The sequence below is a fragment of the Acromyrmex echinatior genome, chromosome 3 (genome assembly GCF_024713525.1).
Source record: "Acromyrmex echinatior isolate Ae372 chromosome 3, ASM2471352v2, whole genome shotgun sequence".
NCBI lineage: Eukaryota > Metazoa > Arthropoda > Insecta > Hymenoptera > Formicidae > Acromyrmex > Acromyrmex echinatior.
The window spans coordinates 13,293,297-13,870,012 of NC_141854.1; the positions used below are offsets into that span (position 1 = coordinate 13,293,297).

General features: G+C 28.5%; 20 protein-coding genes, 4 long non-coding RNA genes and 1 pseudogene across 54 annotated transcripts in view; 14 read left to right on the plus strand and 11 right to left on the minus strand.

Moving 5' to 3' along the window:
• Positions 1–21,734: 21,734 nt before the first annotated feature.
• Positions 21,735–41,326, minus strand: LOC105153214 (sodium channel protein Nach). 2 transcript variants are annotated; one of them, XM_087404356.1, is made up of 12 exons: positions 40,639–41,326; positions 40,161–40,407; positions 38,654–38,796; positions 38,041–38,104; positions 35,058–35,244; positions 34,537–34,682; positions 33,044–33,176; positions 29,711–30,011; positions 26,047–26,100; positions 25,720–25,885; positions 25,517–25,623; positions 21,735–23,246 (listed from the first exon to the last, which is right to left on the minus strand). In XM_087404356.1, exons 2-12 carry the CDS (start codon positions 40,346–40,348, stop codon positions 22,993–22,995), a joined length of 1,743 nt encoding a protein of 580 aa, XP_087260482.1. In that variant the 5' UTR covers positions 40,349–40,407; positions 40,639–41,326; the 3' UTR covers positions 21,735–22,992. The 2 variants fall into 2 exon arrangements, with proteins under 2 accessions (XP_087260482.1, XP_087260483.1); XM_087404357.1 differs by lacking the exons at positions 40,161–40,407; positions 40,639–41,326 and having other exon boundaries at positions 37,818–38,104; positions 38,654–38,688.
• Positions 41,327–74,067: 32,741 nt separating this feature from the next.
• Positions 74,068–91,813, minus strand: LOC105153216 (IQ motif and ubiquitin-like domain-containing protein). The gene is made up of 4 exons (XM_011067940.2): positions 91,164–91,813; positions 86,380–86,782; positions 84,832–85,529; positions 74,068–84,647 (listed from the first exon to the last, which is right to left on the minus strand). The coding sequence occupies exons 2-4, from the start codon at positions 86,739–86,741 to the stop codon at positions 84,082–84,084; spliced, it is 1,626 nt and encodes a 541-aa protein (XP_011066242.1). The 5' UTR covers positions 86,742–86,782; positions 91,164–91,813; the 3' UTR covers positions 74,068–84,081.
• A 1,178-nt stretch (positions 91,814–92,991) lies between these two features.
• LOC105153213 (IQ motif and ubiquitin-like domain-containing protein) lies at positions 92,992–97,884 on the minus strand. Its single transcript, XM_011067936.2, has 6 exons — positions 97,548–97,884; positions 96,327–96,548; positions 94,699–95,240; positions 94,025–94,213; positions 93,502–93,880; positions 92,992–93,424 (listed from the first exon to the last, which is right to left on the minus strand). The coding sequence occupies exons 1-6, from the start codon at positions 97,766–97,768 to the stop codon at positions 93,292–93,294; spliced, it is 1,686 nt and encodes a 561-aa protein (XP_011066238.1). The 5' UTR covers positions 97,769–97,884; the 3' UTR covers positions 92,992–93,291.
• A 141-nt stretch (positions 97,885–98,025) lies between these two features.
• Naa35 (N-alpha-acetyltransferase 35) lies at positions 98,026–104,524 on the minus strand. Of its 8 annotated transcripts, XM_087404714.1 has the most exons (13): positions 104,398–104,486; positions 104,113–104,197; positions 103,661–103,811; positions 103,414–103,475; positions 102,451–102,511; positions 101,637–102,198; positions 101,290–101,482; positions 100,938–101,119; positions 100,535–100,867; positions 99,957–100,346; positions 99,707–99,880; positions 99,311–99,427; positions 98,026–99,226 (listed from the first exon to the last, which is right to left on the minus strand). In XM_087404714.1, the coding sequence occupies exons 3-13, from the start codon at positions 103,717–103,719 to the stop codon at positions 99,086–99,088; spliced, it is 2,274 nt and encodes a 757-aa protein (XP_087260840.1). In that variant the 5' UTR covers positions 103,720–103,811; positions 104,113–104,197; positions 104,398–104,486; the 3' UTR covers positions 98,026–99,085. The 8 variants fall into 8 exon arrangements, with proteins under 8 accessions (XP_087260840.1, XP_087260839.1, XP_087260841.1 ...); XM_087404713.1 differs by lacking the exon at positions 104,113–104,197 and having other exon boundaries at positions 104,398–104,524; XM_087404715.1 differs by lacking the exon at positions 104,398–104,486 and having other exon boundaries at positions 104,113–104,327.
• A 379-nt stretch (positions 104,525–104,903) lies between these two features.
• Positions 104,904–130,265, plus strand: Rim2 (replication in mitochondria 2). Of its 3 annotated transcripts, none has more exons than XR_015544628.1 (7): positions 104,904–105,045; positions 111,032–111,214; positions 111,918–112,192; positions 120,059–120,177; positions 123,954–124,173; positions 125,628–126,086; positions 126,136–130,265. XR_015544628.1 is itself a non-coding variant. In XM_087404719.1 (6 exons), the coding sequence occupies exons 1-6, from the start codon at positions 105,005–105,007 to the stop codon at positions 125,906–125,908; spliced, it is 1,119 nt and encodes a 372-aa protein (XP_087260845.1). In that variant the 5' UTR covers positions 104,904–105,004; the 3' UTR covers positions 125,909–130,265. The 3 variants fall into 3 exon arrangements, 1 of the variants encoding a protein (XP_087260845.1); XR_015544627.1 differs by having other exon boundaries at positions 126,152–130,265; XM_087404719.1 differs by having other exon boundaries at positions 125,628–130,265.
• A 1,132-nt stretch (positions 130,266–131,397) lies between these two features.
• LOC105144039 (carbonyl reductase [NADPH] 1) lies at positions 131,398–133,919 on the plus strand. Its single transcript, XM_011052685.2, has 4 exons — positions 131,398–131,821; positions 132,556–132,816; positions 133,140–133,375; positions 133,465–133,919. The coding sequence occupies exons 1-4, from the start codon at positions 131,804–131,806 to the stop codon at positions 133,766–133,768; spliced, it is 819 nt and encodes a 272-aa protein (XP_011050987.1). The 5' UTR covers positions 131,398–131,803; the 3' UTR covers positions 133,769–133,919.
• Positions 133,920–134,789: 870 nt separating this feature from the next.
• Positions 134,790–141,932, plus strand: LOC105144040 (uncharacterized). Its single transcript, XM_011052686.2, has 3 exons — positions 134,790–135,083; positions 136,198–137,691; positions 138,141–141,932. Exons 1-3 carry the CDS (start codon positions 134,922–134,924, stop codon positions 138,954–138,956), a joined length of 2,472 nt encoding a protein of 823 aa, XP_011050988.1. The 5' UTR covers positions 134,790–134,921; the 3' UTR covers positions 138,957–141,932.
• Positions 141,933–143,053: 1,121 nt separating this feature from the next.
• LOC105144042 (uncharacterized) lies at positions 143,054–173,597 on the plus strand. Of its 3 annotated transcripts, none has more exons than XR_845846.2 (4): positions 143,054–147,042; positions 150,689–150,882; positions 166,879–167,611; positions 173,477–173,597. XR_845846.2 is itself a non-coding variant. In XM_011052691.2 (3 exons), the coding sequence occupies exons 1-3, from the start codon at positions 146,682–146,684 to the stop codon at positions 167,272–167,274; spliced, it is 951 nt and encodes a 316-aa protein (XP_011050993.1). In that variant the 5' UTR covers positions 143,054–146,681; the 3' UTR covers positions 167,275–171,048. The 3 variants fall into 3 exon arrangements, 1 of the variants encoding a protein (XP_011050993.1); XR_845844.2 differs by lacking the exon at positions 173,477–173,597 and adding an exon at positions 169,436–171,048; XM_011052691.2 differs by lacking the exon at positions 173,477–173,597 and having other exon boundaries at positions 166,879–171,048.
• Positions 159,191–163,231, plus strand: LOC147910261 (uncharacterized). The gene is made up of 2 exons (XR_015544629.1): positions 159,191–162,064; positions 162,146–163,231. It is a non-coding gene; the product is annotated as an uncharacterized LOC147910261 (long non-coding RNA).
• On the minus strand, positions 170,778–192,733 carry LOC105144041 (muscle LIM protein Mlp84B). Of its 3 annotated transcripts, XR_845843.2 has the most exons (10): positions 192,568–192,733; positions 187,111–187,232; positions 185,627–185,792; positions 180,967–181,096; positions 179,340–179,436; positions 177,194–177,281; positions 174,551–174,847; positions 173,505–173,825; positions 172,529–172,870; positions 170,778–171,101 (listed from the first exon to the last, which is right to left on the minus strand). XR_845843.2 is itself a non-coding variant. In XM_011052688.2 (9 exons), exons 2-9 carry the CDS (start codon positions 187,223–187,225, stop codon positions 172,594–172,596), a joined length of 1,488 nt encoding a protein of 495 aa, XP_011050990.1. In that variant the 5' UTR covers positions 187,226–187,232; positions 192,568–192,733; the 3' UTR covers positions 170,778–172,593. The 3 variants fall into 3 exon arrangements, 2 of the variants coding, with proteins under 2 accessions (XP_011050990.1, XP_011050989.1); XM_011052688.2 differs by lacking the exons at positions 177,194–177,281; positions 179,340–179,436 and adding exons at positions 177,387–177,471; positions 178,124–178,220 and having other exon boundaries at positions 170,778–172,870; XM_011052687.2 differs by having other exon boundaries at positions 170,778–172,870.
• A 4,913-nt stretch (positions 192,734–197,646) lies between these two features.
• Positions 197,647–202,497, plus strand: mRpL28 (mitochondrial ribosomal protein L28). 4 transcript variants are annotated; one of them, XM_011052693.2, is made up of 6 exons: positions 197,647–197,786; positions 200,395–200,561; positions 200,929–201,187; positions 201,299–201,442; positions 202,008–202,192; positions 202,263–202,497. In XM_011052693.2, exons 2-6 carry the CDS (start codon positions 200,407–200,409, stop codon positions 202,315–202,317), a joined length of 798 nt encoding a protein of 265 aa, XP_011050995.1. In that variant the 5' UTR covers positions 197,647–197,786; positions 200,395–200,406; the 3' UTR covers positions 202,318–202,497. The 4 variants fall into 4 exon arrangements, with proteins under 4 accessions (XP_011050995.1, XP_011050996.1, XP_087260837.1 ...); XM_011052694.2 differs by lacking the exon at positions 197,647–197,786 and adding an exon at positions 199,755–199,900; XM_011052692.2 differs by lacking the exon at positions 197,647–197,786 and adding an exon at positions 199,843–200,018.
• A 235-nt stretch (positions 202,498–202,732) lies between these two features.
• Positions 202,733–211,734, minus strand: LOC105144044 (putative phosphorylase b kinase regulatory subunit alpha). 5 transcript variants are annotated; one of them, XM_087404708.1, is made up of 15 exons: positions 210,873–211,734; positions 209,654–210,148; positions 209,066–209,511; positions 208,685–209,000; positions 208,185–208,398; positions 207,981–208,090; positions 206,802–206,949; positions 206,230–206,408; positions 205,829–205,982; positions 205,021–205,310; positions 204,362–204,917; positions 204,231–204,283; positions 203,806–203,964; positions 203,453–203,710; positions 202,733–203,042 (listed from the first exon to the last, which is right to left on the minus strand). In XM_087404708.1, exons 2-15 carry the CDS (start codon positions 210,134–210,136, stop codon positions 202,815–202,817), a joined length of 3,594 nt encoding a protein of 1,197 aa, XP_087260834.1. In that variant the 5' UTR covers positions 210,137–210,148; positions 210,873–211,734; the 3' UTR covers positions 202,733–202,814. The 5 variants fall into 5 exon arrangements, with proteins under 5 accessions (XP_087260834.1, XP_011050997.1, XP_011050999.1 ...); XM_011052695.2 differs by lacking the exon at positions 206,802–206,949 and adding an exon at positions 207,741–207,888 and having other exon boundaries at positions 210,800–211,734; XM_011052697.2 differs by having other exon boundaries at positions 210,800–211,733.
• Positions 211,735–212,215: 481 nt separating this feature from the next.
• Positions 212,216–216,086, plus strand: LOC105144045 (hypothetical protein). 2 transcript variants are annotated; one of them, XM_011052699.2, is made up of 2 exons: positions 212,216–212,963; positions 214,038–216,086. In XM_011052699.2, exons 1-2 carry the CDS (start codon positions 212,754–212,756, stop codon positions 214,791–214,793), a joined length of 966 nt encoding a protein of 321 aa, XP_011051001.1. In that variant the 5' UTR covers positions 212,216–212,753; the 3' UTR covers positions 214,794–216,086. The 2 variants fall into 2 exon arrangements, with proteins under 2 accessions (XP_011051001.1, XP_011051002.1); XM_011052700.2 differs by having other exon boundaries at positions 212,803–212,963; positions 214,049–216,086.
• Positions 216,087–218,834: 2,748 nt separating this feature from the next.
• Positions 218,835–238,941, minus strand: LOC105144046 (fatty acid hydroxylase domain-containing protein 2). 3 transcript variants are annotated; one of them, XM_011052702.2, is made up of 6 exons: positions 238,779–238,941; positions 225,793–225,922; positions 222,503–222,606; positions 221,839–222,166; positions 220,641–220,913; positions 218,835–220,411 (listed from the first exon to the last, which is right to left on the minus strand). In XM_011052702.2, exons 1-6 carry the CDS (start codon positions 238,801–238,803, stop codon positions 220,252–220,254), a joined length of 1,020 nt encoding a protein of 339 aa, XP_011051004.1. In that variant the 5' UTR covers positions 238,804–238,941; the 3' UTR covers positions 218,835–220,251. The 3 variants fall into 3 exon arrangements, with proteins under 3 accessions (XP_011051004.1, XP_087260836.1, XP_011051003.1); XM_087404710.1 differs by lacking the exon at positions 238,779–238,941 and adding an exon at positions 238,639–238,693; XM_011052701.2 differs by lacking the exon at positions 238,779–238,941 and adding an exon at positions 231,449–231,651.
• LOC147910262 (uncharacterized) lies at positions 222,722–225,786 on the minus strand. The gene is made up of 2 exons (XR_015544626.1): positions 224,991–225,786; positions 222,722–224,861 (listed from the first exon to the last, which is right to left on the minus strand). It is a non-coding gene; the product is annotated as an uncharacterized LOC147910262 (long non-coding RNA).
• Positions 238,842–240,744, minus strand: LOC147910263 (uncharacterized). Its single transcript, XM_087404712.1, has 2 exons — positions 240,640–240,744; positions 238,842–239,093 (listed from the first exon to the last, which is right to left on the minus strand). The coding sequence occupies exons 1-2, from the start codon at positions 240,703–240,705 to the stop codon at positions 238,842–238,844; spliced, it is 318 nt and encodes a 105-aa protein (XP_087260838.1). The 5' UTR covers positions 240,706–240,744.
• Positions 240,745–240,827: 83 nt separating this feature from the next.
• LOC105144047 (uncharacterized) lies at positions 240,828–258,694 on the plus strand. 3 transcript variants are annotated; one of them, XM_011052704.2, is made up of 11 exons: positions 240,828–240,971; positions 242,893–243,063; positions 243,471–243,842; positions 244,042–244,394; positions 244,693–245,455; positions 245,686–245,794; positions 247,372–247,500; positions 247,802–256,391; positions 257,023–257,186; positions 257,292–257,346; positions 258,222–258,694. In XM_011052704.2, exons 2-11 carry the CDS (start codon positions 242,899–242,901, stop codon positions 258,244–258,246), a joined length of 10,725 nt encoding a protein of 3,574 aa, XP_011051006.1. In that variant the 5' UTR covers positions 240,828–240,971; positions 242,893–242,898; the 3' UTR covers positions 258,247–258,694. The 3 variants fall into 3 exon arrangements, with proteins under 3 accessions (XP_011051006.1, XP_011051007.1, XP_087260832.1); XM_011052705.2 differs by having other exon boundaries at positions 245,686–245,752; XM_087404706.1 differs by lacking the exon at positions 240,828–240,971 and having other exon boundaries at positions 242,725–243,063.
• Positions 258,695–260,554: 1,860 nt separating this feature from the next.
• Positions 260,555–271,221, plus strand: LOC105144048 (maltase 2-like; annotated as a pseudogene). The gene is made up of 8 exons (XR_015544414.1): positions 260,555–261,104; positions 265,996–266,194; positions 266,768–267,037; positions 267,763–267,999; positions 268,106–268,288; positions 269,173–269,428; positions 269,521–269,856; positions 270,148–271,221. The product of XR_015544414.1 is annotated as a maltase 2-like (transcript).
• A 1,081-nt stretch (positions 271,222–272,302) lies between these two features.
• LOC105144063 (maltase 1-like) lies at positions 272,303–278,600 on the plus strand. The gene is made up of 8 exons (XM_011052731.2): positions 272,303–272,381; positions 273,827–273,955; positions 274,171–274,358; positions 275,101–275,370; positions 276,642–276,902; positions 276,984–277,166; positions 277,721–277,901; positions 278,063–278,600. The coding sequence occupies exons 1-8, from the start codon at positions 272,303–272,305 to the stop codon at positions 278,428–278,430; spliced, it is 1,659 nt and encodes a 552-aa protein (XP_011051033.2). The 3' UTR covers positions 278,431–278,600.
• Positions 278,601–279,706: 1,106 nt separating this feature from the next.
• On the plus strand, positions 279,707–292,535 carry LOC105144065 (uncharacterized protein KIAA0513). 3 transcript variants are annotated; one of them, XM_087404837.1, is made up of 10 exons: positions 279,708–279,875; positions 285,117–285,394; positions 286,016–286,299; positions 286,475–286,516; positions 289,489–289,590; positions 289,742–289,902; positions 290,122–290,308; positions 290,664–290,886; positions 290,954–291,048; positions 291,165–292,535. In XM_087404837.1, the coding sequence occupies exons 2-10, from the start codon at positions 285,120–285,122 to the stop codon at positions 291,227–291,229; spliced, it is 1,434 nt and encodes a 477-aa protein (XP_087260963.1). In that variant the 5' UTR covers positions 279,708–279,875; positions 285,117–285,119; the 3' UTR covers positions 291,230–292,535. The 3 variants fall into 3 exon arrangements, with proteins under 3 accessions (XP_087260964.1, XP_087260963.1, XP_087260965.1); XM_087404838.1 differs by lacking the exon at positions 286,475–286,516 and having other exon boundaries at positions 279,707–279,875; XM_087404839.1 differs by lacking the exon at positions 286,475–286,516 and having other exon boundaries at positions 286,016–286,161.
• Positions 291,857–303,365, minus strand: LOC105144066 (uncharacterized). The gene is given in 6 exon segments (XM_011052733.2): positions 291,857–295,859; positions 295,939–296,088; positions 296,315–296,463; positions 296,849–296,969; positions 297,024–297,122; positions 297,125–303,365. Coding segments are annotated over 6 exon segments (1,773 nt in total). The 5' UTR covers positions 297,194–303,365; the 3' UTR covers positions 291,857–294,674.
• A 2,604-nt stretch (positions 303,366–305,969) lies between these two features.
• LOC105144049 (LON peptidase N-terminal domain and RING finger protein 3) lies at positions 305,970–349,765 on the minus strand. The gene is made up of 9 exons (XM_011052708.2): positions 348,719–349,765; positions 315,924–316,042; positions 315,357–315,479; positions 312,980–313,174; positions 312,446–312,545; positions 312,171–312,370; positions 310,610–310,911; positions 309,239–309,446; positions 305,970–308,881 (listed from the first exon to the last, which is right to left on the minus strand). Exons 1-9 carry the CDS (start codon positions 349,278–349,280, stop codon positions 308,519–308,521), a joined length of 2,172 nt encoding a protein of 723 aa, XP_011051010.1. The 5' UTR covers positions 349,281–349,765; the 3' UTR covers positions 305,970–308,518.
• Positions 349,766–349,894: 129 nt separating this feature from the next.
• LOC105144050 (uncharacterized) lies at positions 349,895–362,845 on the plus strand. 2 transcript variants are annotated; one of them, XR_015544656.1, is made up of 4 exons: positions 349,895–351,357; positions 361,228–361,330; positions 361,688–361,908; positions 362,006–362,845. It is a non-coding gene; the product is annotated as an uncharacterized LOC105144050 (long non-coding RNA). The 2 variants fall into 2 exon arrangements; XR_845848.2 differs by having other exon boundaries at positions 362,569–362,845.
• Positions 362,846–392,642: 29,797 nt separating this feature from the next.
• LOC147910264 (uncharacterized) lies at positions 392,643–394,148 on the plus strand. Its single transcript, XR_015544510.1, has 2 exons — positions 392,643–393,294; positions 393,767–394,148. It is a non-coding gene; the product is annotated as an uncharacterized LOC147910264 (long non-coding RNA).
• Positions 394,149–408,790: 14,642 nt separating this feature from the next.
• Positions 408,791–576,716, plus strand: part of SLO2 (slowpoke 2) — a 171,443-nt gene continuing 3,517 nt past the window's right edge. The window contains exons 1-23 of the mRNA XM_087404560.1: positions 408,791–412,853; positions 523,019–523,098; positions 524,820–524,919; positions 526,592–526,790; positions 537,198–537,272; positions 539,198–539,281; positions 539,359–539,453; positions 550,992–551,175; positions 555,360–555,524; positions 555,976–556,196; positions 556,808–557,005; positions 557,402–557,628; positions 557,928–558,452; positions 560,910–561,071; positions 562,324–562,477; positions 567,085–567,190; positions 567,298–567,425; positions 567,970–568,221; positions 568,648–568,816; positions 571,196–571,381; positions 571,928–572,059; positions 572,742–572,855; positions 573,675–576,716. The exon at positions 573,675–576,716 is cut by the window's right edge and continues 3,517 nt beyond it. Coding sequence (XP_087260686.1) covers positions 412,405–412,853; positions 523,019–523,098; positions 524,820–524,919; positions 526,592–526,790; positions 537,198–537,272; positions 539,198–539,281; positions 539,359–539,453; positions 550,992–551,175; positions 555,360–555,524; positions 555,976–556,196; positions 556,808–557,005; positions 557,402–557,628; positions 557,928–558,452; positions 560,910–561,071; positions 562,324–562,477; positions 567,085–567,190; positions 567,298–567,425; positions 567,970–568,221; positions 568,648–568,816; positions 571,196–571,381; positions 571,928–572,059; positions 572,742–572,855; positions 573,675–574,574 — 4,905 coding nt within the window. The 5' untranslated portion in view covers positions 408,791–412,404 and the 3' untranslated portion in view covers positions 574,575–576,716. The remainder of the gene's footprint in view (positions 412,854–523,018; positions 523,099–524,819; positions 524,920–526,591; positions 526,791–537,197; positions 537,273–539,197; positions 539,282–539,358; positions 539,454–550,991; positions 551,176–555,359; positions 555,525–555,975; positions 556,197–556,807; positions 557,006–557,401; positions 557,629–557,927; positions 558,453–560,909; positions 561,072–562,323; positions 562,478–567,084; positions 567,191–567,297; positions 567,426–567,969; positions 568,222–568,647; positions 568,817–571,195; positions 571,382–571,927; positions 572,060–572,741; positions 572,856–573,674) is intronic.

Consider the following 576,716-nt stretch of genomic DNA (forward strand, 5'->3'; position numbering starts at 1 on the left):
ATTATTAATTTCGTTGAAAAAAGCACCTTATTTTGTGTATCATTGTTACATGCTTTTAGGATTGATGTGCACGTGAGACGGAATTTAGGTACACGGCGCAGTATAAAATTCTGCGCAAAATTCAATACGCTCGAAGGAATGTATGCATGAAATATCTACGATTACGTAAATGCACGCTGGTTTTTGAAGAGGATGCATATTTCACTGTGGCATAACTAGAGTAAGTACGTATATTTAATCCTTCTTTTCTCGAGTGCTTTTAAATTTGCGCGTTTCTCGACATTATGATCGACGAAGTTGTTTTGGAATTTTATTATTCGTATTTCTATATCAACTTATAAAAAATTATTTGTACATATTTCTACTTTATTTTATAATATATATATAATTTCAAAAAGTTTAAGTAAATTTTAATTGTTCACAAAGAAGTATTTCTTTCTTTATCCATTTAAATCATTATATCATAAATAATTTTGAACATTATTATAATATTTAAATATAAAGTTAGGGATATATATATATATATTATGTTAGAGTGCAAATTAAATTAGTTTCATGAATAGCGCAACTCTAATGAAAATATTTAATTTTAAAATGTGTGCTTTTATCATGAAATGCACTGTAACTGTATTCTGTACAAGATACCCTTTCAATGTATCTTCGTAAAGTACATACATAAAGTCCGTCCGTTTAAGAACGGTGTTGCTTAATACAACCAACAGTGGATTATGCACGAAGGCACATACGATGACGTCAAGTGTACCGGAAGACAATGCAAACCGTTGATGAGAGATGATAAATATTCACCTATTAAATACTTGTCGATTAATCAAACGTAAAAGAATACAAACCCAGTGTCGCTTTAACGCACGGATGCAGATGCGTAATTGTCTCGCTTCTCTAATTGCTGTTAGCGTCGTAGTGGCACTCGTTTATAAAAATATATGACCAAAACTGAAAGATTTCTTAAATTAAGATATCTTAATTACGTAATTTATCACAAATGAAATATTTTTATTTTTTACAAACAGACATTTTTATAAATGTATTTTGAAACTTTACATTCTACGTTTCCTTAATTTTTCTTATATAATAAATCTTTTCTTTGCGAGATATTACAATAATATTTACAATATTTTTAAGTAGCAAAAGAATTTAGCTGTAGTTAAATATTAAAATAATAGTTTCTATTTTTCTAATTTTAGTTTTGGTAAACTTTTCACACACATACACACACACACACACACACACACACACACACAGAGAGAGAGAGAGAGAGAGAGAGAGAGAGAGAGAATTTATAAGCAAGTAAGCGTTTTACTTTAATCGAATACATTAATACAGAAAAATGCAGACATGCCTGATAGATAAATTTTGCTCCAAATAAATTTCTGTGGTGCATTCTCATTTTAGATGAATGTAGCTCAGAAAAAAGTGCAGTGCAATGCGACATTGTTGAACTTTTTGTAGAAAACTTTGAAACACGCAAATATAGGGTCACCAGACACACGATCAGAAAACAAATGTTGTTCCGTAAAATATTTAGTAAGCCATCGTAAATTGCGCAAAGAGATTTCTCTCTCACACCAGCAAATGCTAGTTTCTTTGGAGTTTCGTTGGAGTTTATGCTTAGCGAAGTGGTGCAGCTATTTGCAAGCCGTGTATACCGAAAGTAAAACGGCTTTTAAATTCAAATATTAAACTTTCGATCGAGATACAAAGCACCTTTAAAGACAGCGGTGTTACAATAATACGATATTAAATCCTCATCTTTTCTGCATCATCTTATTGAACAAAGTTATTTAGTTCTTTGAGCATGCTCTGCTATTAATCTTTATTTTTCTGATACTTTTTGTACTTTATATATTCATAATGATAAAAGAAAACAATCATGCATAAAAATAACAGTATATAAAAATTTTTCTATTAATTTTAAAAGATCCCTACCAGCATAATTTTTTAAGGCACAGTTGCTTTTTAATTGCGAATTTTTAAGAAAATAAATAGATAACAAAATTCGGAATCGCCTCCTAAAAAACTTGATAATGTTGAGGTTGTATATACACAAAGTATCCACTTGTTTGTTGCAAGGACAAATAGAAGTCATGCCTATGCCCTCAATAACTCACGTTGTAGACCGCGTAAATTTTTATGCAAGAAAATTTAAGTACTTTTTTGTGTTATCCTTTTAACGCTGATTTTGGTATGTAAAAATTTTATTTAAAATAGATGCTTTATATTAATTTTCTTACTGATATATTTCATTGATATATATCAGTTTTTTTATTAATGTATCTCCAAATTGCAGATTTTGTTTGAAAATTTCACATTGCCCATGAAAGTTTAATATAAAAAGAATCCAAAAAATTTCAATTATTAAAAATAAATAAAATATTCCTTTATATATGTCTACAAATATTATGAAATTTGCAGTAAAATTGTTATTGTATCAACCCAACTGACCGATTTAATCGGTGATATCAAATGTATAAATAATAATATAATGATTCAATATTATCAAATGAATTACTGTTAGTGGAATTTGTTGGCATTAAGGATAAAACATTCAATTCGCAAATACAATTAAGAAAATTACATTGGTGTTATACGAATCATAATGGAATTATCAAAATTGATAACGTGATTTGCGCTAATCATTTCAGTATGGATATGTTTTAAATTAAACATCCGATATTTTATTGACTTTTCTGTTTGTAACTGCACAATTACATTTGAAGAAGATATCTATACCGAATACTCTAAAATTTAAATAACCCGAATTTAATAAATAAATTTTGATCGCATTATATGAAATTATATTGTAGATTAGTCCAATGATTAGTGATAGATGCAACAGTTAGTTCGATTTGTGGTTCCCTTAATCTCTCTCTCTTGCATCTTGATTATAAAATGATAAATTAATGCGTAATTAAAATATACGATATTATGTCTCAGAAGTCGCAGAATAAGAATGGAAATTCAAGAGAAAAATTTCAATAACAGTTTGGCAAAAGGAAATTCCAAAGTCCATCTTCACGATATGGTCGTTCTTGAGACATAGCATCGCATGCCTTGATTTATAGATGTTTGACGTACTCTCTGTGCAAAGGATTTGATATCAAAAACTAGTACTAATTTGTAATTGTCAATAAAATCAAACATTCTTATATTTGTGTTTATGTATAAACATAATAAAAAAATTTTAAAAACATAAAAAATTTGATAGTACTAGTAAGATAGTATAATAATAATAATATTTTTTTACATTATGATTTCTTATATTTTTAACTGAAGTACTTAATTTAAAAAATGACTCCAGTTACATGATACATACAATTACGTTATTCTGCCGCAAATTTCATTATAAATTTTAAATTGTGTAAATCTTAAAATCAAAACTTAGTGCACTCTCTAAATCTGAATCAGTGCCAAGTATGCCATTGGTAATCAGTGAATTAAATGTGAGATTTCTAATCTAACTAATCTTTATTATGTGATTTAACTAACCTTGTTTTAGTGCTTAAATGAATATGATATTGGAAGATTGAAATTAACAAATATCAGTATTTTAATTATATAATCCTCAAACATTCTTCCTTTTTTAGATGAACTTCTGATTATCAATGCCAAGTATGCCACTGGATAATTAGTGACTATACACTGATTCAGATTTAGAGAGCACGCTGGCCAACTGCTTGTTTTCGCCGATCGTTGCATGTGCTCTAATCTATCACTTCTAATTTCTTGTAGATTTATGAGATTAGTAGCATTAGCATTAATATACTAAATTGATCATTAATTTAATAATGTGATATTATTACATTTCCAATAAATTTTTAGCCTACATTTTAAAAGTAAAAATATTAGGTGTTGGAATTAATTCGTAGCGTTTTTTAATGAAAGAATGTTATTTATTTCACATGAGCATTAAAAAATACATTAATGAAAGTACTTCCCATCACTTGTAAAACGCTACGAATTAATTCCAACACCTAATATAAAAAATAATACTGCGCGTGCGCGTTCTATCAATTTATAACTTTAATCATTATAAATTATATTATTCATAATTTCATTATTTGTCATTTACACCCCTAGATAATTAAGTCTGTAGAAAGCAGATTTTTTAAACGTCTGCTATAAACTATGCCAACAAAAAATCAACAAAATTATTACAGAATTAGATGTACATAGTACTGTTGACAGATTGCTAGAAAAAACATAACAGAATTTGCAAGCGTCAAATGTCGGCAGGATCTGCTCAATTTCTGCCAATAATTTGCCTTCACATTATATCGACAGGCGATGTTAACAGAATACAAGCCTAATGCGGACAGTTGATGGCAGACTGCCATCATTTTCTGCTCGAACCTACTGATAGTCTGCTAAAAGATAGACTGCAGACATTTTGCTATCTGAGTCATTATTGGACGTTCAAAATTAAACTTTCTTCTTGATTTGCTATAGACTAAAGTCGCAGTCAGCCTGTATTCAATATACTTTTTTTTCTTTGTAATATTGTTTACACTGTCAATGTATATTTTATCTTTTATTTTTGATGAAAAAATACATATGTATATTTAATCAGTTTTTTTAAATATGTATTCTAAAATATGTTTTTTAAAGTTTACAATTTCTGTATTTTGAGAAATTATAAACAATTATTAAGCATTATTTATTTTACATAGCATACTTTATCTCTTAACTTTAAAAAACTTATTTTTACATTGATATTGAAGACTATGACAAAATAATATAATATATAAAGTAAAATTTTTATTTTAAAAAAGATAAAAATTGTTTACAAATTATTTGTAAAGTTTAAATAATTTACAATTAAAGAGAGTGATGGCAATTCTGAATCATTCTATGTATATACGGATATATATGTATATGTTGTAGCGGATTGAAAATGTAGCTTTGGTAGCCGGCCGTTTATGGTAATCGCGTGTTATTGATTCGGATTTAATTACACATACAAGATATATATATACCCAAGCATTTTATACGCTTCTAAATCGTGTGTTTTATTTACTGTACATTGTGATATAATAATAACTTACTTATTAAATAAATCTTTAATTTAATCTAAAGTCTTTGTTTCTCAGCTTTAATAGCTTCTTCAAATTCTTAGTTCTTCTTTAATATTCTACTTGTATATTCTGGAATTAATCTTTCAATTAATTTTAATTTTTTTAAATTAAAATTCTATTAAAATAAAGTTTACTTGAAAAGTTAAGTAAAGAATAAAATTTTATCATCTTTTATTGGTTCTGCTATAAAATTCAATTCGCGAAAAGGGACTTATTTTTATTGTACAAAGAAGTGCAAGTTTACCTTTGGTATTATATGAATTTTATAGTAATATAAAAATTTATGCATTCAAAAATCAAAACCTAAGTAAAGTGCCATAACCGAGTGCAAGAAAGAGCGGTAGTAGCAGAACGTGAGCGCACTCGAATGCAAAAGAATCTCGACTGCATTTCAGATGAGAAATAAAGAGCAACGGTTGCGGTTTGCGGGATTGCATAACGGCATTATATCGAATTCATTTGAATTCCGGATGCGTCATGTCGAATATAAAAAAGCCGAAATTAAATCTGGCGCGTTCGATGTACCACGTCGCCTGCGTCTCTGCTGTATTATTCCGCAATTCCGCTCCCGTTGAACTATCCCTCCTTCCCCATCATTCCTTCTTTCTATCTTTTTCTCATTCTTTCGACCTTTCACCCCTCATGGACGAGAATGGCGGATTTATAGCGGCCGCGTAAGAGCGAAATAAAAACAAACCTTTTTCCTGCCATATATTCGGTCACTCATGGTTCTCATTCTAACGTTTACCGCACACACTTTGATTCGCAAAAATCTGCAATTTTTTTATTAATTGTAAAATCAATTTTGCTGAAAGGAAAGACTTAAGAATTAAATTCTTACTTTAGTCATTATAATTCTCGACTTTTTAAAACATGCTTTTAAGTTAATTACAATCTCTAAGTTTACACTACGCAATTCTAATAAAATTGACCTTTTGGCATTTTTCTTTAGAGATTAAAAAATTAACTTTGAAATTATTATAATTACTATTAAATAATTATTTTATAAACTCTCTTGATTAAAATATAATTGTTTTTTTTATTAAAATGAAATGATGTAAACACACACACACATACACGATACACACATACACACACGCACGCACGCACACACACATACACGGCACACATAATCTATTTTTAAATACTAACTAATGACTCTTTATTTATATTTTATCAAAGAATTTATATTAATAACAATTCTCCAAATAATAATAATTCAGTTATGCTACTGTAAACGAAAAACTGAGTAAAACACGATTATTAGTTAAGTAAAGAAAATTTAATATAATGAAATTAATATCTAATTTCTTTCAAATTTTATGTATTCTTTATTATAACTTCCATTACTTTCATAGTTTTATCGAGTTTAAGGTACCTTTACGAAAGTTTGCCTTTTGCATAAACCTCGTTCAAACATTTACCTTCGCGAATTTGATTTGAATTACGCAATTGCGTTTTGTTTGCAAAAGATAGCCGGCTTCCGCTATTATTTCTTCACGGATTCATTTTTTATTTTGTACACAAATCTCGATTATAGTCATACGGTGCTATCCAGGATATAAAATGACACTATTTTAATACGCATCGTTAAAATGTGTGAGCCATACGAGCAATGTTAATGTCAAATCGAGGAATCAACTTCAACGAGGGTGTGAAAACTTTATGTGAAAACGAAACGGAATCACGAACGAGTCTCGCGATCCTACGAGCCGTGATTTGAAGTCGTTTCCGTACGAGATAAAGTACCAATCGATATGTCCTGGTCGTAGAAGGATTTACGTCCGCAAGGCATCCATAAAATCGACACTTTCGCTGGAAACTTCTAATCGGAGTATTTAAGATCAAATCCTCTCGCTAGAGTATTTAAAATCACCCTCGCTATTATTCTATGCGTTATTATTCCACATCAATTTATAAAAATTTTTATGGAAAAATAAATCTGTAATTACACATTATGTTAGAAATCGCATTCTGATCGTAATTGAATTTTTACGAAAGATTAAATTTTCAAAAAAAATTAAATTGTTAACATTGGTCATCAACTCTCGTTATACATGTCTATATATGTATATATATATATATATATATATATATGTATATATATATATATATATATATATATATATATATGTTGTATATAGACACTTTAATTATAAAATAATCCTCCATGATTTTTTTTTATGTCATAGTGGACTAGACTTTATTGAAGCAGTGGAGATTTTAATGAAAATTTAATAGAAAGTTTAGATACAAAGATTACTTAATATCGAAAAAAGTTTAATACTTAAACAGAATTTTAAACAGTTTTATCAAATTTGCATTTAGGAGATCTTTCTTCACAATTAATGTATATAATATGTAATGTAATGTAATGTAATGCATGCGTATATATTTATTGTATGATACTTTAATTCAGATTTTAAATTGAAATGTTCTTATTGCTATTGTTTTAATTATTATTTAACACATAAAAGTTTATAGAGAAATAGAAACGAAATATATATCGTGTAGATTCGAGTCGTTGTAGCAAAATACCCTATGAAATTCAATGAAAGATACAATATGGAAATATATATTCAACATCTTTGCGATCGGTGAAAAGAAGCAAAAAATATCGTTCTTTATTGTTTTCGTGCACAGCCATCTGTACCATTTTTATTATGCAAAACACTCGTACCGAACGGTATATGTGCAAATAAGTTATCATATTGCTACATCGACGAGTTTTATCTTTGTTTTTCTATATTTGTTTTCATCAAATAATTTGCGTTCAAATAAACCATTTTGAAAATCGCAGTTTAGTTATTCCGATATCTGTGAAAAGAAAAAGATTTCCAACTCATCCAATTTTAAATTATTAATTTTTTCTATCTGTTTCTTAAATATTCGAACAAAATAATAACATAAAAAAGAAGCACTTTTAGTACATCAGTTTTTTTATTTTAGTAACGAAATTGATCTTTATATGATTTAAAATTTTATATTATGTGACATTAGAACATGTTATTTTAAAAAAAGGGAAATTGCTAGTTAGCTATCTCATACATTTTAATACTATATTGTTGCATAATTTTCACTATTATGTCTCTCGGAGACATATACCTTTCTATCTTGTTAGAGAGCTCATTGCGGACGAGCGGCGAAAGTGTCTTGGTCGACAGAATGCTAGTGCGACAGTTGATGGCTTCATTAATACGGTAACATCTGGATGAAAGGTGTCTGTCGGAAATCTCCGCAAAACTTCGAAACTTAGTTAAGAACCGAAATATTTCTTGCTTCTAGAAATTACAATACAATATAAAGATTTTGTTTATTTAACAGACAATTTTTTTAATTTTTCACGTTTATTTAACAAAAAACAAAAAAATAATATTAAAATTAATGAAAATTTGCTTAATGATAATTAATAATTGCATTATTTTTATATATTAGGTGTTGGAATTAATTCGTAGCGTTTTACAAGTGATTGGAAGTACTTTCATTAATGTATTTTTTAATGCTCATGTGAAATAAATAACATTCTTTCATTAAAAAACGCTACGAATTAATTCCAACACCTAATAAATGAAATCAAATATCAATTTTATTTATTTTAAATTTTAAAAACCTTTTTATATTTCAAAAATATTTATATAAAAAGTGCTATTTATCTACAGAATAATATAGAGCTTGTTATATTTATCGCACAATTCTTTTATTTATTTAAAATATTAACAAATAATTTTAAAGTTAAATATTTAATTAACAATAATATTTACATTTATATGATTAATTCACTGTGTGGGAAAAATTTCTACATAATTCTGTTAAATATTCTATCTATAAAATAAATGAATTTTATACAAAATATATCATTAGTGCTACATTACAAAGCTTTATTATTATTGCTTAATTGTGGTTTATGATCGGTTTTAAAGTATACTCGGCCGGTCAGATAACGAATGATGTTAATACTTAACACTCCGACGCGACATCGCAAAAGAGATTTGTCAAGTTGCAATCGATAGCTGTCGATCGATCGTACGTGCGATTCCGTCGCAGCTGAATTAATTATACCATCGATCACTCTGTATTCTTTTCCCTAGCGAGCATGAAACGCTCGTATATCATATTGCGTCACCGCTATGAAAGAGAACAGGATCTGGGTTCGTGATGAAACATAGCGTGCGTACAGCGAACTGTGGAATCTCGTCCATTTTCTTTTCCTTTTTTCGGATTATGGCATAATATTGGATAATGGAGGTCCGGATTTGTGTTACGTGACAACATATGAGATGACGATCAAAGTCAAAAATCATATAGATTAAAATATTCCAAATGAATATCCATTTTGCGTTGAGGAATAATTATCAAAGATCAAAGGAAAAATATAAACTTTTAATTTTATTGATATTTTTATTAACATTATTTATTAATTACTAAAATCGAAGTACATAGCATATAATCGATTATAATTATAATGATAATTTCAAATATTTCAAATAGTTTCCTATTTAAGATATAGTTAACCAAATTATATAGTAAAATAAAAAGTTAAACAATTACTTTAAATATTGATATCGAAAGAAAGAAAATTTGTTTTACTTTATCAAAATATATAAGTTTTATTAATTATATTATCTGCAATAACGTAATTTTTCACACATAATGTCAAGTAATATTAAGTAATGAAAAGCAAGTTTAGCCTGGATAACAATTATACCACAAGTAACATCAGAAGATTGACCTGGAAACTTCGTGAAGTTTCGAACACCTAAGTTCCCTAATAGCAGCTGAAGTATGGATGTGCTAAGTAATTAGCGAGCCGCTAAAAAATACGATCACGGATATAATCAGATAATTAATCATTACTCTTTTTAAAAACTGCTTGTTCCGCGAGTGATTCATATGCCACATTTAATACCACGATAGGAACCGGAAGAGGAAAAGAGAATTGATGATGGATATTTCGAAAAATTGATGAAACGACATTAAATTGCTCGATGTGATTCGGTCGCACATGAATATGTCATGCGATTCGTGGATGCATTTTGGTATTCGCGATGTATGCTATTCGATCGAGAAATCACAATATCTCTTCGCGAGAGTGCTCGAATAAAGAAGGTTAACGGACTCACAGTATAATTCAAAAATTTTTCAAACGCATTCACGAAGGATGACGTTACCAGCCGGCGAAGAAAAAGATGTAATGGATAGGTCGTGCATAATTTGTAAATTTTGCAAGATCGTCAGAGACTGTAAAAAGTTTCACTGTTCGCATTTCCAAGAACAAGTAGATACTTTCAACCGAAATAATGTAGCGTTATTTTATAACTTATGCTTTTACATAGCAATCTTTTATCAAATACCAATTTGTGATGCATATGGTAATTTTTTTTTACAAGATTACAAAACATTTCATGTAACGTATATTATAATAGATAAATATTGTAATAATAATAAGGATTGCACAAAATTGAAAAAAAATTTTAATGCCCACTGAGCTATACATTATAATATATTTTTGTTGGATTATTTTATTTACGTTATAAATATTCTAAGCTTATTTCAAAGTACAGTAAATTTTTTATGTTATATAAAACGTTTTATAGCATGTATTATAGAATACGCGTATTATATAGAAACGCTCAAATATAACAATTTTTAAAGATTGTACAATATATTAAAAAATTCTTTAATCCTAACTTATATATTACGATACATTTTTATTACACTGAAAAATCCAATTAGTTGAATCAAATTAATTTCTTGTTTGGATATGGATAAATCCTTGGTTGATGCAATAAAATAATTTAGTTAAAACAACATTGGTTATTGTAACATTTTACTTTTCGATAAACAAGTTTATCAGATGTTAATGTTTATTGATGAAACAAGTAAAATGTTACAAACGTTTTATTTGTCCATATTCAAACAAATTAAATTTGTTTGCTTACATTCAAACAAGTGATTAATTGATTCAACTAAATGGATTACTCACGATCAGTGTAATAATCGATTATTTTATTTGTGTTATATATTTTTTGAGACCCTTTCAGGATACAGTAAATGTTCGATAGTTCAATGTTCTATGTTTAAATATCCTCGAAAAGAGAGAGGGGGAGAGAGAGAGAGAGACAGAGAGAGAGAGAGAAAGAGAGAGAAAGAGAATTCCCCAGCCATTATTTCTAAGTAGTTCGCTCGCAATGCTTTCACCTTTGTAACTTTTCCAACTTACAATTTTTCAAACGCTGCCGTTCTCTTTTTCAAACTGTGTTCCGAGAGGAAACCTTTGACGGCTCGATTTCGGAAATCGATTTCGATCAAGGCGAATACACGCGGAGTGTGTGAGCGAGCTGTCTGAAAAAAGTTGGCGATGAGTTAAACTCGTGAAGGAAAAAAGTACAGCACAGGTTCGGAACTTCAACTCGGGCTATGCGTGCCGAAGTTCTCTAGCGGGGCAATTTTCAAAATTTATTCGTAGCGGACAAATTCCATACTTCAGCACAGAATTAATATATTCCGTTTATATAAGTTCTGGTTTGTCATTTTAATCTGCTGGCAATCTCGTACTTCTACAACATCTACGCATTAAAAAACAATTCTAACTAATTCTACATATATTAATATTTTAATTAAATTAATGTAATTATCCAAATTTTTAAACAAAGTTATAATGTCTAACACTATATACAATAAAAATTCATCAAAAAGTAAAATATCGTATAGTTAGATTTTTTCAAAAAAAAAGTTTCAGTTTTTTAGATTGATAAAAAATTAATATGATTAGAAAGTGAAAAGAAAATCAAGCCCTTTATAAAATTTACAGAAAGCATACTGCATTATAGTTATAAAATTCTATTTAGTTAGTTTAGTATCAAATATTATAGTTTGAAACAATATAAAAATGCATTGAATTTTCATTTGCATTTGCCTTTTGTATGTGTGTTCCCAGCTTCTATCACATACTCCTACATAGAACATATGTCGGTGGATCGTCGTCGAATTACCGTTATCGGATTAGAAAACGTGTCTGGAATCGAAAGATAAGGCGTGTAAAGCTATTTCGTGGCTAGATTAAGGAAGTGAAATTTCCGATGAGGAGAAATTCTGCAAAATTAGGAAGGTTCACTCATAAGGGCATTGACATGTTCAGAGAGCATTTATGTCATATAACTTTTGCTTTTTCATCCTCGTCTTTCTTATCCAGAATTGCATACCACCATCATCTTGTTCTATCTAATCAACACTTCTAATCCAATCTAAGTCTCTTCGTTGTTATCTTTAACGTGAATCTCATCGATGTGTCGATGGTTGAGCGAACATGATTACACGCGACTTATCGTCGTTGAATTAGAGTGAGCGTGTCTCGAATTTGGAAATGGCGCATTGTAAATCCAGGAATAGGAGTGAAACGGGACCCACGGTAGACGTAATTTCGACTCGCGACAGATAGAAGAGAGAAGAGGAGTGATAGAATCGAAAAGCCATGTTCCATTCATGCAAGTACAATTTCCTCTTTCGCCTCCTCGCCGCACTTCGTCGCGAGTCGAGGAAGGCATTCTTATTCTTTCCCGCTCAGCGTATTTTGCTGTATCTCCTTCCTAAAATGAGTTTCAATCGACTAAAATATCACGTATGACGTCCGAATGGGAAAACGAAACGCGATTGAATGACAACGTAATTCCGCAGTGGTAGTGTGAAAGAGAGTATGAAAATAGTGGAACGATCCGTAAAAAAGCGTTGGCGAAACGTGGATCACAGAAGCGTTTACGTTAAATCGATTCGAGTTGTCTATGACCAATTATTTTTTTATTTGATAACCCTTTGCGTAACTTTTAACAATGTCATATCTAAAAATTTTTTAATTTATTATGTCTTTCGCATTTATTATTTAGTAATTACTAATAAACGTCTAAACTTGTGTAGTAGGAAAATTAGTTCAATAAAATAAAATTTTATTTTATTGGACTAATTTCTTTTTCGTAATTGAGAAGTAAGAATGTTGAAGAAGTAAGAATCACATAATTTTATGAAATAATGCTCTCTTTTTTAACTTTGTGTTCTCTAAACAAAAAATGTAATTTTTCCCCACTTCATCAGAAATGTCTTTATTCTTTTTAATAAGCTTTTGCAATTTTTTTCAGATGAGCATCTATCATGCATTTTCGTTTTTTAAAGTTTAGTGCATTGCGCTTAAAAGATTTTATATGATATTTAAGCATATATTTTTCTCATGAGAAAATAAAAATCACAGTTATTACAAGTAGATCCAGGTAATGCAAATATATACAGGGTTGGCCATATTCGACGGAAAGATCTGGCAACACTTTTTTTTTAAAAATGAACAGCAAAAAATGTGTTTTTTTCCCATGATTGAAAAAAAAACATCTTTCCGTCGAATATGGCCAATCCTGTAGATCACACGATTATACAAATAATTAATCGATGTTGCTATCTGAATAGGTAATGCAATCTCAACTTTCTTGTTCAAAAATAAAAGATATTTTACAAATTATCTTCAAAAATTTAATTAAAGGAAGCTAGATTAGTTGTGTTTACATAAATATATAATTGGTACATTTCAGTTGTATTGAAATGATTGCTAGATTATTTTTCTACATAAGAATCTATTTTATCAGAGTTAGAATTAAGTTTTTTGAGTTATTATGTTTTAATTATATCATCTGCATATAACAACATGCAATCTAAATATGTGAAAATGTTTCCACAGTGGGGAAAATGAAACGGATAGATGATGTTCGTTTTGAAATGTCATAATGTTGTGCATACAGCAGGGACAACCCGAAAAGACCGCTTGTCATGTCCCTCACAAGATTTTCATATCCGAATGAATATTGTCCGGTTCACGTATCACGGGAGAAATAAAATTTAAATGCTTCCGCCATGTATTCTCGGAATGAGATTTCAGAACCCGTCCAGAAACGGTTGCCCATCATTTCACCATGAGCGAAGCTAATTCTCGTTGCCGAAACAAAAGGTGCCATTATATAGCAATTTCTCCATATTTGCTGCGTAAATGTAATTTTATATATTGTACCCACTGGGGGATGACGCTGGTTCATAATTCTTTAAAGCACGTCGAGCGAGATTATATTCTGATTTACTCAAGCAAATATGTGGAGTTATACATATAACAGTAATAAATTATAACCAGCAATTTCACGAAATGTACGAATATTCCAATAATTGAACTTCAATGAATTTTGCAAATTATAACAATTTTGTGTCATTATTTTTATCAATATATATGATTTCTGTGATAACTGTGCAGAATCTTATTTAATATTATTGTCTTTATTATTTAATATAATAATATATATCATATAAATATCATACAAATAAAATTATATTTTAATAACGTTTTATTATTCTTTCCGTAGATATACTAATAATTAATATAATTCTATATAGTATTATAAATCATATATCACGTATGGTATTTTAAATAATATTATAAATAATTTTCCATTAATATTAATTTTTTATAATACAAAATTATTTTTACTTAGTTTCCACTTTATTTATCTTTTAATTTACAAAGAAATTGTACATTTCAGCGTTAATTTTTAGATTTTGCGAATTTAACTCATGCATATACAGTTTATAACAAAATATCCCAATGGAACATTTTGACATGAACATGACATTACATTATCATTCCTAGTTTCCAAATTATTTTCGCAGGTATTATAAAGATATTTTTGACTAATTTTGGAATAAGCTTTTTTCTTTTTTTTTGCGTATATTTGCAAAAGTAAATTGAGCTATAGAATTTCCTCCAAAAGTATTTTTATTATACGCTTACACAAAGGTCGATTTTTGTAAAGCTTTTTAGAGGATACGTATTTCGTCGACGTTGTTCTTGCACGAAGATATAAGGTTTCCTTCGTATCTATAAAATTCAAGATAACTGATAGGATGTGATCGGAATATACGAGCCTGTGCTCATCGTAGAATCCAACGAGACGAAGCGCACACGATTCTAAAATAAAGGATTGGCAATGGCAAAGTGTTACGGGACGAAAAGCGTGAAGAGAGTGCAGCTACAAAATGAGAGGGAGCGTATGTAGAGACTAGAGAGCAAGTAGGACTTCGCTGGAAGAAAAAAGAGAAGGAGTGAACAGAATAAAACAGATAGCACATGAAGCGAAAGAAAGAGCAAGACGAAAGAGCGGAAAATCGGAGGAACTCGGGAAGACTAACGGTTTTACAATTTACGGAGTGGCCAATTTCCAAACGTAAAGAACGAAAACATCTTTAAGCTGCTATGATACAAACGACACAATCTCAATTCAGACGTAACACTTTAGTCAAGAAAAATAGATTTGATTCTTCAAAGAATGTCATTAATCTTAAAATCTTTTAATAAATTCTGTGGGTTATTTTATTACATTACATGTATATAAATCATATGTAAGATTTTTGTTCGTGTCTTCTCGCTTCTAATCACAGCATCACAATCCAGTGACGTTCTTCACGAGGAAACCCTTAAAGCCGACGGCAAAGCCACGCAAACAATGTTGGGACAGACATCTCTTCCTATTCACCGCCCGTCTCGTCTATTCATTTCCTCTTTACGGACTAGAACTTCAAGGAAGTGTCGTTGGATTCCGAATCGGCGAGCTTTGATGTCTGGGAATTTGTGCTCGATCGGTAGAAGCGTACGACGAGAGTTCGAACTCGTATTGAGAGTGAGAAACGATATGCTTCATATAATTCGATAATCCAACGACAGCCGCTCGAGAATACGCCACACGAGAACAACCATTATCATCCACTCAAAATCTTGGGAAATATTAAACACCCACTATACGGAACCGTTCATAATTGCTTGACGATTATTGCGAATTGTAAGTGGATTACGATCTCTTGGGCTTTGCAAAAATAATGTATACACCTAAATTAAATTTCAAATATTTCCCAGTTTCTTCTTTTCGAAGTACAAACATTTTTAAAAAATAATAATAATAAGTGATAAGGCAAACTTTTTTTTAATTATGTATATATTTGACGTATAAAGCCTTAACAAGAAACACTAAGTATAAAAAAAACATCTATATAATCTGATTACATTACTTAATTAATTAATTTAAATCAATATTAATCAGTTCAAAATTTATCATTTAAATTACAATTCCAATTACTAGATAAATTGTAGAATATTGTTGTACTCATCTATATACATACACATAATTTTAATTTTTCTATGGTGTTTACAATATATATACAATATATAAGATATTATATTATATTCAATATTGACAAAATGGTATTAAAGAAAAGAATAGCAAATATTCTTTCCAAATATTGAATCATTTAAAAATTCTAGCATAGGTAAATCAAAATAAATTTCTATGATTATATATGGAAGGTAAGAAATTAGCTTGATTATTGAACCTGCTCTTTTCGCAAGGATGGCTTGTCGAAGTTAGGAACGCAATTATTTACCATCGTCCCTGAGCGGCGGGGTACGAGATCGATCCTACGAAATTTCTGCGATCGGAGAACAGCTGCGGCACACTGGGAATCCGGAGACACGAAGTGGAACCGTCGAACCTGACTGACGGTTGCCCGGCGATTTGTAACGAGCCATGTGCACACTAGGACGTGAGACGGCGGATCCGCACGTCGGACCTGCAGACAAATTACTTTGTTTTGACGGCCAGGAACCGCAGCCCTCAGGCCAGTCGACATCAATATCGACGACTGGACTGACTATCCATTCCTCTTAAGCACGTACACGCGTCCGTTTTGCCACGTCTGTGAGACGAGAAACTGCGAAGTTCATGAAATTACCAGGCAGAATATCGGAATAGGTTTTTTATTTCTAGAGCTTTCTTCTCTTATAGGTCAGTTTAATAATTTTTTAAAAGTTATAAAATCGAACGAGGACGGATTTTTTATGCGAAATCATTTTACATGATATTTCCAAAGTGGAAATGCTTCCAATTTGATAGACAGATTAGGTGTTGGAATTAATTCGTAGCGTTTTTAATGAAAGAATGTTATTTATTTCACATGAGCATTAAAAAATACATTAATGAAAGTACTTCCCATCACTTGTAAAACGCTACGAATTAATTCCAACACCTAATAATTTTATTATTGTATTTTTCTATATAAACATCAATAATATTTATAAATAAATAATAAAATAAAATATGTGCAAAAATAAATGTATACATATATATATGTATAAGGAAAATATATTTTGTTGTTTAAATTAAGTTTTAATACGTATAATAATAATAGTTTCCTGACCTTTAAAAGAGAAATTATTTCTATTTCTAAACTAACAAGTAGAAAGTAAGTAGAAGAAAGGGACAATAAAATACTTTAGAGATTTCCATGGGTATTTTCTATAAACAAGTTATGTGTTTCGCTGATAATCTCCATGTTTAGATCCATTGTTAAATACCAATGTTTCGTGAATATTGCAGTTCACTTCATCAGGGCGAGGGATAACCTGATACTGACACAGACTACTCCTCGCTCTAATGAAGTGAACTGCAATGTTCACGAAACGTTCGAACAATGAATCTAGACACGTGGAGATGACCTGCGAAACATACAGCTTATTTATAAAAAAAAAGAGATAATAACTCTTTTCAAAATCTTTTATAAAATAGATTTTATAAAGTAGTTTTACTAAAAATTATTAATTATTGTATTTGTTTGTATATTTATAACTTTTTATGTTTATAAAGATTAATATTATTTTACAACATATAACAAACTTAAAAAAGTTATTAAAAGAACACTAATAAAGGGAAACTAATAGATGAAAAAAAAACTAATAGATAAAATTATTCAAAAAACTACTATATGTATATTTAATATGTATTTAAAAACTTACACGTTTTCTATTTTGCATTTTTTATCTATTTTTGATATTAAATCCAGTTGGAAAAAAGAAAGTTCAGAGAAAATGTTTGATTTTTGTAAATTTCTTGCAAAAATTGATGAACGGTGCGCGCGCGGTTGGCATTTTGTCCTAAAGTTTAATCGCTGTACGACAATACTGTTGCAATAATTTGTGCGATACGCAGGTGCAGTAACATGCACGCACATCCCTCGTATTTCACGTCCCTTTGGTTTCCGCCAGACACAGGCCACCGACTATAGGTACTCCACACGATGCACGGAGTCTATTCGCATTATGTTCGCATATCTTCGGACGCAAAATTAACAGGAGCGAGAAATGGGATGCATATTATTGGCATTAGAGATGTACATACTCATATCAAAATTAATCAAAATTATCAATATCGATGAAAATGATATTTATCAATGACAATATATCAAAGTTGACTCTTTTTACTTATAATTAAATTATTATTTATATTTCGCAAGGAGAAAGAAATATATACATATATTTGTGTTTAATTACGCGGATACATATGTATATACGGACAGTTTGAATAATTCAAAATTAACTAAATTAATATTAAAGAAAATAATTGTTATTAATCTATTAAAATTGCATTTTATCAAATATGATAAATACATTAGTCAATTACAATTAACAATGAATAATAATATTAATAGCATTTGTCTACATATGAAAAGAACGATTATGGAATATCTAAAACTTAGGTAGATATAGGTTTATAAATAGTTTTGTTAAACTAATAATTTTGCAGAAAACTCAAGTATGATAAGCAATTCTGCAAAAAGTTTTGACATTCTAGCAATACATAATTATTTTGATAGTCCAACAAAATTATTTTCAAATTTATATTAATCTAAATTTTTAGATATTTTAGCAAAACCTAAACTTTTTTGTGCAAAAATGTAATTAAAAAATCTTAAAATACAAAATATATAAAAAATGTAAAAAATGATTATTTAAAGAAAAACGTAGCTAGAAAACTAATATATTATTGCAGTAATTAACACAAAATTTCTTATTAGAAATTATATTTATATCATGTAGATATCTTTAACATTGTTTTCATCGTAAAGAAGTATCATCATTTGGATGAGAACCACATCAAGCATTCTCTCCTGTCTGAATATCTATACAAGATCGTTATCTCTAGTTACGTATACAACGTGTACCGCTTTGTTTGCCAGAATGGATATTTGCTCGACGTGCCCAAAGCGAGGAAGTTCGAATTGCATTGGTCAAGACTATTGTGAGACTCCACTTTACGACATTCAGGTAGCAAATAGCATAAATGCAAGATCTAAAGGCGAGCAATGATGCATTCAAGTTAACAAGCTTGAAACTGGTGATCAATAGGGTAAGCAGATTACTTAGTATTATAAATTAAAAAAAAAAATAAATTTTAAAACATTCTAAATTTTCAGAAAAAAATACTGAGCTTTTCACAAACACATATACGATACATATTATAGAAAGAAAAAATATTATAAAAGGGGGAAGGTTGAAAAAAATCATTTTTTTCAATGTCTTACGCAAACTGAATACTATTAATAAATTTCTATTAAAAGTTGATGTTGATTTTCTGGATAAACATATCCAATAATTATTTATTTAAACTTTATTTGAATAGTTAATTTAAGCTTTAAAATTAACTATTTGCAAGTAAATTTTTAAATACATAAATGTATGTATATATTATAGTACATATTCTTCTTGTTTAACATTAAGAATAAAGCATCTCTAAAATAATAAAAATGTTTAAGAGATTGCATAATCAGTTAAATTATACAAGTTAAACAATGTTTATTAGGAAAGAAAAAAAGAAAATTTGTTTTTATTAAAGAATGTTTTCTTATGTATCTTATGTAGAGAGAATACATACATTTTAGAAAGTTAATAACAAGGAGATTTTTTTTTAAGTATATGTTGAACTTGTTCTAAATAAAAAATAAACTTTTCTTATTTGTCCATTTTTTTCTTCCTCTGCAAATATTTTATAAAAATCGTTTTATTATTTTAAAAACAAATACGTTTATTTTATTGTAAAATATTGTTCTGCAAAGTGAAATTTTTATGATATACTACTGAATTTAATTTTTATAGAAACAAATCGCGCAAAATTTTTAATCTGGTACGAAATTTAAAAATGCCATACATTTTGTTTTATATGTATGGGCATGTTATATGACTTCCGCTATGCATTACAGAAGATTACTTTATATGCTTGATCGTTATTGTTAACTTTTCATTTTTAAAGCCATATAAAAAATTTCTTTATTTAAAATTAAGAAAAATTGTTGAAAGATAAAGTTTTAATATTTGCATATGAGATAAGAATAGTTAAGATAAGATTTATTATTGTGATATATATGGATCTCGGTATTATAAAGAGAAAGATACATAAAGCTAATAATAAAGCACTTTCAATAATATTATACTAATTGAATTGCCTATGCTAATAAAGTATATTAATTTTGCATAATATTTGATGTTATGAGATAACAATGAAAACATGACACTTATTATATTTCATGTCAAAATATTGGTTGAATATATTTCATACCAAGTCGCATACATCATTCTAAAATAGAGAACACATAATATAATAGAGGCCAGAGAAGAATGAAAGGGTTGTCAGGAAGGCATCGGAGTCAAGGCGTGTTGCTCCTTTTTTATCGATAATTTATCAGCGTTCCGCGGTATAGCGCTTTCGTTAATAAATCTTCCTCTATGTGGAATCTGACTCCTTGTGCGGTTTGACAGAACCGGATACATATAGTCGATGGCGATACAAGGGAAGATTATTACGGTACTGAAACCATGATAGCCATATTTTTCTTCCTCCGTTACCCTTGCGCTTCTGATCATCATTGTTTGGTACTCTTCTCGGATATATCGATACGTTTTGCACCGCAAAATATTTAATACTTATAATTGTCCCGTTAATAATGTTTGCCTGTCTCAACCCTGTTCTTCTCCAAAGACCGTCCTGACCTGTCTCACGAAAGTTTGTGGCACAACTGGCACATAACAAGCCGTTCGGGCGACTTCTACAGGCTGATCCGGAATTACTTACATCGACAAAGTTCGCACAAAGATTCTTTAATCGAGTTTTTCTTTTGTTGAAATATTAAATTGAATGTTACGTTTTTCTATATCCTTTTATTTTTCAAAACTGTATCTATATAAGCATACCTTTTGATATAAATAAAAATTAACTTTACATAAGAATTAAGTTTTTGATTATTTGCAATTAAAAGATTTTTCACAAAAACCAAATAAATTTTTTAATCACTTCTTACTTATTTTTTCGAATTTTAGCTGCACATATCATATTTACAATCAAAGAAATTTGTTATAAAATTTATTCTGAATGCTTTGGTATTATTCTGAATGCTTTCTCTGAATAAAATTTCCTCTTTATAATTTATATTTAAATTAAATATATATTTAATTTAAATCTCAATATTACGTATATATGATTGTGGGCAATGTAATGACAAAGTATTTAAATACGTATAAAACAGACCTTATGTATGCTTATGAAATTACATGCGTAGCCAGTACTGACAAGCAACATCTGCGATTGCAAACAGTCATATCTATTTACTGTAATATCGAATTGCTAATATTGATTGCAAGGTTTAGTTAAATTTTCGTAAAGTCAATCGAAATTCGCTTGTAATATATGTATCGCAGTAAAGTCATTTTAATAAACAGATCAAAGTTGATTCTACAAACATGGCGCTATTAGATAAACTTTTATTTTGAATACACATAAGTACACTTGAATATTTGTGTTAAAAACATAATTACGCTGAGAAATTAATTATATGTCTCTGGCAAGTATCATTGGACCAGATAACAATTCCCATGCAGCTTCATGTTTCTATCACGTTCTATTCATGCTCTTACAGAAAAGGTATTATAACCGCTTCGTATCTCTTTCGTAAACAATTGCAGTCTCATTATTTATCACTTCCCTCATTAATAATGTCTTATTATCCAGCAATATCATCTTTATGAAACAGCCTTCGGCTTAAAGTTGCAGCACACAAATGTTTTTCTCAAGATAGGCATAATAATTGCATCAATTTTTGTAATTAATTATCTCAATGGTTCTAGTGAACCTAAATGTATAGTGAAACTAAACGTTATATATAATACTTGGATTACCAAAATCACACGTGTAAAATAAGTTGTAAATAATAATAATCTATCTTAATTTCGTAAAGTAAAAATCGATGTTATATTCACAAAGTGTTAAAATTCGCGTTTATAATGCACCATTATACATAAAACCTGGCTTAAAATTTTGCATCAAGCTTAAGAACCTTTTAATGGATTTTCGATAATTCCACGTGCATATTAATTATGCAGAAATACAACCAAAATTTTACACAGGTTGTATTATGGGACTTTTTAGGATAATATGTAAACTTATCTAAGATATGTAAAATCAATCTACTTTTATAAAGAGCTTAAAACCAAAATAGTGATTAATTTATGATAATATAATAAAAACTACTTGTTGCTTTTTGTAACAATTTTTTACGATAATAAAATAGAATTAATGCTAAATTAATACGACAATATATAATTTCACAAAAATTAATATAGTATATTAAACCGGTTATAATTAAAGCTATTATAGAATTATTTTTCAATAGAAAAAGTAAATATTCAACTAACGAACTTTTTATTATGATTTCATTTTTAGGTAATAATAAATCTTTTTCTAAATCGGTTTATCATTGATACGTAATAAAATAAACAGTGACAATTTTCTCCAATTATTTTTATGTCTAAATCTTGTTCTGAATCGTCCTTTCGTTTGCTCGTAAGATGTAGATATAATAGATAAATAGATAGATAGATAGATAGATAGATAGATAGGTAGATAGATAGATCCGATACTTCTTAATAATTTCAAATATTAACTGAGGAAAATGGAATTATTCCAATCGAAAATCTTCCTGAATGATTCCATAATAACTCCGTCAGTCAATATCTGACTCTGTTAGCAAAGAATTTGCCGTATTTCGCCGAATGAAAGGATCGCGGTTGCAATTCGTTCCAATATATTGTCCCTGTGGTTTGAGTTCGATCTGATGGGATTTCAGTCTTGCGATCATCTTTCTGCAACGCCGATTTTTTACAGAACAAATCTCTAAACATGAGCACAAAAAAGTACAGAAGCTCCACTATAGTGATGAAACTAAAGCCAATGAAGACACCACATATACCGCCGATATCACCTGCAAAACGATCATCTTTATGATACGACGTTTTGATAGCAAGGGAAGATAAAATGATTTGATGAAACTGCCGCATGTTTTCAGTGTTCATTCTTTAAAAAAAGCATTACGCGCACGTAGTGGCGATTTACGTTTTAAAAGAGAGGGAGTTTTTCCATCAATATCACCGTCACTTTTCTTTCTTTACACAGGCTTTACTACCCTTTAATCAATGCTTTATAAATCGGATACGTAATTGCTTTTTTCTTAATTTATAAGTACATACACAAACACACACATATATACATTCCAAACCAAAATTTTGGAAACATTTTTTAAAAATTGACATTTTTGGGATTAATTATTTAAATATATATAATAATTCTTTAGAATCAATAATACTTATTGGACCTAAGGAATTATTATTATATTATTAAAAACACATTATTTTATAGATATTTGAACAATCTCTAAAATCAATTTTTAAAAAGTGTTTCAAACTTTTAGCCAGGAGCGTACATAAACTTAATAAGTTCCGTCTTTTATTAATATAGAATTATTGCTTTCCATTAGTAGTTAATGTAAAAAAATAACTCTTGGGTAGATTTAGATAGATGTTCTATAGATGTAGAATTTATGACTGTATTTAAATTAGTGTTGAAAAAAGTGCATATCTGCTTTCATATTTGAAGTATATTATCGTTTTTTCTGATTTTTGTAGTTATGTACAAATAATAAATATACAAAACAAAAAAGTATATACAAAATAAGAAAATATATAATATAGAAAATAATATAGAAAATTATGTTCAAATTTCAAATTAACATAAATAAAATGTCTAAAATTTTTAAATAGATTTATTTTATATAAAACCTTTATCATTTTATTTTATCAATATAAATATGCATGCACATATTATATAATCTATATAATCAAATTTAAAATATTTATTTTTTCCCTAATGAGTATTAATTATATATTAAAAATTGTCTTCTTAAATTTTTGGAATTATGAAAAGTCGAATGTCGAATAAACTTTCCCATGTTTCTCAGAAAATATTCCTCTTTTCAGCAATTTATTTACAAAGTAAGCACCGGCAACTAGAAATTGCGCTATGTGAGAAGTATTATCTTTTTTTTTTACACGAGTACCAGACTAGAGTGGAGAAACGTGATACACAGTCGGATATTAAAATTCCATTTTTGAAAACCCTCAGGCATCCTACAGAAGAACGCGGACAGAAAATTTCTCTTCCACACTACTCTAGCTTTGATCATATGATATCTTTTTCATATGTTTTGTATCAACTGTGAAAAGATTTGCTCATCGTCAGTTTTCATACCACATGCAAAGTTCTTCATAATTTACTTCTTTCCGCAATGTGCAACTAATTAAAAATGTTAAAGGTGGAAACATCGCAAACCGGGAGTAGTTCACTTCTTCAAAAATCTAATTATATAGATGTGATATGGAACGTAGTGATATCATATCAGGAAAAGTGATAATGTCTTGGCACTAATTGTATTATATTTTCACTAATTATAATAAGTTCAATGACAGATTAAGCAGAACCGTTTGTGTCTTTTACACATCCTCTCTCTACTTATCAATTTTCGTTTTCTACAAAATTATTTTTATAGTTTTAAATTTGATTATTGGAAAAAACATTTTTTACTAAGTAAAATAATTACAAGATTTGTTAAAGAAGTATTAAATAACAGAATCTTGTTTCTATAATTGATCCTATATTCAAAACAAATTACGTTTACTTAGGCTTTTTAAACAGCTTTAATCCGATAAAAAGATATAAAAGTTGGGATTAAAGAATTTAACAATATAATATATTATAGGACTGTACATATGATAACACAAACTATAGAAATCAAATCCTTAAACGGTCTAGCTGGATCTCTTAAATGCTTGTATAATTCTTGTGTGAATTTATATACTACGTATGTAATTCTTGTAAACTACCGCAGTAATATCACGAATTAAATTGACTAGCAATTTAACAAATTTTTGATGCTTATTCGCATCTTTGAAACGATCTTAATAATGTTGAATGACATATTAAAATCTGTAAATTACGATAGTTTAGTAGAATTAGCGTTTCAAGACCGAAAAATTATTTCGGCGCACGTTTCTAAGAACTACATACGTAGTATATAAATTCACACAAGAATCATACAAGCATTTAAGATCCAACTAAACCGTTTAAGACTTTGATTTTTAAAGAATTTAAATTTAATCTCTCATTTATAAGTATAATTCCTTAACAATCTATACTTACTTACGAGATCATACCAATAAAAAGATATGTCTTGTTTCAATCTGATAGTGCCGTACTTTGAAAAGTATACATGTACTATTCCTTCATTAGTAATATTGTGATCCTGTCTAAAATTAAGCAATAAAAAAGTTTTAGGACTTTTTTCTAGGAATCTTCAAAAATAATTTTACATTTTATACTGACAAAAATGTAAATATACTTACAATAAGTTAGTATTGAATTCACCAGGAGCCATATCAGTCGTCCAACTTAATACATCGTAACTAATATCTTCACAGGCAGCATAACAATTGTAACAATGTAAAGCCTTTTCTTCTTTTTCAAAATTGGTGTGTTCTTCCTCGTGAGGGAGAATCGTTAACCAACCGGCTATTTTATAAAGGAAATAAAAATCAATATATCGAGTATAAATAAAGTAATCATAATTATTAATTTATTTAAATAATGAGTTTTAAATAATGTAAATAAACTTTACAAATTATTTACGTAAAAACATAATTGTTTTAGATTAATAATGTAATAATGTTTACATTTATGCTTAGCTAGGCATTCAAAGTCCAAGCTATTACAAATACGCCATGAATCTGAAATATATAACAAAATATACATACATATATATATTACACATAAAACATAATAAACATAAATAGAAAGTGTTTATAAAATCAATCTGTAAAAAAGAATAAAATTTGTATAAGTAAAGTTCTTTTCTTGTAAAATAAATTTTAAGAAATCCAGATAATTCTCACAACTTAATTAAATTGCTATTTTATTGTAACTTTTCTATTTTTAAATATATATGTATTATACAGCATATATTATAATCATATTACGTTATAAAAAAATTTCTTAATTTGTTTTTCTAGTTATTGCGATAAATATTATCACATGTCTCGAATTAAAAGGACACAGAATTCGAGAAATATTGGTTCGAATTGCGGCTGAGGTAAGATTTTTTGCAATAAATTATTTACAGGATTGTAAACATGTATATTAGCATCGTCAACATTAAATTATTTGTCAATTTAATCTGTAATATTACTATTCCAATTTCAGAACTATATTCAAACAAATAATTTTCAAATAAAAATTAAAAAATTGATTGCTTATGTTATTCAATATTGCCAAGGATGTCTTTATTTCTTGTAAACAATTAACAAAAAACTTTATCATACTGGATAATGTCATACCAGATAAAATTACGTTAATATTACAAAATCTATTTTTAATTTTTTAATAAAAATATAAAAATAAGAATTTGCAAAAAATGTTCATATTTTGAGTAGTATGTATGAGGAAAGATGGAGAATACGTCGAGCAGAGTAGCGCGATCGTCGTTGCACGTGTTGTTGATTAATATGGAGAACGGAGAAGGCAGCCGCGAGAAAAACGACTCCAAGCACGCCCTGTGCTATCGATAGAGCGCGAGAAAAAGAGCAATCGGGACGGCTTTAAAACGAAAGAACAGAGAGAGAGGAGTACTCGGTGTTGCATGCGGCGCGGCGCCGCTTTCAGCGAGTTCCTCTTCTTTGCTAGAACCCCGGCCACAGTAAGTTAATCCTACAGAGCGATGCTTCACGCGATCCGCTTTAATGCTTTAAGCCACCCGTGGTAAAGCCTCGTTAGAAAGCTCGCGAACGCGTACGCCTCGCAATGCGCCGCGCAACGTTCCTTTACAGATTGCCGCCCACGCCTCTCGACTTCGTGATAGAAGAAAGAAATCGCCGGGATATAAGAGAGTTCACCAGTCTGGAGAAACCCGATTTATCCAATAAGATACGATCCTTACTGTATAGTCTATTTAAATCTTATCTATAGTCTTAAGTAATAAAATTTTATTTAATAAAATTAGTCACGTTTATCTTGATTTATACGTTTCTTTTAATTATCGCAATCATTCTATTAATATCTCAATAAGAATTATACGTAATTATGCACTTTTATTTTTAATCTGCCATTACATTTTTTAATTCTATTTTAAAATTATTAAAATAATGATTATATTTTGTATTTCAATCAATTTGTAAATTAATAGAACTAGATTTAAACTTTATTTTTAATTATTATATTTTCAATAACTATTTTTATTGTGCTTTCTTATTTAATATTAATCCATTTTTGTTTTATCTCAACTTTCGCGACAAAAGTAGAAAAATCGAAGCGTGAATGAGATGTGAGAACGATGTGAGAAATTGATGGAAATCTTATTGGCTTCGGAAGATACATTGTCTATGTTGTTATCGTACTTGACTATTCGTTCAAATTGATTTCTTTTCTTTTATTAATTATCTATTTTTTTTACTAAAATAAAAATAATTATTACATTATTATTTAAGACTTTTAGAAATTTTGATTAATTTTTGTATTTATATGTACTTTATATATCTAAAAACACTATTAAAAATATAATAAACATAATAATAATATTATTATAACGTTAATTATGAAAAAGATGTAATACTACAGAAACTAATACTTATTAAATATTTTTTATCTAACATTTAACTTACCTAACTTAAACTAAATCTTTTCTATTAAAAAACTTTTGTTAAACAAAAACTCTCTGTAATGTCTATATAGATTTTTATGATTATTTATAATATAGTTTTATCACAGCGTATTCTATTAACAGAATAAATAATAACAATTGAATAATATGTTATCCTTTATATTATTTTCATATTTTCTAAAATATGTAAATCGTATTTTTCTACTAACAAAAGAAGATAAATAGAAGGGTTAAATTGTATAAGGAGAATTTAAGAAAAAAATAAAATCGAAAAGAAAGCAACACTATTTGTTCCTATTGTATATAAGATTGCTAGCAATATTATAAATATTATAAATATTAATATATCGAATCGTTAGCCTCGGTAGACTGTGATGCACTGTAAAGAAACACCAATGAAAGTAGTTTGCGTTGTGAGTGTAGAATTTACAAGTTCAATGTTACTGCTCGTTCTATTAACATTGAAATTCGTTTGTTGCTCGTATATATGATTCGTCAAGATCAATGAAGTTAATATCAATTTTATCGAGACTTTTAATCATACAAAATGATCTTATCGTATAATAAATAAATAAAACATTATAAATAAATTTTCATTATAAAACATTATAAATAAAAACATTATAAATAAATAAAACATTATTATTATAACGATCATTATATCCTGTCACTTGACTTTAAAGCGCCATTAGGTAAGCTTAATAAATCTCTCAAGCCACACATAAATGAGACACACTGAAGAGTAATAAATATATAAACTGCTTCAGATTTAATATTCTTTCATTTAACTACGGATTCCTCATCATGCTTAATATATGTGAGAATTTTTAAATTTTTAGTTGTTTGTAAAATTTGACACATTATATTTTTATATTTTTATATTTTAATATAAAAAAATTTTAAAAATTCATGGACAGAAAACCCTCAGTTATTTATAAGAATTTCTAAAAATTCTTATACTTTTTCGTAACTAAAATAGCTATTTTTACTTATTTGAGTAAAATACTTGATAACATACATTTTTCAAATTGCTAACTTTATTTGCAAATTATAATTTAAGCTTTAGAAAAGAAAGCAATAGCAAGCGCGATTAAATTTTTAATTTACAAAGCTGAATAGAATTATAAGCCAGTTAAAGCTTTCACAAAATGATGAAATGTAATTTGGAATCTCGACGAATTAAAAACTTCTTATTATGAAATCATAGTCGCTGTAAGATTTAATATCCGTCTACCATTATTATTTAACGATTCTTCTTTTAAAATTATATCATGCAACAGAAATTCTTAACAAATACTGCCTTAACGTGCAAATGAATACAGTAAAAAAAAAATTTATTTTTAAAAAAGAGCTCTCGTATAAGTTGCAACTGCCAAGTATTTTATATTCTATTTAATTTTATAAATCAAATACAATAAGCAATTTTTAAAATTAATAGATTTCACAATTTTGCAGATAAATATTGAAAAATTAAACGATCAAAGTAAAAACATATATTATATCAATTTATCGTTTTAATTAAATGCAAATTCATCATTAATAAATACATATTCGCAAGCTGCAAATAACAATATACGTAAGCGTTAAGTGCATCAAATTTTAAATTTTGCATGTTTATAGTAAGCCCAAGAATTTTTTTAAAAACCAGTATAAATAGTTAGAAAAATTAATATGTTTTTACTAACAATCTTTTATGCCGTGACGTGGGTAAAAGAATGGTCTGCATCCACAGGACTTCTGTATGAAATTAATCTTACAATCGACAATACAATCACTGTAAGTATATATCATAATTTTAGACAATAACTTTCCCTCATCTGGGAAAATGCAGTTACGTTTATGCTTGGGGAAATTCTTGATTCCTGGATTACTAATAAAGATTGTTCCAATTACATCCAGAAAGGTTTCGGAAAGAGGTACTGCGAGTACTTCCGTGACACCACCACTGGTCATATCTGGATAATCAGTAGGGTTAAACACAATCACCTAAAAACTCAAAGAATGTTAGTTTTACTAAACTTTTCTCTTTTTTGCCTTTTTCTCACACGCACACACGCGCACAAACACACACACACACACACACACACACACTTCTTTAAATTAAATTAAATTAATGAATATAAATAAACTATTTGCACATAATAATTAATTAATGCTGAAGATGTTTTCAAAAAATATACGTCACTCTTCTTTTTACAAATAAACTGTTTTATAAAGAAATATGATTAATAAAATAAATAATCAAAAAAGTTTATATCAAAATGGGAAATTTGAAAAAGCATGATAATGACCATTTTTATATAGTATTTAATAATGAAATATTTAAGAATATCTGATTTCTTATGTAATATTTGTTTCGATATTATTTATTTTGGTTAATCGGATTGCATTAACAACTGGACATTCAATACGAATATAATTTATAAAACATTCGTTATTGATTCAAACATATTATATGCGATATATTTTTTTTTTGCTTGATTCGAGTTCATTCGAGACTCATGGTTTTTTAGCATCGCATGTAATACATGTTTTTTTATGCTGCATTGCAAAAAGAGACATCGTAATTTGTGTAATGCGCTGGTCTGTTTCCACAAGTTAATTACGACGCGGCTAACATTTACCTGAAATATCATATTCCAACTATGCTTCATACGCTGTGTATGTGTGTGTGTGTGTGTGTGTGTGTGTGTGTGTGTGTGTATGCGTGTTATACCTACTATATTTTTATAAAGCAAGCATGTTTTATCAGACAAAATTCCCGATGTTTCTCGATGTTTCATCAAAGAACAGGAATAAAATTGAATCATATCAAATAATTCTTCTTAATAAATTAATTATTTATTTATTTATTTATATAAAAAAACAGCTAATTTTTATTATTTTAAAATAAAGAGACTTTGGACATTTTCTAATAAAATTTTCATTATTAAGATGTTTATTCAACAGATATATATATTTTAAAGAAATCCTTTCATACAAATTTCTAATAAATTTTGGAATTTATTTTAGTTTTTTAAAATATTAAATATAACAAACTAGCAATCAGAAAATCAAGCATTTGCCATCTGATAAACGTATCTGTATAAGATAATACTATTAAATTATATGTATACATTACAGTAATTAAATAATAATTAATAAATTAACAATTATATGATTTATTTTATAAAGTAAGACATACCTTTAGTTCCAACATATAAATATTTGAATCTTTTTATATAGAAACTGTCTAATATCAATTTGAAATTAATAACAAATAATTCTTTATAACTTTTTCAATATATATAAATATATAATAATTATTTTTATTGTACATAATGTACATTTCTTTAAGAAGTTTGATTAATCTTGCAATGCATCTAAAAGTACGATAAAAATATCTCAACAAAAGAACAGAATCTTCCAGCACGTTTTTATCGAACACGAGTTCTCCGTAAGTGCTAGTTGTTACAGCCTAAAGTACACACTACACTGCAAATATGGCGGAGTGAAGAAAACGCGCGATTATATCGCACCGCTAATGACTTTCGCAAGCTTTTTATCATCGCGCACTATGCGCGAATGAAGCACAGGTGGCTTGTAATGGCACGGTAAGCGTGGAAAAAGTTCACAGCATGAGGCAGCTACCGATTATCTTGTCGCGACAATAGATTTGATATGTGAATACAATATAGTTGAAATACATTATACGTAAAATTATATTTTTTAAGTAATTTGAATAATCATTATAGCTTGCATTAATACTTAGGAATTAAGAAATCAGTTTACAAAATAAGATTAGAAGATTTACGTTTACGCTATAAATAATATTTAAGATAAATTCTTTATCTTTTGTTCTCTCAATCTTTTTCATCAGTGTTTTTTTATATAAAGTTTCTTGAAAAATTTTTAATTTTTTTATTTTTATACTTTAAATTTTTATACTTTTTTCCTTAATTTATAAATTAAACCATTAATTAAAATTTTAATAACTGTAATAAAAATAATTTGCTCTTTGTGTTCATTTCCAAAAATTAATGAATAAAAAAACAACAATCTATTATTTTATAATAAATGTAATAATAATAACAATTTTGCTTGATCTATTAAAAACTAATAAACTAGTATAATATTTATCACCAATAATAACCAACATGATATAACTTCTTAATTGTCTCTGTTTTAAATACATTTGAAATGTAGATACATATTTCATGATTCGCACTATATAGAATCGAGCGTTAACGCTACTTTAGCATCATAAAGCATTGCAAGAATAAATCTTCATTTCGCTCGATTAGCCCCTTTTCATATTCAGCACTCGTGGTAACAACTCGTTATGAGTCGAATATGACCCGTTTTCGCGAGACGGAGATATTTCCAGGCAATTCTCATGCAAGACGTTTTCTAAATTATATGTTAGATTAGAATTTTACGTACCAACGAGTGAATTCTTACCCGCGGCGTTTCTTTTATTTATAAAATAATAACGTTCATCAAAAATATTAATAATTTTTTGCAAATATACGGCGTAATTTTACAATTATTAACGCATCTGAAGTAATTTATTCTACATAGCTCTTGATATAACAAGGTCTCGAAGAATTAAATTAAGTTACTATGATTTAATTGAGATTGTTAATTATTTCCATAAAATCCTCTTAATTACGTAATTCCTTTTTTACAACAATTTTAAATAACAAAAGTTCTTTATATTCATTCAAACTTTTATCATTACCTTAATAATCAAGACACGCTGACGAAGTTAAGCGAAACATTCTAGGAACACTCTATGTAATTATATATTATCAAGTTTCTCAGAATCTAGGTTGAACAATACTGTTTTTTGGTTAATTAAAAAAAAAAGAAGTATTTTCTAGATTTTAATTTTACATGAACGATAAATAATTTTTCCTTGATGGCAGATTTAATTTTAGCTCCGAAATGTAAGGTATTCTCAAGAATGTGGAATATTAGAAAGCACTGTTTTGCTTTCTTAATTTATTAAAATAGTACGTAATGTCGTTTCCACTTGCCTTCCAACCCTTAATGGGCAATATTGAATAGAAATAGTCATCTAAAAGTGGATCCATAACAACTGTTAAACCGCGTTCTATTCCGAGATCCCACACTTGCTCCGACTTACTTAACTCAGTCTCATCGTTCTGTCTGTTGAGATGTAATTATCGTTATTAATTTTGTTAAAACTATGATGACATTATATTTAGCATTAACATTATACTTAGCATTATATTTCTAAAAAATCAATATTCTTTATGATATTTTAAACTAATTTACATTTAACACTATTCGACGTATTATTACAGATTATTGTGATAATTATCAAAAATTACAATTAAAATAAAAAATAATATGTAAACTTTTTTCCGCATAAATTATATAACGTAATATTGATACACTGTGATATTATTAATTTCTAATTAAAATACGGAGTTATGTTTTACTATCTACTAAATATAAACATGTATAATATATGTATCTCTTGAGATGCATTAACAGATTAGTAAAACATAATTTGTATAAAGGAAATACCGTTACCATATGCTTTAAAACTGAATATTGTAAATGTCAAGTTAATATAAAAGATAATTCTTTCAATATCAAAACATAATCAATTTATTAATCATTAAAAATTAATGTATTAGGTGTTGGAATTAATTCGTAGCGTTTTACAAGAGATGGGAAGTACTTTCATTAATGTATTTTTTAATGCTCATGTGAAATAAATAACATTCTTTCATTAAAAACGCTACGAATTAATTCCAACACCTAATAGTATTTTGCCAAAAGTACATACTTTATGAATATAAATAAGTAAAGAACTTGCGTTTTATTGATTTAAATAAATTTTTCTATGATTAAAAATTAATTTCTAACATAATTCAAACATCTGTTAAAAAAACTTATTCACATATTAATAATACAATAAAAAAATATTCATGAATTATTTTATATGAAGAATTGCTTTTTCAAATTGCAGTAATTAATCTTTGTCACGCAGCATATACAAAAAGGTCAAAGCAAATGGTATTTTCCTACGACATAATTAATATATTGCGATCTAATCAACAAACAATATGATTTAATGATAACTTCTAATCAACAAACATCATGATTCAACAATAATATTCTAATCAACAAGCATTAGGGACAATTTAGCAATGTAATTTGTGTTATGAATCAATTTCTATCAATTTGGCATTTAGCTACTTTCATATTAAAACATGTTTAAAATAATTAATTAAAAATATATATACTTATTTCTTATCGTTAAACAGTAACTATGAGAAATATAGTCATGAAGAAATAAAACAATGCTAAATAGAACAACTTTATAGGCAAATAATAGAACATTTTTATATCATACTTAATGATTAGGAATATGTTTCATTTATATTCTGAAATATGCCACTGCATTATTTGAGAGATAAATTAGTTAAATAAGTAGTTAAACTACTGCATGTTGTATGCTTCCCGGAAATACGTTTTGAAAGTACGGGATACTCACTCGGGAATGTCGTCGCTTTCACGCACGTAATTGAAGGTGCAACAGTATCCGTCCGGCGTCTTGCGAAATTTAAAAAGCGTCGAACAATTTGTATACTTCCCATGCAGCTTACATTTCAATAGCATCATCGAACATTGCGGAGTCAGCTGGAAAATGCAAATACGCGATACATATTGATGCAAATTGCTACAATTTTCTGAGCGATAACAACGGAGGTCGTGTAAATAACATTTTAATTGATCTTCTAAGGAAACCTTGTGTTTAAAGTATGTACATCGCCAAAAAAAAAATAAAGTAACGTGCCTGCCTATAAATGATTTCTGTTTGCTAGAATTACCAGAGAATTGAAAGTTAGGGAGGAAAAATTTAAGTAGAGAGGATTCATAAAAAAAGGATTTTATATGTATATCAACATATGTATCAAGATATGTATGTAAGAAAAATCTAATAAAAATGTGTAAGTAAAACTTTAGTGTACTACCATATTTCAAACATGGTATTGATTTAATTTGCATACTTACAGTTTTCATTATTTCAGTGACATCGTAAGTCCCGTTATAATAAATTGTTAAAAGTTTATCTAATTCCACATCATGATTATTATCCGTCAAATCGAGCACATCAAAATCATAAACGTAGAGATTGCCCAGCCGCATTATTAAGATGAGAATTTCATCAACCGTCTGATTCGTGATGTTTGCTTTAGAACTGGTTTTAAGAAAAATGTAGTAAATATTTCAATAAAAGCCATCATATATAATATATATTTCTCAAGAATATTTTTAATACACAGTAGAGCAAAAAATATGCGCAACTTTTTTTTTAATTACATAATTGTTGTACATATTACTCAACTACATAATAGATTTTATATATTTTTATGATACGTTATGGTATATGCATTATATACTAATTTTATACTATTATATTGAAAATATTTTAAAACAATGTTCATAATGTAAAGTTTAACAAACTGGTCTCTGTAATGATAAAAGTGATATGTTCAAAGTTAATAATTAATTTTCCATTCTGTGTGATGGATAAATTGGTTGACAATATACCGCACAATGTAATGCTTTTAAAATTAGCAATAGATTGACTAATAAATATTAATAATGTATTTTTAAATTATAATTACTTTTTCATTGATTTAATTCTCTGTATAGGCATAAATAAAAAAATTAGTAAAGTATATAATTTTCGAAAAAAAAAAAACAATTTTTATTATATTATAATTTTATTATAATTTTTATTAATTTCTTTCATTGTTTTTCACAATTAAATCTTTTTAGTGTATGTAAATTGTAGAGCACGTGTTCATTTTTAATAATAACATCTAAAAACAGCATGAATACCTTTATTAGTTAGGTAAAAGTGGACTATATGTATATTAAAAATATTGTCATTAATTGCTCAAAATTGATATATATTTCTTTGTATTTTTCTTACAAAAGAAATTAGTAATTCTTCTTATTGTTTATCAGCTTATATTACACGTGTTATTGTGCGTGTAATTAATATTTAATTAATTCAAATTAAAAGAGATTTTTTTTTAAGCACTCAAGAAAATATGATAAAAATTCAAATTATGCATTTTTTTTAGTCTCTACTGTACATGATGATCTATTTGTGTCCGCTATATGTAAGTGCATAATTTAAAATTTTTAGTGCATTATGCAACTCCAATTATTTTGTTATTAATAAATAATATTAAATAATAATTTTCAAGTAATACCTTTAGTAGCATCATACATATTTAAATATGCGTTTGCCAATAAAATGTATAAATCAAATAATTTTCTAAACACCAATTTAGTACATATTTTGTTATAGAACGTCATAGAATTACAATTTAGCTTGTAAAAATAAATTGTTGTATTGTACGACAATTTATGTAAAACTTTAGATGCAAATTTTTTATTATAAAATGTTCTTATATTATTTCTCTTTCTTCTTTTTTTATTTTAAAATGAATAAAATAAAATTTTGAAATTCTTATTAAATTTCGATCAATTTGCTTTTTACTTTATAACTTCTTCACATTTAATTATTTAATATTAAAATAAGAAAGAATTCACAACATTGGTTTATATAACGATGTAGAAATTTTTTTATACATTTATACATAGATTTATACATAGATATGTAAAATTATATATAATATAGTATTGTGTATATAAATAGTCGACAGTGCCAAAATATTAGGTATTTTTATGAATATACATCTAGTGTTTAATCGAAATCTACAATCGAATATATGGTTTTATAATATTAGCTTGATAAAAAATTATGACATTAATCAATGTGCAAGCGAGATAAAACTTTGTGTTAAAGCTATGAAACTTTGAAGATTCTTGTTCCAAATCAACAATTCCGAAAACGTCTCTTCCATTAACAGTGTCAAAAGTTTGCGAGTGGCTATAAGGTAGCGTCGCACAAAACGATTCGCGATTTTAGGCTATTAACACTCTATTAAATGAGCTGTAACCACTGATTCTACACTCTCCATCAATGCGCAATGCATCGATCCGTTCTCGTTGCGTCCAAAGAGAGTGCGCGATACCGAATTAATGATAATCGGCGTGCCAGTTGACTCGGAACGTCGTAAAAAGCAAAGTAGAATTCAATGCGTTGACCGGTCGATTAAGCTTCGCGTATATATCGTATCAATTGCGGCGAGTTAACTCTATTCTCTGGTCAATGGAAATACCACTATGGTTAGTAAACCTATCCTCAATCATAGATTCGTATCTATCAACAATAGATACGTATCACACCTACGATCTCTATATTTGTTTAGAATACATTTCAGACAATTAATTGTCTGTTATCAGGGTTAACAACTTATTTACTTTCTAAAAATAATTATTATATCGTTACTTTTTAATACCTATCAATCTTTACGAAGATGGCAGTACAAACTTTAGACTTCTATTCTGTAACTCTCAACGGCAGTAACGATATCATTATATTGTAGTAACAGAAAAAGTAACAATGTTATTTTTTAAGTAACGTTAACTTATTTTTTTGACTTGGTAAAGAGTAACTGATACTTTTAGAAAGTAACTTTCTCATGTCTAGACAAATTAATAATTATACATAATATAATATTTACACCGATAACATTGTCAAATATTATATTTGCACTGCCGCTTTATTATCAACATACTGTAGAAGCAGATTATGCGATCAAGCCGACAATATTTGCAAATATTTTCAATTCACGCTGGTCAATGTAGTGACCGTTTCAGCGTGGGCAGAGAAAATTCATAGAATAATACCCGTTAAACAGCCAGCGATACTTCGAACGATCCCGACCGATTATGCAATTGGTGCAGTTTGATGTAAAACGACGAAATCACATCCACGCTCATCCAAAATGCTGCAGAGGCTCCACGTGTGTATCAGCACCTCGCCATCGTTCGTGCACATGCAAATGCATTTGTTTAATATACAATACGTGAAATGTAGTTTGTGTTTATTTAATATACAAATCGAACTCACATATTGGTCGCCAGTTCCGTTGCGGATTGCCGACTTATCCTGTTAATGGAGCAGATGGCGATTGCTAAAAATTATCGAGGCTTTTGAGCAATGTGATAAAAAAAAGAAAAAAGAAAAAATAAAACAAAATCACTAAAAAAGAAAAAATTACTTTAAAATATAAAAACTCTTTAATAATAAAAATCTAAAATATTATAAAATATTATAAATAAAAAATATAAAATATTATGTAATATTTTGTTCTTTATATTTTACAAACAAAATATCATTTATTATGTTTATATCTTTTATATTTTACATTTCTACTTTCAATTTAATTTTAATATTTATAATTTGGATATAGCCTTTACTTAAATATATAAAAATATATAAATTTTATTTTCGTAATTATTACATTTGATTCCTTCCAGAAAAATGATTATCTGTCATGATATAAATATATAAATAAATCCTAGTTTGAAATACATCATAAAATGTTTTCAACAATAAAACGAATATAAAAATAAACTTTTTATTTTACACTATACTAATTATATTATTAAAAATCAAATAAATTTTTATATAAATAAATTGCATACGCACATATACAAATTTTGGGAAATCTTTATCTTACCTGGAAAAGATAAAAGAGTCGTTTTATAATCATCTGTCTCCGTGGAAGTTACTAAAGGTGTTGTCATAAATTCATAATAGGAAATATAAACCATAAACACCAGAAAAGATATAATTGTGTAATGTATAATAATCCACAAAATTCTGAAAGATATATTTAATTATACGGCAAGTGCAAAAATATCATTATTTGATTAAAGCAATTATACTTTATTTGCTTATTTTACTTATTTAAACTTTCATTTATTTTATTTATATTTTTTTATTTATACATTTAAAAGTCCAAAGGCAACAATATTAGAGACATAAAACAAAAATATGGATTTACGTGTTGTAAGTCAAGCGACATATCGAGCAACAATTTGTTCCTGTTCTTACCACGACACGCTCATTACCGAATTCGCACCGCGCTATTAACGTCACACGTAACGGTACATTAAATCAACTGGCGACGCCGTATCGCGACGTGACTCCAGCATTTTATGGAATTATATTTTTTTCCTTTTTTCTCCTTTTTGCAAAGGGTACCGCATTTGTTTCGTACCGCGTGATTTCGTAGGATCGTGATTTGTGGATTACTTGATTTGTGCGGACCACTATGAATTCAAGAATCTCTACTCACTGTGGCACCGTTAATCTCATGAAAAATTAGTATACGCTCATTAAACTGTATAACTTTAATCATACATTCCGCTTATATATGCGAACTATAATGTATGCATCTAAAAGTCTCACGTGCATAGTCTGTGCAAATCGCTTTTATCATTGCTTTAATAAAGACCCGATATTCGTATTATGACTTTTGAGCGCGAGTTTATATTGTTAAATGAATGAGCAACATCCAAATAAATCGTGCTGAAGTAAAATTTCATTGTACTAAGATCTTCTGAATATAGAACGTTAGTGTTGTGAGTAACTTAGTGCTTCAAAAATATAAAAATAAAATAAATAATAGCGATTTGATGGAAATCTCCTTTAAGAAAAGTAAAAGACAAACAAATTTAAAAACTTTTTAAATTTTTGAATATAAATTACTACTTTTTCCAAAATATATTCATATAATATTAATTTAGAAATAATAATGTTTAAATTAATGTACAGAGTTCTTATGTATCACTGAATCATAATTACACAACATAATTAATTAAGCTTATGAATAATAATTAAAAAATATTGTTTCCAAAGTAACAAACTAACGTCAATTTAACAAAATGATGACGATTATATCTGCTTGCTGTGTATCTGAATTGATTCTTAAATATAACATTTCATTTCTTTTTCTTCATCTATTTCAGCGTTTCTATTTCATGTTTAATATATAATGCTAAATTAAATTTTATTGTTAACTGAGAAGAACTAAAAAAGCCATATTTGTTTCAAAAAAGCTAAATCTAAAGCAACACGTCTTTTGTTATACAATATTTATGTACTACGTATGTTTAGAAATTCCTATATAAGCTTACATTTGTGTTCATAATTATACTATAAATAAATATAATTAAAGTTACCTTTCAAACCAAGGTCTCTGAGAATCAGCAAAGTATTTAAAACTGTTTATAGTGGAATATTCATAATACAATTTTAAATATTTGGATATAATCTTTAAGCGCGATGATTTCTTCGAAACTTTTGTCATCCATTGTTTGATAAAAAAAGTATTGTTTTTAGATTTAATTTTATTTTTTTCAAACCACATATTCTATCTTCCGTCTTTTAAATTTTTATTGTATAATGTAAAACTTATGTAATTCTAGCCTACAATAAATAGTCATTTAAAATATTATGTATTATAATAATGTAATATAATAATGTGTAGTATAATATGTAATATAATAAAAAACTAAAGTATCAGATAATATTTTGATATATTGTAAATGTTTTACAAAATTACAATTTTTAATTCAAGTTAAAAAATAAAATTCATGATAAAGACATATTTTTATCTAGCCATTCTTGATCAACAATTCCATTAACGTACGTACTTACCTTATCACATCAATTGACTTTTATTTTTAAATAGGAATCGAAATGGAAGAGCTAAAGATATATATAAGTAAAAAAAGATTTAATTTTTATAGATACGTTATGCAGTTTTATAGATATTTAATATCCTTATAATATTTTTCAATGTCAAACAATTATCAAACAACTGTCAACCATCTAAATTTTGTAGATTAAAAGTAATCGTTAAAATATATAATAATTAAAGATTTACAACAATTGAAATCTTTTGGGTGATAGTACATATATACAGTTCACTAAGTTTCTCATTTTAATAACCGCAAACCGTGCGCAACCGATTACACGGAACGAAAGAAAATGTTATAGCCGGGTATGCAACACGAAATGAAAACTCCCGTAACGCAATTACACGGGTGTTACGGGTGGCGCAGGTAATATTCCGAGCAGTGCCGAGCACTCGCGCGACCATCTGGGATTACGACTGACGTCGTTTACATCGGGAGCCGTAAAACGCGCGTGCGACCGATTCGTGCATGTGTTGGTCTGCGTTATGATAGAAGAGATCCAGCAAGATCAGATCGTATATCTGGCATCGTTCAATTACTATTCCGCTACTTTGATATCGCGTTTGCGATCACTTGCTACCGCAGGATATGAAATTGTACCGTTTGTCGCTTCCCTGGCAATATCGTGAATAGTTTATAAGTGTACGGTAGACACTGATATATCGCGCTATATAGCTTTTGCGATAAAAAGAACAGAAAATTTTTTAAAAGTCTAATTTACATGCTAAGAGTTTTAACAGCTCTTAGCAACATTTTGTTTTTTATTAGACTTTATACCAAGACGAAATTTATATTTCTTAAAGCTTATGCAGAATACTCATATTAATAAATATTAAATTAAAAATTATTTTTAAAATTTTATGATATTTTATGCTACTTTTATATTAGTATAATATATTTACGATATTACATTATAATAATTACATTAGTGATATTACAATTTAAAGACAATGCTTAGTTAATTTAGTTATATTCTTTAAAATGAATCCGTGGCATTTGTATTTGTATGGATTTCATTAAATTAAGATATTATTATTATGAATTTTAGTTTTGTTATTTGTATAATAATACAAATGTAGATTATATTTATATATATATATTGTCAATGACATACAATTGATATCAATTATATTATTGTATTTTCCTTTTGTTTCATATTTGAGGAAAGCGGTTTAGACACTCGTGTTCTAATTGTAAGTTGACCATATACGAGATATTACTACTGCCTGACTACAAACTATTTGCGCTACTTGTGTTTGACTGTGTTCTGTGTAATCCACTTAGACCTATTACCAGATGCTTTATAGTTCCACAATGGATTATAACTTTTGAAGTAAATGCAGATGTAATCGTCTCTGTCTTTATTTATCATATCTATGTAACTCACAATTTAACGCTGACATATTGTAAGGTAAAAAATAATTTTAAGTGATAGGTATTTGAGTTTAAAGAATATCTTTACATTAAAAACTTTTATATTATTTAACCTTGTTTTCTTCTGCAAAAGTTATGATTTTTTTAATTACATTAAATAAAAATAAAAAATTATGTATGAAATTTAATTTTTTAATATTATAAAATGTTCCATAAAAATGCATGTAAGCATTATTATTTGTGTAGAATTGATTGAAATGGAGAGAAGGGATCGGAACTGCCTATTTATTTTTTATCCTGTTGCATTAAAGAGAATTAAGAATCGAAACGTCTGAAATGGCTGAAATGTTTGTATTATTCATCTTGTTGTGAATTTATAATACTATGTATTATAAATCGGTAATGATTATTAGTACTTCGACTCTAATAACTACAACAGTTCTCATCGGAGAAATTAAACATACGTAGCATCTTGCTTACGATAGGATGTATGAAAAATATTCTTGGCGCTATCGCGCTCTCTTGATTTCGGAGAATCGCATCGGTTAGCTTGCGGCCTTGGTGAGCTATGATGTTTGTGTTGCGGTGTACGGTATGCCATTGCGTACACAAGGTCGCCGCGCACCATTCACCACACTGACATTGAATGAAGTCGATGTACTACGCGCCGTGCCGTTTTGTAGAAGAAAAGATATTACACTCCTTATAGGTATATTATGATTCTTTTTAACATCTCTGCTAAAATTGTAGCAAATTTTAATGACATTTTATATTCATTTGTTCAGTACAGTTATTATGCCAATATAGAAGAGATGGCATTTATTATAATTATAACAATATTTTTACTTTTAAACATTTCAAAACGTAAACTTTTTAGAGTACATTTTAGTACTTTGTTATACATATTTCCTTATTCTTTTTAAATTTGAGCGTATTATTGTACGAACATATGTACAAAATTTTTGCAAAATTTGTAACTAAATACTGCCACACTTTTAAAACAATGTCTAAATAATAAATATTTTACACGTTTAAGTATTTAGAATTGATTAAACAGTACTTTGCAATCGTTAAGTTTTAAATTTAAATACTGATTATTAACAAAGTTATTTATATAAAATAATTGATTCCCAATTTATACAAAATATAAATTGGAAATCAATTATCAAACTATAATATCATTTCTTCTATATTATGGTATTGCATTATTTAAAGCGCTATCGTAACTAATACTTGCCTTAGCTGTTATAAAATTTAGTTCAGTGTATAACATCTAGTGAATATGTAATAGATAAACTACAAAAAATTAAGATAAAATCGATACTTTAAAAGAATAAATATTAGTAATAATATTAAAAGTAATAAATAAGGCTCTATACTAATAAGCAAAAGGTAGTATAAAAGAAGGGCAAAGAGAAATTCATTGGCTCTTTGCCCTTCTTTTATACTACCTCTTGCTTATTAGTAATAATAATAATTATACAGGGTACGTCACCGAAATCCGGACAAATCGAACAATTTCTTTAAACTGTTAAAATGTTTTTAATGAAAAATTAAATATTACAAAAAATCCGTTTACATGGGGTTTACATTTAGGGGATCCCTGTAAAGCACAATTATTCGATATATTCCCTATTAGCTTGAATGACGGTCTCTATTCTCAGTCTGAAACGTTCGCACGCACGTTGTAATATAGCGCTGTCCATGCTGAATACTGTCTCAATAGCGATCCTTAATAACATCACATTGGGATGCCGAGACTTGTTTGCGACTCTTTCAACTATGCTCCATACGTAGTCCAAAGAATTTAAATCTGGGCTGTTGGGAGGCCAGAATGGCGAGCAACTCGGCTTATCCTGGCAACCTCAGAGAACATCTGTCGCATCTTTAATGTGTACGATTTATCGAAGATCCTCCCGGTAATTCGACGCATTGTTGACTCGCTTACATCAACACTCGATGCTAATTTTCGCAACGATTGCCCTGGGTCATCCGAAATCAGCGCTTGAGCCCTTTCAACGACTGCGAGGGTCCTCGCAGTGCATTCTTTCGAGTGACTCTTTCTTACTGGCATACTGGAATCTTCGTTTAACTATTCTAAAGCCGTATTTTGTCACAACGTCATAAACGGTTGAGCTTGAGTCCAAAGAACCGAATTATTTCCATTGCTGAGCGCCCAGCGCGAAGGCCTTCGATGATCGCGGCTCTTCAATTATACTCCGCACTTGGTTTCAATATCGCGACCATTTTGAGAATATGATTGTTTACTAGAAGCATCAGGCTTTCTTTCTGGACGCCAACAACAACCTTTGGCGGAGGTACAATATAGCAGAAAATTTAAATTGAAATTTGTCCGAATTTTGAACGCACTCTGTACATATTATATTACTCACTTTGTTGTCGCATCCGATGTCTTCTAAATCTCTTTCCTTTTTCATACTGTTACTTATTACACAGTTGTACTCATATGTTATTTACAAAAATACGATTAATTATAATCGCGCGTAAATTAACTATCAGAATACGATGCTTATCCGATATTTTGTGCGAGAAGTTAAAAATTAATTAATATTTAATTACACTTCTTGCAAACGTGTAAAGGTAGACACAATATCCGATGTATCAAATAGATTTATTACATATGAATCATGTAACCAATCACTGGTTCGTGAAAATAATTATTACCTACAGACATATTACAAAACAACAATTTAGAAATCTCATTTTCTATAATTTCGATTCTTATATCAGTTGAATAAATCACGCAACACATATTATACATCTGCTTCAACCAATATTCACCTCACGCTTATGAATTATTAATTATGTAAACTAATTATCGTTTAATATGATAATTATATGCTGTAATAGCATTAAGTACCTATTAGTACTTAAGTAAATAACAATTTTCGGGCAATTAATGCAATTTGTGCATACCAATATTCTCATTTAATTAATTTCTTGTTATTGTCCATTTTTCGGGATGTATAATATCATACGTATCATAATCGAGTATAATATTATTTGCTGACGAAAATTAGCTGATACAGAAAATTTTGTTGTGTATAAAGATTTTATTGTTAAAAATACGCCTTTAATTGCGTATTGCAAACTATTTTTTTTTATTTCTCTCTACAAATATGTATCTTGATTAAAGCTACTTGATCAAATTTTTTTATAATCCTATGTATAATTAACACAAAGTAGAATACAAATTTTCAAGGATTTTATGACCTGGGGGATCGTACATTTCTAAATTTTCTTATGTATTTTTCTTCACAGAGAAATCAAAAATTATTATTATAATAACGCCATAACCATACTTATAAGAAAAAATTAGTATACTGAAATAAAATTAACAAAATTTTTATTTGCATCATTATGAAATCGTCAGTTTGCTTCAATAATTTAGAAATTAATTCGAAATTGGAATACGAGTAATATTGCACTGCAAAAAGTGCATACTAATTAATTAAATTATATTTTTTATTATCATTACAAGAAAATTAATAATCTTATGAAAAATGTGAAACTTGAAACTACGATAACATATTAATTATTGCTTTCCAACTAATCTTCTTTACAAATTATTTTGTAATGTATAATATTAATAATTGAAAACAAATTAAAAATTGTTTAATTTAAAAAACGATGATAAATAATAAAATGCCCTCCATCTTTTTATTTGGACCAACAGTGATGAAGTTACAACTTCTGTTTACACATTTACGCGTTTACATATTTATACTCTTGCACATACCCAAGCATATACTTATATGTACATAGATGTTTTCCTTTTTATACATTTTCGCTCTCAAAGTTACTATCTCCAGTCGGTATCCTTGGAAAATGAGTATTTAAAAATTGAACAAGAGTTCTAACATTTTTTTCATATTTGCTGCAACTCTGATACTGTATAAGTGCGAACGTGCACTAATAATAGTAAAATGTAATATTTTATTATGCTAAAACTGTAAAATTTCATATTATAACTATGTAATAAATAAAATAAAATTAATAAGTAGGATATAAGTTCTTTGCATTGTTATTTCTGCAACAATAGTTTTGATGTTAATAATTTTTAACAAAATATTCTTTGTACTTTTAATACTTTAAAAACAAATTTATTTGACCAAAAATAATAAAAAATTCTATACACTTTAATGATTGATCATTAAAGTACTTCACGAAAAAGAATATTTTATCCAGATTTCTATGAAATATATTTGAAAATTCTCTCAGCTTAAATATTTATCAAACCTATTTTTGAATTATACAGTTAAATTTTTATTAATATTATGTTTTTTTTTCATGTTAATGGAGATTACTATTCGCAATCCAATCTTATTGCTGTCACTCACTTCAGATGGACGCTATTAAACGCGTAATTCGTGCCAACTTAACAGAGTTGATACAAATCTCTTTTTAACAATCTTTTGATAAATGAAATAGTTATAAATAAATATATTATATTATTTAATTTTTGCTGAAACTGTTAGAAACTATAAAAAGATTCTGTCTGTCCACAACATTAACATTATAATTATTAAATTGTTCGTATTGTCTTATAATAAAATGCGCCTGTGTCATGTGCGATAATTAAACATAAATAAAGCATTTCTTTAGTAAGTATGCATTTCATTATTAAATATACTCCTTTATTATTAATTTTTACATAGAAATATTTCATCTATTGTTTTTAATAAATAAAATATCTTTCAATATAAAAAGAGAAGAAAATATATTTCCTCGCGCAAATGTGCTGATTTTATACATTAAACAATGACAATAATGAATATAAACGATTTAATGATAATAATGAATATATTTAGTATTATGAAATTAGAAATTATAGTTACATAAACCGAGATTTTCTTTTCTTATATATGTTTAAATAATGTAAAAACTTCTCGGTTTATTCACTTATATATATGTTTATTTAACAATGTATATATTATTTCACTAAATATTTGGTAGATATTACCAAATTCTTTTTTTAATATACTTTTAGTTATTCAATTAAAGAAATTTTATAAGGTTATATATTATTAAAAGTATTAAGGAAGAAAATACGTAAAAAATATTAAACTGTAACTATTATAATATAAATTTGTATAATGAGATAAACATTTTCTTTTCATCATTAAGATATTTTAATTGTGAAATTTAATTAAAGATAACAATAGTATTAGAGATACATTAGAGATGTAAAATTCTTTGTTAATTCTTATTTTAAATTAATTTCAAAGCAACATTGTACATAAACACGTATTTCTCTCTAATTTAAATATTAATAATATATGATCGTATTCAATAATTTTGATGTAATATATGTACGAGCGACTATAAATTAATATTTACATTCTATCTATTTCAAGATATCGTTAGCATTTGTTCAAAAGCTCATTTCATTGAAAGCTGCTTTATGTATTTTGTAGATAGAATTTAATCCATATATGGACATGAACGTGACCGTCCATTCGAAAGCAGTATATGCATTTCAAATGAAGTATGGCAGTTACAAACTTTTCAGCACTTTTGGACATTTCACTTCTGTCCAGTTCGACATTAGCATGTATTATCATATTTGCCGAAAATTTTGAATTGTGTTTGCGACAGATGTGAAAAAAATCTAAGAAACTTTAATACTCAAATGTATTCTCGACGAAACCGTCATCGTTCACACTCTGTTCAACTTCACACAGAAGGTTTCATATTTCACACCGACTCCAAACCGAGTGTAAAATACATGTGCACGCGAAAACGTATATGCATAACCGGCTGGCAACCGCATTACATCCGTCGTACTCGACATATGAATACCTTTGTCTCGCTACAACCGCAAAGGTTTATTATAATTGGCTGAAATTTGCGAAGCTTCTCAAGTCGCTATAATTACGATTTCGGTTTACCCGTTTACTTCAACACCTCGCATGTGTATGCGTCATATATATAGTAAATATATACTATTTTTATTTGGCGTATATTTTTATTTCTTTAGTTTTTTATTACGTTATTATCACATTAACGTTTATATTGGGTCATTTAAAAAGTATCCGCGGTTTTTTCATTCAAAAATTGAACAAAAAACCGCGGATACTTTTTAAATGACCTAATATATAGAATAGTGAATAGTAATGTCCTACAGAAGGATATAAGCGAATAATGTCATCTTTTAAAATAATTTAAACAGATAAGTAATATAAAATGTTTAAAAAGATTCTAACGGATTAAAAAGAAGAGTTTATAGTTGCAAATAAGAAACTTATGATAAGTAAAAACCTGAAATTAAATTTTAGGAATTGAAAATAAGGAAAATGTTACACCAATTTTCGAATGAAATTTGCGATTGTTAGATTGTGATAGTAAGCTCGAAATACCAGAGCACAAGCGTCTTCCTAGCGCTTTACTCGTTCTGTGATGCGTGGGAGACAGATGAAGAGGATTATTCATGACTACGTGACGCGCAACGGGCGACGCCACGTCTCATCCATCGCTCGACATTCTCACGAACGGATAGCGGCCGTTTAAATGTATTTTCGCTAATTAATCTCGAGATTAATTCGCGTTCACGCTTCACGCCACGCCAGCAATCCAATTTAAATTTCGCGTGAAGCGGTCGGTGGGACGCGCATAAATTGCGTGCAACAAGATGACATGGAAATTACATCGAAGAGAGTTTCTTGCAGCAAGATGCAGACGTTTCCTATCCCGAGAAGACGCTAAAGCGAATTGATGTATTTTGCGCGCGACGGTGCGGCAATTGCGATAATACATGCGAAGTTCCGCGTCGTCCGAGATTCCAACTAGTCTTTAATTTGATCATTTCTATCAGATATCCTTTTGTCTACAATGTTCACAGAGTTCACAAATTTTATCTTAAGGCTCAGTTATCTCGAGGTGCCATATTGATCGTATGACATCAGATTAATTGCTACGTATAGCTTTATTTTTAATTTTCTCTTATATAATAATTTTTTTATTACATAATTATTATTTTTATTATTTTTATTACATAACAATATTTTTTATTATATAATAATCTTATATAATAATAATTTTGTTATCCTGAAACCTGCAGCAAACTGAGATATCTATCCGATATGTCACGTAAAAGTAATAAAATAATTTCTGAAATAATGCAGCGACTTTTGACAATTGAGAAATGTATTATTATTTCAGGAATTATTTTAAACTTCTACGTAACATATCGAATAGTCTCGGTTTGCTGCATATTTTATAGACTTTTGGATTATGAAATTATTATGTTTTTAAGGGTAAACAATAAAGCTGTATGTAGCCATTAATCTGATACAACATAGCGTTTCAAGATAATCGAGTCTTAAAACGCTCGAAAAGAAATACTGTATGTATATATATATATATATATATATATATATATATATAAGTATATAAGTAATAAAATATTACAATAGTATTAAAATATTTATTTAAGTAAAATTTTTACGCAATTTTCTATATACCTTCTTTTGTATTACATAGTTAAGTTTTAGTTTTATTATTTTAATTATATGCATAAACTACTATAATTATATTTAGTTACGTATAATTTTAATAAAGATTTAAAAGATACGTAATAAATTTTCATCTCAAATCGATATGAATCAGTTCTTCCTCTTCACTTTTGTTCATTTCATTACGTTCAAAATCATATGAAGATGTAATATTGCTAATGGACCAATTAATAACGAGACGCAAATGGAGAATCCGCTAAGTAATTAGAATGCATCCAACATTAATGCTTATTAAATCTCTATAAATTAAAATTCATATGAATTATAGCGTAATCTATCTTGCGTCAATTCACTTTGATTGAACGTAATGTAAACAATGTTCGCTGAAGCACGGATTCTCTATACAAACTTTCTTTTCTATGAGCACCATTTGCATTTTAATTCCGTAATAATTATCCGTGATAGCCTATAGCTTCTGCGTTGAATTTAAGAGAGCCATCTGACGACAGGAAACATTTCCATACACCGAGAGAGAAAGATGCATCAAAAATTAATCTCAGTCACGCTTTGTTACAGTCTGGTCTCGCAGGCAGAATGGCGCTTTTTGTAAATATGCTAATCACTAAAACTTTGTGAAAGTAGTAGGGACAAAAGAAAGAAGGATTAGAGAGAAACAGCATAACTCGCTCTCTCGTATATACGTGCAAACAACTGATGAGAAAACGGAAGTACATCACGGCAGAAAAATATCATTTAAAAGCCAGTGCGTTCCGCGCTACAATTTTCAAAGTGCCTTTGAGAATTATGAAACGTTGTTTAAAGATTTTATATTCACTTTGATGCCTTTAAACATGATTTTTCGAGAGTAAATACTATTTCTACCATATTAAATCTCTAAATGCGGATTTCTTAAAAGCATCTACTAATCTCTTACTTAAATGTACTTTTGTTTTTTTAATACATATAAGTTTTATAATCCGAATTGGACAGCAAAAGATTGCAAAATTATTTTTATTAAATTAAAAATAAATTTACAAATTGCCAATAATCTATGAAAGTAAAGCTTTTTAAAAAATAAAAATTCAAAATAACTATATTATGCACTTTGTAGGATTCAGAACTTCGTATTTATTTATACAATTGTCTGTTTGATTTCCTTATCTGCCTTTTCCAGCTGTTCTACTATTTTGAAATGCTTTAATACAAAATGATACCAAGCTCTTTTATTAAACGCTTACCAGTGTATGATGTGTGCGCGCGCGTATGTATGCATATGTGTGTGTGTGTGTGTGTGTGTGTGTGTGTGTGTGTATAATTTCTTATACTTTTAATTAAAAATAATTCTTGTTATTATAATAAGAAAATTTACATTAAATTATAATTACATCAATAATATTTAGGAAAATTATTTTTAAAACTTAACTTATTATACACGGTAATATTGAAAAAATATTTTAATATCTTATTTCATGTTCTTACAAATCTAAAGAATTAGCTTTATTGCCGGACTTTATTATATATATATATATATATATATATATATATATATATATATATATATATTAACACTTTGCTTTGAGAAAAATTTTATTTGGATATTTAAATATTTTTTATTAATAATTGAAAAGATTTTAGTAAATAGCAAATTTTCATTAATAAAAACATACATTTTCTTTTTTGTATAAATATCCCTTATAAATACCTTTGATCCTTTTAAAAGATCTTGTTTTCGAGATTCTTTAAATGGATCAACTCATTAAACTTTTATAAATTTTTTTTAATGAGAAAGAGAGAGAGAGCCAATTATTCAATCTTAATTTACAAATTCTATTTCTTACAACATCTAGTTAACAAGTAATAATTCATAAGTAATAATTTACTCTTCCGCTTTTTAAACGGTTAGAAATTGTAACAGCAGATTAAAGAGATTGTCGAAAACGTTTGACAAATGTCGAGATGTAGCGTCATAAAAGTGCCTTTCCTGAAACAGACTTTTCGTGCTGCATGAAGCGACACCAGGAATCATTGGACGGAAGGAAGGAAGGAAGAAAGGAAGGAAGGAAGGAAGGAAGGAAGGAAGGAAGGAAGGAAGGAAGAGCCAGTGCTTTGTCGACCGTAAATTGAACTGACGTCGCTTTTCCTTCCGACCTTCTTTTACCGCTCCTTTTAATCAGACGCATTTCCTGTTTTTAAGCCGACAAACTCCTCTCTCGCTCTTGTAATTAATGTATTAGAGAATGACCGAATCGCAATTTACCCCGTGCTTTAAACGAATAGGAATTTCAATTCTGAATAAAATTTATGAAATGAGAACAATATAATTGTGAATATGCTTACCAAATCATGGACAGTTTTACGAAAACTTACTAACTAATTAAACAAATTTTGCTAAAAAAATTTTGCTAAAAAAATCAGAATAGCAAATTTAATTACTTTTAAATTAAATACTTTAAAATCTTATACTAATAACTTGATATTTAACTATAACCATAATTTACTAACTAACTTCGGTTTTGTCGATACTTTTGTTCCAGTAAACACAAACATAGTATCCAAGGAAGACAACATCTTTCTTGAAAACTATCGACATTTCAACGAAAAATCTAATTTCTTCCGAAACTTCAAAGCTGCCAAATTGGATTTTTAAAAGCCTCTAAGAACTTGTAATGTGTCTAATGCTAGACCATCTAAAAAAGCTTTCAAAGTATTATGAAAAATTTCAGTTTTCGGATAGTACATTAATAAAAAATTTATAAACACTTCAAAAGCACGATAATTAATGATAAAGTTGTAAACCATTAATTATTTTAATTTTCAGGCCAACGGAATTTAAAGATTATTTAAAGATTTCGCAGTTTGCATTATATAAGTGAGTTTCGCGTCTTGGATGAATAGAGAAATCTATTTATGTCGCTGTGGTACGGTGGGCAGACGAAAGAAAATCAGGGCAACTTCACCGTTGCAAATTCAATTATGTCCGGGAGATATGACGGCCGACATAATCACGGTGGATATTGCGTCGCGCAATCTAGCCGGGCGCCACGATTGTTGCGCAGAGTTTTCCACTGTGAAATACGCGGATCACAATTGCCCTCTTATCGCGCCGAATAGGGTCTACAGACTCCCGTTCACTTCGGTCCTACTTCGTCGAAAAAGTAATTCCGTTCAATATTCTCTCTCTCTCTCTCTCTCTCTCTCTCTCCCCTTCCCTGCCCCCTCAATCTGTCTCTTTCTCTCTGTGGTATTTACTTGCAAAAAACAAAAAGCTTATTGAGTAAGCAAGCAATCAACCATATGCTGGATCATATAGAAAAAATAGATTTTTGTTTATATCTTTTATGATAAATTTTCTAAAAATAGACAGTTAACACACATTTGTATAAATAATTATGATACAAAAAACAAAGGAAGGAGTTATCTTTATTTTGACAAAAAATTCTTCTAGAATAAGTTAATATATTTTATTTCAATTTTTTATCTTAAATATTTATAGAAAACTATTGCTAAAAAGATTGTAAATAAAAAGTTCAACATAGAAATGAAATATATATGCAAACTTTAGAGTCTATTTAAAAGTAAATTAATTAAATTTTAATTTCAATTCTCCAAATTTTTTTCCTAATTTTATTGAGAAATTGATGAATTAACTCTATAATAGTCTTAACACTTTAATTAATTTATCATGTTTGGCTAAGCTTGTGACCGAAATATACATACCTCGCAAGACTCAAAGTAACTGTCGTACCTTCGTCACTGAAGTAAGACAAATTATGTCGCCATTAATTTTCGGATAATTAACGAAGTTAATCGCGGGTATGTCAGTTTCTCAGTTATAGCTCTTTTCAAGCACGCAATGTTGCACTGTTAATGGCATCTCTGTATCACGAATAAATCTTTCACCTAACTTGATGTCGACAAAATCTTATTAATTTGAAATAGGAAATTTTAGCTGCGCGCGCGCGCGCGCGCTTTTTACATTTTCTCTATTTCACAGATATTTTTAAAAAATGCATAGACAATTTATAAACTAATATAATTAAAAGTAATAATACAAAGATTTACAATAATATTAAAAAGGTACAATTACATCTGTGCATATAATTTTTTATTTTGCCCTTTTTTTTATATTTAATTTTTCTCAATACAATGGATAAATCGTATCGCAGATATAGTCGTGGCTTTTTAAATAATTTTGATGAGTGTTAATTCTTTTTCAATGCTTAACATATGTCATAGAAGAGTAATCGTTTTATTTTTAATATTTACTTGACTAAATTATTATGCAATTAAAATTAAGAAACTATAAAATTAAAATTAAAATTAAGAAACTATCCAATTGGCATCGGATTTATTCAACCATGCAATCACTTATGGCGACATTGAAGTTACTGAAACTTTTCTAACAATAAAGATAGATAGCTGAAAGACAGATAGCATTCTGTGCATGCACTGAATTTATAATTTAAAAAAAAATTTAGAACTGTTTTACAACTAGCATTCACATTTTGTCACATTAGAGTATTTTGTATATTATGAATTTTTTTTATTATTTCTAAGCGGAATTCTATCCGATATATATCTATATATACATATACATATATGTATGTACACATACATGTGTGTGTATGTATTTTATGAAAGATACATGTTTATTCTTCAAAAGAGATAGAATTGTTTTCTATAGAAATTCTTTTACTTCGCTCAACAAAAGGTTTTCCAGAACATCATGAATTTTGCATCGAGACAGATACGTTTAGCTGTACAAAATTATGCGATTGCATTCGCTTACAACGTATCTAAATTGGACGCAAATCTTGTGCATGTGAATTTTACTGTTTATCGCGGAGCACTGATATTTTACATATATAGATAAAATGCTTGACATTTGTTAGTTAGTTAGTCAGTATTAAAAGGCTCGAATAAATAAGCCCTAAAATTTTGTTCAATGCAAATAGATAAAGTGCACATACTTTGATAAAATTTGAAATAAACTTGATTATATACATTACATGTTAAATAAAATACATTTTATATACATTTTACATTTCAGTATTAAACATATCTTTTTTAGTAATATTGCATAATGTCAATTAATTAAAATTAATTATTGCTTGAAATACTCAAGAGTATACATTTATATCTTTTATATAAAATGTAATTGTAATAAATATATAAGTATAAAAATATATTATCTATATAAGTTCAAATATATATAAGTAAGATTTTCAAAGTTATATTTTAAATGTTTTATATTTTTATATTAAGTAGACGATATAAGTAATTATAATAAAACACGGAATGATGATAGTACATTAGTTAATTATATATTTTTTAATAATTCACATTTTTTGCATACGTGTCAAAAATATATGTACATAATTATAATTTTTGTATATAATCTAAAATGATTGTAGTATTAATAAATTATTATGTACATGTAAATAAAGAGCGTGCATAGAATAAATTGGCATGAAATTTTTTATATTATGTCGATCATATTTCTTTCCACTTATTTCGCTCAATATATCTACATAGTCATTTAAACCACAGTGTCACCGATGCACTAAAGTTATATGGTTTGTAGACATCAGTCAAACTGCGTGACATGTTGCTGGTCCTCTCGCTGTAAGTATAACGCATGCGTCATATCGCCGTCATCGTACATGTCATCCAGCCTCACCTTTCACACGACTTTGAAATCACAGTAAACGTCGCCATTATTGTATCGCGCATCCAAAAACAAATGTAAATTTATCTACATGTATAATAACTTGTAAAATTTTCTATGTATATTTACGTTACAAAAAATATTAAATTTTTAAAATATGATAAATTTTGTTTATAAAAATTGCTTGGTAATAGTTGTAAACTAGTACTATAGTAAATAATACTATAATATTGTATGATTCTAAAAATAATAAATTTAATAGCGATACTACTTTAATAATTTAAATTCAGTACTTTAACGTTAACTTATTTGGTTTGTTGCATTTGTTGTATCATATTTCATGTCGGGAGCATTTACAGTTTGGAAACTAGACGAGAATTTCGTTTACAGCACGAAATCTATCTTAATAGTAAAAGCGCTGAGACTTTCATAGAATAAAAAATCTAAGCGGATCAGTCTGTCTAGAGAATATTATTAACTATATATCAGTCCATTTCATATAATTGACGTAAGACGATTCTTCTCAGGTTCAAGAATATATCAAAATAATTTTTCGAAAAAGAATTGTTTTCTTTAGACTTTTATAGAAAATGATGAAAGATTATATAAATCTGCATGAGAGATCCATAACATTGAGGGTTTAAATATATAATATATCACATATTGTTATAAATTTACTTAACTTTTTTTTTAAAGTCAATAAATAATATCTTTCTTCTTTTTTCCATTTGCACAGACGAAAAAATATATATTTTGACAAGTATATTTTCAACTAAAGATATAAACGACGGAAAATACTAGAATTTTAGGGTAAAAAAACTCGAAAATTAATGGTTTTTTTCCTTCGACTTTGAGAGTTTTTTACTTGGATATTTTTTTTTAGGTCGTTTAGATCTGTCGCATTGCTTGAAATCCTCAAAATTGTTCAGATTATCAATAATTATCACCGAATAAAATCGCATTATCCGCGAATTAATTAGTTGTAGCTGTCATTGTTTTTGTACAGTAATCGGAGCATCAACTCATCTGTTCACAATTCAATGGATTGAAGGTTTGTAAAGAGTTTCTGTTGATTTAAAGAATGAATTGAGAAGACGCTTTCCACATGGTGTTCTATCGGAATTGTCTCCAACAAGCGCGCAGCTTTTTCGCGGGCTGTTGGTTGTGGCTTTCAGTGAAATTGCATTCTGCATACATTTCACGTGTAGACATGCGAGACTGCGAGATAACTTGGACGTTGCGTTTAGCGATCCATTAGACATCCTTGTGGATTGTTTTGCTCAACTGTTCCATTGTGTTCTTATGTAAATTATAAGTGTATAAATCTTTAGCTTGTAGCCAATAGTAGAATTATGATTCTCTTGTGTATCTTTTAAAATTTGTATATATATATATATATATATATATATATATATATAAATTTATTTAATATATTTATAATATATATATTAAATAAATTTATGCCTATACATATATATACAAATGTTTGCAATGTAAATAAAACATTATTAAAATTTGAATTAAGAGATTTTTCTGTTTGTACTAAAATGCCAAATTAAAAGCTTACAGGGTTAAATTAAGAATTTCGTAGGATCGTACGTGTGAATACGTAACTAATAGAAGATAAATACCTTTAATAGTATCTAGCTGGATCTTAAATGCTTGTATAATTCTATGTAAATTTATATAATGTGTGAGTGTATGTGTGTGTGTGTGTGTAGCCCTTTAAACTGCGCGCCGAAATAATTTTTCAGTTTTGGAATACAAACTCTACTTGCAACTCCATCTCCTTATATAGAATATTCTCAGATTGAATTGTTAAACTGGAATAATCTGTGATGTATGTTTTTCCACTATGACCACTTTTCCACTATTTAATATAATTCAAAATATTTGAATTTGTGTATGTCTTTAATCTTGAGGACTCTTTGAAGCCCAGAGCTTTCTAACAAAATAATTTGTGGAAAATTTTGCTTTCTAAAAGATTTTACGATCAATGAATTCAACTTTAGTTTTAGGCTTTTAAATTTCAAAGTTCAAAAAAATAATCTAATTATTGTAAAACTCAGTTTTAGGAAGTTCTTGATATCTTTAAGTTTGAATGTATCTTTCTACTTGAATTTTGAATTCTACTAACTTAAATCTGTTTCCCCAATCGTTCTTATTTAAAAAATGAAATATTAAAGTTAAATGTCATATACACATTCACAAAATTGTATTGCTTGAATTTGAAATTTATTATTTATAATAAACGTTTGACCAAAAATAAATACAAATAAATACAAGTTTGCTAATAAAATATCGCGATAAAATCTACAAAAAATTATAACATTTTTTTAAAAAGTTAAAATGTTTTAAAGTTAAAAATACACAACTGAAAATAAATATCATTATTGTGTAACCACTAATCGTGGACTTCGTAGATACCATGACATCGACGTCATGAAAATAAATGCCTAAAACGCAACGCAATTCCGCGACACGAAATTATAAACGGATTGTGCGTTCTCGCGAAAAATAAATTTCTCTGTTATTTAATTTCCTGAATACGGGAGGATAAAAAATAACCATTGTGTATAACTTGTCACGGTACCACAGATAGCGTATCGTGCCACTATGCGGAAACGGAATAAATTTCACGCAATAATTCATTTGAAATTTGCACAGGCATCTTTGACAGACTTTTTTTATTCATACGCATTTTTTCGCAAGTTTGCATAAAAATAAAAAGTAAAAGAACAAATAATTTGTATTAATTATGAATAGATAGAAATAATAGAAGAAAAGAGACCTATACTTTATTTTAATATAAAGAAATCATTTAAGTTTTATTAAAATATATTTAGTTATTATTATTTTAGCTCATTATTATATCTTTTCATAATTTTTAGTAAAAGTATTTATATACTTATAGTACTTATTTGTGAAATTTATATAATAGAGGCACAAGAAAAGAGCACGTATAAAATTGTATTTTAATAGAAATTAACATTAAAAATAACTTAAATTATTATTTTACAAATATTGCTCGAATAGCGAGAGTGCAATTCATATAACATTACGCAAACCTGTCATACGAAATCTTTCTGAATGAAGTAAAACGCGAGACAGTGAAAATTTACTGTTAAAATAACCCTTTGTCAGGTTCGAAATTTGTTAGAAGACTTTTGTGCAGCATGGCCGTCGGGTATATTGTCCAAAGTAAACAGAATTGATCAACCTTGCGTCAGAATATGACGGCTATTGTAACACACGTATACAGAATACACAAAGCGAAATAGGCAGAGGTAACATTGTACGCAATATTAGCGTTGAAATAAAATGAATCAGCAAGCGATAAACTAAAACAAAACTAGAGAAAGGTCAGTGATTCGGATTGTATAGTGTAGACGGAAATATTTGCTTTGAAATAAAACATGATATAAATAAAAATTTCGACATTTCGGAAAACGAGTGCGAAGTAAATTGTGTAGCGATAAATTAGTTTGAGAAATCGGCTTCCGCTAATCCGCTTTGGCCCCCGCCAAGCGTTGCAATATTTTTATTGACACGACTGTTTGAATCGACCACTAATCCACTTTTCGGAAATACCTTGACATGGTAACGAAACTGTGTTAAATCACACCCAGTATAATCAATGCAGGTTTCAAGGGGATGTATGGTAATGGCATCTCTCATATTGGATGTAATCAAGTTACATGTTAATTGCTGGTCGATAATGCCATGTCGATGTAATTTTCGAGAGAATGAAATATCAGAGACCGATATATTTCAACGTTGCACAAAAAAGAATTATGAATGTCATTAATTTTTCATAATTAACAAAATTTATTCCTAAATGTTGATTAAACATTGCATCTAAATTTAATTTATTATTAACATAGCCTTTAAAAATGTACTTTTTTTTCAACCAGACAAAATATATTTTATAGATTTTGGACTAAAAATGAAACCACAAATCAAATTTTAAAATTTAATTTAAAAAGTCAAATATTATAAAAAAAATTATTTCTTTGCATTTTTCAGCATTAATTATTTTAAAGAAATTTAACATTGTTTTTAACATAAAAAATCTATAAAAAATGCTTTGTCTGATTCAAAGTAATTTTTGTTGTAAACTAGTACTAACAAACAAATTTTAAATTCTAAAATTTTTTATTTTGTCGAGAACTTTATATACTCTACACTGAGAGAAAGGATTTTCTTAATTTAACAAGCCATCAGTTTTTAACAAGTAATCGGTAAATATGTGAAAAACAAATTTTATTTGTTGTGATTGCTGCTAGTCTGCTATATACACCAACCAATTGTTAATAATAGAAGCAAACTATACAGAATCTAACCTATTTTTTGGATAGACTTTAAGCTCGTTTACATAGAAAAATCATAGATGATCGTGGATTCTTAAGTTGTAGGAAACTGACCAAGCACAGTCAAATATAGGGAGAATACTTGACTAGAATTGAAAAAAATATTTATTTTACATTAAATATATAATATATTATTTAAAAAATTTTTGAATTTAATATTCTTCTAAAATTAATCTTCTAATCTCTTTTATGATTAATTAGAATACAATCGCGATTAAAATATCTAAAAATTAAAAAAATTTTTATTCCTAAAAAAAAGAGAGATTATTGGAAGAAGTTATGACTCGTAAACGATTATAAGTTCTGTCGATAAAATAGTTCAAAAATTTCATTCAGACAGTCGAACAAATAACGGCGAATCGACCTATAAACTTTTCTTTTTAACGATAAAGCGCAATGTACTGGGGGGTTTCTACAAAACGCGTTGCTCAAACACGGTGGACATAGGACACCCAATTCCGGAATGGCATCGAATAGCCAAGCCGATTTTGAAAGTCGAACGGCCAACCGCAACGAGGATCGATTCACATTGACGTGACGGGGTGGCGAGCAATTAAATTTCCCAAAAGTCCACAGTTCACCGTTTATTTTATAAAGCATGGTACGTGACGTGCGACTAGATGTAAAATTTCGAAGTATCGATAGTTTTACTCATACCGTGAAGAATAGTACATACTTTTATTTGAAAAAATATATATATATTGCCAAGTTATGATGATAAATTCTTGGGAACGTGAAATTCTTCATAAATTTTGCTAAAAAAGTTATTTTTAATAACACTATATACATATATATATATATATATATATACATATAGTGTTATTAAAAATAAGTTTTATATATATATAATATATATATATATATAATATATAGATAATATATATATTTTATATATATATATATATATATATATATATATATAAAAGATAACAGAAAAAAAAGATTAATTGTAGAAATGAGGTTTCTGCATAATTCTTCAAATCATAAAGATTAATGAACATACAAAACGGAAATAAGATATATATGCACACATATGTATATGTAACATAAACCATTTCTATTATTTACCTCGTTGGCAAATTTCCAGTTTCAATTTCTGTGGCAAAGCGCAAGCAATGCGCGAATGAGAACTAGGTAATTATTAGAGAGAAACCGATAACACTATCACGTAATTAAACAGTGCAGCAGAATGTGGGATAAATCGTACCATAGTACATGAATATGAGAGACAATCACGTTCCTAGACACGGAAAACAGGAAATTAATATATAAAAAATAAAAATATATAAATTTCAAATGTGAAAATGCTTATTTTGCTGCAATATTGCAATCGGCTTTTAATTTTTCATAAAAAATTTATGAAAACCACGATTATATCTTCGCCGTCGTCATTTAAATATAATCGTCAATTGCACTTTAATAGCATCCTAAATAAATTCAATTCATCGATGCAATTCAATAGCGCTGCAGTTCCAATTTCAATATTCTGTAGGAAAGGGAATTGGAACAGGGAATATATGCATGGGGGCTTCGGATGTTCGAAGAGGACAAATCAAAGGAAGGTCGGAAATCCTTTCGAGCTGCGAAAGTTCAACCAGCGTAAAACGAACCGCAAGCTAGCCATTTTATCCATTGTTAGCGCGTTCTGACGCCACTCTGCTCGACCCTTCGACAACCCTCCGAGACGTTCTCATTTAACGTGAACTTATACTCACTCTCTTAGAACCACAGGACACTGACTGGGGATTATTTTCCACGGGGGATTACTCGCGGCATTTTAATTTTAATCCTTGATGAGATTCACTGATTTGTTTAATGCTTCGTCATAAAGTTGTGTCGTAAAGAGAGATATTCTTGTTATGTAGAGTAGCACATCAGGATATTGCTTATTATTTACAGAAAGTTAACAGATCTTTTTTGTAAATTTATCTTTAATTTTTGACTTTCATTTACTTGATAAAGTAATAATTATTAATTTATATATTAATACTTATAATTTATATATTAATACTTATAATAATTTATATTAACACTTATATTATCTCTTAGTTGAATAGTCACAAAAAATTATTTACATAAATATTTAATAAATTTTTAGTGAAAGCTAATTAAACAAGAAGGAAATTTTAGATAAAATGCTATATTACATAAGCACTACCTTAAAATTAAACTACAAATTTGACAATATTATTATATAAATTAATTATAAAATTCAGCATTAATACTTATAATGCTAACAAATTTTTTCAATGATAATTATAATATTTTTAATTTCCTTTTTAATTGAAAAAAATAGGAATATGCAAGTACATAGTAAAATTAGATTAGACAGATTGAAAATATATTTATTGTAAAGATCAATCTTCCAAGTTTTTGCAGAATTCTAATTAGAATTAATCTTAAAAAGAGCAATAGTTTTTTAAATTAAGCAAGAGCACAAAATATGGTGTACCTTTTTTAAAGAGATTATGCAAACTTAGCTTATACGCCACTCTTTAGTTTCAGAATGTTACTTCAAATATTCTCATAAGCTTCTCATAACGTCAAATGAGATCCTCCTATACCAGTAAATTCACAACTTTAAAATAATTAAAAATACAATTTAATTATTTGTTGCCAAGTCTCTTCATAGGATTTTATCAATAATTTATTACGTTTATATTTAATCTATCTGAAGATAGTACAAATCGAAAATCTTTGCAGACAATCGCGTGCGTAAGAAAATTTGATATTAAATCAAATACATCGACGTTCGATTTTATTTAATATTTTTTCTACTTGTACCGAAGTCGAGTGATCGAGATTGCAATATATCGCACTTTACTGTTCAATTTCGAAATATATCTACACTCTCGTCTGGATAAGAAATCTTTTATTTGTTCAATCATATTATCTGGCCACAAGACGTAAAGTATCTTTCGGATATCGGCGGATTGCCATAATCGTTTTTTACGCAAAAGTAATTGGATCGCTGACTAACATTAAGAACGCGTTCTTTCCCAAGAGCGCAAATATTTGATGATGACAATACAAGGAAAATATGAAGCAACCATGTTTTGTCAATTCTTTATTTAATTATGATTTTGAAAAAGAAAACTAGAGAGCTAGAAAATTATATATTGTTTACAAAGTTTATTTCATTCTGAATAAACACAACATTAAGTATAGCATTAAATGCTAAATAAATACAGCATTTAATTGAGCATAACAATGTATTTTTATCTACTTTCATTTATTTCCACTATCGTTGTAGTTTACATTATAAATAAAGAAAGAAGCAGGTACAAATAAATGCCGTAAGATAAGCATAAGCGTATTAATTTAATTGTGACAAATACATCACTAAACAAGCGTTATATTTCTGTCGCAATTTTTATATAAGTATAAAAAGATTGCGCCAAATGAGAAAACAGAGCTATTACAAGAAATTGACTGTATCCGGCAAACAAGATGGTTATAACAGTGGACATGTAGCAAAGACATCGATTAATGTGTCGTATTTATTTATTATGTGCATGTGCGTGCGTAAAACATTTCATTCCAACAAAATTGAGTACATTTTACTTGTTCGCATTTGTTGCATTATACAGAGACAAGCAACGAGACCGCATTTAAATACATATAACGATATTTCGATGTAATTCTCAAAAGCTAAAACATCGATCTTTTTAACAGGAAATGATATTTTGAAATGTGAAACTAAATTTCTCTCTCGAAAGTTATTTTTGTGCTATGCAATTTGGAATGATATTTCCGCGTTAGAAAAGTTTTTCCTTCGTAAAATTTTGTTATCAGACTGAAACTATAAATGTTGCAACAATTGTTTTATTTGTAATAAATCCAGAATAAATTCGAATGTTGAAAATAAATTCAATCATTAATTATTAGTCTGATTATAAAATATAAATAACAAGTTGCTATGATTATGCACAATATTTTCAAAATATTTAAATTATTCAAAACAGGTCAGCTATATTTACGTTACCTAAATTATACAAATTACATAAATTTAAACGCCAATAAAAACTGAATGTCAATATAATGTTTGAATATTTCAGTATATCCGAAAACTGAATCGCTTTTTTTTTATCTGATTTATTATTGATCAATAATAATCATTTCATTTTTAACAAATTGTAAAATATTGATAAATTGTTTGCGCGAAATTTCTTAACGAGAGTTTTAGAAAGATGGTGAAACCTGTCCTAAAACTTAGTAATAAAAAAATCAATGCCCGTCATTAATCAAAATCACTCTAAGGATGCGGACATGAAACTTCGCGCGCAATTCACGAAGGAGTAGTAGTCGTCTTAGTTCTCTCGACAGGTGATCCCGGTCTCGCCGCAATTTCCCCGACACCATGTATCGTCTCGTGTATGCACCACACTCGAGAACGATATATCTCGCCGCCGCGCTGCTCTGCAACGTGCCGAACGAAAATTCTCTGCGTTACACCCGCAACGCGAAATTGTACCGTGGCCGCGGCATAAAAGTGTAACTCCCATAAGGCAATGCCGGTGTGCGATATAAAATTTCTTCCTGGTAGCAATTCCGTGGTTGTAACGGACCGTATATCCCGCCGGAACGAACGCGATAACGACATACCGTCATTAATCCTCCCACCGGCACGTGCCGCACATCTAGCTCGATTTACGTGAATCAATTTTTGTGTATTTGCCCGCGTAAATATTCTTTATTATTATTTTGATTGCTTTATTCGAATAATCAATTAGTTTTTAATATAAAAATCTAAAATAATCGATGGCATAATAAAAAATATAATAAAATATCTTGTATTCGTGTCAAGATCGATTCTTAAATATTAAAATTTTTGTGTCCAATTAATTTTTAATATATAACACATATATAAGTATTTAACATAGATTAACATAATGTAATTACGATATTTATTTAGATATTTTAAATTGGTATTCAACATTTCAAAGTAATACAATTTTTATAAATAAGTGGACAAATATCATCAAAATAATGTAATTTTAAAACAAAAATTCTAAAAATTAATAAAATGGATATGGTAATTTAATATTGTATATTATAAATGTTAATTTTATTAAAGAAATATGCTTCTATAATTTACTTTCAAATTGTCAGTTTTACACATTTTGTGTTAATTTTTGTATATAAAAAATTATTTTAATATTTGTGTTACATTCTAATATATTCATGTTGTGTCAAATTAACACAAAAATCACTAATATAAATCTTTTACAAATATAATCAACGTTGCGATTTCGCACTTTGACATCGACATTACACATTATTGTTACGTGATGATAGGATCTATTCTCTAATCTAACTTCATAAAAGTTCCAAGCGGGATGAGCGACTTCTCATAATGTCCTTTGGGGACTTTCATGACCGTATAGATCACTGACTATTCTTTGGTTTCTGCTTCTCTTCGTACACGCGAAATAACTATGTTATCGTTGTCTAAAAGTCCTTCGAACTTCAATGTCTACAAAGTCCGAGCAAAAGAAACAAGAGAAAGAAAGGTGAAAGAGAACGGAAAATAAAGAGACCAGAATTGAGGATAAAAGAACAGAAAAAAAACGTCACACCGAGACAGAATACGCGCAGCTCCTGATAAGCTTCAAGGCAGTAACGCCGAGAAAACTCAATTTTCTCTATGCGACCTGCAGTTTCCTGTCGTAAACAAAGTTAGTTTTGTACGAAAGAGGACCTTGCACGCACGTGGACACATATGCACGCATATATCTAAGAAAAAACTTATACATATTAAATATGAGATGCCATGCATTTGACATTATTTCAATTTATTTTGTTTCTCAACATAAAAGCAAACAAACACGACGTTTTATTGTTATGTAAGTATGTATTGCTTCTATATATATTTCTTTACTGAAAATTTCTCATCGCATTTCATAATTTATGATCTCCAAAAATATACGTGTATTAAAAAAAATTTTATGTAAATATATGTTAAACAATATAATATACAACAATATAAATAGTATATAATATCGAATTAAAATAATACATACGTTTGTAATAGGTAATAATATTTCGAAAGAATATAACATGACTTATGAAAAGCCTTTACTGTTCTAAGGAAATGAATTCTGATTAGTACGACGGATGTTCCTAGAGAACAAATCGCTGGACCAGCAATACGATCGAAACGTGTCATCATGTACGTGCGCTAGTATCATAAATCCTACCTGAGAGGCAAACGACCGACAATGAGAGCGCAGATACGAGCTCGCGAAAGATATTCGTCGATTGGGCTTCGAGAATAGCTTGGAACTCGACGCAATCCCATGTTAACATGGATCTACGAATCGATTGATGATAGTGCAATCGAAAATTCTGTGAATTTATGATTACTGTACAGCATGTGTATCGGAAATAGGTGAAATGTGCGTAAATTGCTAGAATATTTTTTATACAGATTTATAGCTTTATCCCTCAAAAGCTTTACATAATTTGGCGTTTTATTTTATAATATCAAAATTTAAATCTTGGTGATACAATTTAAAAGAAATATAATTTTATAGATAAAACATAACATTCTTTAATGTTCTTAAAATAAAAATTTTATATTATTATCCAATAATAATAATTATTCAAAAAAATTATTTGGACATTGATACTTTCTCACAGATTTATACGAACAATACTTTAATTTTATTAGTTGTATTTTCATAATGCGTAACATTATTGGTCATTTCTATAATTAAGATTTTTTAAACTTGCATAAAATTAATTAATTAGTAAAATGTCATCATCTATAGTGTCAATTTTTAATATTGTATAATGTAATGTTATGTCTTAATTTAAATTTTTTACAAAGATATAATGTAATCTTGCTGAAGAATATGCTTTCAAAGTTTAACAAATACTTCACAAATATCCTAATAATGATCTCTATTAAAAGCTGATTCGTAAAGTTTGTGCTTATTGTTCTTCGGGGAATTTAATTCTCAAAAGAGAAGAGAATATCTCTTTATATCTATATATAAGACGACTATATATATATATATATATATATATATATATATATATATATACTTTGTTATTTAATAGTGATTATATGTTATAATTAAATCTTATTAGATTAATTGAAGAACATAATAGGTAATTGCAACAATTTATTCTATTGTATTGGTTAATTATAGTTATAAAAAAATCATTAAAAAATGATAATTATTAACCTTATGAATGAACAATAATTACATTATATATGTAAATAAATTATACAAGTCTTAATTACATTTTTCTTGTTATACGGTAATTATTTAAAATTGAAATATGCACTAAAAATATAACTTTAAATAAATGGCCAAATGAATATTAAATAATAGAATTAATAAAATGTATATATTTTAACAATATGTATTAAAATATATATTAAATATATATATGAAATAAATATACAATGAATATATATTTAATATAATCCACGCAATTTTAATATAATTATTTATTAATTTTAACAAAATATTAATTTTTTATTTATATTTGTTTTTTATCTAAATTATCTATGAGTTTCTTCATATTAGACACAATATAACACATTAATAGATTAATAGTATATATTTCATACTACTATACACTGCATGCGCGTGTGATTTCTTTGACTATCAACTATGCGACGAGCACTCTGTCAATGGACGCCACTAATTTTCCGAATCTCACTCGATCAATTCCGCCATCCTGTTCGTCCTCGTCCTTATCGATTCTGGTCGATGAATGCTGCTCGGATTATCCGGTCGAACGACGAGCTAGACACATCATCGACGACCGTGCTTTGTCTTCGGTTCCAGTGTCGTTGATTCTTCCTGTGGGAATCAGAAGACTGCTGTCGCTCCTCGGGGAAATAGAAATCGAGTATGAAAGTACGAAAGGAATGCAGAAGGAAGAAAAGAGGACAAAAATAAGAAAGATAAGAACACAAGCTTGAAGATTTAAAAAGAAAAAAAAAAGAAGGTTAAGACTTATGAGAGGTGAAAAAGGTGAATATAGTTAAAAAAAGAGAAAGAGAAAGACAAACATATATACATATATATGTTAATTCTTAATAATAATATAGTAAGATATAAAATAAAAATATATATGCATTTATTTATTTATTGTATTCTAAACAAAAATTATATCAAAATGACTTAATAAAAATATATAAAAAACAGAATGAAATATAATATTAGGAAAGTCTATATATTATAAATAGCTGTGAAAATAGTTCAAAAAAATGAATTAAAGGTTTTATACTGTATATAATTAGATTCTATAATTAAATTTTATTGAAATAATAATAGCGCATCTGTACTAAAAAATACTCAAGTATACTGAGAGATAGACAATTATCATTTGATCCGTGACATTCTTCAGAGTGCTATGGATCAGATGGTAGTTGTTTATCTTTCGAATATACTCCAGTATTTTTTAAAATAGAAACATTATTCTTTTATTTCAATAAAATTTAATTATATCTGTGTTCAGAGAAATATTAAAATAGCATTAAACCATATAAATTCTTTTACAATTAATTTTGAGCAGTAAATAATAAAATAGTTTAAAATAGTTTTTCTTGTATTTAAAAAAATATAATAGAAATAATATTTTTAGTTAATAAAAAAAGCTTATAATATTTGAGTGATAATATTTTTTATCTATTAATTGATGCATTAATTAAAATAGTCATTTATATATGTATGTGTATGTACTCGTATATAGTATATATAAAATAGTACCATACGTATTTTATAAATAGATCATTACAACAGACACTGCTTAAAGATAGAATAAATTTCTTCTTCTCTGAGAAGCTCGTAATCTAGGGCGATATTTTTGGATCGCGATTGTTTCAGCGATGACGCATTAAATATTTATCGATTCCCATGGAAGTTCTTATATATTTATCAGAAGAAAATCCGAAACGGCGCGCGCCATGAGATGAATTGGTCGTATTATAGGAATCGATAGATGGTGATAGAAAGTGGTAGTAAGGAAATTTTACGTCTATCGTGACTAATGTCGCGTGAATTTCACCAACAAAAAAGAAGAAACATCTTAAGCTTGTGTCGGCCGAAGTTTATTCATCCGTGAACCTATTTCAATCTCGTGTGTATATTTTATAACATCAGTTGTGACGAGTGTGTCTCACGCTATTCTCTTTGCGACAAATCTTGACGAGTCAGTATCTATATAAAAAAAAATGGCTATATTAGAGCAATCAGATTAGCGTGTAACATCAAAATTAAACTTACTGTAATTATTTAACAATTTCCTATTTTTTTCTCTCTATCATGATTATTTGACGAAAGTATGTAAATATCAAGAAACAATTTTCAAATTCAATATTTTATTTAAACTTTTATTAAAGTTGTAAAATTTTTATATAATATATACAAACTTCAGCAATTTTGAAAATTTTCAAAATTAAATTTTGGCATAGAGAAGCGGAGTATGTTTCAATAAGCTATTGCTTCTTCAATTTCAAACAAAACAAAAATTTTAATAAAAAGATAAAATGAAATTGAACTGCAGGCGAAAATGGAGCGAAATTACTAAATGTCGAAATAAATGTCAAAATTTTCCCTTAACCGTATTACTACAAATCAATATTGACCTGCAATGTTGAATTCCTCGATTTTCTAAATATAATTCTACTGCACATCGACAGTGCAACTCTTACTGACCCTCTTTCAAAGATTGAGAGAACACGGTCTTCAGAGATCACCGTACTCACGTTTTTATTGATACTCCCACATGTCATTCCGTCCGTCATTTCTCCCGGACACATCCATGATTGCAAACGGACCATCTCACAAGAAGTTTTTTTTTTCCTTTTGCTCAGCGAGCTCTCTGTGCGAGGCAAAGAGCCCTCGGAGATTTACCACTTCCTTTTGCCGTCTTGTCGCATTTGTCATGAGCAGGAAGGATGGTGAGTGATAGGGTGCGGTATATTCACCAGTTACGAGCGAGCGATACAACAATGGAATTGTATTTAGAATAATCCAAATAGATTTCTTTTTCCACTTAAACATAGATACTTAAGGCGCACCGCTCGGTAAATTATTTATAGTTGGGACAATTCATAATTAATATGACAATAGCAAATGTAAAATGAATAGTAGAAATCAGAAAATTAATTAGATTTTAAATTAAAAATAGAATCATTGATTTTTGTGTTTGTTTTATAAGCGTTTAATTGACGCATTAGAGGAAAGGTCACCGTGAATTATTGTAGCTGTGCGGTTCTCGGTTTTTATTGGCCCAAAGATGTCGAGTGCTCGTCACTCGTTCAAACACCATCGTCGTAATTGCGAGCACGTTCGATCAAGTGTTCTTGATCCTATCTAAAATACCTCTAGGAAACTCCTTCACTTCTGTAGCAAATCCATTGGGCTATTCTGAGGAACTTGAATTTTCCGAGATAACTTACGAATGACGTCCTTTATCGAAACGATTTTCACATCCCTCGATATCGAGAGCCTGCACCATTTTTGGAATTTCTTCTTCATGTATGATTCTTAAATTGACGTTCGTTAAATCCGTTTAATCCTATTGATCAAGCCGTTGAATTTCGATAAATGCACACTATGCATCCGAAATCCACTAACCAACCGCACTGCGAAATTATTCGAGTAATATCAATCTGTTTGACTCAAAACACGCTTGTACTACTTGCTCTTGGAAAAGTACAAAGTTTTCGTTGAACATTTTTATTTATTACTACAACAATTCATTTTCATTGAAAGATTTTATTAAAATAAAAATATCTTTTCTTACAAGAGTTATATAAGATAAATTTTGTATATATAAATAATTTACGTCTTCTTTTTTTATATTTTAAAAATTGCATCTTTTTTTTCTAAAATTTTTTAAATAATAAAATATTTAGTTATTATTGTGTCCAATTGAAATTTTATATAAATTTATAAAATATTTTTACATCTTTTATAAAATGCTTTCATCTTTTTTTTATAATTTTTATTATAATTATTTACTTTTAAGTAAAATTATGATTAATTACTAAATTAATATCAACTAAAATGATTTTATTTAGAATTACAAATCATTTTTTTTAAATTAAATTAAAATTTTTTGGTTGAGTATTGAAATGTGTAAAGATATTAATTATAAAGATATTATCGTTTCTTAAAGTACCTTATTTTTTTAAATATTCGATGTTCAGAATATAATTTTGTTATCGTTAAATAAAGGAGATTTGTATATAGAATAACATCAAATTTCTTTTATCCTACAAATACTGGTATATGCTAACTAACTACATCAATCTTTCTCGTTTATCGTCTTTCTTATGGCGTGGTTAAAAATCTGCTTGCACTAGAAACCTCTCTGATCAATCTTGACCCAATTTCAAGCGGAAAGTTCGATATACTCAAAACCTAAGTGGCTATAAAAAAAAGGACAAGACTGATGAAACCAAATAAAACAAATTCCTGCACAGAACCGCGTATAAAAACATTCAATTTTATTCGTTAATTAATTTAATATTGCATTAGTTTTATCTAGTATACTAAAATATTAATTTACATTAATTTACAATTATTTTATATCTTGCTACAGTTATATATATTTTAAAAAGGCAGAAATAAAATATGTATGTATATATAAATTCTTAAAAATTATAATAAACAAATTTTCTTTCTTAGTTTCATCTTTAAAAATCTATATAAAAGGATGGACAAGATATAAGTAACATCTTGCATTTTACTTTCACTTTTACTTATTCATTCTAAAACGTGCATATCAAACGCGCTTTTCGATCTATTCGGCACATATGTACCACTGGATCGAGCGGAAGGGATTTTCAATAATAACCGAATTTATGGGCGGACGAAAAGATTGCGTTTGTAGAGAGCTTTTAGCATTAGAGCGCATATGACTCCACGAGTGAGTTGTCTTTTTTTCTTTTTCTCTCTCTTTTTCTCTCTTTCTTTATTTTCTCTCCCATTCTCACTTCACTTCGGCGACGTTTTTATGCGCTTCTGCATCCATCTAAAAATGCATATGCAACGCTTTATGACCGACGGACACAGTGCAAACGTCAGCAAGAGACGAATCTCAATGAGAAAATATGGCCGAGACAGACAAAGATTTCAAATATGACGGGAAAAGGCGTCAAGTTTGACAATGTACAGAGTGTTGCATCAACATATTGATGTCGGATAATCTTCTTTAGTAAGCGTTAATCAATCGATCAATATGTTGATGCAACATACCCAGTACATCAGTAGTAATGTGTAATATCAGTATTCTAATCAATGTGCATGTAAATACTGTCTTAGCGCCGAGACCTGCCGTGTCTCCAGCTTCAATTCCATATCATAATAAATATTCAATTGTAAACGCACAATTATTCCGAATTATTCATAAGATATCCCAGATTCTAATTTTAATCCAACTTTAATAACAAACTCATCGAGATATGCAAAGCCAAATGTTGGAAGAAAGTTTTTGACTTATAAGTTCACGATTTGTCATAATTTCTTAAATTTGATATTGATATTCAATTTCATTATTATCTCAGTCTGCCTGATGATTATTCTGTATTCTTATGTATTATATCATTTTTTAAGGAAATAATTACTTTCTATCTGAAAATATCAATTTTAATATTTGGTATTAATAATTCTCTATTTTTTTTAAATTATAATTATTCTGGGAAACTAGTTATTCGAGAAAACAATTTTTATCGCATTATCTGCACAGACGCAAATAGTTCTATCGGACTCCAGCTGTATAAATTATTAACAGTTTTGTGCGTATAATCTATTTACAGCACGCGACTGGATGCCAGTAATGACGAGCATTTTTAAAGCTTTGAACGATCTTTTATCTTCCGCTGTTCGTGCTTTCCGCGCTTTGAAAGCAAAAGATAGATAATTTATTATCTTGGAACAAGGTCGGATAAGAAGAGATGTTCAAATAAAAAGTACATTTTTTATTACATATTATTATCTCTTAAATCACATTTATAACTTATTAAGTCACTTTCGTAAAACTATGCACTTTTAAAGAACTAGAAAATAAAATAAATATATAAAATACAGTTTGTTAATTTATTTTTAATCAATGATATCATGTATCTCTTCACTGTCGGCCATTCAACACCATCCGTCATCCAAGTGAACTAACAAATGAAAAAAAAGCCATAAAAAGCTATAACAATAAAATTTTTAATAAAATTTAATTTAAATCTCCAACAATTTTTATGTGGTTGTAAAAAAAATTTTTGTTTAATTTAATATTATATAAAAAAAAATATTACGAATATTTAATATGAAAATTGATATGCGCACGCATAAAATTTTTCGTAATAATCAATAAAAAAACGTCACTTCCTATTTCAAAACAGATCTACCTAAAAATTCCTGTAAAATCGTCGAGCGAAAAAACCGGATACCTTTTTCGGTGACAAAAAGTACGCGACAATCGCGTTCAGCCGATTAGAGGATCACGTTCTCCGAAATCTCTAGCGAAAGGGTGAGGGGAGACAAGAATTAGTAGTAGTCTGCGATTCATTATACCGGCAGACGTAGCGCGCGTTGTTTACGTCACCTAGCACGAACGGATTTATCACCACGAACGGTCGTAAACAGCCCATCAGCTTCTTGCTTCTTCACGCGTAGATATCCGGCGTGCGCAGCGCGGCGCGGCGATTTTATCGCCGCAAAATGCGACAAGCAGCCGCTTCCTCGTGCCAATTACGTCGTCTCGGAGGGAGACTTTGATCCGTTGTGCCACGTTATCGTGTAACGACGGAACATAAATGAGAATGCAGATTTATGATAGCACAAAAAACCTACTGTAAAACGGTCTGTTATTAATATCGATTTTTAGTAGTTGCCGTGTCCCACCAGCAAAAGTTGGCCAAACCTGTTATGTCGCGGTTACAACTTTACGAACGACGTAAACTCAAAAGCGTTTTTTATTTTTTTTTTGTCAACAAGTGACATGCAAAAGCTATATAAAATTATGTTTAACATAATAATTTTCTTTAGCAAGTGTATATAACAAATATATTGTATTATATAATTATAATTAGCGTTGCAATATAGAAAGCATAAAATCATCAGTTAAGTTTAAATACGATAAATCACAATGTTTTATCAGTAAGATTTAATGTAGGTAATCGCGACGAAGAGATACAAATAATTTTCTCCGCATTATTCTCCGATAATAAAATGGATAACAATTGATTTATGTTAAATTATTGTAAAGCAAAATTTAATCAATTATATGTAATTTTGTAAAATTTGTTTATATACATATATAACTATTGAAAGAGTACAAATACATATGTCTATGAGTGAATATAATAAAATCTAACTACAGCTAATTTAAGATAACATATTAATAAATTATTATAAAATACATGCGTTTATAATTATAGTTTTACATAATATCATAATTTTTCTTTGTTATGCAGAAAGTGTCTGACAAGTAAATTATTATTAAAGTAAAAATCTCACTAAGCCTACCTATTTCTATTGATTGGAATTATGATTTTCGATCAAGATTACTTTAAACAAAAATCAGAGTTTGAACTTCTCTCTAATACATAAACATAATTAACTCTTGTGCAAGATAAATAGCTTTCCATCATGCCTCCTAATTAGCGCTGACACGCTTCATATGCTGCCGACGAAAGCCTACATAAGTGTCACGAAGTTTTGCGCGACATTCGTATTTGTTCGGCTGTCGCTTAACTTTGCGCGGCGCATTCTCTCACAGTGTTCACGGTCGATTATCGATCATCATCGGCAGGCGGTGGATATAGATTAATTTCAAACTCGAATCAATTATACCTACCTATACGGTAGCAGCGGCGGCGACGGCGGCCGGTCGACCGTACGAGCGGTACGCCGAATCTAATTAGTAATGCCGATTTAGCAAACCCTAATTGCGCGCCAACATATCACCCACAATTTATGCGACGGCCGTGTTATGAATCACCGCGCAGCGGCGGCCGTGTTTTCGGTGTGCCGTGTGTATATATCCACGGCGATTTGATATTAATTTCCATACTTATTATGCGATCGTTGCTCATGTAACACACCGGCCCATGAGTGCATCCGCTACCGTAACAGCGGATGGAATCTTCTCCCCGACATTGAGAGACCATTTCTTTCCTCCACAACGCGTAATTAATATTGCGTGAATGTACGTAACATTTTTTTGGCATTAGTCGTGCAAAATGTATCCCGCATGAATCTTGCGTTTCTGTCATTATTGTTAGTTCTATTAAGTTTATTTACAGACTATTTACAGACCATTTTATTAACATTTATATCATAATGGAGTACACTATTTTTTTTAATTATACATTAATATGTATAATAAACCATAAATATATATAATGAACTATTTGTTATTTAAATTATTAAATTATTAAATTATTAATTAATTTTACAAAATCAATAATTATTGTATTTTATATTATTATAAAATCGATTATATAGATAATGGATAACATAAAATATCTTCTGTAGCAATATTTCATACAAAAATAATTTTAAAATAAGAGATATAATATTAAACTGTCACTATGTATGTCAAATTACTTCCGAACGAGCGTATCAATATCATTGGATTTACACAAATTAAAAGTGATATCACGTTTTCATTTGCAACATTTGAAGAACATCGCATGTTATCGTAACGCGCCATACGTGTTTTCACAACGTTGCATTTATGAGCATTGTACTGAATATTTAAACAACAGATTGAATGTTGGAATATTGCAAGTGTATCGAGTTTTGGACTTTCTCTGCATCTTGGTAATCAATACGGACGCTGCTAATGTTGATGACGTTGCTAATAAACACCTCTGCACGTAAATCGCTCGAGCCCACGATTATTATTAATTATTGTTTGAGCGTTAATTATGCGACGCCGCCACTTTTGGATAGATCCGCTCATGCTTCAGATAATTAATGAAATTAGTATCGGAAATGCCGATTATTAATTGTTTACACTGTATTAATTAAACCTAAACTTGACATTGTATATTCTGTGAAATTACATACTCATAGATCACAGTTATATCTTTTATAATTTAAAATTATTGTGTTCAGTTTTCGATTAAAATTATTATAAACGTGGTTATATGAACAAACATTACATAAGTAACATTTACATAATTTCTCATTCAAATTAGTATTATAATTATGTTGTACAATATGTTACAAATAAACAGAATAAAGTTTATAAAAAATGATAATAAAGATGGATATATTATATAAACAAGAAATTAGGAATAAAATAAAAGTTAATATATGTGTATTAAAATTGCTATTACATCTTTTTAATATTTATAAGTATAATATCAACTTTATTCTTATATTTATTTAATTATAACAAATATAAAATTAATTAGTACACTATAATAATGTTAGCACAAATCAATTTTAATATTGCTATTTATGTTTGTACTTTATATCGATGCATTACAATTGCATGCAAATATTACAGTAACACCTTTATTTTTTTTTTTATTGTTTTGCATGTGAATTAAAATTCATTAATCACGTATACAAATGCCTATGCATCGACGAGTTTAAACTGCGAATAATATTGTACTCGTCATTGAATAATAATTACCAACGAGCATTGCAGCAAAAATTGATAGCGTATATAGAGATTGACTAACATAGATTAACTAAACCAAAAAAGAAAGCAAAAAAGAAAGATTTCAAAGTTTCGTCATTTAAATAAGTAACTTGCACTAAACTCGTTCGTCGCGATGTTATAACGTTAAGCATATTCTAACCTATTTGGATAGTTGTTGTAGAAGTAGGGCTGAAAGTCACTTCTTGATAGAACTATTGCATTAACCCAATTTTCTCATAAGCGTTATTTAGATCTGTTATCTTTAACGTTGATTAATGTACCGTCACGTAATTTACTTACATCTTTTTATTTCAAGTATATTAATTGAAAATCTTGTATTCTTTTTTTAGATTCTAATCCTGTGTAATTATTTAATATTTTTTAGAAATATCAAGCAACGGATTTCAGACAAATTTCAGTACAATAATTTTACTCCTTCAAGCAGAAAATTTCAAGTCGTGATATAAACAGTGTAGAGCGAGAATGCATGAAATAATGGCATCAATCTTTCTCGACACTGCAAAAGTTTGAGGTTGTTAAATTAAGAGCTAATTTCGCGAAGTAATTTTTTTTTATTCAACGTTGCTAAGATAAAATAGAGCGAACTGCAGAACAATTATATGTTCATTGCGATTATGTAAAAATGATATTATGTGTCAGATTTGTACACGATTTGAGAATAAAATTAATCTTTTTTTTTTGAAAATTATATTTTGTTCCAGATTATTCTAACTTTATCACATTGTTTCAAAATGATATTATATTGTTTCGTTCTCCAATTAAATAAAAAAAAATTTTATTAGTTTCTTTCTTAAAAAATCAAACAATTCCTTATTTCTATAGATTGTTCTAGTTGTTCCAAATGGATAGTTCTAAGTGGATGGTTTAATCGAATAAAAATTCTCTCAAAAAAATCATTGTCTTCTTTTAAATGTGTACATGTATACTCTTATTTTGTGATTCGGATATAATAATCTTAACGGATATAGTAATCTTACGTATTATGTATCTAACGTATCTGTTAGTTGTATAACACACGTGTTTTATATTACAATTATATTGTTGAATGAGAAATTATAACTAACATTACATAAAACTTTATATATGCGTGACTCAAACTTTATTACTATGATTTGCTAATTTTCCGTAGTAGCCATTGGTTCACACCGGTTTTCCGAGCCTCGAAAGCTCTCATAATTTCAAATAATGGGAAAGTTTGACAACGACGAAGGAGAACTTCTCGCAATTCAATTTGCTCCTATCGATTCTTAAGTCCTAGATATTCGCACGGAAACGTCGTTCAAACTCGAGAGATTGTGCTCTAAGCGTCGACCAAGATATTTGTTTATTCGAACATTTCATCAGGAATCTTTGATAGTTTCTAACACTCTTGTAGATTCATTCCTTTGAGAAGAAAGATGCTGATCATATAATTTATCTCCTGTAAACTATAAGTAATCAAGTCTGTATGACATTTTTTTAAATTGTCGAGTAGTAATTAACCCTTAGTACACACGATTGGATCATTTATTTATTGGATCATGTGCATTTCTGTTTTTTAAAATATTATTAGGAACACTTGGTTAAATAATGATCCCTTTTTCCTTTTTTCCTTTTTTTTTTAAATATACAATTTTATAAATATTTTTTAAAGATGTGAAAATAAATAAATAAATAAATGTGTATGTGTGTGTGTGTGTGTGTGTGTGTGTGTGTGTGTGTGTGTGTGTGTAAAAAATTACTTAATAATTTTTATATAATTGTTAAATGATAAAAATTAATTGAGACACGAACAACTCATAATAAAGGACCGGAAAATTATCATATATACCAACTATGGATTAAATATAAATTTTATTTACGTAAAATACTTTTTTTGTAAGAAAATTACGAAAAGTATGACTTGTGTTTTCTTTTAAATTTATTATTTTGTAAAGTTGATCATTTAAAACAAAGTTTTTTAAATTAAAAAATTGAAAGTAGTTTCTAATAGATATTTATATATCCATATATTTTATTATTAAAGATACATTTTTAACTTTAAAATTATTAACAAAAGACGATTGCTCAATGCTCGTATTTATACGAATAATGAAAATAAAGAGACAAAGCATGTTCTAGTTCATGGAGGAACTCAAGATTACGATAGTAATAATTAGGAATTAATGCCATCGTAATCTCGAACTACTTCCGATATCAAGAGACTGCTGACACAAGAGAAGTGATGCACATTTGCATTTAAAGCAGACTGCTCTCAAAAAGACATAGATATATAGCTACCTATATCATAGCTTAGATCGAATTTATTTATAGCTGTGCATAAGATTTCACACGCGCCTCCGGAGAGAGAAGACGCAGCGCAGATCCTTTCTAATTTAAACTCAGAAACCTTATTTCGATGCAAAACCGCAGCCGTCAATTCAATTTGTAAGAAACTATAGCTATCAAATGAATTATACCACGATTGTCGAAAATAATCGTTTCCAAGGATAATAATGACATGGACTTAACGATTTGGTTTATAACAGTGTTATTTAATAGCGACGAGGTTTACAATCCTATTATGCGTTAAAATTCTTATGTTTTATTCACTATTGCTACTATCGCTTTTAAATTCATAATCTTCATAAAAAGAATGTGCAAAATATTTTATATTTTTTATTTTGCAATGAATTACATTCGTTAATTAATTATTTATTTATATTAATTACAACATGTTATTGTTATTAATTATACATTATAATTACAAAACATTTTGTATTTTTTGTTTTGCAATTTTAATCATAATATATATACGTGTTATACTTAATTATTATTAATTACATTATAAATGTATATTAATTTTATTCTATTATATTATCATTATTAATAATTATAATATTATTATATTTATGATTATATAATATCAGGATAAATTATTAAAATTTAGATTTCATAAATAACTTATTCTTTTAGTAATCCAAAATGTTTGCAACGTAAATATTTAATAATTTAATCTGAATCTTTAATTATTGAATGATTTCAGCAAGTATTTGTAATATTGTAAGTTATTACAATATAATTATTAATGTAACAATAATATTAGTCTGTGCGTTGTACGATGTATATATATTATATATATATTTACATACATATATACGTAAATATATACAATGTGTGTGTGTGTGTGTGTGTATACACACAAGGTGATCCGAAGTTCCACCATTCGAAGTACATGACATAATACTTTATGCTAAAACAAACAACTTTTTCCTTTAGCAAAATTGCGTCCAATAAAAAATTTCTACATTTATTTGTTAACTTCAACCTACTCTTCTGCAAAAATTACTTATCGGATGCAATTTTGCTAAAAGAAAAAGTTGTTTTTTGTGCTAAAACGAACAACTTTTTCCTGTAGTAAAATTACATTCAGTAAATAATTTTTGTGTTTATTCGTATAACTTCAACCTATTCTCTAGCAAAAACTACTTAAATGCAATTTTGCAAAAGGAAAAAGTTGTTTCTTTTAGCATAAAGTATCATGTCCTGTATTCCGAATGCCGAATTTCGGACCACACACACACACACACACACACACACACACACACACACACACACATACATGTATATGTACAATATATATATGTGAATGCAATTCTTTATAAGCACATCTGATGGAAACCTTTCCTTTATTACTTAAGCAGCCGACTTTATATCGCAGTCAACTGCGAATGTCCATTTATTACTTACTGAGGAGCATACCGCGCGTCTGACCGTACATTGTGCTCCTCCACTATTTAATCACGACAAATCCATTAGGAAGTACCGTGTACTTCCATTGGATTGTCCATTGACTAGTTATCGGCAGGTCGCAATGACGGATTCATTAATGCTGAATCATTCACGATATACGGGTACTTATTAGCCGTGTTCCCGGATTAATACGATTATCTGTTTATCCACGTTGAATTGCTGAATACTGATTGAAAGATTACGCCTCGCATTATCGACTAATCGCATAAATTCATGTATTGCCAAGGGGATCATTGTCTATATATAATAAGCCTAATTCTCTGTTACAGAATATGCTGCCTTAAAACGTATATGCTTCCCTCTTACAATAATCAAAGAAGATATCATAAGTATGTAGTATACTAAAGTTTAATCAAACTCTTCTCTTCCTACTTTATCCTCTTCTCACCCGTAACTTTTCATCCGATGTATCCCAAGATTTGTTCTTGTCTAAAATTTACTGTTTTCGTTGCTGATCTATCATCCACTTTACTTGTCTATAAATTTACACGTATGCTAACAATGTCTGTTTATTTGATGTAATTAAATCTCTGTCTATTTGATACTATCTCGGCTACTGAGGCTATAATCGCGATCTCTAATCTGTGCCAAAATGGATCTCATCAAACGCACTAAAAGATTTGAATCCTTCTAAATCTTTCTTGCTCATTACAGGCTATCTCTTCATCTTCTTTGCTCATTATATCAAATTCTTCCTTTGTCTCATCTTAATCCTTTTAACATCTATTTTAATTCCGCATTAGTTCCTCGCTCCTCATCTATTAAAATACTTGGCGTCCACTTCGACTCTTTCTGGTTTTTCAGCGTTTATGTCACTGCCAAGTGTAAAATAGCTTTCTTTTGTCTCCCTATCTATTTCTCTCGTCATATTCTTTTTAACTCTATAAAAATTCCTCTTATCTTAACTTCTCATAGTTTCATTATTCTACTATGCTGGAAATGTGGTCTGCACATTCCAGCTTTGACCCAGCAATTACTTAACCGCATTCAACCCATCCAGAACTTCTGCCTAGGTTTCCATAATATCCATAAATATAATCATATATTCCCACTGCAGCACTCTAAAAAAATCGACAGCGCTTCAACTTTTATTTAGGTTGCTTTCTATATTGTATCTTTGTTCTAACATTCTTTTATATCTTCTTCGTCACCTTCTACACTTTACCGAATTTCATTCCTGCAACACTCCCGACATCCCTTAAGATCTATCCAGACAAATTTGCATAGCCGCATAAACGTATACATAAAGAAAATTACCCAATTACATTTTATGTTCGTGCTTATAATATTATAGAAATGTTGATTGGATAAGTTTCTTTATGGATATGATTTAAGCAGCTATGTTTATCTAGATAGATTCTTGTGATGGCTGCTTATCCTTTCTTGTATATTGTTCCATCAAATTCAGAATTATCTTTTCCTACACTGCCGCCAAATATTTTAACATATTATCTTCTTCCATCAACTCTTTCCTTTCTTTATCTTCTTTTCGCGCCACAGTGGCAAATTTTATCTCATCAAATAAATATACTGATTTCATCTCTTGCTGCTTAAACCAGCCAAGAAAGGCGATTTTTGTATGTTATCTAACACGAAAAATACTCTCTGACTTTAATCTGCATCCAACATCTGCCTCCTGTATTTTCTTTTTGTTTATTTTTGTTTCTTTTTTTTATATGTATGCTTTGTATGTTTTTCATGTGTTTTTGTGTGAACATAATATTATGTTAATGACTGTGTGTAATGTACAAATATTTTTAATGTAATTAAGTGTAATTTATAACATATTATTTCATTCACCTGGTACCTTAGCTTTTTGTGTATTTACATATTTCGCGTATTTCAGTGTAATTTTGTGAATACACAAGAAAATTAAATTAAATTAAATTAAAATTATCTTTATATGATAAACAAAGTTTATTAAATAAAAATAAATAATAATAAGTTTATTTTGTAAATTTTGTTTTTTAAGTAAAACAGGAAAAATTATGCTATAATTCCTTGATTTTTAATACATCTTTTCCATTATGATTAAATCATCTGTTAATAAAAAGAAGGTACTATTAAAAATCGTACGCCTGATGTATTGAAATATATATTTCAAATATTTCAAATCCAATACTAACCAAAGTCGTAATTCTCGACAGACATTTAAATCCTTTATCGACTATCCGAAAAAGTAAAATCAAGTCAAATGTTGTCAGATCTACTTTCACACATGTGGCACACGAAAGCTTTAATATCTTGAATTTCTTCCAGACTATCACGAAGAAAGTAACGTTTTAAACGTTACTCCGGGGAGGCATTCGCTGCCGCTGGTCGGAACGCACGGTTGCTTGAGGCGATAAGAAATAAAAATTATCATCATATGTGGATACCGCCGTGAAATGGCCTGTCACACGAGCACTTTGTCTTTGCATTATTATTTCTTTTATTACGCCGCTTTTTATCGTCGACCTTTCCATAACACTTTATTTCCTGTATACGATGCGATTTTCGCACCGCAGCCGTTTTTCCATGCAGACATGTGTCGTTTCCTCAGTTTATCGACATTTCGTCGCCGAAACAATGGTTTCGAGATCGTTTCAACAATATTAGATCATAAACTCAAGTCTAGTTACGCTAGTAAACCCTTTGTCACATATAAAGAGAAAGCATAAATCTTTTATATAAATATAATAGTATATCAAATAAAAAATATTTAAACTATTATATATAGGTACAATTATATGTACAATTATAGGTACAACTTTTTAAACAATAGGCAGAGATAACATTAATATAGAGTTTATTTTCATTTTATCTGACTATTTTCTTTACAATCTTAATACTGTCTATAATACTAATGTAATATTTTATTTTCAATTTAAATAAATAGATACTTTCAATACAATTTTTCATGATGATATTGCTATCGCAATCACGTTTATTGAAAAAAACTTATAGTAACTTTCTGTCACGTGTTACACTGAAATTGTCACGCGCGAGAACAGCATTTAAATGTCCAAGCTGAACCGACACAGTGCGAGGCGTCTTTGCGCTTTTCTCTCCTTAGAAACTTAGTTCATAAACTGCAACGCGATTAACTGCCGCTATCAACGTGACCAGGACATTTTGCCTCGAAGGCGACAGGAGAAAACGCGAGAAACAACGGCGATGTCCTAGCTATAATGCGAGCTCAACGTATTTCCCCGACGACGCCCAACTTCCGCCAGGACGAACGGCCAACATCCGGAGGCGGGCACATTTCTCTACAACTTGGTAATTGGCTTAGAACGAGCCTTCAACTCGCGAAATTTCTCTCGTGGAACCGTAGAAACACATATACTGCACTCGTACAATTGTGAAGAACAATTGTTATTACGCAACAGCCAGTAAAGGTGTTGCGCGAATCATAAATAGAAATCCAATAAATTTTTTATCTTTTTTTACATCAGAAATTGAGTTTTCCGGTATTAAACTGTGTTAATACTTCGATAACTTTCTAACTATTTCTATAAACAATAATATAACTTTTGTACGATATAATGGAAAATAATGTATTGTAGGAAAATAATGGGCAAAATTATAAGTTAAAGATTATCCGCATTCCTATAAAATTTGAAATTTACTCTCGGTTTTCTTCTTTCTTACTTTTATTAACTTTAGAATGTTATCGCTATTGAATGTATAGTATTGCGATCGATATGTATTAAGAAATAGACTACTCTTAATTAATTATTATGGACTCATAATTAATTCGTAATACAAGTTTTTCATATCTTTCACACTTTTAATAACAAAATATTTATTAATCTAGACTTGTATAACATAAGTAGCCTAATTATTAACTTAAAAGATGAATAAAAAATATATAACAATAATAATAACACAAAACTGCTTAATATTGAAATTATTTATACTGACCATCAAAGAATCCAAACAGATAAATAATGGAAAATTTTTAAAGACTAGTCTCCGCTAGCTTTTAACATGATAAAGTAAGCCTTCTAATAACCACCGAAGGCACAGTTTGATACTTAATAACACCGCTCATTTGTACGTAAAATTTACGTATCGATAACATTCTAATTGTAAGATTACGTAAGAAAAAAATTCAATTATTGATCTTCCGTCGGTGTCACGATATTTCTCCGCGCATGAGCGATCGATTCGAAATGTACTTTTGCTTGAAGATTCTTTATGCAAAATTTCTGCAGGAGTGACGAGTCGTAGAAGCTCTCAATATGAATGATTCCGTGATGAATTGCTACCTCGGTTTTCGTCAGTAATAAGGAATTCCAGGGCGCCCATTCAAGCTCACGTCGGAAGCGAGTCAATCTTAGCTCGTCGAGGTCGTCGCACTCGGAAATACCTGATCTACCATGCCAGACTTTGTTCACCAAACGACAGATGACCTTGACTCCGATCACAAAAGCTAAACTGCCATAACAACCCATCTTGGCTTCGAAACGTCTGACTTCCCATAACATTCTCTCGTATGGCTCATACACGATGCGAGGGCCTTTCCGAATTTGGATAGACGTACAGTAGACACAAGAAGAAGAGCGCAGTCGCCTTTCACGAGGAAACTTCTCTAAGGATAAGAGCTTGCCACAGGTTCTACACAGTCGTGTGATGTTGGTATTCGACCAGTCGAACAAATGTATGTCTTCCTCGATATCGCCTGAGATAAATAGAAATTATTAATTAATATCTAAATTCTTGTCTTAAAATTTAAAAATAATTCTACATATATGTATATAAACTCTTTCTTTAACTATTTAAATTTTTATTTACAGTTTTAATAAATTATTTGGAAAAAAAACTATTATGCTGCCGTCGTAAATGAAAGAAAAAAATTGAAAAACCTTGCAGAGTATTGCGTGCCAGCTTAAGAAAGCTCAGCTTCAGTCGATTCCTGAGCCAATTAAGTCTGCTTGTATTCACGTGACACGTTAAAAGGTCTAACTCTTGGTTAACTAAATAAACGAGCTCATGCGATTGGCTGCACGTGTGCATGTCAGCGATCTGTTTTACGTCGTGTAATAAATCGACCCGTTCTGGGATAGACAAATTTTCGTTGGCTAGCAAGGTATAAACGTTCCTGTGTTGGCGGGCTCGTTGAACACGCAAAGTGTCTACCAGAATCGGCCGACCGCGACTGTCCTGCCAGGTAATCGATCTGGATAATTCATCTAGGAATCTATATCGTTTTTGTTCTCTACTCTTGAGACGAACAATGGTCTTCATGGAGTCTATAGCGCGCAACAACTCGACTTCTTTTGACAAGATTAGGCCACAGGCTGCGATCTTCGATGATCCAAGAAGCGTGAGACTCGCTCGCTCGGTCTCAAGGATTCGCCAACGGTCTAGGAGATTGTAGAGCGACTCAAAGTCCGAACTCGTACGTGGCGGACAGCGATTTAGTATCACGAAATCCGTGCCACTGTAGGTGGACAACATCTGAGAACATTCTGCATGCTCGATCACGTTCGCCTCATCACATCGAGAAACATCAGCCACTTGGAAAATGTTCGCTCTGGCCGCCACTCTAGCTCGATAAGCCCTGCGGACCGACCCAAATTGATAATTGCTTAAATTTAATCGTAATGAAATTTTCATTCTTGTATACACAAAAGTATATTTTCACGAATTAAATTGTGCGAATAGATTAATAAAAATTAAAATCCCTTTCTTTAACTTTGTAACATTTTTATATTGTCTCAACAAAAGTTTAGAAGTAATTACAAAAATATTAAAGAGTTATATTTTCACTAATGTAAACATTTTTTGTGTAAAAATAAACTATATTGTGTATATATATAAGATGGCGCATAAAATGTAATACTATTTAATTATCCAAATTTTCGGATTTTGATAAATAATTCTCCTTACCAATTCTCTGTACCAATTCTGTTAAAAATAAATATATTACATAATATAAGGTAAATGATGACATTTTGCACCACTCTGTATATATCCTAAACATCTTGTTCATAATAAAATGACACCTCTACATTATAACATTTTTATATTGTTCCAACAAAAAATTGAGAAATAATTGCAGAAATACTGAAAATTGTGCTTACTAATTTAAACGTTCTTTGTACAATATTATGTCAAATTAGAATAATAGAATAGACAGAGCTATTCCACCAGTTTTAACTTTCAAGAAATTTTAAAAATTTACGACGATAAACAATATCTCTTTACAGTGATGCGCTTACAGCAGCTACATTATGCAACAATGATCGTTTCTTGAGAGCACTAGCACAACCTTTGAATATTCAACATGTGCTGTTCAGAAACATAAGCATTATCGCGAAAAATGAACACGAGAAATAAAAAAGCCCTACTCTATCCTATGCATTATAAATTATTCGTAATATCTTATTCATAGTAAAATCCGCACTTACCTATAACATCTCTGTATTTTAATAATATTATTAAGAATTCTACTATTATCCTGACAAGATAATGATTTGATCTCTTCGATCGATGCCGGTGTTCTAAAGGAAAAAATTCCAGGTACTATAATTCTGTCACGTGCATCGGGCAAAAATTGCATCGCCTCCACCTGCACCGCCTGATCGTGGACGACGTCAGTGACCGTGTCCACGACCGCAATGGTCTGTGTGATCCTACTTTTCGTTCCGTCGTCGCTGCGTGTTTGCGTGCAAGCATTGTGATAGATCAAGCCGGTAACGATATTCCTCCATCCTCCAAGAAATGGCTTTGTCCTTGAGCCATAATCTTGTATTCTCTCAACGATCGCCATGGAGCATCAGCGGCTATTCCATAGGATTTAACCGCCTATGTCTACAAGGAAAAGGTTTCGATCAAGAAAGTTGAAAGACAAAAGCATAATATCGCATAATAATGGATAGATTACGTAACTCTGTTTCTTCTATCGAAAATGTGAAATGAAGAAATATTAAATTTCAGAGAAACGAAAGCTCTTGTATTTAAAGGGATGTTAATATTATAATTTCTGATTATAATACAATGTGAATGTATTTTACAATTCTCACAGAAAATCATGCTTTAATTTCTCAGTAATAATCTTCAGCTTTCAAATGATAGATAATATTATAATACAACAATATTTCAGCATAAATTACGGTGAAATATATGAAAACAAAAAATTCCAATGTTTTATAAAATCATAAAATCAGAGACGATGATATAAAAGTAGTCCGAGATACGTAAATTACATATTTAAAAGCCATATTAATAAAAAAATATTATAATATTTAATACTTTCATAATATAATGTAAAATTATTCTCCAATTCTTTATTTTTATTAATTTTTATTTATTACTTTTTAGATTTAAATATAATAAAATAATAAAAGTTAGATTTTTTTATTGCAAAAATAAACAGAAATTATTTTATATGGATTATTTTTACAAAAATTATTTGAATATTGTTAAGTGTTTTAACATTCATGCATTGTTGAGAAGAAATAATTAATTTTTTATTCGTTTATAAAGAGATTCGTTTATAAACTTCTTTTCGCACAATAACCGATATTGTTCACGAAGGAAAAGACGACATGGATACTTTGAGTCAGCTATTTTACTTTATTTTTTCTTTTAGGTTGGTTGAAATTGCTTGCGATCTTTTATCTTCAGCATTGTGGCGCGATGGTCCATCCCATGGGACTTAAACGCCTACGTCCATAGACAAGTTAAAACCCGCCAAGTCCAGGTCGCAAAAGTGGAAGAATAACTATCGTAGCGACCTGCCGCTGGGATAACGATAATACTCGACAGTAAAGGAAATTACTATTCTCTTGGTTTAAAAGATCTGACAGCAAGCTGCAGTGGAAAATGCGCCAGCTAACACTTTGCACTTTCGCACAAGCTTTATGGAATCGCAAAGAGTGTATAGATATACAGCCGAGCAAGAATCAGCGGAATAAATACAAATAATCGAAAATTCTAGCACAAGCGCATATATAAAAATAATGTTACTTCAATCATATACATATTTTAAATATAATTATAATTGTAAAAATAATGAAATTGCAATATATAAAATTATTGGAACATGTCCTACAATAAATTTGAACAGGCCAACAGGATCATAATTATCAATATATACTATTTAAATAAATAAATATTTAATAAAAAAAAATAATATTTAACAATTAAAGAAATATTTAACATAAATTTTATTTTGCAATATATACTGTTTCATGTATCGTTTCTTTTTTAAAATATTCCATCTAAATTTGTAGTATCCCGATCGTCAAGAGTCGTTTATATTCATATTGTCTGATATCGAATTCTACTTTGCAATTTGCGACAAAATATACTCACATTGTTCTTAGAAAGCATTTCTCTTTCTGAAATATTTGTTTTGTATATTTATACGATACCATATGCGAGAGAAATATTTTCCGCAAAACTGTCGTATAAGTAAGATAAAATGATGTATATTTTATGATTAAAGAGACTATCGAAGTTGTCTGTTGAAATCTCGTGTATTGCATATTTATTATTTAATGTAACGTGTAAACCTTTTTTGAATCCAGTATCTTCGCTTCAACCCATTATTTCACAAATACATAAATTTATAGATCCTCGGTTTTGCAAACCGTTTGTTTCTTAAACATTTAAATTTATAGAGCTCTTATTTCTCGAATTCCGCCCATAGCATTTTAGATCTTTGACCTCTTTTTTTCCCGTTTAAACACTCGAGCTCAAATATCTCTCTTTTACGCAATTTTGTAAGTAAATTTAACTCTGTTAATAAAACGTTTATTTAACAATAAATTCGAATTGTCCACAACTTGTTGCAGCATAACTCTGTGTAACTTCGTAACAAAAAAAAATATTTAGAGAAAATAGTATTATGATCCTTACATCTATAATATAATTTATACCGCGTCTTAATATTTTCGCTATTAGATAAATTTCATTTATTTACAGAATCATTTGTTCACAACGCCATTATAGCGCTAATAATATGTTAATACACAATAATCAGCATTTATTGTAACGCATTTTTACTTTTAAGCATTTTGAAACATTTTAAAAATATATTTTGAAATTTAATTATTATTAAACTTAAGTATGTTCTAAATAATACAATAAATACTGATCATAATGTTGAGTCTAGTTGAATTGATTTCGATTATAAATAACATCGAAAAATATAAATCGTTGAGTTTTAAATTTAAATATTATTATTAACAAAAAATTATTGTATAAAATATAAATAGGGCATTATATCACCTTTATAATCTTCTGCTCTTTGAGTAGCATAAAAATAACACAAAGTATAAAAATAACGTGAAGATCTTAGAGAGCATGAGCGTAAGCATCTTATTTAGATTCTTTCCTTTTTCCACCGTGACAAAACAAGGAAACACTTTCAGAAACCCCGACGAAAATCAAAGAGAAGAAAGGTGCTCAGGTCAAGAAGAGTTATTTTCGTCCAACAATACTCTCGGCAAATAGCACTTGCGGCGACAATTTGCAGGCAATAATTGGGAAAGATGTTTATTTTGGACAAGGGAATTAGAGGAATGAAAGAGAATGGGAAGGGTCGACACTCACAAAATGTCGACAAGACGTAGCGGAAATCTGAGTATACTTTCTCGACCATGTATCGTGACACAAAACGTACTTTTCTGTATTATAAATTACGCGCGAGATGCCGAGACAGAAGGACGCGAGTTCTGTCCTGGTGTTGCTAAGAGACGGCACGGCGCGAGCACAGCAAAACTTTTCGCGAGATCGTCATCCACGAAGCGAAGTCAGCGGAGATGGGCGCGTTATACATATTTATGCAAAGCAAAGGATATCGGAGGGAGAATTTTAAGTTAGATATAAACGGACGAGAAAGTTTGTCGTCGCGCGACACCTTCCTCTCAACCTCGTCGGCGGAAGTTATGCGCTTCCTCGCAGCGAACGTAATTCGCTGGTAAACTCAGCGACAAATATGGATAAAACGAGAGATTAATGATCGCGATGAACGAAGGAGTTGAACCATTATCGAGCAAGAAATATAAATTGCTTAAGAATCCTCTGTTAAAATATTCATAATTCTTGTAAGTTAGCGTTTTATTATGGTCTTTTTTTTTTACTATAAAAAGTGACTATGACATTTTTTTCCTAAAGACAAAATATAGATTGCAGATAGCTTTAATGACTAGCTGGCTGCATAGTAGACCACTAATGGACTATTATTCGACATTTTTTTTTCAGGCAGAACGTAAAAGCCTACAAATGGCTTTAACTTACTTTGATGCATTTTGGCTTCACTTGTAATATTCATTAAATTTAAAAAAAAAATCAAGAGTGAAACATTCTATATCAGTATTATAAATATTTAATTTAGTTTATAATAGATAACAGAAAAATGCTATAAAAATATGGTACCGCATACGCATATAAATGTGATACTAGAGAAGAATTACCATTTGTAAAGTACTCTATAAAATGTCTGAATATACAGCGAGGATTTCAAGAGGAACAAAAGAAAAGGACTAGTGAGGTACGAAGGATTTTTGATGGAAAGCTGAATTTTATGAAGTACCGCGCTTTCTAGTGTACCCACATTGGTAATCGATGGAACGAAAAATGGTTTCATTTTACGAAGGCCAATGCTTCTTTAATAATTTGACTGGCCATTCTCTTTTACACCAGAACTCTCTACGCAAAAGAAAACCAAAAAAAAGAATTCAATAACAATTGGAAATCACGATTTGCACGCAACACATAATAACATATCAATGTAACTGGGATAGCTTTGTTAACGAAATGATGAAAAAAGAGAACAAACAAACGAGTCGATCGATTGCGCCTCTCGTGAATGATTTCGCAGCAAGAGACGAGTTTTCGATGGAAACATGCGGCGAACAGTGTAGACAGCAAGGGAAGTAATTAACGCAAACATAGCAAATGCAAAGAAAAAGAGCGCTTATTTCGCGTTTTTACAAGAGCACGTCCTTAATTGGGCGCTCGAGAAATATGAGAGCGACAATGACGATTGGAGATCCAAATATTACGAACAATCAACGAATTTAATTGCCACACGGCGCAATTATTTGCAGCACATAAATATTAATGCAATGTTCATTATTATAGAGAAGTTGGTGTGCCCAATTTCCTCCACTACGAATTTATAACAGATTCTCAAAATAAATACTTTCAAAATTTAAGGAAGAAAATTTATCGAGAGACTCACCCAAAGGCAACGCGAAAGCGTTGTCGCACGATATCACAAGCACTTCATAATTTAAGCAAAATCTTAAAATACTTTTCGTGTAATAGCTTTATAATTTTAATACGGTTTCTATGTAATTTATTAAAATTGCATTATCGCCCGTTATAAGCCGGAAAAATGCTTTTATCGCAAAGCGATTGCATTTCGCGAAAGATTGAACGACTTAGTCGGATTAAACTGAGTTGGTGCGCAAAGTAGTACACATCGTCGATCAAATTTTGACATTCGCGATATCCACTGGGATAAGTAGATCGAAGAGTAGCTTTTAATGCGACCTACGTATGTACTACCTCCATGTGCGAGACTCCGCAGCGCGGCACCTGAAAGCTCAAAGCCTTAAATCCAACGTTGCCAGTGGCAACGTGCTTGGTCGATCGGTCAAAAGCCTTCTCTTGTCCATTATTTTTCGATTTTGTGTGTTCCCCGATTCAAAAGCCTCCGCGACGGATATGAATTCAGACTGGTGTGCGGACATTATGCGCCCCGGGACAGAGAATTTTCGACGGCATTCATACATCTCCGCTTTCAGCGTTCTCTGCGAGATGCATGTATAACGCATTCGAGGCAAACATGCACTTTAAAACCTCAAGTGTATCAAATCTGATACGTTTTTCGCGATACCTGCGTTCCGAGGATGCTTTCTTAATATTAAGATCAACTAAATTCTCAAGTATATCTGGATTCGCAAGCTTATTTCAGAATTCCAATAACTATTATATTCTTCTCTTCTTCTTTTAATTTCCATTCTAACAAATTGCATTGAGCATAAATCGATTTGAATTATTCGCCCGCGGGACCAATTAAGGGTAGCGCGGCTGATATTTGCAATGCAAGTATATATAAACGAGATTGCGTTACGGCGATAAAGTGATACGATAGCGAATGGTGCCAGCTCTGAAACAGCGAACAATTTATATCCTGTTACGCAACAGCTTTTATAGTGCAAAAACCGCCACTATCTCCGTACGTTCCTTACGTAAAAGCTTTCACTATCGCCGGTTTCATTTAAACAATATTGTCCGATTCTCGGAGTAACATTGCATATATGATATAAAACCATAAAACCTTTTCTGCTATTTCTTCGGAGACTTGAACAACGTACCTGTATGTATCGGCAGTTGAGAAAAATTCATACATTGTTTAATTGTACACATATACGATAGACGGGCATAAATATAAAATATAAACATTATTTTGTATTATCAGAGTAACATGAAAAACTTATTAGTTAATTTTTTATTGGCGTTTCGTTTCTTTAAATAATTAATATAATAGATATATGAACAGATATAATAATATAAATACTAGCACGATGTCAGTTATAACGTCAGTTATAAAACTCAACAAGCATAAATTAAAATTAAATCTTAATAAGAATAAAGCAGCTACTTTTTGGTGCAAGTAAATTTTAATAATGCTTAAAACATTGTCCTTCTTTTATATAGTTTGTGTAAACATAAATTTCCGATTTGTTATTATGAAAGATTTTCTTATGCCAGAAAATAGTATGATCAAATCATCTCTGATAAATTTAAAAATGTTGCCCAATATACAGTATGAATGATGGATACTCGAGGAAATATAAGATAGATTTCGAACAAAAAACTATAGATATATATTATATATAGATCATTATTATATTCAAATAACAACAAACAGTTTATCAAAAGTTTTATCAATCATTTTAAAGTATTAAATAACTAAAATCAATTTCTGCAAATTGACTGCAATATATTGCAATATATTGTGACTGTAACATATTAAATTGTAATAATTTTTACTTTATTTTATTTTTTCTTTTTTTACGAATTTATGTGTAAAAACCGCACATTTTATTTAGATAATATTTGGATGAACAAAAGTAAAAACTGATGATGAAATAAAACTTTTACATAATATAAAAATTTATTAAATTTCTGCATGGCGAATTGCTATATCAATATATAATTCGTAATATAGCAACGATACATTTCAATACATTTTTCAATGCATTAAAGTTGAATTGATTAAAAAATATGTTATAAAGAGATTTAATTGATGTCTATATTCACCAAATGACATAATATAATTCTCAGAGAGAATTATTTTTTTATCCTAGCTTGTATTTTTTAGATGGATCGTAATTCTCTATGGTTACGGGTGGTTTGTACTTTATCACTTTACTTTGAATCTCTGAAAAGCGACAAGACTCCCGAAATTCTTTTTCAAAAATCATTAGTCGTCTGAAAGTATCCAAATATTCAAAAATTTTTACATTGTTTGAAAAACACATAATATCGAGACGTTACATTATACGTACTTAAAATAATTCTTTGCAATTAGATGTTTCAAGTCAATTTGGCTTATCAAATGCTCCGAATATATCGTAGCGAGATCATTAATGTCATAATGTAAGTCGACTTCGTCCTTTGTCAGAAGAATGCAATTCCAAGGCGCCCATTCGATATCTTTTTGATATCTGACCATTCTTAGAATAAAAAGATCTCTAGTCCTACTGAGTGCCGATTGACCTTGCCAAATGTGGTTAACTAAGTGATAAATATCTTGCTCTTGCATTATAAATGCCAAAGCGGAAGTACTGCCTCGATGTTCTTCTTCAGCACGCACACAATTTAATATAAACATGTAAGGATCGTAATCCACATGCGCAATATTACGTCGACTTAGAGAAGTGCAGCCTTCAAAAAACATATTTAACTAAGTAATTTTAAAAGTTTTATACATAAGATATTATAATTGAAAAATAAAAATATTATCAATATATGTATATTGAATAAAGAATTTTATCTATATGTATATAATATATTATACTCGTCACTCACTGCTGCAAATTGTTAACTTCTTCATTCTAGTATGTGCTAAAAATTTATGGATGGGAAGAAGCTTTAAACAATTCCGACAAAGTTTGGTTTCTGTTTCTAAAGGCTCTTGCAATTCATTATCTTTAGATTCAGTAGTAATACATTCACAACCGCAAATACCATACATTCTTATAAAATTCAAATAAGTATCTGTAAAAGAATATACATATTTATAATATTATTACTAAAAGTAAGCATAATTATTAACGCTATAAAATAATAGTAAGTATACATTGCAAAATAAAATAAAAAATGGGAAACTCCAAATAATTAAAACTTTATTTTTCCTTTTCTCTAATTAAACTTTGTGCCAAAATTTATGGAGATATAAAAGTATTATTCCTTCTTACATCTTTTAAATTTTAAATTATGTTTAACATTTATATTTAGAAATATGTCACTATTATCATATTGACATTATTTATATAATAATAATATTAAAATTATTAACAATACATTATTATTAACATTAATATGTTGTTAATAACTAATAGTAATAAGTCTATCAATTGTTATTAAAAATAATTTATTAATAGCATCAATTAATTAATAGCATCAATTATCTTCTCAATTATCGCTGTTTCATTATAAATAATAATAATAATATTATTATCATATAATATTAACAATCTTACGTGTTATTCTTTCCTTTAGATAACCGAGCGATAAACCCTCAATTTTACGATTTAATAATGTAATCTCTTGATCCAATAATGATAATAAATTCAATGCCTCGACACAATTGTGTGTTTCAACCCACTTTTTCAGAGTTATCAATAATTTCATTCGTTCTTCTGAGCTAACATTGCAATTGTTCAGTGCATCGTAAATTTCTTTTAATTTTCGAGCATTTTGAATTTTTATAGTGATCATCTCTACGAGTTTATCCTTGTAACTACTCCATTGTATAGGCTTGCAATTCACTGTTAAAAATCTGAGAGCCTTTTGTTTCTGATATAATCTCTTGAGCGCTTGTTTATGTTTATCGATTTGGTCGAACATTTTAACTGTCTTTTCTACAATCCTGTAATTCTCAGCACGCTGACTTGCCTTGTCCAGCAATTTTATATCTTTTAGATGATCAAATCTCCATCTTTCTACCAGACCATAAAGCATGTCAAAGTCCGCTCTCGATCGCGGATATATTTGACGAAGAGTATTCTGTTTATGTCGTAATCTGCAAAAAAGAATAATACACGAGTTTATAGAAAAAATTATTCTCATATTTTTAAAATTGCAAAAATTTTTCTTATGTCTTTCTATCCCTAACATTACGTAAAACGTACTTGAAATGGTATATCAGATATGTATATTTTTTTATCATGAAATAGATACTTTTTCAAGAAACATTTATTTTTTATTTAACCTTTTGTGGACCGACTCCGTTTAGAATCATCTTTTTTTAGTTTTTAAATAAACTATTTATGTAATGTAAAACTTGGCCTATAAGATAATTTGATAATGTTTTATTCGAACATTGAGGTAAAAAAAAAATCGAACTGATAAATTTAATATGACGAATGAATTCTTAAAAATAATTTAATTATCATAAAACTCGATAGAGTTTTTAATTGTAAAGTAACACGTTTTTAGTTTCGTTTTATTTGAAACTTAATACTACGTAAACAGTTATATAGTTACTGCATAAGAGAGAAAGAGAAAGAGAGAGAGAGAGATTTTCAAACTCTGATTATAAACTCTGTTCCATCAAATATACCAAGTTACGACATGTAACGTACGTTATAATATAACACACACGTTACAGTTATATTGTTGAGTGGGAAATTATAACTAACGGGTTGATCGTTACATGTAATTTGGTGTTTGTTGGGGTGACACTAGATCCTTTTTATAGAAATTAATATATGTTTGTAAAATTCGATATTTTCTGGCTATATTCAAAATCAGAGATATTTAAAAAAATCTCCTATAACCGAGTTTCACGATAATCAAATTATTTATTAAAAATTTAGATTTAAAAAAAAATTGTGGATTCAGTGATTCAACAACCTTGAGAAAATAGGAGGTTTCAAAAAAATCATTTTGTTAGAAAAAAACTTCCGCGTCATTAAAAAGGTTAATGTCAAATAAATATTTGCTTTAAATTTTGATTTAAAGTTTTTATCGCTATGAATCAAACAGAACAAAATAATAAATTAACGTATTTAAAAGTTTCCTTTAATAATAAATAGTTATTAATAATTATTTTTTATTAATAAATATTTTCTTTTTCACATTTTAAATAGTATATATCATGAATTACTTGTTTGCAATGACTTTCTCTTCTTCATATTTCTTACATTTCTCAAGCTTTTCGCGATAAGCACATGCACATTCTTTGATATATTTCCTCCATTTATATGCCCGGTAATTTCTTTGAATTACACGTGCGTGCCGATCTAAATTAAGCTGTATATCAGCGTAGCTCTCATAAGATTTTACAGTCATGTATTTATCCGCTTCATTAGGTACATAATAGCCATCTCTAAATGAACATAAAATATTCAGTTGACACCATTTACAATTGTTGTAGGTATATTATTTTCTTATAAATATATATTATAATTTCTTCAGAAATTTAAAGTCAGTTTTTTACTTAAAAATTCAATACATATATACTCAGAGAAAAAGACATGGCAATTATATAAATTTTATGTATTAAAAACTAAGAATTAGTATATACAATTGAAATAAATTAGTAGAAATAAATTAATCGTTATTGCAATTATAAAATAATGTATTCAAATATATACCTTAATTTAAAAAAGATAAGTAACTTTTTTTTTCTTTTTCGCAACCGTTTGAAGATCGTTTTATTTCTACATTTTCTTATGTATTAAATTTTTCTTCATGAAAACCAAAAATTATCATAATAATGACACTCAAAAATTGAAATAAAGAATAAAATCCTTATTGAAATCGTTACCAAATCGCTCAGATACATATGCTTCAATCATTTCAAAACTAATTCAGAGTTGATTCTTTGAATCAGTAGTGAAAAAAATTGTATCCTTTGTACAGTTATATATCCATATTATATAGTTGCTACTACTATATTTTTTTCTCACAGTAAGTATATTCAGTAAGATATTCATTTTAATTTACTTATTTCTTATAGAATTATTATATAATTTAATTGCAAATTAATATATAATAAAGCTAATATAAGAAATGCTAAATTAAAAACTATACAAATTAAGATATGTATAATAATTACCAATTATAGATTAAGTAAAAATGAAATTTTATTCCTGTGTTAATGTAAAAATTCTTTATTTCAATTAATATTAAAATTTTTAATATTTTCTGCTTAGTAATCACTACAATTTAATTTGTAACTAATTACATATTATTACAAATGTAATATCCATATAAGAGAAAATAATTTTATTATTATTATTTAATATAATATCTCCATAAATTATGTAATTAGATGCGATGTTATATGTGCTTTGAAGAGACGTCATATAAATTTATTTAGTACCGCAACATTTGTGTCGCACGATGACGCAATGATTGTGTTGCTTCGTCATTCGTTTGCACACATTGTATCGCTCTGCAGTTTATATTCTTTCGTGGACCTCGCTTTGACAAAGGTCCTGTTTGAGATTCCGCATTTACATATTTTACTCCGGTAATTTTATGTTGCCACCCACCCAAATAAGGCTTGAAAATCCTTTGTTTTTCAATTCTAACCGAGGTCATCTTAAAAAAATAGTGGTTATCAAAACTCGATTTTTCTTTTATTTATATCGATAATAAATTTACAAATATACTTGGCGTCATAATCGTCCCGACTTTTTCTAGATAAACTTTTTCAGATTACGATCTCGCATATACACTATTTATTTAACTTCAAGCATATTATTTCTTTCATTAATATACATTAAGTTAATGTACAAAAGGAATGCATTAATAACATTATATTAGTTATAAAAAAATAAAAAATAAATAATTATACATTCTCTTTCTATAGCTCTTTATTGAATTAATTTTTTAAAAAGTGTTTACATGATACCATTGAATTACAATGTCAGCAAAAATAAAAAATAGATACAATTACAAAGTGTCAAGGATTAAAAGCGCAAACAGCAGATTGATCTATGCTAATGTTTTTAGTTTTATACACAAATGTCACATACGTTTCAATCAATATATATATATATAGGTCATTATCAATGTTAATACTTAAAAATATAATGCTAAAAAGAACATTTCTAAAATCTACATTTTTAATTCTATACTTTTAAATTACAATTGGATATAATATCTTAATATAACGCCTGTATAATTTACCTCTCGTATCGTAGATTATACGTTAGAAACGTTCTTTTAGCATATTATATTTTAAGTATTAACATTGATAATGATCTAAATGTATTGGTCGAAACGTATGTGACATTTGTGTATAAAATTAAAAACATTAACACAGATTAACTTGCTGTTTTGCGCTCTTAACACTTTGACACTTTTGTAATTGTTTTTATATACTTAAGCGATAATTATATTGATTAAAAAATAGATATTTTCTACATCAATTTTCTGAAAACATAATAGCACAAAAAATTTTAAGAAATTGGATTTGCATCAATATAATATTTATATTATAAAAATAAAATTCGAAGATATTAAATATCATTAAAAGGATACGAGAAAACCATATCTATATTAGAGATCTTTACCACTTTCTATATTGCAGAATGTATTTACATTCACATCAATTTGTAATTCTCGAGACTAATACATTTATTTATAATATTTATTATATTTCTTTTAATTAATATTTGATTTCATATAAAATAAAAACTTGTGTATAAATATTTCCTTCCAACAACAAAATTACACAAAACAGTATGTCAAATGCATTTAAGATTTACAATTATGTTCAAATAATGGAAAGAAACAAAAAGATCATTAAAAAAAATTTGAAATGAAACATATCAAATTAAAGATATTTTTCCATATTTTAGTGAAATTAAAATAAATAGTTCTTATATTGTGACAAAAATTGACAAACATGATTTAAGTAATTTTAATCAGAGGAAAATGCCGATGACAAGAAAAATCGAAAATCGGTGACTCCCTCGAATCTTTTTTGTGTCCGTCAGCTAATAGCTTCAGCACTACAAAATTCGTTTTTGCTACTTTCAATAGATTATTTATCTGCAAAACAGAAATTAATTTAATGATAAAAATAATATTCTAAAACAGTTTATACAGATATAATATTTTTATATCTGAACTCACTTCATTTTCTATTAAACTATTTGATGGATAAAGCAACAATGCACGTTCCAACATATTTCTAGCCTGATGAAAATGTCGACAACCGGCAACATATTGCATTTCACTGGTAACTTTTTCCTACAAGAATAAAACTAATATTACATTTATCATACGACAAATTTTTCAAACGTGTTAATTGGCTGTAGAATAGAGAAGTTCTCAAATCTTTCCATCCTATATTCAATTATCACGCTTAAAATATTTATCATACAATAAATGTAATAATAGCCTAAAAGTTATAAATTACAATTTTAATTTAGCCAACATTAAAAACGTTTATAGTGCAATTTTTATTTGTTATGGTTTTGTTATAATTTAAATGTAAAGCATTTAAATTATCTTAAGCATTAAACTTACATTTCTTTTATGCATTTGAGCATTTGTCATATCTAGAAATTCTTGATAGTGAACAGGTGGTGGCGTTAATAAAGACGAAAATGGCAATAATCTATGCTCATATCTCACTCGCTCGGAATCAAATTGTATCTCTGGAAGCGGTATTTTTTCATCCATGCGAAAACCGACTAGAGCCTGAAAATTTTTAGAATTTATTATACTAGAACTGTATATTTTTTATTTGTACATTATTTTTAAAAATATAATTTACTTTATAATATCCGCCACATATATTTTGCAAAGCCTGATACATCAATATCTCCAAATTGTATGGTCTTGGTGTCGATTTCTTCTTTTTATTCTTAGAGCTCTTTTTGTTTCTGCCCTTATGAGTATCATTATGTGAATCCTGTTCCATTAAGAACGTATCAGCTCGTGTAATTGCAGATACGAGCCAGCCATACAGAAATTCATATAAATACCAAAAGATATAATGGTATTCGTGAACGGAATATAACTCGAGTTCGAAACCACTTAACAAATACATGACCATAACACGCAGTGTGTGATATAAAATCCAGGTACCAAAGCAAGCCAAGTGAGGCCTCGGCGTATCACTTTTTAAAGATAGAGTGTGTAAATAGCCATCAACTCTCTCTGCCTAAAACATGTATTTTTCAATCTTAAACTTTTTATATTAAAACACATGCTTTAATAAAAATGAGTAACGCTTTCTCTAATATTCTAGAAAATTTTAGATAGAATTATATAGATAAATACATGTAATAGATGTTTTTTTTTTAAATAAAAAATGTAGAAAGTAACTAAAATTCTACGAAGAATTCTTACTTCATCTTGTAATGTCGCAAAGTCTTCTAATAAATGCGCCAATTTATCTCTTTGTCTTGCCCTATTATGTCCACTAAGCTGCAACAGGTTTCCGAATAAGCTGACACAATGCGAGAGAAAGCTATCGACGTACTCCTTAGCTTGGTGATTCTGAAGCAATGTACTTTTTGACAGTAACACGGGTGGCGCAATAAAATTTCGTGCCGCGTCTCTCAATACGTCAGCAAAATTGTGCACACCGAATACGCGATTAGTGGTAGGCAAGTAAACAATTTGTAACATAGATCTGGACAATATACACGGACTATGACGCGAAAATTCTAAAAAAAAGTCCTAAAAAGAAATTTGTTTATTTTTATATATAAATTCACTACTAAAGAAATGTTAATGCATCACTAATTACCAAGGCCGCGTGAAATCCGACATGATTTGTGATTTTGGTAACCATTTTAAATCTATTTATTAATTCGACTAAATATTCTAAGGCATCTATTCTTGGCTTAATTTTGGTGTATCGAGGGAACGTCGGTGGCAACAATCTTTGGTTTACCATCGGATCAAATCCCATAATATTTGGATGATTAGCTATAAATCATAAATAATCATTATTTTCTTACATAAATAACATTGGTTTTTATATAGAGAGAAAACATTATGTAAATATTCATTCCTTTATAAAGAAAATAAATAATTAATTCCAAATTAAAAAAAAATTTATATGAAGAATATGTAATAGTATGTCTATGTATACTTACAAACTTCATCAGCCTTTTCTCCGCGAACTACTGTTGAAATCATAATATTAAGCATATCAGAACAATTCGATAACAATCTCTGACAATCATTTAAATTCTGTTGCAATTGCTGCTTCCGGCCCATCAATGTTAATACTTGATAGAACATTTTCGTAAATCGGATCCTCGCGTAAAGTGCTATTCCATCGTTATACTATAAATCAATATTAGTAACAAATGAATTAAAATAAATATAACAAATTAATATTATATATGGAATAGGCACAAAAATATTAAAATTATAAAATAAGATATAATTTTAAGATCTAAATTATGATCTAAACAGAAAAAAAGGTACAAAGATTTACCTCTTTCTCAGATTCAACATCGACGAGTTTTATTCGACTTTTTCGATGAAGTTCTTCTTCAACTTCCCGCAACATCGATATTGTTTTTTGTTCCGTAATATCTTGCTGTAATCTATAGCCATATGTAACGCTCTGAAAATCCTCCTCTTCGAATACTAAAGCTTTATTGATGCAATCCTTAATTATATCTATTATCTTATACACTGCATAACAGAAGGTCTTCAAAGGTTTATCTAGTATTTGTTCAGGTTGATGCAAATACAAGTTCGTGAAAACGGTTTGTGCAAGACTGTGACCTTCCAACCAAGATACTATACACGCGTATGTGGAATCTATTATTCCTATAATTTCGGCAGATGTAAAGCTGTCCAATTTGATTGCACCTGAATCGACTGCCTGGGTAAAAGTACAAGGCTTGTTGTTACCCCGATTGCACAACATACCAGCATCCATTTTTGGATCCATCATCTCGATAGCAGACATGGCTTCAAATAACCCAAACAGCTCATCATGTAACAGTTCTCCCAGTTCCAACTCTAAATGCAGAATGTAGAAAAATATACTGGCATTCCAAAAATGTAAAACATTATTATCCTTAATATTATTTGTAGAAATTAAAAAAGGTTCATAATAATTAAATCTTAAAAATCACTTATATAATAATTAAAGCATTTACTGCGATAGTGGACTAACCTACAAAACAGAGAATAAATATATTTTTCCCATGACTTTAACTTTAGAAATTATTTTCTCCATTTTTATAAAATGTAGATTAGTCTACAGTTGCAGTAAGAGCCCTTGAATTATTTTTTACCTTGTATATATTCTATAATCTAATAATACACAAACTCTTCTTTTTGCTCCCAATCTCTTTCCTTAGATAGAAATTTGACACAAATCATTAATTTTTTCATGTAAAGAATAATAAGGATAATTAATTTCAAAAATTAGTTATTGTAATTTATATGTGTATGTATATATTTTATAATTTTTTTCTATTTTAATACACGTAGTTTTTATACATAATTATTCATTAATGCAAATTAAAAGTAAAAAGGTTTTGTAATCTCCAACAATTTTTATATCCCTCAAGGATATAAGGTCACAACTAATGTAATAATAATGTATTAACATAAAAGAAAGTCTATTTTTTATATTTATAACTTATATTTAGATTTACTTTCTAATTTTATTAAAATAAAAAAATGGATATAAATCACATGAATGTTAAATACAAAGTAACATAATTTAGATTGATGATAAACATTAATAAAAGTCACAATAATCAAGAATATAATTCACAAAGAATTTACTAACTGTATAAAATATACATGTATATTATAATCAAAATATGTTTTTCTTTCAAACAATGTACTTCATTTTTTAATTCCATGTTAAACATAAAAAAATAACTAAATATTAATTTAATAACAAGCTAGAATCAAAATTTAAACATTACAATTGATAATTTCATAATTAAATATAAAAAATAAAAACAATAAATGATAATAATGGAAATTTACATTTAAAGATCGGCTAACATCTGCTCCTTTTTTCTTAAGTTTCTTTTTCTCCTTTCATCGCTTCGCTTATTTCTGTTTCCTTTTTCTCCATCTTATTTCAAATATGAAAAGCATAAAGCAGCCCAGCCAAAGACAAATAGATTCAATATTCATAGCACAAGGCCGTAGCAAAACTAATAGAGGAAGGGAGAGAGCACAGAACAGGAAAATGACAGTCGGGTTCGGGACAAAGTAACGATTTGGTAGTTAAGTACCTGTAATCGCCTCGAAGAACTCTTGAGTTATGTCCACCCAGTTATGCACGATCGGGTCAAATCTACAAGATAAAAGCAGGACGCGACAGTTAAAAAATACCGCCCTATGTTGTGGGAGTGGATGGCACGACTAGGTTAAATCACTATCGAATGCCATGACGGCGGCACGACAGACTATCGTGTCCATTGTTCGTCGGCAATTCACGTACGAGGTTTATTGCTACAATTTATCTACATTGAAACTTACGGTAAATCTTTATCCTCATTGATATCAACTGAATTCTGATCCTCCACCATAGTCGCCATTATTGTGGACGATGTTCTGTTCAGTAAGTTTAGTGTTCAGTTCTGTCATCTCGTCGCAGGAATGCCACTCTCGGTTGTCGCGTCAAAAATCCCTGCAAAGCATTGCAGTGAGTATCGCGGGAACCTTACCCAGCTTTAAAAATCTTGACTAAATTTAATCTTCGATAAAATTATAATTAATTAAAACTCGTTTTTATTAATGTAGATTAACTTTAATAATGCAAATTAGTAATACAAAATTAATTTCTCGGTTCAACTTACGTCTTCACCTTTTTCTACTCTTTTTTAAGAATTAAAACAAATAAAAAGTAAGTTAAATCAAGATTAAAATTAATTTATAAATTAACATCATTTAAGACAGTTTTAAAACAAGAACAGCCTATAAATACCGACTTTAAATCGAAATTCCTCTAAAATCTTGCGGTGCATCTTTCCCGCGTTGGCTTGCGTGCGAAGTATTTTACCAACTGACGAATCGCTAGAAACTTATCATTTATCACTAAATCCTCCTAATCGTTTGTCGCACGAATATTGGTGCGGCCACAATAGAAGGAATAAGGAATTAGGAATAATATTGCAACCTATCAGAAACCGTGTATTCCGGTGTATCCGATATCTGATAGATTGAAATCATTATTCCTTATTCCTAATTCCTCATTCCTTCAATTGTGACTGTACCTTAATGACTACGTTGCTTTTCGTCCTTGAAATACGAAACGCGCTCGGAATCGGAGTCCTTCGTTCACATTCGTCGCACATCCGAGAGCTCGCTCAACGACTTGAAGATTGAGGGGAGAGGAAGGAGAGTAAGCAGGGTGGTCGGAGAATCTGGGGGAATCTGGCGGTAGTGCGTGATACGTTGTCGTTTCGGTCGGAGTTGTTTGTCGTTTCGCGACGTTAAAAAAACAGTGTATGTACACATACGTCACATACGTCGCGGTGTGTGTCGAGTGTCGTTGCGTCTTATCAGTATCGCCGGAAGAGAAAAGAGAAAGAGATAGAGAGTGCGGCCTGTCGCGTTGTAAATTGTCCGCGATCGCAGTGATCGCACGAGAAACGTTTGAAGCCGGTGTTGTTACGTAGTACGGACCTTATTGCGCGTTTCGCTTCGCTTCGCTTCATCTCACCTAGTTTCGTCCCGTCCCGTCCCGTCCCGTCCCGTCCCGTTCCGTTTCGTTCCACGGCTCGTCCGGTTGCTCACCGTCTCGTCTCATCGAAACACGCAAAAGTGCATGCTACCGTAAATTGACAACGAATCTACGCGCCTCGCGACACACGGCGGAGGATGTTGGATCGCGACACGGCGATACATCTCGTCGCCGGAGGGTGGGTATTATTTTCGACCAGCGCACGCGCGCGCGCGCGTCTCAGACCCGGCCCGACCCGGCTCTACTCTATTCCGTTGACTGCTCTGTGTTCTGCGTCACCAGCCTTGGCAGATCTTCAGCTCGACTCGATCTCTCCTTTGCGATACGTTCAATTTATACGATCCCGATCGGGTCGAGGGCGATTAATAGCTTTCTCGTGACCTCTTCGCGCGGTCTCAATCGGGCTGAAACTGGAGACCACTTTTCCCGAGAGGTCGTCTTTAATTTGAAACGCATTTGACATGCATAGGGTGCTCCGAAAAAAAAAAAAAATATTTATCAAGCATTTTTCTACTTTTGAATATTTTCTTGTCGATCTGCTGATCAGTTTTCCTGGCGTTATGGTGGATTTTTTTTTAAGAATAGCAGCTGGAGACTGATAACTGATTGTTGCTGATAAAAAATTTTTAATCTGGATCTAAAACTGTACATTCACTGATAAATATCATCATTTAATATCAGGATTGCATCAGTTAAGCATGACTCTACCATTTCTATGTACTTGAATTAGCACATGTCAGATTTTTTGCCTTTCTATACACATTATGTATGTATACGAATAAAGAAAGTTCAACGCACTAATAATTAAAGAGTGGATTAAATTAAATCAAAGAACGTAAAAATTTTATAGAAATATATTATATATTAATTTATATATTAATTTGTATATTGTACATAAAAGTTAAGAAAAAATTTAATTAATTAATACAATCTTGTTTAGTCCATTTTTCATTTATTATTATGCATATATTTCGTTTATATTATATGTTATCATTATTCTGTTTGTCATAGTTATTGATTTAACATCTTGAGGGATTAACGATGAAAAATGAACTGGAATGAATTAATTAAGATCATCGAAGAACATTTAAGACCGAGTGCTCAATTATAAACAAAGTCTAATTAAAACTTTTGCATAATAATAACGAATAAAAAATAGACTAACAAGGTTGTAATTAATTAATTATTTTCCTAATTTTTATGTATACAATATACAAACTCTAATAAATAACTTTATAAAATTTTTTTATTAATATGTTTTCTAATGTTTTACCAATTTGTGAGTAATAACTTGTATTTCGAAGATGAACTCTTTAATGGCTTTCTCTAATGATGATTAGAAAAAGAATTAATATTCAACGCTAACATTTCATCAAATAGTCTCGCTCGCAATATTTTTACAAAAGAAAAATAAACTTTTTAATTTAATGAAAGGAATTATTAAAAAAAAAATTAGAACATCTATGAGAATTGAATTGTTTTATTAAGATTGAAAATTGAACACGTAAATTTTCTGTTTTTAATCCATTTAAAATGAATTTGGATTTATATAAATCAAAAATCAAAATTTCAAAAATATGGTATAGAATAGAAAGGAAGATATAATTTCTTTCCGGTCTACATTGCGTAATTAAGCAATATAAAATGTAATACAAGCAAGCATCTCCGTAATACAAACGTGAAAATAAGATAAATCAATTTCATCGCGAATGTAGTTTATAAATGCATCACTGCGATAATAAAATTAATTTGTTTTATCTCTGCGCTTAAAAGCGCTGTTATAGAAATTCACACTTCAATTATTTTTGCGTTTTTTGAATCATCTAACAAAATAAATTTCCGTCTTACGTAAATGTTTTGGAATTCTTCTGGTTTTGTCGCAGTTACAAATAAAAAGTATTGATAGATATGACAAAAAACATATAAATGCTGTGTCAGTTCGACGTCTGTATTCATGATCGCTATTCTTGTTGAGACGATTGAATTGAAGCGACACGGCGATGAAGCGCACGTGGTTGTAACTGCGACAAAATTATCGGACAATTATTTCTAATTCGAAAGAAATCACATTCAGAGCAAAATCGGGATTCATGTGTCAAAATTAGCGATTTTTTTTTAGATAATCGAAAAAAGCAACTTTTCTACAAAAATTCCTTTCATTTCTGACATACAGTACATGTTATTACGTGCAGATTAGCACGTAATCTGTATATATCAAATTCTTATCGATGATGTAGTAAATTTATCATCTTTTTATAATAGTCACGATATATACGGCAAATAAAAAGTTTAAGCATAAAAGAAGTCTGAGATTACACACATTTCTGATAACCTTAAATAACTGAATATAATTCAGCGATTGTTGGTCTTTCTAAGCAATATAGATAACCGATTTTTTTCTCTCCAATATTGTTTAACCTCAATCAGTCGAATCTACTTTTTCTCGCTCTTTCTATTTAGTGTATAATATAGTCGATATATCGCAGAGATGTTAAATCAATAATAATAATAATATTGAATAATGCAAAATAATATTGAATTATTTTAACTTGAAAAATTATAATGAATATAATGAATTAAATTGAGATGAATTTTCACGTGAAGAAAAAATTTAATTAATCGTAAAAATATTATTTATTTAATTTTTATATTATTTTATTATTATTTGGGAGTAACGTCGACAATATTTATTTGTTAAATGTTGATTTTAATATACATATAAGAGAAAAAAAATTTTAATTAATCTTATAACTGCGCCTTATTGCTTATTGTTCTTGATTATTAATTTATTTTAGTTAGTCTTATTTTTTTCTATATTGAATCAATAACTTAGCGAATTCTGATTGATTTCTATTACATTAGATATTCCATACAAAAAACTACTATATCTGAAATATTAGTAAAATTAAATATAAAAACATAAATATTTTAAACGGTTAATTCACTCAATAATAATATATCACGTTATTTAATAGAATATACATATATTATTTAATTATCAAAATTGATTATGCCACTGCAATTGGGTATTTTGTATAAAATAATCCTTTTAATGTGCAATCCAGTGTAGTGCGAGTGATTGAATTTACCATAAGATAAACAAAATAATAATGCGTAATGTCATATACACGAAATATATGCATAATAATAATGAAAAATGATGATGAAAAATAGACTAAAGAAGATTGTAATAATTAAATAATTAATATTGATACAATATGTATTCAAATCTATATCTTAATTGACATATTAGTATTGTATTATTTTTGCAGCACAGTACAATATAGTATCTTCATTCGTGATGTTGTTTATGGCTACATATTTCGGAAACGATGCAAGGTTGACCAACTAGTATTCACAACTGGCCAATGCCGAAATATAAGACTTATGTGTAAAAAAGCGTCAGATAGCGTGCCAGCTCGCTCAGAAAGGAATCTGACGACGCAGTTAATAATATATGCATGTTCGGCGCCACTTACCAACTTATATTTGCTACCTGCCTGCGCGTATACATGTACATGCGCACGTAGACACTCGTGCATATATTTCTGTAAGCTTTCGATCATACATATATGGAGTACTTCAAACAGTCAACAACTCACGATCGAATCTTTAATTACCGAAGGAATATTGAAGAATAATGAATAACGTGGAGCTATCGTTTATCTTGAAATGTGTGCGCTGATATATAGGCCAAAATTGCGTCAGCAAATGTGGCCCCGGGAGAGAAAAGATGGATATTTTATTGATACGACACGTAATGTGTAGGATCATACAGAATATACGATGTCGGTGTTCGAGAAAGTAATATGAAGCCCGCAAATTATTTCCTACAATTTAAAAGTAGTACAGGTATTTTTATCAAGGTTGCGCTTATTGATATTGCAATTTTATTCGATTATATATATTTTGAAAGATTAAACCATCAATTATTCAATTTTTTTCAAACTATTCGACTTTCACCAGCAAATGTTTTGGTATTTATCGATCTTCTGATTTCAAGACCTAATTAGAGTTAATTATATAATCATTAAAGAACAGTCTTAACGTTTATTCTATGCATTTTCGAAATTCACTTTACCAAAACCTAATTGGTTTGTAAATTTTTATAAATCAAAAACTAACGATTTAATCTGTAATGTTTATTATTAATAATTCTCTATAAATATTATTGTTAGAACGCCCAATATCTCTTTAAAACCGGTATATCGATCTTGTGATATCGAATCTTGCGTTTCCTTTTTTTTCTTTTATTCAGAACTAAATCAATTGAAAGGTCAAGTCAGTAAATTTGTATATATTATAGAGACTTAACATTTCTCGCTTGACAACAGAGAATAACTAAACGATTTATTTACTCGAAATACCGCATGTTGGAAATTCTATTCCGAAACTTCGTAAATCTATGAAACTTGTAATACTATAAGCATAGCAGAAATTCCCGCAGAAATTATATAGTCCTAATGAGAATCATAACGGGAAGCTTTTATTTTAATATTTATAATATTTGTTATATATTAATAATAATTAGAGTTGAGGACTAATTGTAAGTTCAAAAAACTTCTCTTTTGTGTTATCTCTCCTATTTGAAAGAAATTGAAACATTCTTTGCGCTCAAATGTGATAAAAGAAGTTTTGCAAAGAAATATTACTGCAGCATATTACCATCTGCATGAAAATTGTTATTCGGATTAGCAGAATTAGCGTGCAAATTTCCGATCAATGAGAGCACAAATGTGCACGTGTTTTTCAGCGTGGCAAGCTGTGCGGATTTATTACGCACAGTATGTGAATCGAACGCTAATTTACTGATCACATTCATTTGGACTTGATAAAAGGTTCGACATATACAATAGCGACTTTGCAAGTGCGAATTAGGCTAATTACAGAGGCACCATTGAATCTCGAAGAGATCAAAAATATATTTCTCCATGAAATGGTCATATGCTCATACATATAATTTGTTAAGAAGACTTTAAATTTACGATATCTAGGCTGTTTTTTTTAACCTCACATATAATATGTTTGATCTCTTATTATTATCTCTTATATTTAATATCTAATGAAAATTACTACCGCTTTGCAATTTTGCACTTTTTTTCTATTAAATTTTAATTTATTTTGAACATTTTAAATTAAAGTTTTATTAAAATTGATTTAAATCGGAATATTATAGAAATGTATAAAAAATAAGATTTTATTATTTTTCCCATTTTTTTTTTAAGTTTAATAAAATTTTTATTGTTTAATTTTTTGTAATTTATTGTGGTTTTAAATGGAAAACCCAATAAATTGATAATTCAATATTTTTGGTCTTTATCTTGTTAAATATTTATCGTTAAAATATTAGAAACTTCAAAGTTACAAATACGAACCTCAAAAAGTATAAACATGTTACTGATAACTTGTTGCAACAATAATAAAAGTTTTCTAACACTCCTGATAACTTTACAGCGCAACAAGAAATGATATAATAAGTCTAATTGGAAAGATTCGCAAAATTGTGTCAGTGAAGTTATGCGTGAGAGTTTACATTAAATAAACATTGATACTTTTGCTTCGTACGAATCGTGCAACATTTCTCATGCTTTTACCGTTATCTTAACGGTTATCTTAACGGTAATTTTTATTTTGTAATTTCTATTTAGATAAGATAAAATTAAAATCAGATTAACTAATAGCAGACATTCTGTTCTTTCAATAACCCGTTTTGCTCTGTTTGTAAACATTATAAATTAAGTACATTATATGCTGATTACAGTTGCGTACATAATCAAATTTTCCAGTCACAGTAATTATAACAAAGTTCCAATTATAATTATAATTTATAATTATAATTAGAACTTCGTTTTAATTATAATGAACCTTCCTTATATTCCTTTAGAGAAAATAACGATTTCTTTGTCAATTCTATACAACTTTAATAAAATTAAAATTGATAAAAGACAACTCTGCCTGTGTGTGTGTGTGTATTTATAAATGTATGTATTGTATATTATTTATTGTTGATTAAGTAGGTATACATAAGTACCTATATAAAATTACATTATACATTACATTATTATATATGGTTATCGTAACAAAACATCTTTATATGAGAAATTAGCAATTATGATTAGAAATAAATAACAATACTGATCCTGATCTTCTTTTATTTTGCGTAGAGTGGCTGGTACTGCAGGAGCGATAGTAACTTGTCCACTTGAAGTAGTAAAAACCCGATTGCAGTCATCGTCTTCCGGCTTTGATCCACCTCCAATAAGCAAAGAATTTACATCTGGTCATCCAACATGCAAAGGTTCACCAACACCCGAGCAACGTAGGAGGCTGTGCACTGGATACCCTAGGTAAATTAATCAAAGAAAATCAAATCGATTAAACTATTGGGTCATCTAAAAAGTATCCGCGGTTTTTTGTCACTAGATGTGTGTTGATGGTCATATATCTAGTGACAAAGTACCGCGGATACTTTTTAGATGACCCAATAATACTGATTTAGTTTTATTTCGCGAAAGTTTATTATATTATAATTTGTCCAACTTTACAAGTTGTTTTATGATTGATCCAAAGAACTCTTGGTTGATATTATCTCTTATCTAACTCCGCAAGAAAAATGATATTCGAAATTTTTTAATATGCGGATTGTATTTTAAATACATCGATCCTTAATCAGAATAAGTGATGCAAGTTGAAATTAAACACTTTTAAAGAAAAATGACACGAATCAAAATAGAGATAATGTTTAGAGATAACATAACACTGGAACAATATCTACTTGGTAGACAACTTAAAACAAGCAATTTGTGATTATGTCCAAGTTATCTCTTGTCTACCGTAATAAATAATAATTAATTTTAAAATATGTATTAGGTGTTGGAATTAATTCGTAGCGTTTTTTAATGAAAGAATGTTATTTATTTCACATGAGCATTAAAAAATACATTAATGAAAGTACTTCCCATCACTTGTAAAACGCTACGAATTAATTCCAACACCTAATAATTTTCGTGAAAAAGACGTGTTATAAACGCAGCTTTCTTTCATCTTCAGGTATTCCAGTCACTTCGTATCTCTTTCACATTTTCGTGTCTCGACTTCACCTCCGGATTCTTCCGGAAACGCACCAGGCATTTATCAATGCTTAAGGTACATCATCAAGAATGAGGGTGCACGAGGACTGTTTAAAGGCCTTGGTCCGAATCTCATTGGTGTGGCACCCTCCAGAGCTATATACTTTTGCGCTTACTCCAAGAGCAAAGTCGCATTCAATGCGATTCTACCTCCCGATACTCCGATCGTCCACGTTTTCTCTGCGTCCTGCGCTGGTAAGACTATACTATTATAATATTATTAAATTAAATACACACATATACACACACACACAACGCGCGCGCGCGCGCGCACACACACACACACACACACACATATACCGATATACTATAATTCTCATATTTGTCCAAATTTCAGTTTTAAATCTTTAAATGGATTAATTAATCTTAATAATAATTTCAATTCTAAAATCATTTTAAATTTGGATCAAATAAGTATACAGGCGGGAATTAACTTAGCAATTGATACTGTTTGATATTATAATTTTCATAGTTTTGAAATGCTTTATATTATGAATAGTTATTGTTAAGTTAAATTTTCAATATATTTTTTACATTAAATTAAGCAAGTGTTTTATGTTAAGAATAATATTTTTTAAACTACAACGTTTGAGATTTAAATGTTCCTTGTTTTTCTTTAATCTATTCGAGTTCAGTCTATTTGTTAACCATTTTAATTATTCATGCATTTTCTGCATTATATTATGATAGAAACAGTCATACTGAAGTATGATCGTGAAATGCATTCTAGGTTTTTCACATTTTTTACTTAAAATAAATGACGCCGTAACAATAACGCCGTAATTGACTAATAACATATATAAAATTTCATAGTATACGACAATATTGCATGAAAATATCATGCAAGAATATATTATTAAGCATATATACTTATTCATAGATGCCAATTCATACTCATTACTTTCGTGATCGTTAAGACAATGTTTTTAATTTTTTCCGTCACCTACTTTGAATCAACCTACAGTTTAGCTTGTGAAATGATCATAGTTTACATTTGTTTGCATTTATTACGCATTATCTCATTTAAAATTGCACTGCGTATTATAAGTGTCGCCATATATCTCTCGTATGCTATTTTTCATTGATCAGCTATTTTCGTATTATGCAATGAAGATAAACTATCTCTTTATCATGATCCAATATTCGCCAAATAAGACTTGATATAATTATAATAATATAATTAAAATAAATCCATAACAAATAATAGTGCTATAAATAATTTTTTACAAGCAATTTTATATTTATATTGCGCAGAATTTGAGAAAATTGATTGTTGAAGAAAACAAGAAACTTATAAAAAAATATTTTCTTAAAATATTGAATCTAGAATGTCTTGCGATAAAGTTAGCCTGAAATAGATTTTATTTCTCATATATTACATGTTATCTCGTCAATATCATATGATGCGCTGTTTCCTTATGTTTCCTTCGACAAATCCAATCACTGTGATGATAAACGCGCGATTAATGCTCGATGAGGGGAAAAGTATTCACATCATTCATGCGTTTATCTTTAATGGATATATCGAAGTGCGGACGTCGCATTGCAATTCTGACGCACAGCTCGAACTCTTTTGATGTCGATAACCCAGGAGAACACATATACCTGCTGGTATAATTATATTCTTTTACTCTTATTGTTTTTATTCTTATCATTATTACTCTTATTTTTTTCTATTCTTATCAGATGTTCTCAAAATAAATAAATGATCAACTCGAATAAATTTTTTATGTAAAAAACATTAAATTCTCATTCTCTTTCATTTAGCTAATATGAGTTGTCTTCTGAACATAAAAAGATATAGATAAAAAGTTTAAGATAAAAACATTGTTGAAGAGATAACTGAATTTGATGAATTGCTTTTATAAGTTCAGTTTTAATTATGTCTTATCTTTGGAAACTAAAATATCACATTTCCTTTGTAGCAATATATATATATATATGCAATATAATTGTCACTAAGCTATTTATGTTAGAAATAATAATTATAGTTGTTTACAATCATAAAATATATTATAGCTAATCATTTTAAGCAAAACATTTTTAAATATACAGTTAAAAAATTAATGAGTTTTTATATTAATTAGTTTATTACTAAATTTACATTTTTCTTACTAAAAATACATGAAGCATAAAATCAACAAACATTTAATCCTTTGAAGTTGATAGTGGATTTATTAGATCTTATACTCAGTTATAAATCTCTTTGTTAAAGATGTCAAACAATTTTGTTTATGTATTACATCTGCAAATTTAGATTATTTTTGTTAAAATATATTTACAATTAGTATTTGTTCTTTTTCACAAATATTGTCACTTCAATTTCTTTTTGATTCCTTAAAAATAATTAGTGCCTTTTAACATAAATTAAAGTGGTCTTACAGAGTCAGCTATATTATTAGGTGTTGGAATTAATTCGTAGCGTTTTTAATGAAAGAATGTTATTTATTTCACATGAGCATTAAAAAATACATTAATGAAAGTACTTCCCATCACTTGTAAAACGCTACGAATTAATTCCAACACCTAATACAAATTTTGATATCAGTTCTAAAATATTAAGAGACTTTTTAAAATGTTCTAAATATAATTTATTACCTATACAAACTTTTATAATACACTCTAGTCAGAAAATATACTTAGCGCACTTATAAATTAAAAGATGCAGTTGATTGTTTGGACAAACCTTTCTAATATTTAACGATTACACTGTTTCACGAGTTCAATATCTTCATATATCGTTTGCATACGCTGAATTGTTATGCAAATGTAATGAACATAGCCTAAAAAAGAAAACCAACAATAAAACAATCTTATACGAAAATCGACTTAGCGCCATGGAAAAATTTAAGACGTAAGGACGACTGCAAGGAAATCAACATAGCTTACGATGATGTAAGCAGTAACAGGTCCAATGTAAGCCTTACATTATGAATTTACGGTTTCTATGATTAGCCAATTCGCATTTCGCTTACGTTTTAAAGGCTTTCTACAATAAGCAATAAAAAAAAAATATATATATATATATACATATATATAAAATAAAATATATAAACAATAAATCAGTAATAAGTTAGAAGCTAGAAATTAAAAGTCATAGTCGATTATTCTTTTCGTATTTGACTGTGACTAGTCAATTTCTATTTATTACTGATCAGTTATTGATAAGCCTGTTATTGTTTAAGTTTTTTTATGTGCCATGACCTTTAATGATTCTGTGTTATCTCATTGTACTTCTTGCCCGAAATAGCCGCTACAGAAGCGATGGAAGTATTGCATAATACGGCAATGCACTTTTCGATAAACACTTTCTATTTTTTATTTACCTACGCAATACGAAATGGAAATGCGTTTGTTTAGAGACACCCGATAAATGATAGCCAATAAGACCATTTTGCAGACGATAAAAGAATTTATCATTCGAGTTGTTGAACTCCGACCTGGCGAACACGATCCGCTTATTGTAGATCTGTTCGCAGGGGAGCCACGCAATTGACGCGTGTCTCTTCTTCTCGCAATGGGATTGTTTATCATTTGCGCCGCTTTTGCGTAAGTACAGACTGCTCAAGAATTTCTTAACTGCGACTGATTTTTCCATTTATTTAAATTCAATTTTAGTGAAAATTTATACTCGCTAACATCACTCACCATTCTCAATATCACATAAATGTCTTTATATCAAGAGTACTCCAGAAAAGCTATATCAAGAATAAATTGTTATATAGGATAAATATATAGATAAAAATTCTTATATAAATATTTTGAAAGAAATGATCATGTTCAAATAATTTAAAATAATACTGCTTTTATGGAAACAAAAGTTTATGTAGTCGTTTAAATTTTGCTTCAAGCATGTTTTAAGTCGAAATTTCATTGAATCAAGTAGAAAACAATTTTTAATTAATAAATCGCAAGAATTCTATTTTTAAATGCCTATAATACGAAATCTATGAATCTCGATTTTTTTTTAAATTCAAAATATTAAGTGTAGTAAAAAGAAATCTATTATTTTTCCAATAGATGGCTTTAGTAATCTGTATCTCGTCTACGCGTGATACAGATTATTAAATTACCTAATATTTAAAAATAATTCGACAATTGATATTTTTCATATGATTATGTGTGATTTACTTTTTTTTTATGTACTAATTTTAAATAAAAAAATTAATTTCACTATATTTTGAAATTGTAATGGCAATATTATCTGTTACAATCACTCAGCAACTCCAGTCTTCTCAATTCTTTTATTTCTATTTACATTGTATCAAACATTGATTAATAATCAATGATAACGTTTGTTCTAGAATAGAATTTAATTTCTAGCACAATTACTGTCATTGACAAGTCGAATGTCATTTGTATCATTCACATCTTGCATCTGCACGAGAATATGAATTATCTCGTCTGTGAATAATCCTATTATGCACACATTTGCACATATATGTAGATAAGATATTACATAAAATCCTACATATGTTTTTCAATCAATTTTAGTGGTCTTGTAATTAACTCTTTATCATTGTTTACCTTTAATACTTCATGTAACTCATGTGATTCTTCCAACCTTATACATAATCTCTTATAATGTTTTCTTCAATGACTGAATTGTTTTTAAAAATTCGAAATAAAAAAATAAACAGATAGACTGACATGTTTTGTAAGTAGTTATAAAAGACTAACAGGGACCACATATACATATGAATCATTAAAAAGTATAATAATCTAATTAGCGACGTTTTTTTTTAATGAAGTTACAGAAAGCATTTAATTTTAGAAGATATTTGTGTGTTTATTATATATTACTATTGATAATTTAAAAACTATAAAGTTATTATAGTTTAATTAGTTTGTTTAATTATTTTCTAATTTTTATTTATGTTTGATATTGTTATTTATAGTACTAAATCTTTATAGACAGTGTAACATACACACACATATATATATATATATATATATATATATATATATATATATATACGTATATATATTGAATTAAATATTATAACGAAAAATAAATACAATCATTAAGCTAATAGAAATTTTGTTATTTCTTTTATATGGACATGTTTGCATTTATATTTGAATATTTTGCATATTATCTTTTCAATTAAATTAAAAGCATAAATTTTAATAAATGTGTTTAGCGTAAAAAAAAAGAATACAAATCGGACAAAGAATTTACATCTTATATTTCTTTTTTACTTTTTTGTGTTGCTTTTACGAATTTGAAGCGTTTCAATAAAACCTGTTTCTAAAACGCGTTTGCGCTAACCTTCTATAGCATTTATCGACTAAGACGTCCAATTTGTTTACTTCTATCATTCACAGATTTATCATTCAATGATTTGTAATCAACATACGAATATCTACACGCATAAACAATGACATTATTTATGCTGAATCACTTAACTGGAAATTTGCATAAACAAACGATAAAAATTGCTTTTGAACGTTTACTTCGCATTTCATGCCTTTGGGCATACTTAAAATCATTTTCTCTTCAACAATACCTTGTTTAGAGAATATTGTACATGCTCTCTTTAAAGTCTTTGAAGTGGAATCTAACTCTAAAAAATGAGTCTCACTCTTAATAATTGACAATTGAACTACTCTTTTTCAACAACTGGCTCAATTATCACTGTTATCACACTTTAGAATTAAATTCCTCTCCAAAGATTTTAGAGAGAGTATATGATACTTATTATTTTCAATATTAACTATCTCAAAAATCACATTTTTATTAAAACTTTATTGATATTCAAATTTTGTGAAAGCAATATCTTATGTATTAATTATTGGTGGTTTTATTAAGCTAGGAGATGTCAGAAAATGACTGTTTACGGCTCTAGAATTTTGAAATATTAACATATTTGTTTTTATATTGTTGAGAAAGTTGCTAGCGGAAGACTTCAATATATCGGAAGAATGATGCAAACTCAGTAATAATGAAATCCACCATAGGTACTCCTTCATATGAAATACATCTGTGTATCTATATTTCTTTACTTTTATGCTCATACCTTGAATTATTTTTTGGATGTAGGAAGTGGTATGTGTTCGACGACCTTCTTTCCTTCTTTTCCTCTCTTCTCTGTCTTTCCCTTTCTCTCTCCATCTTTTTGTCCTGTCGCTTCGTCGACGAGTGAGAGTGCCTCTCCGACATCTATTTTTAACCGTCCTCACCACGTAATTCAATGCCTGACTTCCATGCGTCTTGCGGTCGAATGTAAGCGACAGTAACTATCATCAAAGAACCATACGCGTTGACCGCAACAGTGCAACCGGAATTACGTCATAATTGAAGATAATATATACAGAAAGAAAAGAGAAATAACCGCTCTATGCATCATTTTCACATCGAAAAATCCTTAATGATCACAAACCCAGTTAAGGCCTGTTTTACATATGATATTGCTTTTTATTTTATTTTATTTTATTTTTTTGATCCCTATAATTTTATATTTCAAGATTATGTGCAAGTCTTCTTTAGATAAGTTGTATTGTTTCTTTAGATAAGATGTTTAATAAAATATAAATTTAAAAAATTTTCAAAAATTATTATCAAGCCAAAAATTAATTTTTTTAATTAAAATTGATTATTTCTTTAAGATTTATTATTTTATTATAAATTTATTATTTATTTCTTGATAAATGAATTTATTAAGAATTGAATCTCCCACTTTCTTGGATATTAGATACATTTGACATTAACGATTCAGATGTTCCATTGTTATACTTCTTCTTTGATGTTTTCTTTCTTCGAAAGATACATTAAAATTTTATTTTTATAAATATTTATCCTGTTTATAAAATCTTTCAAATAAGAATTCTTATTTTTATATTGTCTTTATAATAATATCAGATTTTATTTGCTTTTCTATGAAAAAACACAACACAATTTCATATTTACAATTTTCAAATAAAACTGAGAGAAAACTTATACTTTCACGCGTATTACATATCATTACGTAATTTTATAATTATAATTTTCATGCCGCATTTAGCCTGAAATGTTTAAAGATTCTCATATTTTTTGATGTATTTGTTTAATTTAAAGTCATTTAATATATTTATATTTAATACGTTGCTAATACATTGCAGAAATTAATATGCATACATATGATACTTCGAGTATGTATACAGTATGACATTGCAACAAAATTTGTATGTAACAGTTGCATTTATTTCTAAATATAACGATAAATAGCAATTTGCCTTTTTGAAGAACAGCAAATTTCTAAGAAAATATCCTTTGATTTTTCTTTTCGCTTTTGAATGATCTTTTTGTTACGCGCGAAATCATCTTTTCGGATTTACGCGAAAAATGTATATAAAATTGCGTATAAAATGACGATTACACGATCGATGTTTGTTATTTTGAATTTTTGCTCCTTTTAAATCTGTTTTTTTCATACTCCTAATTCATCGACTCCGAAGTTCCGCGTCAGTAGAACTTCAGGTAACGCTAAAAGTAAGTAAGACATAAACAAGGCACCGCATGCTATAAATTGCGCATTAAACGACGCGTATTCTTGGTTACATAATCCACGTGCATTATATCCACGTATCCTCGGCACGCTGTGGCATAAGTAGTACGATGCTCTGCCGATCTTTCGGAAAACTGGGTCAAGGAACTAATAAATCAATTCTATATATTAGTATAATCAAATGTAAATGATATTGTATGTATGTAAAAGATAATTAAGGAAAAAATCTTACTCTTTTTTCTCAATACAAGATTCTTAGACCTTAATAAAGATTTTAGTATCACATTAGAGAAAGAAAAATTAAAACTAATGTTTACACATCTAATTAGAAGTGGTTTCAGCATACTGATTAAACATTAAAAGTAGAAAACTTTATACTGAATTTTTATTTTTCTGTAGGTAAATTAATCAAGTAGATTTATTTTTTGTGAAATATTTATCGAATAGCAATATTTGTAATAAATTGCCGTTCTAATCAAATTAACGTTATAAAAATAAAAAAAATACTGCGATAATTTATTCACAAAGCACTGAACACCGTACGGATTCAATAAACGGTCGTTCACTTTTGCAGGTTTCACCGCGTGTACATTGACAAATCCGATTTGGTTTATAAAAACCAGACTACAGCTGGACCATCGGTCACAAAAAGTCACAGCGATAGAATGCATGCGGAGGATATATCGACAATCGGTAAGATATCAAATATTATTTTTTATCGTGATTTGCAATTCGAAAGACTCGATGAAATTGCCGTGTGACCTACGGTATTGAATTTTATAAATTTAACTCTTACATTTGCAAATTTCTTAATTCTTAAATTGACAATTGTCGATTCTCTCAGTAAAGCTTTTTAAAATTAAAATAAATATTATTGCGTGAAAAAAACACAATGAGACCATAATCATGTCGAGATGAAAGGCCAATGAAATAAATGAAGTAATTTTTGTATTATTTAAATAATTCGTGCATATTATATTATTAACATTCTATCTTTTTGTAAGATTTTTTATAATATTTTTTATAATATTTTTAGCTTATAATATTTTATCGTAGAAATTGTAATAATGTATTTAATATATTTTTTTATATGAAAATGACATTGCTGTTATATGCTAGAAATCAAACAATTATGTAACGTTAAATATAAGATGTGTATACACGCATCTTTCTTTAGAACATTGTAAAGCGTTTCGCCACAGGATTTACTTATTTTGTAACAGATGGTAATTCCTATATTAGTTTCCTTTTAAATAGATAATTCTACTATACTAACACTACTATACTAACAATAAGTAAAATAAGATACATTGTGTACCATAAACGTAATATTATAGATATAGATTGCGCGCATTCCCTGATCTCAACATCTGTGCTCCATTAGAAAGACAATGCAATATATTGAATCCTATTAGCATCTCTCTTTAAAATATTTTACTCTATTTTTTTAGATATTTGAGAGAGAGAGAGAGAAGCTATTCTTTTTAAATCGATAATGACAACTTTATAGGAATACAGTCTATGCTTATCATGTCTATGCACAGTTGTACCTATATTATGAAATTGCTATTTAACTTAAACTTTAAACTATAAAAAATACTGTAATTATCTCTAAATAATAACTAAAAAATATACTTAACTTTGAAACGATATCCTTATTTCCAGCATCCTCTAGAATGGCACATATAAGTCATTTGTGTCTGAGATTACAATTTTGAGATAAAATCTGTAAAAATTCACACATGTTCTTGAAGGTCTCTACTAAATTATTCTGCTATGTAGACAATGGAAAAAAATTTGAAAAAGTTATTTACGTAAGTATAGAAAAATAAAAACTGTTAGAAATGTCTTGGACACGAATGATCTATGTGTACTTGAAAATATAATATAATATAATATAAATATAATAGTTTTATGTAAGATAAAAGTTTTAATCTGAAGTCTATTCCCATCTCCTATATTTAGAAAACAGTTCGAAATTATGAAAAATCGCAAAATATGTATAATATTCAATCATTTCGAGAAATTCCAACTCCCTTAAAAAAGTAATTCTCCGAAATTCTTCCGAAATGTATTTCGTTTTTCATAATTTTCAATTGTTTCCAAAATGTAGGAGATGGAAGCAGATTTTATAGACACCCTGTCTATTTGTTTGATGACATATTTTATTACTTACTAAAATGAAAATACTAAAAGTCAGTGACATTACAGAAAAATATATGATTTTTTTTTAACAATTAATATTTTTATATAATACATAAAGATAAATTCATTAATAAATATCAAATCTTTTGTTTATACTTTCTTTCTGGAATTCTACAATCTGGATTTCTTCAGAATCTAACTTTTTGCTCAAGTTTTCTCCTTTCGTAAAAATTGAGATTTTTATTGATAATTTCTGAGATTATAAGTTTATTGATCGTTGCCAGATCATCGTCGAAATTACATCACACTGTTTAAGGATATACTTACATCGCGGTAACGAATTGAAGAAAATTTAAAATAACCAAGGGATTCCCTGTAGAATATCAACGATCGATGTCACAATGGTATCGATGAGTATTTATTTAGTTGCAAGATTATTTTCTCAGTTAGAGCAACGATAGGTACAGCACTTATATTGGAGTAGCTTTATCAGATATAGAACTGATGTAATCATTCTTCAATATCTTAGATGTAGATATTGAAGTTATACGAAGTTTTTTTCGTATTGAAGAAATTTTATATTATAGTTCAAAATTCTCTCTCTCTCTCTCTTTCGTAAGATATATTTTAAGAAATTATTACGAATAAATTTATTATTTGACTGCAATATATATAAAAATATACTATAAGCTTTGTGAATGTTTGCAATTAGTAGAATTCTGTTTAATCACTTTAATGGAAATACTACATAAAAATTCTATAGTTAACCATGAAAAAAACAATTTTCTAAGAAGGCTATTATAAAGAAAAAAATTATATTTAACTCATTCCTAGAGAGAGAGAGAGGGGGGAGATAGGGAGGAATATTACAGAAAAGTAAAATTTCTTATATTTAACTGTAAGATAAGATAAAATAATAATGAATTAATTTGTTGAATTATTCATTTCGTAAAAAATAACGACTTTCATTGAAAAGAAATATTTGCTTTCAACGTATGGATAAATTGTTCGCTTGTTTCATCCTGTGGACATGTGTCAAATTGAATGTGTTTACTTGGAGATAGCGACTGCATCATTTATATGCACGTGTACTAAAATTGCGTTCGACACGTCGGAATCGGGCCAGCTTCAAAACTGACGCCATGAATAGTACATCTACAAATAGTATATTCAAGTAAAAATATCTTGGAAAATTCCACTGTGTGTTGAGCAACGCTCATGTAATAAATAAATCTGTATATCCTGTTATTATCTCGTATATCATTGCATGAATTCGTGCATAAAATTGAAAATACAAATTGACATGATGTACAATGAACAGTTTTACATAAATATCTTTATATACAGTTGAAGTTATAATGATTAAAAATGCAGAAGATAATTAATTATAGAAGTTGATATAAAACTTATTTTTATACGTATATACGAATATTATTAAATAAATGAAAAACACACTCACAAATTTACTAACATATTAATAAATTATAGACAGATAATAAATAATAAATAATAAATAATTTATATGCTGTACGATTTGGATTTTAAATTGAATTAATAAGATGATAATCTGGTTATTAATGGGTTTCTCTATTATAATATCATCGAATGTTACTTTATCTGTGTATATTTAATATCTATCTATTATCATGCATACCTCTGGATCGCTAAATTGCGAATACATAGCAAATGTATAGCTTAAATGTTTTTAGCTTTCTTATCACAGATACAAATATTCGATTTAAATATTATATCTTTAACCGAGCATGCAGATATCACATGTTCTCTTTTTTGGAATCTTTATATCCAAACTTTAATATATCATAAGAAATGCTATATATCATTTTTTATTATATTGCTATTACTTCATTATTCAAAGATATGATTTCTTATTGTGTATATTTTGCGATATTATTAATAATTAATCAATATTAATATGTACATGGTAATATAATGAATAACATATAATAGTGTCATATTTTTTTATTTAATATACATAATCTTATTAATTGTTAATAGTGAATTAGCTATTAAATTTTTTTTTAATAATTTGATATTTTATTATTTAAAAATTTAAATATATATATATATATATATATATATATATATATATATATATATAATAAACTTTATTTTTTATATATTTTTATTTTTTCTTTTTTAATATCATGGAACTAAAAGAAAAGTAGTATAATCTTAAAATTATTAGATTAATATTCTTATTACACAATTTTGAAATTTGAGAAAATATTGCATTTACAACATTAAAATAAATCAGATTCAGGGTATGATTCATGATATTTATGTGTTTTTTTATCTTCTTGTAGGGTATCCTGGGATTCTACAAAGGTATCGTGGCATCCTACATAGGCATAAGTGAGACTGTGATACACTTTGTGATATATGAAGCTGTGAAGGCGTGGCTAGCTACACATAGATCGCGTGCTTCTCAAACAGATGACAGGAAGACGTTCCGTGACTTCATCGAATTTATGGCTGCAGGTTCATTTTCAAAAACAATAGCGTCAACTATTGCCTACCCTCATGGTAAGAATATTATAAACTATTTTTTGGAATATATTATTTGGATTTATGGAACGCTCACTTAAACTTAATCATTTCTTAAACGAAACAAATGTAGAATTCTTTTAATGGTTACTACAATTTATAAGTTTCAACGACTATAATTTACTTAACTCTTTTTGTGTCTGTATACTCAAGTTAGTTACAATATTTGCGGTATGTTAGATTGATTTTAATATTCGATGAATATTAAATTAAATATTTAATAAAAATTTATATCAATAATTAAAAATATTTAGCTCTATATAACTCACTATTAAGAGAACATGCTACATTAAGAATATCATTAGTCATTGATTATTTAGAACTGTAGATAAAAAAAATATTTAAAAAATTATCTCTACAACAATATAATCTAAAGATTGTGCTATCAAAATACAATTTTTTAGAATTACTAGGTAACATTTTTTTCTTTTTAGTAAAATTATTTAATTTAGTAATAGTTTATTTGAACTGATGTATGCTTAACGCATTCACCTCCAAGCATATTTTACGATATTTTAGCTAATTTTCTGTTTATATTTTTAAATGAAAAAATTGAATTATTTTATCAAAAAATTAAATTTATAGTATTGAACATAAAAATATAAGATGTAATGTATTTATTTGATTGTCGTCCCGTGGCGATTGTTAGTAAATAACAAAGCATAATAAAATTCGATGTTGATAATTGTCATAATGAATAATGTATTAACAGAGCATGTAAATTATAAAAACTTTTCTCTATAGTATTCTGATTTTATTAATGAGTAGTAGATTTTTTTCTCTACCATTACTTTGCGAAGATTCTCCGAGTTGGTCTAAAGATAACACCAGCTATATTTGCAACGCGTGCCAGACATTCGGTGTAATTACGCGTTATATCTATCTACTAATATTTGTGGCGTTCTGGTTGTTTGAATAAATAATATCGGACCCGTAAAAATTATACTGCACTTCTTTCGAAACTGTTCTGCAAATCAATATTATCATATACAGATCGCGTGCGTCTTTTCGTAGAAAAACGAATTACATGAAATCAGACCATTTCTATTCAGAGAAAACGGCGTCATCACATATCAAGTTATTTTCGATCGTTACGATAATAGAAAATCAATTTTATAATTATATATTTTTGATGCACTTTACTTTGTTCTAATCTTATTTAAATATCATTAAAACCATATTGTAGAAATTGCTGGCCCAAAGTACACAGAATTCTTATACATAGATTTTTTTCAATTTTATAATAATTAAAATTTCGATCTGAGAAACTGAGGGATCCTATATGAAAGTTATTTGTCTGAGATTACCTTAAAAATGAATATAAACACATTTATGCGGATAGAATATTCACCATCTTCAACAATAATTTCATGATAGACGTAAGAGTTCCGATCAAGGATGAAAATATAATTTATATTCTTTTTCCTATTTAGAAGTCGCAAGAACCCGGTTGCGGGAAGAAGGTACCAAGTATCGCACATTCTGGCAAACCTTGAATACTGTATGGACGGAAGAGGGCACAAAGGGTCTCTATCGAGGCCTTGGCACTCAGCTGATTCGGCAGATTCCGAACACCGCTATTATAATGGCAACGTATGAAGCTGTAGTATATATACTGACCCGACACTTCCGGCCGGTTACGGTGGCGACATCCAGCACTGATGTGACATCGGAATTCTATAACGAAGCTAAAGCGAAGAGAGAGCTGGCCTAGGATTTGCTTACGGCCCCCGAGTAAAGGGCCACCTATCAACCATTTCCCCTTCTCCAGTAGGCGAATACTGCACGTATTCGGGACAGCATCCTAAGATCTAATCGCACATCTAGGCACATCGAGAGCAGCTGGAAACGCGTTCGATGCCCTAATCATTGCTCCAGGGGTACTCAAAAAGGTACCAGCTCTTTGGTCGCACTGTGCTCTAAAAGTATAGCAAAAAGTAGTCCTTCCTCCTTTCAGATAGCATGTACATATCCAGACACGGACCCGCTGTATCTCGCAGGGAGAGAAAAGGGGAATTGAGGAAAGCAGATTTTATTTAACGTCGGATAGACAAAGGCTGAGACTTCGCTTCTCGTTCGCGAAAATGTGTACGTGAATATCGCAAAAAGTGGGCTCGTATTGTGTTATAAAATTTGTTCAAGGCAAATTAGTCTCTGCTCCAGAAACAAAATTCACTTCGAATTCAAAATGTGTGAGGCTCATTATAATAGTCATTGTAGACTTTAGTTTCTGACCTAAGAGTTTTAATTCTGATACTGTTCTTTGTTCTACGATTTACAATTTTTCTTTGCTCCTTTTTTCATTTTTTATTCACAGGATAAAATTAAAAAGAAAATGAAAAACGTAAAATTAGACTTTGGAAAAGGATTATATTTGTAACTTTACAATGCTTCGTGAAAGAGCGGCAAATTTAATATGTGTAACAATTTTTGAATTTGTAAATTATATAAAGCATAATGATTTGATTTTCCATTTGCTTCAAGTGAAATATTTGTGCTAGAAATCGATTCTTTTAACTGGTTTTGGTAATGTAATATATTGTAGATCTACTTCTCTTAAAAGTTTCAACATTTCTATCTTAGAATTCTAGTAAAACTCATATGTTGTAAAATTGTGATAAATATTTCAATATATATTAAATTTTACGAAAAAAATTGTTTTGCTTTATGTTATATATCACAAAACTTTGAACAGCAGTATATTGAAAATTATATACTTTATTTTGATTAGCACATCCAAGAAATGTTACCCCACAAATAATCTATTTGAAAAATTATTAAATTATGACTGAACGATCTATGTTTATGATTCTTATAAGTTTTTTTATATATTTGTTATGTTGACATTCTGTTATATTTGAATTTATGTACGAGGCAATTTTCAAAAATTTCCGGAATCAATATTTACACAATATTTACAGTATATTTGAATTTTAATTCTATACAAATTGGAGAAACATTAATTGTCGCAAGCATATGATGACGGAGCAATAAAAACAATTTCAAAACAATTGAAAGAAGTGTTTTTACTGACATCATCTAAAATGCGCCAATTTAGTTTTTTTTCGCAAACTAACTCTTGGAAATACTTTCAGTAGTTTTGCAAAACTGCATAATTATACAGAAAAAGCAGAAAATTTTCGTTGAAGAAAATGTTACATTCTAATACGAAATTTTGTTTGTAGATAATGTAATGTAAATAATTGTGTTTTGTATTTTAGAAAAATGAAAAATTTCCAGAAATTTTTAAAAATACCTTCTATACTTTATAAAGTTTTATAACATGTTTTCCAATAAATTCAATTTCACTTTATTATAGCGACAATTTCTGTTCGATATTTATTCTTTGTTTATGATTTTACTGTTTTTTTTTGTATTCAGCAATCAACTTTCCTCGCCGATATTTTGCGATAAATTGCAACTAATTCTTAATGAATCAATATATGTTTGAACTTATTCTTAGAGACAAAGTAACAATGGGCGCGTTCAATCCGAACAAAGCGGTTGGCTTTGTCCAACTGCTGCTCGTCAAGCGATTGAATGTGGTTGGTTAGATCTATAAGTAACAACCAATCCTTCATTTGCTTGGCGAACAGGCTAGCCAACTGCCGACTTGAACGCGCCTAATGTTAATATTAGACTACCTGTCAGAGGACTAGCGTGTATTAGACTGTTCTGATAGATTCCACTTTATTTATATAGAAAGATATCGCGACGTTGTGTACATCGAACTTGTAGACGCTAACTGTGTACATGTACGAGCGTTCATACATTGAATTAGTCATAACACATCGCATGATCTTTAGCAAGAAAAAAAGTATTACGAGAATATGAAATTATCGTCAATACACTTAGTGTATATCTCTTACGGATCTGTTATCAGACTTATCAGACACGCGAAATAGTTAACAACTTATATATATCCCCTTATTGGTATTTTAAACTGTCCCTGAACATTCGTATCTATTTTTGTGGGAAGGTACTAAAGAAACGTTTGTAAATTAAAAGTTTGTCGACATTAAAATTTTTACAGAGTTTGTTTTATGAATGAAACAATTCCTTTCCTTTTCTTTTCTTTTCAAACAACTATGTAATTTGTTCGAAAATAATTCTACTTAGTTATAAAATAATTTGATCCAGTTTTTGTCTATAAGTAATCTTCAATTTTTTAATGAAAGCATAATAAAATGTTATAATATTAATTTAAAATGTTTAAATGTTTTATTATAATATCTTTATGTTTTCAAATGCGTGCCATTTTATTAAATTTGTATTAATTACCAGTCACAATATAATATGTGCTTTTGTTTCTACAAAATAGCTATGTAATTTTCTGAAGTTAATAAAGTTATATGCAAGGCGTTCCGCTTAGACGTTTAATAAAAGGAATTATCATCAATTCTGAATTTATCACAATTTACAGTGACATGTATTCTTCTAAGTACAAAAACTCAAAAAAATTTCAGAGCTGCTTTTTTGATGCCTATTTTCTGTTGACTAGTTCTCTCTTTGTATATTACCCACATTTCTTTTGTTATACGTCTAAGCAAAGCATCCTGTATATTAACATTTTATATCAACGTTCTAGAATTAAATTTTATATATTCGATACGTTTCGCACAATTTTATGGTGTTCAAAAAAAATTTATATTATACATTTATTGTTTTCTAAGACCATAATCATATATACTTGTACTTGATCAGTTAATACTCGATTTAAGTCATGATTTTGATCAAGAAAATGGAAAATGTGAAAAATATATAGTTGATACATTTCACTGGTTATATAAGGAAAAGCCTTTCTTCATATTATACGTAAATAAGCTGTGATTTTATTTTATTCATTACCAGTGGAGCTTTGCGCTTATCGATACAGCAGGTTGTACAATATTCACAAAATTTATGTACTCTGTCCTATAAGTCGTATAAATTAGACTTAGAATTATAATAATTAAGAAAAGATAATAAGATTTTAAGGAAACAAAATTTCATTTATTCGTTTTTTAGTGTTAATTTGGGATGATTCTGAATGAAAATGTAATTATTATCAACGAAAATTGTATCTACTATTAAAGATGCACGACAAGTGAGTCATCTCATTTGATCTTTCTCAAAAATGAAGCCTAAAAGAGATATCTGAGAGAAATATGCGACTTCTAGAACATCATATGTGATTGATATGTTAATTGTTAACATCTTGTTGAGACTTCTACGATACCGTTGTCAATTGTAAAATATGTATGCTCCAGGAAAGCAGATTCTAAGTGCCAGGCTGTTATTAATCGTGCATAGTCATTTGCATAAGAATCGTGCACCTCTTAAAGGATCGCGAAAGTGTATGAGGACTGAATGTGTGTGCCAAGTTATAAAGCATGTACAGATATATTAGATAGACGGTTATTGGAATAAGCAATGATTTTTTTCTAATGGAGAGAGCAAGTGATAAAAGATGTAAAGAGAATGAGAGAGGGAGAGTGAGAGAGAGAGAGAGAGAAAGAGAGAAAGAGAATGAAAGAAATATTTCGTGTATTCACGAGAAGCGAGCGTTTAAAGACTGACGTTGTACAATTACTTAGTGTAGCGTGAGAAAATCAATGCATATAAATATATGCAAGATCCTGTAATTGCGCGGTGGCGTTTTTAAAAACGGAAAATTAATTTAAGTTTCGGTCAATATATATGAAATATCACAAGCGCATCTTTATTTTTCTAAATAAAGCATTTGTTTCTTACCTTTCTCGTATTCGGATAGATCGCTGGAACGGAAATTCAATGAGAGTCCTAGCGAAACGTAAATCAAACTTATCGAAGTCTTACAAAGAGAAAAGTCGTTACTGAATTTATATATTATAAAACGACTTTCCTGAAAACGAAGCCTCATACATGTAAAAAATTTATTGTACATTTTCGATTTATTTTTTTATGTAGGATTACCTTCCCGATTGTATTATCGACTACAGGGTATCGTCTGTATGTATATAAGCTTATGATACCCAGTAAGGAAATTGTAATAAGTACGGATAAATTTATGTGTATTTAAATATCTCAATAAAGAGTAAAAATACGCCGTGCTTGTTTGCTTAAATTCTTTTAATAATATTTGTTAAATAACACAATATCATTAACAATATCATTATTGCGGGGATTGTTTAAAATATTTATACACTTCTATTAGGTGTACAACTTTGCTTCTGCCGTTTTTTTTCTGAAATTCGAGGCTTTATTGTGAAAAATTGGTTATACATTTATGATTCAAAGTATTGTCGCTGGCCCACTACTTTCTGCCATCTTTCGGGCAGCATACAAAAAAAAATCCTGCGTCAAAAAAACTGGTTATCTTTTGAGGCGATCCACGAATCGATCCAATTTTTTACTTCTTCATAAGACCGGAAATGCTGGTCAGCCAGGCCATGTGCCATTGATCAAAACAAGTAATAGTCAGAGGGAGCAACATGGAGAACACGGCGGGTGGGATAGGACTTTTAACGTTTCCAAGTATGTTGACCACTTCGCAATATGGGGTCGAGCATTGTCATGCTGCAAAATCACTTTATCGTGTCTCTCGTTGTATTGCGGCCGTTTGTCCTTCAATGCTCGGCTTCAACTCGTACGGCACCCAATTTCCTTACTTCTGAATCATTCCCACTTTGAGGCATTTTGAAATGGCTTGTTGAATCACTCCCAATGATCGTCACTCCAATTATTCTTGATTTTGACACGAGTCTTGATCAAGTAATGCCTCCAATTCTGCATCTTCGAAAACCTTCTCTCTTCCACCGCTATGCCGGTCTTCAAAATCACCGTTCTTGAAGCGTTGAAACCATTCACGACACGTTCTTTCACTAATAGTGGCCTCACCATAAGTATTTGAGAGCATTCGATGAGCCTCAGCCGCAAATTTCTTCATATTGAAGCAGAAAATTAAAACCTCCCGCAAATGACGAGAATTTGGCTCGTAAACTGACATTTTCAATCGAGAATAACTTTATGATGCAGACACAAATCGACTAATGTTTCTATGGGATTATGTTGACAGATGCCCAATTTATTGTATGACGTCTATAATCTATTTATTTCGACCACCACTTACCGTTAAAGCAATCTATAGGAAAACGGCGGAAGTAAAGTTGTACATCTAATACATTCAACTTTGCTAATTTTATATAGCAGATATTGTTAGTATGTATATCTAGCATAATGCATAAATGATTGCTAATATATTCGCTAATAGATTTTTACTATTTTTCAGTACTGGTATATAGAACACGGTCTACAAGTACAATTTCAAATTTCAGACTTTTCTGTCACGGCTCATATCACAGTACAGCACAAACTTCTGGTAACAGTGGTAACCCTGTTTTCGAACATGGAGGAAAGAAGCACTATGGTGACGAAGTCTATTCACAGTATCAACTTTTATCTCGAAGGAAAACCACAAAAAAGACAAAACAGGAAAACCACAAAAAAGATAAAACAGGATAAGAGGCCAAAACGCTAGAGATAAAAGTGATAAAAAATAAGAAATAGAAAGCAAAAGTACATTGTAGAATTAACCTTAATATAGTGAAGGCGTGAAAAGCAGAATATTACAATATATTATCTACACGAAATGACGGGCGTTGCCGTGGTACGTATAAATTACGCAACTATGTGAACACAGAATGTATGTCTATTGTGATTTTCTTTTCCAGAAGATTAGTTGATAAGTATAGTTCTTTTAGCTGCATTTCGTTATACTTAAAATGAAATAAGTATATATAGGCTGTGCAAAAAAAAAGATTACATATTTTGAGAAAACAATATTCACCAAAACAAAAAAAAGTCTAGTAAATATACGTCCAAAGCAAATGTCAGTTGAGATTTAGTTGAAATCGTTGAAATATGGAATAATTTCTAAGTGCGTTCCACTTTCATGCATAAATATTTTTATTCTTGTTTACTGAATTAAAGAATAAGGATAAAATGAAACATCATGCTCATCATGCGTAAAATGGAACGTATTCTTTATTGTCACTAAACAATATACTTTAGATAGTTCCCATTCATTTAATAAGGAAAGGATTGAATGGTCAGGGAAGTCCAGAGAGTTTGGTCTACCTTATCTTCCTCTGACCTTAATCCTTTAGATATTTGATTATAGGAACATTTAAAGAACAAATAATTTTTTTTTACAAAATTTTTTTTAACTATAAAGAAACTATATTTATTTTTTACAGTTGGACTGGTGATATTTATTAGTCTTCTTCTTTTTTTCTCTTCAGTGTCTAATTGTATTCGTTTCATTTTAGGCATAGAAGTATAACATGTAATTGCAAAACATAGATTTATTGATCTTGATTGATAAATCATGCTGTTGTTTAGGTAACTGGTGGAAACAAGGGTATCGGCTTTGCCATTGTGAAAGCTCTCTGTCAGCAATACAATGGAAATGTTTACTTAACAGCTCGTGACACCACACGTGGTATGAATGCTGTCAGTGAATTGAAAAAGCAAGGCTTGAATCCGAAGTTCCATCAATTGGATATCAACGATGACAACAGTGTTAATACATTCCGAGATTACTTAAAGAATACGTATGGTGGTTTTGACGTGCTGGTTAACAATGCCGCTGTAGCATTTAAAGTAATTAAAGACATCAAGTAATTAGTTTTAAAAAAATAATCTGACTTTAAACAAAGAAATTATATATATGTTCCTTTCATATTCATATTTATATTAAAAAATGCTCTGACTGTACAGTCTTTTTTACTTTGCAATACTCAAAAAAATGATACAATATTTAAATATACACAGCAAAAAGGACATAAATTTAGAGCACAAAATAAAATAAAACATATATTAATAAACGTATTTATACATTTTGGTCTAAAACAGAATGATTTTTAAAACAGAATGATGAAAATAAAGTATTGTTAAAAGGTATATTAAAATTTACTTATTTACAGGTCAATGCTGAGGAGTCTTTTGGAGAGCAAGCTGAAGAAACAATACGAGTAAACTACTTCAGTTTACGTAGAGTGTGTACAGCTCTATATCCGTTACTCAGACTGCATGCTCGCGTGGTTCATATCTCGAGCAGTGCTGGACGTCTGTCTAATATTACTGGTGATGCAAAAAAGAAAATCGACAATCCAAATTTGACTGAAGCAGAATTGGACAAAATCATGCATGAATTTGTCAAGTAAGCTTTATTATTTCTTAAAAAACAATTACATTGATTATAATCTAAAAAATTTTTTGAAATTTATATTTGTTTACATTTATTTCCAGTGCTGCAAAAGCTGGTACGCATATACAAGCTGGTTGGTCAAATTCAGCATATGTGGCAAGTAAAATCGGTGTTACCGCTTTAGCTTGTATTCACCAATCCATATTTAATACGGATCCCCGAGAAGATATTGTGGTGAATGCAGTACATCCTGGTTATGTTGATACTGATATGACTAGCCATAAAGGATCTTTAACACCAGATGAAGGGGCTGTAGCCCCTGTTTACTGTGCATTGTTACCAGAAAATACAGCGATAAAAGGAAAATATATCTGGTCCGATAAGACATTAGCAGAGTGGAAGTAAGCAAATAGATAAACTGGATTGTATTTTTAGATTCCTATAATATAGCGTAATATACAAAATGTGAATAGTTGGATTATGTTCTAAATAATTATTTTTATGACATTAAACATACATATAATAAAAAAAAGAGCAAGAACAAAAAAAAATAAAAGTTATTTTGTCACAAATATTTTATATTTTATAATTATATTATATATTATTATATTTTAACATTTGAATAAATAAATAAATATATTGAAGAATGTTATTGTATTATATATTATTACTTATATTGTATTATATATTATTACTTATATTGCATTTTATATTATTACTCATATTAAGAAAAACTTTTAAATGTCATAAAACTATTTTATGAATATTATTTTTGTATTTTTTAATTAGGAAATTTATGTAATAATCAAAGAGAAGAAATAGAGTTTTGATATATACATTCTTGATCGTCAACAGTCAAAACATTAATTAAAATGTAAAAAACATTTAGGTGTCACGCAACACCGCACAAAGGTACGAGTCCATTTCCGTGTTGCAATAAGTAAAAAAATAAGTATAATAAAATAATGCATATTAAAACATTAGTGATATACTTTATGGGTCTGTTTTAATTATTGAATCATTGCTATATTAATATTTTTAAGATAAAAAAATGTTTCATTTAAATGAAGATTGATGCACTACTTAAGAGAGCTGTGCAATAAAATTAAGTAAGTTAAATTGAATGCAAAAGATAAACGACGACAAGTTTATTTAATCTAATTATTCAATTTAATATCTTATATAATATATACAAAAAAAAGGAAATTCATGTCTTTGTGCAATATTGCGTGACGTCACAATGGCTGCTCAAACCATTTATTAAAATCAGATCTAAAGGAATTACTCTACATTGATGAAGAAACATTAGAGGCGAAAGTAATAATCGAAATTGTAATTCTCAATTCTCCCTTCGAATTTCCCTCCGCAAAGTTTTCATGATCATCATGGTATCGATATATCGTAAATATCGAAACCACTCGCAGTCGACCCGGTCGATCCGCGAGTCTGAGTAAAAGCAAATGGCGGCCGTGCAGTGGCACGTATTGACTGATTGTATTGTCAGATATTGTGTGTCCGTGTCCCGTGGGTTAACCGATCACCATCTCTGTATCGATCGATGGCAGTTCCGAGCGATGACGCGATGAATAACACAGCACGCGTGAAACAGCTCGTGGGTGACGAATGCCGCATCTGTCTCAAGTCCTGCACGGAGGCGTGCCAGCTCTTCCACAACGACAGCGGGATACCGGAGAAGTTGATGGCCATCGCCGCTGTACAGGTTAGCTCTCTTTTTTTCTTTCTCTCGCTACTTCTAGTTTTATTTTGAATAAGCGTCAAAAGCCACTTCTGCATCGAGTAATACCCCCGTGTTTACATTTCTCTATCGCATCCCCGATGTTTTTGAACCGTTCGAATTTTGGAGGATTTCTATCCATTGTTGATTTTCAATGTCAATGTCATTATTTTGACTGGACGAGTTGTTCTGTGTTAACATCGATTTCCTCGGAGAATTAATAAGGGTTTCGAGGTCAGAGATTGTTCGTAAGAATATTTCTCAATCTTTTCTTTTATTTGAATGTAAAATTGATCGTAGAAAAGCGATTGTGCTTTATGATTTTGACTCTAGCTTTTTTCTATGATGTAAACAATGATACAAGTCGCTTACACTCACTTACATTATCACTTATGATTAGAGATTGTTAGAGATATACATCTCATTCTACTAATGTAGATTAACTTTCATTTCGGTTCAATTTTTTATTTTTTTTTAGTCTCTGAATTAAAACAGGCAATACTTATGTAATTATATATATATATATATATATATATATATATATATATATATATATATATATATATATATATATATATATACAGGATGTCTTAGGATCTGAGGACAAACTTATAGGAGCATATCTTACAAGAAAAAAAATGATATATGAAGTTTGGCTAGAAATGCTTTATTAAAGTCATAAATAAATATTGAAACAGAATATTTTGGTGGAACATTGGCATTTTGACGGCTATTTTACAACACTGGAAATCTATCAGCTATTCTTTTCAAGCATAGTATTGTCTCAGAATTGAATAAATATCATATAAGTTGAAATGATATTGATTTGTTTAAAGATAGTATTATAAGTATATTATATACATGAATATATATACAAGATACATATTATATACATGAATATACATAAGTATTTGGTTTTTCTGTACATGCAATGTAGACTTTTATATTCTGCGCAATTAAAAATCTGTTTATTTATATTTCATGTTCTGTTTCAACATTTGTTTATAATAAAGCATTTATAGTCAAATTTTATACATTTTTTTCTTTTAAAATAATATTTTTATAAAGTGAAACTATTGTTGATTTTCATAAATTACAGGTGGAGATAGGGGATGGTCTGCCAGCTTATATCTGTTCAGCTTGCAATGATTTGCTCGACGTGTCCTATGACTTCAGATGCCAAATTCAGAATGCCGACGAGAGGCTACGGCAGTTTTTGAAGTTGCAGATTCAACCTATGTTGCACGACAAACATGTGAAAGATAGTATGATAATCAAAGATATTGCGGATGTCATATCTGATGTAGTATCTTGTAAAAAAGGTAATCATATAGAGCAAGGTATTTCCTCGTCTCATGATATCGTTGCGTTTAATAATACTGTCGTTCAGTCTGATATGGTAATTGATGAATCTCACATAAGTCACAAGATACAAAAGACGACAGAAATTATAGAATCAAGTGAAAAAGATGTATTGTATGGTACAGTTAAAGATAATGTACATAATGCTGAAATGATAGAAGTAGCCTTGTGTCATGAGGCACACATGGATGATGCAGTTGCCGATCATTCAGATCGATTTTCCAGTTCAACAACGGAAGACAGATGTATCAAACAAGAAGATTTAATATTACCAGAAGATAATGAGACATCGGGAAATTTAACGGATGAAAATAGGGAAGATACATTAAAAATTGAAGCTAAAAATGATGCATTGCTGGAAAATTTTAATAACCATATTTCGAAGGAAACCATGGTGTCAGGAATGGATACGAAAAGCGTGATAAATTGTAGTGATGACGAGGAGAAACCACTTATAAGCAGGACAACGAGACAGAAATGCTTGCATTGCATCAAATCATTTGCGACAAAAGTTGCGTTGCAGCGACACATGAACATACACAAACACAAGACAAAGCTACGTTACGTGTGCGTCGTGTGCGACAAGCAGTTCTCGAATATCGAGAAATTGAAGAGTCACATGCTCACGTGTCACGAGACTCAGACGGTAGATAGTAAAGCGTCACAAGATGACAGAAAGGCAAATAAAGTGTCGGCGAAAGTTACTAGAAGTGGCACCGTGACGGACAGCACGAGGGAAGAAAAGAAAAATTTCAAGTTTACATGCAAAGTCTGCTCGAAACAATTTATATATCAGAAATCCTTTTTGTCTCATGCCAAAAGTCATGTTGAATATAACGTGAATATGTCGGACGATGTACTTGAGCAATCTGCGAATGATACAACGAATGAACAAAAAGATAGAATGCCAATATTCAGAGAAAATGAATCCGAGGAGGAAGAAGAAGAAGAGGATGATGATGATAGTGATTTACCAATTAAAAGTCTACAGTGTACTCAGTGCGGCAAACTTTTTGCTACAAAGAGAAACCTGAAAAGGCATATCTCGACGCACAGTGGCTTGAAATTTAATTGTTCGACATGCGGTAAAGGATTTTCGAGAATCGACAAGCTGAAGGATCACGAACAATCGAAACACAAAGAGGAAATATTCGGCAACACTGACGATGAAGATGATTACGAGGAGGATAACGAGAGCAAAATCAACGAGAATTCCGAAAACCGAAAGAAGGTAAGTATTTTATGTAAATTCTATGTGTACATTTATGTCATACAGAATATCCTGAAAATGTTATTAGGTGTTGGAATTAATTCGTAGCGTTTTTTAATGAAAGAATGTTATTTATTTCACATGAGCATTAAAAAATACATTAATGAAAGTACTTCCCATCACTTGTAAAACGCTACGAATTAATTCCAACACCTAATACAATTAGGAATAGAGTGATTCTACATGAAAAAATAAATCGAAAACGTAGAATAAAATTTTAAACTCTTTCCCGATTGTATCACGATTTACGGAATACTTTGTATTTGTGTAAAAATATTTACGAAATAACCATATTTATTATAATTCTTGTGTATGTAATAATAAAAATTAAATTAGTTTATATCTCTATTTGTTTCTACAAAAATATGCAATTCTAACGACACGGCTTTAACAGGTTTATTTTCTTGTAGGACCGACACAACAGGCCACATAAATGCATGCTTTGTCCAAAGGCCTTCGCACAGGCTCAATCTCTGGCAAACCACGTAGAGAGGCATAAACGGGTGAAAGACACGCAGAAACGATTTCTCTGCGAGAAATGTAGCAAGTGCTTTGCTCAGAGTGGATCGCTGGTGGCACATATGCGTACACATACCGGCATCAAGCCATATGTATGCAATGTATGCAGTCGTGCCTTCACCAAGAGCACGTATTTACAGTTGCATCTGAGAACTCATAGTGGTGAGAAACCGTATATTTGCCAGTATTGTAGTAGAGCGTTTGCCCGGGCCAATACTCTGGCGCGGCACATCACCATGCATACTGGTGAGGCCAAATATCATTGCAACATCTGCACCAAGTCCTTCCGACGATTGACTTCGCTGAACGAACATACATATACACATACTGGTCAACGACCGTACGCGTGCAAGCTCTGTACTAAAAGATACAACAATGCCGGCTCGTTATATGCTCATACGAAGAAATGCAAGGCGCAGCAATTGTCCAACTCGACAACGTCTGCATATGCGGTATCCACGGCAGATAATGCGCCGCAGCAGAACGATGCGTCTATGCCCCTACTAATATATTCCCAGAGGAAGCTGGTAGAAGAAGCGACTGTTGGTCAAGTTGTATCCACGCCGCAATATATGGTAACAAATGTGCACAATCAAAAAACAATATCGCCCAACGTGATCCAACCGTACACCGTAGAGGATCCGAATGTGTACAATTCAAAACAATTTAAGAATTCGTATTATGCTATTTATCCAAATATGCAATAATATCAATCGTCGATCACATTTGGTTGCTAATTATCATCGCCCAGTGATTTTAGTTTATATTAAAAATCGGTTAAACTAAATCTAAGGTTGTATTCCGTTATTGTGAGTTTTAAAAATCTAAAGTTTAAGTAAATTATACATTTTCAGTACACATTTTCAGTATTTTCAGTGACTATGTTTACATCGTGCGCTTATATTCCGCGGCCTATATTCCAAATTCGATCTAAATTATTTAGACCCCATATAAACACTTGATAGATGACCCGACCTAGCTTTAGGTCAGGCCTCGGTTTTTAGCGGCCTGATCTAAAATAGGTCGTCTGCTTTTTCGGTGTAAACGTGCATGTACACAGCTCTAGGTAATTCGGATCAGCGTGGACTAATTACGACCCCATCAATTTTTAAGTTTGTTTCGGTTGGTAACTAGACTATTTTGGGTCACTCTATAGATTGGGTCGCTATTCGATCGCTGGATGTAAACGTAGCCAGTGAATAACAAAACTTCAACAGCACAAAACTTGCAATAATATTGCTGCGAGTTTTGTGCGTTAGGGAACGCAACCTGCAATAACATTACAATACAAGAAATGGGAAAGAGATAATGTTGTCAGTGGACCTAGAAAGCTCAAGAAATATGTTAAACAATGTCTAGTTAAATATGTTTAAAATCGTTGTAGTAAACATGAAAAGAAGAGATTTCGTGAATAATTTGGAAATCGAAGATTAAATTTATTAATCCTTTATGGTGAATTTTCAGGACCTATTCACAAAGGTAGGGTCCGATTCGATTCTTTTATTTATTTTTTATTTAATCAATGTTGTATTGATTTAATACATTGATAAAAAAGTAAATGATGACTTCTCCCTCTGTTTATAGAAAAAATACTTGAAAAAAAGAAGAGAAACCATATTTGATTAAAGTGCATGTTGAGGTGTCTAATAATATTTTTGAATGAATCTTTACAATTTTTAGTTCAAGCAAAAAAATACAAAAGTTTACTAATTGATTTTAAATAATTGCAATAAAACAAGAAACACTTCGATTAACGAAGCCATGAATCACATTTAACTCCTACCTCATTATTGGAGGTCAAAAATCTATTTTACATTTGTATAAAAGATTTCAATACATTGAACATTGATTAACGAATATAGTACACTCATTACTGCGAAAGAATTCGACTAAAAAATTCGTATCCTTGAACATTATACAAGTGCAGTAGTATTTCACGAATAACTCAGGTTATAGAAGTTAGAAGGTCTCGATATAACTAATGTACAAAATATAACGAAAAAAGAATGACGTTAAAATTAAAAGATGTTAGAAATATTAATAGATATCTATATATAGAATTTATGTAAGTAAATTCATGGACATGAAAATAGAATGACTGGACCGATTTATCTATTCGAAAAAGAAGGCAGAAGAGAAGGAATAATTAAATAGAAAGAGAGTAAGAGACATAGGGTGCCTTTGAATAAGCGACTCAGTACAACACAATGATCATCTTGTTTAACATTAGCGAACAACAAGGATGTAATGATGCACTGTGTTATATCGTGCGTCTCTTGTTGGAAGGCATTCATAGTAAATATAATCTTGATTGCGCCATGTTTTAACATAGCTTCAAATATGTTAAACAAAGCGCGATATTTCAAAACATTTTGAAGTAATGTAAATAAAATTTAAATATATTTTTATAATATCTACACGTTACGTTATTAGATAAGAAAATATTACCAATATTAAAAGTATTAAAATCTGTTGAAAGTGTTAAAACCGCGTATACATAAAATTGAAGGAAATAACATTTTAATGGGTAAGAATTACACTGGAACAGTTTAAAATATTAGATTATGACATGTTAATTAAATAATTAAATGAATCAAAGTACATGAAATAACTTACTCTTAATTTTTTTTTATTTAGGTTTTATAACATAATATCGATAATATATAATATATTCTATTTTATAGATTCTTTGATAATCTGCTATTTTCGATAGTTTCAAATTCTTGTAATTTATTGTAATATTAGATTTCTCTCAATCTGTCCAGTTATTTCTTATGTCCATGAATAGATAGCGACATTAAATAAATAATTACACTTAAATAATTCTTTTTATTACAGATATATAATGTATTGTCTTAAATATCTATACATATTTCACTATTGTTCAAAAATGATAATGATATATTATTTTATTTAAGATTTGTTTTTTCTTAGCAATAATTTTAGAAGATTAGAGAGAAAAAGAGAAATTAATTTTAATTTTTTAAATATTTAACATTAAGTAATTTATTGATTAAACATAAAAAATAAAATAACTTTCAAAGTTTATATATATTAAAGAATGAAATTTTCTCTGAGAGAAAAGGGATATCAAATTTGTTAGAAGATCAGTTGTTTAACTTTTAACTGATAATATTAAGATAGTCTCGATAATTGTAGTATAATAGAGATAAATTTTTTTAGCGTGAAGACTGGAATACTATAGAATATAGATCATTATATTATTAAATTAAAAACACATGATGAAATTATCTATTGGTAAAAATATTTTCACTAAAATTTACTATTAATATTAAATACGCCCGATGAAAAATTAATTTTTCATTATATACTTTTATTGTATTTATGTAAAACAATGATCGATTTTCGTATAATGTTTACAAAAATATAATGTACAGCGTATTTTAAAAAAAGATTAAATATAAATATATATATATACATATATATATTTGTAAATAATTAAAAATATATAGATTGCGTTTTTATGTAAAAGTAGCAATGTCCTAAAAGTGACTTACTTATAGCCCTAGCAGTAATTACATTAATTAAACATTGAAGATATATTGGGCCAATACTGGATTAATATTGTGCTACTAGGCTACTTTTACATGAATATGACGAATATCGAAAAAATTCTCTCTAACACAATGCAATATTTTATAATAAAATTTATATAAAAATAATGGTGTTGTGTTGCATATTTTTTTCTCAACGAATTTTCGCTTATGTCATAATCGTCAATTAATAATAATAGATAAAAAAATTCGAAATTGTTAACATAAGTATAGAGATTGATGATTTAAAAATATAAATTTTTGTCAACGTTTTTCAATTTTTATTTTTTGATCGTGACGCTATTTTATTTTGACTTTATTGACAAATATAATAAAGCGTTTTATCTCTTTAACTTATTCAGCTTTTATTTAAATACGTTTTTTTAAATAAAATTTTTTGGTTTATCAAATAATTTTACTTGTCTAAAAAATTTAAAAACATCCATGCGATATAATATATAAAAAGTTCGTATCTTTTGAATCTTCTCATTTCATAAAAATTAAATCGAGATGATTGGAACATTATCATTTCCACTTGTTTTATCGTCAAACTGAAAGCGTCTTAAGCTCGACTTATATCACTTGAACTGTAAAGCACCGTTTATAGATTTCCCTTGGAGACCCGTAGGAAAATCGTTAATTCCCGATGTACCAGCCTCGCATGAAAGAAAAATGATCGCCCGCTGTGTTTTCAGGCGCGGAAATATTAAATTGTATTCCTGCGGGTTTTCGCGGAGCCGAAAGGCGATGCTGGGTCGCGAAGGGTGTCCGAGATCACTAACCAATATTTAATCAACTTTGCAGGAGAGAATATTATTCTCCGGACAAATCAAGGACATATGTATCAGACCACCAAGGGGAGAGACCGACACATTCGTGCGTATATTGATATCAAAGACACGTACAATCTCACGTACGTGTTGTCGCTTCAGCAAACAATGGCGTAATTTTGAAAGTGGAAGTTTTCTCTTCAAAAACTCTTCTTTTAAAAGTTTTAAAATTTTATCATCTTTAATTTAAAAAATCATGAATTTGGATAATCTTCGAACTCGAAAAAAAATAAAAAATGTGAGTAACATCTTTTTATAATTATATGATCTACGCATGTGCGAAATATCGATCACTCTTGTTTGAGTATTATTTATTTATTATTAATCACAAGAATATAAATAAAATATAAACAATTTTTTTATTTTATAATTTATATTATTTGCTTTACTGAACTTTTCTTTGGATTTTATTTCAAATATTTTTCGAAGTTATGCTCTTCTATGTTGGTTCATTTATTTTCCAATGGAAAGTTGCAGTGCTTCCGGCATCGACACGACGCGCAACGTCTCGTTCATTATACACAGAATTTATTCAAAAGGATACGCCTATGTAGCGTTTCGTTGTGTATGTCTCCCGGAGATGTGCACGGTGGCAGCGTGCGACACACGTTCCGCGTGCCGGGAACGAGATTCCCTTGGGATAAGATTCAGGAAAGAGGGTGGAACACCGCGACTGCTCTCATCGTGGTACACACACATACTCTCTCTTTCGTGAGAACAAGTGCAAAACAAATGTCGCATAGGAGCCGGTCGACCGATGCGCCGTTCTATGTTCGTGAAAATTGTTTCTCTAGGTCGAAATAAATCATATTTTCCTTTGCCCCTCTATATGACTATACTCGCGAAAGAGAAGAAATGTGAGAAATTTCAATTCGTTTGGGTGTTAGGGTGTCTTAACTCGCGTGAAAAATATAAAATATGCAGTAGAACCAAAATGATCGCATTACTTTGTAATAATTTCATTATTTAATGAATTTACACTTGGCGAGTTTAAGATTGATAAGATTATTTTTAATTAATTTAAATCTTTTCTTCGCGAATCAAATGGAAATAATAGTATTCTATGCCGTAAACTGTTTAATATTCAATTTAGACTCTATTCAGTTCAATTATCAAAACTCGCATAAAATTTCTGTTAAACTAATAAATTTAGAGATTACTAAAGATACCGTAGAATATTTTTGAAACCAGTGAAAAACATTGAATTATTGTTTGATTTACCAAAAATATTACATAACATTAATTATAATGTTACGATGTGAATAATTTCATCATAAAGATATAAAGTCAAATGACAATTGTTAATCGAAAGAATACAACAAAGATTTTGTATGCAACATGACTTGTTTCTCTAATTAATTTGAATTAAAAAAGTATTATCTATCTTCTATGGCAAAATAATTTTAATTTATTTTTTAATATTACAGCCTACACATATATCTTTTTATTTATTTCTTTCTCAGAAGTATTCACAACAGATGACAAACCTTGCGGAGTCGAAGACTGTTTAACAAATAATAATGAAAAACTTTCAGTAAGAAAGGCAGAAAAATTTACTTTTGCGAAATAAATTTGTAATGTAAAATAGTAAAGTAAGCGACTTATTGTCTTATAATATGTACCTGTTATTTATTAACGTTTACAGATATTTTTAAAGATTCTTTCAATCCTTAATTTTTATGTAGATCAATGTAATCTAATAATGAATTAATGGGATAAAAAATTTACAGTAACAAATCAGAAATACCGTTTGAACATTAAAACAGCCGAGGTTCACAAAAATAGTTTTATACGTTATACATAAAAAAATTCTATTTTCCTTTTTCACAATTTCACTAATAATGAATTTATAATTTTAATAAACTTAGTTTTCCATCATGTGACGGAAATGATAAAAAATATGCGTCAATCATTATACATTTGGTTTATAACATTAAGTTTTAAAATGCAGAGATTTAAAATGCAGAGATTACTTAGCTTTCACCAAAATGATACCGGATCTAATTTATAATGAAAAATATTAAGTTTGTAGAAAATAACATTGTTTTTTTTAAATAATTTTATTAAATGTGTTTAAAAGTCACTTTTTGAATACAAATTTATAATAGTAATTTATAAATAAATAATAATTAACAGATTTTTTTTCAATTACATCGATTCTTAAGCATTCTTTTTGTGAATAATATTATTTACATTTTTATTTAAAATATTTTTATATTTCTTTTAAAATTTTCATCATTGCTGTACTGTACTTTTCTCTATCTGAATAATAATATTAATCTTTCGAAAACGAGTCATATAATCAATTGATAAAAATGAGATGTACAGAATAACAAATCCTATTTGTTGCAATGTTGCTGTTTGAAATAAATGAGAAAAAAATATTACTTTATGGTGATGTTTTATAGCAGATAGTATATATCGCTTCCTTAGTGACAGCTTCAAAAGTGACACAATTTTAAAAAATGTAATTTTCGAGTTATTGCTATGAATGAGTTAAATAAACATTATTCTATCAATCATAGAAAAATCAGTTATCAAATAAGAAATCATTAAAATCGTGTTAAAAAGACTCAAAAAGAGTAATTTTTTAAGAGTTGCGAACGAAAATATACAAAAATGACATTTGGTTATGTTAAGAATATATTCTTTTTGTCAATATTATTTGATTAATCAATAATTTTCTGTCAGGTTAATTTTATTTCTTTTCTGAGAAAATTAATTTTTGTAATTGTGTCACTTTTGACGTAAAAGAGAGCGATATGTATAAAATAAAAAGATGAATTCTGATACACATTTAAACCTGTTAAGAAACGATATAATAATTTCTTTTTTTCTTTATCCCTTGCTTCTTTTTTTTCTCGCTCTTTGATTTAATATTTAGCAGTCAGAATATGAGGAGTTGAGGTGTTTTTGAGCGTCGACGCACGACGCGAATAATCCGGCCCGTGTGATATCCTTCGCACGGCACGGCACGGCACGCAGGTGTAAACAGCTCCGAGGATCTTGGCCGCGGTACGGGACGCGACGCAGCCTCTTGCAGACTCCTCGCGTCCACTGGAGCAGCCAGAACACAACGGCGTCCTTCGGCGGCGTCTCTGCGCGGGATCGATCGTAAAGCTGAAGGTGGGGCGGCCGGAGGGGCGCGTCATCGAATGATAGCACTCATTCGGGCTGATGGCCGTTTGGGGAAGAGGGTTGTCTGGTCTGTAACCTGGGGGTGGCCCCACGTAAACCTCGAGAGGGGTGGAAATTGGTATTGCCGACACGGGGCGGTGTTTCAACCCCCGTTCTCGTCACAGGGATGGTTCGGCTGCTGGCGAATCAGCTTCCACATTGAGAACCCTTTACGAAACGCAACCCCTGCGAGTCAACCACGGCCACACCCACGCTCCTACCCGCGGCACCGGCGGTTATTGAATTAAGCTTATCATTTGATTTTGAGGAGACCCACCAGTCGGTCGTACGGGGCGCTCTTAAGCGGGCCGGAAAACTTCTTCCTATCCGCGGTGTAATCGCAATAATTTGATATCGCTGATCCGATTACGCATCATAAGCCGCTATCGAGGAACCCAACCGGCGGCCCGACACGGTTCCCGGTCTCGCTCTCTGAAGCGTCGCCGACGAGAGAGCGGCGTGCCGCTCCTACCGCTCGCGTCTACCCGGGTCTTACCCGCGGTAAAACGGACGAACGGGCCCAAGAGTTCGGGTACTAACGGGCCCGGATAAGTCGCGCTGCTTACGTCACTTTCTCAATTTCACATCGCATTCGTCATCACATTCATACGTTTTCGCGCGCAACCAGTGTCTTTTTTTTTTCATAAAGTTTACAAGAGACGCATTGTACTTATCTCAGAACAAAACATTAATGTGTTAGATATTGTGACTTTTAACGGCTCACCATTGATTTTTTCGAGTGCATTCGTTCGAGACTCGTCACGCGTGTCTCTTAATTATTGTCACCGAAGTGTAAAGAAACGACTGTCAAAGTACCAAGTGCCATCGGAGTAACGCAAAGTGGATTTACTTGCAGCCAGGCCACGGCATTATGGACTACTCGTATCTGAATCAGGCCGCGGCCGCAGCAGCGGCCGGCTTCGAGGCCTCCAGCTGCGCTTTGGCCGCCGGTGAGATGCAGTGCAGTTACGGAGACCTGAGCTCGTGCTCGCAGATGAGCCAAGCGGCCTATCGTTACACCGCGGCACGAGCCGCCGGATATCCCGGTAATGCTGCCGCTGCTGCCGGTGCTGCGGCCGGCGGCACGCCGCTCACGGCCCATCACACTGCGCACCCCCATGCCCACGCGCACCATGGGGCCCACTCGACCCCCTGCTCCGTAATGGCCGCCAGGTCCCAGGAAGTCCATCGGCACGCCGCCTCCATCTTCCCGTCGGCTATCAATCTTCAGAGTGAGTGATGTTTGAATGTATTTTTCTCAAGTACTCGACCATCTTAGCTATTGATCAACGTACTTTCCTCTAATTTCCGGATTATTAGAAAGTAATTATTAACTTTGCAATTACTGCGATGCTCAAAACTTTAATCCAAGTTTTTATCAAGTAGAAGAATTTTATATCTACTCTTATTTTTTAGACAATTGATTTTATTATTTACAGTTATTTGATTTTATTGTATCAGATTTTTTATGAGGGGAGATTTTGAAAACGATTTTCAAAATTAAATTTTACGATTTTTGGAAAAAAAAGCTATTGAATTTAGACTTAAGATTTTGGATACATATTTTTTCATTTTTTATGTTTAAATTGTGTATGTATATGAATTTTTAGAAGTTATTCTTAAAGTTATAAATCGCTATGCTCATTCTGTTTTAAAATAATTGTAATCACCAGTTGAAGGACTCTATTCATTCGAAACAAACGAACCAATAACATTTTAAATTTGGAATATTATTTTTATAAAATCCTCAAAATTTTCTTTTAGTGAAAAAAAGAGTAAAATTTTTTTTAAATCAGATGTTTATAGTGTCACACCATTTTGTTAAATCTTAATATAATTCTCTTATTCTAATACGATATTCACACAACGATATTCATATTCAAAAAAATTTTGTCTTCATTTGTTTCGAATGGCTAAAGGTGTTTCTAGATGACATGGCCAATGTATACGTCAATCTTGCACACATTCGTTAAATATTGATCTACATTCAATATGGAATTACGTACGTGTATAATATTTGCTAATGTTGGCATATGTTGACTGTATCGTCTGGAGGCGTCTTAAGAATCATTCAGTTATGTCCAACATCATTTTAATATAAGATGTACATAGTGATTTATAACTTTTAAAGTATTGAGCTTAGAGACTGTAAAAAATGTATACATATAGTTTAAACATGAATAATGTGTATTTAAAATCTTAAGTTTCTATATTCAATAGCTTTTTTAAAAAAAAAAGATTAAATTTATCTTGAAAATCGCTTTTTTAAACCAAAACCTTCCTTTTTAATGATAAATTCTTCAGGAAATTTGGTGTCGACTCTTCTTTAATAAATGATGAAAAATATAGATAGTTTTTAGAATGATGAATAAGTGTAGTGAAAGACTTTTCTCAGTATTAAAATTTGGTTACGTAAATAGATATTCTAACTTTCTTTATTTAATTTTAAAGTTTTATTCAGATGTTTGATTAAATATTTTATATTAAATAAAGCTTTTAATTATTAAAAATAGAAATATTGAGATAAGTTTATAATATTTACTCCTCCCAAATTTTTTTTTATAAAAATTGATTTTATAAATTTGAGCAATTTAAAGTAATACGCAAAATGAATAGAATTTATGTAATAATTCACGAAAAATCACACATATTTGTACAAAACAACGTACATTACAATATACACATAGTATGTTACGTAAAAAATTTACGATTAAATTGAAGAAAATATAAAGCATACAACAAGTAACGAAACATCGAAATTAGCAACGAAAGCAACGAAATTATCAGAAAACTTGTTACAGTTATATCACATATAGTTATCTAATAATTATTCAAAGCATCTTATTAAAAACAAACATAATATTCACATGTTATTATTTATTTACACTGGAATATTATCTCGAACTTAAAACTTCTCTGTGTTGTATTAAATGAATCAAGTTAATAAATGGAAGTTAATAAATAATATCGTATATTAACGTCAACATGTATATTGTATATTAACATTGACCATAATAAATAATTCATAATTCCGACTGTAACATGGCTTAACAAGAGCTCCTTTATCCTTGCGTCAATCCGTCGGTCTATGAACGTGCGACGCTTTGTTATGTTTGTTCCGGCGATTTAGAAGGGACTAAACATGTCACACACAAGCAGGGAGCTAATCTCCCTTCGTCCTAGTTGATAATTGATCTCGATTGAATTCAACATCACACATGTTGTTTCGGCACGGTGCGCGCAAGAATGTCACGCAGATATATTATGCAACGTAATATCTGTCATGCTTCAATTAATATTTTATGAATTCACTGAAGGAGCCAGAAATATAAATAGCTACCAAAGCGAAACTGTCATAAGGATATATGTGATATCAATAGTATAAGCTAAAACACTTCCATGAATATATCTTTACGTGATTATTCAAGGATTTAAAAAAATTAAATTATTTGTTTTTAAAAGCATAAAATTGTTGTTATGTTGGTTTTACACGTAATAATAGGTTTAACAGAAACTATATATATAAAACATAAAGTGTATATTTTTTCCTTGAAAACAAAGATATGTGGGATATAATAAATATTATTGCGGGAAATGAATTCCATCCTGTTTATTGTGTTAACAAAATTTTGTACCTGTTATTATACAAATAATTGGAAGTGGTGCAATACATATTCCTATTATAAACATTACATTTAGTATTATTGCTATGATTACTAACATTTTTAATCTTTTAATATATGTTTATTTTTTAATACATATAAAGATTTGCGATATAAAGAAAGTTTGTATATCCACACATACATGCCACAAAAATAAAGAAGACTAATTGAAAAGTTATTTTTTTAATTATAAAAATAATTTTTGTATTTAATGTTTTTCTTAATATAAAAATAATTTTGTTATAATTTTTGTTAATTTTTGTTTTTCTTTATAAAAAGTAAAATTACTATATTTTTGATATAATCAGATACAATTTTATACATTTTTATTAGAGAGCAAGTTATATATGTTACTTATAACGCTACTATCGTTATTTTTTTATAATAGTGATTTGGTGGTAATGATGTTAATTTTTTGTGACGATAAGAGCTAGAATTAGAATAGTCACTTAAAAGTACAAATCGCTATCATTACGCATTTCTCATTGATAATAGTAACGAATTATAATAATGATTTAATAACAATGTTACAATTTTCATGACGCCAGGGAACAGTTACCCTTTTCAATGAAAATTGAATGTATGAGAAACGTGTAATGGTAACAAGCTACTTTCAAAAGTTACTGTTCCAATCCTGGCATTATTATGAAAAATTATACGTCATTATGAAATCATTATTATAAAAAAGTAACGTAATAGTAATAATAATAACAGCGTTATACGCATTACTTACCATAATTATTATTTGTAACTATATGTCAGCAATTTTTTCTCATTTTTTTCAAATTTTACTTCTTATAAAAAACAATGCAGAAATTAACCTTCTAATTAATCTTTAATTATTTATTCTGTACATACGCACAGATATGTATTTATATTTATAGATATAATTATATAGATTTTTTTTATAACGCCAGGTTATTCTCCTGATATTTATGTGGGAAAATAAAAACTCTTGTTTTCTTTAATACGTTTTGAGCTATCATATTTTAATTGTAATTTTGAGTTTTACTATTATTATATTATTATATTATTATTATTATTATTATTATTGTTATTGCCGTTGCAACAAATTTGAACAAACATTTATTTTATTTTATTTATCTATTACGTGTCAAACAAACAAAAAAAAAAGTAAAAAATTAAATTTCAAAAATTACTCTTTATCTCTACATTTCGATTATTTTTATCTTTATTTCTACATTTTTAATTTTAGGTGGTTTGGGATATAAAGCTTACTCAGGACATGATGGCCTCGCGGAGAAGAGAAAACAACGTCGGATACGAACGACATTTACGTCGGCCCAACTGAAAGAATTGGAACGTGCATTCCAAGAGACACATTATCCAGACATTTACACCAGAGAAGAGATTGCTATGAAGATCGACCTGACGGAAGCTAGAGTGCAGGTTAGTCCGTTCCTTATTTTGACGCGATTATTCTTTGTTCTAAAATTTGTTATGCAATAGTACACAAGAAAGAGTAGTTACTGTTACAAATTATCGAAAAGTATTCTGAAAAGTAACATGTACATGTACTGTAACATGTTACAGTTACAATTATTTAAGAAGTAACGAGTCGTTATTTTTCAGTCAATTTTTTGTAATTTTTTGCATTGCTATTTTAAATACAAGAGTGTTACACATTTCTAACATTACTAAATTATTTTTTGTTACATTAAATATTCAATTATGCGCTATATTATTTATAATAATATGTATTTGCACTTGGAATAAAAATTGGGATCAATATTAAGACACGTTTACGTACAAAAATCCTAGCTATAATAGCTTAATTTTTAATGCGGAGCAGTGAAAATGATAATGATGTAAATCATTTTTTTCAATTTATCGACTTGAGATCATTGATGCATCTACTGAAATATGAAAAAAAACCTTTTGTCTTTTGAAATCATAATTATGGCTTCCATCTTTCCATATAGATATTTATAGTAATAATTACCAGGGATAAAAATATAGTCTAATCAAAAATTAATCATTGACGAATATTTCATTTTAGTCAGTTCATGGCTATGTTTGATTTGGATGCTTACACGCTATAAGCTTTATTTTATCTTTATCACTCATTATATACGAAAAGTAAAGAGAATAAAAAACTTACAGCGTATCCAATCCGAACGCATATGTTGACGAATAAATTTTATATAAAGTACATAATTTTAAAAGTAATTATTAAATTAGTTACTAGCAAAAAACTGTAACTAAATTAAGTTACAGTTACTGAAAAAAGTAACTCTAACTGTAACTTTATTACGAGTAACTTTCTAATCTTGATATTATATACAATTAAATATGATATAAAAGCTAATAGCTTTATGGGAAACATTTAAGAACTAAGCCCCTATTCTATAACTCTTAACAACAATGTTGATGACATTACGATAATCATAAGTTTTATACATGGTAAAAGAGTGTGGTAAAAACGACAATATAACGGTACTGATATTGTCGTTAAGAATTATAGAATAAGAGCCTCGGTCATTTTGCATAATGTAAAGAATATAATAAGCGAAATAATTTTTTACTATTATTAGAAGAGAATATTCTTTTTGGATTATATATAAAATTTTACATTATACATATCGTGTAGTTTGCTTCATCTACGCAAAGAGAGGGTTGTTGACTGAAAGTTGAGGGTGAGTTCGCAGAAGGAGTGTAGTGTAATTACATTACAGACTCCATTTTCGTTTTCATGGCTACACCTGCAGGTCGCAAGCTGATGGATTATATGTCTAATACGCGTGACGGATTATCATGAACAAAAGATAAACGACGAAGAATTGTACAAACATTATTGTAAAATTACTTCTCATACGTATGAAATTACGCTTAAATAATATTTTCTCTTTTGCCGTTGAAACGAGCAAAAGTGTAACGACGACTAGCAATTCTTTTTGTGAAAAAATTTCTCTTATTATATCTTATTTATGCGATAATTCACGGAAATTTAATCTTAATATAATTCGAGACTGCACAAGATGTATAAGAACAGTTCTGAATTTATAGCAATTGGAGGTAAACATATTAAATATTCTTAAATGTGACAACTGAGTCCAGGAAAATTGTTCTCGTTTTGTGCGATTTGATTTACACCAATTTTCAGATCATTATACGTGCATAAATCAAAATGTATTTTGTATGATATGGATGTTTTCAAACTAAAACAATCCTTACAAATGCTAATCTTTTTAAAAAATTTTAAATACCTATCCTTAAAAATTGACTTAAGAATTGACTTAAGAACTATGTCTCATACGATTATTTAATTTCCAACATTAATAAGTAATAAATATTGAATATGCTTGTTTAATTCTTATCACGTTATATTAATTCCAATGTTCATTCTAAATAAAACTCAAAATCAGACAATCGTATTTCATGCTAAATATGCCATAAGAATATGAATCCAAATTGTTTGATCTAAATAAATCCAAATTAAATTATTATTTGTACAAATTTAACGAAAGAATTTTATCATTTATTTACGTCATACTTCCTTGAGCATAATTCGTAATATATTATAATTCGAAGATTCTCAATGCCGTAAGAGAACAGTTGCCATTTTCGTTTTTCATCGGATCCTGTATATAGCAAAATCGGTTACGTTTTATAAGAGATAAATTTACACGATCTCTTGGAAACATCTTCGTATTAAAATCGGGAGCTATCTGTCACAGCTTGCCGAATTCTCTCTACTCGCTTATCGTACACATCCATGACGTTATCTGCTCTCCGCTAGGACGCAGGTGTCGCGAGAAGGACAGGTGAGGTACATGTACGGTAACGCGATTAGACAGCTCTCCAGACGCTAACGGAACCTAAAGTTAGACTTCCCGACTGACGTGCATCACTTAGCGCCGCCGAAGTACCTCTTCACCGAATTTCATTCAGATTATCTAGCGCGGACGAGGAGTGCGGACGATTTCATTGGTTTCCAGCTTGGAGAAGGGAGCAATAAATTTAATCTTATCTCGGAGACGTAGGCGCGGATTAATATAACGTTCGCCATCGACGATCGCGATATTATTACACGGTGAGATTAGGGATGGCGATTCGACGACTGTGGAACTAAATCACTCGCTATTTGCGGCGACGACTTGATATTCCAACGCGTATAATCCACTTTTGCACGATGAGTGCGATTATCTTGGCGACGGCAAGTTACTTAAGCTGCCATTAACCCCTTGACCCTACAGCCCTAATCACTGCAGCTGTGTTGATCAAAATACGAAAATCTAGGTAGTTTTGATTGTATACTATATTTTAATCGAACTTAATGTTTTCTTTTGTGAAATATCTTATCTTTATTAATTTTCTTAAAAAGTAGGCATTTATCAATCAATATTACGAATAATATTAAATTATACTTGTATTTACATACATAAAATATGTATGATTTATAGATTAATAATATATTATACTTGAATATTATTATTATGTACCTAGCACAGTTTGATATATCCATACTTTGGTTAAATCATTTTGTGTTTTTTTATATTTAGTAATCTTCTGTTCATGTATTTTTAGTTTTGGTATTTTAAGCAACGCCAGAAAGATGCCAAGATACAAACAGAATTTTATTACCCAAGGTTAAGGCAAGGAAAATTATATGTGCTTGACCATTCGTCATGTTTCAATTAATATTTCTTTTGTAATTTTTTATTTATGTTGTATATATTGTAATTAATAAGGTACTAGGAGAAAGAAGAAGGGAGAATGCATTTGAAAAAATAAAAAATTGTTTTTTTAATTATTTTACCAATATTGAAGATCGTTAAATTAAAGTGTTCATTAAAAAATCGCAGATCGAAAATCGTGTGGTCTTCGAACTTTTTAAGTAGAAATAAAGCTATTCAATCTATCTTGAGAAGAGAGTGAGAGGAGGAACCATTTCTGAGACGTCGATATCCGACATAAAACTTACGTACTTTATTTTTATGAGATTTTTTTCTATTCATATGAGAAGATTTATATGCACTTTCTCAATATTTTTAAATATCTTTTATCCATTTGAATCTTCTTTGTTCTTTTTCTTTTGCAATTTATTTTCCTTTCTTTCTTCTATGTTTCAAGCGCTTTCCTATTCCTCTATATGCTATTTATATGTGCTAGTTTTAAAATTTTTATATGATACAAGTGTATTACATATTTTCTATCCTATTTTGTGTACAAGACACATTAGGAATTTTCTTTTTTTTAATTTGATTTAAACCTTTGAATAATTTAACTACGAATAAGGATTAAAATCAGCTAAAAAGGTGTTCTTTTAAAACAAATGTTAGTAATCTCATCTAAATGGCAATTGTACTGTGTTATGCATCATCGTACATGTTCGTGTATCATGAACGAGGACCGCGCAATAATGAAGCGCGAGATAACTATTAATACTCTAGTAGTTTGCGGGTTCGCGGCGCGACCGCCATCTCTGGTGAGGTTTATCCTCCCGCGGTGGGGTAAGTCCTTTGTCTGCTCGACTTCGCCCTCCTCCATTCTGACAGGACGTACGGTCCCTCAAGAGTTTCCTCGTCCCTTCATTCGTGATTCGTTCGTTCGCTACTGCGAGTTATCCTACCCCCGCTGTCTTCCAACCCTCCGATTCAACCCCTGCGCCCCTACCTCCATCCCTCTCAGCCCTCCATCTCGTCGATGGCGGCTGCTCGATAAAATTTCCTCCCTCTCGCATCGTGAGAGTCATTGGCTTCCTCCGTCCACCCCCTCCTGCACATCCTGCTTCCAGGATACTTCCTAATCGGCTGCCATTACTACCCCTATTTTCTCTCGCTATCTATAGTTTCACTTAGTGCAAAGTATAAATTAAGTTACGCAGGAATGTTTCCGTTAACTCTTTTCCTTGAACATTATCTACCATTATTTCTCCTTCTTCATATCTCATTTAAGATACTTCCTAATCAGCTGCTATTATTATCTTTATCTTACCTTTCTACTTTTATTTAGCGCGAAATATAAATTGTGTGGATATGTGTTCGACAGAGCTTTATTCTGAAGAATTATCTACCTTTATTTCTTCTCTTTCATACCTCATTCATAATGTAATCTAATTAGCTGCTATTATTACCTTTATGTTCTTTTAGTATTTAAAATTTTACTTTTAGCCTGAAATATAAAGTAACGTTTCCGAGATGACTGAGCAAAGCTCTACAATAATATATCATTGTGAACATTTATTGATCTCGTAATTATAACATAAATACTTTATTTGTTATTTTTGATACTTAAGAACGTTTTTTTTTCGAAATCTTGGAAAGTAGATTGTTCTAAATATAAATATATAAAAGCAAACGCGTCATATATTTATATCTAACACTATATCCTGTTTTCGAATATTAGTTTGCTTTATAATTATTTATATTTTTATTTAATTATTTTCATTTTTTATTTAGAATGTAATAATATCACTTTTTATTTTTGTCACGATTTTGTTACATAATCGCAAAATTATTATTAATAAAAGAAATAAATCAAAATATAAATATTTAATATAAGTGCTATTAAGTATTAATTAAATACTTACTGATTATAATAGTTCATATGTAATTTTTTACACAACATGACGGTTATTTAAAAATATTTTATTTTCAGATTCGCGAATTTGTCAATGATGCACATAACATGTTTAAATCTCATTTAAACGTACTTGTTAAGTATCAATAAATTTACAATGTGTTTGTAACTATCTAGTGTTTTTCATATTTTTATGTTAATTATATATAAAAAAAATAAAATATCATTATACATTTCAAATTAATTATTCAGATTATTTTTATCTATATAAAGCTTTAATCAATTTTAATAATAATCCAGCAGTGAGAGGCAGAGAGAGAGAGAGAGAGAGAGAGAGAGAGAGAGAAAATCTAAAAATCACGAAGTATTCTCTTTATAATACATTCTTAGTCTACTATGTTTAGCAATGCTCATCATTCTTTTCTCATCTCTTTAAGCAAACTACATTAAATTTGGCATTTACGGAATAACGCAAAACGAATATAATGCTGCTATATTCGATAATCGATCGAGCATGATTATGATGTAAAATGCGACAGTATGGCATCTTAAGAAGAGATAAAACACGCTGGATCGTATTACCTTGCAACAACAGAGGCTAGCTCTAACGGATATCGGAATTCTAGTTGGCAGCGTTAGGTAGGGGCGCATAACTAAGTCAGCGTGCTATTGATAGTCGAGATTCTCTCGACGCGCGTGTGTTACACCGCGTAGAAATATCCCGTCTCTCGTCGTTGGCGCGGCTGACATCGATAAAAATATCCGAAAGATGATTGAATTTGTAACACTATCCGTTGCATTATGCAGCGACTATAACTTGATCGTCGCGCGCAAGATCGGCTGTTCGTTCGCGGTACCGAAAACGGCGAAAAGAGTATTATCTCTGTAGAAGTGACTTTCGACGGATATGACGTAAAATATTGAGAAGAATATTAAAACGTGATTGCGATATCGATATCACAAACACGAATTTTGAAATCTTTATGAAAAATGATTAATTACTATGTCATCGTAATGTGTATAACACTCTATCACTGATTTCGTTTACTCCGTGTTTCTTTTCTAATTACTTCCAAACTTTTGAACGGTAGTTATATATTCAGCGTTTATGTTATTTTCTATTATTCACATTTTTTACTCATTATCTTATTTTAATTTACAGTTTTAACAACTTATTAATTAGTTTTATAAGTTCTTTGCTTTTTATACTTTGTTGATCTTTTTGAAATTAATATTTCATGGATTATTTTAAAATATATTTTATTAGTAATCATTAAAATTGTATCAGACATATTAAATAACTTGATTTTATAAAAGAATATATATATATATATATATATATATATTTATATTTATATTTATATCAAGATGAACAGGAATTAAATAGAGTATTACTATACACACACACACACACACACTATATACTAACAACAACCCTTACCCTTTACCCGTATTCTGAGGGATGCGCTCGGATTAGCACTAATATTTTATGATAGTATTAATGTCCTGTATGCAATATTGATAAATCACCTCTGCACATGGATTATAATATGCAATACTATACTAAAATGATATCTTCCGTCGAGATTATTATTCGCACTGTCGAAAACAATTTTTGAACGAAGATGCGTTAAAAAAAACGTGTTACTCGTTTTGACACTCGTTGATAACAGTTTTGTTCGTTCCAGTTGGAAGCGAATATTGAAGCGAATTTGACAGAAACGATCGCGATATTCGAAACCACTTCACTAGAGAAACTTGTATCCATGTGATGAGACAATTAGTATCCTGTTATAGATTCAATTCTTTTGATCACTGTTCAAACGTCAAAAAATATATAACAATAATTACGTCTCACACTCATTCTTTAGAATAGATTGTAATTTTTCATTCAATCCTTTTATCGTCGTTTCATAATCACATTAAATTTGTGCAGATTCATTCTTCTACTCAAGAAGAATACAAGAATAGAAACTCTAATAATACGTTTTTCTGATCTTCTCAGATTTTTAATAAAGTATAAAAAAAGAAAAGAGGGAAAGAGATTAAATTTTTTATATATTATATATTTTTTAAAATATTATTAAATATTATAATTATTAGGTATAATGTGAAAAGATGGAAACCTCCACACGTATAATTTTCTTTTATTTCTCATAATCACATCATTTTTGTTTGATGGAGTTGTATGCATTAGTTTTAACAACATCTACTCAATTTTATGCATAATAAAATATGCACAATATTAAGAATTTTTATTTTAGACCGCATATGTGAGAAACACAATTAATATTAGAAATTAAAAAATGCCTATTACGATCGAAGCTGGATCTTCATTGTTTTAAATAATTCAATCTTGAACTACTAATATACACTATATATATATACTTGCATATATACCATATTGTAGTCTTTTCAAACTGTGCACCGAATTGTTTTTCCGGACTTATAAACGCAATTAAACTACTCTAGTAATCGCGAAATAAACAAGCAATTTTAATAATTTGATGCTACCATCAAGCATCATATTATAAAGATGTTAATATGTTAAAACTGTTAATAAATTTATTACGAAAAAATATATAGTGTATATTAATAATTCAAAATTGAATTATTTAAAGCAATGAAGATCCAGCTTCGACCGTAATAGGCATTTAAAATTTTTAATAATAAAATATGCATTTGCTTCTTAAGGAAAATTCACCATTTCAAATGATCACTCTACGTTTTATTCTGGTCGCGTGATATACAAGGTTTCTCAAGACCGGTGATCTTCTCAGGTCATCTATCTTCGAAGAAGCAGTCGTGAGTCATTCAGCGATTGAATTATACCTGTGGGTCCTGCTCCACGTTTCCATCTTCCACATTGCTTATCGGCAATGAACGTGGCGCGAGATTAATCAGCGCTGACCCATATCTCCTCCCGATTGGACCGATGCCACACAATACAAACTGCACACGAAGGGACGACGAGTTTCTGATTAGCCGGACATTTGTTCTTGTCGATTTAAGGCTCGTTAATACAACAAATGCAATCATACAACTGCAAGTGATCCTAACATAGAGAAGCGGAGTATCTCTTAAAAACATATAATAATATGATATGAAAGTTGAAAGTGTGTGATTTTTATATACAAAAAAGAAGTTTCAAGTTATGTATTCCAAATATAATTATTTAAAATTACTTTACATGTATATATCTAGAAAAATAACGTAGGGTATATTTTAGTTTTGGAAATATCTCTTATTTAATTTATTCTAATCATTTTACATATATCACCATCATATTATGATTGCGATGAGCTTTATGTGAATGATACTTAATATATTTTGTGATACTTTTATCGTTACACTGCATGTCTCATTGACTACTCTGGCTGTCGCGTGGCGGCACGTTTCGCTACTCTGAGTCACATGTCATCCAGTATGAATTACAATTCCATTAACGTAGTAGAGCAGCGGAGCTGTGCATAATACGTACCAAAGCTGATCTCTCTTGCATTCTCTCTTTCTCTCTCTCTCTCTCTCTCTCTCTCTCTCTCTCTCTCTCTCCCTCTCTCTAAATTGGGATGTCAAGTGCGCAGATGTAAAATTGCGAAGGGAACGAGGCGGCAATAGCGTTCCGATATGGGACAGGCGATTGAAGTTGTGTTTTTCGCCACTAACGAGATTAATATTCAGCGAGCATGTATCGATGCGCGAAATGGGTGAAAAACATGGTTTTTGAAAAGATCAACTGCAGTGTTTTGTACTGGGTGAATGACATTTGCCGATAGCATTAATTAACGTGCATCTGTGAAAAAGTAGTTAAAATTCTATTAAAGAAAAATCCACTGGAAATTAAAACCAAAAGAGTAAAGTAAAAGAGTATTTTTAATATTCCAAAAAGGGAGATTCCTTGATAATTAAAGATATATTAATATTATTTGATATATATATGAGATAAACATATATTGGAGAACGCTTTTATAGAGGTAGTGTTTTATGAATAATAGTTAATTATTGAAATTAATATAATTATATATCATTTTATACATTCGAAAAACGTATAAAAAATAATATTAACATAGTACAGAATTCTAGCTGTTACAGCAAATAGTTTTACTGAATATAACTCATGATGTTATTAAGTTCTTAATCAATAATTTATTTTCATTTTATAGTATATATTAATGCTACATATAAAATAATTAATTGTAACAAGATTATTGGTTGTATATATGATACACAAATAGAATATGAAATTATTTAATATTGTAAATTAAGGAATAAATTAAAATCTTATTATTAGAAAAAGAATAAATGCTTTATTTTCTAACTAATTCTTTAGAGAAATTCAGTTTTTAGAATTAAAGATATTAATTAAAACAGGATTTTTTAGAGGTAATATCAAAATATAATTATATTAACTTAAGTAAATAAAGAATTTACGATTCAAAAAAGACATAATACAATATATTGAATGTAAATAAAAAACGACTACTAGTTTTAATAAAAATATTCAATCTATATATAATATTATAAAGACTAGAAGCAATATATAAACTATAAACTATATAAACTCTAATCAAGATATAATTTACCATCGTTCAATTGATTGATACTTGAACTTTGATGTGTTATCTAAAGTGAGCGTTCGAGAGATGAAGTTAAAAGTCGGACAGGGCAATCTCGAAGCCTCGGGAGTTATACGATGAGCAGTCGAAAAATCAACGTAAATTTTCTTCCGTCCCTCGGTGAGATATGCCGCTGTCAAGTAAAACAAGACGTTCCCCGGTGTCTTGCGGGAATGAAGGACAGAGACAAGTACACTTACGATTAAGAGTTTGTTCTGGAAGGGACGAGAAAGTCCGAGAGTCAGGCGCAAAAGTTGAAGAAGAAGGAAACGGGAAAGGGAGAGAAATCGAATGATAGAAAAAGAAGAATGTAAATGAAAGAGGAGGGACGAATGCTAGAAGCAAGAGAGAATCTTAAAAAAGAAAGAAAGAAGGAGATGTGAAATTTAAGGGATACAGGTAAAAACGAGATAGGAAAGAAGTCACGGCTTTAAGAGAAATGGGAAAAGAGAAGGAGAAAGGGATGCACACTGAAACCTTAAGATAGTCAAGAAAAAAGAGAAAGAGAGAGGCATAAAAGAAAAATGAATACTTAGAATGAGAAGCGACTGTAAGAGAAAGAAGTCTAAGAGATAGCAACATAGAGGGAGAAAAAGAGAGAATGAGACAGGAAAGATGAACAAAGGGGAGGGTGTAGGGCTGGGAACGAGAGACGATTCCGGGAGTCGAGGGGTTGCTGCAGTTGGTGGCACGGAGGGATGTATGTGTGTGCGTGAAATGGGGAAAACATTTGCCCGGGTTCTGGTGGCTAGTGTCGGGGCTGGGCTGATACACAAGGGGCCCATGCCAGAGTGTGCGCCGGTAATTGCGAGCTCTATGTAGATCCACTTACAGTGATTAAAAACTGTCCTGCTGGGTATCATCCGTGGCGGAACGGCGCATCAAGGATGTCGGCAAGGGAAAGAGAAGAAGAGCAACGACCAGGATGCGCACCGCCAAGAATAATTCCGTCACGTCTCACACCCACGTCAGTTTGCACGCGTTAGAGATAACAATCTCATGCTGTTCTACAATTCGACTGTTATAGAAAAGGCGGATATAATTTTTTCATGACATTTTTCAAACTAACAATAAGTATGACACTTACCGTTTATACACTTGCAATCTAAAAATGTAGCATTATTTTAGTTAGAAATAAAGGAAGTTTAGATTTGGTCTTTTTCAAAAAGACACACAATCTTAAAGATTTTGTAGGCAATTTAATTCTGCTTTTATTAATGATTTTTATTAAAATGTCGCGATAGTAATATTTTTGTATATAAATGAACAGATTTTTGATAATTATTTATCATTACATGTTAAAATATATGCTCAATATGTAGATATATTCTAAAAGTAAATGGAGAGAGAGAGAGAGAGAGAGAGAGAGAGAGAAGGAGGAAGAAAAGAAAAGAAGAAAGAAAGAAGGAAAAGATGAGAAATAGAGAAAGAGTGTAAGTAAAATTAATCAGATTTAATACAATAGTTTCTCTTGTATTCTATCTTACTACACATATATTGTATACGAACTGCAGCGATCCAGACTTTCAATTAAGGAAATAAGTTTAGGGTGAAGTCACATCAGCCTGCCATCTCAGTCTTAATTACGGTCTGCTCCGTGTAGCGTGGAGACATTCACTTTTATTGGTACGATCGTCGGAATGACTCCATTACAAATTAATTAAACACACAAAATGTAATGAGAGAGAGAGAGAGAGAGAGAGAGATTTAATATTTTTTTAAACTGATATTTTTTCTTAATCTTGAAATAAAATCATTTCGTTTTATTATATAATTAAACTTTTTTTCTATTAAAATAATGGAAAAAAATAAACAATTAATGTATTTGAAATCAATGGAGACAAAGAATTGGAACGTGAAATATTTTTAAATGTATTTTTGTATAATACTATATATTATATTATACTATATATTTAATTATATCATAATAAGGAGGTTTTCTGTACACACATTTTCTTTTATTTACAAAATTTAACTAACATTGTGAACATTTGAACAGAAATTTGATTATATTCTTTTTACATTTTTTTCGATCCATCTACAAATATCTTCGTAATTAAATATGAAATTGAAATTTTATTAGAGAATTTATATTATAGATAAGCACAGAATTATGCATTCTCTATTTCTTTTGCATATATAGTATGTTCATGTTCTGTTGGTGAATCTAATCACATCGCGAAATATATCTTGCCGATACCAAATTAGATCGGCCCGGGGTCAAAAAGCAACCGAGCGAAATCCGCGGTTAACTGGTTCGAGAAGGGAAAATCACGACGAAGCCTAACATAGGGTGAATCAAACGGATAAACGTAGCGCAAATTGCACCATCGTGCGGTGCTTCTGTAGAATTCTTAATGCCTCGACGCCTGTTTACTTAAATCATCGACATCAAAACGCAGATATAGTCTTGATCAAACAATGTCAAGCATGAAAATAGTTACTGTTGTAAGAATAATTTGCTCTAATTAAATTAGCAATTGCTGTATATGAACGCAAAATGTCCCTAGTAAAAAGAATTCTCACAATTTCATATTTTTAAGAATTTTTTTACTCTAAATTTATTGCTACACATATATATGTATTTCTAAAAAAAAGAATATCTTAAACTTCTACAAACTTATAAGTTTGCTTCAAAAGTTATGGAATGAGAAATCTTAAAATATTCCGTAATTCATATATAATAAAGATTTCTAGAAAAGATGTAAACTTTTTCAGTACTTATAAAAAGTGATTCAATTCATATAAAAAAATTTAAGAAATTTTTTTAAAAGTTATAAAATCATGTAAAAGTTATAAAGAAATTTATATAGAAATTCTGTAAGAAATTCCAAAAAAAATTTTCAACATTTAACTATTAATCTATTAACGTCAAATTATTAAATACACACACATATATTCACGATTATTACTTAAATATACTAATAGTCTCTATACATTAAATAAATGTAATTCCAAAAATCAATTTTTAGTAAAAAAATTATAAAAGATTGTCTTTGATTGTACAATACGTATGTGTTTAATTTTTAATTATAATTATTTGTAATATAATTAAATTTTTATTAATATTATTGCAAATGGGAAATTAGTTTGAAAAATAGATATATAGAATTAAGATGTTATTTAATATTATAATCTCTCCAAAGGAAATGCTACAAAACTCTGACGAAAATTTTATGAAAACCGCGTCATATAAATTAAATATTTAATCGCGAAATAAAAAAAACATTATTTATATTTTCTGTCGAATCAAATAAGTCTGTCCTTAAATTAACAAGATGCATAAATATATATGCTAAGAATGATAAAAAAGAAATGTAAAAGATAAAGCAATAAAACAAACAAAAAAGAGACGAATTCGCGCACGAATCGAAGCGTATGATCGGAAGAGAGCGGAGGGTAGAATTCCCGTACAGTTCCCATCTAAAGAGATGATTAAATATTTATCCAGAAGGTGCTGGACATCTGTCGATATGCCTTGTTGCACTTTATTTTGGCGCGGTGTATTTGTTTAACATTAACGCTACATGCGCGTGCGCGCGCGAGCACGCAAACGCGCTCTCTCACCCTAATTCGCTTCGTTGTCGTCGTTGTCGTCGTCACTTCGGCAAACAACGGCACACATGCTACGGTCTGCTCGAGGTTTGGTCCGTGGCCAAATACGAATTATTAGCGTTGTCTTTGGCACATACCACGGATAGCACATTCATGACCTAGTCGATAATCGCGAGACAATTAAAAAAAAATAAACAGCAGAATTGATCTTATGCCCGACTTTACGCAGGAAAAGTATAAAAAGTTAATCAAATTCTTTTTTTGCAATTTCGCTGTTACTTTTTAAACTTTGAAAAAAATCCGAGTACTAAAAAATTAATATTGTCGTTAAATACACAATCGTCATGAAATACCGATAATTTGATCTCTTATTGAATTAATTAATTAATTCAACAATAATTAATTAATTAATTAATTATTTCACCTTCTTACGGCTGTGTCGTTACTTTTAAAATATAGAATTCCCTTACTCTTTCTCAAAAGATTTATATAACAAAACTAAAATGAAAGGTCTAGCCCTTCTGGCATTGATTTTGCATCTCGCTTCTGTTTTTCTCCCTTTTTTTCAATCAACGGCAGATCACGAAGAAACGCGATGCCAGGTGTAATCAATTTCGGATTAATTAGCACGCGAGGGGGCTCACGGTGTTCGTCGCGTAGTTACGATTCGAATTTCGCGAAAAATCGCCACGCCGGTTGCGCAACCGGCGCGCGACAACCGGTAGCAGCAGCAGCAGCAGCAGCAGCAGCAGCAGCAGCAGCAGCAGCTGATAAAAATCCAATAGCCCCAGTGTTTGCCAGCCAGAAAGGGCAATCACGTTCATCATGGTGTCCTGCGCTCCCGCCGTCGCCTCCCGCCTCCACCGCCGCCGCCGTCGCCGCGGTGCCACCCTCCGCCGCCCATCTCGCGTCCCTTCTAACCCCCGTACAGTCTCCCCTAGCTCCGACAGCTCGAGCAGTTACGTCCTACGAGCCCTGAACGTAGCCGCCCCTGGAAAATCCGGGGGTGGGATTCACGTGCGCACACGTTGAGGAACGAACAGTTTAGGGAGTGACGAGGAGGGACGGAGATTGAAGCGGGAGTTCGCGGCACTGTAAGGGAGCCAGAGATACAGTGGGGGCAGAGCGGCGAGATAGGGGCCGTTGAAGGGGAAAAGGGTGGATGAGCGGCAGCACCACCGGTCAGATAAACGCTAAAGCAAATAAATCCGCTACTTTAACATGCAGGTCACCGCAGGTGTCTGTTTATTTTATTCGTTAAATATTTCATTTGGCCGGCTAGGGCCAATTACGAGCGCGCCGAACGACCAGCCTCGCCGCTTCGCTCTGACGAGCCGCGCCGAACTCTCTGACGCGCTTCGTGCGACAATTTCTCGTTTTACGACGGAAAATGTAAAAACGTAATATTTGCCATTCGTAGATATCGTAAACTTAAGCCTTGATTCGATCTTCAGTATATATGTAGATTCCAAGCTATATTTCAACTTCTGGATAAATTAGTAATTGTTTGATATTAATTGTTTCTAACAAAAAATTTGTATTTTAAATTAAAACATCAACTTACATCTATATAGTGAATCTATATAGAATAAAATTCCATTACATAGAAGATAATTACGAAGTTCTTGTACAGTTTTAAATTTTCATTATTTCTGTTTTACAAATTTAATTAATGAAATTAATCTGTTAAAAATATTAAAATAGCAATCTAGTGAAATTTATTATATATTAAGAGTAAAATCTCTTATTTTCTTCCTAATGAAAATGAAAATTTCTTCCTAAAATATAGTAGATTGGAAGAGAATTGAACCAATTCTTGATTTTCTCCGCGTTCATTAAATTTATATTTATTGATTTCTTTTTATAGAAACGTATTAAGATTATTATTTAATAAAACCTCGCTTTTTAGACGATCGGCAGATTAGGATAAGTGATTTAAAGTACCTCATTTTAAATCAACTGCAAAATATATTTAGAACTAGATACGTAATGAGAACTAGATACATATGAATGAGAAACAACCCCACGAATAAATGTATGTAAAATTGAAATAAATTTTTCATTTACTTTTAACGGATTAATCATCAATGAATTATGTTTTATCAAACATAGAACGGAAATTATGAAAGTTTAAATCCTATGTAAGGATTTTATAATCATCCTGTCTATCGGAAATCATTACTGTTATCATCATTATATTTTTAATTTGTGAGCATTTCTATTTTTTTGCTAGATAACTAATTGCAATCATTTTATTAAAAAATAATCTATTTAAAAAAATCTAAATATTATGTCTAGATACGTCACAAAACACATATAAACAGAAGAATATTTCAAATAGATCATAAGAAATTAATCAGATTTAGCATCAACATATATTTGTACAACCTCGATTTCTGTTTAGCACTTGTAATTAGAGACACATGACATAAATTTTTAACAGTAGTGTTATTTATATGTCAACTAAATTATAACATTAATCTATCTTTGTTAAATATTTGTTACTTCTTATATTACAATCTTATAAGTCATAAACAAAAAATAATTTAAGTAATATTAGCACAATTATATCTTGAAAAAGTACACAATGAGTTTAGTTGTCTCTCATAGTTTCAACAAATCAAATGTAAATCGTCAAGGAAAAATAAAAATAAGGTCTAACGGCATCGGACATTTTGTGTCAATGTTGCAGGTATGGTTCCAGAATCGGCGAGCGAAGTTTCGCAAGCAGGAGAGGTTGGCCCAGCAGAAGTCTACGTCGCAAAGTGGCATCGGGGCTGACAGCGGCGCATCCAGCCCCGTGGCCGGTACCGTGAAGGCGGAGGGACGCTCGCCGAGGAGTCCGGCGACGCCACCCGGTGGCTCGAACAGCGTGCTTTCATCGAATGAGATCAAGCCGATCGCTAATCAGAACCTGGTGAACGTGAAGCACACGGATGGCACAAGCGATGGCTCGCCCAACGCCCGGGGAAGCAGCGGCGGTGGCGGCAGTGGTACCTGGGGCTCCTGCAGTCCTAGGCCCTTCTCGGCGGCCCTACCGCCCTATCTGTTAGATCCGCTACCGCTGAAAACCGCGAATCTCTACTAAACCTTCTACCCCCGTCACCGGCCTGGCGGAGAATGTAAATACAGAGAGCCGCCCGCTCGTCAACACGGAGACGACACGCCGTTCAGGTTCAGGGAGCGTCCAGGTTCCTTCCTGAGCCCCGGTTTCCCGCGACTTCGTCGGTGCCCATCCGTGCGATACGTGCGGTATCTTTAAGAACTCCGGTAAGACGCGCCGCTCATATTTTTGACAAAGATACATTTAGGCAGTCGGGAGAAGGTGTGTCAGCTTGCTTTGACGTAGCTGAGATACATTCCGAAATTTGTGCGCACACAAGACAGAGCGTTAAATGCCAATCATTGAAAAATCAGGAGCCGAGGTGAATATAACTTACTGTTAGTGAATTTCGATTGTGGTATTATCGTGCAGAGATTCAAAAGCCAATCAGATATGTCTGTTTCTTAAGTTTGCCGGAGAAATAATTCGTAACATCAAATATCTCGAGCAGTTTTATAGCATGTGCTATGTTTATTCTGCATTCCTGTGATAAGTGTAGTAACATTTGAGAGATTAATATATGTTTCCTTGATTTCTTCCCAGTTGCTTTAATCTACACGTTGTCGTATTTGTAGATAGAGAAGAGAAAAAGAAAATAGCGTACAATTGTATGACGTAAAATATTGTTTTTGTTGATACGAATATATTGTACCTATCTATTATTTAACAAAATAATTTTAAAAAAGGCGTAACTTGAAACACTGTTTTCAGGCATCTATTGAAATCGAGACTAAATAATTGAAAAGTAATATAAATGTGGATTTAAACTCGTATCAGAATTACATTCCAGTTGATATCGAGAATAATAGAGTTTATGTGAGTGTTTACTCTAAACGACAATTTTAATGTTCCCGAGGAATAAGAATGAGACACTTATACTTATCAACTTAATAACGTTGACTCATTAAATTATGTAAATATAAATAATATCTATATTTTTTAAGACAACTTGATAAAAAAAATAATGAAATTAATCTAAATATAATGTATGTGACAATAGAGTTAGATATAAAAGATCTCTTTTTTTAAATTAAAAATTTATACTATACTTTTTAATTGAATAAATAGTTTTTCTTGAAAATTTGATAAACCGATAAACTTTCAATAAAATTAACTTATTCAGAATATTATATAAGGACTATTGTGATTTTATTCAATGTAAAATAATTAATCTCAAAATATTTTAAATATATTACGTTGTTTTCAGTTATCGTTTTATTATAATCATCATAAGATAGAAAGATAAGGATTTCATCCGAACCAATGAAAATGCTATTAGAATATTGCTTTAACCCTCGTGGGACATTAAATTTTCGTTTCCAGTATATGCTTCCTATCCGTATTATTTTCTATTAACAATGCAAAGCTAGGATTAACACAAAAAAACAGCGTAGAATAGTATCCATAAAAGTACTATTAATCACGCGATTTTATCACTGGATTTAACAGACTTAGTTTATCGGGATTGATTTAAGTATTGAAAATTATGGCTATACATTGCGAAAATCTCTTACGATATTTATTATGTGTATCAAGTAGCAAAAAACGTATACTTCCACAGTAAAATCCTTGACGCAATTATCGAACGTACTTCGCACTGATTTAATGCGCGATTCCAGCGACCTGTCGAATAATTAATTAATTAAATGATAAAAGCAGCGATCAATAAACAAAAAAGGGAAGCGAAATCTTGCTTGGTGTCAAAATAAAAATGACTTTCGATACAAGAATTTATTTTACTAAATTACAAAAAAGAAAAGTATTCTGAGAATAATATTATGTTAAATTATGTTTCTGATAGGAAATTTATATTTATCTCACCTAAAAAATGTTTATATTAATATTGATATTTTTTATTTATATTTAAAACACCCATATTAATCTAAAAGAACATAGAAAAAAAAGGGAAACTAACAACCAAGGTTCAAATCCAATTAAGATTTCCACTTTAATTGATCATTAATTTTGTATCAATTTTATATATTCTATTTCGTTATAAAACTTTTGTTGTAAAGCTATGATATAGTAATTTGTTAATTTCAATTCGGTAAAAATGTAAATGTAGAGTGTACAAAACTCTAGGAGGAAAGTCTTATATCAAGAATCGCTGTGTAACGCGAGATAATTAATTCGCGTTAATTCGCAGATCGACGGAATTTCTTCTTAGGAAGCCCTTAAGATAAATACTTACATACCGTCCTGTGTGTCTCGTACCAAGAAGAGCGAGGGTACCTGTCTTATCACGATATATTATGGACAATTTCGGCAATGGTCTGACTCGTTCGTCGTGCGCCGATAACGAGCGCACCTTATTCTGCGTATGTATAGTTTATCGATTACGACTGAATCTATTTTATAGTGAGATGTATAAATGTACATTAGTTAAGATGAAAGGTATGTATAGTTCACCTGAAAATATTTTTTTCCTTTCATGAGTCTCGTCAAATCCGCCTTAACTTTTAGAGGACCAAGTAATTGGATAAATCTTTTTCAACTATATCAATTATAGATATCAATATACTATTAAATTGCTCTAATAATTGTAGCTATGTTAAATATAATTAAAATTGTTATTTGTCCCGAAGGATGTCCGATTCTAATTTGCTTCTCTAAAAAAATCAATTTTTTGCAAAAAGAAGACGGATTTGAAATGAATGCTTGTTAAAAGAAAAGAAAAGAAAAGAAAAAAGCTTGGGTCAACTCTAGTTATGATGATTTTTCTATTTTTTTAATAAAAAGAATTTTAATTTGTATTCCAATACAATAATTTTATAAAGTATTAAAACGTTAATTAGTTAGAACAAATTGTCTAATGCATAACGAACAAAAAAATCACCTAATTATTAAAATTCTCGAAATTATTACAAAGGAAATTGATATTTTGCAGAGACGTAAAGGTTCCTCTGAAAGTTAATGGGAATAGCGTGCGAAAATTTCTATCGTGTCCCGAGGCAATCCATATCCCAGTTCGATAACGAATGTGATTTTTTAACGAGGCACTTTTACAAAACTGCGTATTACTGGCGTGCAGCGAGCCGCGCTTTCGCCCGTCTCTGCGAAAGACGCGCATTATCGATTATACGCGACGGCAACGAGAGGGGAAAAGCTCGTCTCCGCAAGCCAGGAAGCGTTCGTGAATTCTGAACAGCTTCGTTGCTCCCGCCATTATTGTTAAGATTAACGAATGGTAATTATCGATATGTGTGAACCGGAACTTGTACAGTTGTTGCTATAAATATATGAAATTAGTGTTTTACACCATACTCATACTCACTTCTCTCCGTTAAAATCACTCCAGTGATTCCCAATTTCGTTGAAAAGTTATTATCTTTTAGGCCAACATTTATATTGCTATTTTAATTCGTTTATATTCAATACTGATTTTATATTATTCTATAAGAGTTCCCCTATTATTTTTTATACTTCTTATATAAATTAAAAATCATTTCTACTTCATTATGTTTGGGTAAAAAAGAATGTTCAGAGAATTTCAAGTACACATTTATTGAAAATCATAATTAAATTAGTTTCTCGTCTTAGTCGTTGGTTACATCGTTGCTGCTGGTCGTAGTCCGGTTATATAGATTGATATTTTCGTATTTATGACGTCGTCGAATATCCGCTGCAATCGATGCCATGTGTTTAATTATTACAGCTGTAAATATCAAAATTATTGTCCTGAAGTTATAGAAATGATATTTGTCCATGATAGAGTGTTTTTGCAGTCATTACTGCATAATTTTGATCTGTTGCACGAAACAGTTAAAAAGCAGCGCATCTTTAATTTCCATGATGCACTCTGTTTCGCTGGCCTAATAGAAAGGAGAAAAAAACATTATCTAATATGCTTAATCTTGAACAATGCTATTAAAAAATGTTAAACAGTGAGCAATATCAACGACATAAAACAGTTTGGCAATTTTCTTCATTGGTGGATCGAAATATATTCTATTACTTATTGAAAATATCTCCATCTCTTTCTGTAAACATGAAATAGTCTCCTAATTTTTATTTATTTTGACAAATCTGATAGAAGCTAATATTTTAACAAGACAGCTTGGATCGAAATAATAAGAAAAAAGACGTCTTTAATTATCCAAAATAAAATTGTGATCGACAAGTACAAAACAATAAATAGAAATATAGAAATCAGAAATTATCCAGAAAGATTTTCTATTTTTATAAAAAAAAAGAAAAAATTTAAGCAAATAAATTTGGTCAAAATAGTTACAAATTCAGAGATGCTCAATTTGCCAGTGTTTTTACAACTTTAAATCTGACATCTCGCGGATCGATTGTCGAGTCGTAATCTCCTATTTCCTGATCAAGAATAAAAAAAGGAAGACGAAAGAAAATAATAAAAGTTTCGTACGTTCGTAATTGCTCGTCATCAGATTAATCGTTTGCGTGTAGTGTCGTCATCAAGAATCACTCAGGTTACTACGAAAATTGTATGAAACATAATAGAATCATTGAATAGCTAACCGAATGAAACTGGTACTTCAGTTTTAACTCTTGTAATACGTTTACGAATCCCATAAAATGTTCATAGCACCCGGTGCATCGTGACGATTGAGCATGAATGGGTCTAATTGACTGCAAGAATAAATCTACGTATTGTCGATAACTTGCGATCGGATGAAGCATTATTTTAATAATGGCAAAGTCAATCCATTCAAATCTGAAATTTGAGGCAAAAGAAAATTTTACGGTAGATGTCTTTAAAAAATAAATGTGCTTCATTAAGTAAGCCTATTAATTGATACATAAAGAATATATACTATACTTCTTTTTACAATCTTTTTATGTTTTTCTAAACGTATTTTCTTGAATTCTTTAATATCAAAGGTTCATATATTTTGGAGTGGAAAAAGTTACTGTGCCATTATTAAAACGACAAATTTGTATCTTATTTCGTATTACAAATAAATAAATTATATAATTATAGTTCAATAATAAAGTCATCTGTAATACGATCTCATGCACAATGCGCGATTTCATATCGCAACATTATCAACAGCCCGCAGTGGCTTATTCGTGCGCGATCGAGCCTCATCGACCATGGAATCAAACAGACACCATTATTCTCCACTACAGCGCTTTTCGCGATAATGAAAATGTAATCATCGACATTATCGAATCGTCGTAAGTAGGATAGGAGAAATCGAAATTCCCGGAGCAGCGCGTTCGTCTGTCGTCGGATACACAGTCAGACGCCACTATATATAGATGTATTTACATTAATATATAAGACTGGATCGAGGGTTTTCCTCGAGCGGCGTGTGAGGGAGTAGGGCCTATCAATTAGGCCATCGTGAGGGTACCCGCGCCCATTCCGAAGCCCACGCCTTTAGGCCCAAAGTTCCGGTTGTAGCAACCGCGGCAGTAGATGTCCCCGTCCGGACCGTCGTTCAAGTTCGTCGAATCCAGGGAACGGTTACATTCACCGCAGCTGAAGCACCGCTTGTGCCATACGCGATTCTTCGAGATCATCTGCTCGGCGGCGTACACCGGGTAACCGCAGCGCGAGCAACCGTGCCCGTCGTTTCGCTTCTGGCCGACCTGGGGCTTAGCGTCGATGCTACGAAATAAAAACGACATCTGAGAATCTGATGTAATGATTCATGGAAAAACTTTGATTACTGGCAAGACCAATTCAGGTAATCAATGTATATTTATTATTTCCAAACTTATATTTTTTATCAAAATTATCAATAGAGTAGATAAAAAAAGTTACATAGAAAAATTTTATGATTCAATTAATAATCTTTGTCTTTTTATAGATTTCTCGTGTAGATGCATATCTATGTCCTCAGAAAAGAATAATAGCTTCAGGGTGTATTAATAGTTTATTCTTATTTTAAGATCGTTCTTATTTTAAGAATTGTCTTAAGTAATGTCTCTTAAGATGTTAATGCGACTCTCTGATTGGTTCGTGACATCTTAAAACTGTACTTAAGGTAGTTTTAAATTTAAGATTTAACTATGAATATCAATCTCAATATTTCTGTACATAAATCATAGCACTATGTTTAATAATTCATATAAGCTTACATCTCACACAATTACTCGCGTGTTAAAGGAAAATTCTAATTAGAGAAGTAGGTCGATTATCAAGATCGCTATCAATCATCAAAGTTTCTCTGACAACAAACTTTTCGCTATTATATTTTATACTGTGTTTCAGAAACTAATTACTCTTGAGATACACTTACTATGAAGGGGCATGATCTCCGTTCGTCGAGACGAGAGTCGGTTTGTGGCCGAACCCGAAACCTTTGGGCCCGAAGAGCTTTCCGTAGCACGCGCGGCAATGGATTTCCTTGTCAGGGCCATCGCATGCCAGCATGGAGTCTAAGGGTCGGTGACACTCGGCGCAATTGAAGCACTTCTTATGCCACATGGTGCCCTTGGCGAGCTGTTGTTCAGCGGCAAACACCATGCCACCGCAACGGGGACAACCCTGCCCAGCTGGCGCCTTAATCGAGGTCGTATCAGGATTGTAGTAAGGTCGACTGGCCGAAATTTCTTCCTCCCTATGGGTAATTAACTCGATTACGATACGATCCCACCTGATCGATTGAACTTAATATATTTTATAACTTAATTTCTATCTGTTTAATTTTACTTGACTGACAAGTCACAATAATAAAATATAAATGAAGGTATATACATCGATATTTTAACACATTTCAAGATAGTTCAACATTTATAAGATTTTTTCTTGATCGTACCGTTTATTTTTGTTTGAAATTTAAATTTTAGTTTTATCTTTTACCTTCCTAATTTCAATATCTTTTATCTTTTGAAATGCATTTGTACTTATTTTCTCTTAAATTATGTCACAACATATGAAACATTATAAATAACATATGTGTCAATAATTTTTATTCAAGATCGAAATTTTTTTTCCCAAATTATATTGAAAATACATATTTTGTATTTATATAATAAAATTACCAAAACTCTACATACAAATAAATTAAATAATGCTTTTACAAATTTATTTTGATAAAAAACTGTTATAATTTTATCAATAATAATAATTAATTAATTAATAAAGTGGTTATTGATAAAACTCCACTAATTAATTCTAAATATATATTGAAATGAATCTGCAAAATCATGGACTCATTCGAAACCTTCATGAGCCTCCGTTCAACGTGCATTTATAGAGCAGCTATTTAAATCGACTTATATTTATAGTCACGTATTCGGCAGGGTTACGAGCTAAACTCCCAGCATCAGCTTCCGGACTTACGTGAGTCCGTCGGTCTGGAGGAATCCCGAGCCACATGCGAATCCGTATCCGTGCGGTCCCCACTTCTTTCCGTAACAGGTCTTGCAGTAAACATCCCGATCCGGGCCGTCACAGGCGATGATCGAGTCCAGGGTTTTGGTGCAGTCGTGGCACTTGTAGCACTTCCGGTGCCACTCGCGGCCCTTGGCGAGCACCTGCTCGGCGGCGAAGACGACGCCACCGCAGCGAGGACAACCCTTGCCGGGCGGGGCCTTGATAATCGCGGTGTCGATCACGGTGGTACGAGGAGCCGCATCGCTGCATCGTAAAGAAATCGCATTATTGCGAATCGTTCTCGTTCTCGGTGACTAAGCCAATCGTTGAATCGTAGAGATTACAGAAAAGCAATTGATTTATCTATTCGATTATTATTGTCTAAAGTCTAAATAAACTTGATATCAGATATTTAGACTCTATACTGAAAAATGGAAAAATGGAAAACTTGAATTTTCCTCATTTTAATTTTAATTTTAATTCGTCTCACTTTTCTTATCTCCTCGATTCGTTTACGAAGTGGAATTGCATGCGAATGAAAGGATGATTGATCGTTGGCAATCGCTTGGTAGGACAAACAGAAGATTTGAAGTTTTTTTTAAATATTTTCTGATTTTTGATGAATATATTTTGATGGAGTACAACAAATTGTACAGTTAGTTAAAAAGTCATAATCAAAATTTTTGAAATATCCCGTGCAAAAAGAAAATATAACAATTGTTCAAACAAATTAAATAATGTTTTACGATAAACAATATATATATATAGAAAATGTAATAAATATTAATATCTGAAACAAGTTTTAATAAAAATTGCAATATGAGCTTCTATTAGTCATGAAAAAGTAGTCACTTGAAATCAAGTTTTCTTCCATGCCATAGCATGCGATTACGAAGCTTTATTTCATGGAATCTTAAGTAAATTATACGTCACACTTCTGACTTTCTATTTAGTTAAGAGAAAAGATGAGTGCTTTGGGTGCTTTACATATGATACATGATTATTAATATGATATTTAATCGTAGGGATATTAGTAATAACAAATCAGATTCTACATGAATTTCAGATTCAGTTTCGTTATGAATACATGCATACAAGACCGTACAGACCGTGTGGTAACAGGAATGTCGAATGCATATGGAAGAATCTCTGGCAACTATGAATGTCAGCGTGAGTATTCCATTAATATAAAACGAATTATGATCGCCACTGAGAAATGACACTCGATATTCCGATACGATCAGCCGATTCGTGATGCCAGGGTGAGTAATAGCGCAAAGCGTTAAGGCGTCGGTCTATATGTATGTATATGTGTGTATATTATATATACACGGACACACACAGACGCACGCATGTATACAGTGTCTTGGAGAAGGTGCGTGCCAGTGGCAATTTTTTTTGTCGCTCTTCGAAAAAGTCCAGGTCGATTTTTTCTCCAAAAAGGTACAACCCTTAAAAATTCCATATATTATCTTTTTAATTTAAATCTTCGTAAATTTAAAGCATCTGCATAATACGTGAAAATAATAGAAAGAGAGTTTCTTTATGTAAATTGCATACATATATAATGTATGTACACTACCGTTCATAAATTCAGAAACGTTTGTAGTTTTCTCGCATCTCACGAAAAGTTAAGTGTTATTTGGATGAAAAAAATTGTACACAGAAGTTTTCAAAATATATTTCTAAAAGGAGAGATAGAGTTGTAAATTTGTTTTTTTTTATACGATATTTTGTTTCTAAATTCCTAAATTACAAACAATTAAAAATTAATATTTAAAAAAAATTTTTTTATGTTATTTTGAACAGCAATAGCTTAATAAAATATTATCAAAAAACAAAAAATAAAAAACAAAAAAGTATTTAAAGTAGACTTTTCAAGCTTTATAACTTTAAAAGAGAATACAATGCTTTCTTTTTTTTAGTGATATCTAATTTTATCTGTCAAAATTTTTATGAAACATTTAACTTTGAAATTAAAGAATTTACAAAAGGATGAAAGAAAAGAAAAAATTTACTATAATGTTCTCGATTCACATAATTATACTTTCAAAGATATACATTAAATATTCAAAGGGAGATTGCATAAATATATAACGTATTTAAATATTTATTAGTTTGAAATTTTTATTTCTCATTTCCTTAATTGTAAAATTCAGTTAAAGCTAATATAAAAAATTTCTCAGGATGTAAAAAATTTATTATTCAACAGTGGAAAAAATAGTATACTAAATTTTTGCGTTTAATCAATTTTTTATAATTAATATTGTACTTGTATTTTTCTTATTCTCGTATAAAGAATTTGTCGGAACAAGAATAACTAATTTATTCTCTGTCAGAAATACTGAAAGAAATCATTATATATACATCTATATGAGAAAACTTATTCTTTCAATTTGAAATGCTGTAACTGTTCACAGAGAATGGGTTGTTCTTCTTCTAGTACAACATGCAAAAGTCAAGAAATAAGAGCAATGAATTTTTCACTAAGAAAAAATCGAAATCCAAATTACTCGAAAATAAAATTGTCACTACTCGCACACTTTTCCTTCTCCGAGCACCCTGTTTACGCGCGCAAAATAATCGTCATAACTATAAAGGGGCGCGTACCCCTCGTCCTCAATATCGCACTGCAGCCCGATCCACATAATCCCGGCGTGGCCGACACCCCGCGGACCGAATTTCTTCGGATAGCAAGCTGTTAAGCAGACAAGCGCATCATATATAGTGAAAGTGTAGAAGCCGAGGCGGGATTTCTCTTTCTCGCGTGCTTCCCATCTCAGTCCCGACTCTGAAAACCCACCCATTGGCGTAGCAGTCACTCTGCAGGGCGCCGCCACCCTGGCCATAGCCATAACCCTTCGGTCCGAACCTCTTTCCGTAGCATACTGCAGACAATATCGATTAAAGGTTTCACGTCGCCTAACGTTATCTCGTGATGATGGTCAGCGACGAAGACATAATCGTACAGATACGCCAATGCAATCTTTTATTTTTCTTCAGACTGTTCTACATCACATATTATAATATATTAATTTATCCATGGCAAGTAACTTCCCATCCCTGAGTTTATTCTTTTTAAATTCATAATGCAGTGTAAAATATTGAAAATTTAGTAAGGTTATTATATATTTAGAAGAGATTCTAGAATTTTTTTTCCAGACATTTTTTTAGAGACGGCACATTTAATAAAATCTTGCATATTTCATTGATTTACGCACGAGATATATATTGTAATAAATATTATTTTAATATTAAACTATTATAGAAAAATATTCCTTGTATATCTCGTTTTAATAACATTTAGAGACTGAATGATTTTTTTAAGGTGCGCAAGAGCTGAAAATAAAATTCTACTTTTCAACAGCTTTAACTCTCTTCGATACATTTAATGATAAATTTTAATAAATATTCATGTATTATTCAGCCGCTCATGCGCGGAAAATATCTTCATATGCATTAAATTAAATTAATTTTGTACCGCATTTCGCATATTTTGTACGTTACGTCTTCATACGCGCGATCGTACCGTGTTCTCACCTTTGCAATAAATGTCCTTGTCAGGACCTTCGCAGCAGTTGACGGAGTCTAATCTTTTCGCGCAGTTGGCACACTTAAAGCATTCCCTGTGCCATTGCTGCACGAAACACAAAGGATGGGTTAGTCACTAAAAGTTCCAAGGAAGGGCGAAAATAATATTGTACAATATCATTTTCTTGTACAATCGTTCAGGAGCGCAGACATTAAAAGCTCCTTATAGCTCGCCAAGATTTGTTACAAAATTCGTGTGGCAGTAGCAACAAATAATGCTACTGTAAATCTGTATTCTTTCTTTAATGTGTTTATATCGTTTCAATTGTTCTCATAAAATTTTTATAGACCAGCTTACTGAAAACATACGTATCATTTTTTTATAAAAAAGTTTTTGTAGTAGTTTTAAACAAAACTGAAGATATTGATGTTTTATAATATTTGATGGAAAAAAGATACGTTATTAATACATTTAATAAAGCATTTAAAATTTACTGCAAAATACTGCAAATTCTTTAAACATTGAAAGTTGAAAAAGAAATTTGTTTTGAGGTTCTATTCTCCATTTCTCAATAATATTTTTTAATAATAAATATCTTTATAATAAGTCTTAAATTAAAGTTTTATTGATAAAATTTTATTTATCACATTCATTTATAGTCTAGTTGTTTGAATAATTTAAGATTTAAAAATTTGTTAAATTTTGATCTTTTATTTTTAAATTATTAAGTAATACTTAATACTAAAACTTAATACTAAAACTGAACATTTTCGCTAACAATATTTTCCATAATTTGATCTCTACATGTATTTCCTGTAGTAGAAGTAATTCTGGAAAACGGCAATCTAGCAATCTAAATTTGTTTAGAACAAATAAACAGCTATTCACGCGCCTAGATAACAAAGATGAGAAAAGGGAATGATAGAGTAATCGATAATCACGATCCTTCTTCTGTGACACTGTGCAGCCCTTGTACGTTTGGGGGCTGTTTCCTGGCGGCGGAAAAAATTTATAAACTGATTTTAGTAGGTAACAACAACAAGAAAGACCAAGTAAGAGCGGAAACAGACAGAGAATGTAGACAGAGAGATAAATACGTTCAGGAGATGAATCGTTCAACGTTTTCAGAACACAGGACTGTCAGTACGGATATCAGTACAATAAATCGAGAAAGAATTAAGGAGCCATAAAGGGGATTGTAGATTTTTTTTAGATGAAAGATACCTCGACAGTATATCTCGCGGTCGGGACCATCGCAATGAAGCGTCGAGTCCAAAGTGCGGCGGCACGTTTTGCACTTGAAGCACAGTTTATGGTAAGCCTATCGCAAGAATGAAGATTGACCAAAACGGCGGTCTAATGGAGTTCGACGAGATTTATCGGTGCTATTCTTGGTGCCGCGACGAATCGAATATCCTATTTCAATTTCTAGAATATTTTAAGACAATTTTAGTATCTCCCTTAATTCTATAACGGCGACATATCGAAGATTTCAAGTTAGAGAATATATCTGCGTTAAAAAATAAAGTCCACGCAAGATAAAAATTTTATAAAGCATATCTTGTCACAAATTTCTATAAAGATACGATTCTTCTCATTCAAGAAGAAACGGGCAGGAATTGCATAACCGAATTCTCGCAAGGAAGCGATTTCAATACGTCGATGAGTCATAGATGACTAGAAAGATGGATTGCCATCGCCGTTTTCGCGCGCAGATATTATCGCTGGACCAGATTGTCGGCCAGCAATTAGCCTCCATTTCTCTGATTCCGCGTGGCGCTCCTTCTGGTAGCGAGCCATTTTATCGCCGAGTATCAGGCCGGCTAAGATTGGCCAGCCAGTTGGGGCGTCGCCAAAATCGTTCTCTGACGAAACCATACCGAGAAAGTTTCTGGGCTAGCACCCCCAGTTCACAGAGAGCGAATCCTCCTCCTCTTCCTCCTCCTACCTTTCCCGTTCCTCTCTCCCGCTACTATTTTTTTCCTCACATTGTTATGAAATGGAGATTGGATAAGATTACGGGGACGCGTGACGCGGCCCATTACCACGCGTGCCGAATTTAGACGCGCGGCAGAAGCCACGATGCGCCGCGTTACCGTTTTGTAACCCACGGCGCATTTTTACCGTCCAGATTTTCCGAAATACATGTGAGTAAGCGCGACGAAGAGGACGCCGTTTACGTCAATCTGTCTGTCGCCGCGTCAGCGACCGATTTTATTGCTTCGCGTGCTAAATCGCGCTACAATCCCACGAGCCACCCTCGCCCGGTGAAATATTCGCAGTTCGAGGCTGACTCGTCCACAGGTATCGTAGCACGCACCTAGAATACAGCACCTAATTCGAGGAATATATGAAGGGTCATTTTCGACTATCACCTGCTAATCTAGAAGTAGATAAAAGATCAGTTGAGGAATCAGTTAAGAAACAAATAAAAGCCATATTTTCGTGTTTTGGCTTCTGAATTAAAAATTGAAATTCTAACCTAATTATCTAAAATATTTACGTTTTATAAAGCTAATCACGCAGTATATGTATATCCCGAAATTTATTTTCTTCAACTATCTCCATAAGTAAAAGATGGAAGAACTGTACTTAGTTGATGATTGAGATATATGCTGATTCTGTTTTAATTTCTAAAACGCACGAGCGAACGATCAGTCGAAGCACCAAGGAAACTTCTATTGTTGTGCATTTAACGCTAAATGCAATCAAGTAATTATCACACATCAGTGCTATTCAAACAGTTACACTTTGGTGCTAATAGGATTTCTTAATTGGTTATTTATCAGTATTCTTATCGCATTTAGTGTTAAATGCGCGCCGTGTATGTCTATCTTCAGAATAAACTCACCCTTCCTCGGGCCAACATCTGCTCTGCAGCATAAACGTACCCTCCGCATCGAGGACATCCTTCTCCCTCGGGTGCCTTGGCGATAGCCCGAGGTTCGAGAATAGCATTCGAACCTCGCGAAAATTCACCCCTAAAAATTAAATTTATATTAGAATCCATCAATAAAATTTATACAAATTATCGTAAGGTTTAGAGATAAAACGAATTATTTGACATCATTTCTAATAAATATTTATAATAATTTTTTCATCTTTAGAACTAATAGAGATGATTACTGATTAATTCGTTTTATCTGATAATTCGATATTTAAATGTAAGCATTGAATACGAAAGCCATTAAATACAAAAGCATTTAGATAAATGGTTGAGTGAAATTGATGGTTCACACATAAAATAATAAATATGATAATTACAAATTAGAAGTATAATAACAATTAAAATAATTAATTGGATTTTCAATTATAGGTTTTTAAAATCAGGGTAATATGTGAAACATTTAAGGAATTTAAATCTAAAAATCTACATGTTTTCGGAAATTAATTTAAACATGTTACAGAGATACGTAGAAGAAAAAATGGGAAGAAACTAAAAAAACTAAAGCTGTACATAAGGGAGATTTATGATACATATAATTAAAAAAAATATTTTTGCTATTAAAACAAAAGTGTAATATATAATTAATACATCAAGGCTTTTTTAAACGAGCAATTATAATTAATTCATAAAATAAAATTCGTTTTTAATTAAATAAGTACAATATTATAAAATTTTCAAATGTTTCTTACGACTTACAAAGTCTTCTTCAGTGTAATTATGAAGTACTAATAATTATTAATAGTACTAATAATTAATAAATACTAATAACAGCTAATTAGAGATTAATTCATAGGATTAGGATTTATACGTATCTCATTAAATATCAATAAAATACTTTGCAGGAAATTATAAAAATTTACAGTGCGTATAAGTATATAATTTGAGAAAATTATTAAAATATTGTGATCCGTCAATTCCACGTTTGAACACTACTAGTCTATAAAAACATATAGCGCTATCAAAACATTTCACTCCGACAAACATCAGAATCCTTCAAATAATCGGATGGAATTGTATAAAAACTGTATAAAAAGAAAATGATGCTGTATTTATTAAAATTCAATACCAAGCATGGTATCTGGCATTTGGTATCATCATATTGCAAATAATGAAAAAGTGAAATGCATATATGTCTAAAATATTATTTTTTTCCATCACTTGATAATTAACTTTAGAAAAATATTTTTCGAAAAGCTAATTAAACAAATTTACATACATTTGTTTAATTAGCCTTTCGAAAAATTAATATTTTTTAATATTATCTGATATGTAAAATATACTATATATGGTTCATCAAATATATAAACTTAAAACTTATCTAAACTTTTCAAATTCTAAAATGTATTGCAACAGAATCTCATATAAAGTCAAAACTTTTGTTTCGATTTTACATTAATAATTAATATTTTTTTGCATTACATTTGATTTTTGTTGAAGACATCGAAGAAACTTGTGTCGGATGGATTGATAAGGTTCGGAAATAACATAAACATAAATACATCAAATAGTCAATAATCAATTACGGATTAGCTCGTTAGGCAAGTGTTAGTCAACGTGTTAGTGTAATTTTTCCCCTTCGCAACCACGGTACATGGCTTCCGCCGAGCCCCGAGAGAGAAGAGCCGAGAAGCAAACTGAACGTAATAAACGTACGGCATAGTTGTATATCAACAAATAATATGTATATGTAAAAAAAATAGGAGAGAGAGAGAGAGATAAAAATGAAGGAATAGGAAAGAAAAGAATATAGTGCCACTGTGTCGGGTACAGTGTGGAGAGCCTATGCGTGCGTACGCACGCATCCGTACCGTGAGATGAAATATCATCGATACAGTGAGGTGACACCGATCATGCTGTCTTTCTTGTAGCGTGACAATTGCGCTGAGATGGGTTTTACATTACGATAGAGTGGCGTATATGTAGCGGGACAGATCCACATGCACTTATCACGATTAGTTGCTGGATTCGTCCTCACGATCCAGACCAATCCAAAGAGGACACGGTGTGCTTGATCACTATGTGTCAAACTTAACAAAAAAGAAATGTATTATGTTAAAAAATTTTGAATATAAAGAATTAAAGTAAAGTTGATCCTTGAAGTATGATGAGTAATATTACAATTAATAGGATATTAGGTAGCAATATAATAATTTTTTTTACTTATAAGTTCTTTGATTGTACGTATCTGATTGAATCATCTTTTTCTACTACATTTAAATAAAGATTATTAAATTAAATTAAATTTTAATAAAACTTCATTCGTGAAAATGAAATCATTTTTCTTTTAGATAATTTATAATTTAACTATTGTAATAGAATTTTTATACCTTTTAAAATATTTATTAAGGAATAATTCTCTCTATATAAAGTTCAATGAAAAGGCAGCTGACTGGGGAATTTGAGATATCCTATTCTGATACAGAGCATGACAAGTGCATTTGCATCATCAGTCCGTGAACGCGCTTCTATGAAAGAACATGGATGGCATGTATGAAGGTTTATCTTAATGGCATTATCATCGCTACTTTGCGACACTATCGTTGTCGAGAACAGTGTTGATCGCCATTACCTCATTATATCGATATAGTACGCGAATACACTAACACGCACGCGGGCACGCACGCACGCACGCGCCAGCACCCACGCAAGTAGTTAAGGTGTTAGCGAGATTATAAGATTAGAAGTGGTGCGAGAGAGGCCATGCGGGAGAGCTACGTGTATATAAGCTACAAAAAAGAAAAAGAAGCTGCTTCGTCACGCGGCGAAAAAGAAAAAAAAAAGGAGAGATAGCGAGAGAGACCCAGCCAAAAATAATTCATCGAATCGACGTCGATTGATTATATAAACGTCGATTTGACTGAATATTTCCAGCGGGGGAAGAGAAAGAGACAGCAAGATGAGAGAGAGAGAGAGAGAGAGAGAGAGAGAGAGAGAAAGAAAGAGAGACAGAGGTGCAATTTGACTCGATGCTCACCATTCTCGTACTCGGTATTTTCTCTTTATCACGCAGCTCGTACTATGTGATAAAGTAACAACGGTATATTGTTCAATGCTTGCCTCCGGTTGGCTCGTGCTCGGCGGGGCTGGCGGGGGCGGGGTGTGTCATATGTTTCTTTTCTCATATTTTCGTTTTGTAAATATTTTTCTCATTTTCGTAAGTTTCGTCTCCTTTCTTAGCAAAAGAATCTGAAGAGAGGAAGACGAACGGCCGAGGATGCGAGTTTCGTACGCAAAGGCTCGACGTCATAGAAACAGAAAAGGAACGTGCAGCGATGTGTATGCTTTAATAGTCTACTTCCATGGATTCAAAGAGTCGCGTATCATTCAGTCCCGGTCAAAATCACAGTCACATATTGAAAACGATATAATCTCAGCGAGTTCATATTTTAACGCTATGAATATATGAAAATAATATTTCTATATTTATTCGCAAAAGACAATAACTTTCCACACACATTCATAGCATTCAAATCTTGACTTCTCGAATTTATATCAGTTTCAATATTTGATTACACAATTCAAAATAGACTTGCGCGATAATTTATATTGATGATTTTGAAACTTTGATCAAATTCAATTATATGACTACATTCTGGGTTTTTAAAAGACACGCTCGCTACGCACGTCACTCGTACATTGATCTATTTACACACTGAAAGGTAATGGGAAAACGTGTGTTATATTCGTTAATGAAAGACACCGCTTGGTTGTTTTGTTTCCAGTTTTATCTTTCCCTTTTTTCCACTTTTAATGGTACTTATTACAGATGGTACAAATGATCCTACAAACTAGCGTATGTATTCGCAATAGAAGAAAAAAATAAACATAGAAGAAGAAAGAAAAGAGAAAGAGAGAGAACAATTCAATCGGACGTGACGATGTTGGTCGGTCACACCAGGAGACGATAAGGAACTGATTCGGGAAAAGAGTTACGTGAATTTAACTAAATCGAACGCCGTTCACGATGCTCTGCACGGCGATAGTACAAGAAAATCAGATAAGGATGGATCCTTCAAAGAGGGTAGAAAAACGCGATGACATGCTCGCCTACGGTGATGACAAATTCCAAAGGTGGGAATAGAACAGTTTGGTCCTAAATGATCATCTAGATTCAACTATCAGGACACAAAGAACTGTCTAGATCTAATTCTTACGAGAGAGAAAAAAAACAAAAAAAAACCGAGACGGACGAGATTCTCTTTTCGTTATACATCGAAAATTTAAGAGAAAAGGGAAAACGTAGAAAAACGCGGTTCACTCTGTCGGACACGCTGTACACGTATACGTAGACGCGTGTTCTCCGGCATCCTGGAGTTTGCGCAGGCAGCGGCTTCTTCCGAGTTGCTGGAGGCGCGACTGACCAAGAGAAGAATCATGCTGATGGATCACGGTCGTTCACGATGATGGGTCGATTTTCAGTTTCGCGCACGTGGAGGATGTCTTTACGTGGAGAGGGTAGAACAACAGAGATGCTCCCGACGTGAGACCACGTTGGTAGTACGCTACTCAGGAATAAGGGAAGAAGAAGGTGTCGGGGTCGAGGTGTGCGGTGGCATGCACTCACTCGTTCTTCGCTTGAAGATGTTCGCCTTGGTCCATGGACAGGCATCCAGCTCCACCACCAAAACCGTAGCCTTTAGGACCGAACTTGCGGCCGTGGCAGACTTTGCAATACAGCTCGCGCTCGTGCTCGGCGCAGTTTGTCGAGTCGAGAGCCTTGTTGCAAAGACCTACAACATACGGTTGTCCATCGTTGGACATTATGGCCCTTCCTATTGAATGTACTTAAGAATTAAGGTGCTAACGTTATCGATTAACGTTATCGTAAACAGTGCTGTCTAGGGATACGTATATATACTTGAATAATATATTTGATTTATTTTAATTCAGATTCTATAAGTGTATATCTTAAGTAAGAACACTTTATAAAGTACAAAAATTGCTCTAAATATATTCAACTATTGGACTGCCATTATAAAAAATTATGTAATACATGCATTTCTAAAATTTTACATATATGTACATAATATGTATTTTTTTACATACATATCATACATAAAAAATGTCTAGTTATATAATATATGTAATTCATTGACACAGTAATAGTAAAAAATATTTATATTAAAATATACTATTTATATTGTAATATCACTGCAAGAAACGGTAATTGACTTGTAATTCATTTCTCAAAATTCACGCCGTTCTAGAAATAATCACTATATACGCATCTCTTCAAGATACGATAATGTTCAATGAAATTATTATGAATTATTCACATCGGTCATTGCTCCCGGAAGTATTACCGGATAGTCGACAATTGATTTTTGGCCAACCTGCAGGCTCAATTACAATCACGACGGACTATTCGAGTATAAAATTTATTTTAAACCAGCTTAAAAATAGGAAATTCAATAATGTCTTTCTTGTAAGGGAATTATTCGGTTATTTTTATAGAATATCTCATAAAAAAACATCATTAAATTTAAATGAAAATATAAGCCTCTCAAACAAATTTTTAGAAATAAAAAATTAAAAGAACACATAAAAAATTAAAAGATTTTATGAATCTTAGATTAATATATTTTTTATTATAGATAAACTTGAACTTCTCAATAAATTATAATTTTAATTATATATATCTGAAACTTATTGAAATATCTAATTATTCAAATTAATAGCAATTGCGTAATAATGCACTATTTTAATTTATATTCTGCATTGTAAGAAATTATAATTTAGAAATATTATTTTTATAAAAATAAAAGTACTCAATAAACAGATTTACAAAAATATACTCATATTAAGTAGATTATTTGGCGCGACAAAGGCAACTTTCTATACAGAATTAAATATATATTATCTATATTAAAAATTTTATGTAGGTGAATTATACGTATAACTTTTTCCTTTCTATACTTAAATTACGAAATAATACTAATTCATCTGTTCCAAGGTATCGATTGGTTATACTTATATATGTGAATAAGAGAACATTTGTTTGTGCATTTTCTCTATTTTTATGTTACAAAATTATATTTGTTTACTTACCGCACTTGAAGCACGTTTTGTGCCATTTTAATCCACCGGCAACTCGCTCTTCTGCAGCATACACAGATTTGCCACATTTAGGGCATTTTGGATGTTCCACGGGCTTGAAAGGCATTTTTACACTGAAAAAAAAACTCTGTTGATACGCATATCTTACACCACAATTAGTTATAAAATTATCTATCGTCATGTCAAATTTAAAAATTATTGTAATGTTGATCATTATTTTTTACTATTTATACATAAAATTGAAAAGATAACATAATCTTATAATTTGCCAAGTTGACAGAAAAGTAGCACAAGTAAAAAGATATTTTTGAGATAACGAAAAAAAATGGACCCTAATAATTAATATATTGTTGTTGAAAAATAATATTTTTGTTAACATATTGCTTATATGGAAAAATATCACACGAGTCTAATAAGGAATTTACACAACCCTATACTAAAGTTGCAATGTTCAAATTTTGAAAACTTATGACATAATTTTAAAGAATACATTATGATTTTTAATGACATGGAAAGAAAATATATGCATATTCATTATCTTAATTAAAACGTTGTTCGAATTCAGAAAGAATTAAAAAAATATTTTATTAAAAAGTTGCTAATTGTAATTTGTATTACTTTTCTATCAATGCATCAAATTATTTCATAATAATAATATAATTAAAAATATATTAGTATCTCTTTAATTATCTAAAATTAACTTTAATGCTTCTTAAAAGAAATCTCGATGAAAAATCAAGATGGAAGTATCTCTATTTGAAAATATTTTCTAAAAAAATTTGTGGTTTCGAAATCCAAAATTCGTAATCAAATTTGACATTTTTATTAATATCGAGAGGAATCATCGCCGCTACGGTAACCCATTTCGGTTACCTAACTGGTCGTTGACGAGGACGTAAACAATCCGCGTTTCCGTCTGACTCGTCGGCAACCAGTCCTATTTTTGTGGCCAGCTTAAAACGTGCGCACAGTTGAGCAAATGGAGGAATGAACGTGTAAAAAAGGAAGTAAAAATATATCACACGCGATACCAGAGCGTTGAACAAATCTACAAACATGCATTTACGAATAGCTTGTCTTTTCACTTTATATAGAAGAAATTTTGACAGTAACTCAATTTAGATGTTTAAGAAATTATGAATTATGTCTGGAGCACACGTAGAATGATATTAGAAATTAATGAAAAAAGAAATGTTTGCACTTGTTTAAAAATATATCAGTAATTCGATTTATCAGTAAAAGAATAAAATATTTTGACAAATTAAGCTGTAGTAAATACATATATGATGATACATTAATCTTAAATTATTTTTAAATGGATGTACTGACTTTTCCAATAATCATTACGGACATATAAATTAAAATATTCTGAGATGCACTTTAAATCTTTAAATGATATTTGTATGAAAGATAAAAAAAAAGAATTGATTTTTATCTATCTAAATGTTAAGCAAAACAGGATAACTCTGAATTACTCTTTACAATTATAAGAAAATAGTATTGTATAGGATTATCATCACAAATATAATATTTATTTCTTAGATATCGACATTTTTACGACATCGATGGAAATGCGATATAGAAAATCTTTAATTATTTAAAATAGACGTCCAGTGTTTTAAAAAATATATATAACTATTATTATTAAAAACATGAAAGTAAACAACAATTGATTGACACGCTTGTTGCAACAATATAGTAACGATATCTGGCATAAACATTAATGGTGCGTAATAGCGTTTGGCAATGCTAGTTGATCGTACACTTGTAATGATTTCGCTTTGATAGCATGCAAAGATAACAGTAGTAATAAATAAAAATAACAATATAGTATATTTGGCATAATAATGTTGTATAGATATAAAATGCACTATAATAATATTGCACAAAAAATAATAAATATTAAATAACAAAAGTAGTAGAAATAATATTATTTTTAACAAAGATCTGGAGTATAGCAACAGAGCTGTTTTAGATATGTATAAATGTAAATGTAAATGCATATATATATATATATGTATATACATATATGTGTGTGTGTATATGTATGTGTATAAGTAATACTTTATAAAACGGATTTGTCAAATTTTATTTAAGTTAAAAATAATTAAACAACACATAGAAAATAAGCCGTTAGTAAAATACTCCAGTAACTGTATTATCATAAAAACAATACATTTGCTGTCACTAATTTTAATTAAAATTTTATAACATTTTATTTTTAATGAATATATACATGATTTGTATGATTGATATACATTTTATTTTTAAATATATACATGATTGTATTTCTTTTAAAACACTGATTCTAATTCATATCAATGAATTATGTCTTTGAATTCCGTAGCGTTTAGCGAGCTTCTGCTGCACAAATGCGCTGTGTTACTACTGACAGTAGTATCCGGTAATGATATGATACGCCAGTAGTAGCGGCCGTAATAGAGGCAGTAGTAACAGGCGGCATCGCGCGGCATGCTAAGGAGAAAGAGAGCAAACTAGAAAGAGAGAGAGAGAGAGAGAGAGAGAGAGAGAGAGAGAGAGAGAGAGAAAACGCGGGCGATTCTATATCCGTGCAGACGGGTGCAGGCGAGTCCGCGAAACCGTATTAGGGAAGGTGCTAGGTTCTCCACGATAGCAGTCTCCTCGTTTTACCCCTACCGTTCAATCGTACGCATATTCGTGGATGGAATGCGCAGTAACTTAACGCGTATCCTGTCACGCCGATAAGGCTACAAAATGTCCCTATACGTCAAAATGTTATATTACACGCAAAAATAAAAAAACCAAGACTAATTTAAAATTTATAAGATTTATCTGTTATTTATATTAAATATCTTTCAATTTTGCATGTAATTTATACAATTAGTTATTATTTATATAATTGATTATTTATATAATAATTATTTATATAATATTATTATTTATATAATTAATTATTGAATAATATAGGCCTCGCTAATAATATTTATATAGCTTTGGTGCTGCATATGTAAAAAACTTAAAATTAAAACGTAAAAATTTTAAAAATTTATATTACTTATGTACAGTATAGTGTATTATTATCATCGAAAATTTCAAATTATTAAAAATTTTTTTTTTATTTGTAGCATATATTATTAATATTATTAAAAATATACGATGCATATCGAACCATGATCCATACAATTTTTATTTCTAGGAAATTTAAATACTAAATGTTAAATTGTTGAAATGAGTCATGATTGAAAAATATGCGCAATATGCCAACGAGTGCTATAATTAAAATGGAAATATGTATAATAATGATACGAAACGGCCAAGAATGAACAATTATAACGATGTGGTAAGTGCTGGCACTAGCACACGTGTGAATCATCGATTTGATAATCATCATAAATTCTTATTTTACAAAATATTTAAAGATTACAAACTTTATATTTATACCAAAGAAGATAATTTACCAAATGAGAAAATGACTATTGGACAAAATAAAAGTGTTATCTATAATAAATATACGTATAAGATGTAGTATAAATTTTGTACACGTTTTGCATACTTTGACTTCGTTCTTAAAATTTCGTTCAATCAATTATTTCAATAATTTTTAAAAATATATAAGTACACATCGAACCATAAACCGCACAATTTTCGTTTTTATGAATTTTAAACATCGATGTTAAATATATTTAATGTGTTCTTAAACATCGTTAATTTTATCTTATCGCATTAAATATTTAAATGTTTAAACAATAGTCTTTTAATATATTCGTTAGAGAAAAGCCACGTTATTTTCTGTCCTCGCATTTTGCAATTAACTATCTGCTTATAAGTAAAGTTATAATGATTTTATAAAATATGCATTGAAACTATATGATTAGTCACATTTGCTCAACGAGATAATACCTTCATGAATTTATTTGATAACTTAATTCGTTGAATTTATTTGATAACTTAGTTTAATGAGCACTGCTAGCCGACTGTTCCAGCAACTAATAATAACGGGGGGAAATATGTGCGTATTTTTAAAATTAATAAGATTGGTAACACGAATATATGTGATAATCATACCTTTTATGATTATGATATGCAATCTTATTTTATGTAAAATTTAATTAAGCATTATATTAGATACCGTAAATATTATTTATACAATCTATTCTAAAGTTTTAATATGAAAATATTATATTACTTATGTTTTAAGAATCTATATGTTTTTTTAGATACAAAGGTATCATTGGTATTAATTTAATCCACTAAAATTGTTAAATTTAATTAATTAGAATTCATTTCTGATATGTATTGATTATAAAAATACAAGCTTTAATTTTTGCACATTAAATTTGATGTTTCCACTATTTTTATTCCTTCATCTTCTCTAAGTTTTAGAATCGGCGGACATAGCTTAATTTGTCAATTTTATTAATACCTTGTATGTCTAATTATAACGTAATATAAAATCTATGTTCAGTGATCGTGACTCTATTTTAATCTCTGCACGAGATTAGATATTAAAGACATTAAATTTTGCAACATGCCATATTCATCTTAGATAGCACAGACATCTCTTACCCTGTCCATCTATGCGGTTCACTACGCAATTATCGTTAAATCTTGTTAACTTTGTCTATATTATTGAATAAGGCTATAAAGATTGTCTACTTCCAATTCGGAATCGGCTTTTGACAGAATCCTTTAACGTATAAAAATATATCCTAGCTAAACTTTTGACATAAAAGAATTGATTTAATTGTACCTCTATAAAAATTGAAAAATACGCAAATTAATAATTAAAAATAAAACATATCGCCTGATTTAAAAATAATAATTCTCTCTCTTTAAAATTGAAAATTGGTTACGATCCAGACAGTCTGATAATTTATTAATTTTATTAAAAGGAATTAGAAGCGGGCTGTATGGGCAAATTGGCAAATTTATTGCATCTTATTAATAATCTAAGAATAATTTCATGTGAGGATATAAATTTTAAGAATTTTTAAATATTTTCATAAATAGAAGTAGATTTCAAAATTTTACAAACTGTATAATTTAGCGTTTATAATAATTTAGTATTATTTAAGAAAGATTTTCATTTGATTAAACTAATCTTTATACAAAATTTTGAAAATTCTCCACGATATGACAATTTACCCAAGTAGCTGACCTGGAGTATGCGTTCAAAGTCGTTCGATGAATCTTTCATGGCACTATATGAATCTCAGTACTTCAGAAGGAGACACACGAGGAAAACAGACAAATCACGAGGCTGAGGTAAATCACGCTTGCAATGATTCTACGTGCACTTCTTTGAGCGATACATATGTTTGTGTATTGTCGGTGTCATCGGTATTTGTGGCATCAATCGATGCAGCTAAGAAGAGTATCGTCATCGATAGTACAGAAGTGTTTGATAGCGGTAGCAGTAGTAGAATAGTATATATATCCGCCACACTGTTATCTCTTGATACTCACCACTAATCGATCGTAGTCACGTGAGAAAAAGAAAAGAACAGATAGAGAGACGAAAAAAGAGAAAGAGAGAGAGAGAGGAGAATTTGAGTAAGTGGATTACAAAACACCGAGCACTCTACACCGCACTAATACTGGATTCGAATGACTATGCTCGCGTCGGGAGCGTCCTAGTCATAGCCCCTCAGGCTTTGCACACGGCACGTGTGCATTGGGAACGTCAATGCTGTTGATGATGCTGTGCCGCCGGTGGCGGTGACGGCGAACACCAAAGGGCAACGGAGATTCTTTATTAAAGATTCAGGTCTTTGGGCTGAAATATGTCTACTAATAATCTTCACGAACTTGACACACACTTTAAAGTCTAATAATGATTTTTAAAAGAAAAATGCTTTGAAATTTCATTTAATTTTAGACTATAACCTGTTAAAATCAATAATCTTTTATTATTTGTGAATTTACATATCTTTATATTTTGTTCATTTTTTATAATAAAATTATAAGAACGTTTATTTATTTAATTTTTTGTTTTTTAACAATAATTGATTCAATTTCCCTGTTATATTTATTAACATATTATTTTATTAAATGTTATACAGTTTTTACCAACATTTAATAAAATTTCGTGGTATTTAATATATTATTAAATACTGATATTATTAGATAAACGATATGTAAGAACTTAATCAATATTTAAATTTAAAACTTAATGATTATATTTGTCATAATGTTGTTCAATCGACTTTATACTCAAAGTTATAAAATATTTGTTAGATATTTATTATTAATTAGGACATTATTTGTAAAAATATAACGATAGTGCATAATAAATTGAAGAGAAACAAATGATAAAGTCCTTTATAAAAGTAGATTTAAAATATTGATTTTATTTAAAAAAAAAACATAGTATTCAAACACTATAGATTTTAGCAGTAAAGTCACAATCTAATAATTATTTTTATTCAAATAATTATTTTTATATTGAAAACCTCAAAAAAAGAGGTAATCACTCATCGCAAATAGTTATCATATTTAAAGAGCTATATTAACAAAATGCTATTATTTAACTTTGCATAATCTGAAATGTGTACAGCCAAATAAAATAACGTACAACATACTCCAGTATATATGTATATATAATTACATAATAATACGCTCAAGTTTTAGAGAAATGGGAAAATATGTATAATTAAATACTAAAATGCACTTTTAAAACATTTCGAAATAGTAGGTTAAAAGTAAAAATGCGTTATAATAAATGCCAGTTATTGTGGTTAATAATTGATAATAATTAATAGTACTAGCATCATTACATACATACATAGTATAACGGTGGATTACTATGATTTTTTAAATAATCTTTAGAATTTTCTACCTAATAGCGGAAATATTAAGAGAGACCATTAACCTGTAAGAGTTATAATACCTTCTCTTCTATCAACAATAATTGAAATCATTAATTATTTTGAGATAAGAAATTAGAAAGCATCTTCCATGTTTTTTTAAGAAATTTATAATTTTTTAAAGATAGTAAAAGATTAATAAAACACAAGGAAGAAAACATTAAAAATGTATATATTTTTGAGAATAAATTTATTATTCTTCTTTTCCAAAACATTGAAAGGATTAACTATTTTTTTATTTTGAAACAAAAATATTTATTCAGATACTTATTCGTGATATGATATATCTTTAAGCCTCAGAAGGATATTAGTTACTTCAAAATATTACAGAATTGATAAAAAAGTTATGATACATAAATAGTATGACAAATTATAATACATATTTTAGTAGCTGGCATGCTACAGAACTCTCAACATACTGAACATGATCTGTCAGCAAAAAGAAGCAACAGAAATGCCTCGCAGTCTAGTAGGTGACACTTACGTATATCATAGATTAATAGTACATTATTTTTACCTACGACAAAAATAAAAGTGAATCATTATTGCGATATTATTATCCTTATTTGGATAAGAAAGATTATTTTGATAAAAATATTTTAATTAATCAAAGTTTTACTTATAGCTAACTCAAGTATAAGTAAATTAAAAAATATTTTAGGAATAATTCTGAATTACGAATTAATTATTAAATGCCACACTACAAAAACAACACATTTGAGTATGGCATATAATTTGCTTATAACTTTTATAAAAACATATTATAAATAATTTTTTCGATTGAAACCGACATTAAAAAACATATCAAGCAAATGTATGTGTAGTTTTATTAATAAAAAAAAATTTAAAGCATTGGAAAAAGAAAGCTGAATATAGCATACTGAAAAGACGTTTAATAGTTAATAAGGCAATAACATTCTTTTTGTTTAACTATACTCTTTTCTAGAATCAAGTATACCTAAAGTCAATATTTTAACTTTGTAAGTTATTACTTCTGTGAGTTATTTTTTTCTTTGTAATTGATAAACACCTTTCTTACTAAAAATGCTATTAAAAAATATTAAAAATATAATATAGCTTTTGAATGTTTCATATCCTATGTATGATATCCTATATATGCCTACATTAAAATACATGTTTGAATTTACATAAGCCACTTTGAAAATGTAAATTTTCAAAGACTCATGACGGAATATTCCACCTCGAGAAGAATTACGATCGTGTCGGAAAGTAAAAATACATCGAAGACGCGAAGAATTCCGAAGGGTATTCACATTTAATGAAACATAGCAAAAATATGCAATGCTGTCGTTTGAACGACTCCCACATGCTCGATTTTTTTCTATGAATAATTTCAATTTTATAAATATAATTTTAACAAGTATTAAATTAAACCGAGTGAATTTTACGAAATATGATGGACAATCATCATACAAATGTTGCAGACTCTTTATATAAGAGCTGACAAAACAGCATTTTTTATTAAATTTTATTTATTTATGATATAATAGAACGGAATTTTATTTTTTATTGTACTATTATTCTATATATTTCTAACATAATATATTTTTTTTTACATTTTCTGTTACAAAATAGTCCATTTTCTTAATATTTTGAAATTATTTGCAACATTAAATTGTATTGCATAATTAATACAAATACATATTACTAAATCTTTCTATAAAGAATTCTCAATCGAGATAATAGTCAAAAAGTTAAGAATAATCGATGCACACTCTAAAATTTAATTCAACTATCATTGAACAATGATTGCAAGTATTTTTCGTAATTCACTATGCTTAGAAGTCTTCAACCGACCTATAATTCTTGGGCTAACGGGTGTTTTCCGCGTTCCCGAGCATCCCCTCGTTCCGACCGCGGGATTCCTCATTTCGACGAAAGTGGCCGAGAGTATCGTAAGAGTGGTAGTACACGAGGAGATCGCGATCTCTCGCCTTTTCGTAACTAGGTATCGTCACCGTAGTGAGTGCCATGGTAAGAAGCCGCGCCGGCCACACACTCATCGTCTAATAATAATATCTTACTCAAATTTCTATTTTTAGGGAGATATACGTGTATGCGCACGTGCCTTTATGTAAAAGGCCCAAGTATATGGTTACGCACGCCTACGTGCGGGCTGCGCTTACGGTTATGAAGACGACGACGTCTCGAATTATTATTGCATACCGGCGGCATGTAATGTGCCTATCGTGGATCTAACAATGTAACAGACAGATGAATAGAACATCTGAAACAGAGCGGCAACGCTAAGAATTCACGTGATAAAGCTTTAATTCTGATTGTTAGAAATAGTTAAAGTATGTTTACGTTAACTGATAAAATATTAACGCAATCTGAAATTGCTTAATCGTAATTTCAACTGCTTTCAGGATAAATAAATATGTCATTAACTATTGCATAGACAGTAACTTTTTATAACATGTTACGCAGGTCATGTATCTATAATATAGAGATGTTGCCATAAAGTTGCTATTTTCGTAATTGTGAATATAATTTTATTTTTTCTTTAGTACTGTAAATGTTCTATATATATTGAAATGCTAATTTACAAATAAAAAGAAGCTAAAATAAACAGAGTATTATATGTATTGTATGTATATTATGCATCTATATATGTATATATATATATATAAATTTTTTTTCGCCAGGGATACCATATGTACACACACACACACACACACACACACACACACACACACACACACACACACACACACACACACACACACACACATATATATATAGTATCCCTGGCGGAGAAAAAATTTTTATGAAAAAGTACAGAAAAATTACATAGATTGAGACAAAATCTTAGAAATTCTTAGTTTTTCATAGATATTCGTAGTGGGACATATAGAGTGGTTGTTAGAGGGAATGGAGGATTTCTAGGTCTTTTTAATCAAATAACACCGCTCTACTACGTCCCACTACGAATATTTATGAAAAACTAATAATTTCTAAAATCTTGTCTTAATCTGTGTGTTTTTCGTAAGTTTTACCGCCAGTAATATATATATATATATATATATATATATATATATTATATATATATATATATATGCATATATATTATACATAGATACATTTTTCAATAAATTTTGATCAATTGTTTAAAGACGTGCAATATATTTATCATATCTGTAAAGTAAACAATTGATCAAAATATTTTTTTAATTTATTATTTTATTATATTTTAAAACATATACAACATTAAAAATTAGAAAGTAATGAGTGAGAGAAAGAGAGAGAAAGAGAAATTATGAACTTGATTTTAAAGATTTACATTGCAGAATGTGTGTTAAATACGAAGAATTTATCCTCAAGATATTATACAACGTTACATGTTAATTGCGGTGTACATAGAGCTGATTACAGTACTAAAAAAGGAAAAGAAAAACAGAAAAATAAATCTAAATTAATAAAAAATTTATTTATTGTTTTAATAAATAATTTATTTATCGTATATTGTTTTTATATACGCAGTGTACACTTATAAAGCATCACGAGTACGATCTCACATTTCTCTCTCCACCAACGCTCCTGAAGCATTGCGTTAAACCGTTTCTGTTATCCCGCTAACTCGAATTTACTCGCCTAGCAGGCGGTGCTCGTTATTCGCTAAGCTTGACAAGTTTACGCGCCGCGGACTATTTGCTCGCGAAAGTAAACTACAGCATGCCCGCTGCGAAGTACGCGTGGACCTTCCGGGATAGTAGAAACGAAATGAAGGTGGTCGTAGTTTCCGGTATATTCTCAATCTAACACACTAGGAATCCGGAATCTGCATCCGCGAGTAAGGTAATGTCGTTTTAGCTTTTTACATAAAAGCCGCGAGCGCATTTATCGGCCTGAAAATAGAAATTTGAGCAAGATATTATTATTAGACGATGAGTGTTCTCGCGGTTCTCAAATCGGTCCGCCCATTTGTTACTAAAGAGCTGTCGGAGGATGGTCATCCATATTTCACATCCTCCTCCACCCATCTTTCTTTCTCTTTTAATCTATTAGCGCAGAAGATCGCAGAAAATTAGAAAATACGCGCTGTCTTCTCGCAAAAAATTTTATGTCACATTCATTAGAATTATTTAACAAACCATTCTTTATCTTTTATACACACACATTTATGTATTCATCTCAGTATGTATATTTAAGCATCATTAATTACATGAATTATATAACATTATTTAATTAATATATTTTTAGTAATAAACTTCTTGTATATAAGATTTATAAGATATAGTAGCTTAGCATTAGTTAGTAATTAAATTAATTATAGATCTATTTAATATATATAATGGATATCATTATTAAGAAATATTACATAAAATCTACTAATTTTACTTAATTGTAATATAATAATAAAAATGAAGACAAATAAAAGCATAGCACATTGTAATTATTGAGACACAAACTTTGTTATAAAATACATTTACTTTAAAATTACACACATATATATGTGTGTATATATATATATAAGTTCGATCTTAATGTTTCGACTTCTCTTTAAGCCATCTTCTGCAATTTGAATCCAATGAGAAATGTGTATACATATAATGTATATTACATTCTATAATGTTTAGGACCAATTCTACGATATTTAAAATGATTAATATTCTCTTTTATATCAGTTATGCTAATATAATCCAGTGCAAAGCGTAATTAAAACACAATATTATTTAATTATGTTATGCACACAACTGGTCTATAATTATTTATTATTGTATCAATTTAATGTACATTTGTATAATACATAGTAAACAGTGCATGATTTATTTAAAATCAAATTATTAATTTAAAAATAGATTTTTGTATTGTATAACATATTTTTAATAAAAAAATATTTATATATTTTTCAGAGTATTAAGTTTAATTTTAATACATAATTATAAAGGACAGTATATCTAAATACATTTTCTGTATCAAAGAATATTATAAATGGCACGCATTTTATTTTAATTTAGTAAAATCTGTAATGAAAATCATTCTTTTAATTATAATGAAAACGAGGTTGCCGTCTTTAGAATATTAATAAAAATTTTGTAATATAATCTTGTAATTCCTTTGCTAATATTGAGAAGTAATATGCTGAACATTTACTAAAATCAATTATTCACTAATAAAATTTAATTACACAAAAGACAATTACAAGGAATTTAAAACAAAAAAGTACCTGGAAATAAATAACATTTTTAATACTAGTGGCGTAAAAAATAAATATTTTTATCAAAAAAATTTTGACTTTAACATGTAATTTTAAAATATCTTTAAAATAGTAAATTTTAAGATTAATTAATAGATAATACTATCCAACAAACAACCTGTTAGATGTTTGTTATCATTTTGCCGTCAAGACGATGTTAAAGACGTCATAATTTAATTTCAAAATGTCTCGCATTCAATCACATTTATTATTCTCGATATGTAGCCAAAACGATCGATGTCATCGTTTTTCATTTATCTCCGGATCCACCGGACCACGAAAATACCCAAGGTCGGTCATCTTTAGTAATAGCTCGTCAGTATGTTAGCAACTAAATATAGATGGCATACAATTTGTCATTTACCGACTGCAAGTAAGATAAATTAGATTTTCATAAAAATTAATATATCTGGTAAAATGTCTATTTTTTTTATTATTCTTACACTCCTAAAATTGGGGCACATTAATGTATATGGTCTATGTAATAAACAAATATTTGTTTCAATTCAACTTATGAAATCTGTTCGACTTGCTTACACTTTTTATACTCAGCATCTTCGCTTTCTCTCTTTTCAGCGCCAAATGTATATCTATCTCTATCTTTTAAGTATAAAAAAAAGTGTAAGCAAATTGAACAGACCAATTGTACCGTGTGCACTAATTCAGAAAGTGCAAGAATAAAGAACCGATCCAACCAACCTTATCTTATGATGTAAGTGGTGTTCGCTCTGTCACGATCTGTTGATTTTACTAAAATTATTCATAATTCTGACTTGAATTGAACTGATTGAAAATCGTATGACGATATGTCGATTAAGCAAAGTGCACAGGTAATATAGTCATCTTATCAGGCAATTCAAAGATAGAAAATTATCTCTAAACCTCACGTAGTGATACTACAAATATCATATAATTTTTCTAAATTAATAATATTATCCGGTTGTTGTTATTATTATTGTAAATTTTTTTATTCATCCATTTATTACATTTATTTACTATGTATTTAAATCAACATTTCAAACTTATTGCATTTTTAATTAGGAAATATATGATATTATTTGCAATATCTATTAATGTCTATCTACTAATTGTTTGCAGTATTTTAAAAAATTAATAAATAAAATGTTCAATATGACTTGAAATTTAAATAAATCAAAATAATATATGATAATTGTCATCAATAAAACGCAAATAAAATTGTTGTAGCGATTATATTATATGCCAAAAATAAGTCGATGGAGTAAAGGAATTGGTGCTGATTTGCCAGAAGAATATAAAAAATTTTGGAAAGAATGGAAGTTGCAAGAACCGGCTGCAGTTCATTATATTAAGAAGGAAGGCATTTTTGAAAGAAATGAAAAAACTGAAGAAGTGTAATATACCTTTATATTTTTTTGGTGCCGCCATCTAAAAAAAAATATCAAAAAATTCATCCCTAAAATCCTCCGTTTCATTTTTATCTAAAATATTTTTTTGTATTACCAATTTCGAATAAAAAAGATTATTAATTAAAACGAGATCCTATATATAATATATTTATATATTAGCTGTTGGAATTAATTCGTAGCGTTTTTTAATGAAAGAATGTTATTTATTTCACATGAGCATTAAAAAATACATTAATGAAAGTACTTCCCATCACTTGTAAAACGCTACGAATTAATTCCAACACCTAATATATATACATCTATCTCACTTATTATAATTTTATTAATTCTAATTTAATTAATTTGTTTATAGATATCCAGTGCAAAATATACCAATACCTGTAATATATCCGAAAGAAATGAATGATGGTATATGGGGAGGAGAAGCCATGATTAAGGGTTTTAAGAAAAAAGGTATATTTAAAAGAAGGGTTCCACATTTTTGGTTACCAAGTCTGTTCAAGTCTGTTATTTATAGTGAAGTTCTTGATACATATATGAGAATTGTTATTACTCAGAGAGCACTCAGATTAATTCATGAAAATTATGGATTTGATCATTATTTATTGAAGGTGCGTTAAACTTTGGGCTAACAAATAAAAAAAGTGGTGATACTACACATATTGCAACATTTTTGACATACATAAAATTTTTCTCATGAATCTACAAACTATTATTTACAGACACCAGCTTGCGATTTGAAATCTCTGCTTGCTTTGAAACTAAAACGTCAGATACTTATCGCATTAGCAGATAAAACTTTGTATCCTAATGATCCAAAAAAGCATACGGAAGTATACGCTAAGTACGAGCAATATCTTTCAGCTGTAAGAAATTTGTTTATACATTTTACAAATTAAAAATTATATATAGGATGAGATATTTCAAATGTTGATATTGTCCCTGAAATATTTGTTTTCTTTACCAATTGATTCATCTCATTATTCTGTGCATAAAAGCATTAAGCCATTTTTATCAAAAAATGAAGTTCAAAATATTTTGTATTTTATATGAAACATGCAAGAATAAAGTATAAAATATTTTGTAAACTATTTATTTTCGATATTTCTACTTTTATATGCAGAATATGTAGAGAAATCATGTAAAAGAAATACAATCCCATTAAAAAAATAACTATAATTTTTATATGATATGGAATGAATTGATTTTCCATTTGTGTCCCATCAGGCCGTAGAACTTTTGTTTGAATATTTTTCTATGCTTTTATATTTTTCAAAATATTTCGATGTGAAAATTAAATGAGACACTCTGTATATAAAGATACTAAAAATATTTTAATATTGATAGTTGACATTTTATATTGCATAGAATATATATATATATATATATATATATATTATATATGTAATTATTATTACAATATATTTTCAGTATACAAGAAAAGAAATAGAATGGTATGGTTTAACATACGAGGAAGCTTGTAAAAAATGGATGCAGTTAAATGTAAAACAATCACAACCTTTGAAAATCCAATATAGATCAGAATTAATTGCCAAACTTAAGGAAAATAAAATTAAAGAAGCCGAAAACGTAAATGTTGTATCACCAGAAGAAACGTACGTAATTATGTGTATTATTTTTTTTCATGTTACTATTCCAAAATTTACAAGTGGAATTTTTTTACAGGAGTTCTTGGTTAAACAAACTGAATCCTTTCTCCAAAAGTTCGAAAACTCAATAAGTAAATTTCTGTTTGTTAGACATCATGAAAAATGTTTTACATCTATTAAATTATTAATTTCTTGGAGAGAAATTATGAAATTTTTTTTTTTTTTTAGAGAAATAGAGAGAAATATATATCTTTTGACAATTATGAATATTAGTACAATGGAGAAAATAAAGCATTTATTAAAACTATCAATGATGATTTACATTCTTTTAATGTCTGATTTAATTTCTAATTTTTCTAAAATTTGCAGTAAGTTTCGATAACAAAGTTAAATTTTAACATTATACTATCAATATTTGTAATTTATAATTGCAGGCTATATACTAAAAGCATGCATTTTTCAATTAAAATTAAAATATGTAGTTACATAATGGATATAATCATTATATAATGGAGATTATTATACACAAAAAATTTAAACTGCAAATTTGTCCAAAATTTTTATATTGTAATATCTCTGTCACAATTATAGATCATTTATTCCTAAAATTATGGTTAATTTATATCTATTATGATATTGAGCATTCTAAGTCGCCATCTTTTGGTAAACAATCAAGCATCACGGCGACAGCTCTTGTAATGTACGTCATCGTTCCATAACTTCCACTAGGAGCAGTATCGTAAAAGTGTTGACAAATATATGCTGCTCCACCACAGAGGAGTGTTCCCATAGCTGTCATTTCACGTTGCTCCTTTGGTTTTGCACAACATAATGTTGCATCACCGTCGATAGCCATCTATAAATTTCATTTAATTATCTTTTACTTATTTAAAAAATATAGAAGAAAAAAAGAGTAGTTTTTTTAATGACAATTCTTTTATGTATTTCTATATACATTTTATATTAGGACCATGCTCTTAATATAAAATATTTATTATTTCAATAAAAAATAATTTTTAATATTGAAAAGGATTTATTTTAGATAAAATAAATCAATAAAGTCAATTTCAATTCTAATAAAATAAGTATTATTTTAAATTGTTTGTATCAATAAATGCCTAAATTGCTTGAAAGGACAGTTACTGAATTATTCTTTCTATATTTCGTATTTTGTATTACATTTTTGCTTCAGAAAAATTCAATAAGATTTAATAGATAATATAATATTGCTGCATTATTAACATTATAAATATAAACAAAAAATACCTGATCTTCCAAGAAAATAGCGTTTGCTTTATGTACTAAATGTTCAACTTCAATCAAACCACCTAAAGATGGCACAATGTTATATTCGGTTACTAATGTTAGTACCATTAAAGCCTCAACAACAAGTTGACGATATTCTGGCTGCGGTATAGTGTTCAAAACGGTTTCTACAGCCAATGCAAATTTCAATTCGCCAGATGTCATTTCCTGTGTGAGATTTTGAGGCAGTACTCTTCCTTCAATCGCTAAACCGTGACACTGTTAAAAGTTATAATTTTATAGAATTAAAATGTTGAAAATTCAAGATATTATATTTATATATTATTGAATTTTATATATATATAGCGATTTACCTTTTCGAGTACTTGCCACACACGCGGATAAAAATCTCTTGGTACTCTGTTCAATGCACCGTCTAATCGTCGCCTTCGCAACCATTGACCTTGTCGATCTGCTTCTGCCTCATTATCGGCATTTTGATCAGCGCTTAAGAAACCACCAATTTGAGATTTCTATACAAAAGAAATATGTTCAACTTTACACATATCTATTTAATTTGTAAACGATAAAAATATGAATCGATCAATTAAATATAAAAAAAAAATCATTAAATATAAAACATTAAACTAAAATAGTTACGTAGCAAAACAATTAAAAGAAAATTAAAAATTAAATATATTTCTCTGTACGTATACCTAAATATGTCAGTAATCGTCAAGAGTAGTGTGTTAGTAATTTACTAAGTCAAATGTTTTAGACATTGTATTGGCAATATTACCTTACTGACTCTACTTGATTTGCAGCTAATGACGGAAAAATTGCCACGACCAACTGCAATATAAGGACATATGATTGTTATATAAATATTCTAATACTCTCTCAAATTTTTAATTAACCGCAAAAACATACCACTACTAATAGCAAATTCTTTTCCGCTCATAATGTGATGCAGTAAATTTTTCATCTCAAAAGGAGATAGATTTAACAAGTGCTCAGAAGCTTCTTCACCAGTGCAAATTAATGTTCGCGATAGTTCTGTCGCCATAACTTGTATGATCAAACCGACGCGCAGTCTCAGCATCTCGTGAAATAATTGTGGCTCTGTTCTAATAAACATCGCCAGATAAACGAGCAATTCTTGTGTCAGCATAGCGGTCGATTCGTCATCACCGTATGCTTGATGAATCAGAGCTCGTAGTTCATTCTCTGGTAGAGGCGCGACTATAGTATGCTCGTTGCTCGGTGGCATGCCAACAGTCACTTGCTTTTGTCGTACTAGTAAATCAGTAACCGCTTTCGCTAAATCTTCCACTCTTTTACCCAACATACCCGCGCTGTGTCGTACAATACCCCACATTTTCTGTTGACAAGCCTTTTCATAGAGACTTTTTAACAAATCCTTTATTAGAACGGGATGTCCCTCTTCTACTACACCTGTGTCAAAAAGTAGTCCCTTCGAGTCCACCTATGTAATGTTTTATATATGTAAAATAATCTTTGAACCGTTTGTATAAATTAATAGAAAATCTTTTTTTACAAAATTAAAACGAAGAGATAAATATACTAACAATATACTGCAAAATATCTCCTTGCTCTTCAAGACTTTCTGTTTCGCGCAGCATAGATAGCAATTCCTCTACTTCAGTCTCAGCATATTGGGTCTCAGATATTGTTCTTTGTTTAGTTTTGGGAGAATTTTTCCACGATAGCAGCTCGTCTGTTGGCGATGGTGTGCGTTCAATCGTCACTGGTTGAGTTGAGTTGATAGACAAGGTAGTATCTGTCACTTCAATAAATGGATTTGTAATTAGAATAGTAGAATGTCTACGGTCTTCCCCTGCCATTCCAAGAATTTCAGCTGAAATATATAAAAGAACTTTTTAATTTGTATAAAATTAATATTATTTGTCATTAAAACATCTTGTATAAATCCGTACATAAATTCATATATAAACACGTATAAATCCATATATAAATATAAATATGTATTAGCATTAGCAAGTTTTATCACAATACATACATGTATGTAATAATGTACGCGCTGCGTGCGCGCATTATAATGTTTAATAATTAGAAAGAGATATAAATAATAACATCATTCAGATTTTGTTTAATATTATAAGTATTATAAAATTTTATCTTGATATTTATAAAAAAAATATCAGAGATTAAACAATGCAATACATATACAACAATAAATAACAATAGTATCTGGTTAATAAACTTACTTTCTTGGAAGATGATAACAATCACAGCAGTAGGAAGACATTGCATTATTGTTTAAGGGTCCTCTTTAAAAGACATACAATCAGCACACGGTTAGAACATGAAAACCATTCCATCTGAAATTTTTTTAACGGGACAAATGTTGCTTACGTTCGACAGCTATGGATCGCGTTTTTTTTATTGCGCCTTTCACGGACATTTTACGCCGCAGATGTTTCCCTGTACGAATTGGACCATGTTTACTAAGAAGTCCTGTACGATGAGGAAATGGTCGCATTAAATGTTCCTCCAAATATTGTTGGACCTTGTGAACATAAATGAGAATTACATATCACACACATATACAAATAATTATATGATCAAATTTTGAAATATTTTATATGCTATTTAAGTTTTAAGATTTTGCAAATAAAAATTGAATATTGAGTGATATATATTTAAAAAAATGTATAAAACAAAGTACATATTTAATTATTTGATAAATAATTCTGTTAATTCATGTAACATATTGTAACTTTATTCTGAACGAATGTCATTTGAATTTTACATACCTGAGGATTTAATTTATCAGGACGACCATCCTCGGAACTTCCCAGGAAACTAAGATTTGTGATACACGACGTACTCAAAAAATCGTTCAAGTTTCCCAATGATACTCTAGTACCGTTGATGTAACCGCTTTTAAGTTTTTTCAAGGTAGTTATCATAGCTAACGGTATCTTACCTTGATCTAAAAAAAATGTTAATGAACTTTAATAAGAAGTAAAAAATAAAAATAAATATTTTTTCTTACTGAAAATGATAACTTTTTTACAGAATATCACAAAATTTAAGTATAGAAAATAAAGCAAAAAATTCATTTAAAGATCACAATAAAAATATATGCATGTTTTCTATTTTAGAAAAGATTTTTAAAGATTTAAAATTTGCTGATAAAAACTATTTCTGTTTTTATTTCTTCACAAACTATGCTGCAACAAAACATTTATACTCGAATTTTATGATACTCTGTATGTGATTTCTTCTAACATTAATTTCACGCTAACATTATGCTACACAATCCAATGTATTCGACGAGCTTTTCGTTGTAGGATGAGATCTAAAGCTTCCGACGAAGCCGTACCTAAATGATTATGAGTAGCGACAAGGGTTACAGTTGGTCTGCCGAGCATTTGCTTCCAGTTGATTTTGAGGAAGGCCAAGGTGGTTGTAAAAGTGTTCACAAGCAGGTCGACGTCGTATGTTGTGTAGTACTCCTCCGTGTCAAATTTCTAACACATGCAACACACGCGCAATACCACCAAACACAATAAGCCATATCAGGATAATTTAGGATAATTTTATTGCTTGATGCTTGAAGATGAAACAATCTCGCTTCGAATATTTTGCTTTTATCTCGCACTGTATCGGTTGAACATTTTTAATATCAACACAACTCACAATCGCATCCACTTTTGAGACCCGAGTGTCCAATTCATGTTAGTAATAAAAAGAATAGAAACATAACATAAATGAAACTAATTAAAAGCTCATGTCGTAACTCTCCATGGATAATATTATGTACTAATTTCGAAACTAAATATGTTATTATTGAAGTAAATTATAGTTAAAACTCATATAATAATTATAAAGGCATATATATTAGGTGTTGGAATTAATTCGTAGCGTTTTTTAATGAAAGAATGTTATTTATTTCACATGAGCATTAAAAAATACATTAATGAAAGTACTTCCCATCACTTGTAAAACGCTACGAATTAATTCCAACACTTAATAATATATAACAAACATAAATCCTGAAGTATTTAAAATCATATATAAGCCATAGAGAGTTAAGTAACTGTTAAATGAAACCATGACAAAAACAAACGCATGCAAGCAGACATTAGTTGTTCACAGCGGACAGTTACAGTGTTTATAAAAAATGAGAATTTCACGCAAGAAATTCATCAAAACTTCTAAGAGCCACAAAATTTGTCTAATCATGACAACTTCAACGGACTTCAGAAAGTCTAAAATAACGACTAAAAAAAGAACTATGATTTTGAAATCGTTAAATTACCTAGATGAATATTCTTGAGGGGCATGACCACGAGAGGCCGGCCCAACATATTCTGCCAACTAGACTTCAAGAAATTAATTTCACCTTTGAATATGTCAATCATGAGCTCATAGTCCGATGCGATGTAGAAGCGGGTCATATCTGTCAACTAGTCAATTCGGTGCGAGAACAAGGAAACATAAGAAAAGAAGTAAAGATACAAAAAGATGATAAAGCTCACCATAAAATGCGGATATTTACCTGTGGCGTGAACGCGAATATCTTATCGTGTAAGGAATACAGTTTACTAGTGCTGAGAATTCCTACGTCCCTTGACTTACGCCCGGACAGTCCTAATTTTTTGTTGCGTCCTAAAAACGAGATATAAAATGTACAATATAATATCTAAATTATGCTTTAGTAAAATATTAGTTTTAAACAATTTGCGATTTTGTTGAGCCGTACCTAAATATGTGTACAAATGACTGAGGACTTTTGCAGGTTGTACCTCAATCGGTGCAACTTCTGCAATTGTTTGTACATGAATATCGTGCTGTGCAATTTTTTCCCTGATTTCTGTATCTTCTGCCAAGATAACTACTTGTACCACAACATCCGGCTTTTTCTCGCTGCATAATCGTCTATTTAAGGGATCTAATTCGCCAACTGCAAGAAATCCCTAAAAATTGAAACAAATTATTGAAAAGAATTATATTACGGAAATATTTAGTTATTAATGTAATAGTTAATAGAATTATTGTATTAAACATAATTTTCTAGATTAAAACACTTCATGTACATTGTATATAGAAGAAACAGCAAATAAAATTATCAAATATTTAATATTTTTAATGTTTGTACATAAATTATAAGATAATATGATAAGAAATGTTATTAACTTTTTAAATGTGGTAATTTAAGGAAGTTCTTAATTTGCCTCAACTATATTTTTGAAAGTATGTTACCTCTTGCAGCAATTTTCCTAGAATATAAAGAGATTGTGCCCATTTAAATGGACATCTGCCTAAAGCTATTCGATTTTGGCTACCAGGTTCAGCATACTCCGCTGATACATTCTCAGGTGCGACGGAGTATAATTCAGGCACCAATTTCATACCATCTTCCGCTTTAATCATTACTTCTTCTAACTGTTTGGTGCATGTCTCAACTGCTTCTTTATTGCCTTGGAAGCAGTAATCCAATATTAAATAACAGAAGAATAGTGGCCATTCGCATTCGATATTCTCAAACATACGAAGCTCCCATGGTTCATAATACAATCTATTTCCAAGGATATAATTATTAGTTAAAATAAATTTTACTAAAAATTATTATTAAATAAATACCTATTGATATCCTCTTTTGGCGTTTTATATCCATCCCTTAAAAATCTTTTACAACCATATCGTCCTTGTAATTTCTTGGTAATAGCTTCACGTGTTTCGTGAATTAAGTTAGGCTCATCTACTGCAAACGCAGGGAAACTTATAATCGATAGCAAACCACTATCCAACTCTTTGGAGTTTGACTCTCTAGGTAGCATGGATTGCAGTACTGCTTGACACTTTTGTGCCTCATCGGCTAGAACATGAATAACTGATGTAGGTCCACCTCTTGCACCAAATAAATCCAATTCGTTCATTGCCTCCATTGCAGCCTTGGCCATTCCGATACTACTTGCATTTAATTCTGGTAAACCATGATTCGTTTTATCTCCTCTCTCCCAAATTCCATAATCCGGAGTGCAATAGGCAGATTCGATATAAAATACCAAGTTTTGAATAAAAGCCACCTAAATTAACAAGAAAATTATAGTCCAGTTTCTTAAATCAGTAGATCTGGTATACATTACATATTATACAAATTATATTTGTATTATTAAAAAATAGTACAATTTATAAGTTTACAGTATACAAATGTTAGATATCAAATACCTCATCCAAATTGAAAACAATTTGTAAGCCAGATGCTGTCATTTGAGCCAGAATTAAAAGATACAGAGAAATTGCATCGATTTGAAGATGTCCCCACTCTGTATCTCCAACTACACTTTGACCATTGGTAGAGCTATACTTTGCATGCAAGGCATCATGTGGATTTTGAGTAGACTTAAACTTTTCCACTTTCTCTTTCTGCTGCATCATTGCCATCAGGAGACCCCTCATTAGCTTTACACAGCTCTGTTCGAGTTCGTATGTCTTCGCTCTATCCTCGTCAGCATCTGCTATCTTTTTATAAGCCATTGATAGACCCCATACAGCAAGTATGCAATAAACGTTATCCCGTATCCAGGCATGGTCATTGTCAGGACTTGCAGGAAAGAGTCCAGTAACAGGATTCTGATAATTCATGATTATTTTATGGACAATCCGCTGGTAATAGTCCAAACGGACACCAGAGTTGCTTCTGCTGCGCATTTTGTGCTTTTACTGTAAAAAAAAAAAGAAAAATTATAACTTTGTTCACATTTTAGAATTAAGCTTTCTAATCAAATTATTAGCTTTATGTTCAAATCTTATATCTTGATAAGTATACCTCGCTATATCTAATTTCAATGCATTCTCTTCTATTTTATATATCAAATATATTTCTAAATTAATTATAAACTAGTCGAGATCACAAATAACTAACTTTATGAGCGAAATGCAATAATATAACTGATGACCGAACAATTTTTTATGTATATATAGATCTGTTATCGTGAGTCACGAGGTGAAGGGTCAACTTATAAGTTAGTAATGATTATCGCACTTTTAAAGCGTTTAAATCATTAAGAATAGGAATAAGTATTCCAATTTCGAAAAATTAGAAAAATTAAAATTATCATGATTAAAAATTGTATGTATGTGTGTATCTCAATAACACAATTGCTAATCTTTGATTCCAGAAATTCTAGATTTATCAATCAGATTTTCATAGTATCGATACTAAGCAATCTAAACGTTGAGTCGGTGTTCTGTGAAAAAGTAAGAGAACCACATTTTTTTGACAATCAATCAAGTAGATATAATTAGGATCTTTAAAACACAATGTGAAACGAATGTCAAGCAAACACAACGCACACGCATGAATGTACATACATCTACGACGTTCCCAAATTGTTGGATCGTACGAGGATCCACGCATACGCAGTAACGAACATCAGTCACGTACATATTTCGTTGCGATAAGTGGTACACAGCCAGGTCCGCCACGAGGAAAACGAAAATATAATGAAAAGACACAATCAAGAGGAAGAGTAAATAACGTAGCGTTTCATGAATGATTTTAATGAGCCTTATTAACGCTTTATCGTCTGTCTACGTCGTCTCGTACGTGTCGCCAGTCGCCACCGGATAATGTGTGCACTGTGCATTGACGTCACAGTACAACATATATACTTACGTGTTTCCCACTTACATTTATTGCCTACATCCTTCGCGACTTACAGCTTACAGCCGGTAATTTCAGTTGTCGTTTCTTACATTCGCGCTCCGTTCGATTATTTTTAATAATGTCACCTACAATTACAAGAACACGAAAATCTCTTTACGGGCTCGTCGCGAGTTTAGGATCACTTTTCGAGAATGTTTTTCCTACGACTCCGCACTATTAAGGCCCGGTTGCACCAACTTTGATTTTACTTTGATTTTAAGCGAAACTTTCTCTATCTCGTTTTAAAACCGAAAAGAGACAGGGACAAAGAGAGTTTTAAGCCTCGCTTAAAATTAAAGTAACGTTGGTGCAAGCAGGCCTAAGTACGAAAGTAAAATTCAATAATATTAAAAATTTTCAGAGATCAAGACAATCCAATTTCGCAAAATAAATCTCCACAATTCCCTTTAATTTATGTAACTTTCGTGGATCGCTGTATCGATCCGCATTCTGTGCAACTTTTTTTTTTGTATTATTTGTGTTTGGTAAAAATAAAGATGGACACGTGATACGAGATCGCACGTACGTAGACAAACGAATCTGTCGAAAATAGATTCGATCTACTACCTACTTTGTTGATAGAGAAACTTATACAGATATGATAGGATTTGGCATACAAATATGTTATTGGCAGAATGCTGGTAGCAAAGTTTGTAAATAAAATATGATTGATTTTAAAGATCACGCAGACTTTGAATACAATATATACTATACTTCATTGAATACAAGCAAAATTTAACATGTTAATTGCTTGAATTGATGCCATATCAGTTTGCTAATTACAACCATTTTGCTGTCAATCTGGAAAATTAAATTTTTGCTTATTAAAAATTATACAAATTAGCATCTAAAAGTGAATTTAATTTTTTAAAATAAGTAATAATGAATTTTTCTTTCTCATCTTTTTAATTTTTATCTTTTTTAATGATTTTGTAAAAATTTTTTTGCGTATATTTGCCAGCAAGCCAAGTATATGTTTGTATGCGTTATTCACGTATGTTTATTACGAAAATGTCGTGAAACTTTCGCATAAAGAAACTTTTCGCCATAGTTTTCTTATTTTTAACAATTTTGCACGAACAGCTAGGCATACACAGGTATATTCTTCGGAGCTGCACTACTTTTGATTTGCACTTAAAATGAATATACATTGCTATTAGATATTGAAAAAAAAGATGATAAATAAAGACTACCGCGCTAATCAATCTACGATTTGTCTTTGTCACTTATTTTTTTCAGTTTATTCGAAAAAAAAATAATAGGCCCATTTTAGAAATTATCTCGCACTGATCGCCTCTCGTTAATTCTGGGACACCCTGTATGCTATAACTTAAAAGAAAGAGAGAGACAAATAGACGGGAGGGAGAGAAAGATGGAGAGAAGGGAAATAGCGAAAGTGCAGTCGAAACGAAGAGAAGAGAGGCTCGAGGTTCTCGTACGTGCGACAGTTTGCGGCAGCCATCAGCGGTTATGGACTGATCATCGGTCGCTCTCGCGGTGTTGCGGGTAGCGCTCCGTTTCTTTTTTTGTTCTCCCTTATTTTAAGTTGCATCCGCGAGAGTGTTTTGCTCCGTCGGATTCCCCCGGAGTTTTCGTGCACATCGGGATCCGCGACGCGATATGGCCGCGTCCGATCTTCCATGCTCTTCGCCGTTTGTATTGGCGGTCATGTTATTCGTCGCAACGCTAACCTCGTCTATCAACGCCGCAATAGTTGGCACGTCTTTGGAACCGTCGATACCCGGTCACGATTCTCTTGGTTCTCTGACCGAACCACTGTCGTTAACGGTCGAGCCTCCCAATGCAACGGGTGACAAGAAAGCATTGGTGGTAAGTGCACTGGTGCGCACTGCGCAGTTGCGTACTATGCGACGCACATTTTCCGTTTGAACGTGAGAGAATTGTACCAATTTGTAGTCTAGATGTCTCATCTTTTCTCTTTTTCTTTCTAATGTCCTGTGATCCTATTTTATTTTGAATTTGGATCAAAATTTAAAATATGAAGAGTGCAGCTATGAAAAACAGAATTTTTGTTGTATGAAAAGTGTAATTATAATGTGAATATTTTTATTTAAAAATATACATATTTATAATTTATTAATTTTATTTTTTGCTATCACAATACTTTAACTTAAAAAATAATAAAAATCTAAATTTTGTTGTATAAATATTTTAATTTAAGATGATTTATGAAAAATTTCATTATAATATATGCTTCTAAAAAGATTGAGATTTTTTACTATATTTTTATCTGTAAATACCTCTAATAATATATTCTTGTTTTTATTTTTCTTTTCTATTTTCTTTTGTTTTTTTTTTATTTTTCTGTTTTGTATATTTCTGATTTATTTTGTTTTTTTCTTAGTACTTAGTTCTATAAATTCTATAGATTTGATTTCTTCTTATATCCTATTTGTTTGTTATTTTTGTCTTATACTTTCCTATATTTCTTATTTATTTAGAATTTATTTAATTATAATATATTATATATATTATATTTTTTCTCTTTTTTGGATTTTGAAGTCATGTTTCATTTTTTTTCGTTTCTTATTTATTAATTTTGTGTATCTATAAATATGAAGTATTATCATCTTTATGATATGGTTTATATATTAGGTGTTGGAATTAATTCGTAGCGTTTTTAATGAAAGAATGTTATTTATTTCACATGAGCATTAAAAAATACATTAATGAAAGTACTTCCCATCACTTGTAAAACGCTACGAATTAATTCCAACACCTAATATAATAAACTTTCTGCATTTAAAGATACATTTTGTTATTTAATATATAATAAAATAATTTAATTTTATAGCGAAATAAAATTGAATTATTTTATATTAAAGTTAAGTTGAATTATTTTATATTAAGTTTTTTTTATAAAGCAATAAAATATTTTTAAAGCTATATTCTAGTGTAGCAGAAGGAGGACCTATAATAACGCTTCAACGTGGAAGTACTACAACAGAATCCAACAAGCCTGACGAAGCTAGAGCAAGAGAGAGTGCGCCTAAGGAGAGACATGCTACTCCTTCCGTGGTTGCAAGGAAAGGAGTTGATAAAAAAATAAAACCGAGGAAGGGAGTTACAAACATTCCAGAGATAATAACTACGAAAGATATAGATCAGAATATAGATCCAGAGAAGAAAAATGTATTGCTTAATCAGACTTTTGAAAATATGAAATTAATGAGTAGTCCTGCGATAGAAACAGCTCATATCAAATCTGAAACTTCCAATGTTAGCCTCCCGAAATTAAATACCACTAATCCACGCTCTTATGATAACTTAAATCATCGTATAAACTCCAATTACTCTAATATAAGTTTACCAGCAAATGGAACTGCAGCTCATCTAGACATAAATAATACAACAAAAACATCTTTACATGTTGAAAAGCATATACCGAAGCCTAAACCAACGGTAACGACTGTTGATGGGCCAGAAATTAATGAATCTATACCACTCCTACGAACAAAAAATCCTCCATTAGGCATGCCAAGAAAAATCGACTATATTGTGCCAGTCATTATAACAATTGTCGCTTTACCGATATTGGGTGCTGCGATTTTCGTATTATATAGGCGCGGTCGAGATTGCTGGGATAAGAGGCACTATCGAAGGATGGATTTTTTGATCGACGGAATGTACAATGACTAATACTCGTATGAGAAGAAGTTTGTTCCATGAGATTAAATACACATTATGCAAGAAGTAATCAATTTCCACATTCTTCCATTTGCAAATGCAAATTTTGTATTCTTTCAAATAGCTAATTAATGTACTCCGCATTGATTTCTTCTTACATAACGATATAAATGTCCAAACGACAACGATACCTATCATTAGAATATATCAAAGATTTTGACACTTTTATAAACGTATTGACCGATATATTATGCTAATCGTAATATCATAATATCTAAGCTCACTACATATTGATATCTAAATTTGCTATACAATTTTTTTATTATACTATTGCCTTAATATTATAGACATGTTATAAGATGTTTAAGATATTATATTGAAAAAGAAATATTGTTGATGATATTGTAACAACGTTTTTATAAATACTTCATTGCAGCTTCTAAATTTAACATAATTTTCTAAAGTATTTTTTAAATATACATATGTTTATTATATGTATATATATATATATATATATATATATATATATATATACACGTTTAGATAGATTGGAAATTTTATTTAAAACTTGTTTTTGTTAATGTGTGAACAAATTTTTGTATAAATGTTGTATATCTTTCCACGACGATCTTTCCTTTCTTTTGTATATGAATGTACATGTCGCATTTGATGCCATCTCTTGTATTAGAGAATATAAAAAAGATTTAGAGGGTCCAGTTGCCAATCTGACAATAATAATGAAATTCATATAAACCCAAAACGATTTAATTGAATTGTATTGTGCTTTGGAAGTGCTCTCTAAACGAATAATATTGTGTATGATCTTTTTGCAAAAATTGTAATTTATAATAGATAAAGAATAATTAGACCTATGAAATGCGATATTGTACACAAATTTTACCAAAGAGCTACTCGATTTATACACTGTAAGTTTGTTAATTGCATTTTTTTGTTTATATCTGTAAGATTGTTTTTTTGCGGGATAATTTACAAAATGTTTAATCCATTTATAAATTCATCTAGAATATTTTATATACAATAATTGCCATACACGCGCAGGATATCATTGAAATATCATCTCGCTATGTAAATATGGTAACCAATAATTTGTAAAAAATTATTCAATTTGTAAGACTTTTTGAGATTGCAATTTTTAAAAGCAAATTGCGTTTTAAGTCTTCGAAAGTCTATATTTTATTAAATACACGCGAGAAAAAAAGCAATAATAATTATTATTTTTGTACTATATCTATGTAAAAGAAAAATATTCATATTGTTATAAAAAAATATATATATATTTGCAAATCGCACGTTTTACATCATTTTGTGCACCTATTAAAATGATGTACATCATCTCGTAAAGATTTTATATTGAGAAATAAAGAAAGCGAGAAAAAGAAAAAAATGACGTTTGTAAAGATTTTATTAATAAGCTTATCATATAGGTATATAAATTCAGTAACGATAATAATACATGTTAATTATGAGCCTTATGGCTTTTGACTACAGACTTTTATTATATGCATTAGATCGCTAACTTGCCTAGTTGTTTCAAATGTCTCAAATATATAGCTCTCAAAAGTATGTATGTACATACTGAATAATTGAATCATGCGCATATGCGATATTAAAAGGATATTGGAGGATACTGGTATATATATATATATATATATATATATATATATATATATATATATATTAATTACATACATAGATCTAACATATATACTTATATCGGCCAATAACAGTGCATCGGCATTATCACATAATCTTTTACGTCATTCATTTACAAAGTTTCTCAAAAGTATGTAAATCGTGTAATAATTTTTGTAAAAACGAAGATATTGGAAAATAGTGAAATTCGTGTTCCATTATTTAAAAAATACTATCTTTGCGCTAGTGGCAAATGACACGTCCTCTCTGTTCATCGTGTCGATGAAAAATTATGTCCAGGTTTAGTCAACGAGAACAAATCTTAAAATTTTTTCGAGTTGGTCGGGATTATTTGATGATGATCAAAACGATGATAATTGCTATGAACGACTTCATTCAAAACGGCGGCCATACAAAGATGGAAATTTCTTGTACTTGGCATTAATCAGGATCACCATCCCACCCTCGCATCTGGGAGGATGGTTTTTCGATATCTTCGTTTTATAAAAATTATAGATTATTTTCACATTTTTGGGAAACCCTGTACAATACCAGATGCGGTAAATAATGGAATTAGTGTCATTAACGGCCTAGTGTATATTATAAAAGTCTATGCTCCTAACTAGTCACCGTGGTCAAATTAAACCATGTTATAAGCGAGAAATTCTTGCATGGCATTTATAAATAAAGGAAATTTAAATAAAATGAAATAATGAGGTCGCTTTAAGATACTTGTAAAAATGTTCGCGACCCATTTTTGTATACGCTCTTTTTGACAATCAATAAATAGTAAAAAGCAATGAAATGTAATAGATTTTACATGTAATAGATTTTTAAAATACATATAATAGATTTTAAGCTTACTTTTATTTAACATGCCTTTTATGATTATTACTGACTCAAGGTGGTAAAAATCAAGGTGGTAAAAATGGGTGTAAAAATAGAGTATTTTTACAAGTATTTTAAAGCAATTTCATCATTTTGTTTTATATAAATTCTCTTTAATTACAAATGATGTACAAAAAGCTCAATGTTTCATTTCTCGCTTATAGCGTCATAATTCAATATGGCCACGACAATTAGTCAGAAACCTTGAACTTGAAGCCTGAAACACAATATTGAAAAACACAGACAGGAACACGAAATAACAAATTTCAACCTATCAGAAACCGTGTATATCAGAATACACGGTTTGATAGAATGTCTCATATATTCTGTTCCTATTGCTGATCAATTGTGCGTCAGACTTTAAACTCGATGAGTAATCACAATGCAGAAAGAGAACTTTATCTGTTTTACATATGTATGTGTATGCTTTACACATCTGCGTACTCAAACATTAATCTTCAATGATCTAAGGTAATTTTCAAATAATAACTTTATATAAATATTTTTTTCTTTGAATCTTTTTAAGTTCTTCAAGAACATTGCGATAAAATTTTGTCAAATATGATTCAAAATTTTAACGAAAATTATAGTTAGTAAAATAAGACAAATTAGGATATATGATTCTGTTTTTGATTTAGTTTCTATAAATAGAGTTCTTTTTCGCAAAATACAGAATGTCGTGAAAACATTTGATGACAAAGATTCATTGTTATTCAGATAAAATTATTGGTGTTATACATATGTGTACGTTTATCTCTATCTATATAATCAATATCTCTATTTCTATATAATCTATATAATCAATATATTCAACATACTTTTCTCTCAATGTAAAGAGAAATCCAAATCTCTAACGTTGATTTCTAATATTCTAGTAAGTTATATTTATTTTAAAGAAGTACAATTATTTAGATTTCATTTGAGATTAAATCTAAATCAAGCTAATGCCTGCGCTCAGTCTATAGAACTAAATATAAAAATAGTTATTTTCATCATAAATGTTATTTGTTCTGAAGCTTTCATTACAATGCAGTATACTAAAGTACTACAAAAATTTAAAATATCAATTAGAATGAAAATTTAAAAAACAGAAGTTTTACAATAATAATACATTTAATTTTTATTTTTATTTTATCTTGTTCATCATTATAAAAAATATAAATTTTATAATTCGATTGTATCGAAGAAGCTTCAGAAAAATATAAAATATATTACACTATTAAATTTAATGTAAGAACTTGTGCATAAATATATAGCTTAAATACACAATACATATTTTTAACAATATAATTTCTACAAATATTATAGAAAAGTACGAATGGCGCCAAGGTCGAACTGAAAGAAAAATTCAAGAAATAATTATCAGAAAATCTCATATTTAGCATATATAATTTTAAGAAAATGGTGAATTTATAGTATAATTTTGTATTGTATACATACTAAAGTATTGGGTTGATTCAAAAATAAATTCTATTTTCTTTTATCAGATTTTTTTAATATGACAAGGCTGTATTTCTGTTTTTTCGTGGTTTATTATATAATGTGGATTTTGTTGCATAATAATTTGAAAATATTATTGAAATCGGAATGGTTTGTCTATAGTTTTTGAAGTTTCTCTTTAGAGAAAAACCTCAAACAAACCACTTTTGTTCTGCTTGATCCATTATGACACTTTCATATATAATTAAAATTTTTTTTTATCATTACAACAGCATTTTTCTTGTTTAAATTTTCAAGGCATTATGTGATATACATATATACACTTTCAAATCTTCTATTTTAAGATTTTATTTTCGCAATTTTATAAGACGATATGCATAGTTATAAATACATTAATATATATACACAAATATAAATATATATCTATTGATTTACAATTGAAGAAATTATTAGAGATGGAATTAGAATTTGAGATTTTCAGAAAAAATAAATTATTACATGCAACGAAACTTATTTATGAATCAATCTAATATATGTATACTCAGAGAGCACTCATGTTAAAAATCGAAGACGTCTTGAAGATCATTAAGACATCATTTCTTATATATCTTAAAGATCATTAAGACATCATTTTCTTAGATATCTTTAATATTTTAATGACATATTACGACATTCTACGTCACAGTTTTGAACATGCGTTTGTTATCTAGATAAATCTGAAAATTGAAAGCTTTACTAAAGAGCTTTCTAAAAACAAATAATTTAATATAAACGAACATTTAGCTAATAGAAAATCTATTTTGTTGCTCCCAAAATCAAGTAAAATCGAATCAATTTTGATTTTATTAATAATTTTATTATCTTATTAATAGTTTTAAAGTATAAATTCAATTTTCATGCCTTAAACCTCCGGAAACTTTTTACTATTTTTTTCTATTCAGTCCAACCTTGAATGGCATTTGTATGTACACAATCATTACTAGAGCAATCATCACTAGATCAATGAGCGAATAGCTGAGTTTCTTTCACGAGAATTCTCTAACCAGTAAGTTAAAATATTGCGCTACATGATACATTGAATTAGTTTCCAAAAAGATATAAAATTTCAGACTTTGACACAGAAATAAATAAAGCGTTAAGAAAAATTGATTCGAAAAAGATATCTCTCTAATACCAATATTTGTCTAATATTAAGGAGATCTTTTCTTCATAAAATATTCTTCATAGGAATATGAATAAAAGTAAACTGTGTTTGAATGAATTCTCGAAAATAGATATTTGAGACTGACTATAAAAGGATCGATCGAAAACGCATTTCTTTAAATTAATTCAATTTTTTTTTAGAAAGCTTATCAATATCAGCCAGATAAAATTGATTATATTTATTATTTATCTATTGTTTTCGACTCGGTCATTGCTGCATTCAACGCGAATAGATTTTTTCTTCGGAGATTAGAGAACTTTCATATAGAATTATCGAAGGGTCCCTTTACTTTGACTTGTACTTTGCCTCATCTGGGAAAGCTTCCCTGGGCGGTATAAGACTAAGCATCATTATGTGTCGTGTGTAATTCCGCGAATTGCGGAATTGTGTATCGGTACCGTGGATGCGGTCTAAAACGCCAAGCACACCATAGCATTGGTTAAACCTAAAAATATTCATTAGTCATTAGCATTCATGTAGCAATTATAAACTGATTGTATAATCAAATAATTAATAAATCTTGATTTTTTTTTTAAATGTGAAATTCAGTATAAAGATCATATTCTACTACGTTACTAAAATCTGTTTTAAGCATTCATTATAATAGAATAAATAAAGCGAAATCATTTTAATGCGATTTAAAATTAAAAAGATTTTAACAAGGTTTGCATTACTTCAAATGATGGAAATCATGTGCCTCCGGCGATGGGAAAAACGGTAAATGATATCCGGAATGTGCATTCAACGTCGAAAGAATCGCAAGTGAGAACCAAATCCAAGCGGTGGCTACATGGGAGCCCATGATGAATACACCCAAGAAGGGTGGAAGTAGATTCGATCCAATATTTTCCAAGGGATGACAATACAAAGCAGTCACAGCTATGGGAGCAGTCCATTCATGATGCTGTTTATGTATGTATTTGTATAGGGAACGCTTATGAAGAAATCTGTAAAAAGTGTTTATCATTAGTGATCATTGGTTTAGTTATTTGATATGTTTGTGTATTTAACAATATCTGGATGTAAAAGATTAATAAAAGATGGATAATTATATTTAGCAGAAAATTTATATCTGGACAATAATAATATTTAGTAGGAGATATACCAAGAGTATTACAAATGTGTTTGCATATTATGTTATTAGCAGATCTCAGCATATTATGTTATTAGCAGATAACAACCGAGTATAGTCAGCTTTAATTAATATTAATAGAAAATAAGCAAGTTTTGCATCAATGTGGAACAAATGTAGCTAAAATTTGACAGAAGTTGCCGACATAAAAAAAATAATAAATTTAACATTACGTGTTATCACAATATATATCCGCAGAAAATAAACCGAAATTAAAACTAATATAACATCAAGACATATTAGCAAAATGTTAGAAATCGCGAGATTAGCATATAAATGTACCGTCTGAATTTTATCTTCGGAGATTTTCAATATCCGTTTTTTGAATTTCTTTTACAAAAAACGTAATCATTTTTTTAGATTCATAAATCAAAATAGACGTTAGTCACAGAATTTAAATATAAAATATAAAATATATGTATATAAACTTATGTGTGTGTTCTTCATCAACTTAACACACACTGGTAACGTTACTCAATTTTGTTATTTACATATATATTAATTTTTCTCTTTTTAATTAACTCAAGTAATATAAGATTTATAAAAGTAATATAATATTTATTTCTGATGTAATCTTGATCTAACATTTCCATACTTGAGTCTATCAAGTATGACATTTTTTTTTCTGCCGACTCATCAGATATCAGTTTTCAGCCTAATCAACAAAATTGACAACTTCAAATGTAAAATTTGTCATTATGTATAAGTTTCTGGATTAGTTATATTTAAGCAGGACGTACCTGTGCGAGTAATAAAAGCCAATCTCCTCGCATAGTATATGAATCGCGATCTCGGCGAGCACCCAGTGGAACGTTGGTAGCTCGCGCACCGGGGGGTAACCGCGCCATTCCATGAAGTAATAGCCGAGATACATAATAGGTAAGCCGACGACGATCTGATTGAACAGTACTTGAGCGATCACTTTGCATAACTCCCTTTTGTCCACTGGCTCGTTTGTACCGGGCTGTATTTTGTATCTGCGCAGCACCGCTGGCCGGTTGGTGATATCTAGGATAATGTAAATTCCACCGACGATCCAGTAAACCGCGATCGTTAATATTAAGGATCCTGCAATATAATAATACATTCTTTATATCCAATATCAAGATATTCATAAGAGTTCAATTGTTCTAAAAAATTTTAAATTCATAAAAATCCTCCAATTATTATTTACAATATTTCAAAAAAATATTAAATTTAAATTAGTTAAAGAATTGATCAAAATCTGGAGACACATTCAGTAATGTCTTGGCGCAGCGATTAACAATACGGAAATCTTTACGTATTCTTTACGTTAGTCATTTATCTATACTTTTATATTAAAACGTAAGGAATTATTAAGGAGTTATTCTAATATATCTCTTTGAATTTACAAAGATTATCTAAAGTGTATCTTGAATTTACCGTAAACCCATAGCGTAACAGGATCATCTCCAAATTTATCCAAAATTTTGTCCCATTGAGCTTGCCAGAAGTCTCCGGATGCACCCCAGAATCTTTGTAAATGCCTGAAATTTTTTTTTCGTTAGTAAAATCTAAAAAAAATTAATAAATTTCTGAATAAAAACTAAGATAATTTATTTAGTTTTACAGATATAAACAATTTTTTCACGCAATATTGAATTTATTTATTTTTTTTGGATGAACTATATATATATATAAACATACGGAAGTAAAAAATTTAATTTGTTTAATTATTTTCTAATATGTTTTATATCAGATTTAAAAAAATTATAAAAAAATTAATATCGCAAAGATCGGAAAGGTTAAGAAATTATTTGTCTTCTTTCTTATTGATCTATGATTAAGATCTGATTATTTTTCTCATATAGTATTAAAAAAATTAGGTACTCAAATTAATTCAGTGTCTCTTGAAAAATTGAAAATTTATTTATAAAAAAAATAGAGTAATCTCAATTATCAAAATAATTGCTATTATTAACCCAGCTAACGCTAAATCTTTCTAAAATATTCATAAAAGATTCCTAAAATCTCCAAAAAAACATTCCGGAATATTCCGAAATATTTACGGAATGCAACATTCAAAATTCAAATATCAATTAAAAATTCCATTTATATATCGTTATATATGCCGAGAATGTTCTATATATGTTCCACAAAATTTTAATTTTTCCAGAAATTTCAAGTCCGGTTCTCCCTAAATTAATTTTTAAACAAAACTTTTTGAGCTTGCTCGCGAGTGATTTTCATGATATATGTACAGGGTTGGCCATATTCGACGGAAAGATGTTTTTTTTTTCAATCATGGGAAACGTCGTTACTCGATCTAACATCTCTGTCAAAAGTTACAGTGTTGCCCAGATCTTTCCGTCGAATATGGCCAACCCTGTACAAGGAGTATTCATACAATATTCTGAACACTTCATCGACATTTGTATATTCTGTGATGATTCTTTCACTGTGTCAGAATATTCGGCACATTGGGAATACCAATCGAACTTTCTAAATATTTAGTGGGTTCCGAATTCTATCATGACAAAAACTTAGCAGTTTCGATATGATATCTAAACTAAATTTTCGTGAAGTGTATATCGATACTATATCCTGATTCTGTAACTCTTACAATGTTCTGTAACTCTTGATAACACCGATATTGTTCCCATACAGTACACTTTATTTAAGAGACATTCTGGAAATATCCTTAGATCTTTAGAGTGTCTTTTGGAGATCTGTGTTGTATGTTATTCCACAGATATTATACATAAAAAAGTTGCTCAACAACAAATGTACTGAACTGTCATGAAAAATTACCAAATCGGGGTACAGATATTGTAGCGATTAAAACAAATGATAATTCTAAACAGAATATATCTGTAAATAAGCCACATGAAAAAAAATTAACACTCTTAAGGAGAACATGACATCCTTAATTACTTTGTGAGTGTTATCGAGGATCATTTTGTTGTTTCCTTGAGATATGTAAAAAATTTTTTTTTGCTTCAACATTATTCAAATTGATGATACATTATTGACAGAGATTGGCAGAGATCTACTGTGATCATTTCACTTATTTAGCAGTTCATAGAATATGCTTTATTGCCATGCCTTCAAACACGCAGCAATATTCCTTAGCGTGGATTGATTTTTGATTCAAGAACAAACAGTGATCATAAGATCAAAAAACGAAAAAATGGCTTGAAAATTATTATTAAAAGTTATTTTTTGATGACTCACAATTCATTTTAACGTTATTTTAACATTGCGACCTATTATTCTATTGTTAAGTATTATTCAACTGTCGTCAGTTGGCCGAGTCCACCGAAGTTTTTCTATGCTTAGAATTGTCATATAAAATCCATATTTCAATATCCATTATATAAAAAATCCATCTGTCCTTTTCTGAATAAATAAAATTATGGCTCTATATGGTTATTTGTTAATTATCTTCATCTTTAGCATATGGAATCCTTTCTAAATTTTTCCCAGTTGTTGCAGTCAAATGGATATCTAACGAGTGACTCTAAATTGCAAGAGATCTTCTTGTGTCTGTACAGAGTTCTCATCCAATTGCTGTAATTTTCCATTATCAAATTTTCAAAGTTGGACATGACATTTTTGATTATTAAGATCCCATTATAAAATCTGCTATTTTTTGCAAATGTTGCATAAATATTGCAGCTTTATTAAGAGCAGCAAATAATTTTAACGATATTTTTTTAGTTAAAATACAATATCTTAAATACATTTTATCGATCGCCTTTCAATTCATTGTTGTTTTTTGAAAATATATTGTTGGCTCCACCTTGTAAAAAAATATTTGTGAATGTTATTAATAGCATTTTAAATCCATAAAAAACATACTAAAATTTTCAAATTTAAAATAGTATATAAAATAGATATAAAATTCAAGACACTGAATAAATTTACATACCTAATAATCATACTTTTATTTTTTGTTCTATATATATGTGGTTAGATAGATAAGTAACAGAAGAGCAATGTAAAAAAAGAAATCCAGAAACACTATAAGTAAAATAAAATTGCATAAAAAGTTAATAATATAATGTTAATATAGAGTTGATAGTATAATAAATTATATTGGATTCATACTTAAATTTTTTGAGTTAAGCATTTTTTCATTTTTATAATACCTTTCGGTAAAACTTTCTCTAACACAGTCAACCTCAAATTAACCTTGGCCTTGATCTTGATCCTTAAGGAGATCCAGATCACTAATCTTTTCTGTTGATCGTTATTCATTAAAAAGTTATGAACAAACCATTTTTTAAAAATAGTAAGTAATAGTAATTTTTGAATACAAAGTACATGTCAGTAGTATTTTCTCTTGACAGAAGAAGGTGGAGATAGACCTTGCTTCGCATGGAAAGTCGTGCGCCCCTGAAGCAGGTGGGGTGAAAGTCGCTTCGCGTGGAAAATTGTGTATTTCTTAACAGGATCGCATAAAAATTGTTTTGTTCACTTTTTAATGAATAACAAGCGACAGAAAAGGTCAGTAACCTCCTTAAGAGTCAAAGTCAAGGTCAAAGTCGAGGTCAAAGTTGGAGATTATTTGGAGCTGACTGTGTAAAACGAAAGTTTTACCTACCTTTCATTTTATTAAAGTTTATAGAAATTTAACCAATCGAGAATAGAAAAAGAGCTAAGAGAAAGATTTAATTGTAACTCTGTTTATGCGAACCATAAAGTAAAGCAGAAATAACGTATTGCATTACCATGTCAGAGAATTGCAAAAAGCGGCGAATCCGACTACCACAGTTCCAATAACGAAAAGTACACTCCTTAAACTTGAAAGAAGCGTTGGTGGAGTTTGATTCTTCGAGGCATCGCCAATAGCGGGGGTTGCTGCAAATAATGATAAACCAATCATTGAAAGCCCAATTATCTTAAATAAAATGTAAAAGAGCGAAATATATGTATAATTTATCAGTAATAATGTAGGATTTGCAAGCTATATCTTTGTCTATGATTTGTAATATAAAAGTTATCAATTGCTAAAACAAATTTGCTAAAACAAAATAATCTGTTCCGAGCAAATACCTTTTGTTTTTTTAGTAACTGCTATTTTAAAAAAGAATTCAATAAAATTATTTTTAACAAATAAAGTTAGTATTTAAATATATATACCATTTATACAGAATAATTATTTATTTATTATTAATATGAAATTTATTATTAATATAAATATTAATGAGAAAGGACTCATTGTCTTTATTCTTTGCAAAAAAATGTTTGTTAAACATAAGTATTTGGAGTAATAAATTATTAAATGTTACAACGCGTACTCGTAAAGTTGGAAAGCAATAACAAATCACAAAAATATAAAGGTCAAAAAATTTAAACGAGTTAGCAATATGATAACCATTAAATTTATTCTTTGTATTCTTTCTAAAATATATGCATGTAAACATTTCGAACTTTACTTACTTAGTCCTCCTCAGCAACGCAAAGAATTAATTACATTTTAAATCTAATACATAATACATAGAATGAATATGATTATTTAAGAATCTCACAGATCTATAAATATCTTGCTAGCTCGTTTAAATTCGTTGACCTTTATATTTTTGTGATAAGTATTAGGTTTTAATTTTTTAAATTGCAAATATTAAGGTTATAAGTATGTAACTTTTTAATTAAATTTTTAATATGTATGAGGAAAAATTAATTTAAACAAATATAATATGAGAGTTTACAAAATGTAAATGAAAAAATCAAAACTGTTAATATAGATTTATTTAACGAGACAAGAATTATCTCTTTAAACATTTGTCACAATGCATTCGTTTATTTTGTCAGAGTGCTCTTGTGATGAGACATTGTGAAAGAGTGATCAATGATATTCCATTATGTAAGACAAATCAGTATTCCAGTGATGTATGTGACAGATGTTCAATTCAAAAACTAGTCACGAAGCAAAGGCAAACAGAAATTTTCAATTGTTACTTCGTGTTCATCGTAAAATTCGTTTACCATCAAACAAGATGGGGTGACAGCAGAATGAAACAAATTTTCAATTTTCAAAAAACAAAGCTTGCTGTTGACTGTAGACATGAGACAGTTTCGATTCTACAATATATATTTGATAAGTAATGATAAAACTCTCGTACAGGGATAGAGATAAAACTGAGTCGAAAAGTCCTCTACCATTTTACAATTTTCGCAATAATTAATAAGATATTAAATTAATTATTACAATAGAATCAATTATTACATAGGGGACTTTTCTCCAATAACTCTGACCTTGATATATGTTGTCAAGGTCATGACCTCTAAGTTTTAGCTGTCGCTCGTTATTCGTTATTAACAGTCAGAATTAATAATTATTTTTCTGTTTTATATAAAAAGATAATTAGGCAGAGAGAGAGGTACGGAGTGAATCGATTAAGGAAATACTTTACTTTCTGTGAAGCGGGTTCCACCTCATCTCCTTTCCTGCCAAGAGGCATCCGACTTTCCAAGCGAAACAAGATCTACCTGAATAAAAACATATGCTTCTTGATGAGATGGAACTCGTTTCGTATGGAAAGTCGTAAAATATATTTTAAAGAAAATTTCTGTTTTATATAGAGATACCATTTTTCAAATTTGTTTGGTAATAACTTTTTAACGAATAACGATGGCTAAAACTTGTTGGAGATCACTCAAGGTCATGATCTCAACAACATATACCAAGGTCAAAGACATTGTCGATCATGTAAATAATTACTAATATTGATTACTAAAAATCACTGAATATTGGTTTTCAATAATTTTTACTCAAGGATTATTAACTTTGCAGAAAAATGCAGAAAAAGCAGATAACAAAAAATGTTCATTTTCTTCTCATAGAGTTCTCAGAATTTTTTCAGAATTTTTTTTAGTACCGCATTTTCTCATGTTGATAAAAGTAATTGCCAATAGGAAAATGCAGTACTAAAAAGTTAATAAAAATTCTGAAAAAACTTTTAGAGCTCTATGAGAAGAAAATAAACAATTTTTGTCTCTTGCTATTTTTCTGTAACACTTGAGTAAAAAATTATTGAAAATCAATATTCGATGATTTTTAGTAATTGATATCTTATTAACTATTGCGAAAATTGCAAAATGATATGACTTTTCGACTTAGTTTAATCCGCTCTATTTCTAGGTAAGATAAGGTTCTGTATACACTCATATAATTTAGATAAATTAAGAAATATGAAGAAATCGTGGAAATTATAACGATGCAGCCACATATTTATTATTTCAATATAAAAAAATCCAAAATTATATATATAATAAAAAATTAAAAAATTTTAATATATAAGTTTTAATATAAGTTTTATAGTTTGTAATAGACAAGAAAATCGTACTTTCAGATGATAATATTAACTTTAAGCCAGAAAATATTTAATATTAAGTTAACATTTAAAAATTTTGAGAAAAAGCTGGAATTTTTATTTTAAATTCTTATTAAGAAAAGAAACATTAAATTAATTAAAATATTTGTGAAAGCGATACAATTTTTTTTAATAAATATATAAATATAGCTATATCTAAAATGGATTACATATTTACAGATATGTAATCTATTCTTTATATTTAAAATAAGTATACGTTTGATATTTAAGCAAAAACGAAAAGGAAAGATAAGTTTCGATTCATCAAAATAAATATCAAATCTCTTATCTTTATTGCGAAAATAATGCGTATCTAGATGGAATGTTATGATCATGATAAAAGAATTATTAAGTAACATTTCCATAAATGCGCAGTACAAAATAAATTGTGACTCAGAAATTGACTTCAAATTATATATTTAGTCATCATTATAACGATGTAACACATATTCTTACATCGTAGTTATGATCTTCACACAGTTTCTCAATCTCTGAGAAATCTTAAAATATTGTTTAACGAAGAAAATGCAACTATAAAAAACTTTTTTAAATTTTAATATTAATAAATAAATAATTAATATCATAAATTAATATTTAATATCATAAATTTTATTTATTAATATTAAAATAAAAAAAGAATCATAAGAAATGAATGATTGTAATTGTATAATGTATATTCTAATGTAATATAAAAAAATAAAAATTAATAAACATAACACAAATGTAAAATAATTTATTTTAACATTTATCATAATTTATAATTTTTTGTACAAAGAAATAGTTGTTATTGTAAATGTAATGACACAATGCAAAACTTTAATAGTGACTGTAGTTCCTAATGCTGCTTTTTTGCTGTGCAGTCTTGTTTATTTATATCATTCATAATTTGATCATGCTTTATGGAATTGTAACACTTTAACGCTTTCATAAAAAATAAAAAGTAAAAGTAATTTACATTTTTGTTTCTTTATTTGCGTTGTTGTCATTTTTTTTATTTTATAATATTGAGAAATGTGTGTATCCTACAGTTGTAATATTTATTATTTATAATTTCTTTTTTATAAATTTTATATAAAATTCATTGATATTTAAATTAAAAACATTTTTGTCAAATACGTTGTAGTTTCTTGTTAAACTCAATTCACTTAGATTTTACATACTTGTATAGTTATATTAATAATAAAATAATAATGTTCTCTATTAGAATTTATTTAAGATATTTATTTCTTAATAGAATATCTAAGAAAGAGAAAAAAAAGAATACTCCATAATAAATGCTAATAATTAAGAAGTAAAAAGTTGCGAAGCTCCTATTATATCTTAATGTAATATGTACGTCGTAAAAAAACAAGTCTTTGAGATATTATTTCACATTCAAAACATACATAAATCATAAATCAAGAGAAAGTATACGAAGGAAATTAATAATAATGGTTTTATTAATTATTCAATTTTATATCTATGTACTGGCAATACATGTTAAGCAACTGATTAAGAAAATGTTAAGGAAATGTAGTTTACGTTACATTAAATCGATTAATTAAATTTACATTGAATTGATTAATTATTGATAAGAGTTTAAATATGACTTATGCAAAAGTATACTCGCATTTATTTCATCCTCTATGACTTTAACGCGCATTCTTGTATTGTCTCAATTATTTATTTACTATTATACGGAATTCTACGGTATTGATCAATCGAATCGCAATAATGCAACCATGAATAGAACGTTTTCAATAACACCTCTCACAAAGAAAATTGAATTATTAGTCAACAATAAGCAACACAAACGTAGTATTTTTTGCTCTATCGAGGACGATTGTATGCGTATGTAGAGCGTACAGTAATTGCCTCAGAGCAATCTTCGTTGCGTCAAGATGTTAGTGCGATAACCTCGAGAACTGTATTAGACTAAATATTTTGTCATCTATTTATTCATAAATATCTTATTATTTTAACTTTGTAGATAAAAAATGTATTTCAATAAGAAACGAGAAGAAAATTTATGCATAACATTATCGATTAGAAATGTTTGAAAGATAAAAGTTTAAAACGTAGATAGATAACAAAAATTTACTTCGATTAATATCAAATTGACTTTATTTTGAGAAAACTTAAATTGAGAGTTGCTAAGGTAGATATCTAATATCAGAAGTAAAATAGTTGAACTACAATAGCGAATTTATTAAAATTTTATTATTAAATGTCAGTTCTATAGATTGGCATCTTTCATGTTGCATTTGAGAATTGATATTGATGATATCATTATAAAAAGTCACACGAGAGTAAAGTACAAATTTTTTTCATGTTTTTCTCAATAAAAGAAATATTACCTTCCTTGTATATATAGATGACCTAGAACATTTGCTAATGTGGATCTAATACATTATTATTGATCATTATCTGCACAAAGAAACACATACTTATAAATTAAAAAAATGATCTTCGCTTACGATATAAATGTAAATTTCTTAGACAATGAGGCAATGTATTAAATGTGCTTGTAAAAATGGAACACTAGTTTAAGATCGCACTTCGAGATGAAAACAATTTAAAATGTTTATTCCTTGATAATTATGTATGATTATATATTGATTATATTTGACTTCTCCGAGTAAGAAAAAAAATTGCAAAAACTTCCATATATACCTTGTACATATATGTATGTTAAATAAACATTTTTTTTTGTTTAAGTAATCAAAGTGTTCAAAATATTCTCAAAAATTTGGATTAATGAAAATACAGTAAGTCTTAAAATAAGAAAATACAAATTGCATAAAAAGAATTGTTTCATACATAGTATATATTTTATTTTCGATTTGCAGATAATTCACACAACTTTTTTGAAATAATTTTTTTGAAAACTTTGTTATTTTATGGAAGAGGAATAAATAGTTGTCTAAGAAAGAGTATTAGAGAGTTTCACACAATTCATCTGTACCATGAAATAAAAGAGGAATAGCACACAAACAGCCGTCAAGTATCGAACTACAACATTAGCACTTACTTTTAGTATTGCACTCTGACTTTTGTGGAGCACGTCGAACTATATATGGCCAAAACATTGTTCTAAACGAGCAATGGCAACTAGTTTCTCAAGTGGCTCCAGACCGAACGCGTTGTACTCGCTGATCATTCACTACTGCTAACCGCTACACTTCGTGTCGTTAAACGAGACGCACTGACCAGCAATGTTTCACGACTCGCCAGCAAAGGCTCGAGAACGATGCGTCTGTGCCCGTCGCCCCGGCGCCTTCAGTTTTCTTTGTTTACGCCGCGAATAAGGTAGGGATGTATAATTCGATTGTATCAAGATCACTACTTCCCTCTCGATATTGATAAATTCGGTATTTTTATGATTACTTTAAGTATAGATATAATTTTCGATTGATACTATTGTCTACTTATCAAAATAATAATATCGAGATCTGTGTTTTTATATTTACAGATCATGTTCAAGCTTCATTTTTTTAAAACAGAGAGAAATGAGAAATAATCGCATACTAAATGTATCGAGGTATATGAATAAATCTAGATATTTTTCGATGTAAGACATATTTTGATTTTAATGTTAAATATTTAAATAATAGTATCAATAATACTTTTAAAAAAATTTTGAACTATGTGCGAAACATTTTTATTTAATGGAAGGTGAGACATTTGAAATGATTAAAAAGTCGTTTTTATTTGAATTATTTTTAATAGTAGACTTTTAAGATCATACTTTATCATTTGTTGAATTAAAAATTATTGAAAATTGCGATTTTGGTAATTAAAAAAATGATAGAAACACTAAAATTTTTTTTCGAGCTCTTATAATAAAAATAAAATTTACATGTAACAGTAAGTGAAAGAGTAGTTTCATTCAAATTTTCACTACCGAACAAATACAATTATAATTTCAAAGAGTGCTGCAGGTCAGTTATGCAGGTAACTATATTTAAGTGCAGCGATCTTTAACATTATTGACAGAAAAGAATCACTATTATATATGAGACATTAAACGAGATACAAAAGCAGCATGCACGAAATTCATTTGGAAGATGATCTCAGATTTCTCTCTATGTCTTCGACAGATAATAAAAATTTTCTATTATTGCAATATTTCTTGATATTTAGGACAATTTAATTTCTAGAAACACCGAAAAACAAATTTTAAATAGATTTTTAAATTGAATAAATGTATTTTAATACATTATATTTTGTCGAAATTATTAGGTGTTGGAATTAATTCGTAGCGTTTTACAAGTGATGGGAAGTACTTTCATTAATGTATTTTTTAATGCTCATGTGAAATAAATAACATTCTTTCATTAAAAACGCTACGAATTAATTCCAACACCTAATAAAAACTTGTTTTTCGTTATTATCAAATGTATGTTTTTGTCGAAACTTTATATTTATCTTCAATTTTACTATAATTTCAGTTTTACTTTAATTTCAAAAGAATGATAACAGAAAATGTTATAATGACAAATACATTACATGTTCTTTTAAACTTATTATTTTTTATAGACTAAATTTAAATACCATTAACAAAAATTTTTTTAAAGATAAGTTTATTTTATGGAAAGAGATAAAATTTTTTCAATTTTTAGATATTGAAAAAATTGTGTAGAAGATTAATTCTATTTTTGTAACATTTTCAGTGCAGATAAATAACGTTTACTTTTATATTTCATATAGATTGAATAATAACTTCATATAATATTTCTTCCGGGAGAAAAGTCCTATATGTAATTACATATAATTATATAAAGTTATATATATTTATATATATAATTATATATAAAATTTTTAATCAGTTTATATATAATTGAATAGAATTATTGATTTATATATAAGTATATATTTATATAGATTTATATATAAATATAATGGGAGAAAATTCCATATATAATTATATATAAAAATTTCAAGTAATTTTAATATGTAATATAATTATATTATATATATATGATTTAGAAAAAAATATTAGTTTATGTATTTAGTTATGTAGTAATGTATGAAAAATTTTTCACTTTTTCATAAGAAATATATAATTCAATTTTTTATTTATAGTATTAGGTGTTGGAATTAATTCGTAGCGTTTTTAATGAAAGAATGTTATTTATTTCACATGAGCATTAAAAAATACATTAATGAAAGTACTTCCCATCACTTGTAAAACGCTACGAATTAATTCCAACACCTAATAATTTTATATATAATGTTTTTTCACACATAATTTTTTATATGATATATGTATTATATATATATATATATATATATATATATATATATATATATACACACACATAAAATTATATATGAAAAGTAGAACTATTTATATAATACAATATTGTTGAAATATTGTAATGTTGCTGTAATATTGCTGTAATGATATCTATTGATTAGATATGTCACAGTTATATATCTATTAACATTCAAGCACGGTATCTGGTTAACTTGTAATTAAGATAATAAAGCTCAACCAGATAATAAAAAATCAGCCCTCATGGAATTTGTGAATTATCGAAGTAACAACATTCTCGTCAATCAAGAGGTCGCACAATCGCAGAGGTCAAACAATGCTATGTAGATGGGCTTAGGATGATCATTTAGGAATATGTAGAAAAATTAAAAAAAGTAAAGATAAAAAGAATTAAAATTTTACGACAGAAATTGAAATTATGTAGATTACTAACAACAAAACATAAGTACATTATTTGAATAACAAATTGTATTAATATAAAATTGATTGATTTGAAATTGATATAAAAATAAGACATTTATATGTATAAATGTTTTATATATAAATAACGTAAAACAACTTCTCTTGAATATATTTTAATTATTAATATTTTAAGTATTAAATCATATAATCGATATTTTTTATGTTAGTCAATAAAAAAAATTTATGTGTTAGGTGTACAAATAAGTTTCCGCCGTTTTTTATCAAAAATTAAGCATTTATTGTGAAAGAACGATACATAATGTTTTATTGATGTAAATCAAAATGTAAGTGCAAATTCTTTTTGCGTTTGGCACGAATCTTCATTCAATAATGCTTCCAATTCCGCGTCTTCGTACACTTTTGGCCTTCCGCTACGTTCTTTGTCTTCGACGTCAAATTCACCGTTCTTAAATTTTTGAAACCATTCACGACAACTTCTCTCACTTAAGGCAGCCTCACCATATGCTTCTACAAGCAATCGATGAGCCTCAGCTGCAGATTTCTTCAAATTAAAGAAGTAAATCAAAAGTTCCCGTAAATGACGCTTATTCGGCTCAAAACTCGGCATTTTCGCACAAAAAAAAATATATGATGCTGATACAAAATCGCTAGTATTTCAAGGTTATGTTGTTGACAGATGTCCAACCTTACGATATAATGTTTTACATGAGACAATTTTAACCATAGCTTGCTAGTGGCGCCGTCTTTTGTCAAACGGCGGAAACTTATTTGTACACCTAATACCTTTTTGTAGCGGGATTAAGTTAAATATTAACATAGCGATTATTGGGCAATTATATCATTAGAAAAGGAAATCTATCGCGAATTAATAGAGTTTCAATTTATTAATGTGTTACATTTTCAGTTACACATTTATTTTGATAATAACAATAAACTTACGAAATAAAAAAATATTGCTAAAATCAGTGCACTGCATTAGTTTATATTTTATTCAAATTAATGAAGTATTCAAAAAAATAGTAAATTTAGAAAGCTTTTAAGTGACAAAGAAACGTACCATCCATAACTACGCAATAAATCTAATAATGAATCTAAAATTCCTTAGGCTGGCGTTCCATGAAACGGAAATTTACAGTTCAGTGATGAAAACATGATATTTTTAAAAAATTTTTTAATTGATGAGTTGATGAAAAATGTTCATAAAAATTGTAAACAAATAGAAAATGATTTATTTATATGAAAATGCTAAATTAAAAATAATTCATTCATAGATCAATTTAAGATCTTTAAAATCGGATTTTTAATCTCAGAAAATTTCGCATTTTTTTTGTATGACTTTATAATGATTTCGATATAATTATTTGAATGTTCACATGAGCGACATTTTTTCAAATTTATGCAATTTACAAATCAATAACTTCATAAAAAAAATCTCACATTTTTTTCGCAAACGACACGTATTTTATATTTTTATCTGTAGAATAGATATGTTAGCAAATTTAAAAAATAATGAAATAGTCCTGCCAGCTCAATATTAAGTTAGCAGTGCTACGATTTTTTTCACACACGATATAAAATTATCATTAATGATACAAAATGCGTACTAAAAATTCCGATAGGTCTGATTTGATTCTGTTAGCTTTATTTGCTAACATAACTGAAATTTACAGCAGAAAGGAACAGCGCGATCAATTATAACTCTGCAGTCATTACTCTTCTTCTTTTCTGCGATTGTGATTGATCTCGCTATTCCATTCCGCTGTAAATCTCCGCTCATGACGTCAGCCTTTAATTTATTTTTTTTTTGTTTAAAATCATATTTCTGTCCGATTTGGCAGCAATCATCAATACAGAATAGATGGCTAATATATACAGACATTGTGAACATGGTTCCGAACGATTTTCTTAATATTTATACGTAAATTTCTCCCTTAATCATAGATAATCGGTTTTGCGATCATCTGTCTATAAATTATTCATAATGCTAAAAAGACATTCTACGCCACAATCATTTGTACAATTCTTTCCAAATTTAACCGGATCTTATCGGCTAAGGTCAATGGCCGGTAACATACGTGTACACTCATAGAAAAGATTTCTATCATTGAATGCTACTCTTCGAAATAGAATAAAAGAAAATCTATATAGAGCCAATCATATTTATTCTTCAGAAAAAAATATTTTCTTTTTAAATGAAAAATTCTAATATCTAGAATAACATATTTTTAATGTTATTCCATTTATTTTCTTAACAGAAAAATTTAGATTATATTTTTCGGCAACAAAAAACTTGTAGCTAAGATTCAAACTTAAGATCTCTCGTTCCGCGTGTCTCTCACCTAAGCGTGTTACATCATGAGAGTTTCGCATATGATGCTATAGCATACGTATATACGTATACACTAGATAAACTTATTCAAAACGTAAGAATATATAAACCTAACTTTATATGTGTTATATACTAGTCTCAAGACAAGATATCGATCTTATTTTATTCGAGGGAGTAGAATAAAAATTGATTTAATTTTAGTGCAGTTATTATTTTATACCATATATAATTGAACTAAGATTAAGTACGTTAAGAATATTTTTCCTCTCGATATTAGAAATCTTTTCTGAAAGTGTACCGGCAACCGGTCGAAGAGTAAAAATAACGGCTAGGCCATTACTAGGTTCATTACCGATCAATTGCAAGATAAAGATATGACATTCATGCTAATGTAAAAAAATTGCGAATTACTAAAAATATACAATTTTGTTAGATTTAAGATTATTTTTAGATCATTATTACTAGAGGTAAGGCTTCGATATACATTGGCCTTCTTGAACGCAGTTCTTAGTGAAATAATGTCCGTTGATATAACAATACAAATGAAATCTTATCGCATCGAAGATGAGGATGTATGTATGATAGTACAAGACAATGCACATGACTGACTTCCAACACAGTGTTATGACTTTATCGCATCAACATTAGTTACTAATAATTAAATAAACTTTGCTCCTTTGTTCTCTTTATAGATTAGCAAGAAATTATTGTAAGTAAAGGAAGAAAGAAAGAAAGAAATATAAAACAAAGTTTTGTTCAAATAAGGAAAAATCATGCAATAGAAAAAAATAAAATTTCATAGTTTGGGAAAATGATTTGTAAATAACGTAATTTATAAAATATACAATAAAAAAGAATATTATATCCCAGAATACATTTTATGATGAAAAAAAGGTTTAAAAATTATTAAAATTCATGCTCAACCGCTCTCAACATGAATTAATCATGAAAATTAAATGCGAAACAAATTGAAAGTGATGTAAATCTTTAGGTCACGAGGAATAATCTTGAAATCAAACAGAAAACAAAGATTTGAGAAATTCTACAATTTTAATCAATAATTTGCTTCAATATAATTTTGATTATTAAATAAGTATTCTTTTTATACCTAAAAGCGACTGGAAAGCGTTGTTTGTACCTACATTGTAACTGTCGTATTAATTCTACTATAAGATTTATTCTATAAGAAGCTCTTTCTTAAATTTATATAGTAATGCACAATTTAGATATAAACAATGTATGTGAATCTACATTTAATTAGCACATTGCATAAAGATGTAACATTTTTCAATCATATACAGAATTAAAAAAAAAGAGACCAATAAAATTATAATGTAAAGTAATCTATAATGTAAATAGATTGGTATTTAAAGGAGGAACTCGACTAAGCCGATGTAATTAGTTTTATATAGATAGAACAAAGTATATAGCAGACTAAATATAATCAAATATGTGGATATTGTTTCCACAGTCAGACGGTACGATACATTTATCATTAACTTTGTTTCCAGTAGAGCGAACTTTCAGAGTTAGATTCGTTCTTGTAGAATTGGCGCACAAAAGCATCCATGACGCGTCGCAAGCGAAATATCGATGTTTTGACACGACATTCCGTTTCAGAACCAAGAAGGGAAACCGGGTCAAGCCCTCACGATGAAAACAGAAATTTCGTTATTGATCAAGTATATATTACGCGCATCGGTGAACGTGCGAAGCTCTAATTTCTTCATGTGGAATTTTTCTGCTGCCACCTCACAAAGTGATATCAAATAAAAAGACAAAACGATATCGTTTCTACGGAAGCCTCGTTTTTTCTCGAAAAAAAAAATAGAAATTCACGCAATATCGCTTCTACGTATATATAATAGAAAGCTCGAGTTCTCCGTGGACAAGTTTCGCGCTCTACTCTCGACTTTCTAAGAGTCGCTCGAAGGGATTCGTAATAAACAAAAATCAGCGAGAAGAAAGTCGCCAACAGGAGAACGAACTCTGGCGCAAAAAATCTCTTTCTCCTCATCGTGAAGAAATCACAGCTCAAATCCTGTTAGTGCGTAGCGCTATCGGAATTTTGTTTGTGACCATCAAAAGTCATCAAAGCATAAATAATCGTGGAATAGGTTCTTTCCTTCGCACAGCAAGAGAAATGAAATGGTTTATCGGTAACACGTACTGCGAACATATAGACGCGTACCTCTCATGCGTACGTCGATTTCCTTCAACCATTCATCCATGACTGAGCTATCAAGTGGGAGAGTTAGGGAAGGCTAAGCGCGATGGAATATTTTCGTGGTACTTCTACGATTTCTCCATGCGATCGTATAATTTTCCTACCTTTGCACAGCCGCTGCACCTCCATCGTCGTACACACAGCGGCGGTGCGTCAAACTGGGAAAATTACGCTGCTCCTCGACAATCACGGGCAAGCGCGGATAGCGGATAGTCGATAGGCACACCGACGGCGATGACGCGAGCGGCGCCGAGAGCTGCAAGTGCGCCGCGCCGCGCCGCGCCGCGCACCGCGCCGTTGCGTTGCGCGCGATGCTTGCCTTCGCGCGACGTCGACATCAAAAATGTACAGCGTGTCCTGGTGATACGGACGTCAGAATGTCGTCGAAGCGGTTGAATATCTCGCGTTATTTTTGGACACTGTATAATCAAAAATTTAATATTCTAATGTACACATTGACATTGATTTGATTATATAACTATTTGCGTTGTCGGTTCCTCGCTTGAATAAAAAATCATTCCCGTTAGTTCTAATTAGACGGTGGCAAAAGTGGAAAAGCTGCAGTCTGCAGACTTACGCTACGTAATTTTATTATTTTATTATTTTTATTTCACTCATTAGTGAACGAAGTTAATATTCTTGATAAAAATAAGAATATTAATCCAGATAGCGCAACTGATCCATTTGATTTCGAAGAATATTCATCTTCTTAAGTTCTTTGTGAATTAGCGTAATCTGTTTGAAATGAACTCAAAAAGGATTTTTTATTAGAAACGGCTTTATATAATTAGGGCATTATTTCAGAAACATCCTGTATGTACATTACTTTTAATGAAAATAATTATTTAATTTGCATAAAAGTCAAAATATGATTTATTTTTATATAAAATTAAAAAATAAAAAAGGATATGTTTTGAATTTAAAAAGGAGTTCGGAAAAAAATGTTTCATATTCAATTATATATAATTATATAAAAATATGTATAATTATATATATATATATATATAAAAAGTGACATATTTTATGTACAGTTATAAAATATTGGGTCATTTAAAAAGTATCCGCGGTTTTTTCATTCAAAAATTGAACAAAAAACCGCGGATACTTTTTAAATGATCTAATATGTCCATTTATATAACATTTTTTCTCGGGATTTTTTGAGACTCTCAGGAATATTTTTAGGACATAAATAAGATAAAATAGGAATTTGTTCCATATAAATTGGGAATAAAAAAACAGTTCTTTTTGGACTCTATGCTATCTGGGAAGTGATAAAATAAAATTTTATAGAAATAAATTTGGAGAATACAGGAATGAAATAACAAAAGATACTACATGTTGATCTTCCAAATTAGGAGAATTAGATTCGTCACTGAATTATTGTCCTTGTCGGAAGATAAGTTCCTTTTTTTTTTAGTGCGTTGGAAAAGTTAACAATATTCATGTCATTCCTATCTTTGTTTTATTTCATGAACGAAACTATAAAGACATAATGACATAAATAGCGCTAATGGGTATTTTCCACTTGATGACACATCATTCTGCCTTTTTTGTAATCAGTGACTAACGAAGATACACTTGTGTTGACTTAATTGCGTATTACTGAATGGAAAGCTACAACGTTATTCCTCGAATTAGGATGTGTTCAAAATAATAAACATTTATATGGAGTATTTATGTATTGTTAAGTTTACACGAATCTTTTTTATATAAATAGTATACATACATATATATAAAAGTAATGTAAATTTATTATAAAGTGAATAAAATAATACAGAAAGAAGTAATTATAAGTTTCATGATTGTTAATACATTTAATTTTAATATTGATAAATAAAAATATATAAGCGCTGTAAAATAAAAGCTTTATATCCAAAGCAACGTCAATAGAATAATAGACACATTATATTCTATCTGTAGAAACTTTAGCGCAACTGTATCTTTTATCTGTTGTTAATAATTTACCAACTGCAAATACTGCAATTCTGTTTCTCTAGAAGATAGTAGTACTCTCCACGATGCGGCGCGCATGACGGTACCTTCGGCACTTCCGGTCGTAAGAATATCATGGCACAACGACGATGATGTCGGTTCGATCTTGTCGTGGATTTACGTAGAACTTTTATTGTCACTCACTATCGCGTATCATCGCGTATCCACGGATCGTTCCACCGTGGTATGCGTGTTTGACGTGCGCTCACTCGCAGCGCCGAGGAACCGCGATCGGCGACAGAGCGACCTAATTATGAGCGGCGACGTGTTATCCTCCTGACACTTCACGCGACGTCAAACAGAAGGTACGTAAATGTTGCATCGGGAAGTTGCACTCCAAGTCGCGATCTCCCCGTTCCCGATCGTCCCCCGACGACATCCATGAGTTGGAGAAACGCGCGCTCACATTTCTTTCACGTGCGTCCCTCGCGTGGATTACGTCACTTTGCTACGTGTTCTGCCGTTCGGCGTTCGGCGAAGTCCGATATGTCCGTTCCGTATAACCGAACAGTTTTGCATGACCACGTATTTCCGATTCGCTAAGATTCCGCAGACTGTGCAACTAAGTGAATTTTTCTTAACATTTATTATTACTTTGCACTCTTAGCAGCATTGTTGATTTTGCTCTTACGACTCACAATTTGAAGACCTAGTTTTTTTTTGTTCTCGAACATTATGTTAAATTGACGAATATGCATGTCTTTATAAATTCGTTTATGTTATATCGCTGTTTTATAATTTTCGTTATGTTTGCGCACTTTTTGTCCTTGATATATGTATGTATACCTAATACATGTATTGTTTAGTTTTGAAATTTGAAAATGCAGATATATAAAAAATAAAAATATTCTGGTTATTAAACTCCTTTTTATATTATATTTTTTATATTTTGTCATATTTATAAAATGATTATACTCAGTTATATTACTGAAGATGATAATACAATATAAAGTAAACAATTGGAAATAATAACACGAAGTATGTAATTTAATATAAGTTCACGTTGAATATAAAATATAATATTTTATTGTTTTTGTGTGAAAAAAAAATTGTTTTATCTATTGTTTTTGTATTGTTCTATCTAATATTTTTGAATTAATAAACATTTATGAAAAACTTAGTCAATCTTTGTATTAATTTTGTACTGTTATTATGAATATATAATTTTAATAAAGACGTACAGATGTTATTCTTTAAAAAATGCAAACATTTTTGTGTATGTGAAACAAAATATTTGTTTGTAAAAGCTTCCTATACTATTCCCTAAGAAAAAATATAAATTTGTTTTAAATTCAATAATCAATTGCTTTTATATAATATTATAAATAGAAACAGTATCAAAGTAATTTTTTTAAATTCAATATATAATATCCTATGTTATTTTTGAAATAAAAAAAGATAAACTCAAATTAAATAAAAAAGGATAAACTCAAATTTAAATTGAGACAGAAACTGTATATCCACTGTATTGCTCAAGAATATATGAGTGATATTCTTTTTTATCAAAAATAAATGGATACATGATTGTAATAAAGATTTAATTTTTTAAAAAGAAATTTGAGTTAATATAATTATAATTATATTAACTAATAATTATACAATTATTTATTTATGAATTTTATCTATTTGTAATTTTATATATTATAGGCATGATCAGCATATGATATTTTCTGCATATTTTCTTGCGATTAACATTATGCAGCTATTAAAGATAAAAAACTGAAAAACTAACGTTAAAGTAATGAAAATAAGAATTAATACTAATATAATGGACATAATAATAGAAATAAAAAGGAATAATTCTAAAACATCCTAATGATGTGTAATTAATTGATTCATAAAATGATATGATATTAATAAAGTGTTTAATAATATTAATTTGTAACACTTACATTTTTTTGTAATATTATTGTTGATACTTTTAGAATAAAGAACGGAGAAAAGATGCATGATCTTTGGTGTTGTCTCTGTACTGAGTATTATGTAGAAATGAGGTGAAATGTGAAAAGTCTGATCTGCGTCGAGACTTAATGCAATTAGTTTGCCCCAGTCTAGACCCTATCCAATTAGATCTGGAAAATGGGAGCACTCGGTGATACTCTATTTTGCCATATTAGATAAAAAACTTTCACTGCCATTAACTTTCAGTTGTCCCTTGTCAGAGTGTATTCCCAGTAGGTTGGAAAACAGATAATGCAGTGGTTTGTGTTGCTTCTGTTTGTACAGTGCATAATGTGGAACGCGTCTGAGGAATCATCAGGCGCGATGGAAGGCGGCTCTCCTGAGGCTGTGGTACACACGGAGACATGCGAGCAGAATAAAAATCAATTAGAATCTCTCAAGGAAATCATGATGAGGAATCAACAAAGTTTAAAGAGAAAGGAGGAGGAGGTCCAGGTAATATAAATTATTAAACTACTTAAATACCTCATTTTCAAAAACCTCATTCTTTGCATATATATTGCATGTCATGTGAATATCAAGCAAAAAACTTTCTTATTTAATATTTACATTAAATAATTGTCTTTGAATTATTACTGAATAAAAATTGAGAAAACATTTTAAGAATGTAAGTAAATGATTTTATTTATAGATTAATTGTCAAATTATATAATTTAATTCATAAATATCTTAAAATCAAATATTTTAGATCATATCAAATAATAAAATAATAGGACTTCATTTAGTTACTAGGAAAAAAAGAAATGACGTTAAAATTTTTATTGCTTTGTATTATTATTGAAACAATGTTCTGTAATTACATATGTATTGTATGCACATTTATTTTTTGTTTATGTATCTAGGAGTATGCAAGAAGATTGTCAAAGATTAAGTCTAGAGCCAAGTTATCACGTCGTAGTAAAGAAGGAGCTTCATCATCCAAAGACACTACGCATAAGACTGAATCTACCACAATGGATGTAACAGATGATACAATTGATGACATTAGTCAAGCAAAAACCCCAAAGGCAAAGTCTTCTTTACTTCAACGAAAATTAGCGGAAAATAGAAAAGTATTTGAGCAACGTAGCAAAGAATTGACAGAAACAAAACGAGCAGTGGAAGAGAAAATGGAAGCTATTAGGCAACAATTGGATGAAACGGATTTAGCAGCAGCAGAACACAAGGATCAACTAAGTATCACACCAATTAGGCCTCTTGTCATCACTTCGAATGTGAGTTCTATATTTGCTCTCTTAACATAATTTTCTTATTTAAATATTATAATTTTTCATAATATTCTAATGGATGTAATGAAAAAAATAAAAATTGATTACATAGTTAATTTATTCATAAAAAATTTACAACAGTACGCTAAAATTTATTAGTTTTTTTAGTTTGATAAAATTTATGTTTTGCTTTTTTAAATTTAAGGTGATGGCGCCAGTTCAAATACAAAATATTCAAGAAAAGGAAAAAAAAATTATGGAATTAAATAACAAAATCATCGAGTTAGAAGCTACTATTTTGGATCTTCAAGAAAATTTAAAAGAGAAAGACTCCGTTATTGATTCCAAAACGAAAGCGATTACTCTTATGTCTGCAGATCTTTCCAAGAAGGGTAAGACTACATTGGACACTCTCGAAGATACGAAAGACGAAATGCGAACGATGCAAGAAAATTTTATCTTGATCGAAACGTCTCTGAAAAATAAGAATGTCAGTCTATTGGAACAATTAGAGGAAAGAGATAACAGGATATCAGAATTGGAGCATACAATTAATAGGTAATATATTTTTTGGTAATATATATTATGTATTTTGTTACATTATAAAATTAAATAACATTTGAAATAAAAGCTTTGATATTCGAGTAATAACAAATAACAAAATATTTCGTATTATTAATCGAAATCGCAAAGAAAATATTCAGTTTTTATCAGATAAAATATATATAATTAAATTATAGTAAAATATTAATTATTGATATTATTACATATAATATTGCATAATATTTGTTTCTTACATAGAATAATGTTTTAAGATTTCAAGTTTTCTTAATTATTTATTTTTTATACTTTTTAGGTTTGAAGAGCAACTCAAAGAACAAAAAATATCTGAATTGGCAAGTGCAGATTTCTCGCGTTCCACTATGGATACTTTAGCGGAAACAAAAGACGCGATGAAATCAATGCAGGAAAATTTTGTTCTTGTCGAATCATCATTGAAATTAAAGAATGACAATCTTCTTCAGCAATTAGGGGAATACGAAATAAAATTGGCGGAAGCCAAAGAAAGGATATTTCAATTAGAATCTGGTGCCGGTATAGTGACAACTCCGGCAGTTGAGGATTTACAATTCAGGATAGAGAAATTGGAGCAGAATAATCGGCAACTTCTGGATGAGAAATACGAATTACAGAAAAATATTGCTGGATTGCAGGATAAGATTATTACTAGTAAATTAGTTGATAGTAATGATGCAATTGTCGAGAAAGACAACAGAATAGCAGAACTTGAAAATTTGATAGAAGAACTTAAACAATCAAATAAATTGCTAGAAGAAGAATCGAAGACTGAGTTGCAGAAGCAAGTAGCCGAATTGTCATACAAAAATGAGGAGTATTCTAATAAAATTACCGATCTTGAAAAACAAGTGCATGAACTTGAAGCGGAGAAGAATGATATCGCAATGAGATTGTCAACTGAACAAGCGATACCTAAAGAAGATATGATAATAAAATTGACAAAAGAATTGGAAGATTTAAATAAAAGTACGATTAAATTAAAGGCTCAACATAGAAGCAAAGTGAAAAATTTACAAAAGCAATTGGAAAACTTCAAAATGGTAAGAATTTATTAAATTATTATTTTTAGATTCTAATGTTAAAAATTATGAATTATAATTGGAGAAAAATATATATAAATTTTTATTGTTTTATTTTCCATAAAATAGCTTTACTGACTGTTTAATTGAAATACAATTAATATTGTTTGAGGGCATTAAATATTAATCAATTGGGACAATATGTTTGCGAATTTCTGTCTACGAAAATAGTAATATGTGTGTTCTATTAGATATCCGATACAAATGCAGAACTCGTTAGATTGGGCAATCAAGTGGCATTATTGGAGGAAGAGAAAGGTAACCTTCAGCTGAGTCTGGTAGACTTTGACGAGCTTAAAGGTAGGAACCAGGACAAACGTTTTATCACCGACGTTTCCGTTGTCCTAGTTATATTACCGGATTTTTAATGCAATCTATGTTCATATTTTTTATCGCGATAGCTTGTTTTCTTGCCCTGTTTTCTCTATGAATGAAAAGTATTCGTTCTAATTGTTATAATTATATGTATATATTTTTTACAATAAAACAAAGGATTTATATAAGAAAGATAATATCTGTAGTGATAATTGATATCAATTTTGCAAATGTAGAGTACAATCAATAAAATATTAATTGAGTTTTGAGTATTAAAAGAAAACGCGGAAAACAACTTCTCAATATTTTCTGGTGATGGAATCTCTTTATTTGTGTGTCTTGTATGCTTCAATTATATCGAAACATTTACGAAAAATACTAATCAATGATATTTGAAATATTTTTTTGTTATTAAGCATAACATGGTACCTACTTTACTTGTCAAAGTTTGCTGCGCATTTATTCATAGAAGTAGATTTATTCTTAGTACTTTTATATCCCACGTTTTCTCATTTTATATTAAATAGATGGATAATTGCATGAACGATATATGATTAATTGCAATAACTTTTTTGAAATTTTTGCGGCGCATTCTTATTTACTAATACTATTATTATATGCGATTATTAAAATGAATAATATGCGATTGAAAGTATTAATATTATACTTTGATTACATAATTTTTACTAATTTTTGATTAGTATATATGATTCGATTGGTGTACGTGTGATATTAGTTAAATATATATGTAAAACAGTGAATTGAATGAAATATATAATTCTTGGCTTTTTATAATGTTTATTGCTTCAAATAATTATAGAAAGAGAAGAATATTCTAAATATATTAAAAAATAATGCATACTGTCAGTAGATTTGTGCTTTTAATTAAAAATATAAGAAGATATTATCTTAACAATAAAATGTATGTAATCATTAAATATTGTCACATACATATTTCAATCTCAAATATTAAATAAAATGATAATATAAGTATATTAAAAATTTAACATATGTTAAATATGGTTAATATTGATTAATGAATTTCATAATGTATTATTTAAAAATAGAATCTGCTGATAGTTTGTGATATTTTGGGACAAAGAATATACAGGATGATAGTTAAGTACTTTAAAGATTTTAAGAGAAGAAGGTACAATACGTGTTCAAGTTGAAGGAAAAATTTCATTTTTTCCGCAAATAAAAAGAAATAATTTAGATTATTTTGATGAAATTGTAAATACAAAATTTCGTCAAAATGATCCGAGTAGTTTTTAAAATTTTTGAAAAAAATTTTTCTTTCCACTTTAACACCTCGTATCTTTAACATTCTGTATCTTAAATATTTGTTTTTCTGTTTTTTTTAATTTAGTGTGAGAAATCACTTTTTAAAATCTGTTAGAGTACTATTTAACTATTATCTTATATAATTATCAATTGCATAAAAAGGAATTTTGTCAACAAATTTTTTGTAACTCAAGCTTAGCATTTAATTACTGCTTGCTCAAAGCTTACTATGAATGAAATTGCACGTACGTTATCGGCAAATTATACGATCTGCACAGCCTCAGCAGGAGATTGGCAAGAACGTGTTGCTGACCTGGAAAGTAAGGTTTCATCTCAGACAAAAGAAATACAGATGCATATTGATGCAATCGCCATCTTAGAGAACCAAAAGTTAGATCTAACGCAAGGTAATTTGTCATATTGATTAATCTATACAGAATAAGATGTATTTGTGTCTTCATGGATTAAATTTTTTAAATATGAAATTATATATTATGTTATATATTCTAATAGAATTGTAAATTACGAGCTATTCTGCTTTTTTTTAATGGACTATAATTAATTAGTGTGCGTGTAACAGTGTTAATAACTATATTTCTAATTCTACATATATTATATTATTGAATATATTATATTATTGAATATTAAATATCAGCATGTTTATATTTCGATGGAACGATTTCGTAAAACTTGAATATCTTTTTTCAGAACTTCACACGGTGAAGCAGGAAGTTTTAGCTCTAGAAGCGGAGAACGCGGAGTCTGAGAATCTTAGAGTGACTGCAGAGATGAAGATCGTTGAACTAGAAGAACAATTAGAAACAGCGCACAAAGAACAGACTGAGAATAAACTTGAAATTGAACATCATGAACTTCTAAAAAAGCTTGATGCTTTGACGCAGGAAAATTCAGAATTATACAACAAATTAAACAAAATGGAAGAGAAAGGTACTTCGGATACTGGTTCAACGGAATCTTTCGAAGCTATTCAAATGAATGATAGAAATGATCTATTGAAAAAAATTGAGGATTTGGAACAAAAGAACAATGAATTAACACTTAAATTATCGAAGTTGGAGGAGAAGGATGGTTCACATGCTGGTTCGACGGAATCTTTCGAAACCATAAACGATACGGACCGTAACGAGTTGATAAAGAAGATTGAGCAATTGACGCAGGAGAACAGCGAATTGACCATAAAGTTGAGTAGGATTGAAGAGAAGGGGTCCGACACAGGTTCTACGGAATCTTTTGAGCGTATCCCGGAACATAATGATAGCCCAACAAAGATTGAACTACTTACTCAAGAGAATAACGAACTTGTTATCAAATTAACAAAACTGGAAGAACGACTGCACCAAATAGAAAGTAACGCTGAATTGGATATCTCTAAGATTGATCATAATTTAGAAACATCTAGAGATGATAGTAATTTGCGATTGCAGATTAAGACACTTACCCAAGAAAATGATAATTTGTTGGGAGAGATTTCTCAACTTAAGCCACAGATAGAGGATCTCACAGAAGAAAATAACAGGCTACAAGATCGTACAGAAATGTTGACAGCGGAGAATACTGAATTAGTTATAAATCGTACGAAATTGGAGGAACGTCTTCAAATGGAGTCATCTCATACTTCTCAAATGTCAATTCAAGTGATAGAATCTGCTGATCAAATTAATGCCTTAATAGAGAGGCAACAAATTCTTGAAAAAGAGCTGACGCAATTGCGGAAAACTTCAATTGAACACTCGGTTAATGTAACATCATGCGAAACTGATGATGCAAAGTCCAAACTCGCGACATTGGAGAAAGAAAATGCTCAGATGATAATGACGATCGCACAGCTCGAAGAGCATATCAATAATCAAACAGAACACCTAATTAAAATTACCAGAGAAAAAGAAGAGCTGGATTTAAAGCTGAAACATACAACCTGTGATGATTTCTCTAGAGAAAGATTGCAGCTTATTGATAAACTGGAGAAATTGAATCAGGAGAAGGAGAATGTTGCCCATGAGAAGCAGGAATTGCAAGAGCAAATTATTCTTTTACAGAAATCGTCCGATGAAATTTCGGAGATGCGAAAGGCGGAGGAAGTTGTTTATCAGGAATCGCAAACTGTAATTGTAGCGTCCTTAGAAAAAGAATTGGAAAATAGTAAAATATTAATTGTAGAATATAAAAATCAGATAGAGGAAATGAACATGAAATTGGAAAGCATGGAGACAGAATTGCAAAAGAAAGCCGAACAATTACTGAAGTATGAAGTATCGGGTGCAAAATTGGAAAGTGTAGAACGTGAATTGAAGGATATGTTCGTTACAGCAGAAGAATGGAAATTCAAATATGATGACATCCAAGAAAAAATGCAAGCGCTGGAGCAAGGAAAAGCATCGATAGAAGAAGCTTTTAAGACATTGGAGAATGATAATAAAGAATTGCTAGAAGTGATAAAACAAAAAGATGCGGCGAGTGATGCTCTACAAGATCATCTTCAAGGTATCATGAGCTCCCTTGAAACGAGATTACGAGATGAAGTGGCGAATGTAACGGCGAAAGAACATGAAATTGCAGATTTGAAGGCTGAGATTGAAAAGAAAGATCAAGAGTTGCATACTAAATATGCACAATTGCAAAATGGAATGATTACTATAGACAGTTTACAAGATGAGTTGAATAACCATTCGATCAAGCTTAAAGAAAACGAGGCTACTTTATTGTCATCATTAGGAGAGGTTGCTAGACTTAATAATATAATAAAGGAGAAAGAAGAGGAAGTTTATGCTCTACAAAATAATATTAGCAAAATTACTGAAGTGTTAGAGCAATCCAAGTCTATAACAGAATTTGAGGAAATATTGGAGAATTTGCGAAATAAACAAACAAGTTATACTGAATTACAAAGTAAATATGAAGAAACGTTAAAAGAAAACAATGAGTTATCGCAAAAAATTGAGGATATGTCAAAACATGACGAGAATATTGAAAATGAATTAATTAAGAAAGAACAGGAAATTGATAATTTACTTGTGGCTAAGAAGGATTTGGACGCACAAATTGAAGAAGTCAAGAACGATAAGATTGAAGCTGAAAAACGAATTTGGGAACTGCAAGCAATTTTGGACAATCAAACTACATACGCTGAAAAAGTGCAATCAGAGCTGACGATCGAGTACAAGCAAATGGAACGGCTTAAAGCTAAGCACATGGAGGATATAGCGATGCTTAATCGTAGATTGGAAGACGTTCTCGAGGAATTAGTTGAGAAAACACAGGAAAACGAAGTTATGAAATCCGAATTAGAACAGAAAGAACTGCTTAGTAAAAACTTTACAGAAGAGATGAAAATCGTTTTAGAAAGCAAGGTCGCAGATTTGGAACAAAAACTTTTAGAATCAGAGAATAAGCTACTAGCGCAATCTGAAAAGATGAAGAAGATTGTTGCTACGTTCAATAAAAAGAAAATAACATGTCAAGAACTTGAAGCGCGTGTTGCTGAATTGGAAGAGAAATGGACGACAGAGAAAGATGAGAAAGAAGTTAAAAACAAGCAGATACAAGAAGTAGAGATTTCCATGCGGGAAAAGGATAACAAGATCCATGATTTGGAGGAAAAATTACTGCAAGCGAAGAATGATACTGCGGAGATTCTTGCAAATTCAGAGAAATTTGAAAAAGAATCGACTAGTTTAAAGGAAAAAATTGGCATATTAATGGAGCATGTTGCGGAGATGGATGAGGAAATTGAGAAGCAACGCACAGAAATAGAACGCATTTCTCTCGAAGTGATAATTGAGAAAACGGCGAAGGAGGACATTATCAAAGAATATGAAATCTACAAACAAACTGCGAGCAAAGAAGATGAACAGAAACAGATAGTTTTGGATGAGGTGAAAGAGCAAGCGCGAGAATTGAGTGTACGCATGCAAGTAATGGAAAACGAATATGTGCAACAACTTGCTACAATAAAGAATCTGAAAGCAGAAAATGGCCTCTTGTTTTCCAAACAAACACAAATCGACGAGAAATTAGAAAATGCTGAGAAGAAATCAGAAGAACGTCGTGTATTAATCGAGCAGTTACAAAAAGAAATTGCGACTATGACACAGGTTCCAGAACAGAGTGAACTAAGAGAAGAAGATGCACGAATCGCGCAGCACTGCGATCATTCCGAGCAATGTCAAAATTTGGTTCAAGCATTAGAAGCGCGTTTACAAGAACGTCAAGCAGAAATTGAAAATTTGAATAATGAGTTGGCCAATTCGTATGGCAATATCGTATTACTTCATGATGAGTCTCAGAGATATAATGATATGATGATGCAAACTGCTCAAGAGCGCTTCAACCAATCGCTTATGGATCAAACAAATACATTGCAACAGGAAATCGATTCTTTGAAAATGGAAAAAGCCGTGAGCGAACGGAGAGTATCGGAATTGGAGGCTGAGTTGGAGAAGTACAAAAATGTGGAATGCAAAGTTGAAGTTTCCAAAGAAGTTGAAATTCCTATTACTGAAAATCAGCAACAACAGAAGAATGATGATGTTTTACAATTGTTCGACTCCGCGAAAATTTTTGATACAGCCTCTGTTTCGGATACGGACACCTCGGATAAAAAGGAAATAGGACGACTGCAGAGTTTATTAAACGAGAAACAGAGTCAGTGTTCTGAGTATATAAAAGAAATAGGACTTTTATTCAATAATATAGAAGAAGAGAGATTACATATCCAAGAGTTACAAAATCAATCTGAAAATTTACAAAGTGAATTAAAAAAGAGAGAGGATCTTCTTTCTGAAAAGAACGCGCAGATAGATTCATTGAATGCAGAATTGGATAATGTAACTCGTCAGTTAAATGATTTGAAAACGTTACAGGAACAATATCGTACTACTGAAGCAGAGTCACAGAGATTACAGCAGCTTGTAATTGACAAAAGCACCCAAATAGATTTATTGATTAATGAATTAAATACTGTAAATCAACAAATGAATTCGCAACTGCAGCAACATGTAGATATAGAAGCCGGTTTACGAACAGAAATATTACTTAAGGACACAGAAATCGCTGCAATAAAAACAGAATTGACTTTTGTAAAAGAGACTATTGAAACATTAACAGCGGAACGAGATCAACAAGTCGAGTCATATAAACTTCAGATTAATAATTTGGAAACAGGAGCGAGGAGTGTTAGTGACAATGATTTAATACAAGAGTGGGAACAGCGTATTTTAGCAACCACCACAGAGAGAGACTTGCTACAACTGCAAGTAAGTGATTTAACGCGATCCTTGGAAGAACTGAAAGAAACGCTTGCGAGTCAGGGCAATCTACAGATTGAATTAGAGAACGTTTTGCAAGAAAGGGATCAGACTCGAGCACTTATTGCACATCTCACGCAAGCTTTGGATGATTCAAAACAGAGTCTCCAGGAATCGAAGATATACAAAGATAGCTTGAAAGAACTTACTTCCATGGAAAAATTGGTCGAAAAAGAATTAGAACAAATTCCTACAGCTGAAGAATCAATTAGCCAAGAAGAACGTGTACAATCGGCACAAGCTCCTATTGAAAAGGAAATACAACAAGAGATTCAGTTGGATATAGGTATGGGTTGGGACAACGGTTCTGAGAATCTCAATATTGATGAGGAATCTTGGGGTTGGAGTGCGGAGAATGTTCAATCAGCTATTAGCAGTCAACATCTCAGCACGATGACATTGAGCGCCGAAATGCAGTTGCGTGCGAAAGTAGAAGATTTGGAAAATAAAATTAAAGATCTAGAAGTACAGAACGTTAGGATTACCGAGGAGAGTAAATCGACGCAAATAAAGAACGGTAAATTGGTAAAGAAATTGAAAGAATATAAAGTGCAAATAGAGGGTTTGCAGCAACAATTAAAGACGCAGAAACAGACTGACAGCTTTTTCGATTTGGATACGGCAATTGAAGAGGAGCTGAAGGCGCAAATTACCAGTTTGGAAACAGCTCTTAATGAAATAAAGGAGGAAAAGAAAAATATCATTGCTGAGAAAGAAGCTTTATTAAAACGGCTTGATGTAATAGTATCAGCTAATGAGAGATATATGGAAATGAAAGAGAGACAGGACATGGAAGTTGAGGTATTACGCATTCAAAATAAGGAACTGGGTAATAAAATACAATCTTTAGAGTGGCGATTACAAGAAAATGCGATTGATATAGAAGATACTTCTTCTTCAATACATGAAGGTCAGAGTGATCTGTTATCTTATGAAATCGATAAACCTGTTGCACGTAATCAGTCACAGAAAAGATCAATAGATTCTAATGATAACTTAGAAGTAATATCAAAGAAATATAAAGAAGAAATAGACGATTTGAAGGATGAATTAGAAGCGCTTGCAGCAGAAAATGAGCAACTGCAACACTTTTTAGAAGAACAAAAAGCGGCGATGGCAAATTTGGAATCAAAAGATAACAGTAACATCGATGAGCTCATGAAAAAGTTAGACGTTTTGAACAACCAAAATGTTGAGTTTCAAAGCGCTTTAAATAGAAGCAAGGAAGAATATGATGTTCTCAGAAAGCAGTATGAACAAAGTCTAATAGACGCGAATGATCAAGTGACAGCAACACGGCAGAACAACGATCTTCTCAAGATTGAATTTGCGGAGAAGGTAGATAGATTAGAAATGGAGATAGAAAATCTACAAAAAGCTTTAGAAGAAAAAAATATTTTGGAAGGCAATGCTTTAATGAGTTCGGAAGAAAAACTTTCGACTCTCAATGCATCTTTAATGGAAGTCACGGAGCTACTTAACGTCAGAGTTCAGGAAGTTGCTGATCTGAAACAAGAGCTTCAAGTTCAATATGTAGAAAGACAGCAAGCTGAAGCGACACTACAATCGGAAATACAAAACTTAACTAAAGAATTGGACGAGAAGAAACAAGATGTAGGAATCTGGAAGCAAGCATTTAGCGATAAGGAACACGAATTGATGCAGCAAAGAAGTGTGGAAACAGTAAATACTATTGTTAGTGAGGTTACTCAAGAATTGGTCCAGAAACACGCGATTGAAATCGAAGAAAAAGATAAGGAATTACGTGATTTAACAGAGAAGTCGTCTGCATTGCAATCAACAGTCGATGAATACATCTTGAAGTTGCGAGATTACACGACTAAATTGGAAACGCAACAGCAACAAATTGCATATTTGAAGGAGGATCTAACGGAACGAAATTCGATAATAGGAACTACTCAAACTGATATGAATTTGATGAATGAAAAATTGCGGGAAAAACAACAAGAATTGATACAATACGAGGAAGAAAAAACGAAACTCGCAGTAGAAGTGGAAAGATGTTTAGCAGATATCCAACATTTACAGAATCGATTAAATGTCACGGAAGCAACTACAATTGACTTACAAGAATGCAATTCACGTATTCACAGCTTGGAACAAGAAGTTCAGATTTTTAAATCGGAGAAAGAATCAATTTTATTGATATATGAACAGGAGACAAAAGTATATCAAACTCAAATAGAAAATAATAAAGAGCAAATTAATGCTTTGAAACGCGACTTGCGAGAGAAAACCGAGCAATTGCATTACATGAGCACACAATTATGTGCCAAAGAAAATGATTTGGAAGGAATTAAGGCTATGATGAGTGATAAGGATTCTTTATTAGAGGTTACGAATCAAGAATTGAATGACAAACGAGCCGAATTGGAGAGATTGCGCAACGAGCAGAGTGCCCAAATAATCGATAGTCTTCCGGTCCCTAGAATAGGTCATGACGATGATGCGGAATTGCAAAGCACTATAAATGAACTGAAAGCGCAAATGGAAGTTAAGCAACAAGAATTGGAACATTTGAAATATGTATTGAGCGAGAATACGTATCCTACAATTATCCAGCAAATGCAAGATAGAATAAATTGTTTGTATAATGAGAAAGCTACACTAGAAGCTTCTTTGCGAGCAACTACGGAAAGCTTGACAGAGAAGCAGCAGCAAGTGAATCTTTTGACACAACGTGTTAACGGGCAAAGTCAAGAGCACGTATCTAAGGAGGAAGCCAGTTTGTTCTCCAGAGACCGAAGATCTGTGCATGATCAGGAAGAAATTGTTAGGTTGCAGAACGAATTGCACGCGAAGCAACAAGAGATAAACGAATTGAAGTACGTCATAGCTGAGAAAGATTCGCAGTTGTGTCTCCAGGCTAGTATGGAGCCGCAATCAGATGATTTCGAACTGCGTGAAACCGTACAGAGATTGATGGGAGAATTGTATGGTAAAGAGCAAGAAATACAGATATTAAAGTCAACAGTTGCGGAATTACAAGAGCAGATTCTGCATTTTAAAGATTACGAGAGACTGTCTGAAGAGAATAGAAACGCCATCGAGAAGCTAACTTCTGAGAAAGAACAAATTCGTATTGACGCTGAAGAATTTCTGAAGAGGGAATTGCAAAAGAAAGAATCGGAGATTGATAATATAAAGCAAAGATTATCGGAGGAAAACCAGAAGTTATTGGCGGAGCTTCGATTGAAAAATAGCGACATCGAGAATTTGAAAGCACAATTTGAACAATTACGGACAACTGCGAGTAATCAGGACAATAAGTTACAACAAAAAGAGATCGAATTGATGCATACAATCGACGATCTGGCGGAAAAAGAAAGAAGACTGGCTGAACTGAGCATCACCAAAGACACCGAACTTCATAATTTAAAGGTACAAATTCATGAAAAAGAGGCGCGTATAGACGAACTCCTGACATTGTCCGCGGAAGAAGAGAAACAATTGAATGAATTAAGACAAGCATTGGAGATTAATGAAACAGAAGTAAACAGGCTCAAGAAATTGTTGATGCAAAAGGTTTTGGAACATGATTTGATACAGCATGCCTTGAAAATAGACACTGTTGAACCTGCATCATCGAAAAGCTCAGAAACTATTCAATCAGTTGATAATAAGGAAACCACTTCCAGTGAATTAGATCTTGCGCTGTATATGCTTCATCAAAGAGACGTTCGATGTGAAGAATTGACTCACGAATTGATGCAGTTGCTCGAGGAGCGCGATACGTTACAATTGCGATTATCTAATGCGATCCGAGTGAACGAAGATCTTAGGAGAGTAGGCAGCCCCGAAGCAAGTCCAATAAAAGATTCATCATTGTCTTCTCGTGCGATAGTAGAACCTATCGTGGAACAACCTTCGCCTTCAAAGTCCGAGGGACCAGTCGAGATCGCGAAAGAAGCTATTGATACTCCAATTGAGGACAAGGAAGCTCTTGCTCTGAAGTAAGTAAAACTTATTTTTATAACAATGAAATTGCAAATTTATTACTTTTAGGTGAACTCTTACACAGCTTATAATTTGGATTTTTTATATTTTGATTTGATTTAGAAATTTTTATGTTTTATACGTATTGTGTATGTATTTAACGCTTTAATCCCTGAATTTTATTTATCCAATATAAAAAATAATATATATATTTAACGCTATTATAGGTAGAAAATTCTATGACCATACTTAAATGTTAAATGTGCAATACGAATATTTTTTAAATGTAGTGTATTTAAAGAACAAATTAAAAGCGTAAACAAATTGCGTAAATAGATTTTTTTATGACCGAAAATCGCAGCTTCTCGTCTGACCAATCAAGTTTTTCTTTATTCCAGTCGCTGATATGTATTGGCGCGAATAATGGCAGAACTCTAATTAAGATTATTGTGGTATCATAGTCTAATCAAAAGTTTTATTTTTTATTTTATTTTAATAAAAATTGATTCTTCATAGATTATCCAATATCCTAAGTTCAAATGTTGAAGAATCAAAAATATTCTCATCCTTTAGCATAAAATCCTAAATATCTTGCTTTTTGCGTATTGTAAATTGCTTGCAGCTTGATATAAGCTAGTTCTCCTTTAGATTGTCACAGCTACATTCAGTCAGCCATACAAAGGATGTACGATTGAAGGACGAACGAGAGTTAAGGCATACACAACAAATGTCTTTATTAGCGCATAGAGACGTTTTAAACACGTTACCACCCGAAGCAGCCGCAAGATTTGTCAACGCTAATTACACGCTCTGTAGGTATCATTTGATTTTTTAATTTAGTTTTTAATAGAATAATCAGTAAACATATTAGTGAATATTTAAAATTATGTACTAATGGTATGTATCAATATTTACAGCTCGAGATGTTCAAAGCCAATCGAGCGTTCTTTTGAATTGGTTGTGGGGCAAAAGGTAAATTATAAAAAATATATTTTTAACATTTTGTATTTCATAATCCAATATTGGCCATGTTCAGCAGACACAACTGTTGCGGAACGAATCAGTGAGCGCTATTAATCTTTTAGATCATCCAATAGCAGCGAGCGCTCACGGATCTGTTCAACAGTTGAGTCTGCTGAATGTGATCATTATGTCTCATTTAATCTCAGAATGTGAAATAATTTTTCAATTTTGTAAACTTGTAACATTATATCGTCTCAGTTTACAGAATTTAAATTTTATGCTTATGTAGTTTTATTATTTTAGAACTATATACACAACTCATTAATCTAAATGTTTACTTTTATGTTGGATTTTTCAATTTTAATTTCATTGATTTTATTATTTTAAAGTTTTCTAGATTCTTAAATGTTATATAATAAAGTAAAGAAAATAGTAAAAGTTATTATTATGTAGAGTCCGATCGAAACTTTTACCGAAACTGAAAATGAATACTCATTATGTGTCAGTTTCGAAACCATATAGTTCTTCTTCATAAATATTAATATGTGCAATTATTGTTTCAATAATTAAATTATGGTGTTTTTAAGGAGTATAATATTTATATTCTTTAGCTAAAATTGACATACAAAATTGACAACCGAAATTTTGATTTTTGATTTCGGCCGAAATTTAATTATTATTATTATTATTTCAATAAATTATGATATTTTGAAAAAAAGTAAAATATATGATGTATGGGCGTGTCTATACATATGATCTTTATAAGATTCTTATTTTTTAATTTTAGTTTCGATTTCGGTTGAAATTGATATAGCTGAGTGTTTTGGTTCAGTTTCGGTAAAAGTTTTGATTGGATTCTATTATTATGTGACATATTATTTTAGCACACCGAAGGTAGTGCACATGTGATGAATGAAGAGCGGGAATGAAGTGGCCATCGCTTTTGCCTTCTAAAGACATTCCTGCCAAGTGCCAACTGCCAAGACTTACTCCTGCAGTTAACTAATGTGTTGAAGCAGTTTGTCATATTTTTCAGAAATCACATGCTGGCACAGTTGTAAAGAATAGTTTTGTGAAAATATTGTGAGTGATGTGATGAAAAATGTAAGAAAAAAATATTTTTGAAATTATACATACACATGTACAGAATGTAACTAGAGTATTTTCTCGGAAAAAAGTTGCTCTCTCTTCTTCGAAAAAGAAGATAATATATAAAGAGCAGACTTATGTACATATTATAACGTTGTACAGCAGATACGCATGAAATGTAAAATGAAATCACAAAATGTTAGATATTTTGTCTTTTTTATTCAGTGACTAAATTATTTATACAATAAAGAATACGCAATGAAACATATACTACAGAATGTTGGAACGCAATTATTATGTTATTGAATATAAACATGTTTATTAAAAAATTGTCTTATTTTGTTAGTTTATTAATTTAATAATTATGTATTTTGCAATATTTATATTATTAATATTTTGTATTATTCATGATTGTCTTCCGGCTTGATATAATTATAATACATATTGTTTTATATTTGCACATCGAAGGAAAGCCATGCAAGGTAAATCACAGATAACGCATAAGCAATTCGTGATAATTATAAATGAATCATTCTATTTCCATAAAATTTTATACAAAGGAAACAAAATTTCATTAACTAATAAAATGTAGCTGGAGAATGTTCAATTATATTATAAATTGTAATACAAAGTAAAATGTGAATTGTAAAGCGTAAAATGTTTGTGTTTTATAGTATTCTTCAAAATTATATATAATTAATCAAATATAGTTTATTAAATTGTTTGTAATGAAATTATAGATAAATATCAAGTAAATATGCATTTGTAAAATGGAAATCTGTGTATATAAATATTTATATTACATTTCTGAAATTTCAATTTACAATCTGAATAAAATAATAAAAGTGATAATATTAATTAGAGGAATGATCATTCTGTTGAGAAATATCAAAACAAATAGCGAAAAAGAAAATATAATTCAGACATAAGAGGAAAATATTCTCCTATATCTGTCATATGTAAAATATAAATCTGTTACATATTCATTAAATATAAGATAAAGATTGTTTATTTTTTATTTTTTAAAGAATTATAGACATATATAATTTCAATATAATTTTTTTAGCTTTATATCACACACATACGTGTGTGTGTGTGTGTGTGTGTGTGTGTGTGTGTGTGTGTGTATGTGTATGTGTATAAATATACATAGAGGAAATTAACCTATTATGAGATGGGCGCCTAATATGATATAGCGTTTCTGCTAAACTAATAAACGCTATCTATTGGTTCCATCATGAATTTATTGCTCTTGGATTGAAAACTATTTAGTAGAAAATTCATTATTAAATCATGCCTATAGTCATTGTAAAACAAAATTTTAGAATTTGGATGTCTTCAAGTTTTATTGAGATGAGCATTTTAACTTCAATTATTATTTAATAAATAAATATTTGACAATAAATTCTTCATGCAGTGATAGAGTAAGGTCGTAATAATAGAAAAATACGGATATGTTGAATGTTTAATTACAGAAGTTAGATTTGATGATCGTAAAACCATAAGGCGTGGAAATCATAATATGAAATATCCAGGATATTTCTAATATGAAATGATATTCATGCTCTTATGTTACAGTGAAAATCGTTGCTAAAGTATAAATGTTATTGTACAATAATAAAAAAGACAACCCGAATGAACGTCGAGTGCCTATACAGGGTGGGCCATCTATTGGTACGTTTTTGAATTTCGTCGTATGGCAACACCGAACGAGCTACAGACCCGAAATTTTGACAGTTTATTAGTCATACCGTCCGCGGCACGAAACAACATGTTTTCTCTTGAAGAGCGTTTTGAAATTTTAAAAACTTATTTTCAAAGTCAGTGCTGTGTCGCCGAAACTGTACGAATTTTGAAAAGAAATATGGGTCGTGATAGAGCACCCACCGAAGGAGCTATACGCAAATTGGTGAGGAAAGTTCGTGAGAAAGGGATGTTAGTGGATGACAGAAGTGGTCCCAGAGCTCGGACAGTGCGCACACCCGAGAATATTGAGGCTGTGGCCCAAAGTGTGAGACAGAATCCGACGACTTCAACTCGACGCCGATCGCAGCAACTGAGCATTAGTCGCACCAGCCTGAGGAGAATACTGCACAAAGACCTCGGATTATTCGCCTACAAGATCCAGATGACTCAGGAGTTGAAAGCAAATGACCATCCGCTTCGATATCAGTTTGCTGTGTGGGCTATAGACCAGCTCAATAATGACGTCGATTTTGGTCGAAAAATCATCTTTTCGGACGAAGCTCATTTCCATCTCGGCGGATATGTGAACAAGCAAAATTGCCGGATTTGGGGCTCGGAACAGCCACACACAATCGTAGAGAGACCAATGCATCCTCCAAGAGTCACAGTTTGGTGTGGATTTTGGAGTGGTGGCATAATTGGCCCATTTTTCTTCGAAAATGATGCTGGAAACGCCGTTACCGTCAATGGCGAACGCTACAGAGCCATGTTGACCAACTTTTTATGGCCTCAAATCGACACTATGAATGTGGACGACCTTTGGTTTCAACAAGATGACGCCACATGCCATACAAGCCGACTTACCATCGACCTTCTGCGCACCAAGTTCAACAACCGCATAATCAGCCGTTCAGGAGATGTCAATTGGCCTGCGCGTAGCTGCGATTTGACACCGCTGGACTTTTTCCTGTGGGGTGCCGTTAAAGACCGATGTTATGCGGATAATCCAGAGACAATTCCAGCTTTGAAAAACAATATTACGACTGTTTTGAGTGAAATTGGCGCCGAGGTAGTCCAAAATGTCATTAATAATTGGGGTGACCGAATGGCATACTGTAAGGCCAGTAGAGGGAGCCACATGAACGAAATCGTTTTTCATTCTTGACGCGGATACTTTTAGCTTCACAACAAAAAAAAAATTAATAAAAAATATCAATGTATGCTCATTTGATCGCATTTTTAAAAACGTACCAATAGATGGCCCACCCTGTATATCTGTGATGCTTGATTCCAACTACTTGAAAACGGATTCTGGGTACAATCTATCGTATGCTCATTTTTTACACACGCTGGCTGTGTTTGTTTGTATTTTAGAAATATTAAATAGTTTTTTTGAATTGCAATCCTGATATACTTTGCGTTTTACTATCGATTTCTCAGCATCTCATATTAGAAGCACAATTTTTTGACTTTGCGATTTGCTCACTTTTTACATTTTTTAATTTAAAAAAAAAATGGAATTTGAATTAAATTTTATGTAACGTTATCTTAAAGCTTATCTCTTCAAAATGACCTATTATTTTTTTTAATTCTGCCTATAGATTTCTAGCATTCACCCAAAATGAACTCGGTATCTCATAATAGAGGTCTTTCCTGTATGTATATATATGTGTATCTTGTGTACAAGTATAAGCGACAAGCGATAACGAATGTTATAATTTGGAATTTAAATAGACAATTGAAAATATAAAATATTTTTAATATTTACATATGTGCAAAAATTTAATTATCTTACAAATTAATTATCTCTATACTTACAAACAACAGTTATATTAGGATATTATATACTTTGTAATAAAATAATGTGTGTAATATCTTACATCGTAAATAATGTATGATTAATAAATTTCGAAATATAATATTTGTTATTGCTTGTTACTTTTAAACACACACACGCGAGCGCGCGCGTATGTATAAAAATACAAGCTTCTATTTGAATTCCGAATTATAACATTCGTTATCGCTTGTTATTTATACTTATATATAAGATATCCTAAAATTTAAATAAAAACATTACAGCAAAAAAGTTTTCGAAAAAAAAAGTGAAAACTATTTGCCATTTATCATTCCGAGTATAAGTTTTTTAGATATAAGGGTGTAAAACTGACCAATTATAGATTATAGTTAAACGGTTATTTGTCCATCAGTCGCGCATCGATATAATTACAGTAATCGTGTGTGGCGATTCATGGACAAATGACAACTGTTTAATTGTAATCTATAATTGGTTAGTTTTAAACTTTACGTGTACATTTTAAATATTACTATTCAAAATGAAAAATGATAAATAGTTTTTAACTTGTTTTTTTCAAAAACTTTTGTTGTAGTATTTTAATTTTTTGGAAAAAAATGCTTCATATATAATTATATATAAAGTTGACATATTTTATACATATATAATTATTTATATATATATATATATATATATATATATATATATATAAAACGTATCCATGTATAATTTTATTATTTCATTATATATAACATTATTTCTCGGGTTGTGAATTTTAGAATACTTTATATAGAGATTAGCTTTTAATATTTAATATTGATTATCAAATAATGTAATGTTAAAATCTAACGTTTCTTTTGTATTGCAAAAACAATTAAAAAAGGTAATAAAAAAATTCGTTATTAAATAACAGGAACATTAACGTATTATTTTTAAAAATTAATAATAATAATAGTAATGATTGAGAAAGGAATAAGTAGTGATAACGGTAACGTGTTATTTTTAAAAAATATATATAACGTTCCCAACTTTGTAAATGCATGTATATGTTTCTCTCTAGGTACTTTTATTGTAAACGACAACTATAATATTTCTTATAAAAAATTAATAAACTTATATATGAACATCTTTAATAACATGAAGAATATCCAGATTTTCTATTTCATCCCAAGTATACTGTAGCATATGTCTTTGGTTATGATGTCAATAGCGGTTACAATTCGGTTACGTTATTTTGTAATTTTTGTAAAAAGAATTCTTGTCTTCTTTTTGAACTCTTTTGAACTCTGTGCTATCTAGGTTTACATTAGAAAAAGAATTTTGTTCTATTTTGTCACTTAAAAAGTTTGAAGTCTCCTTTTAAATCTTCACTTTTATCAACATTCCGTTTTAATAAAATTGAAAAAGTAGCAAAAAAATTTTGGTGATAGATCATCAATTCTAAGCTCATTTTCAAATGCAACAAGAATTCTTTTCAAAAAAAGAATTCTTGTTCCATCTGATAATGGATTTATAATCGATGATATATCACTGAATTTTTTTTAAACTCTTTGTGTTATCTGTGTGAACTGAAACAAAGACAGGTTCGGAATCAGATTCATTTTTTTTTATCATATCGAGTCAGGCAGTAATTTAATTAGAAGTCTATGCATCTGTTACCGTTAATACGTACATCAATAGTGTGTATATTTTATATGTTTGATTTAATATACTGTGAGTTCAATTTTTATATTTGAAAGTATTTTAAATTTTATTTGAAAATCTATATACTATATTTATGAAAGGGAACATTATCATTTAATTTTTCTTGATAAGACCTAGTGAGAAATGACAATGAAATCAATGTCGAATCGACGTAATCCTTAGAGATCAGATAAGAAGTGAGATAATAAGAAAGGAACCTAAGATCCAAGATATAGTGAGATGGACGAGAGCGCGGCGATGCCAATAGAGAAATCACATCGATAGAATGTGCCTAAAAAAAAATATCAAAATGGGCGAAACCAAATAGGTCCAGCACAAATGTGTCACTACCCAGCAAACGAGAATGGATTAAAATGGATTAAAATTTTTTTCTATCCGAATGCGTATTTTAAATACGCATAACGAACATTTTTTTTGGATTTCATTCAATTGGATTCAATTGGATTCAATTGGATGAAATTGGATTGAAAAACTGCATTTCCTATTCAAAATTTTGAATTGAACAATATTCACAATTGTGTTCGTGTGCATAGAAAAAGCTAATATTATTTTTAGATTGAAAGGCATAGAGATGTGCTCCATACAATTCCTAGAAATGAGTAAAAATGCATTCAGGAGTGAAAGCATTTATTTTAACATTCATAAATCAATATTTCTGAAAATCTGAATCCATTTCAATTCATTTCAATCGATTCTCATTTGCTGGGTAGGCAGACCACCTAAGCACTAGCACGAGAGTTGGATGTCAGTTGTTGTTCACAAGCAATATGATAGAGGCAGAAAAGATGGAACACTTGTCCTAATATAAAAAGAAGAAAAAGAAGAAGAAGAAGTATCATTTGTTTCGATTTTTTATTCTGAAAAATTGAAAAATTAATGATGTTTGTCAGACATATGGTTCGTTACATAACCGAGAACCACCCAAGCAGCATGCATATTCAAAGTGAGAACATACAATGTTTTATGTCTGACAAACGTTATTAATTTTTCAATTTTTTAAAGAAATACTATTTATTGTGGAAATTATTACGATGAGAAAATTCCAGCTGGGCAATTACAGTGATAATAGATTTAATTGAATTTTTAATTGAATTGGCTAAAATACTCGCCTCGAAAAATCAAGAAGTTCTAGATTCAAACCCTGGCTGAGATAATATTTTTTGCAATAAGTTCTTTATAATTTTTCTAATTTAATTTAGTGGAAATTTAGGGGGAGTAGTACCGTTTCAGATTGATTGTGAAAGTTATCGGCACCCAATTATATTAGGTGTTGGAATTAATTCGTAGCGTTTTACAAGTGATGGGAAGTACTTTCATTAATGTATTTTTTAATGCTCATGTGAAATAAATAACATTCTTTCATTAAAAAACGCTACGAATTAATTCCAACACCTAATATTTGAAATAAATTTATTTAATAAAGTATACATATCGTATTAATTGAAATTAATGAATTTAACTTTTTTGAAAAATTGGCGAAATAATGACGTTTTCTGTCATATTTGATGTATTTCATATATACGGTTGTTCTAAAGAATATATGTTTACACACGTGACATATAACGCGTTCTCTCTTTATATATACCAGTTATTGCGAAGAATATTTTCGAAGCCTCAGTGGCCGAGTTGGCTAAGACACTCGTCTCGAAAAGTCGAGAAGTTCGAACCATAGCTGAGGTAATATTTTTCGCAATAAGTTCTTTACAGTTTTTCTGATTTAATTTAGAGGGAATTTAGAGGGGAATAGCATTTCAGACTGATTGTATTGAAAGTCCGAAAGTTATCGGTGCCCAATCATATCTCTGAAATAAATTTATTTAATAAACTATACATATTTGAAACATCTAATTTTGATCGAAATAATGGCGTTTTCATATTTATTCATTTTTTGTATTAATATTTATTTATTTCTTTTCGACTTTGAGGCAGCGTAATTTTATCAAGCATAATCGATAAGGAAATGATATCGATTCCCATTGTTATATAAAACAATTTTAAGTTTCGACAAGCACAAACGGCATGTCGTGGGCGATCTATTTGTGTGCCCTTTTGGTCTTTGCAAGTTCTTTTGCTTGCAGGATTCAAAGTAAATTATGATGGAATAACACCGTTTTCTATCAGATTTATCCGAGAAGTTTCTATGACTCAGATGCCGATGGAATAGGCGATTTAAAGGATAAGCATATGCTAATTGTGTCAGTAGCTGTTATGTCTCGTTTAATGAAGAATAACGAATTATTAAATTAATATATAACAATTACAAATTCTATTGGACTAATTATTGCACAATTTTATATATCTAATCTGAAAATGTTTATCTGAAAATTGAAAATATTCGAGCATAACAACAACGACAATAATTAAATCTGTATTTTTTGCATTGTCAGGGATAACTTCGAAGTTGGATTATATCGCGGAAACTGGCATCAATGCGATTTGGCTGTCGCCCATATATACAAGTATGGTTGAATTCCTATGGTTGATTTTGGATACGACATATCCGATTTTGTTGACATCGATCCAATTTTTGGTTCATTGAAAGACTTTAAAGCTCTTCTGGCGCGCGCTAAAAAGCTCGGTCTAAAAGTGCGATGACTAATATCTTGCATATTTATAAATACAATTTTTTGTATTATAATAATGTTAAGAATCTTCATTTTAGTCTGCATATGTGAGAAACACAATAAATATTAGAAATTTAAAATACCTATTACGAAGCTGGATCTTCATTGTTTTAAAATAATTTAATCTTGAATTACTAATATACACACTATATATGTGTACTTGCATATATATCATATTGTAGTCTTTTCGAATTGTGCGTCGAATTTTTCCGGACTATAAATGCTAAAAATAAGAAAAGAGTATAATATGATATATATCAATCAGCAAGTACATGTATAGTGTATATTAGTAATTCAAGATTGAATATATACTATTTTAAAGCAATGAAGATCCAGCTTCGACCGTAATAGGCAATTTCAATTTCTAGTATTATAATTACATTATTTAAAGATAAAAAAATTAATTAAATTATTTAAAGATAAAAAATGTCAATAAGATTTTTTATTTCTGTTCCTTCTAAAAAAAAAATTTTTATTATGTTTTACTTTTTTTTACTATTTTTTTATTTTTTATCATTTTATAATATTTTTACAGGTAGTTCTCGATCTTGTACCGAACCATACATCTGATAAACATATATGGTTCCAAAAGGCTCTTCAAGGTCATAAAAAATATAAGAATTATTATATTTGGGCAGATGGCAGAAATAATGACAACAAAACGCCGCCTAACAATTGGATTAGTGTATTTGGTGGATCCGCGTGGACTTATGAAAAATCACAAAAACAATGGTATTTCCATCAATTTGAGTATAGACAACCTGACTTAAATTTCCGTAATCCTGCAGTAAGATAGGAGATATTGGTAAGTATCAATAAATTTTTTTAAAATGTTATATATTGTACTCTTTTTGAAAGATATTCCTATAACTCAAAACACTTTTAATTTTATTCTTTTTATTGATAAAAATGATAAATTAGGATTTACAATTTTAAACTGTGGTAATAAATCGTACTACATATATTATTAATATATATAATTAAATAAATATATTAATATTTTATCAATATAAAAGATTAATAAAAAAATTTCCGATATTATTAAAAATTAAAGCGGAAAAATGAGGGCTAATGAGAATTAAAGTACAATAATTGAAACACTAATTAATTTATGTAAAAAACATTTTTTATTAAAATTATTTGCTTGATATATAAGGCTTAATATAAATCTTTGAACTTCTGTTTGTGATCACTATTTTCTTTCGTATCGATTGTATAATATGAAAGTACAATGAAAAGTAAGTTAGTTCTATAATATACAATTCATTATAAGAATTTATTGGCCTTAATTTTTTATTATATAGTGTATTGTTTAATTTTTTAATTTATTGTTTAAATTATTTTATTTAACATTTAAGACATATATTATACGAAAAATGTAAAAATGAGTTTGTATCTTCAAAATAAAGTTGAAATGTAAATTCGTGTGTTTTATAATTAAAAAAATATGTATAAAAGAATTAATAAGAAGATATTATTTTAGAATTATTAATTCTCACAATTTTTGAAAATCTTTTTGATTAATTGCAGAATGTGTTGAAATTTTGGTTGGATTTGGGTGTAGACGGATTCCGCGTTGATTCGGCTCCATTTATTTATGAAAACCCAGAATTGCTAGACGAACCTAAAAGTAACATAGATGGCCACGTTGCGAGAGCATAAGTATTTGAAGCATATTTACACCATGGATTTAATTGATACAAATTGTTTGAAGAGTGGCGAAAATTCATGGACTTATATGCTTCAAAATGTAATCAGGATCAGAAGGTGAATGATATATGATATTCTGTTTCTTTTTTTTTTTATTAAAATCATTTATCGTGTTTTATTCTTTGTACAATGTTATTGTAACATTTTTTTCTTTCTGATTTAGTTGATGGTGATGGAGGCGTACTCCGATCCTAAGCATACTATGCAATATTACTATTATAATTTACTTCCCTTTAATTTCAAGTTTATTACAAATGTGAACGCAACATCGTCTGCGCAAGAATTTAAACAACAAATAGATCTATGGATGAATTCGATGCCAAGAGGTAAAATCGCTAATTGGGCGGTACGTAGTTATATGAATGAAATTATCGTTATCTTAATGAAGACGTCATTAATTAATTTAATATTATATATATGTATTTAATATTTTTATTATTTCGTTAAAAAACCCAACAAGATGCTTAAGTTGTAAATGTTACGAGAAATTTTTATCTAAATGTATATAATTAATCAATTTTATCAATTTAAAACCTGAAATTGCAAGTTATTTATTTTAAATAAATATGTTAAGCTTGGATTCTTTCTCTTTAAAATAACAAAGTAATAATTCAAGGCTATATAATTCAAGTATATAATTCAAGACTATTGGAAGTCAGCGCAACCGTTGTAAAAAATATGAAAAAATTACTTCATAAATGTTCTGAAGTCTATTTTATTTAAAATTCTTGAACGTTTCAACTCACTTTGAAGTCCTCTTCAGCATTCATAAATATCCTAAATTGGTTAAGTAGTCTGCCGAGGATAAGTTCAAATTGTCCGTTAATTTGAAATTGCTCGTTAGATATATTCGATATTCGAGATGGTTTAGTCAGAGAAACATCATATCTGTATAAAATGGCACATTAACAATTCTATTGAATACAGTATTGTAGTTAAGAAATTCCAAAGCTCTATGACAAGGTTGAAATTTATTGAGAAGCCACTGCAGTTTTGTGAGTGACTCCGTTTTCTTTCGCGTTGATTCTTAGTAGCCTTGAATTAATTACCTTGTTATTTTATTTATTTTATTTCTTTACTTGTATAAAAGGATCGAATATAAGAAATTCTAAAAGATCTTAAAATTATTGAAGAATCTATTACAGTAGGTTTATCTTAATTGCATTTCATAAAAATAAGAATTCCCTTATTTTTTTTATAGGCAATAATTTGATATAAATTTTTTTTCAGATGGGAAATCACGATAATCCCCGAATTGCCTCTCGTTATCCTAACAAATCGGATCAAATGATTATGTTGTCTATGGTTTTGCCAGGCTTGATAATAACATATAACGGTGAAGAAATTGGCATGGTAGACAAGAGAGATATATCTTGGCAAGATACACAGGACCCTCAAGGGTGTATTGCGGGTAAAGAGAAATTTAAGAGTACATCCCGTGATCCTGAACGCACACCATTCCAATGGGACGCGACAAAAAATGCAGGTAAAGGATAAATTTGTGTCCATCACAGTGTATTTAGTAAAACGAATAACATATTTTCCAAAATCCGATTATTTAATTATTTATCTTTATAGGTTTTAGTACAGCAAATTCGACGTGGCTTCCGGTACATCAGAACTATAAGAAATTGAACCTGGCGAACCAGATAGCAGCTGATAAATCACACTACCAGATTTATAAGACCTTAGCCCATATGCACCGAACAGAACCAGCTCTTACTGAAGGAAGTTATAAATCAATTACGACAAATAATAACACTGTTCTAGGTATAATCCGAAACAATGGTAGCCGCATCGTGTTGCTTCTGATTAACTTTAGTGATGATGAACAAGTTATCGATTTGTCACAAGAAAACTTCCTTCGAAATTGAAAGTTAAAGTCTCCAGTATGGGTTCCAAAGTGACACATGGGTACAGTTTACACATTTTCTAAAAAAAAATAATATAAATAAAAAAAATATAAATAGTTAATTAATGGCAAAAATAAATGATTTTTGTTTTTTAATTAATTGTTCGTACAAAAATTGTTCAGATAGAATTACTACTGCTATAAAAAATATATTTCTTCAAATAATATTTTGGCAAGAAATTATTTATAGATTTTTTAAAGAAATTATTTTTACAAATATATTATGTTATAATGTTGAAAGAAAATATGTTCTATTAATTAGTAATAATTGATTTCTGTTCTTCTATTTATAGGAAATTGGTTGATGTAAAGAAGATATCTCTACCTGCTCAAGCTACTGTAATATACACGACCATATATGAATACGTAACTTTCTAACTATACCTATTGTATGTTCTAGAAAATTAACTGCACTTGTGTAACTTTTCTTGCAATAAAAAAGACATAACAGAAATCCTTGTAAAAAAAATTAATTATATACTTTTGTCACATTTGTGTACCTACAATTGGAATTTTTGTCTAATTTGAAATTTTGTTCGCATGAATATTCTGTTTCATTGATTTATTATTTCAAATTATGTAAGTCTAAATAAAAAATTCTAATTTTAGCATATGAGTCCATGAAAAGGAACTCAATTATGTTACTAATTATAGGTGACAGATCAAAGGCGTGCATGATTCAATAGATTTACATCTACTATAAATAGCGGATTGTAGGCTCGAGTAGCGGATGTTCATGATTTTATAACGTCATGAATTTATTTAATATGGATTTTGACGAGAAACTTTTATTAGTATTGATATTTATTGAATCACTGCGTATTTATTGCATGGTTATTTTGCCACATCACTTATAATTAGTAGTGAAATTGAATCGTCCATGAATCATAATTGAAAAGTCATTTTCAGTCTTCTTTTAAATCTTCACTTTTATCAACATTTATTCCGTTTTAATAAAACTGCAAAAGTGGTAAAAAGTATATATTTCAGATATATTAATCATCTTATGATTTCCACTGCTCTATCCATGTTTTATCATACATATGTATGAACTGAAACAAGGATAACTCGGAATTAAGTTCATCTCTTTCTATATCATATCGATCAGCAATCTAGTAACAGAAGTTTATTTGTTACTATTAATACGAACACCGTATTAAACAGAACTTTAGAATTATGTAATTTGTGCGCTTTGAAATTTCTGATAGATGCTTGCTGTCGGAGTATCTACATAAGAATGATATTTTTGAAGTAATTTCGGAAGCAGTGCAAAGTGAAAATTAATAAATTTTTTAGAAGCCATCATGGTTACTGCGTATGAAATTTTTTCATTGTGATAATTGCTGTGATGAATGGCTTATGTTTCTTTGAAAAATTCCATGTAGTAAAATAATATGTACCATTATGTTCAACATAATTTGTTTTTATTTTATGATGGCTAACTCAAATACACACACACGCACGCACGCACGCACGCACGCACACATTGTCATAACATATAGGTATTAACATAAAGATATTTTTATTTAATATAAATGAATAAATTATTAATGTTAGAATGTTTTCCAATTCTCAATATTTAAAAGTATGAATATTTAAAAGTATCAGGCATAAGAGAGAATAGCTTCGCAGTTTTTGGCGTATAAACTGTTTTACAAACATATTTATATATTTCTTGTAATGTTTACATAGAATTCGAACATTTTATTTCGAGTCTTCATCAGTGATGTACAAACTATTATTCAGTGGTCAAACAGCATTAGATTCCATTAATGTGTGCAACAGGTGCCTTTTAAGTTACCATGTTTAAGATTGTAATCATCAATCTATTTTTAATTGAGCCCGCTGCAGACATAAATGTGATTATAAATTGTGTAAAGATCGAAGAAATTGGTTTTTTCCTTTCTAACAATTATCTTTTACCATGTCTAAATATACAGGGTGTCTGGCGAGATTTCTGCCAAATTTTTGTTATTTTTGTAGATAGAGTGGACTAAAGTGAGTCAAAAAGTTCTCTACCATTTTGCAATTTTCGCAATGGTTAACGAGATATTAATTATTGAATATTAATTACCGATAAAAATTGCCGAATGTTGGTCTTCAATAATTTTTTAATAAAATGCTATCAACTTTACAGAAAAATAGCAAGGGATAAAAATTGCTTATTTTCTTTTCGTAAAGTTCTGAAAATTTTTTCAGAATTTTTTAATACCATATTTTTTCATGTTGGTAAAAATAGTTGTAAATAAGAAAATGCAAACTAAAAAGTTGATAAAAAATTCTGAAAAAATTTTTAGAGTTCTATAAGAAGAAAATAAACAATTTTTGTCTCTTGCTATTTTTGTGTAAAGTTATGATAATAAATAAGTTATTAAACGGCATGAATCGCGACCAGGGACTTAGCCGGATTAATGTAACTGTATCAAATACATTTTAGATGTTGGTTCAATGCCTTTGGTATATAATCCGTTACCGCTGTTACCGCAGGGAAGTGCCTTGGACGCAGAGAAATTGGATAAGACTAGTGGTATATGGTCATAATAGCAAACTTTGGATAGCACTCAGGAAATCTCTCTTATGAAGTTAGACCTATAGAATTTTTGATTCTTTTTTGATACTTTAAAATTTTAAGCATGTCTCAAAGATATTCATCCGAGGTCCAAATTCCCCTATAAAACTGGAGGAAGGGGAGGCATAATCTTTTCTTTGAAAATACAATATCTTATGTTTCTTTGAAAGTACAACATTTTATTTTCGGAGAAATTTTTATTAATCCAAAGAAATAATTTTTTGAATACGAGCAAAGAGGTATTTCGTTGAAATTAAGATTTTTTTTTCAGTGTATATATATTTATACGTATACGTATTATTATTTTTTATTTGAGCTGAAAAAATGAATCGCCATTGATTTAAATGTATAATCATTAATTAAACAATCTTTTAGAAAGATATTATCACGATAGAAAATCCATACACAATGTTATTATCATAGTAATTATCACGAGAGAAAATCCATACACAATGATCATAGAGTTTATTTTGTTAAGTTTCATTTTTCACTCCTTCGAAGTTAATGTATCATACATATAAATGATCAGTCAGTATATGTATGCCTAACATTTGAACATACGACGTCTTATGTTCTGACTTTAGATATGTTTAGCGATGTTTGGGTGATTCTCGGTTATGTAACGAACCATATGTCTGACACATTAATTTTTCAATTGTTCAAAGAAATACCAGTTTTTTGTCATGGAAATTATTATGATGAAAAAATTCCAGTTAGATAATTACAATGATAATGGACTTAATATTTTTTATTTATTTCTTTTTGAAATGCAACGTTGAGGCAGCGTAATTTTGTCAAACACTAATCAATAAGAAAGTGATCGATATAATTCTCTTCGCCATTGTTATATATCAGGGCTATGCACGATTTGCATTTTTCGTCCGATTTTCGACTCGTCTCCGCCTTCCGTTATCACATTGTCTAGCGCGCAATATAAATGACGCTCGACACTTAAGAGCGTCATTTATATTGCGTGTAATAACGCTCGTAAACATCCACCCGCTGTAAACTTCATTCTATCTTTTTTTTTCGCATTAACTAAGATAGAATAAATATCATAACTAAGATAGAATAAAGCAACGCATATAAAATTGAGTGCTTACACGTTGCTTCATTCTATTCATTCTATCTTAGATATGTAATGAGCGAAAAAAAAGATAGAATGAAGTTTACAGCGTAAGCACCCGAAGCGGATGGACCTCATGTCTATAAGTGTATTATACATTCATAAGTTAAGCGTTAAGCGTCATTTAGGCTGCGCGCGGGACGATAAGATGAGAAGAATAGAGGAAGGCGGAGCCGAGTCAAAAAACGGCCAAGAAGTACATTCGTGCTGAGCACTGTCATATATAAACAATTTTGAGATCGACAAACACAAACTGCATCATGTTGGTGATATGTTTTTTTGCTCCTTGCAAGTGGTTCTTTTGTTAAAATTCATAATAAGCCATGGTGGAACAATAGCGTTGTCTATCAGATTTATTCGAGAAGTTTCTGTGACTCAAATGCCGATGAAATAGGTGACTTAAAGGGTAAGCATATGCTAATTGTGTCACATGCTGTTACATCTTGTTTAATGAAGAATTTAATGACGAATTATTAAATTAATATATAAACAATTACAAATTCTATTGGATTAATTATTATACAATTTTATACAATTAATCTGAAAATGTTTGTTATCTGAAAATTGAAAGCTATTCAAGCAATACAACGACACTTAAATCTGCGTTTTTTGTATTGTCAGGGATAACTTCAAAGTTGGATTATATCGCGGAAACTGGCATCAATGCGATTTGGCTGTCGTCCATATATACAAGTTCTATGATTGATTTTGGATACGACAAATTCGATTTTGTTGACATCGATCCAATTTTTGGTTCATTGAAAGACTTTAAAGCTCTTCTGGCGCGCGCTAAAAAGCTCGGTCTAAAAGTGCGATGACTAATATCTTGCATATTTATAAATACAATTTTTTGTATTATAATAATATTAAGAATCTTTATTTTAGTCTGCATAGTGAGAAACACAATAAATACTAGAAATTTAAAATGCCTATTACGGTCGAAGCTGGATCTTCATTGCTTTAAAATAATTTAATCTTGAATTACTAATATATATGTACACTATATATGTACTTGCATATATATCATTGTAGTCTTTTCGAATTGCGCGCCGAATTGTTTTTCCGAACTATAAATGCTAAAAATAAGAAAAGAGTACAATATATATGCAAGTACATGTATAGTGTATATTAGTAATTCAAGATTGAATTACTAATATTAAGTGTAGTAAAAAGAAATCTATTATTTTTACTACACCTAATATATATTATGTAATATTATATATATATATATTAGGTGTTGGAATTAATTCGTAGCGTTTTTTAATGAAAGAATGTTATTTATTTCACATGAGCATTAAAAAATACATTAATGAAAGTACTTCCCATCACTTGTAAAACGCTACGAATTAATTCCAACACCTAATATATATACTATTTTAAAGCAATGAAGATCCAGCTTCGACCGTAATAGGCATTTTGAATTTCTAGTATTATAATTATACATTTAAATAAAAAATGTCAATAAGATTTTTTATTTCTGTTCCTTCTAAAAAAATTTTTATTGTTTTACTTTTTTTACTATTTTGGAGTCATTTTATAATATTTTTACAGGTAGTTCTCGATCTTGTGCCGAACCATACATCTGATAAGCATATATGGTTCCAAAAGGCTCTTCAAGGTCATAAAAAGTATAAGAATTATTATATATGGGCAGACGGCAGAAATAATGACGATAAAACGCCGCCTAACAATTGGATTAATGTATTTGGTGGATCCGCGTGGACTTATGTAAAATCACTAAATCAGTGGTATTTACATCAATTTCAGTATAGACAACCCGATTTAAATTTCCATAATCCTGCAGTAAGAATGGAAATGTTAGTAAGTATAAATAAGTTTAAATTATTTTTATGTTTGCGAGCGAAGATAATGGAATACCATTTATTTGGAATTATAATTATTCCAAGTGAATCTTTTCATTTGACATGGAGTCGGTTATGCAAGAGAGGATCACGATCCCCAGTAATGGGGCAATAACTTAATTGTTGATTGTTACTATATATTATATTTTTTTTGAAAGATACTTTTATAACTCAAATGTATTTTTTAGTTTTATTTATTTTACTGATAAAAAGTAATAAATTATGATTTACAATTTTAATAAACTGTAATGATAAATCTTACTGCATATATTAATAATTATTTTAAATACGAAGCGCCACTACGGTCTGAATGTTAAGATGTTGAACTATTAGCTTAACTAAAGATTTAGGACGCTTGCACGAAATGCAAGAGATCCGGGTTCGACTCCCGGCCGAGGCAATATTTTTCGCAATAAGTTTATTACAGTTTTTTAAGATTAAATTTGGGAAATTTCGGGGGATTATTAATACTTCAGATTGATTGCATTTGAAGTCCGACAATTGTATCGGCATGTAATTATAATTTCTGAAATTAATTCATTTAAATGAATAGTTCAACATCTTAATATTCAGACCGTAGTGGCGCTTCATATTTAAAGTAATGTATCTAACATAAACGGTCTTTTATTTCCACACAATCTTATTCTTGTATATTAATAATATAATTATTAAATAAATATATTAATATTTTATTAATATGAAACCTAAATAAAAAAACTTTAAAACTTTCAAAATTGTCAAATATTAAAGTGTATATAAACGAGAGCTAATGGGAATTAAAGCGCAATAATTTGAACGCTAATTAATTTGTGCAGAAACATTTCTTACTCAAATTATTTGTTTAATATAAAACTTAAATTAAATCTTTCAACTGCTGTTTGTGATTACTGCTTTTTTTTATTTTATAATATGGAAGTATAATGAAATAAATTAGTTCAATAAGTTACATAATTCATTATTATAAAAATTTATTGGTCTTAATTTTTTACATAGTATACCTTCAATTTTTTAATTTATTATTTGAATTATTTTATTTAACATTTATGACATATATTGTATGAAAAATGCATAAATGTAAAAATGAGTTTATATCTACAAATTAAAGTGTATACTATAATTAAAATGTAAATTCATGTAGATTTTAATTAGAAAAATATGTATAAAAAGATTAATAAAAAGAATCATAGCAGAATTATCACAAATTTCAAAAACATTTTTGTTTAATTACAGAAAGTTTTGAAATTTTGGTTGGATTTGGGTATAGATGGATTCTACGTCGATTCCTCTCCATTTATTTATGAAGACTCAGAATTGCGAGATGAACTTAGAAGTGATGTAGACGGGATGGTATGTGATGCAACGTCACAAGATTATAAGAGAGATTATTTGGAGCATAATTACACCATGAATTTAATCGATACTTATAAGCTGTTTAGAGAGTGGCGACATTTTATGGACTCTTATACTTTAAAACATAATCAGGATCAGAAGGTGAACAAATACGCGATATTTTTTTTTATTAAAACTATTTATTGTGTTTTATTCTTTGTGCATGTTTTCTTTCTAATTTAGTTGATGATGATGGAGGCGTATACCGATCCTAATCACACTATGCAATATTACGATTACGCCCTTCTTTCATTTAATTTCAAGTTTATTATAAATATTAATGCAAAATCGTCTGCGCAAGAATTTAAACAACAAATAGATCTGCGGATAAATTCGATGCCAAGAGGTAAAATCGCAAATTGGGCGGTACGTAGTTATATGAATAAAATTATCATTATCTTAATGAAGACATCATAAATTAATTTAATATTATACTATACATATATATTTAATATTTTTATTGTTTGTTACAAAAGCGAGATGCTGTTGTAAATTATTATGATATAATGGCGATGTGTGAATCTTGTCTTATTTGTAAAGCTAAATATATTACAATGTGTGCATTGCATTATATTTTAAAGAACTATAGTATTTAAATTAGTATTTATAGACAAATATTTTAAAGTCATTTTTTATTATGAATGAGAAAGAACCAGGAATACTGTCAGAGTTACAAAAAATTTTTATCTAAATGTAGTCGACCAATTTATCAGTTTAAAACCTGAATACAAAAAAGATCCAAATTGTTTATTTTATTTCTTTATAAATTAAAGAATCTATATACAATAATATAAGAAATTCTAAAAAAATCTTAAAATTGATGAATCTATTGATAAGAGTCGATTTATCTTCCGTTTCATAAAAATAAGAATTTCCTTATTATTTCTATAGGCAATAACATAATATAAATATTTTTTCAGATGGGAAATCACCCATCTGATAATCCCCGAGTTGCCTCTCGTTCTGATAGATCGGATCAAATGATCATGTTGTCTATGGTCTTGCCAGGCTTGGTGGTGACATATAACGGTGAAATTGGCATGGTGGACAAGAAAGATATATCTTGGGAAAACACGCAGGATTTTCAAATGCATATTGCGGGTAAAGAGCATTATAAGAATGCGTCCCGTGATTCTGAATGCACGCCATTCCAATGAGACGCGACGAAAAGTGCAGAGCAAATTTGTGTCTACCATAGTATTTAGTAAAAACAAATAAAATATTTTCTTAAAATCCTGTTATTTAATTATTTATCATTATAGGTTTCAGTGAAGCAAATTCGACGTGGCTTCCGGTAAATCAGAACTATAAGGAGTTGAATCGGACGAAACAGATGAAAGCTAAATCGCACTACAAGATTTACAAAATCTTAGTCCACATGCACCGAACAGAACCGGCCCTTACTGAAGGAAGTTATAAATCAATTACGACAAACAATGACACTGTTCTAGGTATAATCCGAACTAATGGTATCCGCGTCGTATTGCTTCTGATTAACTTCAGTGATGATAAACAAGTTGTTGATTTGTCACGAGAAAAACTTCCTTCGATATTAAAGGTCAAAGTCTCCAGTATGGGTTTTAAAGTGACACAGTGGGTACAGTTTACGCATTTTCTGAAATATAAATAGTTAATTAATAAAATAAATAATTTTTGTTTTTTAATTAGTTGTTTATATAGAAATTGCTCTTAGATAGAACTACTACTATTATAAAAAATATATTTTTTCAAATAATATTTTGGCAAGAAATTATTTATAGATTTTTTAAAGAAATTATTTATAAAAATATATTATGTTATAATGTTAAAAGAAAAAAAAATATTTTTTTCATATAAATTAATTAGTTCTATATAAATTATTTTTATATAAATTCTATTATATATAAATTAATTAGTAATAATTCATGTCTGTTCTTTTGCATTTATAGGAATTTGGTTAATGTGAAGAAGATAGTTTTATCTGCTAAAGCTGCTGTAGTATGCATACATCCATACTAATGCTATAAAGCTACTATAGTATATACGTCCATATGAATACATAACTTTCTAACTATATTTATCTACTATATATTCTAGAAAAATTGTTAACTGCACTTGTAAATTGTAACTTTTCTTGCAATAAAAAGATATAACTTGAGCACAGCAATTCTTGTAAAAAGAATTAATTGTACACTTTTGTTATATTTGTGTATATAATTGGAATTTTTGTCTAATTTGAAACTCTGTTTGCATAACTATTGTGTTTTATTGATTTATTATTTCAAATTATGTAAGTATAAATAAAAAAATCTTGATTTTAGCATGTGAATCATGATACAAAAAAGACTCAATTATGCCACTAATTATAAGTGATGGATCAAAGACGTATATGATTTAATAAATTTGTATCTACTAAATAGCGCTAAATATCGAATAAAGGATGTTCATAACGTCACGAATTTATTTATAATATGGATTTTGATGAGAAACATTTTTATTAATATTTACTAAATCATATTTACTGAATATAAGTTATTTTGCCTCATCACTTACAATTAGCATGATTGAGTGTATCATAATTAAAAAATCATTCTAAATCAAATTCGTATTGCTTAATTATTTTGCATATTCGGCGTTACAATTTTTTCTAGTTAAATAAGAAAAAGTTTATTTATTATTTTATTCACAATAAAAATCTTTGATTAAAGTATAGATATCTTATTAATTTACATTTTTTTATCCAACTAAATATATAATATATTGAAATATTTTTATTTAATAATTTATTGTTAGCTGGCATTGTATCGACTGCCAGTAGGTGTACGGTGGCGGATTTCTTTGCGACTGAAATTAATGAATGTGCCGGTAAATCGAGACGTTGTATTGATCGCGATAAACGCATGCGCCTTTATTAATTCGATCATACGTCTGGAGGGGTACTGCAACGTTACGTGCCAATGGGCCCCGAGGTAGCTGCAAAGCTCGCGATAGTGCAAGTCCATAGTAGTATGTCAAGAGCAGTGTTGCACGTGTTTGTACAAACATTCGACGAAGGTGACAGTGATTGTCTGTGATCCCGAACTTCATTCCTCCACGGTATTTAATTGGAAAAATATATCAAAACTCAAATTATTATCTCGTAATAAACTCTAAGATATGTATCGACTTATTTTATTTTTTTATCCATTTATATTCTTTATAATAATTTTTTAAATAGATATCTATAAGTTTAGAATCTACCATGGAATACTTTTTATTTTGATCAATAAAATGTAATTTATAGAACGATAGCGTCGTCGTTTGTTTTGACAGCTGTGCTCATTGTATTATTTGCAAATTATCTATTTTTAGTGTTCTTCATTTAATATATTATTACTTTTAATTTTTTAATTAATATTATTTACTATATTATTTAATATATTATTTACTTTTAATTTAAAAATATTTATAAATTTTTGAACTGTAATTATCATAATTTCTTTATACTGAATATTCGATTACTTAAGGTTTTATTTTTAACATTTTTTCAAATAAGTAAATATATTTCAAATATATAGCTTCCGATCTTTGCATGATTTTATTGTATAGAAATGATTGACGTAATAATAAGATATTTTTTAAGTATGAATTTTAGATAGAAATTTAGCTTACGTAACTGTTATTTATTACCTTATATGAATGAGTTATTTTATATACATCTAATTTTTTTTATTGAATAACTAATATCTTTACAATAATTAAACAATTTTATTAACAATTCTTTTATAATTGATATAACAATTAATTCGATAACATTGACGATTCTTATTTTACGATATATTTGATATATATTTAATGTGCAAATCGCGTATACTTTAAATTGTTAACAGAGTAAACAACACATGAAAGTCTATTTAACAAGAACATTTCTGTCACATTGCTTTTAGTTTGTGTTTCCTAATTTTTTAATTTTTCCAGCATGCAATTAATTGCTGTAAGTTAAAACACTATAACAGTATATGGTGATGAGTCGAAATTGTGATTAAATTGTTTGTTATTATAATTAGTAAACAATTAATAAATATTTAAGCATTTGTAAATCTTTAATACCGATGTATGATAATTTTCTAGCAAGTTACTATCAATGTGATAGTAACTTGCTGAGTGTTAACGTAATAATTTTTTGAAAAGGGATAAATGCAAATTATATTTGTATAAATGTCCTCTTTTGTAACATACCATACAAATTTCACAACATCTATATACTTGTATAGTATAATACAAGCAAATTAACATGCAAAATTAACATGTAAAATGTTAGAAAATATTTTTTAAGAGCCTAAGAAAGTTAATGTGTGTACGAATTAATGGAATTTAAAATATTTCAAATCAATGCAAATTTTAACTTGCGTTTTGACGAATATAATCATGTAGCTAATTTGACATGCAAATTTACTATCGCAACGTATTAAGCGTTACTTGCGTTTTTCGTTTAATATTTTTGCGATATTAATTTTTTGCATATGGAATATATTAGATCACATTTTACTTTAATAATTTACTGTTTGCTGAGCTTCGACGAAATCGTCATCCGTTTGCAGTTATGTTTAGCTACATTGACCCGACGCATTCGTTTCGCTATACTGCCGAGTGACACATATCGTACTTTGTTGCACTTGTGTTTATCGTATTTTTGTTGTTGTATTTACAAATGCGCGAGGAACTTCTTTTTCCTTTTTCTGTTACTTTTTCTTTTATGATTTTAATATTTAAGAATGTCCGCATGTCCCGCATAGCGCAGAACTGCATAATATAGATAACGCTGCATTGCAGTTATGTTCCATTGTAAAATACTGTCATCCACATGCCGTTCGATATCGTTCACTCCCGCATGATCTCTTTGTTATAATAATTTTTCATTGATATTTGCTTGCCGCTGTTTATGTGCCGATCATTGTTCCTCGTAGTATTTTATCACACATATAACTTTATGTTACTGATAAAAATTTTATATCTCTTAGTATGTATTAATATGCATCTAGTCTCATTCTAATACTATCAAGAATATATTTCGATGTATCATTGCCAGTATATTATTCTTCGTGCATACGTCTTAATAAATGTAAGGATGTAAACTAATAAAATTATTTTCTAGTTCTAAATCTTTAAATTTTCCTTTATTTTCTATTGCTTATTTTATTATTTTATTTCTGGAGATATTTATTCTTAAAAAGAATAAATATGCTCTAAGAAAGAGAAAGAAAATATTTGATTTACAATTAATTTTAAATAAATTTTGAAATATCTTACATTATAGTTTTTTGAAATACATTTACTTCGCGTTAATGATTTTTTTATTAAAATGTTGAATTTTTCAAATATTGATTTATGATTTCCTTTCAAGATTAAGACGTTTATATAACTATATTTCGAATATTGAGATATGTTGATACAGAATTCCTAATGGATATTATATATGTTTTGGCCTCGCATCGCCCATTAATCGGAAATTCTCGCGGCGTCGAACTTGCTATAGACATGTGGACGCAATCAATGATCTATCTTTAGACACTATGAAAAGAGTTTTATTTGCGGTTTTGTATGATAAATATTGATGATTATTTATTGCGCATTCTTTACTACAACTATTTCTATATTAAATGTTATATTTTATAAATTTTCTTATTAATTGTTATATTAATAAAATATTAAATATTAATAATGTTTTAAAATTAACCAGAAAATTTTGTAAAAAATTTTAACAATAATGAGTAAATTAAAGATCTTTACATCTATTTATACTAAATTTTTTTATTTGCCAAAATTATTTAACTATATCAATTGTGTAGTTAAAATGTAAATTAAATTTTTATTAAGCGAAACTTGTATGTTTTGAGAGCTACTTTTTAAGAGCATTGTTACTTTGAATAATTATTATTTATTGTTATATGTATAATGTTGAAATTATGTAATTATATAGCGGTAAAATTCTTACAAACGCAAGTTAGAATATAACAAACTGGATTTTACCAAAAATTTGTATGCAGTGGTTAAGAATAGCCATAAAGGATATCCGTTGATTTTATATCATTTGCGGTTACCACAACGTAAGATTATATAAGCCTGTTCAGTCTAACATATTCAGTCAATAATAGATGAGTAACTATCCAGTAATCAATTTTCATGATTTAATTTTATTAATTTAAGTTGTTTTGTATCATTTCTTTATTTATCGACAAACATTGAAGAAAGATGTATTTTATGGCAACATCGAGAATATAAGTTATTCTGTTATAAGTTTAAAATAAAGTGTATATTTATATATTCACGATACTGTTTTCCGGAAGCTCTCGGAATAAATAAATCGTTTTAAAGATTCTTTGTCAGCAAAAAAGTAGAGCACGATATAAATGGAATGCCCTTTCCTATGATATGTCGCGCGTTTTTCTTTTTAGTATAAGTGTAAAGCATGAATGCAAAAGGTCGCATGTAATTAATGTAATGTGTAATTGGATGAATGAGCAAAACACATTTAGATTTATTGTGATTGTGTGTGTATGTTTGTGTGTGTGTGTGTGTGTGTGTGTATGCGTTGCTAATAAATTAATTGATAAACTTTTACTCTGGTAAAAATAAAAATTGGAGCATAAGTCAAATATACGGGAAGAGTAACAGAACCGTAAATGAAGCTTTTAGGAGGCGAAAATTGGAACAACGAAACATAAAAGAAACGTAAAAACCTCTTTTATGTTTCGTTTCAATTTTCGCTTTCTAGAAGTTTGGTTTATTCTTTCCTTATGTTAGATTTACGCTACAATTTTTATTTTCGCCAAGGTATATATTCTTATTCATTTATTATTTCTAAACACGCTCTAGTAGGCGATTTTCTATGGAAATTTACGAGTTAATAGAAGTTTATGAATTATATATAATTATATCAAAACGACATTTTAATTTTTTATAATAACAGAGTTGGCATAAAAATATTTGTAAAGCAATTAGTAATGTATTTATGTATGTAAAGAACAAGAAATTAATAACATAAAGTTTTTTTGTATGACAATACACAAGATTTCACATCATTAATCAGCTATTTGTGATAATAAATTGTACGCAATGCAAATTATTATTTATTCTTTTTGCATACTTAATTTGTTTTTGTAATGTCTTTGAATATTTTTTATTTTATTTTATTTTGAATAAAATAGTACAAGTTCAAACAATTTAAGTGACCTCGAAATTTTATCATTTCCAGTCGACATATCTTTTTTCAACTCCCTTTTTACTACAATTCACCGTTATCATTTTATGCATAGCGTACACGTATACATAGATGAGTAGGTGGTCGGTAGTGGCCTATATACATCGGAAATGAAACTTATGTTTCTTATCTGAGATTACTTTCAGCCTTATTCGCAAGGACTATATTGAGCCTACAACTAACCGACGAGATAGATCGCGAGTTTCGCAAATTACTTTGCTGAAACGTTGGAATGTGTAATAGAAATCCGGTGCAAACTATTTCAGCGAATTAGAAACCCTTTCATGATCGGCATTCAAACAAGGTCTTTCGAATAAGACCTAATTATTAAAATTTTTTCTTGTTATCGTTACGCTCGAAATTTATTGTTATTAATAAGAAATGAAAATATTGATATTATTTATATATTTTGAAAAAGTCTATAGTAGCATAACTTTTATTTTTATTATTTTATTTTTATTAATTTTTATTTTTAGTTTACGGAAGATCTTATTCATTTTAAAATTTAAAAATTTGATTACTTTTTATTTATTTATGATTTAAAAGTGCACAAATTACTTTGTAAATATTATATAAATTAGGAAAATTCATTAAAAAATATCTAACTTTATATATTAAACTAATTTTTATATTATATTTTTTAATTTTTCACTTTTATAAGAGCAGGAGTACTATTCATATTTTGCACATAAACTATCAAAAAAGCAAAAATTGAATCTTTAAAAGCTATACATTAATTTAGTAATCAATTCTATGATATTATCTTATTCTATTTGCGGCATTAAACACTCGTTGCTTTAATTAAATTTGCAAACATATGATAAATATTTGTGTTTTCAAATATGCACAGCATAGCAATCTTCATCTGTTGCATGTAATTATTTATATTGAATGCAACATTATAATTTTTAAACTTTTTTGCATTTATATCTTTTAAAATTTTAAGTATTATTATTATCAGGTATTAATTTATTCATTATAAAAAATTGTACAAATAATTTATTGTTTAGGTACAAGAGATGCCGACAGCGCTACTAAATTATGACTCTTGAAAATATAGGGTTAATTGCGATTTATGTATTATGTACTTATTCCAGGATATGGTGGATGTTACAACAGCTTTGCCATCCAATGGAAGGGCGTCATTAATTGGACGCACCAGAGGTGCTCTTAGATCTGTGCGAACCGCTCTAGGAGGAAGCGGGGAATATCTTCAGGGCCTAGGGAACAGAATAGGATCTGCTCTTAGCAGTAGCTTAGAAGAAAGCGAACTGACTACAACCCCTTCTACGCCATCATCATCGCCGCAAGCACCTGCACTGCAGCCTATCAAGTCAGAAGAACAATTAGGACGGCGGAAACTCAGGCTTCCGAGGTAAATAAATGTTTTGTTATCCTAAATGCCTTATAACAATTAGGTCATATACGTTAAGAGCATAGAAACTGTAAACTGTAAACTTGACAGTGTTATTCAACAAGATAAGTTCAATCTTTTCAATTGTCTTTCAGTTGTCAATCTAAACTAACAATTCTTTATTTGTAAAGTTGAAATCAATTTCTATACTATTAAAATGTGCGTAAATAATTTTTACATATATACGCACTTATTTGTTCTAACCCATTATTATAAATATATTTTTTGTATCTTTTATAAATAATATTTAGAAAAATTATGTCTAAAATATAAAAAAGATTTAAAGTAATACTACATTTTAAATTACATTTTCTTCATATTTGTTATTATACAGCTTAAATTTCATCTGCTATATAATTTACCGAATTAATATTAGGTACTTGCTAGTCTATACACGACATACATACATAAAATCATATACTTTTTTTATAATGTAAATTTTAATTGTATGTGCAACTCTTAAGCTATTAACATGTCGTATGCATTATAGCACGGATTTACATTTGTTAGAAAAGGATAATATTGTAATGTTCTCTACTCATGAATATTTATACGATGCGACATGCAATATTTCATTCGTAGATTTGGCGCGGGATTATCCTACGAAGATTATGAGGCAATAGCGCGACACAAATTGGAACGACAGGGAAGCGCCAATCTTTCCAGAACACGAAAATATCCGCCTGGGATGACTTACGAAGAGATAGCATCCTCCAGATCAATCTCAAGTAAGAAACAGGAGAACCGTATTGAACAGGACGATATCAGTCCTGATCGCGACAGCCAGGAAAGTATAGAGCCCATTCAGGAGCAGGACATCAAAGCAACCGGGCCCGATCCTTACGAGAAATTGAATTACAAAGCAGGTGATTAGCTCTCACCTCCAATTATCCGCGACAGACGTCGACCAAGTCGAAGTCAATAACTCTCTTCGTCTTCGACGACGATTGCTATCTTTCTTTCGCTCGCGGTTGTTGTGATCATGCAGTTACCGAGACTCGACTGGAAATAATATACTGTGTTCTTCTTTCTTTCACGAAGCGAGGGCGCCGACCCGCTATCAGACGGTTGTTTTCCGTTTAGGTAAATGTAACAGTCAGTCAATGTGGACTGCCCCTGTGATTTCACCCGCGTGTCCCCTCAGTGTATTACACGTAGGGATGCTTCAGCTTAAAATATCAAGATTTTTACATACTTAAATACGTGAAATATCAATTGGTATATATTACTTAATACATATTCTGTTAAAAAATAATGGTATTGTACAGTATTTGTAAGTTTTTGATATATAAGAAAAATTACACTCTTAAAAATATGAATATAATTTTCATATTAGTAAGAATTAGGGTAATTGCCCCAATTACTGTGCCTATCCTTATTAGTGTGCTTTTGTATTTCGATAAGTCAAAAAGAAAACTAGCAACAAATAAATAAGAAAAAATATTTTTTTTTGTTAAGTTAAATTATTAATGCATACGATACTCCGAGGATAATATTTTATTTTTTTGAGTATTAAAGTATTTTAAATATTTTTCTAAAGATATGAGGAATTTATATGAATTCAGTAATACCGTACTGTAAGATTTTAAGCTTGTCCTTATTAATGTGCCTTGTATTGGAGTTGAGAACGTTGTGTTAAGAGTATACTATAAAATAAATATAATTGAAATAATGATTTATGAAATATTAACATAAACAATAAATTTATTACCTTTTAGTAACTATATTTAAAATGAGTTAAATGTGGATAGACACACAAATTGGGGACACATTAATAGGGCCATCGCCGCTTAGAGGACTCACTAATAGAGACAAAAATATATTTTCTATTTTTGTCAAAAAAACATTATAAAGTATTAACATTTTTTAGATTAAAGAAATATTATAAGAAAAAAAAGTTAAAAAACCGATATTGATTGCAAGCAGATAAAATTAAAGCTACAATATTTAATAATTAATTCAGTAATAAGCAAATTGGCTAACAGATATGTTAATAGGATCAGTTATTCTATATAATTTTCATCAAAATAAAAATTACATCCATATTTTTAAGAATAGAAAAGATCAACGCAAATAATACAGTTTTGTAATAATACATAAAATATTTTTTGAAAATTTCATAAAAAATTATTACATCTTCAATAACAATTTAAAATATTAACAACGTTATATTCAATTACAATTTAATATTTTTGTTCAAGTATTAATGTACACATATAACTCGTGTAAAATTAATTATCAACATTCAGATTATATATTATCTAAACAAAGTCTCGATATTTCAAAGCTATTATAATCTTATCACATGTCCGAATTTCTGACCCCTCTTCCTCAGCTAGATGTGATTAGCGAATATTAGTGCAATCGATATGTTCGCGTAACCTAGTGTTCGAATATTCATGGATCGATTGCAATGAAACCTTATATGGTTTGACCTGGAGATATCGATTTTCATAATTAAACGTTTCATGATACATCAAGATATTTAAATAGATTAGAAGATCTAATTTGTTTTAGTTTTTTTGTGTTATTTAAATTATGCAATGTATAAATAAAAAACAGAAATCTCTTTTCATCCAATTTCGTAGCATTTTTTGTAAAAAATATTATTTTAATTCGAATATAATTTTAGTGTATGTTATATACATACTTTCTAATTTTATTCCGAGTTTATTTATATATCATATGATTCTTTTTATGATAAATAATGAATATTGAGAATGTAAATAAATGCATCTTAAATTCATGCATCTTAATAATAATAAAAACAATATTTTAAAAATGAAAGATAAATTGATTTATACATATATAACGTATCCAAAAAGAAGCCTATGATTAACACAACCTAAATTATTGCATCTTTATATTTCTTTGAAATTAAACTACAGTACAATAATATATACAAAATTTAATTGTGTATTTAATTATGTAAATTATAAAGTTTAAATAAAAAATCATTGAATGAAAAGACATATTGTTTTATACGACATTTGTTATATACGTATTCTTTATGAAAGTAAACTTAGAATAAATTTTGTATTAGAGAAGGTGTGATTAAATATTAGCGTGTTTTAGCTTTGTTATTCATTTTTTTGGACATGTTATATATAAAATACAATTCGGCACTTGTATATTCGAACACGTCGCGTCGTCATACTTGTAGTTTCTTGCCAGACATTGCATCCCTTTGGTGAAGATGTTGTTACCTGTGTATATGTGTGCATATTTTCACACGAATTGCCTATTGCACCCCGATTGCATTCATAGTTCAAATGAAGAACCGTTCTACGTGGGCGGAAAATATTCCGTTATGTACAGTAACAATTGCGATAAATAGACACACTTATCGTCTACTGGATGCTTCAGTTATTTCCGCAACATTGAGCGATACATCGCAAAGATGTGTAGGTGTAGACAGTTAAGTAATATCGCGGATGTAAATATGTAACTTTCAGTATCATATATTATAACAATAATCAATCGCGAGTATGCCTCGCTGTATTTTGGATCATTTTATTTTGAAAAGTTTCTTAACATTAACAAGTCAAGTAATTGATAATTTTATGTCTCGTTGATGAGATATGAATAGTAGCTCTAGGCAAGTAATTCTAGCATAAAATATTTATTTGCATAAACTTCATATTACATTAGTGCATAAAATTAATAATTATTGATTATATTTATATTGATTTTAATATATATGAAAGAGGATTTTAATTCAAATATAATTTCAGTATACATATATCATAGAGACGCTTTTTAATTTTATTCCGGATTTATCTATCTATATGATTTTTTCTTCATGTTTTGCCGAATATTAATTTGAAACTGGCGGAATATAATTATGTAAGAGTGACGGATACTTTAGTTGTATAGTTTAGCCAACTTTTATCTCTTTGTTGTTTATTTTTGTCCAATAAATCATTTAGATTAGATTTTATTGCAAGTTTAGGTGTCGCCCGTGACGCACCATTGCTTGACACCATTAATTACAATTGTGTTAAAAAGATTACACTTAAACATATATTTGTCACAAGATAATTTTTTTATTTTAGACATGCCTTGCAGCAGTGATTCTACGAGTGATCAAGATGGATACGGACCCAGCACTAGTTTGGATTCTAACATGGATGGTCGCAGAATATGGCAAAGATCAGGTACCAATTATAATTCCTATATTTATTTCATATTTATTTGAGAAATTATTTTAACTATTTATAAATTAAGAATGTTTATAATAATACCATAAACAAACATAAATTACAACATTTGTAACAACTATTGCAATATAAACTTATTATTGTTTAGGTTCATCGGGATCTGTTCAGTCTTGGGCTTCGAGCTTATCAGCTGATAGTCAGTCGGAGGAAGCTGCCGCAGACTTCATGAAAGCTTTTGTACCTTTACTATTCGATGCGCCTAATACTATCGATCAAGAACAAAAGGCTAATTTTGGGCAGATGGTTTTGGTATTTATCAAATGTTATAAAACATTTTAATACCATCATTTTATAACTCTTTAATTAATAATATGTAAAATATTAATAATATTAATAATATATCAATAATATATCAAATATGTAAATATATTAATATATGTAAATATAATATGAAAAGTACTAAAATCAGTAGAAAGATACATGTATTTGTTTTGACACTTATAATTTTATGCAATAATAAATTTACAGACAGAATCGGGGCGAATATGGTTCTCCAGGGTAGTGAACGCGAGAAGAGCACGTGCGTGTGTCACAGAAGCTTCATTTTATTCTTTGGCGCAGCATTTCGCAGTCGCTCTGTTTGAATGCCATGAAGCGGATGATTTTGCCCCCGCTAAAAGTCTCATGAACATGTGCTTCACTTTCTATCATGAAGGTATTGAGAAACTAAGACTAAAATTTTGTAAAAATTGCTAATTTTTACAAAATAATATAATTTTTTAATCTTGCGATAATTTTAGAATATTATAGAAATATTTTAAAAGGAAGAATTATAATATCAAACATTAAAAATTAATGATGTTATAACACTATTATGTTATATTAAGTAAATATTTAAGATACGTAATCTTTAAACTGAATTATAATATAATATATTTCTAAAATATATACATACTATTAGATTCTATATTATTAGATAATTACTTTTTATTAATTTGTGAATCATCTCTATTATTTATTAATGTGCTGCGTCTTTGAGATTGTATATTTATTCTATCATGTGATTTTAGTGGAAGTTCCTGGATTAGAGCCTTACCGTGAATATTTGTACACACATTTACGCGTTCAACCAATATGGACGTCTATGAGATTTTGGACAGCTGCTTTCTTTGACGCAGTACAATGTGAGCGAGCTTCAAGACCGGTACCACCTCGACCGAAATCCTTAGATCAGGAAAGTATCGCCGCTGAAGATAGAAAATTTCAAGCAAACATTGTCTTTGGACAATTAGGGTAAATATTAATATTTAATCTATATTTAAATATTTTTAATATATTTTTATTTTAACGATATTTTCAGGACTTTTACTTGCAACATGCATGCTTTCGGCCTGTCACGAGCTTTATGCACAGAGTTTCTCCGGAAACAATGTATTATAGCGAATTTAACTAAAGGTGATTATTCATATTTATTTTATATATTCGAGTTTTTCTGACTAAAAAGATTTAAAATTTAAAATAAGGGCCGAGATTTTTAATAATGAAGAATTTATCTCATTTTGTTTTTTCAGAACAAGAAAAAATGCTACGAGATAACATAGATCGAATGTTCGATGAGACCGAGCCATGGCGGTAGTTTAGTTTGAATAAACAGATAAGATTGATTTTGAAAATTGCTTTAAAGAAACATTTTGCAATGTTTCTTCTTAGAAATATTTTCGACGAAATCGAATTGTCTTCGAACGCCGAGAAAGCGATGAAGTCAATTATGAAAACAATCTTGTAAATAACGTTGATGTATTATAAGTCGACATTTGTTGAATCTTTCGCGGTATTCGACGCTGGACACGTCAATTCCTAAGATGCAAACACTGCATAGATTCGCGCCTTAAATTGTGAAAAGTATATTGAATCTTACGTTTCTGAAAACTATTAAAAGATTACGAAAGATTTTTTCAAAATGAAACAAGGATTGAGGAATTGATCCTATAACACTAACAGAGATTAAGAAAAATTAAAATTTGAAAATTGGGATTTCAAATATTTTGAAATTTTTAACAAATTATTAATATTTACATAGTAATGATAAAGTTAAGAATAGAAATGACAATAAGGAACTGCATTTGAAAATGGAATTGCATTATTGACAGTTCAATTGAAGTGTCATTTGTTGAGTGTAATTTATTATATTAAGGAGAAATGAAAAGAAGAAATATTATTAATGATAGAAAGCACATAATTCAATATATACTTACACAAATAATTTTTAATACATCAAAATTTATTTTTAAACAAAATTTTACATAAATAAGATTTCGTTAAGTACAACCAGTATAACTCTTCTATCACATTTTGCGCGAAAGATCTTTTTTTACTATTTTGTGTTATTACAAAATATAATCAACAGTTTTAATGTATCAAGAGTTAATTTTAATACTTTAAGGTTAAAGTTTATAGTATTGCTTATAGTTATAAATTTACTGCTTTTAAGTCTAAAATTAATGACTAATTATAAAAACACGGGTCATAGATAGGCATTACTTTATATTACTTCTTTCCTAGCGAACGCATAGACAATTTCAAGCCTTACATAATTTTAAACTAGTTTAACAATTTCTGAAAATTATGCATTTTGTAAATGAAGTTTACAAACATGTAAAGAACATGTGTTTTATCTTTATTTAGGTAGAAGTATTTTTTTTTTCTAATAGCGAATGTCAGCATATGTAATCGACAATTTGCGCATTCCGACGCCTTGTTATCACACACATCATGCAATGTAAATAATTTTTAAGGAAAAGCTTGTACCTAAACACATATCATCAAATGCAAATTAATACGCTCTATTTTATTTTATACATATACACATATTATATCTACCTACGATGTCTGCAAAGAAATGATAAACTTAAAAAGTACTAAATAAAGATAAATAAATTTCATTACCGCATTTAAACATTTTTTAATAACATATTAATAATCCCTTTTATTTTATGTAGGAAGACCGACGCTAGTAGATTCATTTTTCAGTTTCGAATTTTTATAGACGAAATTAAGAGACATCACAAGAGAAATTAAGAGAAAAAATGAATTCTATATCAGTTGCTACATTTGACTGTCTAATAATAAGGGAAAACTGATATGAAAAAAATGCATTTTTCTAATGCATTCTATCTGATTCAATTAGCCCCGGGATCGGGGTAAGGTGACTAATGATATGGGGTAATTTGACTAACATCATTAAAATGAACGTTAATGTATATTTAATTTTTAATCAACAAAGCTTTCATAAAAATATATTTTAAACGTATACATGTTTATAAAACTTTTATAAAAATGCATTTTAAACACAAACATATTTATAAAATAAAAAATGTATAACTTTGTACCTCGTTATTAGATAAATAACAATTTATTTAATCCGAATCGTTATCCGAATTGCAGTTATAACAAATATACGATACATTATTATCTTTTATACATTTAGAATGTGCTTACATATTGCGTTTCATGCACTGTATCAACTCTTCTCCTGGAATACTTTTTAAGTAACTTTCTGTGCAAACGAGACACATTTCATCATCTGTCTCATTCAAGGATGAAGAATTTAATTTATTCAGAACCTTCCTTGTAACTTTTTCGATCAAAGAATATTTTTCTTTACTTAGATTTACTTTACTTTTTCCTTTTCTTATTGTCTTGCTTTTTCGTTCGATTTCCTTTCCTTTTTTATTGATTCTATTTTTTTTTTTAGATTATCGAGCTTCTGTTTCATGAGAGCATTCTTTTTCTGGCGAGTCTGTATATATTGCACTAGTACATTTACGAGTATTTTTTTTTTCTTGACGCGGTCCCGCTTTTGGATCTTACATCCTGAAGTGTGACTATTAAGCTAGACATCGAAGATGGGTTGACATTTTTCTTGACAGATGAAAGATCGACATTTTTTTTGACATATGGAAGATCAACATTTTCCTGGGCAGCTGAAAGATCGATATTTTTCTTGGTAGCTGAAAGATACATATTTTTCTCGGTAGCTGAAAGATCGATTATATCCTGGACAGAAAAAAGTTCATCGTCATATAGCCCTGTATTGTGATTAGTCTACTAGCCTCATCCGTTCATTTTTTAAAAATATTAACATTATACGATAACAAAGATAAATAAAAAAAATTTGTTGAACTTTATTAAATAAGAATTACATTTACTATTTAAATGGAAATCAAATATCTCAGACAATTATATACGATTGTAGAACAAAACTTTAAGAATAAAAATATTTATTTATTACATATTATTTAAATATTTATTTATTTACATGTACGATTTTTTTAAAATTGTAGCGTAATTTATAATGCATACGCGCCTAGAGATCTTATAGACTGAGCAACAAGCCGCTGCGTGTTCAGACACGTTTACGCGTGTCTCGCACAATTTGTTTATAAGGCAACCTCGATTTTTCTACTTATCCCTATAGTCTACTGTCCCCGGTCTCCATATTTATTTTTATATCTTCAAGTAAAAAATTTGGAAATTTAAAACAAAAGCGTAGAAAAATTAACTTTACAATTAAAAATACATTAATATGTATTGTAAGTGTACTATTACGTTAAAAATATTACAAAACATTAAAAAATATTACAAAACATTAAAAAATACATTATATAATCATTATTTTATAAAATAATAATTTTATTTGTTCTAAATTCTGTAAAGATTCTATCTAAAAAAAGAGTATTATATAGAATTATTATTAGAATAGAGAATAGAGAATAGAGAATAGAAAATAGAAAATAATCGTGATTGTCTTATGCTTTTGTAATAATTTAGAGAGAGAAATTATGCTATATATGCATGTCTGCAAAATTTATATTTATTTTTAGCATTTATTCTAAAATTATTTACATCATTTTAGTATATATATATATAATGCAAAAATTTCTTAATTTCTAAAATTTTTGCTAATTACTCCTTTTATTTATCTTTTTTAATTTCTTCGGTAATATTTGTAAATTTTATTTAACCTTTTTGAATATTTTTAGAATTTTATTCCTTTCTCCGAACCGTTCGAAGAGTATGCTTTAGAGAAAAGAAGTTTTTAATGATCTTTTAGGAATAGGGGATTTCTCATTATTATTAACAGCCTTTCTAGGACATATATAGGATTTATTTTGAAAATTTATATCTGGATCCCATCGATCTTGAGAAGATACTGGATCACTTCGATTCCATTCTAAAGATTTTCGAAGTTCTTCCCGGGCTTTTATATACTTTTCAGAAAGTGAAATAGGTTTATTGCCTTCTCTTGATAAAAATTTTTTATCAAAAGACTCATTAGATGCTTCGTTAAATATTTTAGATTTCTTCGAAAGCTTCTGCGAAATTTCATCCCAAATTATTTTGTGAGAAAAATTATTTGTGTCAACACTATTTTTGATAAGTTTTAATTGTTTCGATTTATCAATATTCTGAATTTCATTTCTAATACCTAAAATGTCCTTTGTTCTATTCGACTGTTCTATACAACTGAAATCATAATCAAATATGCTTCGCGGACTTTGAATTTTTTTCAAATTTGCTTCAATTAGATCATCCAGCTCGACTTTGTCATGTTTGACTATAAAAGGATTCTTGGATAACTCTTCATAAGTGTTAAATGTTTCAGATTTTATCGCAGTTACTTTCTTCTTAGGTTTACTCTTTGCTTGTGATTGAGTTTTGTTATGCAAATTTTGTATTGAAACTGGAGATGATTTTAAATTTCCTACAATATTTTTTGAAACGGATGTTTTAGAAGCAGTTTGTGTTTTACATTTTAATTTACTTTTTTGTGTTGATGTCATTGGTTTCGTGTTGATGTTGTTGATTTTATTTGAGCATTTTTCATTGTTTGATTTTGTTGTTTGATTTATTTGTTTATCAGGTATTTTGTTATGTTTAGAGACACTTCTAATTTCTTGCTTTATTGTCATTTTTGACGTAATAAGATCTTTTTTGACATTCTTCTCATTCATGTTGAATTTAGAACTAGTATTTTTTATGTCTTTCTTTTGCAGAAATGGCTTTTCATTTTTATTTGTATACGTGCGAAATCGAGTATCAGATATGGAAAGTGGGATTGTTACGAGAGCCATCACCGAAGAGTTTGAGGATTTCTTTGTCGTTGATGTTTTGTTCGAGGTAGATTTTGGTGCATCGCTGATAGGTTTCATTAATAATTTATTGGTTTTTGCATGATTCATAGTCAATGACGAAATTTGATGATTCTGAAAAATATATTTATTGCATATTTTTATCAAACACAGATTATATTTTTGTTAATTATTTTTAATTATTATTTCGTACCGTTTGATCTTTAATTGATGCCTGCATTTCATTATCTTTATACAATTGCTTCCAACCATAGATTATAATCTTTTCTTTTCCTTTTAAATTAATATTAGCTTTTTTATCTCTCGTATAAAGTATCTGCCAAACTAAATCAGTATTGAATACCTGGTAAAAATACAATTAATCTATTATAAATAATATAGAATTATTATAAATAATATATTTTCATTTCTTTTTTATGGCTTATTATTTATTTTATTTAATATTCCGCTTTATAAAAATAACTAAACAATGAATAGCAAATTTTTTATTTTATCTTTATATTGTTAAATGAAAAAGAATACAAAGAATAGAAAATGATATTATCATTAACCTTGTCAATTTTTTTTACCTCATAAGCAATATGTGATAATGAAGATAATTTAAGTATATCTGTGAACTTTAAATATTTTGATATTTTTCCGATTACTGAATTTGGTAAAGTTAAAAGATTTCTATTTCCTTCAGCAATATTTTTCACATGTTTTAATAAATATTTACCTGTAATATTAAAAATTGATAAGTTGTTTTCAGTTTTCCATAATAATTAATTATTATAGAAAAATAAAAGTATTAATTGGAATTTTATATATATTAGGTGTTGGAATTAATTCGTAGCGTTTTTAATGAAAGAATGTTATTTATTTCACATGAGCATTAAAAAATACATTAATGAAAGTACTTTCCATCACTTGTAAAACGCTACGAATTAATTCCAACACCTAATATTATACAATCTCGTGTGTGTGTGTGTGTGTGTGTGTGTGTGTGTGTGTAATCTCATAATACAAAAAATATAGAAATGTGAATAAATAAGTAAATAAAATAAGGAAGCAATTTTGAAATAAATTTGATAAAATTAAGAATTCATTTCGAAAAAATTTACCAAATCCGTGACGTATTTCGTTCTGCAAAGATTTTTCTTGATCAAATTTATTAAGCTTGACACGATATACGATCGGTGATTTATGAGGCCCGTGAGAAATTTTCCATAAATACAGAATTACCTAAGAAGTGTGAAAAGATTATTTGAGAAAGGATGACTTTAAATTCATTAGTACCTCGTCTTCAAAAATCTTCAGACCGTAATAATCTCTGCTGGGCGGAGGTGCAATTGAATACTTTATCAGATATTCGGTCCTGTTTCTCATACTCGACGGGGGGCCACGTCGGGGAAGTTTGACCTGAACTCTGCAATTCGTTCCTTGCAGAATGACGTGCATAATTGCATATCGAATCGAAATGTACAAGGTGTGATACGTTTTAGATTATTGGATTTAATTAGTTAAAAGTGTTTTTATACTGTCAATCTTCATAATCTTAAACAGATTATGAAAAAGATATTTCAATTAAAAATCAATCTGATTAAATAATACAATTTAATAATTATATAGATAGATAATATTACTAACATAATGATCATATTGTGATAATTATGGTAATTAATGTTTTAATTAATGTATTCCTTTTTAATTTAAAACTATACTGCAGTATACTGAGTGAGACATTTAAAGTAAAATACAGGAATATGTCAAAATCAAACTCGACATACAAAAGTGTTTTTAGACAAAAGTTATATAATTTAAAAGTGGATAAATAATAATAATGGTAAAATTAATTTAACAATTTTCAAGGTTTATAAAAATAATGTTTTAAGATCAACTTTTATGAAATTATATGGTTTTTTTACATAATGTAATTCTTCTAATTATTCTGTATATAAAAGTTTTTAGGTAGAGATATTGAAAAATCAATAGCTTACGAGATATTGTATACTTTATGTTATACTTGTTTTGGCACATTTTGACATAAAATATAAAACATCTCGTAATTATTAGCTTTTTTAGTACCTTAATACTTAAGTACTTTAATACTTTAGTACCTTAATATTTACCTTATTTTCATATATAGAATAATGAGAATCAATTAGTAAAGAAGACATATAGTTGCTTTTCAAATAGATTTGACAAATCCGATATTTTATTTTAGGTATTCCTATCCTTATCCCAAATATAAATTAAACAATATTATGTGTGAATAATTCAAATTTATTTAATTAAAAATTAAAATTTTTCGAATAGAACGATATAATAAATATATCTTATCTTTCAAAAACTAAGTCTTAAAGTGAAAAAATTTGAAAGCTAAGCATCGTAGTTTGAAATTTTTTTCATCTGGCAGAAAAGAATCCGACAAATTTGACTTTGTGATATTTTATTACAATATCTTTCATATGAAGAGATGAAGATAAATATAGAAATGTCGAAGTAAAAATGGAAAGTCGTGTGGCATTACGTATAGTAGTTGTAACGTAGCAATAACAATATACAAGATATGCTATATAGTAATATCACAATGCATGATTCACAATTTCATAAAAGTCTAGAGAATAGGATATAAATCTAGATAGATGCTTCTCATATTGAGTTGCCGCTGAGACAGAGTACCGCGATATACCGATCAAATAAAAATCTTTCTATTATAATTTTCTATCATTCTTTTTATCATACTTTTCATACTTTCACAAAAATGGACGTACTTATAAGGTACACCAATTCGCGTAATGATTGTCGTTATTATTATCGTGCAAATAGATTATATTGTATGTGTATACTACGTGTAATAATACAATAGTATACTTTCTCAACAAGAAAGAATATTATAATAATCTGTAATAATTTGTATTTCATGTTAAATATAATTTTATTTAAGAACTATAAGATTTAATTTAAGATTTATAAAATTTTTGATTAATTTAAAAATTGTATATGTAAAATTGGATAACCACATTTAGTACTAAATATGTATAAATTAAAATTTCTTCTAATAACAAAATCTTGTAAATAATTGATAAATAAGATAGAAGTATTGAAAATCAATTTTTTTAAATTTGTTGTTCGGAAGAGTTAAAGATATTCTGTTCAAAATATATGAAAGAAGATAATAGACATTTGATATTCAATTTTCTATTTAAATGATGCAATATTCCAAATACGAATAATGTTTAAGAGATACAATGATATTTAAACATATTGATTCTTTTTCTAATTATTAATTTAATTAATGAAAAAATTTATTATATTGTGAACAAATTTAATTGCATATTATAGATATAAAACGTATTTACAATATTTGAACAAAATATTTCACAAGGAATAAAGAATTTTAAAGTAATTACTCATTGATGTTTCATATTTGAAATAACAAGCAAATTAATCCCAGCAAATATAACTAATGTACTGTATAACATAAGTATATATAATATACATTTACATCTATGTTATGTAGTTACATTTATGCTGGGATAAGTCATTGAAAAGATGAAAAATATAATTTCCTTTGGAATATTCTCTGTTTCATTAGAAATAATAATCAATAGCATCAATTTAATATTTAATAATTTAAAATTGTTTGCGATAATGAATAACAACAACCTTACTTATCTATATTTCTCACAAATATTGATCACGCAATTGATATGACATTTCTAATTCCTTAGTCCTTATAGGCGATTGCTATGTCTCGACGGTACGAAAAGCCGCATGAATAAATTATTACGTGCTAGCATAATCGGAAAATCTTACGAGCGACGGAATAAATCTAAGCGGTATAAAAAGATTTCGGGATTTCGAGCCGTGGAACTTGCGAATCAGCCAGTATTGTATATAAAATCAGTTTCGGCGATCGTTTATCCGACCCGGAAAATTCCCGTGATTCGTGCAACGACATCGAAAAGCCGAGAAGGATCTCGTTCGAGAATATTTGCGCTTTTTTGAATAATTTATTTCGCAGATATCAAACTTTTTTCTACAATCGCGCTTTCGCGCGTGATTGTACCGGCAGACTCGTGAAACGTTCGTAGAGCGATTGCACCAGTGAATGTAGAAATATTGTTGCAACATGTGCATTACGTCACAAATTAGTTAACAATGTTCAATAGCATCTGCTCAGAGTAATTTATATTCTGACATTTTATATGTAAATATTTGTATATAGTATATTTCAAAATTTCTCCTTATACATTATATTTGATATTTTTAAGAAAAGCTGATGGAAGTTGACTATTATTCTAATAGAATAACTGATCAAAAGTTCTCATAATCCTAGTTTTATGTATGTATTATACATATATGTATATGTCTTGCAAAATAGCTCATCATGATAGCTGTGAGCATTTTCATGAATAATAAAACTTTCTATTTGGTGCATTCGCTCACTGACGAATTTTCGTGCACGAGAGATATCGATGCATCTACGTGTAACGGAAGTAAGTCCTTTAACATGCGTATGACATATTAAAAATATATAATTAAATTAAATAAATAATATATATATTTTGAACAGAAATTTTACAAGCTCTTATAGTAAAATTGATAACAAAAAAATTTATATGTAATTAGTAAATTATTGTAATTATGTGTCCGTGTCTACAGAAACTGAGATTAATAAAAATAATTTAGAACTATTTTTGTAATTTAAATTGATTGATTAAGTAAAATAATATAGTTAAAATCATTGAATCTGTGTGTATATATTCTATATATCGAAGTTTCGTTAAATTTTTTATTTCATTCGATATGTGTATTATACATTATATTAAAGTAGATTTTTTGTGCATCATGACACATTGAAATGTTTAAAACAGGATGACTTACTTCCTGATTACCACGCGTACGCGTTCGAACGTGTATACATAAATATGTGTGTATACATATATATAGATATACATAATAAATATCTATGTATATAACGTTTTGGAAGAACAGATTTGTATATTGCGATAGCGCAAAGAGAATTGGAACGCCTTACCGAGGTAACGCTTTACCGAGAATCTCTCACAATCAGATATGTTACTATAGCCATCAACGTTATATAAATTTTTGCATATTATAGATTAATGTTGTTCTCTCGTATCGTAATTAATTTCGTTACGTAATTACTTCGTTACTAAAAAATTATCAAATAATAATAATTTCGTAATAATATAACTTATTATTACATATTATAAATAATGATATATTACGCGTAAAAATAAATATTATACCTCTTATTTCTAACAAGGAAATGCACAGAAGTATTTCCGATTTTGATGAGCTTCTAATACGTTGTACAGATTAAAGTAAAATAAGGGAATTTGTGTAATTACATTCTCACAATCACATTTAGAAATATTATTTTCTTTCTAAACGAATATCGTTGAAACTATAAAAAATAGAAAATATTTTTTTTGAATAAAAGATTTTAAGAGTACTCTATAATAATAAATCAATGGCAACAATAATTTTTAATTTTTATTTACATGATAAATTTTATTTAATTCTATATAAACTTTATTTATGTATTTATTATACTTCACTACTTCAATATACTTCATTATTTTACTATACTTTACTACTTTTATATACTTTTACTACTTAATACTTAAAATACTTTAAAATACAAATTTAACCATGATAAAGACATTTTCTACAAAATATTATTTTCAGAGAATTAATGCCTCTATACATATTATCTGTATCATACATTCTTGTAGACGAGAAAATGATACAACTAACAGAAATATGAGTACTAGGCATCAACATAAAACTATATTGCAATACAAAGTATTGCAATATCCGATCTCACGCCCGTATGTGACGAAGCAATTTTGGCGTCAGGTCTTTCGAAGTCTACACTGTCACATTCTGAAGTTAGGGTCACAATCAAACTAATTTTATAAAGATACGTGTGGATAGATAAAAGATTGTCTACCCAGTGAAAAAATTATTTATCGAATTGACGTCGAATTAATCATTTCTGCCATTCTCGATTTTTGATTATAAAAGAATTTTATGAAATATTTTTTGAATATTTACTCATGCTTTTAGATTTAGAAATTAAACTTCATTCAAGAGATTCTATTTTAAAATTACAGTCATTAATACATTTTCAATTTGTCAAGATTTAGCAATTTATTTAAATATGCATGGTATAAAAGTGATTATTTAGATTTTAAATCAAAAGACTTTATATACCTATAAATTTTTGTTTAAACAAGATCGTTTAAAAACAACATGCAATATTTGCGGCGGCATTAAAAGATGGTATAAAAAATCTCTTTGTATATAACATTTTTTTCACATCTTTGTTAGGATTTTAAACCATAAAGGAATGAAATCAATTATATTTGCATTTTATTTGTAACTTTATTCATATTACTATTATTGTAACATAATCATATTATAACACAATTTTGTTATCACCCTTTTTTATTTGTGTGTGTGTGTGTGTATATATATGTATATATATATATAAATATATATATATAAATATATATAAATGTATGTGTATTTATATATACAAGTATATATATATATATATATATATATATATAAAGATCATCCATATTATATTTATAAATAATCAAATAATGTTAATAATAAAGATTTTTTTTCTCCTTCTTTCTTTATATGTTCAGAACAAAACGATCAATTGTCGCATGATAACTTCTCGCTCACATTCGGAATCTAAATCGAGAAATAATCTTGAGAGTGAGAGTCTTGATTCAACGCACTTTTTGTGCGAAAGCTATGCGTTTGTGTGAGAATTAATTATTCACTTCTCTAGAAGCTCATATTCCACTGATTCTGAAATTATTCTTTTGCACATAAAATGCTCGACATCGAATGCGTCACTGTTGTCGTGTTTGGTATTACACGTATGTTATGACCGACGTCTTATATTGCGTAATTCTTAAATTATTATTATTTGTTACACTTAATTTTGTATGATTATTATTTCCTCTATCTCTCCCGTTCTCTGACTCTCTTTGCTCATGTGAATCACCCACCTATTGCATAGCAGTCGATTTCGTTAGAGAAAGTACTTATATGAGAAATTTTTGATCTGATCCTAATTGCAAAAGAATATCGACTTTCGAGTGTTGGTAACGTCGAGCAAGAGTGGCACGCTCTCTCTCGTGCTTAGTGCTCAACAATAATTGAGCGGTCACTTGGAGATTTATTTTAATATTTCTGTTAGAGCAGTGGAGACATTCTCTCTTGGTATTCTTCTTTTTTAGTTATGACATCTCTCTGTAGTCACATATTTGTAATAGACCATCGTTAATCCATGTAAGATTTTTATCGAATTTGACTTATAATAACTTTCAATTTAATTATTAGGTGTTGGAATTAATTCGTAGCGTTTTACAAGAGATGGCACAAGCAGTACACTATTTCGTTGTTACCTATAGTTCTGTATACATTGTAAACATCTATCATAGGACGTCATTTGCCGTACATAACCTTTCTTGAAATCATAAATAACAATACTGTATAATTCATTGAATATGTCAAAATTTGTGCCAGATAAAGTGTTTTTGCGGGGAGTTTTGCTTCATTACTTTAATATGAACAAAAGTGCAGCTGAAGCTCATCGTATTTTAGTGGATGTGTATAGTGAACATGCTGAGCAAACGTGTAGGAAGTGGTTTGCACGTTTTAAAGCTGGTGATTTCGACTTGGATGACAAGGAGCGACCTGGTCAGCCGAAAAAATTTGAAGATAACGATTTGCAGGCACTGCTCAATGAAAACTCATGTCAAACACTTAAAGAATTATCTACGTCATTGGAAGTTGACTTCTCAACAATAGGAAAACGTCTTAAAAGTTTGGGCATGATCCAGAAGGAAGGACATTGGGTCCCATATGAATTGAAACCAAGGGATATTGAGAGACGTTTTCTCACGTGCGAACTGCTGCTTCAACGGCAGAAAAGAAGAGGTTTTTTGCATCGGATTGTTACCGGTGACGAAAAGTGGATCCATTATGACAATCCAAAGCGCAGAAAGTCATGGGTTAAGCCCGGCGAACCATCAACATCAGTGGCAAAGCCCAATATCCATGGCTCAAAGCTCCTGCTCTGTATTTGGTGGGATCAGAAGGGTGTCATATACTACGAACTGCTAAAACCGCATGAAACCGTTACTGGAGATCTCTACCGACGGCAACTGATGCGCTTGAGCCGTGCATTGAAGCAAAAACGGTCGGAATACTTCGAAAGACACGATAAAGTCATCTTGCTGCACGACAATGCTCGCCCACACGTTGCAAAACCGGTAAAAACATACCTGGAAACACTTAAATGGGAAGTGCTACCGCACCCGCCGTATTCTCCTGATATTGCACCTAGCGACTACCACTTGTTTCGATCATTAGCTCATAGCTTGTGCGAGCAGAAGTTCACATCTTACGAAGATTGTACAAAATGGTTCGATTCCTGGATTTCATCTAAAGATGAACAGTTCTTCCGACGCGGTATTCATTCACTGCCCGAAAGATGGTCAAAAGTAGTAGAAAGTGATGGGAAGTACTTTCATTAATGTATTTTTTAATGCTCATGTGAAATAAATAACATTCTTTCATTAAAAAAACGCTACGAATTAATTCCAACACCTAATATATTAACTTTCTTTTTACTCGATTATTTTAGCGAAATATTTCTAACATGTACGGTTTTTATTCGGCAAAATACAACAGACGTCTTCAAATATTGATATAGAGGATTTATAAGAAGATTTCAAATATTGATATAGTTTAACAATGATCTGACGACTATGGACTGCTGTCATCATATTCAAATACACTGGAAGAGGACCCAATACTAGGTTAAAATGTTCGTCTGTATTTAATTAAATTATAATATAAGGTATAGTAAAAAGAAATCCATTATTTTTCCAATAGATGGCTTTAGTAATCTGTATCTCGCGTTGTACGAGTATAAGTGCGATCGGGTCTAGATGGCGTTAAGAAAGATAAGATTTCGTACTAAAAAAAGTTCTCAGACAGTTTTGTGATTGCTTGACTCAGTATTGTTTGAGCGCGCGTCAAAGATGGATACCAGCAAAGAGAAAATACGCCATATTTTACAATTTTTCTTCGATAAAGGCGAAAACGCAAGCCAGGCGGCTGAAAATGTGAATAGTGTTTATGGTCCTGATACTGTAACAGCCAATCACGCGCAATTTTGATTTCGTCGATTCCGTTCCGGTAATTTTGATGTCAAAGATGCACCACGCTCTGGAAGGCCAATTGTCGAAAATGTCGATAAAATAATGGAAATCGTCGAGTCCGACCGTCATGTAAGCACTGTTTCGATTGCCCAGGAGCTAAACATTGCACAAAACATCGTTTGGAACCACTTGAATAAGGCTGGATACAAAAAGAAGCTCGATGTATGGGTGCCACACGAGTTAACGCAAAAAAACCTCATGGACCGAATTTCCATCTGCGAATTGCTGCTGAATCGCAACAAAATCAACCCATTTCTGAAGCGGGTGGTGACTGGTGATGAAAAGTGGGTCACTTATGTCAACGTCAAGCGAAAATGGTCGTAGTCGAATCGCGGTGAGCCGGCGCAAACGATGGCCAAGCCAGGATTGACGGTCAGGAAGGTTTTGCTGTGTATTTGGTGGGATTGACAGGGAATCATCTACTATAAGCTGCTCCCCTACGGGCAAACTCTTAATTCGGACCTGTATTGTCAATTCCGTCTGAAGCAATCGCCCAGAAGAGGCCAGCGTTGGCCAATAGGAGAGGAATTGTGTTCCATCAGGACAACGCAAGGCCACACACATCGATAGTGACTCGTCAGAAGCTTCGGGAGCTTGGTTGGGAGGTTCTTATGCATCCACCTTATAGTCCGGACCTGGCTCCAAGTGATTACCACCTGTTCCTGTCTATAGCGAATGATTTTGCTGGTGAAAAATTCATCTCAAGAGAAGCTTGTGAAAATCGACTGTTCCAGTTTTTTGCCAATAGGGACGAGGATTTCTATGAGAGGCATAATGGATTTACCTTCAAAATGGCAACAAGTTATCAAACAAAACGATGCATATTTGACCTAAATCGGATCATTCTAACTATACTATTATAAATAAAGCCTTCAATTTCATGCAAAAATAATGGATATTTTGTTACTACACCTATATATTTACACACAAATAACTTGTGTCGGCTCACATCGGCTTTTCCTTTTCATATTCATATTGTTTTTTCTTCTTTTCTTTTTTCTTATTGATAATCTGTAAAATAAAATTAAATGTTATGATTACAAATGTTCTATATATAGTCCCTTTTATTTTATATAAGTATTACAATTAAAGTCTATTTGGACAAATTATTAATTATTCAGTATTGATTCGAAGATGTTCTTACCTTTCAACTCTCCATAATTCTATTGTAATTCACAAAGTATACCATCGACTTCTGGACAGAGATATCCTTCGAAAAGAACGTATCATCCTTTTTCAAAATTGACAAGTCAGTTATTATTTTTTATGTTTTCAGAAAAACGTGTTTCTCTTCAAAAATTTGCAGACCGATTATTATCTTTTATGTTATTCGGAATGATACATTTCCGCTCAACATTAAAAGATTAAACAAAATCTACTAAGATAAAATAATATAATAATAAAAAACAAAAATAATAAAAAAGAATAAATGCGAAATTATTCATGTAAATAATAACATACCTTGGCCGATGAGACATGCCACACTCACATAAGATAAATTCATATATCACACAATTTTCAATTTATCAATAGATATCGCGCAACATGTACTCCTATTAACTTTACATGCATAGATATGTGCATAATTTCATTGCGTGTACATCATTCTGCTATATCTTCAATTTTGGAGCTAAGATTTCATTCAGACATTAAGAGATTAATGTGATAACGTGAATGTTGTCTAGTGCACGATAAAAATTTCCGTGATTATTACGTATGCACAGTGTTTGCGAATGGATTTGTTTACTTTATACCGTTATTTCCTGTTATATAAAAATGCGCAGTAAAACATGCTGCGTAAAAAATCGAGCGTATGAAGAAATACGGATGTTATAAGTATAGAGGCGTTTGTAATTATTTTTCAAAAATGATACTTTGGAAAATAACTTTATATTTGGTTGAATTCGTATATAATTAAATTAATTCTTAAAACAATCTTTAATTTTATCATTAAAAAAAATCTAAATTTAGAAAAAAAGTTAAGTGGTAGGGATATGTAAATAAATAATTTTCAAAAATATTTTTTATTATAATTATAAAGTACTCTTAAAATCATCTAACTTTTATTTTAAATATTTTTTATCTCTTAGTTTCGATAATATTTGCTTCGAAAGAAAAGATTTTTTTTAAAAAGTATTTCACTCCTTAAAAGTGAGATAGATCACGTATAAAAAAATGTGTGCCATTTATTTGTTTAAAGAACAACGTACTCAAAGCTCATCAAAATCAGAGGAGAACTGTTGGGTCCCTTTCCTTGTAAGTTAAACTAATAATAATTAATTATCACACACTTCGCAGTTTAGTCGGATCCATTTCTTTTCGTCACTTCATCGATAAGGCGCCCAACAGAAGATAACGAGCACGAGATGTAAGGTGCTCGAATTAAAACTTAACTTACTCGGAAATATCTGGAAATGTGCCTCATCGATTTCAATAAGCCTCATCGAATATGCTATAGAACTGTTAAAAAATAATAGAAACATTCAAAGATTATCAAAATCAATGAAAGATACTTCCAAACTTTCCTTCCTAGATCTAAAAAGAGAGAGAAGGAGCCGCTCAAAACTTCTTCGAACGAAATCAAAGGATAGGTGTATTCGCTGATCGATCGACCCAATTTTCATTCGAGACGTTCTAAGATTTCACGCATCTCATAGATGTTAGGTACATAGATGTTAAATAGAATCGAAGGGTCAATCGTTCGTCGCGAGAGCGACGGATGAGAGATCGACGTAGAAAAGATTCAATAATTAAATTACTAGCTTAAAAAGTAAATGACAAAAATGCCCTCCTGTGACATGGCTGTAGAGAAATGTCGTGTCTCCCATCAGAATGCGATAAGATCGTAAATATAGGCTTAGTAAATGCAACATTCAAGACTTGCACTTTGTGGAAAAAGATATCTTAATAGAGATGTGCGAAGTATGGATCGATTTAAATCGAATTAAGATTCAATTCTATTCAGATCTGAGTCTTTATGATTCAAGTTCGACTAAAAAATTTCGAATCTAAGAGGTTCAAATACGAATCACATACACTTATCGATATTCTTATAAAACCATATTTCTTGCTACTAAGTAAAACAGAAAGAAATTTTTTTTATTATCTATATATTAGCAATTAATCTAATAATATGTTGTTAATTAAAAGCCACATTTTAACAATTCCATTTGATTCAGGAGAAGTTTTGTCAACTTGGATCGATTTGAGTCCAAATAAAGAAATAAAATTCGATTCAATGTAAAAATCTTGATTTGCACATCTCTATGTCTTGATCGATTCTATCGAATGACATATCAAACTTTGCTCGCCAAATTAGAGAATTATTTAATAAATTTATAGCTTTTAATAATTTTATAGCTTTTGAAGTAATTTCTTTTCACTTAAGATTGCTGTCTCTTGCTACTTGAAATTTCTTCTCTATACAAGATACAGGAACGAACCTATTTCCAGGCCACAGAATGACATTGGTGCTTCTAAAGTATCGCGATACTTCGTTGCTTTCTATGATTGCTGAATAACCGACATTGCTGTCTCTGTAATTGCTCTTCCGTCTCTACAGATGCTTGATGATGTCGTAGTTTGCTCGGAAGGGGCAGCCGCGATTGTCAGTTGTCTTTGCTCCATGTGATCAAGAGTTTTCTCAATGGCTCGTAGCCGTTTCTCCAAACTAGTAGTGCCCAAAATACCCACCTGCAGCTGCGGTCCCAATGGCAAAATTGCAAGTAGCCACCATGCCCATGATGGACCGTCCGGTAAACGTGACCAATCCTCTTCCACGTCTGGCATACGTCCGAACACTCGTTGAATCTCGGACTTCTGAGAGATCGACACTGTGTCCCACCATCTTCGGCCTTTTGCTCGTACCTGTGAAGTTAAGGAGATAAGTAAATTGTTAAAAAATTGATTGTATTTTTATTGTCGTCATACAAAATATATTTTTTTCCCTCTTTTTAGCCAATTAATATTACAAATAACAATATTAATTTAAAAAAGAAAAAAGAATAAAAAAAAAATAACTAAAACCAAAAATTAGCACAATAAAATTAAGATAACACTGTAATTTTATTATCAAACGAATATACAGAAATGCTAAAGTTGTAAGTTGATATTTTTGTGTTATAATGTAAATAAAAATAATATAATTTTTGTAGAATACTTGAATTGGTCAGAATACTTGATTTAGTTTATTGTATTTTATTATACTGTTCATATAATTTTTACCTTATCATGAAGCTCTAAAAGGTTTAATAATTGATCTTGTTGTACGACGGTATCCCTGAGAAATTCCACTTGTGCTGTATCGTAACCATCCTTTTCTCCACCAGAAAGAACTCTAAATCTTCTACCACCGACCGTGCTGAGAATACTGCAACCATCTTTGAGCAATACTCGATCTCGAATGTCTAAGATAGTTCCATATTCCGCATATCTAAAAGAATGGATTAAAATATTAATATAATACTTTTAGATATATATATAAAAGAAAAGGTATTATTAATTATATCCTTGTAGATAAATAACTTCTCTTATTTCTGCTATTATAGCGAGTTTTAGTGATACTGTGCAACATTTTTAAACTTTTTCATGTTTGACATGTGATAGATGATTCTGATAGGTTTTTTTCCGTAGATTATGAATTGAATTCATAATTGAAAATGCTGCAATTGCGTACTTTTAAAAAAACTATGCTACAAAAAATTCAAACTTAAAAAAGTTAAAAACTACAAAAAAGTTATACTACAAAAATTCAAAAACTATAAAAAATTCAAACTTCAAAACTTTAAACTAGTATTGTTGGACTAATTTGAAAAAGAGTTTGAAAACATTGATATAATGACGCACTGAATAATAAATTTCATGACTGTATATGCAGAAAAGAAGCTGTATTAGTGTATCTATATATATTTGCATAGACACATTCCGTAATATTTTCAGTAATATTTTACTTTTTTAACGATATATAATTTTGTAACCAAATATTGTGTATTTTTAAACACAAGCATTTAAAAATTTATTTTTGTGAGGGCCTCCCTTTTCCTTTTGTTATGCAGTGTAGCCACATTCTTATAAATTTCATAAATTTTATAAATTCCTAAGAAATAAATATATTTCATCATTTTGAATCCATATTGAAGAACATTTTAATAAATGTAATCATTAAGTTAAAAAAGGACTATTACTATCTTCTTCCTTAATATTAATATGTAATCTAATATAATATTAATAATATTAATAATACAATATTAATATGTAATATGATATATGTAAACTTCATGTAATCATGCATTATATATTATAAATGTACGTATAAATTGTAAAACAAAAGTTTAGTTTCTTCTATTCACATTTTATATTAATTAATCGTTATTTTATAAACAATATGTTATTAATAATTAGTGTTTGAGTAACGATCTATTTTGTAACTAATCGATTAATATCACAAATTAAGATTGATTAAAAGAGATAAATAGCTAAAAGTCCAAATATTTAAAAATTACATTTATGCATTTCAATATATTAATTTAAATTGTGATTATATATAAATAAAAAAAAATTTAACTTAAAATTATTGTAAAATAAAATCTGTATTACCTCTTTGTGCCTGTTGCTTCTTTGTTGAGACACGCAGCAATTCCGAACTGGCGCATTCCGCTGTCCACACATCTTCTGACCATCAGCCTATATCTAGGCTCGTAGACAAACAGGGGACAGGCAACGCAGGGAAATGCTGTCGTGCAAATAAAAACGGCAATCTGTTCGTTATCCAAAAGTCCCAGTCCTTGGACTAGTTCGAGCTGATGACTCACAGCTCTGGAAGTATATTCCGCGGGCGCCACTGTTTTAAGCGCTCTCTCTACGAAATCCGTTACAGTTTTTTGGCTACTGGCTAGATACTGAAAGCAAAAAAGGTTAATTAGTTAATAAAATAATTTAAATAATCACGACAAGTAAAATCATACCATTCATGATATCGATTTCAAAAAAGCAAATAAATTTTCTAAAACGAGTATTTTGGATCGGGATTTGTACGCTTAAAAATAATACATATGTGGATGCATAAAAACTATTTAAGATAAAAAAATAAGAAAAGAAAAGAGTTATTATTATATTATTTTATATGATAAGTATCGTTATGTAATAAGGATACTTGCTTTTTTTTTTCAGCATTAGAATACTTAAAATTTTTTTTTTTAAATTATTTTTCGTAAATGTTACAAATTTAAATATTAATAATAATATTGTAATATCCCAAAAAGAAATATGACTTATATAATATTATTAGTTATATCCAATAGCAGAAAGAGAATGTCGCAAGAAGAATATTTCTAAAGAATCAAATGCAATCACCGATATATTACGAAGATAAAATGAAAAAAAAACAAAGAGTAGCGCGCCGTAAGATCATCGTTGACGTCGTCGTCCTCATCGTCATTAAATATAATACAGACAATTGGTAATGACGCCACGAATGCGGAAGCTCGTGACGAACCGTCTTGACGACCGCAAACAATAATCATTTCAATCTGCGGCATCGTCGTTAACCGCTAGAAAGCATCATGTCTCATTTATAAACAGGTGTTGTTACGGAATATGTCGCGTCAATGCATTTCCCTGTCAAGCTCTTTGAGATCAAGAGCTCATGAATAACGAACAAAATTTAAGAATTCTTTAGAGAAAAATGTGGAATGCATTAGTTACATAAATGTAAATGACTGTAATAGCGAAGAAAGAAAAGGCTAATAGCTTTGAATGAAGGCAACACTATTCTGTGCTGTAAATAATCCAAAGTTTTAATAATTTAAAGACAATTCCATTTCATTGAATTATAATAGAATTTATAGAAAAGAAAAAAAACAGCTTTTTCTTTTATAAATGCATTGATTTATTAATTCTATTCAATATTTGATTTTGAAAATAAAATTATTTTAAATTCTTTTAAATCTTAAATTCTTTATATTTTTATTAAAATTAATTCTTTGTTGTTTAAATTGTGCTACAACTTTTCTATAACTACAGAGCTAATTTGAAAAACAGGATTATAAAAATTTAATAATTTATTATATTAATATGTAATTGAATCAAACTTTTGCGTGAAAATAATACTATTCAAAGCATTTCTACAAAATTAACATTTATGTAGAAGTTCTCTTACGTCAGCTAAAGATGTAACACACAAAGGACAAGCTGAAGAGTAATCCAGGCAACGGTCCAGACACATCCAGCAATAGGTGTGACCACAGGGTGTCGTGACGGGTTTCCAAAGCAGGCGGCAACATAAAATGCAATCCAATTCTCCAGCAGTACCGCCGGAAAGAGTTGGCAAGAGAATTTCGGCGGGTCTTGATTCGATTCCTACAAATAGCATCGTCTTAAGATATTTTTACGAATACAAAAGAAGTGTTTGTATCGGTGGGTGACAATACTTACTTTTCAATTTTTCTATATCCTGATATACACGATCTAAATTTGCTTGTAGCTTTGTGTTGACTTGCGATACGATGGAGGATCTAATTCTTCTGTTTATTGTCTGTAAAATGAAAAGAATAAATTGAGTAAGTAAGCCTTGAATAATTGTGTAAAAACTAAACAAATAGTTAAAGACATATCAATAAATAGAATAAAATTTAAAAAATTAAATAAGTAAAAAAATATAATAAAAAAGAACGAATAATAAAAAAGATAATAATAAAACGAATAATAAAAAAGGATATTAGTACAATATTTATTTTAGCTGTTTACTGTTAATAAATAATGATTATGCTGTCAGTGATATTGTATTTTTTATTCTTAATGATACTGTTAACAATAATTATACTCATTCAAGTGTTTAATAATAGCTTATTAAGTACTTTGTGATTGTTTTTTGTATCGAATGATATATAATTTTATTCTAGCTCTTTTTACCAAGTATAAAAAATATCTAACAAGTCACAAAATCAGATATTTTTTTTAAAAAAGCACCTGTATGAATTCTTCTTCGCCACTGCTGTTGTCCTCGCAATCAGACCTGTTCAGAGTAGCGCGTCGACTGCGATTGGAATTCATTAGTTGATGACGATTTCTCGTGCGTAACGCGCTCTTTGTTAAACTATACGGCGTACGTGATGAGAGGACATTTTGCCGATGTACCTTAGGCGATAGCACTCTATGCAGGATCTGTAGCACATATTCACAAACTTGGTATCAATCGAATAAATTTGTATATTAAATGTAAAACGATTAGCAATTATTAGAATAAATTAATTACTTTACAAAGCAGGTTCTTTTAATTATAAATACTGAAATGTTTTACAAGATAGAACCATATATAATGAAATCTTATTGTAAAAAATAAGTTTACTTAATTTATATAATTTTAGTATTACTTTATAATACAATACATTCGACTTAAAATATTAATTATTTATAACTTTTTATATTAGAACTTATATATAGGTAACTTTTGAATTTTTTAAATTCAAATAGACGTAGAGTTTTATAATAAATATGTATAAAATATGTATAAATATGTATAAAAAAATAAGTATATAAAAATATTAATATGCGTTAAAACAATTTAAAAATATCTTTTTTTGCTAAAAAGAAATTTAACAAAGGGTAAAATTTTTTTTGAATTGTTATAAGATATTGTCATTATTATGAATAGAGAATCATTATTTTAACACAAAGAATCAATATTAAGAATTAATAAACTAACATATAAGAATTTCAAATAAAACTTTTGTTAGCAATGAACAAATTCCACTTGTTTCTTTAATAGCGCGTATTTCTTTCTTGAAGTGTCTTATATGAGATGCTTCTAATTGTAAGATTGACGGATATCCAACTGGTCGCTAAATCGACGCAATTAACGCATGAAATAACACAGTTGAGTAATCCCAGACATTTTCGGACGATGAAAGTAAAAGTGCGCCTTCCATAATACGGACCTAACCGACGGATTCAGCGGGAAAGAATGATTCCCTGGTCTCTTACATAAGTGGCGGTGCAGCTTGCATCAATGATTCTGCCATCGGGCACTCGCTTATGTAATCGCCGTACGCTCGAAATTCAACATGCTCCGCTTTTTAAATTATTTAGCGTCAAAATTTGACGTGACCAGTCGTATTGAATTCTTTAATATTCATCGATTGTTACTATACGTAATTGCATTTCAGGCCTCGCAAATATTCGCGTGTGACGCAATATTGCGAAACTTAACGTCGATCGAGCAGCTTCAATGTCAAATATTAATTGAAATACGACATCTCATATTTTATAGCTTGGACATAAGCCTCACAATTGGTATTTCGGTTGTGATCATTTTAACAATATTAAACAATTTCAAGGTAAGATATCGTTCAAATCTTTACGTAAGAAAATCTCCGCAGTTTGCATAACAGAGAGTGCAACAAGATGCCACGTTACATGCATCTCAAGATGAGAAATTGACAGATGAATGAATAAGAGTTTCCTTAAAAGATGTAAGAATAAGAAATTTTACTTAAAAGATTCGACGCAGAAGAAAAGGATTTTACATTATGTATGTATGAGAGGGTAGAGAACGCAGCGACGAGCGCGGGGGCCGTGCGTCACACGGCAGAAGATCGATATATCGACGCTGTCGCGAGCCGCGTGAAACAACACGTGGAAACGGCACATTTGTTCGCGAGAGTAGCGTAGTATCCGTTTCGCTCGCAAATATGGTTATTGTTGCTCTTGGCGTACAGGTCACTCACCTGACGACCATCGTACCAAGTCATTAAGGCTGCGTGGCCGGCAGTAGTCGTGCCGGAAACGCCGTGGCGCGCATTTCTTTTGTGTTAGTGATGCTCTCCGGATAGAGATGGATGCATTTGATTCCCCGCGGCGCATTCCGTCAGTTGCACGATAGCGATTGCTCCACAAGGAATGTGGATACTCTTACTTATGATCAGACTACGGTTTGTCTTATTTTTCCGTTCAAGAACTTGTTCTATGAGTTACAGGAATATTACAAGAACTAGATGAATTTGTGCAACTCGAAGTGAACATAATCAGAAATTTTTCGGTAATAAAAAATTATCGAGTCGATATACACATAAATCTCACTCTCTCGATACACTTCAACTTAATGATTTTTAATTATCGGGAAAACTTCAACTGTTTGCGCGCAATTCTATTTATTAGAGAAGTATCGACGCTGTAGATAGTTAATTAATTTTAAACCTTATAGTTTAAAAGTTATCCAAACTTATGTAATAATTCGTGTTGTACAATTGGAACAAATATATTTCATTAACTTTCAATAAAACAATAATATTTGATAATAGAATGTTTGTTTAGCTTTTACAATAAAAAGCAACGTGGGAATACATACTTTGGTTAATTCATGGCGTACAGCTTGTGGATTTTTATCAATGGCCACGCTAATGCAGAGAGCATAGAGCGCTTCTTCGTGTCTTCCAAGCGCTGACAAAGCTATTCCTCTTCTATAGTGCGCCTAATACAAAACAAAAATATATTATATTAATATTAAATTACAAAAAAATACTATATTTTATATTGAAGATATAAATTTATATTTTATAAGAAAAATATAAATTTTAATTTTAAGTAATTTAATGTGCTATAATTCAATAATAATTTGTATACAATAGTAATGAGATTATAATAAAATTTGTATTGCTATATGCACAAAATGTTATTAATATTAGCGTATATATTGTTACGTACTTTAATAATACATATACACAATTGATAAATTAAGGTTAAGATAAAGATAATGTTTGAATGTTAGATTTTATTTTAATTAGAACATTTTGCCAAATTTGTTAGATTAAAATTGTTAAATAGAAATGTTTGCCTTTCGATTTAAAGAGTAGACGCATCTTGTTGTCCACATGTATAGAGTATATGTATAAGCTTTGGTTTTGTATTTCCTCACCTTGCCCCAGTCTGGTCGCAATCTAACTGCATGATCAGCGTCCGTGAGAGCAGCTAAAGGTCTATTCAACAGGAGCAAGACGTGAGCCCTGTTGCTAAGGTGGAGTGGGCTATTCGGTGCTGAAACATGAGAATACAAGTTTGTAAAATGTCTACCGATTGGTGGACGAGTTCTAATTTGAAAAGTTTAAGATTCTGTAAATCAGAGAGACTCAGTCATAATTTTTTTTCTCTCTTAAAGTGTTTTAAAAACAGTGTGATCAATGCCGGCAAATGCTGTTTCATGACTAATAACTGGTATTATGATTCACGCATTCCACATGGAACAATAAAGATGTAAAGCAGATATTTCACAAATAAACTAATAATTTAAAATTTAATATATTTAATGGCACACAATGGCGTATTTCAATATCTTTTATTTATAAATTTACATATTTATAAATTTACATATTTATAATGCAATATTACATACATGATTTAAACGTATCAAACGAGTATTTGAAAGAGCATTGCATCATTGATTCATACCTTGGTGCATATTTTGCATAAGAATGCACTTATATTGTCGTGCATAAATTCCGAATAGTCTAAGAGATTTTTTTTTACAGTTGACAGTCTGGACTTGTTTAATTTCACAGAAATCTGCCTCGTAAAAAAGCGCCGTGTATTTGCGGCAAAGCACATTTTATAGAAGCGACCGCGGACGATGTCATCGGCCGATGCAGGCGGCGGCGGCGGCGGCGGCGGCGGCGGCGGCGGCGGCAGCGGTGGCAGCGGCGGTGACGGCGGCGGCACATCCTGGCATTGTGAGCAATGTCATTGCCTTCATAGCTAGAGTCCCTTACTTGGACGAAGAAAAATTCCAACGCTCATGTCAGTATCGCGAATATTAAAAGTAGCTTATCGAGATTTTTTATGTGCTCCATAATAAAATAAATTTTAAAAAAATGCATTTTATGCTTAAATAAACTATCACGTAATTTCAAATTTTTAACATTTTGAAAATAATTATTTAAATAATAATTTTAATTATTTTAAATTAATATAAAATGTAAATTATATTTGTAAAATGTTTTATAATCATCTTAAAAATATTTTGTAAAAGAAAGACAATTTATTTTTATAAGGTTAAAGTTTTATCCAACAAATAACAATTATTAAAGTAATTACTGTACAACGCGATGGCGATTTGTATAATCGCCTTATTTTATGCGTGAACATCTGTCTTTAAAATAAATAAGAAGCAGAATATGTATTAAATACTCATTAATTGTAATGATATGCTTAGATTTAAATTATGATGCTGATTTGCAACATCAGAAAAAACCTCTAATATTTGATATACTGAACAAATACAAAAAGCGATGTATATAAGCCGGCTTATGTTTTAATGTTGCGAAGCTGAAATTTGAAGACCTGATTTGAAGACCTAATTATTGCGCGAATATTGTTGTATAAGTTCTTTTATCTTAAACTTGAAAAATCTTGTTATTGTTGAATTACACGTGTAATTCCTTTAAATTTATTAGTAACATGTTCGCAATTTATTTTGTATTAATTTTTAATACATTATTATTAAAAATTAGCATATAACTTTTTATAATTAAACTTAGATAATTTCCGTTTTAGGAAAATAAAGTATTTTAAAATTTAATTATTATATTTATTTAATTATTAAATAAATTAATAATTTACACATTATCTTTTAGGACAAAATAGAAACAATAAATTTTAGAGAATGTTAAATTTTTATCATAAATTCTTCTAAATTAAAAAAATTAATTTCGTGATCGTATAAAACGTGATCATATAAATTACTTTAATTTGTAGCTCTGCACTATAAAGAAAAAATTGATTGTTGTAACAATTTAGATAGTAAAATATGGCATAGCATTTTTAATCAGCTGCAGCAATCAGTTTGATTTTTAACGATAATGTATTAACAAAATAAATTGCGAACATATTACTAATAAATTTAAAGGAATTACATGTGTAATTCAATAATAACAAGATTTTTCAAGTTTAAGATAAAAGACTTATACAACAATATTCGCGCAATAATTAGGTTTCAAATCGGATCTCCAAATTCAAGCTTCACAACACTAAAAGATAAGTTACATAATCCGGCTTATATATATCGTTCTTTGTATTTGTTCAGTATACCAAATATTAGAGATTTTACTGTCTAAATTGTTGCAGCAACCAATCTTCTCTTTCAGTGTGAAATTATTATTATTGATATATAGTCATATATAATTATATATAGTCATATATAATTATCGAGAAATCAAGTTATATTTCCAATTGCATTAATTATATAAATATTTATGCGTTCAATGGAACGGTATTTCTCGCGTCAATGTTAAGCTATAAGAAATACAACGGGATATTGCTGAACAAGTTCATTCATTAGCGTGATCATTCTTTGAATACATTGTAAAAAATGCTCTTCCTGTCTGTTCGATCGAATGCCAAGGTCCGCCTCGAATGATCGATCGTTTGCTCACTGCAGGCAATCGACCCGATCATTAGAACGCGTGCTTCCTAACGATCTCCCATTTAGACTAATCTAAATCATTACTGCATAAATCCTATAACCTATCGTACGATAAGCATTTATTAAATAAGTTGACTTGCTTCTTTCAAAATGTCATCAGATTGAATCTTGTGTATCCTTTAAGTATCTGAACTTTTGATATTCAAAAACACAACACAAAGAAATCAAATCTGTGCAGATATCGTTATCTATATCTTAAGAAATTAATGAAATTTTAAAGTATTATCGAATTACAATTTACTTAAATTTATTAGTAAAAGTATGGATCCCTTTTTAAATAAAATTCTAAAGTTGACAATAATAATTATGTAATCATTTTTATATAATTCAGATTATAATTCAGACTTATCAAACACAATTTCTCAGCATATCTTAAATCGCAAAATGAAAATTCAAAAATATCTATACTATTTAGATCTAACTTTTTAAATTTGACATTTACTATAAAAACAGAAATTAATCAAATTTGCAATTATAAAACCGAGGCTATCAAACTATTATTCTGAATCTAAAAGATTAAACAGTTTTGTTGTATTCATGAGATTTCTAAATTATACGATGATGCACTGACGCACACAGAAAGGTTCGATGCCGCGTGCTCAACCAGGCGCGACAGACGGCTGCTGACCTTCGTTGGAAAGAAGACGAACAGTTTGGAACGAAAGAAAAAGAGAGAAGAGAGAGAGAAGAGTGGGACTGTCAATGCCGAGTTCGAGAACCGAGTTAACGGAGCGTCATACGGAGAATATACTCTTCTAAAGTGCTCACGTGAAAATCGGAGCAATAGCTGTTGCTGCACATGCTGTCGAGCTTGTGCATTCTCAGCATTCTCGAGAATTGGAATCATGACAGATAGCGTGTCAAGGGAATAAGAATGTAAGAGTTGTTTAGTCTTCACGGATTGTGAGTGTGATAAATTAGTGAATTTCTTATTAAAGGAACTTCAGTATGTGAAAATTTGACAGGAAATCATGAGTTTCTCTCTCTCTGTCTCTCTCTTTTTGTGATCATTCCACTTTTACAGATTATTATATAAAGTGCGATTTAATTCGTCTTTAAAGTAAAGTGCATATAAAATGAATCAAATATATCAAATATACGTTGAAAAAATGAATACTAATTTAATTAATGAATATGAATTTATTGACCTACATAATACTTTATATTTTATATAAGAATAATGAAACTGAATAAAATTCTCCTAAATTTCTATAATTCATATCTTTATGAGTTTGAAAGCATACACAACTATTTTGTAATTTATAAAAACAGTTATTTATACTCTCTCTGATAAAAAATTCTGTTTTTCCTTTACATAATTAAAAAAAAAGTTTTTTATTTTCAAAATATTGTCGACATATTTCCTACTTTTTCAGATAATAAATTTGCTTAAAAAAACAATTATTTATAATCTATTAAATCGTATGTATGGTAGCCTAATTTATGAATGTGGAGATATTGCGACGATCTTCCTCCGAGTTGCATGCGGAGCGCAATGTAACTGCATCCGGCCGGCCGCTGGCCAACCACGAAGGGAGAAGCGAAAGGCGGGAAGGGAAAGAATACAGCATAAACGGTCGCATCGCGAACGCGTCGCGCGGACTGAGCCGCGTTGGTGCAGCTGCAACGGTCGACGTATCGTCGTTGCAGCGGAGACGTCACCCATGCCGACGCGGCACGGCGCGCAAACAGCCGCGCGTTACGTAAAGGTCGGTCACCCGGCTCGGCGGTGCGTACTCTATCGTGCCGCCGCCGGCACCGCCACCGCGCGTGGTCGCCACCGCCGTTGTTGCTGGCATCGCATCGCTGATGCTGCTTGCCACGTGCAATTATCGTCTCCGTTTACGGGGTTTACGGAGACGGGAAGGGGATTCTCTCGATTTAGCAGGATGTCACAAAATAATCATGGCAATAATGAAATTTAAGTGTCTCGTGAATTATTATCATTGTCGGAAATGAGAGAATTCTCAATTAAATGAAAGAATAATTATAGCTATTAAAATAATAATAAGATTTTAATCATTACTTGTACTACGGAAATATTTTTATTTATGAAAATTATTTATTTAGGAAAATTAATCTTTATTTCCTCTCTCTTATAACAATTGCTACAATTGCTGTAAAATATTTTTTTATAATTATAGAAATAAAATTTATTTGCTAAAAAGAATTAGCATCTTTTTGCATGGAATTAAAAAAGTTGTTACTTTTTATTAATACATCATAGAACTAGATGTTTTTATTGAATTATAATATAATTATATTTCAGCATATAGATATCTGCTTTATAAAATTATCATAAAATTACTTGTAAAAATATAAATATTTAATATATGAGAAAACTGTTGATATAATGCAAAATTATAGAATATATTTATATTTATATGTATATTTGGATAGAACTTTAATCATATATTTTGCATTGCATTGATCTCCGATGAAGAATACAATAACATTGTTTTAATATTATAATTTAAAAAAAAAGAATTTTGATACACTTTTTATATATCAATAGTTCAATTATTGTATCATACAAAAGAGAAAAAAAGATATTTAGATATAAATCGTATAGTGTGCAAAGTATGACAATATATTGCGTTATAAAAGTTATTATTTTATAAAATTCTAAAAAAGTCTCTGTTAAAATAACAAAATATTTGTAAAAATGGTAAAAAATCTTATTATTTTTATATAAAAATAAAATCTTTAAAATATATGTATTAAAAATTGTGTTTTATGTGAGTTAATAAATTAACTACGAACGCGTCAATGTGCTTTATTTGAGCCATTCAGCAGACACTAATGATGATCCGCCAGCCAGCAAGATGCATAATATATCAATGTGTGTAACATCTTATTGGTTAACTGTGTGCTGCAGGGGTCACACACACACACACACACACACACACACACATTTTATATATATATATATATATCTTGTCTTTCTATTCTGGCAACGATCAATAATGCTCCACGTGTCGTACATGGTGGAGTGAACGTCGTAATTCCGCCACGCATCATTTGCCAAATTATTAGCAGGTATTTCTCTTGAACGTGTGCATCTCTTTGCATCATTTGTGTTAATCGATCTTATCAGTAAAACAATATGCGATAGTTTGCATTCAGTCTCTCTCTCTCTCTCTCTCTCTCTCTCTTTTATGACCGAAATATAAACACTATAAATAAGTTTTTCTTTTCTTTTTTAAAGATGTACGGAACAAAAGTGCAATATAATTTAATGAACTTACAAAGAAAACTTGAAAGGGATAATATATATAGTGTTTAAAAAAATCACTCAGCATTTATATGTAATATAAATTTAAGCAATTTATATAATATTAATAATTATATAATAATAATTTATATAATATTAATATTATAATTTAAATTCTGGTATGACAGAGATCGCAATGTCGTATTGGTTTAATAATATCTTAATTTTCTATTACACCTAAAAATAAATTTACTTTAAAATTATTTTTTTATTAATTTTTAACTATATATTTGATTGCAATTATTTTATTTGACTCACACACGCAGAAAGATGTCATTATTTCTAACAAATTCTTTCCATTAAATTATTTTCATCATTACTTTTATTTTTTATAAAAACTAGGAGAATCCTATTAACGATTTTCCTGGCGCAATAATGATTTTATTTGCGCGATTTATTAATAATAAGAATTTAAGAAATTTGTGACCATGTTAATCTGGAAAATATCGCATGGAATTCTTTTGAATACTGTTGAAGTCTGATTTTATTAATTTGACTGCATTTCACGCTCAAGACGTCACAAGACAAAAATAGAGAAATAACAATTTTAAACGATTTTACGGAAATTTAGTTTCTCAAAATAACTTGAACATTCGATCCAGTGAGCAGTTCCAGTCGAGTTATATAAGAACAAAATGATTTTTGGTGCTATTACGACGAGTTATTTTCCAACCTACAATTTAATATATAACGTGTCGGATAAAACTTTATCTGAATTTTGAAAACAAATTAATTAAATGAGTAAGATAATTTCAAGTAATATAGTTTGCATAGTTGTTAACATCGTAACTAAATATTTAAATTTATTGTTAATAGTATAGTTTTTATAGTATTATTTCATTCTAACTATTGTACGAGGAAGATGTTTCGTTAGAGTTGTTTGTTTTTAGTAAAAACTTATATTATCTATAAGAGAGATATCAAATTTCCTTTAAATTTCCTTCATTATCAATATTTGCATACCAATTAGAATCTAATAGGTAATAATATATTAATGATACGAACTATACTTGTTTAATATCTTGTTTAGGCTATCTTTAAAGTTTTCTAGAAAATTAATTTTAATGTTTAAAATTATTAAAATTTTATATTATTAATTTTGTAATAAAATTTTGATGTAATAACTTATTGTTAGAGGAATAAAAGTATGTCCTTTTTTTCAAGTTTTCATTCTTTTTCTGCAAGCAGTTAAAAAATAACAATTTTTGAAATATCGTTTGTAGCAAATGAGTAATATACATATTTCGATATGTAAATATATGTACATATACAAGTATACGCGCGTACGCGTGCGTGCGTGCGTGCGTGCGTGCGTGTGTGCGTGTGCGTGCGTGCCAGCATGCGTGCGTGTACGTGTGTGTGTGTATGTGTGTGTGTGTGTGTGTGTGTGTGTGTATGTGTGTAATAGGAGTAGCAACTAAATGAATCGAAGTGGAAAATAGATAACTAAGCAAAATACGTGTAGGAAATTATGATGACTACGACCGCGCAATTCCTCGAACGAGAGCACGGAAATCATTGTTTACCGCCGACTGACACGTCTCGCCGACGTGCCGTGCTCATTGTAAACGGTAATATTATGTAACAGCGGTTACATATATCTATAATAGACGTCGGCGACGTATATAATGGACGATAACTAAAGACGTAGACTCGTCCTCGTCAGACGCCTACTATTTCCCTTGATAAATTCGATATCCGTTTTCATAGTGAGCAATGATTGAAATATACTATCGTTGAGCAGCTGTATATTAAAATGAATAGAAATATAATATAAAATATAAGCCACGATATGTATCATGTTTTAACATTTATATAGCATGATATAATTTCCGAAAATGGTATATAATTATTAATTTAAAAAAAAAAGTAATAAAATTTAGCAGAAGTTTAGAGTAAGAATGGAACATAATAGTATGACAAGTAATAAATATTTATTCAGGATTAATTTTTGGTAACATTGTATATTTTATAATTAATATTTTAAAATATATTTACATTATGTAATATACTTCGTATTATTAGTTATAATATTACTTTTAAATTCACATTTTTTATTTATTTAACTATCATTCCTGCTAATTACGTTACATAATATTTAATAATAACTTGATTAATAGTAATTTAGTATTAATATCTAAAATTTTTACATATTCTTAAATTATTCACTTTACATATAGTTCACTTACATATTTTACATATATATATATATATGTAAATAATATATATATATATACAGGGTCTTTCAAAAATAATTGGCCAAACTTTAAGAGCATATTTCACTCATTGTAAGGATGAAAAAAAGTCATATAAATATGGGTTCGGAAACGTTTCCTTTCCAAGTTATAAATATTTTTTTTATTTTATACTTATATCTATATTTTATTTTATATTTGTATCTATTTTTTTTATTTTATACTTATATTTTTATTGCAGAAATTGTTAGATTTCCTTCCACATCGATACAGAATTTTTGAACGTCTTCGACAATCCATGCGACGTTGATACGAAGCATGCATTGATGCGGAAGGAAATCATTTTCATCAATTTTTGTAATGAAAATATAGATATAAATATAAAATAAAAAATAGATACAAGTATAAAATAAAATATAGATATAAGTATAAAATAAAATATAGATATAAGTATAAAATAAAATATAGGTATAAGTATAAAATAAAAAAATGCTTATAACTTGGAAAAGAAAAGTTTCCAAATCCATGTTTATATGAGTTTTTTCATCCTTACAATGAGGGGAATATATTCTTAGAGTTTGGCCAACTATTTCTGAAACATCCTGTATATATATATTATTATATATATATATATATATATACACATGCATACACACACACACACACACACACACACACACACACATATATTACTTTATACATATTTTGTATAATATATTTCTATAAAAACAGAGATGTTTCCTTTAATAACATTTTACTTATTCGATACGTTTAAATTTTATTATTTTTTTTTATATTATACATTAATTTTTTTAACAGATATTTCGTAACTTTTTTGCAAAATTTATCATATTGTAATGACCCACTTTTACATCACGCGAGAATTTCTGTTCCACTTGCTAGGTGCAATTACTATCGGGAATTATCTCTGGAAAGTGTCTCGACTTTCTCTTAGCTACAGAAAGCGCCTCTCGCTCTTCGACATGCGATAGTAATGGTAACCTTCATCCGTGGTTTCGCGCATAGCCAAGGTGTCTTTTCATGGTCAAGTACCACAGCCGGTGATACTTCCGCTCGATCGAGTTTCCCGACTGTCTTCGACCTACTCTCTCTCTCAGAGAAATCTTCTTGATATATTTTTACAAATTTCTTGTATCCATGTTTTAAGAATTTTATAATATCATATATTTATTTATTTCAAAAAGTTGCACAGGAACAAAGATAGTTGTTTCTTCTAAATTTTACAAGCGCTGAATACGCTCTCGTTTATTTAATTGTTCTATTACGTCTCAATTTTGAGAAATGTGTGGTTAAAGTTGCAAAAAAGATTGTTTTAATGTATTTAATATATTATTACAATATATGACATGTTGGAGAATTTTGTATTACGATCAAAATTTAATTACGTTGCAACTTACATATGCCATTTTAAGACTCTATCAAATATATTAATTATATGTTATTCATATATGTTATTTAAACTTGATGATAAATTCAAAATGATATAAAAATATTTGAATTTTTAATTCATAGATTTTTTTCATATTGTTTATACATTAAATTTATATTTAAATTTGAATAATTCAAAAATATTTGATAGATCTTTAATAGTCTATACAATTAAGATTTGATTTTGACGCAATATCTTACATTAATCATAAATATTTTGTTAATCATAATTGACGAAACAAATTTTTTTAAAGAACTAAAAGACTAAAAGAGTTCCAATAGCATACTTAATTTTAATTTTAATACTTAATTGCAATAATAATTTTCATACACATATTACATATATTAGGTGTTGGAATTAATTCGTAGCGTTTTACAAGTGATGGGAAGTACTTTCATTAATGTATTTTTTAATGCTCATGTGAAATAAATAACATTCTTTCATTAAAAAACGCTACGAATTAATTCCAACACCTAATATAATTATGTGTCATAATAAAACAGACTCTTTCTGAAATTTTAATTGTAAATTTCTTAAAATTATGATGTAACAGAGCAGTGTGATAAATAAGATTGTATTCGGCGTTCAAAAAATTACTGGAAACGATCACACACACATACATCCTTGTGTTAAAAAATAAATCATTTTTATACATTATAATGATTAGTTGATTTAGTACAAAACAATATTTTAATTAAGAAAAAAAGAATTATTCAATTATTAAACAAAGTATGTAACTGAAAATATAAGACTTATAATCCTTAATAAGAAATAATATCATGTTTGAGTTTAAATATTTTGTCAATTTTAAAGTCTCGAAAAGCATTTGAAATTTAACAAATGTAAATATATAAATATCTATATAGTGACACATTGTATTTCTTTAGATAAGATTTTGAAATTATGAACGTTGCAAATTGGAGAGTACTTATATTTAACAACTGTGATACGCAAGAAAATCGTGAACATTTAAGTAACATTTTCGATAACATTTTGAGGAAATGCAATATAATAATGCAGATGAGTATATCAATGCACCTACATATTATTATGTTGATAGAAATCAAAGCATAGGTGACATATTCGATGTTTAATAAGTGAATTTATAATGCAATTATATAGTTAAAATTCAAAGCAAATTTATTTGACGATATTAGAACTCTTCATAAAATTTATCAAATAAACTTCTAAACAGTGCTGATAATATTTAAGTCGCTCTCTTATCGCGCTTAGATTACGTAAAACTATAAAATTATTCTGTTGCGTTTGGAAGAAATAATATTTTTTTTTTGTAAATTGATTTTAAAACTTTATATAATTTATTTTTAAAAACTTTTTTGTTTTTTTAAATCATTTTAGTAAGAGAAAGAAGAAAGAGAGAAAGATAGCGTTTGTGCACATATGTAATTATTATCTGCAAATATACAGAGTAAAAAGTATTCGTACAAGGAAATTTGTTATAAAAAAAGTCTTATTTGTAGAAAATAAATATTAATTAGTAATTTTATACAATGAATGCATTCTGTTCTAACATAAACAAACGAGCTTCACATGTATTCTTGATTTTAGAAGCTAAATTTCTCGTCTTTAATTATAATACTTTTTCAGCATTCAAACAATACAATTTTTAATTTTTGCTTATTTTTCAGATAATATATTTTGTATAATTAATAATTAATTTTTATTACACATGATTTTGGTATATATATTATAATTTTAAGAAACATACATCTATTTTATTCTTTATGAATAAATTGTTAATTATCCAACAAAAATAATCGTTAATAAACGTTGAATCGATGTCAAATTGATATTGAAATCATCGAATTTATATTGATTCGACATCAATTCGATGACTCATTTTTCGCTGGATAATATTCACTTTTTAAAGATAAAATTTTTTAAAAATATATTTTCTCTGTACGAATACTTTTTGCACTTACTGTATAATTATTTTATTTTTAATTAGTATACTAAAGATATGTACTGATTCTTAAAGAATAATATATACTAGTAGTCTGTTCTATTTTTTAATCACACTTGTCACACTTAATGAATCATTATATCTGAATAAAGTGCATAATTAGGAAAATTACTTCTAGCTCATTTATTTCTTTTTGTTTTATAACTGAAAGATCTCATAATAATTTTTACAACTGAAGTGACTATATGTAAACTTCATACTAGTGTTACTTCTAATTAACAATTCCCAAGAAATCTTGATTAACAGTTTCAAATTTATCGGTGTTTACCAAAAAGTTATACCTTCTAGCTGACATCAATATTCAAGATCTACCGATCAATTTCGTCAGGATGAGCAAAAGCCAGGAGCGCAGTCTGTGATTATGCGTAGCGCAAATCCTTATATAACGCTTTTTATTACGTAATTGACAGAAACGCCGACCCTGCATACGCACGCGCGCGCGAAAGTTCCGTATTGAGAAGTCTCCAAAATGATTAAAATTTCGATGGATTTGAGTGAGCATTTGCGCGATACGATATTAATAGCTTCTTGATATAAAAATAGATCAATTTTAATTATCAATCAGTTTTATGACCTAAAGATAATTTAATCGTTAAACACATTTGTATGAAAAGAGTTATTCAATTTTCTGAAGAAACTTCTAATTTATTCATTTACTTATTTTCTTTTATATGAATATAATTGCATATGCTTATAGATTCTCTCTGTTGATTAAATTTTGTAACGTCCAAGTTGTGCGCAGAAAAAAAATGTGAGAAAGATCGTCTTCTTTCTCATCCTAAATTTATAATATAAATATAGAGCAAATTAATATTTTTCTGTGACGTAAAATAATTAGCATTTGCCTGATGCAATATTTCGCATTTTTCAACTTAATGATATAATACTTGTATATATTATATAATTGTATTACGTATTATATAATCTATGTACGTATATATATATATATATATATATATATATATATATATATTTTCCTCTTATTTTGTGAAGTCTCATAATCGAATTTCTATCAATTTTCTGTTACTTATATAAATCGAGTACAAACATTAGAAATCTTGTACAACTAATATTATCGCTGATCGTTACTGATAAAATTTATTTTTCTTAAAAATTTTATAAAACACTTTTTGTTAAATTGAATCCTGTCTGTAGAATTATAAGAACAAAACATAATGAATATAAATGGCACAAATTACATCAGATATGTTATATAATATCTATAATTATATGCTGTCAAATTGAAGATTAGTTTCATTCTATAAGACGATTTCTTTTGGATATTTCCCTAAGTTTGTCTCAAGAACTCGAGAGAAGAAAATTGTATCATACGTATCTATGTGATGCGCTCCTCGTTAGATAATATAACGATGGCCTAGGCAGCTACAGTCGGGGCTCCGCGCGCGCGGTGTCAACGTAACCATTTATATAAATCTATCGTTACGCAATCGGTCGGTCGATCTCCACCGTTACGACGCGCGTCCTGATCATAGTACTAATGATTTTATTACAGTATTGAAATATCGAGCTAGTTATTTAAACAATCGATATTTCGCTTTCAATATTTGTATTTGATACTTCGATAGTCATATTTACAATCGATATTTCACTTTCAATATTTGTATTTGATACTTTGATGGTCACATTTTGTTTAGCCCTTATTTTCGTTAATATTGTGAACAATTCTATCGTTTACGTATTATTGTAATTCTTTATTAGATATTAATTATTTTTAGATAATTTTAAAACTAATATTTTTTAAATAAAAAAGAATATTATAAAATAAAATATTAATTTTTTTAAGATCAAGTGTAGCATTATATATTTATGTATGGTTGTTTTAGAATTCATCTTTTATCATTAGCATGATACTTCTATATTTACACACTCAGTGTAACTCTAGTTATTTTTTACAAATGCGTGAATATTTATGCATATTCTAATTCAAACTATCGAGAACGAGACAGTTTGAGAATATGTGGGCGGCAGCATATAATGTCCATATCAGTACTGTGTAGTCACGTACATATGTTATAGTATATAGCAGATTGACTTTATCATACGTGGGTTCGCCGCCTTCGCGATATATGTCGCTTTCGCGCATATAATGTATTTTATTTTGTATCGATGAATGCTTCATAGAAAAGATATTCTCTCTTTTTCTCTTTCTCTCTCTTTCTCTCCATTCTTCTTTATCTTTCTCTTTACAAGATTTTTTGATATAATTATATTCATATCTATTATATAATGTATAAGTATATAATACAATAATATATAAATAATATTTAAATTATTTATAAATATAATTATATTATATTACCGTAGAAATGCTAAAAATTATTGTCATTTATTTCATGATATTTATTGAGCCATTTTGGAAGTAAATTAACAAAAAAATGTATAGATATTGATAGCTTTTTGAATTAAAATTGAAAAATTGAAGTAAATAAAAAATAAATGGTCGAATGTAATTTTTTATAACAATAACGATAACATCAAGGTTGGAAAGTCATTTGAGTCTTACAAGTAATGAGTTGAAAAAGGCACTCGTTGCTGAAAAAATTAACTCAGCATTTGTAACTCATTACTTTTAGTTACTTGTAATGAGTAACATTACTCGTTACAAATTACCTTTTTCAGTAAGTAAACACATGCAAGTTTTTCAAAGTGACTTTCCTAACTTTAGCATAATCTTAGCGTTTAGTCAGTTATCAACATAGCATCATAAAAATTGCAACGTCACTATCAAATTGTTATCATAAAAAGTAACGAAAAAAGCAGCGAAATAGTAACTCTTCCACATGACGTAAAAAGTAGATGACAAGAAAATGTCTGCAAGTCGAACTACAAGATACTACTTCCTTTTCTCGAATGCAACGGAAAGGATGAAACAGCGATGTATCCGTCGTGACACTCCGGAGTATATTCTGCCGAAAATAAATCGGAATCCCCGATAGCACGGGTCGACCGACCCCGACGCGCTGCGTCGCGACGCGACACAACGTCGATTCATGGCGGATCGCCAGGAGAGCGCAAAGTTTACATAACAGAGGAGTTTGACAGTACGCCGGGCACGTGACCGCGGCCTCTATCTTATCTCAGCAAATACGCCTGTTCGACCGGCTAGCATGCCGCGGCGTCGCGGCGTATGCATGTTGCTCTTATTATTTCTTTTTACGTAACTGACGGTCGCGCGTATCGACCGGCCATCCTAGACTCTCTGGGCGTTTCCCGCCAACTTGGTCCGCGGTTTCCTCCGACGTCGATATCCTCGTCGAGCTTCCGGCATCATGCGGTGGACAAGATAAAATAATCAACTTTAGATCAACCTTTGGAATTTGCTTTTTTCTCTTTATCTTCTAAATATGTCTAAGTATAAATAATGTAGTACATGTAAGCATTTTGTATACTTTTAATGGAATTTTGAACTGACGAGACTGTCAAAATATAAAAGTTTTCTAGCTCCAGGCATTACGCCTGCTGTAAGAACTTGTATTAAGATCTTTATTTGCTTTAATTCTACACGTAATTCTCATAATACTGAACATGTCAAACATTGTCTTATAAATATGTATCTTGTTGATAGCTCTGTATTTTAGCATAAGATTTTTTTGACAAGATTTTGTAGACAGATTTTGTAGACATTTATCAAGTCATACATTATATTTCAAAAATATATTTGTTTTTTGCTTTACAAAAAGTGTTTAAAATTTTGGATAATTGTTAATATTTTGGACTAGAGAATAGAGCTTTATTGACGAAAGGGATGAGTAGGGTGTTGTGTAAGTGTAACATTGATAAGAGAATAATTTCGTACGTATGGAACAGAGTTACGACGCATGTAGTGACTTTTTCCTTAACGCAGAAGTTATACAACGAGCTCACGTGGAGAAATCACGTGCATGAGAGCAATTGTCGTTCGCAAAGTATTCGTTGCATTAAACAGATTTTATTATCGTGATTTGTCAGTTCGCGATATGACATTAGAGCACTTGCTGTCGATTACTGTTTGAACGTGCTTAATTTGAAATTTCTTGACAAATACAAGCGAGCTTCTTGAAATACTTCTCGTGATATGATTATGTTTTAAATCCACACAAAGAAAATGAATTCTTAAAGAAATGCATAAATGCTTTAATCCAAAAATATTTTATGCTTAGAATAGCGCCAAGAATAAACAATTTCTGATTAACAATAAATTATTCGTAAAATGAAATAAATTTTATTCTTAATTCAAAACAAATTTTATTTCAATAAAAGAATAAAGTTGCACTCGTTCGATATTAAATATATTTTTATATTGATGATAGAAATCAATGCTGCAGTAAGTGACGATAGCTTTGTAAATGAAGTGCCACATTTATAGAGCATGACTCCTAATATCCACAGAGTACAAGCTTCCAAGGAAAAACTGAATCAAACTTAGATTATACGGTCTACTAATGGAGCTAAAAGGCAAGTGAAATGCTGAGACCGTTCTATCAATTTCCGTTAGCCATATTACAAATAAGGATGCAAACAGACGGTCAACCTCGTCACAATGGTAGAGAACGCTGGCTGCATATAAGATGGATCCACCGCGACGGATTGCTCATCTCACCTATTTAACTGCGGATAGCAGATTCGCGAATCCGCCACGGAAAATTCGCCCACGTGTATAGGCGCCTCTTCGTCGCAATGACAAAGTCGGCCGGCTGTTTGCACATCTCCATTTGCAATATAACAGAAACATTAGGACGAGCTGAATATTTCATCCATCTTTAAAGATTGAACCACCATTAGAGATATGTTCCATGAATGGAACAGTTCACTCACAAAACCACCGTCAATCGTCATTCATTACACTCATACACTTTCAATATCTTAATATTACAGAGGGGCTCGTATACACACTATTGCCGGCGAATTTTCAAATTTGTAATTCTTAATCCAAAAATAAATAGTTTGTAAATAATGCGATTGAGTTTGTTAGAACCATATAATGATTTTAGAAACAAGAATACAATTTTAAGAATAAAATATATTTTGCGTAAATCTATTCATTATTGATGCCAGTGAACATTTATAATTGAAAAGAATATTTTATACTTAAATGAAAATAAACAGCATTCAAGAATAAAAATATATGTGAATCAGGTATTCATTTTTATCAGTGTCTGATAAGTATTATTTGTTAATTATTTGTTAAATGTTTACGTGGGTAGGCAATATACACAGAATGCGCTTACAAGGGAACATTCTCAATTTCTTATTGATTCTTGCGAGTTTACATTATATTGTATTATTGCTTGAAATAAGCGTATTATTTTATATGCACTTTATTATAAATTTCTGATTAATATATCTTTTATATCCTATTTAACCTCAACTCTGGTTTATAATTGGCTAAAGTTAGATAATTATTACTTAACTCTTTAGCCATAACATTCTTCACTATTATGTAATATCTGAAATGTAAAAGATAGGTCGATTCGAATAAAAGTAGGAAGGTGTGTTGTAATCTGTTGTTTCCGATTGAAAGGCGAAAAGAGGTTTGGAATGGCGGATTCCAGTTCTCTCTGCGGCAATCTATTACGACATATCAAATAAAGGAGAATGCTAAATACGTATACAGAAAAAATACGAGTCGGTGGAGAAAAAAATAAGTTGCGTGTCACTGTGACTCAATTTCCATTTGCGTTTTCCGAATAGCCTTTATCGTTGAACATCGGAAAACGCCCAGAGTACATGCTCGACCTTTTCTTCACAATGTGCCATATTATGTATGGTAAAACAATCACGAGCATTCTACATTAAAAATTTAAATTTATCAACATTAAAATATTTTTAAAGTGCTAATATAAGAATTAAATTAAAAGCAAATAATATGTTATATTAAAATACACAAAGAAATATTGCTTTTAAATATTTAGATATTTATAATTATTTATGATATCTTCTTCATTTTTATAATAAGAATTTTTTACAAAAGTACACAATTATATTACAATGGTTTCCTACATGGAAAATAATTTATTGTCTAATTTTATTAATATATTATTAAAATATAATATTATAAATAATTGACGTTAATGTGGATATAAATGTACGTATAACATATAATTCATTTATTTAATAATTATATAATGTCGTTAATATCATCATTTTTTATTTAAATTATTGATAATCATAATGGATAGTAAAATTGATATTACACGAAATTTAAAGTCATTTATAATAATTAATAAAGCGCGTAGTAAATGATAGCATTTATTAAGTAACTAAATCATAATGATCATTATATTGTGAATAATCGCTAACATTACGTAAATTAAATTATAAGATGATATAGTATCCTGTCATTATTACAATTATTCATTATTACAGTTATTATCATTCTTGAAAGGATAATTTTTATATAAAGAATAATTTTTGTGAATAATACATTTCTAATTGTGCTATTTCTTTATTATTTTATCTATATCGTTTTAATAGACGTAAATAGTTTAATATAATTTAAATTATAATTAAATTTCTTTCAACTAAATAATAGTACTGTGTATATTGATCTTTAAAAATATGTTCTATATTTTATGATATTCTTGTCCTATCAAACTCTTTAATTAATTTAATAATGCAAGTCGAGACAATTTACGCGGAAAAAAGGTGACGACTCTTTTCAAAACGTATATTACTCTCTCGATTAGGGAAAGCTTCCGCTGAATTAAACGATGAATCACGAATTAATGTGCGCGCACGTTAGAACCCGATGAATGAGTAAGAACAAATCTCGCGATTGTCTTACGTAATTCATCTAGGTCATCACAACTTCGAGTGGGCGCAACACTCGCTGCGAAACTCGGATTTAAATTCGGATCGATTTGCGGCTATTTGTTTATTTCCTATTTAACGTCGAATCGATCAAATTTTCATTGTGCCAGGCGTGATCTGACTAATTCGGATTGCCCCGCGATGACTCAGTCAAGCCGACAAATCCCCCCAATGCGAAAGTCAAATTTAGTCGTTGGGATCGTTTGTATTCTATTTTGTATTGTTCTTGGATCGTGTTGTAATCACGACGCTTATATCTCTGGTCGAGTCAATTTTGAGTTCCAACGATAATAATGTAATTTGTTAAAAGATTACTTATTATTTTTAAATAATTAAGAAGAGTATTCTCAAGATGGAAAATCATACACATAAATAGTGTCAAAAAATGAAATAATTTTAAATATATTACATATATATGTGTATGTGTGTATATATATGTACGTATAATGTATATTAAATTATTTTTTTAAATGTTTTATTATATATATGTATATATATTTTAAGGGATTGGATGCTTAAAAAATATATTATTTCTTTTAAAAATTACAAATATATTAAAGTAAGATTTTTAATGTATATTTGCATATTAATAATGATATTAATAATTTTAAATAAAATTTGTAATTTCATTTATACTGCATTATGCACGATATGTATATTTTTGTTGCTGATGATGAATAATCAATCGAGATTATAGGTATCTTAAATTGTTTGTATGTATAATATACAATTGTGGACTATATATAATTTCGTCATGCATAGTAATGAATTTCTAAAGTAACCTTCTATCACACACACACATAAAGACAGCACTATCGACTAAAAATATCTAAGATTAATACAAATGATAATATTAAATAATATATAATTTTTAGTATGTTACAAAATATTTATAAATGAAAACTGCGGGAATTGCGATGATATTCATTGTTAAAATTTACATATATGCACATTTATTTATTTGCATTAAATGTTTGTAAGGTAAATGTAATTGGAACAACAAATCACGAGTACGATTTAACTGTAATTCGTGCATGTCAAGCATAGCAACATAGCGCAAAGATGCTTTCAGCCAATATATTGTGCAATTCAGTACTGCGCCTCTCGCGAAGCGAGTCGTAATCGGACTCAATTAGAAAATACGTAAGAGTTCAAGCAGCTAAATCAATTTAAGCACCCTGCATTGATAGAAGCAACCTCGTGAGACCCTCTGCGTTGCCGTTGATTATCGCTTCGTCCAGAAGGACCGGAACTATGATATTTACATATGTCTGAGATGAATTTACTCTATGACACATTGCATGGGAGAATATTTAGCATGAGAGGAAAGATTCTCTAATAATATGTATATAAATGATTTATTACTATGTGAGAAAGAGCAAGATTCTTTTATTCTTAGATTTCTAAAAAATTCTAAATTAAAAGTATTTATATATAAGTAAATTTAAATAAATTTTTTATTTGTATAAAAAAAAATAAATTTTATTCCTGGAAGTTGCAAATTTATAGGCAAATTTATAAGTTATTTTAAAATAATACACAATGGGGTGAATTTATCGATTGCTAAAATATAATGATAATATACTTTAAGCTTTCTTGGCTTACGTTTTAAATGTTAAACTTAAACAATTATAACAATTATAACAATTATAAAGCAAACGTGCGGATGAAGGATTATTATCACAAATATAATTATAAAGTTACTATTTAAAATTTTATCAGAAGAACTATTATTTTATGTACTTACTCATATAAAAGTGTAAAAAATAAAATTTAAGATTGTGTTACACTGAAGTATTAATATATATATAGTATAAGAACAGGTATATTTGTCAACACTTGAGAGCATACTGTTGCTCTTTTGGTCTCTAATGTATTTTTAGGATTAACATTATAGGATAAAAATCTGAAAATAGCATCTTGTACGCACTGTTTCTGGCACTTTCGCGTCGTCCGTGCCACCCTCGAATTCGAGAAACTGGCGTATGGATTGCTGTTCTGTCGTCGCCTTGACATAAATCGACTGCGCCTGCGACGGATTAATTTCGCTTCGCGGTAATTGCACAACCGAAACGCACTCGCGGATTTGCAAGAGCCGGACTCGCTCGGGCATGACGCTGTTATTATGTATATACGTATATTGATCGCGTAATACTTGCGAGTCGCGGGCAAAAGTCGTGGGAGAACTCGCAATTCTGACGTGCGAGTTCTCGAAAAAAGATCAATAATTGCATGTAAAAGTGTCTCACTAGATATTTAAAGGCTAAATGTCGTGAGATAGATTGCGTCGCAAATATGAGGAGATTGAAAAACGAGAGTTTGAAAAAATTAATTAATAACATTGCGTTTACTATATGATGAGACTGAGGCAATAAATGATATTTCAGGGATTTGCCGATAAAAAATTGACGAATTATAATCATTTCAAAATATAATTAAATGGAAGTTATAGATAAATACGTTTTTTAGATTTAATTGTAGATACTTGATTAAGAGTACCTAACTTTCTTAAAGATTTATTTAACACAACATACATAAAAATGAGTAAGTAATATTTCTGTAAAATCAAACAAATCGTATCTATCAAGAAGATGATCAATGCAGTAAGTAAATACTACACTGTAAAAAGTAATGTGTTTTATTCTTGTCCCCATGTTTTTAAATACTTAAAGATGTTTTAGTTTTAAACTTTTCTGATGGACAAAACACTACGTGTTTGGATTTAAAATACTGTGCGTTTTGTCTATTAAAAAAGTTTAAAGCTAAAACATCTTTGAGTGTTTAAAAAATGGAGATAAGAATAAAACATTTTAATACCTCAAAATTAAACATTTTTTTTTTCAGTGCAGTAGCGGATATGCTGGCTTTTGACATAAGTCTATGAATATATTAGTTATGGCAGTTGCTAATAAAGCTATAATTTTTACGATACAATGTTCAGTTTATTATTTAATTTTCACGGATGTTATTAGCGAAATAATATTTAATGGAATATCATTTAGGAATATTTTAGAAATATCTTATAATTTCTAGTAGTAAAGTAGTAATTTCTAATAAAAAATAATGAGTAAATAATGTGTAAATAATAAGCAGTAAAATTAAGAAAAAAATAAGGAGTAATTAAATGATTTAAACAATAAAGTTTCTACAATTTGTTTTCGTGTAATAAGTTTGATATTATCTCAGAATTTATAAAAAAAATTTATTAATTTTTACTCAATCTATTATATAGAAAAATCTATAGAATTATCAATTGTACTTATTATCGCGTCTTCTTCATTTCAGTAAAATTCCATGTAAAAAATTTTTTTTTCTATTTATTATCTTTTTTTCCATGTTTTTAATTTTTTCAACAATTGTGATAATTAATAGTGCTTAAAATTTATGAGACCAATAATTGATAATTTTATTCAAATATATATTGCAATATAGTAATATTTAATATGAAATGATTCAAGTTTCGATTGATGGATGGAACATTGGAGAGGGAATGAGGACACGACCCACTTTTATCAACAGTATTTTACAGACGTAAACTACTCGTTTCTTTTTCTTAATTAGCCATCTCGCAATAATAAATAAAAAACCTTAAATTCAAAAATGATTTTGTATTTTTTAAATTTCATTTTAGCGTTTTAAATCTTAATGTCTTGGCTTGTGTCTGCAAAGAAGTGACGTTTGCGTAACCATTCTTTATACATATAGATATGACGTACATAATATATTTGACTTTAATTAAGAACATTAATATGTTTAATCCTCCACATAACGCGCATGTCCTTAAAATCATAAACTATATTAATTGCATATATATATCTGTAACTTCACATAATTAGATCTGTAATTATAATTTATATGTAAAATCTATACAATTATTCATTTTCAAATGAATATCTTGTAAATATTTCAGATACGTTTTAATATTGGAGATATGTTGAATAAAGCTAGTTCTACCTCAATTTTTGTAACATATAAAATTTAATTCTCAAAATATCAGAATAATCATATGGCCATGTACAAAATATATTTAAGTTAAAACATTGTGCAAATTTTCATGGTATTATTCTTTGATAAGATTAGTTTCTCAGAATATGTATGATAGGCCGGCTTTAAAGCCTTATATAATCACGTAGCACACTACAAAAGAAGTTATTACAAAAATCGAAAAATGAAACAATTTATTACTTTAATTTATATAAATATTGTCATTTGCTAAATATAATTAACTAAAGAAATTAAATATAATATTGTATCATAAATCAGATTAAATAAAATATAAACATTGCAAGCGTTTTTTTTAATTTAAAGTAATTTAAAAGTAATTTTAGAAATAATTTATTATGTGATAATTAGATTAAAGCTAATCTAAATAAACTATCGCGTGATTCATGTAATAAGATAGCATGTGTTCTCCGACATAGCTTGTCTTATTTGCTGTCATATTACACGCACATTGTCACTTTTAATGTTACGAGCTGAACAATAGTCACAATTTATTAAGTTTTAGGTTAACGAAAGATTAGTTTTAATATATTAAAGTAAGATAATAATTTATTTAAGAATTGAGCTGAAAATGACAAGACGAAATATATGCACATATTATATTCTTTCAACCTAAATATAAATTATCAAAAGAGAGACAATCATAAGTAACTTACAATTAATACAATAGATCGTAAAGATATCTTCTACGTGAATTATCATTGAAACTCATTACTCGATAAATCTGTCCAAACGTAATAATGTCTGCACATCGGTTCATATTTTACTATTATCCCAAGGCATAATTTGTTTTAATTCAATCAATTCAATGTGTTAAAACTACTTTCTCTTTAAAAGATAAAGAATTTTGTTCTAGATTTTAAAAAAGACAAGAAAAAATATAAAGACAAGAAAAGATAAAAATATTTATAATATGCTCCGCTATAATTCGCCGCAAAGAATTGCAAAATAAATCAAATAAAGCAGTGAGAAAGCACGAACTCCCTCAAAAATAAGTCTCCCCTCGAGGTCTTTTCTCGCCAGACCAGAGATCGGCGCGGCCCTGACCCGAAAATCGCTCCCATTGCTCTTTTTGCAAATTGTTGAAGCACTACGAGAGCGCGTTCTTGATACGATAGGACCTGCCGGAGTCGCGTCCTCGCGTGTGACAGCTTCTCCTGCGGGACCGAGTATGACTCGAATAGACGATGACATCTCGGATTTGGCAGAGATCCATGCACGTGCCGGGGTCAAATAGGGATTCACGAGGTTTCTTGAGATGCACGCCCGCAGCTTAGCGTGTTTTCCGAGGTACGTGTCACTCTTCTAATTTTCCTTGGAGAAAACATATCATTCTAACTGAGATAATTTTTCTGGTTGAATTTTATTTGACTTGTACCTAAGAAAATATTTCCTTTCGAGATCTTTCTTCAAATCTTCCATGAAAAGAAATAAATTCTTTAATGCGCGTTTGAAGTTACTCTTCCATTAAAAAAAAAAATGTTAGGCAGACGCGTGTAATTATGGATGTTTTATTATAATATAGGATATATTTTAAGATAATTAAAAGGAACTTTTTTGTAATTTATGCTTCACGAATGTAAAAAATAAGTATGTTCCTTTACAACTAAACATTTGTCTATTTTTTTTTATTTTATTTGATTTAAACGCTAAGTTAAATTTGCTTTAATGCGTCGGAAGCTTTTAACGCGTTTTGTAACATTGCGCTATTGTTCACGTTATTTATAGCGTAAGTTCAACAGTGCTCAGCACGGCTATGTCAAGCAAGGCTTTACTCGACTATTGCAGCATTGATCGAAGTAGAAAATGATACATGAAGAGACTATTTGTGATCTACTAGAAGAAATTAAATTGGGTCATCGAAACTGCTATGGTCCCAATTTATACGGATTTGAAATAGCTTTTAATCAATATAAAGTTAAGTATGACTAAAAACAACAATTTAATTTAAAATATTAACGGAATAATTTTTTATTAAAATTAAATAGGGCATATAAATATTCTTTGTTTATTATATACAATTACTATTTTTTGAAACAAATTTTTTTTCTTTAATAGAAATTCAAGTGCATTCTCTCAATAAGTAATTAAATACATTTATTAAAATGTCTTAAACGTAATGTAAAAAGCCATATGTATTAAACTTTTTAATTATTTATAAAATAATATAACAAAAAACAATATTAAAAAGATGCATACAAAACAATAAAAAAACTTATTGAATATTTGTAGCAATTATTGCATTGTATAATGCATTCAGTATCAGTTTATTTTGGGAAATATATTCAATTCTAATATATATTTATAAAAAACAAACGCGGTTAAAAATGCATTTAATTTAAAATAGTGCCTCTCACCACACGCAATTCAATCATGTTTTATCTTGTATAAGCACTTTGTATTGACAGACTTTTGATGTTGATACATACCGTATTGATAAACGCAATACATACATAGTTTAAACAATAAATATACTACATCAATAACAAAAGATAATTTTAAAAAAGTATTCTATATCATTTTATCATTATATAAAATTTGATCATTAATCTCCTTTTTTCGCTTTTAAATAATAAGAAATAAATAAAATGTATATATAAGAATTTTTTTGTATAATCATATATAATAGTAAAAAAAATTTTTGTAAAAATTAAATGAAAATCTGATTCGAATATAATAATTAAAAATTTCTTATATATTTCTAATCACAATTAAGTTTATGTGAATATAAATTTAAATTATTTCAATTATAAAAGAAATTGTAAGATTTTCAGGGAACATTCCGAAATAGAAAACATTTAACAATTAACAAAAGCCAATTTAACAATTAAATGGTTTAATTTGCATGTCTAGAACAATGACATCGGACGTGAATCACTTAGCTGTAGCCATTAAATCCACTACGGTGTAATTTTGCGACGCTTATCGGCGGTGAGAAAAGCAGCGTTGACGATCATTATATAAGCGAGTCCGATATATGGAGCTCGCGTGCATAGTTAAGGAGCGTAAAAGCGCACTCCTTCTCGTAGCCTGTCATCGCTTTTATTTTGTCGAGCACGTTGCACCGGCGCGATGCGACGCGACGCGACACACGCTAAATTTGTACTATATAAGCGCAGCGGCGCGTCGAATTTAATTATAGCTTCCTTTAGAGAAACGAAACTCCGGAATTCGCGAATATGTAGAGAGACGAGTATCGGCGAAATGCGCTTGTAGGTGGCATTCTTTAAACAGTGATTCCCAACCGATTATGAGTTCCAAAGAAAGAAAAAAAGATGAAGACAATGTGAAAATGGTTGATATATAATAGAATAAAAGAGAAAAACTATTTATCAAAGTTAATTTTTATATTGCATAGTATAGATTTTTAACTCCAGTGTTATGTTAGAAAGAAGGTAAAAAGAAAAGGATAGCGTTTATGTGCTTTAAATATTAAGGGACTTTTAAATTAAAATCTGATTAATGTAGCACGTAATCTACACGATTTGTTATATTTTATAAATTAGAAATAATATTTTTCAATTTCTTTGTGTTTCAAATTGTGACTTATACTTTCATTGTTATTTGATAAATTACGTAATACAATATCATTTTATTCTATGTAACTTTGCAATTTAAAAAATAATACATTGTAAACTGTATATACTGGATATAGAGAAAACTTACACCGATTAAAATAACAAATTAGTCAGACTAAATTGAGTATCTCTGGCATTCTCGTCTGTTGACGAAGATGTTTTCAACTAGATTATCGATGTCTGCAATACCGGAATGTTTCGGAGAAGAAAAATAGAATTATTTTTTTATTCGAACTTAAAATTTTTTTTTATTCATACTTTATGATTTTTATTTTCAAGTATCTCATGTGTATTTAATATGTAAATACTATTATATGTATACTTATATTTAATATTGCTTAATTTTTTATTTCTAAATTAATAAAACGATTTAAAAGTTCTAATTTAAACATTTCAAATTAAATTCTTAGTGATTTCTAATAAATAACCATATTTTTTAAATATTTTATTTCTAAACATTTTCGAAGATTCTTAAGACAAAGAATTTCATGCAAAGGATTTAACTGCAATTATTTCTTCACCTATTATGTAATTTAATGACGAAATAAGATACATTTTCTTTCGTGCCAACGAGTTTCGTTCTAAAGTACAGTGTACGGCGTCACTGAAGATCGTTATTAAAACTACCGTAATCAACCTGTAGACCAGGTGAATGATGCAGGTGCGACCAAGTAGGGCGGCGTGGCTACCGTACTCATATACATATAACCCGTTTTATTCCTACTATTCCCCTCTCCCTTAAGGAGATCTTCTTTCTCGATCTTTAAACTTTCCACGTAGAACCGCTCCTGTTAAACATGTGAGCGATAATGTCGCTTTACGTAATCTTTGCGTTGTAACTTGACGATTTATTGTATAGTGTAATATATTCACGAAGATTCCGATCCAATGCTATATGCAATATTTACGCGTCACATGCTTGTAAACACCTACGTCACTCGCTAATCGCATTTATCGAGGAAATCTTATGCTGCTATAGTACGATTATCATTGCGTTTATTGAGTTTGTTTACATTGGTTTATAATCATTGTACATCTTTTTCTCTTCATAGTTTCACTCTTTTCAATTCAAAATATCAAATACATCGATACAGTAGTTTATGTTTTATATTTTCGTTTTCTACCAAAATTCTTACACTGTTATATAATTTTTTTTATCATATGTTCATCAAATATTTCATTCCCGTTATGAATTGTTGATGACAGAAATCTTTTTAAGTGATTCTTGAATTTATGTTAGTTAAAATCTTACTATCGATCACTGTAAATAAACTTAGATAACGAAGACCTAATACGTGTTACAATGCATAATCCCTTAAATATTTTTTTCACAAGAGATTTTATTTCAAGGTACGCGTGATGACAAAGATAACAAGGACGATCTTGGCGAGGTCGATTAGTCATAAAGCGCACTTGTTATCGTGTATACGCGTTATTGTTCTCGGTAATTCTGTTGCTTGATAGCCTCGAAGAGAGAGATAGATAACTATAATGCGCTTCAAAAATCGACACAAAGAAGGTTGAGATGACGCGATCGATCATTCAGCCATAACGCGCGGTAAAAGTTATTTTAAATATATTAAATCGAGGTTAATGAGAGTTAATAATGTTTTGTCAAATTTCAGTATTATAATTTTTAATTATCACAAATTTTTTATTATCACATCCTCTTAATTATATAAATATATATATGTTTAGGTATCTATTTAAAAAAAATTGTTTTAAGATAGATTTTCTTTTATAGTTTGGAAACAATAAATTTAAAAAAAACCAGGGAAGGTATTAGGAACATTTTGTTATGCGATGTAAATAATATTCAGAATTTTTAATCAAAAATGGTAAAAGTGAATATAATTAATTATACGTTTACGCATACAATTAATACGTTATGTTGTCCGCAACCCACAAAAAAATAGTGTATGTAGTGCGAAGACAAAAGAAAAATTTTGTATTTCAAAATATGGTTTTGCAAATTAAACATTGAAAGGTGTGAGGAATGGATGCAGAACGCGTAAATATTTATACGATATATCTCATAGAGTAGACGTAGCGTGTCTCCGGATGGGACATCGTCGATTCAAACCGATATCTCCAAGAAACGTTATGTAAGAACCGCTTCGGACTGGCCGTGAACTTAACGGCGTTGTCGTCGTGATCGTCGCAGTCGAACGCGGAGGCCTCCCTTTCCACGCACTTTACACATTCGGTGCACTCGAGTATGCACAAAAGAATATGGATTTCAGTATTCAATTTGATTCTTTTTATCTTATCACAACGACAGTTATATAAATTATATATAAATTATTATATATAAGTAACGATTATTAAAAAGAAAAACAAGACAAAATTACAAGGTATAGCAATAGTATATATATGACAATCTAATTCAATTAATCTATTTATTAATTTAAAAATAAGATGGATATGCAAGATTGATGTAAACATTTATATCTCATTTTCTTTTTTCTTGATATGATTGTCGATTTTACTTCTGATTCTTTTACTTTTAATTATTTAGAATAGTTAATAAATAGAATTTCCGTGAAGAATAGTTATATTTAAAATAGAATTAATATACTTACCCTCTTATTTTGGAAACAGTTAAATATAATAAATGATAAAAATTAAGGGTAAACCTCAATAAATATGAAATTCGATAATTGTTAACTTTTAATGAAAAATTACGTCATGTAGAATGTTTATTTTTGTAAATATATAATTATAGAATTACTAAACAATTACTTTATATCTAGAAACATATCATTTGTTGACCTATCTCACTATTCGTTTTTTGCTTCTTCAGTATGTAACTCGCGCGATAATTTATTTTTAACATTTACTTGCTCTATAAAACTATATTTGTCGAAAATATATACAATATATTATCATGTTTTTTTATATATTAGGTGTTGGAATTAATTCGTAGCGTTTTACAAGTGATGGGAAGTACTTTCATTAATGTATTTTTTAATGCTCATGTGAAATAAATAACATTCTTTCATTAAAAAACGCTACGAATTAATTCCAACACCTAATAAAATGTATGTTTCATTATTACGTTTGTATTGAATTTATATAATTGAATAAAAATTATATCTCACAAATATAACCGATAATACATTTTAAATAAGCTTTTTGTAATTGTAGATAAAATGTATAAGATATTTCGTGATAGAGTTAAAAAAATATTTCTGTAAGTAAAATTTTTCCACGTACAGAACAGTTAAGGCCTAAACATCAAACGCAATTCCAATCTGCTATTCGTTTCTAACGCAGAGACTTTTGTTTGTTTTTCAAGAAATAAATCTCTACATCACTTTTCAGATGCAATTTTAACAAAAAAAGTGTTCAAACATAAATTATATCCAGAAATCAGCGATATTCTCGAAATATTATATGTTCAAAATTCTCAAATGCTGCTAAATATTTTAACCAAGATTTTAATAAAAAAAGCGAGATGACTGTCTATAATTTTAGATGATTTTTTTGTATGTATAATACATATAAAAATTATAAAAAGTCTGTTAAACCTGTTTAAAACTAAGTTTTTACATTTAATCTTATATTATAGAATAATAGTTACAGTTTATGTCATAAGAATAATTTCTTACGTTTTAATATATTTAATTAATAAGTCAACAAATAAGGTTTATAATCTTACCATTAATATTAATTTGCAAATATATAAAATAATAAACGCGACCAATATGTTGTTTGATTGATTCATTGCTTTTAAATATTTTATATAGAAATACTTTCATAATATATTCATAATATATATGTTTCCAATAAAAATATAAAATTGCAATAATTACAATTTTCAAAAAAGTCAATTTTTAAATGTCATAGAATCTGTAATTAAAATCTTAAGCGACAGAAAACTGATGTCTGTAAATTTATTATACCGAGGTCAATAATCGAAGTCTCTTTAGCTTGGAGTGATAACAAGTTGCAGCGAGTGAGAAAAAAACTTATATAAGTAAAAGAATAAATTTTAGCAGAAAAGAATAAAAACATGTAGATATAGAAGGAACGTAAAATACAGTATTATTAAAATGCAATAATATGTTTTTTAATATTTCTTAATTAATTTCTAAAAGAACTAAAGAGTAAACGTTATTTTTTAAATAATAGTCTGTAACAGAAATTGATAAAAAAATTGCATTAGATTTGACGTTATCTTCAAAGAAAAATTAGTTTGCTATAAATAGCATTAATTAGTAGAATGGAATACTTTTAATTGATTGGAATACTTTTAATTGATTATAGTTTAAAAAATTTTTTTAATATATATATTTTTTTAATATATATAGATTGTTTAATATATATAGGTAGTTTTATTAAAAGTTTTTCTTTTCTTATTTTAAACTTGTCTTACACAATTGTTTGTTCATTCTTTTATTTAATTCTGCTAGTGCATGATTAAAAGGTTAAAAATTATATCATATAAATTTTGAAGAAATTATTGTTTGTCTAAATTAATATTATTATATCTAATACAGAGTTTTACAATAATTTCGTGATTCTTTATAATTTATGTTAGTTTTGTTTTATAAAATTATATATTTAATATATCTTATTTGAATTGTATTGTACGAGGGCAAGGTGAAAAGTAACTGACCTCAACATGAAAACATGAACTATGTAAAAGTTTTTAGTTAAGTACCAAGTGTTATATATCAAATTATTCGCATTGAAAATATCTGTAATTTCTCCTTTGACCACTTTGCTAAACAATTCACAGCTAAAAAGTTATAGCCAAAAAACCATAAGAAGAAAAAAAGCAAAAAACGAAAATTTAAGAAAAAAAGTACGACTTGTTGTTGAAGATGCCGCCATCGAAGTCAAACTTTTCGGTATATATTCAAGTGTTATATATCATATTGCTCACATTAAAGGCGGCTACAATTTCTGCCTTGACCATTTTTCTCTACAGGTTAGCATAGGTTCGGTAGGTTTATAAGTTGCTGTGGCAGATTTGAAAAAAAGCGCTAACATATTTTTGACTCTAACTTTTTAGCTATGAATTGTTCAGAAAAGTGGTCAAAATATAAATTATAGATATTTTTAATACGAGTAATTTGATATATAACACTTGGTACTTAACTAAAAACTTTGTACATAGTTCATGTTTTCATGTTGAGGTCGGTTATTTTTCACCTTGCCCTCGTACCTATATTACAATTCTCAATACATCATTTTTATTATAATTTTTATAAATATCATAAATACACATTAAAATTTTGTCGAGTATTTCTTATTTTTTAAATTAAAATTATCATTTTAATATGTTTGTTGTTCTTCAATACTTAGTTTTTTGAAATTAAAATTTGGCGAGAATTTACGTATAAAATACAAAATAAAATAATAAATGATATAGAATTACATACATGTATAATTATAGCGCTATTATTTTTTAAATGATATATAATATGAAGGTAAATCTCCGGAATATTTTCGATAGAGTTACATTTCTCTTGCGTTAATTTATATATAGAGTTCTCACTCTTGTTATATAGTTTTCGTTAATTAATTGCTATTTAAAAGAGTGCCAGTTTTATCCATGATCGTAGCAATTTTGCTCTGTTGTTATTTGATATTTCCACATTAATCCATACATATATCCTATTCTTTAAACAACTACTTACATTAATCTAGATAAAATAGAAATATAGTCCTTTCATAACAGGATGCTTTTTTAGTGCTAAATGTTCATGATTTTGATTAAATCGGGGCAGATTATAAAAATGGCAGATTATAAAATGTGAATGATGAATCAATATACTTTTAGTCTACCTGAAACATTATTCAGATTAGGTGTTTCGTAATAATCTTTATATAACCACATATTTTTACCATTTACTCGAGAATAGAAAAATTTAAAAATGGTAGCCAGATTTTTTAAGAATCGTTTCTAATGTTATTCCTTTGTATGGAAATACTTTGTATTGAATAAGTAAATTTGATACAACTCAGTTGAATTAATTAATTTTAACTTAAACTAAATAGATCATAGAAGCGTTTCATGATCAAAAGACTTCATTGAAATTGTGACATTGATACGATACATCAAACTGATAAGCGTGATTCAAATAGAAAATATTTCAATTTGATGATAGATTTTAATGATTTATAGTTATTAAGCAATATTTTTCGGATATTTTTCTTAGGTATTGTTATATATATTAAATAATATCGGAACATTTTTACCATTATTATCATTAATGTCTTATCTTATAATTTTTATTCTATTTTATTTTAATATATTAGGTGTTGGAATTAATTCGTAGCGTTTTACAAGTGATGGGAAGTACTTTCATTAATGTATTTTTTAATGCTCATGTGAAATAAATAACATTCTTTCATTAAAAAACGCTACGAATTAATTCCAACACCTAATAATAATTTCTTTCGTAAAATATTTTTATTTTAAATTATATTATTTTTTCCTAAGTTACTATTATTATTAGTAATATTTTTTTAAGCATTTTTTATTTCTTAAACAACATAAAACATTAGAGAGATTTTCTGAAAGATATTTAAAAGATATATAAAAGCATCGAAAAGGATTTTTGTATCTATGAAATTAAATTCACTTTTGTGGCCAAAAATTCCTACTAGATATAAGGTTTTATTAAATGTGTCTTATTTTTTTAAACTAATTTCTTTATTTGTAAAGACTAAATATTACAAGTTTGCTGACTCGTAAAATATTTTCATCATTGAAACACAGAAGAAAATTAACAGGAGTTAATTAAAAATCACTAATCAATAAAAACCTTTTTCTTATTCTTATTCGATCCTATTCAATAAAATAAAAACTTTAAGCGTACATCATGTTGTCATTGATAAGGAGTACTGATACATTAAATACAACTTAAATATGACAAATATTCATCGAGAGACAAAGACGTGTTATAAGGAGATAAGGTGATTTTCTTACCGAGATGAACTGCCAGGTTGTATCTCTCCAGTGCTTGACCTAGGTGACCCTTCCTCATGAGAATATCACCCTCATGCCTCGCCCGACTGGCCTCCACTTCTCGTGGCCACCATTTCTCCACGAGTCTTTGCACTAGCACATTTGTTTCACTCACAATAGCGATTTTAACTCCACATACGTGACAGTTCTTTGATGGATCCACGCAGTTTCTGCAGTACGTGTGACCACAGCCGGCGGTCATTGGCTGATAGAGAGTGCCTTCACACAAAGGACACGCGAAGGATGTCTCGATCCTCCGTCTGGGATTCGTTCCAATACTGACCATGTCTTCCAGGAGCGCGGTTGCCAGGTGTTTCAGTCTATCGGCCGGCACGGACATCGCCGTTGAACACCTGGAGTAGATCTCAATGGACTCCTTGACACGACCGCACTTGAGCAAGGAGTCGCCATAACCAAGCAGCACCTCATAGCTCGATCCTTGCTGCTTCAGACATCGCTCGTACAGTTCGACCGCTAGATGGTAGTTACGGGAGGTGAACGCCTCCTTAGCCAGCTCCGTCATCGCGCTGCTCCTCGTGCGTCACTCTTCGGGAGTGAGAACGGAGTGTATCCTTTCGCGACGCGTTCTCTTTATGAGTAAATCACATACGCGCGTCGGACGTCTTCTCGGTAAAAACCGTTCAATGCCGGTTTCGTGATGTCACACATTTTTTCGAAACTACGTGCGCGGGAATTACGCGCGGATTGCGTGACAAAGATACGGTCTGCCGGAAATCAGGAATACAGTAGCACGATCACGGGTCACTTGACCCCGGAATAGATAACAATGATTCACTTAAACGGGATTCATCGAAATCGTCGGAGCGACACGCAGAGAGTTTGACAGCTGGCCGTCCACGCGTGCTGCTCCGCACGTTAACGCGCGTGCGACCGCTCCATACGGCACGCTGGCGCACTGAGGACTGACGCCTCGGCTGTCATCGGTCGGCCGAGCCACTGTCAGAGTCGGCCGCTCGGTCGACCGTCAGCAGGGGATGGTGGTGGTGCGACGATGCTGGCGGCGGTGGTAGCGGTGGAAGAGTCCAGCCGCCTCCGAGACACGAAGCCAGCGCCACGCGGCTTCGGATACACCACAACGGGGTCTGGGAGGTCGCGGAGAGAATTACGGATCACGCTATAGAAGTTCGAGAAGTGTGTTGCCGTTTTACTTACACCGTACCGGCGCGGCGTGTCTGCTACAATGCGTAGGTGTTGTTGCCGCACTCCCGACGCTACTCCCACCCGACGAGGCGTCGACACGTCACAGCGAAGCACGTCTCTTTGTCTGTTGAGTGTCCCCTAATCTTCGGTCCTCATTATTGAGCAAATTGTTATTGTCATGTGCAACGGTATGGCACGTGATATCTTTTTATCATTCAGCTTTCAGAGAATTTCGGTGATTTTTCCTATTCTCCTCAAGCATCTTTATATTCTTTCTTGATTTTTCCCATCCATTAGGTGTTACTGTCGATAAAAGGCTTATTGCTTTGTTTGGATCAAGCAGATGGTAAAAACCGTGATTGTTTCTTTTTTCTTAATTCTTTTTCGTCTTTGATGTTTACTTTAGTTATTGTAACTTATAATAAATGAGTATTGAGCTTAAATTGTAACTTACAGTGATTTATGATTGTCATCTATTATACATTATTTCGATCTTGTGTCTATGTATTCTACGTATTTATCTGCGTATATAAGAAGGCATAACAAGTCTTCGTTGAATTGCTCTTATTTTCTGTAGGGTTCTATATTAATCATATAATTACGTAAAGCACGTAATTATTAGTTAGAAATACAATCTAAATTTTATCAGTTATAAAAAATTATAACTATATATATCTATTCGATCCATTAATTTAAAACAGTTGTTCGTCCAAATGTTCCTTTCTTAATATCTTGAAAATATTTAAAGTTTATATAAGTCTATTGAGTTAAAAACTCGCACTATTTTCTTATCGCGTACAATTATATAAGCATCGATATCACCTTGGAATTCAATAACGTCAGTCAACGATTCTGTTATCGGTAAGCGCAACGATGTATTAAAAATCGCTTCGATTCGTCATTTATATCCTTCACATCCTTGTATTCGCTCTTGTCAGAATTATTTTTGTACCAAACCCAATTACAAATGATTTTAATACTATTAACTCCTGCAAATTTTACGAAATACCTGCTTGGATATTTGCTACAACTTTAGCTCGATCGACCGGGTTCTTCCAACGGGAATGGTCTCGCCGGAATCAAGTCGGATGTGCACAAACTGTACGATGGCGTGTCAGGGAGAAAGAGCGTGATTGCATTGTCGATCTATAGTAACGTGGAGCAAGTATGACGAGCTCTTTATAAGGTATAAACTGCTTTTCACTGGCAAATGTCAGTCTTCTAGTTTCCAGAGTTCTTACTGAGCATGAGAGGTAACTTTATCCCGAGATATCACGTTTGTCTGATTCGTGTAGATGCACGCATGTGCGTAAAGAGAGTACGCAGACGCCACAGGACCCTTCTCCGAAATGAAAGGAGAGGGCTGAACTGCATACCGCGAGGACAGTAAGGGAAAGGGTGACGAAGAATAAGAGATCAATATATGGCGAGTTCACGAGGTGATTAACCTCTTGTACCTATCGTCTATTTATGGAGTGTTCTCTTTTGCTGTTTTAATATTTAAGAAGAAATTGTTTTATTTTAAACCAACTTTATCATTTATATAAATAATAGATGTAAAAAATTTTTAAGAAGTTATACAATGTAATATTGAATATTACACTTATTCCATTTTTTTTTCTTTCTAAGTTTTAATAATATAAATATATATCGATATTTTGTTTTTTGAATGCTTTTAAATAGACTTCTAACATACATATATACTTATTAATGTATATATATATATATATATATATATATATACGTATATACATATATGTATATTTTAAAAAAAAGAGATGAAAAATGAAAATAAATCGATCAATTTAATTGTTCACATTTCACAATAAAAATCATGTAAAATTTCCGAAAATATATCATTATAAATTTGAATTATTTTGATTGTTTTTGTAGTTCTAATTTTAAACCTGTAGCGTTAACTCTTTGAATAATGGAACGTGTTTGATTAATATGATCATATGAATCTAATACTACAGTCTAACAATAAAAAATTTTGTAATCTCCTAATTCATTTTTTAACATATGATTTTTTAATTGACAGCCCGCGCATATTATAAAAAGTTGCAATTTAGATCTAATTATTTGCTAAATAGATAAATCGTACAAGTAATGCAAAAAGCAATAAATTAAATCTAACGTTAATTTGATTGGATAGTTGTAATGTACCTACATTATAACGTAATTACATCTTGAATACATCATTGTACAAATAAATTATTTAAATAATTTATTTATATAATATATTTAAAATTAATACTCTTTTTTAATACTTAAGAGATATAGTTATATGTATTATATACATATATGGTAAATGGTATTTTGAAGTCTTCATACATTATCTTTTTTTTTTAAATCATTATTTAAGAACTATAACAACCGCTCCTTTGTTATCCCTATTTGTGTCATTTACGCTGTATGATTCAATTGCGTTCAAAATTATGTGCATAATCGTTATGCTAGAATGTGAAACGGATGACTGTCAATAGTCGGAATAATAAATACGCATATTAATACTGCATATTCTTATATGATTGCTCGAGATATTTAGATTACGTATTTATAACACAGCAGATATAATAAAGCGAAATATAATAAACGCATGACTTTGTTGTTTAACAGTAGAATGTTAAATATGCAAGTAAACATTTAATAAATAAATAATTGGAACTTACTTGTTTCACAAAAACTATTACAAGCAAGGGTGTGTCACTGCAGTTCAGTAGAAAGATATTACTACTACTTAAAATTGTAATATATTCAATAAATCGAAATAACCGAGTATTTAATAATTATTGATAAATCAATCTTTCAGTGACACACCCTTGCTTGTAATAATTTTTCATATCTGTTTTGCATTCTAAGTATAAATTTATTTCCTAATCATACGAGGTGGAAACAGTGAGAATGTCTTTGGCTAATATCTCAAAGGTTTATTGATTAATGCCATTGCTCTGCTTCTATACACTTTTATTTAATGATTTAAAATAAAATGGATACTTTTCAAAAATAAATCGCTGTATGAAAAATTTTCGAATGAATAATTAATTGCGTATCTATAATAAAATGCACAATAAGAAACAGTATATGCCTCTGGCATATCTAACTCTTCGGTTCAGTCTATAAACACGGCGATCGTTGCGGAGGATGCGGTCAAAAACTGATCGCGTCTCGTCTTGAAATCCGAAAAGTCGCGCGCGCTTAATCTCCAGCTGTATACGCGCGTTTATCTGCTGTCTTACGTAAGGTATTTGTGCCGTACAAAGAGTCACCTTTGCCGATCGCAAAACAAATTGTTAATCATCGAAATACGGCGTATCTCGCGCCGTTACGTAAATGGTTTACACACGGCCGACGAGGCGCGCCGCAACCACACGTCGTCGTACCTGCTCCTTTTGGCGGAAGAAGCGCTCTGCGAATTTTGTAATGCAACTTCAATCATCGTTCGATGTAATTTTCATTGAAATCACACACAATGATCTCTCCCAAACCTACGTTTTTTTCTTTTCCTTGTTAATGTTTTAATCTCACTCTCGCAACGTTTATATTAATATTTTGATTTTTTACTGTTGGATATAGAAGACGTAACGAATAAAAATAACCGTGCGATGATTATGTTATCGACGTTTATTTAATCAAGCTACATGTAATAAAAAGGAGGAAAAGAAGTACATATCAACGTCAATTAAATCAATTTTGAATCTACTTAATATAAATTTCTACGATTAAAATTACAATTTTATATAATCTGTCCTAGTATTTTAAAATTTAAAAAAAGGAGATCGCAATTTTTAAAAAAAGTTTAAGTAGAAAATGTATAAACGTAAAAAATTACATAAGTAGAAAATGTATAATTTATTAATAATTGTTTATTCAAATTTCGTGCAATATAAAAAGCGTTACGTTTTGCTGTTCTCTCCTATTTAGAAAAATTTAGTTTCATGTTTTATTTTATATGATATATATCATATTATTTGCATCAAATTATGATCGACACTTTCACAAGTAATAACGGTTGTCTCAGAAAGATCGTCGCGCACTCATATATACTTAGTCGATCTATCGCGCATACATGATTAAACATCGTGTTTCGCAATTAGGCACCTTACCGAGTCGTGTGTTTATTAGAGCGTTGAGTAATGCTTAACGAGTTCAATACGATTGAAAAGCGCAAATACCGATTTGGATTCTTCCAATCAACCGGATACACACCATTGAAACGTCTTGCGGGTACTTACTGATTGCGCTATTTCACAAAAATGCGGTTAGTACCGTTTCAAGAGAAGCTATGATTTTAGTTGCTTATGTAAGATCTTTTCTGTCGATTAATTTACAAAAAAATTTATGCCCTATGATAAAAACAAAATGTATCAACTTTATGCTCGTGATTAAATGCAAATGCGATTAGTGCAATCGATATTGATGATGACGAACGTATGATGTGTATTTTCATAATTCGTTATTCTTGATTTATTTAGATATTTATTATAATCTGTTTGGCAAAATTAATAAATTTTATATTCTTATTTCTCTTGTTATTCAGTCGACGCATTGCAGCTATTTTACGAAGGAAAATCCCCATTAATTTGTCTAAAATTACATATCACGTAACATGATTGTTACATAAACGTTTTGCGCTAAACGATGATTTCCCGACTCTCGTTATCAGCAGAGCAAACCGTTCGAATAAGACACGATGCATTGAAACGTGCGTTTTGTACGCGCGGGTTTTGTACGCGTGCGGCACGACCCGATGATGAAGACGGCTGCGAAACGTGGTTGCGTAAACGGGACTTAACCGCGCAAGAACCAAGAGCGAGCGAACGAGGGACGACGACGGTGCGGTCTCGCAAATCGGCGGGCGTCGCATAAAGCAACGCGGCATGACTAAAAATAAAGCGGGCTCTTGGTAAACAGTGAGCTGCTTTATGTAATGAATGAGCATGAATCGCGCTCGTCGCGCGATACAGTGAAGAGCTATAACATCGGCGATATGTCTGTCACGAGTGTCCGTATTTATTGCGGCGATGAGACTCGCCACAATGAATGATCGAATTCCGAGCAGCGCGTGTTTAATTAGAAGTATGGACGGGTTTTCCTCTTACGCGACAATTGTGAGAAATAACTATCAAATTCCAGCATCTTTGTATATCGAATGTTCCATTGAGTCTTTTGATTCGTGCTAAAATGCGAATGATTAAATCATTCGTTATTTTAATACATGATGTGAAAAGCTTGTTTTCTATAATAATAGACTTAAAACAAATTGAATCATTGTGAATATATAATGAAAATTTTGAAATGTTTCGAACACATTATTCAAAACTAAAAAATATTTTTAAAGTTTTGTATAGTTAGGAAATCTCAAATGCATTGAAAATTTTAAATTTCGAATTAGTGTTGAAAGTTTTAAAATTCTCGAAAATTGTAAACATATACTTTTGCTTTTATAATATTTTATAATTGTTATTATGTTTTAATTCATTATATTTATACAGTTACAATAATTTTTTATCCATAAGAATTTTAAATGTTTAAAATACTCGAATATTTTAAAGGCAAGATATTCTATATACATACAATTTTTAATAGTTTTAAGATAGTTAACATTTTTAAGATTCTTTTTTAAAAAAATGTTTAATTGTGTATAATATTCAAAGTAATAAGCTTTCACATAACTCATTCAATTGTTTAAAATACTTCAACAAAAGAATGACTTGTATATTAATAATAATAGTAAACTAATATATTAGGTGTTGGAATTAATTCGTAGCGTTTTACAAGTGATGGGAAGTACTTTCATTAATGTATTTTTTAATGCTCATGTGAAATAAATAACATTCTTTCATTAAAAACGCTACGAATTAATTCCAACACCTAATACATTATATGATAATTTTAAAATTTACGTCTGTACTTTTTACTCTATAATATAATATAATAACTATTTCGATTTTTCAATAATCGAATGTTATAGCGATAGTTACGCAATTGTTGAATATTTCACAAACATACTTTCAGAGCAGATTGAGTCGAAAAAATTTATATATTTTAATATCATGCGAAAAAGGCGAGTTTAGATTAGGGATCAACAGTTAAATAGTTTTAGATATTCTTGTCATTTTAATGTGTGTCGACTAAGCTTTCTGTGAAATAAAACTCACAGCTTGTCGTGATGTAACGATGGTTACGTATTGAAATGTTCAGGAGTGTAATGTTTCACGGAAGTTCGTGCGAAAGCTCAAGATTTATGCTTGCTAACTAATCAAAGCTAACTTGATATGTCATCACCTTTCTTATGGGATTGTATATTTGTAAAGAAAATAATTTATTGACTTCTCTAAATATTTCTTCTCTACAATAAGACACATTTATTGGACGATATAGTTTTAAATACTCTGTAAAAAACATTTTAAATTTATTTCTTAAATAAACTGACAGATTTAATCACTTAAAGTATTTGAATGTTTCTAGATATCTATTGTATTTCGCACATTTCAATGACGTCTTTCTTATTGAAGAAACATTATTAAAACGTCATTTGACGTCTTGCTACATGGATAAATAAAATGACAACGGATTTATTTATTTAAATTTAATAGAAATTTATTTAATATAATTTAATTAAAAAATTACTTTTTTTAACTTTTTATGACTCATTTTCTCACAAAATCTCTAAAGATAACGTTTATAATAAAAAAATTTTTTTATATACCTTTAATTCTCAGTAGTATAAAGATTTTACTGGAAATGTCTTTCTCCGTACGTTGTGTTATACATGTAATTAGCATATAATGCTTTAGTAATTTCGAAATGTCTATTTTTAACTGAAACGAAATACATAAAATCAAACACGCGTGAAGTGTAGATATTTCGTTACGCAGTTAATTATCAGTAGTGTAAACCTGTTTACGAGACGACACATTCACCTAGCTATAAATATGTTATTCACAGTTAAACAATATTTAGTACAAGTATTTTGTTGCCGAAACCGAGAGCCAAGTATTTTCATATTTTCAACTACAGTTATACGCACTGATGAAGGATTGAGTCACTGAAGAATTGAATTGCTTACTTGTACAATTAAAATCTTGTTAACTATATTAACTGTACAAATAGTCACTCAATTACATATTAAGATCTTTTTAATATGTAATTGAGTGACTATTTGTAAAAATTACAACAAATTTTTTATCTTTACCATAAAGGAATAAGAATGAATAAAATCATGATGAATGTGTATTATAATATGTCGAAATATATGTAAATAAAGCAATTGATTGTTTGTAAACATACATATAATTATATGTTTACAAACAATCAATTGATTTATTTACATTTTAAATTGATTGCTGTTAACAATTTAATGTAGAAAAATGTATAATTTAATAAAAGTTATTCTTCTGAAATCTTCTTGAATATAATTGTAATCACAAAAAAGTCGAGGTTTTGAAATTAAGATGATAATTTTTTGGCATTATAAATAATTTTATCAAAAATGCAAATTATAACATTAATTTGGATTATTTTAATCAAAGAATGACTTATCCAAAGAATGAACTTTTGTATCTACATGATGAGGATTTACTGATTTTTTTGGTAATCTATTGCGAGTTTTGTAAGATACTTCATGATAACAATGCATTTATTTATCAATAATGAGTTAAAATCGAGAAATGATCATCATAAATAAACAAAAGGTCATATTTGATTAAAACGAATCTTAGTAATTTAATAATATCAAAAAATATTGTTAGTTACTAACAATATTTTTGCGTATTACTTATTATTAGACACTAAGATCTGTTTTATCTGAAAATGGCCTTCTTTATTTATTTGTGCAATTATTTACATTTATATAGTAGAGTTTATGATAGTAATATTTCTTAATGTTTTCATAATGTTTCTGTCTAAGTATTCTTACAACTCAATTTTATGCAAATGAAACGTTGAGTTGGATTATTATTTTGCAGAATGCTTTATTCTGTTTGCCAAGTATTCTGCCAAGGTATTCTGCATTAGTCTTATGAATCTAGCGATTGTATTAAATGAGTAAAGCTTTATACCATTTTATTAAATAAACGGTTACTTTATTAAAAGAACATTTGTTAACAAACATTATATACTGATTCAAATCAACATTTTCAACATTTTTGAGACATTAAATAGATGTATTATATTTACATTAAAAAATGAGGTAGTAATAAACACATTTCCTTAATTTTGTTTAGTAATTATAAGATTATATATTATATTACGTAAGTATATGTTTAATAAAAAAACGTTTATTATTTAATTTTTCTTGCATGACAAATCTTATTTAATTCTCAATATTGTCTTGAGTGTAAGATGCTTATAGATTATTATGATACTAATATAAAGATTCGCATCGAGAAGCGGCTTATAATCGGATAGGATTATGATTCAACCTTTCATGCTTTTATCTATATGATAAATATTAGATATAAGTATGTTGAGTACAATGTTTCCATATATATATATATATATATATATATGCTTATCTAAAACAATAATTTTTCATTTTCTATCTACTTTGTTTTTTCCTTAAATCCGTTACTAGAACGAAAACTGCTAACATTATATTTTTGTAATTTAGAACGATACCTTTATATTTTCGCAAGATAAATAATATAATTGTAAACAATTTTATTTTGAGTATTTTATATCTTTATCAAAGTTGCGTTTTCAATAACAAAAACAACTTTGTTGGCAATATATATTCAAGTCATCTTACAATCTTATTAAAAAAAAACGATTGCACATAATTCTGCTAATAAAATAAAAAATTTTTGAGCCACAAGTGTTAAAAGGAGCATTTCTTCTGTAAGAATCTTTTTCGTTCATCTGCAACGTAAATAAGATTGCGCATGATATAATGTTTAATAAATAAATATTTATTTATTAAATTAATGTAAAAATGTAATGTAAAAAAATTAATGTAAAAAAATTTAATGAAAAATAATACTTATTTTTCAGAACAACAATTAATAATGCTAATTATTATTTAAAATTTATGAGATAGATTTTTTAAAATTTATGAGATAGATTTTATGAGATAGTTTGAGACACATTTTCTCAATTTCTAGCTTTAACTTCTAATTTATTATAAAACAAACAAAAAAAAAACAGAAAATTGTAATTTGCGTCATTGCAATTACGTAAAAAGAACAAAGATATTAATTACATAATTGTATTATATACATCAAAGATAATTAAATATATTAAATTGAAAATTAGATTAATAAGTAAAGTACGATTTCTTTTATTTTGCGTACATGTCTGTAATTCGAACACGGATTAAACACGTGTGTATTGCGATCAACCACGTGCAAGACAGAGATTTACATAATGTCATTTCATGCACAGGCGTATGCAAAAAAAGGAGTAGAGACGCGACACAAGTATAAAAATTGTTGATCAACTTTAAACTCAAATCAAAGCACAATTAATCACAAATTGCAATTAAATAAATCTCTATTTCATTCTCTTTTTAAAGTTCCCTCTTTTTTACTATATTTATATTTACTGGAACATATTATATATTTTATTAGAGAATATATTATATAATTTTTCATTTGCTTGTTTTATATTTATATGAGTTTTATTATACGCTACATCCGATATTTTCTTTATATTCAATGTTGAGTAGTATCCACATGCATATGTGGATGTACGCACATTATGTCACTGGCCCGTGTGAGAACAACGAGCTTCTCGAGTATGAGGCTTACCAAGATGACGCCCTGGTGTTTTATAGTTCTGAGAATAATGAGTGTTTAGCACTTTCGCACGCTGTATTTAAGCGATATCGTTTAAACAAAGGAAGCTTACTCTATGTCTTTCTCACGATACGGTCTGTCATAAGCGATATTTTACACATGGAGAGTCACATAATTCGGATCTGACCACATGATTTTTTAATTGTCTTATTCATACTTTCACGTTTTTTTCCGCTGTGCTTAACCGATTATGTCATTATATACTTGAGTAAATAATCAAAAATGATTTTAAATCTGTTCATTTATATTTGAGAAGCACTATTTTTAGTACTTTGTATTAAAATTTTAACTATTTCTGACAAAAATAAAAGATAATGGTATGTCCGTATAATATTTCAATACATACTAAATATCTTATTATGTATGTTAATTACTTGCACTGAAATCTATTAATTTATTGTTACAGAAATTCTTTTCTCATAAAAATGTAAAACATTGATTGTCGAAATTTAATAAGACAATATTAAGAGTTTTTTGAAAATTCAAACATTTTTTCTTAAATCAAATATTTTTTTCTTAAATCAATGTATTTGGTTCTAAAGTAAGGATATTATTTAAATTAAAACATCATATTTTAATCTTTTTTAATTATTACATTATTTATTAAATTATAGCTAGTAACTATGTAGATTATAAAAATATGTATATATACTTTTTCTTCATTTCTAATGTATTGTGTAAATGCAAATTATCTTTCGCGAGTGATCACCTAACACTGCTAGAAATATATTGTTACAATTGTGGACAAAAGTAGCTTAGTCTGAGCATGCATTGCAACCTATTTCTAGTTACTAAACGTGCTGCATTCAAGTTTCTGTTTACAACAAGAAATATTTTTGTAAAATGTCTAAAGATCATTACTCTCGAAATTCTGTATCTTTTTCGATAAATGTTTTTCAGCCACTTTTCAGTAATTAGGAACTTAAAAATATAAATAAGTTTGATTCTTTAAAAAAATATATAAAAATAAATAATAATTATTTTTTTAAATTTAAGATAACATTATTAAAATGTATTCTAAAGAGAGAAAAAGAAAGAAAAAGAGGAGAGAGAGAGAGAGAGAGAGAGAGAGAGAGAGAAATATTATATATTAATAATGTATAATAGTACAAATATAAAAAAATATAACATTTAAATAAAGGTATATAAAATAACGGTATTAAAAATTTAAAAAATCAAATATGTTAAAATTTTATAATTTAAATACTTAAAAGAATTTTAATAAGTCTAATGAATTTATTTATCACTTGATTTTATAGATCAATGAAAAATTTATTTATCTGCAATTTTTTATTTCTGTTTAGTTAAATGAGGCTTTACTTTATCATTATATTCATATATTCATCATTATATTCATATGTTTAATTTTAAAAGGTATTTAAGGCAGATAATTATTTTCAATAAAAATGTCGATCAGAAATTATTTGAGTCGCGTCATCGTTGGACTAATAAGAAAGATAAAATGTCGTAAACATGTAGCATTCTTATTATCTAACGGGCGTGATATTCTAGGACGCGCGCCGGTTGCAAATGCGATCATTTACAACGATAGACGTCAATGTTGCGAAGCCGTAACCGTCTTGCCTGTGCGCCGTCGATTACAATGATTATATAAGTATGTACATGCTGATATCAATATTGGCTTACAATAATTCAGTTTTTTTTTTCTAATTGCCGAAGCGTAAAATATTTCAAAACTTTAAAATTTATTTTGCTTAAAAAAATTTTTTATTTTTACTGATAATGTGTAATACTTTTCTTACAATTAAAGATCGAGCACTTGAATTTTGCTTATCAGATATTTAATTAAAATTTTATTAAAGATTTAGTAGTAATTTTATTCTAGCAATATTAATTTATACAGTGGAACAGCTTATTTACATATAATAAGATTTTGTGTTATATTTTTAAATATTTTTACGCGATATAACATCTAATGTTTAATTGAGAAATTATTTTCCTTATTTCACAGAAATACATCGCGGAGCAACTGATTATTTACTTGTCTTCGCGAGACGAAAAGAATAAAGTCTGCTTGAATAAAGCGGCTGCTTGCACAACATGCTGGCTAGATTCTTACATCTATCCTCGTAATAATGCAATTACGAAAATGGCGCGATTACGCCTCCTTAGGTGAGCGTGACTTACAACAGGGAGTATTACCAGCAGGACACGAAGCCAACATTTCTTTTCGTGAGTAACACTACGTTTTTTCGTGCGACACTAGAATAATCGGTTATTACAAAACCATATATTTATCTTATTGAGAAAGATTTATTTAATCTTTCAGATAATGAAAACGAAATCTGTAGAATGATAATACGAAAGGTCGAAAGCGTGCAAGAAAAATAATATTAAACGGTTGATGTTTGTCAAAACTTCATATTAAATGTATAATATGAAATTGTATTGTTTTGTTTACGTATCTGATTAAGATAATTTATTATTATATTTTTTCAAGTTGATATATAATTTTTATAATATTTTTATAATTTTAGTATAAATGTTTTTATTTCAAATCAAATACATTCAATTCAAACATGTATTGATTATACAAAAATTTTTATTCTTAATTTGTAGTTTTAAATAAAGCAGAAATCTTTGTATTATGATATGTCTTTATTAATTATTCAAATTAATTATCAATATCATACAAATTTGGGAATCTAAATTGTTAAGAATTTGATTATTTGGCTTACTTAAAAGACTTAATTTTAATGCATACTTTAAATCAGATAAGAATTTATTCAAATAAAAAGTTATATATCGACTTTTTAACATTGAACCATCGACATATTTAACTGTTTATTATAGAGCAGAGACATATTGTATTGTTGCGTAATCATGTTTCAGGTTTACGATAAACTCCAAGTGAGCCGTAGGTGATCTCACTTTACAACTCAAATTTGCGCAACTCGAATGGAAATATGATTTTATGTAGCAGCTGAACTGTTTTCGAAAAGGAAAAACGCCAAGAGTTGTACACAAAATATTCAGAATACAATCTAAAAATCGAGGACTTATTTGAATAGTATACGTTATTAGAATTATTAATTTCATATTTAATCGTACATGTACAGAACGATATCTCTCCTCTGGTTAAGTATAAATAAATTATTAGTATTAATAATTTATGCGAATGTCATTTAATAAAACTGGTTTCTCCTCATAAAAAATAATTTTTAACGTAATAATTAATAAAATTTTTGCAAAAATCATCGATTTAATAAAAATAGCCTTTCTCTAGTTTTCAACAGTGTAACTTGTGTTTCTACAACATAATAACGTCCGTAATAATTTCATATGGTATGTGTGGTAATACATAATGTTTGTGCAAGTACCAATCATCAATTAGTCAGAGATGAAAATCTCTCTCGGAGAGATCAGTTTTCAACTGATGTGATTGATCTTTACTGAAATCTCTTGTCAAATCGACAATCTACTTACATATCTACTCGTATATAATTACTCATATGTAATTAATTACACTTGTTCATTATCTATATTTTACTTGCAAGTTTTCGTTTTCTATATATCATTTTTTATGCAGAGTACACTGCAGAGATTTGCGTTATCGTTATATTGCAATCATCTTATGATGCAAAGCTGCAGATATTGCTGCAGATATTTTCTTCTATAGATCAATTTCCTCCTACAGGGTTTCGATAGGATAAACATGCACATAGACATTCACTGGTGATTTATACGAAACGCGATGTATCTATGTTCGCGTGGGCAAAGCGGCTCAACTCGACGAGATGAAGCGTGTTGAAAATCAATTGGCATCGATCTTTCCCTCAGCATCTGTTGTTACATTCTAATATAACTGGTTGATGTATCGTAAAAACATGATCACTCGTACAATTGCAAACTACTACATCATAGTGATATTTCTTCGAGTGGCTTGATGAAATATGGTGAGCTGTAAGCCGTATTTGGATAGTTTTATGAAACAAGAACTACTTTTCAATACTAATCGCTGATATAAATAGTTAACAAATTTATTAAATGTGTATTAATTTCGCTAACATATTATATTTTAGCTATGTTAGTAAAAAATACACAAACTTTAATAATTTTGCAGTTAATTAATTTTTATTTGTATCCTATATATATTTTGTCTACAAATTTAGTACTTATAATCGGAAATTCTTCTTGAATTTTAATGTTCTAGTTTAATAAGATATTAGGTATTATCTACATTTAAAGTTCAAATTAAATGTGAAGTTTATACGTATCTTTAACCGGATACGACTGGTCAATAACATGTTGATAAACATGTCGAATATCTTACTCGACATGTCTATTTCACTATGGTGAATAAAGAACTGTGTCACGCAACTTTAGCGAGTTATTTGAAAAATATTCGTATTTATATTTATATCGAGACGCCAACGATCGCTTTCTGAAATCTTTTACGAAAGCCTGAAACGTTGCACATATTGTGTCATCTTGATTTTTCGCAATTCTCGCCAAGGTGGGCCGCGAAATACGCTGCGAACCACGAAGTTTCGCACACATGAAGCTTAGCCACACTAGTTACATAAGCAGCTAAGCGATTACATGTAAGTCCTGATATGTTCCTCTGAATTTTATGAGTCTTTCTCTCTGAATTATCTTCTTGTTGATTCTCTACAACGTCAACTCTACTTAACATAATATATTTGTTGTATAATTTTTTATAAGTTTTTTAAATTCTCAACTATTTTTTTATCATATCCATGTCATATTTATCATGACAACTTTATTTCTTGTGTCATTATATTTTATGATAAAAATTAAACAAAAACAGCCAAATATATTTTATTATTGTTGCTTTTGCACTTATTAAAATTACACTTCAATTTGGCGCTGTCGATTTTGTAATTTGCAAGCCAAGGCAATTAGAGACTTACGTGGCTGCTGACTAACGCTGAACTTAATCATTACATAATCGGTCGTTTAATATCTACGCAATGCGCGCGCGAACGTATGTAACATCAAGGTTGACTAAACTTGAGGTAACATCAAAAATCTTGCGTAAGTCATTCACGCAAAAGTTCGTATCAATAACATCTATGGCTATACGTTACATGATAATCCATATGATAATTAATCTCGACGGATTTGTTTATTTCTTGATTTCTGTGAAGTCCGCACAAAATTCTACTATTACGCAATCATGGATTATGTCACTACCAAACTTTGGGATAGCGACTGATTAATTCAGAAAATCTATCGTGTGAATATTGTCTCAGCAGAAAAATTGACGGTGACGGATAATTTGCGATATATCGAGGAATTTAACACAAAATTTTAAATTTACAGTCTTATCCAAAAATATAGAAAAAATATTTAAAAAATGTTTTCTTTGTCTTAAGTGTTTCGATCTTTGAATAGAGAAAAACAGAGAGTATAAAAGTTTGTTAAAATAAGCAAAATGTAATTACCATAGCTATGAAATACCATTACCATAGAAGCATTTACCTACCATTTATTTGTAGCGTCTTTTGCAAGCCATATAAAGACTTTTTTGATAAAAGTGTATTCTAAAAATAGATATATTTATTTTAAAAGGAAACAAAACTGGATGAAACAAACAAAACGAATATCAAAATTTGGAACAAGTGAATGTAGAATTGTCATTAATATAATGACCAAAAAAACATAGTTTTATTTTTTAAATGGATGGATGGAATTTCAATTTGGAATTTTTTTAGTAAAATATTGAAACATGTTGTAGAGAGAGAGAGAAAGAGAGAGGGGGGAGGAAGAGGGAGAGGGAGAAGAAGAGGGAGAGGGGAGGGGGAGAGAGAGAGAGAGAGAGAGAGAGAGAGAGAGAGAGAGTTATAAATCATAAAAGTCAAAATAAAAGTGAAAAGAAATGTAAAATATTTTTTATTAAAAAAAATTGATTGAAAATTGTTTAAAAAATATATTTGCAAATTTGATTCAGCAATACATAAGAATGCATTAATAAGAAACGGAAGACTTCGACTATCGCTCTAGTTTGTCGGGAAGTGAGATACGCCATTTAAAATTATTTAAAAAATCAATTAACGTTTTAAATTTTGGAGATTATTGTAAAAATTTTATTTTAAGAGGAACTTTTGGAAATTATGTTTTAAATATAATAATAATTCACAGAGATAAAACTGATGTTTCAAATTATATTAAAAGACGATTAAGTAATTCGTCTGCAATGCGATAAGCGTGCATGATCATTGCGTGATTGTGTATGATCGATACGATAGGTTTGCAATACGAAGAAACATCGAGATGATAGCTTAGACGCGATAATACATTATTAGAGCATAATATTAATATACCATACAGTGTTTTGCTCTGCGGGCTGGCAGATTTCTCGGGCGATTGCCTCGTAATTGCGAAAACGGCGCACGCTTGCTCCAGCGTGTAGGTATCACCGGAGAACGGACGAAGGAACGGGCTAAATTGGATCGTGTTACGTAAGTTCGCGGGATTGAAGAACCACGGGACAAATCCGTACGACTCGCCACGATTAAAACTGTAATAACGTTCGTTGCAGTTCAACACATACTCTACATTTCCCACGTTTCGAAACAAAACTTTTTTTCACACCGTAATATGTATTTGTATTTCACGATGCATTCCGATCTTCTGAAAAGTGTTGTAAGTATATAAATATGTCACTGGCGTTAAAATTAACTATTCAAATTCGCATTTATGCATAATTTTGAATCGATCAAGCTGATAAAAAGTACAAATACAAATACAAGGACGTGCGGCGAATCTAAAATATACTGTACATTCTCACTCAATCATTTTCAAATCTATTCTTGAATTTATTTTACAAGATTATTCTTTCTTCCAGATTATTCTTCTTTCCTCTCTAACAGAGAAGAAAAAACTTTTGCTATAAACGCAAAAGAGATTACAAAATTTAATTGTCAAATTTGTTTGCTGTTTGTAAAAAATTTTGTATATTTGATAAATATTTTGCATTTGTTGAAAAAATTTTTGTAGCGAGTAAAAAGAAATACGAGTAACTTGTTACATCTGTATGCAAATAATTCTGCGATCCTTATATTTATAAATAAAATTTGCTGTTATGGTACAGGATTAGCGTTCATAGCAAATTTTAAATATCAAAAATGAAAAAAAAAGAATAAATGAAACAGAATTTTGTTATTTATAATATATAAGAGATATTAATCAGATTTGTGCAAGCAATGTAAAAATATAAAATTCAGGTTATTCATATGTATATTTTTATATTGCAATTAATATTTTTATAACTGATAAATGTGTCGTCGAACAAAGATGTTTTATTCATTTTTATTGAAAAAATTGTTAGCTTTTATTATTTATACACGAAATTACAACACGAAATTTATTAGGAATTAAAAACTTAATAAAATAGTATTATATTATTTCAGATTTATTAGGACTTGCGATCTATTACTTTAATATATTGTTCGATACAAATCAATAAAGTATCTAAATACAAGAATATTCTTAGCGATTTCAATCATGCAACGTTCTTGTCTGCCTGGTCACTCTTCGACAGCCTTCGAGCGTCCTTCCTTCGAACAAAGACTTGTTCCCCGATCGGTTGGCAAGCGAGAAAAGAAAAATGAAAGAAGGTACGTGCTGCGCATCCCATCGAGCTGCATAGCTGCATCCTGCTCGGATCTGACCTTGTCTGGGTGTTCACCCGACGTTCAGTCTACCCACCCGGATCGCTCGCTGGTCCGCCGCCGTCGACTTCGAGGTCGAACCAGCAACGATTCGCCTGCTTATGTAATATGAAACGGGTCACGGCCAAACGCATAGCCGAAAAGAGCCTTTCTCTGCCTCGCCAACGCGCAACGTCAGGAATCCGCGAACACAGACACGATCATATGAGATCGCGACGGTTGATCTCGATCACTTGCATTCCTACAACGATGTGCGATTTCGATTCTGTGCCAACAAAATTCACTCATTGTCAGCATAACAAAAGGTTTTTTTTTGAAATAATAATTAATGTGTATGTTAATTATACAATATTATTTTTAGTTATACATTAAAGAACTTTTAAATAAAATATATTCAGAAGTTATATTAAAAATTAATATTAAAAACTTTAATTAATATTTTTAATTAATATTAAAAAAAACTGAAAAAATATAAAGAATTAATATATATGTATGTTTTTATTCGTATGTATTATTTATTCTAAATAGATACAATATATATGAATATAATTATTAAATAATAATGAAAAATATAATTATTGAATATAATTATAAAATGTAATTATTAAAATTATTTTGCATATTTATTAATTATTAAATTTGCTTATTGATTTAAAAAGAATAAGACTTGTATAACTGTTTTTGTTATTGCTGACAGAAACGTATATTTAATGAATGTATAGATTGTATAAATGTGAAATGTTCACAATGTGTTCGAGTTTGGGTTCACTAAATGATTGTACAGATCAGTCCTCTCTGAGGGGATACATTCATTTCAAATTGCATTAAATTTATGCATACGCGTACGGTTATATAAGAATCATTCGCGTTTGAGTAATCAACGATATCGTTGCCAACAGTCATCGATAAATAACGATAGCTTAGCTTATCGACAAAACGTTCTATTCGTCTCGAACTAAAACGCGATTACTTTATCTTCGTTCCTGTTTTTTGCGAAACGAAGAACATCTCGTAGAAACAGATTTTTTCGCGGACTGATAGTCTTATACACTGTTGGCAGTTACATTTCTGGTACAATTAAAAACAAAATTATACATGTCGATATTGCAATAACAGAAATATACGGACAACATTAATATTATATTTTTTATTCAATTGATTATGCGCTCAGAAAACTGCTTCCTTGAGCTTTACACAAGCAAACCAATATGTTGCGTATAAAAGTGCGCACAGAATGGAATGTTGACATGGAATCAGCACGTATAAAACTTATTTTTTTTGTTCTTGAAGGTTGATCAGACATAAAATGTGAAATTTACGAGAGCATATAATTTATGTAATCCCCGGTCTGGCCGTGACGGTAAAATTAGAGACGGTCTGGAAGCGCATTGATTCACATCGAAATTTCGTACTCTCATTCGTAACACGCGTGTCGTTGTCTCATTTGAATAAAAGAAGCTCCATAATATAGCTCCAAAGGGAATGCGGTTGTTATTTTCTTTGCTCCAAAGTAACGAAGAAGATTATGGGAAACCGCACGTTTCCTAAAACCACATCGTTAAATTAATTCAGTGTTTATCCAGGTTCTCGCAATGCTGCCTTTTATCAGTAGCCAATCTTAAGTTTAATTTTGTAATCTTCATAATTTCCTTTTTATAATAGATTTAATAAATTAATTTGCCGCAATTGATAACTTACGTAACATTTTTGCAGAGTATAATTTATATTAATTAAAACTAAAATATTCATTTGAACATTTCGTAACATTACGGTTACTTACATAAAAATTAATTATTTTTATTTAAAAAATAGTTACGATATTGTTAATAATTTGGAGAGACTTTTTCAATAAGAAAACGTGTTTTGTTGCTTAACATAAATATTTGCGACCATGTACTTAATTTTAATACATTGTAACAAACATAACATTACCTCATCAGTTAACATTTCTAATTCGCGAAGTATTAACTCGATCGCTGCGACTGTTGATTGTAGATGTGTTTAAATGGATAATGGATTGAATCTATCGCTTACAAACTGTATCTCCCAATTTGTGACTTTTTCAGAGAAATCACCGCAAGTAAAACGATTGTACCTTCGTGTACGAGGCGCGGAATCGACGGGCGCGCAGTTACCCCGTATTTCATAACTGTTTCCAACACAGTGTCGAAGGTACGTAACCTTTCATGTACGCCTTCCTATTGTAGAGCGTCGACGCTCGACATCGGTGACGAAATCGCCTGGCGCTGTGCATTACAGCTGCTTACATATGGTTAGCCGCGAGTCAGAGCGCGAATCGACCCGACCTCAGGCATCTCGCGATCGGTATTACGAAATCCACTGAGATGCACTCCCTGTGAGAGCGTGAACATTTTTGTGTCGATGCTTCGTGCCTACCGAAAGTATCTAGCAAACGCTGAGGTAGAATCTTTTGAATCTTTCAAAATGTTAACATACGCGAGCGATATCCTTTCTTTGTCTAAATTTTATAAGTGTGTGTGTGTGTGTGTGTGTGTGTTTTACAGTCAAAGTCTTAATTTTAAATAAGTAAATGTATATACTTACTAGTCAATGTATACATTTACGTACAGCCAATACATTGCTACAGTAGATTGCATAAGTGCTGATTGTGACATAATAAACAAATTGGAATATTAATAGAAATATTAATTAGACGATATTGATGTAAAAACTTTGTATGAATTGTTCATATTATTAATGAATATAAAAACGTTGCGTAAATATCTTTATGTTATGCTAACATATGAAATTTTCATTAAAAAAATTTTCATAATTATAACGTAAGAGAAGTGTTTGGGATAATTAATACGTATCGAATAGGAAATTTACGGAGCGCAAATTTAATTTGATTGCCGTAACATAGTTGTACTTTCCGTTTTTGTTTTCGCATTTTTCTTACTGTACAGCTAAATAATTGTTTTAAAACGCACTTAAACAAATTTCGGAGTCACATGACATAAAATGAAGTTGCTGTCTCAAGTTACATCACAGTCAACGTTAAGTATCAGTGAATCACTTTCCGCCCCCTGAACGGGATGACCTCACTTAACTAACAAGTTTATGAGTCAACGACAATTTCTTATTTGCGAGCAGCCCGTCCGTTCTGGAGAATGTTGTTTTTGATTAGAATCGTTAATCGTCAATGTAAATCTCTTCATAAATCTTTTTGTAATTGTAAAATAAATTTTGAATTAAGCTGCTGCATAGCGAGATGATGTTCTTTGTTACCTGCTTCTTCATTACATAATGGCTTCCGAGGTTTCTGATAGTCAGCCAGTTTGTGTACCGCGATGCCTCTTGTGCTCTCGTGTACCATTATGTAACGTCAATGCCCCACCGAATGTGTGGTATTACCATATTACGAGATTCCTCCTCCTCTGTTACTCGTCGTACATGCTCTGCCCTCCTATTTCGTGTCTTAAGGTGTGTTTTATAACGCCTTGTTGAGAATGTCAGATGATTGCCTAATCCGCAGTACAATGGAGACATACATACATAATTTTTGTAATCAAGCTCGAAATGAAATTTGCAAGATCGCTAAAATTCTCTAATAAATGATTTCTTAATTTTAGAACAGTTTTTTAAACAAAATTATTAACTTTTCGTCTTTTTTTAAATAATTTTTTCAGTTAAACTGTGAGATCATTACGAAGTTTTTAAAATTTAAAATATATATCTACATTGACAGTAACAATTCTGACAATGATTCCTACTTGCATGAATTGAAATTTACTCAACAATTTATTGAGAATTATTTAATAGACACTCTTTTAAAACATATTAATGTAAATTAAAATAATTTACATGTAGTCTATATACTGTACTGTAAAAAACTTTTCTAGAATTAATGACATGTAAATAAAATTTTTTAAAATTATAAATGTCGTTTAATAAATTAAAAAAATAAAAATTTATTTATTATTAATTTTCATTATTCATAACCAGAATGCATATTTCTTATTATTGGTCTCTATAGTTGTTTAACACAAACTATCGTATAATTAACAAATAATATTTAATTAAACTTCATTATATTTTTTATTTCTTTTATTACATCTCTCTTCCATTTTATCTCTTTTTCTTTATTTCTTTTTTAGTATTTCCAGCATTCGTGCATCGCGCGGCATGTATCATTAACGTACTGACAAGCTGACAGCACGCATGTTATTATTGCACGCTCTATATTTAATGACGATTAATCGCGACAGATATATCTTCGGTGCGCATAACGTTTCTTCACTTTTATTGATGTTTATAAGAAATCTTGGCTTTTAATTTCATGAAGAAATCGATCAATTTTTAAAACGCAACATGTTAGTCACGGGATTAAATAATAATGAGGAAACATAAATTGTCTTATATTTTCAAACCTTTTGATATAAATATAATTTAAATTTATTATAACGCGTAAAAGTATTATTTATAAAAAAATCATCAAGATATAATAATAATTATTTATAAAAATATTTCTTAAAAAAAAATAATATTAGAAACACGGATTTGTTTTAAAAGTTATATGGTGTCTCGAATATTATAATTTTGATATTTAAAGTATATATTGTTCATAAAAATATTACATGTATTATTTTCATAAAATAATAAATCTCTTTTTTTATTTGAAATATTTTATAATCTGCGCTTGAGAAATGAATTATTAAACAAGATATATCAAAATTGTCATCATATGATAAGTGAAGAATCGATAAATCCATGGTCACGTTATTGCTGCCTTATATAACTGATATAGGACGTTACCTTGAGCAGTCCTTAATGTCTTGATGTCTAAAACAAAATGTATGTGATAGTTTTGGACTTATATTATATAAAGTTTTAAAAATACTTTAAAAAATTGCAAATCTTCGCTAAATGGCAAATATTAAAAATAGACTTGACTAATGTAAGATTTGTAATTATTAATTAGATTTATAGATTTATAGCTCCATTAGTAATTCATTTGTTTGTCATTAAAAGCATTGACCAAAAACTATAATTAAATAGACAATTTTTTATGACTTTCCGTGATTATAACATTATCGAAATGGATGAGAAAACATATTTTCACGCATACTAATATCAAAATATTTTATTATCTTATTAATAATTGAATATAAATACATTTTATTATTTTATTATTAAAAATATAAATGCATTTATCTTGATGTAATTACAAGAATTACTTTTATAATATTATATTTTATATTATGATTAATGTAAGGAAGATTACAGGTTAAGCTAGAATTAAATCACGTAAGAACTTAATGTTCTCTAATTCCCATAATTTTGATCATATTGTAATCTATACATTACAATTTTCCGCTTTTCCGTTATTATCACATTATCTAAACGATTCAATAGAACTCCATACTCCTTTCGTTACAATTTTACACTAATAAAACCGACTTTTTTAGTTGTTAATCTTAGCTTTAAATGGTATAATGGAAAGGTTACATCGCCGTTCGTTACGCAAACTCCCAGGACATTGCCTTGGCTGCTTTATCCTTGACGACCACATCAAATGGCGAAAGGATTTAATTAGTTACAAATGATCTATCGATTGTTTGACCCCCACCCGCTCGTTGTGACCTTTATCACACCTTCGAAACTTCATATTACACGCGTTTCTCACGTCACATAACGTCACGCATTTATTTTTTTTTATTTAGTTATGCGTGATTTATACTTTTGCATTATATGCAATCCGCGCGATTAATATTCGCGCGCTTCTTTGCGGTATTCTTACGGTACTTCTATCGAGAGTAATTAATTCTAAAGTGTCTACACTAATACTTCTAATAGTTCTAATGGAATCTAATAATACTTTAACTCTCACAACTTTCGTAATCTTTTTACTACAACTGATTAATTTTATATAATTCTTTAGTAAAATAATATAATTCTTTATTCATCTATCTTTATTCTTCATTCGCTATTTATCTCGAAATAGATCACATGTTATAAAGTCTCTTTGTGAATGCAAGTAATATTCGATATGAATGCTACCGATATATGGTGCATTACGGCGTGATGGTATGCTTTTTTTCTTTTCTTTGTTCGCCAGATTTGTCGAAATCTTATAATATATTTTTCGGGTAATTCTTTTACTGAGAAGAAGTGCCTGCTGTTTATCTCCGTTGACGTATATATCACTAGCAACATCCCATCATTGCAATTTACAGCTCGATGCGTCTGCAGCCTTCGGAACTTTTAAGGGCGTGACACGTTTAATAATGACTCATATATGATACATAGAATGTCAGATGTGTGCAGCGTTAAGAGAATATAAGGGGATGAAAACTAGTTTCTTGAAGATATTTAAACATTGATTTTTTCTTATGTACATTTTTATAGAAGCAATAAACTTTTAAACTTTTAAAAAAAGATTCGAAACAACAAATTTTTATATTTAAAAAAGAAGTTTGTTATATTGATGCAAACATAAAAAATTAAAAAAAAAATGTAAGTAAAAATTGTTGCAACAATTATTTATAAATAATAATCTTTTTAAAATTAATACTTGTGTTAAAATTTAATACGAAGACAAATTCGAAGAATTAAAGTAATGAAAGGAGGGAGTACATGTTATTTTGTGAAATTTTCTAAAAGTGACAGTTGCGTTGAATTGATTCGAATTCTCAGGAGAGATTTTATGCGTTGACTCAAATTATAAGTTATATATCTGGAAAAACCAGTTATTGATAACGCTCGGAGCGCACGATGTAATACGATAATAATGTTATGCAATAATCATCAGTTTCTTTTAAAAATTTTAAATATAAAATTAATAAATGGTTTTATTAACAAGTGATCGAACTGTATGTTTTTCTGGATCGTACTTATATTATACAAATAACTATATTATTATATACTCATATAAATGTATTTAATAAAATTAGAATAAAGTTTCATATTTTGAGATATAAATAATACAATGGCCATATTTTGATTAGAAATCAGAATATATTATATATTAATCTTCAAATACTTTTGGTAACTTATGTAATATTTAAATTAGAAAGTGTATAGGAAAATAGAATAAACTATAAAGGCTTGTAAAAAATAAAGAAAGACAAAAATAAAGAAACCCAATTAAATTAATAATTTTTCTTTCTATCCTTTAATTTATTTTCATTTTACAAATATATATATTACAGAAAGTATGAATATTTTTTACGTAAATTGTTGTCAACTATGATATAGACATTAAAAAGATGTTCAAAGAAAATTTTATATTCTAAAAATGTTATTATTCTACTTATTGTAATTTTTTTATTTCTTTCTTTCTTTTCCTTTATTTTTTATTAATTTTATTGAATAAAAAACTCTAAAATTAAATTTATTATAATTTGCTTGACATAAAAATTCCCAATAAGAGATTAACTAAATACAGTTATTAATGTATCTTCCCAATATAATATTTTCCAAAAACCTTATTTGTTCTTCGTAATACACAAAATATTTAATAAATTAATGATTATATTATATGATTACGTACAAGATTAAATACATTTACTAATTTGTTTTAACCTATTTATTCTAAAGTAATCTACATAAAAAAAAATAATTTATTATATATAAAAAATGATATACTTATTTATTTCATGGCTTTGCTCCGCTATTGCTTCCCGAGGTTTCTCTTTTCCTCCTCTCAAATTGATTGTTGCACTCATATAACACAACACTCGTAAGAACATTAATTACAATTGTCTATATTAATCATTACAATAGAACAATCATTCGCATTTTACACAGCACTCCCAACATTAATTGCACGTAACATGTACTTTACTATATTATATTGCGGTAAAATTCTATTTCGACATGCGAAAATAACGGGAAAAAAATATGATATTCTATGATTCGAAACTCGCAAGCTTTGTAAATTAATACAACAAACATCGATCATTTAATACTTGTATACTAAGAATATACTAACTTTCTATTAAATTATCTTAATTTTGGCAATATACATAAAGAACTAGGATGGTACAATATACATCAAAATGATCAAATACATGTATCGTATACCTATACGTTTATACACATCGCCGAAATTAAGATAATTTAATAGAAAGTTGCCAATTGTACAAGTATTAAACGATCAGTGTAGACTAGGATTATATTTCAAGATACTTACAATATACGAATCACGTATTATTCCACGTTTTTAATGCAAAAATGAGAACAGAGATGAACAAATTATATTTAAATGAATTCAAGGATTGATACAAGAAATATTCAAATTTAAGCTTTGATAACATTATTCTCGTTACCCATCGCTTAAATTTTTAAGTGAATAAATTGCGCGAAATGTATTCTGTAATAAAAATTATTGAAAATTTGCAGTCGTTAATCGCGGAAGATAATTATAATAATTGCACGTTTGTAATTAATTGATAGTTGAGTTAATTGTTCGTAGGAGACATTTCGATAGATGATGCGGCGACACGCAGAACAGCATACGTGGTTGCCTACCAACATGAGTCTCGCTGCGTGAAACATAACGGCGTGCGCGGATAGCCTTGCGTGAGGCTTCGCGCTACCAAAACAATACCAAGGTTGTACACACACAATAGGCTGTTTTATTATTTCAAAATATTAACGTTATTTTTATGAAATAATTAGACGAATATTCCGTTCTTGTTTTTTAAGATTCTAAATCAATTTTGATAAGAAAGCTATATTTTGCAAACTTGTCGACATCATTTGAAATGACGATTTCATTCGAGTAAATGAACGTTTCGAAATAGAAATGTTAAAAATACTAATCAATATTAATTAACGAGAAAATTTGCTTTAATTTATAATAAATATATGTTATCAAAAAAGCAAACATTTCAACACAAGTATTATATTTTTCTTTTAATTTTGATATTAATTACTGCATTTGAAAAAAATATTATTTAATAACTTATTATTTATTAGGTGTTGGAATTAATTCGTAGCGTTTTACAAGTGATGGGAAGTACTTTCATTAATGTATTTTTTAATGCTCATGTGAAATAAATAACATTCTTTCATTAAAAAACGCTACGAATTAATTCCAACACCTAATAATAAATAAAATGAATTTTTGTTTTAAGTAAAAAAATTATTTATTAAATTAATTTATTATTAATATACTCATTTAAATTTGTTAAAGCAATGTATCTTATCAAAACATTATTTGATGCTTGTGTTATCTTTATTTCATATTTATAATTATTTCATTTAATTTCTATATATTTCGTTGACATCGTTTATTTATAAAAATTTGATATTATCAGAGGCTCATATGTCAAATAGAAAATGTTTGCAACTTAGAGAGCAATTCAGGTCATTTCGATCTCTGAGCACGCAACTGTATCTGCTCGGAGAAGCTCGTCGAATGATTCATTCGACTGATTTCTAGAAACGGATACAGGAAGTTTATATACATATCTGTATGTATGTATATTATATAATAATATCGATCGCGGAGAAAACACGAAGATGCACAACGATTCGCAGATATTCGCGGCACGTTGTTGCGTTTCACGCTTGATCTGACGAATTTGTAATGAGGGACGCTGTAACGCCTTGTTACAGAACGACCGGTCACGTAACTTTAGCGCGTTAAGTAATACTTTGAATTAGACGTTACAAAAGGTGAGCTTTAGTGTTTAGGGGGAATAAAAACAAGTATTAAGTAAAAACCAAGTACTATCGAAAAAAGAAGAGAGAGAGAAGAAAAGGAGAAAGATTTGGTTAAGAAAGATGGTGTTACTCCGGAAATGGTATAACTACCTATTAGTCACACCTGACGGTTTTCTTAGTTGTATTACATGTAATACAATACGGGAACGATATTCTATGCTCATTCTCAGGCGACGTTTTAATATGTAATTCCAGATTTATGCAATTAATTTTTCTTTAAATGTAGCTTTAGGATTGTAACATCACATATCAAAATTTTTAAATTAATTGTAATTTAACATTAAAATGCTTTTTAGATTAATTAATTAATTACTTAAGAGAAAAGTTTTGAAAAAGATAAGAAAATTTTATAAATATACAATGTATAAAGCAATTTTACAGTTACAATCATTAATTATTAATATCTGTAATTTATTTAAAAATGTGTTAATTAATTGAATTAAGAATTTTCTGTGCATTAAAAAATTTCTCTAATACTATTACCTATGCGTCATTAATCAACAAAAATTAGAAAATATTTCTAGCAATTATTATAGGATATTGTTTATAATTTATCATAATTTTGAAACTAATTAACAAATATAGCATTTGGCTTTGTATACATCTATAAAGAAATTTGTCTACTTCGCGACATCGTGACGATATAACCCGGTGCGGTATTATGTAAGATTATACAGATCGTAAGATTGTCGTTATGCAATGGCCATTAATGCGTTTAACGACTCTTACGTTGTCGTATATTGCGCGGTTTTGAGTTTTAGCGTCATAATGAGAGCCATCGAGCACAACGTCAGATTTCATCGTAAATCGTCGCGATTCGCAGCGATCTTTTTACAGTCTGCCGATCTAAGTATCGTGATGCGGAATAATAGCGTTATTTTCTCGCCTGGAAAATCAGCGCTTCATGGTCGAATAGTTTTATTAGTCTGCAAGTTTTGTGAATCGTTAGGTAGAAAGTCCATTGTCAAATTGTCTCGCACAGTTAACAAGCGAATTAGATTTTTTAAAGAAATGTTACGGGGACTCTGCTAATTTTGTAATAACACATTTTTTTATATAATATAACGTAATCATGATATATTCGAGCCTGTAAATTATTATACTGAAAAGACAATATTAATGTTGCTTTTATCGGATTAATCGACAGATATTTAATTTTATACATCACTTTTATTTATTTATACGATATAATACTTTAATATAAAACATTAATATAATAATTTCAACTAAAAATACTCAGTAGCGAATAAAATTATATAAATAGTCATTTAATTAACGTATTGCTCACTTAATATTATATAAATATTGATCTTACAAACATTAAAGTAATATGTAAAAAAAATGAAATCGTGAATTGAGGTAATATCTTGAAACTACTCATTTTTCAGTAATCTCTTACGACATGCCACATTTCCGTTGCCGCACGTGGCCGTATTGCAACTGCATTACTGCAGTTAATTCAGTGTTCCAACTTTTTTATCTAGGAAATTTTAAAACTATTTTTACTGCAATTCTTATTCAAAGAACTATATGTGTTATTTATAGAAATGTTAAAAGGTAATAAAATTTGCAAATATAAAAAAAACTAACTGCAAAAAATGCATATATAAATGTTAATGAAGAATCAATGTATACTACCAGAATACATAATAAATGAAATAAAATAGTAATTATTCTTTATTTTTTTGTTTTTAGACATTAATCTGCTATATTATAAAATAAATTTTATTTAAATATTAATACAATTTGTTATTTTTTTTTAATAAAAAGTATTTAATATCTTGTTATTTCTTGTATTCTGTCATAGAATTTAATGTTTGAATATTCTTACTCTAAATTCTTACTCTTTGTGTGATATTTTAAAATATTATTATTTATTTTTTTAATTTTTTATAGTAATTGTGTATAATGCATGGAATTCTGTGACTAGGAAACACTGATTTAACCGCACGCGACTCGCGCGCTTGAGTGCGATACGATCGGTTGTCGATTTGTCGGATGTGTGGAAATCGTTGTCTATTCTACGTCATAATAGCATATCCGTTTGCGGATAGTGTCGAAATCGAGTGAGTGCCGCTTGTTACGCTCATTAATGAGAGTCTCGTTAATGAGAACCTTATCATTGTCATTGAGGTACGTTCTATGCAAAATTTGACAGTCTTGTTCTACATTTTTTCTAGCTACGTAATAATCGACGATAACTTGTAGAAATATTATTGACAAACAATTATTACGATTGTGACATAAGCGAGGAAAAATTTAATAACTACTTGTTGCCATTTCTAATCTGTCTTTCTAATCAATGCAGTTAATCTATTGTAAAGATAGTAATAATACAAATTATTTATTTATTGTAAAGGCATTTTATTGTAATCTCATATTCTAAAAATTTTTAATAATTAATCGTTTTAAATAATCATCATTTACAATTGCTTTAATATAACAAATATCAAATTTAATTTACATATTTTTTTAAGATGTACGTTTTTTTTTATTTTAAATAAGTGCATAAATAATACAGTATACTAATTAATCTATATATATATATTACTATAATTTTCAAATTAATGGAAATAATATTTTTTAATCATAGAATATATAAATTCTGTTTTTACTTTTTTTTAAAAAAACATTTTCCATTTTTACATAGTTTATAAAAGCATTTTATACAATATATTTAAGTGGATTGAAATATAAAGATAAATCTATTTGGCACAAGTTATGTCACGTGTTAGAAGCGAATGATAAACGCGCGGTATATTCCAGTTAATAGTTACACAATACCGTGTAATAAAGCGCGGTCCGGAGGCCCTATGATCGTTGCATAAGTGCGCGAAAATAGGCGCTTATATTAACGAGAAGACGTAATACTTCAAATAATAAAGCATAGAAACGCAGTAGAAATTGGATAAAGCAATGGTTAATTTAGTTGCTTTTATGGTGGATGATTCTAAAAATATTCGCGTTTGTATAAAAAAAATCACGTAAATAATGTATTATACGTTGCAATATTAGAAGTACGTTGCAATATTAGAAGTAGAACGCGACCGGAAATGGCGATCGTTAAAAAGTAACGGAAGTCGACACGTGCAAACGCTGTGACGCTCCGAAATGCTTACTTAGAACGGCGATAAAACAGACATATGTAGTTATACATATACAAGGAGAGATCTACTACCATAAACTGGGTTAGTTTAGCTTTTCTTATTAAACCGTCTAAAAATATTCACAGGTTAAACCAATATTTCAGATATTCTTAAAACTTTTTAGTGCTAAAATATCTTCTGTACAAGTATTGATCTGATTTCGTAATAGCGTACTTTTTTTTTCTAAATTAGAGCTGTTCTGTCTTTAATTTTTGTCTTTTATTAAAATCGAAATAAATTTATCTTAACACAAGATGATTCTGAACACTTCTGAATATTTAGGAACATATGTGGGATATGTTTAAAAAAAATATATATAATATAAAACATAATATTACAAGTATTAATTATAGGATGAAATTTCAGGACATCCTAGAGAATTAGCAAATGAGTGCCTAAAAGTGTTTTGAACACCGTCAGAATATTTTAATCCAAAGTCCTAAAGATGTCCATTCTTGGAATCCTTGGAATATATCCTAAATTTAAATATGTATATATAAAGAAATGTAGTTTGAAATGTAAATTTAAAATTCAAAACTGCATTCAGTGTTATAACAAAATAATTTAATCTGAAAATTTAATATTCTATAAAAATAAACATTCTAAATATTGTACAAAATATTAATTTAAATAAATGTGTATAAAATATGTATATATATTAAATTACAAATTAAATATTTTTTTTTTATGATTTTTTAATATATAAAAGATACTTGCTTACTTAAAAACGAGTACAGTTACATTTAAAAGCAATGTTTACGTAACTATTAGTTAAATTTAAGCAGATATATGCCAACGATTAAATAAATTCCTGTTTAAATAGATGGTTCATATGTGTTTTTTTCGTGCTGTTGCCGCATCGTACTGACGGTTCGCACTCGAGTTAAAATAAATCGTTCATTTGTATTTGCGCTTGCTTGATGTGGATTGGCTTAAGGCATCACTTCCTGTATCAATGGCGCGATGCAGCATATGCATGTGTGCAGCGTATATTCAGTAATCGGCCGTAACTAAGTGGCGTGATATGGTTTTTGTTGACTACAAACTAAGCGGAAATCTATGTGAAAGTATTCTTAATTCGATTTGACAGCTGAACCACTGTATCTTAAGAAGTAAAATATATTGTCGTATTATATTTTTCTATAATTTCCTAGTTGTAAATAATATCGCTTAACAATTACACATTTTTTATGATAATAGAGCTTGAATTTTTCGTTTGTATGCTTCTAATTATAAATATTTTTTTTCAAGATTTAATATATATAATTTTAGAATTGAAATTCTATATCAATTAGAGAATCTACTCTTGAATTACTTTTCGGTAAAGCATCTTATATAGAGAATATCTTCATTAGTAATGTTTACGTAAATCGTGCCGATGGATATCTATGGATATTCTCATTGAAGAGCAGGCAACAAAAAAGAAAAGGAAATCATATGTTACGTGTCTTGTTTATCAAGTGTCGCTGATGCGTGAGATATTGACTGTCTGAATGCATAAACGTGCATAACCGTTATAACACGTATATAAAGACCACTACACGTAAAACAGTTTTAGTTGTAATTATAAGATTTTAAGCAAATCGCAACCAATTAATAAAAATTCTAAGCTTATGTTTTTGAATCTCTAGATTCTTAACTATGATTATATGTTTACGACTTTACAAATACGACAAACATTTTTTTGTATATCTATTATAGCGGTTACAGACAATCATGCAATCAAAATTTCACGGTACATAATAAACAACACATATAATTATAAATTCAATTTTATACTGTTCAGTCTTTTTTTTTAATTTGTTTCCTTTTTTTGCAGTTATATCTAATCTTAAATGCCGCGTAATTCTTGCGCACCTATTTAAGGGTGAAAGGCTACCATCGCGGTGTCGGTGTGAAATGTGTATATATCTCTATTCATTCACGAACGATTTTGAAATAGTCGCACGATATATGTGCTATTTTAATGGTTATGATTATGAAAAGTTGCACATCGTGCCCCTCCAATGTTTATTGCGCGAGCATTACGTGATTCTTATTCAAGTAAAAAACAACTCATTAAATTTTTGTTACATGCGGTCGCAAATTGATTACGTCGTGATAAACTGTTGCGGGACAAAATAAAAATCCATGAGGACACGGTCTTCTAATGATTAACTCTAATGAATTAACTCTCTAAGACTCTTATTAAAATCTAGCTCTCATAAAATTATCGTTTCATGTTTTAGTTGAAAACTATAATAATAAACAAAAAGTATATGATAACGAACGTGTACTATTTTACATAAAAAGGATTAGATAATCTTTACGTTCGAAGTTATTTAAATTATGCAAATGCAAAAATATAGAAATTAATTCCTCAATCTTTAGTTTGTTACGGAAATTGTATAATATTTCTTTCAGTATTTCTTTAAATAATAGATAATGCAGTTTAATTTTTTTTTTGTTGAACTGTTTATAAAAAACTTGAACATTACATACATAGGTATATATATATATATATATATATATATATATATATATATATATATATATATATGAGAATATTTGTTATTGATAGTTATATTAATTAGAAATATTTTGTGATTTTTTTATAAAGCTAAATTCTTTGATGTCTTTTGCAAAAGGATTGATCCATTCAGAATGATTAAAAAAGAGTTCTATTAATAATAAATTTGACTAATTTCTTAGTTGCATATAAAAATATATTTTATGTATTTTTATTATACGGATGACTTTATATTTACAATGATTTTATAAAATAACGTTAATCTTTTTTAGTTATTTTAATTATGAATAACTTATGATCTAATGTAGTATATTCTGATAATACAGATAATAAATGTAAAATTTTGAATAAAATTTAATTCAAATTTAAGTCAAAAATTGAAATATTAGAGATTAAATATTTAAACAGATAATATTTTATTGTAATTTTAAATTAATCTTCATCAATGATATTTTATAATGAATATTAATCCATATCAACACATCATTTGTTAAATGCTATTCAGGTTCGTATTATTTTCAATATTTCGAATCAATTCGCATAATTTTTCTGTATTGTTTTCGCCAAAGTTGAAGTCATATTCATAAATTAGAGAAATTAACAAACGTAACTAGATTTTAATATATATTATGTCTATGTGTGTTGTTCATATATAAGATTTTTCATCAAAGGGATCTCGAAAAATTTGTGCTTGCTTGAAAGCAATCTAACTGTATCAGCACACCAAAAGCGAATAGGCGATGCTTTCTTAATTTGCTTCCCTCCTTGGTGCCTTCCCCTACAGCGTTGGCTACATTGTACAACGCAATGCCGTGTTACTTATCGATCGCCTCCGTTAACTAGTCCGTTACACAACGAACCATAACTATTGCCAAACAATAGATTATGCCGCGGCTCCGCGTCGCCGCTCGGTGTGTAGGTAGGGTAGGGGCTATCTTATGCAAGCGTTACATACATTTGGTTACATTACCGTCATTACGTAAGGCGGATTACGAGAGGAAGGGAAGGGAAGCAAGAGAGAAGGCAAGAGATAAGAATTACATATTACCAATATATTTCGAATGAGCGAAAGAACACAGCTCATGGACACGTGGATTCTCTAACGATCAAAAAAAGATCAAAGGATAACATCGCTGAAGCGTTAAACAATTTAACTAAATACACAACTAAAAATAATTTTGTTGAATTATCAAAATAACTAAGAAATTTTAAATATGATGAACAATATTGCAAAAGTTTTGACATTTTAGCAATCAGTTCAAATATCCTATATAATTATTTTGATGGTTCAACAAAATTACTATCATATCTGTATTTCACTAAATTTTTAGTAACTTATTAGATAATTCAGTAAAATCGTTTTTTTCATGAGTGATTGTACATATCGGAACAGATTGCTATTGTGACCATTATTTACAAATGTTCAGTATTTCAGATAAAAAACTTCAAAATTAAATAATATTATATTATATATGAAAAGAACAATTTTATTAAATCTAAAAATTTAGCCAGATAATATAGATATAAAAATAATTTTGCTGAACAGAATAGTTATGTAAAATGCTCAACTATAATGATAGTGCAATATTTCAAAAAGTTTTGACATTCTAGCAACTTATTTAAGCGTCCTACACAATTATTTTAATGGGACAAAAATTATTTGTAGATCTATATTTAGCTAAGATATTACAAAAATGTTGTTTACGTATAGAAATAAGGTAGTTTTTATAATATATTACACAATTTCTTATATATTATATTACGTTTTTCTTGTATCACACATACACACATGCACATATTAAGTTTTAATAGAATTCAATAACTTTCTTAATTTTAGATTCGTATTAAAGGTATGTGTCTTGAATTTATGAGAATTAATTTGATTACGAAATAATTTGAACTGCTACAGCAGTAGCACATGTTATTTGTAATATTAAAATTATATAAGAAAGATAGAATTATTATTTGAAAGAAATATTTTACTAATATATTTATAATTCTATGCGAAAAGTAGTTTGAAAACGATATGATTGCCATTTATACATTTAGTATGCCTAATTCTATTTAAAGAAAAAAAAGTTAGAATTGTACATCCAATCTTAGAAAAGAATTATTATAACGATTTTTCTTAACAACCAAATGAATAAAGAAAAGGTCAGTAATAACTAAATATAAAAATATATAAAATTATAAAAATACATGAAATTTTTTATAAACATCTTTTTTTATTTGAATTCTTATGTGAAATTGTCTTAGAGAGTATATAATAATTAATATTTCTTTTCTTTATCATTTATTAGTAAAACAATTTCAAAATACTATTTTATTTTGCATATTTTATTCTAAAAATAAAAAAATAAAAACATATACACCATCCTAAATATACAATTCTGTAATAGCTACTTAATTGATTTTGAGAATACGGATAATTTAAATATTATTTGAAAGGCAAATTAGTTTTCATAACATTGTTGGCTTTTTTTGTCTTTATTCTGATAGATCTAAGGATCTCAATAATAAGCTCTTCTGCTCTTTCTGCGAGATGATAGAAAATGATTAATTTGTAGAAATTTGTAAAATTCAAAGGATTAATTTAGAGTTAAATAAAATAATTTCATAATTTATATAGTTTCCATTAAACAATCTGATACAGATTTCATATATCATGCGAAATTATCTCCTTCTTTTGTCAAAACTTTTTTTTTATATATAATAGTATAATACTATTTAATTATATATCCTAATTATTTTGAACCAGAAAGCTTTATCTATATTTGTCATTTGATACATCTGAAAGTAATCCTTTGCAATAGCCTTTTTGTTCATCATCTCGTATTTCATTGCACGTATATTATTTCCTGCAGTCCTGAATGGCACTAAAAGATGTCTTTGTTGTCCATCTCTAATTTCGAACTTTTGTTCTATTTCCTTATAAGCTCTTATTACAAATCTCACCGATTATTTACAAAACCAACTTACCTGCTGACTTTGAAACAACTCTCGCATTACGAAACGGCACTTTTTATCTTAGCGTAGCATTCTAGAAGAAGGCGCAGCCGTTCGCGCGCATAAGAGCCGGTTACATGAGCGTGTAAATATTTTGCTTACACGATTGGCGATTTACACGTTGTGTTACTCACCCGTTGTCTTCGTCGCGTCTCAAACGTTCCGCGTTATGTAAGTGTCGACGTTTGACTTTTATATAACATCACGACGTATTATTGACGAAATTGGGCAACGGTGTTATTGGTAGCGGCGTCACCCGTACCTTCGTCGACCTAGAAAGCATCATGGCATGGATTAAGATATGCCTGCAGAGATATGCATAGTATGTAACTCCGAGAGAAAAATAGTTTAAAGATGCATTAACATTTAAGGCTTTTATTTTTTAGTAATATAACTATTGAATATTTGGTACGTATTTAGTTTTTTTTTTATAGAAGTTTGTAATTACATAGTTTTAGTAATTGATATTTTTATTTTATCAATTGAGCATTAGTTACCCGCAGTGGTATTACCTAGTAAGATGGTAACAATAAATTAGTGTGTCAAGTTTCGAATTTGTATTTTCTTATTTATTTCATAGATTGTACTTATTCAAATTAATTCATTATGATATAATCATTACATAATATATTAAATATAATCATTATATGATATATTACATTTGTAGATTTTTGCTTAAATCTAAACTAATCTAAATAAATTTATAAAGATCGTTATACTAAAGTTGATAATCGACAAATAATTAAATTTCTTTAATCACTTTTAGTCTAACCGAATTCACTTAATAGATTGCAGAACTAATTCCGTTACGAGACTTTCAACAATAATACCTTTATGATTATCTAATTTATGCATTAATAATTTATCAACTGATGATAAAAAGAAATTGATAATCATGAGATAATAATCGCATAGACATACTATGTCGATGGGTAACTTTTTCATAAAAATATTGTATCAAAAATATTAAAAATTTGTAGTAAAATAAATTTTATAAGCAAATTTCTTTATTACAATTCCAACGAAAGTTTTTTAAATAAAATTTTTCTGTTTTTATAAAGATGTAAAAAGCAAAATTTATTCTTCGTATTAGTTTATATATGATGTAACAAAAATAAAAGTTAAAAGAGATATTTTTAAATAATATAAAAAATACACAATTTCTTTCTTAATTTTTACATTTTTTTACATCTAAATGATTAAAAACGGAGAAATAAATAAAAATTATCTTTTAATTGTTATTTATAGAAATATTTGTTGTTTATTTTGTTTAATATTATTACTTAAACAATCGTCGCAAATAAAAATTATTAACTGTTAACCATACTATTTTCTATTAGGCTACAAATAATTTTTGTCAAATTTTTACTTATTGTTAGACGTCAAATATTTGCTTAGATTTTTTTTAATAAAAAAAAATTGTGCAAAATTATAAATTTTTAAAAATTATAAATAAATATCGCATTCAGTAAAAGTGTGAAGGTTTAATTAATACCTTACTTATTTAGATGAAACTTCTAATTTATACTTATCACGAATTTACTGCGAAGGTATATTTATTTAAAAAATAACGAAAGAATTGCTAAACTATTATAAATGATACACGATAGTGTTCCTCGAAGAATAAAAATTGATATTTTTCTTACTTTGATATTTATCACAATTTCTTAGAAGTAACACCATCACATCGGCTTATAACATTGAAATGTAATTTAATTCGAGTCTGAAAGCGCAAGGGTTTTAAAGTTAATTTCAGGATTTAAAGCCTTCGTAACGGGCACTTTCCTTATGAAGTTAAATGACCGTCCATTTATGACTTTGTGATATATCCTCGTGATATATCCCTTGTGATATATCTCTCTTGTGGTATTATCTAATGTGATATTATTTAATAGAGTTTGGAAGTTAGATAACCTTGTAATAATTTGTATATATCGCGTATTGCATACATAGAGAATTTACACGATTAATAATTCACGAAAGAAGATAAACTTTGTCGTAACTTTTTCTAAAAATAGATTTTGTGCAGAGGAATGTGTAATATATGTAAATAACAATAAAAATATTTTTTTAATAAAATATGAAATTATTTACGATATAAATTATTAATATAAAAATCTATAAAATTGAGTTTGATTAAAGGCAATGCCTTATCTTAATTTTACATTATTATACTGAATTTCGTTTTTATTGAGGATGTAAAGCTGAAACATTTGACATTGTTAATTTAATTTTATGTGAAATATATTCTTTTATTAGCACTAAACTTTAGTTTAGAAAGATCAAATGAAGCCAAAAAAAGAAACATATCTGTCAAGAAACATATCTGAGAATTCGTGTGATAGAAGTATGAAGGAGAGTCAAAATTAAAAAAGGAATCAGCAAGATAAGAAGTGCACAGTTTCAAAATAAAAATATTTTAATAATTTATAAATTCACATATAAATATACAAACTTAAAGTCACTCAACATTAAGTAGATCCGACGTTTCAGTTCAAATTTGAGCTTTTCCCAGCGAGTAAAAACGAGAAGAAATTGGAGGAAGCTCAACGAATCCATTTCTTTCTCATGCATATTTAGCTATATACATTATGCATAAGAAAGATACGAATTCGTTGAGTTTGTTCCAATTTCTATTCGTTTTTATTCACTAAACGTGACTCAAATTTGAGCTGAAACGCCCTTTAATGTTGTGCAATTTGTAAGGTTGTGAATTTATAAATTACATTAGTTTATAGCAACAAGTTACAGTGAACCATACAAGGTGTTTTTTAAAATAGATTTTTGAGAAACGATGCTAGAAACGATGCCGTAAGCGAAATTTTAGCAGCATATCCGGTTTCTGAAAAAAAATTTTTCGCGATGTTTGATATTCTTTTGTAAAAAGATGAAGATCTTGAAATTCTAATTAGAAATCATGAATATTGTTTATCTCCTATAACAGCTGGAATTTTGCAACTTTTGGCGATTTTTAGCTTACAAAAAGAGCATAAGTATTTCACGGATTTTGATCAACTTTTGCATGATTATTCTGGGGTACCAAAAGATAATACCTGTAGAGCAATAAATTACACCTCTGCGTATTTTTCAAGAAAATCGCGATTTTAGATCACGACGATGGGTCGCTTTCAAACTTGGAAGAATCGATAGATATTTAAAAAAACGAGTAATTTGCACTTCTTTGAATGTTAAAGACGTGTATTTTAATAGAAGTACGATTAGTAAATGTGATCGTGGCATAACACCAACGTTTATTCGGTGCGTATAGTATAGAAAGATAGTATGCTTTGCATGTTTCTACGACAATTACTATCCATCATGTGTATCATTTTGCCAGAGAGCATTGTAAATAAATAACGAGAAATTAATATATGTACATTAAAAATTAATTTTTCTAATATTCATATATACAAAAATTACTCGTTTTTTATTGCAAAAATGCAATTTGTTGCTTTAGAGGGATTATTTTTTGGTGTTCAAGAATAATCATGCAAAAGCTGATAAAAATCCGTAAAATATTTATGTGAGTGTCCTTGTTAGTTCTTTATCTCAACACGTTTATAATATAGAAGATTTAAGTACAGAATTTTTTAAGATATCAAAGATTATGTACAATTTCTAGTTTATAATTATTGATACTCAAAACAGACCAATTTACAACTTTGCTTTAATAGTAGAATTGCTCTCAATTATAATGTCATGATTTTTATTATAAGTGTGATTCTTAAGTTTGAATCAAATAGAAGAATAAATAAAAAGAAGCAGATAATGATTATCTAAAAATAAATCGATGGATCAAAGTTCTTTTTGTAAAAGATAGAACTGGAAAGAAAAATTATTTTGTTCATTAAGCCATAAAATAATATTTTTTTATAGAAAAATAGATAGTAAGAATAAGAATTTAAATGTTTGTCTAAAAAAATCTTATATTAATTTAATTTTTTTTATATTAATTTTCCTATATAATTTTTAATAATAAAGTTACATGTATAGCTTATTACGATACAGTCAATAAAAATACAAATTATTAAATAATTAAAATTATCTGTATATGTAATACATGTATTTTTTTTATTATACTTACTAATGCTTTAATCTTATTATTAAATTACTAAATTTACAAGATAATGTAACAATATCATTATAAAATTAATTATTTTAAAAAAGAAACTTTTTTTTTACAAAAATAACTGATTATGTCAATGCCCACTATTACCAATGTAGTCTTTAATCTTGGTTTAACTTACTTTCTATATTTTTTAGTTCTATGAGTTAAAAAAAAATAAATTAAGCTTAGAGATTAAAGTTAATCTACATTGGTAAAAATGGACATAAATAAAATAAAAAAAAAATAAGTACAACATGAATATAGAAATAAATAATTTACATTCATTCAAAAATATCTTTATAGCAAGTAATCGTCATTTACCTTTAAGCAGAAATGTTTACAGTATGTAATTGAAGCTATATTTCAAGAATGTACTTTATCTGATTACGTACTTCAGATGTTCATATGTAGGTCTACATGTAGACAATTTGTATGTACAGAATTGCTGTTGCAGTTAGTATGCAATACTTGTGGTCTTTTCCCTACGTTAGGTAATGTGTAAGGATACTGTTTGTTATTTGTATGATTTTACAGAAGTGCAGAATTCGAAATTGTGAGATTTGAAAGCAAATGAGCGTTTTCAGAATTTAATTCTTAATTTTATAAACATTTTGATTAAAAATTTAAAAGTCATTTTAATTTTCCATAAATTTTACTTAACAAATTTTATTTAACAAATTTTATCTAAAAATGCAAAAAATACAAATATTTTTAGATTAAAAATTCACATTTCTCTTAAACAGAACATCCTTGAATTATAAAAAAAATAATAGAGTTTTGGCTAACTATAAATTTCAATTGTTGAATTGTTTTTTAAATCTAATCAAGAGATATTTTCTTTTGTATTAAATATCTAGATAATTTGAATATAATTAAAAGTTTTATCAGTAAAATATTTTATTTAAGTTAATTGAGAAGCATTTTGTTATTCGTATAACTTTCGTTTGTGGAAAGTTCATCTTTATATCTTTCTCGTATCTTTATCTTCTTTATCTTAATACTTTTATAAATCTTTTGTTAGTAAGAAATTAATTTTCCTTTGAAATTATGTTAAAGAAATTATCTTTGAATTCTGACATAAAGTGGAGTGTATTATTATGACCTCATTATCGGCATGACAAGATTCTTTATTTTGCAAATTCAATTAAACTCTATATTCGCGTAGCGGCATTCTCTTTTTAGACGTGACCTGCGATCAGAGACATCCGAGATGGCTTCGACATAGCCTTCAATAAATGGCGCAATAGACGGCAAAAATTTTATTATTAAATACGTGGTATTCAATATTTAAATGGAATATAAATTATTAACTTATAATTATTATTCTATGTATGTTAATCAAATGCTTTAAAAAGTAAGTATTACATTAAAAATCTTAACTTTTTATAATGACTAAAAGTATAAATTTAATGGTCCCTTAAAAGTCACAAAGGAAAAACGACGAATAAAGAAAATGTCTATAACCTTATACCTTTAACAATAAGTTTTCATTCAAAAGTAGTTCGTATGTCGCTTTCTTTCAGCGAACGTATTCTTCCGTGAGTTTGTTCTAATGTTTTTAATGGAAGTTCGTTTTTCCAAGAATGGTGAAAAGTTTTTGTGTTTAAATCATATCTACGATGTGACAAGCACACAAGTAAAATGTAATTTTGAGATGTGTTTAACTGTAAGCTTAAAAAAAATATATTTTAAAAGCTAGATTTGTTATTAATAATATAAAAATTTCCAAAAAGTTTCTTATGTATGCAAGTAATATTACACTATCATTATAATGTATGTAAAAATATATGATTACCTAATATAATAATCAACTTTTCTAAAGAAAAACTAAATTATTTCAAATTTGTTAATTTTAATGGTTATGATATAGAAAAAAAGTAGATTTTACAAAGAACTATTCATAATTTTTTTATTATTCTCAATATTTATTATTAGTTTCTATTATACAAAATAATTAAATAAATGTTTTATAAATTTTTTAATTATTTTTTTATGAAATAATGTCTAAAAGAATATTTACTTAATTTAAGCATTACTAAGATTTCTTTCTTAAAAAAATCAATAAGATAAAGTAATTTTTAAATTTACTTTGTAAATTTACCTTTGTTCACTGTAATTATCTATAAATTCATTTTTATTACATGTTTTTTATCAGATATTTATAAAATATGATAATTCAGTGTCAATATGTGTTTCAAGACAAGTATGAATTTTCACACGTTAATCTAGAAAACCAAGGTTGAGTTACACCATTGTTATCGCGAAGAGGGTCGTAACGTCTAATCGCAGTATAAATACTCTCGCAATCATCACGAGCATTTGTAAATTTTCCAGACTATTTTCTTGTTAGGTATTTTCCATTTACTTTTTAGTAAGAAATTTCGTGTTATATCTTAGATATAACAAAATGATGATAAAAAAATTATAATTAAATTATTTATAACAAAAGAGATTATTTAAAAGATTTTTACAAAATTTTCTTCTTTATAATTGATTTAATAAAAAGATAGCTAATCTGATCGAAAATTAATAAAAAAAGGAGAAATACACATATCACGTGAACACCACATTATGACATAATTAATGACAAAGGTGGGGTTCAGCTGTAAACTATTGTACGAGTACAGTCTGAGCGAACAAAAATAGAATATTACGCAGTATACCCCTAAATGAGATTCAGATTATGTGTAAAGAAATATATCTTATTTAAATATCGATTAGTGGTTTAATAAAAAAAATATAGATGCGAAAAATTACAAAGCAAACTATTTTGGTATTCAAGTAAAAATATTGCGATAAAAATTACGTAAATTGGCTAGGAATGGATAATAGTGATGAGAAAGAATGAAAACAACTATAATGAGTTTATTTTTATCGAATAAAATTGTGAATGTGTTTTCGCTGGCGTTTCGTATTCTTAGAGTTATTACACCAAGCAGGTGTACCACCGATTGGCCAGGGATGGTATGACGAGGGTGGGACGTTAGGTAGCGTCGTCGCGACTAGACAGACGACAGTGCGGAGCGTCGTCATTTAAGCGCGAGACTCCGTCGGATGAGCACCGGACGTGTGCTTCAATTATTTCGAAACACGTGCGACGTACGAGTTTCATTAATTGGGCGAAATTAGAAGATGAAGAGATTGGAGACAAACTAGCAAGATGAATCAAAGTTTTCGTGTGTGATTTGCGTTATAACGACAATTTCCACAATATCACCGACATTTTCGCGACGCAGAAATGAACGCAGAAAAAATTATTTTTGGTGTAAAGTTGAATCATGGTGTTCGTTTTTTTATATATGTGCTGTGATACTTTGTGGATTTTTAGGATGCCATTTTTGGAGCGGTTTATAATTAAAATTTTAAACTTGGATATGCGAGTCATTGAAAAATAATGGTTTAAAAGACGAGTGTATTTAATAGATTAAAAAATTTATTTGAACAAATTAAAAATAGAAAGTAATTACTATAAGATATTACTAATAAGTAATTACTAATAGAAAGTAATTTTTTGTTAAAAAATTATATTGCTTATATATATTATTGCTTCAGAAGTTTGAGAGATTTTTCACATATATAGAGATAATTGATAAGAAAAAGTATTAAAGCTAAAGCTTTGCTCATTTATAAGTATTTTTAGTATCTGGTTTAAATATCTAAAATATCTAATATTATTGATTTTAATGAGATTTATTTATATTTTAATTTACGTAAGTAAAAAATTATTGAACTCTAAATATATAAATAAAATAAATCTTCTATTAGAAGACTATAATTATTAGTTAAATATAAATTTAACACTCTCAATAAAAGTATAAAAATGCTTGTCTTAAAAGAAGAAATGCAAGAAATTCTGTCAATAAATGTATAATATATATCAAATTCATGATCAATTGCAAATATCGGCGATTCTAAAACAATCCTTTTTTAGAGAGATCGATTGCCAAGCGATCAAATGATTGTACCTCGGACGATGATTTCAAGGAGAAACGCTGTCGCCATCCAATGGAATTGCATTCGTGTTTGAGTTCTTTTCTAATCGATTTTACCAGCAGAATATTCTTAAATTGTTTAGTACGGTTTATTTCTCTCCACAGTTACCCTTGAAAGACATTACGTTCATCATTGATTGTACTAGTATTCGTAGTTCAGATAACTCTAATGATTAATTAGAACCGAAATGATAACATTTTTAGAATCGCGTATGTACATAAAGAGTATGATATGATTTGACGTGTGATTAAATTTTACTGCATAATAATAAAATTAAATGACATTAATAAATGTTTTAACAAATTTTTTATTGAAAAGACATTAATTAATTGTAATTTTTACTCATACATCTGGGAAATATAGAAATAAACCCACACACATACATTTTTATTATGTTTATTAATTTTTTATTAATTTTTTCTATTATAAATTGATATTAATTATTGACAAATAAGATATTATTAATATATATTAACATTATTACGAAATATAAATAATAATTTGCTAATATAGTAAAATTTTATAATTTTAGATTGGGATAGAAATAAACATATTGCAAATAGACTGAAAAGTTAATTAGTTTAATCTTAATATAGTTTTGTTTTACACAATATTTTGCAAAAGTTATTAATCTTTCAATACTATAAATTACATAAAAAATGCTGCCTTTTAAAATTCACATGCTGAGGATTAAAAAACATCAAAAGTAATAAAAATTTAAAAGTAATAGCGGGATTTGAAAATTATAATAATTATAAAGATTATGATGACTGTAGAAGCATAAATTCCGCAATTAACTTATAAACATTATTGTAACGTAGATAAGTAAATCATATTTTATGTGATTTTAATTTTATATTAATTAAAGCAAATCCAGCACATTTTCTGTATTTAATTACTTAATAGAAAAAAAATCTTTTAAGTTAAACTAAAGAAAAGATCACAATTTATATGTTAAATTATATGTTTTTAAATTAATTATTTTTAAAAATTTATTTCATTTTAATAATGAGCACGCACTGTCATACGTGTAATAAAAACAAACAAAATATATTGTGTTAATATTATTAGGTGTTGGAATTAATTCGTAGCGTTTTACAAGTGATGGGAAGTACTTTCATTAATGTATTTTTTAATGCTCATGTGAAATAAATAACATTCTTTCATTAAAAAACGCTACGAATTAATTCCAACACCTAATATTTTTTGCTCGAAGAAATATATATGTATGTATATATATATATATATATATATATATATATATATATATATATATATCTTTTGTAATTATTATAACTAACCAAGATATTTTGTTGATAAAACTTATTAAATTTGAAATTAAAATAAAAAGTAAATATTGTATTTTTAACGCAATACACCTGTCTGGGAATTTCTGTGTAGAATAAAAAAAACTTTGTATAGAACTTCCAACTGGCTGCGAAGTGTGTGTAAATCACAACACGTCGAGCATAACTTCTTTAAATTTCGGTTTTTTCGAAAAATAATATCAGAGGTATTTATATGCTTGCGAGAACGTATCTACGCGGCCAGGTCATCACTGCAGTAATATTTTACAGAGATTATTCAATTTTTAATCATAAAAGCTTAAACGATTTTATCAGTCGTTTTACATTTTAACAATCAATCACAAAGTCTATATATATTTTACATAATTTTCAAAATTTACTATATATATATATATAAAATAATGAGCTTTTTCTTCATGTAATTTTATTTAAATAATAAAATTGACTTTTTAAAAAGAAACAGTTTTACGTTAATTTTAGTTTTCACATAGAAATTATAAATTACATTAAATTAAATTAGATTTAATTAAATTGTAATTATTAATCGTACGTATTAAAATCCATGAATGCTGTCAAATTATTATTTTGTGTTACTGTAATTAGGGATTTACTAGGTATGTTTTCAAAAGATGTAATACTGTTAAATATAATTAAAATTTAAGATACCGAATTATTTAATGTATTTGATTCATTTGTCATTAAGCTATTTAAAAATTGAATTTATCCTTTGCCATCATTTAATAATATATTAAATGATGTTAATTAAATAATAATACATACGATGTTATATGTTCTCTGTTATGTTTTTTAACAAGTTTAATGCCGAATTTTTGGTACAAAGAATCGTAGTATCAATGGCGAAAAAAGCTTTTGTCAGATTTTTGAATTCTCCGAAAAGACAATAGATTATATCGATGTTGTTTATTGATGTACCTGGTAAAAGCATTGCAAGAAAACACATTATTTTTTAATACTTTTTTGTCTCATTAACTTTTTGACACAAACTGTCATTCGAATTCAGTATCGGATTAAATTTGGAATTAAACTATCTAGCAGTAAATTGGATTGCACATTTCCTACGAGGCTTAGGATAAGTTATCATCCAACTTCTATTTGCGTTTCAACTTTAGGATATCGTAACTTACACGATAGTTTAATCTCTAAGAGAAATAAAACAAATATAAACTTTTAAAAATATAACGTATATTAAGATCTTTATTAAATTAGAAAATCAGTCATATATTATATAATTGTGTTTTTAGATATTTTATATAAATTAAAATAATGTATTTATACAAATAAAAATATAATAAAAAATTCTTGAAAGATAATACTAAGTAAAAGATGTATGCAAGAAAAAAAAATAAAAGACACTTAACTATAAACTTTCAAAATATTTTTATAGTAATTATTAAAAGTACATGTTTATTTAATACTTAATTACATTACTACATTGTTTACCGTATATAATTTTGATAAATGTAATAAAAATAATTTTAATTGAATAATTCTTGACAATCACGTATTTTATTTTATTTTCCGATGCCAGCGCGATCATTTGTTATTTCATATAAATGAAAAATATAGGAAAAATATCATAAGTGATTAAATGAATTATAATTAACGTAACAAATGGATTTGTGTAAAATTGCTAAATAATGAAACAAAATAGTGGAAGAAAAAAAAGAGAAAAATAAAACGATAGAAAGGTAATAGAAAAATGTAGATAAAATATTTATTTAATTAATACGTTATTAATTAATCGATTGTTTGATTTCTAAAAACGGTTTTATTATTAGTAATAAATAAGTAGAATGATTTAATAAAATTAATCAAAAATTTTTGGTATAGATACTCTATGGATCCATTTGATTAATTAAATAAATTAGCGTTTTTATTGAATGTAATTTATTAGTTTTTCCCAAGAGAAATTAAAATTATAAGTAGAATTAGATAAAGAGGAGAATTAGATTAGACTAATAAATAGATGTTGCATGATAATTTTCAGGGTGATAATTATATTGAATAAAATATTTAATATTTAATGTTTTAAGCACAACACAAACATATATATTACAAATATATATCACATGAAATAAAAAAAATTTCCTACATTATAATAACTTTTTAAATGATTAATGGGTTTTCTAAATTCGAATATGACGTATCATATATATACATAAATTTTATTTTTTTAATAATACGGTTTTAATACATAAAAAAAACGTAAAAGAAATTTTGAGAATGTAATCTCAACTACTAATCTACTTATTATTGATCATTTCAAAGAACATTTAGACCATAATGTTATAATATTCATTTTACACTTTAATAAAAATTTTAATGATAATCCTCCTTTCATCAATATTTAACATCACTTAATATGGTATTTTTAGTATTTTCTTATTATACTTATGGAGTATTAATTGAATTAATAAATATTACATTATTATGCAAAAAAATATATATATAATTATACTGAAATTATGTTACATAATTACATTAAATTTATTAATAAATATGATTTAATTTATTTTGTAACTATTAATAATAAACCTTAAATTTTGAATAATATAAATAAGCAGAAAGAGTTATATTCAGTTAAAGTGGATTAGTGTTTAATATTTTTGCGTAAAATATTTCCTAATTAGTGCAAATTGCATGTCGATTATTTGTCGATTTTGAAACATAATTCTAAATTGAAACTAAAATAATAATATCACAAATTAAATTGTTAATTAATTTAATATTAGTGATACTAATAAGTATCTTAAAGTAATGCTGCAAACGATAGCACTCTAATCAAGGATTTCTTAAGTTTGCTTTTGCAGGAAGGAAAGATAAAGCAGTTTTATGTAAGCGCATATAAACTAAAGGGATAAAGAAATATAATTAATATGTACAGTGATAATCAAGTGACGATTTTAAATGAGTGACGCATATTTCACAGTGACATATTTCATCTTCTTTTAAAATCTTTGATAAGAGACAAAGACTACGAAAATTGTTTCTTAAATAATAGTAAGACGAGATATTTGCGAAATGAATGAACCTGAACCTTGCCTACCTCTCATCTTGCCACCGAGATATCGTCTTCGCGATCTAATCTTGGGCGATTATGCTTTCAATGATGACGGCGAACGGTAAGTATGTTATATATTTGTAGATATGCTTGTAAATTCTTATATATGCTAGACAATTTATATAATCTACAAATAAAAAAAATTATGTTTTTGAATTTTCTTATCTTTAGCTCGTAGAATAAGTAAAAATTATGTATTTCAATTTAGTAAAAAATTTACATGAATAAATATATTTATTATTTATACATATACATATACACATATATAATAATTTGTAAAAATAGTTTGTGCTATTGATGCGCGAAGATGCTTTTTGCGAAATTGACGGCAAATGATTTATTGATCAGTATTTCCAGCTGTCTCATATATTTTTTCATTGACGCACTTTATTTAAATAACAGATATACATAATGATATATACAAATTGCTAATAAAAAGAGCGTAATGTAGATATTATAAATATTTTAAAGAGAGAAGAAACTCCAACTTTAATATTATTTTAAAATCGCTTTTATATTCGACTCTTTGTATTTCGCATTAAAATACGAGATTTTCATATTTCTATGGTTTCAACGAAGCGTTATACTCTCAAGAAAATTTAAATAACGACATTTTGGAGAATGTGGAAACATCTTATAATAGAATTTGAATTGAAAATTGTTTAACTGAGCGTGTTTCAATTGTCTATAGAAAAATATTCTATATTTACTTAAATTGAATTTTCTCAGTAAAATAATTAAGAGATGTTAATAGTTTATTTGGCACGAATCAAGCAATCACAAGGGAAATCGATAAGAAAAAATATGGCGAAGGTGAATCTTCGACTGAAGAATGCTACAGCGAATGTATCTTTCATAGCAAACGTAATTTCATGGAATCCAGTCGCCACCAGTTGTATTAAAATTGCGATACTAAATAAATTGTTGTAAAGTAAGGCTACAATAATTATAATTTATGGAAATTATAATAAATCCCTTTTGATAATTGTAAAAAGCAATTACTTATCTATGAAATATTAATTATGATCACGACATTCTGTATCTTGCTTTATCAACAATAACAGAGTGAACAATTTAAGCAATAAATTAATACAATCGAGTTACATGAATAGCCTAGACGACTTACTATTTGTTGAATTCTCACTATGTAATTTCTTCACTATGTAATTTCCTACACACAGTTCGAGTAGGACATTAGTATTGAGTATATGAGGTCATATAGGATTTGATTATCTTACATATACACGTACATTTTTTACAGATATTTATATAATTATAGTTATCTGAAATACTATTCTGCATTGAGACAATTAATTATTCTTTAAATTTTTCCTTCATTTAATTCTAAATTATCTTAAATAATTTTGACAGGAATGAAAATTATTATCACGTAAAAGATGTGAATATTATTTTTTAATTGATGAGAACTTAAATGACATAACATTTGTAGATTTAAATACTAAAAAACATTTTGTTTTATTAAATTTTATTTAATTTAATTGAATGTATTTTTATTAAAATTATTGTATGCGCGTATACTAGTATTATTGGATTAAACAACAATTATAACAATAAATATAATGTTACTATTGACTACTTTTGGAATAAAACCGATTCTACAATTCTTTAAATATTTGAAATTTTATGTATAATGTAAATTTTTACGGAAAGAGAAACAAAATTTTCAATATAAATAATATTTATTCATAATAACATTGAATAAATGGTTACGTTAAATCTGAATGTTATACTCACATGTTTGGATTCAATTATTATTCCAATTATGCACAACGGAATGAAATTATTCCAATAAATTTAATTCCACTGCAAGAAAAGTTTTAAAAAGTAATTATAAAATTAAAATTCCATCTTTGAATTGCATGTGTTGCTTATTTTTCTGAAAATTATATAATTATAAAATCAACGTTAACTCCTTCCTTTTCTTTTTGTTGGTGCGATTTTATTTTTATTTAATGTGCGAATGATATTCTCATTAGATTTTTATAAGTTTGAAATACGTTACAAAAATTGAACAAAATTAATAAATTTGATAAATACGTTATGGAATGGAAAAGTAAAAAGACGTTTCTTGGTGAATCGAATGTTACATTTGAAAGAGACTCATTATGATTGTATATATAAAGATATACGTATCTAACACGATTATAATAACCATGTTATAAAATACTTGTAATCAAAGATACATGCAGAAGATACATGACTTATGCAATAGATCGAGTGACACAGTGCATATAACCTTTTGCGTAAATCTTTTGTTGTATTTCTTTTAAAAAACTGGAATCTGCAATGTGAATAGTTTTAGTCAATATTTATAGTTAGTCGTCCATAATAATAAGAAATATTAACTTTTTTTTAAAAAGTGTTACTTAAGAGTTATGTGCCATTATCTTTCGAAATAGAATTGAAGCGTATTGAATGATGAATAATATTGTATTATTTATTACACATTACGTATTTAATTGTTACTATTTAAAAAACATTTTATTTTTACGTATAAAATTATACAAAAAATTTTACAATTGTACATCCAATAAGGACTGTTATTTGATAAAAGCTTTTTTAATTTTAACAGAATGATGTTTTCACTAATTAATATAGCTTTTACAAAAATACCTATATTTGTTTTAATAAATGTGTTTAGTCTTTAGAACAAAAACAATATTAGTTTAATAAATTTAACTTAACATAATCTCTAAAATCTATAGTAGAATTTATACATTGCTAATTTACATGATAAATACAATTCAATATTACAAAAGGATATTAATTAGATAAGTAAGAATTACTTGAGAGACATGATGGATTGTACACTTTTGCAATAGATATATTTTGCATAGGTATTTACTAAAAGATTAAAGTTCAAGTATCTGTTACATAGCAGGCGTATATGGCATTGCTCTTTAGTCTTTTCGTCAGATACATTTATACACAGCGTTCTAGCAAAAATACCAGAAAGAATCTTATCGCGGGCGGTTCGACCTCTTTTCAGGAGATAGTATTTTCTTTCGTTGGGAACAAAAGAGTGCATCATATTATCTTCTTCTTTTAATTTTAGATTGAGTTTATATTAATGCAGTTACGATTAAAAACTATTGCGATATCAAAAATTACAATGTAGTTTGTTACGGTTTTGTATGAAAATAATTCAGTGTAGTAGATTATTTTGTCATTATGTTTTGCGAAGAACTATTAATTTCTTGTTAAACAATTGTATTTAATCAGAAACTTACTGAAAACAGATAAAAATAGCATTTTTATAATTATTTGTTAAAGAACTTTTTAGTATATATATATATATATACATATATATATTAAAATTAACTAATAAATTATTTCTCAGAGAAATTTATATACATGTACTAGGTACATGCAAACAATGTTACGTATATAAAAATAAATGTAATGTACATAAAAATTGATTGAAAAAAATATTTAAATAAAAATATTTAGACATTTTTTCAATCAATTTAATTTTTACTAAAAAATTTTTGTGTATCTACTATTTTTGTGTATCTTCAGTGTATATAACGTACTGAATAATTAATAATATTAATAATATTAATAAATTATAATAAAAGTAATTGAAAAATATATAATATATTATCGGGTTTTTGGAGATAATTGTTCTTTAAAATATTTTGCTGCTGTAACATTATCTTTTCATAAAATTTATGCAATATATTTAGATACCTATCTATTAACTTAAGTTTGTACAATAAAATTATCCAATAGATTGCTTTTAGAGTTCATATTTATGTTTGTGATTTAGTTTCTCAAGAAACGTAGGGTTCATGTTTCACGTTTGCTTGCTGTCTGTTTGCAGCGTTTATTTCATTTCTATCGTGCAATTGAAAACAGAAGTAACAATTTATTTTTCATATAATGTTACTATTCTGTTTCTTTTAAGCTAAGTAATTTGTGCTCCGAGAACAATGTTACGCAATTTAATTCAAACTTATCAAGAAAGTGATTTTCATTCTTTATATCAAAATCCTGTTTCAAATTCGATTATATGTTATATGTTCGCAATCAAGAATTTATTAATGTATATAATTTCTTTCAAACTTATACATTTTTGTTGTTAAACATTATATGGTTCTTCTCACTTTTTAATTGAGATTTGTCGCAAAGCTCTTGTAAATATAGGTAAAAAATGTTTAAATCAGTTATAATGCACGTTCAAAAAATTCTTGGTTGTTAAACATGCAATATAACATAATAATTTATTTGTGGCAAAACAATATTTATACGTAATATAAATTAATTTTTGTAGACACAACAAAAACATTTATCATGAAAACTTCTTCCACGTTGTATGATATAATATTTTAATTATTATATTAGGTGTTGGAATTAATTCGTAGCGTTTTTAATGAAAGAATGTTATTTATTTCACATGAGCATTAAAAAATACATTAATGAAAGTACTTCCCATCACTTGTAAAACGCTACGAATTAATTCCAACACCTAATAACTTTTTAGAAAAATAACGATTAAATTTTGAATTATATAAATAATTAAATTAAAGTTTTAAAATTTATTAATTTTGAAAAGACTAAATAAGTTGTGATTAATCAAGTAAAAAAACTTATTAGAATTATAAAATCGTATAATAACATTTTAATATGTCGCACGTTATTATCATTAAAATAAAATTTTACTTTTGTATATCTATACAGATAATAAATAAAATGTTTCGATTTAGAAAACTAATATATTTGTACTTTTAGGATTAAATACAAATTAAATGAAAAATTAAAGGTTTAAATAGAGAAATTAAATAAAAAATTAAGAATTTTTAAATATTAAATACAGAATTATTATTCAGAATGCTAGAAAAAAAAATGTAATGTTGAATTAAATAACAGTGCAGTTCGATTAAAGAGCTTATACAACTCTTAAATATAAGAGATAGTCGTAATTTTATGCTCACATAAAAGCCGAGGAAGCATACTTGACATGATATCGACCAGAGTTTCTATTTTGGTTGTTTCCTGTGGGCTAAACTTTTCTTTTACGCAAGCATTGGAGTTGTCGTATGACTTATAGCATTATTATTTTCCTGGAATTGTCGTACATAATGTTTTCTTCGAAAACTGTATCTTTGGTATCACATTTTATTCAAAGTTATTTATTAGTTAAATTATTTTTGTTAATTTTATTATTATACCCATATTCAGAACGCACATCCAGAACATAGTTTATGTTATATACATTTATATATATATATATATATATATATATATTTCCACATATGTCATAACAGTGTGGTGCAACTTTTACCACAGCTACATAATGATGTCATAACAGTATCACACCTGTGACAAAAATATTTACACTAACTTTGCTGTAATATCACATCTGTGAGGAAGCGGACATTTGCATATCATTATGACTTTGTTATGATATTACGTAACTTTTTTGCTAAAGGTGTTACAATAAAAAAGTAATGATAATTAAAGTACGTTAGGGATAATTATATTATTTAACGCTATTATTTAACGCTATTATATCAGTCTATCCTTATTTTATGTAATACGATGATGAAACTAAAATAACACTATAGCGTCATTTTATAGTACCTACTGATAGCGTATTCCTTGAACGCATCCTTAAAATGTAGTAATAACAAATAATTTATGTTTGTGTTTTGTAATATTTTTCGTAGCTTTGTAATATTTCTTATAAAATGTTATCTAAAATTTTTTACACATATAATCGAGCAATTTTTTAAATATTATTTATAATTATTAAATATGACATAAAATATTACTATAATAAGCAACATATAATAATAAATAATAGAAATAATTCCAACTTTGCCCAAAGATAAAATTTAAAAATCATGTTTGTTATTCATAGAATATATTATCTAATAATCATAGTCGTCCAGATTTAAATATCATATTCAAACATAATATTTAAGTTAAAATTCATGTTTACTCGTATCGTTTGCAGAGGATGATAAACTTAATAGTATTAAAAATTTGTTAAAAACAATTTTTTTTTCAATTCGGTCGCATTTTTTTCAATAAAATTGTATATAATATTTCGTGATATGAATTTGCGACGAAATATTCTCAACTATGTGTGTCTTCAAATTTTTTTTTAAATAACTAATGCTCTTTGAATCGCTTATACACATATCATAAAAAAATTATTATTGTATATAATTTTTTAACTAATAAACTGTTATAAAAATAGGAAGAAATTTATTTGTAGCACAATACAAAAATTTAAAAAAATTTTCTACAGAAAATAAAAAAAAATTTTATTTAATTCTGCATAAATTATTTATAAAATATAAAATTTATGTTTTAAGAATAAATAATATAACAGACGTCAGATAATAAAAAGTATGTAGAATATACAGTTGGAATAAGTTTGAAATATATATTTACATAAGAAACGGAAGAATTGATATTCTCATAAATATAATATATTCTAGAATACCTTTAGTTTCTGCGTTCTTTTTGCAACGTGATTTAAGAGGAGCATCACTAATACATCAATTAATTTATTAAGTCTATATTGAGAAATGTAGGTCATAGGATTAAGAATTTATTCCATTAGGAGACTGTTTGCTGGATACTTATCTATTATTCTTCTTTATTATCTCTATTATTTATTATCTATTATTCTTTAATATCTATTATTCTTTATTATCTATTATTTATTATCTATTATTCTTTAATATAAATTGTTTTGCAATATGGACAAGTATTTTCTAATTAAGTACATTATTATCATTATCTGTAAATTTAAATATATCGTATAAAATTTATTAAAGATAAATTTGGATATTAAAGATAAACTATAATTATTTAATACATTATTATTTTTAAAGAGCATTGTTTCTTATATTAAATTGTATGTATACAATTAGTTATAAAAAATAATTACTTAAATCTTTTTTTTTAAGAGAAATCGTTTTTAATATTAGTAATATTTAAAAAATTTATGATTTTAAAATTCATTTTTTATTTTTCTGGTAATTCTGTAACGTTCATAAATTAGAAACTTTCATTGAACTTCTTCATTTTGAAAATTTGCAATGCTTCTGATTTAATATACTTTTCAGCTGGTCTATTTGTGACCTACTTGACATCCTTTTAGAAATGAAGCGTGCTTAACACATATTCACTCCAGTTATTCTCGCTTGTTCGCTACCTCTGAAACTGCACGAGAAGACATACATTTTGTGTCAACAACAGATATATTGTTACCCTGTTCGAGAACAAGGATGCTGCAGCATATAATTACCCTGCCTTATCGACTGTTCAGCATCCGTTGGAGCTTCTGTGTATTTAAGCTCTAGTCTTATACTACCTCAGATGCTCTTGCTAATTCCTAGATTGCGCTCCTTTCATATTCATGAAAGTTTACTTGTCAGTAAGATTTTGTTACATAGATTGTAAACCAAATATATTTCAGATTTTTTAATAATTATCATGCTATGATGTAAAAAGAAAAACTTTATGAAAAAAATATAAATAAAAATTATAAAAATGTTTAAAAACTAATAATTTTAATTAACGATTTACGTTAATGTTACAGCATTTTTAAAAATAATATTTTAAAAAAACATTAATCATAATAGCTAAAAATAAATTTAGAGTTTTTGATTACAAAAGCACAAAATAAAACATAAAATTAAATGTATGTCTTTGCCTTTTAAAGTAATATTATTAAATTTTTTAAACCTTTAAAAAATATATATATATATATATATGTGTGTGTGTGTGTGTGTGTGTGTGTGTGTGTGTGTGTGTGTGTGTGTGTGTGTGTACTAAGTTTTATATTTTTTATAATTCGTAACATATTTTGAAATCTTATTATATTATAATAATTAAACTGTTTTTTTTTTTAGAATATATTAGCATATCTGTATGTGGTATTATTGATGAAATAATGTACAAAATATAGATATTATTTTATCAGTTATAGTATTAACATTATTGGCTTAGTGAAAATTTGACGCCTACGAGAACTAAATTTTCTCGGCATTTTAGCTAAATTCTACAAAATTTATCTTATTATTGAATGTTATTCTGGAATTCCTTGAGTCTCAAGGAAAGATTATTAATGAAATTCATATTTATTACACGTCTTGTGCGGAAAGCAGCTTATCGTCCAGAAATCAAATTAATCATAATAAATCATTTTGGGTTGCTTAGTATATATAATTAAGTTTTGAATAACAATATGTTGTATGCAATAGAAATAGCAATAAAAGCCTGCAAAATTGCATAGGTTATAAATCTAATGTGAACAATGCTCTATGTTTTACATAGCATAAGGAATATTAATTAAATCAGATATCATATATATTATTATCTTTATATTCTATAAAAAATAAAAGATATTAATTAAATCGGACATATATGTTATTATCTTTATATTCTATAAAAAATAAAAGATATTGGATTAAGAAAAACTAATTGTAAATATGCATTTGAATATAAATTATATTATTTGCAATTTAAATCTTGTTTTATTCTCAAAGCTTGTCATATCGTATTAAAACGATATTAAATTTTATGGAACAAATTTACAATATTTTTTTCATATATTTTTTTCAGATATTATAATATTAATATTATTTTAAATAATTTTATATAAGTAATTTTTACAATAATGCATGAAGTAAATTGCGCGCGAAAACAAGAATTAAAAGTCATTAAGTCATTTATTATTCGATAGATTTTAAAGATTTATTTTGTATCATTCAAGCTATACTTCTCTAAAGCGCAAACATAAATCTTCGTTTCCATTAGCTCAAGTGGTGCAATTTACTGTCAAAAAAAAAGAAAAATAAATGTGCAACGGAGGAGCGATATATTCTTAAAATGAAGCTATATGTATTCTGCTCGTTATGCACGCTTGTCTTCTTGCTATTATCTTTATGAAATTTTATGCAAAAAGCATTGTTTTTTAAATCGCATTAATTCATTATACATACATTACGTTATTATCATATCTGGCAATCTTGTTTCTTAATAGTCTTCTTTATATATTGTAGCATTTTAAAATTATAGCGCTCGCGAATATTCTTTTAGCTATAGCATCAGTCGATATTGTAAATTTTTTTTAAATGTCAAGATATTTTTATTTTAATCAATTAAAAATTTATTAAATTTGTTTTGAGACAAATAATAGATATAAAAGTTTGTTTGTTTTATTTTATTATTATTTACAAAGTCGATTTTACTGAAATGGATTTATAATTGAATTTAAATTTATCAAAGAATTTCTAAATGAAGAAAATTAGAGGCAAAATGCAGAGAACTTAATCTACTGTCTAATTTATCATAAATTGTATAACTTATATGTATAACTTATATGATAATTTATTACGTAAATAGTAGAGTGATACATTAATAGCAGATTAATGAAATCATTTCAAGACACAAATCTTGTGTCAAAATGTCGAGACTACAGTAGTTTTTAAATAAAAATAATCTTAATATAATTCTTAAAATTAAAGAGAAATGAAAAAAAAAAATTAGAAAAAAATTAGAAAATAATTCTTAAAATTGGACAAAGATAAAGAGTAAATTAAACCGAGAATATAAAGTTAATTAGTGATAATAAGTTACATTAGTGAAATCGGGCTAAATCTTTATTTCTAAATTTCGTCAAAAAATTACGGTACGATGCATGAAGTTGCATTAAAATGGTGATGATAGGAGTATAAACAGAATAAAAAAGGTCTCATTAAAAATGTTAGCTTCTCGCACATACTTTTGAATTTTTATTAACGTAAACTCGACGCATAGTAGTAAACCACGTGGTTCACTTAGATTTCGCCAAGTCTTCCGCCTACGTTACAGCGCAAGCTCGTCATGCAAGTTTGGCTCTCGGTACAAATCGATGCTGTCTATCCGAACCGTCCATTCATCCTGTTCCGTTACTCCAAAATAACCCACCGCCCCAAAAGTGGAAGCATACCTTTAATAGCACGTGTTCTCGCTGATCAAACAGGAATGCTCATTAATAGAGAGAGCTCATTAACGAGAGAGTTATACAAAAAAATCAGTTAGTAAATAATTTAATTAATAAAATATTAGAAAAGAACAGTAATATATTTTAGTAAAAAAATTAATTATAATAAATCCGTCTCACTAAAAATCGTTAACATAAGTAATTTTAAACAATAAAGACTCACAATTCCAACATTATAGCTTTTTTAATTTTAGAAATGCATTGAAAGAAAAACTCACGAAAATATTTTTTTTTGCCAAGAAATTGATAATTTATAATCTTTGATTGTGGCTCTGTAATATATCGTTTTTCTCAAAAGATACTATTACTAAAGGAATCTGCAGAAACATGAGCACCATAGTTGAGGATAAAGAGTGAATAAATCGCGTCATCGTCATTTATATCAATGTTCCGTGGTCATTTGTTATTCACAGGACACTAGAGATTCACAAGCAACTTGGACATGACAGGCTGCTGAGTTGAGATGATGAGAGGTAGAGTAGATCTCCGACGCTCTCCAAAGTGGCGCAGTCGCCTTGACAACGGCGGCGCTATATGTATGTATGTGCGCCCTTTCACGACGGACGGCGTCGACGGACGGTGAAGAGACGGAAGAGGACAACGTCCAGGAGCGAGTGAGAGAAACGACGATTACATCCTGCGCGATGATAGAGTGAGAGAGAAGAAGAGAGTGCGACAGCGCACTTGATAGTACCTAGCTAGAGAGAAAAAGTGAAATACAGGGGTTGGAAGGTCGGCGGGGCGCGCGAGAGGGTGGCGCGCGAGAGAAAACCGCTAGCGTGTACCGCAGTACGGGATAGTGAGCTGCAAGCTGGTCTTCCTCTCTCATGCCACGAAAAAACCATCGGCTGAGACAATACGATCGTTCAGCTGTTCGCTTTCCGCCATTCTATATCTTATGAAGACCGATTGTTCACGAAGATGTACGATTCTTGTCGTTTATGTTAGTCGTGCTAGTACGTTTATGACATAATGTGTATGAAGGAGCAACGATAATTGTGAGATTCACGAGGGATTGTTCTCGAAGCTGCTCCAGATTTCTTCAGGGTGTGATCAAGTCGTATATACTAATAATCATAACGCGCTCGTCGAATGTCAAGGACGATGCGGCATTTCGTTATACTCCGATACGACACTCGTTAGATTCCACTTCAGTAAAATCTACTGACGGTTGTGAATTGGATTGGTGATCAGCGACGTCGGTTGGGAAGTATCGTGAGTGCGTGCAGAACGCCAATGATATCTTGTACCTTTTTTGAAAGTTTCGTTCTTAAATTGTGAAGCGCACAACTTGCTGTCACTTCTCGGTTTCAGTGAAATCTTAATAATGCAGGCACCTGTTCCTGAATGTAGCGAATCGGAGGATGACGAGGTGGATAACGATCCTCCCTTAACTGCTTCTAGAAGTGACAGTGGAACGGTATCCTCGTGAGACGCAGCCATCTGCGGCGAATGTACCACAGCTTATTGGTATCTAAACAAGATCTTGAAGTTTCGATACTTGTGTTATTAATGAATTTTGGAAAATATCTTTGACACGTGAAGAATCGAACGTTTTTAAATTTATAATAGCAGTACAATTAGTACATGAAGAAGGATTTTTAAGTGACTGGATATTTGACATGTGCAAATTTTAAAATATGTTTCCGAAATGTAAAGAATGCTACAGAGATAGTTTTAAAAATAAAATTTAAATGAAAGAAATTGAAAGAAAATTTAAAAAAGAGTTGACAAAATGCAGATTCTCAAGAAAACAAGTGGCTTTAAACTCAAAAGGAGATGTATGTCATGACACAAAGAATCATATCTTGTTTTTACGTGAGCCAAAGATCTTACTGCCTATAGACAAGAAAACACCTGTACGCTATTGTCATTTTGCCGAACATTGAACTGGGGTTTTAAGAGGAAAATATGAATATGTACAAAACTTAATTGCCATTTGTTGAAGTATTTGAGAGACTGAAGTGGTTGTGGATCAATAAAATCTGAAACGCAATTTAAACACAATAAACACAATCTAAACTTGAGGTATACTGAAAAATATGAGCATTCAGAAGCTTGTTAAATAAAACGTTTAGTAAACTGAAACTAATGCAATCTTATCGTGATGTTAAATTTGAGCTCAAGTTATTCACAAAGAAGCATGTTCTCATTGTTATAGTTGTGTCTGTTGACCGTGACCTTCGATCATCATGTGACGTCATTCAGGTCAGATGGAAACGGTGTCGTACAAACAATATTCAAAATGCTTTTGCGACCGCCATCGCGACGACAGTAGCTGCAATTAATCGGAATGTTGTTGTGTATTTGCTAAACATTATTTTATTATCTCGAAGAATCCGCTAGTGAGATTCTTATATAAAATACTAATTTTTTTGTTTAGTGAAAAAGATAATAGTTAAAAAGCAGTTTATTAAAAAAAAACAGTTTATTATCTTGTTTTGGACTTTAACATTTTTTTATGCGATTCACCTCTTGTGCGTGTAACTATCGTTAATAATTCACATAAGTAGTTTGTAATGCATAAAAAGTAAAGCAATATAAGTTTAAAATAAACGTTGCTCTTTGATAAAAAAGTGACCGCTCAAATGGAGTACTAGAAAACTCTTTTAACTTTCACTTAAAAAAGAGAAAGTGTGAATTCAATCTCTCACAAAATGCTTTAACATAAGTATATTTTCATTTCTCGAGCAAAAAAGTGCCAATATATACAAAAATTTTAATAGAATTGCCAAATATACTTCCATAGTTGCGCAAGATGCGTTAATGTTTCATGCTGTTATATTGTTATTTGCGATTAATCGTTATTGTTATCTTGCGATGATGATATTCAATGTGAGTATCACTTAATGTCAAACATAGTACAAGAAGATCGAATTTCATAAAATTCTCTTTCAGTAATCGAAGTTTGACAACGGTTAAGCAAGAACAGGACAAAACTTCAAATTACTCTGCGCTTGTTATTATTATTATCTAAACTACGTTTTTCGATGCATTTTCGATGATTAAAAGTAGTCAACGCAAATTGTTATCCACATAGTTAACAAAAAAAAAAAATATAAATATCGTCGATGATATTTATTACATCAAAATGTTAGTTATATGAGATTTGTTAAAGCTTGTTGGGAGTTAAAATTTTGAGAAACGGCAGCTTTTAAAAAGTAAATATTTAATGTGAGTAATATTTAATATTTTATTAAGAATTAGTAAATTAACATCGGAGAAATTAATATTTAGAACTACGAAGTTTCGAAATTTTGATGAATGTTGTTAATGGTATTAAGAGCTTATATTAGTTGAAGTAATATCAACTATAGTGATTTGTGCAATAGCTTGTAATATTCTCAACAAGGCAGGAAATACTTTAGTTATGTGAAACCTCGCAAAGTTACCGTATCTACAAGTATCGTCTTCCATCTCTGCAGGAACTTACAAATTACTTCTGATACAAATTTATTTGGTGGATTGCAAATAAGATCGAAATTATTCAAATCGTTTAAGAGCCTTTCATCGTACACAAATAACTCTCACAAGATTACCTTCTCTTCTGTTTCATCGATTTACTTTTGTCAAATGTTTCTAGTTATTTCTGTAAGGAAGACAACACTTCTTGGCTTGAACGTAAACTTTCACAGATAGTGAAGTAACTTTAAGTAGACGTTTGAATTTTTTCCACAATTTCGTTGTCTGCTACAAATCAAGAAAGCAGAATAATATTCTAATTGAATCTTCTTAGAAACTCCTTTAAAAATTGAAAATAGAAGCTTTGCTAATTTAGTGCAACGTTTGAACAGGAATTTTGAATCTCTGATAGCCACTTTCCTTCAAATTTGATAATTAAAGGATCAATGATTGCTCATGCAAGATTAATGGAGGATATGAATATAAAAATGCTACGAAGTTATGCAAGTATTTACACTAATAATTTCGCGAAATAAAACCACAACAGTATAAGAATCATAGAAGAAATGGACAAATTTTATAATAAGCCAATTGATCATCATTTCCTCAAGATGTTTATTCAAGATTCATTAATTCTTCTTCTCTATTATCAATCAATTATGTATTTCTTCGGATTTGTTTACTGTGCTTCATCGATTAAATATAACCATTCAGTTGAATAATTGGAGAAGATTTACTGCGATGTGGTCGAAGGAACTATGTGGCCGGACGTCACCGGTAAATCTCACACGTCCTGCGATTATTTCAAAGTGGAGCTGCCGGCAGTGAAGAAAAAGAAGAAGGAAAAGAAGAACGAGTCGGAGTGCTGTAAGATCTTCGCCCTGTTTCATTATCGCAAGCCTCGGGACCCGCTCCGTGGTTCCAGCGCAGCCTCGTCAGTGCCCCTGCTCGATATGGGCGCAAGAGCATGGGACTACGAGGCCTTGCCGGAACTCCACACTTCGACGGCGGTTACGCCGACCTCGACGCCACCGAGCGCGTCCCAGCAGAAAACACCTAGAGTATATTTTCAAGCAGAGAATCTGGTTACCACTAGACGAAGGAGCAGCAATAGACTGCTGGCGCCGCAGCAGTCCTGCAGGAGACGAAGCCGGAGTATGAGCGCCTGGAGCGATTTGTCCAGATCGTCCTTCAGGTTGGACGAAAGGTTCGTCGGTTTCCGTTTCGGATGTTCTGACTTTATTCTACTTCATAAACTATCGGCTTACGTTTCGTTAGACAATCTCAATACAAGATTAGTATCTTTGTCTAGAGTCCAAAAGTTGAATGGCTTTTATAAATATGGACTTAATTTGCATGGCAAATTAACTCTTTTATCTCAACATAACTTACACGATTACGAGCCATGAAAAAAGTTATCAAGTTATAAAGTTTCTAAATTTTCACTTATTATTTCGTAAAAAAGCTTTATTGAATGTATTCATTGAAATAAAATTTGCGCCTATATTAGTTATGTAAAAAATTAACAAAGTAATACAAATAACACAAAAATAACAAAATAATACATTAAATTAATTATGCTATATAAACCCTAAAAACATAAAAATAAATTTTTATAATTTAGAAATAATGTGAGAATAAGACTTATTTATATTTATTTTTTTACGAAATCTACATTTATCCGTATTTTTATAAGATATAATAATATACAATTTCAAATAATTCAAATATAATATAATTTTGAACGAAAAAATTGAATCTAATTTTTGAATTTCTTATATTTATCAAGTTTTTTGTTATTGAAATAAATGATTACAAATGAGCTTTTATTTCGATAATAATTTTTATAAAATTATTATTATTATTTTATTCTTATTCATATTTTTATGTTTAAGTTTAATGTATAAATTACTACAAGAATTTTTGTTATACTTTCTACTACCTACACTATTACTTAAAAAATTCTCCAATTTATTCTACTAATAATTCTACTAAAAGTTTACAAGCTGTATAAAAAATAATAAATACATTAATATGTCACAGCTATTACAGCTATTATAGCCATTAATACAGATGCACGAAAAAAAAAATTTATTATAGAAATTTTTTGTACTTTTTTTATGTATTATTATTGAGCATTATTATTCAAGTCTTTAAAAAAAAATTTTACTTTTTTATCTCTTCTCCTTAATAAAAAAACGTAAGTTTATTAATATCTGTTATGATATAGATAAAATGGACAAGTAGGTTTGACCATGTTTTAAATAAAAATGTTAAAAGTGTTGTGGGAGAGGTTAATAATATCGTTATCAACTTTTTTTATTGAGCAAGCGCTAAGATGCTTTGTCTCGTGCATCGTAAACGACTGAGTGCAGAGTAAACGACTCTACAAAGAAAAAGCTTCCGATTATCGATCATCGTTATCGACAATGTCATATGTATATGGTCATTTCATCGAAAACCAATAGTGATTGCTGTAATATATCGGACAATAAAACCATGAGTGCGCTTTCTGTGTCACAGTATATAAATTTAACATGATCCCATATAGCAGTGCATCAAAATTTCATAGGCAGTTGATGAATGTAAGAGAGAGATTTGTATAAAAAATTGTATAAAACATGAGTAAACTAAATGTAATATAACAATATTAATTTAAAAAATTCTGATGCTATCTATTGTAAAAATGAATATATGAATTATGATAATCACATGAAAAGTTATATAATAACATAAATGATAAGCTTAAAAACGAATGCAATATAACAGAATAATACGGTTTCTCAGATCTTATGGATCTTAATGTCAAATATCGTTTTGCATTCAGAAATGCCATAAATAAACATATGCACGTGGCGTCGTAAATTATTCTAAAACAAGTTTAATATCATCTTTTAACTATTAAATTTAAATTCATAGCAATATTAAACCAAAATTAAAATTTTCTATTTAAGTAAAATTGTGATGAAATTTATAACTTTATCGTAATTCTACATATACACAGATGTAAAGCTATTTTATATCTTTTTTAACTATTGTTATATTATTTGATACATTTCATAACTTTTTAATATGATTTTATTAGTATGGCGAAATAGCAATAATTTCAAGTGATTTTATATCGCACATAAATTGGACTTCAGATATTAGAAAATTATTTATTTTATATCTGTCTTTTTATTTTTCATGATAGAATATTGGTTTTGTTTTTAGTGAAAATTCTGATAATAAGACATCAATAAATGTTTTAAAAATGTTTCAGGAATGAGCGAGAATAGCAAGATTTCTCATTTCTTTTGATCACGAAAAGATCATTAAACTGGATTTTCAAGCAATATCGAAGTCCTTTAGAGTGCTTTTAACGAAAAACTTTAGAGTGTTTTCAATGTTAAATTGAAAAGAAGTTTTTTTTCGAATACCTGCATATTCAGTGCCTACTTTCTTTTTACTTCATTTTAAGTTATTATCATTTACTCTAATTGCGTATTTCAATTATTAATTTAGTTCTGAGTTGCTAAAATACATCTGCATGAAGTAATCAAACGAAATTAAATAAAAGATAAAGCTTTAATTAATTTAATCAAAGATATTATTTATGCATTTAATTTAATGATAATTATAATAAGATTATTAAATGTAAACTATTCATATATATATAAAAATAGTATTCTAATACATTTATCAAATTATGAATAACATTTAAACTGATTACTTTTATTATTTATTGTAACTTTTATTCTTACTGTTAGGTTTTAACGTATTATTTAGCTAAAAAAATTTCTCAGGAAAATTAAAAAATTCATAGTTATTTAAATGTATTGTTATTATTACTAATTTTATTACTTTAAATAGCCCATTCACGATATCTTAATTTTCTTGTTTCAGGTAAGTGTGGAGCTATATCTTTGTCACTTTTATTCGTTACACGTAAGTAATCTATTCAACATCATTAGTGATATTACTAGCTGGAGCATAAAGCGAACTATAATCCAATCGCATTGGATTCTCCAGATCAACGAACTGCGATATACAGCAGGAGTCATAAATGCATCACTAAGTTAATGTCTATTTGTGTTACATAGAATGTTTTCAATATCATATCGTAAAAGTAAATATTTTATCATCAGACAACTACAAGTGTATATCATGTATGTCATTTGTAGAAAATAATCAAAGTAAAATCTCTTTCTTTATTTGAAAGTCGTACAAAGAAAAATTGGATAAATCAGGTAAATATCATATATTATGATACTGTTCATAATAAGAATTTAATTATTTAGACATCTTTTAAAAGAGAAGTCGAAGGTCGATTTTCAATATGTGCAATTAATTCGTAATTTTTAGTATAAATCTTAATTTATTTAATAATTTAATCATGAATTTTTTACTTTTTTTATTACGGATTAATTTAAAGATACATAAATACAAAAAAAAATAATACTTATTATTATATTAGAAATAAAAAAGTTATTTTCAAGAAAATTAAAAAAAATTCTATTTTTTAAACTTTATTTTTTAAATATAATTAAATATATTTAAAATTACTTCTTAATTTTTTTTGTGTAAAGAATATAAGAATGCAATTGTAGTTAATGGAAAATATTGTGTAATAAGAGTAAATTTTTCATATTTATTCATGAAGCACTTTGTATAGTTTTACGGAATTGCGCAGATTAGCAATTGCAGAGAATAATCTTCTCTAACGTAGAAAAGTTTACTTTGTGACAAATATTATTTTTAGCGATGTTTTTACGCGTTTTGCTTTTATTGTTAAAAATCCGAAAAATATCCGAATAATATAAATAATATATTTATTTATATTATTTAAATTTGTTTGGAAATGATTCTGGGCAAAAAGAGATAATCTAGGAACAAATAAAAATGCTTTTATTTAATATTAATGGCAGAAAAATAATAAAATAAAAGATATATCGATATATATATAGAATTCCAAGAAAAACTTATTTAAAAGATTTGTTGAGACAGAAAGGAGATATCCACGTATGTTTATGATGTTATAAAAAGAATCTCAAAGTAACTCTGAGAAAATATGTAAATATAAATATTATTACCCTGTAACATATTGGTTTTAACGAGTAATTAAATTTGCTCTAATTGTTTTTTTTCTATAAAAAATTATATGTAGAAATGTAAATTATAATGTTTGCTATATACATATGTGTGTTTATATACTTAGGTAGCAAACTGTCACATATTTTGATGTCTGTTAGCTATTTAAAATGTAATAATGACGTCATTTTTTGACTAATTAATGACGTCAGTTATTTGTCCTATGATGTATGTACAACATCATACTTATTAATACCGGATAGATGATGTTGACTAGTCTTTAAATCTGAATCAGTGAATAGTCACTAATTACCCAGTGGCATACTTGGTACTGATAATCAGTGAAGTTCAACTAAAAAGAAGAATGAACATTATATAACTAAAATATTAATATTTGCACGTTAATTTCAATTTTCCAATACCATATTCATTAAATTTGCACTGAAACAAAGCTAGTTAGATCACATAATAAAGATTAACTAGGTTAGGGATCACATTTAATTCAGTGATTACCAGAGACATACTTTGCACTGATATTAGTGATTATCACTGATTTAGATTTAGAGAGTAGTAATTATTAATAAACGTCATTTATTTATTTTTTGTTGCAAATAGTTAAACTATTTACTTTAATAAAAATAGTGACAATTTTCTACGTCAATTTATAACTTTATATGGCTGTGATAAATTCACATTATTTTTATAATGTTTGGACGTTATAAATGTCAGATCCATCAGATTAATTATAATAATGACTAATTAATGACATCAAATAGACAATGCCTTATTACATAGGATATTTGTATACATATGTATATATAATTTCTTTTAACAGAATTTCTGTTTAATGTAGAATAAAAATTATATTATATTAAAAGTAGAAACAAAATTCTGAAGTAAATTTGCGTACAAACATCTAATAAGACACTGTTCTTGTAACGGAAATGTCAGAGTTCATTTCTTTTGTGTTATCATATTCTGATTGACATTATTATCTCGAATTATCAATCAGTTTCTCTACACGTTTTTAAGACTACGCGGATTAAATGCAATTTTCTTAAAGTATTCTTACGCTTGAATGCATTGGTATTCTTCTTGTCATCTCTTTATGGGATTGAGAATCTGGCAATATAAAATATGTTTTATAGATTGAATTGCAATTTCGAAATAATATGATGTTTAAATTAAATAGAACAACTTACAATTTATAAAAACATTTCTGCAATAAATCGATATTAACATAATATATAAAATCAGACGCCTTTTAAAAACGTCTTGTGTTCTGATTATGTTTTTGATTTTAAATGACCGTTATTTTCGATTTTAGATTATACTTGTCAATTATGCCGTGGATAATGAACAGTATAAATTGAGCGCGTCATTTTCTTATACAATTTGGTTCATATAAAGCCATATAACTCAATAATACCACAAATTTAATTATAATATCATATTGCATTTAATTTAATTTCGCATTTAAGTATATGAAAAAGAAATTAAAATTAATGCTATCTATTTAGCGATGTCATTTACTGAAGATTTAATTCATACTAGTATTTGGAACTTTTGTTTAATATAATATAAATAATAGAGAGGGAATGTTTCGTAACAAACATTATTGATGTGATCAACTGGTTCATTGATTTCCCTTCTCTCATGCACCGTGTTCATTCTGTCGAGTAATGCGATTTCCCCTACACCATTTCTAAATCTGAAGCTTTGTTTAATAACATTATTTACGCGAAGTACCTCGATTAGGTGCCTTGTCGATTATGCCGCGGATGATGAACCATATAAATTGAGCGCATCACCTTCTTACAAATAATTTGCTTCACATAAGCCACATATCTATTGTATAAGATATATAAGGATATTACAAAAAAGGAAAACATTTCCGAAAAGAAATTCTATTTTTATCAAATTAGTATATTTTTAATATGTCGCAATATTTTAAAAGGCAGTTTACATTATATAAAAGAAAACTTCTTTTTCACTTTAAATAAAATGATAAAAGAACGATAAAACAACGATAAAAGAAAACGTCTTTTTTAATGTACTTAATAATAATGATTAAATTTGTGGTGTTTGTGATGTTTTTATTGTAAATTAATTGTATTTAGAAACAAATATAAATTGCTTTAAATTTATGTATTTATTGATAAATGTATTTTATTTAAAAGTAATATATTTTATATTGGAATTTGATTATTTGCATTATACTTTCTAGTAAAATATTAAATTTTTAAGAATAAAAGTAGATATTTAAGTAGTAATTGTATGAATTATTAGAAAAATTGCTATATACGATTATAACAATTATTACTTTTATGTTATGACTTGTTGTATATTATCAACTAAAGTATGTAAAAGTATGTAAATTGTTAACAAGCTCTGTCACTTTTTGATGCTCATAATGATATTTATCAAATATTATTAAACTAAAATTGTGCAGTATATTTCAAGTTTACGTTTATACATGAAATTTTTATCCATACAGCATAGATCTCAAAAGGATGTAAAGATGTTTTACATTCTTATATCCTCTTATTCTTTTTTTAACATGTCCTCTTTTAAGGACGTTCTCATTTTTTCAGATAAAATGTGCTGTGTAAATATATATTGCTTGAGTTAAATTTATAGGAATGTATTATAAATTATGTAGCATAAAGCACAGAAAAAGTAAGTTTTATAACTGTCAATTGCGACATATGACTTGAGTATTTTAGTAAATAAAAGTACATAAGCAAGATAGAAGCTTTAATGCAGTCTAGTGTAACAATAAAGAATATAGGCTTCGATGATCCATAGATTGTTTACATAAATGACATATGAAACATAGTATAGTTTATATTGTATATACATAGATGTAGATTATTATATTTTGCGCGTAAATGGCGTAAATGCACAACCCTATTATGAACTTGCATCTGTTGATAAAGTAGATACCTAATGAGCTTTTTTCACATGATATGAATCCATATCACAACTGAGCTTTCTTTCCTACCTTATCGACTGTATAAGAAAAGCTCGATGAGCTTTCGAAGTGATTCACACTATACTTGATGAGCGCAGTTTTCTGAAAAATAAAGTAGTATGAGCTAATGTTAAGGCCGCCACGTCTGTATTTTCAAAAACATAACACACTTAAATCGGATAAGACACAAAAATCTAAATTATTAATACCCTATAATTTAATGTATTTATTTGAAACATTTAATTTTAATTTTAATTTTAATGTACTTATTTGAAATGTTTAATGATTCGAAAAACTTTAATTGTGATTCAAAGAAAGTAGTAAGAAATAAAATAGGTTTGTATAATGCTATCTCGTACAACACTATTGTCAATAATATATATATATATATATATATATATATATATATATATATATAACCTATTCTTTGATTGAACATTAATTTATAAAAATTTAATTAATTTGTTAGTAAACAAAGTTTTTAAATTGTTAAAATAAACTGCATATGCTTAAGAAATCGCAAAACAAATTTAAGTAAATTAAAAATTAGTAGGTATATTATTCCAATAAATGTATAAGATATATCATTAAATATATATAAATAAAATATCTTACTATTATTTATATATATTTAACATAAATTTTTCTTATATAAAATTTATTCGAACAATGTACTAAATTTTAAGTTAAAATTTGCCTAAATTTGTTTAACCATTTTTTAAACATATATAGTTTACTGTTTTATACAACAATTTAAAAACATTAATTACTAAAAAATGAATTAAAACCTTGTTTATTAAATTATGATCGTGTATCCCAGTTTTATAACACCGTAACAACATTATCGGTATCATTATATTATCGTTACATAAGTATTATGTTGATCCAACTATATTAAGGTTCATATTCATTATAGTATACACGATTGATCTTCTTTTTAGGCGAGTCAGATTTAAATTAAAGTTTGAACCATTTGGATTTATTGAACCGTAGTTTGAAAAGCGTTTTTCAAATGAAAGACTGATTTAGACTTGGCTCAAATCGAATCTCAGATTGAATCACGACTATAAATAATAAGACCTAAGAGTTACAAAGTCGAGGTATTAAAGCATTATTTATTTAAAAATTATTTCTGTCAATTTTTTTTATTACGGATATATTAATATAAAAATCAATATCATTATTAGGTTATTCGTTAATTCATATTTTTTCTTGCAATAATATATGTATATATATTTCGATAAATAAAAACTTTTTTCAAAGAGATAATAAATATTTTTACGATTCTCTTTATTGAAAATTTATCAAATTATCAGGATAACCGATTATTTGTAATTTTTTGTTAAAACTGCGGATAGAAATTTTCTCACTTATATATGTATAAGTGAATTTATTAGATCTCCCTTTTTTCGCATTTGAAAAAAAAATGATTTTAAAATATATTTCTAGATATAATTCTGGAAATAAATAAAAGAGGATGAAGTTGTAAAAAAACTATCTCGTAGATTGATTATGCTAAGGATTCTTATTTTTGTAACAATTTGATACAGATCGAATTCTCTATTATATTTAAGAAAAAGATCGGATTTCATTCTTATCCCGACTTATAATATAACAAGAACAAAGAAGAAAGATTGTTTCGCAACACGTATAACAATACCTTTAAATTTTGCTTGGAATATCTACTGCGTGGTTATAATTGTATTTCCGTCGTTCTAAGACTTTAATGAAGTGTCCGTGCCGCACGGCGGCCTCATTAAAATTTTCTCGATATTACTAAAATAATTCTATTAAAATTGTTAATTGTAATGTTGATCTATAGTTAACATTGAATAATTTAACTGCTCTAACAAAACCGTATTTTGAAATTTTCTGAAACTAGACGTATTTATTTAGCAAAGTTATTAATTTTTATTATCTATTATAGAATTTTTATCTCAAATATTGTTAGATATGCACAGCATTTTTATTATTAATATAAGTGATCAATTAATTAAAAAATTAGAATTATATTATACATATATGTATAGCTATGTTTAATCCAAAATATGATAATTCACGAAAATATAACTCTATAATATAAAAATTTTTTTTAAAGATTAAATATTGAATTTTCTGATTAATTAATTTATTAATTTATATATTAATTTATAATGACAATATTAATATAAAATTACATTTATAAAAGTTATTATTATCAAAGCTACTTATTTAAAAAATAATTAAATAAAGAATTTTTTAATCATCAAAGATTAAAAAAAATGGTACTTATACTTAATATTTTATGAAAAAGACTCGCATACCAAAAAAATGGCAAAATAGAAGAAAATAAATTGAAAATAAATTTCTAATATACAGGGTGCGTCACCAAAATCCGGACAAATCGAACAATTCCTTGTCGTGGCAGCCTCAGAGAGCCTCTTTAATGTGTACGATTTGTATCGAAGGTCCTCCTCGGCAATTCGATGCATTGTTGACTCGCTTACACCAACAATCGATGCTAATTTTCGCAACGATTGCCTTGGGTCATCCGAAATCAGCGTTTGAGCCCTTTCAACGACTGCAGGGATCCTCGCGGTGCGTTCTTTCGAGTGATCCTTTCTCGCTGGCATACTGGAACCTTCATTGGACTGTTCTAAAGCCGTATATTTTGCCACAACGTCATAAACAGTGGATCTCGGGTATCCAAAGAACCGAATTATTTCCGTTGCTGAGCGCCCGGCGCGAAGGTCTTCGATGATCGCGGCTCTTCGATTATACTCCGCACTTGGTTTCAACATCGCGGTCATTTTGAGAATATAACTGTTTAACTAGAAGCATCAGGCTTTCTTGGACGCCAATAACAATCTCTGGCGGAGGCACAGTATAGTGGAAAATTTGAATTGAAATTTGTCCGGATTTTGGTGACGCACCCTGTAGCATTACATAAGCTCTGCTAATATAGCATTACAGTGTAATGCTATGATCAGTTTTGTTAATATATTAATAGATTTTTATATTATTATATCACAGGTCAATTTCTTAATTGATATTAAATATTATTTTTTTTATTAAAGATAACATATGTTTAATTTAGATAACATTTTAAATTTATATATATTTTCAAATTTTACCTTCCATGGCATTAATATTTTTTTTAATGTTTAAGAATCTCTCAAATATTTTATAAATTAAAACATATAAAAAATAAGAGCATAAAAAACCACAGCACAAATATAGTTTGTGATATTTAATTATTATTAATTAAAACATTAAACATTTCGGCCACAATCTGGCCATCTTCAGTAATTCAATAATATTCTTAAAACGCAGAGTTACATCTAGTTGACATTAAATTCAACAGTCGAGAGTTGTAATTAAATAAACATGTTCTTTTATATGTGAAGATGCTTCATACAGTAATGTTACAACGCCAGTTGTCATATCAAGAAAAGTAGAACAAGAATTTCCAGATTCTAATTTAAATAAAATTGTATATATTAAAATCTTCTAGTCGGAATATAAAGAAATAGAATCATTACCTTTATTACCTTTTTTATTTTATAAATTGTTATCACAATAAAGTGTCAATAACTTGTCAAAAATATAATAAGTTAATTAATTATTTCAAAATTGTATAGGCTCTAATAAAATAAATCAGATTGGTAAAAAGCTTTTAAATTAATTAATTTTGTGTAATGTTAGAAAAAAAATAAATTTGTTCAGTCTTTTTATTATAATATTATTATATAATGTACACTGAAAATCCGATAAAAATTGTATGTTGAAAAATTGAAAGTTAACACTCCTGATTAGTACGATGGAAACGAGAATTTAATATAATAATATGTAGACTGTAATACATAAATTGAATAATGATTACGTGACATATACGTAATAATACTTGAAAATTTTATATAAGGACAGAGTTCTTTCTCTCTCTCTCTCTCTCTCTCTCTCTCTCTCTCTCTTTCTCTCTCTCTCTTTCTCTCTCTCAGACATATTGTAAACTGCTATATTGTAGGTATATTCAAATCATTCAAGCTGTGTGGATACATTATTGTCTCATGTATCTATGCAATTGGCTATTTCAATCTTTATACGTGACAATTCTTGTCGGAATGAGTAGATTTAGTATCACTTTTATTATTGAGGTATTAAAGCGCAATGGAAAATTTCTAGTCGATACATTGAAGCAGAAATTATGCAGTTTATTGAATTATATCTTAAGATGATGACACTCAAATGCCTCGCCGATGTGATAGCAACAAGGAAATATCTCTATACAAGAAAGAGCAAAGCAAATTCAATGAAATTACCATAATTTTTATTGCTGTGAATAATAAAAAGTACTATATTTAATAACAAAATTTTGATAATAAGAAGAAAAGTGCAAGCTATATTAAACTATTTAACTATAGATTAAAATTATCGTTTATTATATAAATTTATTTCTTACTTATTATAATAACATTTTGAAAGCAATATATTTTTATTTTACTTATTATTCTTTCTTTTTTCTATTTTCAAGATGTTGTAAATTGTCTATATCATAAAAAATTATTTTTAATTAACTAATTATATGAATCATAAAATATCTTGTTATAAAAAAATAAATAATTAAAGCATTCTCTAAATTAACAAATATAAAAGGAATGAGAGTGTAAGCACTGTAAAAGTTGCATAATTTAGTATGTATGCAAATATTTTTATTTACATGATGAATATTTTAACTTCAGTTTCAGTCATCCTCAGCAACAATTAATCGTCAAATATACAGATACGAAACCAAAGCATAAGAATCTGTCTAGATCAAACCGTATATAGTTCCATAATTAGGTAATCAGATGAAAAGAATAATGACATGATAACGATCGTTATTTTTCTATAATTTTCAAAAATCCGGAAACAAAAAGTGATAATTGAATAAATTGAGAGAATTCACAAATCATTGTATATATGAAAAAATTTTAAAAATATGAAGTGACACACTAGTCGCAATAAAAATTTATATATGAATCTATAATGTATTAAAAAATTCTACTATTTATAATATATTATTAAAATGATATTATTAATAATATAATATTAAAAGTTCTCACTTATACTTTAAAAAAAATGATTAATAAATTAAATTGTAATTTATCATTATGTATTAATCTTCTTTTTCTAAATATAGAAAAAGATAAACAATTGCTCTATAATACGCAATAGTATTGTTGTGTTCACAAACAAACGAAGAATTTTTCCACAGAAATTTCTTCAGCTGTACAAATACATTGACATTATTTGTTTAGTAGCTAAATTAAGACGCAATAGTGTTTAGTAGATTTAATTTATTTTCTCAAGTCGAATCACAAACAACATGTTTGACTCCGCACATCTTCAACGATTTAATTGCGAACTCAACGAGCAAAATTATTGATTGCCTTTAACTGTATATCTTTTTTTATTTTTAAATACCGTCAAATTTTATTATTAAAAAAAGAAGTTGTATAGAAATAATAAAGAAGTTAGAAAATACGAATTGAATTCGTTTTATATATAGGCTTCACGACATTTCGAACTTTAAAAGTCAAACCGTATAGTTAATACTCGTTAATAGACGTTCTAAAATTTGAGTACCAATTAAAAGTTTCTGAGTTTTCTTTTAACCGTTATGTAAAATAAAAAAGAAAAGTTTATGAAGGAAATTATTGCTCATGTTGTAACAATTATCGTCGATAGCTCATTAACATTAACAATTGCACATCGCACTCTTTTTAATGCTTAATTTTTTTTTAATGCTTAAGTTTTCTTCTAGATGATCGTTGAAAATTATGCTTTATATAATATATTAAAAAACATACTGCATATTATTAAAAAGTCAAAGAATAATTTTTTGATCATAGCTCTTGATAACATATATAAATATGTAACATCTATCGCATTCTGAATAATATCATTTTTTATGATATACACTTCAAGGTATTAAATCGTGCAAAATCAAGTTACTTTTATACGAAATGCTCTTTTTAATCATTTGTTTTTACCTTGTAATTTTTACAATAAAATTTGATGGATAGCTATTCCGCTAATCATCGTACATGATTAAGGATCAGCGAATTGTCAGACCCAGAAATTACGGGGTAAAGTTCGAAAAACTTTTATAGACTACGGAAAAAAAAATAGAAAAGAGAAAGACTAACTTGGATCGGAGATAAATAGAACTTTACTGGAACACGAAACGTGCCGAGAAGGATTGGAGGGCTTATGTTTATACTTTGATAGATTCAGCTCCATTAAACTTCATTGATTTAGCGAAATCTGAGCAATCGCTATGATTCCTAACTGTATGTTACATGGAACGTCTCATGTATCAATTATTACGAGAATCTAAAACATTATTACGATTGCCTTTTCTAAATTTAAATTGAAATCGTAAGAAATTTCAATAAATTTAATTTGATTGTTCATATAGTGGAAATATTTTAATATCAATCTGAATGATAAAAGTGATAAGATAAATTATAACATGTAATTAACTTTTTAGATGTATTAAATACATTTTAAAAATATTGTACATCATATTTTAAAACTTCATCAACTTGTTTTTAAAGCTAAGCTTTAAAAGATGTTGCTGTTACCCTGTAGAATAAATATTATAGGAGATGAAAGAAACTTAAAATGAAAATGATACACTATCTTCAATTTTCTTTTACTTAAATATGGTAAGCGTTTAATTAAGCTAGCAAATGTTGACCATTCACATTAATGTACTACATAAAAATTTTATAAACATAAAATATCTGTTACGAATGAAATAATTATTTTAGAGAAAATTATTTCTTTCTTTTTACTTTTGTAAGTTATGTTTTTAACATTATTTCAGAAATTAAAAGATAAGATAATTATATAATATGATAAGCCTTTTTATCATATATTGATTTGAGTCAAACAAAAGTGATCTCTTCTTTATTTGCGAGAATAGTTAACATATGTCAATTATTTTTTGTGGTAGTGAAATGAATCAATTCAATCAATAATAATTAATAACGTAATTATGATAATGATTCTATAATGAGTGCGATGTTATTAGGTGTTGGAATTAATTCGTAGCGTTTTACAAGTGATGGGAAGTACTTTCATTAATGTATTTTTTAATGCTCATGTGAAATAAATAACATTCTTTCATTAAAAAACGCTACGAATTAATTCCAACACCTAATAATATTTAGAAACGTGAAATACTTATGAGAGATTTATACGTAATTGATTTATCTATATATCGATTAAAGGTATAGTTGAGTACACTTACATATCATGAATAAATCTATAATTATCCGCGAGTTTATTATATGTACATATGTATATAATGTACCTTTCGTAAAAATACATATTTGAAAAGATTATTAAAAAAGTTCTATGGTGTAAATAAAAGTATATTAGACGAATTAAATAAAATAATTATATCTACTAGTATTTATAATAATTTTTATAAATTAATTTAACACTTATTAAATATAATAACATTAATTACTTTAAAAATTATAATTTTTAAATATACTTTAAAATTATAATTTATTAAATATGTAAGAGATACGTGACACGCAAAATTAATTTATCAAAATAAAAGTGACATAAAAAATAGATAATATGTGTGAACACAAAGTTCATTTATAATGTGAAACTCTTTTTAAAACCATGCTCTTTAAATGGCTCAAGGCAGATGAGTTCGCAAATGCTTTGAGGAATGCCATAGAGATAGAAGAGTGTGAAAAGAGGATAATGCGACACTTGAAAAAATGCAAAGTATACCAAAGGACATAAAGAACGCGACAAAGACATGTGACACTTTGCAATTTTATTTGATAAAAGATGCACCTACAAGAAAACTTTTATTAGGAGCATGAATAGTTTCCTAAAGCAAACAAAACAAACTCTTGCGTCTAATGTAACGAGATATGCGTACCTCCCCTATCTTCAGATTTACAAGAAAATTAAATTTTATTAATGTCTTTTACAATCTTTGTCAATTAGAAGAACTTATCTTGAAATGAGTCCTGAAATTGCGCGTGAAAAAATAAGAATAAAAGTCAAATAAGAATTATTTAAAAAATAATAATAAATAATAAAGAAGAAAATATTCAAGAATTAACTTTTCTAATATCAATTAGAATTTACATTGTTTTATACACGCACGCACGCACACAAACATTACGCGCATATTTGCATATTAGACTTTGCCTCATTATACGTATATGTTATTATATAAAACATGGATTTTATTATATTATATTATCTTAGTTTATTTAATATATAATAATTATACGTTTATTTTATCATTACGCTTGTATAAATTTTTGTTTGAATCTTTTAATGTTAACTTTTATAACTAGTACCTGTTTAAAGTAAAAGTGAACAATGTAGGAACTGTTAAAATTTGCATAAAAAATGACAATTTGTTTAATAAAAAAGAAAGAGAATGATGTTTACACAATATTATTATTGTATTTGCACATTAATAAGAAAAAATTCTAGTTTTATGCAAAAACTGTCTTTTTGATTATATAATGTTATAATATATTGATTATATTATTTCAAGAAGTTTTTCTATACAAGCAAAAGCGAGAATATTATATGTTTTTTTATCATGATATATTATCATATATATTAAGAATATAAATAGATAAAATGCTAAAGATATTAGGTTATTTCTATGTCTGATCAATATGTGATTATTCTACTGTCGCTATTTCTATTTATTTATTTTTTCCATTTTATTCTTCCAAAAATAATTGCGTCTTTCTTCGAAAAATTTTCATTTATATTACGTATTGTATATCCAATGATAAAGCCTATTCTACGATATGCTTTTTTTGTTTCCTGTTTCTTGCTTCTTGCTATTTTTTAATATCTTGTCATTTTACTTCTTATTCCGTTTTTTGTTTTCTGTTGCTCGAGGTAAAAGTTAACGAACTTTGGAAGAAACGGGAAACACGTAGCAAGCAATATAATTGTCGATAAAACGGTCGCAAAGAAGAGAAAAAGCAAGAGATAAAAACAAGAAACAGGAAATAAAGTACACATTAATTGTAGAATATAGGCTTAAAAATCAAATGTTCGTGACTCTTAAAGCGCATATTTAGTCATAATTACGAACTATCGACAATGCATTATATTTCGAGAGATGATGAAAGGGATAAACGGAGAAGACTAAAAAGAACGTATCTGTTCATGATGGGTATTGTTTTTGAGGTGTCTGCGCCTCTGTTGGTGCGAGGGAGCTAGAAGGCGGGTTGTCGAGACCAACCAACCTTCCAAGCGACCGCCGACCGACCAACCAACCAGGAGGAGGCGCGGAAGCCCTCGGGATGCTAGTCGGCCAGTCGTCTCCGAACCGTCGCGCGATTGAGATGCGAGCCCTTGTGTTCTGAAAATTCCGTCGGCATCAGACTTCGTGTATTATCTTCACCCTTAGCTCACAATACCCTCCGTCGGCGTTCGTTGATGCTCGTGCCATTGGCGGTGTACGCGATTCTTTGCCGTTGTCGCGCGCGCCGATTGGAAGCGGTGCGCACGTGAGTTATCCTCCTCGGAGTCCGGACTCGCCACCTCTCAGTAGCTATCGAACAATCGCGCGGTCGTGATCGTCATAAAGAAGCGACAGTACCTCTAGTGAGAGAGAAGATAGGGTCAGTCACCTCGGTGTTACGATTGTCTTTACTTTCATATAATATATTCCATTACCGATCGCTACATCTTAATTTGTCAGAATCTCGAGAGATTATGGCGCCCGATTCTCACGATCGGGTGTTCCCGGTGACTAGCCGAAGATCCTCCGGATTGGAGAATCGACTTCGAGGTATATCTGATATAATAGCTTTTAGCCGTGATATTACTTCATAAATTTATCCGCAATCGTTTATTTTCCGCCGGAAACGGAACAGTTTCTTCCGTTCTTTTATTCCATATTACTCGCGTGATAAAAAAATGTGTCTTTAAAATTTAGATTTATAGATCCTATGTGTGTTTTCTATTTCTTTTTTATGGTAACGCAATCATGATTTTAAGGTACTATATATAAACATTTAACTTCTTTTCAATATTATCAGTTAAGAATTAAAGTTTAATCTGATAAAGCGGTTAGGAAAATTCTGTAGAAAAATTCATTATTTTGTCGTATTTCTATCTTATTTCATTAGCTTGGAAAGACATTATATTTTAAGAGATAAAGTTATAAATTTTGGAAATTAATTTTAATTGTAAATTTACATATATCCTTGATAATTAAATAATAAAAGAATTAGATGTGAAACACTTCATTCATATATTTGTGCACGTGCACTAGACGCCATCTTGAAATGTGTTATATTCATAAGAATTATATGTAGAAGTACCAATAGCATACTTTTATATATTTTTATTCTTTATTATTAATTGTCTGTTCTGAAATTTGCTTTTTTCTTCTAATATTAATAATTGATATTAGTATTAACAATTGATTTTGTTATTATATAATCCATTATATATATTATAAATATTTACTATTTATTTAATTAGCTTTACACATGATCGATTTTTTTACATGATCGATTCACATGATCGAATTAAACTTACTGAAATTCTGTTTTTTTTCTTTTATTTTATTCAACAAAAATTGATAAAATAATTTTATTATGTTGTTATAATATATATTATTTTACGTAAAAATTTGATTAAAAGATTGAAAAACGAAATATTATTTATAAAAATAGTTTAATTACTATTAATTAAAGACAAAACATTATTATATAAATGAAAGTTCTAATAACTTGAAATAATTAAATATAATTATTAATGTTGTGGTTAAATATGCATTTCGTTACAAGAAGAACTGTCTCTCACCGATGTTGATGAGCTTTGATACATTATAGAGATATAGAGCATAAAAGAAATATTAAATCCATATTTTTTTTATCTTGTCTCAAGGTTTAGGTCAAAATAATTCCTCGAAAATGTTTTATTTTCGACATTTAAAAAAAAAATATGAATACACCGTTAATAAGAGTATAAAGTATTATAAAACTTTACATAAAATGTTTTTTCATATACCTCATATTTTTGAAGGTATTTTTTTAAAATGAAAAAGATTTATTATTTTAAATAGTTGTTTCGATCTCGGAAACTAATCTTGATATACATAAATAAAAAATATGAGTCTAATATTTTTTTATGCTTTACAGTAATTCACAGTTTTCTTATCAGTAAATTCTTAATTCTGAAGTAAAATTGTTTCTCAGAATGACAATATTATTATGCCCATGCTGTTAATTACATATTTTGGGTATTATTTAAAATATAATTACTATAATATTATATTAAGATTTTTCTTTTTGTATTGAAACTATAAATTTTAACATAATATTAAATTAATTATTATATGCATAATAATATATGTATAATTAAATAAATAACAAAAAGTTATTTTTTATTTCATTTAATCAGGAATCTCACATGAATAAAATTTGAAGCTACAAAAAATTGATTGTCAAAACGCTTAACGTTAACAAATATACGAATTTTTTGTAATCATATATGTAGCCATATAATTGCGTTCAAAGTGACATTCCAGTTTATTTCTTAATTTAATATATAAACCGCACTGCTATATTATCAGTAATTTATAATATGATCAATCAATAATTTGATACGCATGTATAATATGCCATGTAGATATTATTGAACATTTTAAATTAAATTTCGGTTACATAAAAATCTCAAGAGACTTCTCAACTTATGCTCGGCACAGCTCTAGGGGAAATTTCGCAGTATCGGATTGCCACTTTTTCGACAAAGTCGTTAAATTTAATTCTACGTAACGCAAAATATATTCTTTCATCTCGTTACGCGTATGAACATCTTTCTTCAACTCGGAGTTTCAAATTAGCAAGTGTAATCTAACTCGTTTATCGCAATTAACGTTGTTTAATTTACAAAACCATTCTCGGAATTTTTTCGAGATTTTTATATAGATAATAATCATAGCGAAAATTATTTAAAATTTAGTTTCATATAACTATTTTGTAAGTTTAAATATATATTTTATAATTATTAGAGTTTACATTGTTATATATACAGAAGCTTTAAAATAAATATACTAAAATTTTATGCTTAGTGACGGAATAAAATAAAAAATTCTATATGTTTTTGACAATTGCGTTCATCTGTTACAATGACGGACTAATATTTTACATTTCTGGAATTCTACGTGACTGAAAATATCTGTGGGAATTTCATATTTGTGGTTATTTATATGCAACTAAAAGGTCAGAACATTTATGTTCATATGATTTTTTTTTGTTTATTAAGTTTTTAAAAAATTGTTTTTAAAAAATTTGAGAATCGCGTTTTTAAAATATGATGCTATCTATAAAACTGTTTTTTAATCTCATATCACTAAAGCGATAAAATGTTATTATTTTCTTCTTTAACTTGATATAGAGAAGAACATCTTTAATTTTTTGTTAGATGATATAACGTCTCTATTTTGTAACTTTTAACGATATTGTTGGTATTGTTGTGTTGTCGTTGCGCAGTTTTTTTGTTACATATAAAACCTGCACAATGACAACATCGATATTGTCATCATTAAGAGTTACAGAATACAGGCCTAAATTAAAAAATGCAATCAAATTATGATAAAGTTCTGAATTCTAATTATTAGAAATATGCTATTATATGCATATTTTTAAAATGCGTTCATGTGAGAAAAAGTATAATAAAAAAGAAGATATATATCATTAATTATTAAACAAAAATAAATATTAATACTTACATGTTAATATGAATGCGTAATGAGAGATTGTATATCCAAAAAAAAAAAATTTTATAACATTTTTAAAATACACAGATGATGATCGATAAATTATTTCTTTTTTTCAATTTTTATCTCTAACAAACTGTGTTATGATTGTCATCTGTACAAACTGTATATATATAATTATGTGTACTGTTGTCACACTGTTCTAGAGTAGAATAGTTTATTTTTGTGTCTGACGAGACATGTATGTCAATCATCGAAGATGTTTATATAACAGCGACTATAATGAAATGTGTATGTCGAAAGGGAAGATTATAAGAGTTTGATCGGCCGAAATTAATTAATCCAATGGACGTTGACATAATTTTGGATTGGTTTCGTTCCGATGAGACGGATATACGATGACTTGTCCCTTGACAGCAGTCCAATCACGATTTATACTATATATATATATATATATATATATATATATATATATACTATACGTATATATTATGATGACTTAATCCCGTGACAGTGCCAATTATAGGAAAGAGAGTTTCTGAAAAAACCATAACTCGTGGCAAAGTCTTAAAAAGTGAAAAAGTTGATTAAATGATTACTTCATCTTTTTTTGTTTATTGTATATAGTTCAAAAATTTATTTATTTTTACTGGATTAATTAAAAATTATTTAGTGCAAGCGTAAAGTTGAAATAGATTAATTATATTTAAATGTAAATACAAGTAGTTCTTCAAATACAATTTTATCTAAAATATAAAAATTTTATATGATAATTTAGAAATTAAATCATTTTTTAAAATCTCTTTATACGAAATTGAAATAAGAATTAGAATTAATTAATATTAAATTTGAAAGAAAGAATTTTAATTAAATCTTGAAGGTTAAAGAATTACATAAAAGATGTCCACTAAAAATTTTGCTCACTTCAATATTAAAGATTAAAGAGACTGGATAAGTATATATATTTTATTTTAATCTCTTTTAATAGATTTTTCTATGAAGAGAATGTACAACATAATNNANTATAATTTTTATTATAAAAAATTATCTTTTAAGATATAAATAATATTAAGTAAAATCACACAAAAATTTTTTAAAAAATACAGATTATATATAAAGTAAATAAATTATATAACAATGTCGCGGCACATATTCTTCATTTTTATATTGAAATCATCATTTTGACATTGAGTTAACCAATAACCTGACATACAATTCGTGAACCATCATCCTTCATGTATTTGCAAACCAAAACACGTATTATGCAAGACGATGTAACATGGATGGGAGTACGATACAAGTTTGCATAATGCATAATTAATGGAACGCAAAACGACTTTCACACAGACTAACTGTTGCAATCAACATTAATTGAATCAAACTAGAGTTATCTACCGCTCATTTTGGAGATGCAATATACTCTCAAAGGAATTAAAATATTTAAAGAAATTGCATGACATTGATCTGAAATGCAGCAAATATATAGGTTTCACATTCATATAACCATAAATCCTTTTAAATACAGTATTTTAATTTCCTGACAACTTAAAATAATTAATTTTTGTATTGTGTATTGTTTTTAATTATAATACTTAAATGATTTAATATAGTGTTAACAAAATACGTTGCTGTAAATTGTTTGCTTTTTTTGATTTATAAAATAAATAAATTTTATATTATATACACAATTAATTGCAATATAATTTACATAGAAAAATTAATGATATTATAGTATGAATATTTTTGTCTTTAAAAATTTTTATATTGTCATGATTAAAAAATTTTATAAAAATTTATTTATTTTGTTTATTCTTTTGTTATCTACATAATTCTAAAAGCTTAAATTCCTAAATATTTTTAAATACATTCTATAAATGTTACAAAATATTACGTTTAATTGCTAAAATTTAAAAGTTGATTGTTGTGAGTGTTATTATAAAGATTATGATATTTCTATTTCTGTATTATTTGAAATATATCAAAAAAATGTGAAATTTATACGTTTCGGTCTGAATTGGTAACTATTAAACTCCGCTAACAATTAAACTCCGTTTGATTGTTTTTTTGTAGTTACTTTCAGTCTTGAAATATTTGTTTTCTATAAACTTGATTGTACGATCTGTAATACTATAAACTCGATTTGTACGATCAATGTCCGACGTGACACCTCATAGTTAAAAAAAAGTTTGCAATCAATTTCTGTAGAGAGCATAGAATTCCGTTGGAAATGTTACAGACGTGCAATAATTGCCTAGGAACCGTATATGTAAATAGTTTTTTCTTTTATTCAAATAATCTGTCAGAGATAATTCCATTTAATTCAAGTAGTAAATGTAGGAGTAAATATTTTCTGAAGTTATTATTATTAAAATTTAATTCACGTTTTAAAGTATTAATAATAAAGTGTAGTAAAGTACAACAAAGTAAAAAGTGTAATAAAGTATACAGTAATTATAATTTATAACATTACAATCCGAAGCGCCACTACAGTCTAAGTATTAAGATATTGAACTAATATATATATTATTCAAACGAATGAATTAACTTCAGAAATAATAATTACGTGTCGGTATGGGTGTCGACATTAACGCAATTAATCTGAAATGTAATAATCCCCCCAAAAATTCCCCAAATTAGTCTTAAAAAACTGTAATAAACTTATTGCGAAAAAATATTGCCTCGGCCGGGAGTCGAATCCGGATCTCTTGCATTCCGTGTGAGCGCCCTTAATTTGGGGAATTTTTGGGGGGATTATTATATTTCAGATTAATTGCGTTAATGTCGACAACCATATCGACACGTAATTATTATTTCTGAAGTTAATTCATTCGTTTGAATAATATATATATTAGTTCAACATCTTAATACTTAGACCATAGTAGCGCTTTGGATTGTAATGTTATTTAATATAAATGGTCTTGTTCCTATCTTATTAATTATAATTTATATTTTGAAATATTTGTTAAAAAAGCAAATTGTATTATTAATTTGAAGTTGCAACGATTATCTGCGTTTCTGAATCCTTTAATTACAGTTATTCTCTTGTTTTATTAATTGCACGGTGGAAACTATTTCTACTTTCATATAAATACATATGCTATACTGCTTTAGCAAACGAGACAATTTCTGATAGACATTTATATTTGTGTGATTAAATTTGTTAATCTGATATAATAATTTTTTTTCAAAGAGGTTATTATTTCTATTGCGATTTAATATGATAGTATAAATTTATATTAGTATACTGCTGTTTGATATTTATGTTATTCAAATTTTAATAATACTAAAATAATTTTTGTAACTCTAAATAGAAAAATGTTTTATGTTTATTCTAAATAATTATATATTTTTCTATACTATTATATCTTTATGATCATAAAATTAATTATAATGATTATATAATTTTTAATACAATTATTCACATATTTCATACAAAATTTTTTTTATTTACTTATGATTTGAAAAACATGTAAAAAGACATTGTATTATAGATATACTAACAAAAGTTTTTTTATTAAAAGATAATGAAAATCTTAATATACTTCATAGTTAATAATAAATAAACATAAAGTGCCTTTTAATTTTTCTAATAATGAGTATTAATATGCAAGAAATATATTGTAATTAATTATTAACTTAATACTGATTATCCCAAGATAATTATACTCTTGATTACGTATTGTCTTATTTTCTTTATAAAATCAAAACGTAATTTCAGAATATGATCAACATAAACAGGGTATCCTTACATTTTTCATACAGAATACATTTTTAACAGTATGTTCTATATTAAAATAAGAAAAAAATATTGTATAAACATAGGTCTTTAAATGTTTTTATTAAAAAGTTATAACAAAAATATAAAATGTGTAAAAAAAATTTTACGTTTGCATTTCAAATTGCCGTCTGTCTATGTTAATATACAAATTATCATACTCTACATGTAATCTGCCATATACATAATTAATAACAAAGTTTATATAAAGAAATAGGGTTTGGAATTATTAAATCATTTTATAAACGCATACGTAAATTTTAATACAATTTGTTATATTTCAATACAAATAAAAAGTTAATAATGACAATAAGTAAAAAAAACACGAATAAGTAGAAAACATCATATTTAGTTAAGGAGGATTTCATATCTAATAATATTCTTCGTAATACAATTTTCAGTTCAAGCAAACTATATGCTGATTATTTGTCGATCTTGAAACACGGTTCCTAAACTGAAGCTGGAGTAATAATATCTCACATTAAATTAACAGGCAATTTAATATTATTGATGTTAATAAGCAAATCTTAAAAGCCTGTAAATAATAAGTAAAAATTAAATGTCAATGAAATATTAAATATTAAATGACATTTTTTTAAATAGCAATTTACAAAACAGATATTATAGAAAAAAATTTGAAAGACTCTATAACAAGTTACATATTGCAAATTGTAATCAATTATGCTTTTCAATAAAGTATAAAAAATATGTAATTATTTCCAATGGAATAAAATCACATACATTTATATTGACATTTAATTTATGTCTATATACATATATTAATTATATAAACTGATATTATATACTGATATTATATAAAATATTATGTTTTAAGTTTAATTAAAAATATGTAGTATTATATTATATATTTAGTTAAAGTAAAATATTTGATGTTAGCAATATCTTATTGCGAAATTAAAAATGTAAAAACTACAAAGTGTAACATATATTAAAATAAATTAAACAATTAAATACAGTTTGTTAAATTTATTATATTGTAGATATTGAATTTATTATATTATTTTCTGTATTAAACTGAAAGAGTAAATTCAACAGGTGGAAGAAAATATACTGAATAAGATAATAAATTATAAATGCAATGTTTAATACTCGTTTACTTTCAATGAAGGTAATATTTTATTGTTTAATGAAAAAATTTAAAGTAAAAAAATATATCAGTAAACATTTTTTAAAACTAATTTTTGTTTTAATCATTATGTTTTTATATACTTAATAATAAAGAATTCGTTTTAATACATATTAATAAAATTTTGGTTTGGATCAAATTATTTCTTAAGTATTAATATTAAGTAGATATACTTCAGTAGTATAATTACATATATTTCTTTACAGTATCTTCAATAAAAATTTTTAAATCATTTTTGTTATATTAATTTTATTAAGGTGCTTATTATTTAATTTAATTTAATTTTAATATTGTTACTTGTTATTTTTATAAAATATTGTACAGTCAACATTTATCTAAATTAAATATAAAATAGACATTTAAAAAATTTTATTATATGATATTTTATTAGAGGTTTGTGTTAATTAAACAATTAGTATAAAATTTGATCAAATATTTATCTAGTTTGATAAATATTGTGCATATTATTCTTTTATCGAGACCTATTCTCTTCGCCTTTATTCATTTTTTTATATATTAATAATATCTTTGTCTATACAATAAATAGGCCTTAAATATTTTTAAAAGCTGTATGTAAATTAAATAGCGGAACGGAATGTACAGTTTAAAAGCCACACATATTGATAGTAGGTGGAGTTTCTGATAGGATTTCCAAACTTTTGAATTTATTCAATTTAATAAAGTTATGATTTTTAGGTAGTATAATTTTTGCTTTACCTACTTTAAAAAATATAATTAATAAAATAATTTTTAACATTGAATGAAAATTGAAACTTTGTTTTTGTATTGTTTAACACAAACATAATATTATGATATTACGATATTAATTATAATTCTCTTTTCGAGTTTATTAATTATAATAAATTCGACATATATTATAAAGTTGAAGAAATAGATTTCGTCTTGATTATTAATAATGTGATTACAATTCTCAATTTTTAATAGAAATTTAAATGTCGTGATGTTTTAAGTGTATGCATTATCAATTATAAAATAATGTTTAGATATTATTTTATTTAGTGAGAGTATGCATGACGAAAGAAAATGAATGTAGATATATCAAAGGAGAATACGAAATAAAATTTATTAAATTTTTTGTAATATACTATTTTTTTAAATAAATTGAAGCAAACGTCAATCCAAATCTAACATTCTGCTAGCACTCGCAACAACAAATATATTTTTTCTGATTGTAGTAGCGAAAATTCATTCAATAGATATAAGTATCTAGGAAAATATAAAAAAATGAACACCATGTTTTGTTTCCAAAAGATAATGAAATACCATTAAAAACATTAAACAATGTGTAAAAGAATTATTTTATATATATATATATATATATATATATATATATATATATCATATTATTTTTTTTTTAAATCGCATCTAACATTGAATGTACAATGAATCTCATCGTGTAGCCACGTAAAGTATGCCGACGAGCGGAAAAGAAGCTTTTACAAGTACTTAATTTCCAATCTAGACGTGCGCAAAGTTTTAGCATCGAAAGAATGTTACCGAGGTAACGAAGCATATTGAAATCCACAATCCATCTAACTACTTGTAGCGCTTCTTATTTTTATTGACCAAAAGGCTTACTTACCTCGTGACATTTTTATGTATCTATTGATTATGGCGACAAGTAAGTATTTGACTGGTATTAAAGTACACTTTTTTATTTTATGGAAAATAAAAAAATTTAATATAATCTTGCTAGGATTCATACTTTTCATTCTTCACATCAAAATATTTCTCGTTGAATGAATAAAGAAACTTGCAATTAAATATTATATCAAGGATTACTATATTTTTTGTCTCTTTTTAACTTGAAACTATTAACTTGGTAATTATGTTTTAAAAATCTTTCTACAATATATATTATATATATATTAATATAGTGCAAAATATTGTATAATAATATTAAAAACAAACTTTATTTCTGAATAAAGAGAAGGAAGGTAATACAGAGAGATGGATTTTCCAACAAATAAAAAATAAAATAATGTAATGTATTTCATGATTTTATAATAGCTACATCGCGACATTTCTAAAACAATACAGTCCTTTGCATACAACGTGACATTTCCATCAGATTATGAAATAAGTCACGCAATAAAAAAAAGGCGTGGTCAGCGAACAGTGTGACAAACAAACGAGGAAGTAACAAATTGAAAAACGCCATTGAAAACTGACGACGGAAGATTGAATTGACTCCGTTAATTAAACCAGCTTCAGCCTAGGGAGCTGCTAGCCTATTGTTTGTGTTAACGAGGGCGTCGCCGTCGTAAATACGGAAACGTCGTGTCAGAAGATAGTGAAAGGGTTAGATAGATTCGAGATACGATACATCATGCAATGCGTAAATTCATCATCTTTGGAATTTAATTCTGGAACTAAACACGAACTCGAACAGTGTGATCTCTTTCTCAATTATTTTTGCTATTTCGTACGAAGTATGTTTTTGTATGCATACGCGCTCATGTGTATATAAACGACTTCTCGGAAACGTGCGTAAATTATACACTATGTTTGTGCATTCTCGCTCTCGCTCTTGCTCTCGCTCCCCCCCCCTCTCTCTCTCTTTTATAATAAAAAGTTATGACAATTTCTTTTTTTAAATTAAAATGTATTAAGTTATTAATATTGAATATATATATATATATATATATATATATATATAGAGTTATTTTTAAGTTTTAGAATTATTTTAAATGTTAATTGCAGCTTTACTATAATTTATTAGAATTGTAATATCTTTGACAGAAATTATTATACATAAATGTGTAATGCCAAAGGCATTATTTTATTCGCATGAACGATCAGCAAATTAATATAAAATTTTATAAAATGACATATTATATATTATATATAAATGATGTTTTATGTTGAATTTACAATTATTTTAACTGAAATATTTTCTAAAAATTTGGCTCATGTTTTGCATTATTAAGTGAATAAAAGAGTATACCTGATCAAAATATCTTGAAGACATTTCTGAAGATGATATGAAAATAAAAGATAAATGTAGATATTGCTATGTTGTTTCTGGGATAAATTGTATTTATATTTTGATTGCAACAACGTCAAATAGATGCATCAATATGCACTTTATAAATCGATATCAATTGGCAAGTTTGTTTTTAAAATTTAGATAGAATCGGAAGTAACTGTATGTAACTGTATGTTTGATATTTATAATCAGAGAAAAACGTATTTAAATGCATATTTGTACAAATGAATATATATATATATATATATATATATATATATATAAATGTGTAGTTTTCAATATGTAGATTTATTCGTAATGAATTATATTGCAAAAAAAATATTATTATATTATCCATTATTTTATAGCATTATTGGTAATAATTTATTCAAGATTAGAGACATTTCTTTAAATTTACAAAAATTGCTCCATTTTAAAATTGAATGTTCAGATAGTTAATTAATTATTTTAACAAAAAATGTTTGTAACAAAAATAATTTTTTATAATTAATGAAGTTTAATTTTAAAATTTGAAAAAAAAAGAATTTTAATTTTCATGTTTCTATTTATTTTTAATACTGATAAGTTCTAACTTATATTTATATGTATACTTATATTGGCAATAATAAAAAAAAATTATGTTATAATTATACATCAACAAGATGAGCTTGTTGAATTTCTAATTTATAACGCAAATAAGCATATGACAGGATGCGTATAATTACATGACACGTAAAGTAAGGAGTATCTTTTTTCATCTTTTCATTATGCATGTATAATTATATCATGCATGCGCCCGCGCTGTTAAAAGTGTAATTAAACTACTATATGTAAAATATTGCTTTCATTAAAGATTAACTGCTCATTGTTACTTGCATGATAGGACTTAATCTTTTACTCATTTTAACTTGTTTTGTTGTAAGCTGTGTGCAATAATTTTTAATTTCTTATTTATTTATTGTCACTATAATTTTTAATTTCTAGTATACTCTCATGTTACAGTGTTCTATAATAAATATGTTTACAAAATCTGAAGATCAGTTTTCTTTGGGAAATATTTTTGATCATAAAAGAATTTATGTTGACGTTTTGATTAATTATAGGTATCCCATAATTAAAATAAAGTGAAGGAATGTCAAGAAAAATAAAACATTTTATATAAAATATTATTAAATAAAATAGAATAATATCTTATGCGCGTTTAATATTTAGATAGAATTAGCTGGTTAATGGCTGTAGGATTATTTAATATAAAAATTTATAATCAAGTTTTCTAGTAGCTAAAATTGGGAATATGAAGTCATCCAATTTTATTTTAACACCGAAGTGACGTTCTTTGCCATTATAATGGTTGTTAATAGATCCTGTGTGCTTGTGCACATGGCTCTCTTTTAGAGTTATTGCTTGTGTGAAAGACATATTGTGAAAGACATGCTCCTGATAATACAAATTCACGTCATATGTATGTGAATATAAGAATGTGTATGCCACTTGCACGTGACGATTAATAGGCCGACCAAATAAGAACGTATTATTAAATAATTCGTTCATTGGATTTCCAAACAAATTAGATAAATTATATGAGATCGACTCAGGCAGTCGACAAAAAGGAATTTATGTATTACGTTGATTATCATTTTTACACGTGTATATGTACTCGTATATTCAATATTTTTATTATAATTCATATTTCACCGAAATTATGCACATTTTAAACTTTAATTTTGACAATTAATTATTAATAAGAGTAGTGTAAAGATATTTGTAAAGATATTTTATTCATATCAGTTACACAATCACACTTAATGGAAATGAGACTAGATGAAGTCATAATTGTCTCTGATATTGTTTGACTCTATCGATCTTTAAGCCAAGATTTATTAAAGCGAGAACATTCTGATTTGCGTGTCGCAAGTCGTCGATGCTATATGTCTCAAACTTTCGCAATGGATAAGAAAGAAGGTCAGCAGAACGTCTTTGCGAGAAGATATAGTTTCGTTAATTAATACTTTCGCAATGAAGGCTTACACACGTTTTTAAACATTGCTCTCATATATACATCTTTTCTTTGTTGTCTCTTTTAACTTTATTGTCTTTCGATCGATATAAAATCTGCGCAGTTCATTACATTCATGATCGAGTTTAAATTCAATTCTCCAAGTGTTTTGATAGCACGGAATTTGATATTACCTGAGTAATTTGTAGTATATCAAATTTACCTCAAAATTATTTTGGAAATTTCAAAGCGGCTGATTGTATCCAATGAATGAAAATTTATGCTCAAGCGATCAATGACTAATGAGTACGAGAAAAAGATGAAAAGAAATATTAATGTTTAATATGGAAAGTGCACAATGATCTTTGAATATTTGTTGTTTTATGTACAACTTTCGAGTATTATATAACTTTTAATATTTTCTTATAATAATTACTTATAATAATTTTTCTTAAAATATTTTATGTTAAAGTCTGATGCCTTTTAACGTTGTTATAAACTTCTATTGGTTTCTTAATTTCATAATTTTTAAATATACAAATACACAAATATATCTAGTTATTTATTATTTTTATAGTTATTCATTTAAAATTACACAGAACAAAGAAAAACTGAAAAAATTTATTAATTCTTAACAATCTACTTTAAGCGCAAAGAATGCAGCTATTTAAAAATAATTCGGAGTAGCATGTTGCTGTTTAAAATCTTTTTTAATAATTTTCGTAAAAAGAGACATATAAAATTTTATTTTTCATCTTTAAACCAAAGTTTTAATTTTATGAGAATATCTTAAAAATTTTTTTAATATTCACAAACATATATAACAAAGTTTGATGTAAGCGAACGCCGTGCCTTAAACTTCACATAATTCATGTGTTTAGCGTGGATCGCAATTTGCATGTTACATTACAAAAAAATTTGCGAAATTCGTAGGGAAATAGCGCTTAGTGGAATGATTGATTCACCAATACGTGTATTTGCTAATTTGATATGAGTGTTTCTGTTTACGTTTGCGTCTCAATTTGAGAAATTTGTGAAATCTATATTTAATAATAATGATAATGACAATGATTCTAATAATAATGATTTTAATATATCATATTTTAAGAGAGAGAAATGTACATATATTAATTGTACTAAAAGAAATTCAAGAAGGTAATAATACATAATTTTACAATAAGCAGTTTAAGTGACGCAAGAAACGTTCACTAATGAAACAATAAATTTTAGTTTTAATGATCACTAAAGTTATATTATAAACTTTATTTTTTTTTAATAATTATTGTTGTTTTATTGTTAAATCTTGTATTTAATATTTTCGCGAAAATCTTTTACGTAAAACTTTTACAGAAAACTTTTCTATAGTATTTAGTGTTTAGGTTTATATATAATCCCTTCATATTAAAATAATTGATATACATTTATATATTTTTAAATATTTATAAACTTATACATACACGCATATATATATATATATATATATATATATATATATATACATATATATCATCTGTTTATATGTTATTATTTATTTTTAATTTTTAGATACAAAACTTAGTTTTAATTCTGTCTTAATTGTATATAGGAAAAGAGAAATTGCACGAAGATTACCTATATGTACATAGATTATATGTACATTATACATTTTAGATTAATGCGTCGAATTATTCCATTACATTGCGTTTATTAACATTCCTTCATTCAGAAAATACCCTTTTAAGCTTATCGGATTAGATTTGCTTGGAGTCTATCAATTTTAGCTTCTGTTTACATAAAAGCATGCAAATCATCATATCCGTCGATCCGTTGTAATCAAGTGATTCCGAATGGCAATTCATGAGTTGTATTCCATTATTACATCATCATAATAATTGAATCTTCTCTTAATTCCGACCTCATACCGAGATTGTGACAGCTTTCGTAGGTCGATGGTCCATTATTGCAAGATTAGATGTACATCCGGTCGATTTGAATATTAAGGCGACCTACATTTTCGGCAAAATTGCAATGAAGGAATGTCTTCATTTCATACGTTTTCAAGCATTTATATAATGTCTGAAATGTAACAATTTTACTTGGAGAATTTATATTAATCCTTTCAATTAATGTAAGATATAAAAAAATCTCTGTGAGAATTTAAATTATAATTAGCTTAATGTATAATTAATAAAGTTATTTAGAATTCTATTGACATATGTTATACAAAGGAAAAATTAGAAGATATACTATAATTTGGATAATTATACAGGTACTTAAATAATAATAGTATATCATGACATGATAATACTGTTTATTGTTAACATTTTTAAATTACATACTATGAGACAAAATCAAAGTTTGAGTAACATTAGATTTATTAATAAATGAAAAAAAATTACAAATGATGAAATAATGATATATTAAATTAATATTAAATAAAATATTATTAAACACTTATGTATAAATATTTTAGAATATTCAAATAATCTCGATTTCTTTTTTATTTTATTTAAATTTGTTTTGGAGGCATAACTATTCATTAAGTGTAATTCTTGCTTGTTTTTAAGAAATTAATTGACTTTAGCATTACATTTCGATTACTCTTGAAATTTGTCCGAGAGAGAGAGAGAGAGAGAGAGAGAGAGAGAGAGAAACAGAGAGAAGTAAAATTAAATAATCTTATTTCTCTGCTATAAACGTAAACAGATCTGTCTTAGCGAGAAAATAAAATCTATTTCTGTTGCGTTGATTTATCTAAGATTACTCAAATAATGTAAACTCGACCTGTGAATTTAATTACGAAATCGCTTCCTGCGTTGCTTATTCAACTTATATTTTTTTATTTTAAATGATCTTTGAAAAATAATTTTCGATTGAAACGGATCTTACTTATACAGCAGAAATGTCTGAAAATATATTATAAAAATGTTCTAAAGAAATCACAAATCCTAAATATATTTTGAGAATATCCCTATGATGTATTTTAGACACATCTGCTGTGTGGATAGTATTTAATACTGATATGTAAATTTTTGCAAATATATTTTTTCAATTTTATGAACTACGCGCCGATTCTATTTGTCGGATTTGAAACGCAATCTCTCATTCTCATTGAGTTGATTTCGAATAGTAAAATTATTTATATAATTATTTATATAGTAAAATTATTTATATATTTTCTTAAAAAAAATGTTCTTTCATTAATTATTAGTTATTGCGACAAATATTGCTACATGTCTTGGTAGTCGAATTGATATGATATCTGCCCGACGATCTTCCGGAGAGTCGCTATAAGATCCGTTTTGAAAGTAGGATTGTTTGTCAATTGATTCTTTTTATGATATTAAATTGTAATTTTTTATATCTTACACTAATCGATTAAAGAGAAATTTTCTGTTACAAAAAACTGTTGCATTTCACAATTATATAATTTTTTTATTTCGCTTCGTTAAAGGTTTATGAAAAATGTTATATTTGCATCACGTTATAACACTCTATAACATTTATGATAACGAAAATAACAGTTACTCCGAAAACAGCTGTTGCATTTTTAAAAATGCAATGTTATCTTTTTTTAAATTTTTATTTTTATTTAATCGAAGTTTAACGCATAAAAGTATAAGTGTAACATATATGTGTGTATACATACATGTAGATATATGTACATACTATGAAATACAAAAACGATTCAAAGAGATAGACAGGTAGACCTTTGCTCGTTTGATATGTGCAATATCGCTTCATTAAAGGCAGTTGTCGCGACGATACCTCGGACCTTAATTTGATCCACGGCTTCTAGCACTCAAGCACGTCGTCGCCGGACTGCTTTTCCCACGACAGAGGCGGGATTGGATGAAAAGCTTCGCAATTAATCGGATATTCTCTGTTACTTGCGATGTTACTCTGTAAAATTACTAGACAGGCATTAGAGGCAATGTAATTATAGACGGCCGCGTTCCTACCATGAAAAGTCATTCGAAATTGTGTTTGACTTTTGAACAGTGAAATATCACGCGCGATCGAATCTGATTCTGCCGCATTCCTGTACTACTATGATAAAGCATCATTTACGGGTCTAATACGATTTCCACTTTAGTCTGCTGAAGATTATTTAGCAGAATAGCAAATACCTGTTATCAGCATAGCACAAGGCGGAAAGATACTTAGGTATTACCGTTCCATCGAACGTATTAGATAAACAAAAGACAGAATTTGGTTTATGCTTCGCAAATTCGCAAATTTCTCTACCATTATATAATTTTCAATCTACTAAGAAACTTTAATTTACTCAAAAAATAAAGCTAACATTTATGATGGATCTTTTCATTATTATTAAAAATTAAGCAAAATTTTAATTTTAAATTAAAATTGTGTTGATAATGTGCGAAAACTTCTATTACATGTATTCAACTATCGACATAGTTTTTTTTCACAAAATTCGGAGCACTTGAAGATGAGAAAAATGTCTGTGAAAGTTTTGGTTACATTAATCAGAATTCCTGTTATCACACAACTATAATTCTAATAGATTTAATCAGAAAATTCTGACTCATCTATTTTCAATCAGAATTCTAACTGATCCAGACATTTTTCTCTGTAAGGTTATTACACTTTGTCATTTTTCTTTCTTTCCTTAGATTCTAGGATTTGCAAATCTTCTTTAGGTTACATGATATAAAATATATTATTGCACAGTATTACCTTTGTATTTTGAAACTGATGTTTCTTCTTCATAATCCAATTCAAAATGGCTCGCGGTAAATTAAATATTCCCTTCGAAGATATAACGGGAAACTGACGTTTATGCTGACTACCTGAGTCCAGTTTCCAAAACAATGAGCTAGAGAAAGTTAATTTTTTCAAAATTTGAGGGATTAACTTCATATGGAGATACGTTTTCTGTCACTAATTTGTTACCAAATTATCAACTGGTCTTGCTTGGTTTCTGAAGTTAATCTATTATCTAATTATGTGTGAACAAATTCTGTGTTCTGACAGAACACAAATCCTAGTTCTAATGCACGTGTTGCCGCGCGTTATAACATGTATTAGAAAATAACATGTTGGAAAAAAAGCGTGTTTGATTGGAGTAATCTATGTATGCGTTCCGTTTCATGCATGATGTATCATTTTATCTTTTTTAATATTCAGTGAACAACAAAGATAAAATAATACATCATACACATTATCATGTGTGAAACAGAACGTATTCTATCGAGATAGCATTTGATATGCTTTATAATATGCAGCAACGCATTCATGGAAAGAATAAATTGTGGGCGCAGATCTCAGTCTATTGATATGTTTTGATTAAATCTGCTATCATTCTGTCGATATTTTGTTTTTTGTGCTTTTTGTTTAGTAATTTTCCATGGAGTTGTAAAAAGTTTAAAACTTCGTGTATTTTAAAATAATAGTATAAACACACAAGTATCTAATATGACATATAACAATATATCTAATATAACTAAACAAAAATGATTTAAACAAAAATAAGAAGTCAATATTTGTAGAGATTTATCAAACAATTTTTTATTGTCAATAAAGGAACTTAAAAATATTTGTACAGATTTATGGAAATATGTAGCCATCACATAACTATTATAGCAGGAAACGATTCAATTTTATTGGATGAAATATGATATACTTAATTGATATTTGAAACTGCAAACCATACAAGGTAAATCAATTCATTTGCAATTATATGTATAAGTAAATATTTTTAATTGTTGATAGGTATGATATATAAAATACAAAATAGAAAATTTATTTTTGCATGAAATGTATGCAACAATTAAACTTATAGTAATTTTTTGAATGGAAAAGTTCCCATTGTAAAGCGAAAGTATGTTTCAATATATTATAGTTTTGTAGTTAAATATGAGATAATAATTTTGCTTATATACTTTATTTGTTTTAGAATTTTGTACTTACAAAGTTGTAATTTACATCATTATTATTTAAACTAATTTGCGCGAAATTAAAAAAATTTGTATTTATGAATTTGATAAATTTGTTTTATTTGCTTAGCGTATATGTATATGTACATAAAATTAATGCAATAATATCGAATATTATATTTATTTAAATTTTAGATTTATTTTTAATAAAATTATTTTGTTAAATTATAATATATTTTGAACAATAAGCAAATAAATATGGGCAAATAAATTTTGATATTGCAGACTTATTATTAGGGGTACAAATAAGTTCGTGCGGTTTTGAAAGAGATGGCGTAACTACTGTTTCATTCCACCGTTCCGTATTTCAAGTATGCGTTGGATAACTGTCATTAGTAGGTATTAAGTTCAGTATGTGTCATTTGTTCGAATTGTAAACAACAATATTTTTACTTCGTCAAATATGTCGAACTTTGTACCAAATAAAGTGTTTTTGCGGGGAGTTTTACTGCATTACTTCAATATGAAGAAAAGTGCTGCCGAAAGTCATCGTATTTTAGTGGAAGTTTATGATGACCATGCTCTATCTGAGCGAACGTGTCAGAAGTGGTTTGCACGGTTTAAGAGTGGTGACTTTGACTTGGAAGACCAAGAGCGTGCCGGATGTCCAAGAAAGTTTGAAGACGCAGAATTAGAGGCATTACTCGATGAAGATCCATGTCAAACGCAAGAAGAGCTTGCATTATCATTGGAAGTGACTCTGATTACATTGTAACCGGTTTTTCACAATAAAGTCCCAAATTTCGAGAAAAAACCGCACGAACTTATTTGTACCCCTAATAGTTATGACGAAACGTGTTAGTCATGTGGATAAAACGAAATGTCAGATTTTCATAAAATATCTCAGCATAGAATATAACAAATATATAACATCATATAACAGTTATCATATAAGTTATATAACAATTATGCACAGTTATATAAATATTATATTCTACGTTTGTTTGAATCTTACAGTGACACTGCGCAGCACATTTGCGTTACTTTAAAATATTTAATCAATATTTGATCAATACTTCAATGAATATGAATTCTATAAATATGATTTTATGCATCGAAATATTTTACAGAACACTAAATGGAAAATAAGTAACAGAAAGTCCGCGCGTATAATACATATATATAGAACTCGTAGTATATACAGAATTACGTCACTTTCTAGTTTCTCTTTATCGAATTTTGTTTATTCAATTCTAGTCACACAAATTCCTTTGATGACGAACCACGCGATTTATGTGTGAAAAGCATTACGAAATCTTATTGTTTGTTGTAATTAAATTGTTATGATAACAATTTAAAATGGCAGTTGAATTTACTGCTTTGGTCACGACATTACATAATAAAGCTTTCACTCACGATACGAAAATAGAATTCGAGTGCAAGCTAAAATTTTTAAATAGATAGAAACTGAGAATTTTAATTTGCAGAATTTTAAGTTATTGATCCTTATTATGCTATTTAAAATTCTATTTAAAAAAAATATTTCATATTGTAATCTGATATATTAAAATAATATTTTTATTTTAAAAAATTAATAAAAGTTATGTGTGGTGTGACTTAAATTTTTAAATTACAACTTTTGCTTGATGTTCAATTATTACTTTATCAAAGTTAGTAGTTTTTAAGATTTTTCTTGAACTTTGATACTAGCAACTTGAAGTTTTAGATACTAGCAATTTCAATCGTCATGTCAATTGATTACAATTTCGTCTAACATTTATTAATTTCTTTGACATTGATTTTAAGTTTGATTTTGAAATAAGATGTTATAGCAGAGATCACACACGTTCTACATAAATTCATATGTTTCATTATATTATTTAGACTATGTGCATACTTACTCAGGCAATTAATAAATTTTATATTTTAAAGTAATATAAATTTCATTTTAAAGCAATATATTTACTTTTAAAATTTAGTAATGTAATTAAGCAATGTATAAAGTTCCAAAAACTATTTATTGATTAATATTATAATTTTTACGTATACACAATCAAAATGTTAGATGATAAAATTCCGTAACATGGAATTTAATAAAATTATGTGTATATATGATAGAAACTTTCTCTCTCTCTCTCTCTTTTTCTCTCTTTTTCTTTCTTTATGTAGTGATAATTAAATATTTAATAATCAATTTATAATTTAATAATTTACTATACTGCTGACTATTGCTATGACACATTATTTAAGATACTTAAGGAGCTTAAAAGTTAAATTAGGTTTAACATTTTATTAGAAATATAGCTCTAAATATTTTCATATTCTACAAATTTTATTACCCATTTATTTCTATTAATTTTGTTTCTAATTTCTACTAATTTATTTCTACTGATTTTAATCTAATGACGTGTTTTTTTACTCTACCGTTCGCGCAGATTGTTGATTCTATTGAATTAGATGTACTATGATAAACTTGATTGCTATCCTCTCGAAGTATTTACTCAACTCTTGCCATATCATCTTAACTGCATTTGTGCTATCTGCCCTTTGACGTAGACAGCTACTTGCGTCAATGCTAAGTGCATCTAGAAACCATAATTGGTAATGGTTAAGGCTTGCAACATTTGCCATTTCAACTCGGAGAGATGCTAATAATGTATATGTAAATGTAATATTACTAATTAAATTTCATCTTTTTGTGTCATTGTATATTGAAAAAGAATTTGAAGATGTTTTATTATTTATTTATTTCATTTGATTGTTTCATTTGCAAATTATTAGCAAACATTATTTACAGTTTATTATTAAATGTAAATATAAGTCGATATTAAGTGATATCGAGAAATATGAAAAAACGAAGGTCGTAGATATTCGATCAAAATGGTTTTTACGCTTAATATATTCTTATGTAAATTTTAAAATTTCCAGTTCAATTAACTCGTAGTATGCTTGAACTAGAAATTATAAAATTCACACAAAAATATTATTAGATATAAAGAAAGTTTCGGCCGAATATAGCCTTCCTCCTTGCTTTATTTGTGTTAAATAATATAAAAGGATAAGCCCTATTGTTTTGAAATATACTTTTATTCCTAAGATTACATTTTTTATAAATTCTATTTTTATAGTTATAAAATTTCTTTAACTTATTAAATAGCATTTCAAATGTTGTTGCCATTTTTTATTACAGTTATCTTTTGCTCGGAGTTGGTTTAGACTATTTATATGCTCTAAGAACCATCGAGAAACAATACAAACATCTCGAAATGAAGAAGTTGCATCATTCGTAACATTGAAATCAACTTGATTGATTTCGTCTAAATATGATAAGTGGACCAAAAGAAAGAGATCATATCTTTTGATGAAATCTCATCCATATGGAGATCGATTCGACCAATTTGTGCGTTAGAGCACACTATAACTGTACCTATTTAACTATTCTTGGGGCCATTCTCTAGAAAAAAGTATTATAAAACTAGTCAATTATCTTGAACAGATGTAAGAAGCTGAAAGATACAAGCGGGAAAAATTGCAAAACTGAGATATTTTGTAAATATTTACAAAAAAATTCAAATTTGCATATTTCCGCGATCATATTTTTATTCAACATCTTGAAAATATCAGCATAAATCGCTGTTATTACGCCGGCACGTAACACTGAGGTGACTACTTCGGAGGAAGCCCCTAATTTCGACGTGCTAGAGCGATTCGGAATATTGAGTGCAAAACAATCGTCAGGTATTGTGCATAACCACGTTCGACAGAGAATGTGTGTGTTGTACTTGTTGCACGAAATGTCTTGAGTGTAAGTGCTAGGTGTTTCATATTGTTATAGCATGCATCCAAGCACGTTAATTAATTTCTAATTAGCCACGTGACGTTATCGACAATTTATGGATTGTTACTGCATGTTTGTCAAGTTTGCTATATATTAGACACGTACAATGCTTGACGACAAGGTTTGTTGTGAATTAAAGCTGCTGTTATACCTATATTTCCTAGCACCAAATCGATTAGTAAATGAAAAAATAAGCAGTCTTTTAATGAATGAACTAATATTTGTTTTTTAATATACAAAAATCTTGCAGTTTTTTATATTTCCTCATTATTATTGGATATTATAATACTATAAGATTAGAATTAGCTTTGCTATAAGCATAAAAAAATTATCATATTTATTTATTGTACTGAAATAAAAATGTCATAAATAGTCCAAGGTATATTTAAAAAAAGTTATTTTCTATAATTATATAGTTTAAAATTACACAGTTATATATGTATGGAGCATTCTTCATAAAGCGGACTTCTCGCCTGCCTAGAACAGTTTTGAAAAAAATGAGGTCTGCAACGGCTCAAATTAAAACTTGTGACACCTACTTTCAAAAGCCATTTTTTTCTGAATTCAAAATGGCATATCCAAGATGGCGGCCAATTTTACAGTAGTCTTAGCAAAATTCAACTAATTCATCAACCACCTACTCAGCAATGCATTACGGTAGAAAATAATTCGATCTGGAGTTATCACGTTTGAGTAAAGTAACCACCAAACGTAGATTTGACCTTCACTCCCTTTTTAAGGTCAAATGGGGAAATTTTTGTTTTTCTAACGTAGTTCCTGTTTTTATCCCTAGAAATGAGATGGGCGAGAAATTTTATGTTCAAAACTGTAGTTTGGTCATCGGTCTTAGTAACTTAGAGGTCAACCCAAGGTTAAATCTTATTTTATGTTCGTAATTCGACGGGATGCATTTTGTGATTAAGAGCGCTAGCAAAAAATTTTTCATGAATCAATTTCTCACTTATTTTTGCCTCCTGAAAATGAATATCACCAAAAAATTTGTCGGTTAGACATATGTTTTTGCCGCCATTTTGAAAGATCTGCCAAAAATCTTTTTTTTAATGTAAATTTCTGTAAATATTAATTTTTAATAATAAAGTCTGAAATAAAAAATAAAGCTCTTTATATTCTCTATAAACAAAGTTAATTTTTATAATACGAACGGTATATGAGTAATTTTACTTTGCAATCCCGTATACACGGAATCAGGCTATATATGCTCTGACATAAAGGATCCCGCATTTTTTGTAGATTTTGATTAACGTGAGTTCCCTTGCCTTTATTTTATTATTTATTTTTATTTTTATTTTTATTTTTATTTCACAAGCGAGTGACAGTGGGAAAAATCGTGAGGAACGTGCTACTGTTGACTCGAATAGGTACAATGGTCATTGGAAAATTGAGGCTGTATTGATGATAATACTTATCATTATTTCTATCATTATTTTACTTATTATTTTAGTCACAATTGAGATCGCATATCAAAATGCAACTATGGCAGCCTTACATCACATATTATAAAGTTCACCTATTAGGTATATAGGTATTTTTTCAAAAGTCTGTAGAATCATATTAGGTGTTGGAATTAATTCGTAGCGTTTTTTAATGAAAGAATGTTATTTATTTCACATGAGCATTAAAAAATACATTAATGAAAGTACTTCCCATCACTTGTAAAACGCTACGAATTAATTCCAACACCTAATATAAAAGTCCGAGATTATTTATATCGCCCAATATCTGAAATAATAGAAATATTGAACGTAAAATTTCTCGCTCATTTCATTTCTAGGGATAAAAATAGGGATTACGTTAAAAAAACAAAAATTTCTCCATTTGATCTTGAAGAGGGAGTCAAAGTCAAATCTACGTTTACCTAGTGGTTACTTTATTCAAACGATCAAATTACTTTCCACCGTAATGTATTGCTGAGTAGTGGTTGGCGAATTAGTTGAATTTTGCTAAGGCTATTGTGAAATGGTCTGTGATCGGTCGCCATCTTGGATACCGCCATTTTGAATTCAGAAAAAATCAGATGGCTTTTGAGAAGAGATGTCACAAGTTTTAATTTGAGCCAGACGTTATTTTTTCAAACCTGTTCTGAGCACGGGGAAGTTTTTTTCCGCTTCACGGAAAATATCCCATATGCTATATATATATATATATATATATATATATATATATATATATATATATATATAGACATCTACTTGTGTTACATAAAATATTGAACAGCATAATAGAGAGAGATAACGCGGTTTTATATGAAATTTTGAAAATAAAATTAATTACAAATTTTAACGTAATAAATAATGTAAAATATAAATAAATTTGTAAATTAAATAGCTAATATATTAAACTATTAACTTAATATGGTAATTGTAGAAAGTACAATATTTAATCTATATAAAATGAAAAGTTTTTATAGTGTCACTGAAATAGTCATATTTTTAAACAAAGAATTTAATGAAATAATAAATTATGACAAATCTCGCTCAAGGAAAAATTATAAGATTTTAAAAATAGATCCCCGCCCTCCAAAAGTTAAGAAATATTGATTTATTGTAAATTATTTTGTTGTATGTCTAATATCATTTTATGCGCGAATTGGAAGTTCAGATCATACTTTTATGTTATCATTATTTTATGTTATGCATTAGGGACGGATATTTATTTATTTATATGTGAAGGGGTTTTATTTTGGAGATTTGCTGTATTCTACCATATATTTTTATATACGTAACTCTCTGAGCCAAGATTTAGTGGGAAGCTTAGAGTCCTCATCGTAAACTTCTTTCGAAATATGCTGTGTATTCCCTGACGAGTGCACTTTAGCCATATCTTATTGCATCATAGATATCTCGACTAGATAAAGGAAGCATATAAACCTCTGATATAGGCAGTAAAACGTTGAATAAATAATTTTAATATAATAGAATTATTAAATAAAAATTATATAATATAATACGTAGACACAATATATTGATTCTGCACGATAATATAATTATTAAAAGAATACATGAAAGGATAAAAAAATTAAATGTCATTTTAATTGTAGATGTTTATGCAAACTGTTTTCATTTATTTTATGCTTTTTTAATTTTATATTTGCACAATTGGAATATAATAATAAATTCTTTCTATAACTTTGATTATAGAAATTAAGAAGTATTTATCAATGTTATAATAAATTAATTACATATGAATAGTTCAAAACATGATTTTATAATAGAATATATAAAAATGTAGAAGTCCTGCAGAACTTCTTATAAAAACACTATTAATAAGAAAGAATGTAGAGTTGTGTACGTTGCGTGTGATCATTTTCTTACTGCAGTATTAACAATACTTCTGCATTGCGGCAAAGAAAGAATAATGTATATGAAATGTGAACAATTATCTGTTCAGTCCTTTACCTTTAATTGATAGAATCTAAAAAAATATTACATGTAGATAAATCTTCTTTTACAATTTTTTAATATTTTTACTTCTTTTGATTACTGATATTAAAGAAAAAATTTAAAAAACCTTCTTAGAACCTAGGATCATATCAATTGCTGCATATACATATATTGCAATGCGCATTGCAGATATACGTGATTTTCTTGTCGAATTTTCAAATTTACATCGTGTATGCCACGAAGTTAAATTACACATACATTTTGAGCTAAGTGATTTCAATCTTCCATATTTAAATTTTATAGATACAGTGTATCATATCTAAAAAGTCGATCTAGCAGATTTATTTCTATACTTAGAATTGAATCTTTTTTTCTTGAATGAAAATTTGAAATTAATATTTTTAACTCTCATAATATTTTATCTGAAATTTATCTCAACAATGAATATTAATAATTAAATTTTTACATATTTACATTATTAAAAAAAATTTTTTTCTGTTCCTGAAAACATTTTTACTTTAATATTAAATATTTAATAATTTAAATAAACTCTTAATTAGATTTTTTATTAAGTTCTAAAAAAGACAATATACAATAATTCTAAAATTAAAGAATAATTGATTTTTATTGTTAATTATCTAGAAGAATTACAGTTGCTTGGAAGGAACTTGTGAAATTAAAAATGCTTCAACAATAATATGTATAAAATAAATATTTTTTGTAAAAATTATTTTGAAGAAATTTCTTAGAAATACAAAAAATAATAAATTAAAATTAATAAATAGTAATAAGGCTCTGTAAGTATAAAACAGGGGTATAAAAGAAGAGCAAAGAGCCAGTAATGTAGCAAAAAACTTTAATTTAAATTAACATTAAAAATTCATATAAATAATTACAATTGACAATAAATTTCGACTCCGGTCATTTTCAATGTAGGTTTTTTTTTGTTCACGATCAGTTTTCAGAATTTTTTTATTATTTTGATTTTTGATAAAAATGACACAGCGTACTGCACGGAATGATGAATAAACGGGATTAAAAATTATAAATATTATATTAATAGTATTATAATAGCATGTACATATTTTTGGTTTAGAACGATGTTGAAATATTACGACTACATTGAAAATGACTCGATCGGAGTCGAAACGTTTGTTGTCAATTGCAATTGTTTACATGAATTTTTAATGTTAATTTAAATTAAAGTTCTTTGCTACATTACTGACTCTTTGCCCTTCTTTTGTACCACATTGTAATAAATTAAAATTTTCTTCAAATTTTATTAGGTATAATTGATATTCAGACATTTATATTTTTTTCCACTTTTATCTCATGTTTGTATATTAGATTATAATAATAGAGTAATATATACAGTATATACTTGTAAAAATCTATTCATATAATAGATTAAATTCTCCGAAATCCAATGGCAAGTGACAGTGACATTCCTGTATCAATATGCTTTGAGAGCGTTCTATTATCAAGATGCTCTTGATGTAAGCGCGCAAAACTGGAAAAGCACTTGAACACGTAGATGCTGCATTTACGCTCGGCTCTTTGCTCTTTGCCTTTCTCGTATATCTTGCAGCTCTCGCAAATGAAGCTACGGGGTCATAAAGCTCGGTCGGTTCAGACCGGAGGATCGTGTAATCGAGGAAATGAAAGGGCAAAGTTCGTGGTTTCTGAATGCAAGTAGAATCATTTACAACGGCAAGATTGATAATTGAACTGAAACATCTAGTTTTAGACATGAGAACAAAAAAAAGAAGCTCAAATTTTAACATAAAATAAAGATCTTCCTTTTTCATTTTTGATGATTAAATATCGCATATCACATCAATAACTGCTTTGCGTATTCGAAAAATTTAAGTTATATTAGTGCTGACATATAAATGTATTAGGTGTTGGAATTAATTCGTAGCGTTTTTAATGAAAGAATGTTATTTATTTCACATGAGCATTAAAAAATACATTAATGAAAGTACTTCCCATCACTTGTAAAACGCTACGAATTAATTCCAACACCTAATATGATTGTTTTAATTTGATCTAATTTTTATAACTTTGAATTTATATACAACACAATTAATAATAATTAATTAATAAATTGTTGTATTTTTTATTTTAAAGGAGGAAAGTTATAAGTTTCCAATCTTAATTTTCCAATCTGAATTTTATCTTAAAATATCAATAACGTTCTATTATTATTGTAAGAACTATTGAAATCATGTGATTTTAGTTTAAACGAGCATATTTTGACATCCTATTTTATATCCTGTAACTATTCTACCATTAATACTTATACTTGTTACCCTATACACGTTTGTATACATTTATAACTGCATGATTATATTGAACTAAATGCCCGTACTTAACGTAGCGTAAACTAAAACAATTACATATTCATTATGTATACCTATATAAGGTATACCATTTTAATTGTCCCAAGCAAGTATCATGAAAAATAATACAAGATATGAAAAATATATTAAACAAAAATTGTATGGTTTAAATGGGGACAAATAATGATGAAATTAATTTATGAGAAAAATCAGTTTTTTGAAGTTATGCGATGTTCATTTTTAAATGAAATCGATTTTCATACGATATTTCATTAATATTTTTATTCTGCATATAGAAGTATTGAAGCAGAGTTATCAAAAAATCAATAGTTTATGAGTTATTTAATATTTTATTCTGACATATTTTGATATGAAGATAATTATTTTGTAAGCCATTCATTTTTTAGTTACTGTACTTTAATACTTTATGTATAAAATAATGAGATGAATTAATTGATGTAAAGAAAAGATATAATTGCTTTAAAAAATATACAATTTGCAATTATGCAACTACATCTTTTTTTAAAAATAGCTTTCCTTTACACCCATTTCTTTTACACTAATTGATTCTTATTATTCTATGCATAAAAGTATTAAAGTATGGTTAGAAAAGTATATAGGTAGAAAAGTATTAAGGTATGGTTATAGAAATATTAATAGTTTATGAGATGTTTTAAATTTCATTTGATATATTTTGACATGAAAAAAAATTTCATAAACTGTTTATTTTTTATAATATAGACATTAATTAATTTATCATATTTGAGTTAATTTATAACATAATGTGATTATATTATTTAAATATTTTGTATTAAAAACTGATTTTTTCAGGTAGTTACCTAAATGTTATCCAGACATCCTCTCTCATAGAAAAAAGACAAGATCATAGACATAGTTGATAAAATGTTTTTCCTTTCTAATCTAAAATTTCATCAAAAAAATTTTGAACTTTTCGGTAGCATTTTATTAGACTATCCTCTTGAATTTATTTTTAATATTATGTCTCAGAGAATAAAACATTTTATAAAAAATAGTAACATGATGAATAAAGGTAATAAAAAAAAGTGGCATCTAACAATAAAATTATATGGTTTACGATCCTCTTTGTTAACAATCTTATATAAATTTAAAAGGATTAAACAATACGGTATCCAAAATTGTATTTTGTAGTATTAATAAACTTCGCAGTCTAATCAAAGTGCAGAAAGATCCTTTACTTAACTGGTGCACAGAGAAACATTATCTATAAGATTACTTGCAAAGATTACGGAAAGAAGAGGCTTCTTATGCAGGACAAACTACTCGTTGATTACATACACTCATTTCTGAACACTGAAATCACATTAGAAGAAAGACGTCTTTTCATTCGGTCATTACAGACCACAAGTTACAATTTAACCAGGAATTCGATTGGGACAGGGTGCACGATTTTCGATATAAAAAGGAATTACAATAAAAGATTAACGTCTGAGATACTGCATATAAAAACTTAAAAAAAGAGTTTAAACCATCACACAAACAGATACTGAATTTTTAAACTATGCCTATACATCAATTCTGAATACAATTTAAAGATTAATGTTTACAATTATGCTTTCGATTGTTTCAGTGCTTGCATCGGCGGTGACGCATTATTTGTCTTTGTGTAACTGAATAGTGAACAACTGTTACATTTCGTTCTATTTATTTGACGAAAAAATTTATTTGAATCACTCTTGTTACTTTATTTAATTATTAAAATAAGTATTATATTCAATTGGTTGACTACTATGTATGCAAGTTGCATAAATTCAATGAGTGTCAATCTATTTTCTCCTTGTTGTTTCTTTTTAAAAATAATTTCACATATGTCTTTGACATTCTCATTCTTATAACTTCACTTTATAAGAATTATTTGTTTCTTTTTGGCCAGTAAACTGAGATAAAGCTAAGGAACCTCTTTGAAATATTAGATGGTTGGCACTACTTGTACAGAATAGAATTATATTAAGTGTCGAGAATGACTTGAAATAAATCGAAACGCGTAAGGACTTTATACGGACATTATATACTTTTATATTAAAAATGAACATTTCCATTGTTAAACATTTGCGCATCGCGCTAATTCCTACTTCCCCTTACAATTTAGTTTTTATTGTTAAATATTAAGGAGTCCTTCAACATTAATTATTATTCTTATTATTGTTTAAATATTTTGTGTTAAATTGATACTTAACATTTCAAGTTAACACAATTTATGAATAAGTAGACAAATAACACTTATAAAAACTTAGAACATAAATATTAAGATGAATATTAAGATGAATAAAATATGCGTTAATTAATTTTATTGAAAAAAGATACTCTCACAGTTTACAAATTATGCCAGTATTACAGTTTTGTATTAATTTTTTTGTATAACGTTTGTATTACTCTTTAGTATATTTATTTTAAATTGACACAAACTTTTAACTGTGTAAATTGGATCTATCAATTGTAAAATTTGATATCGATGCTTTTATGTTTTTACATATTTATTTTGATACTCGTCGATTGTCGAGTGTAGCTATAAGGTTTGAAAATATTGCTTCTAAAAGAAGCTTTCCAGCCAAAACGTGACGAAAGGAACGTATTGATCTATTCTAACAGCTTTCACGAAATTCACTTTTATGTATTGCATTTTCGTCTTGCGTCTTCAGGATGCAGATCCTTTATCTATAAAGGAATTTTGTTCTTCTTCAAAAATGTTTTTTATATGAAAAATGATACACGAAAAAAAATATTTGATTGAATTAACTAGAATTTTGAAAATGAACGATCCTGAATTGTACAAATTTACAAAATTTTTCTGTATACATTTATTGTAAATGCATGCTCGTAATAGTTTACACATATATATTTTTAAGTTTATTTTTTTAAGTGCAATAATAAAAATTACATTTTTATTTTCTAAAAAGCAATTCATAAAAATATGCAAAAAAAATGCAAAGAAAAATTTATCTATTTATAAATTTCTATATTATATATTATACTCTGTATAAGAACGATTTTTAAGTATAACACAAGTTAGTTTATAGTGATAATTACTATACTAATTTCTAATATTTTAATTTACTCAATCAAAATATCAAATAATTTAATTTAATTTCGATTAAATCTATTTTACTATTATTTTATAAATCTATTTTACCATTACATTAAAGAAATTTCAATTGTTACTTTTGATTTGTTACATTGCTCCGTTTTAATCATTAATTGATCTCTTATTTTATGATATTTACTATTTTATGCGTACAAAAAAATATGTATACAAAATTCTGACTTTAACTTATTTAACGATTGCTATAAAATTATTTAATTATTTAACATATTAAGTATAATAGAGATTTATATTAATTCGTTTTTCGTGAAATTATATTTAGTTTAAGCTATAATATTATATGGGTATTTCTTTTCACATATTTTCTTTACATATATTTTTTCTTATTTTTAAACGGATTTTGTTGTTTATTTTTTATCTTTTTTATATATCACTCTTATTTAAAATTTCTTTTTTGATAGATTTTAATAAATTTATTGATTATTAATTAAAAAAATATTTTTTCATATTTAAAATTTTTTTCTACGCTAAAAATAAATATTACTTTTATATTACTGACTCTTTGTTGATGTGTTTATTGTAATGTTTTCTTAAACTACAAAATGCAATTTAATTATCTTTTGCATTCTTTATGCGTATAATTAACGTACACACATATATATATATATATATATATATATATATATATATATATATATATATATAGATTTTGATTAAGATAGATTAAATGCCACGTATGCCTATAGCTGGTTCCTCCATTTAACCAAATCTTAATGAATAAATTATATAATAATGCGCTATTTATGCGCTCTCAAAATCCGCAAAAAAAATTTACGTTTATTTTTAGCTAAACAAATTTTTTTGTGGGGGAGCTGAGTAAGCAGTCAATCAGCTTCGCACGTGTTAATAACAACCGATTTGAAAAATCAAATACACAGAATTTATGCGCTATTTATGCGCTTTCATATTCGCATAGTTTCAATTTTTGCGCTACATCTCTTAAGGTACTTCCCTCTTGGAGCAAACAGACATATTTATCCCTAAGTCTTTTAAAATTGTAAAATTACGCTATCTAACTATACAAAAGTATATCTTTGATTTATGCGCTACTATTTTCAAGCAATTTCGATTTTTGCGCTGCAACCCTTGCTTGGAAATGGTAGCGCATAAATCGAAGATATATAGTATTTTGCCTAATTAGATAGCATAATTTTAAATTTAGGGATGAATATGATTGCTCCAAGAGCGATGTGCTTTAAGGGAGCGAAAATTCACTATGTGAATATGAAAGTGCATAATTAGTGCATAAATCCTGTGTACTTGATTTTCCAAATCGGTTATTATTAACACATTGGAGGAGGGGGGGGGGGGGAAAGAAGGCTGACTGACAGGCCTACTCAGTTCCCTCACAAAAAAATTTTTTTAGCTAAACGAAATGAGTGCAAAAAATTTTTTTTACAGATTGAGAGCGCATAAATAGTGCATTATTATATATAATAATTTATTTATTATGATTTGATTAAGTGGGGGGAAGGGGGGCAACTAGACAGATGTTTAAATGTCATGTCGAAGCAGAAAACACCTAGTCAATATCAAAAGATTTATTTACAGTCGACGTGAATACAAGCAATTTCGACTATTTACTTTTTCTTCAAGATTTATCGCTAGAATTTAACATGGGTTGCGTTGGTTACGTCTACTAGAGAACGAGAAAGGCAGAAAGAAAAAGAAAAAGAAAAACAAGAAAAGGCGGAAGTCATTTGCTAAAATTTAATTTTTTGTTTATTTAATGTTGTATTATAATTTTGAAAAGTATTTTAAAAAGTTTTTGTAAAGTATTCGTTTATGTAAGCATTGTAGAATTAATTTTATATATTAAATGTATATAATAATTTACTTATTTGCTGTATTATATGTAATACATTTCTTAAATGTTGTGCTAAAACATAGTACCTTCTAAAATCTTAAATTATCCTATAAATTTTATTATCCTATAAATAATTTTTTTTATACATTGCTTTGTTTAATTTTTTAATTGATATTTACATATTAATTTATTACTACATATTAAATTTTTATAATAAATTAAATCTTTAGATTGTTTTTTTTTAAACATAAATCTTTTTAATTATTTTATGAAAAAATGTTATTGTTTTTTAATTATATTACATTCTCTTTATGTTTATCTTTTACATAGTTGTATTTAAAACAATATAATAATTTATTATAAATATATTATTAGGTGTTGGAATTAATTCGTAGCGTTTTACAAGTGATGGGAAGTACTTTCATTAATGTATTTTTTAATGCTCATGTGAAATAAATAACATTCTTTCATTAAAAAACGCTACGAATTAATTCCAACACCTAATATTATATATGTTTGGAACAATAATGTTCATATTAACTTTATTTTAAGCAATTTCGAAAATAACTTTATGGAAAGTAATTTGATATTTGTCACACTATTTATAATAGTACATTGTACATTAAAAGTGTCAGAGGTCTCCGGACATTCGTGGTACTGTATCTTGGTCAGTGCTCTCTGGAGACTATCTTGCCATCGTCCAATAAATCTGGGAATAGACCTATCTGAACAAACGTCAGCTATGTTTCCTGCAGAAATTTCAGCAAAAGTCGGACATAGCGAGACAATGCTTCTTATTACTTTATTTAATAAAATTTGTATAATAATAATTTTATTTAATAAAATTGTTATACAGTTTATTATATTATAAGCATTGAAGATTTATATCTAGGATACAAAGAATATGTTCTAGAAGTAAAATACAGAAAAATATTAGAATTATTTTACAATTTAACAGTAGAAAATTTAAATTAAAAATATTATTTTATGAAATATATATATTTTATTTACAAATATAACAATAGAAAAGAATATAAAAGTAATTAATATATGCTTATTAAATAAACAATATGATTAAATAAGTTGTTTTCATGTTTATTACTACTTTAATTTTTGTATTATAGGGAGAGTTGTATATTTACCTAATTTGTAACATCTTAGAAAGGATATTTTACCGTCTGCACTATTCTTAAGTAAAGAAATGACAGATGGCAATTTAATTAAACTTACATAATACGTTATAGAGCTGTTCGCTGATTGGCGCAGTGGCTATCTTTGATGTCTGCGAACGGAAGTTTATTCCTATCCTTCTAGGAAGAGTTTTCCTATCGCGTCTGAATCGTAGAACAGAAGTAAATAGTTAAAACACATTTACTTCTAAATTTTATTCTTATGGACGTAAAGTATTAATTAGATATTAATAATGTTTATTTTTATATCACAAAAATTGAATATAGGTATATGTACCTAAACATACATAATAAAAAGTCAATTTTAAGTAAAAAATATGTGTGTGTGTGTGTGTGTGTGTGTGTGTATGTGTATGTGTGTGTGATGTACATAACTAATTCCTATTGTAATTTAAATAAAATAAAAATATATTATATAAATACATATTAAAATAAAAAAACTATTTATATTATATCGAATATTTGTTTGAAAATTTTTTAACCGTTATCACAAGGAGAATGTTTTTTATTTGTTATATTTCCTTTTAATTATAGGGTTCTTTATCAATTTGTCGATTAAAGAAAGATATGACAAATAGAAAGCATTTTCCATCGTGAAACAGATAAAAAGTTTTTAATCTTAAATATCATATAATGTAATTTAATTTATTTCAACATTTAATCTGTCTTTTGATTATAATAGAAAATAGTTATGTACAAATATTTTTCTATAAAGCTGATTTTTTACTTCTAATCTAATTTATTCCTCGATTTTGGTTACTCATTCTTATTACCTCATTTATCTTTGTGACTATCCAAACACCGGGGAACATTATTGTTTATTTATCAGATATAACGGTGCCGCGCCAGATTCGTTCAAATATTTATGCTTTAAGTTGTGTATGTGTGTGAGTGTGTGTGTGTGTGTGTGTTTCTTCATATAGCGTTGCGTAACATTCACATTTCGATCCCTTCAACGTCTTTTACTCGGAATATTACGTAAAAACGTCTCGGTAAAATATTATACATAAAATGAGGAAAATGAGGCTCAATGATTGATTGTTATTTTTATGTAAATAAACATAAGGGTGTCAGTATTTTTTGCACACGTATTCTATGGTGCTTGGAAAATGAGGTCACGTGTATACGTATGATGAAACGATGATTGATATTGCAAACAGAAATGATTTAATCCAATTTAGAGAATCTGCGCTTCGCCGCTTACTGGAGTTGTGCATATAGATGGACGATAAATCGAAATCTTATTGGCTCGATAGTAGTCTCTAGAATCTTCGGCCTTTATCAATTTAGATCTCCATCTAATAAAATCGCTCTATTGGAGGTCTACTCGAAGTATGTGTTGTATTATATAAATTTGTAAATGCTGGACATACATGTATGCATACATATATGTATGTCGTATGAAAAGATCACTTTAATAGCGACGATAAACATAAAAATCCTTTGTGTTTATATGTGAAACATGCAGAAAATATTAATTGAATTTTATAGTGTTAGTGTAATAGTTGACCTAAATTGCAATTTGTTTTTTATAATGCTTAAGAGAGCATTTCTGTTATTGATTTTATCACTTATCGATATTATTTGACAATATATTTTAAACGATGTTAAAAGATTAGTTCGTTATGCATTTATTAATTTTTAGAAAGAGAAATTGAGATAATCTAAAGTTATCTGTGTTTTAAGATAGATAGATAAAGTTTTTATTTTTGAAAAATTGAAATCTTTTTATTTCTTTATAGTGTTTAATATATGTACAATTCAATATATGTATGTACATTTATATTTTAGCATATTGTGATAGACTTAATTGTTTTCTTTAACGTTTTTGAAGAGAGACAGTTGTAATACTCAATTAATTTTTCAGAATGATTTAATTTGTGATTGCAATTTTGAACTTATCTGACTTCAACTCAAATAGTATGGAGCATTGTCATGAAAAGCGCGAAAAAGAAAGAGAGAGCGGCGCTCGTAAAACAGCCGTTTGCTACGAAGATGAAGAAAAGGGTTCTACGCAACATTTTCCTCACACAGGTTAAAATGAAGATGCCCGCGGATGTGAATTTACGATATTACTGGGCGGGTTACCTCATTACTTTCTTTTCTCATAATATGATATAATAGATGTATATATACCTATAGCTTTGAATGCCATTTTCTGCTTTCGCAATGCTACTCTGTTATGCAAGTTTTGCAGTTATCGCAATAGAAAAATTATTTTAAAAAGTATACAATTTTTATTAAAATATACAAAAATATAATATATATAATAAGATTGGAAACAAGACCGTTTATATTAAATAACATTACTTTAAATACGAAGCGCCACTACTGAGTGATCTGAGAGATGTTGAGATGTTGAACTAATATATATATTCATATAAATGAATTAATTTCAGAAATGATAATTACGTCGATACGTCTCGGTAGTCTAAAGATTCAGGACGCTCGCACGGAATGCAAGAGATCTGGGTTCGATTCCCGGCCAAGGGCCCAATATTTTTCATAATAAGTTTATTACAGTTTTTTAAGATTAATTTGGGAAATTTGGGAGGATTATTAATTTCAGATTGATTGCGTTGAAAGTCCGACAACCATATCGGCACGTAATTATCATTTCTGAAATTAATTCATTTATATGAATATATATATAAGTTCAACATCTCAACACTCAGATCGTAGGCGCTTCGTATTTAAAAAAAGTTATATAAAGTTATATAATATATATATATTTAGTAACATATACATATATATATATATATATATTAGGTGTTGGAATTAATTCGTAGCGTTTTTTAATGAAAGAATGTTATTTATTTCACATAAGCATTAAAAAATACATTAATGAAAGTACTTCCCATCACTTGTAAAACGCTACGAATTAATTCCAACACCTAATATATATATATATATATATATATATATATATATACTATTTCATATAAACTTGTTATTTTTTTTTAAACAAATTTTATACGTGTAGAATCATTTATTAATAGTAATAATTCTACTCTGTAACAAATAAAAAGTACGCGAGACAATAGCAAAGAAAAAACAAAATTTTTCGATCAATTTTGACATCTCTTTAATATAATTTAAGACTTCAATAATTGTTTACGTTTCAAGATTTCTTCTACGTAAAAATGCTATCTAATTATATTTATTTAATTAGACTAATAAAAAAATTTTTGTTATTTTGCAAATTTGTATGCTAATAATGAGATTCGGAATTAATAAGATTTTCTAGATTTTTATTAGGTCACTATTAAATTTTTTTTCGCATAATTCTATCAAACTTTTATTTTCTAAGAGGCATATTATTATTTATATGCTGCATATTATATTATTATTTATATTATTTATATGTGTTGTTGCTTCATTGAAAATAAGTTTTATTGAATTTATTTATTGAATTTACATCTATTTTGGTTTTATCTGTTTAAGTTATGATTTAATTAACAATTAATTTTTTATATTTTTAATTTTCATGATTTGGGATTATAAAATGTAATAAAAAAAAAATACACATATAATAAAAGGAGTACAAGAAAAATATATATTTGATTGAATAATATATAATATATATATATACATATATATATATATATATAATAATTAATTTCGTAATATAATATACATATATATACTTATTATAAAATAAACTAAATAAAATATATTTGTTTTTTATACATATACATAATCACAATATAAGTTATTTGCTAACATTATATGATTATACGGATAATTAAAAATTTATAAATTGCTAATTTTTTTTATATGTTATAAAAAAGGAAATATATACATCGATAAAGAAATATTGAATTTTGATCATATGCTTTTAAATAAATTGTAGTTACAAAAAACGGAATGTGCATGAAAATGTCTTTTATTTGCATGCTTCCGCTTTAAATTTGATTGTGATAAATACGCAATATTTTTATATTAACAGTGATAAAATAAATTTAATTATCTCCTTGAAATTTAAATAGGCTTGATAATAAATGAACTGATAAGTTTTATTAATATTATTTGAATTATTAATTATTAAGAAAGCACATGGGTAGATGTGCTAACTGCTTCGGATTCGACTATTTTAAGATTCTACAATCTATGTTGCAGCGTACAAAAAATCGTGACAACTGTTTTTGTATCATGGATATGTAAAACATATTTTTGAATAATCGATTAGTGATATAATTGTATTGTTTTGCATGAGTCATTTATATTTATTATACAATATTCATGATGTACTCTTCGATTTTCCAATTACTGTTTGATATTCGTGCTTCAAAAAAAAATAATAGCGCAGTCAGGAATGTATTGATAAGAACACAATTTTTTTTAAATACAAAATTCTATGTGATTGAGAAATCAAGTCTGCATGATCAATTATACATCCTAGCAATAAACTAAGTTTTTATAAATACTTTAAATAATAAAATAATGATAAATGATAATAAATTATGACAATTATTTATGCAATATATTCTTGATAGCGCTCTGTATTGGAATCTATGTTTGAAAAAGAGGCTGTTGCAAGTAATCGTTATTGTGAAAATTTCATAAATATTTTAACATAATTTCTATATTTATTAATATTTAATTTTAGTATTTAATTTTATGAAGTATTTTAAACAAAAGAAGAAAAAAGAAAGCTATTTGATATTTTCATTAAATAGAAAAAGCTTTTTTATAGATTTTATTACGCTTTTTAAATATATAATTTTTCCTCACAGTTAATTTTTGGATTTCTATATTTTAAGTATTTATAATTCCTTAAAAATTTATATAAAATTCAATATCAAGAGTTGAAGGATTATAAGAATTAAATAGGTGCTTGTGTTGACATTTTGGCTTTAGTAGCGAACAAATTTAAGCGGATGAATTTCTACATTCATGTAAATGACTTTTCATCAACACGGTCGCTCTATTTCTCTGAAACGAGAGCATAAAACGTGCCAGAGGTTCTGTTATCTGTCTGAGAAGTAACATAAAAGTGACATAATTTATTCTTTTCTAGATTAGACATTTCTAGTTTGATTCATGCATTGTCAGTCCGCAATAGTTTACTATTTTATCTCATATCACACTTTAGTCTAATTGAAGTATTTTTTACATAATTTACGTAATTTTGCTTTGAAAACAGAAATAATTTTGTTAATAGAGTAAGAATTGTTCTATATACCTATAATAGTTGCAGAAATTCTATGAATTATTTTTCTTTGGAAATATAATTTTGTTTTAAATTTGTGTAAAAATACAAAATAGAAATTTATAGTAATCACTTTAATATTAATCAACACCCTTAATAATTTAACAATATCTGATAAAAGCAATAACAAACATTTTACAATAAAAAATAAATTGTATTTCTTCGGTTTCGTTTAAAATACTTCGTAAAATTAAACACATGACACTCGTTTGATCGCGAGTACTTGCGTGCTGAGCACAGACATGTCGATGTACTTCTTCCGGCTGCACAACCTGCGCCGTCAGGCGGAGGAGGTACGGAAAAAACGACAAAAACGTGGCAGAGGCAACCAGGGCGGACAACTTGGGACCAACCAAACGGACCAGTCTCAACCGACAGCTGGATCCATGCAATGCTGCAATCGGATTCATCGGGGCCCTAGCAGGCTCTTCGAGCGGGCCCCTTTACAACCTAGCGACTCGCTTGATGAAATTGCCTTTCAAATACCGAGGTAAATTTTTAATTTGCACGTTTCTGTCTCGAAATTTCCTTTGTCATTATATGTGGTCGATCCTATTATATTTAATTGATATTCTTTGAATAATTATAGCTTGTAATTTACATAGTAATGAGAATTCTTAGTTTATTAATATTTAATTCATTAACTTATAAGTAATTCAATATATGTATATATACATAAATATGTGTGTGTGTGTGTGTGTGTGTGTAATTTTTTTTATCTAAGTGTATTAATTATGCTTTTGTGAATATAATTACTCTCTGAAAGATATTTATGCATTAGATTTTTTCAGTTAATGAATAATATTGCTCGTTTGCAACAGTAATGATACAATTAAAAAAATAAAGTTTTCCAAAAAATGAGTTTGAATTATTAAAATTTTAATATTAATTTTGAAATGCAACTTTGATATAATAACTGATTGTAGAAAAATAAAAAGTGTGTTTTTAAAACAAGTTTTCTTCTTTATATTTTCGTTCTTTATGTAATTGAAAAGTGACAACTTTTAAATTACTATCATTATTGTAGAAAATGAGCGACATGATTTAAATAACTTTTTTTAAGAAAAAAGAAATTATTAATCTTAGAAATAATGAAGATTTTTCTATATATAGATCTGGTACGTAAGAACTTTAAATTATAGACATTTACATAATATCTTTAATACGAAAGGTTCAATATGATAAATCATGAAAATTTGAACTGATTACAATCTATCATTTAAATGCAATCATGACACGATTTATATTCTAATCTGTTTAACGGATTCGTTAAAACTTTATCCGTTGTTTTGGGTTTTCAACATAAAACATCGTTTTACATTTCAAGAATCAACTTGATAAAGCAATTCGCGCAATTTAAAAATGTCAGCTTGCGAAAGCTTATCTAGTTCCTTTACGATCCAAATGCAATTCTCATCCTGATCTTGGCGTGAAATGAAAGTCGTAAAGCATCAAGATAGCAGCAGAACGTTCTAGTTCCTCAAAAGGGTCAAAGGTCAAGAAATGTGACTACTCAGAAAAGAAAACGCAAAATTTATACAAATATAAAGAATTTGAAATAAATATAAGTTTCATTAAATCGTCAATATAAACTTGTGTTCTTATTATTTTTGTGTACTTTTTATGTACAAAAATAAGAAGAAAAATAAGATGCTCAATAAAAAACACACTAATGAATATATTGTCTTGAATTTTTTATGTTTTTTTTATGAATTGATTGTACCTACACATAAAATTTCCAAATAATATTCTTGTCAATACTAAATAATTTTTATATATACTGATAGAACTATGTACATAAAACTATGTATATAAAAGGATCGAAAAATTTTAATAAATCAATGATTAGTCTAATGATTAGTAAGACATTTAATAAATTAAGAGATAATTAAAAAATAAATTTTTGAAATTATAAGTTAAATAATATTTAAGAAATAAACGTTTTTAGTTATCTAAACTTATAATTTATTAGAGATGTAACATATTTTTTAATGATTACTTCTTAATTGATATAATATTACATAATCAATTTTATTTTGTGCATCCACAATGTACTTTTTTTTTTATTTACGTAACAATTCTTTTTGAACGGTAATGACGTAAATAAAGAATCATTTGCAGGATAAACTGAAGTCATGATAAATACACTTTGCGGATCGTAAAGCTATCAGTTCTCTTTATTTTGCTTCATTCAGTAAGGATGAACGGAAAATACAGTGACAAGGCGATATTGCTCCCTTGCGGAACTCTGGGTTACGTAGAAGTCGAACTTTTAATTTGTTTAATTATGTTTAGCTCCTGAGAGTGCCCGTGGCAATCCCCTCAGGATTAGCCCCGCTTTCTTGTTTCCAACGAGCGAAAGAACTCGCTTAGTTGACGGAATTTCTAGAGGCAAACCCACTGAGTCGCGGTTGACTAGTTGGGAGACGAGAAGATGGAAAATGATGGTAGAAAGAATTGGATTACTCTTCGATACGTCGACTGTGTTCCCGCCTAGCCCGCAAAACTTTCGATCCTATCGTGAGATTGTCACTATTGCGCGTCTCGTAAATTGAAGACAGTTACGCGAAAGCAACACAACTATTGACTTTCTGACTTTTTCAGATATATTTTAAAATAAAAAATAAATAAATTTATGAATATTGAAAAATATGCAGGACGGTTTAGCATTTATCATTTGATGAATACTTCGACAATTAATTATTTAACATTATCGCTGTAAAAGTATAAAGAGTTTGAAACAAAGCATTTTATTTTATTTTTTTCTTATTAAATTTTTTATGTAATTTTCATTATTGTTTTAAGACATTTTAATTAATAATTATTAACAAATAAATAATTATTAACAAATAATTATTAACAAATAAAGTACTGATTTAAATTTTTTAAATAATATTACTTTACAATTAATTAAAAAATTTCAAGACATTCTGCAAAGTTACGAGAATTAAACTTTCTTTCAATATGTACCCCGTGCTTTGCATAACAAAGCCTTTCATCAGATTTTAAGTTCAATCGTGCTCTTCGACGAGGGATTCGTACGGGATTCATGACATGATAAAGGATTCAGTAATACCGTAGGAGTAACGAGGTCCGAGAGGTCTAGAAAAAGCAAAAAGTGAATAGGTAATCTCTATAGTCGGTAGTTCTGCCGCGCCCATGAGAACCAATCGAACACACCCCTTTGTCAAAGCTCACTTATGTCATTTATATTGATAACAAATTTATGTCAATTATTTTAGTTTAACGAGAGCGACGGTGACAAAGATACGAATTTTTGATTATTTATATTACATTATAAAAAAACAAACACACACACATAGTACTAGATTTTTCTTAAACTTTTATATCTAAGAAATTTATATATTAGAAATTCTTTTTTTTGTTTTAATTTAGCTTATATAAATAATAGAACATAAATAATATCTTGAATAATACAATAATATCCTAAAAATAAATTTATTAAAAAGTACAATTTAATTACATATTTTGGCAGAATATATACTTTAATTTAATATTCACTTATCGTTATTAGCGTGTTGAGACAAAATTGTGGATATCAAGATATTTACTTGACAAAGAGGTACAGTACACCTACTTCAAACAAATATCTTGATGAGTATAACAATCAATATCCATCAATTGACGTTGACCTGAAAATGTCGCATAAATGATGAATTTTTATGTAACTTAATCGGGTGCATTATTTATACATATATAACATTTACAGGCAGTTTTTCATTTAATTTTTACGTAATAATACTTGTTTGATTATTGTTTCTCTAGTGACTGATTTTAAATATTTATGTAGTACAAATATGAGTCATCAATTTTTAACCGTGATCTGTTATGCAAAATAAGTTTAACTTGCTTGAGAAGCCAGGTAAATAATTCGTGCATGTTATTATGCAAGATGTGATTAAATTACATAATAAATATTCAAGGAAACATTAAATAAAGTAAAGAAAATTAAAAATTAGATGTTTAGATATTTTCTATTATCACATACCTAAAGAATATATCGATACAAATATAAACAGACTTTGTACTAAAACTAAAATAGATGAGATTTTATCATACAAACCATGTTTGAGTATAATTAAATTTAATTGTACCGAATGTAATTATTTCGATATTTTGCTATTAATTAACCTTATTGTAAAAATAATTATTTAATAATTTATACATCTGACAGAAGACAGCAAAATATGCCTTGGAATGAAAGTACCGAGCGTTACGAAATATGCGTTTACCTTAAAAAAATTGGCTATGTGTGTGTGTGTCCAATATAAAAGAGTATGTCGTATGACTTCCTTGTATATGTTTCTTGCAAAAATATATACAGGGATTTTCAAAACCTCGAAGTATTATATTTATTGCCCTCAATAACAAAGAGGACGTTTTTGTTTTTGAAGTTCAAAATAAAAATCACAATTTGAGATAAGAAAAAGATCGGTTCTATAAAACATAGATACACGCGAATATAAACATAATTCGAGCTAATCATTCTTCAATGCATACGACTGCATTATCAAGACAATGATGGAAAGAAATGGTAAATGATAGCTGTAAATTTATTTTACTGTTAGAGAACTGGATCTCATAAATATCTTATTACTCCTAAAAAAAGAAAGGAATATTATTTCACTTTTTAGGGAATATGTTAGGAAATAAAAAAATGTAATGTTTTTTGCGTGTCAAAATCAGAATCAGTACATATGAAAAAGTATAATAAGTACTTTTAGTAATTAAAGAATTTTTTATAGATAAATTAAAGCAATAAAATTTTATTTTTTGCCAATTTAAAATTAAGTTTTGAATGGTTTTAATAGAATTTTATTATGATACTAATTATTTGATATTGAAATTGAAATGTTACAATAACAACTGTCATATTGTATATTTTTGTTAAATTTTTATTCTTTAAAAATTAATTTGGTAAAAATAGAAAGTCTTTAAGATAAATATATTAGGTACTGGACAATGATGTAATCACACCGGATAAAGTGACAACATTTTTAAATAAAGCTTTTAATGATATATATATATATATATATATATATATACACACACACTTTAAATAAATTAAATTTTTATAAATAGCAAATTTATTTAAAGTCGTACATATTATTTAAAGCTTAATATGTAAAATTTTTATCATTTTGTCCAATAATTGAATCATATCTAATTGTCTATTAATTGGTACATTTGCCTTATGCATTCTATTTATTTTAACATATCTAAATTATTATAAATAAAATATTTTATATTGACAGTAAGATTTTCGATAATTTTAGACTATGAAAGTGCTCAATCCATTTCAGTACCATCAAGATTGTTTGAGAAGAAAGCTTAAAGAAGAAATAACGGAAATGCTCTCGCATCGTTTCATTAAGGTGCAGACAGCAAAGCTGACCGTATATTTTTGTTCGATATCGGAATAAATGTTCTTACCCTCAGAAACTCGTAAAGTCAATTTACTACTCGGCACATTGACAGACACTCGTAACGAAGTAGTAATAAACCTCAAGAATAAAACTATAATTCTGAGATGTCTGCGAAAAATCAGTATAGCATCTCATTGCAGTATTTAAGACACGAACTGTGTTATCATTATACATATTTAATGCCTTTCTGGTGTTAAGTGTCGATTTTATTGGCTTTATCAGTAATCTTATGTTTTACATAGGTATTTAAAAGGGTATTCTGATTTAAAAAATCGAAAAAGATTAAATTTTTTGGATATTTTTATGTAAGAAGACATAAAAATTAATTAATATTAAATTTTGCATACTCTTTTATTTACTATTTTAATAATGTTTTAATATTTTTATTTAGCCTTCTTCTAAAGTTTTAATTATTAAATCTAAAAAATATACTTTTTTGCATGCCGTACTGGTTACTAAACTACAAAAAAAAATGCGTAGACACGGTGTAGCAGCTCTTCTTGATATATAAAACAAAACTCCAAAAATTTTCTTTTCAGAAGAAAATGACTATCATTGCAACTAAAATTAAATTTAAAAATATAATTAAAAAACATAAATTTTACAAAATAGCAGCCTTTGGAAAAAAATTTTATTTATTCATAAAATCTTGTAATTACTGTAATTTTTTTATAAAAAAAATTTTATAAAAAATATTTTTTTTTATAAAAAAAATAAGTAAATCATAATCTCTGTAGTTCTAATGAAAAAGGAACTTACAAAAAAATTTATAAATGTTGTTAATATAGTTTCTAATAAATTTATCAGAAAAGACCAAAAAGCATAATTTGGAAAATAACAGTTTTAAAGTTTTGTGTATATTTTTTTTATATGTAGCATGCAACTTTTGTTATTTACAGTTAATTAATAATTTTATATTAGTATAATAAACCTTCTATTTCCTCCCAAATAATTCTTGTTTTTCAAGTCTTTGAAATTCTCTCGCTGCTTCAGCTTCCTTTGGTTCCTGCAGTACACGTCGCTCTACTTTTTGTGCAGACGAACTATATTTTTTTTTGTTGGCAAATATCTTTATTTACGATCTAATTTTGGCTTTAAGAATTACTTAAAGAATTTTGAGGAAAAGAAAAAATTCTTCATTAAATATATCCAGACTGCAAAAAAAGCAGCGATTTTTATGATTTTTAAAGACGTTAAATTCTCCCTCCATAATAGTTTGTACAAGTTTAAATTCTAAACCACATTCTCCTTTCCAATTGAATTAAATTTCTTTATTAAATTTTTTACATTTTACAACAGTACTTAAGTATAAAAATTTACAAAATGTATATGTGTAATCATACAATTGTTATTTTAAAATTGTGAGTTTTCAAATCTTTCCGTAAACATGCTGACGAACTTATTTTTGTTTATATGTCTGCAAAACTTTTCTTCTTTTCTGAGTCATTTATTCTGATCCTGTTTTCTTATCTAGCAACATATTTAAAACTACAATGACGGCAACACATGCTATTCAATGTTCAACTACGAACTGGAATCTTTGACTCTTACGATTATGTGCAAATTGAAACACATAAATATTAACATAATCATGAATGATCATATATGATTCGTGATTTAAGAGAGAGAGAGAGAGAGAGAGAGAGAGAGAGAGAGAGAGAGAGAGAGAGAGAGAGAGAGGAAGCAATTGTATTTTTTATCTAATTCCATTAAATTATTAAATATCGACAAAATGCTTGGAATATATTTTAAAACTTTCAAATACGAAGAATATTTTTTAAAAAATTATTGGCTTTTCAAATTAGAATACCCCTTTAATGTGAAATTGATATTTATATTTTCATTTTATTTACATTTGTATATATATATACAAATGTAAATAAAATGTAATATATATATATATATATAAAACATTTTATTTGTATATATATATATATATATATATATATATATATATACATATGAATATATTGTTGTTGAATATATATCATGATATGAACGTATTCTTAGGAATAAATAAATTTAAATACTTTAGAATTTATTATTAATTTCATTAGAAATAAATATTAAATATTATTACTTATTTTATTATTCAATACAATTTTATGATTTAATTTCTTTCGTTTACATAACGCATATACACACAGTTATAGTTTTTCACGTCTAACGTACCTTATCCGTTCGTTTAATTGTGATCTAATCCCCGTTGCACGCCTCAATTAATCTCATTTATACCGAATATCTTTTATAAATATAACGGATTCAACTGCAGTAAATAGGATTAAAATTTAAAGTTTGTGTGGATTTATGCCAGAAATATATATTTCAGATATATATCCTTGTTTTTCTGAATAAAATAATGCATAAGAAAATGTATTTTTTATGTATGAACTTTTATGTTCTGTTTAAAGTAAAACAAAAATAATGCAAAAGTATCAATTTTCAATTTTATGTAATTTAAAACAAGATATCGTACAAACTAAAAATAAATTTATAATTCTATTTTTTCTTTTAAAAATGTATTTTTACGATTTTTTTCGAGATATTAAATTTTTTGTGAGATGCGAAAATATCGCAAGTTTTTCCGAATTTATAAACAATAATATATTAGGTGTTGGAATTAATTCGTAGCGTTTTTAATGAAAGAATGTTATTTATTTCACATGAGCATTAAAAAATACATTAATGAAAGTACTTCCCATCACTTGTAAAACGCTACGAATTAATTCCAACACCAAATATATTTATATTATTTGAAGCAAATTAATTGTATTTTTTTCTGAATTTGATTATTTGAATTTTGAAATAAAAATAGAATGATTTGTATGAATATATTCAGAAGTCATTTGCTCAATAGCTTTTAACTGAAAATCTTATTAGGTGTTGGAATTAATTCGTAGCGTTTTTAATGAAAGAATGTTATTTATTTCACATGAGCATTAAAAAATACATTAATGAAAGTACTTCCCATTACTTGTAAAACGCTACGAATTAATTCCAACACCTAATATGTTGGCTGAGTATCAAGCAAATCAATGTTTCGGGAAATTCTAAGTAAACTTCTATTATATTGTAATGGAAAAATAGAACGAAAAATGAAAGCCGGAGATCAGAACGAGTTTAAAGCTCGCCAAGCGTCTGCATTAAACGCTGCTCAGGGGGCGCCTCGCAACAGTTCAGAAAGCTCTGAAAAGCTCCGAGTGCTGTCGCTGCGATGTCGTGATGGGTGTCTTACGAATTAAGCGCGTCAAGATTGTAGTAATTATCCTTGTCATTCGAAGTAGCCTTTTCGAGAAAGTGAGTAAAATCCTTGCAGTGACATCATAATCTCGTAGGAAAAATACAAGGAACAAGAACGTGAATACAGATGGAAGAAAAATCGTAAACTATTCATATCCGTCATCAACAGAACTGTCGATATTACTGGCAGCTATTTCTCCTGCTCCTTTTTTTACGATTTGTCAAGAATATACTTTTTTTAAATAACATATGCGTCACAATATAATTTATTTTAACTTATTGCTTAGTTCTAAAGCCAAAAACTATTGATCTTTATTAACTTTTATATTCTCCTAACAATAGATCTTCAAAGAAATATTGTAAATTCTCTAATGTCAAGAAACATTGTAAATTGTATAATGTGATATATAATAACAACATTTAAGTTTACTTACAGATAAATTTGTCTTTCTTAAATTTATTATAAACATACATAAAAATTAATAATGCTTTTGAGGTTTTTACGAGTGCTTTCTTTAGAGGTGTCAAAGGATTTATAATCATTATCCTGTCATGATCTTTTACTAATATCAATGTTTCATGAATCTTTATCGGGAAGTGATTGATACTAAGCTGTTCCTCCGGAGGACTTTCTTTATATAAATTCTGTTAAAGGAGATGGCATGTTTGAGGAGGAGAAAAAAAAATTTATTAAGATATTATATATATAAGAGATTTTAATAATTAGGAAACCGAAAAGTATTTAGTATTATATATTTATCAAGATAAATTTGTTTTAAATTTGTTCAATGAATTATCTACTTGATTAATATCTTAAAAACACAGATAAAAGTTAAAAAAGATTATGTATAATTTTAAATCTTAATTTAGGAGTAAATTTGCACAGAATCGTAGTTTTTATAAAACTTACAATTTCACTTTTATTATGATTATAAATTTACCATTTTACTAATAATTTTTACTAATAATTTTAAAGCTCACATTTTTTACATGAATTTAGAACTTATTATTTTAATAATTTTATTATTTTGTTATAAGCTTGGTTATATAAATCAAGTTAAAATGTTATACAGACATGCGAAAAGATCACGCATAAAGACATCAAACAAAATTGAACTTCAACTTGCAACACATGTCTTATATAGTAGTAATATTACGTGTAAATCATAAACAGAAAGTTAGAATTATGAAAAAAGTTTGTACGAAAGTTTTTCAGCCTCGAGACACAACTTTAGTATTACCAGTATCCTTGACAGTTCTCTGTTATTGTGAATTATACAGTATTAATTAATGAATCAATAATGAGATTTATTTCAAATTATACTTATGTAGCTAGGTAGTATTATTACAATCCTATATTAGCCTGCTATATTACGAATCAATAAAACATTGGAAATGATATTCATATCGCAAAATTTGTTATAAGTGGAAAAAATAATACGACTATAATTTAAATTTTATTTTGTATTGTAATATAACGCAACACATGCATTGTCTAATTTAAAATGTTTCTCTGTATTCCCATAACTTTAAAATTTGTTTATTTAAAATTTAGTTTCTGATTATACATATATGTTATATGCATCCTTTTTTAAAGTAATTTTATTGTCGTAAATCTCATTGTACAATAGCTTACAAAATGAAGATAAGACAATTTAAAATAGCAACATCTTTTTATGACGTTAAAAAAGAACAGCATGTCCTCTTTAAATGTTAGGATTCTTATGATTGATAATACTGATAAAAGAACATTTCTGTGTCTTCATCGATTGACGGTTCTGAAAATAAGAACTATACATAATAATAATCTTTTCTAGAGTCTACTGTGAGTTCTTACTATGATTATGAACTTTCTGTGCAACATTTTGGTATTAAATACATATATATAAAACATACAAGCCATACCAGCCATATCAATCATTGTCATTTCTATTTTTTTTCAAAAATATAAAATTGAATGTCACAAAATATTTATATATTATCACATTTAATCCTTCTATACTCATAAAAAATATGAAGGAACAAGGAAGAGCATATTACTACGACATTTATTATTGAAGCAATTATAAGTTCTGCATTGATAATACACTAGAAATTTTTTATAAGAACAATTTAAAATACAATGTTTCTGTAACGGTTTTTAATAATACTGCTAAAATTTATATACTTGATTATAAATGATTAGTGTTATTTTTGTTTTTTATATTTTTATTGTAATCGCTATCTTATTAATAAAAAATTAAAATGTGTTATAATTTAATTATGTCAAAAAATCTGTATTATAATAGAAATTTGTATTATATAGAAAAAATCATTGAGATTATTCCTATGTTCTTATATTATTTATTTTTTTATCTACTGGCGACTCTTCAAACGTAAAGTAATATTTGTATTTAGGACTTTTAGAACTTCATGTTAATTGTTTTCAATTTAATAATTGTAACGACATCAAATAATGCAAAATATGCAATTTCTTTGAGCAATGTGTAATAGTTTAAAGAATTGATTTGATGAATAACAACTTTTTTTTCTTTAATTAAATGTATATAAATACACTATGTCATAAATACACTTTTCTAATTGACAATTTAATTTCAACTAAATATAGTAGTTCCATTCCACTGTTTTTATCTCATTATTTATTTGATCATGCACTGTCTGTTTTAATGCACATTCGATGTTACAAATTGATTTAATCAGGAACGAAAAGCCATGAGTCATCTTTCAGAAAATTCGATTTCCGAACTGTGAAACTTGTAATTCTCGCGGTTGCAAAAAATCTAGTTCTTCTTTTCGAGGAAATGCACTTCGACTATTGCTTTCAAAGTAATCAGATTGATTCTTATCGATTTTCCGATTAGCACTATATCGGTAACTGCATTTCACTTTTGACGTTAAAATGAGCATATAGTGTTTGAATTGATAATTATTTTGCAAACATAATACGTATCTTATACTTTCATTACTTTGCTAAATGATATATAATCTTAAAAATATGTAACTATATTGATAATTTAACTTTAATGAGAGCTACGACAGAGATAGTAATATTTATACTAATTAACAATTCAATATATGATATAAGACAATATAATATATAATATACGATATATTCTTCATACGTTTAGAAAATATTATAATATAAATTGATTATTAATATCATGACAAATGAAAGCTGTTAACATTGTTCACATTCCTATTTTACAGAAAGAACTTTATTTTTATATAGAAATATTTGTATTATTCTCTCTCTCTCTCTCTCTGTTAGTTCTACATCAAATCGATGTAAAATTGGAGAACAACTTATATACGCGTATGTGAAGTGGATACAATATCGAACATGATACAATTCTAAACAAAATAAAATTTGAATTCAGTTTCAAGGTTTAATTCTGTAAATACATATGTAACTACTACTTAATATACATTACTTTACATCTACGTTATATAATAGTTATATTCTTGGTTTGCTGGGAAATTTGGTTTCTCTCTCTCTCTCCTTATTTGTCGTTGTGGTTAACTTTGTGACTCTCCACACAAGAGAGATCAAGATTAACCCTGAATTTGAATTTAAATCTTATTTCATTCAGAATTGTACCATGTTCCGAATTGTACTATCTGCTTACTGGATTTGATGTAGAATTGGACCAAAAGACAATAAAAATCATGCATAAATATTTGCAATTTCTTAATTAACATAGAAATTATAATAAGATCAAAGATGATCAAACTATTAGACGTGCATTTGACATATTTAGTATTTTATTTGAATGTACTTATTGGTTGTCTTCTTAACGATTTGCTGATTATAGTGATTAGATAAAATAAAAAACTATTCTATGAAAAAAGTAAATAATCTCTTGATTCATTGATATTTCTATGAATATATCTATTTCTATAAATTAATTATGATTGGATATTTCTATGAATATATCTATTTATATGAATTAATCAAATTATGCGATATAAAATAAATCTGTGAGTATTAGAGCTGATCGCTGTTGATACTGAAAATTCTTTACGGGACCTGGAAATTTCTTATTCATATATCTCATGGCCAAGCATCCTTCAAACTACTATTAATGGTTGAGCTATCCCTTCTGTGATGTATTTCCATGTTGCGTCAATGTTTTACGATCGACGGTATTAGTATTTCACGAGTAGAATGGTTTCTCTCATAAATTCGCATTAGGATATTTTGGGTTTGAAAGCTATGGTGGCTTCCCTAGGTTATCCGAATTTCAAATGTTCATGTGTATACATATAATATGAAACTTGAAGTGATCTAACAAAGAACCTGGAAAAGCAAGAATTAATCTTGCATGCAATAACCATATAAAATTTGACCTTTTTAGCTGACCGCAGACATTCTTTATCCGTGCTGAAAATTTTAATATGTTGAAAATCTTATATAAAAAGAAATTTTTATCTATACTTTTATTTAATTAATATACGCAAATATCTTTTATAAATCCAAATTATTGAAAGTTACTATAGACAAATCAATACTATAAAAAAATCTTAAACAAATATTTATTTAAAATAAAATGTAAATAGTTTTTAAACTGTATATTATTAATATTAAATACTTAAAAACTTTTTAATAATAAAATTATAATAAAAACAATTTTAATTAAAAAATATACTAATTTAATTATGCTAATTTTATATCTTTACAACTGATACAACTATTTCGAACATAGTTATAATATTCAGAAAAAAATCATAGTAGTAACAATTATTCAAGTGACAACTATGCAAATTTCATATTATGTAAAATTAATATACAGTTGAAATTGAAACTATTTTATAATTGCAATAATTGTAAAATAGCTTATTGAACTATTCGCACTAATTCTACATATAAAGCTTAGACAGTTATCACGTATATAATTGCTACACTATGGTTTGCTACCACTATGTTTTTTTTTTCTTTAAGTGCAGAACGATTTATGTAGGTAATAGCAGATCATAAAGAAAAGAATAAAATAATAATATTAAACTGCACATCTAATCATTTATAATTAGAATTAGAAGTTCAATATAAATTAATACAGTTGAATTTAAACACTTACATTAATTAAATTATCCAGATTATGTATTGTTTATCTTTTAGAGAATCTGCATTTATCTATACTATTACATTGATGTAATATGCATAAAAATGCATTTATTTCGAATTTATTTTTTAATATTTCGAAAAAATTTTTATACGAATGTATTAAACATGAGATATTTATATTTTTAAAGCAACACTTTCCGCTAAGCAAAGATCGTCAGTTAAATCATAAATCATTGATCCGTCTGCGAGTTCTTATATCGTTGAAAAGCAGAATCGCTTCTAGTCGATTACATGTAAAAGATGGATTACGTGCTTATGCACGTTTCGCGCGTAGCACGCATTAAAAATTCAACATTTATCTCGTTCATCGGACATTTTGTTGAATTAATACATATTTCTTGTTATCGCTGTTATCACAACTTTGCCGATATGTATTTATATTTATAGAAAAATGTCATGGAAAATATTTAAAATGCTCTAATGAAGTAGATTAAAATGCTCTAATGAAGTAGATTATCTTACTTTTAATGTATTAGCATAAGCATAGAACAATTTAATATAGCTGCTAGTAAATATGCATTAATATTAAACTGCATCACAGCAAACAGGTTAATTTATCATTTGCAAGGATATTAAATAATTCTTTATTGTCTTATACTCTGATATTATACTAACATTATACTTATATTATACTACTATTAAACTCACTAATTGACTGACGTGCTTCGCGGCAAAAATGTTATCATTTCTGATTATTTTTTGACGATAACACCAAAAATAAAATTGCAATTTAAAAATTACACGAACTATTAGAATGTAAGTCAAATAAATTTATATCAAAGGTATTATATAAAAAATAACGAGAATCAAATAAATAATCAATTTAATACGTTGTTTGCTAACATTTAGCGAAGTATCAATTGTTGGACAAATAATTCATATTCATTATTAAATTAGCCTACTGTGATCATTAGTTAAATTGACAACTTTAAAAAAGCAACTTTTTTTATTCTTATACGTTTATTTACAAAATTGATGAGATTACCTACGCTATTTCCACGAAATGAAAAATGATGATTTTCAATCATTATTCTCACTAATCAATATGGGAGAGAAACTTACATAGGAAATGTATGTACAAACTTACGGAGCATATAGAAACATATAAAGGAAGGAATATAGAGATATATATATTTGAAGATTTTCAAGTTTTAATCTTAAAAAATAATGATCTATGAGATAAAATCTTATCTATTTAATGTCTGTAATTTTTATGTTGGTTGATAAGTGGTAATGAGAAGATACAACTGATTCAAAGTCATATTGGACACTGCAATTATGCGAAATACTATTTTTATATGTGGTTCTCCTACGACTTTTCTTTATTTATCGGTTTCTTTTCGAGGGAGGCATTCGACTAGTTTGTCGAGGAGAATCAGGAGAGGGTGACGAAGAGCGGAGCTTGCGCGATGCTAGGGGTGCGCGTCGTCGCGACTGTGAGCTTGAGGCTGATTCCGCTAGTCGGCGCTAAGCCAGGCCACGCGAAGCGCGTTGTGCTTGCGGAGCTTTTACGGGAAAGGACCCGTCAGGCAGGTGATACGATAGCACCTCTCGTGCGCACGCGAGAAAGGTGGGCCGATGGTACCGCGACAACGTTTTATTCTCCAGTAAAACGACGGCCCGCATCGAACGCGAGCGACAGGGGCGACGAAGCTTTCAGAAGATGCGGTACCTGAAGAGAAAATCCCGTTGTCTCGTCATGAAAGATCGCGTCGGATTATATCCGTGACAGCAAACATCAGGACAAATCCTTTGCTATCAGCGATATCAGCAGCAATTCTCAAAGTAATAGGACCAAGCACTCCTCCAAAAGGCTTCGAAAACGTAAACTTTGAGTGGTATTCCCAAGAAGTCTCTAAGGTGGAATTCTGTAAAGAAAGGACCAACAAATATTGAAGAGCTTTGAAAGCAAAACTTTGAAAATAGGACCAACATTTTTCAAAAAAAAAGTATAACGTAATTGTTGACGAGAAAAGAAAATTTCATTGCAAAATATTATGAATATTAGTTTGCGGAAAGGATGTAGAACTCTTTTCAAGAATGTCCTTCGGGACTGTACAAGACAACAGTAAGCTAGTGATGGCATCAGAAAGAGAAATACGCAGTGGTCCACGAAGCGGAAATCTTATACAAAAAGATTTCCAATGTTATTTCAAAGCGACTCCGCGAGGAGACTTCGACAACGAGTTTGGACGTCTTCGAGTTTCAATTCAGAGGACTTCAGGAAATGACATTGGTCTCTGTGGGTGATTACAGTGCAATTATAGCGAGCATCTATAGTAACATCGATGAACCGTGACCCCGCAGAACCTATCAAACGACGCGTCGTTGTTGATTGATGCAATTTGTGGAATCGGTCTCATCATAATGTCAGTCGACATTGTCATTCTCGTCATCGCCCTCCTTCCGAATTAATGAATTCTTTCGACATTTTCGCTATAATTGTTTATTGTTCGTGGGAGCGAAAGTGTGGTGAAAGTTCTTTTTTTTTTTTGAAACACATTATAAAGCATTCTTCTCCGCTTGATTTTTGTTAAATATTTTTTGTATGCGAAAAGAATATATATGAGTGAAAAGGTTTTGCAAAGAAAGCTTCTTTTTATTAAGATAACAAGAAAAAACTCTTTTTAAGGAGAGCAACAAAGATTCTTCTTAAGAGGAACAAGATTAGTATCGCAGCAATGAGGAAGAAGTAAATTACAATTTCGACAGAGTTTGTTTAAGTGTATTCGATTAAGGGAGCAATAACAACGAACGATGAAAAGGAAAGAAGGAAAAAACGAATAAAGAAGGGTAGATGAGGGAAATGTGACGCCCGACATTGTGCGATGAGTAAACAAGCGGGCGCACCTTCCTTCTAATTACGAGATACTTAATGAGCACGCTGGTTGGCGGGTCCAAAAAACGTAGAATATTTTTAATACGCGCACAAGCACGCACGTTCGTACGATACGCACAGGTACGCATGTACGGCGCGTCGTCCAGGATGACGGATAATTTTAAGTGCAACATAGCATGTAATTGACATTTAATATTTTAACGGAAAGGATTTTAAACGGTGGTCCAATTAGACAGCGAAGTAGCAAAATACATGGTCCAAGTTCTAGTGGCTTAGTCGTATTTTTCTGCTGACTCTATCGATCTTTGCGATCGTTTACGCCGCGGTGCATTTTTTACGGGTATATCTTCGCCGATTATGTATACCGACGGAACGGGTGGTAACTGCAAAGGGGTGGTGAAAGTACTTTACGTGTATCGTGCAGGTACCGAACGCGGTTAGGCGCGCCCGTGTTCCAGAAGTTTCTTTCTGGTTCGTTAACCCTTGCCACGAGCGATCGTGCGTGTTATGAGACTGTAACTACGTCGCTCTGCTGAGAGGGGTACATACGTCACCACGACCGCGATTGGAGCACTCAAACTCCCGCGCATCGTCCAATCTTGCCATTGCGAGTCTTGCCATTGGAGACGAAATAAACGGAAAATTTTCTTCGTGGTGTGGTGAAATACCAAGCCGGTGGAAAAATATTAAATGAGAAGAGGGAATAAGAATTGCGCCGGAACAAAAAGGTACCTGTGACTATAGCAATTTTGTACTCTCGACTATATGAGCGCCAGTTTCGATATCGTGAAAAGATGGAGGACGTTCGTGGTGGCACTATGGAATAACGCGACTGAGCGGGTCCGAAATGCCTCAGCGAGCAAGACGTTAACGATGACGACTTCCAGCAGATATAGTAGCTACAACTGCCTCACCAGTTGGGATAGCTACGATCGAATTCCAAGGTATCGAGCGTTATTATTAATCTTACATACCGTTTGATGTTGAAAATTTTTGTAATTTTTTATATATAATTTTTTATTTTTTGAGATTTAAGCCAACATAAAGCATTTCCTTGATGTAAATATCAATCAACACAAATTTCACGAAAGAAATCGAAACAACAATATTTGCAATTATTTTTAATTAGATTGAATTCTTAATATATGTATATTATAAGACACAAGGGAAAAATTCGAGTTTGTTGATGATCTTTTGAACGTTGCGTTAACTGTGGCATAACAACAAAATCTATGCTGTTAATTATACATGATCAATCTGATTTGTGAAATTTACGCTACTTCTTATATACACCACTTAAACATTCAATCTACACTATCTACAGTTTCGTTCTGCTTGTCTGACAGACAATATCTTTAATAACATATTATAATCTTTCTCTGACTTCAATTCCTTTTGATTATAAGCACCGTAATTGTTGTTATCGTGACGTTGCACTTTCTTTTATTCCTTATATAACTTTTCATTTTTTACATGATCGATACTGTTCATATCGAACATATTAATCGTGCAACGGTTTTTTACTATCCTGTAAAGCTAAGGTTGATTTCGACGTGTCCTGGTTAACTAGCGATGTGTTAGGACACACGAGTAAATATTTGCTCCGCAATCTCGATCCTGACTTCGTATATTCATCTAACTACGGATCTATTGTTTGGAACCAACATCATTTGAACGTGTTTGGAGAGTAAAATGAATAATTTCAAAGTGTCAAGCTCATTAAAAGAGAAATTAATTTTTTTGTCAAAATTTTTTATAACTTCATATAATTAATATTTATTACTATTAATTAATTTTTATTGGATGATTAGAAATAATATAAAAAGTTTTGTTTTTAAAGAAAATTTTTTGGAATTTGTTTTGTATAGTTTGATTCCAAAAAGTTTTATAAAGGTAAAACTAACTTGTATTAATGCATTGCCAATAAATTATTTTGCCTTATAGATAATTTATTTTACTATACCTAATACATCTTTTGATTATTTAAATTTGCCGTATTTTGATAGCAAATTTATATAATAAAAAATGTCAATACACAATTCTTTATTTTTGTTTTCGACACAATAATGGACGATATGTCAGGATTCACGAGAACACAACATGATAACGATATAGTGTATTTAGCATTCATTTTCAATCTGTAAGCGATAGAAATAACGGTCGTCTTCGATGGCAGATGAGTTTGTCGCTCGTTAAAACACAACAAACGGCAATGGCTCGTTCGCGTTTCACAGGGTATTTAACGTAGGCTATCTTGTTACGAGCATGATCGCAAGTATCAATAACAGAAGGCGTTATAGCGCTCTTCCGGCGCGAACGGGGTATTATCGGCTTGCTCGAATGCCGATGCGCGAGATATCGTTGTATGGGCAGTCGATTGGAAGTACCAGCTGAATGTAATTCGTCCTAATCAGCAGAAATTCTTCGAGAGTTAGAGTTTTGATACAACACAATTATTATGATAATTTACACACACACACACACACACACACATTTCTTTTTTTTTAACATTTTTGAATATTTTTGAATAATAATTAATGTTAAATATTACATTAAATAGAAATAATTGAAATGCAAAAATAATCTATTATAAATTTTGTAATCAAGTTAAGCAACTGATTTTGTAAGCAAAAAAAGGAAAAGAAGTACATTCAGTGTTTATAATTTTAGTTGAAAAAATTCTATACTCCATCAAAATGATTTGTATTCAATGTTTATATTGACAGACAATATATACATGTTAAACAAATAAAATATAATTTCATACAAACGTTGAGAAAAGTTCCGAGACACTTCTTTTCGTGTCTTTTAACCTTTAAAGAGCTCAGAAATGTTATAACGTCTCGAAATCAGTATCATGTTATGTGATTATATATTAAATATATATTTTTCCCTAGAGTGAAACTTTATCGTGATTTAAAAAAAAACCCTGCAGTTCTCTTTGAAGATTAAATTTGAGTCAGATACTGATAATTCCATTTAAATAGAAAATTGAAGAGTCACATTATTTTCTTTACAAACCTTTGATTACAATAGCAGAAGTTTTAAATTTCCTTGAAGAAAACTATTATATTCGACTATTATATCCTTGAAGAAAACTATTATCTCCGACAAGAGATCAAACGAATAATTCATTTTATGTGCTGAAGTAAAATAATCTACGTGAATATTATTATCAAACTTTTATTCGCGAGTGACAATTTTCTATTATAATACGATGTGCCTTTCTTTTTATCTCGACGTGTGGCAGTCGTTTTATTCAGTGGAGAACTTAATTCGGTATTGACAAAATTGGCGGCTAATTGAAGATTCATGAGCGTTTATACTCGGATTTATGAGTGAGAAATAAAATAATTGACTCAAATGGATTCTTTTTTCTCTCTCACTATTGACTCTTATTCTTCAGCTTCTTTAGCCGTATAACGAACAATTATACAATCTATTGGTTTTTACCATTCAATCTTTCTTCGGATAAATTCTGTTGACACAACGAATTTACCTATCCTTTTTTTCTTTATGCATCTTTAGTAAATTACACAGAGAATGGATTCAATGAGTAAAGAGTCTTTGTGAAAGCCATAGAAATTATATTGATTTGTACATTAAACATTTTTTCGTTTTTTTTTTAATTATATCACATTTAGTTTTTATGATGCTTATTAATTTAAAATTACATACATTTTGTTCCGTTATTATTTTCTTCACTCGTCATTGCCGTTTTCTGCTCACGCCACTGTTGCGTGCGCGATATTATCCGACACGGAATTTCTTCCGATGAAATAGTGTAAGTGCCGTACCGATTTATTTTTCTTTTCGAGTTCTGCTGTGTATAGTATGCAGATATGATGGAGAAGTGAACCGTAATAACAACACTCATGAAGCATGAAGTTTCCGATATTAATAAAAGATTTCAACGTACTTGTGCTTCCTCAACTCATGGCAATTCGTTTTTAGCTTGTATTACTGCTTACGTGACAGATTTCATTCAATGTAAAATTTCTTTCGATGAAATGCTACTTTTGGTTTCGATAAAATGTTATTCCCATCTCTGTCGCTTAAAACATTTCAGATTATGTAAATATCTTAATCAAACACATTATAATGACAAAGTATATTATTATACAAAATAGTATTGTATAATATTATACAAAAAGTATATTATTATACAAAACCGCACATTAAATGAATGTAAGATAGTTTTAATAAATAATCTCACTATTGCTTCTTTTTATCACGCTAGTTTTTGCATATCAAATGCGTGTCCAATACGAAAGTTTTATGAACGAAGCATTGTAAAAGTTATTATTTATTTTGCTCAAAATTTTTGTGCAGAATTGATAATTATGACTCCTAATTTCCTAGAAATCTTATTTTATGATGAAGTCGACTACAAATTATTTTGCTATTACTTTATAATATATACCTAAAATATCTCTCTTAAAAGTTACACTTAAAAAAATTATTGTTTTAAGATTTATTTGATTCATTATATATTGATAGATTTCTCGTTTTATAAGTTTTGACTAAAAACTTCTTTCAGATTAAAATTTTTGTCATATAAACATTAAGAAAAATTTTATTTTTTTTTTAGATTATATTGTGTAAACTTCAATAAAATTTTATTAGGTGTTGGAATTAATTCGTAGCGTTTTACAAGTGATGGGAAGTACTTTCATTAATGTATTTTTTAATGCTCATGTGAAATAAATAACATTCTTTCATTAAAAAACGCTACGAATTAATTCCAACACCTAATATAATTACGTAAATATTTTATTTAAAAATTTTAAAGATAATAAAAAGAAGAGAACCGATAAAATCTTTGTTAATAAAAAAGATCAATATCAAGTTGGTTGTATAATCAAAATTAAGAAGAAAAATACACATTTTTCAAAAATAAATTATGTAAATAAACTATGCAAATTTGAAAACGGGATATGTATAATATCTTGCACTGTAATAAAATGTAATACTCAGTATATCGGTAAAATACGTTTGATATCTCCAGCAGGTAATAAAGTTATTTCGTCGTTGTGATGTCGAAGCACTATTCAATGCGATTGCAGTTCTCTTAGGAACGATTATGGAGGCGATACTAGCGATAGATCGCATTGAGCTATTGATAATAGGATCATATTGCACTTTACCGATCTATTAAATAATGCATCGTGTCACGTCCTAGAATGATGTTTCATATGCGACGAGCTTCCATAGCATGGCCTTTTCTGAAAATTATATTCATATAACGGAAGAGATGTTCTGAGTGCATTCGCGTACGTGTATATATATATATATATTAAGTACATTTAGACCCTTACGGTCGTTGCGTCCTATCCTTGTAAAGTGCTATCTGTACGAAGTTATAATGCATGCGGAATGTCAACTATTTTTTCCAAAATACTTTTTTTTCAGGTTTTACAAACTTAAATTGCAGTTCGAGAAAGTGACTTTATTGAGTTTATTTGCACTTTTGTTAGTTTTTAATTGCTATGCTTGAAACTACGAATTAAGAGTTTTAATATATCTCAATAAATTCAAAGACAAGACTCGATATATATATACATTGACCTATTCATTCTACTTGCACGAATATTCGATATCATTTATCTAAACGTATTCAAAATAATTTTTTTCGAAAATAATGTTTTTTTAGTGCAAATTTTTATTTAATGTTACACGCTATGAAATAATTTTAAATTTCATTAACCTAATTTGGCGAACGTGGATTGCGTAGAGGATTGCGTGGTAACTCTCTGTGTTAAAGATCCAAGTTCAAATTTTACCTAGAACACACATATCAGATTTTATTTGATCGTCACTTCTCGAAAGACAATGATAAATCACAGAGAGTATCTTGCCATGAAAACTTTTTCTAATATGACCGTCTGGATCTCAGTTAAAAACTGAAGACCCTTTTCCTATATATATCAATAGATGCAGAAGAGACCATGTCTCTGCAATAATAGACTGAAAAGAATTAGAATAAATTTGATACCTAATTTGAAGATTATACATTATTTGAGAAGATTATACATATACTGCATTATACACATACATCATGTTAATTGTACATTATTTATTATTAATTTTCTTTAAAGTTTTATGAAAAAATTACCACATTATATTTTTTTGCAGAACAGCATAAAATGTATATATAAATCAATAAAAAACATTTTATATCGAAGCGGAAAAATTCTAGAAATTTTCATATACAATACATTAACTTGTAAATATTTTATACAGATGATTTCTGTGAAAGAAAAGTTTTAGGGCTTATTTTATTAAACGCTCATGTTTACTTATCTTACAAAAAAATTAATGATTGCAAAATTTCAAATGGTATTATAAAAACTACTATATTATCTAATAGAAGACATTTTTCAGTTGTTATTTATATTTCCAAAATTTTATTTTTAGCTTTTGTTTAAGAAATATAGTTCAAAAACTGGAAATATGTTCAAAAGTGATACGATGATATAGACGATATTTCATATAAAAATTTAATTATTAGGTGTTGGAATTAATTCGTAGCGTTTTACAAGTGATGGGAAGTACTTTCATTAATGTATTTTTTAATGCTCATGTGAAATAAATAACATTCTTTCATTAAAAAACGCTACGAATTAATTCCAACACCTAATATAACATGCAATAATACATAAATTAAAACAATTTATAGCATTATTCATTGATGTAATATTATGTAATTGTTTCAATTAGTATGATATTTATTTGTGGATATAACAAATTTGTGCTGATGTAAAGCTGACAGTAAGTCCTCCGACCGAGATACCAAAGGACCGTTCACGGTAATCGAAATGCCTTGTTCCCTCAAACAGTCATTGCCATCGTCATCTTGCCGGAAATCCGATGTGTCCCGTCAGGACCCCACTTCTTGTCCTGTTAATGAAACACGACCGAGTGGCAGTTGCTGTCGAGCAGGATACTGCCGAATCCGGACGGCAAATTGATCGTAAAAGCGACGGCCAGCACTTCTCAGGCGACGAGCTGGCAATTAATTCCTGCCACATTTACACGTCGCGAACACACAAGGGTCTCGCGGACGTGATCTTAACCCGGTATTGGAGCATAGTGCCCTAGAACTGTCTCATTTTCTCTTCTATGAAATGCTAATCAATCGACGAATTTAAAACAAAAACAATATTCCATTAAAATAAATATATGTATAATATGCATTTGATGAATTCAAATAGCAATTACACAAATTAAACTAATACAAATTTATTATTTAGAATAATTAATCTTTTTATTTTGAAGAATACACGAAGAAAATAGATATATGAAGGACAAAGAGATATAGTTTTTTATCAGAATTATAGTACAAACTATATATTTTTAAGTTTTTGATTAAAAATTATTATTATTTTTTAAAATTATTACTTGTTTTTAATTTTTCAATCACTTTATCATCTTATTGTGCTAATGCGTCTGGCCTTTAGAGAAGTTACCCTTAGATTAATTATTATACTTTTTAAATAATTTTATGTTTTACAAGTTGCATTAAAAATGTTTGATATAATTTTTACTATTAATTTGCTTTTGTTTATTATTCGATACATTAAAGGTAAGGAAGAATAAAGCGTATTAGATATTTAACAAATAGTATATTATAAAATTATATTGTTAAATTCTTTTTAGCTTAAATATAAATATAAATAAATCTGGTGATAACAAATAATAATTGTTATACTGAGAAAAATTTCTAGTTGAAGATGAACGAATCAGAAGATTCTGATCATTTCAATCAGAATTCTGGTTATTTCACTAGAATTATAATAGATTTAATCAGAAAATTCTGATTTGTCCATTTTTAATCAGAATTTTAATCAATGTAATCAGATTCTTTTTCTATGAATTTTTACGAAACAAGTGAATAATTGACTTTTTATAAATTCAATTTTAATAAATTTTGCTAAGATGGAAGTAGTTTTCGAGGATGAAAAATCGAGGAATTGAAAATTATGACATATAAAATTATATCTGTTTTGTAATCAGATAAAATGGAAGGCATAAACACACTCATGATGAATCTCTTGATTATTCTATTAATATCTCACTTTTAAAAACTATAATAGATTATGATAGATATGAAGCATAATCTATTAATACGTGATAAGCTTATTTGTCATTGCGACAGATTTCAGCTTATGTATCTTTGAACAATGGCAAATTACGTAAATCAGCTGCGTGTCAATCATTATGTCGTCCGCTATTCTGTATCAGTTACGAACTGCACTCTACTATAATGAACCTTGCAGATAATAAGCATAGAGAACAGAGCCACAAATGTCACTATCCGAGAACCGTAAAATAAAATATCTTTTATGAAATTTCTGGAGAGTCGAACATCTATAATTGCATCCTTTGTGATAAGTACATTTAAATTGTAGTAAGGTATATGTACGTTCGAATAAAGTCATATACGTATATGTGTATGTGTGTGAAAAACATTTAACAGTAATTAAAATTTAAATTATTTTTATCAATTCCAAGAAGTTTAAATATCATAAATATATAATTTTTTATATAGTTAATATTTTTGTACACGCTTATATAGGAGCAAAAGATACAGGAATTATTATGCTGAATGTAAAATTTTCGATACATATATTTGACATTAACAAATATTTTTAATTTTGATTATAATATTAATTATGCAACTTTATTGATCTTTAAGATGAGATATATGTATATGAGATCTCTTAGATTCAATAGACCATTGAACATTGCTTTCTAGCTATTGTATGTTACATTGTAACATTGAACGATAGGTAATACATAGTCAATAATAGTAAATGAAATTCGAATGAGAAATATTCAACATAAACAAGCAAAAGAGGCATATTCAATCAAATATATTTGTGTATGCATTTACACTTCTTTTACATTTTGTTGTATTAATTTTTGTCTCCTAGCTTTGTTTATACTTTCGTAATTTTCTCCTTACATTTAACTTATAATATGTACACTTTAATTTTTATTTTTGCCAGACATATTCAACCTAACTTTGATTGCTTATAACTTTTTTATAAGATTGGCCATATTGTAACAAATTGTTTTTCAATTAAAGCGTTACATATTAAGAAACGCAATGATGTTAAACAAATGTATATGTATCTTTATTAATGAAAAAGTTATAAACAATAAAATAAATTTCGAAAAGAAACATTGCTTGTTTAAAAATTCTTATTTTTCTTACATTACTTTAAAAAAATATTTTAAATACGTGTTTCAAAAAGTTGAAACTTTGAATTTTAAGAAAAAACACATTATTGTGTTTTTTTTAAGAAAATGATTATTCTAGAATGTAAGAACAAAGAAAATTTGTTATTTACAGATTAAAACAAAAAAAATATATTTATTTTAATTTTTCTTTTATTTTTAAAAATAAACTGATATAAAAATGAAATGTAGATATAATATACATATAACATAAAAATGTTATTTTATATAAATATATAATAACTTAAATAATTAATTCTGTGCATAACTTTTTTAATTTAAAAATGAATAGTTATAGTAGTGTAAAAAATAACTAAATTAAACTCATAATGTAACAAATTGATAATTTAACGAAGAAATACGTAAAAAAATGATTATTTTATTTTATTTTATAATAAGGAAATGTTTTTTAAAAAAATAATAAAGTCAAATATATTTACTTATAAACATAAAACATGTATGTAAAATATTTTTAAGACCAGCAAGAAGCAAAAATTTATTATTATTTATGTTGATCAAATTGGCGAAATGTTACGTAAATGTCACATTCAAGTATACGTTTTATCCACTGTACTTTTAAAGCTTTAGTATTTCAACATCTTTTACGATTAATTTTGTACTTTTTATCACAGATAGAGCAAATTTCAATGGTTTCTTTTTATTTATCACAATAGCTATGCTTTCAAAATTATAAAGTTCCAACTTTGCAAAGAAATTCGAATATGGGTCTAAGGGATTAAATACACATGTGTGCAGTGAATGAATTTTTATTACAATAAAAATTTATTCTTTTATTCAAATTCAATCTGTCACCAAGACAATCTGATGCAATCAGCGAACAGACAGCTACTTCAACTTTGATGGCTAGCTAACCTTGAAGTTTTATCAAAGCGAGAGATTATATTAAAATTGAATTTAATATCCGTTTGTTACAATTAATATCAGTAACGAATTCTCAAAATTATCGAGAGATCATAATAGGATTTACTTCGCACTTTGCTCTAAGCGCAAAAGATTGTTTCCAAAAAGTTTTCTTTTTACTGATTTAAAAAACGTGAATAAACTGATTGATTTCTGCCACTATATTAAGGATAAGCATATCAATGATATAAAATCGATTATACCTTAGAGAAATGTGAATAATATAACTATAAATAGTTTATGTATGATTCATGAAATATTTTGTAAATCTATTCTATATTGCATACATTTTCATTAACATAACTAATTTGTATTATTTAAATACTAATAAACATGAATTTTTTTAAATTATCAAAAATAATTTCTACTTAATTTTTCATTAAACATTTAAAAATATTGTCTTTATAAATAAATTACTTTATATTTTTATATCTATACATTTCATAGCAGTCATGCTTACTATAAATTACAAATATTATCTACTGATATTTAATTGCTATATGAAAAAATGTTTTCAATTGATATTTTGAACAAACCAATTAAATAATTTTTTAATATTTATTGTAATTAAAAATACAATAAAAATATTACAAAATATTAAAATTAAAATAATAATATACAAACAGTAAAAATATTATATTTCGTTAATTTTTTTCTTTTGTTTGAATTTGAATTTATATTCTTATATACATGAAACAAATAATGTATCTTTTAATAATTATTGTTAATTACATCGTGTATTATAAAAATTACGAAAAATTTTTTTAGAAAACTTTTTTAAAAATGAATAAAATTAAGAAGTTATATATGTTTTTATGGGACATGAAGTATAGGAAAAGGACAGCTTGCCTATCAAATAACAATTTTAATCTGATAAGTTTAAAAAATCTCTCTCTCTCTTTAAAAACTCAAAAATAAAGAGCTATATGATAAATTGATCTCATCACTTGTTGCCGATATATGAAGAAACCATTAGTGTTTAAAGATTAAACTCGATATAAATTATCGAATGTTTAATTATGTGTTACATGTTTATGTTATATTAATCTGTTATAAATTCGATTATTATTTACCAAATTTTATTGAAAAATTTATGATACATACTGACTATAAAATGTTTTTACGCTCAAAAGAGCTTTATAAATAATACTTTATAAGTTGAAATAAAAGAGGACACTGTATATCTAAAGCAAAAAGATTTCTCTCATTCGGAGGACTCACCGTTTATAGTATTTATGCGACAAACTTTTCAAAGGTCTATCAAGTCGAAGAGTGAATTAATTAGTAAATGCCTAATGAAATCTACTGACTACGTCAACATTTCAATATTTGAATATTTATAGATATCTTTTAAATTTTGTAGAAAGAGATGTATCATAAAAAGAAAATTGAGCAGAGAATTTCTACTTACATTATATTTTATTTAGTGACGTTTTAAAATACATTGAGGTATTTTTTAGAAAATTTATAAATATTATTTTATTATTTTTATGTTATATTATTTTTTACACAGTATGAAGTCAATATGCATGTCAATATACACAGGACAGACGGAGGATAGATAGCTAAAAACGCGAATCTCTGAACCGAAATCATATACGCTGGAACACGTCTTCCCGTTCTGTTATAACTGATTTCGATTGGAGTAATATTGAAATCCTTGATGAAGAACCATGTTATAATAAGCGGTTAGTTTTGGGGATGCTACATATTAAAAAATAAAAAAATAGCTTTAATCTTCAAATTGATACTGAGCGTTTACATAAAGAATATATTCCGATTGTAAACAAGGTCTGACTTTGCATTGTCAAGATCACACTTGTTCGATTATTTTTCGTTTAGTCACTGTGTGATACATCTTTAATTTTATTCTGTGACTGATTTCACATCTTTTCATATAATTTATTTATTATTTTTTATTCATTGGAGAATTTTTATATGAAATATGATTTTGTTGCTTTTATTTATTGGAGTACATATAACTATTTATAATCACACTAAGTAATTTTGACGAGTATTACGAGTATTACGTATACGAGTATCGTCAACGAAATATAATAACTCTTCTAAAAGATTGGTGAGTGTTTTTATCGATGTGTTTGCTTGCTTTAGAATAATATAATTAATAAAATTTACATTGTTAGAAACATTAAAAAATTCTTTTCAATCGGTCTTCCAATCTTTTGGCGAGCATATACATATACATCAAATTCCATGACTATTAATATTGTTTTATTGATGTAACAACTTTGCGTTTATATCTGAAGAAGGCCTAACCTAGAGGCCGAAACATGTTATAATTGATTATAATATATTAATGTTTATTTTGTAATTTCTTAGTTTTTCAACATAATATTTATATACTTTAGACTCTTATATGCCTTATATTGTACAATATTTATTATTTATCAATATATATGTACTATTACTTTAATTATAAGTAAGGAAGAACAATATCTAAAAATGCCACTTATTTGTAATTTCTTCTTTAAATTATATAAATATACAGTCGAATAAGAAAGTAATAACGCACATTAATATGTCAATTTTTTTCTTTTTATGTTACCAACTTAGAAGTCATATCACTGATCATTTTTTATCTTGATTCATTCTCTTTAACTCCAACTGGCGAAGCTGTGCGTTTTTTCTGGAATAGCAACTTAAAGAGTTAAGACATGTTTGTGTTGTTTGTAACGGAAATAGAATCATGTAATTTCGTACAATGATATGCTATCACTTTTTTTTGTGTAAAACTCGGCTGACTCGGATAATGTGATATGGTAAAAAAAAAAAACTTGTTCAAGCTTTTGCTACAGCACGGAGTTTTACACTGAAATCGAGTATCATACAGTGATATACTACTTTTTCTGTGTCCGTAACATATGGAAAGCTACAACAAGCTTTTTTGCTACAGCATTATCGCTGAATTTGTTCGAGTTTTATACAAAAAAGATGGCATATCACTGTGCGATATTACACAATTTTATTTTCGTTACAACCAACTCAAACATTATGTAATACTTTAAGCTGCAATTCAGACTGAAAGAACGAAGAACCTCAGTTGAAGTAGGGAAACAATCGAAGTAAAACATTATCAGTGATAATACTTTTGAGGTTTTTACAAGTGTTTTCTTCAGAAGTACCAAAGGATTTATCGGTTATCGTTGTGTCGCGATCCATTGTTAACGCCAACATTTCGCAAACGTTGCCGTTCGTCAGGGCGAGAAGCAATAGGAATAACCCGTAAACCGATAACTCGTAAACTCTTTGGCACTTCTGAAGAGAATCCGTAAATCTTTTGGCACCTCTGAACATAATCAGTAGTAATAGGCTGCAGAATTGTTAACATAAAAGTAAAAAAATCAGTCTCATAAGTTTATTATCCGACCGTATATCATATAAATATTTATTATGTAATTTAAATCGTAGCAATCATTAAGATGCTATTAGTAATTATAACATATACTTAAATAGATAAAAATGGGCGCATACAAATATAATGTAATTGTTTAATATTGATTGATATAAAATTGCATAATTATGATTATTACATTATGGTTATTACATTATGGTTATTACTTAATGTACAATATTACATAGTGTATAGTACAAGCTCTGCGGGAAATAAAATTTACACAACATTATTAGTTCAAAACTATATCGTGTATCATGCTAAGCGAAGTAAAGTAACAGAACTCTATATTATCTGTTGTACTCAATATGGCTTACTCGCTATTTGTAGGTAATTACATGATGAATTCAACAGATAACACTAATAAGTCATGCACATACATTGTTAAATATTAAATTAAAATTCCTTAGATAAAATTTTGTTATTTATAACTTCTAAGTATATCTATAATTGTATATAATACAATTATTTATTACAAAATGGTTAAGAAAGCAACTATATTTACTTAACCCATTTTTACAGTCGTTGCTTATTGTTAGTTTTAAAGTAAAAAACGTTCACTAACGTGTGTGTGTGTGTGTGTGTGTGTGTGTGTGTGTGTATGTGTGTGTGTGTGTGTGCACACTCAATAAATAACCTAAATTTAAGTTAAATCAATTCGAATTAAATTTCTTGAATTTTTTAATTCCATTAGTTTAATTAAATCAAGTAATGGAATCTAATTATAATTTTTCAGTGTTGGACTTAGCAAAAATTTAGAAAAAAAATTACAAAGCTTAGGTAGATAGAATCCAGTTACCTTATTAATATTAAATTCACTTTGGCAATATTTTGTGTTCTATATTACTTATTGTGATACAATATTACGACGGTCTAATGCGAACTATTTTCTGCTTTATGGCGTCTTAAAGTGAGCGACCTCGTGGCAAAACATCATTTTCTTCGAAAACTTGTTAGAACACTGTCGGAGCAAAAGCCCTTGGCGCTTTGGTGCGATGAAATTTTACCTCTATGCTCTTTCACCCTCGCTTGTCGACAGCTCCTCGAACAAATGAAAACGCAGAAATGCGAACTTTCATCATTTTTTGATCGTAAAATTCGAAATGATTTCCAAAATAAAGTAGATTAAAAATAGCACAAATTGAAATTAAAAAAAGATACAATATTCTTGAAAGAAAGTTAATGTAAGATTCTTGTAAAAAATTTTTTTACAAACTTTTGATAAATTTGACAAATACGATGATATGGCACCAATAAGTTGTGCGTGAGATGATTTGATATTTTATTTCAAAATTCTAAATTCTAAATACACGTATTTAAATAATAAATTGTAGTTTTTATATCAAAACTTTATTTAAAAATAGACAAATACTTAAAGTGTTGCAAAATTATCCATATGAATGCAACCAACATTTAACGAATGTGCGTAAAGTTGACGTATATCAGCCATTGTTTGGAATCGCATTTATTGCAATGACATCTGTTATAATTTTATGTTATATTTTATTTTTTATGCTATAAAGGTATAACGTTTTATTTATGATTTATTATATTATTTTATTTATGATTTATTACAATACTTTAATGAGTCTCTAAAATTTATTTTTGTTGTAGGATTGTTTTTGATGATTGTATTTGTTTCTGAGAAAATATACACAGAAAATATACATCTATATACAATGTTAAATTCATCCACAATTACGATCATATCATGTTACCGCATTTATGTATTTTTTATTTGCAATATTACTGTATAAAATTCTCTGATTAAAAACTTGCAATGGAAGAATTATAATGTTTGAATCTGATTCTAAAAATATAATGAAATAGCATGAAAATTTCACAATGAAATGTTCATTAATTCCCTAAATATGTACGTTATAAAAAAAAAAGAAAGAAGAAAAGAGGAAGTGGAGATTCAATAAGTATGCTTATTATACAGTTTTCTCATTGTGCACGAGAGCTGTATCCTGAGCTTGTACGAAAGTCTAATCGAAAACTTTTGTACTCTTTGGTATTCTCTCAGTTCTCTAGTTATATTTCGCATTCCTTCCGTTGTTCTCCCTCTGTCTTTTCCGAACGAATCTCAAGAGGGTTATAGGACTTCATGGCGATACTCGAGATAAGAGAAAAGAAGAAAGACATGACGGTAACGTAGAAAAAAGTTACCGGAGAGAGAAGTAGCGGTAACTCGCATAGCAGTAGTGAATCGAATCATAGCACCTACGGGAAATAGGTTTTGGCAGATTATACACTCAGACCTGTCTGATCAGATAATATTTGAACTACTGTGACTACTGCAGATATTCGACATAGAAATTCTTTTGTGTTCTTCCAAACTTCGTCAATAATTAATTATACTGAATTGTAAATAAAATGTTATGGAAACATTTGGATTTATATTTTTATTGTGTAAATATCAAATTAAAAGTGAGTTGCTAATTTGATCTTGATTTTTGTGTGTAAAGCTTGATTTACACATTGCTTTATTATTATCGTAATCTTCTAGTATATTCTAATTGATTATACTCTAACTAGAAAACTAGCAGTTAAAAAATTTCACAAATTATATGTTTAGATTATGTATATATATTATTTAAAAAATATATAATTCTATAAATTTTTTTAAATTAGCACGCTAGCCTAATAAAAAACATCGTGTAACTCATTTGTAAATATAAATGAAAAAATAGTAAATGTAGTAACTGTAAAACATCTCTTATATATAAGAATCCAATTTGCACGAGATTTTCATACCTTCGTTTTTTCCGGCGTTCGCGTAGTTAATGGAACACATGAGGAACGAAAGTCCCAACGGGTTTATGAGCGATCGAACAATCTTTTGACGTAATCGCGTAGTGAGAAGCTTCTTCTTTCAGCCTTAGGCGTGCGAGTGACGCGTGACATCTAAATCCCTCCGCTCAATTACTGAGACCACCTTAGCTCGTCTCTTTTTCCCTCGTCGAATTCTCAGCTACTCAGGTCCCGGAATTCTTGCCTCAAGCGAGAAGAGACATCGCTGAAGTCGATTTGTCAAGTTGCTATGGAGAGGAACAAGCAATCACATCATATAGTTAAAGTGCGCGTCTTATTCAAGAATCTATGTATGTGTACGAGTTTATATGAAAAAAAAACCTAACTCACATTTTCTCTTGTTTAATTTTTATGAGATCTTGTATGAAATGAGTAATATCTGTAGATATACACAAACGTATCGATTACAAAAAGACATTATAAAAAATTAGTTACTTTTAACTTTTTTTTATCTATACATTTATATGAATCTCATTAAATTATATTTTATTACTAAGGATTATATTTTATTACATTTTATTACTGTAGAAAATTATTTTAGAAAATATTTATTTTTTTAAACATTTTTATTTCGTTACGAACTATGTATGCATAAATTTTTTAATTAACGAAGATAAATTTATACTTATATAATAAAGAGAAATTACAATTTCAACGTTTTTTAATGTTAAGAAATCAAAATTTTTCCTCCTTTTCTAAAAAATGTTATTGATATATTAAACCAACTACATTTATCTACTTCATTTATATAGAATAAAACGGGGTAATTAGGTAAGGTAAGCTAGATTAACAGAAATTTTTATATCGTATAAAAAGATCGTATAGTGTATTTTGTATGTAATTAAACATACAAAATATAAACTATTGCACTAATAGTATATATTTTATATGTTTGATTGAATACATTATGCAATCTCCATCTTTTACATAATTTGAAAATTTCTGTTAACCTGTCCAAATTATCCTGCTTTACTTTGTTTAGTTATAAAATCTTTTTTTATATTTTTAATGCGAGAGTTGCCCTTCCAATATACATTTGCTTTTATATTTTTTTTGGAACATCATATTCTTTAAATTGTGTCAATGCTATAGTTCGTTCATGACATATAACTCGTAGAGAGACCTTCCGCAAATGGATTCGAACTAGGCGCCACGTGCGTTTATGTAGTTACATTTCATACATGAGAAATCACAGCGAAGGAAGTGGGAAGTATTTATGTGTCTACATTGTATCCGCTTTAGACTCAGAGGTAGTGTAACAATGTCAGTAGTTTACAAATCGATATTGTCGACCTCGAGGAAGACATTGTCACGTTGTACCTTCCTGTACGACTGTTCGTTTCAATCTGACCACGACTTTACCTTACTTGGTACACCTTATTATAAAGTTCCGTATCATGTCTCGAAAATCCGTTGTTATCAGAACAAACTGCACTATACATATATACATCCAGAAAGACGATTTTGCATTTCCGCCGATCAGTCGTAAAATACATTGTAATTGTTTCAACACTAACATTCATACTGCAAAACGAGCAGTAAAACTTCCACATTTAATAAAAACGCATGCAAGCATTTAATAAAGTTTTAAAAACATTAAAAATTTGTGATTAACGAAAGCTGTAAAGCCCAATGTTTTGCTGATAAAAATGAGTGATAAATATAATTATAATTATTTAGATTTGTGTATATGTATGTTTATAAAGTGTCCAGTTTAAATACTAGCAGTTTATATATTTAGCGTTAGATAACAAATATTTTGTAACGTAGTATTGATTTATATAATTGTTTCTATAAAATGATTTTTAAAACGAACACTAATTATATAGCGTAATTACGATTTATCTAATAAATCAAGAAAAGCAATTTTCTCAAATATTCACTTTATTTGCGTTATGTATCTATATGATTTTAGAACAAAAATAAATCGTAGAATGTTCAAATGGTCGGCTATCATAATAATTGATTTTTTACTATTAAATATATCGATGTTAACATCATAACAGAATATCTTTTATCTTCTTTCCGAAACATAAAATGTTTTCTCTCTGCGGTATGATTCTTAAATGTCATCGTGCGAATGTTTTATGAGCGCTTCTCTAGGGTATCATAAACCGAAATTCTGTGATCCATTCGTATCACGAATAAAAGCCAGAAGAATAGCCACGTTATCATTGCGAAAGGTTTTAGGACAAATGGTTGTCAGCAAAAACTGTCGATTGTTATGTCGACTATTATTATGTTAAAAGATGGTTTTATAAATGATCGAAAATAATTTTTCTCTCTTTTTTGTATAAACATTTCTCGAGCTATTTTACTTAATACGGTTTCATAAATTAATTTTAAATGTAAATGATTTTTTAATATGTTTTTAAAGATAGAATTATAAGAAGAAAAAAATATAATATCTTTGTAATTATATTTAACAACAGAATTGTAAATTTAATATTTTCATTACTGATGCAGATATAATATTTTAGATTACTTTTGCGAAAGGATTTGACGTTGATCTTTTTAATATGCATGTATAATCGCGTATGATACTATTGTATAGAAAAAGATTCTGCATATAACACGTTCGGATTTAAAATTTTGTTTCTAGACTACATCCGAGAAAAACACACACACACACACACACACACACATACATCAAATAGAAAAAACCAAAAGTGATATTATAAAATATATTTTAAATTCAACAATATTTAGCGTTAATTTTACAATTAGCTATATAATTGCAATCTTTTGAAAACATTAAGAATTATTTTAATATTAAACAAATTTAATTTAAAATTGCAAAAATCACATTATCTTTGAATGGAAAGTGTATTTTTTTTTATTATATACTTTTTTGTTAAACGTCCCTTATTTTTTTTTAAACAAAATAATTTTTTTTAAACAATAATAATAAACATAAGATAATTATATTATACGTACATACATATAAGAGATGCTTTTAGTATTTTCTCTAATACATTATATTTAAATGAAATTTAAAACTTTTTACTTTATAATAAACTAAGTTTTATAACATTCTTTTTCTTTTAATGACTAAGAAGCCTCTTGATACTTTACAGAGCCGACTTTCTGTTATAGAAATTCTGCTGGATACACACAATTAGCTTGAAACTAATTTAACATTCGTGTATCATGACCAGCATGTCAACTCAAGGGCACTCCCTCAACATGTCCCATAATGCAAATCATATTATCTTAATTACTGCGTCGTACTGCGCTTATGTCGTTATGCGTACTTATATCGTTCTCTCTCAAGCCTCTAAATTATTTATAAACGTTCCATCAAGAGAAAGAGAAAGATAACTATCCAATACGCAATTTCGTAAATGCATGACGTAAATGCGTATTTTCGAAATACGTAATATACGCGATATTATACATATAAGTAAATGCGAGGTCTTTCTTTGTCATTCAATAATACAATAGAATTCCTAATTCCAGGAGAAAAATAAATGACTACTCCAACGGTTCCCGCACTAAACAGAATATGCAAGAATATGACTCGCGTACTGTGATAATACAGGGTGGGCCATCTATTGGTACGTTTTTGAATTTCGTCGTATGGCAACACCGAACGAGCTACAGACCCGAAATTTTGACAGTTTATTAGTCATACCGTCCGCGGCACGAAACAACATGTTTTCTCTTGAAGAGCGTTTTGAAATTTTAAAAACTTATTTTCAAAGTCAGTGCTGTGTCGCCGAAACTGTACGAATTTTGAAAAGAAATATGGGTCGTGATAGAGCACCCACCGAAGGAGCTATACGCAAATTGGTGAGGAAAGTTCGTGAGAAAGGGATGTTAGTGGATGACAGAAGTGGTCCCAGAGCTCGGACAGTGCGCACACCCGAGAATATTGAGGCTGTGGCCCAAAGTGTGAGACAATTCCAGCTTTGAAAAACAATATTACGACTGTTTTGAGTGAAATTGGCGCCGAGGTAGTCCAAAATATCATTAATAATTGGGGTGACCGAATGGCATACTGTAAGGCCAGTAGAGGGAGCCACATGAACGAAATCGTTTTTCATTCTTGACGCGGATACTTTTAGCTTCACAACAACAAAAAAATTAATAAAAAATATCAATGTATGCTCATTTGATCGCATTTTTAAAAACGTACCAATAGATGGCCCACCCTGTACTTATAGATGAATATTACTTTAGTAATATCCATTTAATGGGATATTGTTGGATATTATTAAAACACATGCATATTATATTTTATTATGTTGCTCAGAGTTTTATTAAGAACAATTTAAGAGAAAAAAAATGCACATATATAATATATATATACTTATCCCAGTGAGAAATGACAATGGAATCGACATTGATGTCGATTCGACATCAAATCATCCAATCGACATCGATTCCATTGTCATTTCTCACTGGGATATGCAATAGAAATCATAGATTACAATATTTTTGAGATTTATTCTACGTAAAATGAAATTTAATCTGTAAATTTTATTAAGTATATATCTATATAATAGCATACGGCTACAATTTTTTATATTTTTTAACAACTATTTAATTATTATGGTACATATACTATTTTATGTTTTGTTTTCACATATTGTTTTGGTTAATAAATTTTATTACGTATACGATTTGAAAATTCTAATAATTGAAATATAGAAATATGTGTCTTGTTTTGTTAACAACAAAAAGATGGAATCTAAAATAGATAGGAACCAATATTTATAATTAAAAATGAAATTGCATTATTGCGTCAATAAAACTGATGTTTTGGTTAAAAATTACATAGCTAAAAACTTTAATTACAAATTTTTTAATCTTTAAACAGTGTTAGCAATATTGATGAAAATCTTTGAATTAATTAGACAATATTAACAATTTTTAATAATTTTTTAATGTTACATATAATGTTACATTTTGATGTAATATTATATGTGAAATTAATTACACTTGGTGTTTTCGTAATTTTACCAGCAAGTGTCTTTGTATGTAAAGTTTCTCTTTACCCCCTTGCGTCATTACCTCTTCGCGTATAATCTTCTTAGGATTTACTTTTTAGCGATTGCTTGGCAGTTAGTTCGTTTAGAGGCTACTGATAATTAATTATATCTAGCCTGCAGTGCCGGCGGGAATTAGTAGAGTTCAATCGCTTGCGAAACTCACAACCTATAAGTAAGTGCACTCAGTCTATTACTTAATTACTGCTTTCCTATCAAGTGATTAATTATTATGGTGGCTAATTAGAGACTCGTATTGGCAAGCAACTGCAACTTGCTTGATTGGATTTGCGATTGATTTAAAGCAAGAAATGTCAATGAAACTTTATTCTCATTCGACGACTGGCGATTTGTAATACACAATAGCATAATAACACATGGAATATTGTAATTATATTATTATTTATATCGGAATAAATATTGCAAAATATACGTTTTATCTTGAATACGCTTATTTTTCTCTTACTCAGTTTGAGTTAGGATATCTATATGTCTTACTTTCATGAGCGAGAACTGTTCTTCTCGGATATCAGATGGCACTATTTTGGTATCTTGCAATCTGCGAGATTCACACGAGATTTGCACGATTATTTATGTCAAGATAATCAGAAAAAAAGAATTTAATATTAAGTATTTGCCTATTAAAGATAGATTAAAATATGTATAAGCTTCGTATAACGGCATAATTTAATTGATTATTAAAAGTAATTGGAAAAAAATCAATGTTTATATGTATCTGTGATGTCAAATTTTATCAGTGTATGCTAACTATTTCATAACATATTTTTATATTTACAATAATTATGCGTTTGGCATGAATACAATACAATTTAATTTAAATAACACGAAAAAATTATTTTAATCATAAATTTTTAATCATGTACGTATAAATATTCATTCTCAACTATTTTTCTCTTGCGACATGCATGCTGCGTGATAAATTGCGAGAAAGTCGAGTTTTATATGAAAAATTCCAAATGAAGTATATGGGGATTAGTTACAATCCCTAAAGTTACAATCCCTAAGCCTAAAAGAATCTCTCTTTGAAGTTGATACGATCATTACGTGCATCCTAGGCTTTAAAAAATCCCACAATATTTAATACCCTTCTCTTTGTTAATTTTTTTTATTAAGCGAAGATATCAAAAATATATTTGCGGAAAGATTAGAAATGTTTTAAGCTAGAAAAATAACTATAAACAGATATTTTTATATTGAAGAAATTCTGATAACTTATGTTATATTAATATATAGATAGTCTAGTATAATGAGAAAATGTTGAAAACTTATTTGATTCTAATGAACATTTCTAAAATTAACATTCTTTATTTGTTTATATATTATTCTAGACATCTAATCTACCTATTAAAAAATGTATCTTCAGCACATTTAAGTTTTTTCTATCTATTATATACACATTATGTATTTATATACCTTACATTTATTTTAAAAAGTAATATTTATATTACTAAAAAAATTATATATTTAAAAAAATTTTTTATTACCTCAAAATTTATTTGTAATCGTAATTGTGAGCAATTTATGTAACATTTTATTTTGTAAAAAATGAAATCTTATAATGTAAATATTATTATGTTTTATAGTATGAAATATATCTTGGTTACATTTTTTTATTTGATTTCCTTTTTTCAGATACAATCTAATCAATTACAAAACGTATTGAGAATAAAAAATAAAAAGAATTTTCAGTTTGTGATTGTATATAATGTAGCATTAGCTATAAAGCAGTTTCTGGAATCTAGCGCAGTTCACCATATGTACGTGAACTATTATGAACTAATGTACACGTTGTTTCATCTAGTTTCGAAGGATATACGAGTTAAGGCCGTACTCATGTACATGAAAATACGTTACGACATAATACAGTAATAAAGCGGTCAATGGAGTGCAAGGTTGTCGATGAGTATTTTTATACGGCGACTGGTGTCGTAGTTCTATTTATGGTATACATGAAGGCAGGTTGTAATATAATTATAGACGAGCGATATATAGATTAGTGATATATTTCGATTATAGATAGTGAAATTAGAAGAATTGTAGATTAGAACAATTCTAATGCAAGGCTAAAAGCTAAATATCTTATAGCTTAAAAGATTAACGTTACATGTCCGAGTACCTTCCACTTAGAGATTGAGCTTATCTCTCTTTACATCCATATGAATTATTTCAGGCTGACAGAATTCCCGACGATATTACAAATTACGTTTATGATATGGATTGATGTAGATCGTAATTTTGAAGAAGCTGTATGTTGAAACTGAGTATGCATAAAACTAGTATGCATAAAATTTCCTATTCATAAAATTGACCTATTCAAAATTACTAATTTGTATATAAAAAAATTAGTTACCGTTATAATTTATAAATGATGCAAAGTATAAAAATTTCGTTTACATTGCCGATTACTGCAATGAATTAAAAATACAGTGAAATGTTTATTTTGCTTGCTGAAAAATTAATATACATTTATTAAAATGATATCATGTTAAAATGAACTATTTAGTCTGTTTCACAAAAGTCGATTGATATATAAAAAAATAAATAGTATATGCAAACTCATAAAATATATTTAATAGATTTTGCACCTTTCAGTGATTTTATTATTTTGTTATTTATTATTTAGTTGAACATTCATAAAATATTTTTCTGTCATAAAAATATGTAACATAAACTGTTTTTTTGTTATAAAAAAAGAAAAAATAATATTTGAGTTTCCACTTTATTTAATTTCAAGTGGATGGCAAATGGAGACATTTTTATCAACAATGAAAAGAGTTGAATATTTGATGGAATGCTTTTTGTGCATAGTTGATATATCAATTTTGAACAAAAGCTACATTACATTTACTGAGGTATTGCTCTTAACTATCTCCGCCAAAGATTTTATGTAACAGGAAAACATTCTGCTAAATATTTATAATTTAGTTTTTTCTTTTGCGTGAGTTTTCTCTCTCTCTATCTCTTTGCAGATTTTGCGTATCTGATGCGAACAGTAGTAGTGACTTTTTCATTATATAATCCCGGAGGGTAATTATTTAAATCAAAAATCATATTCGAAAAATGCAGTACAAATACAATATATTGAATAAGTTCTCCATTGCAAAGATATTGACAAATTTTGGTGGAAATTATTAAATAAATTTGTATTGTAGATTTACATATCACAGACATGTAAATCAATTTTTTCTCTATTACTCATACATATAAGTATTCGTAAATATTTATACAAGTGAAAAAATACAGAGTTATAAAAAAACCATTCGACATTTATATGATAGTATATTGACAATGAGTAAAAAACCTTAGTCAACATACGTCGAAAACTTAATTGCATCTAAAATATAAACAATTCTGTATGTTAGTAAATCGAATTTATTGGCTTGTACGTGTTGTATATGATATGAAAGTTTATCTCAGTGTTTACAAACCACATTTTGATGTTCTGATTTAATTTCCATACACACTTTATAATGAAAAATTTTAATTGAATAAATGTTACGTCCAAACCCTTGAAAATTTGATCAAAGAGATAATGAAGGAAAATAGAGGGTATGGAAATTAAAGAGAGGGTATGGAAGGACGATTAGACTCTCTTTCGCAGATATACATACAGAGGCGAACACCCGTGAATCGAACACATCTTTTATGGCCTTGGAATATAGGTCAACGTCCTGAAGGAACATAATGACTGCGTTCAGCGGACTCAACAGACTTTTTCCAGATCTAAAATGCTGATTGAATGATCTAGAAGAATGCACCAATAAGCGCTCACTCAACTGTTGAGTCTATAACACCTGTTCCGATAGATAGTGCAAATATCGATCTTACTTTTGGTCAAGGAACTTAATCCTTTTGACTCAGGACTGGACCACGTGCGAGGATACTGAGGAACGGGATACGATATTTTTAAATAAATACAATTTGGCAAGGATATTTATTTAAAATAGAATATTTTAAATTTATTCGTAAAAATAAAATTTAAACTAAATTTACAAACAAGTGTCGATAATCTATATTATTATACATTTAAATATCTTTATTCATCTATCATTAAAGATCTCTCATTAAATGGATTTATTGCAGTGTGTGTGTATGTGTGTGTGTGTGTGTGTGTTTCGCGATTTACATAAATACGGATCTATATTTAAATATAAAGAAAAGTGTGTGAGCGGCAGAGGAGGAGGATGAGGACTACTAGGAACTACTAAGAAGACAGTGCAAAAACAAAAGGGATAGGTGTCTACTGTATAGGGATGGAGTTCTCAGGGATGTATATCGTCACAATCCGGTCTGTTTCGTTTGAGACTGCGGAATAAAATCTGAACAGTCGGTCTCACTCTCTCAGCTGATGAGGAATCGAACGGGGACTGAACTGGAGGAGGTATTGGGAGCTGGTCAAGAGAAGGAGAGAAAAGGAACAGTTCCGAGATTGGAGGAGAATAATATAAAATATCGCGGATTGAAGGATCAGAAGCGGAGGGGATGGATAAATTCAGTGATAGATTATCATCGGTAGAAATAGACGAGTAAGATATTTCTAGGGAATTAGTGTTAGTCGGCGGTGGCGATTCTACTCAAGCTGATGACCGCGGATTTCTTCTATGATGCAGAGTTCGTCCCCATTCCTCTACGCGCACTACAATAGGACCGGGAGTTACTGTATATGTATATTATATATGTGTATACAAATGTGTGCGCGCGCGCGCGCGCTTGTGTGTGCGTGTGTGTGCGTGTGTACATCGTAAGATTACGATTTTTATTAGGTCCTATCATTATTGATCTTCCGATTGATTGACATTTATGAATTTTCACGGAAGTTGTTTGATCTCCCAAATTTTCCAAATTATTAGGGAATTGCACTCGAGTTTCATAAATGCCATCAATAGTCGCGACGTGGAACCGATTCTTTCGAAAGAAAAAAATCGTGGCGTCTACAGGACGTAATATAGGCATTATGGAACTCATTGTAATTTTCCAAAATAGGCTGTTAGCACTATTTATCTTAATTTCTTTGTTTTCACATCGTATGCAACACGTAGAAGAGACAATAAGTTAGTATAATACTAATATACAAAATTATTTGTCTCAGAAACGATTGCTTTTCCTATGTTCACTAAGGTTCTTTTGCTCAATATAATATATATTGTCTACTGTATAAATTTTTAATAAATGGTTTATTTTAAACACTATAAATAATCAAATTATAAAGAAATATATGCTAATGATAATCATAAATGTTAAAATATGAAAAATGGATGTAATGTAAAAAGTCTTTAAGAAAAATATTACTTGCATACATTGAAACATATATTATATGTGGAGGAATTATAATACAAAAATTCTAATACAAAATTTTATATCTCGAAAACATATTAATTTATTAACTCTTGTCAAAAGACGAGACAAATCGAGAGTATTCAATCTTGTATCATAGCTCAATTAATCAAGTCACAAATATACAATCAGTTATTACATATCCCCGTATAACCTAATTAACAAATGGGCTTGAATGTAATCTAGTTATTAACCAAAATTATTCGTATATAATTAACATTGTTTGAAGTGATATTTTGATTTGACTAAACATACAATTATAATTTTTATATATGAGTATATTCTCTTTACTTATTTTAATATTTCTGTAAATTATACAAAATGCCGCTTATAACGTATAGTATTGACATAGATTTTTCCATGCTTTATATGCGATACATCATGTTGCTCACATTATGCTGTTCATTTTCATATTGTGCAATAAAAGTGATTATCGATGATATAAATCATAACAATAGAAGACAAATCTGTTGGCTGCAAATTATATAATTTATAGATGTAAGTTCGAAGAATAAACTTTGTGTGCATTGATTTGCTGAGCTTCTTGCCAATAAAAAAAAATTATGTATAGTCATAAAGTGGCTCGTAACTATTGAATCGAAGTGATATATTGCCCGTTATGATTTAAACCCCAGAATTCAATCTTTTTTTTTTAATACGTGACCATCCAACGGAATACTTAAATCTCGATATGTAATGTCGGTTTAATGACATACTCTTTTTTAACTTTTTAAAACTCAATTCATATTGACAACAGAATTAAATTAAATAGAATCCAAATTAATAAACATATATTACATAAGAAACTACATACTTTTTGTTTAAAACAATTTTAAATAAAATAGGATTTGTGTTATGAATTGAGGATTAACTAATTTAACATGATCTCGTATAACTCTATTAAAAACTGAAATTTATTTTTTATTCAATTTTCTATTAACAGTTTTAAAATTATTTTATTTATTAAAATTTCTTTGAATAAAATTCTTTTGATGACTATTAAGAATTGTTTTCTTTCTCTTGTGCTAACGTATTATTTATTTTTTCTCAAAAAACAATGCTTTGTTTTTTATAAAAAGATAAATAGTAATAAAAACAATTTGTTTATTACAAAAATTTTATTACATTCTGAAAACATATATGGAGAAGTAGAGTATAATGCATAATTTATTAACATACTTGTGAACATTTTTGTATATCTTTACTATTTAATTATGTGATTAATGAAAGTTTTAACGATTAACGTATTGACGATATGTATCAATAAATAAATTAAATGACAATGATGCGAGAAAGTCGAAGTTCAGAAATGCCTTGAAGGGGAGCAACTATTTACGGCTTCCAATTATCCGTTAAACTTTCAGTTTGATAGTTCGTAATGTCAATCTTGCATGCGAGTCCGTATTCAAACGCTCTAGTATGCGATGAGTTTGGACAACAATAATAAACGGATGCTTATCTTTATATATAAATTGCTCAAAACAATTATTTTAATTAGAATTATGATATTCATTTCCACATAAGTGAAACAATTCTCTTCTCCAAAAATTTCGCAGATGCGTAATAAAGTATCTCACAAGAACGATCACATAATTCCTTAAAATAAACGAAAAAATAGATTCTTTCTAAAGCTTTCTTTTTTCATGATTTAATAAGATTTTCGAAATGCAAATAAAAAGTAGCTTTAATTTATTAATGATTAAATTTTTAACAGTTTTGTTAGATATATTAATACAATAACGTTATCGTAATATAAAGCATAATAATATATGTATGTATGTATATATGTATATGTGTATAATATATATAAGTAGTAATAACATTACTAAAATTTCTAAATCAAATAGTATCTTTCCACAAACTATTAAGAAATTTTAAAAAGATAGAATTTTACTGTTATACTTAAATTATACATGTGTTACTTATTTTCTATGTATATAACTTTTGATATAAATAATCAATTATATTTTAGTAATATTAAATTAAATTAAATTATTGTATAATTTAACAAGAATGATAGCGATAAAGTTTTACATCAAGATTTTTAATGATTTTAATAGAAAATAGCAACTCTTTCACATCAATTAAGTATGAATCGATTAAGAAGCAGAAGACCAGAATTGCCTGTGTACCTTTTATTCTTCATCAAGGATTTAATCAACTGATAATTGTTATATATAATATATATAGCTCATTCCACGTCACTTTAATACTTCATTGGTACATACGAAATAATGGCTCATAATATCCTCAAGAGTAATTAAGATTCTACCTTTCCGGGTTTGGCCCAGAGATTTCGAGTTTTAATTAAAGGTTTATAGCCAGATTTTAGGTTTGATCATTATTTTTCTATTGCGTAAGATGTAAAACAAAACAAGCATTAAAAAAAAAATAAGAAAGAATTCGTTAATTCCTGTAAGTATAATGTTTATGTAGAAAAAATCTTTTTCAGTAAAATAAATTTTTATAGTAAAATACTTGACATATACTAACTCACTCTGGATCAGAACGATTATAGGTAACTCTAAAAATAATTAATAAATAAAGTATTAAATTCCTAGATGCTTTTATAGAAATTAGGTTTGTATAATATATAAAATTTAATATTTAATAAATTATTATTAGATAAATTAAATGTGTATATATATATATGTAAATATAATTAAATGTTAATTGCTGTAAATTACTGTTTTATAAAAAAAAACATAGGTGTACATGCAGTTTAAATGTAATTTGCTAGTATTTAATAAATCTGTATTGAGAAGATTTATTAAAAATTGTTTAAGCAAAAACTTGCAATATAATAAACTAAAAAATAATGCATTTAAAACCTGAAAATAATTAAAGAAATTAAAATTGAGGAATGTAAAAAAGTTTGATATTTCTATTTATAAATTTATGTATATAAAGACACAGAAAAAAAGAGAAACTTCCTCTTTTAAAAGATTATTTTTAATAAAAAATAAATAGAGGATGCAAAATATTTAAGAATTTTATGATTTATTTAATAATTATGATTTAGTTTATGATTTATTTAATAATTTAATTATTTTATTTTATTTTTATTGAGACGTTGCCAAGTATTTTAATTATACTTGATTATTACTTTTATTAATTATGATCTAAAAATAAGTAATTTTTAAATGAAATTTATGTCTCCATATTTAATATTTAATTATTTAATTATTGATGTTGAAGTTAATGCTATTATTACTCGTGCTAAAAAAAGCTTAATAATAAATTTATGTCCATTATGTGGCATAGTGCAGTAGCTATATTTTACAGTAGGTGGAAAGTTCATAAAGTCGAGACAACTTTCCGAAACTCATTACTGGCGAATTGGCCTTCTAGTGGTGACTCAATCCAGACATATAGATATTCATTTCAATAAAATGAATATATTGTATTTTGCTTCGTTTAAGCTAGTCATTGTTCTCTTTGATTGTGCGCTAAAATCGCTTTGCTGTCAACACATATTAATTCACAATTCAATAGACGAATAATTACAGATTTAATTTAACTGAACCTAATTGCTCACTTAATCATTTTTTTCTTATACCGATATAATTGGATACATGCACATACAAAATTATTAACGTATAATAAGTTACAAATCATCCAGATATAATATAATCCAAGTCTCATGTGAAAATTTATTCCTGTTTGGTGTATATATCCAATATTTGATGGTATTTTATGAATAATTAGATGCAGATATGATTGAGTTTACATAATTACAAAACTTGGAACATTTTGTAACTTTAAGCAATATTATTGCATTAAGTTATGATAATTCCAAACAAATAGATAAAGGAAAATAATTATAATAGTAAAATACTTATCAACATCCGTGATAAGATGATGTTATTTAAAAAATTTTTTAAAAATAATAACTAAATAAAAGATTTTATGAAATTTATTTGTACTATATATTTATTATCGCTTTTTGTTTGTTGTGCAAAATTTTTTTGAGTGATTTCATTGTCACGTGAAAAGAATAGTTTTGCTGAAGTGTTTCAAAATTTAGCTATATATATGTATATAGATATACAGATTTGAAAATAATTTTGTTGAATTATCAAAATAATTATAAAACGCTCAAGTTAATTGCTAAAATATTAAAATTTGTTGTATCATTGTTCGTATGCTTAAGTTTTTTATATAATTATTTTGATGATCCAACAAAGTTATTTTCAGATATGTATTCAGCTAAATTTTTATATGTATCAACAAAATTTGCCCTCCGAATTTTAAATATTTGAAATGTTAAAAAGTAATATTTTTTTTCATTGTATGACTTAAACCTTTTCTAACAATAAGTGTTGCATGAAAGGAACAACTGTTTTTATTATTTATTAATTGAAAATTAAATAGACTTTTTTATAAACTTATAATTTATTCTTCCGACTTATTTATAGAATATATCTATTTATGTACATAATTAAATATTTATATACATAATTGTATGTTGATGTATTTTGAAAGTTATTTGTGTATATCATATAACGTTTTTACTTTAATTGTTGCACAAGTCAATTCTTGAAATTAAGAAAAAATTATATTTATAATATAAAAAATTATATTTATAATATACTAAAAGCAAACATCAACAATAAATCAAATTTCAATAAATCGATGTTATTCCTCATATCTTTGATCAGTACTTTCAATAAGATGAATTGCATTGGTTTTACTGTGCATCTGCAGTAGGAAGTCTGATACGGCTCGCAAATGTCACCTCGCGATTCCCAGAACGCAATTTCAATTGGAAATCGCTGACGATCTCTGTGAACCACATCCCTATGCGATGTAATTAGAAACGGCGTCGTAATGAAGCTGTCAATTATCTCCCGACGATGCAGCAGGTCGTTTCCATTCTCGATTTGTCGCATCGAAACGACGATCCCAAATGATGATTAATTGATGGCTATTAACACTTGATTTATACAACTTGCTCAGTATAAAGGACTGGTCTTTTAAAATAATACACACATACAAACACACACACATATATTTGATTTACTTTAAACATAATAATGTGATTTAAAACAACTTATACTTTAAGTACAAAATTTTGTTTTTATTAAAAAATTGTATCTAAATTTTTTTTTAAATAAAACAATCATCAATCAGAAATTTCCGGGTGATTGAGAGCAATAATAACGCAATAATAACGCAGAAGTTGGTGCATTTAATATATAATCTTCACAATAGTATATTTCAATTCTTACATAAAATATTGATCGAACGTTTCAGCTCCATTCGAATCATTTTTAGTCATCTGAAGTAATTACATGTGATGTTGTTGGTTGTAAATAATGTGATATGTTAAATCGAAGAGTGCAGCAAGTAGAGTCTCTTATTTCCAAATTTAACAGCATAATTGTCAAAAAGTTGTATGGCTAAATGATCATTGTAGGATAAAAAAGAATTAGCGCAAGAAAGTAGTGAAGAAAAAAATAAATCTTGAAAAGATTTACCTACTGCACTCCTTGATTGCACACTGTAAGACATCATAATAATGTGTCAAAACGTAAATTAAGAAAAATTCGATACCGTTATGAACTTCAATATCAAACAATGTTCGTTCAAAAATGAGCATTGAAAATATTATATTAGGTGTTGGAATTAATTCGTAGCGTTTTACAAGTGATGGGAAGTACTTTCATTAATGTATTTTTTAATGCTCATGTGAAATAAATAACATTCTTTCATTAAAAAACGCTACGAATTAATTCCAACACCTAATATTAAGTGTGAAGAAAGTCATAGAATAAAATAAACACACATTTAAGACTAAATTATTTTTTTTTTAATAACTTAATTATTGAAATAGTATTTTTGTATGTAAATAAATCTCATATGTACGGATGTATCGTGGATTCAATTCAAATCTGATTCTCGTCACAGTCCTCATTCTATAGCTTAAAAGAGTTAGAAAATATTTTTGATCTGACTACGAACAGGATTTATTTGCAAAAATTACGAATTCAATCAGCGTAAATGCGTTCTTTTAGCTCGAGTGTCCTCGAAACAGGAACATCGGTTGCATCGGCCCACGTATTTTGTCAGTGACATTACTCACAGCCCACTAAACGGGCTTTTCTCGTCTACACGGCCGATCGCGTTAAATTACCGCGCATCGCGGAGACTGCGGCGATATTCGCGTGCAAAACTCGAGTGATATTGATACATTTCGCTTTGTATCGTTCGCAGAATCGATAGCTGCTCCTGTGAAGCTTGAAGGATTTGCATTCCTGTCGAATCATTCAAACTCGACAATTTTTCACCAATGCATCGTTTGACTCAATGTTCTGTGGAATTTCCGAATTGGCTGGATACATTGCGTATATGTCACTTTCTATTAGATCTTTCAAACTCAATGATTTTCAGACACACTGTTTATATAATATTTTTTTTACATCAATAAAAAACATTGAATGTCATATCAATATATGGAATAAATGAAAACTTTCTGTTTTGTTTGCTGATTTTGTAACTATTACAACAAAGTAATTGATGTACTTACATTAATTTTAGAAATTATGTCTTTACATCAATTTGAATATAAAATCACATTTTTATTATTAAAGATCTTTTACTAATAATAAAATGAAAATTTTAAGACGTTAATATAAAATTAAAACGAATAATTAATTGCTGTGCTGTAAAATTAAATTTAATAGACATTAATGGGAAATTTTTAAAAATTATTTTTGTTTTAATTGTCATGATCTTTGGAAATATATTATGTCATACTTTAAACACAATGTTGTCTTGCACGTATTTTTAACACTGAGAGCTTAGCATTTAGACATGATTATTTATTATAATGTTATTACCCGTTTTATATTTACTTTTTATTTCTTTTATTTTATTACATTTTACATGTCAATTATTACCTTATTGCAGAGAATTATTAATTATAAATTTTTATATTTTGAACATATTATACAAACTTCACATTTACATATATAAGAGACCAGTTCCTTCAAGCTTAGCACAATTTTCATAAATCTTTACAAACATTGCTGCAACTGAATCCAGTCTTCATCAAAATTTTATTTGCAAATGACGCAATTAGTTTTGTCATCATCTTGTTTAATGTTTTCCTTAAATACTAATATTTTTTTACGGCGTTCGCTGACTTTTGTTTTTTATCTTTATTTTTATTCTTACTTAGATTATCCAATATCGTGCATCACTTCATTGTCCAATACTACTCGAATGACGTGCGATGAAAAAGCAACTGAAACGAGCAGCTTTAAAACAAACAAGATTTTAAATCCATAACTTCATGCCAGTGTAAACAGCAGCTGTGTACAACAAAATGCACAATAACACTGTTTTTATCATCAATATAGAAAAGTCCTGCTTCTCACGTATACGGACTTGTTACTTGAAAGTGACTTAATAAATAATTTGAATAATTTTTGTCTCATACCAATCGCTGTATATATCCAATCTTTTCTTACATTACATATTCATGTCAAGAAAATTTGTTTGAAATGTAAATTGAAAGTAAGAAACTTTAATTTTTTAAAGTTTAAACATAAAAATAGTTTAATGTTGAAAATAGTTTCTTTTATTTAATTTATAATTTTTATAATGTATGGAAAAAGGAAGGCAATAAGCGTAAACGCGCGCGCGTTAACATACTTCAAAAATAATACTCAGAATTGCAAATCTTAATACTATCATCTAACATGATTTGGTCTGTTTGTTTATTTGTAATTTTTAAAACATTCTGTATGATATTGAAATAATAGAGAGGAAATAAAAACTCGAATAATAAAAAAGTGTAAGTAAAATGAATAAACATATTAGTCCAAGTATTCGTTCTATAAAAAAGAAATATTGTATTTGTTTGTCGTTAATAGTATTTTATGATTTTGTCGGAAGTTTTTCTATTTTTATGTTTTTTTTTTAATATTTTAAATTCTACACCGGTATATATTAAACTCATTACACAATAATAGATATTTAAAAAGATAACACCTTTTTTATTTAGATAAAGATATAGAAATAATATACATTCTAATAATCTAGATAAAAATAAGATGAAACAGATTATTTATGTAGATGATTATCTAGATAATTTGATAACTGCAAACACTAAACATGATAGTTCAATTTGTTAATTATTGTTAGATTTCTCTTCATAGTAAAAAATCTGTATAAAGCTTTGTTAAACAAAATTATTCCACAGAAATTACTCCATCGATTTTATGAAAAAAGAGAACAGTTATTTAATTCTTAATACAACTGATACAATATCATTGTAAAAAAATCTGTTAACGCGTTCATGAATCTTTGTCAACTTGTTTCTTCAAGCATGAAAGTGTATGCAACACTGGTTCATCCGTCTCGAATGGCATCGTTTCTTCCATCAGCTTTCCACGTTTGCTGAGGACGAATAGCCTAGGTCAGGCATTCGTGACGTTATGTGGGTCAAAGAACCAGTTCAACAACTGGGAACGATACCATACGACAGACCGCCTGTCGACGCCGGCCCGATGACGTCACGCGACGCTATTCTCGGCGCAACGCCGACGCATTTACCGCGGCTAAAAATAAGGACTGCAGCGATGCACTACCAAGTGCGCAAGATGACAGCCGGCCAATAAAATTGGCTTGCTCGCTTCGCTGCAGTACTAACAATAACAATAACGACGGTCATTGCACGCAGACGGTTTAGTTCCTTCACCTGAAGTTTAATTCAGTATATAATGAATATGAAGATAATAAATAAACATCAATAACGATCAAATAATGAAACAATTTAACGTCTTAATTATAAAATCTTATATTAACTGTATTTATTAAATAATTGTTATGATTTCTATACAAATAAATAATAAGAATTTTTGACAAAATCAATAATAAATAAAAAGATGTAAACTATTGCAATTAAAAAAAAATCTATTCGACAACTTGTTTATATATTAAAATATATTATAATATATTATAAACACAAATATTTCGACATTTTCATCAGTCATAAATTCTGTGAAACCATCATGATTATTGGGTGTTTTTCAATTTACAATTATCAACAGCGTTTAATTAATGACCGAAAAAAATTACAAAATTGACTGTTGAGCTTTAATTTACTTGTAAAGACATTTTAACAAAGGACAAGTTTTGTATTTGGTTTTGACACGGACATAATTTTAATATAATAATTGTTTTAAATTTATTCACAATAATACATATTAATGAAATTGTGTGTGCTTAAATCTTATCAACAACATATTGGGGATGACATTCTTGATGGAAAGATCGAAACATTTATATTAATAATATATAAAATAAATTGTCGAATAAATTTTTTCGTATAAAGATTGCGATAGCTTACATGCTTCTTTCTATTTATTATCTACTTTTATATTTTCTATTTTTTGCATGTAAATTAGATGTATATGTAAAATTCAAAAGAACATAGAATTATTTTATTAATATCTTAAACATCATACATAATTAAAATTGTTGGATGGATAAATGATAAAATGCAGATTAAATTTCCCATAATATTTAAATATATAATATACAATAAAAAGAAATTTACACATATTAAAATTAAATCTTAGTATTTCATTTCTTTGAATAGTATATTAAATGAATATTTACATAATATACTTACATAAGTATGTATTCTGAATAAAAAAATAATAATTAAATCAAATTAATGGTTTCTTGTATCAAATAAATATGTGTGTATATTTAATAAACAATATTTATAAAACTAGTCAAATAAATATTTATTAAAATTTAATATTTTTTTCAGTGTTATATAACATAGAGACAAATATCAAATATAAGCACTATATAAATATGTGAAATACACTTTTTAGAAAAACATTTAGAAGATAGATTATTGTATAATTTACATCATAGTCAATGCATACCAATTTCCATAATGGTTCTTACATGTTGCTCTATAATGCTGAACGGAAATGACTCGTGGATATAATGCAATAGAGACAGTAGATAGCAATAATGAGAATTTAAATGGTGTATATACAGCACACACTGTTGCGCTGTTTGATTAGTCATACGACAATACAGCGACATTTCTTGTCATTGCTTTGATCTTGAGATAGTTCCAGTCGAACAACATTTTCCTATACCGATATACGTAGATATGTATTCCCTCATGATATTACATGTATATATAAACGCAATTGTCGATACAGATGTGCATAAAATTGCTTTGCTATAGAATGTTATAACAAAGTTTATTGAAAAAATAAGGAGAATTTGCGATATACGTACCTATATTAGGAATAGTTGTATCTTACATACAAACGAAAATTATTATAATTATTGAATATAATTGAAAATTTATTGGATATGGTTAAAAGTTATTGAATATTATTATGTAAAGTTAGATAACGTTATAGTTAATATCTACAAAAAGTTTGCAAAATCAATTAACAGTAATATCGTTGTATGTCTACTTTCAGAGTTCGCGTTGAGTATTATGTGAATGAAAATACATTCAAGGAACGACTGCAGTTGTACTTCATCAAGAATCAGCGTTCAAGTAAGTAAATTGATTATGTTTATGGTAACTTTTAAGTTTTAGATATGTGTAACAAAAGAGAGAAGTTTTCTTAGAAAGTTAAAAGATTTCGTAAATTCAAGTACAATTTACATTGTCAATCATAGAAATATTAATTTGTATTTCAATTATATTCTGTTTTGTTCTATATTTCTGTAATAAAAGCCGTAATACGATTGTTACAATTACTGTAAAAAATATTTGCTGCAATTTATATATAATATCATAGATATACCGTTACATTTGATATCACACATACGTACGCATCTTTCATTGTACAGAGAGATTTGCTATCATAAACTTATATCTATAGTTCTATCTCACGCTATTTGATAGCATCATTACATTTGATACTACATTGTGACATGCAAAATACATACAAAATATTTATGTGTCACGTTTTATCTACTTTTACATAACTACTTTCCAAATTTTCTGCTTTATTAAAACAACTGTGAACATTAATATATTTCAAAATATTATTATAATTTAATATTTTAAATAAAATATAACAACAAAATGATATATGTATATGGAGATGAAAATATTTTTAATAAAAGTAATGACACAACTTCCGAGATAAGTTTAACTACATCGTCGTATCAATGTTATATTTCTACCAAATTTGTCGGCGGAAATAGCCAGATCGTCGTCAACGGTCTTCTGGCTTGCCGCGAAGCGGTCTCGATTGCTTCCTTTTGAAATAGCGAAGCCATTTTAAAGGCAATCTTAAGAATATCACCACCATCTCTGTGGATATTCTGAAAGAGCACAATTGTGCTCTTTCGGAATTGTAATGACGATAATAGATATTGTGCCACTATACGAATTCTTCTTGTGTTAGTGTTGACCTTTGTATTTGACCTATTAAGATGTAAACTCAACAGATTTGAACGCTTTGTTGTTCTTTGTGAAGTTTGTCGCGGGCAATTGGTTATAGCATCTCGTTAAAGTCATCTGAACGGTCAGTACTCGACTTAAGCATAGACCAATCCTATATAACAATAAGTCTTATTATTAGTAAACTTTTAACATATTACGTAACTTTTTCTATAGACTAAAAATAGTAAATCACAATATCTTTTTATTATATATTATGCTATACAATCTATATATTTTTAAACGATGTTTATCATATTGAATTCTGTTGTACTGAATTTCCAATAAATAATTTTCTTAAATTATTCTTTTATCTCATAAAACTTTCACTGTGATTATCAAATTTAGGAATATTTTTAATTTATAACTAAATAATTTACAAAGTGTTGGCCACCTTTAATTGTACATCTTTAATGAAAGATATTTCAGCATTAGATTTAACTTAAGATAAAAATGTTGAAGAGAAGTTAATATATTAATATTTTTAAAATGTTTATAAAAAGAGAATTATTGTTTTGAAAAGTTTTGAAAATATTGAAAAAAATATTTATATCTAAAATTTAACAGAAGGCAGTGTAAAGACATTTCAATTACTTTTCAAAATTCACATTTATAATTTAGATTATAAATTTAACACATGTATTATATAAATTAAAATGTTATATTTTATTAGTTATATTTAATGAAGAAAGAAAAGAAAAGAAAAAATTAATAGAGATTATATACTTACTAAAAAAAAGAGAAATGAATTGAATGAATTACAATAGAAATGTAAATTAAATGGAAATGTAGAAATCAACAAAGAAATGAAATTTATGTTTCAGGCTTGAGAATACGACTTGCCAATCTCTTCTTCAAGCTCTTAACATGCTTCCTGTATATATTCAGGGTTATTACCGACAACGATCCAACGTTCGCAGCATGGTAAGCTACATTAAATATTCAAATAAATCCTTTTAAGCAGAACTTAAACATGAACTTTGCTTTGAACTTAATCATGTCCACATTTGAATTTTTTTAATATAAATTCAAATATTATTGTGGATTTTTGAACTGCTTAAAAATCATTCGTTACCTGTCAGAACTGGATTTATTTTTATTTTTTAATAAATTTGTTGTGTGTGTGTGTGTGTGTGTGTGTGTCATATGTTTTCGCTCCATTTATTTTACGCAAAAAAAAGAGAATGATATGTGTTTTATGAAACAGAGAAGATTACAACTTTTTTACATTTTTCTTTTCGATTTCGAATTATTTGGTATAAAAAAATTAAATATTTCTATTATTAAATTGTTAATATAAAGCTGTTAACGTTTTATTTTTAAGAATAGAAATATATTCACGTTAGTAGAAGAATTCTGAAATAAAAGAAAATGGAAAAAATCTGGAACATTCTATGTAGCAGCATGAATTGCAACACTGAAAATAAAGAAATTGCTTCATGGTTTCATTTCGTTTTGTCGCCGATGGATTTTCTAGAAAAATTCCTTCCTGGGAAGGAATTTGCTCTAACGTGTGAGCAACGTGATATTCATACACGATTACAATATTGTGCAGCATTCCTATCATGGCTTAGAATAAGACGTAGATAAGATAGTACAACAAATACGATGCGACGTGTTGTTGCCCGCATGCCTGAAAATGGCAATATTTTCAAAGATTTTACAATATCTCTTTGTACAATATTTTCGAATAAATAATAATTTGTATTTTAAATCCGGATTATTAATATTTTGTAACTAATACTAATATTAATTTAGTACTTGTACGGTATGAACCATCATTTTTTAAAAATAATATTTGATAAACATATAAATATAATTTGTTTAACAAAAGTTACAAAAGTTTACAAATTTTATTTAATCAACATATTTTAATTTCCTAAAGAGTTTTTATCTTCTATTTCAAACAAAATTTATCAAAATCCTTTAATATGTGAAGTAATTTTATAATTAAAATCAATGATTCTGATGAAAGATCCGCGCAAATTTTCTTTAAAAAAAGTGATCTTAGTCAAATTACTCCATTCTGAGATATGTTGTAATTTGGTAATTCTGCGACTAAATGTTTTCATTACCATAATTATAGAAAGTCAAAAGATAAAAAAGATTGAAACTCTGAAATCATAAACTGACAACAAGTGTTATATCTCTTTAAGATAACTTGATGTCTTCCTTTATGTAATATAACAGTACACATATATGTACATTCATAAGAAACGTGTAAGGTTCTTTTTGTTAAAAATCTATTGACTCTAAATTTTTCAAGAAAACTATAATTGATGGAAACAACAATCTTAGTAAAAATATTCTGTAGGTATATACATAAATTTTGACACAAACATTTAAATAAAAAATACGGTTTTTATAGGCTGTATAAACTTTTTTGACATTCGATATTTTATTCTTTCTATTCTTTCCATGCGATGTGATAGTTGAGAGTATCCTTCAATGCGATCCAAACGATGTACTTGATGGTGAAAACCTATTGAACTCATGCACGCCAAATACTGCGCGACAATCCATCCCTCTCTATTCACACACTCATCTCTCTCTCTCTCTCTCTCTGTCACTTATCATCCTTTTTTTCTCTATTTAGTTACGGTTGTACTCCTGGCAACAAGACCGAGTTTCTCGCGTCACAGAACTTGACGGAGGAGGAATTTCAGGAACACCCGACTATCAATTGGGATGCGATCCTATGGGTCAGAAGACCCTTAGAGTTGTGGGTTGTCCAAGTCATCTTGGCTATGGTATCGTTAACCGAAGCTTTGCTACTTGCTTACCTCGGTTACAAGGTACGTCATCTTTCCCTCCTACAAATAAATTCTGTTTTTATTACTCGATATTCGATTGCCTGAGCATGCTCGTTATTTTATTGGCTTGCTCACCGAAGAGGTTTATGGTTTATATGATTGAAATATTTCTCTTCTCTCTCTTTACTCAGAATATCCAAGTAGTAATCTCATGTCTATTTAATCATAAAATAGAAAAATCATGTCTTACATACATAGCTATTAGTTTACTAATTCTTCTAGTAGCTGTACAAAGAAAATTAATTAATAGCCAACTTAATTAATAGTCAAGAAAAAAAATTAACTGGTAACTATTTATTCTAGATTTAGCAGCGATTAAATAGCAAATAAAAAAATAAAATAAAATATTTCTTTTATTGAAGGTTATTTTTCTTCTTTAACAGTTTGTCTATCTAATCCCCACAGACAACATAATTTAAATTTTTTTTATACTTGGTAGAACACAAGATTCCTGACTCTGAGTTTTTTATTTCACGTACTATGCTATTATTACGTTATTGATAAAGACGTTTAAGAATAATTTTCTGATAATATTATTTAATTCAATGAATGAAATAATATACATAGTTGTATTATAAATTATATTTTTCCTTACTTTTATTATTAATTTGATTAAAAAACTGTAAAGAAAACTGTTCCGTGTAGAAATGAATTTAGTCGATCTGATTTAAGACCTAGTAGCTAGATATAACGATTAGATAAATTTTTAAATTCATTACTGGGTAGTTACCAGCTGCATATTCATAGTAGTTAGATTATACATTTTAGATACAGCAGTGTCCTTTATTATTATATTTTTAATATTGTGACTAGAGAGCAATTACATTATAAACTGATTATAAATATGCAGCTAGTAACTACTCAGTGATGAATTGGAAAACTTATCATTACTATCTAATTACTAGGTCTTGAATGAAGTCAATTAGATTTATTTCTACATGGGTAATTAGATTGAGTTAGAATGTAAAGCAAAAATGTATAATATATTAAAATTTTCTTCTATGTATAAAGTCACTTATATAAACTATTATGTATAAAGTTTATATTATTAGGTGTTGGAATTAATTCGTAGCGTTTTTAAATGAAAGAATGTTATTTATTTCACATGAGCATTAAAAAATACATTAATGAAAGTACTTCCCATCACTTGTAAAACGCTACGAATTAATTCCAACACCTAATATATTCTATTTATATTATATTTTAAGATGTATTTAAATAATTAAAAATTAATAAGTGTTATACATATTTTATCAACAAAGAATTTTTTTATTAATAAGAATTTTTCTTTTAGATAATATAATCTTAATAAATTTTATCTATTCTTTCTTAACAATCTTTAATATAACTTTTGCTTTTTTTACACATTCAAATAGTTTCTTTAGTGACACGTGTGAAACTTACGTAATTAATAGTTAAAATATAATCTTTCATAATGCCATAAAACTTTTCGTTTAGCAGATTATTTTCGTGTGCGTAGTAAAGTTAATAAAAATTGATTTGATAAACATATTATCGCAAATATTTTATAATGTATTTACTTATATTAAATATCTGCTATATAGTTCTGCATGAGTAAGTATAGTTATGCGCTTTGCCAGATTATTCGCTATGCTCCTTCGTCGTTCTGTAATTTCTAAAATAAATTTAAATTACATGCGAAATAAAACAAGTTTTCTCATCTTTATACAAAAATTGAAGAGCGAACATTAATATGACTTATTGATTCAAAGCAGATAGTTTACAGTTCACTGGTTAAATGGTTTGAATTGACTGAATATGCCGTATTGCAAGATTGACGTGCAATTCCTCGCAATCTATTTGCTTTCGTGATTATTCGTTTGGAAAAAGAAAAAAATTTTCAACTCGCCTCGAATTATATACGAAGAATCTCATACACTTTTGAATTGAAAAGTTTACAGTAAATTCAGAGAAATATCGCGATGTCGGACTTTTTTGATCGATTCTTGTCTCTTGATTTTTTTTTTCTTTGACAATATTTATGATAGTAATAGTTACTGCAATTACAAAATTATGAATTAAAAACTGACCAAATAGAAAGGGGTTTTGTCTTTGCTTGAGATTCTACTAGTTCGCTTTTGCAACTGATTGTTTTATTTTGGTGAATATTGACAATAGGAGATCCAACTTCGATGATTTTAACTTTGATGTTGTCAAGATCATAAATGACTTTCAGAAGATTTTAGTCGATACTTGTTGTTTATTAAAAAGTTATTGAATTTTACCGCAATTAATCTAAGGGCGAAATCCATAGATATTGCTCAAGATTCAAGATGGTCTTAAGTTAGTAGAGAGTCTTGAGATGTTATGAACCAATCAGAGAGCCGTATTATATCTTAAGATTGCTTGAGATTGTCTTGAGGTTAAAGATGAACTCCAGACAGTGAATTTCAGCCTACATATCGCATTACATGTTGATTTATATTTTTTATAGCTATATACGTATGTGTTATCAAAATGCAAACGAAATATAAATTAGGCTAATTTTTGTAACTTTGCTGCGTAAAAGCTATCTTGGATTGATCAATCATTAATTAAAAATCTTACATAAATGTAAACCCACGTGGTTTGGGTTGAAACCTCGTTTCGCGTGGAAAGTTATAAACCCCTGTGGAGTTTAACTAAAGTTGTAAACCCATGTTTAAAAGTTGTAAACACATGTGGAATCTCACGTGTGGGTTTGCAATTTTTCACGCGGTTCAACGCAAACCTATTCATCTAATTTTTTGTTGAGGAGTTCCCCGTAGAGGAGTGGGCGGAACCCACTACGTCCATACACACACTTTACAACACAAAGTGAGATTCCACATAGGTTTATAACTTTCCACACGAAAATATACATTGTATTACTATTTAAAATATTAAAAAGAATAATTAATCTTTTTTGATTGTTAATAATTTTTTAATAATGAATGATGGCTACAACCTTTTAAAGGTCACTCAGGTTAGAGTCATAACTTTGATAACATGTGTCATGTGAAACTCTAAATGCCCTATCAATATTCACCTTATTTTTATAAAAATTTTAAAATTTGTATTTTGTATTTGAAATAGAAATTTATTTAAAAATAGAGATATTTTAATTAAATTATATTTTAAATACCACTATTTGTCAATTTTTAAAAATTTAAAAATAATGTAAAAATAGTACGAGAAAAGCAATAACACTTAAAATGTAAAATATTAAAATGTTGTAATATAACATTTCAAAAAATAAGTTTGGTATGGTACTTTAAACAACTTTGAATAATTTATATATATAAAATGTTGAACTTTATTATTATTATTATGTACCCATATTTTAAGCGAAAATTTTTTATTTTAAATAAAATCTTTGAGTATTCTTTGTAAGTTAATCACTTTAAGAACACAAAAAAAATGATTTATAAAAAGTTATATTGCTGTTAAATGACCGTTTAATCTTTCCACAGCGATAAATTTTCACGCGCGCGCATGTGCAGAATTTGCGATATAATCTACAACGGTCTGTAACAAGTTCGTCACGCTATTTGCTAATCGAGCATTCTGACGATAAGCTGATAATATTACATCAATAATGTACAGCTGTATTATAATTAAATGTGCTATTATTAAAGTTTGTTCTATAGTATTCTCCGGTTGCTACGTTTTTTAAATTGTACATTACTAAAAAAATCTTGGATTTTTTGTTAGAATTAATTCTGACATTTTATTTAAAAAAATTATTTCAGATTATTGTTATTTATTATACAATAATTATTATGAGAAATGTATGCGTGACTTTTCAATATGCTCGTGAAAACTGGATTTTTCTTATATTGCTTATTTCATTTTTTTTATATTGTGTAATATTTTAAGGTAGACATCAAAATAGCAATAGCAAATAATACATGCAATATAAACATTTAATTATTTAACAATTTTATTTATTTAATTTAACTTATTAATTTATATTATTTAAGAATTAAATTAAAGTTGCTTTTTAAGTAAGTTAATGTTAAAATTATTTCAGAGATTTGCATTTTATATTGCATGTATTTTGCTACTTTCACGCATACATTTCTCATAATAATTATTGTATAATAAATAGCAATAGTCTAAAATAAATTTTTTAAATTTTAACTGATAGTGAAAGAATTTGTATTCTATAATATTAATTTACTACAAAATTTATGAAATATTATTTTAAGATTAGAATGAAAACTTTTATGCGATAATAAATTTATCTAGACCGTACATCTAACAAGTATAATAAGAATAAAAAGATTATAAAATGTTTGAAAAGTACATACACAATAGAGGTTACAATCTACGAACAAGCGTTTGTTATCTTTTAAAATATCCCGATCATCGAAGTCTCCGACAGACGCGATGGTTGTTGAAATCTCCGCATGGTACTTGTGAAGATAGACTTTAGTAAAGATATAAAATTTAATATATTAATACTTTTACATTTAATATATAATAGCACAAGCACAAGTAACTTTTAGCAACTGTGTCTTTAAGTATTAATATTGTCAATAATAATCAAAAAGAAACGTTTGCGAAAAATGTCAATAAGTGAAATAGTAATCTTTTTTTTATTACAAAAAATAACCAACAAAAATAGTAGATATTCTGTTAAATTGTATATAGTATCCCTCGATGTCACACCAGCCGTGGTTACCAATGTTGCGGTTGCGGGAGCCATCTTGAGTTGACAACAACAGAGATGCTTCGCAAAATCGCATCAAGTTCCCTTGTTTGTGAGTTTAGCCGTGAGTTGCGGTACGGTTTGGTGTCGAAGCTCCTTTGGAATCTGCCGGATACCGAAATTAGCAAGTTAATACGCGAATGCGATGTCATCGCTGTGCAATACGATGCATTGGTCACGTGTAATAAGTTCATCTCATGTAAAATAAAGATTATAATCCGATTTATGACTAATGGAACGTTTAATTTTCATACGGATCGACGCTCACACCCGCATTCAATTCTTCCTTATTCTCATCAGTGACGTTTCTGCTTGCCATTCTGGATTTGCGAAGTTTTAAAGACCTCTCTTATCAGGTTTTGAGAGGAAACGAGGATATCGCAAATAGAAATCTAAAGAGTCATTAGTTGCATGACTGCGCCTAAGATTATATTTTGTGGCGAATTAAACATTTAAAGCTAAGCATTGTAGGAAACTATTGTGGATTCATTTTACTAAAAGCAGATTTGAGTTCAACGAAGAGAGAAAGAGAGAGAGAGAGAGAGAGAGAGAGAGAGAGAGAGAGAAAGATGAAAATGGAAGGCTGAAAATTATATCGATAATAGAGATCTTAAAAAAAAGATATGACTTGGAAGTATTGATAAAAATATTTTTAAAATTAACATAAAAATATAAATTAAAACTAATTTTAAGCTTCTTAAATGTTGTGAAAAATAAATGATTTTATTTAAGCTAAATATTAGAAATATTTGTTTATATTAATTTGTTAAAAAAGAATTCTTTTTGCAATTATATTATTAAATTTTTGTCTTAAAGAACATTTCTGCTATGTGCTATTTACTGATAATCTTCTTCATAAGGTTGCAAAGCATAATATTGAGAGAAAATTTGAAACCTTAGTCTATCTTTTTTTGTCGATGTACTCTTTTAAATTGCGTTTGCCAATGTAACCACTAGTTTGTAAATCCCGGAAGCGGATATTAATAGTCATGGAGTTTTCGAAAAAGTTCATCCGGTTATCGTCTGCAGCCTCTGTAGAGCTTTAAGCTGCGTTATTGCCTCAGTGAATATAGAAAAAAAAGAAGGGTGATTTCTCCGTAGAGACTCTCCATTAAAAGATGAATCCCATGAGCGTGGCTGTTGCATTGCCAATTTCTTTCTGGAATGTCGATCATTTTTTTAATGTAAATAAAACCACATATGAAAAAATAGATATTGCAAAAAATTTATAAAAATTTTATTATAGTTAAAAGAACAAAAAGATAATATCTGCATTAGATAATATTAAAAGTGAAGGGAGATCATATTATTTTTAATAATCATATATAATACATATATAAAATCAATAGAAATAGAATTATATTTGGATTCTATAAATATGATTAGAGTCAAATTTAGCTTTGATGAAATGTTTTCTTTAAAAAATATATAATGATTAATATTTTTGAATTATAATCACATCATTATAAATAAAAATTTTAATTTTAATCCATCAGCTTTTAAGATTATAAAAAAGTGTAAAGTTATGTAAGAAGCATTTTGATTGACACACTTTTAATAAAATAATTAATTTTATATAAATGACTATTTCCTATAAATGATAATTAACAAGATAAATAATAATTTACTCGAGTTTTTATTTTTCTTAAATTTTATAAATTATATGTTTGTATTTTTTTAGTTTTGACAATATAAAAAGTAGTCTAATAAAATGATTCATCTCTACTTTATGTGTAAAAAAATATATGTAATATATAATAATTTTATAATACAAGGCCAAATAAAAAAAAGCGTATTTTTCTCGAGGGTCTTTTCTTGCGCACTTCTATTTTGAGGTACTCTTTGTCACTTACCGATACGGTAATTGCATCTGGAAATTGAAATCAATCATGAAATCAATAAGATAGTAACACAAAGTAGATCATTTTAGATATAGGAAAATCGTTTTCGTAAGATTTAGTAAAGAATAAAATAAATCTTCATAGTGAAGAATAAAATAAATAAAAATAACAAAATTTCCAATTTTAACTCTAACTAGTAATAGCACTTTATATAACTTAATCATGTGTTTTCAAACTTTTTAATTTTTTATTAGAAATATTTATAGGAGAATTCATATGTATCGTGTGAAACTTAATCTTTAAACAAGTTCAACGAAAAAATAAGTAGGTACTTGTTATATGTATATCCATTGTCATAATTCTTCGTCGTTATATGAAAAATGTTGTTTCTATTACTCAATTAGAAAGCTGCAATCTAATTAAATTATCTGAAATTGTTATTTAAAGATTAATTGGATAAAGTTAATTGAATGCGCGTATTAGGAAATCTAAGTTAAACTTATCATCATGAAGAAGAAAATAGATACAAATGAGTCGCATATAAATGAAACTTTACTGACCCAATGGTCAGAGATTCGAAGGAATTCTTCATCAGAGTACATTGTAGTCCTCTCGTTGAGAGATCGACAAAATCACTTGGGATGTAAGCATACGAATCTATTTATCAGACATTTTTCCAAAGGAATTTCGACTGGCTATAGAGCTAAAATGAAGGATTTGTGAAGATACGTGAGAGTCTTTTAGACTTAGGTAATCTGATACAAGTAACATGTCTCTCACCTGAAGATTTTCCGTTATTTTTTGTCACATCGGATAAAGAGTTGAAGAAGATAAGATCAATGATTATTCAGAATACTCTGTGCAATATTATCCTGATTATATCCGCGAGCTGTGTCGTTTTTATAAAATTACTATTCTATTTGTAGTAACTAAAAATTCAAAAAATTATAAATTAAGATATAATACGAAAATTCGATCGTCTGATTTATTAAATATTAAAGTGCATTGAAATGAATACACAATACTCTACACATCAATGCACAAAATGATATTACATTTATTAAAAATATTAATTAATTAATATTAATTTTGAATATTTAATACTTATTTTATTGTTAGAATTGTAATATGTGCTATGTAGTTGTTATGGGTTATAATAGTAACTATTATAAATTATTTTTTTTAAATACTTTTATGCAATAGTATTTAAATATTATATTTTACATTATACTTCTAATGTAATACTCGTTCGACTCTTTGAATTTGACAACTTAAAAAATATAAAAAAATAAAATTTATTTTAAACTTCTTCTGTTAAAATAATGATTAGATTTATAAGTATATGTGTATAAGTACTAATGTATGTAATATGTATACTATAAGTACTAATTATAATAGTTAAAATAAGTTAATTTGAACGGATTAAAATATATCATCTTGAAAACCATCTTACACAATATTTTTTTAAGGTAAAAGATATACCTTAGTATCATAAAATTCATGTATTTATTATCTATATGATGATTATTTTATTGTACAAGATGATTTAAGATAATAAATAGTCTCTTAAAAAATTTAAATTAAATAAATTTAAGATAATAAATACCATGGATGAAAAAGGCACTAATAGATAAAACTTAACATATATTCTGTCTATATATCATGAAGCGTCAGTATAGTATATATACTGTTAATTGCTGTTGAATATTCCGTGATAAAACGAGATGGTAATTAGAAAGCGTTTCAAGACGCGGCATTATTTAGGACGTTCGCATAAATGAATACTGTTTAAAATTATTAGAGCTAGTTTAATTTTTCAAATTTTAATCTAATAATTAATATAAATTTTTCAAGCTGTGTTATAGAGAAAACTAAGGCTGGTTGTCGTCAACAGGGTTGATTGTCAAAATGCTTAACTCAAAGAGGACATGGCAGAAAAATCTCTTTTTTTGATTGTAGATAGCTGATATAATATTAATTTGTTGTATAAAATGGTTTACACTATAAACATTGTATATATCTATTTATAGCTATTTTTAAGAAAATGAAGTGGGTGAGTAAATTTTTCTTATCATCTATTTTGTTGTCTGACAAGTCTTTGGCATTATTAATCGCGATATCCCTGATATTCATAGAAAATAACATGTCTTAGAAGATCTTTGCTACACTTAATTAATTATTATTCTGACAAAGTTTATGAATATAATCTCCTTTATTAGAAACGGTTATGTGAGGTAGATAGACCAAAATGAGATGAGGTTAGATAATATCTAATTTTAATATCTTTAAAGAATACATTTTTAGAGAATATACTTACAAATATATTATATTTTATATAGATATATATATTTTTTCATTTTTCATATGCAAACTACGGTATAAAAATAAATTACGTATCTTATGATTAAAATAATTATTTTATTTGTAATACCATAATTATTATTATTTCTCAAAATATAGATCTGATATTAAAATAAAAATTGTATTTTTTATATATGTTGTCCATAACAAATATGCTACTACCAATTCTAGAACGTGTGACATTCAATCTAGAACACACGGGGTTAATTATCATATTTTCGCAGCTTTATTTAAAATTAAATAACTTATTTTTACGATATGATGAATTCACAAGTAATATTTTTTTTTAATACTTAAAAGATAATATACTATAACGTATATAATATTTCAAAATCAAGCATCCACTTTTTTCTAAAAATCACTAATTAAAAACTGTGACAACTGGCTCCAGTCTCCTCTATTTTATACATAATAGAACACGAAAATATATTATATTACTTATTGAATTAACGCATTCGAGATATAATTTTTTTTAGTGAACGATATTATAATATGTTATGTTGAAAATTCTGTAAAGAGACTAAAAAACATAATAAAAGTTGATTTGGTAACAAAATTAGCTTTTCTTATTTATAAAAAGATTTAATTATAAATATCTTTATATAAATAAAGGCTGTTTCCTGTCTTAATTAAAAATTTGCTTGATATAAATGCAAAACTTTTATCATCTATCGTGCTAAAAAGTCAGTCGTTAAGATCAAAGAGACGTATAATATGATGAAAGGCTGTGGTTTAAGTAAAAATGTAATATGCGCATCATGTTTTCAACGAAGTGCAAGAGATGTACCTACATCGAGTCAGTCCGATAAGTCCAACGATGAGACGAAGAAGTTCTTGATCTGATTATGCACGTATTCACTTTTTCTGTCTCGCGAAGTTAATTACTGCTGGCGCTGATGCGGTAAATGATATTTTTTATGGAGCAATCTAGAAGATATAATTTTTGATTAATCTTCTCGACTGTAATTCCTACGCTTCTATACTTAGCGTGTCGTGATTTAAACGATCGTAAAAATTGTTTTGGTGATTAAGTAAAGTAATATCGAGTACATTTTAAAGAAAAGTTTTTAAGAAAAGTAAAATTTAAAAAAAAATAATTAAATAAATCATTGTTTCTGTTTAATTTTGTTTAATTTTGTTAAATAAAACATATGTGATTTTTGCTAATAAAAGTTTTTTTAAAATTATAAAATTTTGATTTTAAACACTTGATTATACATATTATAAAACTTGAACTTACTATTAACTGTACAAGATGTTTTATAATAATAATCACAAATAAAAAATAATTTTATGAGTAAAAAGATTGCGAGGATCTCTTACTTCTAAATTTCTTAAATTTATTAGTATATATTTATCTTCATAGTATTTACAAAACTGTTTTAGAAAATACAGAACAATGAAGTGCATGTTTACTTTTAAAACGTTATTCACAGTTCCTACTTTGATAAAATTGTCGCTGGGTGTGTTGAGCTGTCTTTGTAATGTTCACAGGGAAATGTCTGGCAGCAGCTTCTATCCTTCCATTTCATCCTGGAACTGGTCAACACGATCCCGTTCACAATCACGGTAAGTCCTTAAGAGAATTTTATTTGTTTTCTATTTTTAGTATTATTTATTTTAATTTAAAATTTTGCATTGCTAATAATATATATCCTTTTATGTTTATTTTTTTATTTTACAGTAATTTTTACAGCAAATTTCGTTCGATTTCATATAAAACAAATTGTCAGATCGCTAATTTGTGCAAATGTTAATATATGCATTTTAAAATAGATTAAAGGATAGACTCTAATTTTTTTAAAATTACAAATGAATTGTTTAATTTTTTGATTCTGTAATTTTATATATATTTGTTTCTAATATATCTTTTTTCTTAAATATTAATTATTTATTGATGTAATTGTAAATTTTAATAAATAATTTAAATAAATAGTAATTGCCAATTTTATAGTTAAAAGTTGAAATGTTACACAAAATATAATAAAAAAATTTTGTAAGGAGTGTATTACATGTATATATAGTATATATGTATATACATACACACACACACATATATATATATATATATATATATATACACACACATATATGTTACGTAAGTCGTATTCGCGTGAAAATATACGAACTTTATTCGTGTCAAGTTGCATACACTTGACTATGATGTATATATCGATTTTTATATGTCCCATAGGGAATAACCTTTATTTCACAGTGGACAATACGTAACGACATTACGTGCACGGTTATTGCGCTTTGGAATTTAATTAACTTAATCTCATTAATTTTGGATTGTGCAGTGACGTTTATGAGCGTGTAAACTGGATATATAAATTTCTATAACTTTACCTATTTATAAATATCGTATCATAAAAATGTGAAAATTGCAGTTATAAAAAGAACTGAAGTAATTCTAAAATTTTCAAATAGCATTCTAAGAACAACTATTGTTAATTAACTTTATATAACAGTATAGTTGTTTGTATAATATTAATTTTTGAGAAAATAATTATCTGATTGTATTTAATTCAACATATATTTGTAGAAAATTAATGAAATTTTTAAAAAAGTAATTTAAAAAAAATAAACAATAATCTTATCTTATAATTTTCTGAATTCTTATTTTTACTCTCTTTTGTTGAATTTTGAAATAAGAAGCACAAAACATGTATGCGTATATATAAAATAGGAAGGAACTAAAACTAACTTTTTCAGTAAAAAGAAAATATGACGAGAAAAATGTTTTAACGATATATATAACGATATATATAATTAGATACATGACATTTTAAAATTACAATGAAATTTCATTAAAACTAAGTGCGCTCGCTAGAGTTTAATATGCAAACGTATGCTCTGCTGTCTAGGTAATATGATGTGGATCTTTGATGCTGCAAAGTAAGCACAATGAACAAATTTATGTTCAAACCAAGCAGCCGCATTGATGTTTACACCATAAATATCTGTAAAAGCAAATAGCAGACATAGCATTTATGTCCATATACACAATCATAGCATAAATGCTTGTTCAACTAATGAGTTAATTATTATGATTCAAGAAGAGAGAGATTAAATGTTCTCCAATAAGTACATGTAGGGACAATATAATTCAGAATTGTTTGAAGAATAATTTAAGTATACATAGAAATGTAATTTTATTGTAATTTATAATTTATGTATGTATCAAAATAATTCTTTTTTTTTATCGACATTTAATTATAAAAAAAATTATTTTATATTCATTAAATTAATCAAAAATAATAAGATATTAAACTTAATTTTTTAAACAAATAATTTGTTAACTTAAAGAAATATATTACGTTTTAATTAAAGTGATTAAATTAACAATAATTTTTTTAAGAAACAAGAACATGGCTAAACACGCTAGAACTAATTAAATCCGTAATAAATTTATAATGAAAGTGCAAAGTGTTAATTACAATTTACAGATAGAATATTATAATAATGAATATATTTCTATATCATATTTGCAGTTATTATACCCGCCAATGAGAAATCTATTCATTCCGGTGTTCCTAAATTGCTGGTTGGCAAAGCACTCTTTGGAAAACATGTTTGTAAGTATCTCATTCAATCTAACCATAATTTACGTCAAGCTTAAATTTGATTTGCGGTCGATGTAATTACATTTCAGAACGACCTACACCGAGCAATGCAGAAGTCCCAATCGGCATTGAGTCAACAGCTGATGATCCTTAGTGCTACGTTACTGTGCCTTGTCTTTACTAGGTGAGTTTCTTTCAAATAGAATTTATTACATATTTGTATTTTCAAAAATATATAATTAAGACATAATCTTCTATGTCTTTATTTGTTTTCTCTTACAATATATGTTCTTACAATATATGAAGTAAAAACTCAGAAGTAAACTTTTCTTGATGCGTTTATACAATAAATTTTTTTAATTGTTTCAATTAGACATATTTTGAGTATTATAAATATTTTTAAACTATTATAATTAACAGTACTATAATTAACAGAGGTAATTGTTCGTGAATAGACTTGCAAAGTAAGTTCGTACTACTCGCTTTGTCCTACTTACTCGTTCATCAAAGATATTTCTAATAGAATAGTTTAAGTTTCAGGAAAAAATATTTCTATTTTAGGAAAAACTAACTGAAGAGTGCTCCAATATTCTTGTATTTTTAGCTAGTTATTATTGTGAAAAGATATGCAATTTTTTAATTCGGCTGAATTAGTTATAAAATCGGCGGAATAAGTTATTTGTGAAAATTTTTATAGAACTTTTATATAGAACTTTCATATTATAAATCTTTACATAAAAAATAAAATATTATAGAAAAGATTGTTTAATTATAGATATAATATATACATATATATTGAGTCAAAACGGAGCGTGGGCACTATTTCATTTGTATTACATTTATATGTTTAAAAAAATTGGCAATTAGGTACTATTTGATAGAGCAAAGTTTCAACTTTAAAACTATTTTTTAAATTTAGATAGAACAATTTTAAATGAAGTTATGAGCAATCAAATTTAAGTCAAAATATTCCTTTTATTTAATCTGCGCAATAACTCAATAACAAAAAATTTTGAGAACATTTTTAGAAAATGATTTTGTAGAAAAACTTTAGGAAAAACTTTTTTTTCATGTTAGAAAGTCTAAAATTTTCACAAGTTTTTTTTATACATAACAGTCTCACAAAATGATAAATTTTCCACTTTGTCCAACTCTATATGTAGTCTTCTATATATAAACATTACAAACTTATAGAAGCTCATAGTAACTTTCAAAAGTAAGGATTTTAAGCTAATCTTTTTTAAAATTTAAATTTAAATCATTTTTAATGAATTAAGTTATAATTGCTTGAATTTTAAAATTCATAGTGCTATGAATTGCTTTTATCCCGACTCAATATTATATTATAAAATAAAAGAAACACAATTGCAATCATATGAAATTTAACATTGTTGAATAAAAGTTAATTTAGATTTAATCAGGAATATTATAATATCTTAATCGTTGGCAGATTTATTATTTAAAACGGTAATATTAATTTAGCATATAATATATTCACGCATATATCAATTTTGTTGAATAATATTATTAATAGTAGAAAATATAATGTCGTTAATTCAAAATTGATTTAAAGCAACAAATTTGCAGTAACATACGTGCAAACAATCATGAATTGATATTCGTAATGAACTCGAATTAATGAATCGACTTAAGTAACATTATTCTTCATTATGTAAAACATTCATTATGTAACAATGCTATAATGAAGTTTTCACCATGGCATTTGCACGTTATTTAAGTTTACATAACGAACGTATTTCATTTGTCAGCGTGTAGGACTTATTGTATTATCTGAATAATGAGAAAAGTTTTCCACCCGAAGTACGAGTTCGTATTTACGAATCCAAGCCGAAGATGACTGCGGTTCGTCTTGTTTAATCTTCTAATAAAGTTGTATCTGTAAACGACGAGCAGGGAAAGCTTAGATTGTGAAAATGAATGAATGATTTGCATGTATGACCTTTGCCATTTTTACTGTATTACAAATACTTGCTTAAGTTTAATTCATATTCAACAAATTAACAATTAGCATATTGAAATATAATATTAATGATAACAAAAAAAAAGAAAAAAGGAAAGAGGAAGAGAGAGAGAGAGAGAGAGAGAGAGAGAGAGAGAGAATGAATGAAAGAGAAAGAAAAAGAAAAATGCTGAGAAATATTAAATAATTGTAGATACTTAAATAACTTTTTGCAAACATACTTTTTTTTTTAATAAAAGCAAATTCCGATAATCTTTATTTACTTATTTCATCAATTTAAAAATATTTGATCTACACAACAGAGAAATTACAATTTTTAATATATTTATTATATATATGTATAAATTAATAAATATATTAGCAGTATATATATATATATATATATATACATATATAAAAAAAATATTTAAGAACTCTTAAAAATTAAATTATATTTTCTATGTGTCATCCTGTAGACAGAATGAAACGTCGCGATAAGCAATTTGCAGCCTGAAAAAAGTGTGATTTGTAGCTGAAAAAAATTCGTCACGGGTTACCAAAAATTAATATCGACTGCAGATGCGAAGAAAAACAAATGCCCGTTATACACACAGGGTGGAATTCGTAACATCAATCGTCATCGCGTATAGACGTGAAGTTGCAAACCGCGAGTAATTTGCAGCTGCCGTTCTACAATATAAAAAAAAATTCTATGAATTTATACACAAGCTTTTGAACAGTTAGTGATTTAGGTCGTAATTATAAAAAAAATAACAATTCATCACATGTATTCGATACCGTTTACCACTTTAACTATATGGTAAATCATAAGAATTTTGGTTGACATATGTTAGGATTAGAACATTAAGACAAACTATTGGAAAATTTGCACGCAAAACATATTGCATTGTATATATAATCTTTCTATTTTGGAAAACGAACTGTGGTCTCTTTTCTAATTTTTAAAATTGTTTAAGTAAAATAGAAAAGTTTATGACATTTACTAATAATTGATTTTTATTAATCATATTTAAACAATCTGATATATAATATGTATTTTTAATAACATTACATTAACAAAAAATGTCAAATAAATTATAATTTTTTAATTTTATTATTGCATTTCCAAACATTTTTCACATTTAATATTTATTACATACATAGTTGAAGAATTTATATTAAATTTAACAAATTTCATATGTCTTAAACGGTTCACTGAAATTTTGTGTTACTTTAACACAAAATGAATATGCTAGAAAATAACATAAATATTATGTAAAGAATTAACGTAAAAACATAGTATTGAAACAATTTGTAAGCAATCTTATTCACTAAAATTAACACTTATGATATATTAAATTAATACATTATTTTATGTTGTTTTTTCATTTATTCATAAATTATATCATTTTGATACTAAGAAATGTTGAATAAATGTTGAATTTTGATAATATTCAAATAACATAATCAATTATAATGTAAGAAAAAGGCTCAAATAATTTGAAAAAATTAATAATAAGTATAGGGCTACGAGCCAAGCAATGTCTTAGTGCTCTGTAATTATGAAACAAAAGTTTATTATGACACACGTTCGATCCTAATTAGATCATTCTCAATGTAGAAACTAATACAATTTTAAAAAAGCAACTTATTTGAAAAACACTAACATGACAAACACATAAAATAATTTAGACGATAATTGTATTGGTCGTAATATAAATATTCCGAAAGAGGAATTTTTAATTGCCATTCGGATGGTTCTTCAATCCATATTCTTTTCGTTTAAATGGGATTTTCTATAAACAAACATTTGGGACGCCAATGGGATCTCCGTTGTCTCCGATTTAGCGAACATTGTTTTAGAAGAATAAGCATTAGAGAAACTTTCGATACGGTTACCGATTTATTATGATATATGGATGACATTTTATTGGCTGCTTCATATGAAATTTTAAATGATATTTTGACGGTGTTTAACTCTTTACATATAAAATTGCAGTTTACTATGGAAGTTAGTAATTGCAATTCTATTAGTTTTTTGGATGTTATTTTAATCTTAGATAATAATAAAATCGTTTTTGACCAGTATCGTAAACCTACAATTTCGGCAAGATATTTGAATTTTCACCATATTTGTCACAAAAGAGGAATAGTATTTGAAATGGTTGATAAAATAATTCTTTTGTCACATTCACGTTACCAGAAAGACATAATAGAGTCTATTCATATCTTATTATTCAGAGAATGGTTATCCACTTCCGTTTATTTTTGCAGCTATTAGAACAAGAATTAAATTTCATTTTCATAAATCTAACAATTCCACTACTAAAATTGTAAAACATTAAGGACAAATACTTCACGATTCCATATATTAGATCGGTTTCTGAAAGATTTTACCAATTGCCTCAACGATCAGTTTAATAACGACTTTTTTGATTCCCAACATCTTGAATAAGTTCATTAAAGTAGGTAAAGATTGTTTGGATCCATTATCGCACCAAGATGTAGTGTACAAAATTTCATGTCCGGATTGTGATGCGAGTTGTCGAGTGTCGGCCAAACGGAAAGATGATTACATAGAAGAGTACATGAGCATTCTGCTGATCTTAACAAAAAACGGGATCTCCTTCGATCATTTCAGACCATCGCATCAAATTTAATCATAACTTTGATTGGGAGGAATTAAAAATTTTGAATACAGAATCAGCTTACAGCAAAAAGTTAAAATCAGAGATGGTGCACATTAAAAGATAATCTCAAGATTTGAATAAGCAAACCGATATGGAGTCGTTATTTGACATGTATCTTCCTATATTCCAGTCGCTATCTCCTTCCTAATACCTCCTAGATATTCCTTCTATACATTTTTTCTCTACCACTCTTTTTCTTGCCTCTAACTAGTACAAAGCATCATATTATCTTTTCTTTTAAAAAGATAAGTTCTGGATCTCTGGATATCTCAATTTTTTCGTATTCAATTGTTAATCATAAATATTGCACTACTGTTTAACAGGTATTTTTTATTTCTTTAGTTTTTATTTTCTACTTTTAATTGTTTGATAGTATTTTTAACTGTTTATTTATGTATTCACTTTTAACCTTTATAAATAACTGTTTTATCTCAAAACATTTGTTGTAAATATAAGGTTTAGGTTGTAAATATAAGGTTTAATCATGTAACCGTTTTATTATTTGAAATACAATTTTCTATTTGTTATTTCATTTAGTTATATAATTTTATATAACTAAAACTTCTTTATTGGAAAATTCATTGTATTCAAGAAATTATTTTAACTAGCGACTTACATTCTGTACATTTGTTATCTCATGACATTGATCATATATACAAATATTAATTTTGTTTATGTAATTGAACCGTTTTATCTTTAGACATACAATATATTATTTTATTTATATAATTGAAACTTTTTTTGTGAAATTGATCATGAGTTGAGGAAATTATTTTATCTAGCGACTTACATTCAATTTAGCATACTAATTTATACAATCTTTTCTACATTATATTTCTGGACAATATTCATAATTCATCCGTCAGTTTGAGAATGCAATTCCGAACTTTTGCGATTGCGTCTTTAATGTCATGTGTGGACACATATGACGTAATATATCTATACATTCAAGTTCTTATCCGAATTTTTGGCATTTAATTTTACACGTGGATATATCTAACAACGCCCAATACCATCCATAATGAAAATTTTAACATACACTGCGATGAGTTTATATATTATTATAATTATTCTTCGTCTAAATTATTTTATGTGTTTGTCATGTTAATATTTTTCAAATAAGTCGTTGTTTTAAAATTGTATTAGTTTCTATATTGAGAATGACCTAATTAGGATCGAACGTGTGTCATAATAAACTTTTGTTTCATAATTACACAGCAATAAGATCTTGCTTGGTTCGTAGCCTTATACTTATTATTAATAATCAATTACATTAAATTAATACTCAGATTTATTAAAAATTCAATACAAAATTTCAACAAGAACTGAATGAAATGTCTAACATAAATGTTTTTACTATGCATCTTTTTCTAATATTTATATTATATTTTTCTAATATTCATATAACAGTATTTTTTAAATATTTATATTACAGTATTTTAAATCTCAGATGTTTGTCAAAATAATTGAAGATATTTATGTCATTCGATCACTCTCATGATAATAACAAACACATTTCATTAAGATATCAATATCATTATGGCACCGTGACAGTATATCACCAGCAATTTTATTCAAAACGGAAAGATACAGAAACAAGATTGTATTGATTATTTTCATTATTCCTTTTTTTTTATGTGATCATACATGGAGTTTACATTTTATATTATTACGCACACATATTGTACTTAAAAAGCAATTTTGAAAAAAGAAAAACTAAAAATGCATAGATCTCCCTTGGTGAATCAATTTAAAATTAATTTAACATATAGAAATGAACGAATTATTGCAATCAGTAGCCTTTTACAATGTTAGGGACGAGTGAGGAAATGACGAAACACGCCTGATCGACCCAGATCTCAATGTGGGACAGGCGTTAATAAATAATCACACACTGGCTTGTGCAGATGGATTGGTATCACCATCGATCGTGACGCTTTATTATTTACGGTGTGATTCTAGAGCGGCGCACTTGCCAGCTCGCCCTTGCACGGTCATATTATCTACGACAAGGACAAGGAGTAAAGTGTAGTACGGTTACGACGGTACAACGAATCTGCGTTGCGGTGCATTGAAAAATGTCGTCGCACTTACAGTCGAGACGCAAAGAAATATATAAAAAAGAAGAGTGATTGACTATTGAAAAAAGTTACAAAATTATAGAACATTTGCGCATGGGAAAAGATACTACTGGTAAAATACTTACTATTAATTGAGGACTGTTAAGAACTAAAGATATGTAAAGATATAAAAAATTTTTATAAACGTAATTTTTAGAAATTTTTTGAGAAAGTGACAAAGTTATAAAAAAGTAATTTTCTTAAAAAGTATAAATAATTTTTTTAAAATGTTATTTTTTGTCATGATTTGATGAAAACCAAACAAAAATTTTAAGAATTTCTATGATACTCTTTTCATAAATAGTAACGTTATTGATCAAACTTTTAACAAAGTAAAAAAATTTTTTAAAATAGCAGTAAGAAAATCAAATTTTTCATAAAATTGTGATAGTTTTATTAATTTAAAACTTTATAAAAAAGTTTCTTAGGGCTTTTGTGAAATTCGTAGATATTTGTATGAAATTTTTTTTTTTTCGATGAAATTTGTAGATATTTTTAAGACATGTACTATTTTTTAGTTTACGCGATAAATAGAAAAAAATATTGATATTCTTTATATCAATATTTTACCTTTAACTATTAATTAGAAAAAGTGTTGTAAATGTGTTGTACGCAAACAGAATATCATGCCACTAATCTTTGTGCATAAAAATGTTATTCCCATCTTTGTATGCATACATTTCATTATTCTTAATGATATGCAAGTTTACCTTTTGCAGCTTTGTGCTATCATAACACTTATTATTTATTATTTTAATACAACACTTTATACTAATTAGGTATGTTGCTATTATAGCATCTAATTTTGTTTTCCTTATTCTAACTATAGATATCATTTTGTAATCGTTAAGTTTTTTAAGTTTGTAATAAAAAATGTAAATATTTTTACGTTTTTACGAAGTTTAATCTTTAATTATTAATTAAGTTTAATTATTAATTAAGTTTAGTCTTTAATTATTAATATTTATTAACTATTAATTATTATTGGAATTAAACATTAATATTATCTCGAATAGGTAGAAGTTGTTTAAATAACTGTTTATTAGTAGAATATCTGCTAGCTGCTAGATGGCTAAAAGAAATTTCCTTCAAAATTAATAGAACAAGCATATAGTTACATTAATTTGCAAATAAATTGTGCGTCAAATATACTTTGCACTTGTAATTGTAAAATTAAATGACGTGTATTAAATAAGTAACATTATTTTATCAAAAAATCTTTTTTAAAAAATCTTATGAGTATCTACATACATATGTACAGATATTTAAAAATTGTAAAGAATCACAGATTTTTTATTAATAGTAATTTTTAAAAATATCTGAATGTCTTTAAAACTTTTTATTTTATAAATAAAATTAAAAAACTTATTCTGTTGAAGTAAAGAGAGCTTTGAGACATAATTTTTAACAACTCTCTTTTTACGGACAGTGAAGAATTTATTTCGATTATGTCACTTGTTTCCGTAAAATAATGTTTGATTGAATCAAAACCGTCACGAACACGCGGACGAGATTCGTTAGTGAAAACGTTACTAACAAACCACGGCGCTTGAATAGGGAACAATGAAAATTTTAACGGAAATGTGACTTTATTATCGGTTCATACGTGAAAACTCAGCAAATTGACATGTAGAGATGTTGAAGATAAAATGGTTTTTTTATTCTCATTAATATCTTCTCGCATTCGGCGCTTTTCAGAGACCCCTTTTGAAAACACACATTCTAATTTTAATTTTTTTACTTAATTATAACTATAAAATTTTACATATATTTGCAATACATTTATTAATTAATAAGTTGAGTTTTTGAATTATAAATTTGATAAATTTTTATTACAAAAAGCAAATCTTAAATTATATTATAAATCTTTGAATTATTAAAACATGCAATAAAAGAATAATTGTCAATATTTAATATATGTTTTTAAGGATTATCTGAGATTTATTTCAAAATGATAATAAAATTATGAAAAAATTATAGATTATTTAAAATCGCATTTAAAAATAATACAACAATTTTTTTGGTGACGGTTTATTATCTGAATCATAAATTATTTTAAAAAATAAGTAATATCTTTTTAAATCTGTACTATAATAGAAATGTGTGCAAATATATAAAAATAACAAAAATTTTAATTTTTTATGTAAGTACTTTATATATTTAAGATTATTTATGTAAAATTATATTGCATGAATTAGTCCAATAAATAAACAAAATATTTATTTGTTCTACATCTTTATAACTAATGAGTGAATCGCAATGAAACTTTGCATAAATTATTTTCAATATTTAAAGTATTTATTTTAAAAAATTTAGATTTTTGTAATTATTTTTTAAATTTTAGTTTATAATAAGAATAATAACAAACAATATAAATAAAGTACAAATGTGTTATTTAATAAAAACAGAACGTTATAAACATAATTTTTATATGTATATTATTTGTTTAAAGTATAATAATAGTAAAAATAATTTAGATACATTCTTAAAAATTATACAATTTAAAAAATTATACAATTTTAAAAAATTATACAATTTTAAAGAATATAAATTACAACAATTTAAATGCCTGCAACGTATATGGATGTTTATGTGTTTTATAAAAGATACTAATGTAAATCTAAAATAAATAATTTTAGATTAGTGTTTTTGATCTAAAATTTATAACATTGCGTATACACAGTGTAAGTTCTTACAGGCATTTATATTGTTGTGGTTTAAAAACATATTAGGTGTTATTTTTAATCTGTCTTAAACTAATCATTTAATAATTGAATAAAAAATTGACAAAGAAAGAATTATACAAACGATTACAATGAATGATACAGAGATCTATTATTAGAAAATTATAATTAAATAGAAAATAATATTTTAGTTTATCGATAAATAGTAAAAACTAATAAATAAAGGCTAATAAGTAAAAATATATAATGATTTACTGTATAACTACTAATATATTGCATATTTATGAAATTGTATTTTTAATAAATTGTAAAAGTTGCAAGTCAATTTGATCATACATAAAACATGTTTGCAATAGAATAGCTGTGTATTTACGATATGCTATATTTAGTATACTAGTGAAATATATAAAATAGCATCGATCCTTTTGTTGTTAATTAACGTACGATGGGGCACGCTGGATTGTCACGACACGTCGAACGGAAGCACGATGATGCGATGGTGCAAGCGGATAAAGAAAGGGAGGAAAAATGAACAAGGTGCACAAATATATACGTCGATATAGATATAGAAATGGGGCCGCATGCATAATGGATATCGGGCCGTTTATAAACGCCGGTCGGTTTATACTAGGCGATGGTTTCCTCGCAATCGGGTTCAATCTCTTCCTTTTCTTGCACCGCGCCGTTACATCAATTCCGTTACGATCGAAAAATGATCGAGAGTGCCGTTTTATCTCGCTTCGAGTGGTCAGGCTAATTGTGCATTCATTTCGTTACGGTGAGAGGAGTTACTAAATGAAAAATTGCAAAAGGAAAGATGCTCTTCATCGAGTAATATAAATCCGTTTACTTAGATCGGAAGTCAACGACGAATTAATTAAGAAGCAAAGCCGAAGTTCTTTACGCTAATTGCGTTATGCTAATTTTTACAAATCTGCTAGCAGCTAGTGTGTAATCATACGTTAATTGATTTGATAAAAAAAAAAATTTATGGACTGGAAGTTTTTATCAATGTAAAATAAATAATAAAAATTATTCAACTAAAAAAAATAGATAATTAAATTGTTATTTAAAAAATAAATGGTTGAGATTAATGATAAAAATTTATAATATAAAAAACGTGTATTATAACTCGTTGTTTAAATTTAAATTTAAATTTTAAATTTAATATTTTATTATTAAAAAATATTAGACTTGCAAATAAAGTTACAAGTTGCAAGCATTTACATTTGACAATGTTTCTAAAATATGTAGTTTACTCTCTATGTTATAATTTGTTCTCAGATATTCATAAAATTATAATTACTGTTATACATAAATATTTTATTATTTAACCGTAAAAAATTGTAAAAGTTCATATAAACCATTTATTCTCTGCACCGAGAGAAATCCGGCAACTTTTTTTGGAAATAATATCTGCCAAAATATATGTACTGTTGAATATTAGTTTCTATTACAATACACCTTTTAATATATTTTCAATGTATATAATATACAATTATTACTTCAAAAATTTTTAAACATTTTTTGTTTTGTAATTAATGTATTATGATTCCATTTAATTAAATAATTAATTTATATTTCTCTCTACAAACTGTATATTAGATAAATACAAGCATAAAATGCATTACGTATTTTATTTTAATAAACGTATAAATATGTAATAAATAAATGTATATATATATATATATATATACACACAGGGTTGGCCATATTCGACGGAAAGATGTTTTTTTTTTCAATCATGGGAAAGAGATGTTAGATCGAGTAACGACGTTTCCCATGATTGAAAAAAAAAAACATCTTTCCGTCGAATATGGCCAACCCTGTATATATTTAAGAATTGAATATATTATCTATCAAACATTATAGCTATTAGAAATCCAAATTTTCTTATATTTAAACAATAATACTTGGTTTTTTTAAATTTTATCATTTTATAATTATAAATAATGATGAAGAGAATTATTTTAAAAACTGTTAATGATTCAAATTACGGTTTGTATATGTTGTACATGCTCTCAAGTGAATGACTTAATAAACTCCTGATTCTTGATGGTTTGCAGTTTAAATGTGGACAACTTCGTCTGCAAAATGGCGAAATTACAGAAAGCATGAATTTACATTAGTTACAATTCAGCAGCATTCAATTATAAATGACGTAGCTTTATGTCGGATGCATGTAAAATAATTACAACTGTCGCGCTATTTGCTCTCATGGCCAGCGTCGATTAATCGTAGGGTGATTCGATAAATTTTCCATTTCAGCGTATGCGGGATCCAGCACTTCCAGAGAGCGGGGCACAGGCACTTGAATCTATTTCAAAGTACGTACTACGTTGTGGTAACGTTTTCTACGGTAGGTTATGGGGATATCGTACCGGACATTTGGCCTTCGCAACTTTATATGGTCATTATGATCTGCGTGGCTCTCATAGTCTTACCAACACAGGTGCGTATATAACATTATATATTTTCATTACAAATATTAATAAATTGATAGATTTTTTTACAAGTTTAAGACATATAATATATATAAAATTTAATACATTTTAATATACATATTTGTATCTACATAACATCTACATAACACAGATTGTTAGAAGACTAAATATTACCCGCAATTTGCTGGCTCGCGCAAAGGAGCTACGGCAGTATCTCACTATGACGCTATGCTTTGTTTTAACGCATGGATACTATGTCTCTTGATATGTATCTAGCTTGAGAGTTTTAATCTAATCGTTATTTATATTTGATTTTTTATTAAAAAATTGAATTTAAAAAAATAATATAATTTAATTTAATAATTTCTTTTATGTATGATTATTGAATTATAGGTATTATTATTGAATTGCATTATTGATATATGGAATCGCATTTTAACTGATTTGAAAACTTAAAAGACATCATGTGTAAATATATATACTATTGCATATAATTTATTTTAAAAAATATACATGTAAATAATTCTTTTGGGGGTTGGTTGTAATAATATAACATTATTCTGCAAAAAATGCTGGTATTTTAAAAAAATTCATGTAAAGTAGTATAATGTTACTCTAAACTCGTATTCATCTAGTTTAATGTGCGTCAGTTGTGGCCGTTACAGTGACGTCCGCCTCATGGACTTCTTTTATAGATGTTATTTTCGAATCACGCCGTAGAAAGCCGTAAATGTACCGAAACAAAACTCGTCTTATCATATTGCCGCGCGGTTGACCCTCGTCGTTTTAAGAATATTTATTATTTCGATTGTTAGGAATATATAACGCTTTTATTTTTTATGTGCGAGAAATGTGCGTCGAACAAGAGATCAAGTTCCATGCAAGTTTCTATCGTCATCGTAAAAAGAATATTGATTCTGCAAAATAATATTCGATGCAGATTGTTAGGATCTAAAATTCAAAAATAAGAGTATCATTTAATTTTAATAAACTCATATGAAAAGAATTTTATTTTAAAATTTACTCTAAAAATATGATAGTTGTGAATAATACAATATTTTAAAGAGTTTTACCATGCACTTCAGTAAAATTGAACAAATTTGTTTTATACTTTATTGTAATTTTATTAATGAATGAGAGAGATTTACATTAAAATTCTTTGAAATACAATGTTGTCCTATGACTGTCATATATTCAGAGTAAATTTTAAGAAAAATTCTCTCCGTGTCAATTTTCTTTTAATTAAGATTTCAGTAAAGAATCAGTTACGAAATTAGTTTACGACAAGAATTAAAGCATCATTTTTTGGTAATATTTAACAAAAAAAAATATATAATAATTATTATTATTAATATTAATTTTTATATTATTTAACGTCAAAATATATTCATAGAAATCCTACTATTCAGATGTGTAATATTATAATCATGAAGATAAGAAAAAAGTAGAGAATTTAAATTAAATTCAAGCTCGTTTCAAAATTTATCATTACTTCTCTACTTCTTTAATATTCGTAATCCTATATCGACAGCATTAATGTTATCTGCGTTGTCTCTTCTTAGAATCTGAGATCTGGGATACAAGATCGGGTTACAAGAAAAAATAGTATCGATCTGACAAAGATTTGTATATTCTTCAGGATGCATGTTACCATGGCAACTTTTCTTTTGCAATTGATCGTTGTACCAAGAAAACTTTCTATTAGCTTGAGCTTTTCACATTACTATACGTCAAAGTCTCGTTAGCCATGTTATTTGCTCATATCACGTTATATATTGTGCATTATATAAGAAATTGTGCTTTTCTCGAAATATTTTCTGTGTAACCATATATACAAGATATCTAATAATTATTCGTGTGTGGACAAAATAGATTAAACTGAGTAGAAAAATCTTGTCTTTTTTTACAATTGAATTTTTGCAATAATTAGTTTTTCACAAAAAACAACAAGTCTAAAAAGATAAATTTTTGAGAAATAAAAAACTTCTCATTTTTAAACTATTTATTATATAAATATGGTAATTTTTTTTCAAATAGGTATACAGGGTGATAAAAAATCATTAATCATTTATAATATATACACTATATTAAATAAAAAAGCTCTTAGTGAAGATAGATCGAAAACTCAACCGTTTTTTAAGATATAAACAAAAATGTACATCTTGTATATAAGAACAACAGTTTTAAGAGCGACGTATTTAAAAAAAAAGAAAAAATTTTTAGACTTGTTTAGTTCTTACTGAAATTTTATATTTACTATCAGTTTTTATCTTGTAACATTTTTTACAGTTATCTGTTTTTATAATTAATAAGGATAAAAAAGGAAAGATATAAAAACAGAAATGTAAAACAGTCACAGAAAGTCAAATATTCGATCCTGATTTAATCATTAATCATTGAATTAATTTAGCGCTTAATGAAGATTCGATCTACCAAAGATTATTATTAATTGCACAAGAGCAACTCGTGTCTACTCATTGTCTGTCGGCGTCGACTGATTGCGTAGCATTCAATACGGAAAGCCTCGCCGATCTCTGTAATTTGTCTGTCAGATTGCCTGCCAATCGCACACGAGATATGTGCCAATTTGTACGGGTCAACATGATGTGTCAACCCCCTTCTCTTCGTGTCTATCTCTTGCATTTCCGCATTTGATTAAATTTGGTTTTGGACGATGGAGTCACGTCATTGTCGAGATAGCATAGACGTGTTAAAATAATTCAACGTGAAAGCTCGTATCTTTGCAGAGGAGAAGCTATTCTGTCCTATTAGTCCTTGAGTGACGAAATTTTATGGGAACAATAAAAAATTTGCAAGTAAAAATGCGATGTACGATAATATACATCTATATGCTACTTATATGCAAGGTATTAAAATAATCACATGGAACATTTTTATATTTATTAAAAATTTAATACATTTATAAAAATGTTTTCATATAAATATTTATACAAAAAATTTTGCGTTTATAAAGATTTTAATAATACAATAGATTATTAATATAGTGTAGAATAAAATGTACAGAATGAAATGTATGTAATTCAATTTAATTTTTATTTAATATAAAGTATTTTTTTTACAAATAATATAAAACTTATATTGCATATTATATATATCTAATATATAAAATATATAAAACACAATAAGAATCTTATAGGATCGTATATGCGAAAACACAATAGGAAATAAAGGCCCATGACAGTCGAAGTTTGAATGCTTAAATAATTAAATGTAAATTATATATGCTACATATATGTATATACATATATATTATATTTGTTTAAACTGCACGCCGAATTAATTTTTTTTTCCGGACTTAGAAACGCAGACTAAAAAGCATCAAATTTAATTATGATATTACTACTACTGTAATGCCCAATAGGCATCTATTAAAGAGATCTTAAGGGGATTCTGGAGTGACCAAATTATCGCCATTAGTCGTATAAAAATCTCCGAATTAACTGAGCGAAATCAAAAATCCTTTTACAGAATTAAAGTAGACGCAAAATTATAGAAAGATAGTGCAGTGGACTTTGTATTAAAATAAAAAAAAAGTTAAATTAGTTTTTAACTTTTTTTCGATTTTAATATAAGATCCACTGCATCACCTTCTAATTTCAGTTCTTGCCACCATCTACTTTAATTCCGCAAGAGGATTTTTGATTCCATTTAGTTTAAAAGAATTTTTTAACGACTGTAATATCAATAATTTGGTCACTCCAGTATCCCCTTAATATGGAAATCGGTAAATAAATTTATTTATTATGAAAAATATTATCTCAGCCGGGAGTCGAATCCAGATTTCTAGCATTCCGTGTGAACGTTTTAAGCCTTTAGATTATCGAGGTTTAGTAATATTCTTCGCAATATATATATAAAATAAAATACAACTTTACATTTCAGAGACAATGAAAGAATTGCACGATAAAATAAGATTTGAAAAAGAAATGATAAAAATAAAAACGATTTTATTATATTTTTTCAATATTTTTAATATAAACAACTTCTGTGGAATGCATATAAACGTATAATTTTATTTTTATTAAAACGAAATTATATTTTTGTTTATTCATTTGATCTATTAATCTAATAAATTTGTCAAGAATAACGCGATTTCCTATTTTGATTTATTATGATTTATACAAATAGGTAAATATTAGTTGATTGCATAATAATCTCATGTTAATTACAGTTTGAACAGTTAGCATTCACATGGATGGAGCGACAGAAGCTTGGTGGCTCGTATTCATCACACAGAGCGCAAAGCGAGAAGCATGTGGTAGTTTGCAGTACGACACTGCAAGCCGACACCATTATGGACTTTCTAAACGAGTTTTACGCCCATCCTTTGCTGCAGGTTAGGCGACGAACGAATTACGTGCCGTGAATATTTCATTATGCACTAGACGACTTGTGATTTCGTAAAAATTCTTTATCAAGCTTTCAGTTTATCATAGTTAAAGTAGCTGAGGCAATTAAGTTTAAAACATGTCGTCGAACTTAATTTTAATTACGACTACAACGCGATCTGTAAAAATTAAACATACATTGCTGAATGAGACATAAAAATATAATTATTATTAAAAAAAAATAATTTTAATTTTAATTTTTTATGAAATAATTACGAATAAAAATATACGTATCCAATATACTTCTGGTGCGTTTATAAAAATCTATGGTATTGTTATGACTTAAAAAATATGGAGAGCGTTAATTAATTGCATTATTTATCTTTCTACACGCTTTTACTTTAATTTATTTTATCATTTTTAATGTTTAATAATTGAAAATGATCTGAACATGAGTAGGACTATTATGTGGTGCTTTTATCACCGATGGAACTCGATACCACAATGCGGATGATCCTGCAAGTGCCAATCTGGGCGCAGAGGGTAATCTACATACAAGGCTCATGCCTGAAGGATGGCGATCTTGCGCGAGCCAGGATGAACGAGGCGGAAGCTTGTTTCGTGCTGGCAGCGAGAAATTATGCTGACAAAACCGCTGCTGACGAACATACGATACTCAGGTCAGCGATAAATGAAAATTGTTCAATATAATTTGTTAACGAAGTTTATAATCGCCGTTGTAAATTCTATCTTCTTTTTATTTTTCTTTTTCCTTAATAAGGGTTTCACATTATAGATATTAAACATTGCAATTCTAATATTATTTCCGACGATCTATTTTGCGATCAATCTCAGACATTTTTCATTTAAGTTTTACTTCGGAATTTAAATAGAAGTTAAGCTTTCCTGTTCACCTTAATCACTTAACTTTCTTTACTTTCAAATTCAGTTGTAAAGCGCAGTTGCCTTGTAAGCGAGCACCTTAAGACATCGGCTTTCTGTTCAGTATTTCTAATTAAGTTTTGAATTGGTAAAAGATCTGTAGATAAAATAAAATAGGAAAAATCTGAAATGTACTTTATAGATAATCAAATTTTTATTCAAGAAATAATCAAATAATGTTATGAAAACATGTAGTTTATATATAAAAATATATATATAAATATATATTGAAAATATATAATATATGTTTTAAAAAATTCTTTTCCTTATTTAACACAGAATTATCTTGAATAATTTGAAAAAAAAATTGAATTTAAATCTCATGGATAATTAATTTTGACAATTGTAGATCATGGGCGGTAAAAGATTTTGCGCCCATCGTTCCTCAATATGTTCAAATCTTCCGTCCGGAAAACAAGCTCCACGTGAAGTTCGCGGAGCACGTGGTATGCGAGGATGAATTTAAATACGCCCTTTTGGCAAATAATTGCACGTGTCCCGGTGCATCGACGTTGGTGACCTTGTTGCTACACACATCCAGGGGACAGTAAGTATTGTTTAAAATGTACCATAAAGCATAATTAGACTACAAATTTAGCCATATAGTAGCCACGTGTACGTTTTGTAGTGTATACACTCATAAGATTGTTCTTTACTTCAATATTTATTTAATCTTTAGATATATATAATGAGAGAAATAATTTTAATTTCAATTCGATGAAATATATATATAATCAAATTATAAATATATGCGTGAGAGTGTAAGATTTTATTAAATGCAATACATTGAATGCAGTACAATTTACAAAATAATATACGATGAAATGTGTTATTTTATACTATTGTTTACTCTGTATAATTTTATGTTGTAAACGTTACATATTATAAAGATTACATAAAGACGGAATAATTGTAAATTGAAATGTTGACTTTCTCTTCACAGAGAAGGTCAACAGTCGCAGGAAGAATGGCATAGGCTATATGGTAAATGTTCCGGCAACGAGATTTATCATATAATTCTCGGCGACTCCCGCTTTTTCGGAGAGTACGAGGGAAAATCTTTCACCTACGCATCCTTCCACAGCCATCGGAAATACGGGGTTGCGCTTGTCGCAGTCAGACCGGCGGAACTTCCGGAATTTTACGAGGACACTATCCTGCTGAATCCTGGTAATCTCGCGACACACATTACCGCGGTGTCTTTCCTTTTCCTTGGGTACTTTTTCCAGCTTTTTATTTCTTGAATAAAATAAAAAAATAAATAAGAAAAGATCTTGAATAACAAGAGACATTGAAATTTAGATCTTGTATTTCGCTTTCGCTTTCTGTCAGGAAAGATGAATATAGTAATAACTAGAAGTAAAAAGGAACAGTAAAAAAACCATGTTTAAAGAAATTAATAAAATTTTATAAATATAGAATAAAAGGCTGCCACAATATGTGCGCCAATTGTGTACTTCTGTACGCAGGGCCACGACATATAATGAAGAAGACAGATACTTGCTACTACATGAGCATCACTAAGGAGGAAAATTCCGCGTTCGTGGTCGCGAATAATCAGGCCGGTATTGGTGAGGCAACGCAGGTGATCGTCGAGACAAAGACGGACGCGACATCTGCGAATAACGGATCGACAACGAGTACCCCGACGACCAACGCTGTAACGGCGACCATGAATTCTACAGGGGCAACATCGGCGACAACGACGACTACCACCACGACGATATCGACCAGCTGTACTGGTTGCGGCGATGGGAACGGTACAGCAATCAACAACGGTGCCGACGTGCACCAACGATTTTCCAACAGTTGTAACATTGCGCTGAGCGAAACACTCTGCAGACAGGAGACCTGCACGGGGCCCCGTGTGCAGGATCGATCGAACGGTCCCCAAGATCACAGGGCCCCGTTGCCACCGCAGGTTATTTTGCAGGTCCTCCCTAGCACGCCCATACCAACCCAACACTACAACTTACTCGCATCCAATGTCCACCGTGAGTGTCGCATGCGCCTCGCTATGCTTCTTTTTCTTCTTTTTCAATTTTTACTTTTATCTCTCTTATTTCGCTTTAAAAAAATACTATATTATTAGTTCGTCAGATCATGCCTTTGAAGATATTTAGAGTTCGGAAAAATAATTAATATAGAATAATATAATAAATTAATTACTAATAATTAATTATTAGATTGGATAAATAGAAATATATAGATTCAAAAAATTTCGAAAATTTGATTTAAAAAAAATTCTAATATAATTTTTAATAATATAACAAATGAACTAAAAAATTTTACAATCTGATCAGGCTTGATTGATATCTAATAATTATAAATTTGAATTATTTACTATTTATATGATTGAAAAAGTTTAGCTCTTTGAAAATCAATATTTTTATTTCCAAGTGATTTTTTTAGAGATTATTAAAGTTATCACAATGTTAAAACTGAAGTTTTGAAGCAAAAGTATTTCAGAATAAAACTGCTCGATACAAAGAGTCAATGATTCAAAATAAGCACCTGTTCACAAATGGTATGAACATGAAAATATTTAACAATTTCTTAGATTTATATCTTTTTTTAGTACTTTTATTTGTTGCACTAATAGGCATTGTTAAATATTGCTTAGAAAGTTATCTATAACGTTTATTAAGTGTTTGTATATCGTCACAACATATACATGTACACATACATAAAACACAATGCTTTACAGCTATGAATGTAAAGTCGCAGTAATAATTAATAAAATAGTAAGCACTTTTTAGAAAAAGAAGGAATGATAGTGGTTTTGAAATGCAAGTTTAAGTAATTTTTTCTATTAATTAAAAAATTGCAATCATTTGATATACATATATTACAAATTCTTTTAAAATATTACAAATTCTTTAAAATATTAATATTTCCATTTATCTTTTATAGAAATTCACAACACTGTCTATAAAATATATAAATTTTGTTAATAAAATCGATAAGTAATATAATATTAGTTCTATATAATGTATGTAGATATATAAATTAATATTAGTATTGTAAAATTATTTAAATAACTTAAATAATTAGTAGACTTAAAACGTAAAAATTTGGCAAATTCACAAGAATTATATTTTTGTTCACAAAGTTGTTTTATCATAACTATTTAAATTTCATTATGTTATTCTATTATAAGCGAAATTACGTGGAAGATTCGGGATAACAATGCATATCAAATCACACGTGCGATTAAATATTTATATACAGGCGTTGATCAAAAATTAATCAACCGAAATATCGAACGATTCCTTCCTCTTCATTTACGTCTTTATTGATGTGGTTTACGCTTGTACATCGCTTTATGTGTAATCTGCGTGCATATACTATTCATACACCATTCAGCAGTCGTCATCAACGATCTTCAGTAAGTGCAGTTTCTGAATAGGAAACTGCAAAGCTATAGTGTAAAATATTGCTCGCTTCGTTACGAGCTCTGTGTTCGGCATTCAAGATAATCTTCCATATAGATTTCGGTTGCGATATAACCGATACGCATTAAGATAATAATTTAATATACCATCAGTTCATCAACGTATTCAAAAATATGAGAAGATAAAAATAGAAAAAAAATTGAAATAAACAAAAATATAAATGATGATGTAAAAATAGTAATTTGTATAAAATTTAATATAATAAAATATCCCAGAAATTATATCTACGAGTATTAATTAAAATAATAATTTCTAATTATAATTTTTGGTATTAAAAACAATTATTTTATTAAATTAAAAAGAGATATCAAGCTTTAGTCATAATTATAAATGAATTTATTTTTTAAACAGAGTTTTTTTTATTATTTTTAATTAAAAGAAATGTTTCAGTATTAACTTTGAATTTAAAAGTACTAAAGAAATATTTTTTTAAATGCAATTGATTAACTTGCTATTGATGTCAAAAAATTATTAATCTTGAAAAAATATTTGTTTTGCTAGACTGAGTATATTCTTGAGTATATATATTCTTGTTTCTTTTTAAATTGTTATAAAAAATAAAGTATACAGATATATATAGTACTACTACTACGTGATTTGACGTTAAACATTGAATATTTAATAGAAAATATGAAAATGTAGGATTATTTGTATGTAAAACAAAGAAATATAAAACAACTTTTAATAATTTTTATACTAGAAGTGCAAACGAAAATTCTAAATGTGCATATATACATACAAATGATAAATAATGGAATGAACTGTGGAAAGTCAATTTTTTTTTAAATTGGAGGCCAACTTCACACATGTATGAAATAGCGTTTCTTTTCTTAATACAGAATTATCGAATTATTTCTCTTCTTAATGACATTATGTTTATTGGCTATTATTATGAAGACATTTCTTTTGATATATCCGCAATTTCGTAGGACCATTGAATATTATGAGGATCAATTTCGATATTAGAATCATTTATCGCGGTCTTATATGTTACAGCGACTTATCTCGATCCCGGCGGATTCGGGGATTCGAGGCAATGCTTAAAAGAGGGAGGATCAACGCCACAAACGCCTATCACGGGAAATCATCTTGATGTGCCACGATCTCTCGATCCGAATCCAAATCTGCTTAGTCCAGAAATTCTAATGCAAAGGAGAGGTCAGTCTTATTTATTAATCATTTAATGCACTAAAGAATATTTTCCAATTAGAGAAAAAAGTATATTAACTTTTTTTTTATTGTATACTAAAGGAAAGTTTAAACAAAAATTGTGTCGAATATAAAATTCTGTTATTTGATCTAGTATTGTTCATAGCTTGTCATTTTTGTAAAAATTTGTTTTTGTTTCTTATAATCTTTCTATAATTTAAATTTAAAAACTGATTATAAATTATTTAAAATACTATTGAACAAAATTTTGAATTAAAATTTATTGTTGTGCATTTGACATGTTACCTTTACGTGAAATATATTAGTTTGAAGCATTTTTAATTAATAGTATTTCTATTGATAGTATTTCTACCTTTAGAATTATTGTAACAAATAATTATGCATTTCAATGTTCGTATTATACATCAATATTTGTATGATACTATAATGAAATTAAATATTTATTTATTAAATAGTTGGCTGACATCCTCCTTCTTTATTTCAAGTTGTACAATCAAGATAAAATTATTATGTAGTATGCAAGTTTGTTTAAAATATAACAAATTTTTTCTGAAATATAATATTTTTAGGATATGAAATATAATATTTTAGGTAAAACATACTCTTTTGTCAATTAAATGTCTTCATGAAGTATTTTAATACTGTTCCCATATTAAAAATTTAAAATTTTGTGGCTTTGATTTTTTTTTATAATATAATTGAATATGAGTTATCTACTTTTGAATGCTACTACTTTGAATTCTTAATTTTTAATATTCAATAGTTAAAATTAATTTTAAACAAATAAAAATTGTCTTTTTTAAACAAAATTTTTTATAATTGAATAAAAAGTATATATGTCTGGCTATTTATCTATGTTTTTGAATTTTAATTCAATAAATTATTATCTATTAAATTAAAATTTAATTACTATATATTAAATTGCGTAATGAGGAAAACTATAATTTTTAATATCGAATATTTATATAGCAATATGATTTAAATTTACACCAAAAAAATATTAATTAAGTCAATATTAAGTCAATAATAAATCAATTAAGTTAATATTAAATCAACACATTTATTAATACATTTAGATTGAAAGATAAAATTTCTTATAATATATAATAAATCATAATAAAGAACAAATATATATATAAATTTTAAAAACGTAAAAGAAATATCGATATAAGTTAACAAGATATTTCATATATTAGAGAGGGAGAGAGAGAGGAGAGATTTTTTGTTTGAAATATTTTAGGAAGCAGAAGACCAAGTATTCTACCAGTACCAGATATGTTGACAAGCTCAACATTACATCTCCCTGGTCAAGAATCCTTAGACCACGAAGCTGACGAGTCTGAAGATGAAATGGATGATGATGTTCCTTGGAGATCGCCGAGTGAGAAGATTGCGTAAGTATTTTGTCTTTTTCTCGACTTCCATTGTAATACATTACATCAAAGGATATCCATACTGCAGCACGAAGAATAGCTTATTGAGAAATAAATCGGGAAGAGAAAATTATTAACAGGAATTTTTGTCTTTTCTTCTCTTCTTTCGAATTGTTTAATATACGTTATGAATATATCGACTTTAAGCACAATTGCAAAATTTTCTAAGGACAAACAATTTTGCACTTTATCTCGCACATCTGCATGATACGGTCTTGTGCAACGAATTTTTTTGTTTATGTGCATTATAAACTTATACTTATGCATATTGTATGTATTTTATATTTTTTGTATCTGCACACTATTAATACATCTAAAGATAAATAACTCTTTAAAGACAAATCTGAAATTTTCGAAATTGAATAAATAATAATTTAATTAATGTCATAATAATTTAATTAATAATATGTTTATTAATTATTAATTTGTACTATTATCTTATTATAAAATAATTCTTGATTTATTTTTATAAACTTTTTTAAAAAAGAACAAAAAGTGAAATTAATTATATTTTATTTTTATAAATTACGGTATCATACATATCATAGATCAAATTGGATAAAGATATTAAAGTACTTTTGTACGCAATTCACTTTTCTGATGTAATTTATATATTTTTAAACATACATATTGATGTTTTATTTTGTACATAATTTAATTATTAATACTTAAAATTTTATTCGTCAGACTTGAATTGGATTTCTTTCTTAGTGAATCTCAAAATTGATGCAAAATTAACAAAAAAAAGGGAGAAAATAGCCGCACAATATTTTATCTATTAGAAATCATTTTATTTTCTTTAAATTTAATAAATAAAATTCTCATAAAAATAATAATATTATATTTTTAGCTACCAATTTTTTAACTTCCATTTTATATGTTATCGTGAAATTCTAAAAAACCTCTGCTGAAGATTATGTTGAAGATGGGGTCACTCATCATCACTCATATTTTTCTGAAAAAATCATGCAACCATACGACTCGACATATTTTTAATTTAATGACATCATTAGTGTTAAAACGCGGACGCGTCAGGAGCCATTGTAACGTTAATTCTATGCCATGAAAAAAGAGGGTACTTACATAGGTATTCCGGGAGTTATATGAATATGTTGTGTACCTCTTGACTCTTCACAATATGCTTTCATCTTTATCTTACGTTCTCTCGACATCATGATCATGTCAGCAAGTTAGTGTTAGTTCGCGTAGGCGTAAGTGCTAACAGTGTAGTGAAACGACCTATATTTGCACCCTCTAACTTTTATGCAATAAGCAGAAATGGTTTCAATTAGAAAATATTGTTCCGTTAGTTCGAATCTGAAATTTTAGAGATTAACTTATAGTATAATTATTAAAATTTATAGTAAAATTATCAAAAATTATGTAATATATTATTAAAATCTTAATTTAATCAATTTCAAAATTAAATCTTAATAAAATCTTAATTTAAAAATTTAAGACGTGTAAATAATCATTATATATGTCATTTATTCTTTTACCTCTAATGAGCCTGTATTTACTCATACATACTGGACATAAAAACCTTATTCACTTTGAATATTCTAATATTTTAGTACGGATTCCAAATTACCGTTTTATTATAAAATGTTTATAATAATAAAATAATTAAAAATTTGTTTCCTTAATTATTAATTACGAATTTTCAATTTATTGCAGAAAATATTAAAGTTATCATGTATATATACCTAAATATCTATGAATTATTTTGAAGCATTTATGGAAAGTTTTAATATTAATTATGAGTTTCAAATATATTAACAATAAAATTTTATCTTAAATTTAGATATAAAAATTTATTTAAAATTGACATTGTAATTAATAAATAATTTGTTTTTACTTTCTAATTTTTATTTTATGTGTCTACTTTTTAATTATGAAAAAATTTTCTTTGTAATAATTAATATTATGTGCCCGTTATACAGATAAAGAATATGCGTTTTCTAAAATTTTATGTAAATAACGGAGAATATTAAAATATGTGTGTATGTGTTTGTATTTTATCATTTATATATAAAATACTAGAAGTAGATAAGAAATATTTTCGGACTTTTGAATAAACACAGGCTTATTAGAGATAACAGGATGAATGATACGTACAGGATGTGTTTTCTCTAACTTGAGCATCTAAAATACATTTGTTTTTAATAATACAACAAAATATCAAAGGAAAAATTATTCGTTCAGAAAGAGTAAAAGTTATGATAATCAAAAAGTTCTTTTCACAGTTACATTTTTTGAGATTTCAAGATTATTGCTATTTTTTTAAATAAAATTTTTTACATAATATGATTTCTCTACTTATTATGCATATAAAAACATTAAGATAATTATTTTGAAAAATTAATAATTTACAAAATATTTTATACTTTATTATGAGACAAGTAATATAAAGTATTTAATTATTTTTTTATAACTATATTCTAATATACTTTTATACATAGAATAATGAGATGAATCAATAAGAAAAATTACATATGGGTGCGAGTGATATAGTAGTAGTAGTGATATATCAACGACACGTAAATCGTATGTGTGTTCTTACTAAATTGGTAATACAGATGACTGCTTTAGGATCCTCTTAATATCTCAATACTTTTGAAATCTGAAAAAATATGATTTAAAAAAAATTTTGCTTATTATAATATCTACCTTTTAAAACAAACAATTTTTTCTTTTAATATTTTTATATCGTAAAAATAACAGAGCCATTTTAAATGCTCGAGTAGAGAAACACCCTGTGCACAAATTATTTGCGCGATCATCGTAAATTTTTTTAATTAAGATTTTTTTAATGGCTTTAATATTTCTTATTTTAGTCTTAAGTAGCATTAGTGCTATGCCTATATAGCTAGCAGTAAATATGATCTCTGATATCTCTCCATAGTTAAAAAAATTTGGAATGTGTTTTTGTGCAAAACAATATAGAGCTTCGAAGTAGGTCCCCAGAGTTAGATCCACATATGAATTTTTTTTATTACAATTTGTATTATTTTTTATTCCTCTTTCTGATTGTGAGAAGTGTAAAGTATTGAACACGATAGATCAGATGGTTTTATGCGCAACGCGAATGTTTTGTCGCACTGCAGTTTATATTCATCTTTGATCGATTATAATCGTGCAAATCAATGGTCAATGTATCCTGTCTCAATGTCTCTCAATGCCTGTTTCACTAACGGCACCGGACGGTGCCGTTGAATTGCTGCTCGATGCTGTCCTGCCTGACACCTTATATGTCCTCATGGATGTTTTCGATGTCTTCCTTCTTGCATCGTCCTTGTGCACTGCCGTTTTGCCGCACGACTTCTATCCAGCAGCTTCAAAGGGTGAGTCTCTTACGTAACGCTTTTACACGTTTCTAGTTGATTTGCTTATTTATTTATTAAAATAATTTTATTTGTTTTAATTTTATTTATTATTATATAGTTTATGTACATAGTACGTCTTACATAACTTAGAGATTTGCTTGTAAAGTGGTGTCGTAAGTATATATCGAAAATTAATAGTGTTTCGACATCAAGAGAAAACATTGTTGTAATAATTCTACAAATATAATATACATGTTATATATATGCAGTTTTTTAAACATTGAGCCAATATAAATCAAATTTTAATATTTTAAATGTTTATTAATTATCGCACAAGCCATATATAAAAATTATATAATATCAAATAAAATACAATTAATAGCATATATATGTTAATTCAGGATAATAGATAATTTTAATTTTGTTGTCATTTATAAAAAAGAAATTAATTAAAAATTGAAGTTCTATACTAAACTTGTATTTACAATCGTTAATTTTATCATAAAAAAATTCCTAAATATTTTTAATGTAACTAATCATGTATATAAATAATTTTAGAATATAATTTATAAACACAATAACATTATGAGCGTGATAAATGCTTCCGGTCAAACATGACACTATCTCAATATTGAACTATTTATAGTTTGGATCGCGTGACATGAAGATACTCAAGAAATCCGAGAGTATAGTGTAAACTGACTTGCATCCTTTCATCTTTTTAAAATGACTTACCTTCAGCTTTCAAGGAACTGAAAACCAATAAATAACGTTCGAGAGAGTCGAGCTCTTTTCGAGCTCTTTTGGAAGATCTACATATTTTTACGTATATTTTATCGAAAAATAACTATTATACATATACCTATATTGGTTAAATATATTAATACAAAACATAAAAAAAAATAACTTAATTTCCATTCTGTAACTTTTAACGACAGGTCAGTATCGTTATGTTGCATAGCTTCTTTGTCATACCATATATATATATATATATATATATATATATATACATATGACATCTGCATATCAAATGTATCGACATTGTCATTAAGAATTACAGAATACAATTGGAATTCGATTGAGATTTATTCTTTTTATATATTAATAATACGTCTTTTTCCAAATATCACTGGGTCGTTCCAAGCAACATTTGACGCTTAACAACAGGCGCATGATGCCGAAATTTAGCAACTTACGCAGAGCTGATTGAAGCCAAATAATCAAATTTTAATGATATTGCAGAATTGTCAAAGGATTTCCACCAGTTTCACCTTTCATTGGAGTCTCGCCAACCTTGTGTTATCTTCTTAAAGAAAAGAAACCTCTCTGTTGCCTTCAGCTGGCTCAGGTATGTATAGCACTGCAGACGATTGAAAAATAAAAATAAATTTTAAAAATTATATATAGAATTTTAACGATTTCTTACATTCATAATTCTTTTTTCTATTTTATTAGGTGTGTCAGCATTGCAGTTATAGAAACGCCAAAGAATATAACTGGCAGAATAAGACTATTATATTGGCAGCCGATTATGCTAGCAATGGAATTTATAATTTTATAATACCACTGAGGGCACATTTTAGGTATTTATTGCATTATTAATATATAATTGTTTATTGATAAACATTACAGTTTGTATTGTACACTAAACTCCATAAAATATTTCCATATATTAAGCAGAAATTTATGTTACTTCACAATTATATTAATATTTTGATTTAAAATATCTCAAATATTTTAAATCAAAATATTAACGCAAAAGTTATTAAAAGCCAATTTTAATGAGCTAAAGCCGTTTATAATTAACTGTATTTTTAATATAAAATGTATTTTAAAATCTTTCACATACATTTTCATATATATATATATATATTTTCCTAAACATTTTTTAAGAATAATTATATTTAAAAGATTTTTAAAATCGCATATGATTTTAAAGACAATAGATCACAATCACAGAGGATGTTGTTTTTTGCTAAATACTGTTAAGTATTTTGTGTTGCCAATTAAGAGAGAGAGAGTAATTGCATATTTATTAAAATTAAAAGGAATGAAGGGAATACTGTATCACTAATATAAATAAATATGAGGAGGAGCGATCAATTAATAAACAGGAACATTTGCCAGGTCGAAAACATCATTAAATCCGATCATCCTTTTGCTGGAGAGAAAACCGGAAATCGCATTTCTCGATGCAGTGTCCTACTTTCCATTGGTGTATTGGATGCGCGGTTCTATCGACTGTTTAGATGATCTTCTCCGAGCTGGTATTACTTTGGCGGAAAACGTCGTAGTCGTAAACAAAGAACTCAACAATTCCGCCGAGGAAGATACCCTGGCTGATTGCAACACGATTGTTGCAGTGCAGACTATGTTCAAGTGAGCGCTTACACGATATGTCTTGCAAAAACGAAGATTATTCGTGAGGAAATATTTCGAGTATAATTCATAACTTTAGTTCCGATTCATAACTTAAGCAAAAAAGAATTGTATTGCTATTTATTAATTTAAAATAAATAATTTTTTACATAATATATAGTATATGTTCTACTCTCTAAATATACTAAATATAATATCTTTAAATAAACAGATTATTTTGATGCCTACTTATAATGATATAAAGATAAAATAATGTTTACAATGTATAATTACATAAATTGGAATTATAAAAATTAGTCGAAGTTAAATAGAAAAATTAAGATATATTTTCTTAGTATAATGGCAAATATAGTTAAAGGAGGGACTGTTAATAAAATTATGTATTACATTCTCACTTTTTGAGATTATTTTCTCTTTTTTTGATAGATTCTTCCCAAGCATAAAGAGCATAACAGAATTGTCCCAGTCGAGCAACATGCGTTTTATGCAGTTTCGGGCACACGACAAGTACGCTTTGCATCTCAGCAAAATGGAAAAGGTACTCCTCAGTGCTACTACCGATGACAACTCTGATGAGCCTCCGATGGGCTCCCCGGTAACACGATATCACTCATTCTCCAACCTCTGATTGATTGATTGTTGAATTGATTGATCGATTGACTGCTACATATCTAATGTTATCGTCGCTCTCGTATTAATATTCACCTGATCCAAAAATATTATATCAATCATAAAATTAATATTTTGCATAATCCGATGCAAACCTGTTTATCAATATCGATAAAATTGTAACAAAAAATATTTTTATAGAACTTATAAATTTATTTCTTCTATATTTTGTCCTACTTTACTGTTTTCCGACATGGCTTTTATACAAATCTAATTTCGGTGGATGTAGCGTTCGAGGTTGCGACAAACTTAAAAGGACGCTTTTTAAGATTTGCGATCACCGACCTCATAAAGCCATGCCGTTGGAAGCGGGAAGAAATTACGAAAGTAAAGTCGCTCCGCTCGGAAATCACTTTGCTCTAAGTGCTGTTTTCCTCATCCACCCTCGTCGTGCCGCTTGTCAACTTTACCAATGCCATCTTTACTTTATTCTTTGATTCGTGATATACACGAAAGAATCCATAAAATTTTTTTAAATAAAATTCTAAAGAGAATAATTATGTAGGGATAATTGCGTTATAACTGGCTTCTAGTATCAGTTTTTTAAATTGGTCATTATATGAATATTATTTCGTACAAAATAAATTTTTTCAAACAGATATGTAGATTACTGGAAGAAATGTTTAATCTTTATATTAATTATGATTAATTATGAATTGATCATACATATAATCGGAATAATAAATCGATTATAAATAATCATTTTTAAGTACGTATATATATTAATTAGAAGTATACCAATATATATAGTAAATTTTAAGATAGAGAAGTTTTTTAACAATTATTATTTTATGAAATATTTTACAAGAGTGATGAAAACATAGAAAACATTGATAACTTTATGAACATTTTAAAAGTAGTCGCTTATGAACTTATAGGCATCGATGCATGAGTCATAATTAATTGATTATCTTTTGTCCCATGTTATTGCCCCATTGCACTCAGTATATCGATAGTTATTCTTTAGTATACGTACGTTAATATTAAATTAAATGTTATAACATGGTAACACATATCTTGAAATTGATGCTAAATAGATTAGACTCCTTGAAAATATCATAAACTTTTTTCATTTTTTACACAAATATATACGTATATTATTTTATTTTTCTGCATTATATCCAAAGCATGACATTCAATTAATCTGCACTACCTGGCATTTTTTATATATATATTGAGAGTCATGCAAGATGTGTGACATTTAAAAATCGTAATCATTTAAAAATTGTAATGTGATTCCAACAATATTGCAGTAAGCTTTAGGTATTTTTATTACTTCACTACCTTTTACACCTATTTACAGAAGCAATAAGGATAGCTTTGACCTATTTTTACAAATATTTTAAAATAATCTCATTATTTTGTTTTATCCAAATTATCTTTATTTACAAATGACATATAAGAAACTTCAACGTATCATTTCTTGCTTTTGAGACGTCACGATTCAATATGGCCGCGGCAACTAATTTAGATCCTTAAGCTAATTACGTTAATATTAATATAAATCTTAAAACAGTTTACATATTAGTTTTGCAAGTTAAAAATTCCACATTAACCTTTCGTTTTTTTTTTGTTTGATATGACACACTGTGCGATTTGTCTTCGATCTTTAATCTTTTAATTTATATTCTTTTGTATGAAAAGAAAAAAGTAAATTATTTATATCACATCATTTTCATGCTATATTGCATGATGCGATGCGGATATTCGAAAATGTACAATATTTAAAATATTGGTTTTTATTATAATGTATATAGATATTAAGATTCATCACAAATTTCAATATTTGAATCAGATTTAACTAGAATTATTAAAAAAAAAAATGAAAAAAATTAATTCTATCCAATATTGTATAAATCAAGTACATTTTATGTAATTCTTAGATGGCATCATACATCGCGTTAGATAACAGATTTTTTTTATTTGATACACTCTTTGATGATATGTTATAGATTGCTAGATTAATGTTGATTAATTTTTTTTTAATTACTTTATTTTAAGTAACTACGTATTTTTAACGTTTTATTTATTTATGATAATAATATATAATTTAGGATTTACAATTCTTATTGCTTGCATTTGTTTGCTAAAAATATGTATTGGAGCATTTAAAAATTGATATTGCTTGCCTGAAAATGTTGACACACTCGGGGCGTATTTAAATGAGAAGAGAGAAATATTTGTATACGGGGAGACCCGGGAGATGTGTGAAAATTTATAACAAATTTTAGGAACGATTGGATGCAGTAATCGGGATATTATCTATAAATATGTAAATAAAATTGATGAATGGTAATGTTTACAGAGAGAAAAGGAAAGAGGATCTCACATATCGTATATGTTTCGACTGCCGTTCGCTGCTGGCAGTGTCTTCAGCGCTTCGATGTTAGATACTTTGCTTTACCAAGCGTTCGTTAAGGATTACGTAATAACATTCGTAAGGCTATTATTGGGAGTAGATCAAGCGCCAGGATCTGGATTTCTTACATCGGTAAGTAATTATTTAAAATATATTACCATATAAGTAGAGTTACTTTGAAATATATTATGTATATTAGTAGAAAATATAAAATATATTATGTTAGTAGGAAATCTGCAAATATGATGAACATATATTTAATTCCTTCATATTAATTAATTTCTTTGATATACAGAATGTCTTATTTTAACTTTCACGAAAAAATGTCTCAGACAAAGCTACAATAATTTATTTTCGTTTGACAACTTTAAAAAATTAATCCTTTTGAATTATGACAATTTTGTAGTTTTTTTAAATTACCCTTTTTGTATTGTGACAATTTTGATGCTGTTTTTTGTGAATCAATTAGTTCATTTTTGATGGTTGATAGGATAATGTTTATTCAATTTATTTGTAGTAATAACTTGAGAATTTTTTGAGTTGTGTTACTTTTGAAGTAAAGAAGCAATATATAGGAATTATAAGGAAAATTATGAATATATTTATAAAGAATTATAAAAAATATTTTATAATACTTGTTATTTATATTATTGGCAAATATAATGGAAACAATTGCAGATGCGCATAACGAAGGATGACATGTGGATAAGAACATATGGCAGATTATATCAAAAACTTTGTTCGACCACCTGTGAAATTCCAATTGGAATATACAGAACGCAAGATACTACTGTATCTGACTCTTCGCACGTAAGTGTAATTTTAAATTTCTGATCTAGAAAGAAAGTCGAAGTAGAATTTGTTACTTGTATTTTCTAAAAACAGGAAAATTCTTTGAATGGCGGCTGTGAGTAGCGCATGGTTGTGCTCTCGCTCCTTCTTTTGATTTCGTTTCCTGCCCCATTTCTTCTCGTGACATTTCTCGGCCTATTTCTACCGCGCATAAATAACGAATCGGAATCGTTGCATCTTGTCGAACTTTCATAGCACGTTTATCTCCCTAATTTATTGGTCTTTGACATGCATAGTATTAGATTTAGTGTGCTCGATTGCATACAGCTTTCGTTTAAACTCTGATATATAAAATACAGTAAGAAAATAATAGAATTTTAATTAATAGTTATATTTTGATATATATGAATTTTAGTGTATGCTTTGATAGATAAAATTCTTCTACTAAAACAAAAACAATAGGCCGTTCAAACACAATTCGTCTAACAAATACATACAATACAAAGCGCTTGTATTTTCGAGTGTTAATGTCCTCAGCGAGAAGCACTTCGATGGAAGAAATCGAGCGGGCGATCGATCTAATCGAGCCACAGCAACGTGCTGTACTCAGACGCGAAACACGGCCGCGACGCTATACGAAATCGCAGCATTGTAGATGCGCTATCATTAGTAAGGGTAGAATTGCTTGTCGTTTTAACAGGGCGACTCAGATGCGGAAAGCGACGCCGGCGTCGGTGTGACGTACAAGGTGCGTCATTCGGCGGCAGCTTCGTGCCTTGCAAATTGCGGTACCCGTGACAAGGGTGCGTCTGCTGTGAGTAAAACGTCGACGTGGTGGCTGTTCTTTCTTTTCTGATCGTTTTACAAAAACTTCTACTTCTATCTTATTCTCCATTCTCGCCTCTATCTCACTATCGCTCTGCCTCTTCATACCTTTCTCTTTCTTTCTTCTTCTTCCTCACACTCTCTTTGATGGACGTCCAGACTCGTCTGCCGCAGCACAGCAGCGCATGTGAAACGTATCCCCGAGATTGATTATACACACATCAGGAATTTTTTATTGTCTTCGCGAAGCCAAAGATGTTCTTATCTGTTATATAGATTTAAGATCGATTGTGGCGTTCAGAGCCGATATCGAGAAGGTGGCTGTAACAATGAAATGGTAACAGTTTTGTAATATCATAAAAGCCGCGCGCGTTAAGCCACTTGTTGCATATGAAAAGATAAACGTATTTGTCAATTTGAATTTATTATACTTTTGATAGTTCACATGTAAATATTAACCGATTTCTCAACAAGTTTATAAACCCATCTTTATAACGAACAATATCACAACAAGATCGCATTAAAAAATATTACAAAGTTTCTTATTTGCATTACAATGTCCTGCAAAAAACTGCAATTCTTTACTTTATCCTGCACTTTATAAAGAGCACGTAATCTCAAGTGCACAATGCAGCACTATTTTATTACTATTTTATTATATAAAATTATGATAAAAGATAAGGTGGAATAATCAATGCATTATTTAGGCCACCTCATTGATATTATCGATCGTCACATTAGAATACTTGTTTCAGTGCACAAGCGCAGATTTATATTAATATTTTATATCTTTTTCATATACTGCCAGTATTCGGTGAGTCTTGGCGACGAGGCACGCGACAATCATGCGCAGCAGATCGAACGGGCGGAGATTGCGAACTTGGTGCGTTCACGGATGGAATCGCTAAACCTCCCGGTTGCCGACTATGACGACGTATCGGAGAAGCGTAATAGTCTCTCCTATGTGATTATTAATCCAAGCTGCGATCTAAAACTCGAAGAAGGTGACATTGTCTATTTGGTGCGACCCAGCCCGTTCTCCGCACAGAAGACCTTCGAACGACACAATTCTCGCCGCAAGAGCAACATCAGTTTCTGTTCGGCGCAGTTAGTATCGCAAATGAGCGCAGCAGTTGCAGCAGCAGGTCTGCAGACCGGTGGACCGGGTAGTCGTCGCGGTTCCAGCATAGGTTTAGCCAGGGCGCCACCTTTAGGCACGACCAAGTCAAATTCACTGTCTTTACCAGATAGTCCTACCGTGGCCGGCACTCTGCGCGGTCGTTCAAACTCATTGAGGGTAGTCGACGATATTCTGCTGCGACGCAGTAATTCTCTGAGGCAAGGTTTGACGACCAGGAGAAAGAGTAGTTTGGAAGATATCGGTTTGGGTGCGCTTTCACATCCCTCCAATCACAACTCGATCAAGATTGCCTTGAATGGCTCAATTGGTCTGGAGGTGACACCGCCAGAGGAAGGTTCGCAGGCTGGTATCGGAGCTAGTAATACCGGTATTCTCGACGTAGGTCTGCCTTCCATGCCGGAACTTAATGCAGCCTTCGGACCCAGTCTCGGCGCGGGCCTTGGCGGCTCCTTGGGTGGTCTCTACGATCCACCCTCTCTTCAGTGTCCAATGGGTTCGCCCTGCCAATCGCCACAGATGCAGGGTACCACACAAGATCCGCAACATATACAGGGGACAATAGTATGATATAACCTAATGTGGGGACGCAGGCTCTCCGGCGTGGCACGAAATAAGTGGCTGTAGCGTTCCCACATAGCGTTTAATGCTAGGCGACATCAAGAATGATGTCCTTATAACGATTATAACAGATCGATAAAGGATTTTAACATCGTATTTCGTGGGACCGACTAAGCCAGATGAATGAGACGGCTGGAGAGCAAGGTGTTTCGATGAAATTGACCACATCAGACTAGTGACTATCGCGAGTATTAGAAGATATATTTTGCAATAGGTAAAGTAAAGTTGGAATGAAATTATTTCGACAAATTTAATTTAGTTCTGACTCTCTTAGAATTAATTTATGTATTATAGTCTTCATAGTCCTCAAATGTAAATACATAAATTTAATAACTTTTATTGCAAGTAAATAATTCACAGATTATTTATGCAGTTCGTTGTTATTGATATTCAAATTATTTTAATTATCAATCGTTAAGATTTACGAAAATAAATTTTTATAAAATAATGATTGATATTAAACATTAAATTTTTAATTTTACATTTTAGTATTAATATTGTTGAATTATTCCCAATATATGATAATTTTTTTCGCTTAAAAATGATGCGATTTATGACAATTTGTGGATCTAAACGCAAATAATCATAACTGTGATACGTCAAATTCATTGGTTTTCTGAAAAGGATGCTTTCTATTTATGAAGGGTCCCGTCGGAAATCTCAATGCTATCACGATTATTGATAAAGAATCGCTTCAATCAGAAATCGATATGCGCCCTCTTTATTATTAGAAGGCGATATAAAATTACATTACAAACTTCATATTATGTTGTATTTTCTTTTTATAATTTGTACTAAAGTCTCCACGGCACATAAACCCATGGCACATACAAAACGTAAGCAGTAAGGAAATTGTAACATTGGATTCGCTACTAATCTTATGGTCTCTATGATTGGCCAATTTACTTACAGCTTACGTCTCACTGTCTTACGTTTTTGTATGTGCTGTAGGCTTAATAGCAGCTACGTTCTTAAAACGTTTTGCTCTCTAGGTCGCCTTTAGCGAATTAACATTCGCGTCTACGACTTCGTTCATCGAGCAGTAATATCATATGAAATAGTACGAAATGACACTTAAAAACGCTTTGTATGACAGTTGACAAGCATATATTTTTAATCACTTGCAATCTGAACATACAATACAAATTACTACTTAATTGATATCATTTCTGAACTGTGGAAAATTTGAAAAACGCTTTGTTTAAATATGAAATGTAACAAAAATTGCTATAAATCTTATTTATTTTCGACGATTTTCTTTTAATCAAGATAGAGAGAAAAAATTAGATTTTTTATTAAATGTTAATCTTTTAATAATTGTCACAATTATAATTAATAATTTTAAAATTAAATCACAATTTATAATAAATGCTTGTCCGTTATCTATTTCATACATTCTCGAGATACAATTACCGAGAGTATGCAACATAAATCTTCTATAATGTACTACTCGATTCTTATCTAGCGTTGCGCTCAGCGATCGAGCGTGAATAATTTTATAATAGAAAGAAAATTTATGGCGAGAAAGAGTCTATTGTATACATATATCATAGAGATATGCTGTATGACCACATTTTAATCATATCACGCAAGAGTGGCGCTCACGCGGAAGTCATCATTATATCCTACATAAATAAGAAAAAGAGTATTTTAGAAAGATTTAAGTGCTTAGAACTTGCGCGTATATTATCATGACTTTTCACGCGGTGACTAATAAATTGTCAATGAATTTTAATGTCAAATCGCAGGACGATTGTCGACCTTTGATGACGACGCCGAGATGTACGGCCGATATTTTAAATAATATAGACAAGAATCGTACCATATTAGTATCGTGAAATTACGTGATAGATGAAAATTGATCGCAATGAATCGCACGAAAACTATTACTATTATTACCTTTTTCTTCTACTTAATTTACTCTCCTATTAGTTTTAGTCTTGATCTGTGTTTCGTGAATATTATCCCAAGAGTTAATTATCGTTAGCGAGAGAGTGACAATTATTCTCACTTGATAATTCAACAATTTGTTCATTTATTTAGTCAAATTCGAGTGAGTCGTTATTCGCCACTCAAGACAAGTTGCATCGA

Coding starts and splice junctions, on each gene's coding strand:
- LOC105153214 (XM_087404356.1), bottom strand. CDS start 40,348: ATGTGGTTTGAAAAAAATAAAATTAAATCTAAAAACAATACTTTTTTT. Junction 35,245..38,040: donor ACGGAACTGGCGACCAATAT/GTGAGTTCGATT, acceptor TCTTAAAACCAG/TTCTAAAGCAAACATCACGA. Junction 33,177..34,536: donor GAAAGCGACGACATTCCCGA/GTGAGTATCCCG, acceptor ACATCTCAACAG/ACAGAACGATGAGACTGAGT.
- LOC105153216 (XM_011067940.2), bottom strand. CDS start 86,741: ATGGCGATCGTTGAGAGAATACAAGATTATGGCTCAAGGACAAAGCCA. Junction 85,530..86,379: donor AAAATACAGAGATGTTATAG/GTAAGTGCGGAT, acceptor GTCGGTCCGCAG/GGCTTATCGAGCTAGAGTGG. Junction 84,648..84,831: donor GGCACGCAATACTCTGCAAG/GTTTTTCAATTT, acceptor TATTTATCTCAG/GCGATATCGAGGAAGACATA.
- LOC105153213 (XM_011067936.2), bottom strand. CDS start 97,768: ATGACCTCGGTTAGAATTGAAAAACAAAGGATTTTCAAGCCTTATTTG. Junction 93,881..94,024: donor GAAGTTAACAATTTGCAGCA/GTGAGTGACGAG, acceptor TGTTTTTTGAAG/GCTGCACTTCTCTAAGTCGA. Junction 93,425..93,501: donor ATTGCAAAGAATTATTTTAA/GTACGTATAATG, acceptor GGATACTTTCAG/ACGACTAATGATTTTTGAAA.
- Naa35 (XM_087404713.1), bottom strand. CDS start 103,719: ATGGCGACTATGGTGGAGGATCAGAATTCAGTTGATATCAATGAGGAT. Junction 103,476..103,660: donor AATGAGGATAAAGATTTACC/GTAAGTTTCAAT, acceptor TTTATCTTGTAG/ATTTGACCCGATCGTGCATA. Junction 102,512..103,413: donor GTTCTTCGAGGCGATTACAG/GTACTTAACTAC, acceptor TTTCTATCTAAG/GAAAGAGATTGGGAGCAAAA.
- Rim2 (XM_087404719.1), top strand. CDS start 105,005: ATGTTGGATCGCGACACGGCGATACATCTCGTCGCCGGAGG. Junction 111,215..111,917: donor CTGTGCACTGGATACCCTAG/GTAAATTAATCA, acceptor TTTCATCTTCAG/GTATTCCAGTCACTTCGTAT. Junction 120,178..123,953: donor GGAGGATATATCGACAATCG/GTAAGATATCAA, acceptor ATCTTCTTGTAG/GGTATCCTGGGATTCTACAA.
- LOC105144039 (XM_011052685.2), top strand. Junction 132,817..133,139: donor ATGCCGCTGTAGCATTTAAA/GTAATTAAAGAC, acceptor ACTTATTTACAG/GTCAATGCTGAGGAGTCTTT. Junction 133,376..133,464: donor ATCATGCATGAATTTGTCAA/GTAAGCTTTATT, acceptor ATTTATTTCCAG/TGCTGCAAAAGCTGGTACGC.
- LOC105144040 (XM_011052686.2), top strand. CDS start 134,922: ATGGCAGTTCCGAGCGATGACGCGATGAATAACACAGCACGCGTGAAA. Junction 135,084..136,197: donor TGGCCATCGCCGCTGTACAG/GTTAGCTCTCTT, acceptor CATAAATTACAG/GTGGAGATAGGGGATGGTCT. Junction 137,692..138,140: donor ATTCCGAAAACCGAAAGAAG/GTAAGTATTTTA, acceptor ATTTTCTTGTAG/GACCGACACAACAGGCCACA.
- LOC105144042 (XM_011052691.2), top strand. CDS start 146,682: ATGGACTACTCGTATCTGAATCAGGCCGCGGCCGCAGCAGCGGCCGGC. Junction 147,043..150,688: donor GTCGGCTATCAATCTTCAGA/GTGAGTGATGTT, acceptor TTTTAATTTTAG/GTGGTTTGGGATATAAAGCT. Junction 150,883..166,878: donor TGACGGAAGCTAGAGTGCAG/GTTAGTCCGTTC, acceptor TCAATGTTGCAG/GTATGGTTCCAGAATCGGCG.
- LOC105144041 (XM_011052687.2), bottom strand. CDS start 187,225: ATGCCTTTCAAGCCCGTGGAACATCCAAAATGCCCTAAATGTGGCAAA. Junction 185,793..187,110: donor CAAAACGTGCTTCAAGTGCG/GTAAGTAAACAA, acceptor CGTATGTTGTAG/GTCTTTGCAACAAGGCTCTC. Junction 179,437..180,966: donor AGATGTTGGCCCGAGGAAGG/GTGAGTTTATTC, acceptor TTCTTGCGATAG/GCTTACCATAAACTGTGCTT.
- mRpL28 (XM_011052692.2), top strand. CDS start 199,995: ATGTCGATTAAGCAAAGTGCACAG. Junction 200,019..200,394: donor CGATTAAGCAAAGTGCACAG/GTAATATAGTCA, acceptor AAATTGTTGTAG/CGATTATATTATATGCCAAA. Junction 200,562..200,928: donor AATGAAAAAACTGAAGAAGT/GTAATATACCTT, acceptor ATTTGTTTATAG/ATATCCAGTGCAAAATATAC.
- LOC105144044 (XM_087404708.1), bottom strand. CDS start 210,136: ATGCGCAGCAGAAGCAACTCTGGTGTCCGTTTGGACTATTACCAGCGG. Junction 206,950..207,980: donor TATTCGCGTTCACGCCACAG/GTAAATATCCGC, acceptor TGCATGTGTTAG/AAATTTGACACGGAGGAGTA. Junction 203,043..203,452: donor CTATTTTCTTGGAAGATCAG/GTATTTTTTGTT, acceptor TGAAATTTATAG/ATGGCTATCGACGGTGATGC.
- LOC105144045 (XM_011052699.2), top strand. CDS start 212,754: ATGGCCGCGTCCGATCTTCCATGCTCTTCGCCGTTTGTATTGGCGGTC. Junction 212,964..214,037: donor GTGACAAGAAAGCATTGGTG/GTAAGTGCACTG, acceptor ATATTTTTAAAG/CTATATTCTAGTGTAGCAGA.
- LOC105144046 (XM_011052701.2), bottom strand. CDS start 231,506: ATGTTTTGGCCATATATAGTTCGACGTGCTCCACAAAAGTCAGAGTGC. Junction 222,607..225,792: donor TTTTGCAATTCTCTGACATG/GTAATGCAATAC, acceptor AAAAAATTTCAG/GCATTTACAAAGATTCTGGG. Junction 220,412..220,640: donor CATGATTTCCATCATTTGAA/GTAATGCAAACC, acceptor GAATATTTTTAG/GTTTAACCAATGCTATGGTG.
- LOC147910263 (XM_087404712.1), bottom strand. CDS start 240,705: ATGCGCGCCGCATCGTGGAGAGTACTACTATCTTCTAGAGAAACAGAA. Junction 239,094..240,639: donor AATTGCAGTATTTGCAGTTG/GTAAATTATTAA, acceptor TTGATTATACAG/TGTCCAAAAATAACGCGAGA.
- LOC105144047 (XM_087404706.1), top strand. CDS start 242,860: ATGCAGTGGTTTGTGTTGCTTCTGTTTGTACAGTGCATAATGTGGAAC. Junction 245,795..247,371: donor AGACTTTGACGAGCTTAAAG/GTAGGAACCAGG, acceptor CGATCTGCACAG/CCTCAGCAGGAGATTGGCAA. Junction 257,347..258,221: donor AATTGGTTGTGGGGCAAAAG/GTAAATTATAAA, acceptor ATATTATTTTAG/CACACCGAAGGTAGTGCACA.
- LOC105144063 (XM_011052731.2), top strand. CDS start 272,303: ATGCCTTTGGTATATAATCCGTTACCGCTGTTACCGCAGGGAAGTGCC. Junction 276,903..276,983: donor AACATAATCAGGATCAGAAG/GTGAACAAATAC, acceptor TTTCTAATTTAG/TTGATGATGATGGAGGCGTA. Junction 277,167..277,720: donor GTAAAATCGCAAATTGGGCG/GTACGTAGTTAT, acceptor ATATTTTTTCAG/ATGGGAAATCACCCATCTGA.
- LOC105144065 (XM_087404837.1), top strand. CDS start 285,120: ATGGTGGATGTTACAACAGCTTTGCCATCCAATGGAAGGGCGTCATTA. Junction 285,395..286,015: donor CGGAAACTCAGGCTTCCGAG/GTAAATAAATGT, acceptor TTTCATTCGTAG/ATTTGGCGCGGGATTATCCT. Junction 289,903..290,121: donor ATTTTGGGCAGATGGTTTTG/GTATTTATCAAA, acceptor ATAAATTTACAG/ACAGAATCGGGGCGAATATG.
- LOC105144049 (XM_011052708.2), bottom strand. CDS start 349,280: ATGACGGAGCTGGCTAAGGAGGCGTTCACCTCCCGTAACTACCATCTA. Junction 316,043..348,718: donor CAACCTGGCAGTTCATCTCG/GTAAGAAAATCA, acceptor CTCATGTTTCAG/CACCGAATAGCCCACTCCAC. Junction 312,546..312,979: donor GCGAAGAAGAATTCATACAG/GTGCTTTTTTAA, acceptor TTCATTTTACAG/ACAATAAACAGAAGAATTAG.